This window comes from Scyliorhinus torazame, chromosome 1 (assembly GCF_047496885.1).
Source record: "Scyliorhinus torazame isolate Kashiwa2021f chromosome 1, sScyTor2.1, whole genome shotgun sequence".
Classification (NCBI taxonomy): domain Eukaryota; kingdom Metazoa; phylum Chordata; class Chondrichthyes; order Carcharhiniformes; family Scyliorhinidae; genus Scyliorhinus; species Scyliorhinus torazame.
In genome coordinates, this window is record NC_092707.1 from 193,190,230 (window position 1) to 193,766,945 (window position 576,716).

Here is a 576,716-nt window from a genome sequence, read left to right on the forward strand (position 1 = left end):
TCCTCCTCAAACTCAGACGGTACGTCTATGACTTAGTGTACACGCCTGGCAAGGAGTTCATCATCGCTGATGCATTGTCCCGCTCCATCACATTGCCTAGTGAACCGCTGGAAATCATCCGGCAGATTGAATCACAGGTGCAGCTGTGTGCTAGCACCCTCCCGGCGTCTGTTGAGAAGGTGTTTCGTATCCGGGAGGAGACAGCTAAAGACCCCCTCTTGCAGGGTGTCATGCACCACCTCGCCAATGGCTGGCAGAAAGGGCAGTGCCCTCAATTTTACAATATAAAGGACGACCTGACGGTGATTGATGGTATCCTCCTCAAGCTGGACCGGATTGTCATTCCACTCAGTCTCCAGAGCTTGGTGCTCCACCAAATCCATGAGGGACACTTGGGCGTCGAGAAGTGCAGATGCAGAGCCGGGCAGGCTGTCTACTGGCCCGGTATTAGCCAGGACATCTCGAACATGGTCCTCAACTGTGCGACCTGTCAACGCTTCCAGCCAGCACAGAGCAAGGAGACGCTCCAGCAGCATGAAATCGAGACCTCCCCGTGATCCAAGGTTGGCATCGACCTCTTTCGTGCAAATGGTCGTGACTACGTGTTGATTATTGACTATTTCTCCAACTACCCTGAAGTCGTGAAGCTCTCAGACCTCACACCTCGGACCGTCATCAAGGCCTGAAAGGAGACATTCTCCAGGCATGGTATCCCACTCACTGTCATGAGTGACAATGGCGGGCAGCACGGTGGCGCAGTGGTAGCACTGCAGTCTCACGGCGCCGAGGTCCCAGGTTCGATCCCGGCTTCGGGTCACTGGCCGTGTGGAGTTTGCACATTCTCCCCGTGTTTGTGTGGGTTTCGCCCCCACAACCCAAAAGATGTGCAGGGTAGGTGGATTTAACATGCTAAATTGCCCTTTAATTGGAAAAATGAATTGGGTACTCTAAATTGTTTTTTAAAAGTGACAATGGCCCGTGCTTCAACAGCCACGAGTGGACTATGTTTGCCAAGTCATACCACTTCAAACAAGTCACTTCCAGCCCACACTATCCGCAGTCCAATGGGAAGGTTGAAAAAGGGTTGCACATTGTGAAACAGCTGATCTGCAAGGCCGCGGATACTGCTTCTGACATCTACCTCGCACTGCTTTCATACAGGGCAACCCCGCTGTCCACTGGCATGTCACCGGCTCAACTCCTGATGAACAGGGACCTACGGACGACACTTACAGCCATACACTTGCCCAACCTGGATCATCTCCCAGTGCTGCAGAAGGTGCAGCAGCTCCAAAACCAGCAAAAGCAGGGCTATGGTGCTCATGCCACTGATTTGCCCGTGTTATCCCCGGCAGACACTGTCAGGATCACAATACTGGACGGTGGCTTGTCTGCTCCAGCTGTCGTTGTTTGACAGGCTGCGCCCCGCTCGTATGTTGTACGTATGGTTGATGGTTCTGTTGTGCGACGAAAAAGACGGGCACTGCGCCAAGTTGCCTGCCCACAACCGCTTTATTCTCCGTTTCCGTCCGTTGTTTTGTCACCTCCTGATACCTCAAACCACGAGGCCACCAGTCAGGCTTCCATCCCGCCTCTCCGGCGGTCGACAAGGATCAAACGCAAGCCCCAGAGACTGGACTTATGAACATTTGTTTTGTTTGCTATGTTCTGTTTTCTCTCATTAGGCAGCTGTCTTCACATGTAAATACGTTCACATATGCCACCGCTTGTAAATATGTTAATATATGCCACCACATGTAAGTACGTTCCTAGATACCAACAAAACATTAAAAAATGGGCGGGATGTCATGACATGCAGACTTGCAGATAAAGATAAACAGACAGGCACAGACAGACAGCTAATGAACACAGAGAACAGGACATGACCAATGAGCAGGCATAACACTCAGAGGTGGTATCTCACCACAAAAGGCACGAGGCACTCACACTCCGTCTCTTTCCACTGGTGAACATCTACAGAGTGAGTCAGGGTGTATGTACAGTATTACTCCTCCAGCACGTGGCTAAGAGCTAGTCTGGTTCAGTCAGACAGAGTAACCACACTTAGGTTAGCAGAGAGTCGAACTCATAGAGAACTGTGCGAACTGTGCTACTGGTTCAATAAATCAGATTGAACTAACTTCAAGGTCTGAAGTATCTTTTGGTTAAAGCTGCATCCAGTTGCAGCCTATGTTCTCCCAGAGTACATAATACATCATTAACTACATCTTTATGTAGTCCAGGCCAATAAAAATGTTTCTGGATTTTAGCTTGAGTTTTCCTTTTCCCCAAATGACCTCCCACTGGTACCTCATGTGCAACTCGCAACACCTCCTTTCTATAGCCTACCGGCAATGCTACTTGATGAACGTCTGCCCACTTTTCATCCGCCTGCATATGTAATGGTCTCCATTTTCTCATCAAGGCATCACTTTTACGGTAATAACACTCTGGTATACACTCAGATTCCTCTTCCATGTATGCTTTCTGATACATCCGTTTTATTTCTATATCTTTTTGTTGTAACTCTGGCAATTTTCCTTAACTAAAAATATCCTCCTCATCTTCCACCTGTTCTTGTTCTTTTTCAACCATTTGATCAAAAATCTTTTCTGATAATTGCACTTCAACTTCATCTTCACTCTTTGATTTCTCCTCTTGTCTTAACCTGCAACTTTGCGACCTTGTTACTACACAATCCGAAAAATCCTAGGATATTCGTCCATCAACACTTCAGTTGTCTGATTTTCCACTGGCTTATCAACCACAGTAGGCATCACTCCCACCTGCGATCAAGCTATATCATTACCCAAGATAAACTGTATTCCTGGACAAGATAGTTTCTCTGTTACTCCTACTACCACTTCACCACTCTTCACTGGACTTTCCAACCTTACCTTATATAATGCAACACTACTCCTCTCAACCTGAATTCCACATATTACCACCTTCTCTGGCAACATTCTTCCCAAACTACATAACTCCACATCTCTTACCATTAAAGATTGACTAGCTCCCGGATCTCTTAAAATTGTGACTTCTTTACCTGCTCCTCCTGATACATATAAGTAAACTTTACCCACACAAGTAAATTCTTTAAAGACATTTGGCACCTTATCAATCACCTCTTGATCAGGCTGTCCAATCTTTTGCACCTCATTCGCTTCACTTGGGCTTTCCTTTACCACTTTAATAAACCCCACTGTCTTATCCTGTTTTACCGCATCAGCCTTCCCAGTGCTTTTCTTCAACCACCAACACTGTGACTTTACATGGCCTAATTTGTTACAGTGAAAACATTTGAAACTTTTCATGTCTCTTCCACCCTCCTGGATTTCCTTTATAATCTGAGGTACACTCCCCTTATTATCTTCTATCAGATCACCTTTACCTTTACCACTTGAGTATTTCACATCCAAACATGTGCAGGTTAGGTGGATTGGCCATGCTAAATTGCCCTTAGTGTCCAAAATTGCCCTTAGTTTTGGGTAGGGTTACTGGGTTATAGGGATAGGGTGGAGGTGTTGACCTTGGGTAGGGTGCTCTTTCCAACAGCTAGTGCAGACTCGATGGGCCGAATGGCCTCCATCTGCACTGTAAATTCTATGAAATTCTATGTCCCCAGTTTCTATCCCTCACAGGCTGAAACTGATGTCAGAAACCAAGCTTTGATTTATGAACTAATTCATAATCATCTGCCATTTCTGCTGCTAACCTCACAGCTTTAACCGTCTGTGCTTCCACATGATTTCTCACTACATCAGGAATTGAACTTTTAAACTCCTCCAAAAGTATAATTTCTCTGAAGGTTTCATAGGTTTGGTCTATTTTTAAAGCCCTTATCCACCTATCAAAATTACTCTGTTTGATCCTTTCAAACTCCATGCATGTTTGACCAGGTTCTTTCCTTAAATTTCTAAACCTTTGTCTGTAGGCTTCAGGCACTAGTTCATATGCACCTAAGATAGATTTTTTTCACCTCCTCATATGTCCCATATACCTCCTCCGGTAGTGATGAAAACACTTCACTAGCCCTACCTATCAGCTTTGTTTGAATCAGTAATACCCACATGTCCTGTGGCCATTTCATTTGTTTAGCCACCTTCTCAAATGAAATGAAAAAGGCGTCCACCTCCTTCTCATCAAACCTTGGCAATGCTTGGACATATTTAAATAGATCCCCACCAAGCCTTCGACTATGACGCTCTTTCTCACTATCCTCATCACAATCATCCAACTGTACGTTTCCCTTTACGTCCGCCAATTTTAACTGACTGTCATGTTTCATGGCCATTTTCTGAAGTTCAAACTCTCTCTTTATATTTTTCCCTGATCTGTATCTCCTTTTCTCTTTCTTTTTGTTCTGCTAGGGCTATTCTTTCTTTTCTCCTTTCTTCTCTCTTTCTTTATTTTTCCTCTCTCTCTTTCGTATTCAAGCCGCTTTAATTCTTTCTCATGGTCCATTTGTTTAAGTTGTAACTGAACTTTTGCCATTTCCAATAAGTCAAACTGTATCTCAGGCAACTTTAAATGATTAGCCACCGCCATAATTACCTCATCTGTTCGCATTTTGTCAAGCAATGTTAACTGCAATGTTTTTGCCAAATATAACAGTCTGCTTTTAGTCTCTGTCCGTAAGGTGCTGAGTGTGACCGTCTCCACCCTCAAAAACTTCAGAGCCTCTGAAAGAGCCATTGTCCACAATACACTCCTCACTTAAACTAGAATACCACACCTGAAAAGCAACCACAATATGCTCACCCCCTCACTGTCTTTAATTTCACTAAGCCAATCCAATAGACAGACTTTTATCCCCCTCGAGCCCCCAATTTGTTATGGGCCAGGGTTTAGTGAACCTAAAGTGTATCATGGATTTCACCAGACCCACAACTTTTAATAGATTGTGGTATGGGGAGCACACGTCCCACTCTACAGGTGTGGTACAGCAGAAATGTAAAAGTATTTTTTAAAGCAAAACAATGTTTCTCCTATACACTCAAGTTAACCTTTTTAAAACATACAGTGAACATCTTAGCAACCATCAAGTCAAATAAAACCCCCAAATAATACAACACTAAGTAATCCTTAATAACTTCCCAAACTACATCCAGAAGACAAAAGAAACACCTTTTAACAGAAGCACATTAGGTTTACATTCGCTACTGAGAACATTTATAATTCTGAATTCACCAAATGATCAAGAGATAGTCTTTTCATGGCACAGAGATCAACAGTACACCTGCTCTGTCTGGCTTCAGCTCCAACACTGAAAACAAAACTAAAACACACACTGCAGCAAACAGCCTAAAATGATAGTAAAAAGCTGACAGAGAGCCCAGCTCCACCCACATTCTGACATCACTGATAACCACCCATTTCTGTAAGGTACATTTCTTAAGCACCCATTTCTTAAAGGTACTCTCACATGACAGCAGTAAATGGTAGAATACTTGTGAGTACTGACAGGCAGAGAGATCTGGGCCTGCATGTCCACCGATCACTGAACGTGGAAACTCATGTGGATCAGGTGGTCAAAAAGGCATACGGCATGCTGGCCTTCAACTGTCGGGGAATTGAATTTAAAAATTGGCAAGTCATGTTACAGCTGTACAGGACCTTAGTTAGGCCTCATTTGGAATATTGTGTACAATTCTGGTCGCCACACTACCAGAAGGATGTGGATTCTTTGGAGAGGGTACAGAAGCAGTTTACTTGGATGTTGCCTGGTATGGAGAGCATTAGCTATGAACAGAGGTTAGATAAACTCAGTCTGTTCTCAATGGAACGACAGAGGTTGAGAGGTGACCTGATAGAGTTCTACAAGATTATGAGTGGCATGGACAGAGTGGATAGCCAGGTGCTCTTTCCGAGGGTAGGAGAGTCAAGTACGAGGGGACATAAGTTTAAAGTGTGTGGGGAAAAATTTAGAACAGATGTATGAGGCAATTTTTTTCCACAGAGGGTGGTAAATATATGGAACACGCTGCCTGGGGAGGTGGTGGGAGCAGGTACGATAGCGGCATTTTCAGGAGCATTTAGACAAATATATGAATAGGGTGGGAATGGAAGGATACGGACTCCGTAAGTGTAGACAGTATTAGTTCAGGCAGGTGCTATGGCCGGCCCAGTCTTGGAGGGCCGAAGGGCCTGATCCTGTGCTGTATTGTTCTTTGTTCTTTGTTCTTTGAATATGGTGGTCTCCTTGAAGCTCCCCTCCGAGGAGCCGGGAGGCGGAAGGAGGATCTCCCCAGAGGCTGGCACCGCCTAATGGAGATCCTGTGGGAGAATGGACATGTGGTCTGAGGGAGGGATGGATCATTCTGTATGGCATTAACAACTCATATGTGACAGGTAAGCTGAGTGGTGTCTGGTGGATCCTCACCTCTGCGCCGTATGCCAACCTCTATATCGGTGACAGATCTGTCCTCAGCCACCCCCACAACCTGCATTGCCCGTTCCTCGGAGCGGATGAGGACTCTGATGTCCGGCACCCCACTGCCCATCTGGGCCCTCTCCTGTCTGTTGTGGATCAACATTTCCTGTGGGGACACAGTGAGGACATGATGAACTGCATGCATCGTTCATCGCAGAGGAATGGGGGTGATGGAGGGGGAAGGGGGGCAGGCATGTGCAGCACTGCTGGACATGGGTGAGCCAGGGCACAGTATGGTGCTGGGCGGGGGTGATGCCAGGCGTATGGTTGTTGGGGGGGGGGGGCGCAGTTGGGGGTTGGGGCGGGTGCAGAGTCAGTGACAGAGGGCCGGCGCAAACCACCTGTGCAGCCCGGTGGAGATCATTGATCTTCTTACAGCACCGGGCACCGGTCCTTCTGATGGCACTCCCCAATCTGACAGCCGCTGCCACTTCCTCACAGGCGACACTGGCTGCCCTGTGGCTGACCCTCTGAGCCCCTTGAGGAAACAGGACATCCCATCTGCACTGACCTGCTTCGATTAATCTGGCTAGGTCGGCATCCTCGAATCGTGGGGCTGGTGGCATGGCTGTGTGCTGCGGGATTGGCTCAAGTGCTGCACCTCCTTGTTGGCAGGGAGTGGGTGGGCACGGTCCAGGGGATTCAACTGGTGGGACCATTATTTGCGGTGTGAAGCCCATGGGGCCTCATTAAGTGGACTAATTAACGTTTGATACCAGTGTCGGCTTCGCTGGGTCGAGCATCGGGAAGCTTGTGGCAGTTCCCGCTCGCTACCATGCGAAGAAACATTTCCATTAAATTGCGCCCTTAGTCATTTTTTGGGATCTTCAGGAGTTTCTCCCCGGTCCAACACACACTTTGGAAACTATTTCAGTAATGGGGAGCTGAAGCTGCCATCGAGATCGGCTCCTCAGAGATCGGGGCACCATTTTGAAAAGACGGCCGGATCTCAAAGTGCCCTTGAGAGTTTCCCACCCATTGGCAATGCCGCCCCCTGTCATCTCCTGCACCTGAAAACTTTGGGGCTCTTCCAATTGGCTTTGCAGTCACTGGAATGTTGCTGACACTCTGTACTGAATCTCACGGTCTGGCCTATCATCTGCATGAGCGCTCTGGGAAAACCTTTTCCAGAGGCTCGACATATGGCTAGGACCAAGCTGTGTCCTGGGATTCAACAGAACTCTGACTGTTGTCCCCCTTGGATGCTTTTGCCTCCATGTTGTGTTCATCAGCAGCTGTGGGGTGTTCACCAGATTATGCCCCTGAAGCCTGTCCAGTAATGTTGCCCACCAAGGTATGCGTCTCTGTCTTGGTGGAAGGTGCGGATGATAGCTGTGATGCATCACTGGTGTCTCCTCAGAGCTCTCCTCTGAGATGTTCTCAAGGTGGGAGGCTGGGGTTTGACTCTGGATGGCCTGGCCTCATCAGATGGTTGTCGTGTTGGGTGTTCTGGTTCACAAACAAGCCAACAATGCTGGAAGTGGTGTAACGCTATTTTATTAACTGTTCAACTATGCTAACATACTGTAAACATGGGTATAAGCAATACCAGCTTAACTGTGGACCCTTTCCTATCACTAGCTATGGTGAGGCACTCAGCACATGGTGAATGTCTGTGTTGCAGGCTGTGAGCTCTGTGCTCTGAGCTGGCTGCTGCTAGAATGAGCGGGAACTCTCCTGTCCCCTGCCTTTATAGTGCTTGTGCTCTCACTGGTGATTGGCTGCGGTGTTATGTATGCTGGTTGGTCCTACTGCATGTCCATCAGTGTGTGTATGTGATTGCACCATAATGTACTGATGTATATTATGACATCCTCCTTTTTTACAAAGAACATGTGCCTATGTGAGAATAAATAACATGTAATGAGTGTATCTGACCATGTGTGTGCAGTATTTATATAACTATGTACATGAGGCTAGTCTATATACACGGGAAGGTGCCTGGTGCAGAGAAAAGAAAAACGAGGCGTTACACCAACAATAAAACTAATACCGAATGCTATAAACAAACTAGTGAAATGCTGAAACAGGATGAAAGAACAAAGCATTGAGTCCAACATTGTAAGGCTCATAAATCAAGTCTCTGAGGTGGGCGACGAATTCGGGTTGACCGCCTCAAGGGTGGGTCAGGAGCCACCGGCTGAGGATCGGGCCGGGCCACGGCCAAGTGAGGAGGATGCAGAGTATCCGGAAGCTCCACAAAGTCCAGGTCGGGGACAACAGGAGGGCGTGGCACCGGTGGAGGATCGCGTAGCGAGCGTGGAACCAGACGAAGGGCACGCCGATTGCGGCGGCGAATGGAGCCATCAGGCAGACGAACCAGGAATGAGCGGGGAGCCACCAGCCAAAGAACCACAGCAGTCACAGACCAGCCACCATCCAGAAGATGAATTCGGACGTTGTCACCTGGCGCCAGAGCAGGAAGATCAGTCGCTCGAGCGTCATGCGCCGCCTTGTGCTGCGCGCGAGACTGTTGCATCCGCTGAAGGACCGGAGCATGGTCGAGGTCTGGGACATGAATGGACGGTACAGTGGTCCTGAGGGTGCAACCCATCAGCAGCTGGGCTGGTGACAGGCCCATGGACAGTGGAGCCGAGCGATAGGCCAGCAAGGTGAGGCAGAAGTCGGACTCTGCATCAGCAACCTTGCAGAGGAGCCTCTTTACGATGTGGATGCCCTTTTCTGCTTTGCCATTTGACTGGGGGTGCAGGGGACTGGACGTCACGTGTACAAAGTTGTACCTGCTGTCGAAGTTAGACCATTCCTGGCTCGCGAAGCAGGGGCCATTGTCCGACATCACAGTGAGTGGAATGCCGTGACGAGCAACGGTCTCATTGCAGGCACGGATAACAGCCGATGACGTGATGTCGTGCAATTGTACAACCTCGGGATAGCTGGAAAAATAATCAACTATGAGAACATAGTCCCTGCCGAGCGCATGGAACAGGTCCACGCCTACCTTAGACCAAGGGGACGTGACCAACTCATGGGGCTGAAGGGTCTCCCGTGGTTGGGCCGGCTGGAACCGCTGACAGGTGGGGCAATTGAGCACAGTGTTGGCAATGTCCTCATTAATGCCAGGCCAGTAGACAGCCTCTCGGGCCCTCTGTCGGCACTTCTCTATGCCGAGATGGCCCTCGTGCAGCTGCTCTAAAACCAGGCGATGCATGCTGTGTGGGATCACGATGCGGTCCAGCTTCAGGAGGACGCCATTAGCGGCTGCCAGATCGTCTCGAATATTATAGAACTGCGGGAATTGTCCCTTAAGCCATCCGTCAGTCATGTGGCGCATCACACATTGTAGCAGGGGGTCAGCCGCAGTCTCACGAATGTGGGTTAGGCGTTCATCCGTGGCCAGCAGATTGACGGCCGTGAAGGCCACATGGGCGTCGACTTGGCAAACGAACCCCTCTGGGTCGGACGGAATGGTGACTGCCCTGGACAGAGCGCCAGCTATGATCAGGTCCTTACCCGGTGTGTACACGAGCTGGAAATTGTATCTCTGGAGCTTGAGCAGAATGTGTTGAAGGTGAGGGGTCATGTCATTGAGGTCTTTTTGGATGATGCCGACCAGCGGGCGATGTTCGGCCTCCACAGTGAACTGGGGAAGGCCATACACGTAGTCACGGAACTTGTCGACACCGGTCAACAGGCCTAGGCACTCCTTCTCGATTTGCGCATAGCGCTGCTCTGTGGGGGTCATGGCCCGTGACGCATAGGCAACAGGGGTCCATGACGAGGCGTCATCTCGTTGCAGGAGCACGCGCCCCTATGCCAGGTTGGGTAGCGTCCATTGATATTTTTGTCTCCCTTGCAGGATCGAAAAACGCCAATACCGGGGTGGTGGTCAGCTTGACCTTGAGCTCCTCCCACTCACGCTGGTGGGCGGGAAGCCACTGGAAGTCCGTCGTCTTCCTAACTATGTTGCGAAGAGCCGTGGTGTGGGAAGCGAGGTTAGGGATGAACTTTCCTAGGAAGTTGACCGTTCCTAAGAACCGGAGCACCGCCTTCTTATCCGCCGGTTTCTGCATGGCCGTGATGGCTGCCACCTTGTCCACATCCAGCCGCACACCCAACAGGGAGATGTGGTCTCCTAAAAACTTGAGTTCGGTCTGGCCGAAAGAACACTTGGCTCTGATGAGGCGCAGACCTTGGTCCCGTATTCGCTTAAAAACACGTTGGAGGCGAATGATATGCTCCTGCAGTGGTGGACCAGATGATGATGTCATCCATACAGACGCGCACACCCTCGATGCCCTCCATCATCTGCTCCATGATGCGGTGGAACACTTCAGATGCTGATATGATTCCAAATGGCATTCTATTGTAGTAGTACCTGCCAAATGGGGTGTTGAAAGTACACAGCTTTCTGCTGGACTTGTCCAATTGAATCTGCCAGAAGCCCTTTGATGCATCCAGCTTGGTGAATATGTTGGCTTGAGCCATCTCGCACGTGATCTCCTCACGCTTGGGGATAGGGTAATGCTCCTGCATGATGTTACGATTTAAATCCTTCGGGTCAATGCAGATCCGGAGCTCGCCGGAAGGCGTCTTGACGCACACCATGGAACTGACCCAGTCGGTTGGTTCCGTCACTCTGGAAAGCACTCGTTGGTCCTGGAGGTCCTGCAGCTGCTGCTTGCGGCGGTCCTTGAGGGGTGCTGGGACTCTGCGAGGTGCATGAACCACAGGCGTGGTGTCCTGTTTGCGCATGATTTTGTATGTGTAGGGAAGTGTGCCCATGCCTTCGAAGACATCTCGGTGTTGAGTGATGATGGCACTTAGTTGCGCCCTGAAGTCCGCATCTTGGAAGTCAGACGTGTCCTCTGGAGAGAGGGAATGCACGCGCTGCACGAGGTTGAGGAGCTTGCATGCCTGTGTGCCTAGCAGGGAGTCCTTTGAGGAGCCCACGATCTCGAAGGGTAGGGTGACTTTTCACGAGTTGTGCGTCACCTCGAGTTGGCATGACCCGGTGGTCATGCTTGGTGCGGGCCTGCGCATCGCGTTCCTCCACATCACCGTCCCCTCGTTTGCCGCGTACAGGTGCGGGAGGCCTCGGAAAGCGCGCAAAATGGCTGCTCTCCTCCAGACTGCGGCCCGGGAGGTGTTCAATCGTTTGGACCCGTTCCGCCTCATGGGGCCCTTGCCGCGCCGTTTCAGCTGCCTGTATGTAGGAGTACCGGCTGGTGGCATTCTCATGCAGGACACAGGTCTCGATGGCAGTTACCATTATAGTCGACCAATTGACAATTGGATGGAAGAATTGTTGGTTTGACCCCAGGGTTTGAAATGCTGACCATGCGAAGAGATTGGCGGAAGCACCAGTGTCCAGACGGAATCTGATCTGGGATTGGTTGACCGTCAGGGTGGCACACCACTCGTCGTCCGGAACAATGCTGTGCACCAACAGCGGCTGGTGCTTTCGATTCGGGGACAGCCTGTTCTTGGTTATGACAGCGACTCGAAAAGACTCCCTGTCCACGGTGTCACTGGTCTGCATGAAGTCAGGATCGGACTCGGTGAAGGTGGGTTGGATTGCCTGAACATTCCTGCGAGGCTGGTTAAATCATTGCGAATTGGCAGGCTGGGCTGCTCGACGCAGGCAGCATAGTGGCCAAGCCTGCCACAGCGTAGGCACTGTCGCAATTTTGTAGGGCATTTCCACTTTAAGTGGGCGGAGCCACAGTTGTCGCACATCGTGACATCAGTCTGTTCGTTGTGCCACCGCGCATGTGCGGTACGGTCTTGCTTGGTGCGGGCCTGCGCATCGCGTTCCTCCACATCACCGTCCCCTCGTTTGCCGCGTACAGGTGCGGGAGGCCTCGGAAAGCGCGCAAAATGGCTGCTCTCCTCCAGACTGCGGCCCGGGAGGTGTTCAATCGTTTGGACCCGTTCCGCCTCATGGGGCCCTTGCCGCGCCGTTTCAGCTGCCTGTATGTAGGAGTACCGGCTGGTGGCATTCTCATGCAGGACACAGGTCTCGATGGCAGTCGCTAGGGTTAGTTGCTTAACTTTAAGGAGCTGCTGACGCAGGGTGTCCGACATGACTCCAAAAACAATCTGGTCGCGTATCATGGAGTCGGAGGTGGGCCCGTAGCCGCAGGATTGCGCGAGGATGCGGAGTTGTGTTAAATAGGATTGGAAAGGCTCATCCTTACCCTGCAAGCGCTGCTGGAACAGGTACCTTTCAAAGCTTTCCTTGACTTCAACACTGAAGTGTGTGTCGAATTTGAGGTGCACCGTCTTGCACTTGGTCTTGTCCTCTTCGTCCGCGAATGTCAGGGAGTTAAAGATGTGGATGGCATGTTGCCCAGCCGTGGAGAGAAGAAGGGCTATCCTCCATGGTGTCTAATGCAATCTCACTGTCCGTGGCCTCGAGGAAGAGTTGGTAGCGCTGTTTAAATATCTTCCAATTTACCCCGAGATTGCCAGCGATACGGAGCGGCGGCGGCGGGTTGATGTTCTCCATGCTGTCGGATGCTGGAATGCTGAGAAGTTGCAGGTAGGTCTCACAAGTGCTAGATTGAGGCCACTTCTTGTACCATGTTGTGTTGGGTGTTCTGGTTCACAGACAAGCCAACAATGCTGGAAGTGGTGTAACGCTATTTTATTAACTGTTCAACTATGCTAACATACTGTAAACGTGGGTATAAGCAATATCAGCTTAACTGTGGACCCTTTCCTCTCACTAGCTATGGTGAGGCACTCAGCACATGGTGAATGTCTGTGATGCAGGCTGTGAGCTCTGTGCTCTGAGCTGGCTGCTGTTAGAATGAGCGGGAACTCTCCTTTCCCCTGTCTTTATAGTGCTTGTGCTCTCACTGGTGATTGGCTGCGGTGTTATGTATGCTGGTTGGTCCTACTGCATGTCCATCAGTGTGTGTATGTGATTGCACCATAATATACTGGTGTATATTATGACAATGGTGATCCAGCAAGACAATGGACATGTGACCAGTGAGGAGAAATTATAATTTTGTGAGACATCAGCAACTCACTTGAGACAGGTTATCTTGGTGAAGGGACAGTGGATCCTCACCTCTTTGGCGCAGGCCAGGCTCACTGTTCTCTCTTTGGGCAATCCCCTGATCTGCAGGACTCGTTCCTCATAGGGGATGAGGACTAGGATCTTTGGGATTTCCCCCCCACTGTCTTCATCCTTTTCCTCTTATTATGGGCTATCTCCTCATACGGAGACAAAGAAAGGACATTGTGAGTCGCATGCTGGATGCGTTAGTGGGGTCTAAAGCTGGTGGCATTTGTGGGCACCAAACCTAGACATACTGGTGGGTGCCGGGGGTTCTGAGGAACAGCCTGAAGATTGGATGTTGTGGGGGGGGTGCGGGGTGTCAGTTAGTCAATTAGGGGGAGGAAAGGTTTGGGAAATTGATGGGTGGCAGCCAGAATTGTTGGCAGGAGAGAGGTGGTAACTTCCCAGGCAACCTTGCTGACCTTGTTGCTGGTCCTCCAGTCCCCCCAGGGGAACAGGGTGCCTTGCCTCTCATCGACGGCATTGAAAAGCCTGGCCAGGGCAGCACACCCAAATCGAGGAGCATGTCTGTGCGCTGCCACGCTTGACTGGGAGTGAGTGCCTGGGAGTGTTAACTGGGAGTGAGTGTTAAGGGAGCACTTAAAAGTAGCTGCCCCTTGTTAGCGGTGGTCATCTGAGGCACAAGTCAGGCGAATTAGATGGCATGGGAGCCAGTAATATCGAGATACCCATGGACCTAATTTTTGGCAATAAGTGTTGTTGAATACAGGCTGCGATCTCGCTAAAGCAATCGATGTGAAACTCCCTACAGAAGAGGCCCAAAATGGACTTTAACTTCATTCCTCCGAATCGCGCCCTCAGTCATACTTCGGGTGAATCGCGTCCATAAGAAATAATTGTGTCTGCTGTCCTTCCCAAAACTATTCACTGGCTCAACAAAATGGACTTGGATACTAGAATATCGCAAATTCCATCTGTTGCGGTGTGATTTATAGAATTAAAGGTGAAAACTTGCAACCTATTAAATAAAACTAGCCAGAATGCAAATTCAATTTAATAGAAAAGCTTTAATTGTAATATATGCAATTGATTAAATTTACTGAACTATGTTTTGGGCAGAATTCTCCAAGCATAGTTAGTGCAGTAAAACAATGGTGTTGTTTTTACATAGTCATGCGTATGGAGAATCTCTATTCAGATAGATATGAATTTGATTAAAACTATGTTGGACTTTTTTTTAGGGTCACTGAGGTTTGATCTCATCCAGGGAATGACAGATGAGAATTGATCTGTTCGTTTGAGGCACCATCCCTTCCGACCAGCCATTTGATCTAAAACTGCACTTAATACGAACGAGGAGAACGTAACTGGTTGGAATCTCTCAAATGGCAAAGATTTGAAGTTAAAATTAGTTATGACCAATCTGATTAAATGATCTAAATATATTGGTATAAATATTGGTAATAAATGTGTCAGGCCATTTTGGATTTGATTTAGCAGCCACTAGCGAGAGCAGCTTCTAGTCCCCAGGGCAACTGCCAGTCAGTCAGGCCTGTCAGTTAATATGTGTTGACTGGTGGCTCTCAGCTAGTCAGAGGCTGAGATTAGAAAATCTCATTATATTGTGGTACACTGCAACACTGCAATATAGAGAAGCTGAAAATTATATTCATGTGATTCAATGCGTCAGGTTTGCACAGAACTTTAATAAACTTTGATCTGTCTAGTAGACTCTCAATCCATCCAAAATAATGAAAGATGTGGAACTCAATGCTATCAAAATAAGCCTTAATAAAGCTGATCAATATAAATAGATCCAGTATTATTAAAACTCCTGGCTAGTAATGATGGAATGTTACTCGTGGCATCTGATGTTATTGAAGTGTTACAAATTTTCACCTCACCTCCAAAGACAGTGGGTGGGATTCTCCAGTCCCCCAGCCGTGTGTTTCTCAGCCGCGCGGCATTCGCTGGCGGCGGGATTCTATCTTCCCACCACTTGTCAATTGGATTTCCCATTGAAACCACCCCACGCCGCCGTGTAGCCCACTGGTGGGGGGGGGGTGTGCTGCCAGCGGGAAAAGTGAATCTCGATGACCTGAGTATTCCAGCCAGCATTTTCCGGTTTTAAGTGTTAAGCAAATTCTTCTTTAACTATCGGCCTTTGCATTGAAAAACTAAATACATTTACATTTGTGCATTAACACCATTATGAATGGGGGCCTGTCAATGTTCTAAATGAGGACACAGGCATAGGAGCTGCCACATTCAGTCTGGATGGAGGCACATTCCTGTCCCTTTTTTACCCCTTCAAGTATTTATCCAATTCTTTTTGAGAGTTATTATTGAATCTGTTTCCACCTCTATGGTGCCTTCCAGATCATTTTAATTCACTGCATTAAAAATATTTTTTTATCTCCCCTTTGATTCTTTAGAAAATTACTTAAACTTGTCTCATCTGGTTGTTGACTCACCTGTAACAGGTAACTGTTTCACTTTAGTTACGCTATTGAAGCCCCTTATAATTGGGGTTAGTAGATCAACTAAATTCTACTAATTTCCATCGACAGCACCTTCCAAACCCACAATCGCTTCCACCGAGAAGGACAAGGGCAGCAGATTCATGGGAACACCACCACCTGTAAGTTCCCCACCATCCTGGTTAGGAACTATGTCACCATTCCTTCACTGTGACAGGGTCATAACCCTGAAACTCCCTTCCTAATAGCCCTGTTAGCCCAACATGGCCTGCAGCTGCTCAAGATGGCGGCTCATCGCCGTCTTCTCAAGGGCAATATAAGCTGGCCGAGCCAGCAATGCTCACATGCTGTGAAAGAATAGAAAAAAAAACTCACTTTAACCTTCTCTGCTCAAAGGATGACAATCCCATCTTGTCTGATGTCTCCACATGACTGGAGTCTCTGATCACCGGTATCCATCCAGTAAATCTCTTCTGTCCACGCCCAAAGGGCGTGACTACTTTTCTAAATTGTGGTGCGGACAATTGGACAAAATACTCGAGGTCCAAAGTGATGAAGAACAACATCCTTTCTTTTTGCCTCTGTTTATCAAGCCAAGAATTTCTTTAAAAAAAATATTATGATGGGTTCACAATCCATCTTGTTGAGTTTAGAATGGGTTGCCAACTGGGAGGGGTGCATTTCTGAGCAGAGGGCAGACAAGAGCAACTTGCATTTATCAAGCATCTTAATGTCGTAAAACATCCTGAGGCTATGCAGATCCTTATTAAAAACTGTCAGACACTACTGACAAGGGCAAAGAACATACTACAATTCATTGGCCAGAATTTTATATTTGTATTGGGGAACATTAGAAATAAGGTATAGTTTTAAGTGGGTTTAATTTAACGTTTTTGTGCCTGGAAGTGTAAAACCTATCATTAGATTCATGCTGGGCAAAGGTGTTCATGTGTGTGAGGGTTGCTTTCAATTCCAACTGTGATTCTATTGTGCTTAGAGAGGGCTATAGTGTAAAGAGTAAATAAACCAGCAGTGGTTGCTGAGTAATGGGGGCTTTGTAAAGTAGAGAAGATTTTAAGTTTTAGTTTAGCTAATTAAAAAAATAAAATTTAGAGTACCCAATTATCTTTTCCAATTAAGGGGCAATTTAGCGTGGCCAATCCACCTAACCTGCACATCTTTGGGTTGTGGGGGTGAAACCCACGCAGACACGAGGAAAACATGCAAACTCCACACAGACAGTGACCCAGGGCTGGGATTCAAACCCAGGTCCTCAGCGTCGTAGGCAGCAATGCTAACCACTGTGCCACCGTGCTGCCCCTATTAGTTTAGCTAATTTGATTGCAGTTGGAGATAGCTAGTTAGAGAGAAGGCAACACTCACAGTTCTGCTGGAAGCAGTTGGGTTCATAAAGCTACAGAGGGAACATCTCTCTCAGCCTTGCTAGTGAAAGTTCGGAGGAGTAATGGTTAAGAGAACAGTTGCTGTAAATCTAAAGTCCAACAAATGTTAAGGAAACTAGAGAAATGAAGAGAAGTTTCCAAGAAGTCTGAAGTTAACGGAATAGAGGAAACTGGGAACTTGAACAGATTACTGCTCAGTAAAGTCACAGAGAGTTGAAAAGGCATTGAATCGCGAGAGACCAAAACAATATCTGCTGTAGTGCTAAGGTTTATGAGAAATAACTTTTAATTTCTCATAAACCTTAGCACTACAGCAGATATTGGGAGACATTACTTGAAATAATTGTGCAAAATGAGGCACGGTGGCGCTGTGGTTTGTACTGCTGCCTCAAGGCGCCGAGGACCCGGGTTTGATCCCAGCCCTGGATCACTGTCCGTGTGGAGTTTGCACATTCTCCCCATGCCTGCATGGATCTTATCTCCACAACCCAAAGGTGTGCAGGGTAGGTGGATTGGCCACATTAAATTGCCGCTTAATTAGAAAATGTTTTAAAAAGCTTAAAATAATTGTGGGAATTAGTGGCTGGACCTCAGAGTTTGTGTAAAAGCCTTTGAGACAATGGAAACCTGATGGGACAGCTGCAAATCCTGAAATCGAAGCCTTTATGGAAGCAATGGAGAAAAAACACAATTTAAAAGAAGATTTGAAAGTGTGACATTTGAAAGTGCACTTTTAAATCACTCATGTGTAAGCCGAAGTTCAGTTGGACAAGGTGGCCCATGGTATAAGAATCATCAGGGATGAATTTCTGGAGAAAATCACACACATTCATTTGGGCTCAGAGAGGGGTGTGTTTGACCAAAGTCATCTTGTGTCCTTTCACGGGAGCGTGTGTTCATGAGACCATTGTAACTTAAGATGTACTTTATAATCCATGTTAATCTTAAAACCCGTGTGAATTTGTTAAGATAAGGGGGGGGATTGTATTATCATCTAATTTTTTCATGTTTAATAATTGTTTTTTGTCTTGTTGTGGAAACTAATTTACGGTTCCATTACTCTGTTCCTCTACTTTTTATCAACCAAAATAAAAGTTACGTGGCAGGGTTCTCCGTGCAGCAATGAGGGGCATCTTCCAGGACCGGGGAAGCGGGGTAATGGGCGGCGACCAGGGGATGGGCCCCACCTCCTGGGACCCTGGTGTCTCGGCACGGACCGCCATTGCTGCGGCCTGCAAAGCAGCCATTTTGCTGCGCAGCTGTGGGCCGTGGTTGCGCAGAGTGACACTGGCCATATGGGTGTATCTATCCCACAATCCCTGCACTCCACGTCCTGCTCCAACCACCCAACCACCCCCCCACACCCACACCTGGCTGCCACCTGCCGGCGGGGCTTCATACGGACTACCCAAGGGCAACTCCCACAGTAATCACTGCAGGAGGGCTCCAGGTGCCAGCCGCAGAGCGTACCCCTGGCAGGGGTAGGGGCAGCCACTGGTACCCCTGTCGGCAGGGGGCCAGTTGCCCCTGGGGTGCCGGTAACTGATGGGGCCAGCGGTGCGGTGTGGAGGGTATAGTACCGGTGGAACAACCACGGATGGGATGGTGATCGGGCAGAACGGTGGTGAGGGGGATATGCGGGGGCAGAGGGTGCAGTGCAGGCTGGGGCCACAGTGTAGCCTGTTGGACCTGGTTGAGCACAGGGGTTCGCCCCATGCTAACATGTATGCCTTTCACCCACTGCAGTCAATAGATTTCAAAATAGGTGGCATTCATCTATCATCGGATCTAACCCCCCTCGCCTTAGATGCCTTGGGCGAGCGGCGTTCAGTGCTGGGCTCCACAAATGGGGACCAGATGGCACTTGTGGGGGTCTCCCAGGGAATTGAAAGGCCCCAGGTGCTTGTCCTCTGGGTAGGGTGGCCACTGGCACTGCCAGTCTAACACAGTGCCACCTGGGTGCGAACCTAGCACTGCCAGCTGGAAGGGCTCTGCCAGTGTGACAGGTGGCACTGCCAAGTTGGCATTTTTTGCATGATGGGATCGGGCCGGGGGTTCCCTGTGTGGGTGCAGTGGGTCCGAGGACCAGCTTATAGGTGTGTTGGGGGTGGGTGGATATGGGAATTGCATCAGGGGTCTAGAGATTTCTCACCAGAAGAGATCTGTTGAGCGGAGCTCCTCAGTGCAGAAAAGGGGACTAAGTGTGGCCTTCGCCATGCGTTTCTCGCTGAGGCCCCCGATCTACCCGAATGGCCATTCGATAGCATGGTGGGGCGGGATCCCCCGACACCGTCGCAGGGCCGGAGGATCGCCGGGGAGGCGGCTTGAATCCCGCCCCGCTACCCCGACGCCGGCTGCCAAATGCTCCGACGCCGGTTTTTCAGCGGGGGGGCGGGAATCGTGTCGCGCCGGTTGGGGGCCGTTGGCAGTGGCCTCCCCCGGCGATTCTCCACCATGAAATGAGCCGGGAGGCTGCCCATTTTCAGCGGGTCCTGCCGGCGCATATTACACCAGGTCCGTACCGGCGGGACCTGACTCTGCGGGCAGCCTGCGGAGTCCTCGGGGGGGGATCTGGCCCCCCAAGGTGGCCTGGCCCATGATTGGGGCCCACGGATCCGTGGGCGGGCTATGCCGGGGGGGCACTTTTTCCCTCTGCGCCGGTCGGTGTAACGGTCCGCCGTGGCCGGCGCGGAGAAGAACGCCCCTGCGTATGGTGTGGGGCGACGCCAGCACACTCTGGCGCTCCCACACATGCGCCAACTCGTTGCGACCGGTGGAGGCCCTTCGGCGCTGGTTGATGCGGCGCCAAGCCCTTCGGCACCGGCCTAGCCCCTGAGGGCGCGGAGGATTCCGCACCTTCCGGGCAGCCCGACACTGGAGTGGTATATGCCACTCGTTGGCTCCGGTACAACCCGCCCGCCGGTTGGGGAAGTATCCCGCCCGTGGTGTTTGTCGGTGCTCCGAGCACTGGGAAACACCGGCTAATAGCACGCAATGGGACTCTGTGCCCATGAGGATAGATTGCGCCCTAAGTGTTGGTAAATACCGGTCTGGATCTCACAAAATAAACCAGCAGGAATCATTGCACCAAACCCGCCCAAAATGACATTTAGTCATTTTTGGGTTAACCACACCTGCTGATTTTGTGAAGTATGTGGAGATTCGCAATTCATGGAGCACCACTACCTTGCTATGTGCCGTTGGCTGATTTTCCCCTTCAGAGATGTGCGCTGTTCAGATACCATTTTGTCAACAAAATCTGGCCCAAGATTTTTATAAAAATCTGCTCATTATCACATTGCTGTTTAAGGGAACTTGCTGTGTGAAAATTGGCTGCTGCATTTCCCACATTACAACAGTGACTACACTTCAGAAGTACATAATTGGCTGTAATACACTTTGGAAATCTGGAGGTTGTAAAATTTGCTATATAAATAAAAGCTGTTTCCTTTCTTGCAATTATTGAACATATTTTGTTACATTACTGATGAATGTCTCCACTGATATCGTTCCAATTTTGGACCTTCCACATATCACAAAAATGCCTTGTTAGGGTTTTAGGTAGTTATGATGAATTTATGCAATGCCGAGATTGAAATGTCGCTCAAATGGATAGAATCAAGTTCTCTTCCCTCTGTCAACTTTAAAGGGTCACGAGGAGAACAATCTTGGTTAATCCCTACCCAGTTCCCAGTCAACCTGAATCCACAGCACAAACTGGCCACAATACGGGATAGGTATGCATTAAATTAGCCATTTTATTCAGAGATCACGAGGATGGCTGATGTGGGAATCATTATACATGTGCATTAGGATGGCACTTTATGCAAGTTGCTAGTAAATGTTAATAACCATGCTGATGTTAGGCTCAAGGGTATTCCAATACCCAGAAGGGTAATTTGGAATGCCGGTTCTTAATTGTTTATTATGCAATTTAGTTATAATGTGAGGAAAGCTGTGCAAAGAAGTGAGGAATGGTCCAATCTTGTAGTCATTCAAAGACAATAATGTTGATTAAACAGTAACACACACGAGAAAGGCCACAATACACAACTAGCTACAGTAATAGTTACAACACACACAGAATACTTCCCTATCTCAGGTCTCTGACTCTTATCTGGAGATCCTGCTTGGTGATCTGAGGGACTGAAATGAGATGTTTCCCCAAGCTATGGAAGTAACAGGCTAGCCTCTCAGACCAAACAGACATTGATGGAAGCGGCTAAGGGAGTCAAGCAGTATGTGTAAAATAAAGATGAATTTGAATTTGTGTAGCACTTTTCACGATGACCAGATCAGACATCAAAAATCAAAAGTGATAATGGTCAAATTTCTGTTTCAGATTTATAATCAGTTTTCTTTTTTTAAAAATATATATATAAATTAGTAAGACAAGCTCCACCATAGGGTGAATTGGGTTAGTCCAGTCCCAACAAAATATTTGAATTTTCAAAAGGCTTTTAATCAAGGCAGCTCATGATGAACTCATGCAGATATATGTGGTCATGAAGAAGTGTGAGAATGGACTGCGAGTACAGTTCATTATGTATGCTTGGCTGAAAGTCAAGGCAATCATTATGTTTGTTGAAACACCTTCACGCCAGGGAAAACATTGGGCAGAATACTACCTGCATGTGGCTGATTGCGACAGTGGAAAGACGGGAAAAGCGATGTTGAGGCCGGAAGCACCAATGGCGGCCTTTGTCTAGTGTATCGTTGGGAACTTAAAGAACAACATCTAGGGGAGGGTCCTACGATGTCACACAGGTTCAGCCTGCTTCACCACCAATGTAATTTTTTTAAAGATCTGGGCATCATTTTTTAAAGACTGCCCCAGTTCACAAAAGATGCCCCCCACCCCCCAAACACACAGTCCCCGAACAAGTACACCCTACCCACAGACAGCATGGAGTATTGGGAGGTTGAGACGTTCGGGAATCCCAGAATTGGGACTCAAAAGCCACTTTGAAAGGGCTCTTAAGTCATCCTGCACTGGTGAAAACCCAGGCAATTATATTAAACTTGTATAGAACCTTGGTTAGGCACTTTTGTGAACAGTTCTGATCGTCATGTTATAAAAACAGATATAGAGGCACTGAAGAAGTGCAAAACATTTTACTTCAATGGTACTGAAGCTGAGGGGTAATTTCTATTTGGGGAAACTGAAAAATGCAAGTACTTTTTTGAGGAAATCCGATTGCAGTCCTAAAGATTCTGAAATAATTTGACAGGGTAGAGGTAAGAGGACTGAATACTTGAGAGCATAACATTATTGGTCTCATGTGGATTTAGAAGGAACACCTCAAACCAAAAAGTGGAACTCATGACAATAAGGATTAATTGAGACAACTGGAATAGATGACATATTTATGGGGAGGGTAGATCAACACACAGGAGAAAGGGATAGAAAGGTATGTTTTTGAGTTTGGATGAAGTAAGGTAGGAAAATGCTTGTATGGTGCGTAAGCACCCAGTATGGACCTGTTGGGCAGAATGGTCCATTTCAGTGTTGTAATGGCAATTTTTGGAAAATTGACACCCACATGTTTTAGAGAAAAGGGTGGAAACATAAACTGTATAAAAATTTAGTGACATGAATATCGTCCTTCACGTGATTTGCAGTACTTCTAGAATATGATTATATAAAATTTGTTTTGTTAATTTTATGAAGCACACTGAAAACGTAAATGCAGTATTTAAAAAAAAAACGCTTTTGGGGACTAATCCACCCCGTGACACTGTTGACCCCTTGGGCCGATTGGGTTCAGGCAGGTACCAGGCAGCTAGTTGCTGATGGCACAGTACCAAAGTCCTCGCAGTCCATCTGCAGAAAGCATAGTGTGGGGCAATGGCAGCTGCTAGCACTGTGGCAAGCTGCTCATTCAATTAAAAATTCCTTAAATCCTAAAGTCAGATATTTAAACGTTCCATCTGCTTGACTCAGCAGGTACCAAAGTTCTTCTGCAACAGCATTCAGTCAAGACACAGAACTAGTTCGCACATTTCCCCATCTTCTCTCCTTGGAATTCATAGCCCACATCATGAGAGCAACTTCACAGTACTAGGAGAAATCCAAACTGAAACATATAGCCATGAATGAAAATGTTTCCTAAGTTTTAAAAGAATAATAATTTTATTAAAGGTTTTCATAAAATATCAATAACAAAATGAGAAATAAAAAAGAACCCAACAGGGTTAAGTACAAAACATAATCTAAAAAAGCAACCCCCCGAACCCCTCCCCCCCCCCGTACATAAATAATAAATTAACATTAACACCCCGAATTAACACAACAGGTGTATACACCCCCTCAGACCCTCCAGTGTAAATAACATAAACAAAAATAAAGTAAACCCCCCCCGCCCCCCCCCCCCGCCGAGCTGCTGCTGCCATTGACCAATGTCTATCGTTCTGCCAGAAAGACTAAGAATGGTTGCCACCACCTAAAGAACCCTTGTACCGACCCTCTCAAGGCGAATTTCACCCTCTCCAATTTAATGAACCCTGCCATATTGCTGATCCAGGATTCCATGCTTGGGGGCCTCGCATCTTTCCACTGAAGGAGAATCCTTCGCCGGGCTACCAGGGACGCAAAGGCCAGAATTCCGTCCTCTTTCGCCTCTTGCACTCCCGGCTCCTCTGCCACCCCAAATATTGCGAGGCCCCAGCCCGGTCTGACCCTGGATCCTACCACCCTCGACACCGTCCTTGCTACGCCCTTCCAAAATTCCCCCAGCGCTGGGCATGCCCAGAACATATGGGTGTGATTTGCTGGGCTCCTTGAGCACCTAACACACCTGTCCTCACCCCCAAAGAACCGGCTCATCCTTGTCCCGGTCATGTGTGCCCTGTGCAGCACCTTAAACTGTGTGAGGCTGAGCCTCACGCACAAAGAGGAAGAATTCACCCTCCCTAGGGCATCTGCCCACAACCCCTCTTCGATCTCCTCTCCCAATTCCTCCTCCCACTTACCTTTCAAATCCAGCACCGAGGCCTCCTCCTCCTCCTGCATCACCTGGTAAGTTTCCGAGATCTTCCCCACTCCCCGCCCCCCCTCCCCCGAGAGCACCCTGTCCTGTACTGTGTGTGGCAGTAGCCGCGGGAATTCCACCACCTGCCGTCTGGCAAACGCCCTTACCTGTAAATACCTGTAGGTGTTCCCCGGGGGGGGGGAGCCCGTACTTCTCCTCCAGCTCACCCAAGCTCGCGAACTTCCCGTCCACAAACAGGTCCCCCAACTTTCGTATCCCTGCCCTGTGCCACCCCGAAAACCCTCCACCTGTTCTTCCTGGGGTGAACCGGTGGTCCCCCCGTAATGGGGTCCACGCCGAGGCCCCAACTTCCCCCCTATGCCGCCTCCACTGCCCCCATATTTTGAGGGCCGCCACCACCACCGGGCTCGTGGTATACCTCCTTGGAGGGAGCGGCAGCGGCGCCGTTGCCAGCGGCCCCAGATTCGTACCCACACAGGACGCCGTCTCCAGCCTCTTCCATGCAGCCCCCTCCCCCCCATCACCCACTTGCGCATCATCGTTGCATTGCCAGCCCAGTAGTACCCACAGAGGTTGGGCAGAGCCAGCGTCCCCCTATCTCTACTCTCTACCCTACAAAGGAACACCTTTCTCACCCTCGGAGTCCCTCGCGCCCACACAAACCCCATTATACTCCTGTTAACCCGCCTGAAAAAAGCCTTCGGGATAAACACGGGGAGGCACTGGAACAGGAACAAGAACCTTGGGACCACCGTCATTTTGATTGACTGCACCCTACCTGCCAAGGACAGCGGCAACACGTCCCACCTCTTGAACTCCTCCTCCATTTGCTCCACCAGCCTTGTAAAGTTAAGCCTATGCAGGGCCCCCCAGCTCCTGGCCACCTGGACCCCCAAATATCTGAAGCTCCTCTCCGCCCTTTTTAGTGGGAGCTCGCCAATCCCCCTCTCCTGGTCCCCTAACTGAACTACGAACAGCTCGCTCTTCCCCATATTGAGCTTGTACCCCGAAAAGTCCCCGAATTCCCCAAGGATCCTCATTACCTCTGGCATTCCTCCCACCGGGTCCGCCACATACAGCAGCAGGTCGTCCGCATAAAGCAACACCCTATGCTCCTCCCCACCCTGCACCAACCCACTCCAGTTCCTCGACTCTCTCAGTGCCATAGCCAGGGCTTCAATCGCCAGTGCGAAGAGCAGGGGGGACAGGGGACACCCCTGTCTCGTCCCTCGGTGCAACCGAAAGTACCCGGAACTCCTCCTATTTGTGGCCACACTCGCCATCGGGACCTCATACAACAAGCTAATCCACCTGACAAACCCCTCCCCAAACCTCTTCAGCACCTCCCACAGGTCCCTCCACTCTACCCTATCGAAGGCTTTCTCAGCGTCCATCGCCACTACTATCTCCGCATCCCCCTCCCTCGCCGGCATCATGATAACGTTCAAAAGCCTCCGCACATTCGTGTTCAACTGTCTCCCCTTCACAAACCCCGTCTGATCTTCATGGATGATCTGCGGCACACAATCCTCAATCCTCGTGGCTAAGACCTTCGCCAGCACCTTGGCATCTACATTTAGCAAGGAAATCGGTCTGTATGACCCACATTGCAGGGGATCCTTGTCCCGCTTCAGGATCAAGGAGATCAGTGTCCGGGACATCGGTGGGGGTAAAGCCCCCCTCTCCCTTGCCTCATTAAAGGGCCTAACTAATAGCGGGCCCAACAGGTCCATATATTTTTTATAGAACTCGACCGGGAAACCTTCCGGCCCCAGTGCCTTCCCCGCCTGCTTGCTTCCTATCCCTTTGATCAGCTCCTCCAGCCCAATCGGGGCTCCCAGTCCCGCCACCAGTCCCTCTTCCACCTTTGGAAACCTCAATTGGTCCAGGAAACGGCCCATCCCTCCCTCCTCCCGTGGGGGCTCGGATCGGTACAATTCCTCGTAGAAGTCCCTGAAGACCCCATTGATGCCAACCCCACTCCGCACCACGCTCCCTCCCCTGTCCTTAACTCCCCGGATCTCCCTAGCTGCGTCCCGCTTCCGAAGCTGATGCGCCAGCATCCGGCTTGCCTTTTCCTCATACTCGTAGATCGCCCCCTGGGCCTTCCTCCACTCCACCTCCGCCTTCCTGGTGGTCACCAGGTCGAATTCGGCCTGGAGGCTGCCCCTCTTCCTCAACAATCCTTCCTCAGGCTCTTCCGCATACCTCCTGTCTACCCTCACCATCTCCCACACCAGCCTCTCCCTCTCTCCCCGCTCCCTCCCCTCCTTGTGGGCCCTAATGGAGATAAGCTCTCCCCTCACCACCGCCTTCAGTGCCTCCCATACCATCCCCACTCGGACCTCCCCGTTGTCGTTGGTCTCCAAGTACTTCTCTATACTTCCTCGGATCCGCTCGCTCACCTCCTCATCCGCCAATAGCCCCACCTCGAAGCGCCACAGGGGGTGCTGGTCCCTCTCCTCCCCCATCTCCAAGTCCACCCAATGCGGGGCGTGGTCCGAAATGGCTATTGCCGAATACTCGGTATCCTCTACTCTCGCTATCAACGCCCTACTCAAAATGAAAAAGTCGATTCGAGAATAAGCCTTCTGGACATGTGAGAAGAATGAAAATTCCCTCGCCCCCGGCCTTGCAAATCTCCAAAAGTCCACCCCTCCCATTTGGTCCATAAATCCCCTCAACACTCTAGCCGCCGCCGGCTTCATACCCGTCCTAGACCTGGAGCGATCCAGTGCTGGATCCAACACCGCGTTAAAGTCTCCCCCCATTATCAGGCCTCCCACTTCTAAGTCTGGGATCCGACCCAACATACGCCGCATAAAACCCGCATCGTCCCAGTTCGGAGCATACACATTGACCAGTACCACCCTCTCTCCCTGCAACTTACCACTTACCATTATGTACCTACCGCCATTATCTGCCTCAATGCTCGACGCCTCGAATGACACCTTCTTTCCCACCAAGATCGCCACCCCTCGATTTTTGGCATCTAGCCCCGAGTGAAACACCTGACCTACCCACCCTTTCCTCAGTCTTACCTGGTCTGCCACATTCAGGTGTGTCTCCTGGAGCATAACCACATCTGCCTTGAGCCCCTTCAGGTGCGCGAACACGCGGGCCCGCTTAACCGGCCCATTCAGTCCCCTTACATTTCAGGTCATCAGCCGGATCAGGGGGCTACCCGCCCCCCTCCCCCGCCGACTAGCCATGACCCCTCCTCGGCCAGCCACGTGCCCGCACCCCACACCCGTCCCGTTCCCCACAGCGGCATACCCCCGTCTCGACCCCCCCCCCCCCCCACCCCACTCACTCCAGCTCCTCCTTGACCTTAGCAGCAGCAACTCGATTTCCCCCCCCCGGGCTAGGACCCATCCTAGCTGGTTTACTCCCCCCGTTGCACTTCCGCAAGTCAGCTGACTCCTGCTGACCCCGGCCACTCCCGCCTCCCCTTCGACTCCTCCCATTATGTGGCACACCCTCCTCTCCTGCTTCCCATCCACAGGCTCCCCCCTCCCCCCTCCGTTCTAAGCACGGGAAACAATCCTCCCTTCCCCGCCACAGCCCTGCCCCCCCCCACCCCCACCCCCACCCCCTCCCCCCCCCCCCCTCAGTCTTCGGCGCGGGACACCCTCCTCTCCACCTACCAGGCCCGGCCACCAACCAAAACAGTGCCCAACCCACCCCATCCACCCTCCCCAACCCGAAAGAGAAAAACACAGAGAAAAAGAAACACAAAACAATGCAAAGGCCCCCCCCCCCGCCCCCGAACCAAAAATAGGCATAACATATCCACCGCAGTCCCCAATCGCCCATCCCGACCCTCCGTCTGTGTCCAGCTTCTCGGCCTGAACAAAGGCCCACGCCTCCTCCGGAGACTCAAAATAATGGTGCCGGTCCTTGTAGGTAACACACAGTCGCGCCGGCTGCAACATGCCAAACTTCACCCCCTTCCTGTGCAGCACCGCCTTCGCTCGATTGTACCCGGCCCTCCTCTTCGCCACCTCCGCACTCCAGTCCTGATATATCCGAACCTCCGCGTTCTCCCACCTGCTGCTCCTCTCCTTCTTGGCCCACCTGAGCACACACTCCCGATGGAACCGCACGAGCACCGCCCGCGGAGGCTCATTAGCCTTGGGCCTCCTCGCCAACACTCTATGTGCCCCTTCCAGCTCCAGGGGCCCCTGGAAGGACCCCGTTCCCATCAGCGAGTTCAACATGGTGACCACATAGGCCCCCAAGTCCGGGAGGCCCAGAATCCGCAAATTCTTCCGCTCGACCGACTCTCCATCTCCTCGACCCGCTCCTGCCATTTCTTGTGGTGCGTCTCGTGCGCCTCCACCTTTACCGCCAGGCCTAAGGTCTCGTCCTCATTGTCAGAGATCTTTTGTCGAGCCTCTCGGATCGCCACCCCCTGGGCCGTCTGTGTCTCCAGCAGCTTATCAATAGAAGCCTTCATCGGCTCTAGCAGGTCCGTTTTAATCTCTCTGAGGCAGCGCTGGATACCCTCCTGTTGCTCCTCCACCCACTGCCTCCATGCTGCCTGGTCTCCACCCGCCGCCATTTTGTCCTTCTTCCCTCCCTTCTTCTGGTCCACCACCGCCGCTTTTGTCGCCCCGCTCCTAGTTAAAGCCATATACTGACGGGGAGCTATTATTAACTCCTTCCCACACCGGGAAACGTTGAAACAGTGTCCTTGGGGGCCCTGAAAAGTGCCCAAAAGTCTGTTTTTGCGGGAGCTGCCGAATGTGCGACTTAGCTCCGCATAGCAGCAACCGGAAGTCTTGAGAGGGAATCCTTTTGGCAGTGTTCGCTTCACCAATCTGCCTCAAAATGTCTGTGGAAACTCCTGAAAATGGTCTGAGAGTCCGTTCCAGGCGGGAGCTGCCGAATGCGCGAACAACTCCTCCATGGCCGCCACCGGAAGCCTCGTCCCCGCTTCTTCAATGGCCTTGATAGATCTTTTCACAGTTGTTCCCTCTGCTGCTAGAATTCACCTTTAATAGAGGCGCTCAAGTCAGCTTGCAGCTTTAAGCTTGCCCTTCCCCCGCCTGCATGCTGGAAGAGGCCCTTCTCTCCCCTGCAGTTACAGCCAAATCTTTTACTGTTTCTGCCGGGTCTGGTAACCAAAAGACATACCATTCCTGGGGGACACTGTCAGGGGAATGTTGCAGTCTTCTTCCCACACTGGGAAATATCACAAAAATTCCATGGGGGCCCTGTAAAGAGCCCAAAAGTCCGTTCCAAGCGGGAGCTACCGAATATGCGACCAAGCTCTGCATAGCCGCACCCGGAAGTCTGTTTCCTAAGTTACAAAAAATGACCAATTTTAAATCAGGGGTGGCGATCGTCAACCACCTATAGAATTTTAATTCTTGGGCATCATTTGAATGATCCTAAGCCTGTTTCCCACATGAATGTGTCAGGAAATACGTCAATGATAATTGACAAAGTGCGACAAATGAACGAGGCTGCACACTGGTTATCCATCTAATTCGAAAAGATGGGGATTTGATAGAGTGCATGAGGGGCTGGGAATAGAGCGAAAGAGAAGATGGGGAGAAGGGAAGCAAGGTCCAGCAAAACACTCAAGATCCATACTTCCAACGAGAAGTTATTTTCTTTGAGCTTACCTTGATCTTTTCTGTTCACTTTGAGCTTCTTGATTGAAAAGTTAAGGTTTGGTTCTGTCTTGTTATGCTCTCCAAGCAGCATAAGCGGCTTCCTTGTGGCGCACTTGAAAAAGGAAGGTTCAGACGTGGAGATAACTTCAACACGTTTATTAAACTATTTACACTTCTCCGACTCGGATTCGCCACAACTGTTAATCCTTCTATAGCTACTCAGACTGACTAACCAGTCTGCTACAATCCACGTGGTGGGTGTAACATTGAATCTACCCATTGACTCTACTCATTGACTGTCTCCACTGGAAAGAGGAAGATCATGTGTGTTGTGTCCTTTATATATGGGTTGGTGTAATGCCCTCCTGTGGTCGTGTCACCTCTGTGTGTATCGTGAATGCCCATTCGTCATGTCCTATCTAACTGTTCTATTGGTTGAGTGTCTGTGTGTCATGTCTCTGGTGCTCCCTCTAGTGAATAGCTAGTCTACATGTATTTACATTAACCCCTTGTGTCTTTACAGTGATGCATATCACCACAGGCTCCATGCAGATCTACCCACACTGCTCCGTAATAACCCACATGCGGCCCACGGCGATACCTGAATCGATCTCCCCGTGGGACTCGTGGAATACGAGCTTCCCCGCCAGTGGGCGCATGCCGACCCAGCTGGGGCTCCTTACAGAGCTGCGTAAAATGTGCCCAGACAGGGACCGCTATTCTGGTAGCACCGACGGGTTCTGATTGTGTGTATGCCGCCGTAGCGGCTGTTTTCTTTGGCTACAATAAAGTTGCATTTACTCACCGATAAGGGCCTCCTGGGTTTTCATGCTGTGGTTTTAAAATTTCAATCAGTTCATGCCGATAAGATGCATCTTGACAAACTTCAAAGTGAAGGCAATATGTCAGCATGACCCAGGCCTTAATTTTAGTATGGTCCTTATTCTTTTTCAAAATCCTCCATGGTCTTGCCCTACCCAAACTAATCCCTTGTCCCAGCTCTGACAACCCTTTCAGTACTCTTCTAAATTTGACCTCCTGAACATTCCAGATGTGAATCATTGTACCTACCTTTGGTGGTTATGATTTGGTTGCCTTGATCCTAAAACTTGGAATTCCCTCCTTAAACCTCCACTTCTTTATCTTGCTCCTCAAAACCTAATTCCATGCCCAACCTATTGGGCATCTGTCTTCATATTAAATTATGATTCAAGACATTCCTTCGTAGCAGTATAGGGTATTGCACTATGCTGAAAGCACAACCTGAATACAAGTTGTAAATAGATAGATCTTGGGCGAGATTCTCCGACCCCCCCCCCCCCGCCGGGTCGGAGAATCGCCGGGGGCTGGCGTGAATCCCGCCCTCGCCGGTTGCCGAATTCTCCGGCACCGGAGATTCGACGGGGGCGGGAATCGTGCCGCGCCGGTCGGCGGGCCCCCCCACGCGATTCCCCGACCCGGATGGGCCGAAGTCCCGCTGCTAAAATGCCTGTCCCGCCGGCGTAGATTAAACCACCTACCTTACCGGCGGGACAAGGCGGCGCGGGTGGGCTCCGGGGTCCTGGGGGGGGGGGCGCGGGGCGATCTGGCCCCAGGGGGGGCCCCCACGGTGGCCTGGCCCGCGATCGGGGCCCACCGATCGGCGGGCGGGCCTGTGCCGTGGGGGCACTTTTTCCTTCCGCCTTCGCCACGGTCTCCACCATGGCGGAGGCGGAAGTGACTCCCTCCACTGCGCATGCGCGGGACTGCCATCAGCGGCCGCTAACGCTCCTGCGCATGCGCCGCCCGGAGATGTCATTTCCGCGCCAGCTGGTGGGGCACCAAAGGCCTTTTCCACCAGCTGGCGGGGCGGAAATTCGTCTGGTGCGGGCCTAGCCCCTTAAGGTTGGGACTCGGCCCCGCAAGATGCAGAGCATTCCGCATCTTTGGGGCAGCGCGATGCCCGACTGATTTGCACCATTTTGGGAGCCAGTCGGCGGACATCGCGCCGATACCGGAGAATTCCGCCCCCGGAATCCACTTTTCTACACTTTTTGTTCGAGCAAAAAGGTTTTAAAATTGACTTAAAACTTTTCATTGGTTGCAGAAGCAACTTTGTTGCTTAAAGCACTTGCCTTTTCACTCCCCATCATGCTTTAATTATGGCAATGGAGGAGAACCTCAAACAGAAAACCAGGGCTTAATTTTATTCCAATATATGCAACCAGAGGAATGAGTTAACCTGGGAAAATCTAAAAACTATTTGATTGCCGTAATCAGGTACAAACTAGGCTAATGAGAAACGGCTTGACTGTTCATCTCCTTTGGCTGTGAGTAGCTTCTGGCTTCATAGATGAAGGCTACTTTAAATGAGGAATTAGCCTTTTTAGCTCTGATTCCACTTTATAGTCCTCAACTTTCAAGTGCCTGCTCAATGGCACACGTGCCATGTCTCAGAGGTAGATTAACGCACTGCATGTCCAGCACACTTTGAAACCTGAACAGTGTGCCTGAACTCTGGAACACCAGAACCATGGAGGGGACTGCCAACAATCAAACACTAATGTTAGGGCTTCAGCACTGTGGATCATCTCGCGACCAAAGGGTAACTGTGTGGATCAGTGGAGGGCACCTGAGGATGGCCTCCTTAATGTTCCCGACAGAGACCTGGGGCTGAGCGGCTTCTCATTTGGCTGGGGCTGAGTGTGCAGAGCAAGGTTTTCCAGCACAAGAGGCTCACTGTATGGCACTCTGAGAGAAGGTGGATCCCGTAAGTGTGGGGGAGGCTTGGGGGATTGGAAGGTCCCGAGGTGGAAGCCCTAACTAATTGTCAGTCTTTCGCCTTCTCCAATTGACCATATATAATTATATCTGCTGGAATTGATCCCACAGAACCTGCTCTTGTGTTGCTTGTGGCAGCTGAGGCACGCAGACACCAGAGAGGGCAGCAAGGCCAACACAGGCTGGAGATATCACCCATATGCAGGTGACCACCACATTCCCTGAAGTCCTGGCCGCCCATCAGGCTGAGGAGGGACCCAGAAGGGGAGGCCAGCGATGGCCCAAAGTATACAGGTGTCATTGATCATTTACTCAGATGATGGACACCATGTGCCACAGAAGATTGCATCTCAGCAGAGAGACAGTGCGGCACCTGTGCCACGTCCTCGTGGACTTGCCATCTCGTGGAGGAGGAGGCCACCCACTCCCGGTCACTGAGAAGGTCACTGCAGCTCTGAACAATTATGCCACTGGGTCATTCAGCAATTATGTCACTGTGTGGCATATCACAATATGCAGGCCACAGGAGACCCAGCATAACGAGTTCCATGCTGCCACCCATGCTGGTCATGGAGTGGTGCATCGGACTACTGAAAATACGGTTCCAATGCCTGCACCACTCTGGTGGTGCCCTGTAGTACATTGCCTAGAGGTTGTCCCATTTTGTGGTGGCCTGCCGTGCCCTCCACAAGAGGAGGAGGGACAAGCGACCTCATCAGAGGAGGAGGCAGTCCAGGAGGGACCGGAGGACAAGCCCGAGGATGAGCTGGACAATGGAGGACAGGTAGTGGTAAGGGACCAACATGTGAGGAGGTGCTTGGAGACCCTCATTGTATCCAGATGCTCCTAGGATGAGGCCGTGTCCGTCAGCTCAACCCTCCCTCCACCCCTGCAAACTCCCCTCCCCCTCACCATTTCCCGACCTCCCACTCCAATCCCCTACTCTCCCCCCCTACCCCTCCCTCCCACCCCCCCAACCACACCGCTCCCTCCCCAGCCACCGTGTTCCCCCCTTTAAGGATCTATGCAACATCACTCCAGGGTGATGGGCCTGTGTTGACACTGTCAATGCAGGAAAGTGATGATAACTCACTGCGAGGAAAGCTCTAGTGTTCCTCAGTTTCTGCAAAATGCTGACTCCCGTATTCTGCTGAGAGTGCGATCACGTCCATCCTTTGAATGGGGTCTGCATCCGGGGCTTGAGATCCTGCACCACTGTGTCTGGGCGGAGGGGAGTGGCGGGGGAACAGGGGGTGGGGGTGCAGGCAGGTCCGCTGTGAAGATTAACGTGATAGAAGCTGCACATCTATGAGCTGTCACATGTTTTAATAGTGATCATTTTACTGCAACAGATTTCCATTCCCCCTAGCTACAGATAGTGACCCCACCAGTGTCCACTCAGTGCTCCTCATTCTCCTTGATGGTCTTGTGCTGCATCTAGGTGCGTCCTGAGGATCATCAGGGGTGGAGGCAGCCTGCTGCTTCCCGTGCCCTGTGACCATTGATGCTATTGGAGGGCGTCCTCTGGAGTGCCTGGAACCTCGGTGCCCTATCTGACTTATTGCGTCGCCGTGCCATCCTGTTTTGCCCATTGCCTTGGAGATGCAGCCGGTGTCTGGAGGGGAGATTCAGAATAAATGAAGACCGCTGTAGCCACCTTGGTGGCAGGCCCTAGGTTGGCCTCCAGCATTTCCTCCTTCCTGATAGTGCCCATATGGCCCTTGGGGACTACATGGGATGGAGGGGTAGCTGGAGTAAGCTGCAGAGGCCTCTGGGTGATCTGGCACTGGCAGTCCTGGAGGCTCCCCATTGTGTGCACCATGGTGTTAATGCCATGAGTGATGCTCCTCTGTGACCGGGCGATGCTCTACTGTGCCCGGCAATGTCCATCTGTGTCTGGGACATGTCCTTCATAAACTGGGACATGATGTCAAGGCCCTCAGCCAATGTCATCTCTCACGGAGCCATGCCCCAGACACCAGCACTCAAGATGCGGATGTCGTGCTCCAGGTTTTCCACTGCGGTCACCACCCTAGCAAGGTTAGCCTCGGTGTCACGGATTGTTGCCAACATCTCCTGCGCCTACAGCCTTTGGGACACCTCCAATCAGCCTTGCAGTTGCTGGAGTGTTGCTGACATCCCCTCTTGGATGTCGCAGCAGTATTCTAGCATCTTCATCTGCTCTGGGAGGACCTTGTCAAAAGGTTCGGCTTCTGGCTGGGGCCCAGCTGTGTCCTGGGATCCAGCAGACCTCCAACCGCGTTCCTGCCTGCGACCTGATGTGCATCAGCAACTGTGTGGTGCTCACCAGATTGCGCCCCAGAAGCCTGTCCAACAATGTCTTCCACCGAGGTGTGCGTCTCCGCACTGATGGAAGGTGCGAATGATAGCCGTGGCGTTTCGGCAGTGTTCTCCTCGGCGCTCTCCTCCAAGGTGTCCACTTGGGTGGCCGGGAGGGGCGTGGGGGGGGGGGGGAATGACTCCGGGAGATCCTCCGAGACAATGGGCATGTGGTCAGTGAGAGGGAAGGATCATTTTGTCTGACATTATCTACTCATTTGAGACAGGTCATCTGGGTGAAGGAGCAGTGGCTCCTCATCTCTTTGGCGCAGGCACCCTCACTGTCAGTGACTGTTCACTCCTCTGTCAAACCCACGATTTCCTGAGCCCGATCCTTACAGTGGATGAGGACTCGTTTCTCTGGGACTCGGCCCACTCATCTTGGCTCTTTCAGATTATTATGGGCTGTCTTCTCCTGCAGGGACAAAGAGAGGGCATTGTGAGCCACGTGCTTGATGATTCAGTGGGGTCTATAGAAGGTGATAGATGTGGCATTGCACCTGGACATGAGGGGATTGTGCTGGTGGGTGCCAGGGGGTTCTGAGGAACAAGCATGAAGATCGGATGTTGGGAGTGTGCAAGGGATCAGCCAGTGGATTGGGGGAGGGCAGGGGTTTGGGAATTTGAAGGGTCACCGGTGGGACTGATGCCCTGAGAGAGTTGGTAGCTTACCATTGCAGCTCATTGGAGATTTTTTGTCTTCTTCCGACATTGTACAGAAGTCCTCCTGCCCACACTGACAGCCGCTGCCACTGCCTCCCAGGCATTGCTGACACTGCAGCTGGTCCTCCTACCCCCTCTCATCCACAATGTTGAGAAGCCTTGTGAGATCGCCATCCGCAAAGCGAGGAGCAGGTCTGCATGCTACCATGCATGTGTGGTCACTGAGAGTGAGTGGTGGAGGAGTGTTTAAAAGCATCTCCCTCCTGTTAGCAGCGAGCTGCTGAGGCTCAAGTCACGCGAATCAGATGGCAAGGTGTGGTGATATGCCTATGGGCTATATCATGGATGGATGGTGATGACCTCCAACCAGCAGATGGCGGTGCAGACACACCATGCAGTCTCTAGACTAAGGTCACGTGACCTGTGACTCCAATATAAGGAGAGACACATCCGGCCATCTTCAGAAGACGATTGAGATGGTATAAGACATACAATTGAATGGTCAATGCTAAGTGCAGATTCCCGAGGAGCAATAAGCAGACTCCATGATAACATGCTCTGTAACGGATTGCTATCTTGCCACATGAGACTCAGTGAAAGATTATGGTTTGGACAAGTCGAATTGTTTTGTGGATTCCTTCTTAAGGTATAAAGGACCAACACAACATGGTACCATGAGTGCTGAAGATTTAAAGATAGCGACGGCAATGACAACATTAGGCATTCGGCTTCAAGACCAGTCAGGTGAATTGCAGCCTAAGGTGACCCAACGCATAAGAAAATGCTGTAGCTCGAGAGGGACGAACTGAGGGTCCCCCATCAGCTTCAGATGTTGGTAACATAGATGAGAACTGGCAGCTGTTCAAACATCAGTTCAAACATTATGTTTTGGCCCTGGGCCGAGAAGCCAAGTCTGATGAAAGGCAAATTGCATTGCTGCTGACAGTGACAGGTCCACAAGCGCTCGTACTGTATAACGTGTTTGTGTTTGATAATGAGGATGATTACAAGAAATTTGATGAAGTGATGAAGCACTTTGATAAGCATTGTTCTCCTAAGAAGAATTAAATGTTTGAGCGCTATATGTTCCATATGCATATCCAGAGACATTTGACAGTTTGACAGTTTTGTCATGGACTTGAGGCGGAAGGCCCAGTCATGCAACTTCAGTGACAGCAAATCTTTGTTAATCTGCAACCAGATTGTCTTTGGTATAGCTGATGATAAGCTTTGGTCAATATTATTAGGAAGGAAGATTTGGTGCTGGAAAAGGCGGTGAATATTTGCCAAATTTGCGAGATACCTGCACAGACAATAGGCACATATGACTCAAAGCATTTTGGCGTCAATGTGGAAGAAGAAGCCAGCACCATTAGTGCAGTGATGCACGTCATGAAGAAATGTGGTCTCAGTACAGGTGGCCATTTTAAGAGGCCGACAGGAGCTGCCGCCGCCATCTTGTGCCAAAGATTTCCCCACAGCAATGTTCGGCCTTTGGAAAAGTTTGTTCCAGATACGGCCATGTTGGGCACTTTGTAAAACAATGTTTTGCAAGTTCTGCCATGGACCATGCACAAGCGGTGCATACGGTTGATGAACAGTTTTGAATCGATCTCATCGCGGTGCAGAGCCAGAAGAGTCCGAAAAACAAAGATGGAAATAAAATCTTCAGAAAGAATGAAGATAATAAAAACGCTCCAAAAATCTTTACGCCCGAATTAAAATCGATGGTGATGCTGAATGATGCTTTCATACGTTGTGACTTTGATCCTAAAGCGACAGCCAACCTCGTGAGCCAACATGCTTTGCAAAAGCTAAACTTGCAGCAGGACTTTGTTGATCGGCCAGGACTGATGATAGACTTCGGAAGAGGAACTATGGAAACCTTCGGTGTTTGTGAACTAGTTCTCTCAGTGGCAGGCATGAAGCACACAATACTCTTTCACATTATAGGCATGGGTGTGGACTCAGTACTTGGGATAGAATCGTGTGAATCCCTGAATCTAGTCGAGCGACTATGTATCCAAGAAGATGGCTGGTCACCTGAGCACTGTGGATCCCTGCGAGACATTACAGTGTGCATGGTGTATGAGGATTCTGAAGAAATCCTCGTGGAGGACGACAAACCAGACGAGGGGACAGAACTGCCGGTGAGAAATTCACAATTCTAGTTAACAGTCTTCAAGAACGTGCAAAGGCTCATAGAGTCATAGATGTTTACAGCATGGAAACAGGCCCTTCGGCCCAGCTTATCCATGCCACCCAGTTTCTATCAATAAGCTAGCCCCACTTGCCCACATTTGGCCCATAACCCTCTTTACCCACCCTGCCCATGTAAGTGTCTGTTTTTTAAAGGAAAAAATTGTACCCCCCTCTACCACTGCCTCTGGCAGCTCGTTCCAGATGTTCACCACCCTCTGTGTGAAAAAAATTCCCCCCCGATCTCTTTTGTATGTCTCCTCTCTCACCTTAAACCTATGCCCTCTAGTTCTAGACTCCTCTTCCTTTGGGAAAAGATGTTGACTATCTACCTTGTCTATGCTCCTCATTATTTTATAGACCTCTATAAGATCACCCCTAAACCTCCTACGCTGCAGGGATAAAAGTCCCAGCCTACTCCATCTCCTTATAACTCAGACCACCAAGTCCTGGTCGCATCTTCGTAAATCTCTTCTGCACTCTTTCTAGTTTAAAAGTATCCTTCCTATAATAGGTTGACAAGAACTGAACATAGTATTCCATGGCTCAATGGCATGATACGAGATCATAATGAACCCGTATTAAATCACCTACGAGACGAGTGTTAAATGGACAGAGCATGGGAAGCCATGGAGCTTTACTCTGGAGTTTACATTTGGGCCTAATGAGTATTTCACAAATTAGGTTATCTCTAAAATGTTTCAGTTGGACACACGGCCACTTAAATCATTCTTTGTTGAACCACATCACAGCACAGGCTGCAAAATCAACTGGAGGGAGGACAAAAATGTAACAATAATCCCAATCCCAACGAAACCTAAGGACAAAGGTCGGAGCACTCCAGGAACAGTGACAAGAACTGTACCAAATCAACCGTTCCTCAATTTCTTCAGTCCAACTGAAGTTCCGCAGTGTGGAATTTTAAGCCAAGCTTCGGCGACCTACCAGAAGGCTGATTTTGAGCTTGGTGCTCTATTTCGTGAACAACTAAGTCCGTATGCGATGTTATATTTTTCACATGAAATCATTGCAGATGATGCTGAATCCGAGGACGATGACTATGAATATCTGCCTGACGTTGTCGACAATGATGCAGAAAGTAATGACATGAAAGGTGAGACAGATGATGAACACTATGAGCTGCTTGTACATCTCTTCACCAGCAGCACGGGTAAGGCTCCAGCGGCACGGCTCCGGTGGTCTGCAAGCAATGACGAGGTGGTCACGGAGAACGCGCAAACTACGCTGGACTCTGTGGAGAGCGGCAGTTTGGAGATGGCGCATGTCAAAATTGAAGCTGCTGATACAACAGAAGATCAGCCATTGATTGAGCCAGAGACGCAAGGTCATCCCAAACTTGGAAAAACTGGCCTCGGAGGTATGTGGTGACCCATTCCAAGCCTTTGAAACGGCTCCGGTAAGTTAATCCCAAGCCATCGACGACACCGATGATGAATGGGAGGACATAGATAACGATGTTGATGACAATGACGTGGAGATTGCAAAAGTAGGCAACTCTGACACTGACTCTGAGGAAGAGTTAATGACAATTCCATTATGCAGCGCCACAGACCACATGCAGATTTGTGAGTTTGATCAAGGTGACCCAGTGCAGGGATCAGCTCAACCAGTGAGCATTATCATCTCAAGTGATGAAGAGCAAGTCACCAATGCTCCAGCAAGCCAAGAAGAGATGAGACCGTCAACCCCAGTACCAACCTTCACGCAGGCACCAGAAACCGAGGTAATTCAGCATGTCGATGAGGCTGCCGAAGTGGGCGTGGTCATACCAAAGATGACACGATGCCTAAACCTTTGCAGACTACTCAATATACAACAACAACTGGCACCACGCCAGAGGCTGCTAAGAAAATAAACAAATCCAAGAGACACACCAAAATCCATCACTGTGTCTTCAATGTTCAGAGGAAAAAGAGGAGAAGATTGGGAGAGCTAGCTCGTCCCACCAATAAACTAGCAATGAAAACAGTTGCTAGTATCAAACAGCATCATGCAAGGAAGCGAAAGAGGAAGCGACTAGTAACAGCAGTATGGCAGTCATGGACACGGTCCTTCCAAAGGCACAAAGCGAAGATCAAGAGAAACAAGACGCTGGCAAGTAAATCAGTCTCTGAAGAGGCAACAGCTCAAAAGATTCCAGAGGTGATTCCGTGAGGGAGACATAATGAGATTGGTGCAAAGAAAATGGACACTTGTCAGGCACAGCATGTTTATCGACGCTTTAGTAAAACGTTTAACGTTCAATGTTGCCTGTAAAATTATCTTAATGTTTTGTGAGGAAGGGGGATGTGGTGATATGCCTGTGGGCTATATCATAGATGGATGGTGTGCGACTTCAAACCAGCAGGTGGCGGTACAGACACACCATGAGATCTGTGGACCAAGGTCACGTGACCTGTGACTCCCATATACGGGGAGACACATCTGGCCATCTTCATAAGAAGATAGAGAGGATAATAAAACATCCATGTGAATGGTCAGTGCTCGGTGCAGATTCCAGAGGAGTAATGAGCAGACTCCATGATAATGTGCTCTGTATCAGATTGCTATCGTACTACATGAAACTCAATAAAAGATTCTGGTTTGGACAAGCCAAAGTGTTTGGTGCATTTCTTCATAAGGTATAAAGGACCAACACAACACAAGGGGGCCAGTTATGTCGAGAATATTGTAGGGACTAATTTTTGGCACGAACTGCCAAATATGGGTCACAATCTCACCAAGATGCCGTTGCAAATCACTCCACCAAACACACCCAAAACGGGACTTTGAATTTTTTTCCATTGAACCACGTGCATTATTAGAAATATTAATTTATTTAAAAGAATAATCATAAAGGATTAATATTTTATAGGTAAAACTTGTGTATACGCATGCAACGGAAAACTGTTGCCCTCGAAGCCAGATTGTTAATTGTTAACCTTTCAGATATTTGGTGGGTGAGCTTTGCTGCCTTCCGCCCCCTCCCGCCCTCCCATACCTTGACATGTGTTCTGACAGCGTAGGCAACCTGCCAATCTCTGGCAGCAGGATCCTCTGGTCCTGGGGATGGCAGCAGTATTTTCTATTGTTCGCTGGCCATGCTGCTGGGGAACCTGCCGCAGGGTTCTCCATTGGCAGGACAGAAAGATCCCGCCAGAGGGAAGGGCTAGAACATTCCGCCCGATGAATGTGGGAATGTTCAGGTCGGTTCAACGGAACATGCTTGTAGAAACCATCTGTTTGTTGTGAACACAACAACAAGTGTTGTAGGAACAGCAACAAGATGAACAATTTATTTCTTAAATGCTGCACTTGCTTAGTATTTATTAACCTAATGCAGTGTCAGAAAAAATGTATGCATGCACTAAAAGAAACATTTTCCACTTCAGTAAAACTATCGCAGATTAATGTTATGCCCAATATCATTTGCATGGAAACCCTGAGTTAATAAACAAATTGGTTCTGGTTCCAACTGCACATTCACTTCACAGTCTTTGGCACATTTCCAACCAGCCTTGTTACAGATCTCTCTGTGGATGAACCTCCAGACCCAGTCATCCCACTTACAAGGATGCAACCTTCAATTTACTGAGAGGACTTCCATGGGAGTCTCCACTTGGTCAAATCCATCAACATGTGTTTAGTTTTCAACTTAAATATAAAATCAAGAAAGAAAAATCAGTCAATCAAATCATTTTCTGTTTTGTTGCAAAAAGGTTATCCCATCAGTTGAGCTCAGGACCGAAAGACAATTGCCTTTAAGCTGACTTCAAGATTTTCTTATTTACAGTGATGAACATGTAACCTTAAAAGGACAGTGCGGGTGAGCTATCCACATTAATCAGAATAATTTGCTGAGTTTGGCGTTGTACAACAATCCTGCCCTTAGAAAACAATAGGATAGATTTTCAAAGTCACCCAAGTGTTAAATTGGCCAGAAAGAAAATGTGCCTATAATAGGCTCCAATCATCTATACCAGATTTACACCCAGGCATCAAAAATATAAAATTCACATGGTTGTATCCTCTGACTTGCTGTGGGGAAATGCACTGGGAGAACTGTTCGGATTCCTAATCTGCTTTTGCCCTTTCCAATTATTTTTGCATTTGTGATAACATTTTTACTGCCTTTACTAATCGTTTCATAATATGTGGGTGATGCATTCAAGTACGATAAATCTTCAAAATCCCAAATGAAAATACGTTTACAGTTGGGATAATGGAAACGAAGAGGCAATAAAAAAATCATTGAGTAAGCAGGAGATTATAAACCATAGAAAACTGAACTGAGTTGATAATACTGTGATATGTGGTCGAGGTATATTTCAGCATTCTGGGATGAAGATTATCAGGCCCTAGGGATTTATCAGTTTTCAATCCAATCAACTTCCCCCACACCATTTTCCTACCAATATTCATCTCCTTCAGTTCCTCCCTTTCACTAAATCCTGTCTTACCCAACATTCTGGTACATTATTTGCATCCTCCTTTGTGTATTTAGTTGGTCAGCCATTTATTTCTTCCCCATTATAAATTCCAGTTTCTGACTGTAAGGGACCTACATTTGTCTTCACCAATCTTTTTCTCTTCTCATACCTAGAGAAACTTTTACAGGGGCTGTTTAGCACAGGGCTAAATCGCTGGCTTTGAAAGCAGACCAAGGTAGGCCAGCAGCATGGTTCAATTCCCGCAACAGCCTCCCGAACAGGCGCCGGAATGAGGCGACTAGGGGTTTTTCACAGTAACTTCATTTGCAGCCTACTTGTGACAATAAGCGATTTTCATTTCACAGTCAGTTTTTATGCTTCCCGCAAGCTTACCCTCATATTTTATTTTCCCCACTGACACCTATTACTGTTACTCAGCTCTACCCACACAGATTCCATATCGTCAGAGCCACTGGGTGCGATTCAACGGGACAGACCCAAAGTCCAGTTTCGGTCGGGTTTAGCGGGGTGTTTCGTGATGCCTGCAGTGCTAAGAAAGACCCCGCCATTTAACAATACTTTGCCGTTTTCTTTGCCAATGGCAGGAAACGACCCCCCCCCCCCCCCACCACCACCCCCACCCTCAGGCCACACCGACTCGCGGATCGGGATGCCATTTTTGCCATCTTTTGATCCCCGAGGCCAATGCTCCGCGGCCTCAGGAGCCACCCCCCCCCCCCCCCCACTGCACTCAACTTACCACTTACCCCCCTCAATATCCCCTCACCCCACCTCTTAAGGGCAAGGCACTCTTGGACTCGATCCCTGACATGGGCAATCTGCCAGCTGGTCACCTTGACACGGGCAACCTATCATCCTGGCAGCACCCTTGAAAGCCTGGCGATGCCATCTGGGAACCCTGACCATGTCAGGGTGCCTCTTCCAGGGTGCCCAGGTGGAACAGACACGTTGCCAGGCTGGCACTGCCTAGGTGCTCGGATGCCAGCGGGAGTGCAAGGGCCATCTTGTCCAGAGCCAACCCTCCTGGTAGTTTCTAATATCCAGGGAGACCCCCCCCCCCCCAGACGCTGTTATGCCTTGTCCACGTTTGTGGAAACTAGTGCTAAACAATGCCATGGCGAGGTCTCTCAGGCACGGCCGTTTGTTCCCACGCCCCAGGTGAATCAGGTGCAGACATATTTAAATGAGCCTAATGTCTCACTTAAATATGTTAATCTAGATCTCTCCCAGCGAGGGTGAGATCCAGATCATGATCTCTCCCGAGATTCCGTTAAGTTTCGGAAGATGTTTTGAGAGTCGCAAATCTGGCAGGAAGCCTCGCACGAGATTCAATGACCTTGTCAGGTCACAAGGTCGGGCACGACGAGGCCATTAAATTGCATCCAATATCATTCCTCATTGTTGTGTTAATTTCCTCTTTAACCAGGAATGCAACTCCACCATATTTCCCTTTTTCTGTCCTTCCTAAATAATGAATATCTCTGGATGTTCAATTCCCATCCCTGGTCATCCTGCAGTCACGTCTCCATAATCCCGCTGTATAATACATCCATTTGCGTTATTAATTCATCCACTTTATTGGGAATGCTCTGCGCATTAAGGCATAAAGCCTGAAGGTTTATCTTCTTAACATCCCTTGTCTTGTTCCGATTATTTTGCACTGTGGCCCTGTTTGATTCCAGCCCTTGATTTTGCAGCCTATCATGTTTATTATTCCTCTTTCTGTCTATTATTCTTGTCCGTGTTTTCTCCTCCTCTGACACCTTGTAGAGGTTCCCACCCACCCACCATTTTAGTTTAAACCTCACAAACCCAGCGAGCTCATCCGAGGACAATAGTTCCGGTCCTGCCACATGGTCCCACCTCCCCCAGAGCTGGCCCCAATGTCCCAGGAATCTGAAACCCTCCCCCTCACACCATCTCTTCAGCCACATATTTTCCTGAGATATCCTGCTATTTCTGCTCTGACTAGCACTTGGCACTGGTAGAAATCCTGAGTTCACAACCTTTGGCGTCTTACATTTCAACTTACTTCCTAACTCCCAATATTTTGCTTTTTCTAACCTGTGTCATTTTAACCAATATGTACCATGATCACTGGCTGTTCATCCTCTCCCTCCAGAATATCGTGTAACTGCTCTGAGACACCCTTGACCTGAGCACCAGAGAAGTAACAAATCATCCTGGACTCTCATTTGCAACCACAGAAACACCCATCTAATCCTCTTACAATTGAATCCTCTGTAAGTATTGCATTCCCACACTTTCTACTCCAACCCTGTGCATCAGAACCAACCATGGTGCAATGAATTTGGCGGTTCCTACTTTCCCCCGAGATGCCATTCCCCTGCAGCAGTATCAAAAGTGGTATATTTATTTTTGCAGGGGAATGGTTGCAGAGTCCTGTACTGCATGCCAATTCCTCTTGCTCTGCCTGGTGGTCACCTATTCCCTTCCTGCCTGTGGAGTCTTAGCTTGGAGTGTGACCACCTCTCTATACGTGATATCCATCATACTCTCTGCCTCGTGGATGTTCCACAGTGTCCCCAGCCCCTGCTCCAGCTCTGAAACCCAGGCTTCCAGGAGCTGCAGCTTAAGACACTTCCTGCACACATACTAGTCCCAGGCACTGGAAAAGTACCGAACCTCCCACATAGAGCAGGAGGAGCACATCATGGCTTTGAGCTCTCATGATATGTCTTACCCTTTTAAATTAAACCTTCTGAAAGATAGTTAAAATTAATTACTCAAGGGCCCTTCTTCCCTGCTTTTCATTACTACAGAATGTAGCCCTTATAAATTATAGACCACAAAATGTAGACCTTACAAACTATAAGCGATAAAAGTATCACTTACCCAACCGTACTCACCCAATCAGTTGCTTCCACATTCCCTGTGTCACTTTTGAATTCTGACATCATCTCAGGAGCTCCAAAATCCAAGCTAGCACTCCGCCCTAAGTCTCGCTCTTTCTCGGGCTCCTTTATTCTCCCAGCTCTGCTCTCAGACTTGCTTTTTCTCGCACTCCTTTATTCTCCCAGCTCCGCTCTCAGTCTCGCTCTTTCTCACACTCCTTCATTTTCCCAGTTCTGCTCTCAGTCTTGCTCTTTCCTGTGCTCTTTTATTCTTCTGACTCCGCTCTCCAAGCAGCATGGTGGTACGCAACAGAGCAATATCCGCCTTTAACTTACAGAGGGCATGGAGCTCGATTCTCAGTTTTGGAGACTAAGTCCCCATGCCGGTGTGAAAACGGTGGTTTTTATGACAGGAAAACTGGCGTCAAAAGGCCACCGATTCCCCGTTTTGCTGGGGGCCAGAAGGGAGGCAGCGTTATGCTCGCAGTTCTAGCTGCCGATACAGCCCCCAGCACTTCCGAGTTCAGCTGCGCCGTGCTCCATGGCGGACTCAACCCGCAGACCTGGACCGCCAAAGCAGTGTCCCCCATCGGCCAGTTGCGCGCCCCAGACTGCCCGCCCACATTGCTCCCAGCCCCGAATCAATCCCCCCCCCTCCCACCGATCGAACCCTCCCCGACTGTGGTGGCCATGGACTGAGTCGACAGCCGCCACGTGCGCTTCCTGGACAGTGTGAGCACACTTAACCCACGCCGTCGGGAATTCGGCCGGTCGGGGACGGAGCATCGCGGTGCTGGACCTCAGGCAATGGCCTGAGGCAGTGGCTAATCGGCGCGGCTGCTTTGCAGGGGTTGGAAAATTTTAAAACAGGCACTGCTCCCGATTTTGACGCCAAAACAGGTTCTCCGCCTCATCGCCGAACACGATTTTGTCGTCGGGTAGCGGAGAATCCATCCCATGATATATCAACATTTTTAAACAGTTAGTAATAATAAATAAATAATTAATAATCCTTATTAGTGTCACAAGTCGGCTTACAGTAATACTGCAATGAAGTTACTGTGAAAATCCCCTAGTCGCCACATTCCGGTGCCTGTTCGGGTACACAGAGGGAGAATTCAGAATGTCCAATTCACCTAACAGCACGTCTGTCGGGACTTTTAGGAGGAAACCGGAGTGCCCGGAGGAAACCCACACAGGCACGGGGAGAATGTGCAGACTCCACACAGACAGTGACCCATGCCGGGAATCGAACCAGGTCCCTGAAGCTGTGATGCAACAGTGCTAACCATTACCTACTACTGTTAGTTTTTGAAACTGTTAGTACACAAAACAAGAAATGCAAGGAGCCTTGTTGTGTACACTATGATAAATGATGCAGAGAGAGTGAACAAAATTCAGAAGACTTGAGTACAATATAATGGGCTGTACTGTGCATTAAAAATTGAACAGTAGTCAGCAGCATGGTGGGATAAATCAGACAGTAAGTTCTGGAATCAATACACATGCAGTTAAACATGGAAATCTGGTCGTTGCTGCCAGAGATCCTGCTACCCCACAGGGTGTGCTGATAGTCACCACTCTGAAATGAATGCACCATCCTAAACTTGCTGTACTTGCTCACTCACTCTGTACTAAAAAAAGGCAGAAAATCTTCAGGCTTGTACATTCAGGAGTGAGCCTCTATGGATTTTAAAAATAGCAATGGTACGGGATGCTTACTGCTGAACAGCTCCTGAAAAATCAATTGGCGGAACTCATTCCATAAAATAATTAATGCTTCTGTAGAATAATTAATGTTGGAGTTCTGTTTTAATGGTTTCTATTTCAGTACGTCTTATATCTTAAACGCCATTTGTAATTCCCAATCCTTATTTTGTTTTTTGTATGTGTTTTAAGCCTGGCACTAAGTGATAATGCTCATTTGGAGAGCTAGTGCAGCCATGATGGGCTGAATGGCCTCCTGTTCCATAACAATTCTGTGATTCTGTGATCATATATACTTGCGGCTGCCTTAGTTAGGATTCTTAAAACTGGTTGAAGTGTCCCACAGTTTCTGGCCCCATTCACTTACAACATATCTTCTGTCTATGATGTCCCAGTGGACCAGACACTGGATTAGGACATGTCTGTGCTCGGCGATAATGACTCCTACGTTAGACTCCTATTCATTGACGACAGCTCTGACTTCATCACCATAATCCCAGCCAAACTCACATCCAAACTCCAAAACCTAGGATTTGGCTTCTTCCTCTGCAACTGCATCCTTGAGTTCCCGACCCATAGATCACAGTCTGTAAGGATAAACAATGACACCTCCTCCATGATAGTGCTCAATACCGGGGCCCCGCAAGGCTATGTACTTCGCCCCCTACTATACTCTCTATATACACATGTGTGGCAACATTCGGCTCCAACTCCATCTACAAGTTTTCTGATGACATGACCTTAGTGGGTCAGATCTCGAACAACGATGAGTCAGAGAATAGGAGGAAGATAGAGAAGCTAGTGGCATGGTGTAATGACAACAATCTCTCCCTCAATGTCAGCAGAACTAAGGAGCTGGTCGTCGACTTCAGGAGGCAAAGTGTCATACACACCCCTGTCTGTATCAATGATGCCGAGGTGGAGATGGTTGACAGTTTCAAGTTCCTGGGTGTACACGTCAGAAACAATCTGTCTTGGTCCACCAATGTTGACCTGCGACCAAGAAAGAACAACGCCTATACTTCTTCAGGAAACTAAGGAAATTTGGCATGTCCACATTGACTCTTACCAATATTTACAAATACAACTTTGTATGGCAACTGCTTGGCCCAAGACCATAAGAAATGACAGAGAGTGGCAAACACAGGCCAGTCCATCATGCGAGCCTGCCTCCAATCCACTGACTCTGTCTATATCTCCCACAGCCTCAGGAAAGTGGGCAGCATAATAAAAGACCCCTCCCATCTGAGGCATTCCCTCTTTCAACCTCTTCCATCGGGCAGAAGATACAAAAGTCTGAGACCATACATTAACAGATTCAAAAACAGCTTCTTCCTCGCTGTGACCAGACTCCTGAATGGCCCTCTTATGGACTGAACTGATCTCTCCACACATCTTCTCTACTGTGTAGCACTACACTCTGTATGCTTCACCTGATGTCTATGTCTATGTATTTGCATTGTGTATCTGTCATATGTCCTATGTTTTCATGTATGGAACAATCTGCCTGGACTGTACACAGAACAATACTTTTCACTGTACCTCAGCACATGTGACAATAAATCTAAAGCTAATCTAGAGCTTACAAAATCACGTTGAGTGGTTAGCAATAAGGTGAATAGTGCATCGCAGTGCATTTGCTGCTGACTACAAAATCTGGGCCAATGAATAGACAAAGCATTTAAAGTCAGCTCTTCCCTACAGTTTACAAGATGGACCATAAGAAAATCAGATTTGCAAGTTGTACTATGAAATAACATGGATGACATTCCAGCGATTACTCATCATTAAACACTGAGGCAGCACGGTGGTGCATGTGGTAAGCACGGTTGCCTCACGGCGCCTAGGTCCCATGTTCGATTCCGGTTCTGGGTCACCGTCCATGTGGAGTTTGCACATTCTCCACGTGTTTGCATGCGTTTCGCCCCCACAACTCAAAAGATATGCAGGATAGATGAATTGGCCATGGTAAATTGCCCCTTAATTGGAAAAAATAAATTGGATATTCTAAAATTATAAAAATAAAATAAAAACACTGATTACCAAGAATTCTGAAGACTTCATGGCTGATTACTTACATCACTCAAATTTTTAAACCAACACTCACTTTAAAATTACCCTGAAGGGGTACTTGAAGTGGTGACACAATTTTTCTTGTACATTGACTGAGTAATAAGTGACCCAGGTCTGTGACCCAATTGAACAAGACTGTCAAGAAATACAGTCTTGTGGTGGCAGTCCTGTGATTTCACTCTCTTAGTCCATCGAGGAACAGGTGCCGTGACCAAACTGTCTCAATTCTGAGGCATAAGTAAATGGCATTAACAAAGCCATTTAAATCTGTAGGTCTAAAACTTATCATAATTTCACAATAAATTAACTTTGCAAGCTATGTTTATGTGCAATATATTTTCAAAATGCATACAGGAGACAATAGGAAAACCTCCTGAAGGCAATGTAGGTAGTTGGTCTATAGACACTAGGAAAATCCCGACTCCAGTTCCAATCTGGTGCTTCGTTAGTTTGTACTTGAATAGAATTCTGTGCTCTTTGGTTTTCGAAACCCCTCTAACCAATCAAGCTTCATTCCAGAACACTATCCAGCTGTAGTGGAAAATACATATGTGGATAAGGTTTGGGCTTAGCTCTGAGTCCTGAATCCATTGACGAGAGGCTCAGTCAAACAAGCCCCGTGGTGCCAAAATTGTTGAGGAGTCAATAATTTTAGTAGAGAGCGTTGCCAATTTAATGGAATACTATCCCGCGAGCATCACCAATTATGTTGCTCTTTAGAATCGCCAATATGATATTGAGGCTCTTTTATGATATGATGTTATGTCCCAGCAGCGTCGCCAATACTGTGGGTGTTTCTGTTTCTCTTACTGAAGCACAAGGCTTTCCCGTATATTGGTCAAATGACCACACAACCAGTTAGTCAGTTCAAATTCAAAGATGGTTTATTTACACACAAGGGTTACTTCGACCCTTGTGCAAGCACAATCTTCTACAAGTTAAACTACACCTATCAGTTACAATAACCTATACTTAACTTCAGGCGACCAGCACTGTGCAAGTGAAAAAGGCCTTTATCTTGATCTCACGTGGCTGGTTTGAAGAAGTGGCTCAGTCTCTGCTGGGCTTAGCTGTCAGGTAGCGATCGTTGGTCTTGAACTTGGCTGTCTGGACGTTATGCTGCAGTTGGGCTGGTACAAGCCGGATTCAAAGGAGGCTGGCACAGGCCGGGTCCAAAAGAGACAGAACACATGGCTGTGTCCCCTTTTATCCCTCTAGGGTTTCGCGCTCTTTGGGGCAGTCCTTAATCTTGGACCCAATAATTCGACAGGGCTTCGATCACTGCCTTTGATTTTGGCAATAAAGGGGCGGGTGCATTGGTGACTGGGCGGGTCCTTAACGGTTATTGACCTTGGCAGTTGGGCTCTCTGAGTAAAGGGAGTGGCGCCGATCAGTCTGTGGCTGTATCGGTTTCTTGAGTGCAGACATATTGTTCTGGGGAAATGGGCCATTAGAATGCAAATGAGTGGGGTTTTCAATCAGGTCTAGCTACCTGCGTTTCAAATACACAGAAGCTCTGTATCTGTCTGAGTCCTGGGTAGGCCATAATTCCCATGGTCCTTTGCAGGTGGCCATCTCAGATGGCTGCAAGAAGGAGAGATAAAATATATAGGAAATGGAAATTGACCAGGAGAAACAAAATAAAAACAAATTATAAGTGCACTTGGATTGTAAACAGCATGCAATGAAAATAAATTTTGTTATGCCATTTTCAAAGGAAAGCGACTTGCAAACGGCACCTCATGACCCCAGAACACTTTTCATCATAGAATTTACAGTGCAGAAGGAGGCCATTCGGCCCATCGAGTCTGCACCAGCTCTTGGAAAGAGCACCCTACCCAAGGTCAACACCTCCACCCTATCCCCATAACCCAGTAACCCCACCCAACACGAAGGGCAATTTAGGACACTAAGGGCAATTTATCATGACCAATCCATCCAACCTGCACATCCCCCGGACCGTGGGAGGAAACCGGAGCACCCGGGGGAAACCCACGCACACATGGGGAGGACGTGCAGACCCCGCACAGACAGCGACCCAAGCCGGAACCGAACCCGGGACCCTGGAGCTGCGAAGCACAATGCTACCGTGCCGCCCCTAAAACCCTTAAAAAAGTTCTAAAACAAAACTTATTATGAATATAGTATTGATCTTTTTAACTTCACACCCAAAGAGAACAGCTTACAATTACTCCTTAACACTACTACTCAATTCCCCATTAAACAACAAAAGAACCATACAGCTCTGAATCCATCTTCAATGAGAATAGCTTACAGGCAATTTACAGGCAATGAAGTAATTTTAAAGTATAATTATTGCAATAACACAGAACTGCATACTGTTTCAAATACAGGCCGGTATTATCCGAGCCTCTGCGTCGAAATCGCGCTACGCGTGGGGGCGGAGACTGGAGCACCAGACCCGTGATCGGGTCCGGCGCTTTCGTGCGATTATCTGTGGACCGGCGAATCGGCGCCAGTCGCGCTCACGTGGTCGACGCTCAGCCTGTAGGGGGCCATTGAAAGAGGCCCCTGCGGTGATTCTCAGCCGGTAGCTGGCTGGGTTGCTGTCGGCGCGGTTCACTCAAGGTTCCACCCTGCAGGAGCTCAGAGTGGTGGCTGGGGAGCCAGTCCACGGCCGCCCTGGTGGGGGGCGGAGGGTATCCGTCACTGGGGGGGGGGGCCTCCAGGACGACCAGGCTCTCGATCGGGGGCCACCGATCGACGGGCATGCATTATCTGGGGATGGTGGCTATACTGCCGGGGCCGGCCCGCGGTGTGGGTCCGCCATGTTATGCGGACCCGCGGCTGGAAGTGCAGGGCCCCATATCGGCAGCCGAGGCTGTGGGGAGCTGTCCGGGGCCCTGAAAGCCCCCTTCAAAATGGAGAAGCAATCTGCACTTTCTCCAGAAAGTCCACAGTGATTCGCGCCCATTTACTCACGGGCGTGGGGTGTCAAGTGAGAGTACCTTTGAGAAATGGGTGTTTATAAATGGGTGTGTAGAAAAATATCTGTAGCGAGAGTACCTTTAAGAAATGGGTGTTTACTACTGCAATGATGTCAGAAAGTGGGTGGAGCTGGGCTGTCTGTCAGCTTTTTACTTTTGTTTTAGGCTTTTTGCTGAGGGTGTGTTTTAGTTTCATTTTCAGTGTTGGAACTGATGCCAGACAGAGCAGGTGTACTGTTGATCTCTCTGCCATGAAAAGACTATCTCTTGATCATTTGGTGAATTCAGAATTATAAATGTTCTCTGTAGTGAATGTAAACCTAATGTGCTTCTGGTAAAAGGTGTTTTAGTTCTTATGGATTTTCAAAGGAAAGCTTAAAGGATTACTTTGTGTTGTATTTGGGGGTTGTATTTGAATTAAGGGTTGCTAAGATGTTCACTGTATGTTTTAAAACGGTTAACTTGAGTTCATAGAATAAACATCTTTTGCTTTAAAAAATACTTTTCCATTTCTGCTGTACCACTCCTGTAGAGTGAGCGGTGTGCTCCCCATAACCACAATCTATTAAAAGTTGTGAGTCAGGTGAACTCCATGATACACTTTGGGGTTCTCTAACCCTGGCCCATAACAAATTGGGGGCTCGAGGGGGATAAAAGTCTATCTATTGGATTGGCTTTATGAACTTAAAGACAGTGAGGGGTGAGCATATTGTGGTTGCTTTTCAGGTGTGGTATTTTTGTTTAAGTAGGGAGTGTGTTGTGGACAATGGCTCTTTCAGAGACTCAGAATTCTTTGGAGTGGAGACAGTCACACGCAGTACCTTACGGACAGGGACTAAAAGCAGACAGTTAGGTTTTGCAAAAACATTGCAGTTAACATTACCTGACAAAATGCAAAAAGATGAGGTAATTATGGCGGTTGCTAAGCTTTTAAAGTTGCCTGAGATACAGTTTGACTTATTGGAAATGGCAAAAATTCAGTTACAAATTAAACAAATGGAACATGAGAAAGAATTAAAGCAGCTGGAATACAAAAGAGAGAGAGACAAAAAAGAAAGAGAACGAGAGAGAGAGGAAAAAGAGAGAGAAGAAAGGAAAACAGAAAGAATAGCCCTAGCAGAACAAAAAGAAAAAGAAAGGGGGATACAGATCAGGGAAAAAGAGAAAGAGAGAGAGTTTGAACTTCAGAAAATGGGCATGAAACATGACAGTCAGTTAAAATTGGCAGACGTAAAGGGAAACGTACAATTGGTTGATAGTGATGAGGATAGTGAGAAAGAGCTTGGTGGGAATCTATTTAAATGTGTCCAAGCATTGCTAAGGTTTGACGAGAAGGTGGTAGAAGCCTTTTACAGTTCATTTGAGAAGGTGGCTAATCAAATCAAATGGCCACAGGACATGTGTGTATTACTGATTCAAACAAAGCTGGTAGGTGGGGCGTGTGAAGTGTTTGCATCACTACCGGAGGAGGTATCTGAGATGTATGAGGAGGTGAAAAAATACATCTTAGGTGCAAATGCCTATAGACAAAGTTTAGAAATTTAAGGAAAGAATTTGGTCAAACATACATGGAGTTTGAAAGGCTCAAACAGGGTACTTTTGATTGGTGGATAAGGGCTTTGAAAATAGACCAAACATATGAAGCGCTCAGAGAAATTATACTTTTGGAAAAGTTTAAAAATTCAATTCCTATTGTAGTGAGAACTCATGTGGAAGGACAGAGGGTTAAAACTGCGAGATTAGCAGCAGAAATGGCAGATGATTATGAATTAGTTCATAAATCAAAGCTTGGTTTCTGACATCTGTTTCAGCCTGTGAGGGATAGAAACTGGGGACTTGAGAAATACTCAGGTGGTAAAGATAAAGGAGATCTGATGGGAGATAATAAGGAGAGTGTACCTCAGATTAAAAAAGAAATCCAGGAGGGTGGAAAAGAAATGAAAGGTTTCAAATGTTTTCACTGTAATAAACAAGGCCATGTCAAGTCACAGTGTTGGTGGTTGAAGAAAAGCACTGGGAAGGCTGATGTGGTAAAACAGGATAAGACAGTGGGGTTTGTTAAAGTGGAAAAGGAAAGCTCAAGTGAAGCGAAGGAGGTGCAAAAGATTGTACAGCCTGATCAAGAGGTGATTGATATGAAGGTGCCAGATCTCTTTCAAGAATTTACTTGTGTGGTAAAGTTTACTCATGTGTATCAGGAGGAGCAGGTAAAGAAGTCACAATTTTAAGAGATACGGGAGCTAGTCAATCTTTAATGGTAAGAGATGCGGAATTATGTAATTATGGGACGAATGTTACCAGAAAAGGTGGTAATATGTGGAATTCAGGGTGAGAAGAGTAGTGTTCGATTATATGAGGTGAGGTTGGAAAGTCCAGTGAAGAGTGGTGAAGTGGTAGTAGGAATAATAGAGAAACTATCTTGTCCAGGAATGCAGTTTATCTTGGGTAATGATACAGCTGGATTGCAGGTGGGAGTGATGCCTACTGTGGTTGATAAGCCAGTGGAAAATCAGGCAACTGAAGTGTTGAAGGACAAATATCCTGGGATTTTTCCAGATTGTGCAGTAACAAGGTCGCAAAGTCGCAGGTTAAGACAAGATGAGAAATCAAAGAGTGAAGATGACGTTGAAGTGCAATTATCAGAAACGATTTTTGATCCGATGGTTGAAAAAGAACAAAAACAGGTGGAGGATGAGGCGGATATTTTTAGTTCAGGAAAATTGGTGGAGTTACAACAGAAAGATGTAGAAATAAAACGGATGTATCACAAAGCATACACGGAAGAGGAATCTGAGTGTATACCAGAGTATTATTACCGTAAAAGTGATGTCTTGATGAGAAAATTGCGACATTTACATATGCAGGCGGATGAAAAGTGGGCAAAAGTTTATCAAGTAGTATTGCCGGTTGGGTATAGAAAGGAGGTGTTGCGAGTTGCACATGAGGTACCAGTGGGAGGTCATTTGGGAATGAGAAAAACTCAAGCTAAAATCCAAAACATTTTTATTGGCCTGGACTACATAAAGATGCAGTTAGATTTTGTCAATCATGTCACACAGGTCAAATGATAGGGAAACCTCAAGCAGTGATAAAACCAGCGCCCTTAATACCCATTCAAACATTTGAGAAACCTTTTACAAGGGCCCTAATTGATTGCGTAGGACCGCTTCCTAAAACAAAAAGTGGGAATCAATATCTTTTGATGATAATGGATGTGTCTGCTAGGTTTCCAGAGGCCATTCCAGTACTTAATATAATAGCGAAAAAGATTGTGGAGGAGTTACTTAAATTCTTTACTAGATAATGACTACCCACAGAAATACAATCGGATCAAGGATCAAATTCTACCTCAAGGTTATTCAAAGAAGTTATGGGTAGCTTAGGAATAAAACAATTTAAATCAACTGCATACCATCCAGAATCGCAGGGAGCGTTAGAGAGGTGGCATTAGACAGTAAAGACAATGTTGAGGGCTTATTGTCACGATTATCCAGAGGATTGAGATAAAGGAATCCCATTTGTACTGTTTGCAATTAGGGATGCACCTAATGAATCAACCATATTTAGTCCTTTTGAACTAATTTTGGTCATGAGGTAAGAGGACCACTTAAATTGATTAAGAAAAAATTGGTGAGTGAGAAATTGGAAATTACATTCTTGGATTACGTGTCAAATTTTAGGGAACGATTAAATAGAGCAGGTGAATTGGCGAGACAACATTTAAAAGTTGCACAAAATGTGATCAGACGGGTAATGGACAAGAAATCCAAAGTTCGTAGTTTTGCCAGTGGAGATAAAGTTTTAGTGTTGTTACCAGTGGTAGGGGAATCTTTAAAAGCTAGGTTTTGTGGACCTTGTCAGAGTGAAAGGAAATTAAGTGAGGTGAATTATGTGGTAAAAACACCGGAAGAAGGAAAACTCACCGAGTGTGTCATGTGAATATGCTTAAAAGGTACTTTGAAAGGGAAGGAGAGAAAAAGGAGGAGGTTTCAATGATTCTAACTCAAAGTGACGAACCAAATCCAGATGACTGTGAATTTGACATATCTCAAATTAAATTGAGAAACGAGGATGTTCTTAAAAATGGGAATAAATTGTTGAGTTACCTTCCAGAGGAAAAACAAACTGACCTTAAAGAGTTATTGATATCTCATGGGAAGTTTGTAGAGATAAATTGTGAAGTACTAAAATGTCTATACATGATGTAGATGTGGGAAATGCTGTTCCAATCAAACAACATCCGTACAGACTTAACCCTTTAGAATTGGCACAGATTAACAAAGAGATTGAGAGTATCCTTAGAAATGGCATAATTGAAGTGGGTTGCAGCCAATGGAGCTCATCCATAGTGATGGTACCGAAACCAGACGGTACCCAATGGTTGTGTGTGGACTCTAGAAAGGTTAATGCAGTTACAAGAACGGACTCTTATCCTATCCCACGTTTGGAGGATTGCATTGAGAAAGTGGGACAATCAGCTTTTATTTACTTAAATGTTACTGGCAGGTACCTTTATCCGAAAGTGCAAAGGAGATTTCAGCTTTTGTGACTCCAGATGGTATATACCGAGTCAAAGTAATGCCATTTGGCATGAAAAACATCCCAGCCACTAATCAACAGTTAACTGACAAAGTTGTTTCAGGATTACCCAATTGTGCGGTATACATTGACGATCTGGTAATTTTCAGCCAGACATGGAAAGAACATTTAAAATATCTGATGGAGTTATTCGATCGACTTCAGGAGGCGCGTTTGGTGGTAAACCTAGCCAAAAGTGAATTTGGAAAAGCCCAAGTCACTTTCTTGGGCCATACAATCGGACAGGGTTGAATGGTCACACGGGATGTGAAAACAAAAGTTATTGAGGAGTTTCCAATACCCTCGAGATGAAGGGACGTAATGTGATTTCTTGGCATGAGTGGATTTGATCGAACATTTGTACCAAATTTGTGATGCGTGGTTGCTCCACTGATGGACTTGCTGAAGAAACTTCGAAAATTTCAGTGGACAGCGGAGTTTCAACAGGCATTTGACTGCCTGAAAGCTGTGATAACCAATGCTCTTGTGTTGGAGAATTACAAGTGATTCAGATTGAACTAAAGTATCTGACTTTAAAGAGAAATGCCGAGGCATAGAGAAATGGATGGATCATGCAGAGACCTTCTTGTTCAAAGAGACTGTCAATTGAGAAGGATTTCAGTTGGAGGAAGAAGAATGAAAGAAAATGGACTATATTATTACACCTGTTTGCGTGTGTTGTGTTTTTTGAAACAAAATAGTATATTTACTGTGTGCATTTCTTAAAGGATAGTGAAAATGTGAAAAATGAAACAATCTTGAAGTTGATGGTTTATTTTTTTTCTTGGGGGGAGGTGTCATGTGAGAATACCTTTAAGAAATGGGTGTTTATAAATGGGTGTGTAGAAAAATATCTGTAGTGAGAGTACCTTTAAGAAATGGGTGTTTACTACTGAAGTGATGTCAGAGAGTGGGTGGAGCTGGGCTGTCTACCAGCTTTTTACTTTTTACTTTTAGGCTGTTTGCTGCAGGGTGTGTCTTAGTTTTGTTTTCAGTTTTGGAGCTGAAGCCAGACAGAGTAGGTGTAATGTTGATCTCTCTGCCATGAAAAGACTATCTTTTGATCATTTGGTGAATTCAGAATTATAAATGTTCTCTGTATTGAATATAAACTGAATGTGCTTCTGGTAAAATGTGTTTTAAGTCTTATGGATGTTAAAAGGAAAGCTTAAAGGATTACTTAGTGTTGTATTCTTAGGGGGTTGTATTTGAATTAATGGTTGCTAAGATGTTCACTGTCTGTTTTAAAAAGGTTAACTTGTATTCATAGAATAAACATTGTTTTGCTTTAAAAAATACTTTTCCATTTCTGCTGTACCACTCCTGTAGAGTGGGCTCCCCATACCACAATCTATTAAAAGTTGCGGGTCAGATGAACTCCTTGATACACTTTGGGGTTCTCTAAACCCTGGCCCGTAACAGGGGACATAGCCCCATTTTCAGATAATTCCACAGTAGTTCCTCTGTGCAAGAACAACCCGTAAAAATTCTTTAATGGATGAGTTTCTTTTTCAAAGTGCCACAAATGATTTTGTTGCAAACACTTATTTGTTTATAATGTCAGCATTTTTAAAAAATTGCAATCAAAGATTTATACTCCCCATTTCCAATTATGTAGTGTGCAGCTTGCCAGTTGCCCCTACTTGATGAATTAACATGAATTATTGAACGTTGCTCCTTCATTTCTCTGTTTCAGAGTTACCTTTGGTGACAGGTTGGTATTATAATTCCACTGATACACGTGAATGTGGTAAACAGCAGCGGGGAATTTTCAGCAGATTGACAGGAGCTTTCCAGACATTTAAGTCATAAATACTCCTCCTAGGAGATAAATTAAAGATGACTAGCGCTTCAATTGCCACAATAATGTGAACTTTTTGGGAGGGAACTAAGGGAGGGGAATTATTTCTTCTAAAAGAGAAGCACTAGTGATACTGTTACAGAATCTGCAATATTTTAAAGGGTCATTACACAAACCTCCTCAGGATTGAACCTCAGAGCATTTTATAACAATATGACCCAAGTAAACTCACAAGACAGCAGACTTCAAATGCCCTGAAGAGTCTTATATGTTAATTGAGTAGAGGTTTTTAGGACATAATTTTCAAGCCAGTAAACATATAATTAAATGTAATTTTGATCTCCACTGTGTAGGCCACATTTCTGTCAATAGAAGGACTGAACAAAAAAAATCAATGAAGCAAGAAAGACTCAAAATTATCCCAGTTATATTTTAGTACTTTAGGAGACTTAAGGAAGGTATCATTAAATGGAGTACTAATAGGCGAAGGGCACATCAAAGCATATGAACACAACAATCTTGCAAATTGTATGTTCCTGCTGAAGATCTTACGGCAGCACTGATGCTTCACAGCTCTAGGGTCCCAGGTTCGATTCCCAGCTTGGGTCACTGCCTGTGTGGAGTCTGCACGTTCTACCCGTGTCTGCATGGGTTTCCTCTGGCTGCTCCGTTTTCCTCCCACAAGTCCCAAAAGATGTGCAGTTTGGTAATTTGGTCACTCTGAATTCTCCCTCTGTGTACCCAAACTCAGGGATTTTCACAGTAACCTCATTGCAGTGTTAATGTAAGCCTACTTGTGACAATAAATATTATTATTATTGTACTGGAGTGAGAATTAAAGTCAAAATAAAGTACTCTGATCAGTAGGAGACAAAGCCCTTCAGTCACAATCAAGAGCTTTTCACGGCATGCAACTGCAACATAGCAATTGGTACCTTGAGGCAAATAGCAACCTTCAAATTCCTTAAATTCCTTAGTCCTGCAATAATGCCCATGAGACCTATGGGGATGAACCGATTGATCATGGAGTATGATCTCCCCCATTGAGGGGGCGAAGGACGAAAGCAGCGCTCGTTAAAACGGACCGATAAAAGTCAGCCCTGATGGGAACCGACATCTTCGGATGATCCAGGTTGGTTTGGATGTAGTGCCTGCTGCTTTGCATTTATTTCCTTAATAAACCTTTGAGTTTAAATCCTTCTTGGGATTCCTGTGATTATAATATTGGTGATGAGGAAAAACAGAGCTACAGGCTGTATTCTGGATGTCCGGACTACGGTTGAATTTCGCTACAAGGGAGAAAGGTCAGAACAAATTTAAAAATTCCACTCTTTGGGTGGCTCGATGCCTTTGACGCAAACGCAGAAGACTGGACCCAGTACGCTGAGCTCCCCTACTGACGGACGGAGGCCGAACAGCAAGGCTCGCTAAAATGGTCAATAAATACTGGTCCGACTGGGAACCAGCATCTACGGACGGGCCTTTCCGGGACTCCTGTGATTATAAGAAGACCCTATAACTAACTACTCATCGCTATTAATGAGGTGCCATTTCCCACTGCCAGCCAAGTTTCCTACACTAAACACAGTACTGCCATCGTGAATTGAAACAGTATTTGTGGAAATCAACCACAATCCTACCACGTAGCTTGTAACAAACACTTCTATGTAGACTCCACCCCTTTTTAAAAACAGTATTCTTTCATGGGTTGTGAACACATTGACAAGACCAATATTATTGTCCATGCCTAACTGGTGTTTCCCACCATCTGGTCGATACAACTGTTCAATGAGAACCACAATTGCTGTCCCCCTTCCTTATCTCTTGGTTTGATAAACATATTCAAATTTCTCTCTTTAGCTTATAATAATAATATAATTATCCTGATAAGTTAACAGGATCTTGCTTCTTCAGATGGAGTTCGGCTCTGGTTAAAATTTGGGACAAAGCATCGTTTTTATTTTCCAAAATTTACAAATTGCTGATTTTATTCATGGTGACAAGAAGATAGCAGCCAATTCTGACATCATTGCAGTATTAATCTCTTAACAACTTTCGAGCAGCTGACAGCCTATATAAAAAGTGAGGAAGTTTGATAATCAAACTGTGAACTATGCACAACAATAAAAGCAAAATCCTGCGGATGCTGAAGATCTGGGGCGTCATTCTCCGACCCCCCCGCCGGGTCGGAGAATCGCCGGGGGCTGGCGTGAATCCCGCCCCCGCCGGTTGCCGAAGTCTCCGGCACCGGATATTCGGCGGGGACGGGAAACGGGCCGCGCCGGTTGGCGGGTCCCCCGCTCGATTCTCCGGCCCGGATGGGCCGAAGTCCCGCCGATAAATTGCCTGTCCCGCCGGCGTGGATTAAACCACCTTTTGAACGGCGGGAAAAGGCGGCGTGGGCGGGCTCCGGGGTCCTGGGGGGGGCACGGGGCGATCTAGCCCCGGGGGGTGCCCCCACGGTGGCCTGGCCCGCGATCGGGGCCCACCGATCCACGGGCGGGCCTGTGCCGTGGGGGCACTCTTTCCCTTCCGCCTCCGCCACGGTCTCCACCATGGCGGAGTCGGAAGAGACTCCCTCCACTGTTCATGCGTAGGAAACTGTCAGCGGCCACTGACGCTCCCGCGCATGTGCCGCCCCGAGATGTCATTTCCGTGCCAGCTGGCGGTGCACTAAAGGCCGTTTCCGCCAGCTGGCGGGACGGAAATTCCTCCGGCGTCGGCCTAGCCCCTCAATGTTGGGGCTCGGCCCCCAAAGATGCGGAGCATTCCGCACCTTTGGGGCGGTGCGATGCCCATCTGATTGGCGCCATTTTGGGCGCCAGTCGGCGGACATCGCGCCGTTTCGGGAGAATTTCGCCCCTGAGATCAGAACAGAAAGTGCTGGAAAATCTCAGCTGGTCTGGCATCAAAGGAAAGTCACATTGGACTCAAAACATTAACACTGTTTGTCTCTCCACAAATCATGCCAGATCTGCTGAGTTTTCCAGCACTTTTTGTTTTGAAATACCATTGGTGCAATTCTCCGCTCCCGTGCCCGTTGGGAGAATTGCCTGGGTCGCCAGATATTCCCGCGACGCCGGTCCGACGCCCTCCCGCGATTCATGGAAGCGGCCAGATCGGCACAATCGCGCTTTGCGTGGCGCGGTACAGTGAATCGCCCGAGACAGCCAAAATAGCGATTCTCCGGCCCGGATGGGCCGAGCGGCCTACCCAAAACGGCGGGTTCCCCCCGGCGCCGTCCACACCTGGTCGCTGCCAGCGGGAACAGCACGGGAATGCTGGGCGGGTGGCCTGTGGGGGGGGCGAGGGGGGATCCTGCACTGGGGGGGGGCTCAAATGGGGTCTGGCCCGCGATCGGTGCCCACCGATCGTCAGGCCGGCCTCTCTGAAGGAAGACCTCCTTAATTCCGCAGCCCCGCAAGATCCGTCAGACATCTTCTTGCTCTCCGGACTCGGAGAGGATGGCAACTGTGCATGCACGGGTGACGCCAGTTCTGCGGCGCCGGCCGCGTCATGTATGCGGCACCGCCTTTACGCGGCGCCAAGGGCTGGCGCGCGTAAATGACGCGGCGCCGCTCCTAGTCCATTATCGGGCCCTGAATCGGTCAGGATAGGGGCCGTTTTGTGCCGTCGTGAACCTCAACGGCGTTCACTACGGCGCAAACACTCTGCCTCCATTTCGGAGAATCCCGCCGCATGTCTTTGCTGATTGAAAAAATGCGAGCACCATTGAGACAATAACAAAAGTAAATTTAATTATGAGGCTGTAAAAATGAATTTGACAAAACAAATGAAGGTGTTACAACACCCTGGGTGGGTGCACAGTCAGTTTCAGCCCCACAGACCCCGGAGTCCCAATAGAAATTAATTAACCAATAATTCATATTTTCCTGAGACCTTTAACCCCTGATTGCTCCAATGAGTTACAAATGCCAGATTTATAAGTGCAACATTAACAAACTGTTTATTTACAACAAAATTAAAAGTTGAACATATAAATGAAATAATGGGCGCTATGGTCTACTAGTCTACCCTGTCCTCCCTTCCCCACCGACACACACAGGACAGATACATGGTAAGGGGAGGGGAGAAATTAAAACAATGGGAATTAAAGGAAAATGTTTGAGATGAATCTTCACTGCTGCAGTTGTGGCCTCTCTAGGCGCCAGTCTTCTCCGAATGCGGCACTCAGGCGAATTGGTTTATATAAAGATTCAGATTGGTATAATTCTGACCTCCAACCACTGGATGGAGCTCATCCAGGAGATTCAGGTCAGTGCAATTCTGACTTCCAAGCACCAGATGGACCTCATAGGAGATTCCGGTCAGTGCAATTCAATTTGTCTGATTTCTGTTCAAAACCTCTGGCTGTATTCTAAAGAGTGTTCGCAGATTGGGTTCTCCCCAGCCATTCAGACAGAGGATTGAAGAATCGCAGGCCTGGTTGCGAAGTTTCCCTTCACAGTTCTGACTGCTGTCTGTCTTTTAAAGGGGAGTGCCTTCACAGATCCGAGTAGAGATAGCAGAGAGAGAGTGTCTTCCAGTGGCTTATTGGCTGAATCTCTTCTCAGAACTGAGGAGAAAATGGAGCTCTTCACATGACCCACCTTTCTTCTGGAAGATTCTGAATGGCTCCACCAATCACAAGCAACAACAGGAGATAGTTCAGAATCCCAAGCACACTGATTTGTTGCTTGCTAAGTTGATCAAACTGACATCACGGGCTCTGCCACTGAATCTGAAAGGGAAGTCCTGGGCATGTCCATTTGACCAGGGGTGTTTCAGTTTGCAGCAGCTAGCAAGAAGATTGTAGATTAAGGGCAGCCAGGACAAGAATTCAAAAGGAAACACAGATTAGACAAAGATTTTACAACAATAACCTAATAAAGGCCATTAAACTGTACAATGAAATAAAACTCCTTGAGTGCTGTCAAGTTCTCAATGTGTGTCTAGAAATTTGAGCACTGAGGTGAGCTCTGCATCACCAATTGCACATTGCAAATAATTGAAAACTGCTGTAGATCCTTGATGACCAGGTGGTACACCTGAACCACAATGTATTTTCTAAGTGTAAACCTTTCACTTGCTGAGCATTGCTCCTCTGTTAGTGTCCAGGTGCCTGAATGTACAGACTGCCGACAAGTAACTGCTGTGAGTTGTGTATTTACCATGTTCTCCAACCTATCCCTAGCTCCACTGTGTGGAGGTCACCAACGTTAATATCACTGGGAGAAAGTATGCTTTGTGATGTGATATTGCCATTCTGATATGCTATATGAGTATCCTAAGTTGGTCTTGTGGCACAGTGGGTAGTATCCCTGCCTCTGAGTCAGAAACTCCAGGTTTGACTCTCACCCCAGGGCTTGATGGCCAAGGAAGACGCATTCATAATGCGGTCAAACAGGTCCAGTGTGTCAACCTGCAAAATCCTTCCAGCACACAAATGGCAAGCGGAAGAGATCACTGGCCAGTTATGTGACGGCAAGAAGATTGGAGCCTCAATCTATAGCCCAAGACTGAAACATGCATGTAAAAGTGCATGTCTCCATAGTAACTTGGACTCTCTGAGTAAACTACAACACACCACCATCACTTAAGTTTATTAAAAAGCAGGTTTGGTCAACTCTCCCTTCATTTTTAAAAGATCAGCATATAAGTCATCTGCTGCTTTCTCCTGGTATTTCACTGACATTAACCACATCTACTTTTTCACAGGCTATTAAAGAATGCAGGCTTCCAATATTGTTTCTTTCACGTGACTTCTGCATCAGATCCTGACAATGCTACCTCTGTCATCAACATCAACTATTGGGCCGCGCCATTTCTGTCCCCATACAATCTCATTAACAATTGCCACTCTGCCCTTCAATGAATGTGCTGAGACAACCTGCCATGCTGCAAACCCCAAAGCAAGGAAATGCATTTTTAAAGACACCGACACTTGTGCATTGTTCTCATTATTTTGGAAATATATTTTTACATTTGAGAGTAGGACTCGATAAGTTTATCAGATGTTCAGAGACATTTTCTCAACATGGAAGGTCAAGAAAAATGGACTGTAATACTGGATTGTGGGTGTAGAATAACAGTTCGGTTCACAGTGCTTCTTTTATTCTATCCTCGCACCTAGCTAGTAGTTCCCGGAACAGGTCGCTAGCCTGTCAGCAGGGGCTTAGAGCTTGGGTACTCTCACCGGCAGCCATTAGATATCTGGAAGGATTTGCAGGTTGACACTCAGCCTGTTTGGCCACATTATGAACGCACCTTCCTTGGCCATCAAGTCCTGGGATGGGACTCGAAACCAGAGCTTTTGGGTCAGAGGCAGGAATGCTTCCATCTGCACCACAAGACCACTTGTCAATGTTTGCTGTTATCAAAGAGTGACTTTCAGCAGCTGTACATTTGCAGTTAATCGTCGAAATCAGGAAATTACTGTCCTAGTTCACAGGTTTTCACCACATTGGCATTTTAGCTGAGTGATCTGCCACTGAAACATGTACTGCATGCGATTTTCCAGCCATCCCACCCAATATGCTTTGAAATTGGAGTGTTACATGATGGATACCCAGTGGTAACACGTTCCAAACCCACAACCACCACCATCTAGAAGGACAAGAACAGCAGAGACCTGGGAATCCCACCACCTGGAGGCTCCCCTTCAAGTCACTCGCCATCCTGACTTGAAAATATATCGCCGTCCCTTCACTATCACTGGGTCAAAATCCTAGAACTCCCTCCCTAACAGCAATTTGGGTGTACCTACCTCAAGGACTGCAGCGCTTCAAGAAGGCAGCTCACCACCTCCTTCTCAAGGGTAACTAGGGATTGCCAATAAATGCAGAGCCCATATGCCTTAAATGATTTTTTAAAAAACTACACACATCATAAAAAGTTTGGGGTGTCTATTCAAGTGTAAATGAATTTTCAGTGGTCTGGTAAGACTGACTGCCATACAACCTCTTCACTATTGGCAGCCATATCTTCAGCTGTCGAGGTCTTAAGCTCTGAAATTCCCTAACTAATCTAATGAACACTATAACAACAGAACTGGCCAGAAATATCCAGCAAACCAGCTAGCATCTATGGGAAGAGAAACAAAGTTAATGGGCTTGATTTTGGAGAGCCTGCTTTTTAAAAATAATCTTTATTAGTGTCACAAGTAAGCTTACATTAACACTGCAATGAAGTTACTGTGAAAATCCCCTAGTCGCCACACTCCGGCGCCTGTTCAGATACACTGAGGGAGAATCCAGAATGTCCAAATTACCTAACAGCACATCTTTCGGGACGCAGACACAGGGAGAAAGTGCAGACCCCGCATAGACAGTGACCCAACCAGGGAATCAAGCCTGGATCCCTAGAGCCATGACGCAACAGTGCTAACCACTGTGCTTCCATGCGGCCCAAGCAGGTAAGATGGCGAGCAGGCTCGGATGGCCATGGAACTGAACCTTGGTAGTGGGAAGTTGGCTCCCAATGATCTCAGTGGAGGTAATGTTAGGGAAAGAGAAGCTCGTTGTTCGTGGCAGAAATGTCATAATCATGTAAAGTGAACCACTTATATGCAATTTAATGCAATTCCTCACAATTTAACACATGTCCCCAATCAGCTGCAACTGACATAAGCCACCCATGTCTTCAATAACTCACCAGTTGGTGAGTCTGCCACATCATGTGACCAAGGTCTGACACCACCAGTTGGTTGGAGGTCGCATTGCTAACTGCGTACAAACTTATTCACAGACATATCACCTCATTCCCCTTCCTTCAGAGATGTTAACATTTATATACAGAAATATCCTTTGGCATATACAGAAACATTGTTTGTATTATATTTCAACACATGTGGCAAGTGTATGTACAGATTTAACTGATCTTAAATCTGCATGATATATTGATTTGACTGTGCTTTACACGATATGTCTGCTACAAGTCTCCTTTGAGAACAGCTCATTGTGCACCTCCAAATTGATCACCCCGCTGATCGTCTGAGGTATTGTCAGCTTTCTGGAAGACTGATGTCCACGTCAGTGTTTTAGCCTGTTTAGGCGATGTGCCTTGAAACCTGGTATTCTTCTTGGCCATCCCTGTGTCTTCAGCTTCTTCCGTTTCTTTTCTCAATGCTGTTGGCTGTGTTGCTGCGTGCTCCCGCGATGCTCTCTGCTGCTGCTCTGTTGTGTGCCTGTCAGCCGCATTGCCGATGTCTTCTTTCTTGGTGTCCTCGGTGGAACTCAAAGTATCCCCACTCTCCTTCTCTTCCTCTTTTTTGTTTTTAGTGCAAATTTGCAACCGCTCCTCTTATCTTTTCTGCGAGCTGTCTTTCGTTTGGCTCTGGTAGCACCCACCGTGTCACTGGCCTGCGCCATGGAATCAGTGTGTTGTGGGTCATCTGCAGAGACATCATGTGTCGGCATGCTTCTGAGGGACTGTGCAGTGGTAGTTAAGTCAGCTCCTTCAACGACTAGCTGCAGAGCCTCATCCTCTGGTTAAAAGCAAATTACTGCGGAGGCTGGAATCTGAAACGAAAGACAAAATGCTGGAAAATCTCAGCAGGTCTGGCAGCATCTGTAGGGAGAGAAAAGAGTTAACGTTTCGAGTTCGATGACTTTGTCAAAGTTAACAAACAAAGTGGGAAATATTCTACAGTTCACCCTCTGATGTTAGTTTCTCTGCTGTTTGGCCCTTCACATCATTTGTTCTCTCGGGGGACTGCCATTAGCACTCTTTCCCCTTGGTTTCTGTGGCTATTAGCATCCAATTTCCCTGGGTTTCTGTGGCTATGACTCATCTTTCATTCTCACTCCATAGTATAAATATTGCCCACTTTCTCTGTCTGTTAGCTTTGATAAAGAGTATTGGACTCGAAACGTTAGCTCTTTTCTCTCCCTACAGATGCTGCCAGACCTGCTGAGATTTTCCAGCATTTTCTCTTTCATTCCTCTGGCATCTGGGATGGATTAGTAGAGTCAGCACTGGGCACTGCTCCTCCATCTTGTGTTTGAGCCCCAGGTGGTGGCTCCTCGTCACTCAAGATCGCTCTGCACACCTCATCTTTTGCAGATAGCCCAGGTGGGGATTCGTTCTCATCATGTATAGTATGTATGTGTCATCCAGCACCTTGGAACTGCATCCTGGTTCACTATCAACTGTCGCCGTGGCACTGCATACGGATGCAGGCCTTGGTTCATCTTTGCCATGGGTTATTATCAGTATCATCCATCGCCATGGAGCTGTATACGATTCCATCATTTGCTCTTCGAACTTCTCCTGTGGTGGAAAGGCCCCAAGTCTCGGGGAGCCCACTGCCGGAACTTCTTTGTGTGGCTTTGACAGTTCCCCGTATGCTTCTGGAGCTAGTTTCTCCAGAATTGGTATAATGTTTTCTGTTCTTAGTATGTTCGGAGCTACATCATTTTCCCCTGAGGTATCTGTAATTGCAATCTTACTCACCACCTCTGCGTGCGCCATCTCGGAGCATTCGCACTTCTCGGTGTCTGGCGCAGGCTGCACGTCCCTTTTGATCACCTCGTCATTCCCGCCAAACCACCGAAGTAGCTCTACACGGGCTCCCTCACTGAGTTTGACACCTCTTCCGCCAAACAACCTTACTAGCGCTTCACATTCATCCTGTTCCGGCTCACCCTCCAAATCTTTATTTACTTCATTGTCTTTCTGGTCTTCGTACATTACCTTGTAGTCCTTACCATGCTTCTATGGACGTCACACTGGCAGATTTTTGATGGGCCGTCGGTTAAATAGCCGGTTCAGTTGGTCTTCCTAAATTTAAGGGGAGGATGGTGGCATGGCAGTCCTCCCAATGAAAACAACACACTTGCTGAAAGTGGGGCAGATCTTTCCAAGTGGGAAACCTGGTGCTTGTCAAAAGCTTCATCTCAGGTCTGTTATCATTACCTGGCCAAATTCTGTCCAAGTTGGGCCCAGTTGTATATGTGGTGAACCTGGGCAACAGAACAGCAAGGAAACACATGGACCACATGAGAGTCCGAAGGACCACAGCCCCAGTCTTGGAACAGTTGGGGACGGCAGGTAGCACCAGTGCTACTGTGGTGGAGCCTGAACAAAAGGGATCCAGAATTCTCGAGGAGGCCCTCTCAATGATCCAGGATCAGGCTACAGAAGGGGTTAACCTTGCAGGGTTGGTTGTCGCTACTAAGAGTGATGACGTTGCTACCTCCGAGTTGCAGAAGCCAATTAGAGGATTAAGACACTTCACGAGACCCAGGAAATCTCCCGATAGACTAGCACTCTGATGGACTGTTGGACTCTCTTCCCTTTTTGTTCTTCGGCCTTATATTGCACACAATAATTGTATTTGGCTTGGTTTGCATATGCGTTAATTAAAGGACTTAAGGAGGGGGCTGCGGGACGTCGCAGCGCAGTCTCTTCAAGGGGCGTACTTCCATGGGCATGTGACTGACTCAACGCCTATCGTGCAGAAGTGCGTGGACGAACAATGAGGGATTAGCAAGGGCCAGACAAACATTTGCACTTCTCTCAAAGTTCCAGGAGCGGGTTCCAGTCAGAGTGAATTTGGGAGCCAGAATATTAACACCTGTATCAGAGACTCTGTGCCAATACATGAATTACTCTTGTTAGTAGCCAATAAATAGTTTATTCGTCATTACTACCATCTACCTGGTGTTGCCTCGAGCCACCACCGTTTCTTTTTCCAATTAAGAAGCCCTTTCAAACCTACCCCTTTGTCCAAACATTTTGTCATGGTCCCTAATATCTCCTTATGTGCCTTGGTGTTAAATTTTGTTTGGTAACACTCTTGGGAAATGCCTTGGGATGTTTTATCATGTTAAATGTGTGAGAGAAGTGCAAATGGTAGTTTCTTCTTTTGTAAAGGTGGTGAATGGCGAGCGCTGTTCATTTGTTGCCGATCACAAAATCCGGACCAATGCTCATTGTTTAGAACATTTCTGTCCACTGTGCTGAAACGGATAAAAGGTTAAAATAGTGCCCATGTTAAGCCAGAAACTGTTTGATTGTTTATATGTTCTAAGGGAATTGGTGAACGGAGACAAGCTGTAATATGTTCAGCAAGCCTTTTCCAGCAAGTGATAGGCTAACTCTCAGTAATAAGCGCCAGACCAATTGTCACATAGAATCCCTAATTGCATTTTATTTTCTATTAGATAATCTAAATGTGAATGATAGAGCATATTGTCAGGTCAACAGCATCGTTAAATCATTTTTTGCTACATATTTGTACAGAGAATGGAATGATTGTGAAACAGAAAGAAATTATGTTGCTGTTGCTGTGCTAAAATAGCCACTGTTATGTTATGCTTCTTCACGTAGCATAAGCTGCTTCCTTCATGTATATTCTAACAAAGGAAGGTTCAGACTTGGAGATAGATTTAACACATTTATTGAACAGTTAACAATTCTCCTACTTGGATTCGACTCTCCTGCTAATCTACTATAGTAACTCGATCTAGCTAACCAGTTTGCTCTAATCCATACGGTGGGTGTGATGCTTCCCTGATTTGCCCCTGTGTCTCTGAGTGTCGCCTATTATATATGGTTTTATATGGGTCGCCCCCTAGCGGTAGTGTCACCTCTGGGGGTGTCTTGACTGCCCATTGGTCATGTCCTATCTTACTGACCTATTGGTTGAATGGCTGTGTGTCATGATGTCTCTGGTGCTCCCACTCGTGCATATTTAGTTCTAGTGTATTTACATTAACCCCTTGTGTATTTACAGTGCCCTATTGTATCTACATTAATCCCCAGTGTATTTACAGTGATGCATATCACCACAGCCCCCCTTTTATCGTGTTACATATTTTCTGTACTGTGTTAAAAAAAATTGAACAAAATAGGTAGATCAGTGATGATATGTACAAATCATGAAGTCAGTGATTATCATACAATAAGTCCAAATAATATGTATGAGTCCAAAGTTCTTTAATTAATATGGTCGAGTGGCTTCCTTGTTTTGTTGGTGAGGTGGTGGGTAGCCCCCTAGTGGTAGTGTCACTTCTGGGTGTGTCTTGACTGCTGATTGGTCGTGTCCTATCTTACTGACCTATTGGTTAAATGTCTGTGTGTCATGATGTCTCTGGTGCTCCCTCTACTGTTTATTTAGTTCTAGTGTATTTACCTTAGCCCCTTGTGTATTTACAGTGTCCTAGTGTGTCTAAATTAACTCCCTGTGTACTTACAGCGATGCCTATCACCACAGCCACTATTGCATCAATAGACATTGAAGATATAGACCAGAATTTTCCAGCCACTCGCTAGCGGCAAGATCTTCTGGACTCACCAGCAGCACACATCCGCATAGATTTCCTGTTGGCATAGAATCCATGGAAGGCCTCCATTCAGCCCATCGAGACTGCACTGACCCTCTGAAAGTGCCCCACCTAATCTTGGGACACTAAGGGGGCAATTTATCATGGCCAATCCACCTAACCTGCACACCCTTGGACTGTGGGAGGAAACAGGAGCATTCGGAGGAATCCCACGCAGGCATGGGGAGAAAGAGCGACCTCCACACAGACAGTTGCCCAAGGCCAGAATTGAACCTGGGTCTCTGGCGCTGTGAGGCAGCAGTGCTAACCACTGTGCCACATGCCACTCTTGAGGCATGAGGTAGCTTCAATAGGAATTTCCATTGATAGCAATGGGAACAGAGAATCCCGCCATCAGCAACCAGTATGTCGCCTCCTGCTGCCAAGAAACACGTGGCTGGGAGGCCGGAGAATCCCACCCACAATGAAATATAAAATCACTCATGGATAGGCACTTCAAAGTGACAGAATTCCTTTTTGATACATTTGGATTGGTTACATGTTGCAGAAACCTTGACAGTTGCTGTAATTCTCTGGTCGTTGCAATTCACTTTTCCCGTTGGCAGCGCACCCCCGCCAGTGGGCTTTGCAGCAGCGTGGGATGGTTACAATGGGAAAACCCATTGACAAGCGGTGGGAAGATAGAATCCTGCCACCAGCGAACAGCGCGCCACCAAGAAACACACAGCTGGCGGACTGGAGGATCGCGCCCAGTGATTCACAAAAACTACCATTTACTTTTGCCTCTGGAGAAAAGGACTCAAAGATCTGTGAATTATGTTAAGGACAATGGCGTAGAATATGTGGCTTTATGCGTTGGTGTGAAAACTGGTTAATATTCCTCCTGATTTTTATATCCATTGAAACCAAAGGGAGAGCTGTCCCATTGAATGGAGTCACACTGCCCGTGTGAGGCAGCCATAACTGGAGGTGTGTATTTTCACTGATTTTAATATCTGATGCGACATTTCTTTTTACGTCAACTGACCTAAATTCAGCCGTATCTTTGTGGGCACTTTCCCCCAAGATGGACGGGTCCTGCCTGGAATTTTCCCGAGTCTCCCATCTGCCTCCAGGATCCAGGCCTACACTTCCCTTCGTTTAATTTAGTGACACTTGGCAAGTGTCAGCTACGGCATATTTGGTAACACTCTTGTATTTGGTGTCAGAGGTGTCGTGTTGGGTGTCCTGATGCACAAATGATCCGACACGGCTGTAGATGGTACAACTCTGTTTTATTGTCTCATCAACGGTAACAACTAACTACTGGCTTGGGTACGTGCTTCACCAGCTAACCTGTGGACCCAGCCCTTATCGCTATCTTAGTGAGGGACTCAGCACAGGGTCTATGTCTGAGTGGCGCACTGTGAGCTCTGTGCTCTGATCTATATCCTGGTAGAATGAGCGGGAACTGTGGTGTTCCCTGTTTTATGGTGCGTATGCTCTCACTGGTGATTGGCTGCGATGTTATGTGTGTGCTGGTTGGTCCAACTGCCTGCCCATCAGTGTGTGTGTGATTGCACCATGATATGCTGATCTGGATATCATGACAAGAGGGTTGAGGGTTTAAGTCCCTCGCTGAGACTTAAGTCCTCAAATCAAGACCAGCTTCCACTACAGCACATTTCAGAGTAGGATTACACTGTTGTAGGTGCTGTCCCAAAAAGAAGATGTTGAACTGAAGCTCGGCATTCCCTTTCACGTGGATGTGAAAGATGCCAGGGTGTTATTTTGAAGCAGGAAGGGAGAGTTATCCCAGGTGTCCACGCCAATATTTACACCTCAATCAGCATCATATTGCTGCCTGTGGGAGCTTGCTGTGCACAAATTAGCTCACGGGCTTTCTACAGTACAATGGTGGTGACACTTTAAAAGTAGTGAATTGGCTGTATGGTCCGCTGGGACATCCTCGCGAAAGGCCCATCTATCGCTCCTTTTCCCAAGTGATTCTTTACTGATTTGGTGAATGAAAACCTGAAAATGTGGCCAAGCCACAGGGAGGGATCGAAGTCTAAATCCACTAACCACAAATCACCATCTCTACTCTATCAGCATCAAAACTATTGGAAAGGAGAGTAAATGAGAAATTGTTACTGCACCATTGGCACATTAATCTACTAGCACTGCTTGGCAATAGACTTTATACATTTTCCAAAGAATTTATCGCAACATTATCATGGGAATTTCACTTCAAGAAATGTTTGTCTGCTCAAGTGGCTGCAGGGATGTCAGAGTGTGGGTGGAGCTGAGCTCTGGCTCTGCTTTTTAGTTTCGCTTTGAGGAAAAGCTTGGATGTGTCTGCGTTTTTTAGTTTCGTTTTCGTGTTGGAGATGCAGCCAGCCAAAGAAGGTGTAATTTTGATCTCTCTGCCATCTATAGACTATCTCTAGATCATTTGGTGAATTCAGAGTGATAACTGCTCTCAGTAGATAATTTAAACCTGATGTGTTTCTGTAAAGAAGGTTATTTTTGTCTTATGGAAGTTGCAAGGAAAGATTAAGAGTTACTTAAAGAGTATTGTATTCTTTGGGGGATGTATTGGTGTTGTTAGTTGTTAAGATGTTTACTGTGGGTTTATAAAGTGTTAACTGGTTTCATAAATAAACATTGTTTTAATTTAAAAGTACTGTAGATTTCTGTTGTATTACACCTGCAGAGTGGGCCCGTGTGCTCCCCATAACCACAATCTCTTCAAAGTTGTGGGCCAGGTGAGCTCCATAATACACTTTGGGGCTTTCTAAACACTGGCCCATAACAAATTGGAGGCTCGATGGGGATAAAAGTCTATCTATTGGGTTAGCTTTGTGAACTTAAAGACAGTGAGAGATGAGCATATTGTCGTTGCTTTTCAGGTGTGGTATTTCAGTTTAAGTAGGAAGTGTGTTGTGGACAATGGCCCTTTCAGAGACTCTGAAGCTTTTGGAGGTGGAGATGGTCACAGGCATGTCTTATGTACAGAGCCTAAAACAGGCTCTTAGAGTTGGCAAAAACATTGCAGTTAATATTACCTGACAAAATGCAAAAAGGTGAGGAAATTATGGCGGTGGCTAAGCATTTAAAATTGCCTGAGATGCAGTGTGACCCATTGGAAATGGCAAAAATTCAGTTACAAATTAAACAAATGGAACATGAGAAAGAATTAAAGCAGCTTGAATTCGAAAGAGATAGAGAAGGAAAGGAGCGAGAAGAAAGAGAAAAAGAAAGAATAGCCCCAGCAGAACAAAAAGAAAGAGAAAGGGAGATACAGGTCAGGGAAAAAGATAAAGAGGGAGAGTTTGAACTTCAGAAAATGGCCATGAAACATGACAGTCAGTTAAAATTGGCAGAGCTAAAGGGAAACGTACAGTTGGATGATAGTGATGAGGATAGTGAAAAAGTGGGTCATAGTCGAAGGCTTGGTGGGGATCTACTCAAATACGTCCAAGCATTGCCAAGGTTTGATGAGAAGGAGGTAGAAGCCTTTTTCATTTCATTTGGGAAGGTAGCTAAACAAATGAAATGGCCACAGGACATGTGGGTATTACTGATTCAAACAAAGCTGGTGAAGTGTTTGCATCACTACCGGAGGAGGAATCTGGGTCGTATGAGGAGGTGAAAAAATCCATCTTAGGTGTATATGAACTGGTGCCTGAAGCCTACAGACAAAGGTTTAGAAATTTAAGGAAAGAACCTGATCAAACATACATGGAGTTTGAAAGGATGAAACAGAGTAATTTTGATAGGTGGATAAGGGCTTCGAAAATAGACCAAATGTAGCTATCAGAGAAATTATACTTTTGGAGGAGTTTAAAAATTCAATTCCTGATGTCATAAGAACTCATGTGGAAGAGCAGAGGGTTAAAACTGCGAGGTTAACAGCAGAAATGGCAGATGATTATGAATTAGTTCATAAATCAAAGCTTGGTTTACGACATCAGTTTCAGCCTGTGAGGAATAGAAACTGAGGACATGAGGAATACTCAAGTGGTGAAGGTAAAGGAGATCTGATGGGAGATAATAAGGAGAGTGTACCTCAGACTAATAAGGAAATCCAGGAGGGTGGAAGAGACATGAAAAGTTTCAAATGTTTTCACGGTAATAAACTAGGCCATGTAAAGTCACAGTGTTGGTGGTTGAAGAAAAGCACTGGGAAGGCTGATATGGTAAAACAGGATAAGACAGTGGGGTTTGTTAAAGTGGTAAAGGAAAGGCCAAGTGAAGCGAAGGAGGTGCAAAAGATTGTACAGCTTGATCAAGAGGTGATTGATAAGAAGGTGCCAGATGTCTTTGAAGAATTTACTTGTGTGTGTAAAGTTTACTCATGCGTATCAGGAGGAGCAGGTAAAGAAGTCACAATTTTAAGAGACACGGGAGCTAGTCAATCTTTAATGGTAAGAGATGAGGAGTTAAGTAGTTTGGGAAGAATGTTGTTAGAAAAGGTGGTGATATGTGGAATTCAGGGTGAAAGGAGTAGTGTTGCATTATATAATTTGGGCAGCACGGTAACACAAGTGGATAGCACTGTGGCTTCACAGCGCCAGGCTCCCAGGTTCGATTCCCCGCTGGGTCACTGTCTGTGAGGAGTCTGCACGTTCTCCCTGTGTCTGAGTGGGTTTCCTCCTGGTGCTCCGGTTTCCTCCCACAGTCCAAAGACGTGCAGGTTAGGTGGATTGGCCATGATAAATTGCCCTTCGTGACCAAAAGGTTAGATGGGGTTATTGGGTTACGGGGATAGGGTGGAAGGGAGGGCTAAAGTGGGTTGGTGCAGACTCGATGGGCCGAATGGCCTCCTTCTGCACTGTATGTTCTATGTTCTATGTTCTATAAGGTAAGCTTGGAAAGTCCAGTAAAGAGTGGTGAAGTGGTAGTAGGAGTAATAGAGAAACTATTTTGTCCAGGAATACAGTTTATCTTGGGTAATGATACAGCTGGATCGCAGGTGGTAGAGATGCCTACTGTGGTTGATAAGCCAGTGGAAAATCAGACAACTGAAGTGTTGAAGGACAAATATCCTCGGATTTTTCCTGATTGTGTAGGAACCAGGTCGCAAAGTCACAGTTTAAGACAAGAGGAGAAATCAGTGAGTGAAGATAAAGGTGAAGTGCCATTATCAGAATGGATTTTTGATCAGATGGTTGAAAAAGAACAGGTGGAGGATGAGGCGGCTATTTTCAGTTCAGGAAAATTGGCGGAGTTACAACAGAAGGAGATAGAAATAAAACGGATGTATTAGAAAGCATACATGGAAGACGAATATGAGTGTATGTGTTATTACTGTAAAAATTATGTCTTTATGTGGAAATGGAGACCTTTACACATGTAGGCGGATGAAAAGTGGGCAGGAGTTCATCAAGTAGTATTGCCGGTAGGATATAGAATGGAAGTATTGCGAGTTGTACATGAGGTACCAGTGGGACGTCATTTGGGAGTAAGGAAAACTCAAGCTAAAATACAAAAACATTTTTATTGGCCTGGACTACATAAAGACGTAGTTAAATATTGTCGATCATGTCACACATGTCAAGTGATAAGGAAACATCAAGCAGTGACAAAACAAGCGCCTTTCATACCCATTCCAGCATTTGAGGAACCTTTTACAAGGGTCTGAATTGATTGTGTAGGACCGCTTCCTAAAACGAAAAGTGGGAATCAATGGGCGGGATTCTCCGACCTCCCACCGGGTCGGAGAATCGGCGGTGGACGGCGTGAATCCTGCCCCCGCCCCCTCCGAATTCTCCGGCCCCCAAAAAATCGGCCCGGCGTGAATCGCGCTACCTCGGAGAATGACCGACGTGACGCAATGGGCCCCGGGGTCGCCCGTATTCTCTGGGCCGTGATGGACCGAAGTCCCACCCGTTTAAAGAGGGTCCCGCCGGTGTTAATCATGGTTGGTTCCTACCGGCGGGACCCAGCTCTGTGGACGGCCTCAGGGTCCTCGGGGGGGGGGTGCGGGGCAATCTGGCCCCAGGGGGTGCTCCCACGGTGGCCTGGCCCGTGATCGGGGCCCACCGATCCACAGGTGGGCATGTGCTGTGGGGGTATTTCTCCGTGTCAGCCTTGTACCGATCCGCGATGGCCGACGTGGAGATGAACCCCCCCCTGCGCATGCGCGGGGATGACGCCAGCAGATGCTGGCGCTCCCACGCATGCGGGAACTTGCACTGGCCAGCGGAGGCCCTTCGGCGCCGGTTGGCGTGGCGCCAAACCCTTCCCGCCGGCCGGCGCAGCGCAAACCACTCCAGCGCGTGTCCTAGCCCCCAAAGGTGTGGAGGATTCCGCACATTTGGGGTGGCTCAACGCCGGAGTGGTTCCCGCCAGGGTTTGCGCCGTTTTTTCCCACCCCGGCAATTTGCGCAGAATCCCACCCAATATCTTTTGACTATAATGGATGTGTCTACTAGGTTTCCAGAGGCCATTCCAATATGTAATGTTACAGTTAAAAAGATCGTGGGGGAGTTACTTAAATTCTTTACTCGATATGGACTACCGATAGAAGTACAATCGGATCAAGGATCAAATTTTACCTCAAGGTTATTCAAAGAAGTTATGGATAGGTTAGGAATAAAACAATTTAAATCAACTGCGTATCATCCAGAATCGCAGGGAAAGTTAGAAAGGTGACATCAGACATTAAAGACAATGTTGAGGGCTTATTGTCAAGATTATCCAGAGGTCTGGACTAAAGGAATTCCATTCGTACAGTTTGCAATTCGGGATGCACCTAATGAATCAACCAAATTCAGTCCTTTTGAACTAATTTTTTTTCATGAGGTAAGAGGACCACTTAAATTGATTAAGGAAAAATTGGTGAGTGAGAAATCGGAACTTACATTATTGGATTACATGTCAAATTTTAGTGAACGATTAAATAGAGCAGGGGAATTGGCTAGACAGCATTTAAATGTTGCACAAAATGGGATGAAACGAGTAGCGGACAAGAAATCCAAAGTTCGTAGTTTTGCCAGTGGAGTTAAAGTTTTAGTATTGTTTCCAGTGGCAGGTGAACCTTTAAAACCATCCAAATCGACTTAATCCTTTAAAATTGGCACAGGTTAACAAAGAAATTGAGAGTATGCTTAAACATGGCACAATTGAAGGGGGTTGCAGCCAATGGAACTCACCCATAGTGATGGTACCTACACCAGACGGTACCCAACGGTTGTGTGGTTGGCTATCGAAAGGTTAATGCAGTTACAATAACAAACTTTTATCCTATGCCATGTTTGGAGGATTGCATTGAGAAAGTGGGACAATCAGCTTTTATTTCCAAACTGGATTTAATTCAAGGTTACTGGCAGGTACCTTTATCCAAAAGGGTGAAGGATATTTCAGCTTTTATGAGTCCAAATGGTATATACCAGTTCAAAGTTATGCCATTTGGCATGAAAAATGCCCTTTGCCACAAACCAACAGTTAACTAACAAAGTTGTTTCAGGATTACCCAATTGTGCGGTATACATCGACGATCTGGTCATTTTCAGCCAGACATGGAAAGAACAATTAAAATATCTGATGGAGTTATTCGATCGACTTCAAGAGGCAGGTTTTGTGTTTAACCTAGCCAAAAGTGAATTTGGAAAAGCCCTAATCACTTTCCTTGGCAATACAATCGGACAGGGTTGAATGGTCCCACGGGATGTGAAAACAAAAGTTATTGAGGAGTTTCCAATACCCTCGACACAAAGGGAAATAATGTGATTTCTTGGGATGAGTGGATTTGATCGAACATGTGTGCCAAATGTTTGCAGCATGGTGGTTGCTCTACTGGTAAACTTGCTGAAGAAACATTGAAAATTTCAATGGACAGCGGAGTTTCAACAGGCATTTGAAGGCCTGAAAGCTGTGATAACCAATGCTCCTTTCTTGCAGGATTACAATGAACTCTGTGATAAGATTGAACTAAAGTATCTTACTTTAAAGAGAAATGCTCAGGCTTGGAGAAATGGATGGATCGTGCAGAAATCTTCTTTTCTAAAGAGTCTGTCAATCGAGAGGATTTAAGTTGGAGGAAGGAGAATAAAAATGCAGTATTTTATTATTAAATGTTTGAGTGTGTTCCTTTTTGAAACTAAAAAATACAATGACTGTGTGCCTTTCTTAAAGGATAGTGAAAAGGTGAAAAATGAAACCATCTTGAAGTTGATGGGTTACTTTTCTTGGGGGGAGGTTTCATGGGAACATCACTTTAAGAAAAGTTTGTCTGCTCAAGTGGCTGCAGTGATGTCAGAGTGTGGGTGGAGCTGAGCTCTAGCTCTGCTTTGTAGTTTCACTTTGAGGAAAAGCTTGGGTGTGTCGGTATTTTTTAGTTTTGTTTTCGTGTTGGAGCTGCAGCCAGCCAAAGAAGGTGTAATTTTGATCTCTCTGCCATCTAAAGACGATCTCTAGATCATTTGGTTAATTCAGAGTGATAACTGCTCTCAGTAGTGAATTTAAATCTTTTGTGTTTCTGTAAAGAGGGTTCTTTTTGTCTTATGGATGTTGCAAGGAAGATTAAGAGTTACTTAGAGAGTACTGTATTCTTTGGGGGATTTTTTGGTGTTGATAGTTGTTAAGATGTTTACTGTGGGTTTATAAAGTATTAATTGGTTTCATAAATAAATATTGTTTTAATTTAAAAGATTTCTGTTGTATTACACCTGCAGAGTGGGCCCGTGTGCTCCCCATAACCACAATCTATTCAAGGTTGTGGGTTAGGTGAACTCCATAATACACTTTAGGGCTCTCTAAACCCTGAGCCATAACAACATCATAAATGATCACTTATGCCATGATAACAATTGTGCAGAGATGCTGTGGCTCAATGGCTTCACATCTGAACCCACTATGTTTACCATTACGTTCAACAACTTGGTTCTGGATTCTCCAAAAATGGGGCTATGTCCCCACGCCAGTGTAAAAACGCTTGTGTTTCACTCTTGATTTTCCTTCAGAAAGTCCTGAGCGATTTTCCGACATGCAGGGGGCTAGTAAGCCCCCGGAGTGCTCATCGCAGCTCTGGCTGTGAAAACAAGGCCCTGTACTTTCGGTCGGAAGGCCGTGCATGGCGGTCTCAGACTGCGGACTGTCATCCAAAATGTAGGGCCCCCCTGAGATCGCTGGCGCCCACGGATCTGTGCTACCAGATTGCTCCCCTGGCCGCACATGGGGCCGCCACCCACTCCGTGATCGGTTCCCCCCGCCCCCCCCACCAGGGAGGCCGCGGACTGAATCCGCAACCGCCACCTGAGATTTTCGGTGGCCCACTCCATCGGGAACTCGGCCAGTTTTGAGCGGAGAATCGCGCGGGGGGAATCGCGCGGGGGGGGGGTTGTGGCTTTGTCAATGGCCCCCTAGTCATACCACGTAGATCACGCGTGCACGATTCCCGAACGATTCTCCAGGGACCGGAGAATCGCTTCAGCGGCGCATGTCCCGATTTCCTCGTAAACGTCATTCTCCACCGCCGCACCGAACGTGATTTTGCTGCAGGGCTGCGTAGAATCCAGTCCCTAGTGATTGACATCAAAAATCATTTTCCACAGGACGGTTACTGTTTCTCTCTTTTTTGTGCTTCTTGTAAATACTTCACTCAATAAACACTATGGCCTAATCTCAGGTTTGAATTTGCACTGATTTACATTGATGTAGAGGATTCTGAGGGGAGTTTGACATGGTGGATTATATTTGTAATAGTTGTCTGTCAGAACGTATGTAACAATATATATAAAGACCTGGAAATTGTGAGATTTTTGACAGCGAACTGTCAGTGTTATGCACCTAGATCTGGACTACACTGTCAAGGTTTGACACAAGCATAGCCTCGGGCATAAATCCTGAAGTTGTGGTCTATCCTTCAGTGCTTCACCTCAATTTGCAAAACGGATTCCACACATTGTCCCCCCACACCCAGCTACTGGTACTGAGTGAGATCAATTCCTCTGGTAAGAACTTCCCTTTTCCACTCGAACTCTATGGTTGAAAAGCTGAAAACTGTTGAGACTGGAAATCTGAAATAAAAACAGGAATGCCGGAAACACTCAGTGCATCAGGCAGCACCTGTGGAGAGAGAAACAGAGTTGCCATTTTGATCTGACGAAAGGCCGTTGACCTGAAACATTTAGGAACGTAGCACGTAGGAGTAGTGGTAGGCTATTATTCAGACCTTCGAGCCTGCTTTGCCTTTCAATAAGATCATGGCTGATCTGCTTGTGACCTTAACTCAATTGTGTCATCTTCCCCCATTATCCTTGAATCCCTTGTCTGTCAAAAATCTGTCCATCTCTAGCTTGAGGAAATGCAATGACCCAGCGTCCATTGCTTTCTGGGGAAGATAATTCCATAGATTAATGAGCATTTGAGAGTAATAGAGTCACAGAGGTCTACAGTACAGAAGAGACTCTTCGGCCCATCGCACCTGCGCCACTCAAAAACAACCTAATCACATTTTTCAGCACTTGGCATCAGAAGGGCATATCTAAATACTTCTTAAATGTTGTGAGGGTCTCTGTCTCCAACAACTTTTCAGGCAGCAAGAGAAAGAGAGTTCTCATCTCCATCTTATATGGCAAAGGTCTTTTTCTTAACCAGTGTCACTTCAAATGTCTGCATTCTATTTATCTTCCAAATCACATGCTATACCTGGAAACTAACCTTTTGCGATTCATGTAAAAAAAAATTGTTTCGCTCTCCACAGAAGCTGCCGGGCCTGTGGAGTGTTTTCTGTTTTATTCCATTAAAGTTAAACCAAGTTCAATAATGTGAAATTTTTTTTTTTTTAAGGGGCAATTTTGCGCGTCCTATCCACTTACCTGCACATGTTTTGGGTTATGGGGGTGAGACCCACGCAGACATGGAGAGAATGTGCAAACTCCACACAGAGAACCGGGGCCCAGATCGAACCCAGGTCCTCAGCACCGTGAGACAGCAGTGCTAACCACTGCACCACTGTGCTGCCCCTATAACTGGGGTTTTAATGGTGATTTGAGTAATAACCCCAGCTCAATAATTGATCTGGTCCTGTACCAAAAAATAGTGGAATGTTGATAAGTGACTAGATTAATAAAATGAGGCGGATGTTTGGGATGGGGAGGGAGATTGCGTTGGGGGGGGCATGAAATTGAGAAAAGCAGCAATGCGTAATACTCTGATACCAACAGCCGCTTTTTCAACCCACCCAATATTCTTTCCGCTGAAGTTCACAGAGTGATAACTCAAATTCCTTTTGGAGACCTTTTTTTCCCAATCTCGCTCTCACTAACACTTTCGCTGAACTTAAAAATCTCAGCAGTATTTTGCCAATTAATGGAAAATAAAAATCAGCTGCTGATTTGCCACGGAAGCTGCCTTGCACTGTCGATGTGGACTAATCCCATCCTCTAGATATTTAATATTAATAACTTCTTCCTAAAGTTTGTTAACGATATTTCAGCATCCCATGTGGGCATGTCGCTATCATTGTTACAGTCCTGGTAATTTTTAAAAAATTTGGTTAATTGTTAATGTTTTCATCCACTCAGTTGTTGTTTTTAATGTGATTGGCTGCTTAGACAGTTTGGTAGTGTTACTGCAGCTCGAGATAGGGAATTCCCATTAGACAATGCTCGAATCAGATGCACATTGAAAGAGTTCTCAACATTCAACAATTTTCTTCAAGGTCAGTGATAATCACCACTGCTTCACTGCTGACTGCATATCTGTGTGTATATTTGTATATATATATATCAGATATCTGCATATCTGTGTCCATATAATATATATATTTCTATGTGTGTGTGTATGCACATATAGATCTCAGATCACCCCAAAACGCATCGCATAGCTCAAATTATTTTTTGAAATGTAATTATTGTTAAATAAGTGAACACAGAAGCCTATTTTTACAGTGAATATCAATTAAATCTAATGTTGAACATAGAGTGCAGAAGGAGACCATTCGGCCCATCGAGTCTGCACCGACCCACTTAAGCCCTCACTTCCACCCTATCCCTGTAACCCAATAACCGCTCCTAAACCTTTTGGACACTAAGGGCAATTTATTATGGCCAATTTTCCTAACTTGCACGTCTTTGGACTGTGGGAGGAAACCGGAGCACCCGGAGGAAATCCACGCAGACACGGGGAGAACGTGCAAATGCCACACAGACAGTGACCCAGCAGGGAATCGAACCTGGGACCCTGGCGCTGTGACGCCACAGTGCTAACCATTGTGCTACCGTGCTGACTGTTGACTAATGGCAGAATGTTTCTCAGAATACCACAACAGATCCATTGAGGTTCTTCAAATAATATTTAATATCTCATAATGTTTAAGAAGTATTTAGGTGTGTGTGGTGTTGGGTGCTCTGGTGCACAGATGAGCCAACACAGTTGTATGTGGTACAACTCTATTTTATTATAACTCTTATAATACAGTTCGTTCTGGATACTCTGCACGTGCTGTCTCCCTGAGTGTGTTTGGTAACCAATGTGTCCTGGTTCTCCTCTGCAGCTAATACTGACCACCGGGGGTCGTGTCTGTGCTTTTATATCTTTCTGTCATTGGTTGTGGTGTTGTGTGTTCTGATTTGTCTGTTGGTGTGTCTATCATGATGTGTGTGTTTGAATATCATGACATCCCCCCTTTTTACAAAGATATGTGCCTACGTGGTTATAAATATAATTGTGTCGTGAGTGCATCGAAGAGTGTGTGTGTGTGTTATGTACAGCGTGTGTATATGACGTAACTATTTACATGGGGCGATGTCGGGTGCGTCACACTAACAAGGTTGTACCATAACAAAACTTGGATGCGAGAGAAAAAAAAACTTGAACATTGGTCTGGTCAGACGATATCTGGAACAATAAACAACAACAGGTTATAATACAGAAGTGTTTGACTTTTTGAACGTATGAACAGCGTTATAAGTCCAGTCTAATGGGTGACCGCCTCAAGAATGGGCTGGTCCTCAAGCCGGTTCAGCTGTGGAGATTTGGGGTCACACTGGTTCACCTTGGACTGTTGGAGGTGATGCTGTTGCCGAAGTCTCTACTTTACCATTTGTTGTACTTCGTGCAGTGCTTGGTTTTTTCATTCGTGCAAATATAACATTCAACATCTTTGTTAGTGGTGCCTTGGCTGTGGTTTGGTTCTGGTGGCGATGGAAGGGGCATGATCCATGGCATCTCCACGAAGTCATCCTTGGGAACCAGTGGAGGATCCGGCGTGTGCGTACGGTTCAGTTGCGAGCGTGGAAGGCGGCGCAAAGCTCGCTGATTGCGCCTACGCACCAATCCATCCGCCCTGCATGCCAGGAACAAGGTGGAGTCTTTTTCTTTTTATGTTTGTGGTGGACGGCATCTTGTAGCCGATGGGTCGTTGCCATCGAAGTAGCACCATCACTAATATCATGCAAGGCGATGACTGTGCCAGATGTGTAAGTTGGCCGAGACCGTGTACGCTGGTTCCGGCCACCTGCTGTGCCGGAAGGGCGACTCCGCAGAGAAACGTCGAAGCATGTCGCCTTGGAGAGAGAATTGTTGCTCGCATCAACGTCTGGCGATGGCGCGAATTGGTGTGTCCATCTTGGACCGCCGGTGCTGGTTGCCACTGCCGACCCAGTGGGACTGCCACGCGATCCATTCCCTGTCGCCGTGGCATCCGCCGTCACCCTGAGCGTGCCATCACCGAGGCCGCGACACCGCCCGTCCGGAGCAAGGTCTGGCGTGCGCGAATCAGAGTCGGCGCTTGGCTGCTCCCCATCTGGAGTCCGGTCTGCCTTCCGTCGATGCCCCCCGTCCGGAGTCCCAACAGGTTCACTGGAGGCAGCCGAGATTCCCTGAAGCTGCACTTCTGGAGTTGGAACATGCAGGAATGCACCAACAAGTGGAGAGGGTCGAGCCATCGAGGGTGGAAGCGGTGCGCCGCCACCGCAGTCGTCAGTGGTCCCACCGTGATCGTCGAGTGCCTCGGTACGCACTAGGCGAGGTCTGTCACCTTGCACCTTTTGCATGGGAAGTGGGATGCTGTCGTCACTCGTCTCACATCCCGTGGATAGATCCTCATTAGCAGCTTGCTGTTCACTAGGGTTGGGTAAATTGTCAGAGTTTTCATCTGGTGGTGCACACCATGTCGGTGGACTGTCATTGTCTTGCCGTTGTCCTTCATTTGGGCTTTTCTTCTTTGGAATTTTAAATCTTCCCCCAGACATTGCAGAACCTTGTTTATTACCCCCAAATTCTCCCATAGGTATGGTCTCGAATATAGGATCCAATGTTTCTATCGACATTGTACTATTTTCCAAAGAACATTCCGTTTCACTTTTCTTCTCAGGTGCCTCATATGTATCTTTGTCTAATGTACATGCCTTCATGGTCTCTGGGTCTGATTTTGCTGGGACTGGCATGGTCACAGTCTCTCTTTTACTGTTCTCAATTGCCCACATTATACTCCCCATACATAACTGCTTAATCACTGGGGTTAGTGTGGTACAATGGATAATCGGGTCGACCTTATCTGCATCTTCACCATTAGTGGAAAGCACACTTGGTTCACTTGAAACTGCTGTGGGTTTTAAATTTGTTATCTGGCTACTCGATGTCGGTGTCCTCAGGATTCTTGCTCCAATGTTCTGCTCAATAATCAGTGGAGCGTGTATAGGTTCAATGCAATTAATGTTCCCCTCAAGGTTTGAAGAGTCATTACTGACTAACTGCTGGTCTCCGAAGTTGGGATTTTGCGGTGTTGTGTTGAAGGGAGACATTTGTCCCTGCTGTAGATATGATTCAGGTTGTGTTATTTCCATTACCTGAGGATCAATGTCTTGTCCATTTTTTCGATCCGTACTAAAACACTGGCAATTCTCAGTCTGCTCCTTGCAAGTTAAACATTCAATTAAGTTCGTTAGCAAATCCTCAGCATCCTTCTGTGGCCGTGCAGCATTATTAATCTCTGTTCGGCTACAATGATCCTGAAGGTCAGCGCATAAACCTTTTTTCTTCGGGCTTGGACGAGGCGATTCCTTTGGCTTGTCTTCAGTTGGGCTTGAACAGTCTTCAGCGCTGTGCCCTTCATTGTAGCATGAGAGACCGTCATGTTCATGCTGCTGTGTAGTGGAGCATGGTAGGCTGTTATAGCCTTCTTGCTGTTCACGTGAGCATGGCAGACTTGCATCGTCTGCCGCTGGTTGGTCAGGAGAGGTTGCTAGACCCTCATGGTCTTGTTCCTGCAAGGACTGCGCTCTGGAGTCTTGCGTTCCTTCCATCGTGGAGTCCGTCCACGAGCTCTCTGTGGAGGCTTGTGACACTGGAGTCACTTCTTGTTCGTGCAAGGACTGCGCTCTGGAGTCTTGCGTTGCTTCTATCGTGGAGGCTGTCCACGAGCTCTCTGTGGAGGCTTGTGACACTGGAGTCACTTCTTGTTCGTGCAAGGACTGCGCTCTGGAGTCTTGCGTTGCTTCTATCGTGGAGGCTGTCCACGAGCTCTCTGTGGAGGCTTGTGACACTGGAGTCACTTCTTGTCCGTGCAAGGACTGCGCTCTGGAGTCTTGCATTTCTGCAATTGTGGAGTCTGTCCACGAGCTTGCTGTGGAAGCTTGTGACACTGGAGTCACTTCTGGTTCATGCGAGGACTGCACTCTGGAGTCTTGCATGTCTTCTTTCATAGAGTCGGGAACGTTGAGCGGGACGTGGACCACGCTCTGTGTGGCAGCAGGGCACTCTCCGTGTGCTTGCACCGCTCCCTGTCTGTTAATGTCAGGCTGCAGCATCATCCGGTACTGATAAGTTGGAACGTCATATCTGCTGGATTGAAGATCCTCAAATCCGAAAAATGAATCCGCATCTGCGTCGGATTCAATGTGGGGGCCGCCAATGTGCAACACGAAAGGTTCGTCCGAGTCATAGTCATATAGGACCACGGAGCTATCATTGGGCTCGCGAGGTCCGGAAACACTGTAAAGATCGTCATCGAAGTATTCAAGGTCGGAATCATCGGCTTGTGCGTAGGTAACTGCTTGTCGGAGGGTTCTTCGGAGGTCAAATTCATCTCCTGGGTCAATTTGCGGCACTGTGCTGTCATTCCAGGTGAGGGAAGGTTGTTTTACAGCTTTAACAGATTTTTGTTTTTTTGATTTGGGACGTTTCCCTTTTAAATTGGATTTGGGACGTTTCCCTTTTAAATTGGTGCAGTCTGGGGCCTCTGACATCCTGACGCTCGGTATGTAGCACGTAGGAAGCGACTGCGCATGCTCAGATCGCTGTTCCTTTACCGATGGCCGTTTTCTTGACTGCGCATGCGCAGCATCTCGCGCATGCGCAAACGAAACTTCCGGTTCTGCGCACTGCTCGCGCAACTGTGCTAGCGTGATACCTTTAGCAAGATGGCCGCTGACCTCGACCCAGCCTTCTCTCAGGCCCGGGATTTCGGCCTCTGGGAATTCGGGCTCCAGGATCCCAGCCATGAGGTGAGTACTGCAGCTTTTCTTACCTTTACTTGCCGATTGGATTGCGTTTTCTTCACAGTACTTGGAGAATTTGCCCAGGACTGCCTGGTAATCGTACCTTTGTTGCCTCCTGAAGAACCTGAACCTTGTGAATATTTCTCTTGCCCTTGCCCCGGCGATGGTGAGGAGAAATTCAATTTTTTCCCTATCATCCAGGTCTTGGAGTTCAGCTGCCACCAGGAACAATTCGAACATTTGCCGGAATCGCCGCCAGTTTTCGCGGAGGTCGCCGTGGCACTGGAGCGGCTGCGGAACCGGGAGCTCTATCATTTTGCCTGGGCACTGCTGGTTGTCTGTGTACACGGAGGTATGCCGGCAGGTATCGATCCACTCCTGTACCATGTGGTGTTGGGCGCTCTGGTGCACAGATGAGCCAACACAGTTGTATGTGGGTCAACTCTATTTTATTATAACTCTTATAATACAGTTCGTTCTGGATACTCTGCACGTGCTGTCTCCCTGAGTGTGTTTGGTAACCAATGTGTCCTGGTTCTCCTCTGCAGCTAATACTGACCACCGGGGGTCGTGTCTGTGCTTTTATATCTTTCTGTCATTGGTTGTGGTGTTGTGTGTTCTGATTTGTCTGTTGGTGTGTCTATCATGATGTGTGTGTTTGAATATCATGACAGTGTGCACTTGCAATGCCAAGACAGACAAGCGCTGGGAAATGGGATTAGAATGGTGAGGGGATTGTTTTTGACCGGCGCAAACGTGGTTGACTGAAGGGCCTTTTCTGTGCTGCCGACCTCTATGACTCAATGGCTCTAATTCTGTACAAATCTTTACCATTCACAGTGGCATATGTCTCATCTGAAGAATGTCAATTCAGCAGTGTCACTCAAGATTCTGTGCTGTAGATCTGGCCTGAGAAATGAATCAATTTGCAAGTGTGGGTGCCACCAAGTGATCCAAGATAATAAGATGATTGGAGTTATTTCACAAATATCACACAATACATACAGATGACAAAGGAGCATTATCGTCAATCTGGAAAAATCCACAATCCAACTGTCTTTTAAGTATTCCAAGGATCTTGGGCAGGATTCCCTGTCGGCCAACACTGAAATTGGGAAAGGCGATTGGGCAGAGAATCGGAATATGAGGTCAAAATCGTGACAGACTCAAATGCCCGCCAGAATGCCATGCTCTAGTGCCTCAACAGCGGCACCAATGCATTGTACTCCACATGTACATGATGTACCCATTGCATATCATTAGCGGGTTTGACCTGGCATTCTCCCGGACCTCTGAGATACTCCACCTTCACCAGGAGGCATTATCAACGGCAAGATTCACTTGTGGTTTCAAAAATCGGAAACAGGTGCCGTGGCTGCTCAGGGAGAGGAAGGGGGTGCGGGAAGTGTCCAACATCACATTAGTATGTTGACAGTTGTGCCGTTGGCTGGGGGGGGGGCTTCTACCAGTGCCTGAGGGAGTAACGGGGCCAGTCAGGCGGTAGGCCGTGCGGTTAGGTGGGTGGGCACAGGACATCATCGCCGCTGTCTGCCCACTGTGAACTTAGTGCCACGAGTCGGGTCCCCCCCCCCCCCCCCCCCCAGCCCTACCCTAGGTACCCTCTGGCCCCAATCGACCCTTCAATGGGATGGGCGTGCTCCAGCGCAACCAGTGCCATCTTGTTGTCTGGGATGAGAGTGTGTGGGGAGTGGATTGCTGACTATGCCGCTGCAGCTTTCCGCCTCTCGAGCGACAATCCTGACCCCGGTAAATCTGACACCGTTTTTCATCGGAATCGGTCGTGTTCAATGTGGCACTGGTGCTAGCCCTTTAACGGTTCCTGAATTGCTCCAGGAGCAGTGCTAATTAATTTTGCTGTCATAGAAGTCCACTGATTCTGTCCCGGTGTCAGCACTTAGTCTCTGAAATGAGAATCCCGCCCCTTGTCTCCGCTACTAAATGCAGAAAATCAATTACAAAAGTTGGAGTACAGTAAGATGTCTTACAACATCAGATTAAAGTCCAACAGGTTTGTTTCAAATCACTAGCTTTCGGAGCACTGCTCCTTCCTCAGGTGAAGCAGTGCTCCGAAAGCGAGTGATTTGAAACAAACCTGTTGGACTTTAACCTGGTGTTGTAAGACTTCTTACTGTGCTCACCACAATCCAACGCCAGCATATCCACATAAAAGTTGGAGTGATGAGGGTTTTCTTGGTATCAATCCAGGTCTCAATAAATGCTAGATTAACAAAAAGTATTATGACACATTTTTCAACAAATGTATCTAATTGCTAATATGCATAAACAAATCTAAATGTTGTTATATTGAGGCTGGCCAGATACTTTCGTTTGCCATATTGATACCATATCATAATGGGAATTTTGATTTCACCTTTAATCAAACAGTGAAGAAATCTCTACATTAATTTCCATTACACCCTGTTGGTACCAGGACTTCCTAATCACTGTTGCAAAGATATAACGGCCGGAATTCTCAGGTCATTGTGATTCACTTTTCCCGCTGGCAGTACACCCCATCCTGTGGGTTTCCTGGCGGCGTGGGGTGGTTTCAATGGGAAATCCCATTGACAAGCGGCGGGAAGATAGAATCCCGCTGCCAAGAAACATGTGGCCGGGGAATCCGAGAGTCCCGCCCAGCATTAAAAAGAACGCATAGAAAATTGAAGCTATGGTTGGGTCTGGTTGTATTACAGGAGGGAAAGTTCCAACCTAAATGGTGCAAGAGGTGATAATTGAAAGGAAATGAATGGAGCATCAAACATTGATCAGAAATTTCAGGTAAGTGAATGGGGGAGGAAGTCCAACCATGATGACAAATCAAAGGTGATGTGCCATGGAATGGTGCCTCACGATTTGTGCAACAATTAGTCATATGTTAAATTGCATCTGAATGGGCAAGGAGGAAAGAGGAAAGAAATAAGAGCTTGCAGGTTAGCATGCAAGTGCAGCAAGCAATTAAGTAGGCAAATGGCACGTTTGCCTTTATTGCAAAAAAATTGGAGTTTAAGAGTAATGAAGTCTCACTAATTTTATGTCAATAGAACATGAAATGTAATCCAAAACCGCATATATCAAAATGTTATTTTTTAAAAAATAATTTTTATTACGGATTTTCTGCAGAATAAAAAAAAGGCTACTGCAAGTCACATGACCACATGATTGGCATTTTGTTGTGAAACATACAAACAGGGCTTACAAGAACAAAAAAAATTATCCTCTCATCATCTCACACTCAATTGCACAGAAATTACAATCATGAAACCAGGGGACTCGCAGATCCAAACTCATTATGCTTGCAGAGTTGTTAAAAGACACACCTCACACCTGGGACTGCGCAAGCACATTTCAAAAGGGGACCATTGAGGGTAACAATGCATGTTATTTGCATCTTATTAACTTTAGTTCTCCAGCAGAGCCAATGGGCCTGCCTAGACAATGACTTTCTGATATAAGGACCTCAATAACTTTTTCAAAAGCTAATGGCTTGGGCATTATCAGTCTTCAAATCAAAAGACAGTTCCAGACAATAGATAAATATCCCTTTTGACAACAATATGGAGAAATATTGTTCACACGACCCGAGTGACCATTTTGAGTGTCTATATTCATCATTGTGTGCGGCGCGGTTCTATAATCAAAGAGGAATCTGCCCAATTTCATATCCAGAGAATTGTAGGCTGTTTCTTTCTTCCAGTTTTGAATGTTCAGCAATGTAATTAGACAATGGATGGTATAGAGCCGTTCGGATGTGTTTATTGCCTTTCAACCTCTTGAATGCCTGAAATTCTCCACTGGTAAAGGGGAACCATTATTGGATATGATGACCTCTGATATGTCATGGGTAAAGAAACTTTGCTGCAGTTTTTCTATTGTTGCCTAAGAGGTCATGGAGGACATACAGACTAATCATTTTGAGCGGGTGTTAACCATAATAAAGAACATCAATCTCAGGAACGACCCAGCGAAGTCCACTAGCACCTGTATCCATGGTCTTCCTGGCCTTTCCCAATGGGTGCAATGAGGTCGAAGATGGGGGTTTCTGGATTTCCTGACACAAGAACACAATGCTTCATCAAATTCTCGATGTCTGTATCAAACCTGGTCCACCAGTCGTATCTTCTTGTTCGAATTTTCATCTTGGATACCCTGGGGTATCCATTGTAGAATTCCGTTGGGACTGGGCGGCGACCTTGATGGGGAATGAATATTCGCGCTCCCCACAGGATGATGCCACCTTCTACAATCAGCTCTTTTCTTTTAGTGAGGAAGGGCTCCATATCATTCTTGGGGTATCCTCGGATTATGCCACTGAGGATTATATGGCACAATTGTTCCAGTGTTGGGTTCTTCCAGGTCCACGCCTTAATATGCTTCATGGATACTGGCTAGGCATCCAGGAAGTTAAAAGTCATGATGACTTAAGTTGGCAATGGATGTTCTGGGGTGGTGCTGGAGAGAGTATTTGTAGGCCACTAAAATAATGCCCAATGCTGGATCCGAGTCGAGTTGATGGGGGAATTGCTATATCGTCTTTGAAAAGGCCCAGCAGGTTTATGGTCAGTTATGATTGTGAAATGTCAGCCGCAGACATATGGGTGGAATTTCTTCACCCCCCCAAAATAACTGCCAATCTTTCCTTTACGATCTTATAATAGTGCCTTTTCACATTGTCCAAGGTTCTGGCTCCGTATGCTATAAATCTCCTTGTGCCATCGTCCCATCAATGGGACAGGACTGCCTGTACTCAATATGGAGCGGCATCACACGTGAATACCAGCAGTTCTCTCTTGGGGTCATAATGAGCCAGGATGTTTGATGATCATAACTGATGCTTCACTTTCACAAAGTCTTCATCCTGCAGCACCTGCCACGACCACTTCCGTGGCTCCTGTGATTAGTACATCAACTAAGTTTACTGCCACCTGAGGTAGCCCCTGGAGAATGTTCTCCATCAAGCATTGAAAAATAGCGCATGCTGATAACTCTCCAAAGGACAGGCATGTATATTCATATGAACCCGAATGGGTGTGAATCATCACTTACTTGCTGAATGACGCGTCTCATTCTAGCTGGTGGTAGACATGGCTCATAGTTAGTTTGGTGAAGGTTTGATCCCTTGCCAGTTTGGCAATTTCAAAGGGCAGCACCTTTAACTAGCCTTTCATTGACAGCTTAATGGTTTATATACAACAAACAGGAGGTTTATTAATTATCTTTCCCTTCACACTTGAATACATCTAAAGAACCCCCCATTGATCCTAATCACCATGTTTATTAATATCCTTTCCACTTTAAAATTGAGTGAATACATGAATTTCAAAGGGTCTCAGGGGATTTCAAAGCTTTTCAAGTGTTGCGAGCATTCGAGGAAGGCTCAGAGACTTCAAGAATCTGCAGTGATAACACATGGAGTTGGGTGAGCAGATGTAAAGAAAGAGCTTGTATCTTAAATAAACTGTCTGATTTACTCATCAGCTGTCAGGCAGAGCCGTTCAAAGTGAGAAGGTCACTTCAAAATGTTCACAGTTCACAGACAAGGATGATGATTTTGAACAGAGAGCTGCCTGGAATCATCATGCCAAGAGTGATCTTCAGGTTGCCCAGGGCTAGAAGGGGCAGTCCTGATATGGGATCCCCATTCAGGGGAAGAGTCCCGAACTCACCCCTTACCCATACTCCAAGCCCACCCAACACCTATGGGGGACCCTCCCTCTTCAGGATGGCAGTTGAAGAAGGGCACATGGCCAATGGCCTTACCTCTTTGACCCCCTTCAGGGTCCAACGTGCCAAGCCAGACTGTTACTGCCAGGGGCAGGGCAGAATTGGCAATGCCAAGGAGTGGTGCTTGAAGGGGGGGACTGAAGAGGGGACCAGGGGGTTCCTCAGTGGGGCACTGAGTGGGGGTAACAGAGCGGGGATGAATTGGTGGCTGAAAGGTGGGGTCATCTCACCCTCATGCCTGAGTGATAAGCGGGGGGTGACCTCGTTTTTCAGTGGTGCGGGGAGAATGCTCCTCTTTGCTGAGGGATTGGGAATGCTCTACTTGTCAGTGCGGTGGTTTCCATTTCTGTCATTGGGGGAAGGGGGGCCCTGTCTCTGGACGTTAGGATCGGGGCTCCCGTTAAAAATGTTTTCCCAAGATCAGCATGCTAGCCACTATGCATATTTTAGCATGCTAAAGGTAAGGAAAGCTCACCTCCGTGCCAACAGGAACCACTCCAGTTTTCCCGTTGGCAGGAGCACTTAGTCTCGAAACCGGAGATTCATGCCCAATATTATTTCTTGTGTGCCCATATTAAGCTGCGTATCCTCTGACTCAGCAGAAACAATACAGGATATTTAACAAACCACTACCTTGACAAATATCAATGCCTAAATTCTTAACCATGACCATTACTGTTCTGGCATGCTGAACAGCACATGCTGATGGGATTCTCTGTTCCTGCCAGCAGCGCACTCACTCCCGATGGTTTCAACGGGAATTTCCATTGACAGAGGTGGGAGCAGAGTATCCCGCTGCCAGAGAATGGAGTGTTGCCTCCTGCCGCCGAGATACACAAGGCTATGAGGCTGGAGAATCCCGCCCAGTATGTTATAGAATATTGAGCTAATACTGAAACAAAGTGCATTATTTGGCACTGAGGTGGATCATGAATGCACAATGCCGCACTGCAAATTTCGGATGATGGCAGTGCCCGTCTGAGGAGTGACGGTTGGTGACAGATGCCTCCCACACTGGCAGCCACTCGTAGCTGCCTTCACAGAACAGAAAGCAGCCATGTTTACAGCAGCGTTTCCTGGATACTTTTACAAGATACAGATGAGCAACAAATCTGAAGGTTCATTCATGCACTTTAATGTTAGCTCTGGCTGAACTTGTAGATTTCTTGCTTCTGAGTGAGGAAGCCCCACTCCAGAAGAACAAGCACAAAATCTAGGTTGACACTACAGTGCAGAACTGACTGTGTGCTGCACTGTAGGAGGTGCCATCTTTCATGAGAGGCATTAAACCAATGCCACCTAAACTTTTTTTCTGCTTTATAGTTTAAGGCTCCACATTTAGTGTGACTCCAGAGTGAAAGTTGGCAGCGGGAGAGAGTTGTTGAGCTGGGGGAAGGTACAAACAGCAGAGAGACAGGCATAGAAAAAAGATCACACCTACCATTTTGCAGAATCTCTTGGTGTCAGCGATTGGGCCTTGGAGCTCATTGGATTAGGTCACGTCCACAGGCAAAAAGGAATAGTGCACATTTACCTCACAAAATGTCAAATCTGTGATTCCGTTCCACATTGATACCTCGGGTCTCACAACCCCAAGTTGCACATCCTGCATACCCACTGAGGTCACAACATAAAGTTTCTGAACCTCTGCATTAAATCAAGAGCTTTCTCAAGTGGACATGAAACATCCCATGTCGTAGCGTGAAGAAGTGCATTGGAATTCTTCCTGTCATCCCAGCCAATATTATTCTTCCAACAAACATCACTGAATCAGATGATCAGATCGTTATCACTTTATGGTTTTGGGACTTTGTTGTGTGCACATTACTACTGAGCCTCCCACATTCGAACAGTGACAACACTTCAAAATAGTGTTTCATTGATGATAGTGTGTGGGACGAATGAAGTGCAGGATGTGACATGAAGAAAAATTCTTCCTTTCTTTTTCTGAAGCTGCTTACAACACTGCCATGATGTACTGGTTCAATATAATGAGCATATAACAAATTAATGGCTTTAATATAATGTTTGGCAATTAAATTGAGTTGTTCAGGCTTGAAATCAATATTATAAAATAAGAAATTTAATGTGCTTATAATTTGGATTAATAGCTTGTATTCACGGGAGTATTCCATCCTTCCTGCATTGCAATTACCACAGATTGAACACCGATCCCAGTGGGATCAGACTCGAAGACCCAAACTCACTTATTAAATTAGATCGCCTCAGAGCAAAGCCTGTGGCTCCGGGGGAATCAGACCAAAGATCTGACAGGCTGTGAAAGTGAATTTTAAATCTCCCCCTGATTAGTAGGCACATTGCTTGTGCAAAGGTAGTGACTTGGATACAAGGCTGTCAGTTAATGGTCTGTGGATCATTTTGTAGTACGCTGTAATCCTGTTTAAGGCCACGCTTTTAAAAAGAGAAACTGGCCAATTTCAGGACTATTAGAAAAAGCACCTACACAAATCTCCTTTGAAAGCAGTCCATTTCCTGCCTCTGATCAAAGTGAAATGGAACATAACCTGCTATCCCAAACCCCTTCATAATAAATACAACCATTTCCAGTTCAAGGACAATCTTACTTGCATTCCACAAAAAGGAAAAACTGCCTCAACATATACAGGGGACAAATGGTTAACTGAGATAGCAATCCTGTAAGAGAGAAACTGGGTTCTGAAAGGAGATTTTCCCACAGTGTGTAACTTCATTTGGACCAAGATTATACTTGCTTGGGAGAAAATACACAAGTAGCCAGCCTCATGCAAGCAGAGCAGGCTTAGCAAAGTGAATCATCATCAACAAAAAGGAAAGACTTGCATTTATAGAGAATCATTCACAACCACAGGAGATCCCAAAGCAATCTATAGCCAATGAAGTACTTTTGAAGTGTGATCGCTGTCGTAATGTGGGAAACACAGCAGCTAATTTGAACATAGGAAAGTCTCTCAAATTGTGACATGATAATGACCAGATTATCTATTTTGTTTATTTTGGTGATGTTGGATAAATATTGGCCAGGGAACTAGGGATAACTCACGGCTCTGCTTCAAAACAGTGGTGTGCGATCTATTACATCCTGTTGAGAGGGCAAAAAGGTCTCCATTTAACATATCGGGTGGGATTCTCCGCCCCCCTGCCAGGCCGGAGAAGTGCCGGGGGGCCGTTGACAGCGGTCCCCCCCAGTGATTCTCCGCTCCGCGATGGGCCGAGCGGCCGCCCGTTTTCGGCCAGTCCCACCGGCGTAAATTACACAAGGTTCTTACCAGCGAGACCTGGCTCTGCGGGCAGCCTGCGGAGTCCTCGGGGGGTACGGGGGGATCTGGCCCCGGAGGCGGCCCCCACGGTTTGCCTGGCCCGCGATCGGGGCCCACCGATCTGCGGGCGGGCCTGTGCCGTGGGGGCACTCTTTCCCTCCGCGCCGGCCGCTGTAAAGCTCCGCCATGGCCGGCGCAGAGAAGAAACCCACTGTGTATGCGCAGGGATCACGGCAGCAGTTCTGGGAACACGCTGGCGCTCCTGCGCATGTGCCAACTCACGCCGGCTGGCGGAGGCCCTTCGGCGCTGGTTGGCGCGGTGCCAATCACTCCAGCGCCGGCCTAGCCCCCGAAGGTGCGGAGGATTCCACACCTTCCGGGTGGCCCGATGCCGGAGTGGTTCACGCCACTCTTTGGCACCAGTACGGCCCGCCCGCCGAATACCGGAGAATCCCGCCCCTCATGTCAGAGGATGAACTTGGAACACTCCCTTGCTACTATACTGAAGTCTTGATTTTGTTTGCACTCAGATCCTGAACTGGGGCTTGAATCCACAATCTTTTGACTATGAGGTGGGCCTGCTAGCAACTGCAGACAGTGAACAACAGTGTACCCCCCTCAGAATGACCAATTTTCTGATCAGAACTAATTTTGTGACGATGGACTAGCATTCCAGAGCAGAACAAGTGAGTGAAGAGGAAGACATTCACGGCTGGCAATACTACTGGAAATTATTAGAATTCTGTATGTTGTGTTTGGTTTAAAATCACAGTTCGCTTAATTGCCCTAAATCAAAAAACAAATTTGCAGAGCTGAAATTATTCAGTGGTTTCCGTGGAAAGATGTTTAACATGCTAATATGATGTTTTTTTTATCTACCGTTTAATGAAGGCATTAACCTGTTTAAAATCTTTGTTTCGAATCTCTGTTAATGTAGTCGACAGAGGAATAACATAAAAATGCCTTAAGCTTTTGTCTTCCAAGAGTTGGCAACAGTAATTTTTAGTCTAATATGTAGTCATTATCCTCGCTTTTGAAAAGTGACAAAAAGGAATTTGCTATGGGTCGGATTCATTTATTTTCTGCTGATGTCTAATTATGGGGTGTTTAAAATTGGCCGACACTCAACCCACAAGCACCTGTGTGGCAAATGAAACTTTGACCTTGAAATCTGCCAATTGTTTTATGTTTCTTTAGTAATGCGTTTGGAGCAGCTGCAGCTTCATTCATCTGTAACAATTATATCACAGAGAGATCACAGAAAAAAGCAGAAAGAGAGTCAACAAAAAGGAGGAACTTTCTGGAAAGCTGTGGTGTTATTCATGTTTGATGGGGAATAAAAATTGCAGGTTGACCTTCTGCTAAGGGTTCTCTTGATTATCTGCTGTAACTTGACAAATAATCCATGAAAAAAAAACAGAGAAAAAACTTAGGAGTATTTCAGCCGTTTTTATCCACAGGATTTACGCGGGATGTTCCTTCAAAGTTGCAGCAAATGATCAGGAGAACCTCATGGATATGTAGCTCCTCTGAATCACAAAATGTGAGGCATAGTTTTCATATTCTCTCTTTTGATGTAGCAGTGTTTATCGCCCATTCTTAATTGCCCTTGAATTGGGCATTTCAGAGGGCAGTTAAGGGAAGCCCCATAGCTGTGGGCCGGGTGTCATATGTTGGCCAAACTAGGTAAAGACAGCAGATGTCCTTCCAAAAAGGGCATTAGTAAACCAGATTGATCGTTACAACTGGGAATACATTCTTTCTGGTTCTGCGTCACGTGATGTGTGGTGATGTCAGCAGAGTGTTTGCCTGGGCTTTGAGCTGATCACCATCCTGATTGTATGAGCGACATCCTTAATAACCATCTGATCATGTTTTACAAGAATCCAATGTGTGAGGATCTCCATATCTTTTCTCTTTGCGGCAACAAAGAAATATAACTGGGCAGAAAACTGACGATGAGGATTGAACAGAAAAATCACAGGAGAGAATATTTTCATCAACTATTTGTGGGACAACATTGGGAGAAGTGGAAGAATCTCAGGAACAAACTCGCGCACACCAGACGTCGGGCAAAGCATTGCCGCCAATGTGAAGGTTAAACAAAGGTTTTCAACAGCAACTGTGAATAGTTAGGGAAGACTTGCTTGCATTGAAGTGAATAGTGACCATGCACACGGCGAAGCTACACGTGAAGAAATTTACACCCTCGGAGCCGGGGTCCATAAATAGCGTCATGGACATGTTTTATGAGGATTATGAAACATGGATTTCATGTGAAGAAAGATTCCAATTTTTTTAAATTGCTAATCAGACAGAAAGACCAGGAGACAGGTCCTTCCATGAATTGATTAAAATTTTAGAGGGACATTTATCTCCGAAACAATTACGAATTACAGAAAGGGTCTGATTCCATCACTGTAGTCAGGAACAACACTGGATGATACTCTTTGAGACAGGCTGGTTTATACATTATGCAGTGAAGCTTTTCAAAGGAATCTGCTTACTTTAAGTGATTTAACTTTAAAAGCTGCAGTGGAATTTGCCATATTTTTGGAGCTTGCTGACAGAGAAGCTTCGCAGATCAGAGTTTTCCACGGGCAATGTGAAGAGGCAACTTTGCCGTCTACCCATTTGCTTCTACTTCCACCATAATGCATCCTTTTAATCCATAGAATGCATTGAATTCCTGCAGTGCAGATGGAGGCCATTTGACTCATTGAGTCTGCACCGACCCTCTTTGTTCTCAGTGGGGGAATGCTGGATAAATTGAATACATGCAAGAAGTGTGGTAAGAAAGGCTATATTGCGAAGGCGTGTTGGACTCAGAAAATGTATTTTACTACTTGGAAATGCAAGAAGAGCAACACAAGTAACAACCTAGTCGTGACGACAAATTAGTGGATGAAGATCGTGATCATTCAAAAGACAGCAAAACCGAGCTACTCCAAGTGCTAAAGCTAGGGGCAGGATTCTCTGGCCGTGGAATTGGCGGGGCCGCCGATTCTCCGGCCCGGATGGGCCGAGCGGCCGCGCATATACGACAGAGTCCCGCCGGTGCCATTCACTCCTGGTCGCTGCTGGCGGGAACTCTGCGCGAACGGTCGGGGGGCAGCCTGTGGGAGGGGGAAGTGGGGCTCCTTCCGGGGGGGGGCACCGATGGGGTCTGGCCTGCGACCAGGGCCCACTGATCAGCGGGCCGGCCTCTCCCCCCCGGGCCTACTTTCTGGCGCGGCCGGACCACGAACACCAACCCATGTTGAGTTGGGGCCGGCGCTAAAGAAGTCGCCCCGCATGTGCAGGTTGGCATGGCCCAACTGCGCATGCGCGGGTTGGCACGGCGGCCATTTGGTGTGAACTGCTCCAGCGCTGTGCTGGCCCCCTATGGGTCATACCCGGGCCCGGTTCATGCCGTCGTGAAACGCGACGGCGTTCACGACGGCGTGAACACTTGAGCTCCATATTGGAGAATTGCCCCCAGCATGCTTGACTAAGAATGCTTTATCTGGGAAACAATCAATTAGTGGATTTAAAGAGCAGTTTGCAACAACTTCTGAAGTATTGTGAGAAGGCGTTTGAAGTTTAACCACGCTGAGGTACACTTAAAAATCAAATCAGCCAACGCACCCTAAAACTGGATGGCTCAGTGAGAATTTGCAGAGATATTTAAACTATTATTAATGCATTTGCATGCGTAGATCATTATCTCCTGCCACCGACTAAAGACTTGTTTGCTGGAGGACAGAAATTCAGTAAAATTGATCTTTCATTGATATCTACAGAAGAATATGGCTGCCAAATCACTGCCACTACTTACCATCATGACACAAAGCTCTGTTTCGTTACAGAAGACTTCCTTTTGGAATAACATCTGTGTCTGCACTTTTTCAAAGATCTATGGCTCAAATTCTAAGTGGGTTGAATGGAGTGCAATGTTATTTAGATTACATACTCATCACCAGTTCAAGTGGATAGGAACATTTGGAGAATTTGGAAGATATCCTGAAATGGTTACAGAGCTACAACTTGAAATTAAGAAGGAAAAATGTGACTTTTTCAAGTCACCCATAAATTGCCTTGGCCATATCATCGACAAAGATGGTTTGCACAAAGCCAAAGGAAAGATCAGAAATCTTAGAAGTACCACATCCTCAAAGTGTGGCACAATTAAAGTCATTTTTAGGTTTGACCAATTATTATGGCAAATTTGTGCCAAATTTAGCAATATGATTGAACATGATTGGCTTATGAGGATAGACTGAATAGACTGGGACTCAACGTATTAGGATTTAGAAGAATGAGGGGAGATCATATCGAAACATCTCAAATTATGAAGGGAGTAGAGAAGGTAGAAGCAGGGAGGTTGTTTCCACTGGCTAGAACTGGGGGGGCATCGCCTCAAAATAAGGGGGAACAGATTTAGGACTGAGTTGAGGAGGTTTGTGAATCTGTGGAATTCCTTGCCCAGTAAAATGGTTGAGGCTACCTTGTTGAATGTTTTTAAGGCAAAAATAGATGGATTTTTGAGCAGTAAAGGAATTAAGGTTTATGATGAGAGGGTGGGTAAGTGGAGCTGAGTCCACAAAAACATCAACCATGATCTTATTGAATGGGAGAGCAGACTCGAGGGGCCAGATGGCGGTACTCCTGCTCCTAGTTCTTATAATAATAATCTTTATTCGTGTCACAAGTAGGCTTACATTAACACTGCAATGAAATTATGTGAAAAGGCCCTAGTCGCATTATTCCAGCGCCTGTTTGGGTACACGGAGGGAGAATTCAGAATGTCCAAATTACATAACAGCACATCTTTCGGGACTTGTGGGGGAAACCGGAGCACCCGGAGGAAACTCACACAGACACGGGGAGAACATGCAGACTCCGTACAGTCAGTGACACACGCGAGAATCGAACCTGGGACCCTGGCGTTGTGAAGCAACAGTGCTAACCACTGTACTTCCATGCCGTCGATGTAACCCTTTACACACATTGCTATGCGTCAAACAGGCATGAGACTAGTCAGAAGAATGAGAAAATGCATACATGAAGTGAAAGAAGCTATACAGATATCAGAGCTGTGGGTTCATTACAATACAAAAATGAAGTTGCAATTATATAGCGATGCCTCACCCTATGGGGTTGATGCAGTCATCTCGCACATTATGCCTTCAGAGGAGGAATGACCGATAGCATTTGCCTCACTTTTACGAGCGCAGAAATAAATTACGCTCAGCTAGACAAAGCATTTCTGATGTCAGAAGCTACCACCATGCGCCTTGTGGGCATTATTTTATCATTTTAATGGATCATCGGCCCTTGACTACAATTTTTGGGCCGTATAAAGGTACATCTTCTTTGGCAGCTAGTAGATTGCAAAAATGGTCATTGGTATTGTCGGAACAAAGTATAATATCCAGTATCACAAGACTGAGTAACATGCAAATGCTGATGCTTTATCACGATTGCTGGTACTAGTCAAGCATGGTCCAGGATAAAACTTTGTCAATGTTGTTGTATTTCTCACTTGTGGATAGTTCACTTCAAGTTCAAATGTATACAAGAACCGATGCAGCGATGGGGAAGGTAATGGACTGACAGACTTTCATAAGGAAACTTCAGACCTTAAGACCTACATCACACAAAGACTTGAGTTGGACAGTACAGAATGGAGTTTTATTGTGGGAAATCCGTGTAATTATTCATCTGTGCTTGCATAGTAGATTCCTTGACCAACTGCATAAGGGACATCCTGGTGTGGTAATGATGAAAGAATTAGTACAGAGTTATTTTTGGTGGCCAGGATTAGATACTCAAATTGAAGAGAAAGTTGGGCAATGCGAATCTTAAGCAAAGCTAAGGAACACTCAACCATTATAACCATTACATCCATGAGAATGCCCGACTCCGCCACGGCTGAGAAGATTATGCTGGGCCACTGGAGGGCTACATGTTCTTAGTGATTGTGGATGCACACTCGAAATGGCCAGAAGTCACGATAATGAAGTCAATGATGACTGAGCAGTCCTTGAGAAACTAGACGAAACATTCACAAGAATTGGGACACCGGAGCAGATTGTCAGTGATAATGGTACACAGTTTAGTTTGAAGGAGTTTGAGGACTACTTGAAAGGGAAAGATGTACACCATATCTAGTCAGCTCCATAACATCCAGCAACAACTGGATTGGCTGAACGCTTTGTGCAATTATTATGCATTCTATCAAAGCATTGAAGGGCCAGGGGACATTATCAAGAAGAGTAAACAAATTTCTAACACCTTATCAGAACACTGCACATACTATCATGCAAATTTCCCTGGAAATGCTGTTGGTTAAGAGAAAACTACGAACATAGTTTGATTTGTTAACTCCACCTGATACTTCATAGATTGTCAAGCAACAACAATAAACACAAATTGCTTGGAGGGAGAAAATCTCCAAAAGGTGAGTATTCAATCAGGGAGAGAGTGTTGGTTGGAGTTACATCACCAAACAGGAAATGGGTACCAGCTATGATCTTAGTGAAGACAGGTCCAATATCATACACCGTGCAGACGGATGACGAAAGAGTTTGGCGATGTCATGCTGATCAGTTGCTTGCTGAAACCTCTCAAGAGATTCTACCTTTGGAAGATCTCGAGAGCTATACTTTGGAACAGAGACCAGAGACAGTGACAAGTTCAGATTCTGTTTCCGAGAACGTTTCAATGCCTATCGTGACAGAAACTGAAATAACTGCTCAAGATGGACCATCTACAGAAAGGAATGAGGACACTTCTGAGGTTGCCAGTAATCGAGTTCAAGATTTTTGAATTCTACCAAAAAGGAATAGATGTCTACCACGGAGACTGTCTTATTGAATTGTATATTTGTTTAGAAATAATATATCAAGGGATCTGTTGGATAAATGTTAATAGTTTTCATCAAACTAATGAAGTAAAAAGGGAGGGATTCTTGCTGGTTCTGCATCACATGATGTGCAGTAAGGTCAGCAGAGGGCGTGGGCTTTGAGCAGATCACCATCTAGATTGTATGAGCAACACCCTTATTAAACTTCCCATCATGCTTTACAAGAAACCAAAGTGTGGGCACCTCTTTGCGCCAACTGAGACAATATAACAACACTATTCAAAATAGTTTCATAGTCACTATTACTGAGATTAGTCTTACAGTCCAGAGTTATTGACTGAATTTAAATTTCACCAGCTATCGTGGTGGTATTTGAACCCATGTCCAAAGACGTTTAGCCTGGACCTGTGGATTGCTAGTCCAGTGACATTCCTACTATGCCACCATCTCCCTCTCTGACAAATATCTCCCGCAGAGAGGAACCTCAGCCTCGAGGAGGTTTCGTTGGAGATTTAGTAACGGATGACTATTATTCTGCTTTCCAAAAGCTGTGTGCAATGCACACCCTGATTTCAGATACATGTTTCTGATGGGCACTCACTTGCAAGCATCATGGACCTATGAAATTACCTATTATATGAGCAGAAACCTTTACAATAACACCAAGTTGCAGAATGTTTTTTTAATATGATACAAAGAGAATAGTTTAATATATTCTTAAATTTCAAAAACGTTTGATCCTTATTGTAAAATCCTAAACCCAATGATAAAGCAGTCTGTTTATTCCATAGAGCGGGATAAAGCAGAGGCAAAACTTCAATCTCTCACTTTTAAACTTGGAAAGGAATTATGAATGTGCCTTTTTCATTTCATCACATTATCCCTAACCATGAGGGAAATATAGAATGAACAGGAAAGTAGAATATTAATTTTTAAATCTTAATGTAGAACACAAATACAAATTTGATTAACAACAGGATCCAAATCTGCCTATGTGCTTTGGTTTGTTTAATACAGGTCAGGTAAAAGTGACTTTATTCTACCATTTAATACCGATGAACTTGGCCAAATTTTTCATCCAGTGGTGATGGATTGGTACTTGCTGTTCCTCACACTTATAGCTATTCTCAGACCTTTTGTGCACTGAAACTGAGTGTTGAGTTAGGGGGTGCATTTTTTAAATATGCATCTCTGTAAATAAATGCTTCTAAATGTATGTGAAGATTATTTCCAGTTCTGTCCTTACCATCTATTTTTCTGAAGTAAAACAATATTTACTCAAGAAAGAAAATAAAAATGTTATTTCCTCAAAAAAAGGGAAATTTACAATTATATTTATTTGATGAATTCTTATAATAACTGCAGCGAGTCCTTGAAATACTCCTGAAATTGGCACTAAGAAGCAAAGAGGCTTTGAATATCTCCTTTGAAAGGAACTACTCAGCAGACAACCTCATAAAAATGTCAATCAACCACAAACATTCATAGTATCAATGAGTCACGCTTTATTCCTTTTACACCTGTTAATATTGTCCAAATAAACAAATAAGCATTGAAAAATTACAAACAAAGAACAACTTACGATAATCTTACAAATGTGTCAAGCAAACAAAGGCATTCATCTTCAAGCTATATCAAGATTGCCTCCCAAGTTATATGATGAGCATTTTATTTGTTTGTGTCAGTTTCAGGAGCATTTCAAAGGCTTGCCAATGGCTCGTTGCTTCTCTGCCTATTGGGTAGTGGGACAGTGGGCATGGAGGATACATGGGAGCATGGATAGATATATTCTGGGGTTATGATGGGATATGGAGAGGGGATTTGAGAGTACATGGGGGTGAATGAGGGAGTGATAGATCCTAGGGGTATGACGGGATATAGAGAGGGCATAGGGGATTTGAGGGTACATAGGGGTGGATGAGGGGGTGATAGATCCTAGGGGTATGACGGGATATAGAGAGGGCATAGGGGATTGGAGGGTACATGGGGGCGGATGAGGGGGTGAAAAATCATAGGGGTATAACAGGAAATAGGGAGGACATAGGAAATTTGAAGGTCCATGGGGGTGGATGAGGGGGTGAGGTAAAGGACTGGAAGAATATCCCAGTGAACCACGGTGGGTCTTCTAACCAGTTGGGCAATGGTGTTCTTGACTGCAGCTCAACTCCAACTCCCAGAGACCAAAATCTTGTGCAAGCTCCCTGACTTTCAGAAATCAGGAATGCGCCATTGGAAAATGGCCTCATTGCAGTTCTTGATGCTCAGGGAAAAGTCCAGCCCAAAAGCTGTCCACTGTATTCCAGGTGTGGTCTCAACAAAACCCTGTACAATTGTAGCAAAATCTCTTTATTCTTTGACATGATATTCAAACATACATCATAACATATACATAATAATAGACAGACCAACGGACCAATTAGCACACATAACACGACAGCCAATCACAGACAAGAGCAGACACAGTATAAGAAAAGAAACACAACACTTCCTGGGCAGTCCATCTGGAGACAGCACAGGGCCAGGACCTCATAGCAAGACACTCACACAGTCACAACGTGCTGAGTATCAAGTCTGATGTATAAATAGTTAGATGGAATAAAACTGCGTTGTACCAATCTCAACTGTGTTGGTTCGTCTGTACCTCAGAGCACCCAACACCTCATGATACCAGGAGTGAATCGATACCTACCGGCAGATCTGCTATCCTGAGATATGGACACCCGCAACAAACCACAGCCATTGCAAGTCGCTGGGAACCTGGGCACAAATTGGAAGCTCTTCAAGCAGTGCTTCGAACTCTTCATGCAAGCCAATGAAAAACAGGGTGCCTCGGATGAAACAAAGATTGCCATGCTCCTCACTAACGCAGGTCAGCACGCCATCGATGTATACAACTCCTTGGTGTTCGCGGAAGGCGAGAACAAAGCTAAGTATGACACGGTCCTCCTCAAGCTCGACAAGCACTTCAACGTTGAGGTCAACGAAAGCTTTGAGAGGTATGTCTTTCAGCAGCGCCTGCAAGGTAAGGATGAGCTCTTTCAGTCCTTCCTGACGCACCTCCGCATACTCGCGCAGTCCTGCGGTTACGACACCACCTCAGACTCCATGATCCGGGACCAGATCGTTTCTGGCATTGCCTCCAGTGGCCTACGCCAGCAGCTTCTAAAAATTAAAGGCCTGACCTTAGCATCTGCAGTTGAAGCCTGTGTCCGCATGAGAATGCGACTAGCCGATATGTCCAATTTCAGGTGACCGAATCGACACGGAGGGGGTCCCACGCGATCGAATCGGCATGCCAGGCCACCCACGAGGCCGAACGCGTCCAGGCAATCGAGTTTCTCCCCGCCCGCGCCCCGGACGAGGCCGGACGTTTCGCGCGCTTTTTAAGGCCTCCCGCGTTTGTGCGCACCAAAACCTACCACAACACTGAGGGACGTGCTGCGCAGGTGCGCCCGACGCAAGACCGAACTGCGCATGCACAGTGGCGTAAGGACATCATGACGTGCGGCAATTGTGGAGCTGCACATTTAAAAGGGCAATGTCCTGCAAAAACCCGACAATGCCTACGCTGTGGCAAGATGGGCCACTACGCTGCCTACTGTCGAGCGGCACAACCTGTGGATCTTCCACATCTCCGACAACCTCGCAGGAACGTGCGGACCATTCAGCCTCCACATCACGACATCCAAACCGACGACATAGATGACCAAGACGCCTTCCGGGTAGCGGTCATTGATGCGAACCGGGTCAACACCATCAATCCGGGCGATGAATGGAGTGCCACCCTGACGGTCAACCGATCGCCGATCACTTTCTGCCTGGACACTGGCACCTCCGCCAACCTCATAGCATGGTCAGCCTTCTACGCCATGAAGGTCAGACCACCAATCCAGCCAACCCGGTGCAAGATGGCCGACTACAACGGGAACGTTATCCCGGCTATGGGATCCTGCCAGCTCCAGGTGACACACAACACACACACGGCCACACTCACGTTCGAGATAGTTGGCTCATCGAAGGACTCCCTGCTGGGCGCACAGGCATGCAAGGCTCTCCACCTTGTGCAACGAATCCTCTCTCTCTCTCCAGACGGCACGTCTGACTTCCCGGATGCAGAGTTCTACGCACAGTTCCAATTGCTCCTCGCCCACAATCAGGAGGCATTCAAAGGCCTGGGAATACTGCCATATACCTACCGAATTCGCCTCAAACCGGATGCCATCCCGGTCGTTCACGCACCTCGCAGGGTTCCTGCGCCACTTAAAGACTGCCTCAAGCAGCAGCTGCAGGATCTCCAGGACCAAGGGGTCCTATCCAGGGTCACGGAGCCCACGCCATGGGTCAGCTCCATGGTGTGTGTCAAGAAGCCCTCTGGTGAGCTCCGCATCTGTATTGACCCCAAAGACATCAATAATAATAGTATGAGAGAACATTATCCCATACCCAAACGGGAGAAGATCACCAGTGAAATGGCCCAGGCGAAGATATTCACGAAACTGGATGCTTCTAAAGGATTTTGGCAGATCAACTGGACCCGTCCAGCCGAAAGCTATGTACCTTCAACACCCCTTTCGGCAGGTTCTGCTGCAACCGGATGCCATTTGGCATCATCTCGGCATCCGAGGTCTTCCATAGAATCATGGAGCAGATGATGGAAGGCATCGAAGGGGTGCGCATATATGTGGACGATGTCATCATCTGGTCCACCACACCGCAGGAGCACATATATCGTCTCCAACGCGTTTTTGCCCGCATACGGGAAAACGGCCTGCGCCTCAACCGAGCCAAGAGCTCCTTTGGCCAGACCGAGTTGAAGTTCCTGGGGTACCATATCTCCCGGTCAGGGGTCCGTCAGGATGCAGACAAGGTGAGCGCCATCACAGCCATGCCGCAGCCGGCCGACAAGAAGGCTGTCCTACGCTTCCTTGGCATGGTCAACTTCCTGGGGACGTTCATTCCCAACCTTGCCTCCCACACGACGACTCTGCGCCACCTCGTCAAAAAATCTACAGAGTTCCAGTGGCAACACACGCACCAGCTGGAATGGGAGAAGCTCAAACGCAAACTCACTACGGCACCAGTGTTGGCGTTTTTTGACACGTCTCGTGCCACCAAAATCTCAACTGATGCCAGCCAATCCGGCATTGGAGCAGTGCTCCTGCAGAGGGATGACACAGCATCATGGGACCCAGTGGCCTATGCATCGTGGGCCATGACCCCCACAGAGCAGCGCTACGTGCAAATCGAAAAAGAATGCCTGGGCTTGCTAACCGGTTTAGACAAGTTCCATGATTACATCTGTGGTCTTCCACGGTTCACGGTCGAAACTGACCACTGCCCCCTGGTCAGCATAATAAACAAGGACCTGAACGAGATGACCCCTCGCCTCCAGCGCATCCTACTTAAACTCAGGAGGTACGACTTCCAACTGGTCTACACTCCAGGGAAGGAACTCATCGTGGCGGATGTCCTATCCAGAGCAGTGAGCACGCCGCCAGATGCGGAGGGGTTCGTATGTCAGGTCGAGGCACAGGTGGCTTTCACATCGGCCAATCTGCCAGCTACTGATGCACGTCTGGCCCACATTCGCCGAGAGACTGCGGCTGATCCCCTTCTACAACGTGCGATGCGCCACATGACGGAAGGGTGGCTCAAGGGGCAGTGCCCACAATTCTACAATGTACGAGATGACCTAGCCATCATTGATGGTGTCCTTCTAAAGCTGGACCGGATTGTGATTCCGCACAGCATGCGCCAGCTGGTTCTCGACCAACTACATGAAGGCCACTTGGGGGTCGAGAAGTGCAGACGGAGGGCTCGAGGGGCGGTATACTGGCCGGACATCAGTGACAATATTGCCAACATGATGCTCAACTGTACAACCTGCCAAAGGTTTCAGCCGGCGCAACCTCCTGAGACGCTTCTGCCCCATGAGCTGGTGACGTCCCTCTGGGCGAAGGTGGGTGTCGACCTATTTCACGCGCTCGGCATGGACTGTGTCATCATAGTTGACTACTTCTCAAGCTATCCAGAAGTCATACGCCTGCACGATTTGACGTCGTCTGCTGTCATCAGGGCCTGCAAAGACACCTTTGCTCGCCATTGCATTCCGATGACTGTCATGTCGGACAATGGGCCCTGTTTTGCCAGCCATGAATGGTCGTCCTTTGCTGCTTCGTATGGCTTCACACACGTGACGTCCAACCGTCTGCATCCCCAGACAATGAAAAGGCGGAGAAGGGCGTTCACATTGCCAAGCGGCTCCTCTGCAAGGCTGCTGCTGCCGGATCAGACTTTCACCTCGCCCTGCTGGCCTATCGCTCAGCCCCACTAGCCACTGGTCTCTCACCAGCACAGCTGCTGATGGGTCGTGCCCTCAGAACCACTGTGCCTTCCAGCCTGGCACCAACAATAGACCATGCTCCGGTACTGCATAGGATGCAACTGCTGAGCGATCGCCAGACGAGATCGTACGACATAAGGGCAACTGATCTTCCGTCCCTGGCCCCTGGAGACAACGTCGCATCCACCTACCAGACGGTGGCTGGTCAGCACCTGCCGAAGTTCTCCGATGCGTGGCTCCCCGCTCGTTCCTGGTATGCATGCCGGATGGATCCGTGTGTAGGCGCAATCGCCGAGCCCTTCACTTACTTCCACGCTCGCAACGGGACCCTACACAGACGCCGTGTCCTCCACTGGTTCCTGATAGCAACTTCGTGGAGCTGCCATATACCATGTCCCTTCTGTCGCCGCCCGTGGCCAGGCTCGCACCTCAGCTGGTGGTTCTCGACCCACCCTTGAGGCGGTCAACCCGAATGCGTCGCCCACCTACTAGACTGGACTTATGAGACTGTTTACACGTCAAACTTTTGCAACCACTGTTTTATAACATGTCACTGTTTTATCGTTACAGGCCTCGTTTGATCGTTCCAAATTTCCACGTTGTTCTTCTTTTGTTATGGTCCAACCTCGTTAGCATGTCACACCTGACATCGCCCCTTGTATATAGTTAAGCCCCATGTACATGATGTAAATATTACGCACACACACACCTTTAGCTGCACTCGGGACACATTTATATTTATAACCGCGTAGGCACATAATCTTGTAAAAAAGGGTGGATGTCATGATATTCAAACATACATCATAACACATACATAATTCTAGACAGACCAACGGACCAATTAGCATACATAACCCGACAGCCAATCACAGACAAGAGCAGACACAGTATAAGACAAGAAACCCGACACTTCCTGGGCAGTCCATCTGGAGACAGCACAGGGCCAGGACCTCATAACAAGGCACTCACACAGTCACAACGTGCTGAGTACCAAGTCTGATGTATAAATAGTTAGATGGAATAAAACTGCGTTGTACCAATCGCAACCGTGTTGGTTCGTCTGTACCTCAGAGCACCCAACACCTCATTCTTGTCCTCTGTTCCCCATGAATTAGCATTCCACCTTCCACATTAATATCCTGTTTTTCAGATTGCCACTGTCAGAGGAGCTCACCTGAGACTGGAGCAACTACAGGAATCAAGAGGAAACGTAGGAAGGCTGCTCCCCAAGTCTCTCACACTTATTTGGATGGCCCACTGTGTGATTTGAGGGGCTGCAGCGAGGGGTGAGCTTGCTGAATGCTGGAGGATAGCAACTCTCCCCAATCGAACAGGCATGAGCGGAAGAGGTGGAGGAAGTCATAACCAGGAGTGCGGTCACCCAAAGAAAGAAAGACAGAAAGACATGCATTTATATAGCACATTTCAGGCCCACCAGAAGCCTCAAACTGCTATACAGCTAAAGTATAATCACTGTTGTAATGTAGGTACTGATTAACTTAATTGAACACAGCAAAATCACACAACAGCAATGTGACAATGGCCAGATAATCTGCTTTTGTGGGCAGAATTTTACACTTTTAAGAGGGGTGTGAGCGCAAAATGTCTCAGATGCCGCCTCCACCGGGATCCCATTTACCCTGACAACTCTGCAATCTTAAACTTGGACCATGGGTCTTTGGTCGGTCTTAAATGGCCAATTATTGAAAACTGAAGGGCCACTTCTCACTCAGCCTTGATCTTCAGGCTGGCAGGAGGAGTTTGAGGCGAGGGGGAAAGCCAAAATCAAACCAGGTTAAGACCTTGGTTGGGTGGAGGGGAGGGGGGTGGGTGGGGGGGGGGGAAACACCTCTATTTAATATAGGCCATTCCCACCACCATCACCAGCCCCCATAGAAGATCTGGCGTTCTTGCCCCTTTCATTCTGGATCTTAGTGTTAATACTCTCTGGCTTGTGGAGAGGCATGAAACTGAGGAGAAGGCATTCCTTTCATTGCTCCTGCAGCTGCTGAAGCAGTTATTGGCGATGTGAGGAGGGATTCTCCGGCCCCCAGCCGCGTGTTTCTTGGGGGGGCGCCGTTCGCTGGTGGCAGAATTCCCTCTCTTCACGGGTTGTCAATGGGATTTTCCATTGAAGTCACTCCACACCATTGGGAAACCTATGAGCAGGGGTAAAAGAGAATCTCAAAGGCCGGAGAATGCCGGCTCGTTGCCTCTACTTCTGACCACCAGCAGGACAACTCTGCCAAATTGCTGAATTTGTGAAAAAGCTGGTCAGGCTGAGAAATCTAGAAATGAGTGTTAAAACTGCTCTTATTTGACTTTGTAGTTACCTTAATAATTTCATGGTAGCCCAGTGGGTAGCACTGTTGCTTCACAGCACCAGGATCCCAGGTTCGATTCCCGGCTTCGGTCACTGGCTGTGCGGCGTCTGCACGTTCTCCCCGCGTGTCTGCATGGGTTTCCTCCGAGTGCTCCGGTTTCCACCCACAAGTCCCGAAAGACATGCTGTTAGGTGAATTGGACATTCTGAATTCTCCCTCAGTGCCCCCGAACAGGTGCCGGAAAGTGGCGACTAGGGGCTTTTCACAGTAACTTCATTGCAGTGTTAATGTAAGCCTACTTGTGACAATAAAGATAATATATAAATTTACCTGACAGTTCCAAGGGAATTTCCTGCTCGCCTTCAATCCCAACTTGCAGAAACCCAGAAGAGAGAGGGTGACGTTGGCATCCTGATCCAACGTCAAAAAGGAGGATTTAACTTCTCATACTCAGGCAAACCCACCTCACCTTGCCTGGGGAGATGACCACCTTTTTTTTTCATTTGCGACTCAAAGTGAACTTTGGTTCCAGCTCTCCTGAAGTTTTACTGGGCACTGCAGTTTTCATCTTAATTACCTTTTGTGCATTCATGTAAAATGATCAGCTTGGAGCAAGAGGAACTGAAATATCCGTGACAGAGATTTAGCGTGAAAGTTTAGTAACTTAGATGTGTTAAAACGGTATGTCAGATCACTATTTCAAGTGTTAGGTGTCAAAAATCATCAGCTGCTGCACACAGACATTTAATAGTGTCTGACATTTTAGAAATCTTTCGAAGATGAAAGCTCACCATGGGTACTCTTTTGGAAAGGGACTTACTGAATTTAGATTTTAATCAACACGATATATTTAATAATGTCATTTATTTTTGTTTAAATAATGTGACTTGAATACCTTATGGGAAAGGACAAAGAGGAACTATCAAACCTGAGGAAGAGGTGAATTGATAACTGTATACTTTTACCAATAAAATCTGTATTTCAAAATTTTGAGAAATGTGCTCCAAGTTGCACTTTGAGAAGACATGAATTTGGTACTACTTGCCACTAGATGCTATCTATTGAACCCGTGCATCTGCTGCCAATGACGTGCAACATAAAAACTTAACATTTTTCTAGCACCTTATCATGCCCTTGGGATACCCTATAATACATCACAGGCAATGAATTATTTCTGAACTGAAATCACTATTTTCATGTAGACAACAAAGCACTTAATTTGCACACAGTTTCCTACAAAAAGCAATTAGTTGAATAAGCAGTTAATTTAACTTTTTGTGTTATTGATTGAGCCTCTTTTGCATAGGAATAACACTTTTGCATAAGGTCGTTACGCCCCTCTGAGCAGGCAGATGGGGCTTCAGTGTACAACATCATCTGAAAGGTGGTACCTCTGACAACATAGCACTTGATCAGAGCTGAATTGAAATGTCACCATTTTGTGCTCAAGTCCACAGGATGTCTTGAATCCACAAATTTCTACTGCAAAGCAAAAAGTCGGACTAGGTTTAAGAGTCAAATTCCATGTAGCAGTAAAGAGGTTTTACTTGTGTGATGTGAGCCATTGGTCTGTATCCTATGCCGTTCCATGTCAGGGCATGCTCATTGTTAAAGGTAATGTAAGACACTGCAATTGTACAACAGTGGATCATGCCATGCAATGATGCAATTTATATTCAAACCCACATTATGCCAATCAGCATGTCTCCCATCTTGCTGCACTTTGGTTAGAGATGCCAATCAGAGGTCGAAGATTTCCTCTGCATTGGGGGAAAGAAAATCAGAAAGAGGGTAGGTATTCGGACATTTTTATAAATCCTTGTAATGGACGAGTGATAAGGAACATTGGAAGATTTATGGCTAAGTAGTTGCTTCACTGTCAGTCCATAGAATGGTACATCATATTAGGAAAATCTATGCACGGGTACCTCATAATTATGTACCCATCCCAAGGATGACAGGATACTAAATAATGTAAAAGATAGGGGGCGGGATTCCGCGTGCCATTCGCTGATGGCAGGATTCTCTCTTCCTGCCACTTGCCCATAGGATTTCCCATTGAAGCCACCTCACGCTGCTGGGAAACCCACAAGCAAGGGTGTACTTCCAGTGGAGAATCGCAATGACCAGAGAATTCCGTCCAGGAACTCTATTAGAATCTGAATGTTACAATCCTGGAGCATTGAGTAATTTAACAGATATATTGAGTTACGGTTTAGCTCAGTTGGCTGGACAGCTGGTTTGTGATGCAGACGAAGGCCAGCAGCGTGGGTTCAAATCCCATACCGCCAGAGGTTATTCATGAAGGCCCCGCCTTCTCAACCTTGCTCCTTGCCTGAGATGTGGTGATCTTCAGGTTAAATCGCCACCAGTCAGCTCCCCCCCTCAAAGGGGAAAGCAGCCTATGGCCATCTGGAACAATGACGACTTTACTGACTTACTGAGATATATGCTCACTGCACCAAAATCTATACCATCATTTTAAGCACGTAAACTGCCAGAAGGAATAATATACCAACATAAAAGCAAATTACCATGGATGCTGAAAATCTGAAATGAAAACAGAAAGTGCTGGAAAAAGTCTGGCAGCAGGCTTCTGTGCAGAAAGAAACAGATTTATTATGGGCGGGATTCTGTGGCCTCCCTGTGGTGTGTTTCCTGGTGGCAGGAGGTGGCCCACCATTGGGCAGCAGCGGGTACTTCTGGGATTTCCCTTTGTTTCTTTCACACACCCTGGGACACCCGAGTGCACCAGCAATGGGGCAAAGAAAATCCTGCTGGTGTGAAGAGTCGGAGGTTCTCTCTCGGCGTTTTGAGTCCAATATGATTATATTTCAAAATAATACATTACTGTGTTAACATCTTCAAAGAATCATTCTATGCTTGAGTTTAAATCTGAAATCTCCCTCAACTCAAGACCACGGCCCGATGTGTCAATTCACCATTCTGATGTAACCTTGATGTTTTCCTGTCCCTCTAAACACTTCAAATCACTTTGCTGCTCTCTGCAATGGGTGAGGATTGCTGTTGGATTGGCAATGAGAGACTCTGACCCATCAGAAAATGAATCCATAGCTGTCAACCTCTCTTAACTTTGCTCTCTGTAATTCCTGACAGATGAGTAAATCATTCCCAATAACTCCTGGTGATTGATTCATTGTGCCAAGTGAGCAGACTTGCAAATGGGTTTGTGAGAGAGTGCAGCCATGATGGCACCTGACAGGACAGTCTTGGTGAGCCAGTAATGGCCGTGTGGGCACAAACTTCCCACAGACATATCTGTGACATTCAGTTCGAGCGAAAGCTGTAATTCAACAAATTTGTTTTCTTCTTTCAGTGGACGACCGAGGTGGCATTTCAGAAGACATGCAGGAAGGAGACTGTGACAATAAACGCGGATTTATAGACACAGTCTGGCTCTGCATAATCAGGTAACAACACATGTTGTTATTTTAGATCCTAAAGAACACAACATGTGTTAGAAAATCACTCAACTAGGACCTTATAACTAAATGGGTCTTTATGCTTTTTTATTACACGGTGCAAGTGATGCAGTAAAACTAAATGAATTTTAATGTTTATGTGGTTTTACTTCTAAGATTAATAACCCACAATTGTTAGAAAATAATGTTAATAGTTCGCTCCACCAGCATGCTGTGAATATGTTATATATCAGGTTGAACCCATGGAATAATTAAAAGTGGCATCTCATCAAGTATTCTACATTAAAATATATAGAGAAATCATTCTATTTTCAGAAGTTATTATTGGAAGTTGCAGTTTCTGTCGTTTATTAACAACTACAGAAATATTGGGCGGGATTCTCCAGCAATCGGCGGGGAGGCCCGTACTGGCGCCAAGAGCGGCGCGAACCACTCCGGTGTCGGGCCGCCCGGAAATTGCGGAACCCTCCGCACTTCCGGGGGCTAGGCCGGCGCTGGAGGGGTTTGCGCCGCGCCAACCGGCGCCGAAGGACTTCGCCAGCCGGCGCGAGTTGGCGCATGCGCACAACTGCCGGCGTGTTTCCTGCGCATGCGCAGGTGGTTTCTTCTCCGCGCCGGTCATGGCGGAGCCTTACAGAGGCTAGCACGGAGGGAAAGAGTGCCCCCACGGCACAGGCCTGCCCGCAGATCGGTGGATCCCGACCGTGGGCCAGGCCACCGTGGGGGCTCGCCCCCGGGGCCGGATCCCTCCGCGCCCCGCCGAGGAACCCGCTAACTGCCTTCCAAGCCAGGTCCCGCCGGGATGGACCATGTCCATTTCGCGCCGGTGGGACTGGCCGAAAACGGGCGACTGCTCGGCCCATCGGGCCCCGGAGAATTGACGGGGGGGCCGCTGCGAACAGCCCCGGCCGGCTCGGAGCGATCCCCAACCCTGCCCAAAAACCGGCGCCGGGGAATTCGGCAGCCGGAGCCGGAGTGGCGGGGCAGAATTCACGCCGCCCCCCGGCGATTCTCTGACCCGGCGGGGGGTCGGAGAATCCCGCCCATTAACACTGAGTTTTGGGGAAGAGACCAGTGACACAAAAGCATTGTACGGGATTCTCCATTTCTGAGATGAAGTGTTGATGCCATTGCAAAATTTGTGGACTTTGACGACAGAAAAACTGATGCCGCGCCTGGACCGATTCCGCTACCGTTAGGGGGCTAACACCGGCGCCACGTGGAACATAATTGATTCTGATGAGAAACGGTGCCGGATTCGCCGGTTTCATGATTGACACTCAGGAGGCTGACACTGATTTGCAGGCGCAAATACACACTTCATCCCCCACACACACCATCCCAACCAACAAGATGGCAGCAAGAAGAGCGGCACCCCGTTTCACCAATGCCAAGCTGGATGCCGTGGAGAAGACGAGGGTGACCCTGTACCCCAGCCCAGGAACAAGGCTACCAGCTGCCGCCATTCATTGTGCCTGGGCGCAGGTGGCAGAGGCAGTCGGCGCCAGCAGCAACACTGTCCGGACCGGACAGCAGTGCCTGAAGAAACTGCATGACCTCCTCAGGACGGCCCGATGAGTAGGCAGCACTGTGCCCCTGGCACTAACCCGCTTCCCACATGCAAGTAACCCAACACCCCCAGCCCAGAGGGCAGCCGAACCCTCACCCTGCCACACAGCCGGCACCCATACCAGCTGCCATGGCAGGGTGCCCAGGCCATGAGGACACCAGCTGCACACCCCATGGCCTGCATGCGTCAGACTGTCTAACACTGTTTCCTCTCCCCCAGCAGAAGGACGCGCACAACCGCCAGGAGCTGCAGAAGACAGGAGGGGGACCGTCGGACCTACAGCCCATTACTGTGGACCAACAGAGGGTCCTGGACGTGGTCGGCAGCCCGGAAGAAAGGGAGGTCACCGAGGTGGAGCTCGGTGCGGGCGAGGAAGTGAGACCTTGCTTAGTTGTAGTTCACCATGACACATGTGCCAACCCCCCTAACACACACACACACACACACACACACACAACTCCTACACCACCCCCACCATCATAACACCCCCACTACCCCGCCTCAACCCCCCACCCCCACCCTCGATCCAACGATGAGTCTTGTCTTGTGTCTTACAGGACCTGCTGGTGATGGGGTGGGTCCATCAGGTGTCCCCCGTCCCCAGCCAGAGTCACAGCCAGAGCCGCCCTGCGAACCGGGCACCAACGCAGAGAGGAGCTCGGACACCAGACCTCCTCCTGAGACTCAGGAGACCCCGGAGCTTGGGTCGGAGTGTGACAGTGATTTTCCATCACAGCTGTCTCCAACACCCTCCACCATCCCAGAGATGCTCACCTCGATTGGGCATGTTCGTGAAGATGGCCCTGGGACACTCTCTGGTGCTCACCACACTGTTGTGTGGTACAGTAGATGGAGGCAGGTAAACCTGACAGGGCGGATGATCGGAGGGTGGGCCGACCTGAGGAACTCGCTGCTGTCCAGATGGATCTCGAGCTTCTGCAACAGACAGTCCCATTGATAGTGGAGATGCAACCGTAGAGCCAGGGAATACGTGAGGAGTTGTCGGCGAGTATCCAGTACCTGTAGGTGCAGTTGGAGGAGTCTAATCGCGTGCTGTGGCAGGTGGTGCCAACAATGCGTGCCACCCAGGCCAACACCGCACAGGTGGTGTCTGCGGTGGAGGCTTTGGGGCAACAGTTTCGGCTATGGATCAGCATATCCAAGGCCAGGGGCATTCTTGCCAAGGCTCAGAGACAACCATGTGCCAGGGCCACCTGGACATTTCAATGCTTCTGAGCAGGGCCCAGACACAGCATGCCATGGCTGGAAATGTCTGCGACATTGCCCAGGTGCTGGCCGACGTGGCACAGACACAGAGGGAGGTGGCCAAGTCCCAGAGGGAGATGGCGCAGTCACTGGCTGATATGACACAGAGCCAGAAGGTGTTGGCACAGTCGCAGTATGATGTGGTGTAGTCCCAGACGGCGGTGGTCCACTCCCTGTGCTCCATTGCTGCGGGGTGCGGACCCTGGTCGAGACCAGAGCAGGTCTCCAGGACTGGCAGCGCTTAAGGGATGGCTCACCTTGCACCCCTGTCCCATGGAGTAGCCCAGGGGCCATCGGGCACCCCGAGCGAGGAGGAGGTGCTGGGGCCCATGCCGGTGACTCCTGCAGGGAAGGTGCTGCAATACACCGCCCCCCATCTTGTCCCTGGTGCATCTGGCGTGCAGTGGGCAGAACAGGGCGACACCAAGCCGTCTGGGACACCCGAGAAGCAGCCGGCCCATCCAGGCCCAATCGTCCCAGAAGCCGCCCGCCAATGGGTACCCAGGTTGCAGGGCAAAATTCACAGCAGGCCGGCTCCACTCCTGCTGTACCGTCTTGGGATCCACCTCGGTGTAGCGTTAGGGCCCGTAAGACCAGAAAGTTAGACACTAGTTAAGTTGACATGGGTGCAAGGCACAATTTAGTTATTGGGACCAGGACACAGATCTGTAAATATTTGTTAACATTAAACACCTCTTACCATCTTACAACCTGCCTCGGTGCTCTGTTGCTCTGTCAGATGGGTGTGAATGGTGGGCTGGCCTGGGCTGGTCGGGGTGGATGGGGGAATGGACAGACATTGGGGTGGGTTAGGGTGAACAGACTCCACCACCTCTGCCTACCCCCCCACCCCGCCAACCGTCTCCACCATCGGCATCCCAGGGGTTCAATGAGACTGTGTGATGGAATGTCCAGCTCGCATACCGGGATCACCCAGGTGGACGGTGCAAAAGCTACCGTGGGCAGGAAGCAGACATTGGTGAATGATGTGGAGCACCAGAGCTCAACGCAGAGAGGGCTGTCCTCATCCTCATCACATGGATTAGACCTGCTGTTAATGCCAACCCAGCGACCCCGACCCCACAGTGCGACAAATATGTATCACGGAGGGAGTTGCAGGCTGGCGGTTGCCGGGGGTGAGGGAGTGCGGGGAGGGGAAGGGGGGGGGGAGGAATGCGTTGTCCGTGCCCTTGTCCAGCCCGCATTCCACCCCCCAGATGAACCTGGAGGTGATCCCTTGCATGTTGGCCCTGGCACACATGTCATGCAGCCTTCCTTGCCTGCCCGGTACCATGTTTATCCAAACCTCGCCCTCCCCCGCATCCTCCTTGTTGGACGAGGTCTTGTCTTCCACCTCCTCCTCCAGCACATAACAATGATGCGGGCAACCCTCTCAGCATCGTACTGGAAGGCGCCTCCAGAGTGGTCCTGGCTCCTGAATCTCATCCGCAGCAGGCCGACGCACTACTCAATGATGGACCTGGTCACTGTATGGGCGTCATTGTAGCAGCTCTCCGCGTTGGTCTGTGGCCTCCGGATAGGCATCATTAGCCACGACCGCAGTGAATAACCCTGTCACCCAGGAGTCAACCCACCAGCCAGGTGGGGGGGAAGGGGGACATCTCAAACATGCCAGGAATCGTCAAGTGTGCCAGGATGAAGGCTTTGTGCACACTGCCCGAGTATCGTGTATGATGCGCAGCTGATGGTCACATATCAGCAGCACGTTCATCGAGTAGAACGCCTTCCGGTTGGTGTAGAGCGGCCTGTCATCTGCACATGGTCGTAGGAGGGCTTGCATCCCATCGATCGTCCCCTGGACCTGGGGCATCCTGGCGATGGGGGCGAATCTGCTGCCAGGGCATCCTAGTGGCTTGGTCCAGATTGAACGAATGTATTGAGCCACCTGGGCATAAAGGCCTCTGAGACAGCACTGATGCTCCTGTGGACTGAGGTCTGTGAGATCCCGGACAGGTCCCTATTCTGCGCCATAAAGGTTCAGGGCGACCGTCGCCTTGACGGCAACCGGGAGAGGGTGTCCTTCCCATACCCCTGCTGTGCTAGGTGTACCATATTCTGGCGGATATGTTGCACAGTTTCTGTGCTCAGCCTGAGTCTTCGACAGCATGCCCAGTCTGGCAGCTCCTCGAATGACAGGCGGTGCCGATACACAAAATGCCTCATGCAGCACCTCCTTGGCACCCCCTCCTCCCCGGCCTGTTAGGTGGCCGGCTCTCCATCCTAGGTGGCTGCCAACTGTCCCTCTGCAGCATTGTCCGCTGCTGTCCGCTCCGCTGCTGCAGCTTGCTCCTCCTCCAATTTGAGCAGTGCCCGCTGGTACAACCCAGGGCATCCCCCAGGGCTGTGGCCACTAGCAGGAAGGCCACCATTGCTGTTTGAATTCCAATATCCATTGTCTGCAGGGGGTGAAAGGCCGACAGGTTCACATGGTGCGAACCCCCATGCCCAACCAGGTCCATTGGGCAACATCGTGGCCCCGGCTGGCACTGCGGGCTCTGCCCCGTGTCCCCCCCCCCCCCCCCCCCGTATCCCTGGCTCCATCGGTGGCCGGCACCATGGGGGCCTCTGGCCCTGGCACCCGTCCCTGATGCCAGGGGTACCATCAGCTGGCACCGCGGCCCTCGTAGGGGCTACTGTGGGTGTTACCCAGGGTGGTCTGCCGGAGTCACTCTGCACAACCAGGAGCCAAGGTGGGTAGTCAGTGGGGTGCACAGCATGATGGCCCAGGTAATGACGGCCTGTGACTGAACACTGCCCCAGTCCAGAGGGGGTCACTCCGGCCACGGCCCGCTAATGATATGCAAATGGTGTTTATTGTATGTGCGTTCCTGTATGCATTGACTCCATTGTCGAGATGATGGAGAATCGCGATTTGACATCAAATAGCCGCCCTCTGCGATTTAGGCATCGAAACCTATTCTCTGTCCAATCGTGTTTCGCGGTTTTGCCATTGGCAAATGGAGAATCTCGCCCATTACCTCTCAGCTCTGCCAGACAAATTTCTGAATATGCGCTTCTGAAACAGGTTATGATTTTGTTACTCATCACACAGAAATAGCCTTCACCTTTGTGGTTCTGAAACCAACTTCCATTTCAGTAATTTGTGAAATGTAAACCAAATATTCATCACTTCTACTGAAACTACAAAGAACAACAAAGAACAAAGAAATGTACAGCACAGGAACAGGCCCTTCGGCCCTCCAAGCCCGTGCCGACCATGCTGCCCGACTAAACTACAATCTTCTACACTTCCTGGGTCCGTATCCTTCTATTCCCATCCTATTCATATATTTGTCAAGATGCCCCTTAAATGTCCCTATCGTCCCTGCTTCCACTACCTCCTCCGGTAACGAGTTCCAGGCACCTACTACCCTCTGCGTAAAAAACTTGCCTCGTACATCTACTCTAAACCTTGCCCCTCTCACCTTAAACCTATGCCCCCTAGTAATTGACCCCTCTACCCTGGGGAAAAGCCTCTGACTATCCACTCTGTCTATGACCCTCATAATTTTATATACCTCTATCAGGTCTCCCCTCAACCTCCTTCGTTCTAGTGAGAACAAACCGAGTTTATTCAATCGCTCCTCATAGCTAATGCCCTCCATACCAGGCAACATTCTGGTAAATCTCTTCTGCACCCTCTCTAAAGCCTCCACATCCTTCTGGTAGTGTGGCGACCAGAATTGAACACTATACTCCAAGTGTGGCCTAACTAAGGTTCTATACAGCTGCAACATGACTTGCCAATTCTTATACTCAATGCCCCGGCCAATGAAGGCAAGCATGCCGTATGCCTTCTTGACTACCTTCTCCACCTGTGTTGCCCCTTTCAATGACCTGTGGACCTGTACTCCTAGATCTCTTTGACTTTCAATACTCTTGAGGGTTCTACCATTCACTGTATATTCCCTACCTGCATTAGACCTTCCAAAATGCATTACCTCACATTTGTCCGGATTAAACTCAATCTGCCATCTCTCCGCCCAAGTCTCCAGACAATCTAAATCCTGCTGTATCCTCCGACAGTCCTCATCGCTATCCGCAATTCCACCAACCTTTGTGTCGTCTGCAAACTTACTAATCAGACCAGTTACATTTTCCTCCAAATCATTTATATATACTACAAAGAGCAAAGGTCCCAGCACTGATCCCTGTGGAACACCACTGGTCACAGCCCTCCAATTAGAAAAGCATCCCTCCATTGCTACTCTCTGCCTTCTATGGCCTAGCCAGTTCTGTATCCACCTTGCCAGCTCACCCCTGATCCCGTGTGACTTCACCTTTTGTACTAGTCTACCATGAGGGACCTTGTCAAAGGCCTTACTGAAGTCCATATAGACAACATCTACTGCCCTACCTGCATCAATCATCTTAGTGACCTCCTCGAAAAACTCTATCAAGTTAGTGAGACATGACCGCCCCTTCACAAAACCATGCTGCCTCTCACTAATACGTCCATTTGCTTCCAAATGGGAGTAGATCCTGTCTTGAAGAATTCTCTCCAGTAATTTCCCTACCACTGAAGTAAGGCTCACCAGCCTGTAGTTCCCTGGATTATCCTTGCTACCCTTCTTAAACAGAGGAACAACATTGGCTATTCTCCAGTCCTCCGGGACATCCCCTGAAGACAGCGAGGATCCAAAGATTTCTGTCAAGGCCTCAGCAATTTCCTCTCCAGCCTCCTTCAGTATTCTGGGGTAGATCCCATCAGGCCCTGGGGACTCATCTACCTTAATATTTTTTAAGACACCCAACACCTCGTCTTTTTGGATCACAATGTGACCCAGGCTATCTACACCCCCTTCTCCAGACTCAACATCTACCAATTCCTTCTCTTTGGTGAATACTGATGCAAAGTATTCATTTAGTACCTCGCCCATTTCCTCTGGCTCCACACATAGATTCCCTTGCCTATCCTTCAGTGGGCCAACCCTTTCCCTGGCTACCCTCTTGCTTTTTATGTACGTGTAAAAAGCCTTGGGATTTTCCTTAACCCTATTTGCCAATGACTTTTCGTGACCCCTTCTAGCCCTCCTGACTCCTTGCTTAAGTTCCTTCCTACTTTCCTTATATTCCACGCAGGCTTCGTCTGTTCCCAGCCTTTTAGCCCTGACAAATGCCTCCTTTTTCTTTTTGACGAGGCCTACAATATCACTCGTCATCCAAGGTTCCCGAAAATTGCCGTATTTATCTTTCTTCCTCACAGGAACATGCCGGTCCTGTATTCCTTTCAACAGCCACTTGAAAGCCTCCCACATGTCAGATGTTGATTTGCCCTCAAACATCCGCCCCAATCTATGTTCTTCAGTTCCCGCCTAATATTGTTATAATTAGCCTTCCCCCAATTTAGCACATTCATCCTCGGACCACTCTTATCCTTGTCCACCAGTACTTTACAACTTACTGAATTGTGGTCACTGTTACCGAAATGCTCCCCTACTGAAACATCTACCACCTGGCCGGGCTCATTCCCCAATACCAGGTCCAGTACCGCCCCTTCCCTAGTTGGACTGTCTACATATTGTTTTAAGAAGCCCTCCTGGATGCTCCTTACAAACTCCGCCCCGTCTAAGCCCCTGGCACTAAGTGAGTCCCAGTCAATATTGGGGAAGTTGAAGTCTCCCATCACCACAACCCTGTTGTTTTTACTCTTTTCCAAAATCTGTCTACCTATCTGCTCCTCTATCTCCCGCTGGCTGTTGGGAGGCCTGTAGTATACCCCCAACATTGTGACTGCACCCTTCTTATTCCTGATCTCTACCCATATAGCCTCACTGCCCTCTGAGGTGTCCTCTCGCAGTACAGTTGTGATATTCTCCCGAACAAGTAGCGCAACTCCACCTCCCCTTTTACATCCCCCTCTATCCCGCCTGAAACATCTAAATCCTGGAACGTTTAGCTGCCAATCCTGCCCTTCCCTCAACCAGGTCTCTGTAATGGCCACAACATCATAGTTCCAAGTACTAATCCAAGCTCTAAGTTCATCTGCCTTACCCGTAATGCTCCTTGCATTAAAACATATGCACTTCAAGCCACCAGACCCGCTGTGTTCAGCAACTTCTCCCTGTCTGCTCTGCCTCAGAGCCACACTGTCCCTATTCCCTAGTTCTCCCTCAATGCTCTCACCTTCTGACCTATTGCTCCCGTGCCCACCCCCCTACCGTAGGATTGTGCTGTGAGGACACCACGTGAGCACACAAAATGTCAACAAGGAGACTGTAAATGCTCAGTTGTTGCAATTTAAGTGCTTAATTGGGAAATATTGAAAGGAATAGGAATTGGTCAATGCGTTCATCTTGAAAAAGGAATTTTGTGAACAATTATTGATCTGGTCATTATGACTAAGGATTTCATTTTGCCAATTTTTGCCTCTCCTCTCCTGGTGAAGCGGATTATAACTCTAGCCCCAAACATACTCTAGATCGGGATCACTCCCTCAACATCATCCTCACCTGAGTTCAAGGCAGCCACACACACTTATTTTGGGTCTCAGAAAGTGAAACACATCCCCCCCCCCAAGGAAAGCAAGTGTTGCCTTTTGCTAGATACCTGGTTAATAATTTCTTGGCCAAGCTATGGCTACCCAGATATTAAAAGGGTTTGGGGAACTGTAGTGATATGTAAGGCTGACTGCTAGAGAGGGCCGATACCGAACTGGACACGACAAGGAAGAAATGGGAGGAAGAATTGGGGTTTGAAATAAGTTAAGGATTCTGGAGGCACTGCGCAGGGTCAACTCTACCGCCACATGCGCAAGGCTCAACCTAACGCAGATAAATGTGATACATAGAGCCCACTTGACCAGAACCCGAATGAACAGTTTCTTCCTGGAGGTGGAGGATAGATGCAAACGGTGCCAAGGAGGCACGGCCAACAACGTCCACATGTTCTGGTCTTGCCCCAGACCTGCTGGGTTCTGGACAGCCTTCTTCAAGAAAATGTCCAAAGTGGTGGGGATGAGGGTGGAGCAATGCCCGAAAGTGGTGGTCTTCGGGGTATCAAACCAGCCAGATTTCTTCATGGAGAGGAGGGCGGACACCCTTGCCTTTGCCTCCCTGATTGCCCGCTGTAAAATACTGCTCGGTTGGCGATTAGTAGCACCACCTAAAGCTGCAGACTGGCTGTCCGACCTATCGGAATTTCTCCAAATGGAGAAGATCAAATTCACCATCCATGAGTCCGAAGAGGGGTTCCACAAAACATGGGAGCCATTCACCCGAGCTTTGCGAGACCCGTTTATGGCCAACATATAAATAAATAAAGAGCCAGTAGCCAGGGGAAATAGCCAGGTCAAGATAGAAAGAGGAAAGCGAGGAAGGACCGTGGTGGGGGCAGGGGCGGGGAGTTCGCCGCGCTGCCTGGGACCTACCTGAGGCCATTGCCAGATGCCCGCTCAGCCATTCTCCGCCCCCAACCGGCCGATGTCACAACGGCGTGGAACTAATGTGCTCCAGCCGGTCGTGATATCCGCGTGGCGGCTGCAGACTCTGTCCGCCGCCGCCCTGGTCGGGGGCGAGCCGAATTGGAGGCCCCCACGGTGGCCTGGTTCACAATTGGGGCCCACCGATCTGCGGGCGGGCTTTTTCCGTGGGGGGCCTTCTTTACTACGTGCCGGGCTCCTGTCGGGCTCCGCCATATTGCCCGGGAGCCGGCGCGGAGATATGCCAGCCAATCCGTGCATGCGCAAACCCGCGCCGGCCCTTTGGCGGCGGCTGGAGCAGAGCTAAATGACTCTGGCGTCCACCTAGCCACCTAGAAAGGTAAGAATTCCTCACCTTGGGGGGGCCGTTGACTCCGGAGTCGTTGGCGCCGGTTTTCCCGCCGGCTTGAGCCATAGCCCCATTTTCACAGAATCCCGCCCCACGGACCTTCCGTTGGTGTCAGCACTTAGCCTCAGGAACGGAGAATCCAGCCCATGATCTTTCCGGTTTAAAATATGCGGTAACATATTTCCGGTTTAACTCCAATTGTTTCTATTTTTCATAGAAGTGATTTTAAATCTTTAACAGCAGAATAGATTTTTTTGCAGTCTGTTTTTCTAATTTGCTGAGGTATGTTTTAAGAATGCCTACTGAATAGGTAAGGAGAGACAATACCAGCGTAAAATCTTTAAAGTTCATTTGAAGATGACCTTAGAGCTTTTATTTTAACTTCGCCTGGTGTTAAGAGAACTTAAAAAGCCCTGGTGTTATTTTATGTGTGGTGCAGACAATGTCTGTTGAACACCTATTGAAACTACAGCTGTCAGCTTGTGCTGCCCATGTATATGCTTTAAGGCTTCTGGGTAAAAATGGCTGTACATAAATATGTGTTAGCTTTATCAATTCTGAAGTATAGTATTCTAAATACATATGAATTCTACCTATTTATTCATGTATTTCCTTCACACTGGCCATTTGTTCAAATGGCCATTGTTCATCTGCGAATCATGAGCCATAATTGTCAAGATGGTATTCTATTCTGGAGGACATAATGGCTGAACTTTTAGATGCATTCACTCAATGTCCACACATACACCTTCCAGGATGCATCGCCGAATAGCAAATACCTGACTGATTTTGCACCTCTCCAACTCGGAAGGCAGTGCTTCTACTGCTCCCCTGGTTTATCAGGAAATCTGAGAACTCTTTAGTCAGCTAATCACTTTGCAAGTTCACTTCCCCATTGCACCATTGAGAATAGTAGACTTCACAGGCAAGAGTGTTAATAGAAAGCTTCAAAGAATTAGCTGCTGGCAAAGAGCAAGGACAGATGTGATATTGTTATGACACCCTGGGCTTGCACACAGTCAATTTCAGCCCAGTGTCGCAAAACAAGTGAATTAATGAATAATTCTTTGAAAAATACCCGAAGTTTTTGGCCCCTGGCTGCCCAATAATTACAGTCACCTGCTTTCTAAGATTAAACACAATTACTTTTTATGTATAACAGGAACTATAATGAAATATGCAGGAAATACAACTGGTTAACTATTATCTAATTCCTAATTCCCCACTTTCACTTGCTCCCCACCCTCTGCATGCACACAAGACAGACAAACACAGAAGGGAGGGGAGAGGTGAAAATAAGAAGAAAAAGAGAAAGAGTCTTTGTTTCAGATGGTTGCTCCTCGCACCTTTCTCCTCTTGAGGCTTTGCTTTCAGTTTGAGGTTTTAACTGTGGGTTCTTTCAGGTCTTGGTAGTTTCAGAATTACAGCACTCGCGGTGTTTCTGGAGAGAGAGAGTAGGTCCTTGTCTTTGTTCACAGACTGTAATGGATTCCCTGCAGATTCCAATATACACAAGATTGCAAAAACAATTGGTGTCCTTGAGCAACAAATTGCTCTAGGGGAATAATATTACAGCATTAACAGAAATATGCTACAGGTAAAGGTACGGCTGGGAGTTGAAGATTCTGGTTTAGTGGGCTGGACAGCTGGTTTGTAATGTAGAACAAAGCCAGCAGCGCGGGTTCAATTCTCGTACAGGCTGCGAATTCTGAATTCTCCCTCTGTGCACCCGAACAGGCGCCGGAATGTGATCACAAGGGGCTTTTCATAGTAACGTCATTGCAGTGTTAACGTAAGCCTACTTGTGGCAATAATAAGATTATATATTATAATATATCCAGGAGAGATAGGGTAAGAAAAAGGATGCACAGTAAATCAATAATATCATTAAAATGCTAAAACAAAGGAATGTTCTAGGGGATAGCGCAAAACTTTATTTGGCGAAGAGTATGTTTACTCTATTGGGAGCATATTATAGATCACCACATAGGGAAAAAAGGAATATGTAGACAACGAGAGAAAAGTACAAGAGCAAGTCAATAATAGATGAGGGCATGTTTGTGTTTAGGTGTAAATTGTACTTTTTTAAGACCAAACCGAATCACAATTGCAAATGGTACTCAATATTCTGGTTTAACACTATTTGCATAAGCATTCACAACACCAGATGAAAATGTGGAAGTAGGGCAGATACCAGAAGAGAAGATATGTATTTGTAAGTCAAATTCAAAGGGATATGGACAATAAAAGTAAAGGATCACAAGAGGGGTACAAAATGATATTGAACAGTACCTCACGCCATCAATGGGTTTTGTCATATGTAGGTGAAAGGAGTTAATAAGTGGAAGGTCAAGATGAAGGAAAAGAGGCAGTGTTGTTTGAGTCCAGAGCCTAGCAGCTATACTTCTCAATCGTCTCTGAAGTCAAGATGTGCTACATGAGATGTTTACAAAGAGTGTTATCTTCTGCATTTTTTAAAGTGTAATGAGCAAAATGACCTCGATCTGCACTAAAAATCTCAGAACAGAATTGAATAGTGGAGATGTTGTTGTTTCTCCTCCCCCTGTCGAGTGGTGCACAAGGTGACACAGTGGTTAGCACTGCTGCCTCACAATGCCAGGGAACCGGGTTCAATTCCAGCCTTGGGTCACTATCTGTGCGGAGTTTGCACGTTCTCTCCGTGTCTGTGTGGATTCCCTCCGGGTGTTCTGGTTTCCTCCCACAGTCTAAAGATGTGCAGGTTAGGTGGATTACCATGATAAATTGCCGCCTAGTGTCCAAAGATGTACAGGTTAACTGGGGTTACGGGGCTAGGGTGGGGTAGTGGACCTGGGTAGAATGCTCTTTCGGAGGGTCAGCAAAGACTTGATGGACCAAATGGCCTCATCCTGAACTGTAGGTTCTATGGAATTCTATGTTTGCAATATCAAGGCAGATTTTCATCTGCTCCCGTCATTAATTTTTTTCCTGGAACAGGCCGTTAGTCTGTCGCCAGAGGCTTACATCTTGAGAGGCGCCACTCTGCATGAAGCATGGCTAATCAGGAGTCTTTCCGGCTCTTACTGCCTTCCATTCTGCTATTGGTTTGCGCTGGAAGTATTTTGCTGGCAGACACTCAACCTTTTGGCCGTGTTATGAATGCACTTTTGTTGGCCTGGGGTAGGACTCAAACCTGGATCTTCTGGCTCAGAGGCAGGGATGATATCCACTACGCCACAAGGACTCTTCTCTATAGTGAAGACATATGGTACGGAATTTCCCATTGGTACGGAGTTTCCCATTGAATGCATTACCCCACTCCCAGGAAACTTGTGGCAGAGGTTCGCAATCAGCGGGAATGGATGCTCCGCCAGTGGGTACATAAAGATTCTGGCCATGGGCATAAATCTGTAATTTATTGCTTTAATTGATCACTTTTTGTTGAGTTAACTTTTGGGGTGAGGAGTATTCATGCAGAATGATGACTAACAGTGAAGGGTAATCAATGTTAGCACAGATTTCATGTAGTCTGTAGAGATGGAATTTAAAACCTTTAAATGGCCAAAGACAGTGTAGAAACATCACACAAACCTATTATCAGAACAGCTTGTTAAATTTACTAATAATTTTCAGCACTTCAAATTTGTGAGACTATTTTCCACAGCTTAACAGAATTTAACTGGCTGGCTATTTGATAGCAATTCTTACACAGTAAGATTAAATGACAAAAGATGTCTTGTTTTATGAAACCTATTCCCTCCTTCATTATTTGTTTAAATATCCTGTTATTTGGGACGTTGTTCTTTGCTTTCATCAAAATCAACCACCAGGTTTAGAGCAACACTGTGCATGTTTCATGAAGTTTAGAACAATCACAACATCAGAATCTTCTGAACCATTCCTCCACCATCTAAACCTGCACTGCAGTAACTCACCAAGATTCCTCAGACAGCACCTTCCAAACCCACAACCACCACCGCCTACAAGGACAGGAGCAGCAGATACCTGAGAACGTCACCACCTGGAGGTTCCCCTCCAAGTCACTCACCATAAGACCATAAGACCATAAGACATAGGAGTGGAAGTAAGGACATTCGGCCCATCGAGTCCACTCCACCATTCAATCATGGCTGATTTCAACTCCATTTACCCGCTCTCTCTCCATAGCCCTTAATTCCTCGAGAAATCAAGAATTTATCAACTTCTGCCTTAAAGACACTCAACGTCACGGCCTCCACCGCCCTCTGTGGCAATGAATTCCACAGACCCACCACTCTCTGGCTGAAGAAATTTCTCCTCATCTCTGTTCTAAAGTGACTCCCTTTTATTCTAAGGCTGTGCCCCCGGGTCCTAGTCTCCCCTGCTAATGGAAACAACTTCCCTACGTCCACCCTATCTAAGCCATTCATTATCTTGTAAGTTTCTATCAGATCTCCCCTCAACCTCCTAAACTCCAATGAATATAATCCCAGGATCCTCAGACGTTCATCGTATGTTAGGCCTACCATTCCTGGGATCATCCGTGTGAATCTCCGCTGCACTGCAGTCACTCCGCTCACCACCCCGACTTGGAAATATATCGCCGTTCCTTCACTGTTGTTAGGTCAAAATCCTGGAACACCCTCCCTAACAGCACAGTGGATGTACATACACCTCAAGGACTGCTGCGGTTCAAGAAGGCAGCTCACCACCACTTTTTCAAGGGCAACTAGGGACGGGCAATAAATGCTGGCCTAACCAGAGACGCATACATCCCGTAAATACAATTTAAAACATCATTCCAATTTATGTCTATCTGTTCGAATTCTGCTGATGAGCAACAGTTATTCAAATTCTAGGAGATTTTTTTTAAATAGGCAGCTTGCCACTTTAAATACAGGCAGTTTTGATTCTTAAGGGTTTGAATTTATATTACAAGTTTCCTTCGAATATACATTGCCAAAAACAAACATGTTTGATTCCATCCGCGTAAATCAAAGATTTTGCAGTCACTGAGCCCTTTAAGGGATTTTCAAAGCAGACAAACATTATGAAATGAAATGCTTGAAATTGACCTGAGGATACAATCAAAGTTCGCCTCCTCCTTGCCTATGTTTGATGTTGTACAACATGCTGTCAACGTGTAAAGGCAAACAGGACAACATGGAGTTCATTCGTCATTCTGATCTGTCCCTGTTATGACACCTGGTCTGCTTGACTCGGTAAAGCGCCCCATCCTACTGGCATTGACTAAGTCCTGCAGATCGACTGAAACCTGTGCTGAACGGGCTGTTTATAGTTAAGAGTAGATTGGGAGACAATCATTTGGCATGGTCAATAATCAAATTAATCTGGTCAGTTACTAATGACCGTTTGTTGAACACAATCCAGAGAATAGAATCCTGAGAATCCCTACAGTTCATAAACAGGCCATTCAGCCCATCGAGTCTGCACCGACCCTCCGAAAGAACACCCTAACCTAGGCCCACTACTCCGCCTTATCCCAGTAACTCCATAACCCCACTTAAATTGCACATTTTAGGAATGAAGGGGCAATTTTAGCATGACCAATCCACTTAAACTGCACATATTTGGACTTGGGAGAAAACCCACACAGACACGGGGAGAGCATGCAAACTCCACACAGGCAGTCATCCAAGGCTGGAATTGAACCCGGATCCTTCCACTGTGAGGTAGCACCATTAGCACTGTGGGATCGTGCCACCCCTACTTTTGCTCAGGGGAATGTATCCTCAGTAAATTATTTAATAATGCTTCTGGTTGGGGAGGTGCACAATACATTCATTTTTTTCTATTGCTATTCTCTTTAACAATGGTCCCTTAAAATGTTTGTTGCAATGTCATAGGGGGAAAATCCAGAGATATCATTGTAGTCAGTGCTGTGATGGAAAGATGCACAATGCTGTGATCAATGGCGCTATGAGGTAACTGCTACTCCAGCAGACACACAGCAAAGAGGGCCATGAATCCACTGGAGGGCAAGGACAGACAGCATCCCAAATTGTGGCGATGGCACAATTTGGATAATTGAGGCAGGCTGCCAATGCCTGCAATAGCACTACAGTGGTACCCAAACCATCCTTTCTAAGGGTGCAGTAGCCCATAGCCACGGGCACCGGTGGGGCAGAGATGCACCAAGATCCAATCCAAGATATAAGCACAGATAACAAAGTACTTGACAAACTTGACACATCGATCGACTGACTACAGTCTTCAGCCGGCTTCGATGGAATCTACAATAGCATTCCAGGCAGATTCCAGGGGTAGTCTGGAAAGACATCTGGCCAGGCCTCCCTGATGCAGGGGCACAGTGGGGGAAGAATGATTATTGACAATATCCCAAAAGCTTCTCACCCCTCCACTTATAAATGGGTAGAGCTAGGTGACATTTAGGCTCTATCCCATTTCTTAGCAACAAATCAGAAGACCCTCTCGAATTCTACCTTAGGCCCAATAGAAATCTGCAGGCCTGCATCATAATCGGCTGCCACATCTGCAGTAGTGCTGACTTTCATGTTGGCTGGCGTAGTGGCTCTGACGTGGCATTGGAACATTATTTTCCATTAGCTGGGCTGTAATTAGGCCCGATGTCTAACATTGATAATGCGTTAGCTTCTTAGCAGCATAATGCATTGGTAGTAAACAATTACTGGATAAGCTATTGCTCGGGTGTCTGATTGCTCCCATTAATTCTTCCACACACCGGGTTTCCAGCATACTGCCTACTGGACAGATCTGCTCTGAATAAGACACAGGAGGCTGAGATTGTCATCATGGTGCCAGGAATCAGTAGTTTGGAATTTTCCCCATGTCGTAGTCCAGTCTCCATTCCAACGATGCCATCAGGTGGGATTTTCTTTTCCTGGAGGATGTGACAACTTGAAGTTGGTAGGCTCAAGGCTGGTTGATGCCAAGTCAGCCAGGTTAAAAGGCACATCTCTGTCCCCAGAGACACCGTCCAGTACTTCAGATCAGTGCAAACTCCTAAACCCTGACCTCATGTTCCCTTCACTCCCTTCACCCCTCATTCGCCCTCATTCCCCTAACACCCTACTTCCTCAAACCCCTTTCCCCACCAACCCACTCACCCAGTATACACTTTACAAACGGAACTCACGAGCCAAAAAATAAAACTTGCAAGTAATTGGATAACTCACTAATCTGTCAAAACAAACAAATATCATTTCAATAGGCATTTTAAAACCAGTAACCTCTTCAGAAGCTCATATGTTTATCAAAATAAACAAACTCACATTCCCGGGCCAGCAGTGTAAACTGAGTCTGCAGTACAGAAGCTTTTTGCAGCTTGGAAGGTAGCCAAAAGCTCATGGTTGGGATCCTCCGTTTCTGAGACTAAGTATTGACGCCGACGCAGAATTCGTGGACTGACACAACAGCAAAACCGCTGCCACATCTGGACTGATTCTGCTACTATTAAGAGGCTAGCACCAGCACCATGTGGAACACAATCGATTCCAATGAGAAACGATGCGGGATTTGTCGGATAGGTGATTGACATGTTGGAGGCTGACAAGCTGCAGCTGCATATACACACTTCACTCCCCACTCACACCATCCCAACCAACAAGACAGCAGTAAGACGCACGGCCCCACATTTCGCAGACATAGAGCTTCAGACTCTCCTAGTCCTGGTGGAGGAGAGGCGGATGACCCTGTACCCCCTGGCCCGGATAGGAGGGTGCCAGCCATTCACCGTGCCGGGGCGCAGGTGGCAGAGGCCGTGAGCGCCACCAGCAACACCATCCGGACGGCCAGCAGTGGCGAAAGAACTGCACAGCTCCCTCAGGGCAGCCAGGGCAGCCAGGGTGAGTTGGCAGCAGTGTGTCCCTGGCAACAAACCCGTCCCGCACATCCGTACTCCGACACCCGACACCATCCCCACCCCCCCACCCCACCCCACCCGGCTAAACAAAACCCTGCATCACATGCTGGCATTCATTCATGCTGAGGCCACCAGCTACCCACTCCCTGGGCTGCATGCATCGGACTGTCTAACACTATCGTTTTCTGTTTCCTCCCCCTCCAAGAGAAGGTCGCTGGGATTGGGAGAAGACAGGAGGGCGTGTGGTGAATGTATTATACTAATAATCCACCATTGTATCAGTACCATGCTTTGCCTTTGTATTTGTATCTGTGCTATGCTGTTGCCCTTGTGAGCTCTACCTATGGGCCATTGTATGGCATCATCCATAGGGGAACATGTTGGGAAACGTATGGGCTCAGCCCATGGCTCCTCCCATTGAGAGGGGTATATAGAGCAGTTGACCTGTAGGTGGCGCAAAGTATTGTATCAGTCGCAGGCAGGCACTGTTCTAACTTATTAAAGCCACGGTTTACTTTTACTCTTGTCTCGAGTGAATTGATGGTCGCATCAATTTAATCAACTTAAACGCAACTATGGAATCGGCCCTCAAACCTGACCGACGGGAACTCGATCCGCAGGCCGCGGAGGCGAAAGAAGTTTTTTCGCACTGGCTTCGATGCTTCAAGGCTTATCTCGCAGCTGCCTCCACGCCTTCCGTCACTGACGAACAGAAGCTGAGCCTCATCCACGCACGGGTGAGCCATCGAATCTCTGTTCAACTCAACGAGGCCTTCTCCTACGCAGATGCCCTCGCGATGCATGAACGCCTCTATGTACGGCCCGTGAACGAGGTCTATGCGCGACACATCCTCACCACTCGCCGCCAGCGACCCGGGGAGTCGTTAGATGACTACCTATGCGAGCTCAAAGCCCTCGCATGCAACGGCAATTACCAGGCTGTTACGGCCACTCAGCATATGGAACTTGCCACCCGAGACGTCTACGTGGCGGGAGTCCGGTCTAATTACGTGAGACAGCCCCTACTCGAAAAGGGGGCCCTGGACCTGGATGAGATGGTAAAGTTAGCCTCCTCTCTGGAAGTAGCGTTCCAGAACCTTACCTTGTTCCCGGCTGACCACGCGACCCCCTCGTGGACCCCCGACCACAGACTACCCCAAGCCTGTGCCGCGCGGCCGCCCGCCCATCATGGGGGGCTACCCTGCTATTTCTGTGGCCAGTCCCAACACCCCCAGCAGCACTGCCCGGCCCGCAACGCGAACTGCAGCAGCTGCGGGAGAAAAGGACATTTGGCCAAAGTCTGCTTGGTCAGGTCTAAGAACTCTAACTCACAGGCCCGATCCTCAGACTCACAGGCCCGCAGACCCCGTGGCGTGGCAGCGTGTCTGCCGACTCCGCACCCCCTCATCAACCTCGTGCTATCAGTGGGAGCAGCCATCTTCCAGTCCTCACAGCATGTGCGACTCATGGGGGCCGCCATCTTGGCCATACTCCCCCACGCGGCCAGCCACGTGCGATCCATGGGGGCCGCCATCTTGGCCGCCATCTGCTACGCCACTCGAAGCGTACGATCAACATGGGCAGCCATCGTGGAGCCGCCCCAGAACCTCCGACCACGCTGGCTATCCGCAACACAGCACAGTCACCCTGTACCAGTTGAGACCCAAGCACCTCTGGAGCTCCATGATGACCGTCCGGGTTAACGGGCACGAGACACCGTGCCTCTTCGACTCAGGGAGCATAGAGAGCTTCATTCTCCCGGACATGGTAAGACGCTGCTCGCTCCCAATTTTCCCGGCACACCAAACCATCTCCCTCACCTCTGAGTTGCACTCTGTGCAAATCCAAGGGTGCACTACCGCAACCCTAGCAATACAGGGCGCCGAGTCCGCAAACTTTAAATTATATGTGCTCCCAGACCTCTGCCTTCCTCTCCTATTGGGACTCGATTTCCAATGCAGCCTCAGGAGCCTAACCCTGAAGTTCGGGGGGCCCCTGCCCCCACTCACCATATGCAGCCTCGCAACCCTAAAAGTCGACCCTCCCTCACTCTTCGCAAACCTCACCACCGACTGCAAACCAGTCGCCACTAGAAGCAGGTGGAAAGCATACAGGACAGGACCTTTATTAGGTCTGAGGTCCAGCGTCTCTTGCGGGAGGGAGTCATCGAGGCCAGCAACAGCCCCTGGAGAGCTCAGGTGGTGGTCGTCAAGACCGGGGAAAAGTTTTGGTTGGTTGGTGATCAAAGCCAAACCATAAACCGGTATATGCAACTCGATGAGTACCCCCTTCCCCGGATTGCAGACATGGTAAACCAGATCGCACACTGCCGGGTGTTCTCCGCGGTGGATCTGAAGTCTGCATACCACCAGTTCCCAATCCTCACGGAGGACCACCACTATATGGCTTTTGAGGCAGACGGACGCCTTTTTCACTTCCTCCGGGTCCCCTTTGGCGTCACGAACGGGGTTTTGGTGTTCCAAAGAACAATGGACTGAATGGTGGACCAGTACGGGCTGCGGGCCACATTTCCGTACTTGGACAATGTCACCATCTGCGGCCATGATCAGCAGGACCACGATCAGCAGGACCACAACGCCAACCTCCACCGATTTCTCCAAACCGCCCAAACCCTCAATCTCACCAACAAGGAGAAATGCGTTTTCCGCACGACCAGATTAGCCATCCTCGGCTAAGTCGTGGAGAACGGGGTCCTAAGGCCCGACCCTGACCATATGCGCCCCCTCCTGCAACTCCCTCTCCCTCACTGTCCCAAGGCCCTGAAGAGGTGCCTCGGGTTCTTTTTGCATTATGCCCAATGGGTCCCCAACTATGCAGACAAAGCCCGCCCACTAATCAAGGCCACCATCTTTCCACTGGCAACTGAGGCCCGCGAGGCCTTCAGCTGCATCAAGGCGGACATCGCCGTCCAGGTGGAGAGCGACGCATCAGAAGTTGCTCTCGCCGCTACCCTCAATCAAGCAGGCAGACTGATGGCGTTTTTTTCGCGCACCCTCACCTCCTCTGAAATTCGACACTCCCCGGTCGAAAAAGAAGCCCAAGCCATCATGGAAGCCGTACGGCACTGGAGGCACTACCTTGCTGGTAGGAGGTTTACCCTCGTCACCGACCAACGATCGGTAGCTTTCATGTTCGACAATACGCAGCGGGGAAAATCAAGAACGATAAGATCTTGAGGTGGAGATCGAACTCTCCACCTATAATTACGATATAGTATATCGTCCTGGGAAGCTCAACGAGCCCCCAGATGCCCTGTCCCGCGGCACATGAGCCAGCGCACAAGATGACTGACTACGTGCTATCCACGATGACCTCTGCCACCCGGGGGTCACCCGGCTTATCCACTACATCAAGGCCCGCAACCTGCCCTACTTCACCGTGGAGATCAGAGTCATGACCAGGGACTGCCAAATCTGTGCTGAGTGTAAGCCGCACTTCTATCGACCGGATACGGCCCACCTGGTAAAGGCATCCCGGCCCTTTGAGCGCCTCAGTATCGATTTCAAAGGACCCCACCCCTCCAACAACCATAACACATATTTTCTCAATATTATTGATGAGTTCTCCTGCTTTCCATTTGCAATTCCTTGCCCCGATATGACCACGTCCACCGTCATTAAAGCCCCACAATATGTCTTCACCCTGTTTGGTTTCCCCAATTATGTCCACAGTGACCGGGGCTCGTCGTTCATGAGCGACAAATTGCATCAGTACCTGCTCAGTAAGGGCATTGCCTCGAGTAGGATTACCAGTTATAACCCCAGGGGAAACGGGCAGGTGAAGAGGGAGAACGTGACGGTCTGGAAGACCGTCCTACTGACCCTGCGGTCCAGGAATCTCCCAGTTTCTCACTGGCAGGAGGTCCTCACCGATGCGCTCCACTCTATTAGGTCCCTACTTTGCACGGCCACAAACAAGACCCCTCATGACTGCCTATTTGTTTTCCCTCGGAGGTCCACCTCAGGAGCCTCACTTCCTTCCTGGCTGAAGACCAACCGGGGCCAGTCCTACTCAGAAAACACTCCAGGAGCCATAAGGCCGATCCTCTGGTAGAGAGTGTCCAGCTCCTACACTCAAACCCCCAGTACGCTTATATCGAACACCCTGATGGCCGACAAGGTACGGTCTCCCTCCGGGACATGGTGCCTGCCGGTTCCACCACCACCACCACTACCACCACCACCGTCCCTCCACTATATCCCGCCCAACCTACCATGACCAGCACCCCGCCCCTTTATGGCTCCCGCCCGCCATTCCCCCTTCACCGGTCCACAGGAATGAAGCTCCAGAAGAGCCGCTCCCGGTGTCCACGTCTGTACCCGCACTGGCGCCCCCACTACCGATGCCAGCACGGATGAGCTCGGCACCTGGGCCAGCACCGACGCCAGAGCTTCGGCGATCACAGCGCACAATCCGTGCGCCGGACCGGCTGAACTTATGAACCCGTCACCACCCCCCCCCCCGGACTTCATTTCTTTTAACAGGGGGTGAATGTGGTGAATGTATTATACTAATAATCCACCATTGTATCAGTACCATGCTTTGCCTTTGTATTTGCATCTGTGCTATGCTGTTGTCCTAGTGGGCTCCACCTATGGGCCATTGTATGGCATCATCCATAGGGGAACATGTTGGGACACGCCTGGTCTCCGCCCATGGTTCCTCCACTTGAGTGGGGGTATAAAGAGCAGTCGACCAGTAGGCGGCGCACAGTATTGTATCAGTCGCAGGCAGGCGCTGTTCTAAGTTGATTAAAGCCACGGTTTACTTTTACTCTTGTCTCGAGTGAATTGATGATCGCATCAGGGCGAACACCGGATATGCGACCCATAACCATGGCAGAGCAGAGGGCTCTGGACTTGATCAGTGGGCCGGAGGAAAGGGAGCTCGCCAGGATGGAGTTCGGCCGCGGCAAGGAAGTGAGACCCTTCTGTTTTGTGGTTTCCCATGACACGTGTGTCAATCACCCCCAACACCATCCCCACAGCACCCTCATCACCACCTGCAGCTCCACACATCCCTCATCCCTGCACCACCCTCACCACCACACCACTCTCATCCACAGTACTGTCACTCTCACCACCCCTCACCCCCAGCCCCATACTCACCACTCTCACCACCCCTGGCCCGCGGAATAATCATGCATCTTGTCTTGCAGGACTTGCTGGAGATGGGGCGAGTCCATCTGGTGGTCCCCGCCCCGGGCCAGTACCACAGCCGGAGCCCCCCGTGAGCCGAGCAACAATGAGAGCAGCTCGGATGGCAGCCCTACACCCGAGACACAGGACACGCCAGAGCTCGAGTCCGGGGGTGGACTGATTTCCCATCACAGCTGTCCCCAACATCCTCCACCATCCCAGAGACATTCACCTCGGTTGGGCATTTTAATGAAGAGGATCCAGGGACACCATCTGTTGCACACCACACAGCTGGTCTGGTACAGCAGGTGGAAGTAGGAACTCCTGAGGGAGCGAACGGTCAGAGGGCAGGAAATTTCAGTGGCGCTTCTGAGCATGGGCCAGTCACAGCAGGCCTTGGCTGGGATCATCGGCAGTATTGGCCAGGCGCTGGCCGACATGGCGCAGACACAGGAGGTGGCCCAGTCCCAGAGGGACTTGGCGCAGTCACTGGCTGATGTGAAACGTATCCAGAAGGTGGTGGCACAGTCACAGCGTGATTTGGTGCAGTCACAGCTGGAGATGTTGCACTCCCTGTGCTCCATTGCCACGAGCATGCAGACCCTGGTTGAGGCCAGAGTGGACCTCTGAGACTGGCAGCGCCAGATGATGGGAGATCCTCAGGGGACAGCTCCGCTCACATCCCTATCCCATGGAGTAGCCCGGAGGCCAGCAAGCACCCTGAGGGAAGATGAGGTGATGGGCCCTTGTCGGTGACTCCTGCAAGGGAGGTGCCGGAATACCGCTGTACCTCGGACTCCCCCTTCCTGTCCCTGGTGCGTCTGATGGGTAGAGGGAGGAACAGGGTGACACCATACCACCTGGGATACTCAAGCAGTAGGTGGGCCAATCCACACCCGGTTGCTCCAGAAGACACACACCAAAGGGAACCCAAGTTGCAGGGCAGGAGTCACAGCAGGCTGCCTCCACTCCTGCCGTCCCATCTGGGGACCCACCTAGACGTAGTGTTTGGGCCCATAAGGCCAGAAAGTTAGACACCATTGAAGTTTGCACGGGTGCAGGGCATAGTTTAGCTATGGGGCAAGGGCATTTATCTGAATATACGTTGTCACATGAACACCTATTCACACTGTTACAATCTGCCTCAGTGCTCTGACAGATGGGTGTGAGGTGTGGTCTGGTCTGGTCTGGCCAGAGAGGAAGTGCGGGTGGGGGTTGGGGGGGGGGAATGAGCGGACATTGTGGGTGGTCTGGGCTCCCCACCCCAACTGTCCTCACTACCGTCACCTATGATGCGACGACCCTCTCAGTATCATACTGGAGGCCCCCTCCATAGGTGTCATCAGCCACGACCGCAGCGGATAACCCTTGTCACCCAGGAGCCAACCCCCCAGCCGAGGGGGGGGGTTTGTCTTGGACACGCCAGGAATTGTCGCGTGTGCTAGGATGAAGGCGTTGTGCACACTGCCCGGGCATCAGGCGCAGACGTGTATGATGATAAGCTCATGGTCACATATCAGCTGCATGTTTATTGAGTGGAATCCATTTCGGTTGGAGTAGAGCGGCCTGTCATCTGCAGGTGCTCGTAGGGGGACATACATCCTGTAGATCATCCGGGGCATCCCCTCAGACGTGGCGAACCCTGCTGCCTGGGCATCCTGGTGGGCTTGGTCCACTTTAAAGTGGATACTTTGAGCCACCTGGACACATAGGGCCTCCGTGACAGTGCGGAGTACTGTGCTCTGGAGATTCAGGATAGGTCCCCACTCGGCACCTGGAAGGAACCCATGATGTAAAAGTTCAGGGTAACCATTACCTTGGCAGTCACTGGGAGCAGGGGTCTTCCCCATTGCCATCATGCCAGGTGTGCCATGATCTGGCTGATATGTTGCACTGTCTCTCTGCTCAGCCAGAGTCTTCAATGGCATGCCTGGTTCATTAGGTCCTTGAATGACAGGTGCTGCCGGTACACACGAGGCCTCTTGAGGCGACTCCTTGCACCTGCTCCTCCTTAGCTTGTTGGCTGTTACTCCATCCTGGGAGGCTGCATCCTGTTCCTCTGTGGCATGTTCTGCTGCTGCCCGCTCCACGACTGCAGCTTTCTACTGCTCAAGCAGCTCGAGCTCATACAGCCGCAGGGCATTCCCCAGGGCTGCGGCGACCAGCAGGAAGGCTGTGGTGAACCACTGTAATAGGAGATGTAAGATAGGACCTGCGCTACAGGTTCGCCGGCTGGCTCCGCCCACTGAGAACTGTATAAATATGCATGACCTCCAGTGCCCTGCCATTTCGCCAGCTGCAGCAGGAGGCCATGCACCTGACTGTAATAAAGCCACAGTTGCACCCAACTTTAGTCTTTGTGTAATTGATCGTGCATCAAAGGCCACCATTGCTGGCTGTATTCCAATATCCATCGTCTACAGCGGGTGAAAAGCCGACATGGTGGCATGATGCGTACCCTCATGTCCACTGGGCTACATGGTGGCCCCGGTTCCACTGCGGCTCTGTTCCCACATGCCCCCCCCATTTCCACACCCCTGGCCCCGTCATTGCCCAGCACCATGGGGGCCTCTGGTCCTGGCATCCGTCTCTGCTTCCAGGGGTACCATCGGTTGCCACTACGTTTGCCACCAGTTTGCTCCACAGCCTCTGCCCGACACCCCTTTGGGGGTTGCAGTAGGTGTTGCCCTTGAATGGGTCGCCTGATGCCCCGTCGGCAGGTGGTGGTTGGGTGGGGGTGCATATGATGGAGGTTTGGGTATAGGGTAGGGATGTGGGGGAACCCATATGTCCAGTGTCATTCTGCAGAACCAAGGGCCAAGGTGGGTGGTCAGTGGGATGTGCGGCAAGATGTCTTCCTGTACGTGGCAATAACGGTCCGTGACTGGACACCGCCCCAGTCCTGTGGGGGGTCACCCCGGCCACTTGGCCTGTTCCCCTGTCACGCCCTTCCTCCTCCAGCCGTGGCAGGGCCCCCCACACTCCAGCCAGCCCGGCCAGTGTCCGGCCCGGCACTCCACAGTCGCTCCTCTCTGTGTCCAACCTCCTCTCGCTCATCAGTCACAATGCTAGTTTTGAAATTTTTAAAAGCACAAGTGAACCAGGCCATTGGGAACTCAGCCCATCGGATGGGGAGAATCACGGAGGCTGCAGAGAAAACGGGGTTGGGCCCGCTAATGATATGTAAATGGTATTTACTGGATCTACGGTCCGGAACGCATTGACACCGCTGTCAAGGCGATGGAGAATCACGATTTGGTGTCAAAATGGCACCCGCCGCGATTTTGGGGTCGGAACCCATTCTCCGTCCAATTGCATTTCACGATTTCAGCATCAGTCAATAGAGAATCCAGCCCCATAAATCTGTCTAACCTTTCAAACAGTCAAATGGGTAAGCTGCTCTTAAAAAAAAACATGACAGCAATGGGGAGAGTTTAAGCAAATAGTTCTGAATCACAGGTTGGGACAGCCTTTCAAAATTATACATGCTGCACAGCACTTTATCCAGTGGATAATCTATCTTAATGCATCAGAAAACCATTCAACTTTTAAATACTGTTTATAGACTTGACAGCATGTTAATTGCTAGAAATACCTTACCTGGTAAGTATATTATTTAATAGTCATAAGACCATAAGACCTAGGAGCAGAATTAGGCCACTTGGCCCATCGAGCCTGCTCCGCCATTCAATCATGGCTGATATTTTCTCATCCCCATTCTCCTGCCTTCTCCCCATAACCCCTGATCCTCTTATTAATCAAGGACCTATTAATCTTTGTCTTAAATACACTCAATGATTTGGCCTCCACAACCTTCAGTGTCATAAACCTTTTCCGATCGCATCACTGCCATCACTAATTTTGGCAAATTTGGGCCAGAATTTTCCAGCACCCATGCAATGGATTTTCCAACAGTGGAGGCGGCTCTCCATTGGCCGACAGGATATTCCAGTCCTGTCAAAGTTAATGGAAGTTTGGGTGACTGGTCCATCTCAGCATCAGGGAACCCGTTGTGAGGGTCGACTTTAGTGGGACCAGAAGATCCCGCCAATGGGAAGGGCCAGAAGTGCGAATCCAAAGGTATAACTTTGACCACTACATTTCATCAAAGCTGGAAAGAAGGTAAAAAAATTTTACTCACCTTTCATACACATCCCATTTCCAATCCACGGTTCATGCCTTCACTCTGACATGTGCAATTTAGGAAGAGTTCAACAACATTAGTCTCAGTAACAACGGCAGAAGTTATGAAATGCTCTATTCCAAAATGTTTTCTGGCAACTTTTGAACTGCAGTGTGCCAGATTCCAGATGTCCCTCCTTTCCAGTTTTGCGGAAAGTAGCCAGAGTCAAAAAACTGAAGGCCGGAAGTCCATCTTCTCTACTCAGTAGCCATTTTTGTTTCTAATTCTGGGTCGCTAAATACGACCTAACATTTCTGTCCTCACTGTACTTGATGTTCACACAGACTCCATTTCGATTTCAATTTGAGTTAACCATCAATCTAACAACCAAGTACGAGTTACCAAAATGTTTTTAATACATTATTTACCACAAAAAAGCTCCAAGCAATCCCCAACCAGAAAAAACACACATGAAAGGTTATGTCTCCTGCTTTTTACAAATGTTAACTATTCAAAGCAATTTCATGTATGGATTCTTTATTCCTGGCATTATTTTATTCATGAATAACATTTAGCCTTCATTCTTGGCTGACCTGTAGTTAGGTTGCACATTTGTTTTGGAGTGGTTAGCACTGCTGCATCATTACGCCAAGGACTAGGGTTCGATCCTGGCCCCGGGTCACTGTCCATGTGGAGTTTTGCACATTGCCCTCATGTGAGAGTACCTTTAAGAAATGGGTGTTTACTACTGCAGTGATGTCAGAGAGTGGGTGGAGCTGGGCTGTCTGTCAGCTTCTTACTTTCGTTTTTGAGGAGGCTGCAGGGTGTGTTTTAGTTTCATTTTCAGAGCTGGATAGCTGCAGTCACAGCCAGAAGGTGGATGAATCTCTTTCTGTAATCGACTGTAAATCGATCCTGGTGATTTGAAGTTAATAATTGTCGTGACTTTACCTGATGTGCTTCTGGTAAACGGTGTTTTAAGTCATATGGATGTAAAAAGGAAAGCTTAAAGGATTGCATAGTGTTGTATTATTTAGGGGTTGTAATTGAATTAATGGTTGCTAAGATGTTCACTGTATGTTTTTAAAAAGGTTAACTTGAGTTCACAGAATAAACATGATTTGCTTTGAAAAATATTTTTCCATTTCTGCTGTACCACACCTGTCGAGTGGGCCGTGTGCTCCCCATACCATAATCTATTAAATGTTGTGGGTCAGGTGAACTCCATGATACACTTTGGGGTTCTCTAAATCCAAGCCCATAACAAATTGGGGGCTTGAGGGGGATGAAAGTCTATCTAATGGATTGGCTTTGTGAACTTAAAAACAGTGAGGGGTGAGCATATTGTGGTTGCTTTTCAGGTGTGGTATTTTAGTTTAAGTGGGGAGTGTGTTGTGGATAATGGCTCTTTCAGAGACTCTGAAGTTCTTGGGGGTGGGGACGGTCACACGCAGTACCTTACGGACAGAAACTAAAAGCAGACTGTTAGATTTGGCAAAAACATTGCAGTTAGCATTACCTGACAAAATGCGAAAATGAGGTCATTATGGCGGTGGCTAAGCATTTAAAGTTCCTGTGATACTGTTTGACTCATTGGAAATAGCAAAAATTCAGTTACGAATTAAACAAATGGAACATGAGAAAGAATTAAAGCAGTTTGAATATGAAAGAGAGAGAGAGGAAAAAGAAAGAGAGAGAGAAAGAGAGAGAGAGGAAAAAGAAAGTGAGAGAGAAAGAGAGAGAGAGGAAAAAGAGAGAGATGTTAGGAAAACAGAAAGAATAGCCCGAGCAGAACAAAAAGATAGAGAAAGGGAGATATAGATCAGGGAAAAAGATAAAGAGAGAGAGTTTGAACTTCAGAAAATGGCCATGAAACATGACAGTCAGTTAAAATTGGCAGACATAAAGGGAAACGTACACTTGGATGATAGTGATGAGGATAGTGAGAAAGAGCGTCAAAGTCGAAGGCTTGGTGGGAATCTATTTAAATATGTCCAAGCATTGCAAAGGTTTGATGAGAAAGAGGTAGAAACCTTTTTCATTTCATTTGAGAAGTAGCTAAACAAATGAAATGGCCACTGGACATGTGGGTATTACTGAATCAAACAAAGCTGACAGGTAGGGCTAGTGAAGTGTTTGCATCGCTGCCGGAGGAGGTACCTGGGACGTATGAGGATGTGGAAAAATCCATCTTAGGTGCATATGAACTAGTACCTGAAGCCTACAGACAAAGGTTTAGAAATTTAAGGAAAGAATTTGGTCAAATATACATGCAGTTTGAAAGGATCAAACAGAATAATTTTGATAGGTGGATAAGGTCTTTGAAAATAGACTAAACGTATGAAGCTCTCAGAGAAATTATACTTTTGGAGGAGTTTAAAAGTTCAATTCCTGATGTAGTGAGAACTCATGTGGAAGAACAGAGAGTTAAAACTGTAAGGTTAGCAGCAGCAATGGCAGATGATTATGAATGAGTTCATAAATCAAAGCTTGGTTTCCGACATCAGTTTCAGCCTGTGAGGGATAGAAACTGGGGACATGAGAAATACTTAAGTGGTAAAGCTAATGGTGATCTGATGTGAGGTAATAAGGAGAGTGTACCTCAATTAAAAACTAAATCCAGGAGGGTGGAAGAGACATGAAAAGTTTCAAATGTTTTCACTGTAATAAACCAGGCCATGTAAAGTCAGTGTTGGTCGTTGAAGAAAAGCACTGGGAAAGCTGATGACGTAAAACAGGATAAGACAGTGCGGTTTGTTAAAGTGGTAAAGGAAAGCCCAAGTGAAGCAAAGGAGGGGCAAAAGATTGTACAGCTTGATCAAGAGGTGATTGATAAGAAGGTGCCAGTTCTCTTTAAAGAATTTCCTTGTGTGGGTAAAGTTTACTCATGTGTATCAGGAGGAGTAGGTAAAGAAGTCACAATTTTAAGAGATATGGGAACTAGTCAACCTTTAATGGTAAGAGATGAGGAGTTATGTAGTTTGGGAAGAATGTTGCCAGAAAAGGTGGTAGTATGTGGAATTCAGGATGAGAGGAGTAGTGTTCCATTATTTAAGGTAAGGTTGGAAAGTCCAGTGAAGAGTGGTGAATTGGTAGTAAGAGTAATAGAGAAACTATGTTGTCCAGGAATACAGTTTATCTTGGGGAATGATATAGCTGGATCGCAGGTGGGACTGATGCCTACTGTCGTTGATAAGCCAGTGGAAAATCAAACAACTGAAGTGTTGAAGGACGACTTTCCTGGGATTTTTCCGGATAGTGTAGTAACAAGGTCACAAAGTCACAGGTTATGACAAGAGGAGAAATCAAAGAGTGAAGATGAAGTTGAAGTGCAATTATCAGAAACGATTTTTGATCAGATGGTTGAAAAAGAACAAGAACAGGTGGAGGATGAGGCGGATATTTTTAGTTCAGGAAAATTGGCGGAGTTACCACAAAAAGATGTAGAAATAAAATGGATATATCAGAAAGCCGACATGGAGGAGGAATCTGCGTGTATACCAGAGTGTTATTCCCGTAAAAGTAATGTCTTGATGAGAAAATGGAGACCTTTACATATGCAGGCGGATGTAAAGTGGGCAGAAGTTCATCAAGTAGTATTGCCGGTAGGGTATAGAAAGGAGGTGTTGCGAGTTGCACATGAGGTACCAGTGGGAGGTCATTTGGGAATAATGAAAACATAAGCTAAAACCCAGAAACATTTTTATTGGCCTGGACTACATAAAGATGTAGTTAAATTTTGGCGATCATGTCACACTTATCAAATGATAGGGAAATCTCAAGCAGTGATAAAACCAGCGCCCTTAATACTCATTCCAGTATTTGAAGAACCTTTTACAAGGGTCCTAATTGATTGCGTAGGACCGCTTCCGAAAACAAAAAGTGGGAATCAATATCTTTTGACGATAATGGATGTGTCTACTAGGTTTCCAGAGGCCATTCCAGTACGTAATATTACAGCTGAGAAGATTGTGGAGGAGTTACTTAAATTCTTTACGAGATATGGACTACCAACAGAAATACAATCGGATCAAGGATCAAATTTTACCTCAAGGTTTTTCAAAGAAATGTGGATAGCTTAGGAATAAAACAATTTAAATCAACTGCAAACCACCCAGAATTGCAGGGAGCATTAGAAAGGTGGCATCAGTCATTAAAGACAATGTTGAGGGCTTATTGTCAAGATTATCCAGAGGATTGGGATAAAGGAATTCCATTCATAATGTTTGCAATTAGGGATACACCTAATGAGTCAACCAAATTCAGTCTTTTTAAACTAATCTTTGGTCATGAGGTAAGAGGACCACTTAAATTGATTAAGGAAAAATTGGTGAGCGGGAAATCAGGAATTACATTATTGGATTACGTGTCAAATTTTAGGGAACGATTAAATGGAGCAGGTGAATTGGCTAGACAACATTTGAAAGTTGCACAAAATGTGATGAAACGGGTAACGGACAAGAAATCCAACGTTCGTAGTTTTGCCAGTGGAGATGAAGTTTTAGTGTTGTTACCAGGAAAACGCCGGATAGAGGAAATCTCACCGAGTGTGTCATGTGAATATGCTTAAAAGGTACTTTGAAAGGGAAGGAGAGAAAAAGGAGGAAGTTTTAATGATTCTAACTCAAAATGACGAACCAAATCCAGATGACTGTGCATTTGGCGTACCTCAAATTAAATTGGAAAAAGAGGATGTTCTTCAAAATTGGGATAAATTGTTGAGTTACCTTCCAGAGGAAAAACGGACTGACCTGAAAGAGTTATTGATATCAGATGGGCAAGATTGTGGAGATAAATTGGGAATTACTAAAATGGCTATACATGATGCAGATGTGGGAAATGCTGTTCCAATCAAACAACATCCATAAAGTCTTAACCCTTTAAAATTGGCACGGTTAACAAAGACATTGAGAGCATGCTTAAAAATGGCATAATTGAAGTAGGATGCAGCCAATGGAGCTCACCCATAGTGATGGTACCTAAACCAGACGGTATCCAACGGTTGTGTGTGGACTATAGAAAGGTTAATGCAGTTACAAGAATGGACTCTTATCCTATCCCACGTTTGGAGGATTGCATTGAGTAAGTGGGACAATCAGCTTTTATTTCCAAACTGGATTTACCTAAAGGTTACTGGCAGGTACCTTTATCCGAAAGGGCGAAGGAGATTTCAGCTTTTGTGACTCCAGATGGTATATACCAATTCAAAGTTATACCATTTGGCATGAAAAACGCGCCAGCCACATTTCAAAGATTAACTAACAAAGTTGTTTTAGGATTACCCAATTGTGCTGTATACATCGACGATCTGGTAATTTTCATCCAGACATGGAAATAACATTTAAAACATCTGACGGAGTTATTTGATCGACTTCAGGAGGCGAGTCTGGTGATAAACCTAGCCAAAAGTGAATTTGGAAAAGCCCAAGTCACTTTCCTTGGCCATACAATCGGACAGGGTCGAATGGTCACACGAGATGTGAAACCAACAGTTATTGAGGAGTTTCCGGTACCATCAAGATGAAAGGAAATAATTTGATTTCTTGGCATGAGTGGATTTGATTGAACATTTGTGCAAACGTTTTGAAGCGTGATTGCTCCACTGATGGACCTGCTGAAGAAACGTCAAAAATTTCAGTGGCCAGTGGACTTTCAACAGGCATTTGACGGCCTGAAAGCTGTGATAACCGATGCTCCTGTGTTGGAGAATTACAAGGGACTCTGCGGTCAGATTGAACTAAAGTATCTGACTTTAAAGAGAAATGCCGAGTCATAGTGAAATGGACGGATCGTGTAGAGACCTTCGTGTTCAAAGAGACTGTCAATTGAGAAGGATTTCAGTTGGAGGAAGAAGAATGAAAATAAAAAATGGACTATATTATTATACCTATTTGCGTGTATTGTTTTTTGAAACGAAAAAGTATATTTGCTGTGTACATTTCTTAAAGGATAGTGAAAAGGTGAAAAATGAAACCATCTTGAAGTTGATGGTTTATTTTTTTTCTTGGGGGGAGGTGTCATGTGAGAGTACCTTTAAGAAATGGGTGTTTATAAATGGGTGTGTATATAAATATCTGTAGTGAGAGTACCTTTAAGAAATTGGTGTTTACTACTGCAGTTATGTCAGAGAGTAGGTGGAGCTGGGCTGTCTGTCAGCTTTTTACTTTCCTTTTTGAGCAGGCTGCAGGGTGTGTTTTAGTTTCGTTTTCAGAGCTGGATAGCTGCAGTCACAGCCAGAAGGTGTATGAATCTTTCTCTGTAATCTAAAGACTGTAAACCGATCCTGGTGATTTAAAACTAATAACAGTAGTGACTGTAACCTCATGTGCTTCTGGTAAAAGGTGTTTTAAGTCTTATGGCTGTTAAAAGTAAAGCTTAAAGGATTGCATAGTGTTGTATTCTTTAGGGGTTGTATTTGAATTAATGGTTGCTAAGATGTTTACTGTATGTTTTTAAAAAGGTTAACTTGAGTTCATAGAATAAACATTGTTTTGCTTTGAAAAATACTTTTCCATTTCTGTTGTACCAGACCTGTAGGAGCACCTAGGCCGTGTGCTCCCCATACCACAACCTATTAAAAGTTGTGGGTCAGGTGAAATCCATGATACACTTTGGGGTTCTCTAAATCCTGGCCCATAACACCTGTGTCGGCATGTGTCTCAACCCCACAATCCAAAGATGTGCAGGGTAGGTCTATTAGCCACGCTAAACTGTTCCTTAATTGGAAAAACAGAACTGGGCCCTTTAAATTAAAAAAAGAAAAATATTCATAGTAATAAATTACAGCCATTTGGCTAAAAGTTGAGGTCAGTGATGAGGGAATGGTACTGTCTGTTCATTACACTTAGAGTGGGATTTCCCAGTCCCCCACGGTGTGTTTTCCGATAGCGGAGATGGCTCACCAAACTTGCTGCCGGTGGGATCAGAAGATCCTCACAATGTCTACCACTTCCTGCCATTGGGGAGCCTACCTGGGGGTTTGCCTTCGACAGGACCGGAAAATCCCACTGGGGAAAGGGCCGGAATACCCCGCCCTTGCACTTGTTCACTGTGGGCTTTTGCATTGCAACTTCCTGTTATTGGCGAGTAAAACCATGCGATGCCCTCAAGATGCAATCTGAGACCTGTGTTAATAGGGCAAGCAATGGTGTATCACATTCACCAGACAGAATGATGAATCCATCCTGAGACAACACAATTCGGTACAAGAAATGCCAGTTTGAACATTAAATTCATGCCAAAACATGTGTGGGAAAGCAAAATAGAGAGGGGAAAAATGATAGAATTAAGAGTGTAGTAAAAGAGATAGAAAGGAAAACATTTATTAAAATCTAAAAGAAAGATACGCCACACTTTTGAATTCACATTTTCAATGTCATGTGGTTGTTTGGCAGTAACTAAGATTTATCACACTTACACTTGACGAACAAGCCCAAACTTCTTTTGGCATGTTTAATGTGTATCAAGTGGGTAAATTGACAACTTGTCACCCTTATACATGCTAAGTCTTTTGATGAGGCACCATTGTACTGAGACTCGTGGAAGAGCAGGGTAACTTGGACAACAACTTCCTGATTTCCAAGTTGCCTGTGTGGATGCCAGCAGATGTTAGCTGACTTACCCCTAAAAAGCAATGAGAGCCGACAGCCCCAACATCATTTATTTCACAATATTGTGATTCCAAAAGTATATGCACAATCAGAATCACGACAACAAACTGCACTCATTTTCAGAACCATAGAATCCCTACAGTGCAGAAGGAGGCCATTCAGCCCATCAGGCCTGCACCAACCCTCAGAAAGAGCACGCTTCCTAGGTTCACTCACCCGCCCTATCCCCGCAACCCCATCTAACTTGTATCATTGGACACTAAGGGCAATTTTTTGCATTGCCAATCCACTTAACTTGCACATATTTGGACTGTGGGGGAACCAGAGCACGCAGACACAGGGAGAACATGCAAACGCCACACAGACAATCACCGAGGCGGAATTGAACCTGAGGCCCTGGCGCTGTGAGGCAGCAGTGCTAACCACTGTGACACCGTGCCGGCCACACAGAATGTTTTGTTGACACAATTTTATTTTTTAAATACATTTTACAAATGCTGTGCTTGTGTTGCTCACTGGATCGACCAATTTTTAGACTATATTCTTTGGTTCTTTGCATGGTATCTTAATGTCCATGGCTGACATTAAAACATTGGCCAGTGTCAGTCTGATCCCAACATTTCATTTGGCAATTGTAGTTAATGTGAAATCTCCACAATTCACCCTAAACATTTGTTTTGCTATTTTAGTTATATCCTCTGCAATGCTTTACAATTGCCAATGTAAATGTCATCCTGAGTTTAAAGAGATTCACCAAGGTCCTCATACTACTGTTATTAATATACAAATTAGTCTGAGCTTCAGGGCTCACTTTGACTGAACACTATTCACATTTTATTGTAGAACACTTGGCATCCACTAAAGCTGCAGGCTTACAGAGTTGAGTTTGATTGGCTGACATAAGTAGAGGATGATAGACTGGCTTAAACGCAATTGGTTTTTTTTAAGGGGCAGTTTAGCATGGCCAATCAACCTAACCTGCACATCTTTGGGTTGTGGGGGTGAAATCCACGCAGACACGGGGAGAATGTGCAAACTTCACACGGACAGTGACCCAGGGCCAGGATTAGAACCTGCGTCCTTAGCACCGTAGGCAGCAGTGCTAACCACTGTGCCACGTGCCGCCTTAAAAGCAAATCTAAACAAAGACATGGGTCACTTCACCTGGAATGTTCCTGCAGCTTTGTGGTAGTCACCACTGTTGTATTATATTGTATATATGGGTATTACGGTAAGGCCCCTGTACTACGGGGGTAGATCCCTGCCTGTTGGCTCCGCCCAGTAGGCGGAGTATAAATGTGTGTGCTCTCCGAACAGCAGCCATTTCGTCAGCTGCTGTAGGAGGCCACGCATCTCTGTGTAATAAAGCCTCGATTACTTCTACTCTCGTCTCGTCATAATTGATAGTGCATCAAGCTTCACCCAGTACCCAGACAGCTCCACTAGCTGTGGAAAAGGTCCTTGACATTCAGTGGCTGCAGAGGCAATTGTAAGGGGGCTGGAGTAGTGCGGGTGAAGTTGAGGGAAATCAGGACTGGGACTCCCAAAGACGTCTTGCAGAGCCTTGTGGAGACCAGCAGTTTGAACAGACTTGTCTTAAAATGTACCTTGTCTTTGTCATGGTCCTGGTGCTAGGCTGCAGACAGTACGGGGCATCCTGTGAGTTTTGTTAAGATTGTGTAGTGGTGCCAACCGTGCCATTGGACTGCGACCCTTGAATTCTTACTTTACCTGGGACGGGAGAATAGGTTGTCTTGGAACTCAAGCAAGGTATGGCAGCATCAGATGTGAATGGTCCTGCAATTACAAGGCAGGGAGTGGGCTCAGTCCGATCTTAATCCCTCCAACCTACCATCTCGCTAGCCACGGCTCAAAATAAAATTCCACGAGGATTGTTCTTGAGATTTTCTTGGGGACACGTTCTGATTTTAGTGGCTGCTCTTCCTTTCCTTCCACGGGCTGGGTACGTTACAGCTGTATTTTCATTGTATATGCAAAAGCTAGAAGATTTCAAAAGCAGTTACCGCACAAAGACAGGCAGGGTATACAAAACGTTTCCTCAGGCATCGGCCGGGATTTTCCGTTGTGAGCCCGGACAGCGAGGTCGGAGAATCTGGCCCTTGGCCGAATACGCTGCCATGAATGGACGGAGAATCCCGCCTTTTGTAAGAGGGTTAGTCAACCCACCACTACAAAATAGGTTAATACCGAAACCATCATCTCATCATTAATTACAGCTGACTGCACAATGTCCCAACAAATTAACACAGTGGTGAAGAAACATTTTTAAAAGTTGAAAGGGGGTGGCAATTCACTGAGACAAAATAGCATAATGGGCTGAATTATCTGCTTCATGCTGCTGGCAGCAATAATTGCAATGGGTGGAGGAGAGCGGCCAATAGAAAAATTGCGATTTGCACATGGCGCGATTCCGTCGCCGTGCTCCGGTCCTTTGCTGCCAGCATTATCGAAGTTTGCGCCCCGCACCGGCGGATCCATATAAAAGTAATTTACATGGACTAAATGCCATTGGCGGGCCAGACACTTCATGTTCCACCCCTCCGCGATGCCATGCCCGTCTTAGTGCAAGTATTTACAAGCAGGGCCTGGGCGCCATGGCTGCTGAGAGGGAGCAAGAAGGTAAGAAAACTCTCGAAAACTCTCACAAATTGTCAGGCTGCCTGGGCTGGGAGCCGGGGGCGGGTATGTAGTAGGAAACGGCTTGGTGCCATCCCTCACTTCAAAATGAAACTCCCTTCCCCATAAGGGGGCACGCTAGCACAATGGTTAGCATTGTGGCTTCACAGCGCCAGGATCGCAGGTTCGATTCCCCGCTGGCTCACTGTCTGTGCGGAGTCTGCACGTTCTCCTCGTGTCTGCGTGGGTTTCCTCCGGGTGCTCCGGTTTCCTTCCACAGTCCAAAGGCATGCAGGTTAGGTGGATTGGACATTCTAAATTGCCCTTCGTGCCCAAAATGGTTGGGAGGGGTTATTGGTTGGGAGGGGTTATTGGATTACAGGGATAGGGTGGAAGTGAGGGCTGAAAGTGGACTGGTGCAGACTCGATGGGCCGAATGGCCTACTTCTGCACTGTTAATTTTATATTCTATAACCGCTCACCCCTTCCCTGGTCCTCAGTCCTTCACCCCACTTTCCCGCTTGCTCAATCTTTCACTCCACCTTCATCATCTTCCACTCCTTCCAATTACCAGAGCTTCCATTCCTCCATCCAAGGGTTCCATTAGTATCACCACAGGCATTGGTCCTGGGTTGGTAGTATCTGCAGGTCTTGTCCATGGAATGATGGATGATGACGGCTCGCTGTGAGATGAGCTCTGGTGCTTCTCATCATTTGACCAAGCCTGACTCCTGCCTTTAAGACCACATTCCACTGTCCACTCCTGTGACTCCCGCATGTATGCTGGTTAATCCATCTCACGGGCACATATATCCTTCTAAAGTGGATTCTGGGAGATGGTGAATAGTTGGGGCTCACACACTGGGTATGCTGCCATTCAAAGCAGGCTGACACATCTGCCTCCATGCCTGCCACTTCTCGCTGAGGGTGACACCATGTCGGATGCTCATGTGTCATGGGGACCCTGCCCCGCTCAATCCTCCAGTAGCTTCCACCCCGCCCACCCGGCACTTCCAGGCCCAGCCATTCCTAACACCCATCAGGCAGAGGTTAGAGGCAGGTCAGACTGCTGGTGCAAAAGGGTTTAATGGTGAATATTGTTGTGCCTAACCTGAACTATTACCTATGTGCCACACCTGTACCAGCTGAAGTGTTATCTTGCTTTATGATTTTACGTGGCCTATTGCTCCTTCTAGGTGTAACCGCAGACAACATATCATAAGTAGAGGCAGCCTGCTACGTGAGTGAGCTCCGGAGCCTCCACCGTCACCTGGTGCTGCCAGTCCTGGTGGATGGCACTCACCTGAGCCCTGGTCTCGATGCCTTCATGGAACACTGAGACTGGGGCATGTCCATCAGTGTGTGAGACATGTCCCTCTGCATCTCGGTCATGTGCCTCATTGTCTCAGTCATGTCCCTCTGTGACTGTGCCATGTCCCTCTGTGACTGGCTAAGGTCAGCCAGCGCCCGCCAATACCCTCGCTTTCTTCGGCCATGACCATTTGTGACTGGGACAAGCTCACGAGTGCTGCAGCAATGCCCATGTAGGCCCGGTATATGTCTTTCTGTGACTAGGCTCCCCTGTCCTGCGCCTCAGCCATCGACTGCAGTGTGCCCCAAGCGTTGGATGTCTTGACCCATTGCTCTGACTTCTTGTGAAGGCTTTCCACTGCGGATGTAACCCGTTCAGTTTTGGCCTGGGCACCACTGATTGTTGTCACCATCCCCTGCGCCTGAAGATGGGCGGACCCCTCCAGGTGTCCTGCAAGCGCTGGAAATTTGTTGACACAAATCTTGTAAATCCTAGCTCTATACCTGTGCCTCCACTAGTGATGGGGTCATTCTTTCCAGAAGCACAACACCTGGCTAGATGGCAGCTGTTCCCCGGGGCCAGGCAGCCCTCCAATCACCCGCTCCCTTGAGAGTCCCCCTGCCTCCATTTGATGAGCTGTGGCATGTGTAAAATGTGCATCAAAAGGTGATGCAGGAGCCTCTTTACTAATATGCCCCACCAAAGTGATTGTCTCTGCGATGGTGGAGCGTGCAGTTGACATCAGTGGCGAAAAGTCGGTATTTTCCCGAACTGGTGTTCCGGGGTGTGATGTGGATGTGGCTTTGGAGCAGTGACCTGGATGGCCCGGCCTCACCTGATGGCAGTCCTGCAAGACAAAAGACCTGGGGCTGGATTCTCCGATTTTAGACTAAGTGCTGACGCCGTTGTGAAAACTAAGGGGCTGGGTTCTCCACACCCCGATGCCGAAATCGTGGCCGGCGCCAGGGCGGAGAACCCAGTTTGACGCTGAAATCGGGCCCGCCGCTGGTCCGGCGACTCTCCGGGCACCGAAAAGCGTCGTCACCAGGGTCATTTTAAGAGGCCCGCTGCGACATTCTCCGCCCGCGACCGGCAGAGTTTCTGATGGCGTGGAACTAACCTGGTATTGCCGGTCGGGGTACTCGCGTGGCGGCTGCGGACTGAGTCCGCGGCTGCCCTGGTCGGGGGTGGGATGATCGGAGGCCGGGGGGGGGCCTTATAGGTGGCCGGGGAGTGCTTGTGTGGGGTTTGAGGGTCGGGCACGCGGCCGATCGGGGGGTCTCTTTTAAGGGTCCAGCTCTGCGGTCTGAGTCCGCCATGGAGCACGCATGGCCGCTGGAGGCCACCGCTGTGCGTATGCGCGGCCTCTGACCCGGACGTGCGGGAGCCAGTATTTTTGTTGCGATATTTACGCCGAGTCCCTGTGAGCCCCCGGCAGGGCTAGGAATTCGGGTCACATTTTTCCAGGATTTTCCAGAGTAAAACTCCACGGTTTTGACGCCGGCATGGGGACGTAGTCTCAATAATGGAGAATCCAGCCTGTGGCCTTTTACGGCAGGAAAACTGGCAGTCAAAAGGCCATCGATTCCCCGTTTTGCTGGGAGCTAGCAGGGAGCTGGCGTAGAGCTTGCAGCTCTAGCTGCCGATACAGCCCCTAGCACTTCCGGTTCAGAGGCCGCGCATGCACTCGGTGGCGGACTGCAGTGGCCACGCCATGCTCCACGGCGGATTGAGACCTCGGACCTGGACCGCCAACGTAGTGCCCCGCATTGGCCGCTTGCGCGCTCCGGACCACCCGCACACATTGCCTCCAGCCCCGAATGAAGCCCCCCCCCCCTCCACCTGCCGATCGACCCTCCCCTGACTATTGCTTCTATACGCAAAATGTTGGGGAAGTTATAGATGGCTTTGGATCTGGCCAACTCGATACAGACACTGAGAGGCCAGGGATTTGTGGCTTGGGTGAGGGAGTTTTGAGGGATCAGGCTACTGTTCACTCAGCTCATCTGCCTGGTAGCAGCAATTCTGGGCTCAGTGTGGGTGTGTCCGGGGTGAGTGTCACTGCCTCCCTGGCCAGATGCCCTGTGGTCAGGATCTGAGCTGTTATTTTTCAACCTACCTGCCTTAAGTGCCATCACTCACTTTCCTGTTGCCCCTCCATTCATGGGCTGGATCTCTCCCAATTTGCCTTTGATTGGTTCACGGTGACAGCAGTTGGGAGAGAAGCAGCCAGTAATTGGAGAAGAAGATCCTCACTGATTCTGTCAAACCCATGTACAGGGGCAACTTTCCAGTCATTGGTCCCTCCCGCGATATAATTTTCCAGGATTTTGTGGGGACTTTCAAGTACAAATTCGTTGATTGCCTCTGTGTATTCTGGTCAAGAGAAGTTTAACATCCAGCTCATAAAAAATTGGATTTATCTGTTGCTTCAGAGCTCAAATAGGTTTTGGGTGCAGCTCCTCCATGATCTGGAAATTCTAATATTTATCCAACTCCTTTACTTTTCAATGTGGATTTTCTTGAGGTCTTCTGGGAGGTTGGGCGTGGGGGTGCACGGAATAGAGAAAGAGAGACACGACATTTTACAAGTCATTAATCTTAACCACTTGACAATCTAATGATTCATTTCCCTGGCTAACACCCTGCGGCTTCTACTGATTGGTGGGTCGGTGACCAGAGACCTTCGCCACAGGGGTGATTTGCACCTGCGTCAAACTTTGACTCTGATTTGAGCTTCCAACCATCTATTTTGTGCAGACAATTGATCTGATTAGCTATCAATCACCGGACACGTGAATGCGGCACCAATGAGAAACCAGCACGATGGCATAAGCGTAATGATAGTGTTATTATAAATCAAGAATCACTCAAGAAAATAACCCCCATTCAGATAACTTGGCAAAATAAATGAATTCAATCAGTGTAATTAGTTTCATCCTGATTTCAATCCACTCAGGCAAATGCATGTGGGGCAGGCAGGAGGCCGGGGTGGGGGGTGGGGGGATCGTCTTGTGTGCGAGCTGCTGTTTAAATGTCAGGTTGGACAAAAATATCTCACTAACAGCCAGCTGGTCTTAGAATGAAAAGTAATAATATGAATTATTTGCACTGTCGATGGGTGCAGACACGCCCCCATCTCAGCTCTTTGGAACGCTCTCATCCATTTTGTTTGTATAATTCTTCCTTTCGTTTGACAATACAGATATGGTGAATAGGAAGGAGCTTTTCCATATAGTGGACGGGCCACTAACCAGGTGGCACAGAGTGAAGGTAAGGGGCAGGGGTTTTAGAGGGGATGTGAGGATCTGGAACTCACTTCCTGAAAGGGTGGTCGAGGCAGGAACCCTCATAACATTTAAGGAGTATTTAGATGAGCACTTGAAATGCCTCAGCACACAAGGCTATGGACCAAGTGCTGGTAAATGGGATTAGAGTAGACAGGCGTCACATGGAACACAATTGATTCCAATGAAAAACGGTGCGGGATTCACCAGGTCCATTGACACTCGGGAGGCTGACAAGCTGCAGCCGCACATAGACATTACACTCCCCACACACACTTATCCAGCAAACAAGATGGTTCTGGTTGCACTGGAGCGTGACCATACAGCTGATGGGCCGGCCGGGACCACGGGGCACCGAGGGGGTGGCTTGGGGGGAACACCAATACGATCCTTGGCCCTAAGTACACAGTGGGCTGTCAGAGGTGTTCGCAGCTGCATGGCTGCCAGTCCACCCCGACCCAATAGCCCACCTCCTGGCTACCCCCACCCCCACCCCCCGCCCCGCTACAACTGTCAGCAAACTATGGCGATATCAGACACTTTCCGTGCCCCTCTCTCAGCAGCCACGGCTTTTTCACGATTTTTAAAAGCAGAAATTAACCACGCTGTCGGGAACTCGGCCCATCGGAAGCAGAGGCCCCAGAGAATACCGATCAGACCTGCTAATGATATACAGGGGATGTGTGATCATCTGCACGTGCTTTCCAGACCGCATTGACGCCACTGTCGAGGTGACGGAATATAGCGATTTGGCATCAAATTGCGCTCCCCCTCCCTGTAGGAAAGTTTTCAAGGCCTGAGTATTGAGCCAGCCTTAATGTGGAGTTTGCCCCTCTTTGTTAGGCGTTAGCTTACTAAACAGAGCAAACACACAACCTGTTTAAGATGGCTATTTATTAACCCAAGCTTGGTTATGTGTATATGGAGATGGACATGGATAATGCCATGATTGATCTACTAAACACTGATAAAAATACATCAATTACACAATTTCCAAAAATCAATAGCCCACCCTAGTTGGACTCGACCCAATCCCTGAAGTTGTTCCACAGGGATCAGTGCTGCGACCTTTGCTGTTCGTAATGCATAGGACGGAAAACACTCATTATTGTATCTCCCTCTTTAGACTTCTCCACCTCAACCACCTGCCCACGCAACCTTCTCCACCTACACAACTCCACTAGTAAACCAGGGTTGAGAGGACAGGCAGATAATACCGACAATCAGACTCACACACTTCTGCAGGAGACATCATGAATAATTAAATTAGACGATTTACCCCACCTACCAATGAGGACAGCATAAATAGCTATCAGATTAGTCCCATTTCCTATATCTGAGCCCTGCAATTTTCTTTTTTGATTTTCAGGTATATGTCCAATTTATTTTTGTCATGATATGCAAACGTGCTACCAATGAACACTCAGAATAGGACACAACCAATGGGCAGTCAGGACGCTCAGAGGTGGCATCACCACAAGGGGGCATGACATAAACACTATAAAAGGGATGAGGCACTCACACCCTGCCTCTTTCCACAGACAGACATCTAGAGAGTTAGACAGGGTTGATCAGCAACATCACACCCCAGCACGTGGCTTAGAACAAGCTGGTACAGTTAGACTGAGTTACTACAGTTAGATTAGCAGAGACTCATTTGAGAACTGTATTAATAGTTCAATAAACACGTTAAACACATTACAGAGTCTGGAGCATCCTTTAGTTAAGTCTGCATCAAGTAGCAGCCTGTATTATCCAAAGCAGCATACCACAACAATTCCTGTTGAATCAGCTTTTGCCACCCTTTCAGGTCAGGCATTCCAAATCGTTACAACGTAACAGAGGAGACGGTGACATCAATACCATTGGACTGGTAAACCAGAGGCTAATGCTCTGGGGGGGTCGGTTTAAATTCCATCACGGCAGCTGGTGGGATTTAAATTCAATTAACAAATCTAGAATTAAAAGCGAGCCTCAGCAATGGTGACTATGGTCGGGATTATCCGTTGTGAGTCCGTCCCCACTACTGCTACTAATGAGGAAGGACAATTTGTTGCTCAGACAAATCTCCCATTCATTACAGCGGGACTGGAGAATCCCGCTGCCGTGAACGGACGGAGGATCCCACCCTGTGAAAATATCATTGCTCCTCAAAAAAGCCCATCTGGTTACAAAAGTCCCTCAGGTAAGGACATTTATTGGTTTGACCCAAGTGGGGCCTGAAACTCACAGGATGGGACTTTCCTTCCAGCGACGCTAGAACCACGAAAAGCTTTTGGGCAGAGAATCGATTATGAGTCGTAAATTGCGGTTGGTGCTGGGCACCAAACAGAATGCCATGCGCTGGTGCCTCGACAGCAGTCTCAATGCGTTCTACTCTGCACATACAGTAAACGCTACTGGCTTATCACTAAAGGGCCCGACACGGCATTCTCCAGGGCTCCCGCGGTGCTCCACCTCCACCAGGAGGAATTACTAAGGGGGGTTTTACTTGTGGTTCTAAAAATTGGGAAACAGGTGTTGTAGCTGCTGAGTGAGAGAGAGGAGAAAGGACATGTTCCTTGAGGTGTGATGGGCTGCCAGTCCAGCCACTGGCAGGGTTGGCTGGGGGGGGGGGGAGATGCATCTGCCACGGGTGGGGGTGGCTAACGGGGAGTGATGGTGGGTGAGATGGAGAGGGCCGTGGAGTCAGTGTTACCCCCTGGGACCGGGATGTCCAGGTACGGATCACCACTGCCAAAGCCTGTAGGGCAGCCATCTTGCTGCACACCCCACTCATCTTGGCCCAAAGTTGCGCAGAGTGACACAGGTTGAATGGGTGCCCCCACCCTACCACCCCTGCCAGCAGGGATGGATGCTGAGCACCGACAGGGCCAGGGGTGCGGAGGGCAGAGTGCCGGGGGAACAGCTGGGGGGGTGGGGGGATGGGGGAAGGGGGAGATGCTGGGGCTGGGACTGCAGTACATGCCAGGGCCACCTTGTAGCCTGTTGAAATTGGTTCCAGGTGGCCATCAAAATGACGGTCGTCCTAAACCTTTATGCCATGGGATTCCTCAAGACACCGAGCGGGGACATATCTGGGATTACACAGACCACAGTGCACAGGTGCATCCACGCTGTCGTGGAGGCCCTATATGCCCCATTGGTGCAATACATCAGCCTGAATATGGACCAGCCTACCAGGATGCTCGGGCAGCAGGGTTCATCACCATCACTGGGATGCCCCAGGTCCAGGGGGTGATTGATAGGATTCATGTTCCCACATGAGCATCGGCCTATGAGAGGACTATCTTCGTAAACAAAAAGGGGTTCCACTCGATGAACGTGCAGTTGGTGTGTGGCCATGAGCTGCACAGCATGCACATCTGCTCCCGATACCTGGGCAGTGTGCACGACGCCTTCATCCTGGCACACTTTATGGTTCCTGATACTTTCGAGACACGCCCCTGGGTGAGTGGTTGGATCCTGGGCGACACAATTTATCCGCTGCAGTGATCCCAAGTTTGGATAAGTATTTCACCCCCTGGTTTGCGAAGGAAATGATTGATCAATGTCAGACTCACAACCTCTTGTATCTGAGGTCCTCAGGGCAATTTGAATGACCTTTGAAGTGCAGTCACTGTCACAATGTAGACAATCATGCTGTAAGCTCCCATGAACAGCAAAGTGATAATAGAAGCAGAGAAAATAGGAGTCGGCCATTCGGCCCCTCATACCTGCTCCACCATTCAACTTGATCATGGCAGATCCTCCATCCAATACTATACTCCAATGCTCTCCCCATACCCCGTCCAGTGGTCGCATAACTATTAATGACCAGACACAGTGGGCGGGATTTTCCGTGCCTGACGCCAATATCGTAGTCGGTGATCGGGCAGTGAATCCCTGTTTACGACCGAATTGGGGGCGGCGCATGTTTTCGGATGCTCCGCCCCCTCCAAAACAGCGTCATCAATGAGTGCGACACATGCCATTGGGATGGCTTCAGGACATTACCTGAAGGCCTTCCCCCGATGCTCCGCCGATGGGTCGGGTTGCCGACGGCGTGAGACACGTGTGCGTGTCAGTTTTCGGGAACCCGGCGTGGCGGCTGCGGACTGCATCCAGCGCCACCACAGTCGGTGGGGGAGGGGGGGGGGTGCGGAGGAGAACTGTGCTGCTGGCTGCGGGGCCTTCAACGAGGGCTGTGGGGGTGGCCCGGGAGTGGCGATACGGTGTCCAGGGAGGCACTATCTGGCAGGTCAGGTCTGCGCATGGCCGGCGCCATGCTGCAAGGCACGACCGCTGCAGGTCGTCGCCTTGTGCATGCGCGGCCAGCAATTTTCCAGGCGTTTATATATCGGGATGGCCGTGCATTGTATGTGGCGTGGCTGCTAGCCCCTCACCGGTCGGAGCATCGGTGAGGGGCGGCCCCAACTTTTTTGTTGTAAAACCAGTCACTTCCTGCGGATATAGCCTTAAAATCGGGAATCCAGCCCATTATATTTTTAAGTTATGCTGGTTGAACGATTAACAGTTGTCATGGCACTGGGGAGGACACCCATGGTCTTCTGCAAAACATTTGCTCAGGATTTTTGATGCCTGCCTAAGCAAATGGACAAGGTTTGATCTGAAAGATAGCACTCCAAACAATGCAGCATTCCCTGAGAATTAGAGGATCGGCTTAGATTACATGCTCAAGTATTCGGAGTGCGATTTAAAATAGCAACAATTTGACTCAGGCGAGGGAGGTGCCAATGCTGCAATCTTTGATTCCTTTTCCTTTTGCTTGAAAAGAAACAGAAAGGCACTTCAGGAGCTTGAAGCAAATAATATGTGGATCTGATTCATGGTCTCGATCAATTCTGAAGTCATGAGGTAGGCGTTTTACATAAATAAAATTACAGTTAATAACTGTACTCATCTTGGACTTGGCGAGATTTTACAGCTCACGTACTAACATGACGTTCAGCTTTGGCTGTCAAATGATGCCAGAATTTATTATTGTTAATGTACTCCATTGGGTCTTATTAACCTCGGAAACACTGAAGAGCCTCTTGAAACATGTATTTTCTTCAGCACACAGTGATCTATTGTCCTATAATAACTTGGAGATGGGCAGCACTGTGGTGCAGTGGTTAGCACTGCTGCCTCACAGCGCCGAAGTCCCAAGGTCAATCCCGGCTCTGGGACACTGTCCATGTGGAGTTTGCACATTCTCCCCGTGTTTGCGTGGGTTTCGCCGCGACAACCTAAAGATTTGCAGTGTAGGTGGATTGGCCACCCTAAATTGCCCCTTAATTTGAAAAAATGAATTGGGTACTCTAAATTTATAAAAATAAAATAATAATAACTTGTAGAATATACAACCATTACAACATTTTTGCTAACAAGCTGATTGTAATCCTGTCTGCTTTAAGCTCAATGCGACTTGTCCAATGGCGATGATGGCATTACCCTTCGTTAGATTTGGGTTGAGATGCTGTGCATGTTGTATTTTCGTTGCATTTTACTTGCAATCTTAATAAACTTTCATGAAACGTGTACAAATCTCAATGAAATGCATCCAAACGATTTATAATGTTGAGAATGAAATCCTGTCCATGGCAATAAATTTGGCACAAATGTCAATTCTTTCAACATCATTAACCTGGAATCCACAACTGAACGTTGATTGAGCAGCACCACCATTCACCAGAGAACAGAACCGAAAACAGACTCTTACAATGGACAACATTTTAATTACCAGAGTGGTTTTCAGTTGACTGAGGCCTCCCTAATAAAGCAAAGGAAAACGTGGCCCACCTGCAAGGCAACCACCCCTACCTGGGAGGCTACAGCTGCATCAGTGAGCTCCAGCTCACTCCAGAAGAGGACAGGGCAGCAGTGCAGGAAGAAGATGAATGACCTTCTTCGCGCAGCCAGGGTAATTCTGTCACCTCCAGTGTCTCACTGCATCCCCTCACCCACCCCTCACACCTCCAAAATGATCTCTCACTCAGCCACCTTGTGGGCTACTCATCTGTCATGAGGCCTTTGCATTAGGTGAAAGGGAAGTTGAGTGGATACATGGGACCCATGTCTGCAACCCCACGAGGCACCTCAAGAAACCCACATGTCATATAATGGGGTGAGTGATGAGAGACTTCACCAGGAAGCCTTACATTGGGGAGCACATCAATGTATCCTGTGTGATGCTAACTCTTCCATGAGCATTGGATGTCAATGCTTGGGACTCCAATCAGTAGCAGTGAACTTTAATTCTTCAGATTTCATTGTCACAACTGACTTGTCAATGAAGGGTGAATTAGCAGACAAGGCAGAGCTGATTAAAGTGAAGCCTGCAATTTGTATGACATGTACAGATCTAGAGGCCACCCTCATTCTCCCATTTCACAGCCCTGCACACTAATTCCTGACAGACAAACTTCTCAGACAAGTGGAATTAAAATTCCATCGGGCTCAACCCCTTGGTCCTCTGAGTGCTGACTGAGTGTGGGTTTCTACTCACAGTTCAGTTGTTCTTCCCAAAGAGAGAGCATCTTCATTTCACCTGAGGGTAGGGTACAACACATTCCTCAGCTTCTCACTCTGCCCTTGCGGTGTGGCCTTTCATGGGTTAGGGTGTGTATATGTCTGCTGAAGTAATGTTTTTAAAAATCCTGGTTTGAAAGGCAACCAGGCTTTGTGACTACAAAAGGGGCAACGAGATGTCATAACCTTGTTCATGTTTACATGGAGGCCTAATGGGATTTTGTTTTGATTGCTAGAGATTCCCTGTGGAGTAGATAATGAGAGGCACCAGAAAACTTTCAAAGTCCGGTTTCAGGCCCGTTTGATGGGGTGTTTTGCGATGGTTGTGGTGCCGATATAGACACTGCTATTCAACGGCAGTTAGACATTTCTCTGGGCCTCAGGGCATTTCTCCCTGTCGAGGACACACTTTGAGAGTTTTCCAGCATTGGGGAGCTGGGTTCACCAGTAGGACTGGCTCCTCACACTTCGGGGCTTCACCATGAAAGGCTGCCTGATCTCTCGCCACCGCACATCCCCCCCCCCCCCCCCCCCCACCCCACCCCCCCCCCCCCCCACCCCCGCCTTTTTAGGACACCTCTTTGAACTCTACAACATTTCTGTGGCCTCCACAAACCCCACCCCTCTTTTCATGGACATGCCTCCCTCCAGGTCCCGGCCCTTGGCAGTACTAACCTGTCACCCGGCACTTTGGCACTGCCAGCCTGGCACCCTGGGTAACTGAGTGGCACTGCCAGGAGGCCAAGTGTTTCCTTCTATTGTTAAGTATTGTTTAACTGGTAACTGTAAGCCAAACTTCTGTGATGTTAGGGTAGTTTTAATACTGTGTTAATAATAAATGTTTATTTCAATATGCTCTCTCCTGATTTGTGCATGGAATCACTCCTGGAACAAAGTATCCTTTCCTCACAGTTTTACAAATTTTAAAAAAATTATTGGGGGTTCTGTCCGGCATCTAAACAAATGTTGGGGTCTGGACAAGGATCGTAATGCTCCCTCCCACCCAATGCCCTTGGGCTGCACGGTAGCACTGCTGCTTCACAGCGCCAGGGTCCCAGGTTCGATTCCCGGCTTGGGTCACTCTCTGTGCGGCGTCTGCACGTTCTCCCTGTGTCTGCGTGGGTTTCCTCAGGGTGCTCCGGTTTTCTCCCACAAGTCCCGAAAGATGTGCTGTTAGGTAATTTGGACATTCTGAATTCTCCCTCTGTGTGCCCGAACAGGCGCCAGAATGTGGCAACTAAGGGATTTTCACAGTAACCTCATTGCATTGTTAATGTAAGCCTACTCGTGACAATAAAGAATATTTGAAAATCAATTAAAATAAAGATACTCTGCATAATACATGCCGAAATAATATTGTGATTTACAGTTGCTGTCAAGGAAGATTATACATGGTCCATGGAAACGTGGCATGGTGGCACAGTGGTTAGCACTGTTGCCTCGCAGCACCAGGGATCTGGGTTCAATTTCGGCCTTGGGTGATTGTCTGTGTGGAGTTTCCACCTTCTCCCCATGTCTGCATGGGTTTCCTCCGGGTGCTCCGATTTCCTCCCACAGTCCAAAGATGATCAGGTTAGGTGGGTTGGCCATACTAAATTGCCCCTTAGTGTCCAAAGAGGTGTAGGTAGGGTGGGTTTACGGGGACAGTGTGAGGATGGGGGCTTAGGTAGGGTGCTCTTTCGGAGGGTTGGTGCAGACTTGATGGGCTGAATGGCCTCCTTCTGCACTGTAGGGATTCTATGGATTCTATTATGGGCCAAATGGCCTTTTGTCATTGTGTGCTCTTGTGCCATATGATTACAATCTAAGATACTTAACCTGTTTTGGGAAAATGTTTTTGGAATTATTTCATTACTTATATCCTTATAACCTCAGTATGTTTTATAAATTGACATCAATCTAGTTTTATTTTAAAGGAGTTAATCAATATAGTATAATCCGCAGGGAATTTAGTTCTTAAAACAACAGACGATTGAATTAATAAAAAACACTGAAGGCTCCAGTGAAGGTTAAAATAAATTTCAGTTGTATATCTCATTTCCTCTTAGAAATTACTTGATGTAGGAGGTGAGGGCTTGTGTTTCTTTCCCTCCAATTATTTTTTAAAATCAAAGCAACGTTGCCAAGGTTAATCGATCTATTTTAGAAATGTTAAGTACACACTTTTATTGAAGACACTCTTTAATCTTAATCTGTGAACCTGCGCAGTAAAAGTCAAATTCATAGTTCTTCACTGATGGGCGGTGCACAGTTGAGAGGTGTCGCAATCAAGCTGGACGCAGTGTAAACATACATGCTACATAGCAGCAAAAGGAATAGGAGCAGGAACTGGCAATTCAGCCTGTCAACCCTGCTCCACCATTCAATGAGATCATGGTTGGTCTGCTTCAACACGATTTCCCTGCATTATCGCCGTATCGCCTGATGTTTGAACATGTAGAAATTTATCTGTGGTATCCTTAGAGTAACAGTACAAAAGAAATAGATTGCTGATGCACGTGGGTTCAATGCAACATTAACAGAGGTTTGTTGAATCGGTCTTCACTGTACAAAGGCTGGTACTAGACTAAGGGTGAAAGCCTGCAAAGTAGCCGATGATATCGCACCTGTCACTTGACTTGGTTCTTAAAGAGACATTGCACACAACGACAATAACCCAAATATTTAATACTACCGATCTTAATCTTCAACTTACTCAATGACTGAGATTCCACAGCCCTCTGGGGCAGAGAATTCCAAAGATCTACCACCCTCTCAGTCCTAAATGGCCTACCCCTTATTCTGAGACTGTGTACCCTGGTTCGAGAACACCCAGCAAGGGAAAATGTCTTTCCTGCATAGGCCAAATGGCCTCCTTCTGCATTGTAAATTCTATGATCCCATGGACCAGACCCAGGGGCCGCACCTGAAACTCGGGATCATGGTAGGGGTTGGCGGCTGTGGGGATGGGGGGGGATGCTGAGGGGTGGGACGGATGTTCATGTGGTCAGCCAGGCCCCCTAGTCAACTACTGGAGCAGATAACCCCTGTCACACAGGAGCCAACCCCTCACCTGGAGGTGTGTCTTGAAGTTGTCCGGAACCATTGCGTGTGCCAGGATGAAGGCATCATGCACACTGACTGGGTATCGGGTGCAGACATGCATGATGTGTAGCTCATGCTCACACACCAGTTGCACGTTCACCGAGTGGAACCTCTTTCAGTTCCTGTCATGGCCGGTGCGCATAGGGGGAAATGCATCCCATTAATCACCCCCTGGACTTGGGGCATCCCAGCAATGACAGTGAATCCCGCTGCCCGGGCATCCTGGTGGGATCAGTCCATATTCAAGCTGATGAATTGCACCGACCGGACATACAGGGCGTCCATGATGGCGCGGATGCACCTGTGCACCGAGGTCTGTGAGATCCCGGACACATCCCCACTCGATGCCAGGAAGGACCCTGTGGCATAAAAGTTCAGGGTGTTTGGGGCCAGGGTTTAGAGAACCACATGTGTATCATGGAGTTCACCTGACCCACAACTTTTAATAGATTGTGGTATGGGGAGCACACGGCCCACTCTACAGGTCTGGTACAGCAGAAATGGAAAAGTATTTTTTAAAGCAAAACAATGTTTATTCTATGAACTCAAGTTAACCTTTTAAAACATACAGTGAACATCTTAGCAACCATTAATTAAAATACAACCCCCAAAGACTACAACACTAAGTAATCCTTTAAGCTTTCCTTTTTACATCCATGTGACTTAAAACACCGTTTACCAGAAGCACATCAGGTAAAGTCACAACAATTATTAACTTCAAATCACCAGGATCGATTTACAGTCTTTAGATTACAGAGAGAGATTCATACACCTTCTGGCTGTGACTGCAGCTATCCAGCTCTGAAAACAAAACTAAAACACACCCTGCAGCCTGCTCAAAAAGGAAAGTAAAAAGCTGACAGACAGCCAAGCTCCACCTACTCTCTGACATCACTGCAGTAGTAAACATCCATTTCTGAAAGGTACTCTCACTACAGATATTTATATACATACCCATTTATAAACACCCATTTCTTAAAGGTACTCTCATATGAAACTTGCCCACAAGAAAAAAAAAAACCATCAACTTCAAGATGGTTTCATTTTTCACCTGTTCACCATCCTTTAAGAAATGGACATAGTAAATATACATTTTCGTTTCAAAAAACAACACACGCAAACGGGTAAAATAATATAGTCCATTTTTTTTTTCTTCCTCCAACTGGAATCCTTCTCGATTGACAGTCTAGTTGAACAAGAAGGTCTCTGCACGATCCATCCATTTCCCTATGCCTCGGCATTTCTCTTTAAAGTCAGATACTTTACTTCAATTTGATCAGAGTCCCTTGTAATTCTCCAACACAGGAGCATTGGTTATCACAGATTTCAGGCAGTCAAATACCTGTTGAAACTCCGTTGTCCACCGTAATTTTCAACGTTTCTTCAGCAAGTCCATCAGTGGAGCAACCACACTGCAAAATATTTGCACAAATGTTCGATCAAATCCACTAATTTAACAACATCTTTATGTAGTCCAGGCCAATAAAAATGTTTCTGGATTTTAGCTTGAGTTTTCCTTATTCCCAAATGACCTCCCACTGGTCCCTCATGTGCAACTCGCAACACCTCCTTTCTATACCCTACTGGCAATACTACCTGATGAACTTCTGCCCACTTTTCATCCGCCTGCATATGTAAAGGTCTCCATTTTCTCATCAAGACATTACTTTTGCGGTAACAACACTCTGGTATACACTCAGATTCCTCTTCCGTGTATGCTTTCTGATACATCCGTTTTATTTCTATATCTTTTTGTTGCAACTCCGGCAATTTTCCTTAACTAAAAATATCCTCCTCATCTTCCACTTGTTCTTGTTCTTTTTCAACCATTTGACCAAAAATCGTTTCTGATAATTGCACTTCAACTTCATCACTCTCTGATTTCTGTTCTTGTCTTAACCTGAGATTTTGCGACCTTGTTGCAACACAATCCGGAAAAATCCCAGGATATTCGTCCTTCAACACTTCAGTTGTCTGATTTTCCACTGGCTTATCAACCACAGTAGGCATCGCTCCCACCTGCGATCCAGCTATATCATTACCCAAGATAAACTGTATTCCTGGACAAGATAGTTTCTCTATTACTCCTACTATCACTTCACCACTCTTCACTGGACTTTCCAACCTTTCCTTATATATAATTGAACACTACTCCTGCATCTCTTAAAATTGTGACTTCTTTACCTGATCCTCCTGATACACATGAATAAACTTTACCCACACAAATCAATTCTTTAAAGAGATCTGGCACCTTCTTAACAATCACCTCTTGATCAGGCTGTACAATCTTTTGCACCTCCTTCGCTTCACTTGGGCTTTCCTTTACCACTTTAACAAACCCCACTGTCTTATCCAGTTTTACCACATCAGCCTTCCCAGTGCTTTTCTTCAACCAAAAATACTGTGACTTTACATGGCCTAGTTTATTACAGTGAAAACATTTCACATTTTTGATTTCTTTTCCACCCTCCTGGATTTCTTTTTTAATCTGAGGTACACTTTCCTTATTATCTCCCATCAAATCACCTTTACCTTTACCACATGAGTATTTCTCATCTCCCCAGTTTCTATCCCTCACAGGCTGAAACTGATGTCGGAAACCAAGCTTTGATTTATGAATTAATTCACAATCATCTGCCATTTTTGCTGCTAATCTCTCTTTTATCTACTCTTGCAGGCTTGAACATCCTCCGAGGCCCGTGGAGACCTTTTGACCCGACCCGACCTGACCTCCACAACCTGGAAATGGATCGAGCCCAAACCGGAAGTGAAGCCTCGACCTCGATTTGGAGCTGACATGGACCTCGGAGCTCCCAACCCGGCCTAACTACCGACATCAGCCCCCGGATCGCCTTGCCCAGTCCCCGGAGATCCCAACCCGACCCCCGACGGCAAGACCCGGCCCAACGCGACCCCCAGAGACCCGCCCAGCGACCCGATCCAGAGAGGCCCGCCCAACAACCTGACCTACCTGGTGATGGAAGAAAGAAAATTCCACATGGAGGCCCGACCAGGCCTTCTTCAAGATCCGACCCCAGCAGCGCCCAGGGAAGGAACAGACCACGGGACCCAGCCCAACCTGCCTCAGGAAGCCTCTGCCCACAACCCAGGACCCCCGAAATGGCAGAGACCCCGCACGAGGACCTGAACGCGCTGCAAGGTATTCCCGCGCCCGCAGAACGCCAGGACCCATCCGGATCGCAAACATGCCCCCCTAGCAATCCCTCTACCTCAACTAGTGCCCGGGACCCTGCCAGACGCGACCCCAGATACATAAACAGCACCCTGTTCCCCGCCAGCGCCCTGGACCCCGCCAGACGCAACCACCTACCTTCCACAAGAGCTGACATCTGCCATCAGATCCCAGGATCATCCAGCAGCAGCCGCCGACTGAGGAAGCAAGGGAAACGCGGCGGTCTGCAGGTTAGACTGAAGCAACGCTGTTTCAAGACCCCTCTCCCCAGCATACTCCTGGCAAACGTCCAAGCGATCGAAAACAAGCTGGATGAACTTAACGCCAGACTGACCTCTCAGAGGGAAGTTTCACAGAGACATGGCTCACCCCTGCCTCACCGGACTGTGCCATACAACCTGAAGGCTTCTCAATTCACCGGGCGAACCACACGGCATCATCAGGCGAAGCAAAGGGTGGAGGGGTTTGCCTCCTCATTAACTCCTCCTGGTGCTTGGATGTGGCAGCTCTGACGACCTACTGCTCCCCAGACCTGGAATACCTGACCGTGAAGTGCCGCCCATATTATCTTCCACGCGAGTTCACTTCAGCCATTATCACAGCGGTCTACATCCCACCCCAGGCAGAAGTGAGGAAGGCGCTGGACGAACTATACACAGTTATAAACAACTACGAAACAGAACACCCGGAGGCCTTGTTCAGCGTGGCCGGAGACTTCAACAAGGCCAACCTCAAGACTGTACTGCCAAAATTCCACCAGCACATCTCCTGTCCCACCAGGGGCGACAACACTCTTGACCACTGTTACTCAAAAATCAAGGGCGCCTACCGTTCCATCCCCCGACCGCACTTTGGGAAATCAGACCATAAGACGGTGCTCCTTCTCCCGGCATACAAGTAGAAACTCAAGCGGGAGAATCCAGCTAAGAAGGTTGTGCAGTGCTGGTCCGAGGAGACAGAAGAGCTCTTACGTGACTGCTTAGAGACAGTGGACTGGTCCATATTTAAGAACTCAGCGACCAACTTAAATGAGTATGCCACTACCGTCACAGACTTCATCAGCAAATGTGTGGACGACTGCGTGCCAAAGAAAGCAGTACGTGCATACCCCAACCGGAAACCATGGCTCAATTGCGAGATTGACTCCCTGCTGAAGGACAGATCTGAGGCGTTCAAGGCAGACGACCCTGACCTATACAAGAAATCCAGGTGCGACCTCCGCAAAGCCATCCGGAATGCCAAGAGAGAATATCAAACCAAGCTACAGTCACAGACAAACTCTCGGCGGTTGTGGCAAGGACTAAACAACATAACGGGCTACAAAGCGAAGCCGAACAGTATCTCTGGCAGCAGCGCACCCCTCCCCGATGAACTCAATGCATTCTATGCTCGGTTCGAGCAGGTAACCAACAATCCGCTGGCGAGTGCCCCAGCAGCCCATAATTCACCCATACCCACCATCACAGCTTCCGAAGTCAGATTGACCTTCCTGAAAGTGAACCCTCGGAAGGCGACGGGCCCGGATGGGATCCCTGGTCATGCACTCAGAGCCTGCACGGACCAGCTGGCAGAGGTACTCACGGACATCTTTAACCTGTCCCTAATCCACTCCGAGGTCCCCACCTGCTTCAAGAAGACCACCATCATGCCGGTACCAAAGAAGAACCAGGCAACGTGCCTCAATTACTACCAACCAGTGGCCCTGACTTCAGTCGTAATGAAGTGCTTCACGAGGTTGATCTTGAAGCGCATCACCTCCATACTCCCAGAACGCCTTGATCCACTGCAATTCGCATACCGCTGCAACCGGTCCACATCAGACACCATTTCCCTGGCCCTACACTCATCCCTAGAGCATCTCGAAAACAAGCACTCCTACATTAGACTCCTATTTATTGACTACAGCTCCGCCTTCATCACCATAATCCCAGCCAAGCTCAGATCAAAGCTCCAAACCTAGGACTTGGCTCCCCACTCTGCAACTGGATCCTCGAATTTCTGACCAACAGACCACAATCAGTGAGAATGAACAACAACACCTCCTCCACAATAGTCCTCAACACCAGCGCCCCGCAATGCTGCATACTGAGCCCCCTACTCTACTCCCTGTACACACACGACTGCGTGGCAAAACATGGTTCCAACTCCATCTGCAAGTTTGCTGACGATACGACCATAGTGGGCCGGATCTCGAATAACGACGAGTACGAATACAGGAGGGAGATAGAGAACCTAGTGGAGTGGTGTAGCGACAACAATCTCTCCCTCAATGCCAGCAAAACTAAAGAGCTGGTCATTGACTTCAGGAAGCAAAGTACTGTACACACCCCTGTCAGCATCAACGGGGCCGAGGTGGAGATGGTTAGCAGTTCCAAATTCCTAGGGGTGCACATCTCCAAAAATCTGTCCTGGTCCACCCACGTCGACGCTACCACCAAGAAAGCACAACAGCGCCTATACTTCCTCAGGAAACTAAGGAAATTCGGCATGTCCACATTGACTCTTACCAACTTTTACAGATGCACCATAGAAAGCATCCTATCGGGCTGCATCACAGCCTGGTATGGCAACTGCTCGGCCCAGGACCGCAAGATACTTCAGAGAGTCGTGAACACCGCCCAGTCCATCACACGAACCTGCCTCCCATCCATTGACTCCATCTACACCTCCCGCTGCCTGGGGAAAGCGGGCAGTATAATCAAAGATCCCTCCCACCCGGCTTACTCACTCTTCCAACTTCTTCCATCGGGCAGGAGATACAGAAGTCTGAGAACACGCACGAACAGACTCAAAAACAGCTTCTTCCCCACTGTTACTAGACTCCTAAATGACCCTCTTATGGACTGACTTCATTAACACTACACCCTGTATGCTTCATCTGATGCCAGTGCTTTTGTAGTTACATGGTATATGTTGTGTTGCCCTATTATGTATTTTCTTTTATTCCATTTCTTCTCATGTACTTAATGATCTGTTGAGCTGCTCGCAGAAAAATACTTTTCACTGTACCTCGGTACACGTGACAATAAACAAATCCAATCCAATCCAGTTTTAACCCTCTGCTCTTCCACATGAGTTCTCATTCCATCATAAATTTAATTTTTAAACTCCTCCAAATGTATAATTTCTCTGAGACCTTCATACGTTTGGTTTATTTTCAAAGCCCTTATCCACCTATCTAAATTACTCTGTTTGATCCTTTCAAACTGCATGTCTGTTTGACCAAATTCTTTCCTTAAATTTCTAAACCTTTGTCTGTAAGCTTCAGGCACTAATTCATATGCACCTAAGATGGATTTTTTCACCTCCTAATACGACTCAGGTACCTCCTCTGATTGTGATGCAAACACTTCACTAGCTCTACCTATCAGCTTTGTTTGATTCAGCAACACCAACATGTCCTGTGGCCTTTTCATTTGTTTAGCCACCTTCTCAAATGAAATGAAAAAGGCTTCTACCTCCTTCTCATCAAACCTTGGCAATGCTTGAACATATTTAAATAGATCCGCACCAAGCCTTCGACTATGATGCTCTTTCTCACTATCCTCATCACTATCATCCAACTGTGCGTTTCCCTTTATGCCTGCCAATTTTAACTGACTGTCATGTTTCATGGCCATTTTCTGAAGTTCAAACTCTCTCTCTTTATCTTTTTCCCTGATCTCTATCTCCCTTTCTCTTTCTTTTTGTTCTGCTGGGCTATTCTTTCTGTTTTCCTTTCTTCTCTCTCTTTTTCCTCTTTTTCTCTTTCTCTTTCTTTTTCCTCACTCTCTCTTTCTCTCTCTCTTTCTTTTTCCTCTCTCTTTCATATTCAAGCTGCTTTTGTTCTTTCTCATGTTCCATTTGTTTAATTCGTAACTGAATTTTTGCTATGTCCAATGAGTCAAACTGTATCTCAGGCAACTTTAAATGCTTAACCACCACCATAATTACATCATCTTTTCGCAGTTTGTCAGGTAATGTTAACTGCAATGTTTTTCCCACATCTTACAGTCTGCTTTTAGTCTCTGTCCGTAAGGTACTGCGTATGACTATCTCCACCCCCAAAAACTTCTGAGCCTCTGAAAGAGCCATTGCCCACAACACACCCTACTTAAACTAAAATACCACACCTGAAAAGCAACCACAATATGCTCACCCCTCACTGTCTTTAAGTTCACTAAGCCAATCCAATAGATACACTTTTATCCCGGACGAGCCTCCAAATTGTTATGGGCCAGGGTATACAGAACCCCAAAGTGTGTCATGGAGTTCACCTGACCCACAAATTCTACTAGATTGTGGTATGGGGAGCACACGGCCCACTCTACAGGTGTGGCACAGCAGAAATGGAAAAGTATTTTTCAAAGCAAAACAATGTTTATTCTATGAGCTCAAGTTAACCTTTTAAAACATACAGTGAACATCTTAGCAACCATTAATTAAAATACAACCCCCAAAGACTACAACACTAAGTAATCCTTTAAGCTTTCCTTTTAACATCCATATGATTAAAACACCTTTTACCAGAAGCACATCAGGTTAAAGTCACTACTGTTACTAGTTTTAAATCACCAGGATCGATTTACAGTCTTTAGATTACAGAGAGAGATTCATAAACCTTCTGGCTGTGACTGCAGCTATCCAGTTCTGAAAATGAAACTAAAACACACCCTGCAGCCTGCTCAAAAAGGAAAGTAAAAAGCTGCGGTACTGGTTCGGGAGAATATCACAGCTGTACTGCGGGAGGACACCTCAGAGGGCAGTGAGGCTATATGGGTAGAGATCAGGAATAAAAGGGTGCAGTCACAATGTTGGGGGTTTACTACAGGCCTCCCAACAGCCAGCGGGAGATAGAGGAGCAGATAGGTAGACAGATTTTGGAAAAGAGTAAAAACAACAGGGTTGTGGTGATGGGAGACTTCAACTTCCCCAATATTGACTGGGACTCACTTAGTGCCAGGGGCTTAGACGGGGCGGAGTTTGTAAGGAGCATCCAGGAGTGCTTCTTAAAACAATATGTAGACAGTCCAACTAGGGAAGGGGCGGTACTGGACCTGGTATTGGGGAATGAGCCCGGCCAGGTGGTAGATGTTTCAGTAGGGGAGCATTTCGGTAACAGTGACCATAATTCAGTAAGTTTTAAAGTACTGGTGGACAAGGATAAGAGTGGTCCTAGGATGAATGTGCTAAATTGGGGGAAGGCTAATTATAACAATATTAGGCGGGAACTGAAGAACATTGATTGGGGGCGGATGTTTGAGGGCAAATCAACATCTGACATGTGGGAGGCTTACAAGTGGCAGTTGAAAGGAATTCAGGACCGGCATGTTCCTGTGAGGAAGAAGGATAAATACGGCAATTTTCGGGAACCTTGGATGACGAGAGATATTGTAGGCCTCGTCAAAAAGAAAAAGGAGGCATTTGTCAGGGCTAAAAGGCTGGGAAAAGACGAAGCCTGCGTGGAATATAAGGAAAGTAGGACGGAACTTAAGCAAGGAGTCAGGAGGGCTAGAAGGGGTCACGAAAAGCCATTGGCAAATAGGGTTAAGGAAAATCCCAAGGCTTTTTACACGTACATAAAAAGCAAGAGGGTAGCCAGGGAAAGGGTTGGCCCACTGAAGGATAGGCAAGGGAATCTATGTGTGGTACCAGAGGAGATGGGCGAGGTACTAAATGAATACTTTGCATCAGTATTCACCAAAGAGAAGAAATTGGTAGATGTTGAGTCTGGAGAAGGGTGTGTTGATAGCCTGGGTCACATTGAGATCCAAAAAGACGAGGTGTTGGGTGTCTTAAAAATATTAAGGTAGATAGGTCCCCAGGGCCTGATGGGATCTACCCCAGAATACTGAAGGAGGCTGGAGAGGAAATTGCTGAGGCCTTGACAGAAATCTTTGGATCCTTGCTGTCTTCAGGGGATGTCCCGGAGGACTGGAGAATAGCCAATGTTGTTCCTCTGTTTAAGAAGGGTAGCAAGGATAATCCCGGGAACTACAGGCCGGTGAGCCTTACTTCAGTGGTAGGGAAATTACTGGAGAGAATTCTTCGAGACAGGATCTACTCCCATTTGGAAGCAAATGGACGTATTCGTGAGAGGCAGCACGGTTTTGTGAAGGGAAGGTCGTGTCTCACTAACTTGATAGAGTTTTTCGAGGAGGTCACTAAGATGATTGATGCAGGTAGGGCAGTGGATGTTGTCTATATGGACTTCAGTAAGGCCTTTGACAAGGTCCCTCATGTAGACTAGTACAAAATGTGAAGTCACACGGGATCAGGGGTGAGCTGGCAAGGTGGATACAGAACTGGCTAGGTCATAGAAGGCAGAGAGTAGCAATGGAAGGATGCTTTTCTAATTGGAGGGCTGTGACCAGTGGTGTTCCACAGGGATCAGTGTTGGGACCTTTGCTCTTTGTAGTATATATAAATGATTTGGAGGAAAATGTAACTGGTCTGATTAGTAAGTTTGCAGACGACACAAAGGTTAGTGGAATTGCGGATAGCGATGAGGACTGTCAGAGGATACAGCAGGATTTAGATTGTTTGGAGACTTGGGCGGAGAGATGGCAGATGGAGTTTAATCCGGACAAATGTGAGGTAATGCATTTTGGAAGGTCTAATGCAGGCAGGGAATATACAGTGAATGGTAGAACCCTCAAGAGTATTGAAAGTCAAAGAGATCTAGGAGTACAGGTCCACAGGTTATTGAAAGGGGCAACACAGGTGGAGAAGGTAGTCAAGAAGGCATACGGCATGCTTCCCTGCATTGGCCGGGGCATTGAGTATAAGAATTGGCAAGTCATGTTGCAGCTGTATAGAATCTTAGTTAGGCCCCACTTGGAGTATAGTGTTCAATTCTGGTCACCACACTACCAGAAGGATGTGGAGGCTTTAGAGAGGGTGCAGAAGAGATTTACCAGAATGTTGCCTGGTATGGAGGGCATTAGCTATGAGGAGCGGTTGAATAAACTCGGTTTGTTCTCACTGGAATGAAGGAGGTTGAGGGGAGACCTGATAGAGGTATACAAAATTATGAGGGTCATAGACAGAGTGGATAGTCAGAGGCTTTTCCCCAGGGTAGAGGGGTCAATTACTAGGGGGCATAGGTTTAAGGTGAGAGGGGCAAGGTTTAGAGTACATGTACGAGGCAAGTTTTTTACGCAGAGGATAGTGGGTGCCTGGAACTCGCTACCGGAGGAGGTGTTGGAAGCAGGGACGATAGTGACATTTAAGGGGCATCTTGACAAATACATGAATAGGATGGGAATAGAGGGATACGGACCCAGGAAGTGTAGAAGATTGTAGTTTAGTCGGGCAGCATGGTCGGCACGGGCTTGGAGGGCTGAAGGGCCTGTTCCTGTGCTGTACATTTCTTTGTTCTTTGTTCTTTGACAGACAGCCCAGCTCCACCTACTCTCTGACATCACTACAGTAGTAAACACCCATTTCTTAAAGGTACTCTCAGCACAGATATTTATATACACACCCATTTATAAACACCCATTTCTTAAAGGTACTCTCACATGACAAGGACGACCGTCACCTTGACAGACACGGGCAGCAGTTGTCCTCCCCCATACCCTGCAGTGCCAGGTGTGCCATGATCTGGCAGATATGTCGCAATGTCCCCCTTCTCAGCCAGAGTCTTCGATGGCATGCCCGATCTCGAAGATTCTCGATTAACAAGCACTCCTGTTACACACCAGGCTTAATGTGGTGCCTCCTCTGCATCCTGTAAGGACACCATTCTATTCTCCCAGTTTCTTTGCCTCCATTGCATCCACTCCGATGATGGCACTTTCCAAAATGGTGCTGCTAACATGTCTTCCTTCTTCCTTAATCATGGGTTCCCACCCACTGTGGTCAACAGGGCTCTCAACTATGCCTGACCCATCTCGGCACATCTGCTCCCCATCCCTTCCCTCCCTCCCAGAATCAGGATAGGGTCCCCTTTGTCCTCAATTTTCACCCCACCAGCCTCAGCATTCAAAGAATCATCCTCCGCCAGTTCCGCCTACTCCAGCATAATGCCACCATCAAACACATCTTCTCCTCACTCCCTGTCAGCATTTCGCAGGGATTGTTCCCGCCGTGACATCCCAGTGCTCTCCTCCTTCACGACAATATATCAACATCGTCCCATGGCAACTTCCCATGGAATCTCAGGAAGTATATCGCCTGCCCCTTTACCTCCTCCCTGCTCACTATCTCAGGGCCTAAACATTATTTTCAAGTGAGGCAGTGCTTCATGTGCACCTTCTTCAATCTGGTCTATTGTATTTATTGCTCCCAGTGTGATCTACTCTACATTGGAGAGACTAAACGCAGACTGGGTGACCGCTTCGCAGAACAACCTCCGGTCCCTCTGCAAGCCAGACCCTGACCTTCCTACCGCTCGCCATTTCAACTCGTCATCCTGCTCCCAGGTCCACATGTCCATCCTTGGCTGGCTGCAATGTTCTAGTGAGATCCAGCGCAAACTGGGGAACAGCGCCCCATCTTCAGATCAGGCACATTACAGCCTTCCAGACTTAACATTGAGTTCAATGGGGTGGCATGGGATCATAGTGATTAGCATTGTCACTTTACAGCTGCAGGGCCCCAGGTTCTGCTAAGGTGGGTGAACTTAAGGCATGGATCGGTACTTGGGACTACGATGTGGTGGCCATCACGGAAACTTGGATAGAAGAGGGGCAGAAATGGTTGTTGGAGGTCCCTGGTTATAGATATTTCAATAAGATTAGGGAGGGTGGTAAAAGAGGTGGGGGGGGGGTAGTATTGTTAATTAGAGATAGTCTAACAGCTGCAGAAAGGCAGTTCGAGGAGTATCTGCCGACCGAGGTAGTATGGGTTGAAGTCAGAAATAGGAAAGGAGCAGTCACCTTGTTGGGAGTTTTCTATAGGCCTCCCAATAGTAGCAGATATGTGGAGGAACAGATTGGGAAACAGATTTAGGAAAGGTGCAGAAGTCACAGGGTAGTAGTCATGGGTGACTTCAACTTCCCAAACATTGAGTGGAGACTCTTTAGATCAAATAGTTTGGATGGAGTGGTGTTTGTGCAGTGTGTCCAGGAAGCTTTTCTAACACAGTATGTAGATTGTCCGACCAAAGAAGAGGCCATATTGGATTTGGTACTTGGTAATGAACCAAGGCAAGTGATAGATTTGTTCGTGGGGGAGCATTTTGGAGATAGTGACCACAATTCTGTGACTTTCACTTTAGTAATGGAGAGGGATAGGTGCGTGCAACAGGGCAAGGTTTACAAGTGGGGGAAGGGGAAATACGATGTTGTCAGACAAGAATTGAAGTGCATAAGTTGGGAACATAGGCTGTCAGGGATGGACACAAGTGAAATGTGGAACTTGTTCAAGGAACAGGTACTACGTGTCCTTGATATGTATGTCCCTGTCAGGCAGGGAAGAGATGGTCGAGTGAGGGAACCATGGTTGACAAGAGAGGTTGAATGTCTTGTTAAGAGGAAGAAGGAGACGTATGTAAGGCTGAGGAAACAAGGTTCAGACAGGGCGCTGGAGTGATACAAGATAGCCAGAAGGGAACTGAAGAAAGGGATTAGGAGAGCTAAGAGAGGGCATGAACAATCTTTGGCGGGTAGGATCAAGGAAAACCCCAAGGCATTTTACACATATGTGAGAAATATGAGAATGACTAGAGCGAGGGTAGGTCTGATCAAGGACAGTAGCGGGAGATTGTGTATTGAGTCTGAAGAGATAGGAGAGGTCTTGAACGAGTACTTTTCTTCTGTATTTACAAATGAGAGGGGCCATATTGTTGGAGAGGACAGTGTGAAACAGACTGGTAAGCTTGAGGAAATACTTGTTAGGAAGGAAGATGTGTTGGGCATTTTGAAAAACTTGAGGATAGACAAGTCCCCCGGGCCTGACGGGATATATCCAAGGATTCTATGGGAAGCAAGAGATGAAATTGCAGAGCCGTTGGCAATGATCTTTTCGTCCTGACTGTCAATCGGGGTGGTACCAGGGGATTGGAGAGTGGCGAATGTCGTGCCCCTGTTCAAAAAAGGGACTCGGGATAACCCTGGGAATTACAGGCCAGTTAGTCTTACTTCAGTGGTAGGCAAAGTAATGGAAAAGGTACTGAGGGATAGGATTTCTGAACATCTGGAAAGACACTGCTTGATTCGGGATAGTCACCATGGATTTCTGAGGGGTAGGTCTTGCCTTACAAGTCTTATTGAATTCTTTGAGGAGGTGACCAAGCATGTGGATGAAGGTAAAGCAGTGGATGTAGTGTACATGGATTTTAGTAAAGCATTTGCTAAGGTTCCCCATGGTAGGCTTATGCAGAAAGTAAGGAGGCATGGGATAATGGGAAATTTGGCCAGTTGAATAACGAACTGGCTAACCGATAGAAGTCAGAGAGTGGCGGTGGATGGCAAATATTCAGCCTGGATCCCAGTTACCAGTGGCGTACCACAGGGATCGTTCTGGGTCCTCTGTTGTTTGTGATTTTCATTAATGATTTGGATGAGGGAGTTGAAGGGTGGGTCAGTAAATTTGCAGACGATACAAAGATTGGTGGAGTTGTGGATAGTGAGGAGGGCTGTTGTCGGCTGCAAAGAGACATAGATAGGATGCAGAGCTGGGCTGAGAAGTGGCAGATGGAGTTTAACCCTGAAAAGTGTGAGGTTGTCCATTTTGGAAGGACAAATATGAATGCGGAATACAGGGTTAACGGGAGGGTTCTTGGCAATGTGGAGGAGCAGAGAGATCTTGGGGTCTATGTTCATACATCTTTGAAAGTTGCCACTCAAGTGGATAGAGATGTGAAGAAGGCCTATGGTGTGCTAGCATTCATTAACAGAGGGATTGAATTTAAGAGCCGTGAGGTGATGATGCAGCTGTACAAAACTTTGGTAAGGCCACATTTGGAGTACTGTGTACAGTTCTGGTCGCCTCATTTTAGGAAGGATGTGGAAACTTTGGAAAAGGTGCAAAGGAGATTTACCAGGATGTTGCCTGGAATGGAGAGTAGGCCTTACGAGGAAAGGTTGAGGGTGCTAGGCCTTTTCTCATTCAAACGGAGAAGGATGAGGGGCGACTTGATAGAGGTTTATAAGATGATCAGGGGAATAGATAGAGTAGATAGTCAGAGACTTTTTCCCCAGGTGGAACAAACCATTACAAGCGGACATAAATTTAAGGTGAATGGTGGAAGATATTGGGGGATGTCACAGGTAGGTTCTTTACCCAGAGAGTAATGGGGGCATGGAATGCACTGCCTGTGGAAGTAGTTGAGTCGGAAACATTAGGGACCTTCAAGCAGCTATTGGATAGGTACATGGATCACGATAGAATGATATAGTTTGATTAATTTGTTCTTAAGGGCGGCATGGTAGCATTGTCGATAGCACGGTTGCTTCACAGCTCCAGGGTCCCGGGTTCAGTTCCGGCTTGGGTCGCTGTCTGTGCGGAGTCTGCACGTCCTACCCGTGTGTGCGTGGGTTTCCTCCTGGTGCTCCGGTTTCCTCCCACGGTCCGAGGATGTGCAGGTTAGGTGGATTGGCCGTGGTGGGTTTCCCTTAGTGTCCAAAATTTCCCTTAGTGTTGGGTGGGGTTGCTGCGTTATGGAGAAAGGGTGGAGGTGTTGACCTTGGGTAGGGTGCTCTTTCCAAGAGCCGGTGCAGACTCGATGGGCCGAATGGCCTCCTTCTGCACTGTAAATTCTATGATAATCTATGATTAATCTAGGACAAAGGTTCGGCACAACATCATGGGCCGAAGGGCCTGTTCTGTGCTGTATTTTTCTATTTTCTATGTTCTATGTTCGATTCCAGGCTCGGGTCACTGTCTGTGTGGCGTCTACACCTTCTCCCCATGTCTGCGTGGGTTTCCTCCGGGTTCTCTGCTTTCCACCCACAGTCCAAAAATGTGCATGGATTGACCATGCTAAATTGCCCTTAGCGTCCAAAAGACGGGTGCGGGAGAAGATCAGATGGGGACCACCAGACCTGCGTCCCCTCACCGTGCCCGAGCAGAGGGTCAGAGGAGGACACTGAATTTCCATCACAGCTGTCTCCAACTCAGTCCAACATCTCAGAGACTATCACCTCGGTTGGGCGTATTAGTGAAGAGGCTCCTGGGACACTATCTGGTGTGCACCACACAGTCGGGCCGACACAGCAGGTGGAGGTAGGAGCAGCCGAGGGGCCGGATGGTCGGAGTGCAGCCCGGCCCAGGGAACCAGCTGCCGCCCAGAAAGGTCCCGGGCTCCTGGAAAGTTCAGTCCCACCTACAGTGCAGGTGCAGGCAAAGACCCAGGGACCAGAGGAGGGGATGACTGCCGGCTTCCAACACCTGCAGGGGTAGGTGGAGGAGTCCATCCGTGTGCAGGAGCAGGGGGTGGTGCTGGTCATGCGTGCCACCCAGGCCAAAACTGCACGGAGGCAATGGGGGCGACGGTGTCTGACATGGGTCAACGGTTGTAAGGACTGGGGCATTCTGTGCAGGCGGGGGCCGAGGCCCAGAACAGGGCTGCCCTCTCATAAGCAACCATGTGCCGGGGCCAGCTGGACATTGCAGTGGCTGTCTTCAGCGTGGCTCAGTCACAACAGGCCATGGCTGAGAACGTCGGAGGCACCACCCAGGTGCTCGCACAGACACAGAGGGAGGTAGCCCACTCACTGGCTGATGTGGCACAGACTCTCAGGGTGGTGGTACAGTCACAGACGGAGATGGGCCCTCCCTGTGCTCCATGGCCGCGAACGTTCAGACCCTTGTCAATACAAGAGCAGGTCTCCAGGACCCCGAAGCACCTATCGACAACATCCCTGGTCGCATAATGGGCAACATTGTAGCGGGTCTCCGCGTCGGTCTGGGCCTCCACATAGACGTCATCAGCCACGACCGCAACGGGTATCCCCTGTTGCTCACCAACCAGCCCCGCAGCCTGGGGGGGGGGTGTCCCTCGAACATGTTGTGGATCACAGGTTGTGTCAAAACAAATGAGTCATGTACACTGCCCGGGTACTGGGCGCAGATGTGCAGGATCCTCACCTGGTGGTCACAGACCACCTGAACGTTCATGGAGTGGAACCTCTTTCGGTTGGTGAACAGTGGCCTGTTATCCGCCGGTGGGCGTAGCGCGCCCCAGCCATGCATGCACCCCACCCCTGCACCACTGCCCTGTCGGTACCCCCGGTCCTGGCATCCGTCCCAGCTGCTAGGGCCACCATTTGAGGCACTGCCCTCACTGGAGGCTGCCGTCGGTGTGGCCCTGTGTGGTACCTCGGTGGGTGTCGCCAGTTGAGTAGGGTAGCCGGGGAGGAGGGGGGGGGGGGTTGGACGGGGAGGGGGGGGCACTAACTGGACAGGGGAGGGTGCGGGGGGCACCCACCCATACGGCCGCCCACCCAGGGCCGGGGTGGGCAGCCAGCAAGATGGCCACTGTAATGGTGCTCGGTGCGTGGGTACCTCCCCTGTCCTGTCGGGGACTCAGCCTGTTCCCCCACTCTTACTGGAACGGCTGCGGAACCAGGAGCCAATACATCTTGCCTGGGTACTGCTGGTCGTCTCTGTACACTGAGGTATGCCGGCCCATCCGAGGCAAGGAATCACTGAGGCCCCGGAGAATCGGTCGTCGAGTTAAGTGATCCGGAGAATGCCAAATCGACGCAAAACCGGCGTCAAGCCCGATTTTGGCGTCGGAGCTGATTCTCCGGCCGATCGTGTTTTGCGATTTCAGCGTGGCGTCACGAACAATCCAGACCGCTGTTTGGGGCAGTGGGGATGGAAGATTCCACCCAACATATCTTACAAAAGCAACCAGCTATTGATTACCAAAACAACTCAAAGTTAAACATTGAGTATACAACCACAATTTTTATTTGTATAGTGCCTTTGATGTGGTAAAACAGGATAAGACAATAGGGTTTGTTAAAGGGGTAAAGAAAAGTCCAAGTGAAGCGAAGGAGGTGCAAAAGATTGTGCAGCCTGATCAAGAGGTGATTGATAAGAAGGTGCAGTACTCTTTAAATAATTTACTTGTGTGAGCAAAGTTTACTCATGTGTATCAGGAGGAGCAGGTAAAGAAGTCACAATTTTAAGAGATACGGGAGCTAATCAATCTTTAATGGTAAGAGATGAGGAGTTATGTTGTTTGGGAAGAATGCTGCCAGAAAAGGTGGTAATATGTGGAATTCAGGGTGAGAGGAGTAGTGTTCCATTATATAAGGTAAGGTTGGAAAGTCCAGTGAAGAATGGTGAAGTAGTAGTAGGAGTCATAGAGAAACTATCTTGTCCAGGAATACAGTTTATCTTGGGTAATGATATAACTGGATCACAGGTGGGAGTGATGCCTACTGTTTGTTGATAAGCCAGTGCAAAATCAGACAACTGAAGTGTTGAAGGACGAATATCCTGGGATTTTTCCGGATTGTGTCATAACAAGGTCGCAAAGTCACAGGTTAAGACAAGAGGAGAAATCAAAGAGTGAAGATGATGTTAAAGTGCAATTATCAGAAATGATTTTTGATCAGGTGGTTGAAAAAGAACAAGAACAGGTGGGGCATAGACAGAGTGGATAGTCAGAGGCTTTTCCCCAGGGTAGAGGGGTCAATTACTAGGGGGCATAGGTTTAAAGTGAGAGGGGCAAGGTTTAGAGTAGATGTACGAGGCAAGTTTTTTACACAGAGGGTACTGGATGCCTGGAACTCGCTACCGGAGGAGATGGTGGAAGCAGGGACGATAGTGACATTTAAGGGACATCTTGACAAATACATGAAGAGGACGGGAATAGAGGGATACGGACCCAGGAAGTGTAGAAGATTGTAGTTTAGTCTGGCAGCATGGTCGGCACGGGCTTGGAGGGCCGAAGGGCCTGTTCCTGTGCTGTACATTTCTTTGTTCTTTTTTCTTTGTTTGGATGAGGTAGATATTTTTGGTTCAGAAAAATTGGCGGAGTTACAACAAAAAGATATAGAAATAAAACGGATGTCTCAGAAAGCATACACGGGAGAGGAATCTGTGTGTATACCAGAGGGTTATTACCGTAAAAGTAATGTCTTGATGAGAAAATGGAGACCTTTACATATGGAGGCGGATGAAAAGTGGGCAGAAGTTCTTCAAGTAGTATTGCTGGTAGGGCATAGACTGGAGGTGATGCGAGTTGCACATGAGGTACCAGTGGGAGGTCATTTGCAATAAGGAAACCTCAAGCTAAAATACAAAAACATTTTTATTGGCCTGGTCTACAGAAACATGTAGTTAAATGTTGTCAGTCATGTCACACAGGTCAAGTGATCGGGAAACCTCAAGCAGTGATAAAACCAGTGCCCTTAATACCCATTCCAGCATTTGAGGAATCTTTCACAAGGGTCCTAATTGATTACGTAGGACCGGTTCCTAAAACAAAAAGTGTGAATCAATATCGTTTGACTATAATGGATGTGTCTACTAGGGTTTCCAGAGGTCATTCCAGTATGTAATATTACAGCTAAAAAGATTGTGGAGGAGTTGCTTAAATTCTTTATTCATAGCATTTACAGTGCAGAAGGAGGCCATTCGGCCCATCGAGTCTGCACCGGCTCTTGGAAAGAGCACCCTACCCAAGGTCAACACTTCCACCCTATCCCCATAACCCAGTAACCCCACCCAATACTAAGGGCAATTTTGGACTCGAAGGGCAATTTGTCATGGCCAATCCACCTAACCTGCACATCTTTGGACTGTGTTTATTAGATATGGACTACCCACAGAAATACAATCGGATTCAGGATCGAATTTTACCTCAAAGTTATTCAAAGACGTTATGGATAGCTTAGAAAAAGATCAATTTAAGTCAACTGCGTACCATCCAGAATCACAGGGAGCATTAGAAAGGAGGCATCAGACATTAAAGACAATGTTGAGGGCTTATTGTCAAGATTATCCAGAGGATTGGGATAAAGGAATTCCATTTGTAATGTTTGCAATTAGGGATGCATCTAATGAGTCAACCAAATTTAGCCCTTTTGAACTAATTTTTGGTCATGAGGTAAGAGGATCACTTAAATTGATTGAGGACAAATTGGTGAGTGAGAAATCGGAAATTACATTGTTGGATTACGTGGCAAATTTTAGGGAATGATTAAATAGAACAGGTGAATTGGCTAGACAACATTTGAAAGTTGCACAAAATGTGATGAAACGGGTAGCGGACAAGAAATCCAAAGTTCATAGTATTGCCAGTAGAGATAAAGTTTTAGTGTTGTTACCAGTGGTAGGTGAACCTTTAAAATCAAGATTTTGTGGACCTTATCAGTTTGAAAGGAAATTAAGTGAGGTGAATTATGGGGTAAAAACACCAGATAGGAGGAAGACTCACCGAGTGTGTCATGTGGATATTCTTAAAAGGTACTTTGAAAGGGAAGGAGAAAAAAAGGATGAGGTTTTAATGATTCTAACTGAAAGTGATGAACCAAATCAGGATGACTATGCATTTGACATACCTCAAATTAATTTGGAAAACGAGGATGTTCTTAAAAACTGGGATAAATTGTTGAGTTACCTTCCAGAGGAAAGACGAACTGACCTGAAAGAGTTATTGATATCACATGGGCAAGTTTGTAGAGGTAAATTGGGAAGTACTAAAATGGCGATACATGATGTAGATGTGGGAAACGCTGTTCCAGTCAAACAACATCCATACAGACTTCACCCTTTAAAATTGGCACAGATTAAGAAAGAGATTGAGAAAATGCTTAAAAATGGCATAATTGAAGTGGGTTGCAGCCGATGGAGCTCACCCATAATGATGGTACCAAAACCAGACGGTACCCAACGGTTGTGTGTGGACTATAGAAAGGTTAATGTAGTTACAAGAATAGACTCTTATCCTATCCCACGTTTGGAGGATTGCATTGCGAAATTGGGACAATCAGCTTTTATTTCCAAACTGGATTTACTTAAAGGTTACTGGCAGGTCCATTTATCCGAAAGGGCGAAGGAGATTTCAGCTTCTGTGACTCCAGATGGAGTCCAATTCAAAGTTATGCCATTTGGCATGAAAAATGCACCAGCCACATTTCAACGATTAACTAACAAAGTTCTTTCAGGATTACCCAATTGTGCGGTATACATCGACGTTCTGGTAATTTTCAACCAGACATGGACAGAACATTTGAAACATCTGGTGGAGTTATTCGTTCATCTTCAGGAGGCGGGTTTGGTGATAAACCTAGCCAAAAGTGAATTTGGAAAGGCCCAAGTCACTTTCCTTGGCCATACAATCGGACAGTGACAAATGGTCCCACGGGATGTGAAAACAAAAGTTATTGGGGAGTTTCCGATACCTTCGACACAATGGGAAATAATGCGATTTCTTGGTATGAGTGGATTTTACAGGAAATTTGTACCCAGTTTTAGCAGTGTGGTCGCTCCACTGACGGACTTGCTCAAGAATCGTAACAAATTCCAACGGACAGCGGAGTGTCAACGGGCATTTGACGGCCTGAAGGCTGTGTTAACCACTGCTCCTGTGTTAGCCATCCTAAATTATACCAAACCGCTCAAAGTGCCAGTTGATGCGAGTGATGTGGGTGTAAGTGCGGTGCTTCTACAAGATGACGACAAAGGGCTAGTGCGGCCTATTGGTTATTTTTCAAAGAAATTGAATTCTCACCAGAAAAAGTATTCCACGATTGAGAAGGAGACTTTGAGTTTGGTGCTGGCTTTGCAACATTTCACATTTATGTGACCAGTAATCCGTCTGACACCGTTATATATACTGATCATAGTCCGTTGACGTTTTTGGAGCGATTCCAGAATAACAATGCATGGTTGTTTAGCAGGAGTTTATTGTTGCAGCCATTTCATTTAAAAATAATACATGGGGCAGGACGGGAAAACGTGATAGCCGATGCTTTATCACGAATGTGATGGACGGAAGCAATTTCAGTTGGAGGAAGAAAAATGAAAAAAAAAATGGTCTATATAATTCTATCTGTTTGCATGTGTTGTTTTTTGAAACGAAAAAGTATATTTAACATGTACATTTCTTAAAGGATAGTGAAAAGGTGAAAAATGAAACCATCTTGAAGTTGATGGTTTATTCTTTTTTCTTCCGGGGAGGTGTCATGTGAGAGTACCTTTAAGAAATGTTTTTTTATAAATGGGTGTGAAAATAAATATCTGTAGTGAGAGTTCCTTTAAGAAATGGGTGTTTACTACTGCAGTGATGTCAGAGAGTGGGTGGAGCTGGGCTGTCTGTCAGCTTTTTACTTTTGTTTTTGAGCAGACTGCAGGGTGTGTTTCAGTTTAGTTTTCAGTGTTGGAGCTGAAGCCAGACCAAGCAGGAATACTGCTATTCTCTCTGCCATCAAAAGACTATCTCTTGATCATTTGGTGAATTCAGAATTATAAATATTTTCAGTAGTGACTTTAACCTGATGTGCTTCTGATAAATGTTTTGTTTTTAAGTCGTATGGATGTTAAAAAGGAAAGCTTAAAGGTTTACTTCGTGTTGTAGTCTTTGGGGGTTGTATTTGAATTAATGGTTGCTAAGATGTTCACTGTATGTTTTAAAAATGTTAACTTGAGTTCATAGAATAAACATTGTTTTGATTTTAAAAATACTTTTCCATTTCTGCTGTACCACATCTATAGAGTGGGCCATGTGCTCCCATACCACAATCTAGTAAAAGTTGTGGGTCAGATGAACTCCATGATACACTTTGGGGTTCTCTAAACCCTGTCCCGTAACACTCACATACAAAATACTTTGATCATAGGTAGTAAGAAAACATATCCTCTCACTTTAATTTCAATAGAAATCTATCATCATTGTCTTGTTCATCTCCAAGCTTTCATAGGATCATTGAATCTCTACAGTACAGAAGGAATCAATTTGGCTAAATGAGTCTGCACTGACTCTTTGAAAGACCTCGGCCCAATCCCCCATCCTATGCCTGCAACCCCACCATAAGGGGCAATTTAGCACTGCCAATATACCTAACCTGCACATCTTTGGAATGTGGGAGGAAACCGGAGCACCCGGAGGAAATCCACGCAGACATGGAGAGAATGTGCATACTCTACACAGTCACCCATGATGAGAATTGAACCCGGGACCCTGGAGCTGTGAGGCAGCAGTGTTAACCATAAAACTTTGTTTCCATAAAACAAAGGCCTTTTAGGGCAGCACGGTAGCATGGTGGTTAGCACAATCGCTTCACAGCTCCAGGGTCCCAGGTTCGATTCCCGGCTTGGGTCACTGTCTGTGCGGAGTCTGCACGTTCTCCCCGTGTGTGCGTGGGTTTCCTCCGGGTGCTCCAGTTTCCTCCCACAGTCCAAAGATGTGCAGGTTCGGTGGATTGGCCATGCTAAATTGCCCTTAGTGTCCAAAATTGCCCTCAGTGTTCAGTGCTCAGTGTTGGGTGGGGTTACTGGGTTATGGGGATAGGCTGGAGGTGTGGGCTTGGGTAGGGTGCTCTTTCTAAGAGCCAGTGCAGGCTCGATGGGCCGAATGGCCTCCTTCTGCATTGTAAATTCTATGAAACTCCAAATCCTTTTATTTATCTGTATCTTGTTTTTTGTTTGATTCCATAGGTATTTGATGTTCGCCGAATTATATGATTCTACACCTCTTGGCATGTGTGCTAGCATCTCATGCTTTTATTCTTTTCATTATACACTCTTGTGTATAATTGTATCTAACAATTATTTTTTTAAAAAGGAGAGTAACAATAGGGCGGAATTCTCCAGTCCCCAGATGAGTGATTCACGGCAGCGCGCTGTTCAATATCAGCGGGGTTCTCTACTTGTCAATGGGTTTTCCCATAGAAGCCACCCCACGCCAATGGGAAACCCATGGATGGCAGTGCGCTGCTGGTGGGAAAAGAGCTTCCCAACTGCCGGAGCATTCCAGCCATTATTTGTGTGTGTTGATGCATAGGGAGATTGTTTGGACAAGTTTAACCTGTGCTGTGTTTAGGCATGAGGAAAAGCCTAATTATTTTACAGATATTGTATGTAAACATCAATGAAGTAAGCACTATGTGTTGTCAATAGTAACATAGAGACTACACAAATCATGTACTGCCTGCTTTATGAGCACGAGCATCTGTTAAATGGCCTCCAGATTTCATCTTTGAACTATGATTGCTCACTGAACCCATTTTAAAATAAATTTACAGCTTAAGTGCCTCAATGTTACAAAATAGCTTCTGTGCCATATGGAGAGAAAATAATAATAAAAAAAATACTCATTTGCAGAGACGTCATTACTCACAAGCACATTTTTAACAGGATAATGCCACACTGTATTTGTGGTGTATAACTAAATTCATTTAAATTATTGATGATTCTTGCTGACACAATATTTATTTTGTGCTTCGACAAGGTAGTTATCTTCAGTTTTAATACACAAGATATGGACAATAATTTAATAGTTTAGGCACTGTATTAAATAGTAACCAACCTGATTTATTGAATGCTATTTTCAGTTCTTCACAAAGTAATGGAGTTGACAAACATTCTGGTTTTTGATAAATGTGTGAACTCATTAGCTTATCGGCTGTATCAAATTTCTCCCCAGAGGCCACTATGTTTTCAGGACAAGCTAGTAGCCAATCATTGCTAGCCTTGGGAGCGACACTCTTTGTTACTTTGACACTGAAGTATGATAGTGCTGTAGAAACAAGATTTGATTACAACCAACCTTCTTGGGGTAAACTTACAAAGTATACTATAATTAACACTAACTTGAGACAACTGTTATGAGCTGTAGGTCCATCAGTAATTTTTCTCCCTCTGCCCCCTGAATGTTTCAGATAATGACCTCTGCCTTTCCCACCTACCTGGTGCTCCTCCCACCCCCCTTCCGCCTCCTGTTCTTCAGGGAGATTTTGATACATTGACCCTATCTACACTTCACGCTGCCTTAAGAAAGCGGGCAATATCAGCAAAGACACCTCCGACGTGGCTCACTTACTCTTCCAACCTCTCCCATTGGGCAGGAGATCCAAAAGTCTGAGAAATCATTAGGAATAGATTCAAAAACAGCTTATTCCCTGCTGTTACCAGACTCCTAAACAATCCTCTTGTAATAATAATATAATAATAATCTTTTATTGTCACAAGTAGGCTTACATTAACACTGCAATGATGTTACTGTGAAAATCCGCGAGTCGCCACACCCCACCGCCTGTTCGGGTACACAGAGGGAGAATTCAGAATGTCATTCCCCTAAGAAGCATGTCTTTCGGGACTGATCTGACTGTTACTACACTCCTGTATGCTTCACCTGATGTTTGTGTCCATGTATTTACACTGTGTACCTTGTGTTGCCCTCATACATTGTTTTTTTTCCATGTACTAAATGATTGGGGGCGGATGTTTGAGGGCAAATCAACATCTGACATGTGGGAGGCTTTCAAGTGGCAGTTGAAAGGAATTCAGGACCAGCATGTTCCTGTGAGGAAGAAGGCTAAATACGGCAATTTTCGGGAACCATGGATGACGAGAGATATTGTAGGCCTCGTCAAAAAGAAAAAGGAGGCATTTGTCAGGGCTAAAAGGCTGGGAACAGACGAAGCCTGCGTGGAATATAAGGAAAGTAGGAAGGAACTGAAGCAAGGAGTCAGGAGGGCTAGAAGGGGTAACGAAAAGTCATTGGCAAATAGGGTTAAGGAAAATCCCAAGGCTTTTTACACGTACATAAAAAGCAAGAGGGTAGCCAGGGAAAGGGTTGGCCCACTGAAGGATAGGCAAGGGAATCTATGTGTGGAGCCAGAGGAAATGGGCGAGGTACTAAATGAACACTTTGCATCAGTATTCACCAAAGAGAAGAAATTGGTAGATGTTGAGTCTGGAGAAGGGTGTGAGATAGCCTGGGTCACATTGAGATCCAAAAAGACGAGGTGTTGGGTGTCTTAAAAAATATTAAGGTAGATAAGTCCCCAGGGCCTGATGGAATCTACCCCAGAATACTGAAGGAGGCTGGAGAGGAAATTGCTGAGGCCTTGACAGAAATCTTTGGATCCTCACTGTCTTCAGGGGATGTCCCGGAGGACTGGAGAATAGCCAATGTTGTTCCTCTGTTTAAGAAGGGTAGCAAGGATAATCCCGGGAACTACAGGCCGTTGAGCCTTACTTCAGTGGTAGGGAAACTACTGGAGAGAATTCTTCGAGACAGGATCTACTCCCATTTGGAAGCAAATGGACGTATTAGTGAGAGGCAGTACGGTTTTGTGAAGGGGAGGTCGTGTCTCACTAACTTGATAGAGTTTTTCGAGGAGGTCACTAAGATGATTGATGCAGGTAGGGCAGTGGATGTTGTCTATATGGACTTCAGTAAGGCCTTTGACAAGGTCCCTCATGGTAGATGAGTACAAAAGGTGAAGTCACACGGGATCAGGGGTGAGCTGGCAAGGTGGATACAGAACTGGCTAGACCATAGAAGGCAGAGAGTAGCAATGGAAGGATGCTTTTCTCATTGGAGGGCTGTGACCAGTGGTGTTCCACAGGGATCAGTGCTGGGACCTTTGCTCTTTGGAGTATATATAAATGATTTGGAGGAAAATGTAACTGGTCTGATTAGTAAGTTTGCAGACGACACAAAGGTTGGTGGAATTGCGGATAGCGATGAGGACTGTCGGAGGATACAGCAGGATTTAGATTGTTTGGAGACTTGGGCAGAGAGATGGCAGATGGAGTTTAATCCGGACAAATGTGAGGTAATGCATTTTGGAAGGTCTAATGCAGGCAGGGAATATACAGTGAATGGTAGAACCCTCAAGAGTATTGAAAGTCAAAGAGATCTAGGAGTACAGGTACACAGGTCATTGAAAGGGGCAACAAAGGTGGAGAAGGTAGTCAAGAAGGCATACGGCATGCTTGCCTTCATTGGCCGGGGCATTGAGTATAAGAATTGGCAAGTCATGTTGCAGCTGTATAGAACCTTAGTTAGGCCACACTTGGAGTATAGTGTTCAATTCTGGTCGCCACACTACCAGAAGGATGTGGAGGCTTTAGAGAGGGTGCAGAAGAGATTTACCAGAATGTTGCCTGGTATGGAGGGCATTAGCTATGAGGAGCGGTTGAATAAACTCAGTTTGTTCTCACTGGAATGAAGGAGTTTGAGGGGAGACCTGATAGAGGTATACAAAATTATGAGGGGCATAGACAGAGTGGATAGTCAGAGGCTTTTCCCCAGGGTAGAGGGGTCAATTACTAGGGGGCATAGGTTTAAGGTGAGAGGGGCAAGGTTTAGAGTAGATGTACGAGGCAAGTTTTTTACGCAGAGGGTAGTGGGTGCCTGGAACTCACTACCGGAGGAGGTGGTGGAAGTAGGGACGATAGTGACATTTAAGGGGCATCTTGACAAATACATGAATAGGATGGGAATAGAGGGATACGGACCCAGGAAGTGTAGAAGATTGTAGTTTAGTCGGGCAACATGGTTGGCACGGGCTTGGAGGGCCGAAGGGCCTGTTCCTGTGCTGTACATTTCTTTGTTATTTGCTCTTTGATTTGCTTGAGCTGCACGCAGAAAAATACTTTTTACTGGACCTCGGTACATGTGACAACAAACAAATCCAATCAATCCAATGTCACTTGGGTGACAAGCTGAGCAATGATCCAGAGTTCCAAGATAGTAGTACTAAGCCATGCCACCGCAAGTACAGGTGACCATTTCGCTCATCTTTCTATCATGTTAGTTGCTTTTAGACAGCTGGAAAGGCAGCTCTGGGCATTTCACCTTCTAATAGATATACTTAGCCAGTGTTCTTTGTTCAGGGCTATTTCACTGTTTCAGTTTCCTAATGTCTCCCAAAGGTAAAGCAGACCCAAATCACTATACAGAGCTTTGGTACGAACTTACCTGAATTACTGTATGCTGCTTTGCTCTCCATATTTAAGCAGGGTTATACTCACACCAAAGTGGCATAATGAAGGTCCTAGGTTGGTTCCTGTGATGAGTGGATTGTCCAAAGGTGAAAGGCTGAGTAAACTGGTTCCATATTCTCTGGAGTTTATAAGAATGAGAGGTGACACCATTGAAACATAAAAGATTCTAAAGGGGCTTGACAGGGTAGACGTTGAGAGATTGTTCCCTCTGGCTGGGGAATTTAGAGAACAGCAGGACAATCCTTTGGGACTGAAATTTATTCCCTCAAAGAGTTGCTAATCTTTGGAATTCTCTACCCTGTTGAGTTTGGAATGCTTCATAATTGAACTTTTAAAATTCATTTATGGGATGTGGGCGTCGCTGGTTAGGCCAGCATTTATTGCCCATCCCTAGTTGCCCTTCAGAATGTGGTGGTGAGTTGCCTTCTTGAACCGCTGCTATCCCTGAGGTGTAGATACACCCTCAGTGATGTTAAGGAGAGAGTTCCAAGATTTTGACCCATCGATAGTGAAGGAACAGCAATATATTTCCAAGTCGGGGTGGGGAGTGATTTGGAGGGGAGCCTCCAGGTGGTTGGGCTCCCAGGTATCTGCTGCTCATGTCCTTCTAGATGGTAGAGGTTGTGGGTTTTGAAGGTGCTGCCTAACAAACTTTGGCGAGTTCTGCAGTGAACCTTGTAGATGGTACATATGGCTGCCACTGTTCACCGGTGGTGGAGGGATTGAATGCTTGTGGAAGGGGAAACAATCAAGCGGGCTGCTTTGTAGTGGATGGTGTTGAGCTTCTTGATGGAGCTGCGTTACACTCCTGACTTGTGCCTTGTAGATGATGGGCAGACTTTGGGGGTGGGGGGTGGGGGGAGGGGGGTGGATCAGGAGGTGAGTTACTTGCCATAGCATTCCTAGCCTTTGACCTGCTCTGATAGCCACAGCTAATCCAGTTCAGTTTCTGATCAATGGTAACTCCCAGGATGTTGATTGTGGGGGATTCAGCTATTGAATGTCAAGGGGTCGTGGTTAGATTCTCTCTTGTAGGAGATGGTCTTTGCCTGGCACTTGTGTGGTGCGAATGTAACTTGCCACTTATCTGCCCAACCCTGGATATTGTCCAGGTCTTGTTGCATTTGGTCATGGACTGTTTCAGTATCTGAGGAGTCGCGAATAGAACAAAGAACAAAGAACAAAGAAATGTACAGCACAGGAACAGGCCCTTCGGCCCTCCAAGCCCGTGCCGATCATGCTGCCCGACTAAACTACAATCTTCTACACTTCCTGGGTCCGTATCCCTCTATTCCCATCCTATTCATGTATTTGTCAAGATGCCCCTTAAATGTCACTATCGTCCCTGCTTCCAACACCTCCTCCGGTAGTGGGTTCCAGGCACCCACTACCCTCTGCGTAAAAAACTTGCCTCGTACATCTACTCTAAACCTTGCCCCTCTCACCTTAAACCTATGCCCCCTAGTAATTGACCCCTCTACCCTGGGGAAAAGCCTCTGACTATCCACTCTGTCTATGCCCCTCATAATTTTGTAGACCTCTATCAGGTCTCCCCTCAACCTCCTTCATTCCAGTGAGAACAAACCGAGTTTATTCAACCGCTCCTCATAGCTAATGCCCTCCATACCATGCAAAATTCTGGTAAATCTCTTCTGCACTCTCTCTGAAGCCTCCACATCCTTCTGGTAGTGTGACGACCAGAATTGAACACTATACTCCAAGTGGGGCCTAACTAAGATTCGAGACAGCTGCAACATGACTTGCCAATTCTTATACTCAATGCCCCGGCCAATGAAGGCAAGCATGTCATATGCCTTCTTGACTACCTTCTCCACCTGTGTTGCCCCTTTCAATGACCGGTGGACCTGTACTCCTAGATCTCTTTGACTTTCAATACTCTTGAGGGTTCTACCATTCACTGTATATTCCCTACCTGCATTAGACCTTCCAAAATGCATTACCTCACATTTGTCCGGATTAAACGCCACCTGCCATCTCTCCGCCCAAGTCTCCAAACAATCTAAATCCTGCTGTATCCTCTGACAGTCCTCATCGCTATCCGCAATTCCACCAACCTTTGTGTCGTCTGCAAACTTACTAATCAGACCAGTTACATTTTCCTCCAAATCATTTATATATACTACAAAGAGCAAAGGTCCCAGCACTGATCCCTGTGGAACACCACTGGTCACAGCCCTCCAATTAGAAAAGCATCCTTCCATTGCTACTCTCTGCCTTCTATGACCTAGCCAGTTCTGTATCCACCTTGCCAGCTCACCCCTGATCCCGTGTGACTTCACCTTTTGTACTAGTCTACCATGAGGGACCTTGTCAAAGGCCTTACTGAAGTCCATATAGACAACATCCACTGCCCTACCTGCATCAATCATCTTAGTGACCTCCTCGAAAAACTCTATCAAGTTAGTGAGACACGACCTTCCCTTCACAAAACCGTGCTGCCTCTCACTAATACGTCCATTTGCTTCCAAATGGGAGTAGATCCTGTCTCGAAGAATTCTATCCAGTAATTTCCCTACCACTGAAGTAAGGCTCACCGGCCTGTAGTTCCCGGGATTATCCTTGCTACCCTTCTTAAACAGAGGAACAAAATTGTCTATTCTCCAGTCCTCCGGGACATCCCCTGAAGACAGTGAGGATCCAAAGATTTCTGTCAAGGCCTCAGCAATTTCCTCTCAAGCCTCCTTCAGTATTCTGGGGTAGATCCCATCAGGCCCTGGGGACTTATCTACCTTAATATTTTTTAAGACACCCAACACCTCGTCTTTTTGGATCTCAATGGAACCCAGGCTATCTACACACCCTTCTCCAGACTCAACATCTACCAATTTCTTCTCTTTGGTGAATACTGATGCAAAGTATTCATTTAGTACCTCGCCCATTTCCTCTGGCTCCACACATAGATTCCCTTGCCTATCCTTCAGTGGGCCAACCCTTTCCCTGGCTACCCTCTTGCTTTTTATGTACGTGTAAAAAGCCTTGGGATTTTCCTTAACCCTATTTGCCAATGACTTTTCGTGACCCCTTCTAGCCCTCCTGACTCCTTGCTTAAGTTCCTTCCTACTTTCCTTATATTCCACGCAGGCTTCGTCTGTTCCCAGCCTTTTAGCCCTGACAAATGCCTCCTTTTTCTTTTTGACGAGGCCTACAATATCTCTCGTTATCCAAGGTTCCCGAAAATTGCCGTATTTATCCTTTTTCCTCACAGGAACATGCCGGTCCTGAATTCCTTTCAACTGACACTTGAAAGCCTTCCACATGTCAGATGTTGATTTGCCCTCAAACATCCGCCCCCAATCTATGTTCTTCAGTTCCCGCCTAATATTGTTATAATTAGCCTTCCCCCAATTTAGCACATTCATCCTAAGACCACTCTTATCCTTGTCCACCAGTACTTTAAAACTTACTGAATTGTTGTCACTGTTACCAAAATGCTCCCCTACTGAAACATCTACCACCTGGCCGGGCTCATTCCCCAATACCAGGTCCAGTACCGCCCCTTCCCTAGTTGGACTGTCTACATATTGTTTGAAGAAGCACTCCTGGATGCTCCTTACAAACTCTGCCCCGTCTACGCCCCTGGCACTAAGTGAGTCCCAGTCAATATTGGGGAAGTTGAAGTCTCCCATCACCACAACCCTGTTGTTTTTACTCTTTTCCAAAATCTGTCTACCTATCTGCTCCTCTATCTCCCGCTGGCTGTTGGGAGGCCTGTAGTAAACCCCCAACATTGTGACTGCACCCTTCTTATTCCTGATCTCTACCCATATAGCCTCATTGCCCTCTGAGGTGTCCTCCCGCAGTACAGCTGTGATATTCTCCCGAACCAGTAGCGCAACTCCGCCTCCCCTTTTACATCCCCCTCTATCCCGCCTGAAACATCTAAATCCTGGAACGTTTAGCTGCCAATCCTGCCCTTCCCTCAACCAGGTCTCTGTAATGGCAACAACATCATAGTTCCAAGTACTAATCCAAGCTCTAAGTTCATCTGCCTTATCCGTAATACTTCTTGCATTAAAACATATGCACTTCAGGCCACCAGACCTGCTGTGTTCAGCAAGTTCTCCCTGTCTGCTCTGCCTCAGAGCCCCACTGTCCCTATTCCCTAGTTCTCCCTCAATGCTCTCACCTTCTGACCTTTTGCTCCCGTGCCCACCCCCCTGCCATACTAGTTTAAACCCTCCCGTGTGACACTAACAAACCTCGCGGCCAGGATATTTATGCCTCTCCGGTTTAGATGCAACCCGTCCTTCTTATATAGGTCACACCTGCCTCGGAAGAGCTCCCAGTGGTCCAGATAACGGAAACCCTCCCTCCTACACCAGCTGTTTAGCCACGTGTTTAGCTGCTCTATCTTCCTATTTCTAGCCTCACTGGCTGGTGGCACAGGGAGTAATCCCGAGATTACAACCCTCGAGGTCCTGTCTTTTAACTTTCTGCCTAGCTCCCTTAACTCCTGCTGCAGGACCTCATGCCCCTTCCTGCCTATGCCGTTAGTACCAATATGTACAACGACCTCTGCCTGTTTGCCCTCCCCCTTCAGGATGCCCTCTACCCGTTCGGAGACATCCTGGACCCTGGCACCAGGGAGGCAACATACCATCCTGGAGTCTCTTTCACGTCCACAGAAGCGCCTATCTGTGCCCCTGACTATAGAGTCCCCTATTACTATTACTCTTCTGCGCTTTGACCCTCCCTTCTGAACATCAGAGCCAGCTGTGGTGCCATTGCTCTGGCTGCTGCTGTTTTCCCCTGATAGGCTATCCCCCCCGACAGTATCCAAAGGCGTATACCTGTTCGAGAGGGGGACAACCACAGGGGATTCCTGCACTGACTGCCTGCCCTTTCTTGTGGTCACCCATTTCTCTGCCTGCACCTTGGGTGTGACCACATTTACATAACTGCGATCTATGACGCTTTCCGCCACCTGCATGCTCCTAAGTGCATCCAATTGCTGCTCCAACCGAACCATGCGGCCTGTGAGGAGCTCCAGTTGGGTGCACTTTCTGCAGATGAAGCCATCCGGGACACTGCAAGCCTCCCGGACCTGCCACATCTCACAGTCAGAGCACTGCACCCCTCTAACTGACATTGCGTCAATTGATTAAAATTTTTTTAAAAAAAATTTAAATTTTTAAAATATATTAAAAAAATGTTTTCAAAGTTACTGTTAACTATCTGTTTCCTAGCACTAGATTTCTAATAGAAATGCGAAAGCTAAATATAGTACTCGCCGATCTCTGGCTTAGATACCCCTCTAAATTATAATTAAGTAATTATGTTTAATTAGTTACCAATGCTTAATTTTTTTAATTTAGTGTAGATTCCCAACCAGCCACTCAGGCCACAGCTTTTCTGTGATGTCACTTCAGTTTCATCCCGACACACAAAATTTGAAAAAGGTATAAAAGTAAAAATGAGTAAAAATCACTTACTTACCTTCTTACCTTCTGAGTGTCTTTGATGTTCGCAGGTTCTCTCCCTGACAGAGACTGCTCCTCCTCCTCCGAACGGCTCCCGAAACTAGGCTGCGATCTTTTAAAATCTCTGCTCCGACTCGCAGCTCCTGCGCTTTTTAAATCTCCTGCGCTGTTTTCACTGTCCCGGCTCACTCAGCTCCCGCGCTGTTTTCAAAGTCCCGGCTCACTCACCTCCCGCGCTGTTTACAAAGTCCCGGCTCACTCAGCTCCCGCGCTGTTTTCAAAGTCCCGGCTCACTCAGCTCCCGCGCTGTTTTCAAAGTCCCGGCTCACTCAGCTCCCGCGCTGTTTTCAATGTCCCAGTAGTGCTGTACATTGTGCAGTCATCCACAAATATTCCCACTTCTAACCTTATGATAGAAGGGATGAAGCAGCTGAAGATGGTTGAGCCCAGGCCACTACCCTGAGAAACTCCTGCAGTGATGTCCTGGGGTTGAGATGATTGACCTCCAACCACCACAACTGTCTTCCTTTGTGTCAGGTATGACTCCAACCAGAGGAGTGTTTTCCCCATTATTTATATATTTAAGGCTGAGGGGGTATCTCAAAGAATCAAAAGATAAGGAGAGCGGGTAAGAAAATGAAGTTGAGGCAGAAGATCAACTGTGATCTTATTTAATGACGTGAGGGAAATATGGTCTACCCCATCCCCCTTCCTATTTCTATGTTGTTATGATTTATTTCATTGCTATCATTGATATCCTCAATGTGTCCACACACCCATCAATGAAACAACCAAAAATGTACAGCTACTATATGATAATGAGTTCCCTTGTGGTACAGTCTGAATCCCATTATCTCACTTTTGCAGTGTGTGGAGATCAACGATCTGTATAATAAGTCAGAGTTCAAGGGCAGAGTGCTTAAAGGGCATGTTAAGCATATAAATTATTGTTAACATTGAGGAGAAATGTTTAATACATTTATATATATATAAATATAGCCCCTGTCTTATCGTTTTATGGCCGTATAAGCTCATTTAAATATGCATGCAAAAGCATAGCAGAGAAAGGAATGGCAAAAATGCTAATGATCTTTCTGCTAATTTTACCAACAGTAATTCCTTGCCTACTAATTTTACACATCAGCAATAGAATGTTCGAATCATAGAATTTACAGTGCAGAAGGAGGCCATTTGGCCAGCAGGTCTGCATGGGCACTTGGAAAGGGCACCCTACTTCAACTACGCCTCCACCCTATCCCCATAGCCCAGTAACCCCACCTAACCTCTTGGATACTAATCGGCAATTTAGCATGGCCAATCCACCTAACCAGCACATCTTTGGACTGTAGGGGGAAACCGGAGCATCTGAAGGAAACCCACGAAGACATGGGGAGAAAGTGCAAACTCCACACAGACAGTCACCAGAGGCTGGAATTGAACCCGGGACGATGGAACTGTGAGGCAGCAGTGCTAACCACAGTGCCGCCGTGCAGCCCTTAATAACAGAAGCTTAACATTTCCATTTGATCCCAGGTATTTACATATTCTGTTTGTCCTTTCTTATCGATGTCAGGCTGGGGTTGGTCGCCTTGCCTCAAAGGAGGTTGAGGGGAGATTTGCTAGAGGTGGACAAGATTATGACAGGTTTAGATAAAGTGGATAAAGAGAAGCTGTTCCCATTAGATGATGGGACAAGGACGAGAGTGAAACTGATTTCAGGTTTTGGGTGAGAGATGCAGTTGGGTGGGGTGGGAGGGTGGATATGAGGGTACTTTGATGCAGCGAATGATAATGACCTGGAACTCACTGCCTGTGAGGGAGATGGATATAAAGACAATGGAGGATTTCAAATGAAAATTGGATTGGCATTTGAGGGATCTAAACGTGCAGGGCTACAGGGATAAAACCGAGCAATGGGACTGACTGGTTTGCTCCAGAGGGGCAACATGGAATCGATGGGCTGAATATTCCCCTTCTCTGACTTCATGGTTCTGATCTAAAGAGAACAACTTCAGCTGCTGTAGTCTCTCCAACTCACTGAAATAACTCATCCCTGGTTCCATTCTCGTAAATCCCCTCTGCACCCTCTCTGAGAACATCTTTCCGAAAGTGTGGGGCCCACATATAGGGTTCCATTCTAGAGGGATAGAATTGAAAAGCAGGGAGGTTATGTTCAACTTATTTAGAACCAGGGTTAGACTACACTGGGAATACTGTCAACATTTGTGATCTCTATTTGGAAAAAGGAAATCAGTCACTGGAGAATGTGCAACAAAGATTCACAAGAATAATACCAGGACTGAGTGCATTTAACCCTCAGGGCAGCTTTTCTCTAGAAAAGAGTAAACTAATAATAATAGCTTATTGTCACAAGTAAGCTTCAATGAAGTTACTGTGAAAAGTCCCTCGTCGCCACATTCTGGCGTCTGTTCAGGGAGGCCAGTACGGGAATTGAACCTGCGCTGTTGGCATTGTTCTGCATTACAATCCAGCTGTTTAGCCACTGTGCTAAACCAGCCCCTACTGAAGGGTGACCTGATGGAAATCTTAAAGATTATGGAGGGATTCAATAATCTAATAGGGATTTCATGAGAAACCTCTTTACCCAGTGAGTGGTGATAATGTGGAACTCGGTACCACTGCTAGTGGTTGAGGTGAACAGCATGAATACATTGAAGGGGAAGCTAGATAAACATGAGGGAGAATGGAATAGAAGGATATGCTGATGGAGGGAGATGAAGAGGGGTGGATGGAGCATGTGGAGCATAAATACTGACGGAGACCAATTGGGCCCACTGGCCTGGCCCTGTGCTCTAGACTCAATGGAATTCATTTTAGATCTCCTAATCCATATGTTATCACAACCATTTTAATAAATTCTTGCAGGGGCTCCGGGTTGCGGGTGCTGGTGACGGCGACACTCCCGTTTGCCCCAGGGAGGTATCTGAGGAGTCCTGTGGTGGTTGCCATGTTGGAAATATGGAGGCAATTTCGGCAGCACTTTAGGTTAGGGCGGGGTTGAACTTGATGCTGATCTAAAAAAATCATGGGTTTGAGTCAGGTAAGATGGAAGCGAGGTTTCGGCGATAGGAGGAAAGAGGGGTGATGGTGATGAAGGACTTGTTTTTGGAAGGGCAGTTCGTACGTTTGGAGGAGTTGGGGGCCAAGTTTGGTGTCCGGTGTGGGGGAGGGTTTTAGGTACATGCAGGTGCGGGACTTTGTGAAAATAGAAATCACTATGGTATGATTCATCTCAGGTTAAAGTCTACTGAACTGCATGTTTAGCAGTGTGTTTCTCAGTGATTCAGCTATCCAATGGCACTTTGCAATGCTTTTTGGCCTTGGAGAGTTTCTCCCCACCGAGGTCGCTCTTAGAAGGCCAGCAGGAAAGGTACATCGCAGATTGAGATGCCATTTTGTCTGGCAGCATCCATTTGTAGTATGAATTCCACAGATCATCACACCCTGGGTGAAGAGATTTCTCCTCACCTCAGTCCGAAAAGGTTTACTCCTTATCCTCAAACTATGACCCCTAATTCCGCCCCAGCCATCAGGAACATTCTTTCTGATCTACCCGACTTAATTCTGTTAGAATTTTGTAAGTTTCCATGAGATTCCCCCCTCAATTTTCAAAACGCCAATGAATATAATCCGAACCAACTTAGTCTCTCAATATAATCATTCCTGACTTAGTCTCTAAATATGGGGATTTGGAAGGAAGGTTGTGACTTTTAAAATTGAGCCATTGCATGACTGGAACACAAAGTACATAATAATAATCTTTATTAGTGTCCCAAATAGGCAAAAATCAACACTGCAATGAAGTTACTGTGAAAAGCCCCTAGTCGCCACACTACAGCGCCTGTTCGATTACACTGACGGAGAATTTAGAATGTCCAATTCACCTAACAAGCACATCTTTCAGGAATTGCAAGAGGAAACTGAGCACCAGGAGGAAACCAACGCAGACAGAGGGGAACGTGCAGAATCCACACAGTCAGTGACCCAAGCAGGAATCGAACCTGGGATCCTGATGCTGTGAACCAACTGTGCTAATCTCTATGCTACCGTGCCACCCATCAGTGGGCATGGGCAATGTGAGAACAGAACAAGAAGGATGTGGGTAGCAGAGTTTTTGATAGCTTCAAGTTTACATAGGGTAGAATATAGGAGAGTGACGAGGAATGCATTGGATCATTCCAGCTTAGGGTTTAGAGGGGTAGCTCGGGTGGATGGTGTGGGGAGATGGGTGGCTGGGGAAGGGTGGAGAAAGAACATCTGTGCCTGTATTCTGTGTTTCATGAATAAACCTAGATTTAGGAATGATTGGTACCAAATTCTTTTTACTCAGCGAATGAGCAGTGATTTTTAACATCAAAGACAAATAAAGGAGGGTAAGAAAAGTTGGTTAATCTTTTATCACAGTCATTTGTGACTTTGATAAGAGCCATTTTCATACAATGGCAAGGACAGAAAGCTGAATGGAAGGGTTCAAACTTGGAGTTCTGGGAGAAGGAAGTACGGATTTGTGAGGTGACAACACATTCAAGGACTTTGGGAAGGAAAGGGACGTAGGATATGGGGAGGGGTAATTTTCAAGCACTGTGGGGATAACAACATATTTAAAAGGAGAGGGGACAGCACATAAAGAGAGAGAGAGCCGCTAACAACATTAGTTAACACGGGCTAGAAAGGGAAGATGGGTGTTCAGCAGTTGTGTGGCAGTAAGGTCAAGAGGGCGGGAGGTGTCTCTCATGGACAAGATGAGCTTGCGGAGGGTATGAAGGGGGATAGGAGTGAAACTAGAAAAAGATGAGAGTCTAGGATAGGCAGGGGGATGTTTCGGAGAAGTATTTATCTTGTTGGACCCGCGGAAGGGAGGAAAGTGGCAGAGGCAACTGAACGGATGTTTCAATCCTAGTGACCAAAATGTCCATTAGCTCATCACAGGGGCTGATTTAGCACAGTGGGCTAAATCGCTGGCTTATAATGCAGAACACAGCCAGCAGCACGGGTTCAATTCCCATACCAGCCTCCCCGAACAGGTGCCGGAATATGGCGACTAGGGGCTTTTCATAGTAACTTCATTGAAGCCTACTTGTGATTATTATTATTATTTAGTAACTTCATTGCAGTGTTGGAGGTGAGGTTGGAGGAGACAGAGGATTTTAAGGAGTTTGCAGTCGAGAAAATAAACGAGGGGCTATCTTCACCTTCCAGGCTGACTCTGGAATAGTGAGCCGTTTTACCAGGGCCAGGGACCAGGGCCAGAAAATGCATTTGTAATGCCACGTGATTGGATGGTCAAGCCATTTTTCCACCATATCTGTTCAAACCTGCATCTATTGAACCTAAAGGAGTGGGGAATGGCCAGGGTAAATATGAATAATGATGACATCGAGGGCGAGGGTACATAAAGGTGAAGGCAAGGGTTCAGTCAAGCAAATAAGTAGCTGCAGAAATGGTATGGTGAATTACTTAGCAATGGCTTACAGAAAAGAAATTTTGAAAGTACAGCCATCCCACCAATGACTAGGAAAAGAATACTTTGCTGAATCGACGAACTGTTGAGCTGACCTGAGTGTCATTCTCACCACGTCCTTTCCATGTGGTAGATCATAAAACTCGCACAACTACCATAAAGTACCTTTAATATGGCAGGTGTATAGAAGCAGGGAGAAATCTCTTGGTCATAATTTTAACAGGAGATGGTGCATTCTGCATCACATTGGAAGGCAATTACATCTTTTTTATTAGACTTGATCTAAAATTGCCTGCTTTTGCAAAAGATTTTGTATGCAAATCACTTCATGTAATTATAAACACCTTCACCAAGCAAGCAGCATCCCTGTCTGTGCCAATCAGCACTACTGGCAGGTGATTTATGAGAGTGCAAAATCTAAAAATAACCATGATAAATGAAAGTCATTGTCACTCAGGCATTCACCCTTTGAGTGACACTCAATATGTCTTCTCTGGCCATTGTCTAAATACGCAGCTAGTTTAAAACTGGAAAAATGTCCCAGTGAACAGTCAGAGACAGGAATGCATTGAATGTCCACCTAATCTTTATCATCATCATAGAATTTACAGTGCAGAAGGAGGCCATTCGGCCCATCGAGTCTGCACCGGCTCTTGGAAAGAGCACCCTACCCAAGGTCCACACCTCCACCATAACCCAGTAACCCCACCCAACACTAAGGGCAATTTTGGACACTAAGGGCAATTTAGCATGGCCAATCCACCTAACCTGCACATCTTTGGACTGTGGGAGGAAAGCGGAGCACCCGGAGGAAACCCATGCAGACATGGGGAGGATGTGCAGACTCCGCACAGACAGTGACCCAAGCCGGACTCGAACCTGGGACCCTGAAGCTGTGAAGCAATTGTGCTATCCACAATGCTACCGTGCTGCCAAAAAACTTTTGACAATGGAAAATTACATTGAACCTTCCTTTGACTCTTTGATCAACGTGGAAGCTTGGCACAGCTTTGGAATTACTGAATGTGAAAAATAAGACCGAAGGAATAAAAGATCTCGGTTGCAATTGCAATTGATCGATCTGCAGAACCTGACATCTGGGAAAACAATGTATAGGTAGAAGTCGGGAGCCTTCACTCCTAATATTAGTCATGCAATATTGGCAGAAACAGGATGATCAATGTGTCATAATACACACCAGTATATCATGGTGCAGACACACACACACACTGATGGGCATGCAGTGGGACCAATCAGCATACACAACACTGCAGCCAATCACCAGTGAGATCACACGCACTATAAAGACAGGGAACGGGAGAGTTCCCGCTGTTTCTAATATCAGCCAGCTCGGAGAACAGAGCTCACAGCCTGCAACACAGACATTCACCATGTGCTGAGTGCATCACCTGGTTAGGACTAGGCAAGGGTCAACAGTTAAAGCTGGTATTGCATTTACCCACAGTTCAAGTATGTTAATATAGTTAACCTTATAATAAAATAGAGTTGCACCACTTCCAGTGTTGGTGACCTGTTTGTGATCCAGAACACCCAACACATCACAATGGTGGTGTTCTTTTCGGTGACGTTTTACCTCTGGGCTGGAGAAAGCTGGAAGAGGGCAGTGATATCATAGCAGGTCTGCCTAAGTTAGCAAATACCATCACTTCCATCATGATAGCTACCATCACCATGTGCTGGCCACAGCAATCAATCTCATCCCAATTGCTATCTTTATGAAGATTGCAACAAACAGGAGGTACAATTAAAGAAATATATTTCAGTTGCCACATTAAGATTGGGATTTTATGGAAATTCCCGCTGGCTGAATCTTCTGGTCTCACTGTCGGTGACACCCCTGTCATGGGTTCCCCAACAGCGGGTGATGGGACAGTGCCGGGACCAGAAGATGCCTCTGTCGACCAATTGCAGGTGTCCTCTACCACCTCAAAACATGCGGAAGGGCACTGAAAATCCCGCCCCCTCAAATCTCTTCTTCCAGGGGTGGAATTACGCAGCCTAGTCGCAGAGGTGACCTGGGCAGTAAATAGCGATGAGCCGTTCAAATGTCCATTCACTTCGGTTGGACCAGAAAATCCTCTGACGGGAAGGGCCTTAAAATTCGCCCTGAAAATAAGTATCTTATTACCATTTACAAATGACGCGGAACTAGGATCCCTGGTTTACTGACTTACCAAAATTGGTGAGCGCAGTTCAGCACAGAACCTGTACACTCCTCAGAAATCGATCTGTGCTGTTGCAGTTATTTTTCTGTAGGGGTGCTTGTTCAGGTTGTGGCGCATAGCCAACCGTATCTTTTCTCCCCCTCCTTATGTTTGTTGTGCAAAGATGAGATTTGAAGGCCAGTTGGTGGTGACATTGTCCTGGAACCTTGTGTTCGGTTTGATCGCCCTGAGCGTATGGTTATGCCCATTGGTCATGCCATGGTTTGTGTTAGGCTGGTGCCCTCGGTGTGGACGACATGGGGAAATCAAGAAGTACACTGAATGGGTGCAGGTCGCGCTGTGTAGATGTCTGGAGGAGTCTGGTTTGGGGGTGTTATGGGCCAGGGTTTATAAAACCCCAAAGTGTATCATGGAGTTCACCTGACCCACAACCTTTACTAGATTGTGGTATGGGGAGCACATGGCCCACTCTTTAGGTGTGGTACAGCAGAAATGGAAAAGTATTTTTTCAAGCAAAACAATGTTTATTCTATGAACTCAAGTTAACCTTTTTTAAACATACAGTGAACATCTTAGCAACCATTAATTCAAATATAACCCCCAAAGACTACAACACTAAGTAAACCTTTAAGCTTTCCTTTTTAACATCCATACCACTCAAAAACAAACATTTATCAGAAGCACATAGGGTTAAAGTCACTACTGAAAACATTTACAATTCTGAATTCACCAAATGATCAAGAGATAGTCTTTTGATGGCAGAGAGAACAGCAGTACACCTGCTTGGTCTGGCTTCAGCTCCAATACTGAAAACGAAACTAAAACACACCCTGCAACAAACAGCCTAAAATGAAAGTAAAAAGCTGACAGACAGTCCAGCTCCACCCACTCTCTGACATCACTGCAGTAGTAAACACCCATTTCTTAAAGGTACTCTCACTACAGATATTTATATACACACCCATTTATAACCACCCATTTCTTAAAGGTACTCTCACATGACAGGGGGCCTATGTTGTAGACCGGATGACTGGAGAGCTTAGGCATCTATTGATGCTGGATCCGATACCTGTAGGGGGTGACAGCAGTTGCATACGTAGTGGTCACTGTCTGAGGCTACTACGTAATTGTGCAGTTGCGGGGCTGGAATATCTACCACCAACTTGTCATTACCATGTGTGGTCTGGATCCTGACCTTTTGAGCAGCTATTAGAGGGCCAGGTTTATGGGCATTTTGATCATAGTGTGTTTTGCTTCTCAATGAACATTGCACAAGGGTATCATTCACTTTGAGCTACAGCAGAGCCTGGGCATGCCTGGAAATGGGTCATTGTACTGATGAGGGCAAGCCATATTGTGGTAGAGGAGTGCAGCATAGTAACCTACCTGATCCCAGTCACATTTCTCTAGCTTGGCTGAGGGAAATGACAGTTCCGCCAAGCTGTTGGACTGTGGGTTTCGGGGATTGCTCATAATATGCTCAAAGTTCCATGTGTGGGCAAAGTTCCAAAATTCAGCAGAGACAAATTGGTGAGTGTTGTCCATCATGGGTTTCTGTGGAATGGCCATGAATGGCAAAATCTTTTGAGCTTGATGATGACTGTATTACTCACCATGTTTGGCAGGTAGTCGGGTTCAAACCACCTGGAATATGAATCGCCTAAGACAAAAGTGTTGTTTATGATTCCATAGAACCATAGAATACCTACAGTGCAGAAGGAGGCTATTTGGCCCATCGAGTCTTCACAACCTTCTGAAAGAGCATCCTGACGAGGTCCACTCCCCCTGTCTCACAACCTCGCCTAACCTGCACATCTTTGGACATTAAAGGGCAACTTCAGCATGGCCAGTCCACCAAACCCACTTATTTTTGAACTGTGAGAGGAAACCGGAGCACACGGAGGGAACCCAGGCAGACATGGGGAGAACATACAATCTCCATGTTAGATGGATTGGCCATGATAAATTGCCCTTCATGTCCAAAAAGGTTAGGTGGGGTTACTGGATTACGGGGATAAGGTGGAGGCGTGGGCCTAGTAGAGTGCTCTTTCCAAGAGACGGTGCAGACTCGATAGGTCGAATGACCTCCTTCTGCACTGTAAATTCTATGATCCACACAGGTCAGAATTCGGCCCTGAGTCCCTGGCGCGATGATGCAGAAGTGCTAACTACCATGCTACCCCATTCAAATATGTCAGCTTCTGTGAATGACCATGAGAGGTTGGCACCTCTTATAAGTGCAGTGTTTCTTTAATTTGATGTGGCTTGAATGCATTTCATGGTGCATATCTGGAGTTTTTGCTTTCCATGTCAGCATGCAAGGAGGGCTATTATAGTGATTCATTGACCCTGTACCTGGTTGCTTCCAAACCAGTGTGTTCCTGCTGAAGTTGCTGGGCGTAGCACCTCTACAGAGATGTAGGGATGATGAATCACTTGCCATGCAGTATTAGTCCATGCTGTATGTTAGTCCATCTCTGGTGGTGAAGAATGTGCAGAGCTCATGGGGAGTTCCCTTGAGGACTCTGGCCAGCTCCTCATGATGTTGTTGTGCAGTTATCTGCATGTAATGTCCGTCTGAAGAGCATCTTTGAGCTCCTGGATTCTAATAGAGGACAACACCTCTATTGTCATGATCTCTGTGTCTTCCTCATCATCTGCCTGGTCTGTAGTGGGTATGAAGGCATAGGAGGGGATATCAGCCAAGTACATCTCCATACCATGTTTATAGACGATGCTGTGATTCTAACATTGTAGGTTTAGCAGCATGCATTGTTGTTCAGACGAGTATGAAGAGGCTTTTTTGGAATAGTTATGAGTGGCTGATGATGAGTTTCAACAGTTGAAGGTTGACCATGTACGAAGTCATGAAATTTCTGACGGCGAGAACTAGAGCAAAGAGTTCCTTTTCAATTTGTGCATAGCAAATCTTGATGTCAAGTGAGGATCTTTGAAGCAAAGGCTATTGGCCTGCTATTCTGGATGTAGGTTGCTTTAAGGCTGTTCTGGGAGGCATCTGCTTGATGCCTTGATACCTATAATACCGGTGAGACTGAGAGTGCTTGTTTGAGTCTATTGAATACTGCTGTGTGGTACCTCTGCCAAAATCATTCAATATTCTGGTAGAGGAGTTGACAAAGTGGCCCAGTGACCTCACTGTAACAAGCAATCAACTTAGAAAGGTAATTTGTCATACCAAGAAAGTACTACTGTATTTGATGTTCTCTGCTTCTTGATAAGGGTGGCTTTGATGTATTGTGTTCAACAAAGAACATCAAGTGATTTTGATTAACAAAGCTAATTTATTAACACTACTTATAACTAGATTTGAACGTCTTCATAAAGTACAAAGGTTGAAAAATAAACTATGCTATAACTAAATCTACAGAACTGCAGAATACACAACTACACTCTCTCATGCCTAAATACCTTCTCCCAGAATCAAGAGTGTCATGTGATCTGCGTGATTGCTCTTGATCACCATCTGGTGGTTACCCTTCATCTACCATATAATATCCATATTGCTACATCCCCCTTTCTTTGAATTTGTTTGGAGACTTGCACAATAATATTTACATGACTTATACATGGTTGAATGGTTACTGTCCATTTGGTAACAACATTTCTTTTAAAACTTCAAAAATTGAGTCGGTCCTGTTTCTTTTTGATACGTGTGGACCTTTCCAATCATGGTGGTTCAAGAGATGTCGTTGTCTTCTCCGGTGTAACAACATTTCACTGTTGTGCTGTAGAAGTAGTAGAAGTTGTCTTAAGTAGATCTGCATTCATTGTTCGCTATGGAAGTGTGGTGCATTACCAGCGAGTCACCAGTGCAATCAATAAGGCTTCTAATTAATTCTGCTACCTTCATTGCCTGAAGTGGTCTTTTCCTATGCTGGTGGTGTTTATTTCTTGACTCCTTTGCCTGAAAACCCAGTTTTCTTTCTGGTCTTTAAGCAAGTATCAACTCTTTCAGACTGTCAAAATGACGCTTTTTTCTCCTCCATTTCTTCCTGGCGTTAGCACCATCATACGTGAACGTGGTGTTGTCTACACACACATCTACCTGTGCTATCTCAAAGGGGAGATTTTCTTCAAACAATGTCCTGCAGTTCCTTGCTCATGTGCTATCTACATTGCGTTCCACACTGTGTGTTTTGTCAAGTTTGACTGCAAGTCCCAACACATTGTTCCCATCGAATTCCAATGCGTGATCTAGTTGTTCTTTGGTTTCATTGATTTTTAATGTAATCGTCCAATCATCATGATTGTGAACAATTGAGGTCGGTTTTACAATGTCTGCATCGGAAATCGCCTGCTGAAATTTGTTTGCATGTTCAATTGTGTCACTAAAGAAAGAATCATTAAACTCGAATACACCTTACAAGTCGAATACCTCTTTCACAGTGTCAGGCCTACCCGCTTTATTTTCATGCTTGTTTAAACTTATTTCCTGTAGAACTCTTCTTTTAGTAAATGTACCCATTTTCTTAAATTGTCGCGATGCAGTTCCTGTTGTACACTGAGAAACAAAATGATTCTGTCTGTGACACTTCGCTCAGGTTTTGCCGAAGGCAGGGCATTTTCTTATTTGGTGGGTGTGGCCACAATGTTTGCACATTATGATGCTCGTGACGTCATGCGCAAAATGGCCACCGACTGGAGCGCACTTCTTTTTCAAGTGCACCACAGCATCAATGGCGTCAGCAACGTTGTTCGTTTTCACGCCAGTTTCACGGACCAACATTTCAGAATATTGATTTTTCGCCAGTTCACTTGCATGACATATACTAATGGCATCTTTTAACGTTAACTTTGATTGTCTAAGTAATCTCTCACACAGATTTTTGCTTTTAACTCCATACACTATTTGATCGCGCAACAGGAAGTCTAATAGAGTTGAAAAGTTAAAGGTCTGTGCTTTAAGCCTGAGATCTGTAATAAAGCAGTCCAGTGTTTCACCTGCTTTCTGGACTCTGCTGAAAAAGTTTCATTAACCTGAAGCTCGCAATGCTTGTCGAACATTTTGATGACTTTGCTATATATTGTTTTTATCATCCTCATTCTCAAAACAGAATAAGTTGAAAATTTCTAAAGCATGCGGTCCAGCCATTGTTGGGTATAGCGTTATTTCTTGCTGGTCGCTGGCCGCTTCGACGTGTAAGGCTGAGATATATAATTCAAACTTCTGTTTGAAATTTTTTCCAGTTAACATCAACTTTACCCAATGTCTGAAATTGGTGTGGAGTTTGCAAACCTTCCATCGCTCTTCGACTGGGCAGTTTTTTCAACATTACTAGCTTCAGGGAGGTTGTGGAGGTCAGAGCCTGGTTGAATTTTTTTCTCCCTTCATAGGTTTTTTTCGTCTCTCATTGAGATTTTCTTCTCTCGCTAAACCTTTCTCTTTTACCTTAGGAAGTTCACCAGGTACCATGTGAGAACCACTCCTGGTACTCTGTGATGTTCTCTGTTTCTTGATAAGGATGGCTTTGATGTGTAGTGTTCAACAAAGAACATCAAGCTATGTTGATTAACAAAGCTCATTTATGAACACAACTTATAACTAGATCCAAACGTCTTCCTAAAGTACAAAGGTTGCAAAATAAACTATGCTATAACTATATCTACAGAACACCATAATTCACAACGTGCTCTTGATCACCATCTGGTGGTTAGATGTATTTACATAAAATTGTTAACCCTTCATCTACCATACAAGATCCATTTTGTTACACTATAAAGTGTGCTTGTCTACAGGAATGGCCATCTGTCGTATAGCCATTATCTTGTCTGAATTGGGCATTACAGCATTGGCTGTGAGTAAATGACCTGCGTAAAGAACCTAGTTGACCCTAAGTCTTCATTTTAGAGCATTAAGCATCAGCTGTATGGCCCTGATTCTATTGAGGATGAGACAAAGACGTGCATCGTGTTCTTGCATAGTACGGCCCCAAACCAGAATGTTATCAATGATGATTTTGCAGGTTTGGTCTGCAAAGAGTTGCTCCATGCATGGCTAGAAAACCTTACTGCCAGCAGAGATCCCTTAGGATATATGAAGAAAATGATATCTGTCTACTGGACACGCCAATTTGGAAACTTTTGAGGATTCTTCACCTAGTGGGATCAGCCAAAACCTACATTTTTCATCCAGGATGCTGACAATATTAGCATTTGACATGTCTGCTATCACCCGTTCCACTGTCTTCATAGGGTGATGAGATTTAACAACACCTTGAATGGGTCAACGCGGTCAAGTCCTTGTGCCATACTGCCAACTCCTGACACCATGTAGAAATGCTGGGTCCCCAAACACTGACAACAAGCACATGTAACAAACAATACTTAATGTTCACTCACTGAGCAATGACTCTATGCTTATACTCTACCAGCTCTCTGGGGAGAATTCACGTGACCTTTTTTGTAACCGCATCATCATGTGACCATTTAGTCTACAATCATGTCACCAAAGGAATTTCATGGTGACATCCACAAAATGCACTGGCCTTGGGAGTAAGGAAGCCATGTAAAGCAATGATTCCATATTAGCTTGTGCTCTTTCATATGTGCCCGAATTGTTCATTTTCTGTAAATAAATCAAGTTAGTTCATTTGGGCTCTCGACTCAACTTGAATATATTCTGACAACATTCCACCTCCTGTAATGGCTGGGAGAGAGGTAAATGCAGCAGGCCAGAGAAATTCCGGATCATCTCATTGGGCAGAGTGACGCAGAGCTTCAGCATCAGGTTTGTAGGAACAACAACAAAAGATCAACCTTCCTGAGGATGCATCATTACTCAACCTGAGCCCAGCAAACACCAGCTCGGGGATTACATACTAGCTGCACTGTGGAGGACTCCGATGTTGATTCAGAGACGCAGGCCCAAGGATGTTGGTGGGCATATATTTAATGCTGCCGTAATGCACTGGACTATCTATCAGTGAGCATGCATAGCCCAGGGCTTTGAAGCGTCTAGCTCTATATTGTGGGGCTTCACGCAGAGCACACTAACCATTCCGTCAGCAGAGAAGTCAGCGTCAAATCTAGGAACATGACAGTAGCCCACCATAATGTCATCTATCAGGAGGGTGGCATGTGGTTCAATGGATAGCACTGGGACTGCGGCGCTGAGGACCTGGATTCAAATCCCGGCTCTGGTCATTGTCCGTGTGGAGTTTGCACATTCTCCCCGTGTCTGCGTGGGTTTCACCCCCACAACCCAAAGATGTGCAGGTTAGGTGGATTGGCCACGCTAAATTTCCCCTTAATTGAAAATAAAATAATTGGGTACTCTAAAAAAAATTTTTAATGTCATCTATTAGCGTCCCTGGAAGCTCAGATACATTGCATTTAATCACATCAAAGACCTAGACGTTCAGGGCATCATATTGCAATAGTAACACCATGTGGTGGGAGATGCCCTTCCATTTCAAGTTCACACCTTTCTTACCTTTCTTCCTCCCCCTGCCATATCCCCCTAGCCCCCATCCTACCAGTTCATGCTGACATTCATCATCCTCTCGCATCCCCATTTATTCTGGGGCTTTTCCTTCTCCCTGTTTCCTGGGTTAATGTTGGCACTGTTCCCCTGCACCAGTTCCCCTTGGCACTCTACTCCATCTTTCCTTTCAGTTTGCAAAGCACCCATTTTCCACCTTCCAGTCCTGGGAATCTTCTCCCACCCTCTCTAGTTCATGCTGACACTCCTACTTACTCATTCCTCCCTCCTACTATAAACGTAAAGTGAAGAGGCCATAGTCCTAGCTGACCATAGGCTGCTTTTCCCTATAAGGGGGAGAGCTGACTGGTGGTGATTTAACCTGAGGATCACCACACCTCAGGCAAGGGGTCATGTTGAGAAGGGTCATTTTCATCACAGTCAATGGTGTAGAGCCTAGACCAGACATGAATAAACTCAGCCAGTACAGGAATTGAACCCTCGTTGTTGGCCTTACACTGCATCACAAACTAACTGTCCAGACAACTAAGCAAACCTCCCCCCCAGATATACCATCTGTACACGTAGAAACAGTCTGGCATTTATCTTTTCTGCATTCATATGCGCATTATCTTCTGTGATCCCTTATCAACTTCCTGAAATCTTTCATAACAAAAATAGACATAACTCCCACAATGTAAAGCTAGTTTGTGATTGCAGTTTGGGCATCATGCGGGTCGGTGCCCCTTATCCTGGCAGAAGAAATTATTCATTCATTCTGCGTCAGGTTTCTGTGGCATTTTTACTCGAAACAGAGTGACAGCATGACAAACACCACCCTCTTCAGGCATGGCTCAGGACTCTGGTCAGGAACCCCAGCACATATCTGACAGCCATGTCACCACGAGCAACATCATTGGGCAGGAAGTGTGCTCAAACAACGCATCCAGCCCCACCATCATTATCGCCATCATTATGGCTCTCACTCCACTGGCTTCCTACAGTGCAGCTTTATCGGGTCTTATTCCCATATTGCTTCAGCATTAACACCAACATCAGATTTATCGTCAAAAGAAATAAATCAAACAACTCACATTTGTGTTTAATATTCAACAGGATTTTCTTATTAATTCAATTGCAGAATGGGGGCTTCGCTGGCTCGGCCAGCATTTGTTGCACATCCCGAATTGCCCTTGAGAAGGCGGTGGTAAGCTGCCTTCTTGAACCACTGCTGTCCATCTGGTGAGGAATACCCACTGTGCTATCAGGGAGAGAGTTCCATGATTTCGACCCAGTTACGGTTGTGGTAGACCACTGTATTGTATTGTATTGTACTGTTGTATTGTTACATGCCTGGGCTTGTCCCTGCTGGCTCCGCCTGTGGCTCCTCCCCTTGGGCTCATGTATAAAGGTGGCCAACCTCCAGCCCTGCCCTCATTCTGAGACCGGCTGCCAGCAGGTGTCTTTAAAATGATTAAAGCCACAGATTTTCTCCCGACTCCTCGTCTGTCGTCAATTGGTGGTACATCAGCTTAATCAGCTTAAAATTTTCAGATGGATCCATCGCTAAAACCTGATCGCCTGGAGCTGGACCCCCAAGCAGCCAACGCCACCATTACATTTGAACACTGGCTACGCTGTTTCGAATCGTACGTCGAGTTCTCTGCGATCGCCGTCGCCGAGACCCACAAGCAGCGACTGCTCATCTCCCGGGTGAGCCCGCAAGTATTCCTTATCATCAGGGACGCTGACTTGTACGAGGATGCGATAACGCTGTTGAAAGGACAGTATGTTAAGGGAGTCAACGAGGTGTATGCGAGGCATCTCCTTGCCACGAGGCGACAGTGCACGGAGAATCGCAAGCCGAATTTCTGCGCGCATTGCGGGTACTCGGCCGGAAGAGCTGTTGTAAGGCGGTATTGGCTGCCGAGCACACAGTTGCTGATCCGGGGTGCCTATGTCGCAGGCATAACATCGAATTACATCCGCCAGCGCCTACTAGAAGGGGGTACACTCGACCTCCAAGAAACAGTACGGATTTCGGACTCATTAGAAGTGGCCTTCCGTAACTTGGATGCCTACACCTCTGACCACGTGGCACCCTCGTGAACGTCGTGGGCACCGCCATCACCCAACCCGGGGGCGCCGCAAGCCTGTACCACGCAGCAATCTCCAGGAGGCCCAAAATGCTACTTCTGTGGCCAGGGTAAGCACCCTAGGCAACGCTGCCCAGCGAGGAGCGTGATCTGCAATGGGTGCGGTAAGAAGGGCCACTTCTCTAAAGTCTGCCAGGCCTGACCTGTTTGTAAGCCCAGCAGCACTGCGTGTAACTTGTGGGGGCTGACTTCTTCAACACCAACCCCACGTGCGACCCGTGGGGGCCGCCATCTTTGCCGCCATCTTCGACGCCACCCGCCACGTGCGACCTGTGGGGGCCACCATCCTCGATGTCACCCGCCACGTGCGACCCATGGGGGCCGCCATCTTTGCCGCCACCTTCGACGCCACCCACCACGTGCGACCCGTGGCGGCTGCCATCTTGGCCACCATCTTCGACGCCACCCGCCACCCGTGATTCGCGTGGGCCACCATCTTTGATTCGCCCCGCCGCCTCCCGGATCCCCTGCTCATCCGATCGGCCAGCCCAACTTCCGAAGATCGCCTCCATCACCCTCGACCAGTCTCAACCTCATCACCTCGCCAAATCCATGATGGCAGTCCGGATCAACGGTCACGCGATGATCTGCCTGTTCGACTCTGGGAGCACAGAGAGTTTCATTCACCCAGATACGGTACGGCGCTGCTCCCTCCCAATCTTACCCGTGACCCAGAAAATCTACCTGGCTTCCGAATCTAATTCCGTGCAAGTCCGTGGGTACTGTGTTGCAACCCTTACAGTACGGGGCGTTTAGTTCAAAGGGTTCAAACTCTACGTCCTCCCACAACTCTGCGCTGCCGTGCTACTAGGTCTTGACTTCCAGTGCCACCTCAAAAGTCTTACCCTGGAGTTTGATGGACCCCTGCCCCCCCCCTCACCGTATGTAGCCTCTCGACCCTTAAAGTCGCCCCACCCCTGCTCTTCGCTACCCTCACACCGGACTGTAAGCCTGTCGCCACTACGAGCAGATGATACAGTGCTCGGGACAAGGCCTTTATCAGGTCAGAGGTCCAGCGACTCCTGCGGGAAGGGATCATAGAGGCCAGTACTAGCCCCTGGGGAGCCCAAGAGGTGGTCGTTAAGACTGAGGAGAAGCACCGGTTGGTCATTGACTACAGTCAGACTATCAACCGGTACACGCAGCTCGATGCGTACCCCCTTTCCCGCATATCTGGCATGGTCACCCAGATTGCGCAGTATCGAGTCTGCTCCACCATCGACTTGAAGTCTGCGTACCACCAGCTCCCTATCCGCCCGGAGGACCGCCAATACACTGCCTTTGAGGCAGATGGCCGCCTCTATCACTTCCTCAGGGTCCCCTTCGGCGTCACCAACGGGAGATGGTCCGAATGGTTGACCAGTACGGGTGCGGGCCACGTTCCCGTATCTGGATAATGTCACCATCTGCGGCCATGATCAGCAGGACCATGACGCCAACATCCAAAAATTCCTCCACACTGCCAAGCTCCTTAACCTCACATACAACAAGGAGAAATGCGTTTTCCGCACAACCCGCCTAGCCATCCTTGGCTGCATGGTGGAAAACGGAGTCGTAGGGCCCGACCCCGACCGCATGTGCCCCCTCCTGGAACTTCCCCTCCCCCACTGCCCCAACGCCCTGAAAAGATGCCTGGGGTTCTTCTCCTATTATGCCCAGTGGGTCCCCAATTATGCGGACAAGGCCCGCCCACTCATTAAATCCACCCTTTTTCCCCTGACAGCTGAGGCCCGCCTGGGCTTCAACCGCATCAAAGCAGACATTGCTAAAGCTGCGATGCATACAGTAGACGAGTCCATCCTGTTCCAGGTGGAGAGCGATGCGTCCGACTTTTCCCTGGCCGCTACCCTCAACCAGGCGGGCAGGCCTGTGGCCTTCTTCTCCCGTACCCTCCAGGGCTCCGAAATTCAACACTCCTCCATCAAAAAGGAAGCCCAAGCCATTGTGGAAGCTGTGCGACATTGGAGGCTATTAGGGAGAGAGTTCCAGGATTTCGACCCAGTGATGAAGGAATGACAATATATTTCCAAGTCAGGATAATGAGTGACTTGTAGAGGAATCTATGTGTTTTCTGCCCATGTCCTTCCAAATGATAGCGGTGGTGGGTTTGGAAGGTGCTGCGTAAAGAGTCTTGGTTAGTTTCTGCAGTGCATCTTGTAAGTGGATTGAGAATCACCTTTCTGCAAGCACTTAATCATTGTCATTTTCCTATTTTATGAATCTATGGAGTGTTCGCCCATTGAGAAATGGAAGGCTGCTGATTGAGTTCATTTCAGTGGTTGAGACTGGCAGCCTCAATGCAGCAGTAGGCCTTGAGGGTATGCCTCTACCAACATGGGCCAGGGCAAGTCTACTCCAGCTATCTACATAAGTCATTTTTTAAAATATGAACTAAGATTTATGGGTCTCACTTGTTTGAAATAACCACCCCCTCCAACATAAATCACATAAGGTTCTAGAGACTTGACCTTATGGCAAGAAAGAAATGATAAATTCAGAAAGTTTATTAACCATTAAAAAGTAAGACTTCTCACCACCCTTCTCAGACCAAGTCGTGAAGTGACAACTCCAAAAAACAACAAAAACAGCCCTAAACACCTCTCCATAAACATCGCTTTCTTCCCATGTCTCAGCTTCTCTGCCTCTGTGAAGGGGGAGTGGGGTTCAGCGATGATATCTCTTTGTTATAACCTGCCTACTGACGATTGGCTGGGGACTAATGACTATCCCACAATCCTATGGGAGTATGAACTTCCCCAATGAGGGGGGCGGAGAAACTCCTACTATAAATAAGCTGGCCAGTCCAGGAACCAGCAGGAAGGAGAAGGTAGCAAGGGAAGTTACTGCTACTGTTATGTATATATTGTTATAGTAAATAAACGTTATTATTTTGTATCCTTGAAACTCGTGCTGGATTCTTTGGGGCCCTTACAAAACTCTTAAAACTGAATCGTTAGCATGTGTAGTTTTATAAGGATTGAGATGAATTATAGGACTGAGTAATCATTATTAACCATTAAACATGTATTTTTAGGACATAGCAGTAATAAGTACTCAAATGGGATTTAGGATAGCTCACTTGACCAAAAGGACATTACTTCTGACATCTTGGGCGAAATTCTCCCCCAACGGCGCGATGTCCGCCGACTGGCGCCAAAAACGGAGCCAATCAGACTGGCATCGCGCCGGCCCAAAGGTGCGGAATGCTCCGCATCTTTGGGGGCTGAGCCCCAACATTGAGGGGCTAGGCCAGCGCCGGAGGGATTTCCGCCCCGCCAGCTGGCGGAAATGGCGTTTGGTGCCCCGCCAGCTGGCGCGGATATGCGGCGCATGCGCGGGAGCGTCAGCGGCCGCCGACAGTTTCCCGCGCATGCGCAGTGGGGAGAGTCTCTTCCGCCTCCGCCACGGCCTCCACCATGGCGGAGGCCGTGGCGGAGGCGGAAGGGCCCCGATCGCGGGCCAGGCCACCGTGGGGGCACCCCCCGGGGTCAGATCGCCCCGCGCCCCCCCCCCAGGACCCCGGAGCCCGCCCACGCCGCCTGGTCCCGCCGGTAAATACCAGCTTTGATTTACGCCGGCGGGACAGGCAATTTCTGGGCGGGACTTCGGCCCATCCGGGCCGGAGAACTGAGCGGGGGGTCCCGCCAACCGGCGCGGCCCGATTCCCGCCCCCACCCAATCTCCGGTACCGGAGACTTCGGCGGGGGCGGGGGTGGGATTCATGGTGGCCAACGGCCATTCTCCGACCCGGCGGGGGGTCGGAGAATGACGCCCCTGGTCTTTCTGTTGTTCTGTTTCTTACAAACAGTCAGCAATCTGCTGGAATTGTAAGCAGCTGTCAGGAGGATGATCAATCATGCGCTGCTTGCGACTCTATTGGGTGAAGTTTAAACACTGCTTGCAATTCTATTGGGTATGTTTAAAAGAAGCAGCTTCAGGGATTGGATCACGTTCAACTGGGGTGGGCTATTCATTTTTGAACAATGTATAATTACTGTGCTCGGCTCTTTGTTCGGCAGAACAGGTCTTGGCCGATATCCAGTCTGTTCTCCGTGTACACGTAACAAGCTTGATTAAATAACCATCTTGTCCAGGTTGTGGTTTTTTTGTTTCTCTCTGTACTGAGCTGAGCCACTATATCAGCGCCGTGAGTGGCGATGTCCAAGACAGTGCTCAGTCAGTGGCGGCCATGGCTGACTGCCTCAACGGCATGTCCTAGTCTCTGGTGGAAATGTTCCTGATGCAGGTGGATCCTGCTGAGGCTCTGTGGAGCATGTCCCAGTCTCAGGTGGGCATTGCTCAAGTGCTCCAGAGCATGTCCCGAACACTGTTGAACATGACCCGGACACAGCCAGACATTACTGATGCACTCCAGAGCATGGCCCAGCCACAGAGGGGCATTACTGAGGTTGTCAAAACCATGATGCAGACAATGGGGAGCGCCAGGACTGGCATAACTGAATGATGCAGGGGCCACTGGAATTCACTCCAGCCTCCCCTCCATCCCAAGGTGACCCCTAGGGCTCTAAGCGGCACAGTCTGGGAGGAGGGAGTGCTGGAAGTCACAGCAAAGGTCCAGACCTCAGATCCCCGCCAGGAAGGTTACTTGGACCAGGTTCATGGTCCCTCCCGACTCCACACACCCACCCACTTGTCACGAATATCCCCAGTGCTGAGGGCCACCCTTAGGTGTTTGATTATTGGCTGCTGTCTCTGCTGATGCCTCTCCTGTTCAGGCAGAATGTCCTGGCCTAACATTCTGATCGGGATGCCAGGCAGTAACTCTCGCTGGCAACATGGTACGATAACCTATAGGAATCCACTTGGCAGTTGTGAAGTGCTCACGTAACCAGCAATGCACTTTCCCTGTTATCAATAGCCTTCAGCTGTGCAGCAAAAAGTTGCCACATTCAGACGGGATTACCATACACAGGGTTCAGTCCTGGCGTTGTTCGGTCAGACGGACAGGCAGCAGCTGAAGTTACCCCTGGTATGGGCATACACTATCCAGGAGGGTGGCATGTTGGACCCACAGACGCTGAGTCCCTCAATCCCCAGCCCAGGGACAACTCCCCCCCCCCTTTTGGCTCATCCCATCCCCCACCCTCCCCGATCACTAGGGCAGCAGCCCCAATGCCCCCGGGCTGACTGCTAGGATACAAAGATGGCCACTCACTTCTCCCAATCCCTACAGCAGCTATTGCATTAGCTTCATGCTTTCAAATAGGTGTGCTAAAGCGCGCCCTCCTGACCGCTTTGGGGGGGATGTGGGGGGAGCCAGTTACATCACTAGAGGCTGTTAGGTAGGGGGTCTGCACCGTTAATGGGATGGAAATTGGCTTTAATTGGTGATTATAGGTTTCTTGACACGTCTAGGTGGGATCCAGATCCCGCCAGCGGGAGCGGGCCGGTTAGATTAGAAACCGATTGGACACAACGCGGATCCCGATTTCGGCCTCTTCTGGGATCTAACCAGCTCGCACGGACCCGCACCTGGCGCGACGCGGCCATTAGATCACATCCTTTATTTTAGATGACATTTCCATTTCTCAAACGCAATTTACCAAATTACACTTGACCTTTTTACATTCCTAAGTATATTCAAATGAGAATTTTGTTTTTGGGCTGACAGGGTTCCCTTATTCTTCAATTTATCATTCTCCAAAAGGAACATTTTTCTTAAATAATAGGAACCATTCTTAGAAATGGTGTTTTCATATTTTTATTGGCTTTGCTGAACTTGGAAAAGAAACTTGAATATCATAGAATTTACTGTGCAGAAGGAGGCCATTCGGCCCATCGAGTCTGCACCAGCTCTTATCTTATTCGTTACGTTGACCTTCATCTATTGGCGCCTGTAAAAAAATCAATTGTGGCTCTGGACAGGAGCCCAATGAGTTCACATATTTACAATCATATCTGTCAAAAATCTGCAGCAACTTAATTTGTAAGAAGTTACCTCCAAAAATACAAAAACAGTGTGGAGATTTAAAACAAATCAACTGTGTGCTGAAAGGGTTAACTTTTTTGCAGAACCTAAAGGGATGGAACTGAATATTTATGGAATTGCATAGTTATGTAGCTCTACATAACTTTCTTTAAACACCAGTTGTAAACACCATAATGAACTCTGCTTTCGCAAATGTTGTACTTTTCTCTCCCATCCTAATTTCCACAAAGGTTCCTTGGGGACCTAAACATAACAATAAAATTCTTACCAGACATTAACTCAAAAAGCAAACAATAAACTTAGTTGCCACAGTTTAACTTTAACTGACTCAACAATCACATTCAAACACAAACAGTTTATTTTGCAGCTTATCTATCATTCCTCCAAATCCTCCTTTCAGCAATGGGCTTGATTCTGTGCCGCCCACTGCCAGCAGAGGAGTTCCCGAGTGGAAACACCCTCTCCACATCCACTCTATCCAGGCCTTGCAGTATCCTGTAAGTTTCAATAAGATCCCCCCTCATCCTTCTGCACTCCAACGAGTACAGACCCAGAGTCCTCAACCGTTCCTCATACGACAAGCTCTTCATTCCAGGGATCATTCTTGTGAACCTCCTCTGGACCCTTTCCAATGCCAGCACATCCTTCCTTCGATACGGGGCCCAAAACTGCTCACAATACTCCAAATGATCTGACCAGAACCTTACACAGTGTCAGAAGTGCATCCCTGGTCTTGTATTCTAGCCCTCTCGACATGAATGCTAACATTGCATTTGTCTTCCTAACTGCCAACTGATCCTGCACGTTAACCCTAAGAGAATTGTGACAAGGACTCCCAAGACCCTTTGTGCTTCTGATTTCCTAAGCATTTCCCCATTTAGAAAATAGTCTGTGCCTCCATTTCTCCTTCCCAAGTGCATAACCTCACACTTTTCCACATTGTATTCCATCTGCCACTACTTTGCCCACTCTCCTAGTCTGTCCAAGTCCTTCTGCAGCCCGCCTGCTTCATCAATACCACCTGTCCCCCTACAGATCTTTGTATCATCTGCAAACATAGCAACAGTGCCTTCAGTTCCTTCTTCCGGATCATTAATGTATGTTGTGAAAAGTTGTGGTTCCAGCACCGATCCCTGAGGCACACCACGAGTCACCGCTGCCATACTGAAAGAAAAATATGACTCTGGTGTTGTAACCAAACTGATATATGAACAGCCTCATGTTTCAGAGATCAAATCTGGAATTGTCCAGTAATAGTCTTTAATTGCTTTAAATGAAGTTCTCTTTCTATTTCTATAAATGAATTTCTCTAATTTTCCAGCTGCTCTGATGGGTTTGCCACCTGTTTTGAATGGAGTTGTTTCTCCTGCTCCAATTTTTAATCAAGGTTAAAGAATTTGTGGTGTTCTTTGTGTTTCTTAAATTCAGGATGGATGTTGTAGTGTTCACAAAGACCACACAAGCTAAGTTTAATAACAAAACTAACATTTATTACACTACTTAATATACAGCTTGACCAATTACTCCTATAGCAAGCAATAATCTATTGAACTACAATCTACACTATACTAATATTTGTCTCATGCGCTCTGTCTTAAATTGTACACTGCTCTCTCCTACAGTCTCTCCCACTCTCTCCCAGAAACCTGAGAGTCAGTCCTTTTTATAGGTTTGTTCCCAGCTCCATTCAGTGGTCAATTATGATCTTACATTAACCCTTTATATACTAGACATTCTACCTAATGTCACATCCCCCTTTCTTTGAAAAATGTTTGAAACACTTTCAAACATTTAATACTACATAAATTGGAATTAGTTTATACATATCATGCACAATGTCATGTCAAATATCACAATTGCAGAGTAATAGGTTATTATTTGTTACAAGTTCAGACAATTAGGTTATTTCCTTATTCTCTTGGGCCTTCTTAATACACTCGGGGTATCATTAGAATTGTCCTTTGCCTGTTCATGAGTTCTGTTTGACAACAAAGCTGTCAGAAGTTCAATATTGCAAAATATGGGGTCCGGTTGTGGTGGAGTTAGTTCTGGAACATGGGGCGAAATTCTCCCCCAACGGCGCGATGTCTGCCGACTGGCGCCCAAATCGGCGCCAATCAGACGGGCATCGCGCCGCCCCAAAGGTGCGGAATGCTCCGCATCTTTGGCGGCCTAGCCCCGACATTGAGGGGCTAGGCTGGCGCTGGAGGGATTTCCGCCCCGCCAGCTGGCGGAAATGGCATTTGCTGCCCCGCCAGCTGGCGCGGAAATGTGACGCATGCGCGGGAGCGTCAGCCGCCGCTGAAAGTTTCCTGCGCATGCTCAGTGGGGAGAGTCACTTCCGCCTCTGCCATGGTGGAGGCCGTGGCGGAGGCAGAAGGGAAAGAGTGCCCCCACGGCACAGGCCCGCCCGCGGATCGGTGGGCCCCGATCGCGGGCCAGGCCACCGTGGGGGCACCCCCCGGGGTCAGATCGCCCCGCGCCCCCCCCAGGACCCCAGAGCCCACCCACGCCGCCTTGTCCCGCCGGTAAATACCAGGTTTAATTTACGCCGGCGGGACAGGCAATTTCTGGGCGGGACTTCGGCCCATCCGGGCCGGAGAATTGAGCTGAGTGTCCCGCCAACCGGCGCGGCCCAATTCCCGCCCAATCTCCGGTACCGGAGACTTCGGCGGGGGCGGGGGCGGGATTCACGGCGGCCAACGGCCATTCTCCGACCCGGCGGGGGGTCGGAGAATGACGCCCATGAATCGGATTCTTGACATTTAATAAAGCTTGGCGATTCCTACAATACATCACTTCAGATTTGGTTTGTACCACATATGAGTGTGGTGCAACTTTAATCATCACCTTTGCAGTTTCTGACCAACCACCATTTGATTCCGCACAGCATGCACAAGCTGGTTCTCGACCAACTACACGAAGGCCACCTGGGGGTCGAGAAGTGCAGAAGAGGGCCCGAGATGCGGTATACTGGCTGAGCATCAGTGATGATATTGCCAATATGGTGCTCAACTGCCCAACCTGCCAAAGGTTTCAGCCGGCGCAACCTCCTGAAGTGCTTCTGCCCCATGAGCTGGTGACGTCCCCCTGGGCGAAGGTGGGTGTGGACCTCTTTCACGCGCTCGGCAGGGACTATGTCATCGTCGTTGATTACTTCTCCAACTACCCAGAGGTCATACGCCTCCACGATTTGACGTTGTCCGCTGTCATAAGGGCCTGCAAAGACACCTTCGCTCGCCACGGCATTCCGATGACGGTTATGTCGGACAATGGGCCCTGTTTCGCCAGCCAGAAATGGTCATCGTTTGCTGCCTCATATGGCTTCACACACATGACGCCTCGCCCTCTGCACCCCCAGTCCAACGGAAAGGCGGAGAAGGGCGTTCACATTGTCAAGCGGCTCCTCTGTAAGGCTGCTGCTGCTGGATCGGATTTCTGCCTCGCCCTGCTGGCCTATCGCTCGGCCCCACTAGCCACTAGTCTCTCACCAGCCCAGCTGTTGATGGGTCGCGCCCTCAGGACTACTGTGCCTTCCATTCTGGCGCCCACAATCGACCATGCTCCGGTACTGCACAGGATGCAACTGCAGCGCGGTCGCCAGAAGAGGTCATATGACACACGGGCAACTGATCTTCCCGCCCTGGCCCCTGTAGACGAAGTCCGCATCCACCTACCAGAAGGTGGCTGGTCAGCACCTGCCGAAGTTCTCCGACGCATGGCTCCCTGCTCGTTCCTGGTTCGCATGCCTGATGGATCCGTTCGTAGGCGCAATCGCCGTGCTCTGCGCCTGCTTCCACGCTCGCTACATGACCTTACACCGACACCGTGCCCTCCTGTTGTTCCTGATTTTGACTTCGTGGAGCTGTCTGCTACCATGCCCCTTCCGTCGTCGCCCATGGCCAGGCCCGTTCCTCAGCCAGTGGTTCCAGGCCTACCCTTGAGGCGGTCAACCCGAATTCGTTGCCCACTTACTAGACTGGACTTATGAGACTGTTTATACATTGAACTCATGCAACCACTTTGTTAATATATTTCTGTTCTTATCGTTACAGGAATTCGTTTTATCGTTCAACATTTCCCCGTTCTTTGTTTATGGTACAACCTCGTTGTTATGTCACACCCGACATCACCCCTTGTATATAGTTAAGCCTCATGCACATGCTGTAAATATTGCACACACACATATTTAGCTACACTCAGTATACATCTCTATTTATAAACACATAGGCACATAATCCTGTTAAAAAGGGGGGATGTCATGATATTCAGATGAACATCACAGCACATACATACACACATAATGATGGACAGATCAACGGACCAATCAACACACAAAACACGACAGCCAATCACAGACAAGAGCATACACAGTACAAAGCAGGGAACACGACACTTTCTGGGCACTCGAGCAGGAGAGGGCTGAGGGCACAGACCTCATTGCCAGCCACACAAAGGTTCACCATGTGCTGAATACCAGAGTTTAATATATTAATCGTTCATTGAAATAAAACTGCGTTGTACCATTCGCAACCATGTTGGTTCGTCTGTGTATCAGAGTACCCAACACTTCACTCCTCACCCCAACAACACCCCCCCCCCCCCCAACACCAGCCTCTCCTCCAAACCCCCTCACCCCAACACCACCCCTACTCCTATTCCGCTCCCGGCCAGCTGTCTTATCATTAATGTCGTCTTGTGTCTTACACAACCTGCTGGAGATGAGGCCTGTCCACCCGGAGACCCCTACCCCCAGCCAGTGCCAGAGCTGGTGCCCCTCAGACGGCCGAGAACTGATGGGGAGAGCAGCCAGGACACCAGCCCTCCGCCTGAGATTCAGGAGACCCCAGAGTTCGGGTTGGAAGAGGACACTGACTTTCCGTCACAGCTGTCTCCTACACCCTCCTTGGTCGGGCACATTAGTGAAGGGGCTCCTGGGACACTATCTGGTGCACACCACACATTGCATCCGGTACAGCAGGTGGAGGTAGGAGCAGCCAAAGGGCCAGATGGTCGGAGGGCAGGCCGTCCCCAGGAACCAGCTGCCGTCTAGATAGGTCCCGGGCTCCTGGAACATCCAGTCCCAACCACAGTGCAGATGCAGTCAGAGAGACTACAAGAGGGGATGACGGCGGGCATCCAGCACCTGCAGGAGCCCAACCGCGTGCAGGAGCAGGGTGTGGTGCCGGCCATGCGTGCCACTCAGGCCGACACCGTACAGGTGCCGTTCACGGTGGAGGCACTGGGGGGCGACAATTTTGGCTATGGATCAGCATTTCCAAGGCCTGGAGTATTCTGTGTAGGCGGTGGCTGAGGCCCAGGTCAGGGCTGCCCTCTCACAGGCAGCCATGTGCCAGAGCCACCTGGACTTTGCAGCGACGCTCCTCAGCATGGCCCAGTCTCAGCATGCCATGGCTGGAAACGTCGGCGGCATTGCCCAGGCGCTGTCCGGCATGGCGCAGACACTGGCCGAGGTGGCCCACTCCCAGAGGGAAGTGGCCCAGTCACTGGCTGATGTGGCACAGATCCATAGTGAGGTGGCACAGTCACAGCGTGATGTGGTACAGTCCCAACGGAGGTGGTCCACTCCCTGTGCTGCATGGCCATGAGCATGCAGACCCTGGTCGAGACCAGAGTGGGTTTACAGGACTCGCAGTGCCTGGGGGCCTCGGAGGATGGTTCCGTTTGCAGCCCCGTCCGATGGAGTAACCCGGGAGCTATCGAACATCCCAATGGAGGAGGAGGCGATGGGGCCCTTGCCTGTGACCCCCACAGGGGAGGTGCCGGAACATCGCAGCATCTTGGGCTACCTCTCCTTCCCTGATGCATCTGGTGGCAGCGGGCAGAACAGGGTGGCACCACGCTACCCGGGACACCCAAGCAGCAGCCAGGCCCATCGAGTCTGGGTCGCCCCAGGAGACGCTCACCAACGGGGATGCTCGTCAGAGGGCAGGAGTCATAGCAGGCCACCTCCAATCCTGCTGTATCGTCTGGGGAACCACCTAGACGTAGTGTTGGTGCCCAAAAGGCCAGAAAGTTAAACACCGGTTAAGTTGTCATGGGTGCAGGGTACAGTTTAGTTATAGGGGCTCGTCCGGGCTGGCTGGGTGGTGGTGGGGGGAAACCAGTGCAAGCCATGTGGCAGGACCTTGCTCCCCACCCTCACACCCTCCCCATCTCCACCCTGCCCCTCGACCGTCCCCAGCATCCCCACCCCAGGGATTCAACAGCACCGTGTGATTGACTGGCCAGCTCGCATGCAGGGATCACCCAGGTGGACGGTGCTACTGTGGGCATGAGTCAGGTATTGTCATACGATGCGGAGCACAGAGCTCATTGCAGAACGGGTTTTCATCATCTTCCATCCCATGGACCAGACTCGCTGCTACTGCTAACCCAGGGCCCCCAGCTCGTAGCACTGCAGGTATGTAGAACGGAGGGGTGTGCAAGCTGTCAGATGGCGGGGTGAGAAGTGAGGGGGTGTAGGTTTGGGTTGTGGTGTCCGTACCCCTGTCTATCCCCCACGCCCCTTCACCCCCTCCCCCCTAGTCGGTGAACCTGGAGGGGAACAGAGCGCCCCGTGCACCCCTCCCTGCTTGGGCACCATGCCTTGCTTATCGTCCACCTAACCCCCACCCCCCCCCACCCCCCCGTACCCCCGCCCCCCCGCATCCTCCTCGTCGGACGAGTTCTGCCCTTCCTCATCCTCCTCCTCCAGCACATTGTCCCTCTGATGCGCGATGTTGTGAAGGATGCAGCAGGCCGCCACGATGGAGGCAGCCCTCTCAGCCTGGTACTGGAGGGCCCCTCCAGAGTGGTCCAGGCTCCTGAACCACATCTTCAGGAAGCTGAAGCACCGCTCGATCACACTCCTGGTCGCTGTATGGGCGCTGTTGTAGCGGGTGTCGGTCTGTGGTCCACAGATAGGTGTCATCAGCCACGACCGCAGCAGATACCCCCCTGTCGCACCGGGGTGGGGGGGGGCGACGTGCATGTCAGAGATCACCGGGTGTGTCAGGATGAAGGAGTCATGCGCACTGCCCGGGTATCGGGCGCAGAGTTGTACGAAATGCAGCTGATGGTCACAGGCCAGCTGTACATTCATTGAGTGGTACCCTTTTCAGTTTGTATACAGTGGCCTGTTATCCGCCGATGCCCGTAGGGTGACATGCATCCCGTCTATCACCCCCTGGATAATAGATGGCGAATCCTGCTGCCCAGGCATCCTGGTGGGCTCGGTCCACATTGAAATGGATGTATTGATCCGCCTGGGCATATATGGCTTCCTTGAGGGTGCAAATGCACCTGTGTCCTGAGGTCAGTGAGGGCCAGGTACAACTCAGTGACTGGAAGGACACCATGGCATAGATGATCATGGTGACCATCACCTTGACGTCTGGCATGTCTGCTCCGACAGGTCAATGTATGGCAGGCGCTGTCGGTACACATGAGGCTTCATGCGGTGCCTCCTTGGCACCTCCTACTCTTCAGCCTGTTGGCGGCCAGTCCTCCAGCCTATCTGGCTGCCACCTGCCCCTCTGCAACCCATTTCTCTGGAGCCCATTCTGCTGCTGGCTGCTCTGCTGCATTTCCCCCCTTCCCTTCCCTTCGAGCGACTCCCATTCACACGGCCGCAGGGCATCTCACAGAGCAGCAACCATCACCAGGGCGGCCACATTGCTGGTCGAACTCCAAACACCATTGTCTGCAGGTGGTGTAAGGTCAACATGTTAGCATGGTGCATACTCCTGTGCCCAGCCAGGTTCCATGGTGGCCCCATTGGCAGTGCGGGCTCCCGCCCCGCATATCCCCCCCCCCATCCCCTAGCCCTACCTGTCGGTGGGTCGGCACCGTCGGGGTCTCTGGCTGGCACTGCCCTCACTGGGGGCTGCTGTGGGTGTGGCCCAGGGTAGTCCACTGGTGGGTGGCAGCTAGTTGAGTGGGGTGTTTGGGGTGGCCAGGGGTGCCCGCTGTGGTGGGAGTGGCGGGGGGACGGAGGTAGGCGCACCCATACGGCCGGTGTCATTATGTAGAACTAGGGGCCGAGGTGGGTCGTCAGTGGGTGCGCAGCAAGATGTCCACCGTAATGGCGGTCAGTGCCCGGGCTGCTCGGCATGTCCCCCCATTCCCCCGCCCTGGCAGGGGCTCCAGGGTCCGAGCCGGCAGCCCACAGTCACTCCACTCTGTGTCCTATCTCCTCTCTCTCGCTCAGCAGCCAGGTTCATGATTTTTGAGACCACAAGTGAACCACTCCATTGGGAACTCGACCCATCGGTGGCGGTGAATTGTGGAGGCCCCAGTGAGTAGGGGGTTAGGCCCGCTAATGATATGCCAACGGTACTTAAATGTCATGCGGCAAGTGATGCATTTACTTCATTTTCTGGGTGCCAGATCATCCCGATTTGGCATCAAACCAGCGCCAGTGCTGCAGGATAAGCTTCTGCCCGAGGATGATCTTTGATTGGCAGGGTTGCGGACATGTTTGGGGAGCTGATGAAGGGGAGTGTGCTCCCATGGAGGAGGTAGAGCCCAAGTGGGAGAAGGATTTAGGGGGGCTATGGGGGCCGGAGTGTGGAGGCAAGCTCTGCAGAGGGTGAATGCGTCCTCATTAGGTGCTAGATTAAGTCGCATCCTATTTAAGTGGTGCATTTAGCCCACATGGCGGTGTCCAGGATGAGTTGGTTCTTTTCGAGGGTGGAGGATTGGTGTGGCCGGTGTATGTGGGCGGGGATGGGGGAGGTGGGAGGCAGTGAACCATGTGCACATGTTTTGCACGTGACCGAGATTGAGGAAATTTTGGAAGGGGCTTTCGGACGTAATGTCAAAGGTTTTGGGGGTAGAGTTAGCTCCGAGTCTCAGTAATGTCCTATAAACTATGATCTCATAGTTCGGGATCCTCTTGGAAGGAGCAATCACAATATGGTGGAATTTAAAATACAGATGGAGCGTGAGAAGGTAAAATCAAACATTTGTGCTGAAACAAAGGAGATTACAATGGGATGAGAGAAGAGCTCGCTGAGGTAGACTGGGAGCAAAAACGTTATGGTGAAACAGTTGAGGAACAGTGGAGAACCTTCCAAGCGATTTTTCACAGTGCTCAGCAAAGGTTTATACCAACAAAAAGGAAGGACGGTAGAAAGAGGGAAAATTGCCCATGGATATCTAAGGAAATAAGGAGAGTATCAAATTGAAGGAAAAGCATACAAAGTGGCAAAGGTTAGTGGGAGACTAGAGGACTGGGAAATCTTTAGGGGGCAACAGAAAGCTAGTAAAAAAGCTATAAAGAATAGTAAGTCAGATTATGAGAGTAAACTTGCTCAGAACATAAAAACAGATAGTAAAAGTCTCTACAAATATATAGAACAAAAAAGAGTGACTAAAGTAAATATTGGTCCTTTAGAGGATGAGAAGGGAGATTTAATAATGGGAGATGAGGAAATGGCTGAGGAACTGAACAGATTTTTTGGGTCGGTTTTCACAGTAGAAGACACAAATAACATGCCAGTGACTGTTGGAAATGAGGCTATGACAGATGAGGACCTTGAGATGATTGTTATCACCAAGGAAGTAGTGATGGACAAGCTAATGGGGCTAAAGATAGACAAGTCTCCTGGCCCTGATGGACTGTATCCCAGGGTACTAAAAGAGATGGCTAGGGAAATTGCAAATGCACTGGTGATAATTTACCGAAATTCACTAGACTCTGGGGTGGTCCCTGCAGATTGGAAATTAGCAAACATGACACCACTGTTTAAAAAAGGAGGTAAGCAGAAAGAGGGTAATTATAGGCCAGTTAGCTTAACTTCGGTAGTCGGAAAGATCATCAAGGAAGAAATAGCAAGGCATCTGGATGGAAACTGTCCCATTGGACAGACGCAGCATGGGTTCATAAAGGGCAGGTCATGCCTAACTAATTTAGTGGAATTTTTTGAGGACATTACCAGTGCGCTAGATAACGGGGAGCCAATGGATGTGGTATATCTGGATTTCCAGAAGGCTTTTGACAAGGTGCCACACAAAAGATTGCTGCATAAGATAAAGATGCATGGCATTAAGGATAAAGTAGTAGCAAGGATAGAGGATTGGTTAATTAATAGAAAGCAAAGAGTGGGGATTAATAGAAAGCAAAGAGTGGGGTGTTTCTCTGATTGGCAATCAGTAGTTAGTGGTGTCCCTCAGGGATCAGTGTGGGGCCCACAACTGTTCACAATTTATATAGATGATTTGGAGTTGGGGACCAAGTGCAATGTGTCCAAGTTTGCAGACGACACTAAGATGAGTGGTAAAGCAAAAAGTGCAAAGGATACCAGAAGTCTGCAGAGGGATTTGGATAGGTTAAGTGAATGGGCTAGGGTCTGGCAGATGGAATACAATGTTGACAAATGTGAGGTTATCCATTTTGGTAGGAATAATAGCAAAAGGGATTATTATTTAAATGATAAAATATTAAAACATGCCGCTGTGCAGAGAGACCTGGGTATGCTAGTGCATGAGTTGCAAAAAGTTGGTTTACAGGTGCAACAGGTGATTAAGAAGGTAAATTGAGTTTTTTGTCCTTCATTGCTAGAGGGATGGAGTTTAAGACGAGGGAGGTTATGCTGCAATTGTATGAGGTGTTAGTGAGGCCACACCTGGAGTATTGTGTTCAGTATTGGTCTCCTTACCTGAGAAAGGACGTACTGGCACTGGAGGGTGTGCAGAGGAGATTCACTAGGTTAAACCCAAAGCTGAAGGGATTGGATTACGAGGAGAGGTTGAGTAGACTGGGACTGTACTCGTTGGAATTTAGAAGGATGCGGGGCGATCTTATAGAAACATATTAAATTATGAAGGGAATAGATAGAATAGATGCGGGCAGGTTATTTCCACTGGCGGGTGAAAGCAGAACTAGGGGGCACAGCCTCAAAATAAGGGGAAGTAGATTTAGGACTGAGCTTAGGAGGAACTTCTTCACCCAAAGGGTTGTGAATCTATGGAATTCATTGCCCAGTGAAGCAGTTAAGACTCCTTCATTAAATGTTTTTGAGATAAAGATAGATAGTTTTTTGAAGAATAAAGGGATTAAGGGTTATGGTGTTCGGGCCGGAAAGTGGAGCTGAGTCCACAAAAGATCAGCCATGATCTCATTGAATGGCGGAGCAGGCCCGAAGGGCCAGATGGCCTACTCCTGCTCCTAGTTCTTATGAGTCCAGAGGTGCCGATTGGAATGTCTGAGGATTCGGGAGTTCAGGTCGGGAGAGAGGCTAACGTCTTGCCGTTTGCCTCCCTGATAGCCCGGAGATGGAATTTTTGGGGTTGGCGGGATTTGGAGCTACAAAAGGCAGGGGTATGGGTGAGTGATTTGGCAGAATTTTTGCATTTGGAGAAAGTGAAATTCGCCATTCGAGGGGTGGAGGAGGGGTTCACGTTGAGGTGGAAACTGTTTATCGATTTCTTTAAGGAGCATTGAGTCGTCAGCGGGAGGCAGGGGAGCGGAAGGTCTGGGTGTTTACAGGGAGAGGGGCGGGGGGGGTAGGTTGGAAAAGCGAGGTGGGTACTGAGGCAGCGGGAGGTTGAGTCGGAGCAGAGATTCGGGGGGATGCAGGGAGGGAGGGGTTTTGTTTTGTTACCTGTTGCTGCAGTTGGCTTTTGTATTCTTTGTGAATATTCATATATTAAAAATGCCTTCAATAAAATGCTTTTCAAAAAAAACATTCTATGTCCCCTCATCAAAAAGACTCAATTCAGTCACTGAAACACAATTTGCATTCAAGAAATCCATGCTGGCTTCCTTCATTCTTTCACGTGTCCCAGTAACAGTTCTGTCTGCCCTGGATTCTTGTTCTCAAAAGGTTTCCCACCACTGAGAATAAACTGACAGGCTTTTAATTGCTGGGTTTATCCTTCCATGTTTTTTGACAAAGGTGCAAATTTTGCAGTTCTCCATTCTTTTGGCACCTCTCCTGTATCGAAGGAGAATTGAATGATTATGGTCAGTGCTTCCAACTTTTCCACCCTTACTCCCCTCAGCATACTCGGATACATCAAATCTGGGCCTGGTGACTTATAGACTCTAGCCAGCATTTCTAACATGTCTTCTACATCAACGTTCAGCCCATCCAGCATCTCAACCACGTTCTTTTTCGCTATGACTTTGGCAGCATCTTCTTCCTTGGTAAACTTCTTCCTTGGTAAAGACAGATGCAAAGTCCTCATTTCGTAGCTCAGCCATACCTCAGCCTCCATGTAGATCCTCTTTTAATTTTTAATGGGCACCACCCTTCTTTAATTACCATCTTATTATTTGTAGGTGTGGGCCTGGGGCAGAGGCACCTGCGATATATGCAATACATAATCCTAAAACCTGCTTCCAAGTAAAAAATAACAGGTTGTGAGGCATCATGGGGTTTTTAGCCAACTAGCCTGGCCACATATGTCAACCCTTAGTTCCCATGGACTTACACTGAAATGGCTTATTCTGCAAGACATCCTTTAACAGCAGCTGCCTGTATGGAATGCTGCTGGTATATAGATGCAGATAAGGTAGTCCAAATCTATAGGTATCCAGGGAACCCAAGGACAGTTGATAAGGGAGGTCTCCATCTGATTTGAGCTGGCTGTGCAGCCCTATGCTGCCTAGCAACCAATACTTGTGATGGAATTGTGTCTAGCCGACATGGGCCATGTAACTGTGTACATGTTGATGATTTTTTCTGATCGGCAGAGAGATGCATGGTATGCCCAGCGGACTGCTCCCCACTAGCGTAATAAACCACTTGACATTGAAGCATACCCAAGTGGTGAATGATTCTTCTGGATTCATTCCCACTAACACTATTTTTATGCCTATAGATACACTTGGATTCCGTTTTATGTTGGAGGTCATACTCTTATATCCCCTCATGTAGTAACAGGACACATAAATGTTTTGCACATAGAATTAGAAAATTGCTTGAAAAATTGGATTATTGTGTATGGCAAACGAGTGTATGAATAGAATTAGACTGTTGCTCAAATGGAGAAAAACACCAGTGCAATTTTGATGGGTTGAATAACCTTTTCATGTGTTGTAATAATCTCTGATTCTAAACGAATAATCTACTGAATGTACTTTTTCAGCTATATGACCCAGTGTCGATTGTAGCCTGCCCACTTTCTGTAATCACCTTTGATTTAACGACAAGTAGCAATTACATGATATCCTGGAGTGGGGGCAGAGGCAGAACAGGTCACATTATGCCAAGTGAACTCAGTTGATTTTTGCTCTTTTAGATTGGTATACCGATCGTCAACACATCATCAACCTTTAGCTTCAGTGCCTCCAGGGATGTTGTATGCACAGAGGAGTTCAGTCTATTGCAAGAAATAGAACGGGAGGGGTCAGCATTAATAACTAGAACACATTTGCACAATTTTTATTGAATTGCTTTTATTATTGTCCACTTTATTCAGTGAAGACAAATTTCTGAAGTGAACTGGCAATGGTCAGATTCCTCATCACTGTACACTGAGCAAGTTTAGACTGCTATTTCTTATTGTTCTCCGTTTAAGAGGCCAGGGGAAGACCTTGGATTTAGCTCATGCTGCTTTTGAGTCAATTATGAAGAAATTTATGAGAGTAGAGAATATTAATGTATATATACAATGCACCAAATGCAGAAATCTATGTCTTTGGCTGAGTGCAAACTTAGGCAGAGCACATTCAGTTCTTAGCTAAACTTGCGTAGATGAAAAACATTGATGTAGATTGAAGACTATTGTACTCTCAAGAGATGTTCTTCATTTCTATTACTACTGCTCCAGTTAAAAGGTTTTCAATTTAAACTACGACCAAGGTTTACAGTGGGGTTTCTTTACTGGCTGAAGATTATTATTTTTTTTTTTTCTCCTTGCTTTGAAGATGTCTTTTACTAACTTGAAATGCACACTGATGCTGGCGATGATGGTAAGTGTTATTCCCAGGGAAAACAATTAATGAGACTATCAGAGGAGGTGCCTGAACCGTACACCTGCTTTAAATTTGTGGTCAGACTTGCAAAGGGCAATTGAGACTAAAGCAAATGTGCCCTTGAGATGAAAGGAAACTAACTACAGGCGTTGAAATGGAGATAAAATGTTGTTTCTTTGCTCACGGCAGTGCACAAATACAGTTTGTGCAGCAGCACCTAGTATAATCAAATATTATAGATTCCCCATTCTCCTCTCAGCTTTCTGAAGTTGAACACTTTTAATTGCTGCCACTATCGTTATTGTCCATCACCCATTTGCATTGATTTTTCTCTTTCGCTTTTGCTTCGCAGTTAAATTAAATGCCCAATTTGTCCCTTTCCTTTCAGTGTTAGTGTTACTTTGCATCAGCTTCTACACTATTTTTCCCTCAACTTGATTTCATTCCTTTGTTGATTCGAAAATTGTTGCTGTCAAATACTATTTCTCAAGTTGCGGTGTGACTGTCTTCCCCGATAGGCTCAGAGCTGCTTCACAATCAATAGTCTTTTGCTTGTTTGTAAAGATCACAAAATTAAGTAGACATGAGGGAAGCCACTAAGCTCATCCGTGCCAAGTAGTGACAAAAATATGAATATTATTGACTAGTTTTTGGCTTTGGTCGAAGTGACATCAGGTCTCATCATAATTCATGAGGGATTGAACAGTGGGCGTTCTTTTTTCTCTGAACACTCCACCAATTTTCTTTTCTATTCACTTCAGTGGAAAGGGAGATCAGGAAAAATGATCATTGATTTTACATTATCACTAAAGGTCAAAATCACCCCAAGGTGTTTGAAAGCCAACTGCAGTTAAAGTCCATTGATTAAATATGTGATTGCCCCAAGGCAAGGCCATTGCAATGCATGATTAACCCACGCCTTTGCAAAAGAATGCAGGCAGCATGGAAACGCGATGTTGCCTGCTTATCTCCACAATTGTGGTGTGAAGTCCAGCACCACAAATAGTGCCGAACAGATGAACACTGAGCAGGAAATCCAAGTTTGCATGAGGATAGCACCACTTAAAGCCAGCATTAACCTCTTAAGGCGAGGAACATTCCAACTGCAGCAGGGGTTAGAATTGACTGAAAAATGCTCTGAGGAAGAATAAAGAGTATCAATGGAGCACTAATCCAGAGAGGGGGCTCACAGGTTCTCTGGTGGGAGCTTAGTGGCCTTAGTCCAGGAAGTTGAATGGAGGAGATAGGTTATGGGCAGCACGATAGCACAGTGGTTAGCATAGTTATTTCACAGCTCCAGGGTCCCAGGTTCGATTCCCGGCTTCGGTCACTGTCTGTGCGGACTCTGCACGTTCTCCCCCTGTCTGCGTGGGTTTCCTCTGGGTGCTCCTGTTTCCTCCAAAGTCCAAAGATGTGCAGTTAGGTGGATTGGCCAAGCTAAATTGCCCTTAGTGTCCAAAAAGGTTGGGTGAGGTCACTGGGTTACGGGGATAGGGTGGTGATGTGGGCTTGGGTAGGATGCTCTTTGCAAGGGCGGGGCAGACTCGATGGCTGAATGGCCGCCTTCTGAACTGTAAATTCTATTATTCTAGGATCCTATGTTTACTTAAAGGGCCAAGAGGCGCTCCAGGTCCAAATTGTGAAGAGAATGAAGGGGTCCACAGAAATCCAGTGCAAGAGGTCTGGTCCTGAGGACCTGGCTGGAGTGTAGCAAAAAAAAGTTCAATTACCTCACAGGAATGATCAAAGTCAATTCAAGAAAGCAATTCCACGGGGGAATTTCCTCTGGCTGAGATGGAGGGTGGGGACTGTCCTCTCTGAAAACTCCTGGTTGTGTACAGCCTTTTATTCATAGCCCATCTCCTCCTCTAACTGCACACAATTTTTCCTCCCCGTTGCCCGTGCTCCATCTCCCTCACATGCAGCAGCCGAAGAGGGAATTCAGCTGATGTTCACCATGCATACAAATAGACTTTCTGCAGATCAGCCTTCAAACTCCACTGAACTCCTCAGAGAAGCCCTTTCCCACTGCCTGCTGACTCCCAACAACTTTGGAGTGCTCCACCAACAACGTGGCACACTTATTCTGTAGCAGACGAAGGTCAAAGGCACCTCATCTACAGGTCCCATACTGATTCCTTTCAACAGAATTGGCGTTCAGCTGAGATTGTGTAAGTTACAGGACCCTCAACATTCAACATGGTAGCTCGGTACCAAGTGAGCATTAGATGCTGAACGACATTATCATTTGCCACTCTGCATGCGCCTGGCGAGTATGTGGCATTGCCTGTGCTCACGCCTATCCAAGCATGGCACGCCAAGCAGATTGTGCCACAAGTGAACCCACTGCCAATTTCAACATCACCAGGTTCCTGTAGTACAGAGACCCGTGGTGTCAAGGGGCCCAATTTTGTGGTTCATATCTTCACCAAATGTTATGAAGTTCAGTTGTCTCCAAAGGCTTTAGGAAAAGCAGATAAAATGCTGCGTGGTTAGTTCAGTGATGTGTATGACCCACAGCTCCATTTTGAATTTGCCCATCAGTCATTTAAATTCCCGGACGCAAGAAGCTGTTTCAGGACACTTAACCACGTTCAACTGTGGAGCAGGTAATTCCAGTCCGCAAGATAATGAACTCAAATGCTTTTCAATTTGCTCCCCCGAGCATGTTGGAGAATGTGACCTTTATTTCAGGGCCAGTCATCTGAGCTAAACCAACCCTCGGATAATAGACTTCATGATGCTCGGAATTGAGCGATGAATCAGGAGAATTCTTTCCTTCCTCGAGATCCAATCCTGACACTAATCAGGGGTGACAACTATCGGGAAGGGTTGACCAAGTTGAGTCTCCTTACTCAAGGAAAGAGGGCACTGAACAACAACCTGATAAGAAGCTTTTAAAAATAATGAAAAGCTTTGACAATGTAAAAAAAACATCTTTTCCCATGTGAGGAAATCAGAACAAGGAGCCATAAATATAAAATAGGCACAAAGAAATTGATCAGGAAATTCAGGATGCATTTCTTCATCCAGAGATTGGGTAGAACGTGGGGCTTATACCAAAAAGAGTAGTTGAGGCCAATGCATAGTTGTATTCAAAGGGAACTAGATAAAGGCCAGAATTCCCCGGCCGTTGTGATTCACTGTTCCCACCGGCAGCCCTGCCCCACTGGTGAGCTTCCCGGCAGTGTGGGGTGGCTTCAATGGGAATCCCACCACCAGAAAATTTCACACAGCCGAGAAACACGCTGCCGGGGAACCAGAGAATCTGCCCAAACACATGAGGGAGAAAGAAATCAGAGCTAAGCATGTTAGGACTAAATGAAGAGGGGTGGGAAGAGACTCATGTGAACCACAGACACCATCATAGAGCTGTTGGGACAAATGGCCTGTTTCTTGTGTTTATATTCTGTGTATCCCTGCCTGTACCACAACCCGAGGGGTAGCATGTCCTGCTCTTACAGAGATGTACTCTCAGAGCTGATGATGCCACTGAAAAAGATGTCCCAGGAATCTGCCTGCACTAAAGTAAACATGTTCGGCCGGATACTCCATTCCTGAAGTGTCGACGGCGGGGAAGGATTCATGGAGTTCAACAACAGCAAAACTGGCGCCACAGCTGAACCAATTCAACGACCGCTAAGGGGCTAGAACCGCTGCCACGTGGAACACAATCGATTCCAATGGGAAAAGGCGCCGGATTCACCGGGTCCGAGATTGGCACTCAACCCACTCTGCGATGAGCTTTGGTGCTCCACATCATTTGACAATGTCTGACCACTGCCCACGTCAGCACTTTCCATCGTCCACCTGGGTAATCCCTGCATGCAAGCGGGCCATTCCATCACATGGTCCCACCAATCCCTGGGTGGCGGAGGTTGGGGGACGGACGGACACTGGAGCGGTGAGTTCAGGCTGAACCGCAGTCCCTAGACCAAGCCCACCCCCAATGTCCGCTCATTCCACCCCCACCCCCCTCCCCCCACCTGTATCTAATCAGGGGCCAGCCCAGACCAGCCCAGCCTTCATTCCCATCTGACAGAGCACCGAGGCAGGTTCTAACATTGTGCACTGGTGTTTAATGTGACAACACATATACAGATTTGTGCCCTAGTCGCTATTGCTAAACCATGCACCCTTGCCAACTTACCTGGTGTCTACTTTTCTGGCCTTGTGGGCCCTACCGCTATGCCTAGATGGAGCCCCAGACTGTACATCAGGTGTGGAGGCGGCATGCAGTGATTCACGACCTGCGACCTGGGCTCCACGGTTGTCTTCTGGGGCGACCTGCCTGGATGAGTCCGACTGCTGCTCGGGTGTCCCAGGTGGCATAGCGCTGCCCTGTTCTGCTCGCTGTACACCAGATGCGCCAGGGACAGGAGGAGTCCGAGGTGATGCGGTGTTCCGGCACTTCTGCTGCAGGAGTCACCGGCACAGCCCCCACTTAGATGTCCCCCAGGCTACTGAATGGGATGGGGGTGCGAGCGGAGCTAACTCCGAACGCTCCCTTGTCACCTGGTGCTGCAGTACTGGAGGCCGCTGCCATTTTTACCACTGACTGCATGCTCGCGGAAATGGAGCACTAGGAGTGGTCCACCTCCATCTGGGTCTGCTCCCATCACGCTGCAACTGTGCCACCATCTTCTGGGCCTGTGCCACATCAGCCATTGATTGGGCCATCTCCCTCTGGCACATCTCCTTCTGTGTCTGTGCCACGTCGGCCAGCACCTGGGCATTGCCACTGACACTGTCAGCCATGGCCCGCTGTGAGTGGGCCACGGTCAGGAGCGCACTACAATGTCCATGTGGCCCTGGCACATGGCTGCCTGTGATTGGGGAAGCATGGTAGCACAGTGGGTAGCACTATTGCTTCACAGCGCCAGGGACCCGGGTTCGATTCCCGGATTGGGTCACTCTCTGCACATTTTCCCCGTGTCTGCATGGCTTTCCTCCGGGCCCTCCAGTTTCCTCCCACAATTTCCATGAGGGGATAAGGACATTCCGAATTCTCCCTCAGTATACCTGAACAGAAGCCGGAGTGTGGCGACTAGGGGATTTTCACAGTAACTTCATTGCAGTGTTAATATAAGCCTACTTGTGACACTAATAAAGATTATTAGGGCAGCCCTGTCCTGGGTCTGCCACTGCCTGCACAGAGTGTCCCAGGCCTTGGCCATGTTGATCCATGGCCTATACGTTTGCCCCCGTGCCCTGTTGGCCATGGTGGCATGCATGGTCGGCACTGTCATAATATGCACCCATGCACATCATGAGGTAAAAGCAGTCAGTGACAGACATCCAGGTGAGCCAATCAACATACAGAACAGAACACAGCCAATCACCAGACAGAACACCAGAGCGGGGCTTCCAACTATAAAACACACGAGGCATTAGCACTCTGCCTCTTTCCACTGGTGACAACTGTAGTGACAGTCGGGGTGTATATATCAATCACCACCTTCTACACGTGGATCAGAGCTAGTCTGGTCTAGATAGTTAGCGTTAGTTTACTTAGAGTAGTAGAGAGTCAACCCACAGGCAGGTGTGTGCTTTGTTACAGAAGTTCAATAAATCTTATTGAACCAAGACCTACGTTTGGTGTATGCTTTATAATTTACCTGCATCGTGTTGCAGTCTGTGTTACCCCAGGGTGAATAACACGACATGATACCAGGCTAATTTACCTTCAAGAATTCACTGACGACCAGCAAGTGCCTTCCAGCGGCATGAAAAAGATCCAGGCACCTCCACAGCTCCGGATCTTCGGAAACCTTGGCGCCAACTGGCGAGTCTTCAAGCAGAAATTCAGTCTATACCTTGAGGCCTCGCGTCTTGAAAGTGCGTCCGATGCCCGAAAAATCGCGCTGTTACGATCGACTGCGGGGGACCAGGCCATCCAAATCTTCAATTTGCTCACTTTTGCCGACGGTGAGGACAAGACCAAGTTCCAGACAGTCTTAGCCAAACTCGACAGACACTGTGAAGTCGAAACGACGAGAGCTTCGAGCGTTATGTCTTCCAGCAGCGCGTTCAGGGTAAGAATGAGCCTTTCCAGTCTTTTCTCACTCATTTTCGCATTCTAGCGCAATCCTGTAACTACGGAGATACCGCTGATTCGCTCATCAGGGATCAGATCGTGTTTGGCGTCCACTCCGACGCCCTGCGGGAGCAGTTCCCAAAAATAAAAAAATATGACCCTGCCAGTAGCCATCGAGACGTGCAAAGTCCACGAACAGGCGAAAAGTCACTACTCCCGCCTTAAGTCGGCAGAGCAGGACCAACTTGCCTCCCACAAGGCTGAGAGTGTGCAGGCCATCGCCCAAATGCGGTGCCTGAGCATCGATGAAGGCGGCCATTTTGCATGCTTTTCCAGGGGTCCCACGCATGCGCACCACGGTCGAGAGAACGAAGCGGCCGAAGACCACACTGCACATGTGCGATGACGCATGGAGCGTTATGACGTCGACGTGATGACGTGCCCGAACTGTGGCGTCACCCATTTAAAGCGGCAATGCCCTGAAAGAGGCAGGCGATGTCTAAACTGCAAGAAGCCTGGCCATTATGCGGCCTTGTGCAGGTCTGCACCTCCGACAGTGGGCCAGCGATCCCAGTTCCAATGCAGACGCGTTCGAAGTGTGCACCAAGGGCTGCTGGATTTGGAACCTGATCCTGCCACGGATCCAGAGGATGACTGCCCAGAGTCTCCATATCAAGTGGGCATCATTACCATGCATAACAAGGCCTCCTCACATTCAGCAACACACACACCCATCCTCATCGGGGATTCTACGGATGAGTGGCGTGCAATTGTACAAGTCAACCATTGCAGCGTCCGGTTCAAGCTGGACACCGGTGCTTCAGCCAATCTCATATCTCAAGCAGATCTTGCTTGTATCCAAAGGCAGCCAAAAATTCTTCGCCGGCCTGCCAGCTGCTTGACTACAATGGCAATCCCATCACTCCATTAGGGTCCTGTCACCTGCATGTCTCCAACAAGGCCATCAAGGCCACTTTGCAGTTTGAGATCGTCAGGCACGACAAGGCTTCTCTGCTTGGTGCCCATGCACGCAAGCAACTCCATCTCGTCCAGCGCGTACATGCCATGTCCTCTGCCAACATCACTGTTCAGGCCGACATTGATGAGCTACTATTGCAATACCCGGATATGTTCAGTGGGATGGGCACGCTGCCCTACTGCTACAGGGCTGATGCCACGCCTGTGATCCATGCACTACGCCGGGTGCAGGCTCCACTGAAGGACCGTTTAAAGGCGCAGCTGCAGGAGCTCCAAGATCAAGGTATAATATCTAAGGTGACGGAACCAACTGACTGGGTCAGCTCGATGGTGTAGCGCACAAAGACTCCCGAGAGACGAATAGAGGTGAAGTCGATGAGGCTTTATTAAGCGTGACTTGTTCCCCGCAGTTCAGTAACAGACTGGCCTGCGGGGGAGAACTCCTGGTTCTTATACTCCGCCTTCAAGGCGGAGCTAGAGGTCAACAGCCAACCAGGACCCGGGATCTGTCAGCCAATGACATCACGGCTTCACAGTCCCACATGACCCCTAATGCATACTACCACATTCACCCCTTGTTAAAAATGAACCCGGCGGGGTGGTGCTTCGCATGGTGGTAGAGGTTTACAAGGCTGGTCCTGGGAGGGAAAACTTTTGCATGTCATCACAGTATGTACAGGGTATTTTTTGTTTTGAACTATTTACAGTATTCGTAAGAGGGAAAAAGGTAAAAAAATTCTCGTTAAAGTCCACAACATTCTAGTGTTACACCGATGCCACAAGTCGGTCGGGCGGTCTGGTCATCCTTGTCGATCGCCTCAGCCCTGGTGGTGGTGGTGCTTGTTCCAGTGTTGTCGCCTCCGGGAGCTTTACGGTTTCTGCTTCAGCTTCACTTCTGGTCGGACCTGGGAGGAGGACTGATCCTCCCGGGAAGGGGGCTGTCGCGGGGTGTGCCGGTGGCCGGGAGGGGGTGATAGGTGTCGGGGGGGTGTGCGTGTTGCCGGCGGGCGCCAGATCTCGCAGGGAGACCGTGTCCTGTCGGCCGTCGGGGTACTCCACGTAGGCGTACTGCGGGTTCGCGTGGAGGAGGTGAACCCTCTCGACCAACGGGTCCGACTTGTGCGCCCGCACATGTTTCCGGAGCAAGATGGGTCCTGGGGCCGCCAGCCTGGTCGGCAGCGACGTTCCAGAGGAGGACTTCTGTGTCGGGGTGGATGAAGCTTTCTGTGCTCCCGGAGTCGACCAGGCATGGTGTCTCGTGCCCGTTGATCAGCACCGTTGTTGTCGTCGTCTGGAGCGTCCGGGGCCGTGCTTGGTCCAGCATCATTGAGGCCAGACGTGGTCGTAGTGCTTCAGCGTCTTCCTCGAACCCCGTTGAAGCGTCGATGCTGGGGTCCATTGTTGCCGTCCAAGATGGCGGCGGGGGTGAACAAAATGGCCGCCCCCATGCATCGCACATGGCTGGGGGGTCACAAGATGGCGGCGGGGGTGGACAAAATGGCCGCCCCCATGCGTCGCACAGGGCTGGGAGGTCCCAAGATGGCGGCGCCCCTCCTCCCCTCGTGGTGGCCGGGACCCAAAATGGCGGCGCCTGCGGGTCGCACATGGGGCGCTGGGGGGGTTGGGGAGCGTTTGAAACGCGCAGGACTCCTTGTTCTCCGGGGACAGCGGTGGCCGGGACCCAAAATTGCTGCGCCTGCGGGTCGTACATAGGGCGCTGGGGGGGTTGGGGAGCATTAGAAACGCGCAGGACTGCTTCTTCTCCTGGGACAGCGGCGACCTCCCGGGACCGGCACACAGCCGAAAATGGCCCTTTTTCCCGCAGCTCTTGCAAATCGCTGCGCGGGCCGGGCAGCGCTGCCGGGGGTGTTTCGCCTGGCCGCAGAAATAGCAGCGGGCCCCCCCGGGATGACTTGGAGTCTGAACCGCGCAAGCCTGTGGGGTGGGGGGGGGGGTTTGTCGCGACGGGGGTCCACGGAGGCCAAGGGGCTGCCGCACAGTCGGGGCCGTACGCGCGGGCGTTTCGCGCGGCTACATCCAGGGAGGCTGCAAGGGCCCGTGCCTCTGAGAGTCCCAGCGACTCTTTTTCCAAAAGTCTTTGGCGGATTTGGGGAGAGTTCATACCTGCGACAAAAGCATCGCGCATCAACATGTCCATGTGTTCAATCGCGTTTACCGGCGGGCAGCTGCAGGCCCGTCCCAAAATTAGCAGCGCGGCGTAGAATTCGTCCAGCGATTCTCCGGGACTTTGCCGTCTCATTGCGAGTTGGTAGCGTGCGTAGATCTGGTTCACTGGGCGAACATAGATGCTCCTTAGTGCTGCGAACGCCATCTGGAAATCCTCTGCGTCTTCGATGAGAGGGAAAATTTCCGGGCTTACCCTCGAGTGCAGGACCTGTAGTTTCTGGTCTTCTGTGACCCGGCCGGGGGCCGTTCTGAGGTATGCTTCGAAACAAGTCTGCCAGTGTTTAAAAACTGCTGCTGAGTTCACTGCGTGGGGGCTGATCCTCAGGCATTCCGGGATGATCCTGAGCTCCATAGTCCTTTAAGCACGCTTAATAAATTGTAGCGCACAAAGACTCCCGAGAGACGAATAGAGGTGAAGTCGATGAGGCTTTATTAAGCGTGACTTGTTCCCCACAGTTCAGTAACAGACTGGCCTGCGGGGGAGAACTCCTGGTTCTTATACTCCGCCTTCAGGGCGGAGCTAGAGGTCAACAGCCAACCAGGACCCGGGATCTGTCAGCCAATGACATCACGGCTTCACAGTCCCACATGGCCCCTAATGCATACTACCACAGATGGTCTGTGTCAAGAAGTCCTCTGGAGAACTGCGCATTTGTATCGATCCCAAGGATCTGAACCGTAACATTATACGGGAACACTACCCGATCCCTGTGATGATGTGCATCAACGTAAATACATGTAAGCTAGACAGACACTAGAGGGAGCACCAGAAACATCACACACACAAACTCAGCCAATAGATCAGTTAGATAGTAGACGACCAATGGACATTCACGATACACAAGGAGGTGACACGACCACAGGAGGGCATTACACCAACCCATATATAAAGGACATCACACACATGATCTGCCTCTTTCCAGTGGAGACAGTCAGTGAGTAGAGACACAGGGTTGATTCAATATTACACCCACCACGTGGATTGCAGCAACTGGTTAATCAGTCTGGATAGCTATAGTAGGATTAGCAATAGTGTCGAATCCGAGTAATAGAAGTGTAAATAGTTTAATAAACGTGTTGAAGTTATCTCCACGTCTGAACCTTCCTTTGTCAAGTGCACCACAAGGAAGCCGCTTATGTTATACCTAGAACAAAACAAATCAATCCCGAAGCGGGAGGAGCTGACAAGTGAGATGGCACATGCCAAATTCTTTACAAAGCTGGATGCATCACATGGCTTCTGGCAGATGCAACTGGACGAGTCCAGCAGGAAGCTCTGCACGTTTAATATATCTTTCGGAAGATAGGCTGCAAGTTTTGGACACACTGGATAAGTGGAGCTTGTTCAAGGATCAGCTACTGCGTGTTCTTGATAAGTATGTACCGGTCAGGCAGGGAGGAAGGTGCCGAGCGAGGGAACCGTGGTTTACCAAAGAAGTGGAATCTCTTGTTAAGAGGAAGAAGGAGGCCTATGTGAAGATGAGGTGTGAAGTTTCAGTTGGGGCGATGGATAGTTACAAGGTAGCGAGGAAGGATCTAAAGAGAGAGCTAAGACGAGCAAGGAGGGGACATGAGAAGTATTTGGCAGGAAGGATCAAGGAAAACCCAAAAGCTTTCTATAGGTATGTCAGGAATAAGCGAATGACTAGGGACAGAGTAGGACCAGTCAAGGACAGGGATGGGAAGTTGTGTGTAGAGTCTGAAGAGATAGGCGAGATACTAAATGAATATTTTTCGTCAGTATTCACTCAGGAAAAAGATAATGTTGTGGAGGAGAATGCTGAGCTCCAGGTAAATAGATTAGATGGCATTGAGGTAAGTAGGGAAGAGGTGTTGGCAATTCTGGACAGGCTGAAAATAGATAAGTCCCCGGGGCCTGATGGGATTTATCCTAGGATTCTCTGGGAGGCCAGGGAAGAGATTGCTGGACCATTGGCTTTGATTTTTATGTCATCATTGGATACAGGAATAGTGCCAGAGGACTGGAGGATAGCAAATGTGGTCCCTTTGTTCAAAAAGGGGAGCAGAGACAACCCCGGCAACTATAGACCGGTGAGCCTCACGTCTGTAGTGGGTAAAGTCTTGGAGGGCATTATAAGAGACAAGATTTATAATCATCTAGATAGGAATAATATGATCAGGGATAGTCAGCATGGCTTTGTGAAGGGTAGGTCATGCCTCACAAACCTTATCGAGTTCTTTGAGAAGGTGACTGAACAGGTAGACGAGGGTAGAGCAGTTGATGTGGTGTATATGGATTTCAGCAAAGCGTTTGATAAGGTTCCCCACGGTAGGCTATTGCAGAAAATACGGAGGCTGGGGATTGAGGGTGATTTAGAGATGTGGATCAGAAATTGGCTAGCTGAAAGAAGACAGAGGGTGGTGGTTGATGGGAAATGTTCAGAATGGAGTTCTGTCACAAGTGGAGTACCACAAGGATCTGTTCTGGGGCCGTTGCTGTTTGTCATTTTTATCAATGACCTAGAGGAAGGCGCAGAAGGGTGGGTGAGCAAATTTGCAGACGATACTAAAGTCGGTGGTGTTGTCGATAGTGAGGAAGGAAGTAGCAGGTTACAGAGGGATATAGATAAGCTGCAGTGCTGGGCTGAGAGGTGGCAAATGGAGTTTAATGTAGAGAAGTGTGAGGTGATTCACTTTGGAAGGAAAAACAGGAATGTGGAATATGTGGCTAATGGAAAAGTTCTTGAAAGTGTGGATGAGCAGAGGGATCTAGGTGTCCATGTACATAGATCCCTGAAAGTTGCCACCCAGGTTGATAGGGTGGTAAAGAAGGCCTATGGAGTGTTGGCCTTTATTGGTAGAGGGATTGAGTTCCGGAGTCAGGAGGTCATGTTGCAGCTGTACAGAACTCTGGTACGGCCGCATTTGGAGTATTGCGTACAGTTCTGGTCACCGCATTATAGGAAGGACGTGGAGGCTTTGGAACGGGTGCAGAGGAGATTTACCAGGATGTTGCCTGGTATGGAGGGAAAATCTTATGAGGAAAGGCTGATGGACTTGAGGTTGTTTTCGTTAGAGAGAAGAAGGTTAAGAGGAGACTTAATAGAGGCATACAAAATGATCAGAGGGTTAGATAGGGTGGACAGTGAGAGCCTTCTCCCGCGGATGGAAATGGCTAGCACGAGGGGACATAGCCTTAAACTGAGGGGTAATAGATATAGGACAGAGGTCAGGGGTAGGTTCTTTACGCAAAGAGTAGTGAGGCCGTGGAATGCCCTACCTGCTACAGTAGTGAACTCGCCAACATTAAGGGCATTTAAAAGTTTATTGGATAAACATATGGATGATAATGGTATAGTGTAGGTTAGATGGCTTTTGTTTCGGTGCAACATCGTGGGCCGAAGGGCCTGTACTGCGCTGTATTGTTCTATGTTCTATGTTCTATATTGTTACAACCGCATGCCATTTGGTATCATTTCGGCCTCTGAAACCTTTCATAGAATAATGGAACAAATGCTCGAGGGTATTGAGGGTGTGCGGGTTTATATTGATGACGTCATCATATGGTCCACGACCCCGGAGGAACATATTTCTCGTCTGCAACAAGTCTTCAGACGCATACATGCCAACAGCCTGAAGTTAAACAAAACCAAATGCTCCTTTGGCATGTCATCAACCAAGTTTCTGGGTGATCAGATATCCCAGCGGGGCGTGCAACCGGATTCAGACAAAGTCAAGGCCATCAACACAATGAAGACCCCAGAAGACAAAAAGGCGGTCCTCCGCTTCCTGGGTATGGTAAATGTTTTGGGGAAGTTCATGCCCAACCTCGCGTCACACACCACGGCCCTCAGGCATCTGGTGAAGAAGTCCACCACTTTCCAGTGGCTGCCCGCACATCAAGCAGAGTGGCTTGAGTTAAAAGCGAAGCTAACCACCGCTCCTGTTCTAGCTTTTTTTGACCCAAAGCGGGAGACTAAAATCTCCACAGATGCCAGCCAGGATGGCATTGGGGCGGTGCTCCTCCAGAAGGACGATACCTCGTCCTGGGCTCCAGTGGCCTATGCGTCAAGGGCCATGACCCCCACCGAGCAAAGATATGCTCTGATAGAGAAAGAATGCCTGGGCCTTCTCACTGGCATTGTGAAATTCCACGATTATGTCTATGGTCTGCCAACCTTCACAGTAGAGACTGACTACAGATCCATAGTTCATATCATACACAAGGACTTGAATGACATGACGCCCAGGCTCCAGCGCATTCTCCTTCAACTCCGCAGGTATGATTTCGAACTGGTTTACACACCTGGAAAGGAGCTAATCATCGCGGATGCCCTGTCGTGTGCCATCACCTCGCCCTGTGAGCAGGTAGATTTCATACGCCAAATTGAGGCACATGTGCAACTGTGTGCCAGCACCCTCCCGGCATCCGATGAATGACTCGTCATCATTCGAGAAGAGACCGCCAAGGACCCTCTTCTGCAGCGGATCATCCACCACCTCACGAATGGCTGGCAGAAAGAGCAATGCCCCCAGTTCTATAAAGTAAAGGATGACCTAAGAGTTGTTGAGGGGATCCTCCTCAAATTGGATCGCATCGTCATTCCTCGCAGCCTCCAGAGATTAGTGCTCACGCAGATCCACGAGGGACACCTCGGTATTGAGAAGTGCAGGCGCAGGGCCCGGCAGGCTGTCTACTGGCCCGGCAGCAATGAGGATATATCAAACATGGTCCTCAATTGTGCGACCTGCCAGTGCTTCCAGCCTGCTCAGCCCAAAGAAATGCGCCAGCAGCACGAGATCATGACCTCTCCGTTGTCTAAGGTAGGAGTTGACCTTTTTCACGCCAACGGGCGTGACTACGTCCTGATAATTGATTACTTCTCGAGTTACCCGAGGTGGTGAAACTGTCCGACTTAACATCCAGGACTGTCATAAAGGCCTGCAAGGAGGCATTTGCCAGGCATGGTATCCCGCTCACGGTTATGAGCGCCAATGGTCCCTGTTTTTATAGTCAAGAATGGTCCAACTTCGCAAAGCTTTACCACTTCCAGCACATCACCTCGAGCCCGCATTACCCGCAATCTAAAGGGAAAGTCAATAAAGGGGTCCATATCGTGAAGCAAATGCTCTGCAAGGCTGCGGACTCAGCTTAAACCTTGTTCTTCTCGCGTACAGGGCAACCCCTCTGTCCAATGGTATATCTCCGGCACAGCTCCTTATGAATCGTAACCTGCGGACAACTGTTCCGGCCATTCATTTACCTGACCTGGATCACCTTCCAGTGCTGCAAAAGATGCAGAAATCAGAGCCCGGCAAAAGCTGACATACGATGCTCATGCTACTGATCTGCTCGTGCTCTCTGCGAAGGATGCTGTTCGCATCAAGTTGCCTGGTGGAGGCTGGTCAGCTCCAGCTGTTGTTGTTCGACAGGCTGCTCCCAGATTGTTTGTGGTTCACATGGCTGATGGATCCATTGTCAGGCGCAACAGAAGGGCACTACGCAAACTTGCCTGCCGCCCACCGGATCTCACATTCCCAGGTGTTGTTATGTCTTATCCGGACACCTCACTCCACGAGGCCACCAATCTGGCTGCATACCCGCCTGTCAAGACACCGTCATTCCCACCTCCACCTCTCAGGCGGTCAACAAGAATCCGACGCCAGCCCCAACGGCTGGACTTATAAATAGTTCCTTTGTATATATACTGTTATGTTTCTACATGCTAGACACCTTACATGTACATATCCATTCACTCACCAATTGCTGTAAATACTTACTTCTGTAAATATGTTGTATATGCTCTAAGCAACCGATAATCATGAGGTAAAAGTAGGCTGTGACAGACACCCAGGTGAGCCAATCAACATACAGAACAGAACACAACCAATCACCAGACAGAACAACAGAGGGGGGGTTCCAACTATAAAACACCGAGGCATCAGCACTCTGCCTCGTTCCACTGGTGACAACTGTAGTGAAAGTCAGGGTGTACAAATCATTCAACACATTCTGCACGTGGGTCAGAGCTAGCCTGGTCTAGATAGTTAGAGTTAGTTTACTTAGAATAGTAGAGAGTCAACCCACAGCCAGCTGTGTGCATTGTTACAGAGGTTCAATAAATCTTATTGAACCAACGCCTACGTTTGGTGTATGCTTTATCGTTTATCTGCATCGTATTGCAGTCCATGTTACCCCAGGGTGAATAACACGACAGGCACCACTTCCTGCCCCTACACACGGTTGGACTCCTCCAACTGCACTTGCAGATACTGGATAGTTGTTGACAACCCGTCATGTACTCCCTGGCTCTGTGACTGCATCTCCATGATCGATGTGACCATCCATTCCAGAAGCCCAAAAGCTTTCTGGACAGAGGCCAGTCCCTGGGGTCAGCCCTCCCTCTGATCGTCCACGCCCCCGGGAATTCCTACCTCCAGCTGCTGGTCCAGAGTATGTGTGCAGTGAGCATCTGATAGTGCCCAAGGAGCCTATTCACTAAAGTGCCCAACCGAGGTGAGTGTCACTGGGATGATCGAGGGTGTTGGAGTCAGCTGTGATGGGAAATCAGTGTCATCCCCGGACTTGAGCTCCAGGGTGTCCTGGGATTCGGGTCTAGGGCTCATGTCCATGTCGGTGTTGTCCTCGTTGTAGCTCAGCACCTGGGCTTGTGGCTGTGCCTGTGACTGGGGTCAGGGACTGGGGACACCAGAAGGGCCCACCCCACCTCCAGTAGATGCTGCAGGACACAAGAAAAGACGCACTGATTGCAATGCGGGCCGGGGAGTGTAAGGGACTGTAGGGGTGTTGGTTGAGCCGGGGTGGTGTGGGTGCAAGGGTGCTGTGGGGATGGCGGTGAGGGGGGGGGGGGTGGTGACACATGTGCCATTGGGAACCACAACTCAGCAGGGTGTCACTTCCTTGCACAATGTCGACCTCCACGCCGGTGACTCTACTTTCTTCAGGCCCACCGACCATGTCCAGTGCCCTCTGATCCATTGCAGTGGGAGAGCCGCTGGGCCCCCTCCAGTCTTCTGCCACCACCAGCGATTATGAGCAGCCTTCTCGTAGGCAGTGGGGAACAGAAAACACACAGTGTTAGACAGTCCTACACATGCAGGCCAGAGAGTCAGTGGCTTCATTGGCCAGGGCACCCGGCCATGGGGGCCAGTGTGGGTGCCAGCATGTTGTGCAGGGTGGGGGTTCAGCCGCCCTCCTGGTGGGGGTGGGGGCTGTTACTGGTGTGTGTGGGATGGGGATTGATGCTCGGGGCAGAATGCTGCCCACTCACTCTGGCCACCCTGAGGAGGTTGGCATTTTTTTCCGGCACTGCGAGCCCTCGACCCGAATCCCAGGACACCCTGGGGCTCGAGTCCGGGAATTGCACTGATTTCCCATCACACCGTCCACAGCTGGACAATATTGTCCACGGAGCTGACCACCTCTGCTACCTGCGTCCAGGCCCATAAAGCAGTGCCAGCTGGCAGCCTCCTCCCCCCCCTCCCCCCCCCCCCCCGGACGCAGGGTGGCCTGCCTCTACTCCGCAGTGTCCAGGAGGGTCTCCAGTTCCACGTCAGTGAACCTCGTGGCCGCGGCCTTGCTGCCATCTTGTTGGCGGGGATGAGTGTGTGCGGAGGGTGAAGTTTGTATATGTGGCTGCAGCTTGTCAGCCTGCTGAGTGTCAATCACGGACCCAGTGAATCCCGCACCATTTCTCACTGGAATCGATTGTCTTCCACGTGGCGTCGGTGCCAGCTCCTCAAAGGTCACTGAATTGGTCTGGGTGCGGCGCCAGCTTTGCTGGCATGGAAGCCCACTAACCCTGCCCTGGCGTCGACACTTAGAGCTGGATTCTTCTGCCCCGCCCTTCGCAAGAATGCCACGGCGAGACACGGCAATGGAGGAGTCCATTCACCTCGGGCGGGATTCTCCGGTCACCGGGCAGACGCGGCCTGAGACTCTCGCCCTTAGACTCAGGAGCAGAGAATCCGGTGCCTGTTCTTTCCCAGAGTTAAGGGGCTGGATTCTCCGGTCGCCGACGCTGAAATTGCCTTTGGCGATCGGCCGGAGAATCCAAGTTTCTCTCCAAATCGTAGGGTACGCCGCGCCACATATCGACGGCCTCAGGGCATTGCCTGAGGCCCGCCCCACGATGCTCCACCCCCGACCGGCCAGGTTTGCGACAGCGTCAGTCGCGTGCAGTGCCATCCATCGGGAACTTGGCATGGCGGCTGCGAACCCAGTCCACCGCCGCCACAGTCAGGTGAGGGCCGATCCGTGGACAGGGGGGGACATTATTCCGGGCTGGGGGCACTGTGGCAGGGTGGTCCGGGGCATGCGAGCCGGCCAAAGGAGGGGCACTATTTCGTGGGCAACCATGCGAGGCCACGGATCCGGTAATTCTCCGGCAGCTGGAGCAGCTGTCGGCATGCTAGCCCCCAGAAAAACGGGGAATCGGTGGCCGTTTTACACCATTTTTTATGGCGTAAAATGCCACTGTTCGCATGTTGACGTGGGGATGTAGTCCCAGAATCAGAGCCCCAGAATCAGAGAATCAAGCTCAACTTGTCGGACAGTGAACAGGGAAATGCTGAAATAGAATAATCCCCACTGCTACTTGGAAAAGCCTTGTGATATGGATCCTGAGGCACAATGCTGTTAAAACAGATTATCGAATCATACAGCAAGAGAGGAAGGACATTCAGCCCATCATCTTTGTGCTGAGGCCTGAAAAGGGCCATTGAAGTAGTCCTACTCCCCTGCCCTTTCCTCATGAAACTGCAATTTTCTCATTTTCAAGTTTGCATTCAATTATTTTTTGAGAATAACTATTGAATCTCCTTCCATCACCCTTTCAGTCAGGACATTTTGGATCCTAACACGAGCAGAATAATTTTCCCCCTGGAATGTCAGAAATTTATTTCCTCTGGTTACCAAACTGCCAGCCAGTGGAAAAGGTTCTCTCTGTCCACACCATCAAAACCCGGCATCATTTTGAACATCTCTATCAAATCTCTGAAACGTCTGTGCTGCAAGGGCAATTCCAACTTCTCTCACCTCCGCAAAGAACTTAAGTCCCTTAATCCTGATACCGTATTGGTAAATCTCCTCAAATGAAGGTACAGTAGAAGTTCATTAAAATGGTGAGAAAGAACTTCAACAGTTACACTATCAGCAGTGCGACTTTTACAATAAATGCACAACAACACAGTAGCATAGTGGTTAGCACAGTTGCTTCACATCTCCAGGGTCCCAGGTTCGATTCCCGGCTGGGTCACTGTCTGTGTGGAGCCTGCATGTTCTCCCCGTGTCTGCGTGTGTCCTCCCACAATCCAAAGATGTGTGAGTTAGGTGGATTGGCCATGCTAAATTGCCCTTAGTGTCCAAAAAATGTTAATTGGGGGTTACTGGGTTATGGGGATAGGATAGATACGTGGGCTTCAGTAGGGTTTCTTTGTAAGGGCTGGTGCAGATTCGATGGGCCAAATAGCCTCCTTCTGCACTGTAAATTCTATGATTCTGACAGAGTGAACTTCTTCTCCATGTGTGGGAAACGTAACCCTTGCAACATCAAATGTGACTGACTTTAATCATCACTGTTTCTCAACAGCAGTGAAGAAGGAAGAATAGGAAGAAAGAAAGAGAGTGAGAGAGAGAGAGACACGCACACAATAAAGCCAGCACTGTCAAATGTGGATGTAACTTTCTTCAAAGTAACTGTATCAGATTCAAAAATGTAGACTTTCAACAAAGTGCGAAATACATCCTGAATGACGCTTTAAATCGCTGGCTTTGAAAGCAGACCAAGGCAGGCAAGCAGCGCGGTTCAATTCCCATACCAGCCTCCCCGACCTGGCGCCGGAATGTGGCGACTAGGGGCTTTTCACAGTAACTTCATTTGAAGCCTACTTGTGACAATAAGCAATTTTCATTTCATTTTCATTTCATTATGTCACTGAATATGCTTTCAAAAGTGTTCAGATTGACTAAAGAGGCAGGCAGCTGGAGTAAGGACACTGAAGAAAGAAGAATAACATCTGAAAAAGAAGACAAATTGGATTAAATAGATGGAAAAACAGTCAATCGGCATGTAATACTGGTGAAACATTTAATTGTTATTTTTTTTGTATGACTGTATTTACTTGAGGAGCTGATGGTGACTTATAGTAACAAAATGTTTGCATGAATTTATTACTGGAATAATAGTGTTTACTTCGGTAATGATAGAAAGCTTCCCCGGTAGCCTTGGGTTGTGTAAAAGCGAACACAAAATTTTGAGTTTTAATTTCTTTAACAGCAGCAACATTGATTGCAAATGGTGCAACAATCATTAGAGAAAAGGATGTTTCCATGGGGACGGTTTTTTGAGTAAAGCAAGATCATTAAAAGTGTGTAAAATGTAGCTTCCAAGATCATTTGAAATACCAAGCATGTCTGATTAGTTTGAGAGATGTGTGCAGGAATTCATGCTATTGACAGTGTACTTCTATTTATTTATCACCAGGTCAGGCAGCAGCAAAATATGCACTGATGAGTTCATTAAAGAAGCCATTAAAACAAGTGCTGAATTTCGTTTAATAACGGAACTTGATTTTCAATCATCTTTCTTTCTCTCAGTGATCGCTCTTGCTCAGACTGAACGCGCGGGAATGGGTCAAGACTATCATTTATCAGCAAAAGTGGTAATGGTGTGCATGATGGATCAATTTATCAGCCCGAGTCACCATGATATATGGAGATGGTAAAGTATGTTAATACACGAATGCCCTGGCAATCACACTCGGGAGTGAGTTCATTTTACATGGAGTTTCAGGACAAATGGCAGATCGCAATACCGTGATTGTCAAAGTATAATGATTTATTTTTAATAATTATCTGAGGATAATAATAAATCACCATGCAACTCTTCTATTCTGAGACAATGTTGTAGCATGCTAAACTTACCTTGAACTGTCTCCTCAGCATGCCTCAGTAAATCATTACAGACCAGCCCTGTTTTTTAAGATTCAAGAATTGTTCTGACGCCTTCTTGCAGAACACTTTGGTTGTTCAGAAGTTACGCATTGAACATTTGGGAAATGAAATAATAAGCCCTGAACATTTGATTGCCAGTATTAGTTTGAATATTCAAATAATCATTGCAACCCTTCTCATCTGAGGGAGTGATAATGAAAAGCAATTTCTTAATTGGACTTGGATTCCATTACAGTTTGTGTGGCAGGGACCTCAAGCTGATTAAATGTCTCAGCTGCGCCTTGTACTCTAATCAGCCTGCCGTTGCCTCATTCTCCAAAGAATGCTGAAATGGAAATAATCATTGGAACAATTGATTCACAGAACTAAAGAGCAAGTGCAAGCTAGAAGAGGCAGTGTGGCCTTACCATTAGTGCTGTTGATCTGCTACAAATGGTGGCTTGGGATGTCCCATACATAGGTAAAGTCTCCATCATCCCAAATGATCATAGGTTGCTTCCACTTTGAGGGGGAGAGCTGATTTAACCTGAGGTGTCATAATGTACACCAGTATATCATGGTGCAGACACACACACACACACACACTGATGGACATGCAGTGGGACCAATCAGCATACACAACGAGCGTACTGACGTCACGACGTGCGGCAACTGTGGCTCCGTCCATTTAAAGCGGCAATGTCCTGCAAAATCGCGACAATGCCGACAATGTTGCAGACCTGGCCACTATGCTGCTTGCTGTCAAGCAGCTCAGCCTGCCAATTCGCATTGCTTCAGCCAGCCTCACAGGAACGTTCGGGCAATTCAACCCACGTTCACCGAGTCCGATTCCGACTTCCCGACGATCAGTGACACCGAGGATCCGAGGGAGCCTTTTCGAGTCGCTGTTATAACAAAGAACAGGCTGTGCCTGAATCAACACCACCAGCCGCTGTTGGTGCACAGCATTGATCCAGACGACGAGTGGTGTGCCACCCTGACGGTCAACCGATCCCCGATACGATTCCGCCTGGACACTGGTGCTTCCGCTAAACTCCGAGCGTAGTCAGACTTTCAGACCCTTGGGGTCAAACCAATCATTCCTCCATCGACCTGCCAACTAGTGGACTACAATGGCAACGTCATTCCTGCTACCGGTTCACGCCAACTCGAAGTGACGCACAACTCGCGAAAAACAATCCTTCCCTTCGAGATCGTGGGCTCCTCGAAGGACTCTCTGCTAGGCGCACAGGCGTGCAAACTCCTCAACCTCGTTCAACGAATACACTCTCTCTCTCCAGAGGACACGTCTGCCTTCCAGGATGCATCATCGACCAGCACTGCGATGTTTTCGAAGGCATGGGCACGCTTCCATACACTTACAAAATCCTGCTCAAACTAGACGCCACGGCTGTGGTTCATGCACCTCGCAGAGTCCCAGCACCCCTCAAGGACCGCCTCAAGCAGCAGCAGCAGGACCTCCAGGACGAAGGAGTGCTCTCCAGAGTGACGGAACCAACCGACTGGGTCAGTTCCATGGTGTGCGTAAAGAAGCCTTCCGGCGAGCTCCGGATCTGCATTGACCCAAAGGATCTGAATCGCAACATAATGAGGGAGCATTACCCTATCCCCAAGCGCGAGGAGATCACGTGCGAGATGGCTCGGGCCAACATCTTCACCAAACTTGACGCCTCAAAAGGATTCTGGCAAATTCAACTAGACAGGTCCAGCAGAAAGCTGTGTACCTTTAATACCCCATGTCATGATATTCAAACACACATCACAACACAAACATCATGATAGACAGACCAACAGACCAATCAGCACACATAACACGACAGCCAATCACAGACAAGAGCAGGCACAGGATAAGACAAGAAACACGACACCTGCTGGCCAGTCCATCTGGAGACAGGACAAGGCCAGGACCTCATTAACAAGACACTCCCAGTGTCACCACGTGCTGAGTACCAAGTCAGATGTGTAAATAACTAGTTGGAATAAAACTGCGTTATACCAATCACAACCGTGTTGGTTCGTCTGTACCTCAGAGCACCCAACACCACATGGTACCAGTGAGTGAATCAATACTTACTGGCAAATCTGCTATCCTGAGCCGTGGACACCCACAACAAACCGCAGCCGTTGCAAGTCGCTGGGAACGTGGGCACCAATTGGAAGCTCTTCAAGCAGCGATTCGAACTGTTCATGCGAGCCAACGAAAAACAGGGCGCCTCGGATGAAACAAAGATTGCCATGCTCCTCACTACCGCAGGTCAGCACGCTATCGATGTATACAACTCCTTGGTGTTCGCGGAAGGCGAGAACAAATCTAAATATGACACGGTCCTCCTCAAGCTCGACTAGCACTTCAATGTTGAGGTCAATGAAAGCTTTGAGAGGTATATCTTTCAGCAGCGCCTACAAGGTAAGGATGAGCTCTTTCAGCCCTTCCTGACGCACCTCCGCATACTCGCGCAGTCCTGCGGTGACGGCACCACCTCAGAATTCATGATCCGGGACCAGATCGTTTTTGGCGTTGCCTCCAGTGGCCTACGCCAGCAGCTTCTAAAAATTAAAGGCCTGACCTTAGCATCTGCAGTTGAAGCCTGTGTCCTGCATGAAAATGCGACCAGCCGCTATGCCCAATTTCAGGCGACCGAATCGGCATGGAGGGAGTCCCAAGCGATCGAATCGGCAAGCCAGGCCGGCCAGAAGGCCGAACGCATCCAGGCAATCGAGTTTCTCCCGGCCCGCGGCCCGGTCGAGGGCGGCCGTTTCGCGCGCTTTCTGAGGCCTCCCGCATTTGTGCGCGCCAAAACCTACGGCAACACTGAGGGACGTGCTGCGCAGGCGGGTCCGACTCAAGACCGAACTGCGCATACGCAGTGGCGTAACGAACGCCATGACGTCATGACGTGCGGCAACTATGGAGCTGCACATTTAAAAGGGTAATGTCCTGCAAAAACATGACAATGCCTACGCTGTGGCAAGATGGGCCACTACGCTGCCTACTGTTGAGCGGCACAACCTGTGGATCTTCCACATCTCCGACAACCTCGCAGACACGTGCGGACCATCCAGCCTCCACATCACGACATCCAAACCGATGACACAGATGACCAAGACGCCTTCCGGGTTGCGGTCATTGATGTGAACCGGGTCAACACCATCAATCCGGCCGATGAATGGAGTGCCACCCTGACGGTCAACCCGAATTCGTCGCCCACCTACGAGACTGGACTTATGAGACTGTTCACACGTCATATTTTAGCAACTACTGTATTGTAACATGTCACTGATTTATCATTCCAGGCCTCGTTTGATCGGTCCAAATTTCAACGTTCTTCTTCTTTTGTTATGGTACAACCTCGTTAGCATGTCACACCTGACATCGCTCCTTGTATATAGTTACGCCACATGTACATGCTGTAAATATCACGCACACACACCTTTAGCTGCACTCAGGACACATTTATATTTATAACCACGTAGGCACATAATCTTGTACAAAAGGGGGATGTCATGATATTCAATACACTTCACAACACACACATCATGATAGACAGACCAACAGACCAATCAGCACACATAACACGACAGCCAATCACAGACAAGAGCAGACACAGTATAAGACAAGAAACACAACACCTGCTGGCCAGTCCTCTGGAGACGGCACAGGGCCAGGACCTCATTAACAAGACACTCACACAGTCACCACGTGCTGAGTACCAAGTCAGATGTGTAAATAACTAGTTGGAATAAAACTGCGTTGTACCAATCGCAACCGTGTTGGTTCGTCTGTACCTCAGAGCACCCAACACCACACCCCGTTTGGCAGATACCGCTACAACAGGATGCTGTTTGGGATTATCTCGGCATCAGAAGTATTCCACCGGGTCATGGAGCAAATGATTGAGGGCATTGAGGGTGTGCGCGTCTATGTTGACGACATCATCATTTGGTCCACCACCCCGCAGGAGCATATCAGTCGCCTCCAGCGCGTTTTCAAACGAATACGGGACCAAGGCCTTCGCCTCAACAGAGCCAAATGTTCCTTCGGCCAGGCGGAACTCAAGTTCCTTGGAGGACCACATCTCCCGGTTGGGTGTGCGGCCGGATGCGGACAAGGTGGCAGCCATCACGGCCATGCAGAAGCCAGTGGATAAGAAGGCGGTCCTCCGAGTTTTGGGCATGGTCAACTTCCTGGGGAAGTTCATCCCCAACCTCGCCTCCCATACCACAGCTCTCCAAACCTGGTCAGGAAGACGACAGACTTCCAATGGCTCCTGCAACGTGATGAGGCCTCATCATGGGGCCCCGTTGCATATGTGTCACGTGCCATGACCCCCACGGAACAGCGCTACGCGTAGATCGAAAAGGAGTGCCTGGGCCTGTTGACTGGGGTCGACAAATTTCATGATTACGTGTACGGCCTCCCCCAATTCACTGTCGAGACCGACCATCGCCCGCTAGTCAACATTATACAAAAAGACCTGAATGATATGACCCCTCGCCTCCAGCACATTCTGCTTAAACTCCGACGGTATGATTTCCAGCTCCTATACACCCCGGGCAAGGACCTGATCATAGCCGACGCTCTGTCCAGGGCAGTCAATACCCCATGTGACCCAGAGGGGTTTGTCTGCCAGGTTGACACCCATGTGGCCTTCACGGTCTCCAATCTGCCGGCCACGGATGAACGCCTTATCCACGTTCGCGACGAGACTGCAGCTGACCCCCTACTACAGCGTGTCATACGCCACATGATGGACGGGTGGCTCAAGGGCCAATGCCCGCAGTTCTACAATATCAGAGACAATCTGGCAGTAGTCGATGGTGTCTTCCTGAAGCTTGGCCGCATCGTGATCCCGCACAGCATGCACCTGCTCGTTTTGGAACAGCTACACGAGGGCCATCTTGGCGTGGAGAAGTGCTGACGGAGGGCCCGAGAGGCTGTGTACTGGCCCGGCATCAATGAGGACATCGCCAACACAGTGCTCAACTGCCCCACCTGTCAGCGGTTCCAGCCAGCCCAACCACGTGAGACCCTTCAGCCCCATGAGTTGGTCATGTCTCCTTGGTCTAAGGTAGGTGTTGACCTGTTCCATGCGCTCAGCCGGGACTATGTTCTGATTTCTTAACTATTTTTTGAACTACCCGGAGAGCATACGCCTGCTCAACATCACATCATCGGCGGTCACCCGTGCCTGCAAGGAGACCTTTGCTCGTCACGGCATCCCACTCGCTGTAATGTCGGACAATGGCCACTGCTTCGCGAGCCAGGAATGGTTCAACTTTGCCAGCAGGTACAACTTTGTGCATGTGACATCCAGTCCCCTGCATCCCCAATCCAATGGCAAAGCGGAAAAGGGCGTCCACATCATCAAACGGCACCTCTGCAAAGCTGCAGATGCAGTATCCGACTGCTACCTCGCCTTGCTGGCCTATCGTTCAGCCCCACTCTCCACGGGCCTGTCGCCAGCCCAGCTGTTCATGGGTCGCACCCTCAGGACCACGGTGCCGTCCATTCACGTCCCAGACCTCGACCACGTTCCGGTCCTTCAGCGGATGCAACCGTCTCGTGCACAACACAAGGCGGCGCATGACGCTCGGGCAACTGATCTCCATGCTCTGGCGCTGGCTGACAACGTCCGCATCCATCTTCCGGAGGGTGGCTGGTCTGCAACTGCTGTGGTTCTTCGGCAGGTGTCTCCCCGTTCGTTCCTGGTTCGTCTGCCAGATTATTCCATTCGCCGCCGCAATTGGCGTGCCCTTCATCTCGTTCCATGCTCGCTACGTGATCCTCCACCGGTGCCACGCTCTCCTGTTGTCCCCAACCTGGACTATGTGGAGATTCCGAATACTCTGCATCCTCCTCACTCTGCCGTGGCCCAGCCCGTTCCTCAGCCGGTGGCTCCTGACCCACCCTTGAGGCGGTCAACCAGAATTCGTCGCCCACCTCAGAAACTTGACTTATGAGTTTTACAATGTTGGACTCTTTGATCTGTTCTGTTATCCTGTTTCATCGTTCCAGTAGTTTGTATATAATGTTCGTTTCGTTGTTGGTGTGACACCCTATTTCTCTGCACCAGGCACCTTCCCGTGTAAATAGATTAGCCTCATGTACATAGTCATGTAAATAACACGCACACACATAGTCAGGTACATTCACTACACGATATTTATTGTCACGCAGGCACATGTTCTTTATATATTATTATGGTGCAGCCACACACACACACTGATGGACATGCAGTGGGACCAATCAGCATACACAACACCGCAGCCAATCACCAGTGAGAGCACACGCACTATAAAGACAGGGGACAGGAGAGTTCCCGCTCATTCTAGTAGCAGCCAGCTCGGAACACAGAGCTCACAGCCTGCAACACAGACATTCACCATGTACTGAGTGCATCACCTGGTTAGGACTAGGCAAGGATCAACAGTTAAAGCTGGTATTGCATTTACCCACAGTTCAAGTATGTTAATATTGTTCACCTCATAATAAAATAGAGTTGCACCACTTCCAGTGTTGGTGACCTGTTTGTGATCCAGAACACCCAACACATCATGAGGGTCACCATACCTCAGGCAAGGGGCAAGATTGAGAAGGCGGAGCCTTCATGAATAACCTCAGTCAGTACGGGCATTGAACCCGTGCTGTTCTGCGTTGCGAACCAGCTGTCCAACCAACTGTGCTAAACCGGCCCTCACATACATGCAAATCAAATACACAAGTCACATAAAATGTTGGGAGTAAGTTGAACTTCACACGTTGGTGGAATCGCCCAAATTTCCTGATCGTCCATCGATCCTTTCATCCAAATCCATCATAAAAGATGCATTCCCAATTTCTAGACCCTTATTTTGATGATGATTTTTATTATTGTCACAAGTAGGCTTACATTAACACTGCATTGAAGTTACTGTGAAAAGCCCCTAGTCGACACACTCTGACGCCTGTTCAGGTACACTGAGGGAGAATTAAGAATGTCCAAATTATCTACCTTCACGTCTTTTGGGACTTGTGGGGGGAAACCGGAGCAACTGGAGGAAACCCACGCAGAACGGGGAGAATGTGCAAACTCCGCACAGACAGTGACCCAAGCTGGGAAACGAACCTGGGACCTTGGCGCTGTGAAGCAACAGTGATAACCACTGTGCTACCGTGCTGCCCTCCTACATGAATTTCTGTATCTGCTCAGAGGTTGTCTTCAAATTGCAGGCAGGGTTTTAAGAACAGCAGGGTTTACATTTCATTATCAATAGGAATGCCTCAATATAATTGTTCCTTTGAATGCTATTTTCCTTGAATGCGTTAATTAATCAGTGTACCACTGTAGGATTGCTTTCCCAGCATCTGGTTGAGGATAAAATACTTTTCTGCAAGCAAATGTAGAAAAGAGTAACACCATTACCTTTAATCTCATTCCCATCACAAACTCCATAATGTGCCACTGACTCCAGCCTTTTCATTGTCTGAGCTTGAACTAGACGGTTGACATCCTTTGCATCTTGTCTGTCTCCGAGTTGGGCTTCTCGGCTCTTATCCTTTACATCATGACGGCTGTTTAGCTCCACCTCTTAACATTAATCCACCTCAACCTCAGCCCCCCTTATCACGCCTGTCTTTTTTCTTATAAATTTCGAGTACCCAATTATTTATTTTTTTTCCCAATTAAGGGGCAATTTAGCGTGGCCAATCCACCTAACCTACACATCTTTTTTGGTTGTGGGGGTGAAACCCATGCAGACACGAGGAGAATGTGCAAACTCCACACGGACAGTGCCCCAGGGCCGGGATTCGAACCCGGGCCCTCAGTGCCATAGGCAGCAGTGCTAACCACTGTGTCATGTGCCGTCCTATCGCTCCTGTCTTTGACCTCATCTATGCCACCTCTAGACTCTTGTTCATCCAACCAGCCTCTCTCTACCTTCTGTAAACCTCAACTCATTTAAAATGCTGCAGCTGTATTTTTCCTAGAACAAGTCCGGCTTGTCCCTCATCCCACCCTTGCTGACCTACCTTAGCTCCTGATCACAATTTAAAATCTAATCTTTTGTTTCGATCATTCCCTGGCTTGGCCCCCTCTATCTGTGTAATCGCTTCTAGTCCTCCAAGCCTCCAATTACTTCCTTCCTCTGACTTCAGACTCATGTGCATCCCAACCCACTCTTGCCAGCATCACTGACAACCATTCCTGAAGTGTAATATGCCCCCACTGCGTGTACATCTCTCTCCATTTATTAAGATGCTCCCTAAAATACACTCCTTGGACCAGGGTTTTTCAAAGTGAGGGTCGCGACCCGTGGATGGGTCATGGGCAGCTTTCAGAAGGGTCAGGGAGTGCAGGGTCGCAATAAATGTGAACAGAAAGGACCAGAATGAAAGAGGGCAGACAAAGAGCATAGAATGCAATTTGAAGTTTAGGCAAGAAATGCCTTTCCTTGTCAATTTACTGTTCCCATAAAACCAACACACGCTCCTTCTACTTTTAACCATGAAATTGGGAGCTGGAGATTTGTGATTTTCAACATTATATTGGTGGTTGGGGAGGGGTGGTCTCTTCACATGGAGAAAAAATTTTCATGTAGAGTACAAGTTATGATTTTTAAAATTGCAGAACGTTTCTAGGGGAAATACAATCTTGTGTATTTGTTTTATTTTAAGTTAGCCCCCAGTGACTAATTAGGAGCAAATGCATTAAAGGTAAGCGAATGTGGACTGGGTCCCGAAGGTCGGGCAGTTGGCAAACGTGGGTCCTGGGAAAAAGTATTTGGAGAACACTGCCTTGGACTATGGTTATGATCAGCTGTCCGAATCTTTGCTTTGGCCTTCAATATTCCTCACACCTCTATGAATATCATTTTGGACATTTTCTCCTTTGGAATTGCCTTTGAATGACCGAGATATAAATTCAGTCACCTCGACTGTACTGTGGATAGCCGAAGAACCACTCCAATGACAAACAAGAGGAAGATCATTGTCCAATAAAGCGGCAGAAGTGGATTCCAGGTTAAGTCATATCAGTCATCTCGACTGTTCTGTTGGGAGCCGAAGCAACCTTCCAGTGACAAACAGGGGGAATATCATCGTCCAATGGAGGCGGCAGAAGAGAATTCCAGGAAAAAAAAAGTTGGCTGCACGGTAGCACAGTGGTTAACACAATTGCTTCACAGCTCCAGGATCCCAGGTTCGATTCCCAACTTGGATCTCTGTCTGTGCGGAGTCTGCACGTTCTCCTCGTGTGTGCGTGGGTTTCCTCCGGGTGCTCCGGTTTCCTCCCACAGTCCAAAGATGTGCAGGTTAGGTGGATTGGCCATGATAAATTGCCCTTAGTGTCCAAAATTGCCCTTAGTGTTGGGTGGGGTTAAAGGGTTATGGGAATGGGGTGGAGGTGTGGCCTTGGGTGGGGTGCTCTTTCCAAGAGCCGGTGCAGACTCGATGGGCCGAATGGCCTCCTTCTGCACTGTAAATTCTATGAATGCACATTCCAGTTGTTATGTAATCCAAATCTGACCTTCAGTAAAATACACACCTCTGACTTTAACTATGCAACTGTGGAAAGTCGCATGAATTTGTCATTATTGATCTACATTTTAGAAGCACACTGGAACCTTTTTTCTTTGCGCATTTCAGGAGGCTTGAAATCCTCGGAGTAACCTCATATACAAACTCGTAGACTGTTATCCTAACAATACCCCATCTTTAACTGTAACTACGTTGTGGCAAGCAATACTGATGTCTAAATTTCTATTGAATAATTGTGAGATTTTAACCACTCAAAGAAAGTGTCCTGTGTACATCGTGAGGTGATTGCAAAGAATATCAATCAATATTTGGTTTCAGGTTATCATAGACTGCACACATTTTGACACCATAGTTTATGATACCATCTGATCCCTTTCATTGGATAATTTTCCTTTTACACCAACAAAACAAGGGTGCCTTTACCTTTTTCATTGTAACAAATTCGAAGTGGGAAAAGTGTGTCAGACAGCTTAATCACAGAGCAGACCTCTCACTATTACATAGAAATGATACAAGCCACCAATCGGATGAAATCTCGCCAAATATTCTACCATGACACCAGGTTGCAAGTGAAATAAATTGATACTCATCCTCGTCAATAAATCTTGATGTTCGAATGCCAGTTTATAAATTCCAGTCTGTATGGGAGAAATTGATGTATCCGGCAACACCGTTGAAAAGCGGTGACCACAACGGCACCAAGGTTAGCTGTGATGAACGGTTACTGCCTTATCATCATGTAAGGTGATGTCCCCTTTAAGACCAGGCTTGGAACCCTGGGGACTCCGCCTCTGGCTCCGCCCATCTGGGAGCCATACATAAAGGCCTGCCTCAAGGTCTGTATAGCAGTCAGCTCTCGTCCAAATCTGTAGCATAGTTATTAGCCTAATAAAGCCTTCTTTACAGTTTAATCTCTAAGCATCATCATTGAGGGTACATCAATTTATTAGGCTAAACTAGATTCAGGATGGACGCAGGCCTAAAACCAGAAAAGCTCAATCTGGAAGCACGAACGCCGGAGGCAAAGGAAATTTTTAAATACTGGCTGCGGTGCTTCGAGGCCTACCTGGACTCCGCAGAGACTCCCATCCTGGGGCCACGCAAGCTGCGTCTACTCCACGCCCGGGTGAGTCACAAGAATCTCCGCCACGCTCGAAAAGGCGACGATTTATGAGGAAGCGATTGAGTTGCTCTGCAAGCGGTTTGTCAAACCCATCAATGAGGTGCACGCCCGGCATCTGCTCTCTACCTGCCGGCAGCGCTCGGGGGAATCGCTCGACGAGTTTGTTGAGAAACTCACCGCGCTGGCCAGGGACTGTGACCATCAGGATGTGACAGGGGAAGTCCATATGAACCTGCACATCAGAGATTCTTTCGTGTCCGGCATCAGCTCGACCTACATCCGGCAGCGACTGCTCGAAAACGGGGCAAAAGACCTCCAGGAGACGCTATCGCTCGCCTCCTCGCTGGAGGTGGCCCGACATAACTTGGGTACGTACCCCGCGGACTCTGCCAGCCCCCGCCGGCTTCCTCAGACTCGCCCGTATTACAGGCCTGCGCCACGCGGCGACCCGCTCACCATGGGGGCACACCATGCTACTTCTGCGGGCAGGGCCAGCACCCACGCCCACGCTGCCCAGCCCGCTCCGCGATCTGCAGCGACTGCGGGAAGAAAGGGCACTTTGCGAGGGTCTGCCTGGCCAGACCCAGGGGCCAGAAAAACAAAGAACAGCCGGCCCGAAAATCAGGCTCTCAGGCCCGCAGGCCTCGCAATGCTGCTGCGCACCGACCCGACACGTCCTCTTCTGACGCGGCATCAGCCTCGTGCGAATCATGGGAGTGGCCATCTGGTCGGCGGCCATCTTCTCGACCCGACACGTGCGACCAACGGCAGCGGCCATTTTACGACTCCGACTACCCGCGACTGGGTGCGATCACCCTCGATCAAACTCGGCCAAAACACCTGCAGAACTCCATGATGCAGGTCCAGGTCAACGGGCACGACACTGCATGCCTCTTCGACTCCAGGAGCACGGAGAGCTTTATCCAACCTGAAACGGTAAGGCGCTGCTCCCTACGCACCCATCCCACATCCCAAACCATAGCCCTCGCATCTGGGTCCCACTCGGTACAAATCACGGGGCACTGTATTGCGGATCTCTCGATCCAGGGTGCCAAATACACCCGTTTCAAATTTCATATCCTCCCTCACCTCTGTGCCCCCCTGCTGCTCGGACTGGTTTTCCAGTGCCGCCACCGAAGCCTGACACTGAAGTTCGGCGGACCCTTGCCCCCCCTCATGGTGTGCTGCCTTGCGACACTGAAAGTCGCACCCCCCTCGCTATTCGCTAACCTCACTCCCGACTGTAAGCCCGTCGCCACCAGGAGCCGGCGCTACAGTGCCCAAGATATGGCTTTTATCAAGTCAGAGGTCCAGCGTTTACTGGGAGAGGGGGTCATCGAGGCTAGCAACAGCCCTTGGAGAGCGCAAGTGGTGGTAGTCCGGTCCGGGGAGAAGAAACGGATGGTCGTGGATTATAGCCAGACCATAAACCGATTCACGCAGCTTGATGCGTACCCCCTTCCTCGCATCGCGGAAATGGTAAATCGGATCGCCCAATACCGAGTCTTTTCCACGGTCGACCTCAAATCTGCCTACCACCAGCTCCCCATCCGACCAAAAGACCGCCTCTATACTGCCTTCGAAGCAGCAGGCCGGCTCTTCCACTTCCTCAGGGTCCCCTTTGGTGTCACAAATGGGGTCTCCGTCTTTCAAAGGGCGATGGACCAAATGGTGGACCAGTACGGTTTGTGGGCTACATACCCGTACTTGGACAATGTCACCATCTGCGGCCATGATCAGCAGGACCATGACGCTCACCTCAAAAAGTTCCTCCAGACCGCCCGAGCCCTTAACCTGACCTATAACGAGGGCAAATGCGTTTTCCACACCACCCGGCTGGCTATCCTCGGCTATGTCGTGGAAGACGGGGTCCTAGGTCCCGACCCCGACCGCATGTGCCCCCTTAAGGAACTCCCTCTCCCCCGCAGCCTCAAGGCCCTCAAACGGTGCTTGGGGATTTTCTCCTATTACGCCCAGTGGGTCCCCAAGTATGCGGACAAAGCCCGCCCACTCCTAAAGACCACCACTTTTCCCCTCTCGGCTGAGGCTCAATCGGCCTTCAACCGCATCAAGGCCGACATCATCAAGGCCGCCATGCACGCGGTGGACGAAACCATCCCTTTCCAGGTAGAGAGCGATGCATCAGATATCGCCCTGGCTGCTACCCTCAATCAAGGAGGCAGACCAGTAGCGTTCTTCTCCCGAACCCTCACCGCCTCCGAGATTCGACACTCTGCAGTCGAAAAGGAGGCACAAGCCATTGTGGAGGCTGTGCGGTGCTGGAGACACTACCTCGCCGGTAGGAGGTTTACCCTCGTCACCGACCAACGGTCGGTCGCCTATATGTTCGATAACACGCAACGGGGCAAAATAAAAAACGATAAAATTTTGAGGTGGAGGATCGAACTCTCCACCTACTCGTACGATATCAAGTATCGTCCAGGGGAGCTCAACGAGCCCCCAGATGCCCTGTCCCGCGGCACATGCGCCAACGCGCAGGAGGACCGCCTGCAAGCCATCCACAATGACCTCTGCCACCCGGGGGTTACCCGGCTCGTCCATTTCATCAAGTCCCGCAACCTACCTTACTCAACCAAGGAGGTCAAGGCCATGGTCAGGGCCTGCCAGGTCTGTGCGGAGTGCAAACCGCACTTCTATTGGCCAGACAAGGTTCGGCTCGTGAAGGCCTCGGGCCCCTTCGAGCAACTGAGCGTGGAATTCAAGGGGCCCCTCCCGTCCACCAACCGTTATGCCTATTTCCTCACCGTGATCGATGAGTTCTCCCGTTTCCCATTCGCCATTCCCTGCACCGACATGACCTCAGCCACGGTGATTAAGGCACTGCACAGCACCTTCACCCTGTTTGGTTTCCCTGCTTATATCCACAGCGACCGGGGTACATCGTTCATGAGCGATGAACTGCGTCAGTATCTGCTCAGCAAAGGCATCGCCTCGAGCAGAACGACCAGTTATAACCCACGGGGAAACGGGCAGGTGGAGAGGGAGAACGCGACCGTGTGGAAGGCTGTCCTTCTGGCCCTGCGGTCGAGAAATCTCCCAACCACCCGCTGGCAGGAGGTCCTACCCGATGCCCTACACTCCATTAGGTCACTCCTCTGCACGGCCACAAATGAGACCCCTCATGAGCGATTGTTTCTCTTCCCCAGGAAGTCTACCTCCGGGGTCTCGCTTCCACCTTGGCTGACGGCTCCGGGACCTGTTCTTCTCCGGAGGCACGCGAGGAGCCATAAAACGGACCCCCTAGTTGAAAAGGTCCGACTGCTCCACGCCAACCCCAGTTACGCCTACGTGGAGTACTCCGACGGCAGGCACGATACGGTTTCCCTCCGGGATCTGGCGCCCGCTGGATCCTCCACCACAGATGCCCCTTCCCGCGCCGCTCCCCTGCAGGACCCGTCGCCCCCTACAACACACCCCCTTCCAGCCCTACCACCCGTTGGTGAGCTCCTACCGTGCGCTCCCCCTTTACACACCCCGCCGGCGCCGGCTCCGCTACCCCCGGCCCTGCCTAGTTCCTCTGCCCCGACCCGGACCGAAGCTCGGACCGCTGTGCTCCCGGATGTGCCCTCAACCGGGACGTCCGTGCCCGCCGCACCACCGCCCGAACTGAGGAGATCGAGGAGGACGATCCGGCCGCCGAGACGGATGGACCTATGATGGCACTTCACCCCTGCCGGACTCCTTTTTAAACAGGGGGTGAATGTGATGAACGGTTACTGCCTTATCATCATGTAAGGTGATGTCCCCTTTAAGACCAGGCTTGGAACCCTGGGGACTCCGCCTCTGGCTCCGCCCATCTGGGAGCCATACATTAAGGCCTGCCTCATGGTCTGTATAGCAGTCAGCTCTCGTCCAAATCTGTACCATAGTTATTAGCCTAATAAAGCCTTCTTTACAGTTTAATCTCTAAGCATCATCATTGGGGGTACCTCATTAGCCAACACGTGGAATGTGAATCTCTTACTGCACCCATCAGGTGCCAATAATTCCTCATTTGATCAAGCGACTCACCATTTTTGATTCTTATGGACCATCTTATATGATGGCTGCTGTTCGGTCTAATGGAGATTTAGTCCTGCATTCAATCATTCATTCATCCAGATTAGTAACCTTGGAACTTTCCAATGATCCATTTGGCCAAGAGTAAAGGGGAGAAAGCGGCGGGGGCGATCAACATCGGCAGGACCGGAAGACCCCACTGGCAGGAATGGCTGGAAAATCCCACCACTTATATGGATCTCCCGTTTCCACCTCTCAGCTCACCTCAACAAGATGTGTCTGAAAAAAGAAGACTTTTTACCCTTTGCGTGCTGTGACTCCCAAGGGCAGGTCTCCTCGTGAGTTTCAAAAGAAAAAAATAAATGTTCATTTCTCAACATCCAAATGTAATCACAGCAACTCCTGCTCACACAATAAGGGCTCGGGTCTTCAGCTCGTACATCACTCACACCAGTTGGCTGCGCCCGCTCACGTTGGTTTTGCTCATGTTTGTACTGCAATAAGACAGTTGCGGAGAATGTAGGCAGGGCTCTTGCCAGGTCAGAGTGGGGAGTCAGTGAGTCGGAGTGGGGATCTGTGGCGAAGAGGAGTCAGCAGGCGGATATTGGGGTGGAAGGGGGTGGGTGGCGGATGGGTTTTTGGACCCTATGAGATAGCTGGGAGTGTGCTCACCGTGGAGGACTAATAGGTATGTTAAGGGGTGTGGCTGGGCACAGGGGTGGGCAGACTTACCCTGGCTGCAGGAAGAAGGTCATTCATCTTCTATCAACACTGTATCCCCAGCCAGTAATGGAGAAACAAGCACTCATAATTACGGCCTCTCAGGTGGGGATGATGACCTTGCTGGTAGGCCATCTGCCCGTTCAAAGATAGAAGATGTCGCGCCTGTGCTCCATCCTATCCAGCATCTTTGTCAGAGTTCCCTCTGAAAGGGCTGCCTTCCTGCCTGCCATCCCCCAGAATGGTCTTGGAACAAGTGCAGGGGAGGTGTTTAAAAGGAGCTCCTCCACTGGTTGCTGAGATGAAGTAACCTGCACGCCACCCTCCGCCAAACCACCCCGCCACCCTGCCGCCACTCGCCTGTGGCCCACCCAGGGCAACACCCCCAGTAGCCCCGATGGGAGCTACGGTGCAAACCCCGGTGAGGGTCGTGCCAGCCGACAGCAGCCCTGGCATCAGGGACCGACGCCAGGGCCAGAGGCTCCCATAGTGCCAGTCACTGATGGGGCTAGGGGTATGGGTATTAGGGGGGGAACACACGGGGGCAGAACCCATGGTGCCAACTGGGGCCACCATGTAGCCTGGTGGACCTGGTTGGCACGGATGTATGCACCATGCTAACATGTCGGCCTTTCACCCCTGCTATGGGTCCGGGTTTACAGAACCACAAAGTGTTTCATGGAGTTCAACTGACCCACAACCTTTAATAGATTGTGGTGTGGGAAGCACACAGTGTACTCTCCAGGTGTGATACAGCAATTATGGACAAATGGTTTTTAAAACAAAACAATGTTTATTCTCTGAACTCAATTTAACCTTTTAAAAACAAACATTGAATATCTTAACACCCATTACTTCAAAGATAACCCCAAAAGACTACAACACTAAGTAATCCTTCAAACTGTTCCTTTAAACATCCAAAAGACTTCAAACCTTCAAAAACAGACATGAGGTTATATTCAACATATTTATAGTCTTTGGATTTGCAGAAATCAACAGACCAGCTCTGTGTTTTCTTCCTGCAGCTCTCAGCAAAACATACAGACACTCCCAACTGCCTCCTCAAACTGAAACCAAAAGCAGAAGTGAGCTCAGCTCCCCCCACCCTCTGACATCACTTCAGTAATATGATCAGCTCCATTTCTTAAAGGTACATTGCTTAAACATCCATTTCTTAAAGTTAATCTCACATGACACTTCCCCCCCCCAAAAAAAAACCCATCAACTTCAAGATGGTTTCATTTTCACCTTTGCACCATCAATTAAGAAATGCACACAGTAAAAACACTTTACCAGTTCAAAAAAACAACACACGCAAACCTGTATAATAATATAGTTCTTTTTTTTTCGTTCTTCTTCCTCCAACCAAAACCTTCCCGAATGACAGTCTCTTTGAACAAGAAAGTCTCTGCATGATCCATCCATTCCTATACGCCTCAGCATTTCTCTTTAAAGTTAGATACTTCAGTTCAATCTGATCACAGAGTCCCTTGCAATTCTCCAATACAGGAGCATCGGTTACCACAGCTTTCAGGCAGTCAAATTCCTGTTGAAAGTCCGCTGTCCATTGAAATATTTTACGTTTCATCAGCAAGTCCATCAGTGGAGCAATCACGCTACAAAACTCTTGCACAAATGTTCGATCAAATCCACTCATGCCACAAAATCGAATTACTTCACGTCGTGTCGAGGGTATCGGAAACTCCCCAATAACTTTTGTTTTCACATTCCGTGGGACCAATCGAACCTGTCCAATTGTATGGCCAACGAAAGTGACTTGGGCTTTTCCAAATTCACCTTTGGCTAGGTTTATCACCAAACCCGCCTCCTGATGTTGATTGAATAATTCCACAAGATGTTTTAAATGTTCTTTCCATGTCTGGCTGAAAACTACCAGATCGTCGATATATACCGCACAATTGGGTAATCCTGAAACAAGTGCATTAGTTTACCGTTGAAATGTGGCTGGGGCGTTTTTCATGCCAAATGGCATAACTTTGAATTGGTATATACCATCTGGAGTCACAAAAGCTGAAATCCCCTTCGTCCTTTCGGATAAAGGTACCTGCCAGTAACCTTTAAGTAAATCCAATTTGGAAATAAAAGCGGATTGTCCCACTTAATAAATGCAATGCTCCAAACGTGGGATAGGATAAGAGTCCGTTCTTGTAACTGCATTCACCTTTCTATAGTCCACACACAACCGCTGGGTACCGTCTGGTTTTGGTACCATCACTATGGGTGAGCTCCATTGGCTGCAACCCACTTCAATTATGCCATTTTTAAGCATACTGTCAATCTCTTTGTTAACCTGTGCCAATTTTAAAGGGTTAAGTCTATATGGATGTTGTTTGATTTCCCACATCTACATCATGTATAGCCATTTTAGTAGTTCCCAATTTAACTCCACAAATTTGCCCATGTGTTATCAATAACTCTTTCAGGTCAGTTCGTATTTCCTCTGGAAGATAACTCAACAATTTATCGCAATTTTTAAGAACATCCTCATTTTCCAATTTAATTTGAGGAATGTCAAATTCACACTCATCTGGATTTGGTTTGTCACTTTGAGTTAGAATCATTAAAACCTCCTCCTTTTTCTCTCCTTCCCTTTCAAAGTACCTTTTAAGCAGACTCAGATGACACACTCGGTGAGTCTTCCTTCTATCTGGTGTTTTTAACCACATAATTCGCCTCACTTAATTTCCTTTCAATCTGATACGGTCCACAAAACCTAGCGTTTAAAGGATCACCTACCACTGGTAACAACACTAAAACTTTATCTCCACTGGCAAAACTGTGAACTTTGGAGTTCTTGTCCGGTACCCGTTTCATCATTTTTTGGGCAACTTTCAAATGTTATTCAGCCAATTCAACTGCTCTATTTAATCGTTCCCTAAAATTTGACATGTAATCCAATAGTGTAACTTCCGATTTCTCACCCACCAATGTTTCTTTAATCAATTTAAGTGATCCTCTTACCTCATGACCAAAAATTAGTTCAAAAGGACTAAATTTGGTTGACTCATTCGGTGCATCCCTAATTGCAAACAGTACGAATGAAATTCCTTTAACTCAATCCTCTGGATAATCTTGACAATAAGCCCTCAGCATTGTCTTTAATGTCTGATGCCACCTTTCTAACACTCCCTGCGATTCTGGATGGTGCGCAGTTGATTTAAATTGTTCCTAAACTATCCATAACTTTTTTGAATAACTTTGAGGTAAAATTTGATCCTTGATCCGATTGAATTTCTGTGGGTCGTCCATATCTAGTAAAGAATTTAAGTAACTCCTCCTCAATCTTCTTATCTGTAATATTACGTACTGGAATGGCCTCTGGAAACCTAGTAGACACCTCCATTATAGTCAAAAGATATTGATTCCCACTATTTGTTTTAGTAAGCGGTCCTACACAATCAATTAGGACCTTGTAAACGTTTCCTCAAATGTTGGAATGGGTATTAAGGGCGCTGGTTTTATCACTGCTTGAGGTTTCCCTATTACTTGACATGTGTGGCATGATTGAAAAATTTAACTACGTCTTTATGTAGTCCAGGCCAATATAAAAGTTTCTGGATTTTAGCTTGAATTTTCCTTATCCCCAAATGACCTCCCACTGGTAACTCATGTGCCACTCGCACACCTCCTTTCTATACCCTATCGGCAATACTACTTGATGAACTTCTGCCCACTTTTCATCCGCCTGCATATGTACAGGTCTCCATTTTCTCATCAAGACATCACTTTTACGGTAATAACACTCTGGCATACTCTCAGGTTCCTCTTCCGTATATACTTTCTGATATATCTGTTTTATTTCTACATCTTTCTGTTGTAACTCCGCCAATTTTCCTGAACTAAAAATATCCGCCTCATCCTCTACCTGTTCTTTTTCAACCATCTGATCAAAAATCGTTTCTGATAATTGCACTGCCACGTCATCTTCACTCTTTGATTTCTCCTCTTGACTTAACCTGTGACATTGCGACCTTGTTACTGCACAATCCGGAAAAATCCCAGGATATTCGGCCTTCAACACTTCAGTTGTCTGATTTCCACTGGCTTATCAACCACAGTAGGCATCACTCCCACCTGCGATCCAGCCATATCATTACCCAAGATAAACTGTATTCCTGGACAAGGTAGTTTCTCTATTACTCTGACTACCACTTCACCACTCTTCACTGGACTTTCCAACCTTACCTTATATAATGGAACACTACTCCTCTCACCCTGAATTCCACATATTACCACCTTTTCTGGCAACATTCTTCCCAAACTACATGACTCCTCATCTCTTACCATTAAAGATTGACTAGCTCCTGTATCTATTAAAATTGTGACTTCTTTACCTGCTCTTCCTGATACACATGAGTAAACTTTACCCACACAAGTAAATTCTTCAAAGAGATCTGGCACCTTCTTATCAATCACCTCTTGATCAGGCTGTACAATCTTTTGCACCTCCTTCGCTTCACTTGGGCTTTCCTTTACCACTTTAACAAACCCCACTGTCTTATCCTGTTTTACCACATCAGCCTTCCCAGTGCTTTTCTTCAAAACCACCAACACTGTGATTTTACATGGACTAGTTTGTTACATTGAAAACAATTGAAACTTTTCATTTCTCTTCCACCCTCCTGAATCTCATTTTTAATCTGAGGTACACTCTCCTTATTATCTCCCATCAGATCACCTTTACTTTTACCACTTACGTATTTCTCATGTCCCCAGTTTCTATCCCTCACCGGCTGAAACTGATGTCAGAAACCAAGCTTTGATTTATGAACTAATTCATCATCATCTGCCATTTCTGATGCTAATCTCACAGTTTTAACCCTCTGCTTTTCCACATGAGTTCTCACTACATCAGGAATTGAATTTTTAAACTCCTCCGAAAGTATAATTTCTCTGAGAGCTTCATAAGCTTCAATAAGGTCTATTTTCAAAGCCCTTATCCACCGATCAAAATTACTCTGTTTGAGCCTTGCAAACCCCATGTGTGTTTAACAAAATTCTTTCCTTAAATTTCTAAACCTTTGTCTGTAGGCTTCAGGCACTAGGTCATATGCACCTAAGATGGATTTTTTCACCTCCTCCTATGTCCCACATACCTCCTCCGGTAGTGATGCAAAGACTTCACTCGCTCTACCTACCAGCTTTGTTTGAATCAGTAATACCCACATGTCCTGTGGCCATTTCATTTGTTTAGCTACCTTCTCAAATGAAATGAAAAAGGCTTCTAGCTCCTTCTCGTCAAACCTTGGCAATGCTTGGACATATTTAAATAGATTCCCCCCCAAGCCTTTGACTATGACGCCCTATCTCACTATCCTCATCACTATCATCCAACTGTATGTTTCCCTTTACATCTGCAAATTCTAACTGACTGGTATGTTTCATGGCCATTTTTTGAAGTTCAAACTCTTTCTCTTTATCTTTTTCCCTGATCTGTATCTCCCTTTCTCTTTCTTTTTGTTCTGCTAGGGCTATTCTTTCCTTTCTCCTTTCTTCTCTATCCTTTTCTTTTTCCTCTCTCTCTCTATCATTTTCTGCTATCCCTCTTTTGTATTCAAGCTGCTTTAATTCTTTCTCATGTTCCATTTGTTTAATTTGCAACTAAATTTTTGCCATTTCAATGAATCAAACTGTATCTCAGGCAACTTTAAATGCTTAACCACCGCCATAATTACCTCATCTTTTTGCATTTTGTCAGGTAATGTTAACTGCAATGTTTTTGCCAAATCTAACAGTCTGCTTTTAGTCTCTGTCCGTAAGATACTACGTGTGACCGTCTCCACCCCCAAAAACCTCTGAGCATCTGAAAGAGCCATTGTCCACAACACATTCCCCACTTAAACTACAATATCACACCTGAAAAGCAAACACAATATGCTCACTCCTCGCTGTCTTTAAGTTCACTAAGCCAATCCAATAGATAGACTTTTATCCCCCTCGATCCTTATTTGTTATGGGTTCGGATTTACAGAACCACAAGATGTTGCATGGAGTTCAACCGACCCACAGCTTTTAATAGATCGTGGTGTGGGAAGCACACGGCGTACTCTCCATGTGTGATACAGCAATTATGGACAAATTGTTTTAAAAACAAAACAATGTTTATTCTATGAACTCAATTTAACCTTTTAAAAACAAACATTGAATATCTTAACACCCATTATTTCAAAGATAACCCCAAAAGACTACAACACTAAATAATCCTTCAAACTGTTCCTTTAAACATCCAAAAGACTTCAAACCTTCAAAAACAGACATGAGGTTACATTCAATATATATATAGTCTTTGGATTTGACGACATCAACAGACCAGCTCTGTGTTTTCTTCCTGCAGCTCACAGCAAAACACATAGGCACTCCCAGCTGCCTCCTCAAACTGAAACCAAAAGCAGAAATTAGATCAGCTCCCCCCACCCTCTGACATCACTTCAGTAATGTGATCACCTCCATTTCATAAAGATACATTGCTTAAACATCCATTTCTTAAAGGTACTCTCACATGACACCCCCTGCAGACAATGGATACTGGAATTCAACCAGTAATGGTGGCCTTCCAGCTAGTCACTGCAGCCCTGGGGGATGCCCTCTGGCTGTACAAACTGGTGCTGCATGAGGAGGAGGAGGAAGCTGCAGCAGCAGAGCGTGCCACAGAGGAACAGGAGGCAGCCGCCCAGGATGGAGGGTTGGCTGCCCAACAGGCCGAGCAGGAGAAGGGTTCAGGGAGACCCCACATGAGGCCTTGTGTGTAACAGTGACGAATGTGATATAAAATAGTTACTTTAGAGTTACTAGTTAATGTAATGTAGAAATAAGCCACTTTGATTTTTACAGGAGGACGGGAACAAAGGGCCCTCAATGTAGAAATGGAAAACGACCAGCATTGATTGTTCCCCTCTTATCGTCTGATTAGTCTGGTCACTCGCGGTTGGCACAGAAAGACCGCCTCGACGAAATCACAGGTCAGTCTGGGGATTAGCACTTTAATTGATGGGATTTCATATTGTTGTTTCGGCTTGGGTTAGGGTTTTGGGCTGATGGGACTTTAAATAATAAAGGTTCAGTCTATTATCGGGGTTCAGAGGCTGATGTGACTTAAATAATAAAGGTTCAGTCTATTATCAGGGTTCAGAGGCTGATGGGACTTTAAATAATAAAGGTTCAGTCTATTATATGGGTTCAGGGGCTGATGGGACTTCAATAGATGTGGGTTCAGTCCAGTATAACTGTTTTTAAATCTGAAGATGGTTCAACTCTATGTGTGAGTGTTTTAAATATATAGTTGATTAAGCTAAAATTGTCTCCTTGGACTGTAAAGTTCCGAGGTCTAGTTGAGATTGTGAGGTTGAAGCAGAAGTCTCTCAAAGGGTTAACAGCAGCAGGCGGAGTTGAAAACAGACAGTGCTTCTCACTCAGGCCTTGAGATAACAGTCTGCAGTGTAATCGGATACCTTTCCTTTGAGTCAGTGAACACCAGCAAAGTTACGTTTTGAATTAATTAAAGGAAACCAGTGGGTTTCTCCACCTCTTTGATAAAAGTTATTATTTTCGAAAGCAATTGATTGAAATTGCCAGAATCTTAAATTTTACTTACTTGAAATAAGGTTTATCTCATTTTATCTGGAGATTAATAGAAACTTAAAGAAGATCATGGACACCATTTTAAAAAGTGTCAATCTGGAGATGATAATTGATTTTGCTAATACTTATGATAGTTGATTTTGCTAATACTTATGTGTATGTAACAGAAAAAAAAACTTGTTAAAAGAAAAAATTGTTAAGATAAAGAAATAATTAAGTTGTAAATGTTATACAAGTTTGTGTTAAGCAAATTGTAAATTTAGTTCTGAGTTGAGATCAGAGCTAAGCTTGCAAGTTGCAGTAATTCAATTTGAATTTTCAAACATTTTTAAGTTTTAAAAAAGAAGAGAGCAAATAGAGAAAAGAAGGACACAGATCTTGAATGCGTTGAATAGCACATTTCAAAGGCCCATAAATCTTTCTGTTATCTTAGACCTAAAACCTAGGAAGATTGATGAGCCATAGGAATGTCTGGGGCGTTTTAATGAAATCTACCGGGGGCAGTCAGGCGATTTGCTGTATCAAAATGGTCAGAATTCCCCTCAATACTGTGCTATGTTAATGCATTGCCTACCACCTTCTGTGGTTACTGCTGTGAAATGTAATAACATGAATTGGACGGAGAACGACCCTTCCCAGATGGCAAGGGCAGTCAGATTTTACTGGAAGGAGGGTGTAGGCCAAGAAGGAGGCTCAGTTACAAAGGTTAAGACTGAGTATGTAATGAAAAAGGATGATCTGCGATCCCAACAAGCGGCAGAAATGGTAGTTTACCAGCAGGAGCTCCAATATAGTGACTTTGGGTGGGTGGATCAGCGAAGAGGAGGATGAGACAACAGTGCTATATTTCTATCACCCCCCAGTGGTGGACGTTAGACATTGAACAGCCACTATCACTGCATCACGTTACCCTGGCCTATGACAGAACTGGACGAAACAGGGAGTTGGAGGACAAATACTGGCCATTACTTGAGACCGAATGGCCAGTCAAGGTTACAGCCACAGTCACGGGAAAAGAAGGTACAGCCGATTTTGTTACAATATCACCACATTTATGGCCACAGTCAGCTTCGGTAAGCCCTCATATTACACGTCAGGTCCATGACCAGTACCATGCCAGGGATATGGGGCGAATGATCAGCATCTTACCGCAGCTCGTCAGAATAGGTATGAGATATACCTTTTGAACAATCCACGTCTGACATTTAAATACTGTACCACTATCAATCCAGCCTGTTTTCTTAGTGGTCCCCCTGTCCATGAAGACGCACCTGGCCACGACTGTTTAGCCTTGATTCAGGAAACTACCACAATAAGGGGCGATTTGAGTGACATTTCGTCAGAACAACCTGACATGATTATGTGTGGTCAAATATCCCACCGGGGTTTAGTTAATGACCTACTGCAGGCCCTCCTTCTGCCAGCGCAGATTTCCGTTATTAAATGCGCTGCCCACACGAATGGTACAACCCCAGTTGACGTTGGTAATGAACGAGCAGATTGTGCAGCGCGCACAGCCGCACAAATTCAGCAAGTGATGGTGCCTAAAATGTTAAGTCAGACTAAACGATCTACTATGAATGTGTCTGCTTCTGACAAGCCAATGCCAACCATCCAAGACGTCATAAGGTTACAGGAGGACGCTCCTGAGAGTGATAAACAAATGTGGAAACGGTTAGGTTGTACATATGATTCTGTTTCCTCTTTATGGACCACGCCTGCACATCAGACTTGTATGTCTGATGTACTGGCTTTATGGGTCATCGAATGTGTACACTTTGCAACTCATTGTGGGGCTCGGGGGACTAGTGATTTGTTGATGGACACTTGGTGGCACCCTAAAATGCAGGGGTTGGCCCAAAGTATCAGTAATCGGTGTTTGATTTGTCAGCAATATAACACCGGAAAAGGTATCCCTTGTGGGAAGGGGCAAACCCCGTTGCCCAGTGGTCCCTTTGAGACGCTCCAAATGGATTACATTGAGTTGGAAAGGTGTCAATGTTATAAATATGTTTTGGTCATTGTGGATGTGTTCAGCAGATGGGTTGAGGCGTATCCGACTATCTATAGTAAAGCTGTTACTGTGGTTAAAGTCTTGATGAGGGAAATCATTCCCCGGTACGGTATACCAGCTCAGTTAAGTTCTGATAATGGGCCTCATTTTATTGGACAAATTAACAAGGAGTTTTGCTCCCAGTTGGGCATACGCCAGCAGTTACACTGTGCTTACAGACCACAGGCAGCCGGGGTGGTTGAAAGACACAATCAGACCCTCAAAATTAAATTGGCTAACTTAAGAGCAGACACGGGACTGACATGGCTTAAGTTGCTCCCCGTTGCCCTCTTCCAGCAGCGGGTTACACCTGCGGGACCAGCCCGGCTCTCTCCCGCCGAGATTCTCTATGGCAGGCCTCTTAGAACTCCCTGGAGCCTGCAGGTTCCCAGACGGGTTCAGTTTCATCAGATGACTGAGGAAATGACCACCTATGTTCTGGCCCTTACGCAAGTGCTCAAGGAACTCCATGGCCAAGTCCGCGCGGCTCACGAGCCATTGCCCCCAGTACCTAGCTCACTTTCAGTCCAGCCCGGTAGTTATGTAATGGTCAAAAATTGGACTAGGAAGGGGTCGGAGCCGCGATGGGACGGGCCCTTCCAAGTTCTCCTTACCACCCCCACAGCAGTTAAAGTGGAGGGGCGAAGTGCTTGGGTCCACCTACATCACTGTAAATTGAGCCCATCTCCACTACTGTAAAAGGTCGGATACTAACCTGCCTCCCTTCTCCAGTGCTATTTTACAGGTGTGGAGCATGATGGAGTGGCTACGCATCGTCTGTCTGATATTTGGCCTCACTTCGCTTGGCGTGTTATTGGAGATGGACATGGAAAAGGGGAATATTATGTATCTGTGTAGCCCCAACCAATCTACAAGGATACATCACCTATGCACAGGTGATGTTCTTCACTGCCCCCATATACGAGGACATGGTATCGACTCATGGAAGGTCATCAAAGTTAAGGAGAATGCGGGAGTCATGAAGCAGCTGCACCGGTCCCGGCGATGGGAAGGGAACATTATATGGACATTGCCTTGTTTTTGGAATACATGTAAATTTGATTTTGGATGTGTTAAAAGTGGTACAATAAAGGTAACATCAGGCTGTCAGAAGAGTGTAGGAAGAGACCATGAGAAAGAGAAAGGGACTAGAGAGAGGACGGGGCGTGTGAGAAGGGAAGTACAGCTAGAACGTAGGTTACCGGGAGATACACTTAAGTTAATTAAAGGCCAAACTGAGGAAAACCCGGGTAGTATGAATCTCTTCTACCAGATTTACCACCGTCTGTATGGCCAGGGACGGGTTGTCTGCTACCCAAACCCCGCAGCGGTGTCTAGGTTATTTTCTGTTTCACCGCTTTGGGGCACTCCCCAAACGGTGGTTCATTGTCAGCGTTCCGAGCCATTGCCCGAGCACGTCACTCTTCCTTTCGATCCGGATTCAGCACCACCGGCTATTTGCCTTCCCCTCCCTCGGGATAATTCCCATTCACAGTACGATAGGCTGCGACGGTGGAGGGCGTACATACCTAGCCACTTCACTCCCAATAGGGATTCCCGGTCGTACGAGAATTGCTTCAGCAGTGAAGGATATGGCTGTTTGCTGGTAGAGGTGGACACAAATATAACATGTCTGTTTCCCACCTGTACGGACAGGAGGTGCCATATCACCCAGGCGTCTGGCCAATGCGTTTGTTATAGCACCACTTGCGTTCCATTGAACGCTGGCCTCCAGCTCCTTTGTGGCTGGGCGAATGTCTCTCATATCACTGTCGGGAATAGGGCTTTCCGCATTGCTGGGCGGCCCGAATGGGCATTTCAAAATTGGATAAACTGGGCTACTGGGAGGTCCTTACGCAACCGATATACTGATTGTGATGCTAGTCTCCACACGGAACAAGGATACTACTTTTTATTTAATGGTACGGCGACCAACGTTTTGTCACCCCCATTTCCCCGCCGAATTGCTATAGGGACTCTAGTCCCTACCACAGTCCCCTGCCCTTCGGCGTGGAACCTGCATAATCAGTTAGCACGCCGGGCAGTCTCTGCTGAATTTTGCGAGAACTGGAAAAAACCTCAGGTTCTCGCGCCCAACCGGGGCCACTCAGCCGGGTGGGGCATTCTGAGCGTATTGACACTGGGAGGTGTGGGGGGTTCCTTGGCTGTTAGTGATCGGAATTATTTTATTTGCGGCCTTACCATTTTGGGAAATGAAACCTTGGGAGCCCTCGGGGCAATAACTAAGGAGTTGTCTCAGCTACGGTTGTTTGCAATGCAGAACCGGTATGCTCTTGACTATCTTCTGGCCCGTGAGGGTGGGGTATGCGCCATAGTACAGGGCAAGTGTATTATGGGTGTTCAAGACTTGACCGCTAACATCACTAAATTTATGGATCGCATACGGGATCACTTGGACGGGATGCAGGATCCTGGCTCTTGGGGTAACTGGGGATTTGGAGGATGGAAGGACTGGTTGATAAATATGGCCATGTATCTAGTGGTAGCTATCGGCTGCATCTTTGTGGGCCTGGCCATCCTTAAATGTATGATTGGTAGAATGCTGGGTGCACTGGATCAGATCACCGCCCCAATCACCGAGAAAAAAAATTTAACTGTTAAAATCCATGAGGGTGAAGCAGATGAAGGGGGGCTAAGACAGGAATTGGAAATGCAGCGACAAATCTTTTTAGATGAGGAACCGTAGCTATAGATTGGATAGTTCGGTTATCATGGAATGATAAAAGGAGGGAATGACGAATGTGATATAAAATAGTTACTTTAGAGTTACTAGTTAATGTAATGTAGAAATAAGCCACTTTGATTTTTGCAGTTAGGGACAAAGGAATTCGAGACCGCATGGAAAAAGCAGGACGAGGTGTGTCTATGAGAGTGAGACTGCATTGATAGGGGCCAGAGAAAGGGATTGGAAGTGAGCCAATCAGAATGGATTAAACAGGTCAGGAGGGACCTAGGCTGACCTATGTCCGTCGAGTATGTGAAACTTGATACCATTTGAATTGATTTTGCAGAGATCTCTTTGTCTTTTAGTCAGTCGTTTTCTGGAGTGTAAGAGGCAGGATGTCCTGTTACATTTCTGTAAGATGATTCAAGCTTGCAAGCTAAATAAATAACTTCTGTTTACGTGCGAATCCGTCTCAACTTTTATTGAGGCCAGACTGACAGAGAAAGAAATTTGGAGATCAACAACAGCACCACCTGTCATTCAAGGACCTGCCAGACCGGGCCTGTGCTGAGCAGAGAAACTGTGCGCATACCTTCCAGATGATGGCACACCTGGCACCACGGGGGTATTTAATATCTAGTATGGGCAAGGCATGGAGTCCAGCCAGGCACGGGAGGCCGCACAACACGTGCGCCAGGGCTATTGCACACAGCACGCACTGATCGCCTCCAGGTTCACCGACTGGGGGGTTGTGGTGGAAAGCGAGACTGACCAGGCGAATGGGCACCGCATCCCACCCACGAATCCCCTCACTTACCCCCACCCCCATGGCCAACCCCAACCTGCAATTCCCACCGTGATACATTCCTGCCACACTACAGTGTGTGGGACCTGGGTTGGCAGTAACAGCGGGTCGGGTCCATGGGATGGAGGGTGATGACAACCTGCTCTGCGATGAGCTCTGGTGCTTCACATCGTATGCCAACGTCGGGCACCTGCCCACGGTAGCACTTTCCACCATCCACCTGGGTGAACCCTTCATGCGAGTTGGCCATTCCATCACAGGCATAGTCCTATCGAATTGCTGCGGGGAGCGTGGTGGGAACGAGTTGGGGCGGGGGGTGTGTGGGGTGTGGGGAGCTTGGCCTACACACAATGTTGCCCCATTGCCCCCCCACTTCTGACCAGCCCAGAGCAGCCCACCCCTCACACCCATCTGACAGAACACCGAGATAGGTTGGAACAATGGTAACAGGAGTTTAATGTGAACAAATATTTATAGATTTGTGCCTTAGACCTTATAACTAAATTATGCCCTGTACTCGTGCCAACTTAAATAGTGTCTAACTTTCGGGCCTTACGGGCCCTAACGCTATGTCTCGGTGGTTCTCCAGATGGTACAGCAGGAGTGGAGGCGGCCTGCTGTGATACCTGCCCTGTTGGCGGGTGTCATCTGGGGCGACCAGGCCTGGATGGGACCGACTGCTGTTCGCGGATCCCAGGTGGTGTGGTGCCGCCCCATTCTGTCCGCTGCCCACCAGGTGCACCAGAGACAGGAGGGGGGGAGTCCGAGGTGCTGCGATGTTCTGGCACCTACTCTGCGAGACTCACCGGCACGGGCCCCATCACCACCTCCTCGCTCGTGATGCCCGATGACCCAAGGGCTAATCCATAGGAAGGGGGTGCGAACAGAGATAACCCTTGAGGTTCCCGCACCACTTGGAGCTGCCAGTCCTCGAGGCCCGCTCAGTCCTGACCAGGATTCACACGTTCACGGCCATGGAGCACAGAGAGTGGATCATCTGCATCTGGGACTGCACCACATCACGCTGTAACTGTGCCACCACCTTCTGGGTTTTTGCCACATCAGCCAGTGACTGCGCCCACCTCCCTCTGGGACTGGGCCACCTCCTGTGTCTGCGCCATGTCGGCCAGCGCCTGCCCAATACTGCCAACGTTCCCAGCCAAGGTCTTCTGTGACTGGGCCACGCTCAGGAGTGCCGCTGCGATGTACAGGTGGTCCGCTAATCTGCATATCTGTATGTATACAAGGGGTTAATGTATAGACATAACAGCTAACTGATCACTAGATGGCAGCACTAGAAAGGGGTATAAAATTTAGGTTCAAGCCGAGTTCCCGCCTCTTCGTGTGTATAATGACTAGTGACCAGAGGTAGAGTGAGACAGCTCAGAGTGCAGGTGCAGTTAATCATAGTTTATTCTTATTCAATCTTGTTTATTTAATATTTAGTAAAAGTATTGGAGAGAGAATAAACTCACAGTTTATTTGTTAAAGTTACTCAATAAATTATTTGCTTTCATTGGAAGACTACGAGTGTTAATCAACATTGAGTTGAAGACCATCTTGGGAAGAAACAAATGAGTAACATGTATTTGCACAAGGTAATATAACAGGTGGCCATGCTACATGGTTGTCTGTCAAAGGGCAACCCTGCCCTGGGCTTCAGCCAACGCCCACACAGAATGCCCCAGGCCTTGGACATGCTGATCCGTAGCCAAAACTGTCACCCCCAATGCCTCATCCGCAGACACTACCCATGTAGTGTTGGCCTGCGTGGCACGCATTGTCTGAACCATCTCCTGCTCCTGCAATCGGTTGGACTCCTCCAACTGTACCTGCAGGTACTGGATGCTTGCCTACAATCTCTCATGTAGTCCCTGGCTCTGCAACTGCATCTCCACAATCGATGGAACTGTCCATTCAGGAAGCCTGAAACCTGTCTTGTCGGCAGCTAGTTCCTTAGGTCGACCTGCCCTCCGACTGTCTGCCCCCTCGGGTGTTCCTACCTTCAACTGCTGTACCAGGTCAGCTGTGTGCTAAGCATCAGATAGTGTCTCAGGAGCCTCTTCACTAAAGTGCCCAAATGGGGTGAGTGTCTCTGGGATGGCGGAGAATGTTGGAGACAGCTTCGACGGAAACTCAGTGTCATCCTCCGACTCGAGCTATGGGGTCTCCTGGGTCTCGGCCAGAGGGCTGGTGTCCGAGCTGCTCTCGTTGCTGCTCGGCTCATGGGGTGCTCTGGCTGTGGCACTGGCTGAGGAAGGGGGATGCCAGACGGACCCACCCCATCACCAGCAATTCCAGTAAGACACAAGGCAAGACATGATTAGACCGCGGGCCGAGGGGGACTGGGGTCAGTGTTTATGTGGGGTGGGGGTGGAGGGATGGGGATGGTGTAGAGGTGAGGATAGGGGTGAGGCTGGAGGTGAGGTTGGTGTGGGGGTGAGAGTGAGGGTGAGGGTGGGGTTGAGGGTGGTGTGGGGTGAAGGGTCTGCTCCGGTCTTTTCCCGTTCCCAGGGTGGGGAGGGTTCTACAATGACAGTGATAGACAGTCCGCATGCAGCCCAGGATGTGGTAACTGGTGGCTTCAGTGGCCAGGGCACTCGGCCATGGCGGCCGGTTTTGGTCCCGGCATGTGGTGCAGGGTGGGAATTCCGCCCCCTCCAGATTGGGTGGGGGGTGGGGGGGATAGGGTTATCGCTGTGTGGAAGGGGGGTTGCTACCAAGGGCACAGTGCTGCCTACTCACCCTGGCTGCCCTGAGGAGGTTGTGCAGTTTTGTACGGCACTGCTGGCCGGTCTGGCCGGTGTTGCCCATGGCACTGACTGCCTTTGCCACCTGCGCCCAGGCACGGGGAACAGCGGAGGCTGACAGCCTCCTTCCCAGTCTGGGGGACAGGGTCATCCGCCTCTTCACTATGGCGTCCAAGAGGGTCTCCAGATCAGCATCAGTTAATCTCGGGGTCGCTCTCCTTGCTGCCATCTTGTTGGCTGGGATGGTGTGTGTGGGGACTGGCACGTGCATATGCGGCTCCTGAGTGTGAATCGTGTAACCAGAAAGTCCCGCACCATTTCTCATTGGAATCAATTGTTTCACACATTGCGCCAATGCTAGCCCGTTAACAGCAGCAGGATTCGGTCCGGATGCGACTTCAGTTTTTCTGTCATCAAAGTCCACGAATTTTGCGATCGGCGATCGAGCGGAGAATTAACTCCAATGGCCAAATCGGGGCCGGCGCCGGTTTGACGCCGGTCAGCCATACTCCGCCTCCTCGGAAATAGCGTCATGGCGTTGCGTGCCCCGTCCCATTGCAACGGCAATGGCGCGTCATCGGCCGGCCCTCCCACGGAGCTCCGCCCGTAATCGGCGGAGTTCCCGATGGCACAGGACACATGCGTTCTCAGCGGTTGGGGAGGCTTCCACGGGAACTGGTGGGGGTTGGCCTGTGGGGTGGCGCACAGGCCGGCACCGTGTTGTACAGCGCGACTGCTGCAGGTTGCCAGGGAGTTCTCCGGCAGTTCTCTGGGCATTTTTGACACGGGAGCCGGGAGTTTCAAACGGCGCCGCTGCTAGCTCCTCAGTGGTCCCGGAATCGATGAGAGTGTCACGCAGAGGGCTGAATTCTCCGAGCTTGAGGCTAAGTGCTGACGCCGGCGTGTGGAAACGGTGGTGTTTTACGACAGCAAAAACGGCCCAACAGGCGCACCGATTCAGTAACTCGAGATGGGCCAGCGCCATCGCCACGTGGAACACAACCGGTTCCAAGCGAAACGGCGCCGGATTCACCGGGTCTGTGATTGCCGCACATGAGGCTCATACGCTGCAGCCGCACTTCAACGATCCATTCCCCACACACACCGTCCCAGTCAACAAGGTGGCTGAAAGGAGAGCTGCGCCACGGTCCAGGGACGCTGAGCTGGACACCCTCCTGGCATCCAGTGCAGGAAGAAACTTCACAACCTCCTCAGGGCGGCCAGGGTGAGTAAACAGCGCTGTGCCCCTGGCACCAGCCCCCTGCCCCCCCCCCACACACATGCAACACGGACCCCACCCCCCCATCCCCAGGGGATAGCCGAACCTCCCACCCTGCCCCACATTCCTGCATCCATCCCAGCCGCAATGGCTGGGTGCTCTGGCCACTGATGCCATCATCTACCCAACCCCTGGGCTGCATGCGCCGGGCTGTCTAGCAGTGTCGTTGTTTGTGTTTGCCACCCCCCCCCACCCCACTCCCAGGCCGTGCACAATCGCTGGGAGCAAGAGAAGACTACCAGACCTGCGGCCCCTCACCATGCCCGAGCAGAGGGCACTGGGCGTAGTCGGCGGCCCTAAGGAATTGGAGGTTGTTGGCAGCGGGAAAGCAAGTGAGGCCCCCTGTTTAGTTGCGGATCTTCACGACACATGTATATTACCCCCCCAAACCACCCTCACCACACCCCTTACCCCCCACACCCCACACCCCTCACTCCCCACCTCCTTCACACTCACCCCTCCACCCCCCTCACCCCCACCCCTCTGATCCGCCTACACCCACCAGCCCTCATCCCCATCTCCCAACTCCAACCCCCACCTCACGCCCCTCCCCAGTCCGGCTGTTTAACCAGACATGTTATCTTGTGTCTCAGGACCTGCTAGAGATGGGGCCAGTCCATCGGGAGACCCCCACCCCCAGCCAGTGCCAGAGCCGGTGCCCCCAGACGACAGAGCGCCGACAGGGAGAACAGCCTGAACACCAGCCCTCCACCGGAGACGCAAGAGACCCCAGAGTTCGGGTTGGAGGAGGACACTGACTTTCCGTTACTGCTGTCTCCAACACCCTCCATCATCTCAGAGAATATCATGTCGGTTGGGCACATTAATGAGGAGGTTCCTGGGACGATCTGGTGCAAACCACACATCGCATCCGGAACAGCAGGTAGAGGAGGGGCAGCCGAGGGGCCAACCGGTCGGAGGGCAGCCCGGCCCCAGGAACTAGCCACCGTCCAGACGGGTCCCGGGTTCTTGCAATATCCAGTCCCACCCTCAATGGAGATGCAGGTAGAGACCCAGGGAGTAGAGGAGGGGTTGACGGCTGGCTTTCAGCACCTGAGGCGCAGGTGGAGGAGTGCATCCGCGTGCAGGAACAGGAGGTGGTGCCTGTCATGCGTGCCACCCAGGCCGACACCGCATGGGTAGCATAAGCGGTGGAGGCAATGAGGGCGACGGTGTTGGATATGGGTCAGCGTGTGCAAGGCCTGGGGCATTCTGTGCAGGTGGGGGCCGAGGCCCAGGACAGGGCTGCCCTCTCACAGGCAGTCATGTGCCAGAGCCACCTGGACATCGCAGCGGCGATCCTCAGCGTGGCCCAGTCACAGCAGGCCATAGCTGAGAGCACAGCAGCATTGCCAAGGTGCTGGCCGGTGTGGCACAGACTCAGAAGGAGGTGGCCCACAGGCAGAGGGACGTCGCCTACACCCAGAGGCATGTGGCCCACACCCAGAGGGATGTGGGCCAGTCACTGGCTGATGTGGCACATGTCATGATATGCAGACATGCAGATAATGATATACAGACAGGCACAGACAGGCAGCTAATGAACACAGAGAACAGGACAAGGCCAATGGGCAGGCAGGACACTCAGGGGTGGTATCGTACTATAAAAAGCACGAAGCACACACACTCCACCTCTTTCCACTGATGAACATCTACAGAGTGAGTCAGGGTGTCTACACAGGATCACACCTCCAGCACGTGGCTAAGAGCTAGTCTGGTTCAGTCAGACAGAGTAACCACACTTAGGTTAGCAGAGAGTCGAACTCATAGAGAACTGTGCTAACTGTGCTACTGGTTCAATAAATCAGATTGAACTAACTTCAAGGTCTGGAGTATCTTTTGGTTAAAGCTGCATCCAGTTGCAGCCTGTGTTATTCCAGAGTACATAACACGACATGCTACCAGGAGACTGCTTAATCTAAGTGGTTTACTTCAGTCCGTTCCGTGATGACCAGCGAATATATCCCGGCACCATGGAGAAGATTCAAGCTCCTCACCAGCTCAGGGCCTCCGGCAATCTCAGTGCAACTGGCGGACATTCAAGCAAAGTTTCTGCTGTACATCGAAGCTTCAGACCTCGTGGGTACATCTGATGCAAGAAAGATCGCACTTCTCCTCTCAACAGCGGGTGATCAAGCCATCGAACTCTTCAACTCTTTTCACTTCACCGAAGGCCAGGACAAGACAAAGTTTCAGACCATCCTGGACAAGTTTGACAGTTACTGTGAAGTGGACACCAATGAAATCTTCGAGCGCTACATATTGAAACAGCGTCTACAAGGCAAAGATGATTCTTTCAGCTCCTTCTTAACTAACCTCCGCCTGCTGCCGCTGTTCTGAAACTTTGGTGATATTGCTGACTCCATGATCAGAGACCAAATCGTTTTTGGAGTTCATTCTGATCCTCTGAGAGAGCAGCTACTGAAAATCAAGCATATGACCCTGCCAGTCGCGATTGAAACATGAGCACATGAAAAGTCGCTATGCCCAGTACAAATCGGCTGAAAATGAGAAATGTGCCTCCCACGAAGCAGAGAGTGTATCTCCCGGATGCAGCGCCTCAGCATTGATGAAAGCGGCCATTTTGCATGCTTTTCCCGGGGCCCCATGCATGCGCGATCCGAACGGGATAACAAAGCGGCCGACACCCGCACTGCGCATGTGCGACGACGTGCGGAGCGTCAGGACACCAACGTCATGACGAGCTCGAATTGCGGCAACGCCCACTCAAAGAAACACCGCCCTGCAAGAGGCAGGCGATGTTTAAACTGCGGGAAGACTGGACACCATGCAGCCTTGTGCAGGTCTGCAACACCAGTCAGGGGCCAGCGCTCCCAATTCCGACGACGGCGTGTTCAGAATGTGCAACAACGATTACAGGATTCTGATCCTGGCAGCACAACAGATCCAGAGGAAGAATGCCTGGACTCCGCCTACTGTGTGGGCATCATTACCAAATGTGAATATGCCACATCCAACTCATCACAAATTCAATCCATCCTCGCTGTGGATTCTGCGGACGAATGGCGTGCGATGATGCAGGTCAACCACTGCTCCATCCAGTTTAAGCTGGACACAGGTGCTTCTGCGAACCTACTCTCACAGGCAGATTTCAAACGCAACGAGAAGCCCCCAAGGTCCTTCCAGCAGCCTGCAGGTTCCTGGACTACAACGGAAATGCCATCACGGCACTGGGATCCTGCCATCTACTCGTCTCCAACCGGAGCACCCATGCACGGTTACGTTTTGAAATTGTCAAGCCAGACAGGGCATCCTACTTGGGCCGCATGCCTGAAAGCAGCTGAACCTCGTGCAGCGGGTTTACACAATGACATCCTCCAATGTGGATCTTCAGGCCGGCATTGAAGACATCCTCGCTCAGTATCCGGATGTGTTCGACGGGATGGGCACGCTGCCATATCAATACAAGATTCAGCTACGACCTGATGCCAAGCCAGTGTTCCACCAACCACACCGGGTCCCGGCTCCGCTGAGGGAGCGCCTGAAGGCACAGCTCAAGGATCTTCAGCAACAGGGCATCATTTCCAAGGTAACTGAACCGACTGACTTGGTCAGCTCGATGGTATGTGTTAGAAAGCATTCGGGAGACCTGCGCATCTGCATTGATCCCAAGGATCTCAATAAGAATATAATGCGTGAACACTACCCCATCCCGAAGTGGGAGGAACTCACAAGTGAGATGGCACACACACACTTTTTCACCAAGTTAGATGCGTCACATGGATTTTGGCAAATCCAGCTGGATGACCTTCAACACACCGTTTGGCAGATACTGCTATAATCGCATGGCATTTGGCATTGTCTCGGCATCGGAGATCTTCCATCGCATCATGGAGCAGATGATGGAGGGCATTGAAGGGGTTCGTGTGTACGTGGACGACATCATCATATGGTCCACGACCCTTGAAGACCATGTTTCCCGTCTCCAGCAGGTATTCGGGCGTGTCCATGCCAATGGCCTGAAGCTGAACAGGTCCAAATGTTGCTTTGGCATGTCGACACTCAAGTTCCTCGGTGACCAGATCTCTCAGCAGGGCGTGCGCCCAGACACAGACAAGGTCAAGGCCATCAAAGCCATGAAGGTACCTGAAGACAAGAAGGCAGTGTTGCGCTTCCTGGGCATGGTCAATTTTCTGGGCAAGTTCATTCCAAACGTGGCCTCACACACCACAGCTCTACGAAACCTGGTGAAAAAGTCCACTGCCTTTGAGTGGAAGGTAGCACATCAGGCAGAGTGGTTGGAGCTGAAAGCCAAACTCACCACTGCACCCGTCTTGGCATTTTTCGACCCAGACAGGGAGACGAAGATCTCAACAGATGCGAGCCAGGATGGCATCGGAGTGGTGCTGTTCAACGTGATGACACTTCATCCTGGGCACCGGTAGCCTTCGCATCGAGGGCCATGACGCCCACCGAAACAAGGTATGCGCGAATAGAGAAGGAATGCCTGGGTCTTCTCACTGGCATTCTCAAGTTTCACGACTATGTCTATGGCCTGCCGACATTCACTGTTGAGATAATAGGCCTCTGATCCACATTATCCACAAGGACCTGAACGACATGATGCCTCGGTTGCAGCGCATCCTCCTCAAACTCAGAAGATACGACTTTGACTTAGTGTACACACCTGGCAAGGAGTTCATCATCACTGATGCATTGTCCCGCTCCATCACATTGCCTAGTGAACCGCTGGAAATCATCTGGCAGATTGAATCACAGGTGCAGCTGTGTGCTAACACCTTCCCGGCGTCTGATGAGAAGGTAGTTTGTATACGCGAGGAGACAGCCAAAGCCCCCTCTTGCAGTCATGCATCACCTCGTCAACGGCTGGCAGAAAGGGCAGTGCCCTCAATTTTACAATGTAAAGGACGACCTGACGGTAATTGATGGTATCCTCCTCAAGCTGGACCGGATTGTCATTCCACTCAGTCGCCAGAGCTTGGTGCTCCGCCAAATCCATGAGGGACACCTGGGCATCGAGAAGTGCAGATGCAGAGCCAGGCCGCTGTCTACTGGCCCGGTATTAGCCAGGACATCTCGAACATGGTCCTCAACTGCACGACCTGTCAACGCTTCCAGCCAGCGCAGAGCAAGGAGACGCTCCAGAAGCCTGAAATCGAGATTTCTCGTGGTCCAAGGTTGGCATCGACCTCTTTTGTGCGAATGGTTGTAACTACGTGTTGATTATTGACTATTTCATCAATTACCCTGAAGTCTTGAAGCTCTCAGACCTCACATCTCAGACCATCATCAAAGCCTGTAAGGAGATGTTTTCCAGGCATGGTACTCCACTCACTGTTGTCATGTGAGAGTACCTTTAAGAAATGTGTGTTTAAGAAAGTTACCTTTATGAAATGTTTGGCTGCTCATGTTACTGCAGTGATGTCAGAGTGTGGGTGGAGCTGAGCTCTGGTTCTGCTTTTTAGTTTCACTTTGAGAAAAGCTTGGGTGTGTCTGTCTTTTTGGTTTCGTTTTTCAGTGTATTGCAGCTGAAGTCAGCCAAAGCAGCTGTACTGCTGTTCTCTCTGCCATGAAATACTATCTCTGGATCCTTTGGGGATTTAAAACTAATAACTGCTTGCAGTAATGACTTTAACCTAATGTGCTCCTGTTTAAAGGTTTGTTAAGTCTTTTGGGTGTAAAAGGACAGCACACAGGTTACTTAGTGTTGTATTCTTTGGGGGTTATCTTTGAATTAATGGTTGCTAAGATATTCACTGTTTGTTTTAAAAAGGTTTAACTTGAGTTCATAGAATAAACATTGTTTTGTTTTAAAAAATACTTTTCATTTTTGCTGTACCACAACTGTAGAGTGGGCCGTGTGCTCCCCATACCACAATCTATTAAAAGTTGTGGGTCAGGTGAACTCCATGATACACTTTGGATACACTTTCTCTAAACCCTGACCCATAACACTGTCATGAGTGACAATGGCCCGTGCTTCAACAGCCATGAGTGGTCTATGTTTGCCAAGTCATACCATTTCAAACATGTCACTTCCAGCCCACACTATCCGCAGTCCAATGGGAAGGTTGAAAAAGGGGTGCACATTGTGAAACAGCTCACCTGCAAGGCAGCAGATTCTGCTTCTGACATCTACCTCGTGCTCCATGGCCGCGAACGTGCAGACCCTTGTCGAGCCCAGAGTGGGCCTCCAGGACCGGCAGCGGCAGGTGACGTGGTGCCTCAGGGGATAACTACGCTCGCATCCCCGTCCAATGGAGTAGCCCAGGGACCAACGGGTACCCCGAGGGAGGAGTAGGTGCTGGGGCCTGTGCCGGTGACACCCGCAGGCGAGGTGCTGCAACCACACAGCAACTCAGACTCCCCCCCTCATGTCCCTGGTGCATCTGATGGGCAGCAGGCAGAACAGGGTGGCACCACACAACCCGGGATGCTCGAGCAGCAGCCTGACCCATCCAGGCCGTGCCGCCCCAGGAGACGTGCGTCGACGGGGACCCTCGTCGCAGGGCAGGAGTCACAGCAGTCCGCTTCCACTCCTGTTGTACCGTCTGGGGAACCACCTGGCCGTTGTGTTAGGCCCCTAAGGCCAGAAAGTTAGACACCAGTTAAGTTGGCACGGGTGCAGTACATTGGGCTAGGGCACAGACTGTAGAGATTTGTTCACAATAAACACATGTCACACCTGCCTCTGTGCTCTGTCTGATGGGTGTGGGGGTGGCCACTGGGAGTGGGAGGTGGGGGACGAGTGAAGGCCCCCTGGGTGGACCGTGCTCCACCCCTCCCCCCCGCCGCGACCGTCCCCAGCAACCCTCCCCAGCGATTCGACAGGACCTTGTGATAGCTCACATGCAGAGATCACCCAGGTGAAAGGTGGGTATGAGTCAGACATTATCATACGATGTGGAGCACGGAGCTCATCGCAAAGCGGGTTGTCATCATCCTCCATCCCATGGACCAGATCCGTTGTCACTACCAACCCAGTGCCCCCAGGTCGTAGCGCCGCAGATATGTAGAATCGAGGGGGTGTGCAGGTGGATGATTTCGTGGTGTGTGAGGTGAGGGGGTTTCTTGGTGTGGGAGGTGAGGGGGTCTGGGATGGTGGAGTCTGTCCCGCTGGCCAGCAACCCCCCTCCCCACCTAGTTAGTGAAACGTGAGCCGACTAGGGTGCCGCGTGTGCGCTGGTCATGGTGATGGCGTTGTGTGGCCTCCAATGGCTGGCCATGCCCCATGTCCCACTTATTGTCCCCCTCCTCCTCATCAGATGAGCCCTGCCCTTCCTCCTCATCCTCCTCGTGCACACAGCCCCTCTGCTGCGCGATGTTGTGGAGGACGCAGCAGGCCACCGCGATGCGGCGACCCTCCTAGCCTCGTACCGGAGGGCCCCTTCAGAGCGGTCCAAGCACCTGAAGTGCATCTTCCGCACCCCGAAGCACCTCTCAACCACACCCCTGGTCGCACAGTGGGCATCATTGTAGCGGGCCCCCGCGTCACCTGTGGCCTCCGTACAGGCGTCACCAGCCACGGCTCTAACGGGTAACCACTGACCTCCAGCAGCCAGCCCCGCAGCCGGGGGTGATGCCCCTTAAACATGTCGGGATTACCGCGTGTGCCAGTATGAATGAGTTGTGCACGCTGCCCGGGTATCAGGTACAGATGAGCATACTGCGCATCTATTGGTCACACACCAGTTGGACGTTCATAGAATGGCAGCCATTTCAGTTCATGGATAGCGGCCTGTTATCCACCGGTGGCCGTAGGACGACATGCACACCATCGATCAACCCCTGGACCCGGGGCATCCCGACGATGGCAACGACATCCTGGTGGGCGTGGCCCACAGGGTACTGTATGTACCGCTCCACCTTGGCACACAGGGCATCGGTGATGGCACGGATACACCTGTGCGCCGATGCCTGTGAGATCACAGACAGGTCCCCACTCGCCGACTGGAATAACCCCGTCACATCGAAGTTGAGGGCGACCTTCACCATGACAGTCACCGGAAGCGGGTGTCCTGCCCCAGATCGCTGCAGTGCCAGGTGTGCCATCACCTGGCAGATGTGTCGCACTGCCTTTCTGCTTATCCGCAGTCGCTGTCTGCATGTCCTGTCCGAAGGTCCTCGAATGACAGGCGGTGCCTGTAAATGTGGGGCCTCATTTGGTGCCTCTTGCGCACCTCCTCCTCCTCGGCCTGTTGGGCGGCGGGCCCTACAACCTGTGCGGCTGCCATCTGCCCCTTTGCAGCCCGCTCCTCTGCTGCAGCCTCCTCTCTGAGCGGCCTCCGCTCACGCTGCCACAGGATATCATGCAGAGCTCCGGCCATCACCACGGTGGCCAGCATCGCGGGTTGATGTCCGAATGCCATTGTCTGCAGGGGGTGAAAAGCCAACATGTTAGCATGGCGCATACTTCCGTGCCCAACCAGGTACCATGGGCTACATGGTGGCCCCAGTTGGCACTGCGGGAACCACCCACGCATGTCCCCCCTCCAGCCCCGCTCTCCGGCCCCGTCGGTGCCCCCACTCCTGGCACCCATCCCTGCTGCCAGAGGCACCGTTGGCTGGCACTGCCCTCACTGGGGGCTGCCGTCGGTGTGACCCTAGGTGTTTCCATGGTTGGTGGCTGTCGATTGGGTGGCGTGTTCGGAGGGGGGGGGCACACCCATACAGCTGGTGTCGCTGTATAGAACCATGGTTCGTGATGGGTGGTCAGCAAGATGGCCTCTGTAATGGCGGTCAGTGCCTGGGCACCACTCCAGACTGGTGGGGGAGGGTGGGCTCCCTGGCTGCTTGGCCTGCCTTCTCCCCCCCTCCCCCTGCCCTCCCACAGTCCTGTCAGTCGCCCCCCCCCACTGCAGCCAGCACGGCCGGTGTCCGGTTCGGCAGCCCGCAGTCACTTCACGCCATTTCCTACCTCCTCTCTCTCGCTCAGCAGCCAGGATGCCAGGTTCACAATTTTTATAACCACAAGTGAACCACGCTGTCGAGAACTCGGCACATCCGAGGTGCTGAATCGCGGAGGCCTTGGAGCCTCAGATGTCAGGCCCGCTAATAATAGGCCTACTGTACTTTCAGGCCGCGCCGCATTTATGTCATTTTGGGGGTGCCGGAGCATTCGATTTGGCATCAAACCAGCGTCTACAGCAATTTTGGTGTCGGAAGCTATTCTCCGCCCAATTGCGATTGTCGATTTTGGTGTCAGCAAACAGAGAATCCAGCCCAGAATCGTTGGTCGTAAAAGACCACGCATGCTCCGTTGGCGTCAACACCTGTCGCAGAATCCTGCCCATTCTGTATTCTCCGCTTCCCGAAGGTAATTTCATAATCGGCAATTCGGCGGAGAATTGCTTTTTACAATGGAATCGAGGGAGCGTCTGTTTTACGCAGATTTTGCATGCTCCGTCCGCTCCAAAACTGCGTCATCATGGCGCACGTCGCACACCGTTGGGATGGCCTCAGGAATTCACCTGAAGGCCCTCTCCTGATGCTCCGCCCCCGATGGGCCGTGTTCACGATGGCGCAGGGGTCACCTGGTCCTAGCCATGCGGGAACCAGGCGTGGCGGCTGTGGACTGTGTCCAGCAGTCGGGCAGGGGCCGTGCTGCTGACCGGTGGATCTTCCGCAGGGTTGTGGGTGGCCAGGGGTCATCCAGGCGGGCACTATCTGCCAGGTCGGGTCCACGCACAGCAGGCGCCATGTTATACGGCGTGTCATCGCCATGTGCATACATGGCCACGGACCCGGCAATTGTCCGCCCATCTATTTTGTGGAGGCTGGGTGTTTTATGTGGCGCGGCTGGAGCCCCTCATCGGTAGCAGCACGTAAACCAGCACGGACCCTCCACACTTAGCCTCAGAATTGGAAAATTTGGCCCATAGTGCTGATGCCAACGCAGAATTCATGGTCTTTCACAACAAAAAAACTGGCGTCGAACCTGGGTCGATTCAGCAACTATTGAGGAGCTAGCACCGGTGCCACATGGAACACAATCAAAACCAATGAAAAACGATGCAGGATTCACCGGGCCCGTGATTGACACTGGGGAGGCTGACAAGCTGCAGCCACGTATACACATTACAATCCCCCCACCCACTCATCCCAGCCAAAAAGATAACATTGATTGTGCTGGAGCGCGCCCATACAGCTGATGGGTCGGCTGGGGCCAGAGGGCACCCAAAGAGGTGGCCTGGCCTTTACGACCCATGCCCTGCATACAGAGTGGGCAGTCAGCGGCGTGCGCAGCTGCATGGCTGCCTTGCCGGCTGCGTCAATGGTGTTCCATACCCTTCCACCTCGACCCCACAGCCCACCTCCTGGCCACCCCCCACTACTCCCCTCCGGCTCTGGCAGAAGCCTTCCAGCCAGCGGCACAACTGTCAGCAAACTATGGTGATATTGGGCACTTTCCGTACCCCCTCCCTCTCCTTCAGCAGCCACGACACCAGTTTCACGATTTGTAATAACACAAGTGAACCGCGCCGTCGGGGACTCGACCCATCAGAGGCGGATAATCGCAGAGGTCATGGAGAATACTGGGTCGGGCCCGTTAATGACATGCTAATAGTGTGTACTGTTAATGCGTTCTGGACCGCATTGACTCCGCTGTTGATGTGTTGGAGAATTGCGATTTGACGTCAAATTAGCACCTGCCGCGATTCTGCCGTCAGCGAGAATCAGAACAGAGAATCCCGCCCCAGGTGTGGTTTGGTTTGGAATGTCAAATTACTCAGAATGCATCAGTTCAGCTTTGAAAATATGTAATATATGTTCCTTTGATATCATTGCTTAGAAATAGCTTGCATGCACAGAGCAACTTGTGGGGGCTGGACACCGTTCATTGAAACATAGAAAATAGGAGCAGAGGTAGGCTATTCCACCCTTCAAAGGTGCTCTGCCATTCAGTATGCCCATTGCTGATCCTGTATTTCAACACTATACTCCCGCACTCTCCCCTTGCCCCATGAAACCTTCCATCTATTTCCTTCTTTAATACATTCAGCGACATGGCCTCCACAGCCTTCTGTGGTAGAGAATTCCCACGAGTTCACCACCCTCTGAACAAAGAGGTTTCTCCTCATCTAAATGGACTACATCATATCCTGAGACTGTGACCCCTTGTCTGGAGCCCCCAGCTGGAGGAAGCAACATTCCTGCCTCTAGTCTGTCCATCCTGTCAGAATTTTATGTTAAATATTAGATCCGCTCTCCTTCTAAATTCCAGTGAACGCAGGTCCAGTTGACCCAATTTCTCCTCATAGCGACAATGCTGTAATTTCAGGAATCAGTCTGATGAACGTTTGCTGCAGTCCCTCTATGGCAAGTATATCCCTTCTTAGATAAGGAGACCTAAACTGCACGCAATACTCCAGGTGTGGTCTCACCAAGACCATGTACAGCTGCAGCAAGTCATCCTTACTCTTGTACTCAAGTCCTCTTGCAACGAAGGCCAACATGCCATTTGCATTCTGCTTGCTATTCCTGCATGCTTGCTTCCAGTGACTGGAGCACAAGGGCACCCAGGTAACTTTGTACATCAATATTTCCCAATCAATCACCACATAAATAATCCCCTGTCGTCCTGTTTCTCAGACCGAAGTTGATAGCTTCATATTTATCCACATTATACCACACGGCCATGTATTTGTCCACTCACTCAACTTTTCTATATCACCTTAAAGCCACTTAATATCCTCCTTATCACTCACAACCTCACTGAGCTTTGCGTCATCAGCATATTTAGAAGTAATAAGGGCATGATTATCCATGGGCTGACTTCGGAATCTTGAAACACGATTGGTTGGAGAATGGTGCGTCAGCCAAAAATCGTGGCTGGTGCCAGGCCCCAAACAGAATGACATGCTCCGGCCCCTCGGCAACGGCGTGAATGCGTTCTGCACCACACAATGGTGTGACCATGAAAATTGTACAGTTAGCACCATTGGCATATCAGTAACAGGCCCACCCCAGTATTCTCTGGCCTCCTGCGATGCCCAGCCTCCGCCAGGCAAAATAACGGAAGGCGAGATAAAATTGGGAAGCAGGCGCCATGGCTGCTGGGGGAGAAGGAGGAGGTAGGACATGTTCCCAAAGGTGCAACTGTGGGCTGCAAGTGCTGCCGCTGGCTGGGGAAGGTTTGTGGGGGAGGTGGGGGGGAAGTAGCAGCGAGAGGTGGCCAGGGGGATGGGCCATGGGGTCGGGTGAACAAGGGGACTGGGATATCCAGGCATGGGTTGCCATTGCTGCGGCCTGCACAGCAGCCATCTTGCTGAGCACCCTACTGATCGCCGTCCACCATGGCCCATGGATGTGCAGAGCAACACCAGCTGTATGGGTGGTCCCACCCACACCCGGGCACCACCCTGCTGACAGGGTATCACGCAGCCCACTCAAGAAGGATGCCCACAGTAGGTCCCACAGGAGGGCACCGGACAGAGGCCACAGAGCGTATCGCTGGTATGTGTAGGGCCAGACACCGGTACCCCTGCCAGCAGAAACAAATGCCGGGGCCAGAGCAGCACTTGTTATTCGAGGACATGCCGGACCGAGCGTGTATCATGGAGTTCACCTGACCCACAACTTTTAATAGATTGTTATGGGGAGCACACGGGCTTACCTTACAGGTGTGATGCACCAGAGATCCACAGTACGTTTAAATTAAAACAATGTTTATTTATGAAACCAGTTAACACTTTATAAACCCACAGTAAACATCTTAACAACTGTCAACACCAATCCTCCCCACAGATACAATATTCTATAAGTAAACCTTAATCTTTCCTTATTAACATCCATCAGACAAAAGACCCTTTTTAACACAGAGATCAGGTTTAAATTCACTACTGAGAGCAGTCAGCACTTTGAAATCACCCAATTGATCAGGAGACTGTCTTTAGTTTGCAGAAAAATCCTTATACAGCACTTTGTTTTGCCTACAGCTATCCAGCTCTCAAAACGAAACTAAAACGCCCTGTAGCAAACAGCCTAAAACAAAAGTAAAGCAGACAGACAGCCCAGCTCCACCCCACTCTGGCATAACTGATAAACACCCATTTCTTAAAGGTACATCTACTACAGATATTTTTAGAAACACCCATTTCTTAAACACCCATTTCTTAAAGGTACTCTCACATGACACCATGGAGTACAGGGAATGTGCCATATATCCATGTGGGACAGGGCCACACCCTTCTGGGACTGTGCCACATTATTCAGTGATCATGTGAAGCCCCTCTGTGACTGGCTCAGGTCAGCCATCGTCAGACCAATTCTGTCAATAGAGTACCCCAGACCTTGGACATCTTGACCCATGGCCGATACCGTCACACCCAAGGCATCCACCGCCGATGCCTCTCGTGCAGTGTTGGCCTGGGTGGCACATATTTTTGGCAGTGCCTCCTGCCCCTGTAGGCGGTTGACCTCCTCCAACTGCACCTGCAGGCACTGGATGACTGTGGACGTACCTTCATGCAGTCCCTTGCTCTGTTCCTGCATCTCCAGCATTGGTAGGATTGCTGTTTCCAGAAGCCCGAGACCCATCTGGACAGTAGCTAGTCCCTGGGGTCAGGCGTCCATCATCGTCCACCCCTTTGGGGGTTCCCACTCCCACCCGATGTACCACAGCATGTGTGTGGTACGTACCAGATAGTGCCCCAGGAGCCTCTTCGCTACATGTCCAGCCCAGGTGAGTGTCTCTGGGTTGGTGGAGGGTGTTGGTGACAGAAGTGCCGCAGAGTTGGTGTTGTCCCCGGATGTGTCTCTTGAGTGTCACAGGTCTGTAACTGGGGGCTTCTGACGCCAAGAGGTCCTGCCCCTTTGCTGGATGAGTCTTGGTTCGGGGCCGGGGGCGTGGGACTCCGGATGGGCCCATCTCATTTCCAGGTGACCCTGCAAGACATAAGACAAGATGCATGGTTAGATCATGTGTTGGCGGGTGGGGCAGGTGGTGGGGTGGAGCGGGTGAGGTTTGGGCAGGGTGCCACACATGCCATAGGGACATCGCAATCCATCGGTGGTTCATTTGTTTCTGCAATGCCGACCTATGCCTCGGTGACTGCCCGCTCTCTGGCCCCACTGACCAGACCCAACGCCCTCTGCTCAGCGGCGGTGAGAGGCCACAGGTCTGACAGGCCCCCTCTGGTCTGCTCTCTCTCTCTCTGTGGTTGAGGGCCACCTTCTCCTGGTGGACAGATAATGCACAGTGTGAGACACTCAGATGTGGGCAGCACAGTGGGTTCGCAGGGCACTCGGTCATGGCGGGCAGTATGGTTACTGGCGTGCGGTGCGTGGTGGAATGTGGACAGCCTATTGGCCTGTGGAGTTCAAACTCCCTCGGGGGAGGGGTAGGGGGAGGAGTGAGGGGGAGGGCTTCAGGTCTGTGGGACGGGGTTTGTGCCAGGGGCACGGTGGCGGTGGTGTCCCACCCTGGCTAGCCTGGGGGATTGCCCACCTGCACCCAGCGTTGCCTAACAGTCCGCCTGGTAAAGGCCACGTGGAGCGGGTGGGGTCTATGAGGGGGTGGGACGGGGGTGGTACCAGTGGTTACTCACCCTGGCTGCCCTGAGAAGGTTGTGCAGCTTCTTGTGACATTACTGCCCCGTACTGACGGTGGGGCCCACGGCACTCATGGCCTCTGCTGCCTGCACCCAAGGCCGGTTGATGTCCGCAGGTGGCAGCTGCCTTTGCTCCCTGGGAAACCAGGTGCCCCACCTCTCCTTCTTGGCATCCAGCAGGGTTTCAAGCTTTGCATTGGCAAAACAGAGTGCCACTCTTCAGGGTACCATCTTTTTATTTGGTATGAATTTGCATGTGGGGAGTGGAGTGCTTTTATGCAGCTGCAACTTGCCAGGTTCCCGAGTACTGGTCCCAACCCAATAAATCAGATGCTATCATGCAGTGGAATTGCACTATTTCCATGTGGTGCTGGTGTTAGCCCATTATGAGATCCTGAAGCTTTCTGAAAATCCAGACAAACCACATCCGCTGGCTCCCCCTTACCTATTCTACTAAACTTCAATAGGTTTGTCAAATCTGATTTCCCTTTCATAAATCCATGTTGACTTTGTCTAATGTTGATATTTTCTAAATGTCCTGTTAACACATCAGTTCATCGTGACAGCCAGACAAACATTACATTTTCAAGTCAGACAAATCAATTTTTAAAAATCAGATAACACTTTGTCCTCTCAGTGTTTCCTATTGCTCTGAGAGAGTTTTCCATTTGGTAACATGCAACGCAACAGTTGACAGCAGTATTTCACCCCTTGTCCTGGAGACACCTGGCCAGATTCAAAGTAGATTAAGGCACAGGATTTGTTAGATGACCCCATTGTGTTTTCATACCCAATGCAGCTATCAAAATAGGGGGCGGGATTCTCCCAGCCCGGGGCCAGGCCGGAGAATCCCCACAAACGGGTCACGCCGGCACGCGATTCTCCACGGAGAATCGCCGCCATTGGTGCTGGCGCGTTTGGTGCGGTGCCGGTCGCGGGCCGCTCTACGCGGCCGAGCCACCGATTCTGCGGCCCGTATGGGCCGAGCGGCTGCTCTAAAAAGGCAGAATCCCGCCAGCGCCATCCACACCTGGTCACAGCCGGCGGGAACTCTGCGCGCAGGGTCGGGGGGCGGCCTGTGGTGGTGGGAGGGGGGCTTCGACCCGGGGGGGGCCTCTGATGGGGCCTGGCCCGCGATCAGGGCCCACTGATCGGCGGGCCGGTCTCTCGCTCCCCAGGCCTATTTACTGACGCGCCGGCCCCTGACCTCCCGCGCCATGTTGCGTCGGGGCCAACACGTTGAGGGAGGCCACCGCACATGCGCGTGTTGCCGCCGGCTCCACTGTGCAAGCCCAGATCCCACGGCGCACAGTTTGTGCCCGGATGGGAGGCTGAAGCGGCGTGAAACACTCCAGCGCTGTGCTGGCCCCCTGTAGGGGCCAGAATCGGCACTCCCAGCGGCTGGCTTCCGGCAGAGTTGACACTCTGCCGCCGAATGGTAGAATCCCGCCCAGGGTTACTGCTTTAATGACCAGGGATAAAGAACCATCGGATTATAAAATCAAGCTGATAACAAGGAAAAATCATATTGTCTCTCTGGGCACTACATTCAGGACATATACAGATTATTGCTACTTCTTTCTGGTTTATCACTTAACCCATTCCCTGGTGAATCAGAATTCTGGCTTCTTCATATCTGGGCATCTTAAATAAGTCTGCATTTCATCCATTTTGTAGTAGTCTTTGCCCGACACAACTGAATCATCTTCCATTTGTTTTTTTTTCTGGTACTTTTCAATTTCAAACTTTCCAAATATTTTTCTAATCATAGAACTAGACAATGCCTTCCTTTCAAACTTTTCTTTCCCCACACTATATGCATTTGACCTCGAAGTTAGTCAGAGGGAGGGCATTTAGTCAGGCAGGATTAAGTCCATGGCTGGAAGGCCCATGGACGGCCTGCTCTGCCCCCCCACCTTCGCCGCCGAAAGGTGTCCCCATTTAAGGGCCTCTTTCTGCCATCACTGGAATTAACCCAACAGTGGGCAGAGGCTCGCTATGTGAAAAACATGACAATCAGGCCCATGCCTATTTCTTCTGGGCTCCTGGAGAGTAGGGGGGCAGCGGCTAGAGAGGGGCGGTTGGGGGGGGGGGGGGGGGCTGCCTCATTCAAAGGCATAAGACACTCAGTGGGACCTGGCATCAGGAATGGGAGGAGACTGCTGAGAACCGTTGCTGCAAGACCCCCTCCTCGCCCACTCACCTTCAGATCCCCTTACTGCCATCACTCACCTCAGGCCTGGGTGGACGACAGACTGGCAGAAGACACTGCTTCCTCAGGGACCTTGTTCCTGTCCAGCTAAGTGGTTGAGTGACATATGACATGGCAGGCCTTCCAGAAAAGGGATGACGTGGGGCTCCCGTTGGCTCCCCAGCTGACGACCAAAATCCTCAATCCCCCATATGATTCACATCCTGTACCTCCAACCAGTGGAAATAATTTCCCACTATCGACCATGTCTGCTCTCCTTAATATCTGAAAAAATTCAATCAAATCATACATTAATCTTCTAAAGTGGATGACATCACATTTGTCTGCACTGTAACTAATTTGTTGCAGTTCTGCTCATTCATTTATTCTGTTAATATTCCTTTGTCATTTTGTCTCTTGGTGTCATCAGCAAATTTGTATATATGGTTTGCAAACCCATCATCCAAGTCATTAATAAACACGCTTTTGCCCCAAAGAATCTTGTGAGGGACCTGAAGAAATGATTTATCCTCTAATATTTTCGTGTGCACAAAGAAATCCTGTAAGTATGTTTGACACATTTTGCTATTTCATAAATCTGTGCTTTAAATCTATTGATTTATTGATTTTATTCTGTAAATGTTCCATGATGTGTACAAGGTGCGATATTTATGACACTGTTTGGGAGTTAAATTTAGAGGACTTATATGTGAATTTAAAATGAAGCGTGAGGCTAACTCTAGATGAAGTGGGGACAAGCGCTCGATGAAGTGGAATAGGATATCAATATTGTACAAAGTACAACGAGTGCTTAATGCTGAGTGAAGAGGCCTAGAAAATCAACCACTGGCTTGCAAGTATGGCAGCCAAACAGAATCAGGAGGGACAATAGAATCCTGGCCCAGATTTCATGTTTCAGCTTCTAAAGTACTAAGCTTCCAATTTTTTGCAATGCTATAATTTTGACTGGAAAGTAAAGAATTTGTATTGTCAACAGTATGCTCGCTAACGAGATACTGCACCGGCTGAGGTTATTCATGAAAACCTTTTCAGCTTTGCCCTTCGCCTGAGGTGTGGTGATCCTCAGGTTAAATCACCACCTGTCAGATCTTCCCCCTCAAAGGGAAAGCAGCCTACGGTCACCTGGGACAATGACGACTTTACTTACTTACTGTAAAAATTAGTCAACATAATACCGGATGACCATTGTTTGCTTTCCCCTTGGATGGGGGAGAGCTGACAGGTGGTGATTTAAGCTAAGGATCACCACACCACAGGTGAGGGGCAAGGTTGAAAAGGTGGGGGGCTTCATGAATAACCTCAGGATATAAACATTGCGGCTTACAGTTTCTGACTGATGTCACTTACTGATGCCAGCATCGACCGATCTATTTTGCAAAAGTTTAATGTCAATATCAAAATAACACTAATTGGAAAACCTCAGCTCATTGTTGTCCTGATATTTAGATCAGCATATCATGGTGCAATCACACACACACTGATGGACATGCAGTAGGACCAACCAACACATACACAACATCGCAGCCAATCACCAGTGAGAGCACACGCACTATAAAAACAGGGGACACTACAGTTCCCGCTCATTCCAGCAGCAACCAGCTCAGAGCACCGAGATCAGAGCCTGCCACTCAGACATTCACCATGTGCTGAGTGCCTCACCCAGATAGTGATAGGACAGGGTCCACAGATTAGCTGGTAATGTACGTACCCAAGTTAGCAGTGTGCTGTTACAGTTGAGTAGTTAATAAAATGGAGTTACACCATTTCCAGCCGTGTTGGATTGTTTGTACATCAGAACACCCAACACGACATGATACCAGAAGTGGACGCAAACCAGCACCTGTGAGACCTACCTGCAACGTATCAGCAATCTGCCATCCTGCACCATGGAGAACATCAACCCGCCGCCGCCACTCCGAATCGCTGGCAATCTCGGGGTCAATTGGAAACTGTTCAAGCAGTGCTTCCAGCTCTTCCTCGAGGCCACAGACAGGGAGAATGCATCGGACACCAGGAAGATTGTCCTTCTTCTCTCCACGGCGGGGCAACATGCCATCCACATCTTTAACTCCCTTACATTTGTGAACGGCGAGGACAAAACCAAATACAAGACGGTGCTCCTGAAGTTCGACGAAAACTTCAGCGTTGAAGTAAACAAAACTTCGATAGGTAGCTGTTCCAGCAGTGCCTGCAGGGTAAGAACGAACCTTTCCAGTCTTACTTAACATACATCCGCATCCTTGCACAGTCCTGCGGCTATGGGACCACCTCTGACTCCATGATACACAACGAGATAGATTTCGGAGTCATGTTGGACACGCTGCGCCAGCAGCTCCTTCGGGTCAAGCAACTCACCCTGGCGACTGCCGTCGAGACCTGCGTCCTGCATGAGATTGCCACCAGCTGGTACTCACACATCCAGGCGGCTGAAACGGCGCTGCACGGGCCCCACGAGGCGGAGCGGGTCCAGACGATCGAGTACCTCCCGGGCAGCAGACTGGAGGCGGCTGGCCATTTCACGCACTTTCCGAGGCTTCCCGCGCTTGTACGCGCCAAAAGAGGGGATGCCGCAGAGGAACGCGATCGCAAGACCGCACCGCGCATGCGCGGTGGCGCTACAAACGCACTGACGTCATGACGTGCGGCAACTGTGCCTCCGCCTACTTAAAGCGGCAATGTCCTGCCAAAGAGCGACAATGCCTACGCTGTGGCAGGTTGGGCCACTATGCTGCCTGCTGTCGAGCAGCTCACCCTGCCAACTCGTACCCGTTTAACCAGCCTCGCAGAAACGTTCGGGCAATTCAACCCACGTTCACCCAGTCCAATCCTGACATCACACAGACCAGTGACACTGAGGACAGGGAGCCTTCCGCGTTGCTGTCATCAACACGAACAAGCTGTCCCCGTGTCGAAAGCACCAGCCGCTGTCAGTGCACAGCATTGATCCGGACGACGAGTGGTGTGCCACCCTGATGGTCAACCCAAATCCGTCGTCCACCTGAGAGACTTAATTTATGAACCTTTTCATATTGGACTCACTGACTTGTTCTGACATACTGTTTCAGACTTTTTGCCATACTGTTTAAGATTTTGTTATTGTTTGTTAATAACATTGGTTTCGTTCTTGGTGTAACAGAGTTAGTTTCTGCACCTGGCACCTTCCTGTGTATATAGTATAGCCACATGTACATATTGTTGTAAATAATTCACACACATGATTAGATGCACTCACTACACTTCTTTATTTATTATCATGTAGGCACATATTCTTTGCGAAAAGGGGGGATGTCATGATATTTAGATCAGCATATCATGGTGCAATCACACACACACTGATGGACATGCAGTAGGACCAACGAACACACACACAACATCACAGCCAATCACCAGTGAGAGCACATGCACTATAAAAACAGGGGACACTACAGTTCCCGGGGATTCTAGCAGCAGCCAGCTCAGAGCACCAAGCTCAGAGCCTGCCACTCAGACATTTACCATGTGCTGCGTGCCTCACCCAGATAGTGATCGGACAGGGTCCACAGATTAGCTGGTAATGCACGTACCCAAGTTAGCAGTGCGTTGTTACAGTTGAGTAGTTAATAAAATTGAGTTACACCATCTCCAGCCGTGTTGGATCGTTTGTACATCAGAACACCCAACACGACAATTGTGAGTCACAGGAACCCATTTTCCTATAGCATATGGTATCAAGTGAAATATAAAATCAGGACAAATGTCAAATGGACTACCAATTCACTATCACCTGTATTATCTACTGCAGAAAGTCAAAGTTAACCTGATTGTCTTTAAGACAAAATAGCTCTGTATTCTCCTAGTCTAACATCTGGGATCCCTACTTTCTTTAACTCGCATAACAAGAACAGTGTGATTTCACAATCAAACCTTGCCTGTGACATACATTATAACAGTCCCTGGGCCTATTCATTTGCTGCTGAAGCCTTTATTATCTCTAGAATTGACCATTTCAACTCCAGACTAAATGGTGTACAAATCATATTAAACTCAGCAAGTGAGAGGCAATCACTTGGCTTCAGGGATTTGCATTTATTAAATAAATATAACAAACTATTCCATCTCACTCCTAGCTGGTCTCCCATGTTTTACACTATGAAAACGTGAGGTTATCCAAAACTCTGCTGCCCATACCCTAACTCACACTGAAACCCATTCCCCCATCGCCGCTGTTCTCACTGACCTACATTGACTCCTGATAAACAACACTTCAATTTTTAAATCCTTGCCCTTATTTTCATATTCCCCCATGGTAATACCCCTTCCTATCTCTGTAATCTCATCCAGCCCCACAATCCTATTTGCACTTATCTAAATCTGGTCTCTCAAGCATCCCCAATTTTCATTGTTCCACCATTGAGGGTGTCACGGTAGCACAGTGGTTAGCACTGCTGTCTCATAGTACCAGGGACCTGGGTTCGATTCTGACATTGGGTGACTGTTTGGAGTTTGTCTGTCTGACTGCCTCGGTTTCCTTTGGGTGCCCCGGTTTCCCCCACAATCCAAAGATGTGCAGATTAGGTGGATTGGCCCTGCTAAATTGACCTTTAGTGTCCAAAAAGATGTGCAGGTTAGGTGGGGTTACAGGGGTCGGGCAGGGCCCCTGTTGGTACCTTATGCTATAGGAAAATGGATTCCTGGGACTTACAATGAGCGAAGGTTTTCCAATTAGTGGACCTAGGTAGGGTGCTCTTTCGGAGGGTTTGTGCAGACTTGTTGGGCCAAATGTCCAAATGGCCTCATTCTGCATGTCGGGATTCTATGATTCTATGTTGGACCTGCCTGGGTGCCAAGCTTAGATGTTCCCTCCCTAAATTGCTCTGCCTTTCCACCTATCTTCCCTTCTTTACATTACTTCTTTGACCAAACATTTGAATATTCACCACAATATGTCCTTATGTGACTTGGTATCATATTTTATTTGACGATACTCATTTGATGCGCCTTGGGACATATTGTTACATTAAAGATGGTACAAAAATACAAGTTGTTGTATGATTGAGAATCTGCCTCTCTGCTCTCTCGCTCTAATAATTTATAATTGGGCTTAAAAATTCACAACAAATGTAAAAAATCAACACCGCCACCAGTATCATTGGCAATCATTGCAGACACTTACAGATCTGGGACATGCTTCAAATTCTTGGTCAACTTGAAATAACAGCGTATTTATTACAACATGCTCATGTTTCGATAAGTTTAAGGATAAGGATAAGTGTGGAACATAATTTAGAAACCTGGGCCGGGATTCTCCCCTACCCGGCGGGGCGGGGGGTTCTGGCATAATGGAGTGGCGGGAACCACTCTGGCGTCGGGTCGCCCCAAAGTTGCGGAAGTCTCCGCACCTTTAGGGGCCAAGCCCTCACGTTGAGGGGCTAGGCCTGCGCCGGAGTGGTTTCTGCTCCGCCGGCTGGCGGGAAAGGCCTTTGGCGCCACGCCAGCAGGCGCCGATAGGCCTTCGCCGGGCGACGCATGCGCGGGAGCATCAGCGGCTGCTGACGTCATCCCCACGCATGCGCAGGGGAGGGGGTCTCTTCCACCTCCGCCATAGTGAAGACCATGGCAAAGGCGGAAGAAAAAGAGTGCCATCACGGCACAGGCCCGCCGACGGATCGGTGGGCCCTGACCGCGGGCCAGGCCAGCGTGGGGGCACCCTCCCGGGGCCAGATCACCCCCAGAACCCCGGAGCCCACCTGCACCGCCTTGTCCCGCCATTCAAAAGGTGGTTTAATCCACGCTGGCGGGAGAGGGTTGACAGCGGCGGGACTTCGGCACATCGCGGGCCAGAGAATCGCCGGGGGTGTGCCCGCCGACCGGCGCAGCGCGATTCCCGCCCCCGCCGAATCTCTGGTGGCGGAGAATTCGGGACATGGCGGGGGCGGGATCCACGCCAGCCCCCGGCGATTCTCCGACCCGGTGGGGGGGTCGGAGAATCGCGCCCCTGGTTTCAGTCACAAAGAGCAGATGTGTGCTCGAGGAGAATTTGGAGTTCTGGGCAAGGAGCTTTCAGGAGGCAGTCAAAGGTTTGGTAATTAATAGGAACAGTTCAAACTGTGTTCTGAGTCACTTCCTGAGGAAGCGTGACACCTGAAAATTACAGCAAGTAATGGAACCAGCCAACTGTTAAATGTAGCTTTTGAACAGGTATTACATCCATGGTTAGCTTAGCTGATGCTAATCAGTTCTGATCCCAAGGAAAGTGCAGGTCAATGCAGACATTCTCCAGTGGGGTATTCAAGTCATAGCCAGGGCACCTCTTCAGCACAATAAAGTCAAACAGAGAGTTACAGTATAAAAAGCAGAAGCTGCTGGAAAATCTTAGCAGTTCTGGCAGCAGTTGTGGAGAGTCTGTGTGATTCTTCTGCAAAATTGAAGTGAGAGCTAAATAATACAGTGGCACCCTTTTAGTTCACAATTAACAATTGAGCTAAGCAACTACTTCTGGTAACTTTTACTTCTGGTAAGTTTATCCGACTTTTGAATTTCAATTTTAAATTCATTTTTATGCATAATGGCCCAAATATTCCTTTAACCAGTCAGTGAGTGGCTCCTCTATTAGTTCTATTTTCCTTTTCCCACTCAAATCTCCTCGATATTTTGTGTAACAAGATGCTGTCCAAGGAAACAGGGCAAGCAACTGCATATCTCCATTATGCACCAAATTGAACACTTCTGAAATTAACAGTGCACAAACGGAAAATGAAGAGCAAATTAGAGTGGGTGAATTCAAAGAAATATTAAGTACCGAAAAAAAAATAGAGGGAAAGAAAGGCTGGATTAAGAGAGAAAAGAGATAAAAATAGTTAAAAAGAAAGTTAATATTTATTTCTCAATTAATTTTCCAACAATTAAAAACTGATTACAACGTAACCCGATATGTGCAATCAATAATTTTCAGAGCTGGAAAGGTTGTTTTGCCATACACTTATGAGCACTCATCACATCATAAAAAGGGACTTGGACTTAAAATGGCTTAATTTTCTGTGGTGAATTTACTCTGCAGTCACAGCGTAAAAACAGGAACTCGTTGTATTGGGAAGTGTGGTATTCTGTGTTACTTATTTCAGGATGGTTGGCGTAGTGTCCACAAGGACCACAAAATAGCTTTAACTTAAACAAAACTACGATTTTATTTATATTACTAAACTGGGATTTGACACGTAGTCCTTAAGAACACACAATTGATCAATAACATCGAACTACACTCATCTACTGCTAATCTCACTACTGGTATAAACCATATTCTAATCTTTGTTTAACTATCTGCTCTTCTGACCTTCACTAGTTAACTCCTGCAAACAGTCCAGTATCACTGCCTTATATAGTTGTAACTGTAGCTCCTTCTAGTGGCTACTCTTGACACTACATTAACCCTTGCAATGCTGAGAGTTATGATAATACCACAGGGAGGAGATGGTAAAATGTGTTTTTGTAAAACCAAAGGCAGATCAGTGCATCTCCCAAGAGCAATTTCTCCATTCCTGTGTTAAATCAAGCATCTGCCCTTGCCTGCAGTTCCTGCAGCATTTGCACATAAATAATGGTGACCGCTTTTAGCATCACTGTTACTTTAAGAGCAATAGCTCAAATCTTCTGTTCAGGCAGATGGGGAAGTGTCTGTGATTTCCACTCTGGCGCGGGATGGTTGATCAGACACGATCTTGCCCTGTTTAGTTTATTAAATACACATCTGTGAGGAGCTCGCCGATTGCTGCAATGGTGATAGGCTGCAATTCTCTGCCCCTGCCGTGACCTCATGGGGGTCGAAGGTCTGGGCACCAGAATTTAAGGGCATCCAGACAGCTTGCACTATTCCTTCCAACTTTGCCCAGCCACTGCTCTGCCCCTCCTCGCTAACCCTTCCTCCCTTCCTTGGTCATCCTCCATGCTACTTGTATTGCCACCACTCAGTTTCAAGCATAGGCTAGCATGGACAGGTGCTCTCTATTGATGACAACTCACTGTTCATCATGGAAGAAGTCTGCCTCACCAGGCACATACCACTTATGTGCTGTCGTCAAAGTGAACATGCTAATGTCTTGTTGACAAGGAGCTTAATTTCAAGTGGGGACATAATTCCAGTGAGGTGGCCTTTTAATGAAAATGCATGTTAACGCAATAGGGCTTCCTGGCATTGTCAGGAAGAATGACCCGCCTTTAAAGTTGCTGTCATAATATACACCAGTATATCATGGTGCAGACACACACTGATGGACACACAGTGGGACCAATCAACATACACAACACCACAGCCAATCACCAGTGAGACCACACACACTATAAAGACAGGGGACATCAGAGTTCCCGCTCATTCGAGTAGCAGCTAACGAGGAGCACAGAGCTCACAGCCTGCAACACAGACATTCACCATGTGCTGAGTGCATCAACTGGTTAGGACAAGGCAAAGGTCTTTAGTTAAAGCTGGTATCGTATTTACCCACAGTTCAAGCATGTTTAAATAGTTAATCTTTTAATAAAATAGTGTTGCACTACTTCAAGTGTTGGTGACCTGTATGTGATCCAGAACACCCAACACATCATGATACCAGGAGTGGTTGCATACTAGCACTTCTTAGACCTATCTGCAAGTGATCTGCCTTCCGCCAGCATTCCGTCATTCTGCAACATGGACAACATCAGCCCGCCGCTGCCGCTGCTCCGCATCGCCGGCAACCTCGGGGCCAACTGGAAGATTTTCAAACAGCGCTTCCAGCTCTACCTCGAAGCCATGGACAGGGAGGGCGCCTCGGACACCAGAAAGATTCCTCTTCTCCTCTCCACGGCCTGGGACCATGCTATCCATACTTTCAACTCTCTCACCTTTGCAGATGACGAAGACAAGATGAAGTTCAAGACGGTTCTCCTCAAATTTGACACTCACTGCAGCGTAGAGGTGAATGAAAGTTCCAGCAGCGTTTGCAGGGTAAGGACGAACCTTTCCAATCCTTTTTAACGCACCTCTGCATCCTTGCGCAATCTTGCAGCTACAGGCCCACCTCCGACTCCATGATACGCGACCAGATCGTTTTCGGTGTTCAGTCGGACCCCCTACGTCAGCAGCTCCTCAAAGTAAAGCAACTCACCCTAGCGACCGCCATCGAGACATGTGTCCTACATGAAAATGCCACCAGTCGGTACTCCCATATACAAGCGGCTGAAACGGCGCGGCAAGGTCCCCACGAGGTGGAACGGGTCCAAATGATTGAACATCTCCAGGGCCTCAGCCTGGATGAGGGCGGCCATTTCGCGCACTTTTCGCGGACTCCCGCACTTGTACGCACCAAATGAGGGGACGGTGACATGGAGGAATGCAGGCGCGCAAAACTCAGGACTGCACTGCGCATGCGCGGTGGCGCAGCGATCGTGCTGACATCATGACGTGCGGCAACTGTGGCTCCGCACATTTCAAGCGGCAATGCCCCGCAAAATCGCCACAATGCCTACGATCTGGAAGACTTGGCCACTATGCTGCCTGCTGTCGAGCAGCTCAGCCTTCCAATTTATATCACGTCAGCCAGCCTCGCAGGAATGTTCGGGCAATTCAACCCACGGTCACCGAGTCCGATTCCAACCTCCCACACAGCAGTGATACCGAGGACCTGAAGGCACCTTTTTGAGTCGGTGTCGTAACGAAAAACAGGCTGTCCCCGAAGCAAAGATACCAGCCGCTGTTGGCATACAGCATCGATCCAGACGATGAGTGGTGTGCCACCCTGACAGTCCCAAATACGATTCTGCCTGGACACTGGTACCTCCGCCAATCTCATGGTGTGGTCTGCTTTCCAAAGCCTTTGTGTCAAACCAACCATTCTCCCATTGGCCTGCCAGCTATTGGACTACAATGGCAACATCATTCCTGCTACCGGCTCATGCCAACTAGAAGTGACGCACAAGTCACGAAAAGCCATCCTTCCTTTCGAGATCGTGGGCTCCTCGAAGGACTCTCTGCTTGGCGCACAGACGTGCAAATTGCTAAACCTCGTTCAAAGAGTTCACTCTCTCTCTCCTGATGACACGTCTGCCTTCCAGGAAGCTGACTTCAGGGCGCAACTCAGGCCATCATCGACCAGCACCGCAATGTCTTCGAAGGCATGGGCATGCTCCCATATACGTACAAGATCATACTCAAACAGAATGCCACGCCTGTGGTGCATGCACGTTGCAGAGTCTCAGCACCCCTCAAGGACCGCCTCAAGCAGCAGCTGCAGGACCTCCAAGACCAAGGAGTGATCTCCAGACTTACGGAACCAACCGACTGGGTCAGTTCCATGGTGTGCGTAAAGAAGCCTTCCGGCGAGCTCAGAATCTGCATTGATCCAAAGGATCTGAATCGCAACATAATGAGGGAGCATTAACCAATCCCCAAGCGCGAAGAGATCACATGCGAGATGGCTCGGGCCAAGCACTTCACCAAACTTGACGCCTCGAAAGGATTCTGGCAAATTCAACTAGACAGATCCAGCAGGAAACTGTGTACCTTTAACACCCCTTTTGGCCGATATTGTTACAACAGGATGCCGTTTGGGATCATATTGGCGTCAGAAGTATTCCACAGGATCATGGAACAAATGATGGAAGGCATTGAAGGTATTCGCGTCTATGCTGACGACATAATCATTTGGTCATAATCATGCAGGAGCATACCAGTCGCCTCCAGCACGTGTTCAAACGCATACGGGACCAGGGCCTACGCCTCAACAGAGCCAAATGCTCCTTCAGCCAGACGGAACTCAAGTTCCTAGCGGACCACATCTCCCAGTTGGGTGTGCAGCCAGATGCGGACAAGGTGGCTGCCATCACAGCCATGAAAATGCCAGAGGACAAGAAGGCGGTCCTCCGATTTCTGGGCATGGTCAGCTTCCTAGGGAAGTTCATCCCTAAGCTCGCCTCTCATACCACAGCCCTCAGGAACCTGGTCAGGAAGACGACAGACTTCCAATGGCTTCCTGCCCACGAGCGCGAATGGAGAGAACTGAAAACCAGACTTACCACGGCTCCGGTATTGGCCTTTTTTGATCCAGCGAAAGAGACAAAATTTTCGACTGATGCCAGCCAATCTGGCATTGGGGCAGTGCTCCTGCAACGCAATGAGGCCTCATCATGGGCCCCCATTGCATATGCGTCACGCGCCATGATCCCCACGGAACAGTGCTACGTGCAGATAGAAAAGGAGTGCCTGGGCCTGTTGACCGGTGTCGTCAAATTTCATGATTATGTGTACGGCCTTCCCCAATTCACCGTCGAGACCGACCATCGTCCGCTGGTCAATATAATACAAAAAGACTTGAACGACATGACGCCTCGCCTCCAGCGCATTCTTCTCAAACTTCGGTGATACGACTTTCAGCTCGTATACACCCCGGGCAAAGACCTAATCATAGCCAACACTCTGTCCATGGCAGTCAACACCCCGTGTGACCCAGCGGGATTCATCTGCCAGGTTGATGCCCATGTGGCCTTCGTGGCCTCCAATCTACCGGCCACGGATGAACGCCTCGTCCAAATTCGCCGCGAGACTGCGGCTGACCCCCTGCTACAGCGTGTCATGCGCCACCTCACAGACGGGTGGCTCAAGGGCCAATGCCCGCAGTTCTACAACATCAGAGATGATCTAGCGGTAGTCGATGGTGTCCTCCTGAAGCTGGACCGCATTGTTATCCCGCACAGCATGCGCCAGCTCATCTTGGAACAGCTACACGAGGGCCATCTTGGTGTGGAGAAGTGCCGCCGACGGGCCCGAGAGGCAGTGTACTGGCCCGGCGTCAATGACAACATCGCCAACACAGTGTTCAACTCCCCCACCTGTCAGCGGTTCCAGCCGGCTCAACCACGTGAGACCCTACAGCCCCATGAGTTGGTCACGTCCCCTTGGTCCAAGGTCGGCATCGACCTGTTCCACGCGCTGGGCAGGGACTATGTCTGATTGTAGACTATTTTGCGAACTACCCGGAGGTAGTATATTTGCACGACATCACAACGTCTTCAGTCATCCGTGCCTGTAAGGACACCTTTGCTCGTCACGGCATCCCACTCACTGTGATGTCGGACAATGGTCCCTGCTTTGCAAGCCAGGAATGGTCCAACTTTGCCAGGAGGTACAACTTTGTGCATGTGACATCCAGTCCCCTGTACCCCCAATCCAATGGCAAAGCGGAGAAGGGCGTCCACATAGTCAAACAGCTCCCCTGCAAGGCTGCCGATGCGGGATCCGACTTCTACCTCACCCTGCTGGCCTATCGCTCGGCCCCACTGTCCACTGGCCTGTCGCCAGCCCAGTTGCTCATGGGTCGCACCCTTAGGAAGATGGTGTCATCCATTCACGCCCCAGACCTCGACCATGTTCTAGTCCTTCAACAAATTCAACTGTCTCGTGCACAGTACAAGGCGGCTCATGACTCCCGTGCAGCTGATCTCCCTGCTCTGGCTCCAGATGACAACGTCCGCTTCCATCTTCCAGATGGGGGCTGGTCTGCAACTGCTGTGGTTCTTCGGCAGGTGGCTCCCCGCTCGTCCCTGGTTCGTCTACCGGATGGTTCCATTCTGCGCCGTAATCGACGTGCCCTTCGTCTGGTTCCGCGCTCGCTATGTGATCCTCCGCCAGTGCCATGTCCTCCTGTTGTCCCTGACCTGGACTATGCAGAGATTCCGGTTACTCTGCATCCTCCTCACTCTGACACAGTCCAGCCCGCTCCTCAGCCGGCAGCTCCCAACCCACCCTTGAGGCGGTCAACCAGAATTCTTCGCCCACCTCAGAGACTTAATTTGTGAACTTTGCACTGATGGACTCTCTGGTCTGTTCTGTTCCGTTTAATCATTCAAGTGGTCTGTATATAGATTCATCTCATTATTTGTGTGACACACTGTTTTTTGCTGCACCAGACACCTTCCCATATAAATAGCTTAGTTTTATGTACATAGTCGTGTAAATATTTCGCACACACGTAGTCAGGAACATTCACCACACACTATTTATTGTCACGCAGGCACATTTTTTTATGTAAAAGGGGGATGTCATAATATACACCAGTATATCATGGTGCAAACACACACTGATGGACACACAGTGGGACCAATCCACAAACACAACACCGCAGCCAATATCAAGTGAGAGCACACACACTATAAAGACAGGGGGCATCAGAGTTCCCGCTCATTCGAGTAGCAGCTAGCTAGGAGCACAGAGCTCACAGCCTGCAACACAGACATTCACCATGTGCTGAGTGCATCAACTGGTTAGGAAAAGGCAAGGGTCTTTAGTTAAAGCTGGTATCGTATTTACCCACAGTTCAAGCATGTTTAAATTGTTTAACCTTTTAATAAAATAGTGTTTGCACTACTTCTAGTGTTGGTGCCCTGTATGTGATCCAGAACACCCAACACATCAGTCGCAAGAGGTTAATTCCTAAAGTTTATCACACTGTTGGGAAACTGTCTTTTGACATCACACCAAATTAAGTTCCCCAGTCCGATAAGCTTCCTGCTGCCAGCATGCCTGGAAGATTCCACCCCACAGTTTCATCACGATTGTGAGTTACCACCAGAGATATGACTAGAATACCTTTCCCCTTTCAGTACTCAATGGAGTTCCTGGGAACTTCCTAGGCTCAGTGGGTAGCACTGCTACCTCACAGCACCAGAGACCTGGGTTCAATTCCAGCCTTGGTGACTGTGTGGAGTTTGTATATTCTCCACATGTCTGCATGGCTTTCCGCCGGGTGCTCTGGTTTCCTCCTGTGGTGATATGCCTGTAGACAGTTTTGTATATAGTTGTCCATCAATGGATATAGTTATCGGTGCGACCTCCAACCAGCTGATCGCGATAGAGATCTACCATGTGACTCGAGATATTCGTCAGTTGGTAGTAATTCGTACATGAGGATAGTCGCACTAGAAGTAGCTCCAGGACAATTCACTGAATTCATTTATTCATTACTGTCTGTATCACAATTCACTAGTTATCTTTCCATGTGTTAATCTTTTAAGAAATCATCTCACTAGTCAACAAACTAGATGTTCTGCGTGCATCTGTACTACAGCCATAACACAGAACATGTAACATAGCACGGTAGCATGGGCAGCATGGTAGCACAGCGGACAGCACTGTTGCTTCACAGCTCCAGGGTCCCAGGTTTGATTCCTGGCTTGGGTCACTGTCTGTGCGGAGTCTGCACGTTCTCCCTGTGTCTGCGTGGGTTTCCTCTGGGTGCTCCGGTTCCCTCCCACAAGTCCCGAAAGACATGCTGTTCGGTGAATTGGATATTCTGAATTCTCCCTCTGTGTACCCGAACAGATGCCGGAATGTAGCGACCTGGGGCTTTTCACAGTAACTTAATTACAGTGTTAATGTAAGCCTACTTGTGACAATAAAAATTATTATTATAACAGCTCCCACAGTCCAAAAATGTGCAGGTTAGGTGATTTGGCCATGCTAAATTGCCCCTTAGTCGGTGACGGTCAGTGACGATTTGATGGGCCGAATGGCCTCCTTCTGTGCTGTAGGAATTCTATGACACTAAGAATACCATTCAGACAATGAGTTGACCCAAGTTAAGTTTTTGAAACCTGTACAACCATTCTACAAGAGTCGGCACTTTTTAGGAGATGGGATTCAAAATCAGAGGGGAAAAAGTGTTATCAAACTTCGGAGATTGTTGATATAAACACATGGGGTGGGATTCTCCTTTTCTGCGGCTAAGTGCCGACGCTGGTGAGGGACCCATGAGGTGGGTTTCTCCATTTTGTCGGCTGGTCGACGGGGTTTCCCATTGTGGGACAGCCCAACGCCATCGGGAATCACCCGGCTGCCAGAAAAACTGAGAATTCCGAAGGCGGAGAATTCAGTCCGTGGTGTTTCACGATGGGCAAATCAGCGCGAACCCCTCACAGATTCCGGTATCTGTGAGGGGCTAGCAATGGCGCATGTGAAATGACCACCGATTGCATCGAAAACGGTGGAGAATGGTCAGATCCTGAGCATGTATGCGCATGGCTGACGACCTGCACTGGTTGCGATGTCCAACATGGCGACGGCCATGCACGAAACCTAACTCGCCAACCGCCAAGGAGAGCAGAAAAGCAAGAGAAAAAGCACACAAAGTGGCGAGGAGTAGTGAGGATTAGTGAGAAGCCAGAAGATTGGGAAGACTTTAAAAGCGAGGACAACTAAAAAACCAATAAGGGGAGAGAAGATGAAATATGAGTGCAAGCTAGCTCATACTATAAAAGAAGATAGGAAGAGATTTTTTTCAAGGCATAAAAGGTAAGAGAGATGCAAAAAATTGACATTGGACCCCTGGAAAACATGGGTGGAGAAGTAATAATAGGAAACAAAGAAATGGCAGACGAACTGAATAGTTGCTTTGCATCAGTCTTCACTGTGGAAGACACCATTGGGATGCCAGAGCTCCAGGAGAATCAGAGATGAGCACAGTGGCCATCACTAAAGAGAAGGTTCTGGGGAAACTGAAAGGTCTGACGATGGATGTCACCTGGAACGGATGGACTCCTCCCCAGGGTTCTAAAAGAGATAGCTGAGGAAATTGTGGAAGCATTGGTGGTGATCTTTCAGGAATCACTGGAGGCAGGAAGGGTCCTAGAGGACTGGAAAGTGGCTAATGTAACACCGCTGTTTAAGGAGGGAAGGAGGCAAAAGACGGGAAATTATAGGCCGGTTAGCCTGACTTGGGTCATTGGTAAGATTTTAGAGTCCGTTATTAAAGATGAAATTGCGGAGTACTTCGAAGTCCATGATAAACTAGGACTGAGTCAGCACGGCTTTGTCAAAGGGAGGTCATGTCTGTTCGAGTTTTTGGAGGAGATAAAAAGGAAGTTAGACAAAGGAGAACCGGTGGACGTGATTTATTTAGATTTCCAGAAGGCCTTTGACAAGGTGCCGATCGGTGATTGTTAAATAAGTTAAGAGCCCATGGTGTTAAGGGTGAGATCCTGGCATGGATGGAGGATTGGCTGACTGGCAGAAGGCAAAGAGTGGGGATAAAGGGGCCTTTTTCAGGATCGCAGGCAGTGACTAGTGGTGTGCCTCAGAGGTCGGTGCTGGAACCACACCGTTTCACAATATACACTAACGATCTGGAAGAAGGAACTGAAGGCACTGTTGCTAAGTTTGCAGATGATACAAAGATCTGCAGAGGGACAGATAGTATTGAGGAAGCAAGGGGGCTGCAGAAGGATTTGGACAGGTGAGGAGAATGGGCAGTGAAGGGCCAGATTAAATACAATGTGGAAAAGCGTGAGGTTATGCACTTTGGAAGGAGGAATTTAGGCATAGACTATTTTCTAAATGGGGAAATGCTTAGGGAATCAGAAGCACAAAGGGACTTGGGAATCCATGTCCACGATTCTCTTAAGGTTGTTATGAGGCAGGATTTAAAGAACCCCAAAGTGTATCATGGAGTTCACCTGACCCACAACTTTTAATAGATTGTGGTATGGGGAGCACACGGCCCACTCTACAGGTGTGGTACAGCAGAAATGGAAAAGTATTTTTTAAAGCAAAACAATGTTTATTCTATGAACTCAAGTTAACCTTTTTAAAACATACAGTGAACATCTTAGCAACCATCAATTCAAATACAACCCCCAAAGAATACAACACTCAGTAATCATTAATAAATTCCCAAACAACATCCAAAAGACAAAAGACCCCTTTAACACAGAGATCAGGTTGAAATTCTCTCATCAGAGCAGTTATCCCTTTGAAATCACCCAAATGAGCACACTTTAGCTTGTAGAGAGATCCATGCACATCTGCTGGCTTTCACTCCAGCTCTTCTCTCTGAAAATGAATCTAAAACCTCACTCTATAGCAGACTGCTCAAAACCGAAAGTAAAACAGACAGCCCAGCTCCACCCACTCTCTGACATCCCTGCAGTAATAAACACCCATTTCGTAAAAGTACACCCACTCCAGTTATTCTATTAAAAAACACCCATTTCTTAAAGGTATTCTCACATGACAAGGTTAACGTGCAGGTTCAGTCGGCAGTTAAGAAGGCAAATGCAATGTTAGCATTCATGTCAAGAGGTCTGGAATACAAAGCCAGGGATGTACTTCTGAGGCAGTATAAGGTTCTGGTCAGACCCCATTTGAAGTATTGTGAGCAGTTTGGGCCCCGTATTTAAGGAAAGATGTGCTGGCCTTGGAAAGGGTCCAGAGGAGGTTCACAAGAATGATCCCTGGAATGAAGAGCTTGTCGTATGAGGAGCGGTTGAGGGCTATGGGTCTGTACACATTGGAGATTAGAAGGATGAATGGGGGATCTTATTGATACTTACAGGATACTGTGAGGCCTGGATAGAGTGGACATGGAGAGGATGTCTCCACTTGTAGGAAAAGCTAGAACCAGAGGACACAATCTCAGACTAAAGGGATGATCCTTTAAAACAGAGATGAGGAGGAATTTCTTCAGCCAGGGGGTGGTGAATCTGTGAAACTCTTTGCCGCAGAAGGCTGTGGAGGCCAAATCACTGGGTATCTTTAAGACAGAAATAGATAGGGTCTTGATCAATAAGGAGATCAAGGGTCATGGGGAGAAGGCAGGAGAATGGGGATGAAAACAATATCAGCCATGTGTTATGGGCCAGGATTTAGAGAACCCCAAAGTGTAGCATGGATTTCACCTGACCCACAACTTTTAATAGATTGTTGTTATGGGGAGCACATGGGCCTACTTTATAGGTGTAGTGCAACCGAGATCCACAGTACTTTTAAATTAAAACAATGTTTATTTATGAAACCAGTTAACACTTTATAAACCCACAGTGAACACCTTAACAACTATCAACTATCAACACCAATAAATCCCCCAAAGAATACAGTACTCTCTAAGTAACTCTTAATCTTTCTTTGCAACATCCATAAGGCAAAGAACCCGTTTCACAGAAAGACATCAGGTTTAACTTCACTACTGAGAGCAGTTACCACTTTGAAATCACCAAATGAACATTCTTTAGCTTGCAAAGATTCATACACATCTTGCTGTGACTGCAGCTTCTCCAAATCTAAAACAAAACTAAATACACTCTGTAGCTGCGAGCCCAAAGCAAAAGTAAAAGCAGACAGACAGCCCAGCTCCACACACACTTTGACATCACTGATAAACATCCATTTCTTAAAGGTACATCCACTACAGCTATTTTATAAACACCCATTTCTCACATGACGCAAGATTAAATGGCGGAGCAGACTCGATGGGCCGAGTGGCCTAATTCTGCTTCTATGTCTTTTGGTCTTATGGTCTATGGTCTAACCGCGACCCCACAGCCCACCGCCTGCCCACCCCTGGCCACCCCCACCAGTCCGCCCAGCCCTAGCAGATGCCCCCCCGACCAGCGGCACGGATTCCGGCTGAGTGTGGCGGCACTGGACACAGTCCTGCATGCCAGCAGAGACCATACACGTCCTGCGCCGTCGGGAACTCAGCCCATCGGGGGCGGAGCATCTCGAGTGGGCTGGCCGGTGAGGCGACAACGGCCTTTTGATTGCGCACGCGCACGTCATGATGACTTCAGTTTGGAGAGGGCGGAGACTCGCAAATTGGCATTAAACCAGCATCGGCCTCGATCCCGCGTCTGAACCAATCCTCCACCCAATCACCTGGCCTGGCTTTTCTCATTTTGGAAGCTGAAAAAAATCTGCTGCATCCTTCTGCAAATTGTGGCACTTATTGTTAGCTCTCTGACTTCTGCGACAGAAGGCCACAGGCTTGATCCCCACTCCTGAGACTGGAGCAGAGAATCTGGGCTGACACTGCAAGTGCAGCAATGAGGGAGTGCTGCATATTGGAGTTGTCGTCTGTCAAATGAAATATCAAACTAATACCCCTTCTGCACTCTTAGGTGGATGTTGATTCCGTGACACTATTTCAAAGAAAAGCAAGACAGTCATCCCTGGTCTCTTGGACAACATTAATCCCGCAAGCACCATCACTAAAATAGATTATCTTATCAGCTTACTGCCTGTGGGATCCATGTTGTCCGACTAATTGACTGTCCCATTTGCTATAATACAGTGCGTACATTTCAAACGGACTTCATTAACTGTAAATTGCTTTAAGATGTCCTGAGGTCATGAAAGGTGCTAAATAAATGGAAGTCTTTTCTTTCAATTTTCTGTAACACCAAGTCCTGTCCTATTATCCCGTCTCACTGATCTCACTAACCTACATTGGCTCCCCATCAGGCCATGCCTTGATATTGAAATTCTTCAAAAGGGGTACCGTTGTCCGACGTGAGGATCTCTGGTATCCCATGAGTGCAAAATGATTGTCAGAGATTTTCCCTAGTGGTGTTGCAAGTCCTGGTGGACATCCAATATATGTCCATCCATTTAGATTGGGTGTCGACCAGGATTAAAAACATTAACCCCATAAATGGCCAGGCGAAGACAAAGTGTACACATACCAAAGGCTTTTTGGCCATTCTCGTAAGGGTAGCAAGCCCAACGGCGGGAGCTTCTGCTTCCAGCAACATGATGGGCATTGCTTCACCAAACTTTCAATGTTGGAATCAAGCCCAGGCCATCAGACTCCTTGTGAGCATATTCATCTTGGAGACTCCAGGGTGACCACTGTTGGTGATCCTTCAAGATCGGGCACTGGCCAGGGCGAGGAACAATCACTCGGGCTCCCTACAGGATGATGCCATCTTCCACAATGAATTCTTGGCTTCAGGTCCTCCATTGGGTGTCCTTGGATTCCGTAGGTTAGGATCACGTGGTGTAGTTTCGTCAGCGTAGGGTCTGTCTGGGTCCATGTCTGGATCCTTCCTGGTGGAAACAAGCAGTGTGTCTGTAAAATCCATAGTCATGGCGACTGCGTTCATTCTTAGTTTGGCGGGAGAGTGGAGGTGGGAACTTCTGGGTAATGGTTGGCAACTCAGGGTGTCATCATTGGCTGACATTGGCTGACAAGAGTGATTGTGAGCCGAGGCGATAAGTGGGTTTGCCTTGTCCTCCTTAAAAAGGCCGAACAGGGGTTTATAATCTGTGATTAACGTAAAATGTCAGCCATAGACATACGAATGGAATTGGTTTTCATCCAGATATCATGGCCAGACCCTCTTTTTTGATTTGTGTATAGCGTCTCTCTGCATCTGCCAGGGTTCATGACACATATCCGACCAATGGAAGCAGACTGCCCTATGCTGCAGGGAGAGGCGTCACATATTAGTACCACTGGTCTTATGCGTTTGCAATGCACCAAGATATTGCACTACAGCAACTGTTACTTCTCTTCGTGAATGTTTAATCCTGTGCTGTCTGCCATGACCACTGCTGTTTTTTAGATAGCATTGTATATAGTGGTGCCCGTAGGGTGGCCAAGTTGGGGATAAATTTCCCATAATAATTATGAGGTCCAGGAAGAAATTACCTTCACGTTGTCCTCTACAGGGGCAGGCTGTCTTTGTTGATGAAGTAACCAAGGTATGTCACCTCGTCTGCCTGAAACATCCACATTTCCCACTTATGGAGGGTTCCTGCCTCCAAGAATCATCGCAAGGCTTTCCCCAAGTTTGCCAGGTGTTCTTTGTCAGTGGTTCCTGTGATTAACACATCATCTCGGTACATTGCCACCCTACGCAGTCCTTGCAGGGTATTTTCCATTACATGACACACGTTGATGAGACCCCAAAAGGTAGGCAGGGTGTATTCATACAACCCCTTATGCGTGTTAATGTTGACAAACTTCCTCGATGTTGTGCTGTGTTCCAGCTGGAGGTATGCATGGCTCATGTTCAGCTTGGTAAACATGTGGCCTCCAGCCAGATTTGCGTCAAGATCTTCGATATGCGACATGGGGTACCGGTCAAGGTGGGGAGCTCTGTTGACCATCAATTTATAGTCGCCACAAAGGCAGACCTACTTGTTAGGTTTTAGTTCTGGAACCACTGGCACAGCCCATTCCTCACACTGTACCAGGCATAATATGTCAAGGCAATGCAGAGACTCACATTCGGCCTCTACCTTGGTGAGGAAGGCATAAGGGACCAGCCATGCCCTGAAATACTTGAGTAGGGTCTCAGGGTCCATGTAGATTTTTGCCCTTTCCTTTGGTCTTGCCAAGGACCTCCTGAAACACCTCGGGATATTTCCCAATGACTTCATAGAGGCCCCCGGTTTGCATCTGGATGATCTGCTGACAGTCCAATTGGACTTTTAGCAGCCAGTCTCTGCTCAAAAGACTGGGCCCTGGTCCTTGTATGACTATTAGGGAAGTCAGACCATTTATTGTCCATGGGCTACTGGGTCACGGTGGTTCCTACGGTTCGTAGAGGCTCCCTCATGCACGTGGCCAACCTGATCTTGGTGTCCCGCAGGAAGAGGGGCATGATGCCACCTCGGAGGTGCCTGAAGGCCTGTTCCCCACAATGGAGATGGCGGTTCCTGTGTCCACTTCCATTTCCAAGGATTGACAACTGATCTGGAATTTAATTTTGATAAGGGAAACGTTTGGATGATGCATTCCAACCGCATCAATTCATCCTGTTTGGGCTGGTAGATTTTCACGGCCCGGGCCTAAGGTGGCATTGGATTTCTGCCTGGGCAGTATGCGTACTGACGGTTCTGGCAACCTTGCCTTGGACGTATCCTTCGGCCGCAGGTACAGCACTCTCATGACTGCTCCCCAAAGTCTTCTGGGGAAGCTTTTCTAACAGTCCTGGCGTTTCATGGCCATTGGCCAATGTCTTTGTGTGTCGTGGCTGAGTAGTGAACAGTTTTCCAAAACAAGGGGATATCAGACATTGAGCACGCTGCAGTCCACTGAACCTTGGAGTTCCCGGGCCCCTTTTTCGGTATTGTTCAGGGACAGCGCCAACTTAATACGCTTTTAAGATCAAGGGCGGTATTTGCAAACAGTTTTTTCTGTGCTGTGATATTGTTTAGCCTGCATATCAGCCTGTCTCGTAGCATCTCTGGCAGGGATTTCATAGAATTTCATAGAATTTACAGTGCAGAAGGAGGCCATTCGGCCCATCGAATCTGCACCGGCTCTGGGAAAGAGCACCCTACCCACACCTCCAGCCCACCTCATCCCCATAACCCAGTAACCCCATCCAGCACGAAGGGCAATTTTGGACACTCAGGGCAATTTAGCACGGCCAATCCACTTAACCTGCACATCTTTGGACTGTGGGAGGAAACTGGAGCACCCGGCGGAAACCCACGTACACACGGGGAGAACGTGCAGACTCCACGCAGACAGTGACCCAAGCCGGGAATCGAACCTGGGACCTTGGAGCTCTGAAGCAATTGTGCTAGCCACTATGCTACCATGCTGCCCATACTCACAGTACTCAGTCAGTATCCAAACCTGGTGAGGAACTCCAGATATTCTTCCGGCTGTATTAAACCTGCAGCACTGGAGAATAAGTGATGGTCCCAGGTTGGAGTGGTTCACAAAGTCTAGTAGGTTGGTAAAAATGATTGAGTCCGGGGTTAGAACATAGAACATAGAACAATACAGCGCAGTACAGGCGCTTCGGCCCACGATGTTGCACCGAAACAAAAGCCATCTAACCTACACTATGCCATTATCATCCATATGTTTATCCAATAAACTTTTAAATGCCCTCAATGTTGGCGAGTTCACTACTGTAGCAGGTAGGGCATTCCACGGCCTCACTACTCTTTGCGTAAAGAACCTACCTCTGACCTCTGTCCTATATCTATTACCCCTCAGTTTAAAGTTATGTCCCCTCGTGCCAGCCATATCCATCCGCGGGAGAAGGCTCTCACTGTCCACCCTATCCAACCCCCTGATCATTTTGTATGCCTCTATTAAGTCTCCTCTTAACCTTCTTCTCTCCAACGAAAACAACCTCAAGTCCGTCAGCCTTTCCTCATAAGATTTTCCCTCCATACCAGGCAACATCCTGGTAAATCTCCTCTGCACCCGCTCCAAAGCCTCCACGTCCTTCCTATAATGCGGTGACCAGAACTGTACGCAATACTCCAAATGAGGCCGGACCAGAGTTCTGTACAGCTGCAACATGACCTCCCGACTCCGGAACTCAATCCCTCTACCAATAAAGGCCAACACTCCATAGGCCTTCTTCACAACCCTATGAACCTGGGTGGCAACTTTCAGGGATCTATGTACATGGACACCTAGATCCCTCTGCTCAGCCACACTTTCAAGAACTTTACCATTAGCCAAATATTCCGCATTCCTGTTATTCCTTCCAAAGTGAATCACCTCACACTTCTCTACATTAAACTCCATTTGCCACCTCTCAGCCCAGCTCTGCAGCTTATCTATATCCCTCTGTAACCTGCTACATCCTTCCACACTATCGACAACACCACCGACTTTAGTATCGTCTGCAAATTTACTCACCCACCCTTCTGCGCCTTCCTCTAGGTCATTGATAAAAATGACAAACAGCAACGGCCCCAGAACAGATCCTTGTGGTACTCCACTTGTGACTGTACTCCATTCTGAACATTTCCCATCAACCACCACCCTCTGTCTTCTTTCAGCTAGCCAATTTCTGATCCACATCTCTAAATCACCCTCAATCCCCAGCCTCCGTATTTTTTGCAATAGCCTACCGTGGGGAACCTTATCAAACGCTTTGCTGAAATCCATATACACCACATCAACTGCTCTACCCTCGTCTACCTGTTCAGTCACCTTCTCAAAGAACTCAATAAGGTTTGTGAGGCATGACCTACCCTTCACAAAGCCATGCTGGCTATCCCTGATCATATTATTCCTATCTAGATGATTATAAATCTTGTCCCTTATAATCCCCTCCAAGACTTTACCCACTACAGACGTGAGGCTCACCGGTCTATAGTTGCCGGGGTTGTCTCTGCTCCCCTTTTTGAACAAAGGGACCACATTTGCTGTCCTCCAGTCCTCTGGCACTATTCCTGTAGCCAATGATGACATAAAAATCAAAGCCAAAGGTCCAGCAATCTCTTCCCTGGCCTCCCATAGAATCCTAGGATAAATCCCATCAGGTCCCGGGGACTTATCTATTTTCAGCCTGTCCAGAATTGCCAACACCTCTTCCCTACGTACCTCAATGCCATCTATTCTATTAGCCTGGGGCTCAGCATTCTCCTCCACAACATTATCTTTTTCCTGAGTGAATACTGACGAAAAATATTCATTTAGTATCTCGCCTATCTCTTCAGACTCCACACACAATTTCCCATCCCTGTCCTTGACTGGTCCTACTCTTTCCCTAGTCATTCGCTTATTCCTGACATACCTATAGAAAGCTTTTGGGTTTTCCTTGATCCTTCCTGCCAAATACTTCTCATGTCCCCTCCTTGCTCGTCTTAGCTCTCTCTTTAGATCCTTCCTCGCTACCTTGTAACTATCCATCGCCCCAACCGAAACTTCACACTTCATCTTCACATAGGCCTTCTTCTTCCTCTTAACAAGAGATTCCACTTCCTTGGTAAACCACGGTTCCCTCGCTTGACGCCTTCCTCCCTGTCTGACCGGTACATACTTATCAAGAACACGCAGTAGCTGATCCTTGAACAAGCCCCACTTATCCAGTGTGCCCAACACTTGTCGGGTAAGTCAGGCTCTGAACGTCTGGCAGTCAAAACAATTATCTCCAGTTGGTCATCACCCCTTGTGCCATTTGCATGAAAAGAATAGCACATTCTTTCAGCGTACTGGGGCCAAACCTCCACGTACACACCATACAGCTTCAGTTTCTCAAACAGCTGCATTTCCGGGTTCCCTTCGTAAATTTCTTAGCAGAGGCATTTTCCTTTCATAAGCAGGGCCGTCCAGCATCCCATTTTTGCTCCTTATTGCCAGTATCGTAAACCAGGAGATATGAAGATAATTGGAAACAAAATTTAGTTTAACTGAGTAGAGCCGCACCCACAGCATACAACACTAGTGTCCCAGCCCGGGACTAACAGGAAGTCCCAGTCCGGGCCTGGTTCCATATTTAAAAGGCTCGATCACGAGTCCCAGCTGGATGGGTGTCCGCCCTTGCAATGGAAATCCATACTCCATGAGACCCATGGGGAGACCAATGAGTGATCCCTCGTGGTCGGCGTGAGGATTATCACAAGAACCAATAAAACAAAATGGAATCCCATAAGATCTGATGAAGATTGGAACGATTCTCATGACACAAAACAGTGCTCCAAAATCAGATTCCTAGAGTCCTGAAGACCAAAAGTCTGATGTTCTGTCAATACTTTTCCCCTCTCTCCTCTCAGTATATCAGAAGGACGAAACCATGGACGGGATTCTGTGATCCTGAGGCTAAGGGGTGATGCTGTCGGAAACGCCGTGGCATTTCTTGACGGCGTCAACACGGCCCCAGGATCAGCAATTCTGGCCCCTACAGGGGGCCAGCACGGCACTGGAGCGGTTCACGCCGCTCCAGCTGCTGAACCCGGCGCGAACTGGGCGCCGCGGGATCTGCGCATGCGCAGTGGCACCGGCACCAACGTGCACATGCGCAGTGGCTTCCTCCAACGCGCCGGCCCCGACACAACATGGCGCAGGACTACAGGGGCCAGCGCAGAAGAAAGGAGGCCGTCAGCCAAAGAGGCCAGCCCGCCGATTGGTGGGCCCTGATCACTGGCCAGGTCACATCGGAAGCCCCCCCTGGGATCGGACACCCCTCCCCCCCCACAGGCCGCCCCCCCGACCCTTTCACGCCGAGTTCCCGCTGGCTGAGAGCAGGTGTGGACGGCGCTGGCGGTACTCGGTGTTTTTACTGCGGCTGCTCGGCCCATCCCGGGCCGAGAATCGGCAGGCCGGCCATGTAAAGTGGTCCCCAACCGGCGCCGCAACAACCATGCCGGCGCCAATGGCGCCGATTCTCCGCTCTGCGGAGAATCGCGTGCCGGCGGCGTGGCGCGATTCACGCCGGTTGCGGGGATTCTCTGGCCCGACCCCGGGCAGAGAGAATCCCGTCCCACATTCCCTTTATGCCTTTATTAAATAAATCCAATGACAAGCCTATTTACACTGCAGAGAAAGAAATGTGTATAAAAAGTTGCTTTCAGTTGTTGCAGGCACAGGGTCAATATTAACCAGGCAGTGTTCTTGCATCGATCACATTTACTGTCACCTCTTCTGTGAATAACCTGCCCTTTCACTCTCGCCAGGAATCACACTATCTCAGCATCACATGTCGTCTGCTTCTTATTCCAGCAATCACAACACCCCTGTCAGTACTCACTTAATTCACAAAGGAAAGGAGAGATAGCAGGACACATGAGGCTGCAAAACAACTTCATCTGTCAACCAAAGGCAAACTCTGCGAGAATTACGGGCAATATCAAAGTGCTTAAGTTTGGTTTTGAGGCCTAGCAATGTTGGGTGGAAACCTAGCAATATTTTGACAAGATCAGTGCGGAACACAAAAACAGGAGCAAGCCAATTAGCCCCTCAATTATGTTCCGCTTTTGAATGATATCACGGTTGATCTGTGACCTAACTTCATATTATTTGCCTTGTCCCATATTCCTCAATGGGGAAGCTGTGGGGTAGTGGCATTGTCACTGGACTAGCTATCCAGAGAAACCGGGTTTGAATCCCACTGTGGCAGATTGTGAAATTTAAATTCAATAAGACTCCCGAATTAAAAGTCCAATGGTGACCATGGGCGGGATTCGCCAACCCCCTGCCGGGTCGGAAAATCGCCGGGGGCTGGCGTGAATCCCGCCCCCGCCGGTTGCCGAATTCTCTGGCACTGGATAGTCAGCGGGGGTGGGAATCGCGCCGCGCCGGTCGGCGAGTCTCCCCCCCCCGGCGATTCTCCAGCCCGCGATGGGCTGAAGCCCCGCTGCTGGAATGCCTGTCCCGCCGGCAGGAATCAAACCAACTCTCTTCCCGGCGGGACTAGGCGGCGCAGGCGGTCTCCGGGGTCCTGGGGGGGTGCGGGGCGATCTGGCCCCGGCGGGTGCCCCCACGGTGGCCTGGCCCGCGATCGGATCCCACCAATCCATGGGCGGGCCTCTGCCATGGGGGCACTCTTTTCCCTCCGCCTCAGCCACAGTCTTCACCATGGCCGATGCGGAAGAGACACCCCCCCGCGCATGCACGGGGATGACGTCAGCAGCCGCTGACGCTCCCGCGCATGCGCGGACTTCCGCCGCCCGGCGCAGTACTTTTGGCCCCGGTTGGCGTGGCGCCAAAGGCCTTCCATGCCGGTCGGCGGTGCGGCAACCATTCTGGTGCGCGCCTAGCCCCTCACGGTGAGGGCTTGGCTCCTAAAGTTGCAGATTCTCCGCACCTTTGGGACGGCCCGACGCCGGAGTGGTTCACGCCACTCCATCCCGCCGGGACCCCCCGCCCCGCCAGGTAGGGGAGAATTCCGGCCCATGAAACCATTGTCAATTGTTGCAAAAATCCATCTGGTTCACTAATGCCCTTTGGGGAAGGAATTTTGCCATCCTTACCTGGTCTGACCTATATGTGACTTCCAGACCTAAAACAATGTGGTTGAATCTTAAATGCCCTCTGAAATAGTTCTGAAAGTCGCTCAGTTCAAGGGCAATTAGGAATGAGCAATAAATGGTGGCCCAGCCAGATGCCCACGTCCCCTGAACGAAAACAAAAAATGCACATGATTAACAAAACACAATGATTGGGATTTCCCCCAACATCAGCATGTTGAGTGGAAAGGTAGTATTTAATTCATTGGCAGCAATGGTGGCTTTTTAATAATAATAATAATCGCTTATTGTCACAAGTAGGTTTCAATGAAGTTACTGTGAAAAGCCCCTAGTCGCCACATTACGGCCCCTGTTCGGGGAGGTCAGTACGGGAATTGAACCCGCGCTGCTGCCTTGTTCTGCATTACAAGCCAGCTATTTAGCCCACTGTGCTAAACCAACCCATTTTCTGCCATATAGTGCAGCACTTAGAAAACAAATGTGAAGTCATGGGTTCCACGACGTATCACTGGTGACCTCTGGTTCACCAGGCCCACCAGCAACTGAGACACCCAAGGCCATTTTTAACCCCCAAATGCCCCCCTTCACCCCCAAGTGCAGGCCCAGAAAACCAATTCACCCTGGGATGCCTCCCACCCGCCCGCTTCCCGTGGCACTATGTCGGCAGTGCCTGAGTAATGCAAGGGGCACCAGGGCAGTACCAAGTCATAATCATCTTCCCCCGCTCTGCTCACCAGGCAAGCACCTTCAGAGACCAGTCGGGATTTAGGCCAATAGGCCGTCGAGCTGCCATAGATGGAATTTCTGATCCAGGGGTTGTGGAGGGCGGTGATTCCAATGGAGCAGCCCGATAATGATGCAGTAATTTATTATCATGATGTTCCCTATATTGAATGTGGAGGGGGAAAATGCATCATGTAATTACGTCAATATATAAAGCAACTTTGCAGTTTCTGCTCCCATCACCTGCCTGCTGTCAACAGGAGCGGAAATTTCCGGCCGATAAATCTCAGATTACAAATTCAAACTGACCTAGCATCTGTCGAGTTCAGGGTTAACTCAAATGGTAGCCACTGAGCATGTGCATTAGGAGCTATGTCGCAGTAATGTCACTCACTTAGGGAAGATGACTGAGAAGCACCTTACAGAGTAGCTCCATCGAGGTCTTCGTCTTACTTAACTTCTGTAAGTAGGATGTAATTAAATGTCCGGCCCAATTCAGCAGACTTTGAACTTAGTCTGCTGGCGGGTGCTATTAAGGGGGTGTTGCTTAGTGCCCAGAAACACCCAGCGATTCAACTTTGACAGGTTTTTTGGCCTCGGGGAGTTTCTCTCTGCTGAGGCCACACTTAGAGAGATTTCCTGCAGTTCGCAGATCGGGGTGCCATTTTGACCCGCTTCGCCTATCTTCCCACCTCTCCCCCTTTCAGGCCCCCCCCCGCCCCCTGCTTTATTGACACTCCATCACCTCCCAACTTTTGGGAGGCCCCTGGAAACCCCACCTCCAAGTGACATGGACACCCCGGGCCTGATTCCTCGCAGTGCTGCCTGGCACTCAGGCATTCAGGCAGTGTCCATGTCGCCTTGGAAGTGCCACTTGGGCACCCGGCACTGCCAAGGTGGCAAGCTGGCAGTGGCAAGTTTCCTAGGTGTCAGGGGGTGCCAGAGTACCACCCTGCCCTGTTCCCAACCACATGGGGGTTTCTGGTGGCCTGCGAAACTCCCCAGGTGCCGTCACGCCTGTTCCATGTTTATGTGGACCAGTCCTAAACAGTGCTCTGGAGAGGTCTCCCAGCGTGGTTGTTGAGTCCTGGTGCCGGGTGAATCCGGCATCCAGGTAGCTAACTGAGCATAATGGCTAATTTAAATCTTCGTGCCGGGCGGAGTGAGTTGGGTGACTCACGTTCGACCTGGCACCTGGTGTGAAGCCCAATTTTGAGCGCTTGCGCAATTCACCCATTACGCCCGACTCTGCGCCGGGCATAACGGGTTCACTAAATCTCACCTGTGTTTTCAACGAGAGACCATTGACTCCAGCAAGATCTCTTCTACAATAAGAAGCTAATAAATCTGCGATAAAATTGCGATAACAACTTTGTGGAAAAGAGTCCAAACGTCTGCACTCTTCGCATGTAGAAATGTTTCCGAACTTCATTCATGAAAGGTCTGTCCTAATTTTTATGCTATTTCTGCTATGAACTTGGTTTATGACCTAGTGCATTAGATTCTCTCTACCTGCTTCAACGACCTGTATCCGGGGAACCTGAATAGACTGTGCACTGTGCCTGACGATTCACTAATTTGACAGTTTCTCTACCAGATTGGTGCCGAGGAGTATAGATCCCCGACAGCCACCACCCCACTCCCATCCCATTCAACCACCTGCCACACATTCCCTAAATAGAACAGACAATAGAGAAATATTCTCAATTGATATTGCAATGCAGTAGGAACAGCTGAAAGCATAATTTCACTACCCAAATGTCCTCAAGCTATTAATGCTGCAATAATTTTTACTGGATTCTCTGTTCTTTACAAACTGCAATACCTCTATTTACCCATTTAAATGATATAAAGGCAATTACAAACAGTGTGAGGTTCTGTTATGTTTGCATTACTTGCATTAAATTTAGTCTGAAAGACTCTCGCAGCTACAAGGAGAAATGGGAACGAAAGCTCCACTTCCAGTTTTAATGGAGTCAGGTCAGAGTGGTGAGTGGTCGATCCATGCTTAGGAAGCGGGCTGGTCACAAAAGCCTTTTAACTCTATTTGGGGAAGCACGGTAGCACAGTGGGTCGCACTGTTGCTTCACAGCTCCAGGGTCCTAGATTCGATTCCCAGCTTGGGCCACTGTCTGTGCGGAGTCTGCACGTTCTCCTCGTGTCTGCGTGGGTTTTCCTCCGGGTGCTCTGGTTTCCTCCCACAAGTCCCGAAAGACATGCTGTTAGGTGAATTGGACATTCTGAATTCTCCCTCTGTGAACCCGAACAGGCACCATAGAGTGGCGACTAGGGACTTTTCACAGTGAGGTCATTGCAACGTTAATGTAAGCCGACTTGTGACAATAAAGATTATTATTAATTAATTTAATTAATTTTCCTTTTTGCAAATGGGACATCTGGAAGATAACCCTGGAAGATAAAGCAGGCAAGAACAGCTGAATTCATGAGGATCTTCATTCACAGCACTGCTTTCAGACAAGGAGAGGAGTGTTTCCACTGTCCAAAACAAGCTTACCTGCACACGATTGGGTACGCAATCGCCAGCTGACCCTTATCACTCACAGGATTGGCTGGGTGTGGCGATCCACAGTAATAGGAGATGTAAGGTAGGACCTGCACTACAGGTTCGTCGGTAACTCCTACCGGCTGGCTCTGCCCAGGGAGAACTGTATAAATATGCATGACTTCCAGTGCCCTGCCATTTCGCCAGCAGGAGGCCACACATCTGACTGTAATAAACCACAGTTGTACCCAACTTTAGTCTTTGTGCAATTGATCGTGCATCAATTTATTGCAGTCAGATTTTCCACAAAATGGATATCCAAATTAAGCCCAATCGCCTGCAGCTGGATCCTCACTCGCCCGACGCTAGGAAAGACTTTACTCACTGGTTAGCATGTTTCGAGGCTTACATCAACGCGGCGGACCCCGCGCCAACAGAGGCTCAGAAGATAAATATCCTGTACTCCAGACTGAGCTCCAGCATGTTCCCGTTAATCCAAGACGCCACGACTTACACAAAAGCAATGGAACTCTTCAAAGAACACTACGCGCAGAAGACGAACATGCTCTTCGCCAGGCATGTACTTGCCACCCGCTCGCGACTACCTGGTGAGTCCATCGAAGACTTCTGGCGGGCCCTAATTCCACTCGTCCGGGAATGTGACTGTCAGGCCGTCACGGCCGCCGGACACGCGAATCTCCTCATGCACGATGCCTTCGTGACGGGGATTGCGTCGGACCGCATCCGAGAACGATTGCTGGAATGGACCACGCTCAAACTGGCAGAGATGAAAACCTTGGCACTCTCCATGACTGTCGCATCCCGTAACGTACAATCGTACCTCTCCCACCGCATTGCCCACCCTTCTACCTATCCTGGACCCCGCCGACGACCTCCTCAGTCGGGGCCCTGCCTTTGCAATATGCCTGCGCCGAACGCCGATCCGCACACCCCGGGGGTCCCCGCTGCTACTTCTGCGGTCAGCAGAAGCACCCCCACCAAAACTGCCCGGCCCGCACTGCAGTTTGTAAAGCCTGCAGTAAAAAGGGCCACTTCGCAGCTGTGTGCAAGGTTCGCGCAGTCGCTGCGATCGCGCCCGCTATCGCCCCCTCCCCCACGCCAGACGAACAATGGGAGCCGCCATCGTCTTTTCCCGGGTCCATGTGCGACCAATGAGTGCCGCCATCTTGTCCCCCTTCGGCCACGTGCGCCCCATGGACGCCGCCATCTTGTCCCGACCCCACAATGTGCGCACCATGGGCGCAGGCATCTTGTCCCGACCCCGCAATGTGCGCACCATGGGCGCCGCCATTTTGTTCCCCACAGGGTCCCCGGACATCCTGACATCGGAACCGCACACGCTCGCCATCCAAAGCATCCAATGGCTACCCGCAGCTCGCTTCGATGACGCTGGACCAATCTCGCCCGCACAACCTGGCTACCGCGTCGACGACGGTTAAAATCAACGGCCACGCGACCTCGTGCCTGCTGGACTCCAGGAACACCGAAAGCTTCGTTCACCCCGATACGATAAGGCGCTGCTACCTCGCAGTCCACCCTGCCAATCAAAGGGTCCCCCTAGCCTCCGGATCCCATTCCGTCCCGATCCGAGGCTTTTGTACAGTCACCCTCACGGTCCACGGCGTAGAATTTAGTAACTTCCGCCTCTACGTCCTTCCTAATCTCTGCGCTGCACTCCTGTTGGGCCTGGACTTCCAGTGCAACCTCCAGAGCCTCACCCTCAAATTGGGCGGGACCTTACCCCCCTTACCATTTGCGGCCTCCCGACCCTCAAGGTCGATCCCTCCTCCCTTTTTGCCAATCTAACTGCAGATTGCAAGCCCATTGCCACTAGGAGCAGACGGTACAGCACCCAGGACAAGACCTTCATCAGGTCCGAAGTCCAGCGGCTGCTTAAGGAGGGTATTATCGAGGCCAGCAACAGCCCCTGGAGAGCCCAAGTGGTAGTGGTTAAAACTGGGGAGAAACACAGGATGGTCGTGGACTACAGCCAGACCATCAATCGGTACACGCAGCTCGACGCGTACCCCCTCCCACGCATATCTGATATGGTCAATCAGATTGCGCAGTACCAGGTCTTCTCAACAATTGACCTGAAATCCGCCTACCACCAGCTCCCCATCCGGAAGTCGGACCAGCCATACACTGCCTTTGAGGCGGACGGTCGCCTCTACCACTTCCTCAGGGTCCCTTTCGGTGTTACAAATGGGGTCTCGGTCTTCCAAAGAGAGATGGACCGAATGGTCGACCAATACGGTTTGCGGGCCACCTTTCCATACTTAGATAATGTCACCATCTGCGGCCATGACCAGCAGGACCACGATGCCAACCTCGATAAATTCCTCCGCACTGCCACTCTTCTCAACCTGACCTGCAACAAAGAGAAGTGTGTGTTCAGCACGACCCGGTATTCTCGGCTATATAGTCCAAAACGGACTTCTCGGGCCCAACCCCGACCGCATGCGCCCCCTCATGGAACTTCCCCTCCCCCACTACCCGAAGGCCCTCAAACGCTGCCTGGAGTTCTTTTCCTACTACGCTCAGTGGGTCCCAAACTATGCGGACAAGGCCCGCCCATTCATCCAGTCCACCCAATTCCCCCTCGCGGCCGAGGCACAACACGCTTTCGCCCGCATCAGAGCAGACATCGCCAAGGCCGGGATGCACGCAGTGGACGAGTCACTGCCTTTCCAAGTAGAAAGCGATACTTCAGACATCGCCCTTGCCGCCACTCTAAACCAGGCAGGCAGACGTGTAGCATTCTTTTCCCGTACCCTTCATGCCTCGGAAATTCGACACTCATCCGTCGAAAAGGAGGCCCAAGCTATCGTTGAAGCTGTGCGGCATTGGAGGCATTACCTGGCCGGTAAGAGACTCACTCTCCTTAAAGACCAACGGTCGGTAGCCTTCATGTTCAATAACACACAGCGGGGCAAGATGAAAAATGATAAAATCTTGCGGTGGAGAATCAAACTCTCCACCTATAATTACGAGATCTTGTATCGCCCCGGTAAACTCAACGAGCCCCGAGATGCCCACTCCCGAGGTACATGTGCCAGCGCACAAGTGGACCAACTCCGGGCCCTACACGACAGCCTTTGTCACCCAGGGGTCACTCGATTGTACCATCTGGTCAAAGCTCGCAATCTGCCCTACTCCGTCGAGGAAGTAAGGACAGTCACCAGGGACTGCCAGGTCTGTGCGGAGTGCAAGCCGCACTTCTACCAGCCGGACCGTGCGCACCTGGTGAAGGCTTCCCACCCCTTTGAACGCCTCAGCGTGGATTTCAAAGGGCCCCTCCCCTCCACCGACTGCAACACGTACATTCTCAGTGTGGTCGACGAGTACTCCAGATTCCCCTTCGCCATCCCATGCCCCGATATGACGTCTGCCACCGTCATCAAGGGCCTCAGCACCACCTTAACCCTGTTCGGTTTCCCCGCCTACATCCAAGTGACAGGGGATCCTCATTCATGAGCGATGAGCTGCGTCAGTTCCTGCTCAGCAGGGGTATAGCCTCCAGAAGGATGACCAGCTACAACCCCCGGGGAAACGGGCAAGTAGAACGGGAGAATGGGACGGTTTGGAGGGCCGTCCAGCTGGCCCTACAGTCCAGGAACCTCCCAGCCTCTCGCTGGCAGGAGGTCCTCCCTGATGCTCTACACTCCATCCGTTCACTATTGTACACCGCCATTAATAATACACCCCATGAACAGGTTTTTACCTTCCCCAGGAAGTCCACAACCGGGGTGGCGCTCCCGACTTGGCTCGCTGCTCCAGGACCGGTCCTTCTCCGTAGGCACGTCCGACTCCACAATGCAGACCCCTTGGTGGACAGGGTTCACCTGCTCCACGCCATCCTCAATATGCCTACGTTGAGTTCCCCGACGGCCGCCAAGATACTGTCTCACTCAGGGACCTGGCACCGTCAGGTTCCACCCCAACACACACACCCCACCAATGCGCCCCCCCCACCTCCCACCGCGCCATCATGATGTCTGACCGTGATATCCAAACTTATACCCAAACAAATGTCATAACCCCATCGGCCACAATCCCAGGCTCAACTGGTTTTCCAGCTGAAGACCAGCTAGACGTACTGGCAATCTGTTAATTGTAGTGTCAGAATGTCAATAAGATGCAGAAAGAGACTTTCAGCCCATTGAGTCCGTGCCATGGTTGACTGTTGGGTTGGAAACCTGTTCCAAAAATGTAAACACTGTCCTGCCATTGAAATTTGGCAAGATGGGTAGGAAATCCTTACAAGATTCTCATCTGAAAACTCTCTCCTGCTCTCTTCACAGCTCTGACTAAATATCAGGACTTATGAATCGGGCTTAAACATTTTTGGTGAAGTCCATCACCATTTCTTGGCTGTGCCCGATTTGTCATGTCATCCCCATGCAGACAGTGGCAGGCATAGTCATGGATGGATGGGAAACTTTCGAGAGCTTTCACGGTGCTTCAAATTTTCCTATCAACCCACCAGTCTTAGAAGACCCTGCCCAAATATCTTTCTTCGGAATTGGACCAGAATGAAAGATTATGGAAAGTATTTTGATTATTGTTCCTCAGTTTATGCCTTAGTATTTGTCAGCATCTAACTGAAAAAGCCAGTGGGTCCCAGAACTCCTTGTCACTCTCTTCTCTTCAACAATCCAAAGTCTTTGAGTAGCTTCCAAAAGGAATAACTGGCAGCCCGTTCAAGGTGTGCCTGAGAATTTCTCCTCACATTTTAGTTAAATATACAATGTAAAAAGCACCATTTTTTAAGAATGTAGTCTGCAGATGTTAGAATTGTTATGAGAAATGGGGGGCGGAATTCTCCCCCCCCCCCACCCCGTGCCGGTCCCGCCACGCCGCCTTGGTGCCTGCACGCGATTCTCCCACACCCCCCCCCAAACCAGCGTGGCGAGAATCACGGCTGGCCGCTGGGAGAATCGCCGCTTGCCGTTTGCAACGGGCGAGCGGCGATTCTCCGGCCCGGATGGGCTGAGCGGCCCGCCCAATACGACGGGATCCCACCGGCGCCATCCACACCTGGTCGCTGCCGGCAGGAACAGTGCGGGAACACTGGGGCCTGTGGGCGGGGGAGGGGTGTTCCTGCACCGGGGGGGGGCCTCAAATGGGGTCTGGCCCGCGATCGGTGCCCACCGATCGGCGGAACGGCCTCTCTGAAGGAGGACCTCCGTTCCTCCGCCGCCCCGCAAGATCCATCCGACATCTTCTTGCGGGGCGGCCTCGGGGATGACGGCAACCGCGCATGCGCGGGTGACGTCATTTACACGTCGTTGGCCACGTCATTTACGCGGCGCCACTTTTACGCACTGCCAAGGCCCGGCGCGCATAAATGATGCCACGCGCTCCTAGCCCCCCGGGGGCGGGAGAATAGGGGTCTGGGAGCGGGCTCCGACGCCGGAGTGAAACACTCCGGTTTTCACTCAGGCGTCGACACTTCAACTCCCGATGGGAGAATTGCGCCTGTGATGTTGAACATTAGAAGTTGACAGTCAACATCACTTGACAATTGCGGAATGAGTGATGGAGAATTCCCCGGGGAAAGCTTTTTTTAACATTTGTCCAGTTAAGGGGCAATTTAATGTGGCCAATCCACCTACACTGCACATCTTAGGGTTGTGGGGGTGAGACTCACACAGGCACGGGGAGAATGTGTAAACTCCACACGGACAGTGACCCGGGGCCGGGATCGAACTCGGGTCCTCGGTGCCGTGAGGCAGCAGTGCTAAGCCGCCTTCCCCGGTGAAGTTTAGCTTCCCGCAAAAAAGCACACATGCTCAGCCAAATGAAAGGCACAGAAAATGTTTGAAATACTCAGCAGGTCAAACAGCATCTGTGGAGTGAGAAACAGAGGTAACATTTCAGGTCAAGGGTCTTTCAACAGAACTGGAAATGTTCGAGATATAACTTCTTGCAAGAAAATACAACAGCTGGGAAAAATGGGAGGGAAGTAAAGAATAAAAGGGAAAGTCTGTGACAGGGTAAAGGGTTGGAGAGATTAAAAACAAAAGAAGTGAAGGTGCAAAGCAGCATGAGTGGTAATGGGAGAAGGAAAGAAACAAATGAAGGTTCTAAAGGAGGCGAAAATGAAAAAGAAAACACCATTGCCAGCACTTGCTGTCTGGCAAAATGGGAGTGGTGCCGATAATCTGGGTTGTTGAACTCAGTGTTGATTCTGGCAGATTGTAAAGTGCCTTATCAACAAATCAGATTATGCCTTGTGTTTAAATTGAGCTTCCCTGGAAAGGTCAAAAACAGAGAGGTCAGAGTATTATGGAGAATTTTGGAGAATTCTCACTGGAAGAGGAGATGCAGGTACAATTAGGCACTTGATAGTATCAGGCTTCCCAGGCATTCAAAGCCCAGTAAAACATAAGGCCCATCACCAGGCATTGATGGTAGACTCCATTGTTGATAGATTACTGGGAGCAACAGTTACTGCCAGTAATACTCCAAGGCAGTGTTTTTCAAACTTTTTTTCCCGGGACACATTTTTGCCAACCGTCCGACATCAGGGGCGGGCCCATGCCAGTTGACCTTCACGACTCATGTCGACCAACCTTCCTGATACACGCCACATTTGATTCCCTTTAATGCGAAAGTGAAGCCTGATTGGTTCTCATGATCTCACTTGAATCAGGTTCAAAGGAAGAGAGGGCAATGCACATTTCAGGTGCAGACTTCAGCCAGTTCATTTGTGCCGTCTTCATCTTTATGAAAACAGAAAATCCAATCTCGCACATGTAGTTCCTCATGAAGGACAATAGCAACAAAATGTTTGTTTTACTCAGCCCTGCATACTCCTGGGAGATGCTGCACCCAAATTCTGAAAGCCTCATGGGCTATTGACATGTTTTTAATGCGGTATCATAGGTCAGCTATAGCAGCATAATCATTTCATTTGGAGTCAGCTGCAAGTTAATAACTGACTCTGGGTCTCAATCTCAAAAGGAATTTTTCACACATCATTTTTCTTTCAATATCTGAAAATTCCCATCTCACCTGCATATAACACACATGGACTTTGCATCCTTATTTGCAATGGCACAATTGACAAAATCATACCTCAAGAAATCATCCTTATAATGCTTTGTTCACAGTTTAAGTTTATTCTTTGCATGATGTGAATCTGTGGTGCCGGAGCTCTGTACAGAGCTAACACTAGTACTTCTCTGTCCTGCCGCTCCTGAGCCGCTCCCTCCAGCAGATTCAGTTGTGAGATCTTGTCCAATAGTTAAACTGCCTGTTTGAGTCTCTGGCCATCTCTTACTTTTATCAACCATTCATCTTCACAGTTAACTTGGCTTGCTTGTCTGCAGCTGGAAAATGGAAGCAACACTGCTCTGTATTTTGGTGCAAAAAGCACGTACCTGAAGAATGCTTGACGTCAAGTGTATGTGCAGTGCAAGTGAATTGCTCTCTGTTGCTCCTTCTGGCTGGAAGACTCCACACACTCTCATTTATTTCCACTTTAAAATGTGGCAGTGGCATCCATTTTCTATGTAAAAGCTTGTCGTGGCTGTACATTGAATCATAGAATCCCTACAGTGCAGAACTTTGAAAAAGGGCATTTTAACTAAATACTTATGTCGCAAATCATGAATGAATGATGTGCATTAAATGTTCCCCAGGATAAATCTGATTGTCTCTCAGGTAAGAAAGGATATACATCATCGTATTTTCATATTGATCATCACAAAATGACTTACCACAATCAATAAAAGCTGGTAAGGTATCCTCATTTGGTTTTAGATTTATTCCTTCCATATCTTTCAATAACCTCCAAGCAGTTTCTACTTCTATATGCCAGAGTGCAGAAATAATGATCTCTTCATAATTCCTTGGTGATGGGCTAATCATTTTTTTGATTGAATCTAAAAAGTCACAGCCTCTCTCCAATGATTAGTCTTACTAAAACCACTGATGAAGAGGCTGGAAACTCCGACGTCCAACTTTCAATCTAGTTTGCATAATGACATATAAATCAAGCATCTCGCTCAGACTTTGCTTTTGGACACACAAGGCCAAGTACTTCAGAAGGAGTTCATGCTCAACAGTACCAGTTTCCATTGTCACAAAAGCTAAACGTGATGTAGCCAAACCACGAGTAGACGGTAGTTTTCTCATCATGTTCACTTCAAAACAAGTTTTATTATACCATTCTACTTTCAATTTCTTCCACTCATCTATTCTTAAAGGCGTTATTGGAACTGACGTTGTTGGAACTTCAGCTACTGTTGAAGCATCACCCAATGTGTCGCCCGTTTGGCTTTTCGCAAACTCTGCACTTGTTGTGACTGCCCAGCTGTGAATAAAGGAAACAGAAAGCCGAGGTCCCCCTGTGAGCAGTTATTTCGTGTTTAGTGTTTGCTGCTTTCCGCTTGCTTCCATCATTTTGTTGGTGCTCAGTTGACATTAAAACTTTTGACGAGGTGCACAGCTGTGGGGCAACGCAACAGGATAAAAACCTTTGCTGCACCTGGGTGCGGTGCAAGCAGAGACCCAATGACACGCTGCAATAGGGGGGCAACATCGCGGGGGTCTGAGCCGACATGGTGAGCAGTGATGGAAGGGGCTGCTCTCTGTAACGTCAGCCACTGACTAAACATCAGCTCAGCACCATATCTTCACCGAGAATGAAAGGGTGCTATTCGACAATAATACTCTCCAAGTTACTAGCCCTTCGGGGTTTTATCGCAGTTCACATTTACCGCACTGACGCTTAGAAGTGGCGTCCGGTTGGGTGCTTCCCCTGAGATCAGGACCACCTCGAGAACGGCGCAACCAATCACTCCACGCCCCTCCCGACACCCGCCCGTGACCCAACCAGGGGTCGTGACCCGTTTTCAACCAGGGTTGAAAAACCCTGCTCTAAGGCCTTCACCAGAGACTATCACTGAATCCTTGGAGGCAGGTAAGTGAGGGGGGGGGGCGGATATGGGTCGCGGATATAGGGTGTCACTGACAATCATGAAAGGGAGGGTTCATAGAATCATAGAATCCAAGGAAGGTTAACAGGCCCTTCAGCCCAAATTGATCCATGCCAATCAAAAAGTCCATCTAAGTTAACCCCATTTGTCTGCATTTGGCCCATGACAATCATAGAGGGTTGGAAGCCAGGGCAGGGGGATTTGGCTTTCAGCAGCTTCTCCTTCCCAATGCCAGGCACTGCGTGCCTGTCAACAAGGGTCACTCCCTGGTAAGTCACTGGCAAACCAAACAGGATTTGCTGGCCAGCTTTCGGGAGCCATGGAGAACGCAGGCAAATCCAATTAAATCCCTGAGCCACCATTAAAGTGCAGTAGGATGAGGGATAATTGCCTTATTGCTGCGCCCAATTGACATTCCACCTCTGGATGTAAGATTCCTGTATTGGTCCCTTACTTGCTTCTGCTAAATATAGGAGGATATTCCTGCCATGTGGAATCTGGGGCGTCATTCTCCGACCCCCCAGCGGGTCGGAGAATGGCCGTTGGCCGCCGTGAATTCTGCCCCCGCCGCCCGCCGAAGTCTCCGAAGGGAGAAAAGTCGGCGGGGCGTTAATGGCGCCACAGACGTCGGAGAATGGCACGGGTGGGCGCAAGGCAGCCGATTTTGGGCCTACCGATATTCTCCCGGCCGGATGGGCCGAAGTCCCGTCGACGTGATGGCCGGTCACGTCGACGTAAATCAAACCGCCTTTTAATCGGCGTCAACCTGTGCTCCAGGTTCACGCCGACCAGCGTGGAGGTGGGTGACGGCCTGGGGGGTTGGCCGCTGGACAGGCGATGGCGTGGCCGCAGTCTGAATGTGTGGGGAGAGGTATGTGTAGGGTTGTGTGTGTGTGTGTGCGGCGGGGGGTGGGGGGGGTGGTTAGAGTGGGCTGGGCTCCGGGGGAGTGCCGGGAGGGGGGGTCAGTGCCGGGGAGGGGGATGGGGGGGTCCGTGCCGGGGAGGAGGATGGGGTCCGTGCCGGGGAGGAGGGATGGGGGGGTCCGTGCCGGGGAGGAGGAGGATGGGGTCCGTGCCGGGGAGGGGGATGGGGGGTCCGTGCCGGGGAGGAGGATGGGGTCCGTGCCGGGGAGGAGGATGGGGGGATGGGGTCCGTGCCAGGGAGGAGGATGGGGTCCGTGCCGGGGAGGGGGGATGGGGGGGTCCGTGCCGGGGAGGAGGAGGATGGGGTCCGTGCCGGGGAGGGGGATGGGGGGGGTCCGTGCCGGGGAGGAGGATGGGGTCTGTGCCGGGGAGGGGGATGGAGGGGTCCGTGCCGGGGAGGGGGATGGGGGGGGGGTCCGTGCCGGGGAGGGAGATGGGGGGTCCGTGCCGGGGAGGAGGATGGGGGGATCCGTGCCGGGGAGGAGGATGGGGTCCGTGCTGGGGAGGGGGATGGGGGGCTCCGTGTCAGCTAGGGGGATGGGGGAGTCCGTGCTGGTGAGGGGGATGGGGGGGTCCGTGCCGGGGAGGAGGATGGGGGGTTCCGTGCCTGGGAGGAGGATGGGGTCCGTGCCGGGGAGATGGATGGGGGGTCCGTGCCGGGGAAGTGTTGGGGGGGTCCGTGCCGGGGAGGGGGATTGGGGGGGTCCGCGCCGGGGAGGAGGATGGGGTCCGTGCCGGGGTGGAGGATGGGGGGGACGGGGTCCGTGCCGGGGAGGAAGATGGGGTCCGTGCCGGGGAGGGGGGATGGGAGGGGGTCCGTGCCGGGGAGGAGGAGGATTGGGTCCGTGCCGGGGAGGGGGATGGGGGGGTCCGTGCTGGGGAGGAGGATGGGGTCCGTGCCAGGGAGGAGGATGGGGGACGGGGTCCGTGCCGGGGAGGAGGATGGGGTCCGTGCCGGGGAGGAGTATGGGGGGACGGGGTCCGTGCCGGGGAGGAGGATGGGGTCCGTGCCGGGGAGGGGGGATGGGGGGTTCCGTGCCGGGGAGGAGGAGTATGGGGTCCGTGCCGGGGAGGGGGATGTGGGGGTCCGTGCCGGGGAGGAGGATGGGGGACAGGGTCTGTGCCGGGGAGGAGGATGGGGTCCGTGCCGGGGAGGGGGATGGGAGGGTCCGTGCCGGGGAGGGGGATGGGGGTGGTCCGTGCCGGGGAGGGGGATGGGGGGTCTGTGCCGGGGAGGATGATGTGGGGGGTCAGTGCCGGGGAGGAGGATAGGGGGGTCCGTGCCGGGGAGGGGGATGGGGGGGGGGGTCCGTGCCGGGGAGGGGATGGGTGTGTCCGTGCCGGGGAGGAGGATGGGGGGGTCCATGCCGGGGAGGAGGATGGGGTCCGTGCCGGGGAGGAGGATGGGGGGACGCGGTCCGTGCCGGGGAGGAGGATGGGGTCCGTGCCGGGGAGGGGGGATGAGGGGTCCGTGCCGGGGAGGAGGAGGATGGGGTCCGTGCCGGGGACGGGGATGGGGGGGTCCATGCCGGGGAGGAGGATGGTGTCCGTGCCGGGGAAGGGGATGGGGGGGTCCGTGCAGGGGAGGGGGATGGGGGGGTCCGTGCCGGGGAGGGGGGGTGCAAGGGCAAGTGAGTTGGTCCACCTGGCCAGGTGCCAGCCTGCAACAGTTGGACCCATGCGGTCCATGCCACCTGGCTGGGGGGAGGAGGGGGTATGGGCGATGATGACATGTCATCGTTTCCGCCCCCCACCCCCCCACCCCCACCAGGCCGTCATGTTTTCCGATCATCCAGCGATGTTGGCCACCGTGGTGGCAGCCGCTAATGTCTATGTTGCCCTGGATGAGGAGGAGGAGCGTGCCAGAGAGACGGCGCAGGCTGCCGCAGAGGGGCAGGTGGCAGCCTCCCAGGCTGGAGGGACACCTGACCGACAGGACAAGGAGGGGGAGGAGGACGTCGCAGCCCCACGGCAACGGAGGCACCCGAGGGCGCCCCGTGTGTACCGGCCCCGGCAGTCATACCAGGACCTCACGGACCGGGAATGCAGGATGAGACTACGGATGAGGCGGGTAACCGTGGCACACATCTGCCACCTGCTGGCACACCTGTCACCGCGTGGCACTGGCGGGGGACACCCTCTCCCCGTGTCCGTCAAGGTTACGGTGGCCTTGAACTTTTATGCAACGGGATCATTCCAGGCACCGAGTGGGGACCTTTCCGGCATATCGCTGACATCGGTGCATCGGTGCATCTGGGCAGTGTCAGGCGCCCTATATGCCATGGCGCACCGCTACATCCGCTTCCCTGTGGACCGGGCCAGCCAAGATGCCCGGGCCATGGGCTTCTCTGCCATGGCCGGGTTCCCCATGGTCCAGGGCGCGATTGATGGGATGCACGTCGCCGTGCGGCCACCTGCAGATAACAGGGCCGTATTATCAAGAAGGGGACCTATTCGATGAACATACAGGTGGTCTGCGACCACCGCATGATGATCCTGCACGTCTGCGCCCGTTACCCGGGCAGTGTACACGACTCATACGTGTTGTTGCGGTCATCCATCACCGGCATGTACGAGGGACGCCATCCCCGGCTGAGGGGCTGGTTGCTGGGCAACAGAGGCTACCCATTGCGATCGTGGCTGATGACGCCTGTACGGAGGCCACGCAATGAGGCAGAGAACCGCTACAATGATGCCCATGTAGCAACAAGGGGAGTGATAGAGAGGTGCTTTGGCGTGCTGAAGATGCGTTTCAGGTGCCTGGACCTCTCTGGGGGCGCACTCCAGTATTGGTCAGATAGGGTCGGCCGGATCATTGTGGTGTGCTGCGTCCTGCACAACATAGCCCAACAGAGGGGCGATGTGCCGCAGGCAGAGGAGGGCGGAGTGGAGGAGCAGCAGGAAGAGGCGCAGTCCTCCCCAGATGAGGGGGATGGTGGCAATGGTCAGGGCAGACAGGCTCGACACAGGCGGGTGGCTGTCCACCGTTACCGGCTGGCCCAGCGGGCACGGGACAGGCTGATAGCCGCCTGCTTCACTGACTAGATGGGCGTGGGAATCGGGTAGTATGGCCACAGACCGCACACCATGGCAACAGCCGACCACCCACACCCCCCACCCATCCACCCACCCAGCACCCTCACCCCCGTCCCCAACCCCACCCACCCCACCCGCATGCACACCACCCCTCCCATTGCCGATCCACCTGCGGCACAACGGCCGGGCTCACACAGTTGCCGGTGGACGCGTGTCTATTGCAGGCCATGGAGGATGATGACAACCCGCCCTGCGATGAGCTCCTGGCTCCACATCGTTGGACTATGTCTGACCCATGGCCACAGTACCACCATCCACCCGGACCATCCCTGCATGCGGCTGTGACACTGCAGCGCACGGTCCCGTCCTCTGCCCGGGGGGATGTTGATGGCGGCCCAGGGGGAAGGGGGCAGACTCACCTGGGGCTGAGGTAAGACCACCCCTCACACACACACTTGCGCTCAACGTACATGACACCCCCGCACGCTTTGGACAGAGCACAAAGGCAGCTTCTGTAGGTGTAACATTGACTTTAATAACCAAAGGAGTTCATGCACGTGCCCTAGCCCCTAAAACTCATCTGTGCCCTGCACCCGTGCCAACTTACTCAGTGTCTAATTGTTTGGCCTTACGGGCCCTTTGACTACGTCTACGTGGTTCCCCAGACGGTACAGCAGAACTGGAGGTGGACTCCTGTGATTCCTGCCCTCTGACACGGGATCCCTTTGGCGGCCGTTTCCAGGGGCGTCCTGGCCTAGATGGGCCAGGCTGCGGCCCGGGCGACTGGGATGGTGAGCTGCCAGCCTGTCCTGCCTGTTGCCCACCCGATGCACCTGGGACGGAAGGGGGGGAGTCCGAGGCGTCGCGGTGTTCCGGGACTTCCCCTACAGGGGGACCCGGGACGGACCTCAGCACCTCCTCCTCCCTCGGGGTGTCGATGGCCCCCAGGCCTCTACATGGGTGGGGGATGCGAACGGACTGGCCATCCGACGCCCCCCCGACATCTGGCGCTGCCAATCCTGGAGGCCCGTGCTGGTATCGACAGGGGTCTGCAGGTTTGCAGCCATGGAGCTCAGGGGATTGGCAAACACTGTCTGTGACTGTGCGACGCCGGCTCGCACATGGCCAATGGCGCCGATGCCCTCAGCGATGGCATGCAGAGACTGGGCTATGGCCTGCTGAGACTGGGCTATGGCCTGCTGAAACTGGGCTATGGCCTGCTGAGACTGGGCCATGGCCTGCAGGGACTGGGGCATGGCGTTGAACGCCTCTGCCATCTGGCGCTGGCACTGGCTCATGGCCTCCTGTGAGAGGGCAGCCATTTCCTGGGCCACAGACGCCGCCTGCACGGAAGGCCCCAGGCCTCGCAAACCGTTCCCCATGTCTGACACCGTCGCAACCATTGCCTCCACCGCGGACGCCACCCGTGCGGTGTCAGCCTGGGTGGCACGCATGACCGGGACCACTCCCAGCTCCTGGACGCAGGTGGACTCCTCCACCTGCGACCGCAGCCGCCACAAGCCGGCCGTCACCCTCTTCGCTCGCCTCCGGGTCGGTGGTTGCATCGGATCTATGTGTGGGTGTGGTAACTCCAGGAACCCGGGATCCATCTGGGCGGCAGATGTTCGCTAGGGCTGGGCTGCCCTCCGACCGCCCGGCCACTCTGCTGCTCCTACCTCCACCTGCTGTACCGGGACGGCTGTGTTGTGCGCACCAGTGAGTGTACCAGACGCCTCATCACTAAAGTGCCCAACCGAGGTGAGTGTTTCTGCGATGGTGGAGGGTGTTGGTGACAGCAGTGGCATTGTGTCGTGCTCTTCGTCCCACTCTGAGTCCATGGCACTTTGGGGTGGGGGTTCGTCTCCACCCATCCACTCTGTGTCACTGTCCGGTATTTCGTCTTCCTGGGTAGTGCTGTCCCGGGTAGTGGTGTCCTGGGTAGTGATGTCCTGGGTAGTGGTGTCCTGGGTAGTGGTGTCCTGGCTCGGCTGTGACGGGGGCCTGTGGCTGCCCCTCTCGTTGCTGGGTGGCACACGCCTGCGTCGTCGCACCCGCACGAGACGGGAGCGTCGTCTCCCTGTTGCTCCAGGTCTCTCCATCTCCCATGGTCTGCAAGGGACATCCTGCGGGCGTCGCATGCGGGAGGGTCCGGGTCTCTCCGTCTCCCGTGGTGTGCGAGGGGCATCCTGCGGGCGTCGCATGCCGGAGGGTCCGGGTCTCTCCGTCTCCTGTGGTGTGCGAGGGGCATTCTGCAGGCGTCGCATGCCGGAGGGTCCGGGTCTCTCCGTCTCCCGTGGCCTCCGAGGGGCATCCTGCGGGTGGTCTGCATCTGCGGGGATGGGTGCCTGGACGTTTGGTCCTGCGATACACAATGAAGCATGCATGGTTAGACACGCAGGCAGTGATCAGGTGATATGGGGGAGGGGGATATAGGGGAGGGGGGATATGGGGGAGGGGGATATGGGGGAGGGGGGATATGGGGATATGGGGGAGGGGGGATATGGGGGAGGGGAATATGGGGGATATGATGGAGGGGGGATATGGGGCGGGGGGATATGGGGGAGGGGGGATATGGGGTAGGGGGATATGGGGGATATGGGAGGGGGATATGGGGAGGGGGGATATGGGGAGGGGGGATATGGGGGCGGGGGGATATGGGATATGGGGGAGGGGGGATATGGGGAGGGGGATATGGGGGATATGGGGGATATGGGGAGGGGGGATATGGGGAGGGGGATATTGGGAGGGGGATATGGGGAGGGGGGATATGGGGGATATGATGGAGGGGGATATGGGGAGGGGGATATGGGGAGGAGGGATATGGGGGAGGGGGGATATGGGGGACATGGGGAGGGGGATATGGGGAGGGGGAATATGGGGGATATGGGGAGGGGGGATATGGGGAGGGGGGATATGAGGGAGGGGGGATATGGGGAGGGGGTATATGGGGGATATGGGGAGGGGGATATGGGGGAGGGGGGATATGGGGAGGGGGATATGGGGATATGGGGAGGGGGGATATGGGGAGGGGGAATATGGGGGATATGGAGAGGGGGGATATGGGGAGGGGGGATATGGGGGAGGGGGGATATGTGGGAGGGTGATATGGGGGATATGGGGGAGGGGGGATATGGGAGAGGGGGGATATGGGGGATATGGGGGAGGGGGGATATCGGAGAGGGGGGATGTGGGGAGGGGGTTATGGGGAGGGGGGATATGGATATCAGGCATGGGGGGAGGCTCACCCTGGCTGCTCTGACGAGGTCGTTCACCTTCTTGTGGCACTGGGTGCCTGTCCGTGGTGTCAGGGCCGCAGCGGTGACGGCCTCTGCCACCTCCCTCCACAGACGCCGGCTGTGGCATGGGGCAACTCTACGGCCGTGCCCGGGATACAGGGCGTCCCTCCTCTGCTCCACCGCGTCCAGGAGCGCCTCCACATCCCGTGACTGGATCCTCGGGGCTGAGCCGCGGCCGGCCATCCAGTCGGGTGTTCCGGTCGGGTGTTCCGGTCGGGTGGGGGGGGGGAGAAGCGCGGCCTTATGAGCCGTCACGCCGTGCGGCGTGTATGACGCCGTGAACCACGTGAGCAAGCGCGGATCCCGTCACGTCGCTGTTAGCCCATTTCGGGCCGGAGACTTCGCGACGTTTTTGGTGGCGTGATGCAGGTCGGATTTGCGCCGTTTTTTGCGCCGATCGGCGGACTTTGCGCCGATAACGGAGAATTTTGCTCCCGCCTGTCTCTCCCAGCTCCTTCGCTGTCATGCCCTTTCCAGGTTCCATTACATTCTGCCTGTTAACTCTGTTTCTTACTCCACAGTCATGGTATTCCGATCCAGATCAGATCTCAATATTTGTATCGTTTACCGGACAAATAGCCCAACAATCTTTTTTAATTTATAAAATGCTGAGGGAAGGATACTTCGCTCCAAGTGTGATTCCATGCACAAAATGAAATATGGTGTATTAAAAGAAACTTTATTAACAACACAGTATTAAACTACCTTAACATCACAGAAATCATAGAATATTAGAATCCTTACAGTGCAGAAGGAGGCCATTCAGCTCATCAAGTCGGCACTGGCCCTCTGAAAGAGCACCCTACATAGGCCCACTCCCCCACCCTATCGTCATTACCTCACCTAACCTTTGGACACTAAGGGGCAACGTAGCATGGCTAATCCACCTAACCTCCACATCTTGAGGCTGTGGGAGGGTGCAACACACAGGCAGCGGGAGAACATGGGGCGGGATTCTCCGACCCCCCGCCGGGTCAGAGAATCACCGGGGGCTGGCGTGAATCCCGCCCTGCCGGTTGCCGAATTCTCCGGCACCGGATATTCGCCGGGGGTGGGAATCGCTCCGCGCCGGTTGGCGGGTTCCCCCCCCCGGCGATTCTCCGGCCCGCGATGGGCCGAAGTCCCGCTGCTGGAATGCCTGTCCCGCCGGCGAGAATCAAACCACCTCTCTTACCGGCAGGACAAGGCGGCGCGGGCGGGCTCTGGGGGGGGGGGGCGCAGGGCGATCTGGCTCCAGGGGGTGCCCCCACGGTGGCCTGGCCCGCGATCGGGGCCCACCGATCCGCAGGCGGGCCTGTGCCGTGGGGGCACTCTTTTCCTTCCGCCTTCGCCATGGTCTCCACTATGGTAGAGGCGGAAGAGACCCCCTCCACTGCGCATGCGCGGGGATGCCGTGAGCGGCCGCTGATGCTCCCGTGCATGCGCCGCATGGCAAAGTCATTCCCGCGCCAGCTGGCGGAACACCAAAGGCCTTTCCCGCCAGCTGGCGGGGCGGAAATCAGTCCGGCGCGGGCCTAGCCCCTCAAGGTGAGGGCTCGGCCCCTCAAGATGCGGAAAATTTCGCACCTTTGGGGCGGTGCGATGCCAGACTGATTTGCGCCGTTTTTCACGCCGGTCGGCGGACATCGCGCCGATTGCGGAGAATCCCGCCCATGGAAACTCCACACAGTCGGTCACCCAAGGTCCGAATTGAACCTGGGTCCCTGCCGCTGTGAGGCAGCAGTGCTAACCAAATATAGCTTACAATTACCAGTTAAACGCTGCTTAACAATGAAATGAAACACTTTGGGATGGATTCTCAGTTTTGGAGACTATGAGCGGGAGTCTCCATTGCCCGACGCTGATATCATAATTGGCGATTGGGCTGAGAATGGGCTCCAATGCCCAAATCGCACCGGATTGACGCTGCTCAGCCATGCTCCGCACCCTCCGAAATGGCGGCATCACGTCGTGTGCCGTGCGCCATTGCAATGGAGTTGGCATATCATCGGAAGGCCCTCTTGCGATGCACTTTCCCCGATGTTCCTGACCGCGTGGGATACGCGTGTTTTCAGCTGTTGGGAAGCCGGCATGGCGGCTGCAGACTGTGTCCAGCGCCACTACACTCACCCAGGACCCGTGCCACTGGCCAGGGGGGCTTCCACGAGGGTGTGGGGACTGGTGGGGATGGCAAGGGGGTGGCCTGTGGGGATGGCGGGTCGGGTTCGCGCATGGCCGGCGCCATGTAGTACGGTGCGACCGCTGCAGGTCATCGCCGTGCACATATGCAGCCAGGGACCCGGTCATTCTCCGGCTGTTTTCGGCGCGGGAGCCGTGAGTTTCACCCAGCGTCGCTGCTGGCCCCTCACCGGTCCCGGAATCGGCGAGGGTTCGACGCCAATTTAGGCGTTGTAAAACGGCAGCAAATTCTCCGTTCGAGCCAGCATTTAGCCGTTGGAATGGAGAATCTAGCCCAATGTGCTCCAGCCAGAAGTGAATCACACCAGTTTTACGATCCCCTTACGGTCGTAAAGAGGGATGCAATTCAGTGTTCCACACCATGCAGATTTATGCATGGCGCGAATACAAGGGAATATGAGGGAGCCAAATTTCTCCATGCTCCTTGAATAAACAATGGCAGGAGGCTGTCTATCAAGCCAACCAATGCACCCAGCATCTCAGACTGTAACCCCGCCAGCGATCTTCAATCCTGAGGTCCTCAGCTGAGTCCCATATAGGAAAATTCAGTAGTGTGCTCAGCATCCTGGTGAGCTTGCAGAAAAAGCATCCTTTCACTCTGGCCTGGCCATAGCTTTTCAAACCTGATCACTCACCATGTGCTTATTCAAACGCCATACTGGTGGTTGCAAGTGCGAGATCAAGTGATGGGGCCTCATTAGGGTTGCGAGCTGTGATCAAAGGTGTTGCTGGAGATTTCAACACATGACAATTTTCGCCAAATCTTGCTTCCATGTTCCAGTCGGCCAATTCTGGTAATGCACTGCTTCCCCGCGCCAGTGAGAAAGCAAAAGGCTCATTACCCAATTCAATGATGCTTGTCTGTCAGCCAAAGAGCCTTTTCCCTCCCCTATTTTCAATTATTTCAGACCTGGTAAAGAGAAACGTTCAAAGAAAATGACAAAAAAAAATACTTTTCTCAATGATTGTTATCGAAGATTGCACACCGCAGTTTCCTGGAGCTTGATCTTCAGTTCCTGAAAATTCCTGGCCAAACCAGGAGGGATGGCAACTCGAGGCCTCTTCTGAATTTAAAAAAATATTTCATAGAATATTGGTGTTGCTGACAAGGCCAGCATTTGTTACCCATCCCTTGAACTGAGTCGGTTGCTAGGGCTTCTTCAGAGGGCTGTGAAGAGTCAACCCAATTTCTGTGAGTCTGGAGTCACATGTAGGACAGACAAGGTAAGGATGGGAGATTTCCTTCCCTAAAGGATATTAGTGAACCAGATGGGTTTTTGTAACAGCCGATGATAGTTTCATGGTCATGATTACTGAGACCAACTTTTCAAATCCAGATTTATTATTTGAATTTAAATTCCACCAGCTGCCGTATTGGCATTTAAACCCATGTCCCCAGAGAATTTAATAATAGTAATAATCTTTTATTGTCACAAGTATGAAGTTACTGTGAAAAGCCCCTTGTAGCCACATTCTAGCGCTTGTTCGGGAATTGAACCCACATTCCTGGCCTTGTTCTGCATTACAAACTAGCTGTCTAGCCCACTGAGCTAAACCAGCCCTTCCTGGGTCTGAATTTGCCTGGGTCTCAGGATTACTAGTCTAGTGACGTTGCCACTAGGCTAGCGTCTCGCCCGAAATTGCTGTGCTGTTGTCCTCTCTCCTTCGCCTGGGGATGTTATCACTGGACAAGCAGCAGGTCTTAGGTTTCTGAAAATGGGAAATCAGAAAGGGGAATGGTTGAGGGAGGGGGTGGGGTGAAAAACCGGAGGTACTCGGTCACACCAACTGCAGCTCGCTCATTATGACAAAAGCGTTGGATGAGTGCGGGCTGGGGTTAAGGAAGGAGTATGTGGCATGAACATACTGTCATCTTCAATATTGTCAATAATGTCGGGTGCCATGAATTTTTTTGTAGCCAGTCCCATGATACGGAGAACCATCTCCTCCGGAGGACTCAGGATATGAAAGGATCCTTGTACCCCTCCAGTCCTGTTTGTTAAGTAATGGGTTAAGAGACATTCCAATTAGTTGTCTCATTTATGTTAAGTATCCAATAATTGACACTGATATGTAAAGAGGCTTCAGGTGCCCTTTGTGTCAGGTGATGTGAAGATAGAGTTTTGTGCAGAGTCTGCTGAAGTGAAATCAAGGTGGTTGTAAAAAAGAGCAGTACCTTTGACTCTTTATACAACAGCAGCTAAACGTCTAACACTGTTCTGCTCCTTATTATTCTGTGCCACTTTGTCTTGCAAGAGAGAGTGAAGAATTTCAGTGATAGTGTTATAGAATGCTGGGTGATATGCCTGTCACGGTTGAATATCTGGAGGTAGGTGCAAACAGCGGCTCTGGGGTGAAACTGGCATTAGCAGAATGTGTATGAAGATGAAGTGGAATATGCGGATGTTAAGCCTGTGTCCTGTTTGCCAGGGTCTGCTGATAGTTGATGGAGGGGTGTGGTTCATTGAGCAGCAGGAGGCACTGGTGGAGCAGTAGGTAGGTAGTCATGTGAAAATGCATTCAGTGAATATATGTGGCTGCAGCTTGTCAGCCTCTTGAGTGCCAATCCCAACCCCGGCAAATCAGACATTGGTTTTCATTCGAATTGCACGAATTCCACGTGGCACCAGTGCTAGTCCATTAACAGATCCTGATTTGCTCCGGGACGGGCGCTGTTTCCGTGATCATAGAACACCACTGATTCAGTCCCACTGTCAGCACTTAGTCTCTGAAACGGAAAATGCAGCCTGAAATTCCTGGTAACAAAGGGAAGAGAAATCCCCAGCATTCTTTCAGATTGAATCATGGTATCGATCTAGGTTCTAATAAGTGAAAGGCAAAGTTGGAATGGTGCCCTTAGATGTGTTAATCTCGTAGTCTTCCTCACCTGCTTCTATTTAGCAATTTTTAGATTCTACATTTCTTTCCACCCCAATTCACCCAATTGGATTGGATTGGATTGTTTATTGTCACGTGTACCGAGGTACAGTGAAAAGTATTTTTCTGCGAGCAGCTCAACAGATCATTAAGTACATGAGAAGAAAAGGGAATAAAAGAAAATACATGATAGGGCAACACAACATATACAATGTAACTACATAAGCACTGGCATCGGATGAAGCATACAGGCTGGAGTGTTAATGAGGTTACTTGCTTTTCTATTCGTGGCACATGACGAGCAGAAATCAGCTTAACACCTTTGTGAAAATCTACAAATTCCCAAAACAATTTATGCTTGTCTGGGGATCACAAGTGATGGGCAAGTAGGCTTAAGAAACAGCCACGGGAGGTTTGATGAGAAGACTGGTATGATCAGCAAGATAGATGAATAGATATGAGACTCATTTCATCAACCCAGTGAAGATTTAAGTTTTATGGAACCTGTGCGTGAGAATCAGGGCTCTGATGTTGTACCTCCAGGTACTACCTGGCGAGAGTGCAGAAGAGATTTACAAGAATGGATCCTGGGATGAGAAACCTTAGTCACGAAGATGGATTGGAGAGATTGAAAAGAAGAAGGCTAAGAAGAGATTTGATAGAGATGTTCAAAATTATGAAGGAACTGGACAGAGTAGATAGGGGGAAACTGTTCCCGTTCGTGAAAGGATCAAGAACAAGAGGGCACAGATTTGAAGTGGGGTACGATTCAGTGATCATGTTGCACCCAACGTGGATCTGGGCACACTAAGTGATTCTCGGGAAACCCCAAATCAGGCTCCATGCCGAGCGCCAGGCGATCACGAGTCCACCCGACTTGCTGAGCCCAGCATGATCTGAATCTCGCCCTCACTGGATGAGATCCAGAGCTGCATATTTAAATGAGCATTCGGCTCATTTAAATCCCCGGATGTCGGTTCACCCAGCGCCCGGGAGTCAACGAGGCCTCGCCAAGATGCTGTTTAGCACTCGTTTCCACAAATGTGGACCAGATATGATGACACATCGGGGGGGGGGGGGTCTCACAGGCTATTGGGGACCCCAAGATGGTGGGGGACAGGGCAGGGTAATAGTCTGGTATTCCCCTAGCACCTGGGCACCTTAACATTGCCTGGATGCCCGGTTGCCAAGTTGGTACTGCCAACTCCCGTCTGTTGTGGGCTATCTTTTCCTAAAAAGTCAAATTTTTACGATGGGGAGTGGGTTGGGGCTCCCTGAAAGGGGATGTCATCTCATGGTTTCCTCTTCCCTCTCCCTACTTTACAATAAAAATTAGATAATGTTTTTTTTAAAAAATGGATTGGACCCATTGGAGGGGCGGTGAGGGGCAGTCCAAGTGCTTCAGCGAGGTTGGGGAAGGTGAAGGCAGGACAATAAAGTACGGGGCGGTGGGGGTGATCGGGGCAGCCGTTCAAAATGGCGCCCCGATCTGCGAGTAGCCGTACCTGCTGGAGAAATCAGCTCGGCAACGGGAAATCGACTGAAATGTAGCTCCGTCAGGGAGAAACTCCCTGATGCCAAAAGAAAGAGCGCAGTGCTGTTGGATAGCGGGGTGATTTTCAGCACTGCAATCACTGAGAAACATCCCAACAAATGCGCCCAAAAACAGATTTCAACTCTGTGCGCTGAATCGCGCCCATTTATTGCAAAAGAAGCAAATGTGATGTGAGAAAAAAACTTTTGCACACAATGAGTTGTTCGGGTCTGGAACGCGCTGCCTGGAATTGTGGGGTGGAGGCTGGTTAAATCGAGGCATTCAAGAGGGCATTAGATAATTACTTGAATAGAAACAATGTGCAGGGGTACAAAAAATGGCAGGGGAATGGCACTCAGTAATGATACTCATTTGGAGAGCCAGTGCAGACATGGTGGCCTCCTTCTGCATCGTAACAATCCTGTGATTCTGTGATGAATTACAATTCCTGTAATTATGGCTTTCCCATTGGGAGCACAGCATCCTCCTGCATGTTTAATTTTCTCTAGCGCAGTACTAAACTCTGAATCATATTGTTAGACCTTACAGTACTCCTGCTTGCCACTGATAAAGAAAATGGAAAGCTTATTACTTGGCTGTGATCAGTGCTGGGTCCGACACCACCTCAACTGGCATTGTGTGTTGTGAGCAATTTGACATGCTTAGGGCATGGAGCCTTCACATGAAGATTCACTTCCAGAGCCATTGAAAAGAACAACGAACAAAGAAAAGTACAGCAGAGGAACAGGCTCTTTGGCCCTCCAAGTCTGCGCCGACCATGCTGCCCGTCTAAACTCAAATCTTCTACACTTCCGGGGTCCGTATCCCTCTATTCCCATCCTATTCATGTATTTGTCAAGATGCCCCTTAAACGTCACTATCATCCCTGCTACCACCACCTCCTCCGGAAGCGAGTTCCAGGCACGCACTACCCTCTGTGTAAAAAACCTGCCTCGTACATCTCATCGACAAATTGCCCCCGACAAATTGTTCCCTCTACCCATTCTCCGCTGGCAGCTGGCCGAGTTCCTGCCAGCGTGGTTCACTCATGGTTCCACCCGGTGAGAGCTCGGAGTGGCGGCTGCGCACCCAGTCTGCAGCAGCCCTGGTTGGGGGATCCATCACCGGGGGTCCTCCAGGACGGCCAGGCTCATGATCAGGGGCCACCGATTGGCGGGCGAGTGTGATCTGGTGGGGGGGGGGGCCTATATTGTTGGGGTCGACTTGATGTGTGGGTCCGCCATGTTGCACGGGGCCGCCGCCACAGGCGGCTGGCGCGCGCTTGTGCGGACCCGCGGCCAGAAGTGCGGGGCCCCGTATTGGCAGCCGGAGCTGCGAGGAGCACCCTGTGGCCCTGCTAGCCCCCTTCGAAACAGAGAATCACTCTGGACTTTCTGACGGAAACTCCAGAACGATTTGCGCTCGTTTTCACGTGGGTGGGGACATAGCCCTATTTTCATAGCATTCCGCCTCCTGTTTTTGAGCCCCCGGGAATTGGATGTCTTCTGATTTATTTTTTCCAAAAGTGGATAACTTCACACTTATTGACATTATATTCCACCTGCCATGTTCTTGTCCCGTTAACTTAGCATGTCCAAACCCTCTTAAAGATTTCTTACAGGGGCTGGTTTAGCACAGGGCTAAATTGCTGGCTTTGAAAGCAGACCAAGGCCAGCAGCACGGTTCAATTCCCGTACCAGCCTCCCTGAACAGACGCCGGAATGTGGCGACTCGGGGGTATTCGCAGTAACTTCATTTGAAGCCTACTTGTGACAATCAGCGATTTTCATTTCATTTCATTACATTCTCCTCATAACTGACATTCCCATCTAGTTTTGTGTCATCAGCAAATTTGGAAATATTATATTTGATCCCTGTACCCAGATCATTGATATAGATTGTAGCCCCAACACTGATTCTTGTAGTACCTCATTAGTTAAACTGAGTGATGTTGTGGAGTTCATATTTTATTGCGCCAGAATCCTGCTATCCTTATTTATCCACAACTAATTTAAACTACTCTGACATTGGTTTTATTCCTGCTTTAAAGCTTCTGTTATATTGGCTTTGTGTCATCATATTGCTGCTAGTTCCTGCCTTGAAGCCTCTCCAAAATAAGGTCAGCAGGTTTACAACGGTCACCTGTAAGGAAGACAGCTGGTGCCAGGAACAGAACCAATGTCAGAGTAGCTGAAATTAGTTGTAGCAATGCAACTCTGTGTTTCCTAGCTTCTGCCTGTTATCTTTTTAAATAGTCTCCTTTTGAATCCTCAGTCTTTAACTATGCTAATACAGTTTATTAACACAGACCCACAGTCCAAGAGCTAATGTACTTTCCTCTGCATGATATGCCAGGTATTGCACCTCAGGCAATTTACTTGTTCCACAATGCTGCACGCGACTGAACAGGATATCAATAATCATTCCCAGTCTCTGTCATGAAGCTCAGAGAGTCTAGCTTCGCAACCAAATGGACTGGTGCAAATTTATTTCTTCCCAGTGGAAGGGAGAGGCACAACTAGACTGAGAGTGAGACTGAGTAGAGGTACAGGACAAAAAATTGGTCCGTGCCATTTTTCCCGTGCCACCCCGCCAGTGTGGGGGTGGTAACAATTCACCAACTGCCTGTGAGCATGGAGGTAGGCGGTGAACCCGTTTGGTGCTGCCTCCAGGGCCGGGATTCTCTCCTACCCGGCGGGGCGGGGGAATTCGGCGTAATGGAGTGGCGGGAACCACTCCGGCGTCGGGCCGCCCCAATAGTGCGGAAGTCTCCGAAGCCCTTACCTTGAGGGACTAGACCCGTGCCGGAGTGATTTCCGCCCCGCCGGCTGGCGGGAAAGGCCTTTGGCGCCACACCTGCCGGTGCCGAAAGGACTTCGCCGGGCGACGCATGCGCGGGAGCGTCAGCGGACGCTCACGGCATCCCCGCGCATGCGCAGTGGAGGGGGGTCTCTTCCGCCTCCGCCATAGTGGAGACCATGGCGAAGGCGGAAGAAAAAGAGTGCCCCCACAGCACAGGCCCGCCCGCCGATCGGTGGGCCCCGATCGTGGACCAGGCCACAGTGGGGGCACCCCCCCGGGGCCAGATCGCCCCGCGCCCCCCCCCCCCCCCCCAGGACCCCGGAGCCTGCCCGTGCCACCTTGTCCCACCGGTAAGGTAGTTGGTTTAATCCACACCGGCTGGCGAGGGTTGACAGCGGCGGGACTTCACCGCATCGCGGGCCGGAGAATCGCCAGGGGTGGGCATGCCGACCGGCGTGATTCCCACCAACCGGCGCGGCATGATTCCAGCCCCTGACGAATCTCTGGTGGTGGAGAATTCGGGACACGGGGGCGGGATTCACGCCAGCCCCTGGCGATTCTCCGACCCGGTGGGGGGTCGGAGAATCGTGCCCATTTGTCTGATTTTAGTACCGGTCTGAATAAGGACCACTCCACACTCCACCTGAACTTTCAGCAGGGAGCCAAGTACTGTCCGCTCACCTCATATGGTGAAGTCATCTACCCTCTTAAAGACAGCCTGTCCCTCTTGTAGAGGAACTGAATACAGTGGATGGGAACAGTTGCTAGCTACCTGCACTGACTGGCTGAATGTGGGCCCTGCACAGATGGAGCACCAGGGCAAAGAGAGAGATCCTAGGTTCAGATTTGTGAGCCTGGAGGCTTTATGGATCGAGATGGACAGGAGGAGAGATGCCAATGTTCCTCCTGCACATCATGAAATTTTTCTTTACTTTTGATCCAGTATAAATCAGAAATGAGCTTAACCCAAAGCTGGAATGAGGTGTGCTGTGCTGGAGGTAAGGAAACCTTCAAAAGCTACCTTCAGATGACCAGGGAGGTCAGATCTCACAGTCCATCCCTGAGGGCCTGGGAGCAGTGTCACAAGGGGAGGGTAGTCAAAGCCACTAAATACATTTTCAGATGACTGTTCAGCATCGGGGAAAAAAGCTGAGCTCCCACTGAGTTGCGGTGTCCATATGGCACTGTGGCACAACCCCCACATCATCCCTACATCATCCCACCACCCCCACACCACCCCAACCTGCCATTCAACTATGCGTCATGTCTTGTTTCTGACAGGATCACCTGGTGATGAGATGGGCCCTTCTGGTGTACACCGCCCTAGGCTACAACCCCAGGGCATGTTGAGCGCCGAGGCGGCACCAGACAGCAACGCGAGCCCACAAAACCCAGCTGGCGACACTCCGGAGCACCAGACACTGACTTTCCATCACAGCTGTTTCCAACACCCTCCATCATCCCAGAGACGCTCACCTCGGCTGGACATTAAAGCGAAGAGGCTCCTGGGGCACTATTTGGTGCGCTCCACACACATGTAGCGGTACAGCAGGTGGAGGTAGGAATCCCCAAGAAGATGGACGGTCTGAGGGCAGGCCAACCCCAGGAGTTAGTTGCCGTCCAGACGGGTCTCGGGCTTTTGGAAAAGGCGGCTACATCAACAATGGAGATGCAGACACAGAGCCAGGGACTACATCAGGGTATGTCAACAACCATCCAGCTCCTGCAAGTGCAGATGGAGGAGTCCAACCACGTGCAGGGACAGGAGGCGCAGCCAACCATGCGTGCTTCCCAGGCCAACACCGCACGGGCGGCGTCCACAGTAGAGAACTTGGGAGTGAAGGTGTCGGCCATGGGTCACAATGCCCAAGGCCTGGGGCACTCTGTGCAGGTGGTAGCTGAGGCACATGACAGGGTGACCTTGGCACAAGCAGCCATGTACCAGAATCACCTGAAAATTGCAGCAGTGCTCCAGAGCTTGGCCCAGTCACAAAGGTTTTGGCTGTGGGCGTTGGTGGCATTGCCTGGGCGCTAGCTGATCTGCGCCATTCACAGAAGGACACGGCACATCCTGAGGGAGTGGCCCAGTCCCTGTGCTTCATGGCCATGAGCATTAAAACCCTGGTCGACACTAAAGCGGGCCTTCAGGACTGGCAGCACCAGGTGCCCGCTCTAGTCAAGCCTCTGTCCCAAGGAGTAGCCCAAGAGCCATCGGGCATCCTGTGGGAGGAGGAGGTGATGGGGCCGTGCCGGCGATTCCTGCGGGGTAGATGCTGGAACACCAGAATGCCTCAGACCTCCTCCCTCCTGGCCTTGGCACCTCCGATGGGCGACGAGCAGGACAGAGTGGCACCACGCCACCTGGCACACCCGAGAAACGACTGGGCCTGTCCAGACCTGGTCGCTCCAAAGTATGGCTGCCAAATGGGACCTAGGTCACAGGGCGGGATTCGCAGCAGGCCGCCTCCACCACTGATATACCACCTGGGGAGTGACCTCGATGGGCATTAGTAAGTGCTGCAGGGGCTCGGGCACAAACCTGTAGAAACATGTTCACACAAAACACTTGTTTACAAACGTTCCAATCTGTTTTGGTCTCTTGTCAGAAGGGTGTGAGGAATTGACTGGGCTGGCGGGGGGTGGGTGGGGGGGATGGGCAGCCGTTGGAGGTGCGCCCGGGCAGCCGTTGGAGGTGCGCCCGGGCAGCCGTTGGAGGTGGGCCTGGGCAGCCATTGGAGGTGCGCCGGGGCAGCCGTTGGAGGTGCGCCCGGGCAGCCGTTGGAGATGCGCCCGGTCAGCCCCCAAATCAGCCACCACATACCGCCCTGGCAACCAGCCCCACCCCATCCCTCTCCACCCTAATACCCTCCTCCTCCCGCACCCCGTCAACACCTTAGCCACCCCAAAGGTTTGGTGGGACTGTGTGAAGGAATAGCCCGCGCGCTATGCAACGATCACGCTTGTGACAGGAGAAAGTGCTACCTTGGGCCGGAATCAGACATTATCAAATGGTACACAGCACCAGAGCACATCGCAGTGTGGGACGCCATCATCCTACATCCTATGGACCAGACGCTCTGTTACTGCCAACCCAGGGCCCACTCCCCATAGTAAGGCAGGTAGGAATAACGGAAGGGGTTTCAGGTGCTGGGGAGATGGGGGTGGGAAGGGGAGGTGTTGATGCATGGAAGTGCTGGCCTGCTGAGGGTAGGGGGGGTTTGTGGGTGTGGGACAGGATGTTCATGCTGCCATCGGCCAGGCTCCCTAGTCAGTGAACCTGCAGGCGATTAGAGCGTCCCATGCACGGAGGCCCAGGCGCATATGCTGTGCGGCTCTCCATGCCTGCCTGGGTCCAATGCCCTGCCCATCCTGGTCCTTCTCTGCATGCTCCACATTGGACGAGGCCTGGCGTTCATCCCCCTCCTCCAGCAAGTCGCCCCTCAGCCACGCGATGTTTTGGAAGACACAGCAGGCCACCACGATGTGGGAGATTCTTCTAACGCTATGCTGGAGGATCCCTTCAGAGTGGTCCATGTACCTGAACCGCAACTTCAGGATGCTGATGCACCGCTCGATCATGGCCCTGATCGAGGTATTGGTGTTGTTGTATCAAGTTTCCACATCGGTCTGTGGCCTCTGAAGAGCAGTCATCAACCATGACTGCAGCAGATAACCCCTGCCGCCCAGGACCCACCACATCACCAAGGGGTGTGCCTTGAAGGTGCTGGGAACCGTCGAACCAGAATGAAGGTGTCATGCATACTGCCTGGGTATTGGGCACAGATTGCATGATGTGCATCTCGTGGTCACATACCACCAGCATGTTCATCGAGTGGAGCACCTTTCGGTTTGTGAAGGCTACCCCCTCATACACCAGTGCTCGTAGGGGGATTTGCCTCCTGTAGATCACCCTGGGGCATCCCGGCAATGGCAACAAACCCCGCTGCCCGGCCAAACTGGTGGGCTTGGTGCATATTGAAGCTGATATATTGTACCGACCGGACATATAGGGCCTCCGTTATGACACTGATACACCCGTGCTTTGAGGTCTGAGAGATCCCTGACAGGTCCCGTCTCGGTGCCTGGAAGTACCTTGTGGCAAAAAAGTTCAAGGTGACCTTCACCTTGGTTCCCGGTGTGCCACGATCTGGCAGATATGCCGTACGGTCCCCCTGTTCAACTGGAGTCTTCAACGGCATGCCTGGTCCAGTAGGTCCTGTAATGACAGGCACTGCCGATACACACAAGACCTAATGCAGCACCTCCTTTGCACCTCCTCCTTGGCCTGTTGGGTGGCTGGCTCTCTTATCTTCACCGGCTGACTCCTATTTCTCTGGGCCAAGCTCCATTGCTGCACGACCCTCCCTGAGCAGCTCCTGCTCGTACAGCCTCAGAACATTACCCCAGGGCTTCGGCGGCAAGACAGGTGGCAACAATTCCAGAATCTGTTGTCTGCAGGGGGTTAAAGGTAGACATGTTAGCATTATCCATACCCCCGTGCCAAAACACATCTCATGAGCTACACGGTGGCCTCGGCCTGCACTGCAGCCCCTGACCAGGCATGTCCCTCTCCCCCATCCCCAAACCCACCCTTGGTCGACCCCCTGGCACTCTGTCTTCTGTACCCCACCCCTCTGGCTCTGCTCGGCAATAGGAAGAGATCAAGGTGGCATTTTTAATTGGCATCACGATCTCTGATCCACCACAACAGCCTCCAGATTCTACCAATGCCCCAACGTATTGATGAAAGGACCCTCAACCCCCCCCACCCCCCCCCCCCCCCCCCCCCCCCGCACCCCACCTCATAAGGGAATCCCCAGGCCCAATGTCTGACACAGGCAAGATGTCACTTAGGCACCTTGAAACTGCCAGCCTGGCACCATGGCAGTTCTCTGGCAGTGTGTGCCCATGTGGCATCAGATGTGCCAGGGTACCACCCTACCCATAGCCCACAGGGTCCCCAATCACCTGGAAAAAACCTCCTAGTGCCAGTACACCTGGTCCATGTTGGTGGAGACCAGTGCTAAGTGGTGCTCGCTCGGGGTCTTCGAAGCGCGGGCATTAGATCCCGCGCCTTGGGTAACTCTGGCGCAAAAGTGAACCTAACTGCGCACTAGAATATGCAAATCTGGTCCAGATTACGACACCTCGCGAGATCTCATTAGATCTCGTCAGGCGTAACAAGATTATTAAATCTCCCAAGAGGCCTTTCGCGAGATTTAACGGGGACGCGATGAAGCCGGTAGATCAGGCAATGTTTTGCTTCTATTTATATTGTATCTAATTGCATTTAAAATATCTCAAAATACTTCACTTCAATTAATTATTTATGCAGTGTTGTCATTGAAGTTCGAGACTCACAACATCATTCAGTGAAAGCTGGATAGGAAATGGAAGTATTCTGATAAATATCACATTACATTGTTTTGGTGAATGCATTTTTGAGGCAATGCCCAGCTTTTTGTTAATAATGTATTTGGCCCAAGGAGGCAATGTTTAGAGGGAAACTGAGTTGGTAACAATTTGCTTTGTAATTTTGTATGATCTTTTCCCTCCTGTGCTTTGATCTGAACATTTGTTTTACAAATTAGTTAGATCAGTATTTTTCAAACCTCTTTTCCAAGGACCCATTTTTAACAACCGGCCAACCTTCGGGACCCATGCAGGGGCTTTCACGACCCACTCCAGCGACCTTCATGACCCATGCTGACTGACCTTCGCGACCCACGTCAGCCAGCTTTCGCGACCCACGCCGGCCGACATTCGCGACCCACCATTTTCGCTTACTTTTAATGTGAAAGGTGAGCCTGCTTGGTCCTCACAATCTCACTTTGTCATTCAATGTTACATTTTTGTATGGCTTGTTCATCAGAGGTCCTGGAGCTCACACCAGCACTGCTTTGTCCTGTTGTGGACTCTCCTGACCAGCTCACACACCACTGCTTTGTGCTGCTGTGAATTCTCCCGAGCATCGCTCTCCCCCAGGTTTTGTTGTGAGACCCTGGCCTGTTTGTGTCTCTGGCCCTCTCTTCTTTATAACAAAATGATCAATTTTAAATTCTTCCGTCCTGTTGCTTGTTTGCTGATAACACAATGAAGGAATCGCAATTGCGCCCAGAGCACATGGCATCGGTGTTTGGGGTGCGTGATCTGCTCTCTGCCATTGCTTTAGGCAGGAAGACTGCATCAAATTTAAAAAACACTTCTCCTGGGTCAGTGCGCTGACGTCAGGCTCCGAGCCCGCGCACTGATGAGCGGGCATGTGCAGCACGGCCTGCATCCTGAAAGCTGGTCACGGCAATCATTTTTAAAGGCTGGCTGCGGGCATTGGGCGCTGCTTCCCGCGATCGGAACGCCGCGATGCATGGCCCCGTGGCCCTCCTGACACCCTCCCGCGACCCACCTGCAGGTCGCGACCCCAACTTTGAAAATGACTGAGTTTGATCCCTCCAGATCCGTCACAACTGATTGACTAACATTTTTAAATTTCCAGCACTGAGTTCAGGGCAATTCATAATTTTCTCGATTGGACAAAACATGAGCAACAAATCAGGTTCACTGGATAATACTGGTGTATCAGGTGCACTGATGCATCAACTTTGCCCAGTGAACTCAGAACATTAACATTATCCAGTGTAATTGTCAATGATATTAATCATGTAAGGATAGTTGATTCCTTTCCCCAAATAACATTAGCAAGCCTGCTGCCTTTTTTCATGAATCGGGAAGAAGAAGGGTGGTGGACACCTTGGGTTCACAGCGGACAGGTAGAGAGGGAGGGAGGACACGAGATCTCCAGCTCTTAAGGGGAGGGCATTCCCCAGTCAGAAGCAGGCTTCTAATGGAACCCCGGCCCCTCCCCTCCCCTTTGCTGCCCGAGGTGTAGGTTTGGTCATTTCTCTATTTGCCCCCCAGACCTGTCATTCCCCCATCCGCCTGAAAATTGAGATTGGATGGGAAAAGCCCATTAAATGACAATTAAGAGGTCACTTAATGGCCTTCTTTGGCTAACCCCACCCCACCCACTCCCCCCCACCCGCCGCACGAAAAAGGTCATGCCTGTCCCAGAGTAAAATTGCTTCTAGGTCAGGATGGGATTGGATTTGATTATTGTTACATGTGCCGAGGTACAATGAAAAGTATTTTTCTGCGAGCAGCTCAAACTGATCATTAAGTACATGAAAAGAAAAGAAAATAAGAAAATACATAATCGGGCAACACAAGGTACACAATTTAAATACATAGACACCGGCATCGGGTGAAGCATACGGGGTGTAGTATTAATCAGGTCAGTCCATAAGAGGATAGTTTAGGAGTCTGGTAACAGTGGGAAAGAAGCTGTTTTTGAATCTGTTCGTGCGTGTTCTCAGATTTCTGTATCTCCTGCCCGATGAAAGAAGTTGGAAGAGTGAGTAAGCCGGGTGGGAGGGGTCTATGATTATGCTGCCCACTTTCTCCAGGCAGCGGGAGGTGTAAATGGAGTCAATGGATGGGAGACAGGTTCGTGTGATGGACTGGTCTATGTTCACGACTCTCTGACGTTTCTTGCGGTCCTGGGCCGAGCAGTTGCCATACCATGCTGTGCTGCAGCCAGATAGGATGCTTTCGATGGTGCATTTGTAAAAGTTGGTAGGTGTAATGTGGACGTGCTGAATTTCCTCAGTTTCCTGAGGAAGTATAGGCGCTGTTGTGCTTTCTTGATGGATGGACGTGGGTGGACCAGGACAGATTTTTGGAGATGTCCACCCCTAGGAATTTGAAACTGCTAACCATCTCCACCTCGGCACGTTGATGCTGACAGGGGTGTGTACAGTACTTTGCTTCCTGAAGTCAATGACCAGCTCTTTAGTTTTGTTGGCATTGAGGGAGAGATTGTTGTCGCTACACCACTCCACTAGATTCTTTATCTCCCTCCTGCATTCTGACTCATCGTTATTCGACCCATTCTGGTCGTGTCGTCAGCAAACTTGTAGATGGAGTTGAAACCAAAATGTTGCCACGCAGTCGTGTGTGTACAGGTAGTAGAGTAGGGGGCTAAGTATGCAGCCTTGCGGGGCCCCAGTATTGAGGACTATTGTGGAGGAGGTGTTGTTGTTCATTCTTACTGATTGTGGTCTATGGGTCAGAAAGTCGAGGATCCAGTTGCAGTGGGAGGAGCCAAGTCCTAGGTTTTGGAGCTTTGATATCAACTTGGCTGAGATTATGGTGTTGAAGGCGGAGCTGTAGTCAATAAATAGGAGTCTGATGTAGGAATTGTTGTTGTCGAGATGCTCGACGGATGAGTCGAGGTCCAGGGAGACGGCGTCTGCTGTGGAGCAGTTGCTGTGGTATGCAAATTGCAGTGGATCAAGTGAGTTTAGGGCGCGTGCGATCCCAGAGGGAAACCCTTCCATGCAATATAACTGCCTCCCCCTGCCTCAAAGCCTGCAGGGAGTTGCGGGAAGGAGGGGGGTGGGGGGGAGAGGGGGGTGGGTGGGGGTGGTGGGGGGGAGTGGGGGGGGGGGGCGTGGGAAGGGGTGCTGGTTAGGGGGAGCATACAATGCTGGCCTAGCTTTCAATTCCAGGTTTTTAAATTGAATTTAAATTCCTTCAGCTGCCATTTGAATCCATGGCCCCAAAGTATTAGCCTGGGTGTCAGGATTGCTAATCCAGTGTCAATACCACAATGCTACCATCTCCCCCTTCAGGACTATCAAAGTTCTAATGCAGCGTTAACCTCTCTCCCATTTTAAATCTGTGCTGGCTACTCTTCATTTTGTTGTTGGTTCCTCTTTGTTTCTGTTATGCACCTTTGAGTAAAGATTCCATTACCTTTCCTACCACTGACATTATGCTGAAATATAAATAATTTTAATCCATCCCCAGCAGGGATGTTATCCTTTCTAAAACTACAATATGCTCTCTTATTAAATATCTTTTGTTTCAGTTTGATCCCTTCCTTTACTGTTCTTTCCACTTTGTCCATCTCCCTGGTAAGCACTGAGCCAAAGTAATTACTCAATCTTTCTGCCATTTTGCTGTCACTACCTGTGAATTCCCTTAGCTCTGGACGGGATTCTCCGGTCGCCGAAGCTAAATCGTGCTTGACGATCGGCCGGAGAATCAAAGTTCACGACTGAATCGTGGACGGCCGCTTTCGCAAAGCTCCACCCCCTAGAAAGCGACATATCGACGGCCTCAGGACATTGCCTGAGGCCCATCCGCCGATGCTCCACCCCCGACCGGCCAATTTCCTGACGGCATCGGTCGTGTGTTGTCTCATCCGTCGGGAACTCGGTGTGGCGCCTGCGGACTCAGTTCAGCGCCGCCATAGTCGGGGAGGAACGCATGCGGGCAGGGGTGGACTTTATCAGGGTCTGGGGGCACTGTGGGGGTGTGGCCCGGGGCATGCGAGCTGGCCAAAGGGGAGGCACTATTTTGCACGCCTGGTCCGCGAGCAGCCGTCGCCATGTTGGATGATGCGGCCGCCGCAGGCCGCCGCCGTGCTCATTCGCGGCCACGGACCCGGCAATTCTCCAGGCTGTATTGGCTAGAGCCAGGTGCTCTACGCTGCCAGCATGCTAGCCCCCAGCAAAACGGTGGCCTTTTTACACCATTTGCCAAAATTCTCACGCTGACGTGAGAAGGGGAGTGACTTGCTGAGAAGGGGAGTGAATAACAGGTAAGCTCTTTCTTTTTTTTTATCTAGAGGGGATGACAGGGAAGGTAGGGCAATGTTCCTCCTGCAGAATGTTTGAGGTGAGGGACGCTGTCAGTGTCCCTGCTGATTTCATCTGTGGGAAGTGCACCCATCACCAGCTCCTCAGAAACCGCGTTAAGGAACTGGAACTGGAGCTGGATGAACTTCGGATCATTCGGGAGGCAGAGGTGGTCATCGATAGAAGCTTCAGGGATGTAGTTACTCCAAAGAATAAGATAGATGGGTGACGGTGAGAGGGGCTGGGGGGGAAGCAGTCAGTACAGGGATCCCCTGTGGTTGTTCCCCTTAGTATCAAGTATACCGCTTCAGATACTGTTGGGGGGGGACTTACCAGGGGTAAGCCATGGGATACAGATCTCTGGCACAGAGTCTGTCCCTGTTGCTCAGAAGGGAAAGGGGGAGAGGAGTAGAGCATTAGTCATTGGAGACTCCATAGTTAGGGGGAGAGATAGGAGATTCTGTGGGAACGAGAGAGACTCATGGTTGGTGTGTTGCCTCCCAGATGCCAGGGTGTGTGATGTCTCGGATCGTGTTTTCGGGATCCTTCAGGGGGAGGGGGAGCAGCCCCAAGTCGTGGTCCACATAGGTCCCAACGACATAGGTAGGAAAAGGGATAGGGAAGTAAGGCAGGAATTCAGGGAGCTAGGGTGGAAACTTAGATCTAGGACAAACAGAGTTATTATCTCTGGGTTGTTACCCGTGCCACGTGATAGCGAGATGAGGAACAGGGAAAGAGAGGAGTTGAATGCGTGGCAGGAAGGAGGGTTTCAGATATCTGGACAGTTGGGGCTCATTCTGTGTCGGTGGGACCTCTACAAACGGGATGGTCTACATCTGGACCAGAGGGATACCAATATCCTGGGGGGAAATTTGCTATTGCTCTTCGGGAGGGTTTAAATGAGTTCAGCAGGAGCTTGGGAACCTGAATTGTAGCTCCAGTATACAGGAGGTTGAGAGCAGTGAGGTCATGAGTAAGGTTTCAAAGTTGCGGGAGTGTACCAGCAGGCAGGAAGGTGGTTTAAAGTGTGCCTTCGTCAATGCCAGGAGCATCCGGAATAAGGTGGGTGATCTTGCAGCATGGGTTGGTACCTGGGTCATCGATGTTGTTGCCATATCGGAGACATGGATCGAGCAGGGACAAGAATGGTTGTTGCAGGTGCCGGGGTTTAGATATTTCAGTAAGCTCAGGGAAGGTGGTAAAAGAGGGGGAGGGGTGGCATTGTTAGTTAAGGACAGTATTACGGTGGCAGAAAGGACGTTTGATGAGGACTCGTCTACTGAGGTGATATGGGCTGAGGTTAGAAACAGGAAAGGAGAGGTCACCCTGTTAGGGGTTTTCTATAGGCCTCCGAAAAGTTCCAGAGATGTAGAGGAAAGGATTGTAAAGATGATTCTGGATAGGAGCGAAAGCAACAGGGTAGTTGTTAGGGGGACTTTAACTTTCCAAATATTGACCAGAAACACTGTAGTTCGAGTACTTTAGATGGGTCCGTTTTTGTCCAATGTGTGCAGGAGGGTTTCCTGACACAGTATGTAGATAGGTCTACGAGAGGCGAGGCCATATTGGATTTGGTACTGGGTAATGAACCGGACAGGTGTTAGATTTGGAGGTAGGTGAGCACTTTGGTGATAGTGACCACAATTCGATTACGTTTAATTTAGTGATGGAAAGGGATAGGTATATACCGCAGGGCAAGAGTTATATCTGGGGGAAAGGCAATTATGATGCGATGAGGCAAGATTTAGGATGCATCGGACGGAGAGGAAAACTGCAGGGGATGGGCACAATGGAAATGTGGAGCTTGTTCAAGGAACAGCTTGCGTGTCCTTGATAAGTATGTACCTGTCAGGCAGGGAGGAAGTGGTCGAGCAAGGGAACCGTGGTTTACTAAAGCAGTCGAAACGCTTGTCAAGAGGAAGAAGGAGGCTTATGTAAAGATGAGACATGAAGGTTCAGTTAGGGTGCTCGAGAGTTACAAGTTAGCTAGGAAGGACCTAAAGAGTGAGCTAGGAAGAGCCAGGAGGGGACATGAGAAGTCTTTAGCAGGTAGGATCAAGGATAACCCTAAAGCTTTCTATAGATATGTCAGGAATAAACAAATGTCTAGGGTAAGAGTAGGGCCAGTCAAGGACAGTAGCGGGAAGTTGTGCTTGTAATCCGAGGAGATAGGAGAGGTGCTAAATGAATATTTTTCATCAGTATTCACATAGGAAAAAGACAATGTTGTCGAGGAGAATACTGAGATTCAGGCTACGAGACTAGAAGGGCTTGAGGTTCATAAGGAGGAGGTGTTAGCAATTCTGGAAAGTGTGAAAATAGATAAGTCCCCTGGGTCGGATGGGATTTATCCGAGGATTCTCTGGGAAGCTAGGGAGGAGATTGCTGAGCCTTTGACTTTGATCTTTAAGTCATCTTTGTCGACAGGGATAGTGCCAGAAGACTGGAGGATAGCAAATGTTGTCCCCTTGTTCAAGAAGGGGAGTAGAGACAACCCCGGTAACTATAGACCAGTGATCCTTACTTCTGTTGTGGGCAAAATCTTGGAAAGGTTTATAAGAGATAGGATGTATAATCATCTGTAAAGGAATAATTTGATTAGAGATAGTCAACACGGTTTTGTGAAGGGTAGGTTGTGCCTCACAAACCTTATTGAATTCTTTGAGAAGGTGACCAAACAGGTGAATGAGGGTAAAGCAGTTGATGTGGTGTATATGGATTTCAGTAAAGTGTTTGATAAGGTTCCCCACGGTAGTCTACTGCAGAAAATACGGAGGCATGGGATTCAGGGTGATTTAGCAGTTTGGATCAGAAACTGGCTAGCTGGAAGAAGACAAAGGGTGGTGGTTGATGGGAAATGTTCAGCCTGGAGTTCAGTTACTAGTGGTGTACCACAAGGATCTGTTTTGGGGCCACTGCTGTTTGTCGTTTTTATAAATGACCTGGAGGAGGGCGTAGAAGGATTGGTGAGTAAATTTGCAGATGACACTAAAGTCGGTGGAGTTGTGGACAGTGCAGAAGGTTGTTACAAGTTACAGAGGGACATAGATAAGCTGCAGCGCTGGGCTGAGAGGTGGCAAATCGGATTTAATGCAGAAAAGTGTGAGGTGATTCATTTTGGAAGGAATAACAGGAAGACTGAGTACTGGGCTAATGGTAAGGTTCTTGGCAGTGTGGATGAGCAGAAGATCTTATGAGGAAAGGCTGAGGGACTTGAGGCTGTTTTCGTTCGAGAGAAGAAGGTTAAGAGGTGACTTAATTGAGGCATACAAGATGATCAGAGGATAAGATAGGGTGGACAGTGAGAGCCTTTTTCCTCGGATGGTGATGTCTAGCACGAGGGGATATAGCTTTAAATTGAGGGGAGATAGATATGAGACAGATGTCAGAGGTAGGTTCTTTACTCAGAGAGTAGTAAGGACGTGGAATGCCCTGCCTGCAACAGTAGTGGACTCGCCAACACTAAGGGCATTCAAATGGTCATTGGATAGACATATGGACGATAAGGGAATAGTGTAGATGGGCTTTAGGGTGGTTTCACAGGTCGGCGCAACATCGAGGGCCGAAGGGCCTGTACTGCGCTGTAATGTTCTATGTTCTGTGTTCTATGACGTGGGGACATAGCCTCAGAATCTTCGAATCCAGCCCCCTGTTCCTAATGTTATGACCAGGTTAGGAGGGGTGAATTGACGTCTCTCTTTGTCCTGATACTGGGTTATCTTCAACACAGTTTACATTTTTTAAAAGAGGTGATTTTGCCAATTCCAATGAACTATGTGCAGCTCAGTGTAAGAAATAAACCAGCTGGGTTCCTTAAGTTAACAAATAAAGAGGTGATTTTATTGCTAAAACTCTCTCAGACAAAATGGAGAAATTATTACCAAAAGATTTAAAATATACAAATATCTCCAACTGCTTGCCGATGCAGAAAAAACACACAGCGCTTGCTCGATTCACGGCTGGAGCGGCTTCGGACCCAATCGTGGGTTTGACGCCCATTCTCCACCCCGGCGCGAGCGCGATTCCGTGCGGAGGCTCAGAGAATCCCGCCCAGTATTCTTTTACACCCAACGGCTGGGTTGCATCATGTCCCTCTGGTTTTAATCTGGCTTTATCTTACCCACCCCACAAGCATGTAAGACGGAAATAAAACTCTGCAAAGTATCAAATCTTAAAACTTGGCCAAGCAAAAACTAAAGTCAGAAAAACATATTCATATTGTCTGGATGCTTGTTTACAGTACCATTTTCCACAGGAGCTGCTGGTGCTTGGGTTTCTCACTGGAGCAGTCAGTTTGCAGTTATGGCTGGTTGATTCTCTTTTGTCTTGGAGATGGTGATGTTGATTCAGAATCCTCCCTTAACAAGATTCTCCATCTCGCCAGCTGGCCAATGGGGTTTCCCATTGTGGGCAGCCCCACGCCGTTGGGAACTCCCTGGGAGTGGATGTGCTTCCGCGCAACTGAGATTTCCTGCCAGTGGAGAAATCAGCCCTGGGTTTGAAGCACTGAGGTCTTCCAGTGAGTTTTCAAACACAAACAGCTCAGCTTTGATGAGAGTGGTTTCAGAGAAAGAGAATGGGTAAGGCTGTTGCCCATGTGACAGCCCTTCTCTGACAGTTCAAATTCAGTGGGCGGAATTCTCCAGTAATGGGGCTAAATCCTCACACCCGTGCGTAAGTCCAGGGGTGATTCTGCAATTTCCAGGGCCCCGGAGTTCTCTACCAGCTCTGGCTATCGATACGCGGCCCTGCACTTCCGGTTGGGGATTCGCACATGCGCAGAGCGACGCGACATGGCCGACCCACACCGCAGACTGGCACCGACAACATAGGCATCCCCCAGATTGGGTGCTCCGGCTGATCGGTGGCCCCCGACCGGAACCCTGGCCGTCCTGGAGGACCCCCCCCCCCCAGGTTAATGATCCTCCCGCCCCCCCCCCCCCCCACCAGGGCTGCCACGGACTGTATCCGCAGTCACCACGCCAAATGCCCGCCGGGTGTAACCATGAGAGAGCCATGCAGGTGGGAACTCAGCCAGTTGACTTTGGAGAATCGCCACGGGGGACTTTTTCAATGGCACCCGACTGGCGCCGCGCCAACCGCGCTTGCCCGATTCATGGCTGGAGCGGCTTCAGACCCAATCGTGGGTTTGACGCCCATTCTCCACCCCGGCGCGAGCGCGATTCCGTGCGGAGGCTCAGAGAATCCCGCCCAGTATTCTTTTACACCCAACGGCTGGGTTGCATGATGTCCCTCTGGTTTTAATCTGGCTTTATCTTACCCACTGTCACTGAGAGTTCTGTAGACTCGCTGTGTTGACTTTTCTGGCTCATTCGTGGCTCCAGGAAATGCAGCAAGCCATTCAAACGTAATTGACCTTCATGGAACCTAAACATCCCACTGGCGGGAGGGTCCGTAAGATCCCGCACTCCATAAAGCAGCTTGTGATCTTCACAAGGGCAATTAATATTCTATATAACACATCTTCATAAGATAATGCTGATTTTTCTTTTATTATTTGTAAATACACTTTTTTTATTCATTTATGGGATGTGGGTGTCGCTGGTTATGCCAGCATTTATTGCCCACCCCTAATTGCTCTTCAGAAGAGGGTGGTGAGTAGCCGTCTTGAACCGTTGCACCCTTGAGGTGTAGGGACACCCACTGTGTTGGCAGGGAGGGAGTTCCAGGAATTTGTCCCAGGGACAGCGAAGGAACGGCGATATATTTCCAAGTCAGGATGGTGAATGACTTGGAGGGGAACCTCCAGGTGGTGGGGCTCCCAAGTATCTGTTGCTCTTGTCCTTCGAGATGGTAGTGGTTGTGGGTTTGTGAGGTGCTGTCCAAGGAATCTTGGTGAATTACTGCAGTGCATCGAGTCCATATGCTCATCGGTGGTGGAGGATTTGAATGTTTGTGGAAGGAGGAGTAATAAAGCGGGCTGCTTCGTTCTGGATGGTGTCGAGCTTCTTGAGTGTTGTTGGTGCTATACTCATCCAGGCAAGTGGAGAGTATTCCATTACACTCATGACTTTTGCCTTCTAAATGGTGGACAGGCTTTGGGGGGGTCAGGAGGTGAGTTACTCATGGAATCATAACATCGAATCATAGGATTTACAGTGCAGAAGGAGGCCATTCAGCCCATCGAGTCTGCACTGGCCCTTGGAAAGAGTACCCTACACAAGCCCATGCCTCCACCATATCCCCGCAACCCAGCAACACCACTAACCCCATTGGGCACTAAGGGGCAATTTAGCATGGCCAGTCCACCTAACTTGCACAGCTTTGGACTGTGGGAGGAAACCGGTGCACCCAGAGGAAACCTACGCAGACTAGGGAGAAAGTGCATACTCCACAGAGACAGTCACCCGAGGCCAGAATTGAACCCGCGACCCTGGATCTGTGAAGCAGCAAAGCAAGCCACTGTGGCACCGTGCCGCCCCCTACTTACTGTAGGATTCCTAGCCTTCGACCTGCCCTGGTATCTGCAGTATTGATGGGGCTAGTCCAGTTCAGTTTCTGATCAATGATAACCCCCAGGATGTTGATTGTTGGGGATTCAGCAATGGTATGCCATTAAATATCAAGGGATATCAAATATCGAGTCTGCACAGGCCCTTGGAAAGAGCACCCTACCTAAGCTCACACCTCCACCCTATCCCCGTAATCCAGTAACCCACCCAGCCCAACCTTTATTGACACTAAGGATAATTTAGCATGGTCAATCCACCTAACCTGCATATCTTTGGACTGGGACCACCCGGAGGGAACCCACGCAGACACGGGGCGAACGTTCAGAATCCGCACAAAGTGACACAAGCCGGGAATCAAACCTGGGACCCTGGAGCTGTGAAGCAACAGTGCTAACCACTGTGCTACCATGCCGCCCTGTCAAGCGCAATCACTCTCACCTCACCTCTGTGCAGCCTGCGATGATTCCCCTGGCAAGTGGCAGCGAAGAATTGAGGCAACAGTCCCTGACATTTTAATTTCATAGTTCCTCCTTCCTTTCCTAATAATTGCTTTAATCTATTTCCTCATAACGTTGAATTCCATTTTATCATCCTTTCCTTTATTCTCTATGTACTTAGAGAATTCCTTTTCTTTTAGTTCCAATTTTACATTGATATCTATATTCAACTATTGATAATGTTTCATTATTGGTTAGCTTATTTGGATTTTTAGCTGAATATATTTCTTATGAGTGCTGTTGATTCTATTTCTTTTCTATCACTTTGTTTTCCAGTTTCCCATCCTTAGTCCCTTTCTTATCCTCATCAATGCAATTATTTTTCGAATTTATTACTTTGCTCTTCATTTTACTTGGTATTTCTCAATTATTATTTTGAACTTTATAATGCTGTGATTGCTATTGCCGAGAGGCTCATTGGGTCATGATGCATCAGTTGACTGCAGTTGTAACAGTACTAGACCAGACCCCAACTTATATTAGGAAACTGGATGAGAAACCCCAATGATTTTTTAATTTGCAAAACTAGCCCCTCCACAGTTGTTGAATCGGTCCAGGTTTGGTGCCAGTTTTGCTGTCGTAAAAGTCCACGAATCCTGCCCAAGCGTCAACACCTAGATTCAGGAACCTAGGGGGCGAATCGCCGAGCCCCGCACTGGTCCGGAGAATCGGAGCAACCGCGCCACGATGCCCCAATGCTGACGCGCGATTCTCAGAGGTGCAGAGAATCGGCGCCATTGGTGCCGGCGCGTTTGGCGCAGCGCCAGCCGTGGGCCGCTGGAATCGGCGGGGCCGCCGATCCTCCGGCCCGGATGGGCCGAGCGGCTGCTCCGACACGACAGAGTCCCGCTGGTGCCGTTCACCCCTGGTCGCTGCCGGCGGGAACTCTGCGGGAACGCTCGGGGGGCAGCCTGTGGGGGGGGGGGGAGGCGGCTCCCTCACCGGGGTGGGGCCTCCGATGGTGTCTGGCCCACGATCTGGACCCACAGATCGGCGGGCCGGCCTCTCTGTCGGCGGGCTTCTGTTACTACGCCGGCAATGTTATATCCCTGCGCCATTTCTGTGCGGGGCGGCCTGGGGAGGACGGCCACTGCGCATGCACTCGTTGGCGACTGCCCAACTGCGCATGCACGGGATCCAAGGCACCGCGTCCTTTACGCGGCGCCGGGTCTCCTACGCCGCGCCGAGGCCCCGCCCCCACAAATCACGGCACGCCCCTGCCAGCCCCACGGAGGCCCCAGAATGGGGTCTGAGAACGGGCGCCGACACCGGAGTAAAACACTCCAGTTTTTACTCCAGCGTCGGCACTTAAACTCCCGTTGGGAGAATCCCGCCCCAAGAATCCAGACCAATGTCTCAAATTATCTACTCTCCAGACAATCTCCAGCAATCATAACAAAGTTCCATTAGGTATCTCTTTGTAAATAAATACTTGGTTTTAATGAATGATTGTCTCACCTTTATGGTATCTTAGTTGCACCTTTTGCAGACACAATTGGGATGTTTTAAAAATTTACTGCAACAGATAAATATAAATAATGTAAATATAATTTGTGCATTCACCGCAAAGTCGGTTCACATGATAATACTAATGTATCAGGTTCATTGGCTAAAGTTAATGCATCGGGTTCATTGGATAATGTTAATGTATTAGCTTCACTGGATAATGTTATTGTATCAGCTTCACTGCATAATGCTGATATATCAGCTTCACTGGTTACTGTTGAAGCATCAACTGTGATGTTAAAGCATCCATCGGTGAATAGTGATGTCCAGCATCGTTGTGAGCACACAGATATCAGGCCTCTAAGAATATAATTTATTTTAGCCCGACATATCCTGTTTATGAAAATGTAGCAATATTTTGTTAGATTTCTGTGTGTGTTTTTTTTTTTATCCCAACGCCGAGTGGTCAGGAATAATTAGCAATGTGAGTTTGGGCATTTTAAGATAGTTGTTGAAAAAATAAATAAAAATACTCTACTTTTTAATAATTAAATTTAGTTTTGTTCTGACATTTAAATTACCAGCAGCTGTAATTAATTTTAATTAGAAATATAAGGTACTTAGCTATCTGGAATTCACAAATGCCTCCAATACTAATACAGTTTAATATTTTCATAGCAAAGACAAAATATTCCAGATATTTAATTAATTTCTGTGTCCCTCTACTTCAATAGCCTATCTGGCTGCCTCTTTTCTTTATTAAATATTTAATTAAAAGAACATTTATTAGCTTTTCTGACTTCACCATTGTATTTGTCCTGAAACCTTCATATAGATTTTCTTTGTTGCGATTTCTACAGCAACTTTCCTAATCCCCAGTCAAGGTGATTATTACAACTCTTCTCACTCCGACACTCCTTTTGTGAAGCTTAACTTTATATTGGTGCAATTAAACACAACATTGTATAACTTGTGAGTGATAATAAGATGCAATCTGAATCCTCAGATCATTGATTTACAGTGAAAATAATGAATACATGAGAATCAAAATAGGCCTGTTGTTTAAATGAAAGATTCTTTTCGCGTGGAAACAGCCATCGGCAATCATTAAGTCAGGCAGGTAAGACACGCAGGATATAACTTTTAACTTTGATTCCCCAGACAGAATCCTGGCAGCCCTGATTTTCCCATCCTTTGCAGGAGCTTCTGGACACACTAAAATAAATAATTCACACTCTTACATCCCGGTAATCACATATAAAACATTGCTGATATTTATTCTGTTGAAGATGGGTCCTAAAGTTGAACATTGCTGCAGAGAACTCTGTAAAGTCGGGAGCCAGTCATGTGCTGTCATGGTGCAACAGGTGGAGGTAGGAACCCCTGAGAGGGTGGACGGTCGGAGGGCGGGCCGATCCCGGGGACTAGCTGCCATCTGGGTGGATTTTCAGGCTTTTAGAAAGGATGGTCCATTCTATTGTGGAGATGCAGTCTCAGAGCCATGGACTACATGAGGGGATGTCAGCAAGCATCTAGCGCCTGCAGATGCAGTTGGAGGAGTCCAACCGCGTGCAGGAGCTGGCGATGGTGCCGACCATGTGTGCCACCAAGGCCCATACCACACGGGTGATGTCTGCGATGGGGGCCTGGGGGGGCGAAGGTTTCTGCCATGGGTCAGGATGTTCAAGGTTCGGGCACTCTGTGCAGCAGTGGTCGAGGCCCAGGACAGGGCTGCCCTCTCACAGGCAGCCAGGTGCCAGGGACACATGGACATTACAGCACTCCTGAGCTTGGCCTAGCCACAGCGGATCATAGCTGAGAGCATTAGCGGCATGACCACCGAGCACCCCGTGGGAGGAAGAGGTGATGAGGCCCAAGCGGGGACTCCCGCAGGGGAGGTGCCGGAACAGCACAGCACCTCAGACTCCACACCTCCTGAACCTGATGCATCTGGTGGGCAGCAGGCAGAACAGGATGGTAACCATGTCAGTTCGGACATCCAAGCAGCAGCCAGGGGCATCCAGGCATGTCGCCCCAGAAGACGACCACCAAAGGGGAAGCAGGTCAAGGGCAGGAATCGCAGCAGGCCGCCTCCACTCCTGATGTACTGCCTCGGATCCACCAAGGTGTAGTGCTGGGCCTGTAAGGCTAGAAATGTAGACACTAGTTAAGTTGGCGCAGGTGCAGGACCCAGTATAGAGTTAGGGGCTAGGGCACAAAGCTGTATATATTTGTTTACATTAAATAACTGTGCACAACGTTACAACCTGCCCCGCGGTGCTCCGTCAGAAGGGTGCAAGGGTTGCGCTGTTCTGGGCTGACCGAAGAGGGTGCACTGGGTTGGAGGTTTGAGGGGGATGGGCGGATGTTGTGGGTCGGCTTGGCCCAGGGAATGCAGTTCAGGCAGCGCTCATCACACTGGTGCCCCACTCGCATCCCACTCCATCCCCCCACCGTTCCCATCTCTGTCACCCCAGGGATTCAATGGGACCTTGTGATGGAATGGCCAGCTCGTATGCAGGGATCACCCAACTGCACAGAGGAAAGTGCTCCTCCATGGGTAGGAGTCAGACGTTGTCAAACGGTGTGGAGCACCATAGCTCACCCCAGAGCGGGTTGTCGTCATCCTCCATCCCATGGGCCAGACCTGCTTTACTGACAATTCAGGGTGCTGGGGTCTGGGGGGAGGTGGGTTGGGGCACCCATATGGACAGTGTCACTCTGCAGAGCCTGGGGCCATGGTTTGCGGTCAGTGGGGTGCACAGCAAGATGGCTGTCTTTCAGGCCGAGGCAATGGCGGTCTGTTCCTGTTCCTGTCTCTTGGGGAGGTCACCCTGACCCCAGGCTCATCCCCTGGTCACCCCCACCACGCCCTGTTACCCCACCGGGCTTGGTGGAGCCCCCTGCCTCCCCCCGCTCCACAGAAGCCTCTCCGCGCCCTACCTCCTCTCTCTCCCTCGCAAGCCAAAGCGTCTGTTTCTCGATTTTTAAAAGCACAAATGACACTCTCCATTGTGTAGGCCCCGGAGAGTCCTGAGTCGGGCCCACTAATGATATACAACAGTGTTTACTTACGTTTGGAGTAGAACGCATTGACGCCGTTGTCGAGGCGCTGGAGCATTGGCATGCGCCCGGTGCCCGCCACGATTTTGGTTTTACGACCGATTCTCTGCCCAATCACCTTTCCCACTTTTGCCGTCGGCCCATGGAGAATCCCGCCCTTTATGTTTTCAAGAAGGATTTAAAGATAGCTTTTGGCGGTAAAGGGATCAAAGGTAATTAATGGGGGAAAAGCAGGAACAGATTTCTGAGTTGAGTGATCAGCCATGAACATAATGGGTGATGGAGCAGGCTCGAAGTGTCAAATGGCCTCCTCCTGCTCCAATTTTCTATGTTTTTATGTGGTCTTCGATGTCATTGTTTCTGCAGAGATGCGGAATCTCCGACGCCACTGGACCTCGGACGTTCTGAGGTAACTGGCTTGTTGTGTTCTGTGATATGGTCGTTGTAATGAGGCACACAGAACATCTCATTGTTCAATTAGAGAATTGAGTTATTAACAACACCTGGACAACTGACAGATAACTATATAGACAATAACTGTTGTGTTGGGTGCTCTGGATCCATGGAACACATACAGGTAACAACACTTGAAATAGTGCAACACTATTTTATTGAATCATTAACTGTTTAACACACTCTGACTGTGGGTTAACACAATACTAGCTTTAACTAAAGACCTTTGCCTTGTCCTAACCAGTCGATGCACTCAGCACATGGTGAATGTCTGAGCTGCAGGCTGTGAGCTCTGTCCTACTGGCTAGCTGCAGCTCGAATGAGCGGGACCTCTGATGCCCCCTGTCTTTGTAGTGCGTGTGCTCTAACTGGTGATTGGCTGCGGTGTTGTGTGTGTTGATTGGTCCCACTGTGTGTCCATCAGTGTGTGTCTGCACCATGATATACTGATGTATATTACAACATTCCCCCCTTTTACAAAAGAATGTACATGTGTGGCAATAAATAGTGTATGGTGAGAATGTCCCTGACTACGTGTGTGTGAAAGACATTTTTACAGGACTATGTACATGAGAACTAAGCTATTTACATGGGAAGGTGCCTGGTGCAGAAAAACAGTACGCAACAAGAATAACGAGATGAACACTATATACAAACCATGTAAACGATCACACGGAAGAACAGAGCAATTCAGAAAGTTCACAAATTAAGTCTCTGAGGTGGGCGACGAATTCTGGTTGACCGCCTCAAGGGTGGGTCGGGAGCCGCCGGCTGCGGAGCGGGCTGGACTGCGTCAGAGTGAGGAGGATGCAGAGTGACCGGGATCTCTGCATAGTCCATGGCAGGGCCAGCAGGAAGGCAAGGCGACAGTGGAGGATCACGTAGCGAGCTACAACGAGATGAAAGGCGCATTGATTGCGGAGCAGAATGGAGCCATCCGGTAGACGAACCAGAGCAGGGAGATCAGCTGCACGGGAGTCATGAGCCGCCTTGTGCTGTGCACGAGACAGCTGCATCCGTCGAAGGACCGGAACGTGGTCGAGGTCTGGGACATGAATGGACGGCACCATCGTCCTCAGGGTGCGACCCATGAGCAGCTGGGCTAGCGACAGGCCAGTGGACAGTGGGGCGGAGAGATAGGCCAGCAAGGTGAGGTAGGAATCGGACCCAGCATCGGCAGCCTTGCAGAGGAGCCGTTTGACTATGTGGACGCCCTTCTCCGCTTTGCCGTTGGACTGGGGGTACAGGGGACTGGATGTCACATATGCAAAATTGTACCACCTGGCAAAGTTGGACCATTCCTGGCTTGCGAAGCAGGGGCCATTGTCCGACATAACCGTGAGTGGGATGCCGTGTCGAGCAAAGGTGTCCTTACAGGCGCGGATGACTGCAGAAGATGTGATATCGTGCAACCGTATCACCTCCGGGTAATTTGAAAAGTAGTCCACGATCAGGACATACTCTCAACCCAGCGCGTGGAACAGGTCGATGCCCACCTTGGTCCAAGGTGATGTGACCAACTCATGGGGCTGCAGGGTCTCACATGGTTGGGCCGGCTGGAAACGCTGACAAGTGGGGCAGTTGAGCATTGTGTTGGCTATGTCTTCATTAATGCCGGGCCAGTACACTGCCTCTCGGGCCCGTCAGCGGCACTTTTCCACGCTAAGATGGCCCTCGTGTAGCTGTTCCAAGACGAGCTGGCGCATGCTATGCGGGATGACAATACGGTCCAGTTTCAGAAGAACCCCATCTACTACCGCCAGATCATCTCTGACATTATAGAACTGAGGGCATTGGCCGTTGAGCTACCCATCTGTTAGGTGACACATGACACGCTGTCGCAGGGGGTCAGCCGCCGTCTCGCGGCGAATTTGGACGAGGCGTTCATCGGTGGCAGGTAGATTGGAGGCCACGAAGGCCACATGGGCGTCAATCTGGCAGACAAATCCCGTTGGGTCACTTGGAGTGTTGACTGCCCTGGAGAGAGCGTCAGCAATGATGATGCCTTTGCCTGGGGTGTATACCAGCTGGAAGTCATATCGCCGGAGCTTGAGAAGAATACGCCGGAGGCGAGGCGTCAAGTCATTCAAGTCTTTCTGTATTGTATTGACCAGCGGGCGATGGTCGGTCTCGACGGTGAATTGATGAAGTCCGTACACATAATCGTGAAATTAACCATGGGCGTCATCGATCGTGACACATATGCAACGGGGGCCCATGATGAGGCCTCATCACGTTGAAGGAGCACTGCCCCAATGCCTGGTTGACTGGCATCGGTCAAAATTTTGGTCTCCTTTGCTTGATCAAAGAAAGCTAAGACCGGGGCTGTGGTCAGTTTTGTTTTGAGTTCTCTCCATTCCCGCTCATGGGCAGGGAGCCATTGGAAGTCTGTCGTCTTCCTGACCGGGTTCCTGAGAGCCGTGGTATGAAAGGCGAGGTTAGGGATGAACTTCCCTAAAATGTTGACCACGCCCAGAAATCAGAGGACCGCCTTTTTGTCCTCTGTCGTTTTCATGGCTGTGATAGCAGCTACCTTGTCCGCATCCGGTCGCACACCCAACTGGGAGATGTGGTCCCCGAGGAACTTGAGTTCAGTCTGACAAAAAGAGCATTTGGCTCTGTTGAGGCGTAGGCCCTGCTCACGTATGAGTTTGAATATGCGCTGGAGGCGACTGACATGCTCCTGCGGGGTGGTGGACCAAATGATTATGTCATCGACATAGACGCGAACACCTTCAATGCCTTCCATCATTTGTTCCATAATCCTATGGAACACTTCTGAAGCAGATATGATCCCAAACGGCATCCTGTTGTAACAATATCTGCCAAAGGAGGTATTGAATGTACAGTTTCCTGCTGGATTTGTCGAGCTGGATTCGCCAGAATCCTTTTGAGGCATTGAGTTTTGTGAAGAGCTTGGCGCGAGCCATCACGCACATGATCTCTTCGCGCTTGGGAATTTGATAATGCTCTCCCATGATATTGCGATTTAGATCCTTGGGATCAATGCAAATTCTCAATTCGCCAGAAGGCTTTTTTACACATACCATGTGATGCATGATCAATGATCACTAAAGCGAGGTTGTAGTCCAACTGAAGGCTTTAATAAGCTAGATGTTTCCCCCAGCAGCTCAGGTACAGAATGGAGGCTGCTGGGGCGGCACAGGTTCTTATACCCCACCTAGCAGGGCGGAGCTATCATACATTCTCACCAATAGAAAGCATACAGTTTCCACCAATGGTGCTTTAGCCTATCAGGTACCGTAATACCTATAATACCATATTCACCCCCTGTTAAAAAAAGAGTCCGGCGGGGGTGGTGGCCTGAAACTACAAAACATGGCAACATGGTATAATTAGTTATGGAGGTACCGTAATACCTCAATACAGTGTTTCGTAACTATTTACAAATCTGATAGCTATGTACATTTGATGGTTTCTATTTACAGTTTACAATTAAAATGAAGCAATCAGTCGATCGGGGGCCCTGGTCGTCCTCTGTGATCGTCGGAGCTTCGGTGGTGACTCCGGTGGAGGCTCGGGCGTCTGTGACACCGGGAGCGTGGCTTCGATCTCCATGGCAGCTTTGGCATACCTAGACGGCGATGGTGGGGAAAACGGTTGACCTGGGAAGGGAGCGCCTGCGGGGGCCGGTCGGTGGGTGCGGGGTCTTAGACGGGGCCGGCGGAAGGACCGATCCTCCTGGAAGGTGCTGCAGTGGAGGGGAGGGTGGGACTCATGGCTAAGATGGGCGTGGGGTTCCAGAGGGCGCCAGGTCCCGTAGGGAGACCGTATCTTGTCGGCCGTGGGGGTAAGCCACGTAGGCGTACTGGGGGTTAGCATGGAGCAGACGGACCCTCTCGAACAACAGGTCCGACTTGTGCGCCCACACGTGTTTTCAGAGCAGGATGGGTCCGGGTGCTGCCAGCCAGGTCGGGAGCGAGGTCCCAGAGGAGGACTTCCTAGGGAAGACAAGGAGACATTCGTAGGGTGTCTGATTGTCTGATTGGTGGTCATAAAAAGCAGTGACCGGATGGAGTGGAGGGCATCCAGGAGGACTTCTTGCCAGCAGGAGACTGGGAAGTTCCTGGACTGTAGGGCCAGTAGGACGGTCTTCCAGACCGTTCCGTTCTCCCTCTCTACCTGTCCGTTACCCAGGGTGTTGTAACTGGTCGTCCTGCTCGAGGTGATGCCCTTGCTGAGCAGGAATTGACGCAGTTCGTCGCTCATAAAGGAGGACTCCCTATCACTGTGTATGTAAGCGGGGAACCTGAACAGTGCAAAGATGCTATGGAGAGCCTTGACGGTAGTTGTGGTCATGTCAAGGCAGGGGATGGAGAATGGGAACCGGGAGTACTCATCAATCACGTTCAGGAAATACGTGTTGCAGTCGGTGGAGGGGAGGGGGCCTTTGAAGTCCATTCTGAGGCGTTCAAAGGGACGGGAAGCCTTTATCAGGTGCGCTTTCTCTGGTCCGTAGAAGTGCGGTTTGCACTCCGCGCAGATTTGGCAGTCCCTGGTGGCTGTCCTGACCTCCTCGATGGAGTAGGGCAGGTTGCGGGTCTTGACAAAATGGAAAAAGCAAGTGACCCCAGGGTGGCAGAGGTCCTCGTGGAGGGCTCGGAGGCGGTCCACTTGTGCGGTGGCACATGTCCCGTGGGACAGGGCGTCAGGAGGCTCGTTTAGCTTCCCGGGACAATATAAGATCTCATAGATGTAGTTGGAGAGTTCGATCCTCCACCGCAAGATCTTGTCGTTTTTTATCTTGCCCCGCTGTGCATTATCAAACATGAAAGCAACCGACCGTTGGTCCATGAGGAGAGTGAATCTCCTGCCGGCCAGGTAATGCCTCCAATGTCGCACAGCTTCTACTATGGCCTGGGCCTCCTTTTCGACTGAGGAGTGGCAGTTTTCGGAAACATGGAGGTTACAAGAGAAGAAGGCCATGGGTCTGTCCACTTGGTGGAGGGTGGCCGCCAGAGCTACGTCGGACGCATCACTCTCGACCTGGAAGGGGAGGGACTCATCGATGGCGTGCATCGTGGCCTTTGCAATGTCTGCTTTGATGCGGCTGAAGGCCTGGCGGGGCTCTATCGACAGGGAAAAAGCTGTGGATTGGATCAGGGGACAGGCCTTGTCCGCGTAGTTGGAGACCCACTGGGCGTAGTAGCTAAAAAAACCCTAGGCAACGTTTCAGGGCCTTGGAGCAGTGAGGGAGGTGGAACTCCATAAGGGGGCGCATGCGTTCAGGGTCGGGGCCTATGACTCCATTTCGCACTACGTAGCCGAGGATGTCGGTGCTAAATACGCATTTATCCTTGTTGTATGTAAGGTTCAGGATTTTAGCGGTCTGGAGAATTTTTGGAGGTTGGTGTCGTGGTCCTGCTGGTCATGGCCGCAGATGGTGACATTATCGAGATACGGGAATGTTGCCCGTAAACCGTACCGGCCAACCATTCGGTTCATCTCGCGCTGGAAGACCGAGACCCCGTTGGTGACACCGAAGGGAACCCTTAAGAAGTGATAGAGCCTCGAAGGCAGTGTACTTGCGGTCACTAGTGCGGATGGGGAGCTGGTGGTAGGCGGACCTGAGATCCACCGTAGAGAAGACCTTATAATGCGCGATCCTGTTTACCAGGTCGGATATGCGGGGGAGAGGGTACGCGTCCAGCTGTGTAAACCTGTTGATGGTCTGACTGTAGTCGATGACCATCTTATGCTTCTCTCCGATCTTTACCACCACTACTTGAGCTCTCCAGGGGCTGTTACTGGCTTCAATGACACCTTCCCTCAGGTGCCTTTGGCCCTCTGACCTAATAAAGATCCGGCCCTGGGCACTGTAGCGTCTGCTCCTGGTGGCAACGGGTTTGCAATCCGGGGTGAGGTTCGCAAACAGGGAGGGCAGGTTGACCTTAAGGGTCGCGAGGCCGCAGACAGTAAGGGGGGGTATGGGGCTGCCGAATTTGAAGGTAAGACTTTGAAGGTTACACTGGAAGTCTAAACCCAGGAGTGTAGCCGTGCCGAGGTGGGGAAGGATGTAGAGACGGAAATTTTTGAACTCCCTTCCCTGGACTGTGAGGTTTGCTACACAAAACCCCTTTATCTCCACTGAGTGGGAACCGGAAGTCAGGGAGATTTTTTTGTTTAATGGGGTGGATGAGGAGAGAACAGCGCCTTACCTTGTCAGGGTGTATGTAGCTCTCCGTGCTCCCAGAGTTGATTAGGCAGGACGGCTCGGGCCCGTTGATGAATACAGTCGTCGTAGCAGTTGAGAGTGTTCAAGGCCGAGACTGATCCCAAATCACCGAAGCTAATCGCAGTAGTTGAGAGTTCTCTTCGGGCAGTGCGTGGTCAGCCGAGCTGGGGTCCTGGGGGTTCATCCACGATGGCGTCTCCCATTGGTCGCACATGGCTGGGGGTGCACAAAATGGTGGCGCCCATCCCTCCAACGTGGCGTCCGCGGAACAAAATGGCGGCGCCTGGGGTCCGCACGTGGCCCTGGAATATGAAGGTGGCGGCGACCACTGGCCACACGGGGCCCGTGGAGAAGTTTGTGGTTGCGGTCCGCATTCGCAGCCGGAGACCGCGGCAACCGCACGGGCCTGGCATACCCCCATGAAATGACCCTTTTTGCCGCATCCCTTGCAGGTGGATGTGCGGGCCGGGCAGCGTTGGCGGGGGTGCTTGGCGTGCCTGCAAAAGTAGCAGCGGGGCCCCTCGGGGTTGCCAGGCCTCCTTGCAGCGCAGGCCTGTGAGGGAATGGGGGAAGTCTCGGGGTCGGCCGCAGAGAGGTTCCACGCTGCCCGGGGGGCTGCCGCGCGGTCGGGAATGTAAGCACGGGCGTTCCTGGAGGCTACGTCCAGGGAGCCTGCAAGGGCCCGTGCCTCCCTGAGATCCAGGGTGTCCCTTTCTAACAGACGCTGGCGGATTTGTGAAGATAGCATACCTGCCACGAAAGCGTCCCGGACTAAGAGTTCCGTGTGTTCACTCGCCGAAACCTGCGGGCAGCTGCAGCTTCTTCCCAACACCAGGAGTGCACGGTAGAATTCCTCCAGTGATTCCCCAGGGGTTTGTCGCCTTGTTGCAAGCAGGTGCCGGGCATAGACCTGGTTTACCGGGAGAATATAGTGTCCTTTTAGCAGCTCTATTGCTGCATCGAAGTCTCCCGCTTCCTCGATAAGGGTGTAAATCTCCGGGCTCACCCTTGAGTGCAGGACGTGCAGTTTCTGCTCTCCCGTGGGTGCGTTTTCGGCCGTCCCGAGATACCCTTTAAAGCACGCCAGCCAGTGCTTAAAGATTGCCGCTGTGTTCGCCGCGTGGGGGCTAGGTTGCAAACACTCCGGCTTGATTCGGAGCTCCACCCTTTCTTCTTAAAAAACTAGTTTATTAAATTGATGCACGATCAATGACCACTAAAGCGAGGTTGTAGTCCAACTGAAGGCTTTAATAAGCGAGATGTTTCCCCCAGCAGCTCAGGTACAGGATGAAGGCTGCTGGGGCGGCACGGGTTCTTATACCCGGTCTAGCAGGGCGGAGCTATCATACATTCTAACCAATAGAAAGCATACAGTTTCCACCAATGGTGCTTTAGCCTATCAGGTACCGTAATACCTATAAAACCACACCATGGAACTGACCCAGTCGGTTGGTTTCGTGACCCTGGAAATCACTCCTTGCTCCTGGAGGTCCTGCAGCTGCTGCTTGAGGTGTTCCTTAATGGGGACTGGGACCCTGCGAGGTGCGTGCACCACAGGCGTGGCATTCTGTTTCAATAAGATCTTGTAGGTAATGGGAGCGTGCCCATGCCTTCGAAGACGTCGTGGTGTTGGTTGATGATGGCGTCGAGTTGCACCCTGAAGTCAGTGTCGTGAAACACAGACGTGTCAACAGGAGAGAGTGAACTGTCTGAACTCGGTTCAACAGCTTGCATGCCTGCGCGCCAAGCAGGGAGGCTTTCGAGGAGCCCACGATTTCAAAAGGAAGGATGGCTATGCGTGACCTGTGCGTCACTTCAAGTTGGCACGAGCCGCTGGCAGCAATGGCATTGCCATTATAATCTAATAGCTGGCAGGCTGATGGAAGGATGGCTGGTGTGACACGAAGGCTTTGGAGGTCAGACCGAGCAATGAGATTGGCGGAGGCACCAGTGACCAGGTGGAATCGTATTTGGGACCGGTTGACCTTCAGGGTGGCACACCACTCATCGTCTGGATCGATGCTGTATACCAACAGCTGTTGGTGACTTTGCTTCGGGGACACCCTGTTGTTTGACACAACACCGACTCGAAAAGGCGCCTTCGGGTCCTCGGTGTCACTGCTGTGTGGGCGGTCCGCATCGGACTCGGTGACCGTGGGTTGAATTGCCCGGACATTCCTGCGAGGCTGGCTGAAGCGATATGAATTGGCAGGCTGAGCTGCTCGGCAGAAGGCAGCATAGTGTCCAAGTCTGCCAAGTCAATTGGACTTTTAACCCCTTAATTGCCAGTTTAATTGTCGTGGGGGCGTTTAGCTGACTCTCCCTCATACCTGCCAGTCAAAATATTGCGTGAGCGCGTAATGAAGTCGGGATGTGTGCCCGGTATCTTCTCGCCGGATTTCACCCGTTTTCTTGTTGAGTACGTGGGCCCGTTCAATGGACATAAAATTCTGCCCAATATGTAAGCACCTGGGGCGAAATTCTCCGTTATCGGCGGAAAGTCCGCCGATGGGCGCAAAAAACGGTGCAAATCCGACTTGCGTCACGTCGGAAAAATGGGTCGAAGGTCTCCGGCCCGAAATAGGCTAGCAGCGACGTAACGGGATCCGCGCTTGCGCAGTGGTTCACGCCGTGCAGCGTCATACGTGCCGCACGGCGTGACGGCTCATAAGGCCGCGCTGCTCCCCCCCACCCGACTGGAACACCCGACCGCAACACCCGACTGGATGGCTGGCCGCCGCTCAGCCCCGAGGTTCCAGTCACGGGATGTGGAGGCGCTCCTGGACGCGGTGGAGCAGAGGAGGGACGACCTGTATCCCGGGCACGGCCGCAAAGTTGCCCCACGCCACAGCCGGCGTCTGTGGAGGGAGGTGGCAGAGGCCGTCACCGCTGCGGCCCTGACACCACGGACAGGCACCCAGTGCCACAAGAAGGTGAACGACCTCGTCAAAGCAGGCAGTGTGAGCCTCCCCCATATCCCCCCTCCCCCATATCCCCCCTCCCCCATTTCCCCCCTCCCCCATATCCACCCCTCCCCCATATCCCCCCTCCCCCATATCCCCCATATCCCCCTCCCCCATATCCCCCCTCCCCATACCACCCCCTCGCCCATATCCACCCTCCCCATATCCCCCTTCCCCCATAACCCCCCTCCCCCATATCCCTCATATCCCCCCTCCCCCATATCCCCCTCCCCATATCCCCATATCCCCCCTCCCCCATATCCCTCCTTCCCCCATATCCCCCCTCCCCCATATCCCCCCTTCCCTCATATCCCCCTCCCACATATCCCTCATATCCCCCCTCCCCCATATCCCCCCTCCCCATATCACCCCTCCCCCATATCCCCCCTCCCCATATCCCCCCTCCCCCATATCCCCCCTCCCCATATCCCCCATATCCCCCCTCCCCCATATCCCCCATATCCCCCCTCCCCCATATCCCCCTCCCCCATATCCCCCTCCCCATATCCCCCTCCCCATATCCCCCCCTCCCCCATATCCCCCCTCCCCCATATCCCCCTCCCCATATCCGCCCTCCCCCATATCCCCCTTCCCCCATATCCCCCCTCCCCCATATCCCCCCTCCCCCATATCCCCCCTCCCCCATATCCCTCCTCCCCCATATCCCCCATATTCCCCCTCCCCCATATCCCCCCTTCCCCCATAACCCCCTCCCCCATATCCCCCCTCCCCCATATCCCCCCTCCCCCATATCCCCCATATCCCCCTCGCCCATATCCCCCATATCCCCAAGTGAATCCAGCCCTAACCTTAACCTCTGCAATGCACGCGCAACCGATGGCGTGCATTCATATACCTGCCTAACAGTGTTGCCTTTTACCCCTGCCACCTCCCCCCCCCCCCCACAGGAGAAGCGCGCACACAACAATAGGGAGCATGTGAGGACTGGAGGAGGCCCCGCTGATGAGAGGCCACTGACCGAACACGAGGAAAGGGCCCTGGAACTGGCTGGCGGACCTGACGACCGGGAGGTTGCTGATGCAGAGGTCGGGGGCGTAGTAGCAAGTGAGCCACCGACAGCCCGTCCCCATATCCCCCCTCCCCTATATCCCCCTCCCCCGTATCACCTGATCACTGCCTGATGTCTAACCATGCATGCTTCATTGTGTATCGCAGGACCAAACGTCCAGGCACCCATCCCCGCAGATGCAGACCGCCCACAGGATGCCCCTCGGAGGCCACGGGAGACGGAGAGACACGGACCCTCCAGCATGCGACGCCCGCAGGATGCCCCTCGGAGACCACGGGAGACGGAGAGACCCGCACCCTCCAGCATGCGACGCCCGCAGGATGCCCCTCGCACACCACAGGAGACGGAGAGACCCGCACCCTCCAGCATGCGACGCCCGCAGGATGCCCCTCGGAGACCACGGGAGACGGAGAGACCCGCACCCTCCAGCATGCGGCGCCCGCTGGATGCCCCTCGCACACCACGGGAGACGGAGAGACCCACACCCTCCAGCATGCGACGCCCGCAGGATGCCCCTCGGAGACCACGGGAGACGGAGAGACCCGCACCCTCCAGCATGCGACGCCCGCAGGATGCCCCTCGCACACCACGGGAGACGGAGAGACCCGCACCCTCCAGCATGCGACGCCCGCTGGATGCCCCTCGCACACCACGGGAGACGGAGAGCCCCACACCCTCCAGCATGCGACACCCGCAGGATGCCCCTCACACACCACGGGAGACGGAGAGACCTGGAGCAACAGGGAGATGACACCCCCGTCACGTGCGGGAGCGACCACCCAGCGAGGAGGGGGGCAGCCACAGGCCCCCGTCACATCCGAGCCAGGACACCACTACCCAGGACACCACTACCCAGGACACCACTACCCAGGACACCACTACCCAGGACACCACTACCCGGGACACCACTACCCGGGACAGCACTGCCCAGGAAGACGAAATACTGGACAGTGACTCAGAGTGGATGGGTGGAGACGAACCCCCACCCCAAAGTGCCATGGACTCAGAGTGGGACGAACAGCACGACACAACGCCACTGCTGTCACCAACACGCTCCACCATCGCAGAAACACTCACCTCGGTTGGGCACTTTAGTGATGAGGGGTCTGGTACACTCACTGGTGCGCACAACACGGCCGTCCCGGTACAGCAGGTGGAGGTAGGAGCAGCAGAGGTGCCGGCCGGTCAGAGGGCAGCCCAGCCCAAGCGAACATCTGCCGCCCAGATGGATCCCAGGTTCCTGGAGTTATCACACCCACACATAGATCCGATGCAACCACCGACCCGGAGACGAGCGAAGAGGGTGACGGGCGGCTTGCGGCGGCTGCAGTCGCAGGTGGAGGAGTCCACCCGTGTCCAGGAGCTGGGAGTGGTGCCGGTCATGCGTGCCACCCAAGCTGACACCGCACGGGTGGCGTCCGCGGTGGAGGCAATGGGTGCGACGGTGTCAGACATGGGGAACGGTTTGCGAGGCCTGGGGCTTTCCGTGCAGGCGGCGTCTGTGGCCCAGGAAATGGCTGCCCTCTCACAGGAGGCCATGAGCCAGTGCCAGCGCCAGATGGCAGAGGCGCTCAACGCCATAGCCCAGTCTCTGCAGGCCATCGCTGAGGGCATCGGCGTCCCGGCTCCCCCTGTAGGGGTGGTCCCGGTACACCGCGACACCTCGGACTCCCCCCCCTTCCGTCCCAGGTGCATCGGGTGGGCAACGGGCAGGACAGGCTGGCAGCTCGCCATCCCAGTCGCCCGGGCCACAGCCTGGCCCATCTAGGCCAGGACGCCCCAGGAAACGGCCGCCAAAGCGATCCAGTGTCAGAGGGCAGGAATCACAGGAGTCCACCACAAGTTCTGCTGTACCATCTGGGGAACCACGTAGACGTAGTCAAAGGGTCCGTAAGGCCAAACAATTAGACACTGAGTAATTTGGCACGGGTGCAGGGCACAGATGAGTTTTAGGGGCTAGGGCACGTGCATGAACTCCTTTGGTTATTAAAGTCAATGTTACACCTACAGAAGCTGCCTTTGTGCTCTGTCCAAAGCGTGCGGGGGTGTCATGTACGTTGAGCGCAAGTGTGTGTGTGAGGGGTGGTCTTACCTCAGCCCCAGGTGAGTCTGCCCCCTTCCCCCTGGGCCGCCATCAACACCCCCCCCCGGGCAGAGGACCGGACCGTGCGCTGCAGTGTCACAGCCGCATGCAGGGATAGTCCGGGTGGATGGTGGTACTGTGGCCATGGGTCAGACATAGTCCAACGATGTAGAGCCAGGAGCTCACTGCAGGGCAGGTTGTCACCATCCTCCATGGCCTGCAATAGACACGCGTCCACCCGCAACTGTGTGAGCCCGGCCCGTTGTGCCGCAGGTGGATCGGCAATGGGGGGGGGGGGGTGGTGTGCATGCGGGTGGGGTGGGTGGGGTTGGGGAGGGGGGTGAGGGTGCTGGGTGGGTGGATGGGTGTGGGTGGTCGACTGTTGCCATGGAGTGCGGTCTGTGGCCATACTACCCGATTCCCACGCCCATCTAGTCAGTGAAGCGGGCGGCTATCAGTCTGTCCCGTGCCCGCTGGGCCAGCCGGTAATGGTGGACAGCCACCCGCCTGTGTCTACCCCATCTGCCCTGACCATTACCCCCATCCCCCTCATCTGGGGAGGACTGCGCCTCTTCCTGCTGCTCCTCCAGTCCGCCCTCCTCTGCCTGCGGCACATCGCCCCTCTGCTGGGCTATGTTGTGCAGGACGCAGCACACCAATACTGGAGTGCGCCCCCAGAGAGGTCCAGGCACCTGAAACGCATCTTCAGCACGCCAAAGCAACTCTCTATCACCCCCCTTGTCGCTACATGGGCATTATTGTAGCGGTTCTCCGCCTCATTGCGTGGCCTCCGTATAGGCGTCATCAGCCACGATTGCAATGGGTAGCCCCTGTTGCCCAGCAACCAGCCCCTCAGCCGGGGATGGCGTCCCTCGTACATGCCGGGGATGGATGGCCACGACAACACGTATGAGTCGTGTACACTGCCTGGGTAACGGGCGCAGACGTGCAGGATCATCATGCTGTGGTCGCAGGCCACCTGTATGTTCATCGAATAGGTCCCCTTCCTATTGGCCCTATTATCTGCAGGTGGCCGCACGGCGACGTGCATCCCATCGATCGCGCCCTGGACCATGGGGAACCCGGACACGGCAGAAAAGCCCACGGCCCGGGCATCTTGGCTGGCCCGGTCCACGGGGAAGCGGATGTAGCGGTGCGCCATGGCATATAGGGCACCTGTCACTGCCCGGATGCACCGATGTCTGCGATATGCCGGACAGGTCCCCACTCGGTGCCTGGAATGACCCCGTTGCATAAAAGTTCAGGGCCACCGTAACCTTGACGGACACGGGGAGAGGGTGTCCCCCGCCAGTGCCACGCGGTGACAGGTGTGCCAGCAGGTGGCAGATGTGTGCCACGGTTTCCCGCCTCATCCGGAGTCTCCTCCTGCATTCCCGGTCCGTGAGGTCCTGGTATGACTGCCGGGGCCGGTACACACGGGGCGCCCTCGGGTGCCTCCGTTGCCGTGGGGCCGCGACGTCCTCCTCCCCCTCCTAGTCCTGTCGGTCAGGTGTCCCTCCAGCCTGGGCGGCTGCCGCCTGCCCCTCTGCGGCAGCCTGCGCTGCTTCTCTGGCACGCTCCTCCTCCTCCTCCTCCTCCTCCTCCTCCTCATCCAGGGCAACATAGACATGAGCGGCTGCCGCCACGACGGCCAACATCGCTGGATGATCGGAAAACATGACGGCATGGTGATGGGGAGGGGAACGACGACATGTCATCATTGCCCATATCCCCTCCTCCCCCCAGCCAGGTGACATGGACCGCATGGGTCCAACTGTTGGAGGCTGGCACCTGGCCAGGTGGACCAACTCACTTGCCCTCGCAACCCCCTCCCCGGCACGGACCCCACCCCAACCTGCACCCCGGCACGGACCCCCCCCCAACCTCCACCCTGGCACGGACCCCCCCCCCCCAACCTCCACCCCGGCACGGACCCACCATCCCCCTCCCCGGCACGGACCCCCCCCCAACCTCCACCCCGGCACGGACCCCCCCCCAACCTCCACCCCGGCACGGACCCCCCCCCTAACCTCCACCCCGGCATGGACCCCCCCCAACCCCCTCTCCGGCACGGACCCCCCCCATCCCCCTCCCCGGCACGGACCCCCCCATCCTCCTCCCCAGCACGGACCCCCCATCCCCCTCCCCGGCACGGACCCCCCCCCCAACCTCCACCCCGGCACGGACCCCCCCCCCAACCTCCACCCCGGCACGGACCCCCCCCCTAACCTCCACCCCGGCATGGACCCCCCCCATCCCCCTCCCCGGCACGGACCCCCCCATCCCCGTCCCCGGCACGGACCCCCCCCATCCTCCTCCCCAGCACGGACCCCCCCCATCCCCGTCCCCGGCACGGACCCCCCCATCCTCCTCCCCAGCACGGACCCCCCATCCCCCTCCCCGGCACGGACCCCTCCCCCCCAACCTCCACCCCGGCACGGACCCCCATCCCCCTCCCCGGCACGGACCCCCCCCATCTCCCTCCCCAGCACGGACCCCCCCCCACCCCCTCCCCGGCACGGACACCCCCCCATCCCCCTCCCCGGCACGGACCCCCCATCACCCTCCCCGGCACGGACCCCCCCCAACCTCCACCCCGGCACGGACCCCCACCCCAACCACCACCCCGGCACGGACCCCCCCCCAACCTCCACCCCGGCACGGACCCCCCATCCCCCTCCCCGGCACGGACCCCCCCCACAACCTCCACCCCGGCACGGACCCCCCATCCCCCTCCCCGGCACGGACCCCCCCCCAACCTCCACCCCGGCACGGACCCCCCCCCAACCTCCACCCCGGCACGGACCCCCCCCCAACCTCCACACCGGCACGGACCCCCCCCCAACCTCCACCCCGGCACGGACCCCCCCATCCCCCTCCCCGGCACGGACCCCCCCATCCCCAACCCCGGCACGGACCCCCCCCATCCCCCTCCCCGGCACGGACCCCCCCCCATCCCCCTCCCCGGCACAGACCCCCACCCGGCACTCCCCCGGAGCCCAGCCTACTCTAACCACCCCCCCCCCCCCGCATTCAGACTGCGGCCACGCCATCGCCTGCCCCGAGCCAACCCCCCAGGCCGTCACTCACCTCCACGCTGGTCGGCGTGACCCTGGAGCACAGTGTCACGCCGATGAAAAGGAGGTTTAATTTACGTCGACGTGAACGGTCATCACGTCGATGGGACTTCGGCCCATCCGGAAGGGAGAATATCGGCAGGCCGAAAATCGGCTGCCTTGCGCAGACCCGTGACATTCTCCGACGGCAGCGGCGACATTAACGCCCCGCCGACTTTTCTCCCTTCGGAGACTTCGGCAACCGGCGGGGGCGGGATTCACGGCGGCCAACGGCCATTCTCCGACCCTCTGGGGGGTCGGAGAATGACGCCCCTCATTTCTGAAATCCTATTTTGTTGTGCATGTTCCCGTAGTCTTGATAGTTTAAATCTTTAAGACAAAGATAGATAGGTTCTTGATTAATAAGTGGATCAGGGGATACGGGTAGAAGGCAGGAGAATGGCGATGTGAAACGTATCCGACAAGATCGAATGGCAGAGCAGACACAATGGGCTGAATGGCCTAATTCTGCTCCGATATCTTATGGTCTTAAATATACTCATAGCTCTTTACAAAGTAAGACGTCGGGCATTTGCAGATGATTCAGAGGCTGTAGACTACAGGTAGACAAAATGGTGCCAGATCCGAGAGGAATAATATCACTCAACAGAGACAATAAAACAATCCTAAAATTAACAAAATCACAACCAGATATGTCTGCAATAGCGATCCTTCATATGAAGCTTCCCTGAACCACAAGAGGAAAAAGGCAGGAAACCGGATAAGGGAAACCAGAATGCTTAAAGGTGGGTTAAAGCAGCAAGAATTTGTAACAAATAAGTCTGACAAGAAATGAAGGTAGGCTGGCTAATCCAAGATAAGACAACACTATTTTATGGATAGTTCCAAAATGATAACACCACTTCATTAGATATATCCAGGGAAAAGCTGGAAATATTCAGCTGCTGTGCAGCATCTGCGTGGAATGAAAACTGAATGAATTTTACCCTGGATGACATTAGGGTGAGGGTTTATTAGAACTGGAAGCTCTTAGATATCTGAGGAATGAAATTGAGCTCATTAGTGCTCATTTATTTGAGGGCTCTAAGGGCAGCAAATGTCATGTTGATACAGGGGGTGACTCGCGTGCACCTAACATCATCCTGGAAGATTTTGGAACAGACAGATGATAACATCAATCAGTATGTAACACTGATTTTTCTGTTAGTGCTGTCATTCTGGAGCACAAGGTCTAGTTGAAGTCTTCTCTTAACCTCAAGTGTGTTAAGTAGCCGGAAGGATCCTCCAATAGTGCTGTTTAAGGAGATCTTCAACAATGTATAGGTTTGTTGTTAATTTATATCTTCTGGCTGTTGTTACAAATTTACAATTATTTGCTAGTTCCCATAAGTGTTTCAAAAACCTACAGGGAGTGCCAGGTGCTGAAGAACTTTCTGCTATCTTCAAGGCTTCTGCAAATCCAAAGACAGCTTCTCCCAGCTGATGTGTTTTCATAATTTGTTAAGTCTAGGCACATGTGAACAGATGGACAGATATAAAGCTTGAAGACATCAAAGCTGCTGAATTGTGTGTGTGTGTGTGCTCTGCTAAAAGTAAAAGTGAAACTAAAACTGGATCGCATGACACACTTTCTTTCCAGTGATATCGTGCTGTTATCCCTTAAAGGTGTATGACAACATCCCCTTTTATTTTTAAAGATTCTTTCGTTCCTGACAAAGAAGTGAAATTATTTACTGCATATGTTCATGTTTAATTACCATTGCATAAGTGTATAGAACTGATAAACCAGAGTCGCTAAAGCGGAGCTGTAATCTGCTGGCATATCCAGATCTTGTGATGGTAACCTTGTCTGGAGGTTTCTTTAATTGTTCACAATAATCAGTGAGTTTGTCATTCTTGGATGTTATTCCAATTGCATTTGGGATCTTGTGCTTGATGCAATAGGACTACATGGTGGTTGAGATACTGGAGTGGATTGGATTTGTTCACGATTGCACCATGCATTCGTTTATAATGACTTTATAGAAAGCTGGGCGGGGTTCTCCCCTACCCAGTGGGGCGGGGGGTCCCCGCGTAATGGAGTGGCGGGAACCACTCCGGCGTCGGGCCGCCCCAAAGGTGCGATAGTCTCCGCATCTTTAGGGGCCAAGCCCAAACCTTGAGGGGCTGGGCCCGCGCCGGAGTTGTTTCCGCTCCACCAGCTGGCGTGGAAGGCTTTTGGCACCACACCAGACAGGGCCGAAAGGACTTCACTGGCCTGCGTAAGTCCACGCGTGCGCGGGAGCGTCAGCGGCTGCTGACGACATCCCCGCGCATGCGCAGGGGAGGGGGTCTCTTCCGCCTCCGCCATGGTGAAGACCATGGCGAAGGCGGAAGAAAAATAGTGCCCCCACGGCACAGGCCTGCCCGTGGATCGGTGGACCCCGATCGCGGGCCAGGCCACTGTCGGGGCACCCCCCGGGGCCTGATCGCCCCGCACCCCCCCGGACCCCGGAGCCCGCCCACGCCACCTGCTCCCGACGGTAAGGTAGGTGGTTTAATCCACGCCGGCGGGAGAGGGTTGACAGCGGCGTGACTTCGGCCCATCGCGGGCCGGGGGTGGGCCCGCCGACCGGCACGGTGCGATTCCCGCCCCCGCCGAATCTCTGGTGGCGGAAAATTCCGGACACGGTGAGGGCGGAATTCACGCCAGCCCCCGGCGATTCTCCGACCCGGCGGGGGGTCAGACAATCCCGCCCCTGGTTCTGAACAAATCCTTGTCATCTCGGCTGGCTGCCATTTACCTTCTGTGATTGCTTGGATGTGAACTTGTCCCAACCGTGATCAATGTTCCACTTCTCATACATATTTCCATACTCCATGATCCATGGTCTTCAAGCACACTAAATAAACTGAAAATAGCATTTCCAGTGTGGGCAACAGTTGTGTTTCACAAATTGTGCTTTTGCTCAATAACGGGATGCTTGGAAAAATAGTCAACAATGATGATGCAGACAATGCCATGGACATGAAAGAAGTCAGTTATGATTTTGAACCAAGGATGATTGAAACTTCATGTCAAATCAATGGTTATTTGTGCTGACTTCATGTGCTCTTGACATGCATCACACTTCTTGGTGCAACTTCAATGTCAGTGTTAATAGCCGGCTAAAATAATGGGAGGGATCTACCTGTCGCATTGTGCCCAAATATCAACATGGCATAATGCGGATAGTAGATGCCAGGAGATCCCACTTCTGGGATCTACCCGGCTCGCCATGCCTTATAAGATCTAACGCAATCTCACGAAACGTCATGATGTGAGATCACCCATTGCGGGCTGGATCACTTTCTGACAAATCTGCATTTTGAAGTGAGACAGCTAAACTCACTCTAATATGTGTCCCCAAGATCTAACCATGGTATGGGATCTAACTCCCTCACCTTGGAGATATCGGGCGAACACCATGCAGTGCTAGTCCCCACAAACTGGGAAAAGGTGGAATGGCACTCATGGGCGTCTCCCAGGGGATTGGAGGCTACCAGGTGCAAGCCCGATGAGCAGGGTTGTACCCTGGCATTGCTGATGCGATCTGGGCACCCTGGCACTGCCAGCCACCTGGGTGCCAGCCTGACACTTCCAATGTGTCCAAATGGCACTGCAAGTGGGCAGGGGCACTGCCAGGGTGCCAGGCTGGACGTGCCAGAGTGCACAGGTAGCCTTTTTTTGTGCAGTGGTGATTGGGCCGGGGTGTGCCCTGTGCAGGGTGCAGGGGGCCACAGGAACCACCTTATAGTGAGTTGGGGCTTGGGGGGAGTTTGGAGGCTCCATCTAGGGCACCAGAGGTTGGGGTGCCATTTAAAAATGGCAATCCGATCTCCGATTTCTCGCTGCAAAGAGGAATTACAGCGAGCTGAGCTTCTCTGTACAGAAAACGGGGCTAAGTGCAGCCTCATCGGGGAGTTCCCTGCTGAGGCCCCCAATCTACCTGGATGGACATTAGAGGGAAGGGTGTTTCTCGGCGCTCTGAGTGCCGGGACACACTCAGCTAATCTCGTGCGTTACGGGACTCTGTTCCCATTTGGTAGATCGCTCCAAATATCTATCGTGCGAGTCTTCTCGTCCAAATTAGGACCAGTGATGAGTTTGTTAAAGAATATTGGGTCACAAAGATTCTGATATGAAGACCTGCCTGCCTTTAAAAATGACTCTTCAGGAGTTGCCTAGGTTGTCTTGGTCAGGCAAAATGGTTAATGTGTTCATGGGCATTCTGAGTTGAATCAGGCCATCCTTCACTCATGGTTTTGCACAGTGTTTTGCTGTTTAAATGTTGTGAAGTGAGGCATTGTCTCAACAATCCATCCTTCTTTATGATGCAAGTAATTGAGCTGCACAAGTCTGTGTGTTCCTGTGCTCTTCTGATGATTCTGTCTTTCACCATTTTGCCTAGTTTGACCTACAAATTGTAGAATAAATGGATGTTGCACTTATGTGGAGGATCAATGGACGGATGTGCATTCTACTGCAAGTATAATGTTACCTCTCGCTTGAAACTGCCAATTTTGTTAAAACAAAAGGCAACGAGTGTGAGATCAGGAAATACCAGTTGGCCTATGATTGCTGGGCCTTCAGTCTCCACGATGCAAAACATTCTTGGCACCCAGGAAGATTGACTGTCCTTACACGCCAGGACTATGGAACCTGCACATGGAATTAGAGAACCATTGTATGCCAAATGTTTCACAACAGTAAATTTAGCCATGGTCTTCCATGTCTCTGGATACATGGGCGGGATGCTCCGGCCTCCCAACCACATGTTCCTCATCGGCGGCATGCTATTCGCCAGTAGTGGGATTCTCTGCTCCTGTCGCTGTCAATAGGAATTCCAATGGAAGGCATCCAACGCTGCCGAGAAAAGCACGGGTGGGGGTGCATTGCCGGCAGGAAGAGAGAATCCCACCTCCAGGTAACGGATGGTGAATTCCAGGCCACATCTTTCAGAATTTGCAAAGGTAGTATGGCAAATTGCCAATTACCCCTGTGTCAACTTTGGCTAATAACAAGTAGCTGCTAACTTTCTTCGGGCAGATCATTTGAATGTTGGAAAACATTTTGGACAGTGAGATAGCACCTATGCTTCCCAAGAGACTGATGATACAAAACCTGCATTCACTGCTCTTCATCTCATTGTGCACGTCATTGCCATCTTCTTGTTTGTCAATCACCTCACAAACATGTTTCTGATGGAATATCGGATGGTCCTTCTTATTGCTTGAAGGTGTCTATTGTGCAATCTGTTTGGAACAGTGCATTGGTTCCTTGTAACTGTATCAGCCTTTGCTCCAGCGCACTGCCACTTCTGCCATGTACCTCGCAGAATTGCTGGAAAGCTGGACACTTCTTGGTGCATGCAGATGACCACACATTATACATGTCCTGTGAGATTTAAGTGTTGTGGTGAGTGTGTCAACAATTGGGGCTGTACTTAGGACCTATGAACCTGCCGACCTGCAAAGATTGCTTTGTATTTACATCCATCCTTGAGTAGCTTGATTTTGTACATTTCAGTCTTGTCTTGCAGATCTTTCTGGAACTTGACCATGGGAATGGATGCGATCACCAACTCAACAGTTATGATGACTAGTTCTGCATTTGAAAAATCACAGTACGGACACTTTTCTCTGCATCTGCTGATGACGTAGTCCATGGATTCCACAAGCTCTTGGCGAAATGACATTAGCTTTAGTCAACAAATAACAGAGCGTGACCTGACACTGACTCGGTCTTCCAGTGGAGTCCATGGCTTTTCGGGATGCTTTCGCTCTTCCGCTGTTAATCCTGACCTTTTCAACCTGTTCAAACCTTTGTTCCCAATTGCTCGGTGAACTTGCATGGCTTGCTTGCCAGGTTCAGATATACCTGAATCAAGAAACCTTCGCTCTGCACACTGTTTAACATTCTGAATTTGGATAGCAGATCAGCTGCATACAAATTTGAATTGGGTAATTTGGGCACGTTCTGAAAATATTCCTTTGACTTTCCTTCTCCTATTGTCCCTCTGAAGCGGATTTCACACGATATTATGAAGCTCTGCCCTTTATAATCAAAATCTTCTCTCGCTCGATTTTTACAACTTCTTGTTTAATTTTTGTGTGACTTTCCCTCACTGGGAGGCAGTGGCTTTATAATATTGACACTGGATGAGAAGCCCAGAGACCCAGAGTAATGCTCTGCAGACCTGGGTTTGAATCTGGCCACGGCAAATGTTGAGATTTGAACTCGATAAAAATCACTGTCGTAAAAACCCATGGGGGAAATAAATCTGCCATCCTTATCTAGTCTGGCCTACATGTGACTGCAGACTGTCCTGACACCCTGGGCAAGTGAGCGGTTGATTCCAGACCCACAGATCCCGGAGTCCTAACACAAGTGAATTAACCAATAATTATTATAAGATTTGCAGAATCTTTGGCCCCTTGTCTGCTCAACAAGTTATAGCCACCAGGTTTGTTAGTTGAACACAACTGTTTTTTTATAACAGGAACAAAGTTGAAATATGCAATACTTCTAATGGAATAATGGCCATCTAATCTACTATTCTCCTCTTTTATTGTCCCACCCTCTATCCAAACACATACAAGACAGACACACACAAAAGGAGGGGAAGGGGAAAGGTAATATGATTTAAAATGAAATGAAAGATGAGAGTCCTTTCTTCCGATGTCAGTCATAGCAGCAGGCTGTCCTCCCAAGATGCTTAGGGATCGTCGGCAGAGGTGTATGAAGATGATCCCCTGGCAGGAACATTCATTCAGTCCTTCAAGGCTGCAGGGTTTCCTTTGGGGCGAGTCACTTACTGCCCCGGGCCTTCTCTCAAAGGAACAGTCTCATCCCAGTTTGACTCTTAAGACTCTCAGCCTTACCTTCTCCCGAGATCCAGCCCTTGTTTTAAATTGAACTGTTTTCCAGGCTCACCAGAATGTCCCCCAGATTTACTGAGGAAAAAACAGAGTATCAGAGAAGTAGCTATGATGGGATTTTTGAGAGTTCTGTTCACATTTCAGGGAGAGAAACCCAAAGAGTTTCCTCCGTCTCTGCCTTCAGGAATAAACACTCACAGGCTGGATGGAGAGGGAAATCTGGCTGCATCTGATTTCATGGAGAAAGATCCATCAGAGGTGCTGCTTTGCATCTGGATTTTTAAAACTGACAGCAAGATGAATTCTTCCTGCCTCTGCAGAGCATTCCAGGATGGTCAGCATCAATCAGCATCGGGTATCAGCAATGTCCCAGAATTTGAACCAGCTCATTGGCCGCCAGCCAAGTCCATCAAGATGTGTCATCACTGATCTCCCTTGAATCTGCAAATCTGAAATATAAACTTTTTGACCTGCCTTGCCTGAGGACATAAATCAATTCTTAATTTACCAGCCACTCAAATTAAAGGTGAAGTCCATCTTAAAAGCATAGGTCCCATCAATTGTCCATGTGCAAAAATTTAAATAGAAAAATAAGGAGTAAAAGGGAACATCAGGGATTAAACAGGCAGATCCTTAGAAGAGCCACTGTAATGCAGTTGATCCTCCCTTTTAAATGCCCACTGGAATGGCCCAGAATGTCAATCAGTTCAGGGCAATTAGGGATGGGCAATAAATGCAGGTCCAGCCAACGATGTCCACATCCCATGAATGAATAAAAAAACACTCTATAATTTTCTGGATTGCACCTTCATCACGGACCTTTCCTGACTGAGCTAACCTGGTGCTTTTCCTCTCAATTTCGTGTCCTGCTCACCACAATTTTGTTTACGAGTTCTTTAATTGGGCATCGTGTCTTCAAAACTTTACTATGCAGTCAGCATGCTGTGTTCTCAACAACCTTTGAATTTGTTGCAATGTCACCAAAATGTTGAGGGTCATCATCTCGTATCATGTAGAATGGCCTGAGAGCCTTCACTGTGGTGTACCAGCATTGAATCTTGCTGCGAGGCTGATCACCATGTCATTTAGGAGGAACAACTGCTGCCCACCATGTTGTGTTTTTATCATGATATATATGGGGCGAAATTCTCCGTTATCGGCGCGATGTCCGCCGACCGGCGGCAAAAACGGCGCAAATCAGTCGGGCATCACTCCGCCCCAAAGGTGCGGAATCCTCCGGATCTCTCCCAAACGTTGAGGGGCTAGGCCCGCGCCGGACTGATTTCCGACCTGCCAGCTGGCGCAGAAATGACATTGCCGGGCGGCGCATGCGCGGGAGCGTTAGCGGCTGCTCACGGCACCCCGCGCATGCGCAGTGGAGGGAGTCTCTTCCGCCTCTGCCATGGTGGAGACTGTGGCGAAGGTGGAAGGAAAAGAGTGCCCCCACGGCACAGGCCCGCCCGCGGATCGAATGGGCCGCGATCGCGGGCCAGGCCACCATGGGGGCACCCCCCGGGGCCAGATCGCCCCGCACCCCCCCCCCCAGGACCCCGGAGCCTGCCCGCGCCACCTTGTCCTGCCGGTAAGAGCCTTTTCACAGTAACTTCATTTGAAGCCCACTTGTGACAATAAGCAATTTTCATTTCATTTCATATAAAAAGCACCAATTACTCAGAAGAGATCGACTAAACACATTGTAGATTCATTTATAAAGGCTAGGCACAGGGCGGCACAGTGGTGCAGTGGTTAGCACTGCTGCCTCACGGTGCCGAGGAACCGGGTTCGATCCTTGCCCCGAGTCATTTTCCATGTGGAGTTTGCACATTCTTTCCATGCCTGCGTGGGTCTCACCCCCACAAGCTCAAAGATGTACAGCTCAGGCTGATTGACCATGTTAAATTGCCCCTTAATTGGAAAAAGAAACGAATTGGGTACTCTAAATTTTTTTTTAAATGGGAAAAAAATTAAAGAGTTGCAGTGCTGTGCGCGTGTGCTTGGCTGAAAGTAAAAGCAAAACTAAAACAGAATTGCATGACCCATGACCCTGGAGTTTAATTTAGATAAATGTGAATGGAGTTTAATTTAGATAAATGTGAATGGAGTTTAATTTAGATAAATGTGAGGTGATGCATTTTGGCAGATCGAATCAGGCCAGGACCTACTCAGTTAATGGTATGGCGTTGGGGAGAGTTATAGAACAAAGAGATCTAGGAGTACAGGTTCATAGCTCCTTGAAGGTGGAGTCGCAGGTGGACAGGGTGGTGAAGAACGCATTCGGCATGCTTGGTTTCATTGGTCAGAACATTGAATATAGGAGTTGGGACGTCTTGTTGAAGTTGTACAAGACATTGGTACGGCCACACTTGGAATACTGTGTGCAGTTCTGGTCACCCTATTATAGAAAGGATATTATTAAACTAGAAAGAGTGCAGAAAAGATTTACTAGGATGTTGCCGGGACTTGATGGTTTGAGTTATAAGGAGAGACTGGATAGACTGGGACTTTTTTCCCTGGAGCGTAGGAGGCTTAGGGGTGATCTTATAGAGGTCTATAAAATAATGAGGGGCATAGATAAGGTAGATAGTCAACATCTTTTCCCAAAGGTAGGGGAGTCTAAAACTAGAGGGCATAGGTTTAAGGTGAGAGGGGAGAGATTCAGAAGGGCCCAGAGGGGCAATTTCTTCACTCAGAGGGTAGTGAGTGTCTGGAATGGGCTGCCAGAGGTAGTAGTAGAGGCGGGTACAATTGTGTCTTTCAAAAAGCATTTAGATGGTTACATGGGTAAGATGGGTATGGAGGGTTATGGGCCAAGTGCGGGCAACTGGGACTAGCTTAATGGTAAAAACTGGGCGGCATGGACTGGTTGGGCCGAAGGGCCTGTTTCCATGCTGTAAACTTCTATGATTCTATGATTCTAATTCCTTTTATTACCACACCTGTGAGAGACCACACAGGGCTGGACAAGCTATTATATAAAGTGGTGGTGCGGGGGGGGGGGGGGGGAGGGGGGGGGGGGGGGTCGAGAATGAGGTGATAGCAGAAAAGGAGAAAGAGGAAACAAGGCTGCAAGTTAGACAGCTCTTTCTGCCTGAACTTCCATGAAGAATTATTTCAATTATAATATCAATAGCTTCAATGCTGTTCACCAGCAATCTGCTCACTGACTATGACATTGCCAATTTGGCGACAATGCTGAAATAAAAGCCAACATAAAATATGCACTCCAATCCAAATTCATAAATTGTATCAGACCAGATTGCATCCAAAACTCAACAAATCTCCCTTGTACAATCCTTTGGTGACTGTCTTCCATGCACCTTTACATGGGCAGCACGGTAGCACAAGTGGATAGCACTGTGGCTTCACAGCGCCAGGGTCCCAGGTTTGATTCCCCGCTGGGTCACTGTCTGTACAGAGTCTGCATGTTCTCCACCTGTCTGCATGGGTTTCCTCCGGGTGCTCTGGTTTCCTCCACAGTCCAAAGATGTGCAGGTTAGGTGGACTGGCCATGATAAATTGCCCTTAGTGACCAAAAAGGTTACGAGGGGTTATTGGTTCAAGGGGATAGGGTGGAAGTGAGGAATTAAGTGGGTCTGTGCAGATGGGCCGAATGACCTCCTTCTGCACTCTATGTTCTATGTTTCTATGTTTACTTATCTGAGTGTGATCACACAGTGATACCCCAGTGGCTGCAGCATGTCTGGTGGAAGGTTGCTGACTTTCAATGGAGGAGACCGCAGATGGCTTTGTAAAAAGACCTCAAACAATTCTGGGACTAGAAGTCCCGTTTTCAGATTGTGTCATCTCAACATGGCAACATCGCAGCAGTAATTTGGGATGGTTGGCTGCCAGGCAACAGCAAGGTCACCGGTGGAGTAGTGGGGTCAAATCATGAATGCTGTCATCCTCAGCGAGGGCAACAGGTTTCTGTTCCATAGAGCCACCACAATTCTCCCAGGATGTCTCATCAACAATCCAAGTCGTCTGTTAAAGGACTGATTGCTGGACTGTTGTGAAGCACTTTGAAAATTAGTATCCACTACCATGATGGCAGCTAGCTCAGATTGCCTGAAAGAAATCTGAACTTCCACTACAGGACCCTGCAGCACACCAATTGGATCATGGTTGGTTCCACAAGTGTGCACACAATCATCTATTCCATGTTGAAAAGTTTGGACTACAAGTTCTACACAAAGACCTGTGTAAGTTTAGTGCTGGATTCTCCATGCTCCTTGAACTTGGACACAGGCTTTCTGGCAGGCTTCACAATGCACCAAGCATTTCAGTGTGCTTCTTCTGTATCCTGGTCCATCAAAGCCCTCATCCAAGTCTTCTGCATCTGTGTGTGGCTTCACCCTCTAGAGAGTGGAGACCGTTGTTATTCCAGCTGTCTGTCCCGTGGTGATTTGCATCACCGTATATGCACAAGGGGTTAATGTAAGTACACTACAACTAAGTAAACACTAGAGGGAGCACCGGAGATGTCATGATATGCAAACATGCAACTAAGGAACACTTAGAATAGGACACAACCAATGAGCAGTCAAGACACCCAGAGGTGGCATTACCACAAGGGGGCATTACACAACCCATATAAAAGGACAGGGCACACATGCTCTGTCTCTTTCCACAGACAGACATCTAGAGAGTACATCAGGGTTGATCAGAAGCATCACAACCAGCACGTGGCTTAGAGCAGACTGGTTTAGTTACACTGAGTTACTACAGTTAGATCAGCAGGAGAGTAGTATTGAAAATAGATAAGTCCCCTGGGCCGGGTGGGATTTATCCTAGGATTCTCTGGGGAGCTAGGAAGGAGATTGCTGAGCCTTTGGCTTTGGTCTTTATGTCATCATTGTCTACAGGAATAGGGCCAGAAGACTGGAGGATAGCAAATGTTGTCCGCTTGTTCAAGAAGGGGAGTAGAGACAACCCCGGTAACTATAGACCAGTGAGCCTTACTTCTGTTGTGGGCAAAGTCTTGGAAAGGTTTATAAGAGATAGGATTGATAATCATCTGGAAAGGAATAATTTGATTAGCGATAGCCAGCACGGTTTTGTGAAGGGTAGGTCGTGCCTCACAAACCTTATTGAGTTCTTTGAGAAGGTGACCAATAATAATAATAATAACAATCGCTTATTGTCACAAGTAGGCTTCAATGAAGTTACTGTGAAAAGCCCCTAGTCGCCACATTCCGGCCCCTGTTCGGGGAGGCCGGTACGGGAATTGAACCTGCGCTGCTGGCATTGTTCTGTATGACAAGCCAGCGATTTAGCCCACTGTGCAAAATCAGCTAAACCAGGTGGATGAGGGTAAAGCAGTTGATGTGGTGTATATGGATTTCAGTAAAGTGTTTGATAACGTTTCCTATGGTAGGCTATTGCAGAAAATACAGAGGCATGGGATTCAGGGTGATTTAGCAGTTTGGATCAGAAATTGGCTAGCTGGAAGAAGACAAAGGGTGGTGGTTGATGGGAAATGTTCAGCCTGGAGTCCAGTTACTAGTGGTGTACCACAAGGATCTGTTTTGCAGCCACTGCTGTTTGTCATTTTTATAAATGACCTGGAGGAATGCGTAGAAGGATGGGTGAGTCAATTTGCAGATGACACTAAAGTCGGTGGAGTTGTGGACAGTGCGGAAGGATGTTGCAAGTTACAGAGGAACATAGATAAGCTGCAGCGCTGGGCTGAGAGGTAGCAAATGGAGTTTAACGCAGAAAAGTGTGAGGCGATTCATTTTGGAAGGAATAACAGAAAGACAGAGTACTGGGCTAATGGTAAGATTGTTGGCAGTGTGGATGAGCAGAGAGATCTCGGTGTCCATGTACATAGATCCCTGAAAGTTGCCACCCAGGTTGATAGGGTTGTTAAGAAGGCGTACGGTGTGTTCGCTTTTATTGGTAGAGGGATTGAGTTTCGGAGCCATGAGGTCATGTTGCAGCTGTACAAAACTCTGGTGCGGCCGCATTTGGAGTATTGCGTGCAATTCTGGCCGCCGCATTATAGCAAGGATGTGGAAGCATTGGAAAGGGTGCAGAGGAGATTTACCAGAATGTTGCCTGGTATGGAGGGAAGGCATATGAGGGAAGGCTGAGGGACATGAGGCGGTTTTCGTTAGAGAGAAGAAGGTTAAGAGGTGACTTAATTGAGGCATACAAGATGATCAGAGGATTAGATAGGGTGGACAGTGAGAGCCTTTTTCCTCGGATGGTGATGTCTCGCACGAGGGGACTTAGCTCTAAATTGAGGGGAGATAGATATAGGACAGATGTCAGAGGTAGGTTCTTTACTCAGAGAGTAGTAAGGGCGTGGAATGCCCTGCCTGCAACAGTAGTGGACTCGCCAACATTAAGGACATTTAAATGGTCATTGGATAAACATATGGATGATAAGGGAATAATGTAGATGGGCTTTAGAATAGTTTCACAGATCGGCGCAATGTCGAGGGCTGAAGGGCCTGTACTGCGCTGTAATGTTCCATGTTCTATGTTCTAGAGTCAAACTCAAGTAGGAGAATTGTTAACTGTTCAATAAATGTGTTAAACCTATCTCCAAGTCTGAACCTTCCTTTGTCAAAACATACATCAAGGAAGCAGCTTATGCTACACGAAGAAACATAACACAACATGTGCTACCTCTCGCACAATTATATCCAGTATCACACCGTGACAAGATTTCACCTCTGATCTCCTTTTTTGAAGCCTCCACTGTCAGTATATGAACCAGTGGCCGCAAACATGGGAGGTGTTTATCGTCACCTCCTCTTGGTCTTCCTTCACTGCTTGACCAGGATAACTGAAAGGAAAAGGACAAGGGTAAGGTTCTGGTCAGCGGAGACAGTAAGGTTCGTAGTTCATTTTTATACCATCCGCACTTGACAGTCAGAAGAGATTGTGCAGTGAGGGGTAAGAATTAGGTGCGAGGATATTGTCACCTGTAATTCATTCAGCCTCACTGATAGCCATGGCTCGAGTAATGTCACATCTGTTGACAAGCAGCACCATCTCCTTCATGGAGGCTAGAATATGTAGACATTGCCTCACGGCGCTGAGGACCCGAGTTCAAATCCAGCTCTGGGTCACTGTCCGTGTGGAATTTGCACATTCTCCACATGTCTGTATGTGTCTCACCCCTACAACCCAAAGATGTGCAGGATAGGTGGATTGGCCATGCTAAATTGCCCCTTAATTGGAAAAAATTCAAAAAAGAATATGTAGGCATGCCTGTGCCTGTTAAGCTTGTTGCTGCAATCTCCAGTTGTGACCAACTCCTCCTGCAAGAGAGTGGGGAATGTATCTGAGTGTTATGCTATGTGTTTGGGTGATTTGGCTACCATGGTTAAATAGTGGTTAGTGTGTGCAAGCTATGGAGTGTGGGAGTGGGGCTTTGGATGTGCTATGTGTGTACCGGTGAAGTAGAGCATATGAATGTCAGATATGAGTCCTCAGTGACAGAGGTTGTTGTTAGGTGAAAGATCCACGTGGTGAATTGAGTATTAGGTGAGTCCAGAGGTGCAGGATAAAGAACTTGAAAATGGACTCATTGATCTTGAACACTTGCATTAGATCATTAAACCTCTTGTACATAGAACATAGAGTGCAGAAGGAGGCCATTCGGCCCATCGAGTCTGCACCGACCCACTTAAGCCCTCATTTCCACCTGATCCCCGTCACCCAATAACCCCATCAAACCTTTTTTTGGTCACTAAGGGCAATTTAGCATGGCCAATCTACCTAACCTGCACATCTTTGGACTGTGGGAGGAAACCGGAGCACCCGGAGGAAACCCACGCAGACACGAGGAGAATGTGCAGACTGCGCACAGACAATGACCCAGCAGGGAATCAAACCTGGAACCCTGGCGCTATGACGCCACAGTGCTAATCACTTGTGCTACAGTGCCGCCGTGTAACGCTGCATCCAGTTTCATGGGGCTTGACTTGACAGTGCTCACAGTGGAAATTTGTTTCTGCTTCCTTCTCATGATCTGGAGGGCCCTCAGCCACTGGAGAGATGCAGGGCCTTGCTTCCCTTTCCACCTCCTCTACTAAGCTCTAGTGCAACCACAGAGTACCTTGGAGCCTTTCTCTGCCGCATGCTGAGCTCTTGTTGATCGCTGCAGAGTTCATCAATCCCAGAGTGGTCGGCACCTACGGAGGCTACAATGCATCTTCCCTTAAAGAGGCATAGGTTGCTTGTAGCAGGATTGTTAGTCTTTATTGGTGCCAGCAAATAAAATTGGGCCCCCTGATGAATGAATGCAGTCAATGAACAGGATGGTTGGGGTGGTTGCACACATAGATTATTACAATAAAGACGCTGCACAAAAATTAGTAAGCCCATGAACCTGGATTACACTGAACAAGTGTGAAATAACAATGCATCACAACCCTCACACCCATTTTTCAGGGCAACCCAAGTTAGCATCTCACCTGTTTTCTAGCAAGTATGATGCCAGGGAAAGACAGGGGTTGGGGCAAGGGTGAGGGAGGTTGCAGTGGTGGTGGGCAGAAGGGAAGGACAAAGAGGGGGCTGGATTCTCCGGTGGCTGACGCCGAAATCACGTTCGGCAAACGACGAGAGAATCAAAGTTTACCACAGAATCAGGGGTGACGATGCTTTTGCGATGTTCCGCCCCCTTTACTGCAGCGTACTCTGCGACATTACCTGAGGCCCACCACTCCCCCTCTCGATGCTCCACCCCTGACTGGCTGAGTTCCCGACGGCATGGGTCTTTCATGGTCTCATCCATTGGGAACTCGGCGTGGTGGCTGCGGACTCAGTCCAGCGCCGCCACAATCGGGGGGAGGGCTGATCCGCGGGCAGGGGGGACTTTTTTTGGGCTGGGGGCACTGTGGTAGTGTGGTCCGGGGTGTGCGGGCCGGCCGAAGTGGGGGACTATTTCACAGACCGGGTCCGTGGGCGGCCTCCACCATGAAGCACGCGCAGCCGTTGTAGGCTGCCGCTGTATGCATGCGCGGCCACGGACCCGGCAATTCTCCATGGCGTATCGGCAGCTAGAACCGGGTGCTCTACTCTGCTGTCATGCTAGCCTCCAGCAAAACGGGCAATCGGTGGCCGTTTTACGCCGGTTTCCCTCACCGTTCCCACGCTGGCGTGGGGACATAGCCCCATAATCGGAGGATCCAGCCCAGGAACGTCTGAGATATGGTGGAGTGAGTGTGTGGTTAAATGGCAGAAGGGATGCTTAGCTTATAGCGTGGTTGTGTGCTCTCTGCAGTGGTGGATCTGATTTTTGAGAATCAGATATGGGCACTGATGGGCTTTTGTGGCATTAACTTATTTAATATGTCAGATGCAGCAGCTATGTCAGTGACTTAAGTCTGACGGATAAATAAATTACATTCCCTCTGTGGATTGTGTGAAGCCACTAGAGTGATCAATGTGCATTATAATTTATGTACACCACTAATCAGCCTGGATGTGATATATGCCATATTAACCCTTACTCATGCACAGGGCTGTAAAAATTCACAGTCAGAAGTCTTAACTCTAGTCAGAGATTCTGGGCGAAATTCTCCGGAAACGGCGCGATGTCCGCCGACTGGCGCCCAAAATGGCGCCAATCAGACGGGCATCGCGTCGCCCCAAAGGTGCAGAATGCTCCGCATCTTTGGGGGCCGAGCCCCAACATTGAGGGGCTAGGCCGGCGCCGGAGGAATTTCCGCCCCGCCAGCTGGCGGAAACGGCCTTTGTTGCCAGGCAGCTGGCGTGGAAATGACATCTCTGGGCGGCGCATGCGCGGGAGCGTCAGCAGCCGCTGACAGCTTCCCACGCATGCGCTGTGGAGGGAGTCTCTTCCGCCTCCGCCATGGTGGAGACCGTGGCGGAGGTGGAAGGGAAAGAGTGCCCCACGGCACAGGCCCGCCTGCGGATCGGTGAGCCCCGAACGCGGGCCAGGCCACCGTGGGGGCACCCCCTGGGGCCAGATCGCCCCGCGCACCCCCCAGGACCCCGGAGCCCGCCCGCGCTGCCTTGTCCCGCCGGTAAGGTAGGTGGTTTAATTTACTCCGGCGGGACAGGCATTTTAGCGGCGGGACTTCGGCCCATCCGGGCCGGAGAATCGAGCGGGGGATCCCCCGCCGGATCTCTGGTGCCGGAGACTTCGGCAACCGGCGGGGGCGGGATTCACGCCAGCCCCCGGCGATTCTCCGACCCGGTGGGGGGTCGGAGAATGTCGCCCCAGGTTTGAATTGTGGTGCTGAGTCGAATGTTAAGGGATGAGGATGGGCATTTACTTACAATAATAACTTAATAACTTACATAATGCTACGCAAAGATCTCTCTTATTTTCTTTATGTCAAATTAAATTTGTGATTATCAAAATGGAGGTTCTTGATCTTAAATGCGGGAACATTCTTCTCCTTATTGACGATCTTGTTTCAGATTCAAGCATTCACAGGTCAGGCTGAATGTAAGTTGACTACAAAAAGTAGCTGCAGATCCTTTGTCTTAACAACATAGAAATCCATAGAAACGCCACAGGACAGAAAGACGCCATTCGGCCCATCGAGTCTACACCGCCCCTCCAAAAGATTACCCCACCGAAGACCCCCCCCCCCACGCTATCCCATAACCCCACCTAACATGTACTGACCCAACTTTCAGAAATCTAACTCTGACTGTAGATCATCTCTCCATTTCCCACGTATAACATCCATTCTGACTATTTGTGCACTCATACCCAGTGAACACTGTGCAGAATCTACCGCTGAAGGAACTTTCATTCCATCAATCTGAATGAGATTTCATCCAGAATGTCGAGGTCAAAGGATAGTGTTCGAAAACTATTGCAACACCCAGCCTCCTCAGATTAACAGTTTTCTTTTGCTGCTTAACATATACAATGTACAGCACATACTGTGCTGTATCCATACAGTGCAGAAGGAGGCCATTTGGCCTATCGAGTCTGCACCGACCCTCTTAAAGAGCACCTACCTAGGCTTACTCCCTCGCCCTATCCCCGCAATCCCACCTAACCTGCATTAGGGGCTGGTTTAGTACAATGGGCCAAACAGCTGGCTTGTAATGCAGAACAAGGCCAGCAGCGCGGGTTCAATTCCTGTACCGGCTCCCCCGAACAGGTGCCGGAATGTGGCGAATAGGTGCTTTTCACAGTAACTTCATTGAAGCCTACTTGTGACAATAAGCGATTTTCATTTTCATGTCTTTGGACACTAAAGGGCAATTTAGCCAATCCACCTAACCAGCCCATCTTTGGACTGTGGGAGTAAATCAGAGCTCCCAAAGGAAACAGACACAGACAAGGGGAGAATGTGCAAATTCCACACAGACAGTCACCCAAGGCCGGAATTAAACATGGGTCCCTGGTGCCGTGAGGCAGCAGTGCTAACCACTATGCCACCCATTGCCACCCAAGGCGGGACTAACATATGCTCTTTATAATACAGATGGTACACAGTATTGTAGTTTGTCACAATACGCCTGAGCAACTCATAGCCTAATGTCGCAACTCGTAAGACCTTCTCAACCAACACAGTTCAGTTGCTATAGCAACTTACAATACTCGACATTCATCATTGGATTCCAACTCTCATTAATTTTTATGTTAAATGTTCTCAAGTGCATAACGAATGTCAATGGCTCCACTACTCGTAATCTCAGTGTTTAGGATGATTGAGTGATTATTGATGAAAATCTTGTAATGCTCCACAGAGGCATCTGCCTTCTTGAGATTCATTCCTGCTTAAGACACTAACACTTGGCAGCTTTAGTACACACTCCCAACGGCACTGCAGACCAGCAGATTAAACCCAGGCTGCTATATAATAGTGATTATTGCCAAAAAGACAACAGTCCAGGTTGCATGGGACCAAGTCATTTTTGAAGTTTAGAATGTTTTGGCTTAAAGAATTATGTTAGAATGCCTAACCACGAGTGTGTGAACTGAGAAACACCATAGATATAACTATTTGCCTGAAACATAAAACAGTGATCAAGTATTATGAAGCAGTAATAAAAATTGTTTCACGATCCAAATACAACTGGCGGAATTCTCTGTTCCTGAGTCTAAGTATTGATGCTGGGCAGAATTAGTGGAGTTCTAGGGCAGCAAAATTGGCAACACACCTGGACTAATTCAGTGACTATTAGGGAGCTAACACCAGCTCCACGTGGAACACGATCGATTCCAATAAGAGATGGCGTCGGATTCACTGGGTTCGGGGTTGACAGTCAGGAGGCTGACAAGCTGCAGCCGCATAGACACACTTCACTCCCCACACAGACTCATCCCAACCAAAAGGATGGCACTGGTTGCGCAGGAGCACACACATCCTGTTGATGGGTAGGCCGGGGCCAGAGGCCACCTAGGGGAGATGCCCTCGGGGGGACACCCATACGACCCCTCAGTTAGCAAGATGATGCAGTGAATGGGAGAAGCCAGGGTTGAAGCAATCGGGTGTTGAGGTTCAGTTTTAGCTTGTGGCTGGAAGGCAAGCTGAGAAGTTTCTGAAAAAATACAGCCAGAGATTCTGCATTGTTCTGACAGGGTTCATGTCTACCTTTTCAAACAGTCTCAAAAGATATCTCTGTACAGTAAGTGATGTACCATGGGTGAACTCTGTCTCCCAAGCCCTGTATCCCTTGTCATCGCTGGCATCGGGATTCTCCTTTGCCGCCGCTAGCCAATGAGAATTCCCATTGTGGCCATCCAACGCTGCTGGGAGATCCCGCCAGTGGGATGGGAATCCTGCTGGGGGGTGCTGCTGGAGAATCCCGCCGGTGGAGAGTTCATCCCCATATCCCTATTTTTTGTGAAATCACTCCTGGAGCGAGATATCCTTTCTTCACAGTCCAAAATTAAAATTAAATATTTGGGTTTCTGTCCAGTATCCTAGTCACTGTTGAGATATGGTCCAAGATCATAACACATCTCACAGTAAAGATGTGGGTTGTTAAAATTAGTCCATACCAGCCGTACAGAACAGGCTCATCGCAAATCAGCAGCCGAGTTTTCACTACACTGGTTTTCTTTTGTATCAACTTCAGAAATATTGTCAAGACCTTTAATTTTGCATTTAATTAAATTGATTAATTTCAAACCAAGTAAAAGCTACCTTTCCTACCCCAGCCCCTATTTCATACACTTAGTCATGATCTCATTGAATGGCAGAGCAGATTCTTTGTGCCGAATGGCTCTTACGTCATGTGGTCTCTTAGAAAATTTGACCCTCCTGAAATTTTAACCAAAGGTTCTGTGGAAAAATAGTGTGGCATAAAGAAGTTCACTGTTAAATGAGAGGCTTTATTAAAGGGAAAACAAATGAAGGTGAAAATCAAGATCTGGGACTTTGTGGGGATTTTGTGGCCAGGTTTAGCACAAACTCACCTCAATTTAAGAATCAGTGAAGAAAAGGTCCAAATTTTCTATTATCTGGAATGTGTTGCTTGAAGAGGTGGTAGAAATACATTCAAAATAAAGAACCGGATATATACTTGGAAAGGAAATAAACAATGCATGGTTCTGAAGAAAGATCGGAGGAATATAACTTATTGGATAGCTCTTTCAAACAGCCAGTGCAGACATGATGGGCTGAATGGTCTCCTTCTTTGCTGCATGGTTCCATGATCCGTTGGAGTGACCATTGTGGTCTGAAGCTTCTGTCACCATCCCTTTGCAGGTTGTGAGGAAGAGGATGCATTTTGTTTCTGCATAGCCTAGCTGTTATAAAAGGTGATAGGATTCTTTAGATAAAGTTAGGAAAACTGTTATATCAGTGGGTTGGTATTGTTGTGGTGTTGTATGGTCCCTTTAAGAGCTGAGTCACCTGATTGCCCGTGATGTCATTGACTATTTTATGGCCTTCGAGTCAATCGAGACCAAGCCTTTGTACGGTTAACAATGATCTAATAAACCTTGTTGATTATTGCGTTTAATCCATGTGCATCAGCAATCCCTTTTTTCATCCTGCAAGTGCCATACACCACAGAGTAAATTAAACTGCTGACGTGTAATGGATCAGAACAAAAAATTCGAAGTGAAAGGAAAATCGAAGTTGTCAACAGTTAACGTTGAAGTAGATCAACAGTGGGTCGGCGATCGCAGCTCACACATAGCACCTCGCAACTGACATCAGAGCCGGTAAGGATTTGGACACAAATTCAAGGGAAAGGTCTATTTCGAATTTAAATCAGCAACACAAGGAGTTCATGCTGCAGAGCTTGCTACTTGCAGTAGGGTAAGGCACGGAGGTAGAGGGGGTAAAGAGAAAAGAAAATTCAGGCATCGCTAGGTAATACAATTAGCTTTTTCAGCCCTCTTAAAATAGACCATTGATACAAAGAAAGTTGCAAGAGCACTCCGATATCGCTGGAAGATGGCGGGAAGATTTGTATCCATGTATCCATTTATCAAAGACTCAGAAAACTGGAAATCATATGCAGAGAGATTCCATTGTTGTATCCTGGCCATTAAAATTTCAGAAGATAGTCAGGTGTAGCCACCTAAAATGGCTGATTCCCTATTAATTTGGCCAAAACCCGATTTAAAATGGCTAACCGAAAAGGCTGATGGGAAAAGCAGCCAACAGGACACAAACGGACAGTTGCAGACAGAATAGCGTATTCGGCTCTGGGGAAGTCGGCCCAGATCGATACTCAAGACTATTAGCAGCACATCAACCCAGACATCTGCAGTTTAATCGGCTATCCCCAGGAACAATTGCAACATATTAGCAATTGAATGCCGGGCCAGACCTGTCGGCGCCTGCAGTGGCCGAAACAAAGACAGGTGAACGACCACCCCCCCGATCGAGGAATTGCCCCATTATTGGAGCATATCGAACCCAGTGATTGGGAACAAGTCCAATCACTTGGGACTCAGGGTCAAGGGCCGCCCCGTGAGGCGGGAAGCCCCTGGGCTCTATAAAGTGAGGGGCCAAGTTCAGATCTCTCTCTCTCTCCCTTCTTCACCTGCTCACAACCTTTGCAAGAACATCGACCAGAAACAGTAAGTCTGGCTCCAGCGATCGCTACCTGATAGAGATTCCTAGCCATTGACCCATATCAGCCTTTTGAATCCCGCGGGCCAGATCCGATTTGATAAGCCATTTGTTTCCCTGACCTGGTGGGCCCTTCCTAAAGTTAAGTATTGGCCAGTAGTGGTAGGTTTTGATATAGATAGTAGTATTATTGTGTAAGTATTGATTGCTGTACATAATAAATGACCGTTGATTTCAATCTTACTAAGCGGTGTGCTGACTTATTAATCATAACTCGAGCTTGAACCACGTGCCGGTATCAGAAAGATACCTGGCGACACATGAGCAAAGGTGACATAATCAGAGCTAATAAACTAAGGCTAAAAAGAGCAACATAATTGGCAACTCCGCCGGGACCCGACATAGAAGTGGAAAACCACTCCGGGAGAACCCCAGAAATTTGAATAGAACCCAATTGGAAACAAAAACAAGTGTTCAAGCAGTTCTGGTTAATAATTCACAATTCGGAAGTGTGTGTATGCATGCGTAACTAACAGGGTTATAAGGTAAAACTGATAGATTTTTGTTGTGTCAAAACTGTCGGAAGTCTGTATTTTCGGAAATTAGCGCAAGCCGTACCCGCATCTACGACACCACCTTAGCCCCCTGTTCCAAATTTGAACGTAGCGAGCAGATAAGAGAGATGGCCATGCAGGCAATGCAACGCCTCATGAACCCCGAAGAATTTGCGGTCGCACCGATCAGCAGCATTAAAGTGGAACAGTGTCCCATTTGGGAAGTGGAAATTCGGAAATTTCTGCAGGGCAAAGGATGGCCCGTGTGGAGCGGTTTCTGTAAGAATGACGACTCAGGTCCCGGAAGTGTAGGGCATACTTGGTGGGAGAACATGAGTGAAATTCATAAGAAAAGCTTAGCGAAAGCGCGCAAGCCGATGGCAATCGTGTCCTGCATGGCACAATTGCGAGGCACAGAGGAGGTCGTCAGGACGCTCCGAAAAGAAATAGAGGGCATACATCGTATGAGTAAAATCGATGTATGCGAGATGGAAAAAGAGAACCTGGAATTGAAAAGGCAGTTAGAAGCCAAGGACGAAGAGGTGGCTGACGGCAAACGGGGTCACCTGTTTTGTCTGCCGCATTTAAGCAGTTTTCAATCCCAGTATGAGAAGGCTTATCAGGACACACAGTATGCCGTCCTGGTTAAGAAAGAGACAGAGAAGCAGGTGGAGACGCTACAGAAGCAATGTAGTGATTTCAAGTCAGCCTTGAGAGCGCTCCACGCTGCAACCACGGAACAAAGGCAGAGTACCTTAGACAATGCAAAGTGCCAAAAGCAAATTGCAGACCTGCAATCAATGCTTTCTGTCCGAAAGGGATTCCAAGACACCTTTGGGGAAAGTTTAGAACAGGAAGACGGCCCTGATTGGGAAGAACTGCAAGAGACAGCGCAGAAATATGTTCAGGGAACATGTGCGCAGGGAAAGCCCCAAAGGAGGAGAGCACCCCCACACAGCAGGTTATACAGGCACCCATGAACCCTGTAACAACCCACTGCACCGCCACAGCAGACGAGGCGGAAGTCTTATATTCCACCCCCCTCACAGTGACCCAATTACGGGACGCATGTGCTAAAATCACACCGTTCCTCCCAGCTTCAGACCCCACCATTTCTTTGCCACCGTCAAAGTACGGCCTGGATGAGAAAGAGCAGGTCAAGCTCACGGTCCTCAGCTTAGACCCATCGGTCGCAGCAGCCCTTCCCGACCCACAGAATGTAGGAGGAGGCACCCTTGCAGAAATGCATACCGCGATCCTGGATGCGATCGGGTATAACCGGGGCGATCCCGTAGACAGAAAAAGTCTGAACACCCCACAGCGTTTGCAGGACGCTTGTGGATTCACTTTGAAGCCATTTTCGGAAACGTAGACCGTGCCCATTTGTCCGCAGACAATATGGCCAAATGGACTCGCACCCTTATCTCCCATGCCACGGAGGCAGGACAGAATGCCTGTAGTAATTATGACCCCTCGGAGGAGGCTCATAATGAGAAGTGGGTGGTCAAAAGATTGTCCCGCGTTTGGGAACAAATGGCTCACAGTAAACCCGCAGCTAGAACCCCTGAGGAAAAACAAGCCGCCGCAGACGTGCAGGCAGTAAGAACCACTCTTCACAACCCCGCCTGGGTAAACGAGGGAAAGAGCAGCCCCCCAGCAAAACCGCAAGAATGCTACAATTGCGGACAGTTGGGCCATTTTGCCAAAGAATGCAATGGCCCTAAAAAGCCACAGAGAGCCTAACAGACAGGCACTCTCGATAAGAAAAAAACAGAACCCATACATAGCGTAGCGCCCAGTCCGATCAGACAGACTTGACCGGAACGGACTGACGGTGTACAGGCTCCCCCAGCTGGGTCTGCGATACCCTTTGGGATAGGTCAGGATGACCTGTAGTCGCAGCAAAGGTTAGGGGACAGCCGATCAAGCTTCTCTGGGACACAGGAGAGTCCCGCACAACCTTAAATTCCTCCACCCTTGGTAAGGACAAGTGGCCCACCACAGCCACTATCACCCTCAGCGGCTTCACAGGCCACTCACAGCAGGGACACATCACAACCCCTGTACCCATCCAAATCGGAACCATTAATACAAAACACCCCGTAGTGTTAGTCGACCTGCCCCCAACAGCAGAGCACATTTTGGGGATCGACTTCCTGAATTCTCATCACCTCTCTTTCGATCCAGTCAACCAGTGTGTCTGGAAGATGGCAAAATCTGCTAGAGCCCCCGCAACGCTCAATATAGGGGATTATATGAACAAAATTAGCGTAGTAGGCGAGTTCTGGTTCAACCCCACCACACTCAGCATGGACCGACAGGTTAGGGCAGTCCTGCAAAAGAACAGGGCAGCATTCGCGACCACAAGCACGACTGTGAACGGATGACTGGCTCCGTACAAATAACAGGACCGGACCCTAGACCCCAAAAGCAGTACGGATTCCCCCTAGAAGCAGAGGGAGAAATCCTAAAGGCGAGAGAAAGTTTATTAGCGCAGGGCGTCCTAAGATCGGTAGCCTCAACTAATAATGCCCCGATTTGGCCAGTAAGGAAGCCCGACGGGTCATGGCGCTTGACCATAGATTATCGGGAACTCAATAAAGTCACCCCCGTAGCAGCCCCCACTGTTGCAACAAGTCCCGAGACCATGCTCAAACAGGGACGCCATGCCCGATATTTCACGGTTTTGGACGTCAGTAATGGATTCTGGTCCATTCCATTGGCAAAGGCGTGCCAGTATAAATTTGCCTTCACTTTCAGAGCGCAGCAGTACACGTGGACATGCCTGCCACAAGGCTTCCACAACTCCCCCTCCATTTTCCACCGACAGCTGGCAAATGGACTAGCAAAGATTTCTCGCCCCGAATGTCTGGTACAGTATCTAGACGATCTACTACTGCAGACAGATACGAAGGAAGAGCTTCTGTCCGAACTCCTGGAATTACTACATTCCATTGGTTGTAAAGTAAACCCCAAAAAGGCCCAGATATTGGAAAAGAAAGTGGTATATTTGGGTACTATTATCACACACGGCAAACGCGAGATCGAGCACAAAGAATTGACTCGATCCCTAAATTGCCCCTTCCCCAAAATGTTTCAGCCCTCCGGTCGTTTTTAGGACTGGTTGGCTACTGCCGAAACCACATTGACGGTTTCGCCAGCAAGGCAGCGCCCCTCTCAGACCTCTTAAAGAAAGGAGCCCCCTGGGAGTAGCTTCCGCAGCATACGGATGCTGTGGAATCATTAAAACAGGCGCTCATAGCCGCCCCCGCACTACAAGTTCCCGACCCGCTTTCCCCTTACGCCATAGAGGTAGCGACCACAGACCGCACCCTTTCAGCCGTGCTCCTGCAGGAATGGCACGACCAGCTAAGACCCGTGGCTTATGCCTCCCGAATTCTAGATGCTGTGGAGCAGGGATTCTCAGCCTGTGAGAGGCACCTGCTCTCAGTTTTCTGGGCAGTCCAGTACTTCTCATACATTACCGGACTGAACCCCATCACCATTTTGACCGAGCACACCCCCACCCAACTTTTACTAGACGGACGACTTAAAGACGGTACCGTCAGCCAAATCCGTGCTGCTAGGTGGACCCTTCTCTTACAAGGACGGGACATCACAGTCAAATGGACCAAAACACACACATACTTAGCGGGCAATCTACATTACCCCGGAACCCCTCATGAGTGTGAAATCATCTCGCCCCACCATAATACAGTCCCCTTTATCGCGAAAACACCCCCCAGAAAACTAGCCACTCCATCTCAAAGCCCCCCTCACCCGGACACGTGTGATCCCATTAGGATTTATGTGGATGGATCTTCCACAGTCCTGGATGGGCAACGCATAACAGGTTGTGGGATTTATGTGGAGGACGCGCAGGGACGCGCCCTCGAGGAAATTGCATTAAAATTACCCGGACACTTAGGCGCGCAGGCAGCAGAGCTTGCGGCCATCGCTTACATTGTAGAGCACCCAGATTCCTTCCCCAGCCCAGCAGACATATATTCAGACAGTCGAGATGTGTGCAACAGCCTCACTGACTTTCTGCCCCTCTGGGAAACAAGAGGATTTGTTTCCGCGGATGGGAAACCCCTCCCCTCAGCCCATTACTCCGCCATATTTTGGAAAAAGCCAAGAACCAGACCTTTGGCATTATAAGAGTCCGCAGCCACCATCGTTCCTCCCCCCCCGGAAATGTAAAAGCCAACGCACTGGCTAAGGCAGGATCCAGGCATGGGTACTTTTGGAAGCCCCCCCCGAGAGCGCCCCAGTGAGTGCGCCAGTGAGTGCAGTTCAGGGCGCGCAGACTAGGATCGAAGATCTAGTAGAGGCCCAGAGGCAGGATAGCGCTCTCACTGAAATCGTGAAAGCGAAGCTTCCAGCCTCATACGAGAGGTATAGAAATGCAATAACCACACATGACGGTGTGGTGCTAAAGGACACCCTTTATGTAGTTCCTGAGCAGGATAGGAACCAAATAATCTGTTTATTCCATGATGGTCGTGGACACCAGGGAATCGAACCCACTGCAGCCCACCTCAAACAGCTTTGTTGGTGGCCTAATCTCAAAGAGGATGTATTCCATTACATTGAGAATTGTCTCATCTGCGCTCAGAACAACCCAGATAGATATGCCAAAAAGGCACATCTCAGCCACACCCGACCCGTTAACGGCCCCTGGACTAACCTCCAGATCGATTTTATAGGTCCATTGCCCCCTTGCAGGAATGGCTATAACTATGTTCTGGTGGTCATAGACACTTTTACAAAGTGGGTGGAAGCATTTCCAGCCCACACCAACACCGCGAAAACCACCGCCAAAATCCTAACCCACCACATCTTTACAAGATGGGGACTCCCCCGCAATATTGAGTCGGACCAAGGTTCTCACTTTACGGGACGGGTCATGCAGAATGTCCTCACGATATTTGGCATAACCCAAAAATTTCACATTGCGTACCACCCTCAATCGAGAGGTATAGTGGAGCGCATGAATCGGACCCTAAAAACCACCCTTAGAAAAATGGTCCAGCAAAACAACACCACTTGGGATTCGGTCCTCCCATTTGCGCTGATGTTTTTGCGTAACACTGTTTCCACCTCCACAGGTTTCACCCCACACACCCTCATGACCGGACGCCCCATGAAAGAGACAGAGTACTTGTTGGGTTTAGACCTGACCAGCCCTGAAGTTACGGCCATCAGCCATGAGAAAGCCGTTGAACAATTACTTGTAAATGTTAAAACGGCTCAGTTAGCAGCCGCTGTTAAATTGGGCATTAAAAAGAAACAGAGCAAGGCCTGTTTTGATAAGGCAGTACATGCAACGGAGTATGATATAGGACAACAAGTGATGTTGTCTGTGTATAACCCCAGCACATTTCTGTCTCTGAAATACTCGGGTCCGTACTCCATTACGGATAAAGTAAGCCCATCGGTATATAAAATCAAATACCCAAATGGTAAGACTGCGTGGTTTCACATAAACCAGCTAAAGGCTTGTGGAGCACACTCAAAACACGCCCACCACGTCATGCTTGACGCAGCAGACCAAACCCCGCCCACAGCCAACGTGACCACACCAACCCCCTCCACGTCCAGCCCAGCCACGGACTCGCCCCCGACCCCACCCACAAACTTTACACTCCGCCCCGGCATGCCCACAGACTGCAGCAGCAGAGACAGCGACTGTGACTCCAACGACAGCCACAGCAGGCCTCCCTACTATCCTGGTCCCACACCCAGCGACTCCGAGTTCGACTCCAGTGACCCCTTCCTCATCACTTTCTAAAACAAACCACACCACCGACCACCGAACCACACGGACGACCCCAACTTTATTCCCACACAACTTGACGAACGCCATTGGCACCGCGACAACTCCTACAGACTCGTCCGCAATGACGAGAGCAACCCCAACTCATACCCCGCAGCCCTCTCAACATTAATTCACTCCAGAATTTGGCACCCGGGAGAAGGGGACGACCCCGAGTCAGACCCCCAATCTGCCAACCCCTTTGCGACCCTGTTAGCAACAGAGAACTGAGGTCTCCACATGATGATTTAAAGGAGACACTTGGTGAAAAGTGTTGTCCTTCCTGATGGAACCCGCAGGATGTTTTACGTTGTTTGTATGCTTGTTTAAGTGTTGTTCGTCCGACAGGAGAATTTTCTCACACGCCCGTTCTGCCGAAACCTCTGAGGACTTGCCTCAGAGACGCACCGCGGCCAGACGCTTCTTCAGCGGTACCAACTTGTCCACAGATACCACAATGGTACCAACATGTCCACAGATACCACAATGGTACCAACTTGTCCACAGATACCTGGTCAGCACCACACGCTCGTTCAGAGGAACTAGCTTTTCAGCTGGCACTGGTCCAAGTGCCAGACGCCCGTCCTGATTCGATGGTAGAAGCACAGCACTAGCTTTTCAGCTGGTACTGGTTCAAGGCCAGATGCCCGATCTGATTTGACGGGAGAATCACAGCAGCAACCCCACCATGATGACTACATTTGTGCCCGTTCTTGTCAGTTTCTCAGGCAGTGGAGAAACGGCGTGAGACCCGCCCTGCCTGGGGACCCCCCGTTGGTCAAAAACGCTCGGGTAGGGGAGATACGGTATTGGTAGCCGTCCTACCCGGGGACTCCATCCAAATCTTACCCGTCGCGGCCCATACGGACCTCATTCGACCTTTTCCTTTCAAAAACAGTTTTATTTATTTAGGCAACCTTTGGGTTGCTGCCAAATGCTATTTACATCCTAGAACATTTGGATGATAAACTTAGCACTGGTCCACCATTGGGAAGTGTGCCGTGTCCTAACATTTGTTTTGAAAAAAAAATGAGGGAGTCACATAGAGTGACCAATTATAAGGGAATAATTGGCCCCGAAGGACAGATACACTAACATACCAGATATTATACCAAGGTAGTTACAGATACTATGCTTGTTTTACAGAACTCCAGAAGCTCCAGGACCGGAGAAAACAGAGAACACAAAGACAGAAAAAGAAAGAGGACAGCCATGAGGACTTCTTTCATGTTGATCAAGATTTTTATACTGAACATTTGGTTGATCGGGAACGCGGACCCCATTACTTCAAAACCCCTGCCGTTAATGTTTCACTGCCCCGCAGTACCGAGGGCCCAGTCACGCTGCACTATCCTGGTGTGCCAAGTTCATAACTTGGTACTCCCTGTCGTACGTTGTTGAAGCACTATTAGCGTTGGCAATACTCTGCTGTGCAGCACAGACTATGCGCCTCCGCAAATGGAGAAGGAGAGCGTACCGCGCTCGAACCCCGGTATATTGGATCCAATCCCCTATGTTCGGGTATGACCAGACCCCAGACCCCCGCGACCTATAATACAAAAATAAAGAAATAGCACTTGCGTTTTCCTGTAAATAAAAGATGTATGAAACTACCTATAACAAGAAAAAATGTATGATCCTGAGCTTGACTGCCAAGCCAGGAAAGAATATATGGAATGATATGATTGTTGTTGTATGTTTTAGAGAGAGAGGATGATGCAATGCATAATGAGTGTATTTAGGTAAAATTAGAGGTTCCAATTTTTTATTTTTTAGATACATGCCCCTGCCTGACATAGCGCCCTCAAGAATTGTTTAGGTAAATTTTTGTGCATAGCTAGGGTCAGAATAGTGGCCATGTAGGAGGTATCCCCCCAGTCCGGGGACGGAAAGGACAAAATTTATGTGATCATTCACGCTTCGCGTTAGGATCACAAGGAGGGTCTGTAGCCACCTAAAATGGCTGATTCCCTATTAATTTGGCCAAAACCCGATTTAAAATGGCTAACCGAAAAGGCTGATGGGAAAAGCAGCCAACAGGACACAAACGGACAGCTGCAGACAGAATAGCGTATTCGGCTCTGGGGAAGTCGGCCCAGATCGATACTCAAGACTATTAGCAGCACATCAACCCAGACATCTGCAGTTTAATCGGCTATCCCCGGGAACAATTAGCAATTGAATGCCGGGCCAGACCTGTCGGCGCCTGCAGTGGCCGAAACAAAGACAGGTGAACGACCACCCCCCGATCGAGGAATCGCCCCATTATTGGAGCATATCGAACCCAGTGATTGGGAACAAGTCCAATCACTTGGGACTCAGGGTCAAGGGCCACCCCGAGAGGCGGGAAGCCCCTGGGCCCTATATAGTGAGGGGCCAAGTTCAGATCTCTCTCTCTCTCCCTTCTTCACCTGCTCGCAACCTTCGCAAGAACATCGACCAGAAACAGTAAGTCTGGCTCCAGCGATCGCTACTCGATAGAGATTCCTAGCCATCGACCCGTATCAGCCTTTTGAATCCCGCGGGCCAGATCCGATTCGATAAGCCATTCGTTTCCCTGACCTGGTGGGCCCTTCCTAAAGTTAAGTATTGGCCAGTAGTGGTAGGTTTTGATATAGATAGTAGGATTATTGTGTAAGTATTGATTGCTGTACATAATAAATGACCGTTGATTTCAATCTTACTAAGCGGTGTGCTGACTTATTAATCATAACTCGAGCTTGAACCACGTGGCGGTACCAGAAAGATACCTGGCGACACATGAGCAAAGGTGACATAATCAGAGCTAATAAACTAAGGCTAAAAAGAGCAACACAGGTCCCTGCTTTTGTTAGTACTATTGGAAGCAAAACTTTTTGTTTGCTCCGAAGTTTGATCCAATCAGAAAAACCCAGCGACAAACTTATCAAGAATTGGTTAAAATATTAGATGACCATTATTCACCAAAGCCATTAATTATTGCGGAGAGGTTTTGATTTCAATGAAGGAATCAACTATAGGAGGAAAGCATTGTGCAGTTTGTTGCGACCATCAATGCGCCTCGCAGAGTTTTGCGAATTTGGTGACTCACTTGAGAATACCATTGGAGATCGCTTGGTTTGTAGGTTGAGAAATGAGGCCATTCAGAGAAGATTCTTAACGTAATTAAATCAACGTTTAAAACAGCATTAGATATTGTCGCTTCAATGGAACTTGCTGCTAAAGAGGCTTCGTAACTCAGAGCAGGCACAAGGATCCATAAACTGGCTGCTGCCTGGAAAAAAATCTATGGTTTATCGCTGTGCAAAAATGTAGCATTTATAGGTTATTGCTGGAGCAAGAATAGCAACGCAAACACTGTGGCAGACCTGGCCATGCAGCAAGAGCTTGCTGGAGTAAAACTGTCTCTCCAGAGAAGAATGTTCAAGGAAAAACACAGAATACTTTTAAAAGAAGAAATGAAACACATTCAACAATATGGAAGAAAATAAGAATAATAACGACAATGATAAAACAACACATGGATCTGATAAGGACCTGAAGTTTAATGTATTATCTGTACCAGTTGAACCACCTCAGTTCTGGGTAGTTCCAAAATTGATTGGACAATCTGTAAAAATGGAGATCGATGGGGGGGGGGGGGGGGGGGGGGGGGCGGGCGGCTGTGGACGCACACTCCAAGGTGGCCCTGATTAACAACCGTGGAACAAGCCATTTCACCGATTTGGAAAACCAGAACAATTCGCGAGTGACACCGGTCCGCAGTTTATGGCTCAAGCGTTTGAGGATTACTTAAAGATGAATAATATTCAACACATAAAATCAACACCCTACCACTCAATAATAGTTGAGCCAAAAGATTTGTTCAGTCTTTGAAATATGCACTGAAAGCACTGAAGAACCAAGGTACATTATATTGTCGCTTAAACATCACACATCACACATGCGACTACATAGAGTTCCCCAGCTTTATTACCAATGACGAGGAAGTTGAGAACTACCTTTTGATCTACTCTTACCGCAGGAGATATCAGAGATAGTAGAACGCAATCAGCAGTCACAGAACAGAAGAAGTGAACGTAATCCAAGAAGAAGTTTCTTTAAACAAGGAGAGCACGCAGCTATACCATTAGTGAGAAGTGGGCTCCTGCAACTGTATTGGCTCAGACTGGTCCAATCTCTTATACAGTACAGGAGATGAGTTAGTGCAGAGATGACATGCAGGTCAGCAGATAGTTACATGTATGGATGTGCCAGTACCATGTATGACCAAACTACATCAAGTGGAAATGCCAACCACACAGCTAGATCATGTGACTGTGACCTCAGGTCAATCTGCTGAAGAATCCACTGCTGCTTCTAATCTTCCTTCTGCAAAAGAGACTGTAACGCCTTCCAGGGTAGAGATATCCACAGATTAACCTAAGAATACATCTAAGATTAAGAAAAATCAAATCCCTGAAGTAAGCAGGCAACTAGTGCAGAATAGAAGCCCGTCCCATTGTCTTTCCTACTGACTATATTAGCATGTATAATAATGGAATGCCTGCCGTTGTACATATATGTCTATGGAAATGACTATGTAAAAATACTATAGTTATTTGTTGTGCTGCTCCTTAGAAGTAAAGGGGGAGAGATGTTATATATGTGGCTTGTATTGTGGCTGTTGCATGGTTCCTTTAAGAGTTGTGTCATGTGACAGTCATTGGCTCATTGGCTACTTCGCGGGCTTAGGGTCTGTCTGGATCAAGCCTTTGTACAGTTAGAAAGCATCTAATAAACCTCTATTGATTATTGCGTTCAACCCACGTGCTTCAGCATTTCCATTCTTTTATCCTGCACGTACAATGCACCACAAAAAACAATTGTTGAAATTACATATTTTTCATGGTCCAAGTGTCATTAATAGAATGGCAATATTAAGTGATTCCACCAGCATCAATTCCTAATAAGAGGGCATTTACCGGAATTGTTTTAACTCACATGTCAAAACAAGATAAAGATTTGTGCATGAATTGACTTAAAGGTTAGCCTTCACCTGATATTCAGTTCTCCAATTTTACTTCCTCATACTAAAATGCATCGATTGCCGAGGAGACAGTCTGCTCATTACCACAGTAGGATTTACTTTTCTTCATTGTACTAGAGTGCATTTTACCAATAAGTATGTAATTAAACAGTGCACCAACCCAGACCTAATGTTAAGTTTGAACTGTGTTTAACAGAGTTTAACTCTATTACATAACTGTGCCCACCACTTTTTTTAAATAATATTTAAGAATTAAAAAATATATACAAATAGTGAAAGGAAAGAAATGCTCGGTTGGTAAATGCACAACCCAGTGTAATATTGAGCCATGGAGACCAGCATACTCCAGTGTTCAACCACTAGGCCACGTTCACTTCCATTATCTCATACGATGCTGCCTTCATTGTATCAGTATCCCCAGGCCAGAGAAGAGGCAACACACAGCTCAAGTTGCTGTACCTCTTCGCTGCCAGTTATCTGGGGCGAAATTCTCCCCCAACGGCGGGATGCCCGCCGACTGGCGCCAAAGCCGGCGCCAATCAGACGGGCATCGCGCCAGCCCAAAGGTGCGGAAGGCTCCGCATCTTTGGCGGCCTAGCCCCAACATTGAGGGGCTAGGCCGACGCCGGAGGGATTTCCGCCTCGCCAGCTGGCGGAAATGGCGTTTGTTTCCCCGCCAGCTGGCGCGGAAATGCGGCGCATGCGCGGGAGCGTCAGCGGCCGCTGTCAGTTTCCCGCGCATGCGCAGTGGGGAGAGTCTCTTCCGCCTCCGCCATGGTGGAGGCCGTGGCGGAGGCGGAAGGGAAAGAGTGCCCCCGCGGCACAGGCCCGCCCGCGGATCGGTGGGCCCCGATCGCGGGCCAGGCCACCGTGGGGGCACCCCCCGGGGTCAGATTGCCCCACGCCCCCCCCCCCCAGGACCCCGGAGCCCGCCCACGCCGCCTGGTCCCGCCGGTAAATACCAGGTTTGATTTACGTCGGCGGGACAGGCAATTCCTGGGCGGGACTTCGGCCCATCCGGGCCGGAGAATCCAGCGTGGGGTCCCGCCAACCGGCGCGGCCGGATTCCCGCCCCCGCCCAATCTCCGGGAGCGGAGACTTCGGCGGGGGCGGGGGCGGGATTCATGGCGGCCAACGGCCATTCTCCGACCCGGCGGGGGGGTCGGAGAATGACGCCCCATGTCTCTTAACAAAATGTGCTTCATCAAATAAGGACAGGTTCTGGTTCAGCAATGATGTCTTCTCCAGTTTTTCAAAAACTAATGAAACTTCACTATCAACTGTAACAACTTGCATTTCCATAGTGCCTTTAACACATTATTAGGGGTCCAAAATCTAACCCCATTTTTTTTGTTAATACGCCGTTCCAAGAACGAGAACCCCAATTTGTTGTGGGATTCCGGGCGAGTACCCAACTTTTTAATTTGGAAAACTGTGAGAAAATGTTACTGTGCCACAGGAAAGATAACATTGACCAGCAGACAGATTTTATGGTAAAACAAACTTTAATTTCAACAAAGAATTAAACACAATAGCAACAAAAGAATAGCTTACCTTGAAAAGTTGCAACATTTTACTTGTTTTCCAATCCTGCCCTGGATAGACCTATATATATAATAATAATCTTTATTGTCACAAGTAGGTATACATTAACACTGCAATGAAGTTACTGTGAAAAGCCCCTCGTCGCCACATTCCAGCACCTGTTTGGGTACACAGAGGGAGAATCCAGAATGTCCAATTCACCTAACAGCACGTCTTTCAGGATTTGTGGGAGGAAACTGGAGCACCCGGAGGAAACCCACGCAGACACAGAGAGAACGTGCAGACTCCGCACAGACAGTGCACGGAATCGAACCTGAGACCATGGCGCTGTGATGCAACAGTACCACCCACTGTGCTACCGTGCCGCCCATATCTATATAGGTACTCCGATTAAGCAAACCCATTTATGTTAAAATATCACAGGTGAACAATGTTAACAATCAGGTTTTACTTACTTGCCTTGAGACAGCCTTTGGGAGAGAGATATTTCTTTAAACAAACTAAACTCTGTCTGTCCAGCTTGCATTTCCAGAGCAAACCTGCCCCACCTCCCACTAACTATGCCACCTACAATCCAAAAGCACACCACATTTTAGTGTCTTGTTACAAATGTTTACATTGCCCCTGCAAAAATCAACGACTTTCTCCCTTTGTAATCTCAGCAAAAAATGCAAAAAACAAACTTTAAAATCTGAAAATTTCTCATCTTCGTCACAATATTAATAGACTCTGAAGCATGTCGCAGGAGTGTAATTAAACAAGGATTGACACTGAGGCAAGGAGGTCATTAAGGCAGATGACTAAACATTTGCGACAAAGAGGAAGGTTTGAAGGAGCGTCGTAAAATGAATTGAGAGAGGTGGCGAAGCTTAGGGAGAGAATCCCATGGTTTAGATGGCTGAATGCACGGTTGCCAATGGGGGGGTTCTGAAAGAAGTGGAAGTTATATACGAGGCCAGAGTGGAGGAATGTCATTCTCAGAAGGTCATAGGGCTGGAGGATAGGAGCAGATGAGCAAGCCACAGATAACTCACATGATAACTGGCCACTTCAGTGAGATTCAAGAGAACAGCTGATGCTCAGAGAACTATTTCCCAGCATAGGTCCTCCACCCCTGCAAAGTGAGAGGAAGCTGAAAAAAAATGGATCAATTAGAACATAATGGATAGATTTATCCAACAGCGAAATTCAACCTAATACCGTATGACACATAATGAGCGAATGAACGGATTATCCATTGAAAGGAAATTATCATTTACGTTCATCTGGTCTCAGCAAATTACAGATGTAGTCATTTTTTTTAGGTCAAATATTAGTGAGGCAAAATTATTTCTCAAAATGTCTTTTGTCAAATCCTGATAATCTTTTCATTTAATTGGAGCAAATGTTTTCTAAGCACCAAATCTTTACAATAAAAAAGGATGTGAGGTGGAATTTTTAACTGGGCACAGGAACATTGAATTAGAATACGGAAGGTTGGGGGGATTCATAGAATCATAGAATCCCTACAGTGCAGAAGGAGGCCATTCTGCCCAAGGAGTCTGCCCCGATTCACTCTTCCCTATACCTGTAATCTGATAACCTAACCTCCACATCCCATGACACTAAGAGGCAGTTTAGCATGACCAATACACCTGACCTGCACTTCTTTGGACTGTGGGAGTAAATTGGAGCACCCAGATGAAACCCACGCAGACACGGGGAGAATGTGCAAACTCCACACAGACAGTGACCCATGGCCGGATTTGAACCCAAGTCCCAGGCACTGTGAAGCAGCATTGCTAATCACTGAGCCACCATGCTTCCCTAAAGATTGGTGGGTTGTTAAGGAATGGGCCTGATCTGCAAACAATCCGAGCGGTTACCTTTTATTTGCTTTTAAAGTGAGCGGATCAATGACAGGTGTCTGGGCGCATTGTAGATTTACACTCAGGTTCTGGGCTGAGTAGTATCTTTCTGAGAATGAGAGTGAATCTGGAACTGTAAAGGGTCACATATATTAATCATTAGCTTTGTACTTGGACTGAATATGTGAAACATGTGCTAGAGTGGCCCCTTCAAGGGGGGTTCCCTCATAGTCCATGCGACTGGTTCAGGATCTAATGTGCAGGAGTACCCAAATCCCAACCAATGAGGAAAAAGCACGGGGCCCCGAGAGCGGGGCTCTAGTCAGAGTCAGCCTGGAGCCAGAGTGTGATGACCTGTACAGAGATTCTGAGCCCGTGTTTAAGTTACCCTTGTTAGTTGCCAATAAAACCTTAATTTCGTCATACCGAATTCTACCTGGTAATTGCCTTGAACCATCACATTGGCGACAAGTATAAACCAGCTCGACCGCAAGCCATCAGTCATTGAATTCGAAGGGGAAGGGAGCAGCTTCCAAAATGAACACTGAAAACGGAAAACATCAACAATACCAGGGGGCAGTGTAGCCATCTGGGATGGCCATTTCCAACTCGGTACAGAGAAACTCGCAAAGCCTAGTGGGTAAAATGGACAAGCTAAGACTCAGACAGGCTCAGAGCCTGAAATGCATATTTGTAAACAAGAAGTCCAGACAGTGTCGAAATTCCATCCAATTAGCATTTTAATGAGGCCGATTATCATTTGATGGCCCATCTTCACCGAGACAAAGGACTGGTACTCGAGCAACCGGGACAGTCCCAGACATTTCGGCGCCACTCCCTGTTCAAGGGAAACACAAACAACGGGGTCAGTGTCCGCTTGGGACATGCACAGCCATCCATATTCCCTCCCACTTATTGGTTAGGAATCGAACAGAGTGATCAGGGATCACCCAATTAGTAGGGTCCAAACCAGAGGACCACCCAAAAGAGCGCGAAAACCCCCAAGTATAAGAAGAAGAGTTCGCCATATGTTTGCTCTCTCTCGTCCTGGTACCTCGGTCATTGCCATCTCCAAGTGCAGCAACACCAGAAGCAAGTACAAGTTCAACACTCGCTACCAGACGGATGAGCCTAGCTGAGCAGCAGTTACTCCTTCGAACTCGATAGATTCAGAATCGAACAGCAGCCACTGTTCTCTGATCTAAGCAGGGTGCCCGAAGTTAAGTACAGGTTGTCTTAGTCGATAGGTGTAATTAACTAGTAGTGTTTATGTTGCATCACTAATTGTGTGTAAATAAAGTACCCTTGACCTTGAAGTAACTAATTGGTGTTTGGCTCTTTGATCGATAGCTGGTCGAAACCTGTAGTGGTATCATTTGATACCTGGCGGCTCTAAACATTTGGACATAAATAACATAGAAAGAAGGGCAAATTCACTGATTGCCATAATTAGAACAGAGCCACAGAAAGGACAGAGAAAAGAGTATAGGAAAGAAAAGGCAACAGCAGTGAGTGGAAAATACTCATTATAGAGAAGTTAGACCAATTCATCCAGAGGTACGAAGACAGGAGCCAATATATTGAGCGGCTCAGTTACTTCTTCACTCAAATGAAATAATGGGGGAGGATAAACAGAAAGTTAGCCGGTTAACAGTTTGTGAGCCAACCTTATAACAAAACTGACATCGCCGAAGTATCCTGACACAAAATCATTTGACCAGTTATTGAAGTTGGTCAGGGTGCATTTCAACACTAGACCCTTGATTATACAACAGTGATGTCGGTTCAACTCGGCTGTCAGTGACCCAGGAGAAATGGTCTCCACCTTCATTGCCGACACTGGCAAATGGCTGAGCATTATGAGTTTGTTGCAGCATTCAGTGACATGCTGAGCAATCGTTTAGTATGTGGCATGAACAAAATAAATGTGCAAATGAAGCTTCTAGCTGAAATGAAGATTTCTCTAAACAGGGCGATTGAGATTGCTCAGACAACTGTGTGCGCGGAGAGGGGTGCATCAGAACTTGAAAGCGTGCAAGAGGACGAGGTTAACCAACTGTGGAGTGGTTTGGCTGCAAGGCGTGCAGCCAGGTCCACAAACAGAAAGGAAGTCCAGCCTCAATCCCAGGAGCAGGTCTGCAGTCAGTGACCAGGGAGGAAATTGGGTTGTCAGCCCAGACATCAAGATGACTGTTATTGGTGCGGGGGGAATCACTCCCAGGAATTGTGCCACTGCAGGGAATTTATTTGTTTTTGGTGCAAAAGGAAGGGCCATATCCAAGTACATTGCCGTGCCCTCCAGAATGTGTCAATCAAAGAAAAAGCTGCAAACCATAGCTCCAGTGAACAAAGTGGGGAAAATTTCAGATGAAGATCCTGAAACATATCGATCAAACATGGTGGGAGTTAGCAAAACAGTCCCAATTAACATCATCTTCACAGTAAATGGAAGATCACAAAAGAGGGAGGTTGACACCGGGGGATTGGCCACAGTTGTGAACAAACAAACATTTAAATATCTTCGAGGAGGTGTTTCGTCTTTGAACTTGAGTGAGGCGACAGCAAAGTTGGAGACACATACGGGAGAGACCCTGAAAAATTTGCGAGCAACCATGATTCCAGTGGTAAAGCAGCAACAAAATGCCCAGCAACCTTTGATCACTGTCAAGTGACATCGACCAAGCCTGATGGGGCATGGTTGGCTGTGCCAAATCAAGTTGAACCTGTTGGAAATTTTCTAAACCTCGGGCAGTGGGGTGAATTCTCTGTCAGTGGGATTCTCCGTTCTGCCGGCAGCACAACTTTGCCCGCTTGTTTCCCGGCGGCATGGTGTGGCTACAATGGGAAACCTCATTGGCCAGCAGCGGCAACAGAGAATCCCGCTGTCAGTGATGGCACACCACTGAGAAACACAGCTGTGGAGGCAGAGAATTGACCCCTGTGTCTTCCAGGGGGTTTAATGCAAATATGAAGATGTTTTCCAGAAAGAGTTGGGTCGAATAAAGGGAGTAAAGGCCAAGATTTACATCAACCTACACTCAAAGCCAACATTTTGCAGAGCTAGGCGAGTCCCTTATGCTTTGCATCAATAAATGGAAGCTGAAATGAAATGCTTGGAAGAACTGTGAATTATCAAACCCGTACAGTTTTCAGAATAGTCAGTCCTCATTATACTTGCATTAAAACTGTGCCCCTCCGTTAGGACAGACGGAGACCACAAGCTCACAATCAACCAGGTAGCCCAAGTAGACAAATACCCAGTTCCACGAATTGAAGACCTTTATGTGAAGTTGATGGAGACCTCACATACTCCAAACTTGACTTCAGCCATACCTACCTGCAGTTAGAACTGGGTGAAGATTCCCTAAAGTTTGCGACGATTAACACACATAAAGCCTGTTTCAATACAACATATTATCCTTTGACATCCCCTCGGCCTGTGAGAAATTCCAACACACAATGGAGAATCTACTCCAGGGCATCTGAATGTTGTGGTCAACCTGGATGAGATCCTAATAACAGGAACATCACATGAGGAGCACCTGGCAAGCTTAGACGAGGTGTTGCAAAGATTTAGAGGTACGGGAATTCAACTGAAATGTGACACGTGCACTTTCCGAGCGAGTGAGGTCACTTATTTCAGGTTCAAAGTTGACTCAAAAGGCCTGTACCCACCTGAAGATGAGGTGAGAGCCAGAAGAGAAATCTCCGCACCTAAGAACCTGGTAGAGTTAAAGTCCTTCTGAGGGATGTTAAACTATTATAGTTGTTTTATTCCCAACCTGGCAACAACATTGGTGCCACTACATTTGCTCTTAAGAAAACATCAGTTTTGGTATTGGAAGGAACCACAGAAGCTGAGCCTTCCAACACATTAAGCAGGTCATTGCGTCTATTGGTTAACTTTGACCCGCAAAAACCCATCATAATGACTTGCGATGCCTTTACCTGTAGAAAGCTTTCTGATTCTGAGCATAAGTGTGCACAGATCAAGAAAAAAGGCCTTGTCATAATCTAAGGCTTCAAGGAATTTCAGCAGTATGTTTATGGGATACGTTTCACAATAATAACAGATTATAAGCCCCTCTTCGGGCTCCTTCCTAAAAATAAGCCGATAATGCCAATCACCTTTGCCAGGGGACTTTGGTGGGCCTTGTTGCTGGCAGCCTATGATTACAAATTTCAGCACAGGCCAGGCACACAAATTTCAGACGCTGATGTGCTAAGCCTACTTTCAAAGAATCTGGCACCCATACTGAACCCCAAGAAATTGTCCTGGCATTGAATGTTCTGGACACCCTGCTATTTTTGCCTGGGCACATAAAGATTTGAACACAATGTGACCCAGTCCTGTCCAAAGCAAAATGAATGATCTTAACCAGGTGGCACCATGATAAATCTGACCAATTAAGACCTTATCTTACTCATAAGGACAAACTCAGTTGTGAGAGTGGAGTCATACTCTGGGGGTCCCAAGTGGTAGTACAACCCCTAGCCTGAGAACTATTGTTGCAGGAATTTGTAAAATGCCCATCCAGGCCAGACAGAAATAAAAATGCTCGCTCAAAAATACATTTGGTGGCCTGGCATAGATAAGAATATTGGACACATGATGGGCTGGATTCTCCAAAAATGGGGCGATGTCCCCACGCCAGCCTAAAAACGCTGGTGTTTCACACCAGACTTTCCTTAAAAAAATTCAGACATATTCACCTACCTGGAGGGGGCTGGCAGGACCCCGGAGTGCTTCTTGCAGCTTCTGCTGCGCGCACGGCCCCCGCACTTCCGGTTCTGAGTCCACGCATGCGCACAGCGGCGGCCTCCAGCGGCCACGCCGAAACGCAATGGCGGACTCAGCCAGTGGACCTGGACCAACAAAGACGGTCCCAACGATCTGCCCCACGCCGCTCCATCTAACCCGCCCGATCGCCACCCCGGTCACCCATAACCCACAGCACTTGATCCCCCCGCCCCCCACCAGGGGGCCGCGGACTGAGTCCGCTGCCGCCGCCGCGAGAGTCCTGACAGGCCAGACGTGGTTAGAACCATGGCGCCGGAAATTCGGCTGGTCGGGACTGGAGCATCGCTGGGAGGGCCACTGGCAATGGCCCCCTCCAGCCACGCCGCGTAAATCGTGCGCGAGCGATTCTCCGTGGATCGGAGAATCGCAGGAGAGCCTCCGGGCCCGATTCGGGTGTAAAAGTGAATTCTCCGCCCCCGCGCCCAACGCAATTTTGCCGCGGGGCTGCGGAGAATCCAGCCCATGATGTGCCAGTGCAATCCCTACCAGACACAGCAGATGCTGCCACCTTTAGTCAACCTCCACACTTGGGAGTGACCAGGTCATCCATGGATGAAGGTACATGTGGACTTTGCTGATTATTTCTTGGGCAAAATGTTCCTCATTTTGGTAAACACCCATTTCAAGTGGTTGAAGGTTCAAGAGATGGAATGACAACAACCTCAGTGGCCACAGTAGAGTTCCCCTAGCAAGTATCTGCTACCCATGGCCTTCCCAAAGTAATAGTGTCTGATAACAGCACTCCTTTCACCGGAGAGGACTTCCAGCACCTTGCCCAACACATGGCATTCGCCATATCTGAACAGTCCCCTATCTTCCTGCCCCAAACGGGTTAGCAGAGAGAGCTGTGTAAAGGAACAAAGCAATTATGAAGAAACAGTCCAGTAGACCACTACGCCTTAGGTTGGCCAACTTTCTTTTGTCTTATAATACGACCCCATGCCACCATGGGCGTCACACTGGTGGAATTACTTATGGGCTGTTATCGCCAGACCCGATTGGACTTAGGTTTCCTGAATTTGATGGGGAAGATGGAGGCACGCAGACCTCACAAAGAAAACAGCAAGTTTCACACAAAAGGGACAGGTCATTTCAAATGGCTGACCTGGTCCTCATCAGAAACTTTGCTTTAGGTCCACTGTGGCTACCTGGTCAAATTGTGTCCAAGTCAGGCCCAGTCTTGTACATGGTGGATTTGAAAGTCAGGACAGTGTACAGACACATTGGCCATGTGTAAAGCCTGGGGAACACAAACCCAATCTCAGAGCATTTGGAGCCAGCAGGCAAGCACTAGTGCTTATGTGGTGGAGCCAGAACAAAGGGAATTTAGGAGGCCCCGTTGATGATCCAGGAACGAGCTACAGAACAAAATAACCCTGAGGAGTTGATTGACTCTCAGAGACATTCTGCCAAGGATAACGACAACGATACCTCGAGTTGGGGAAGACAGTTGGGAGACTAAGGCAGTCGATGAGACCCAGAAAATCCCCTGACAGGTTAACATTGTGATGGACTATTATGGACTCTTTTGCCTTGTGTTTCTTGCCACAATATGTGGATATTTGAAAGCACATAAAGAGTTACTGTAATGTTACTACTCTAGTCACTAGATGGTGCTATTAGCAACCATATAAATATCACATGCTTCCTTGACATCTGGGAGATAGATGGAGAGAGTGGAAGAGAGAAAGGAAGAGTAGTTGTGGGATTGTGGAACTAATAGTATAGTTAATAGTGTAAAAACATTGAGAAATATGAAATGAGCTGCTGGTTCACTATTATATGTTTTGCACATCAGACTACATTCAAGATCACCCCATGAGAATCTACTATGTTTCCAAATTCATAATTAACATCAACATACTTATTGGCATTTAAATAGCTAGGCTCACATCAGCTACCTATAAAGTTGCTTAGAATAATCAACCATTTGAGGATTCAGCTAATGGGCGTGATCTGAGTGCGTTCTGGGTGAGATTAGCGGGATCATTCCTGGTGCTTGTAGTTTCTGGAACAACTCTGCTGTCTACCGGCACTCTGGGTTTTATTTTGTACCCTGGTGGGGAACGCCCCTCCTCCTCGAGGCTGCACTCAATGTCACTTCCTGCACTGAGGAGCTCTGATGAACGGAGCACATCAGTACAAGAAGAGATTGGGGCACCATTTTTAAAGCCCCCGGCATGACCCCACGCCCTCCTAAATGGTTCAACACACCTATAAGGGGGCCCTCGGGCACCCCCCGCCCCCAACTCACATGAACAGAGCAGCCCCAGGCCAATTCCTGGTGCCGGCAAAATGTCAGCAGGGCACCTTGGAATTTCCAGCCTGGCACAATGGCAGTGCCCCTGCCAGTTTGGCAGTGCCACCTGGGCACCCTGGCAGTGCCATTTGTGGGAATCAGCATTGAATGACGCCTGGTTGGGGTCTCCTCAGCGAGGCCGATAGATGCCAGGTGGCCGTTAGATCTGGTGCATGTGGGCGGCATGTGGCGCAATGGTTAGCACTGGGACTGCGGCGCTGAGGACCCGGGTTCGAATTCTGGCCTTGGGTCACTGTCTGTGTGGAGTTTGCCCATTCTCCCCGTGTCTGCCTGGGTTTCATCCCAACAACCCAAAGATGTCCTGGTTGGGTGGATTGGCCATGCTAAATTGCCCCTTAATTGGAAAAGAAAAGTAATTGGCTACTCTTAATTTGTATTAAAAAAAAATCTGGTGTAAGCAAGGCTAAGTGGGTTCTTAAACTCACTTAGCCATGCAAGATTGAATCCCGCCTAGATCTGGTTAGATCTCGCGAGGTGTGACTGCTGTCAGGAATCCCCGGCCTTGCGCGCCTCAGTTCTGGTGTAATGTGGCTGGTAGATCGCGCCCAAAGTAAGCTGTTGTGAATTTTGAAGAATCTTTTAATATTAGAAAGTGGTTTGTACACCAGGGTGGAGTTTTACAGCCCCGTCTAGACAGGGGAGGGTCGATGTCAGATGCAACCAGCCGTTCAATAGTCCATTTCTTGTGTTTGGTCTTCTATACCTTGCAAAGGGATCCACCAAACATCTAGACTTGTCCAAACCAGAATCTTTATTGAATCACATGTGGTAAGATAGTGATCTGTTACAGAGCAAGATATCATGGAGTTTCTTTGTGCTCCTCTGGAACTACACCTAGCACGACTGTTCATATGTATGTCTTACTACCATCTCCTACAACCATCTGGTGATGGCCGGATGTGTCTCCCCTTATATGGGAGTCCCTGATCACATGACCATGGTCTGGAGACCGCACAGTGTGTCTGCACTGCCACCTGCTGGTTGGAGGTCGCACACCATCCATCTATGATATTGCTTACAGGCATATCACCTTGACTTCGACGGGACTGGAAAACCCCGCCAGCAGGAGGGCCCATAGAAATTTGCCCCAGATTTTAGGTTGGATTCAACCTAGTCAACAATAAAGTTAGAACAATATTGACTTAAATATCAGACGAGTGGGGAACACTGGAAGAATCATTTTATTCTGCTCATGAGAAAGACCTCAGCTTTCATCCTGGCCTTCTCCTCAGGAGGCCCTCGCTCAGAGAATCATAGTGAGTTTGATTGCTCCCTTTTGTACTGTTTCCATCAGCCAGATCCAAACCACTTGACATTGTGTCAATTAAATGCGAATAAATCCCATGCACCACCACGTGAATTTTCACAAATTTCACAGAGAAAAAATAAATGCTTAGGAATGACTGCGCCTCAGTGATTCCATCAAAGGCTTCCAACAGTCTACGGACTGACCACAATGAATGTGCAAGGGTTATCACAAGCATCTAATTCCATTTGAAGGACTCAAATGTTTTACATACATGAAATGGGCAGAAAGCCTGGCTAGAACGTAATGAAGATCCGCTTGTGATCAATTTAATTTGAATTTCCTAATGAGTCACCAGTGTTCTGCCTTAATGCCAAGTCTGCAATATAATTGAATGGTTCAAATGTTATAAACCGCAGCAGCAAAACCCAACCTCAGATTTTGCTGCTGACTGGGAATCACTCTGGGGCATTGGTTACATTTTCTCCTTGAGCGCTATCAGTTTTGTGGGGTGAAAGGGAAGTGGCGGAATTTGTCAGTGCTTGGCCACATTTGTGGTTACAGTGTCTGTCACTGCATTGTAAAAGCCGCTGCAGAATTAATGACTGAGGCATTGCTATTTGAAGTTTGATCTCAAGGATAGTTTGCAGTCTATTCCCTGGACCTGCCCACGCAGTAGAACAATTCTCAACAACTCACTGCCAGCAGCAGCCCTTATTGGATCCTGTCTGGTATAACCGTGACAATTAGCTGGTGGAAGGGATTAGCACCGCATTTTTTAAAAAACCCTTAGCGATTGACTTAATGGGCAATCGCGGGCACGTCTCTATTATGTCTGCGGGGCACACAGGATCTTTCCATACTTACTGCTTCAGAATGGAAGCATAAGTAACACTGATCAACAGCAAATAATGACGACTGTTTGGACAGATGCTGCCTAACTCTGCGCCCACTGAATCTTTGTGTGGTTGCACCTGGCTGGTACCATTTATTGTTCGTAACAAAAAGCTTCAGGCGCCGCCTGAAGAAAACAACACTGTTCTGAGCCGAGGTGTTATAAAATTAAAAAAAACTTTTCCTTGACTCAGTATGTTCAAATTGGATAAGTATTTACATCTTCTGCTGTCACTTGGAGCACTTTTTCTTTCGGAAATGGATATTCTCAATGCCTCGTTTACAAATCTTCCTTGCACACTCAGAATATTTTTCCAGGGGTTTTAAATCATTCATCATTCTTGGGTTTTTGAACATGGTTTTTGCGGCTGCTGCAATTAAAAATTAAATACTCTTTCCAGGGCAAATCAAAACAAAAAAGGGCAGGTTTTCCCAAATGAGTTTGAAAACTGGGGATGTCTGGAATTTCTGCTGCAGTTAACATAATGTCAGATCTTGGACCGGCTGAATCCATTTAAATGAGCACAAAGCAAGATCAGCAAAGCGGTGACATGATAGCTAGACTCCAATATTCTTTGTTACCTCAAACTATTAATGAGCAGAAATCGAAAATCGAAAAGCTGACCTGCCTCAGTTTACTGAGTAGCTAGAAGAATGAGTTATATTTTTATTATCATGTTCATGCATGAATCTGTGCTGAATTAAGAATTCAACCAATACTTGATTAACTCTCATATGAACTGAGATAATAATCTTTATTATTGTCGCAGGTAGGCTTACATTAACGCTGCAATGACGTTACTGTGAAAATCCACGAGTCGCCACACTCCGTCGCCTGTTCGGGTACACCGAGGGAGAATTCAGAATGTCCAAATTATCTAACAGCACATCTTTCGGGACTTGTGGGAGGAAACCGGAGCACCCGGAGGAAACAGACGCAGACAAGGGGAGAACGTGCAGACTGCACAGACAATGACTCAAGCCAGAAATCGAACGTGGGACCCAGGCGCTGTGAAACAACAGTGCTAACTACTGTGCTGCCGTGCCGCCCATAGGTGTAAACAAGGCATAAAGTAACTCATTACAAATGAATATCATGATCATGCACCATAAATGCACCAGTACCAATACAAATGTGCATTTTATCTTCGACCTAAATCCACCATTCTTCCATAATTTGTTGTGGGCTTTCTGAAGGCTCTACAACAGTGTTTGTGCGTCCAAAAAATATAGGATGAAATTTTCCATTCTAGGCCGAAATCCCTTGGTGGAGCCAGGAACCAGGAGTGCTTCCTGTCATGGAAGTGATGGCAATTTGCACTGTATCGCGCACTGATAGCATAATCAATTACGCATTCAGGGGTTCCCAACGTTCCACGTGGTGGGACATGCCCTGGTGTCAACTTTGGCTGCCATATTTGAAAGGCGCCCAGACATCAATATACCCTTCATTGAAGGGGGCCTGCTGATCACAGGGAGAGCCAGCCCCCAAATTCAGCGACCTAGCCCCCAAAGTGCTGCACATCAAAACGAAGGCCAAGAGGGGTACCCCTTACCCTGAGGACTGAAGGAGGAAGCTGAGACATCAGACTAACCCTGCATGTGAAAACGTCTCCAGAGTGTTCAGTGCCCATGGCCTCCACCTGAGGACTGCCCGGCAGTGCCTGAAATGGATGATTGACCTCATCCACGCTGCCAAGGTAAGTGAACCCTCAACTGCTTGCACTCACCTCAATGAATTATAGAGGGACATGGCCTCAGTGGCAATGGTGCCATGCATGTGGCCCATGCAGAAAAGAGTGACTCAAAATTGTAAGGTGATGTCTCATAGCCCCACTGCAGTACATCTAGCCTACAGGTGGAGGGGTCTCTTTGGGTCCCTGTTCCTTCAAAACAGAGAGCATATGTGCTGTCTGGGAGGGGCAGGGAAGGGGTTAGCCATTGAGGGCACCTGCAAACATGACTAATAACATGCCTCTGTGAGCCTTATACATCTATCTGCACGGATTCATTGCTCTGAGTGGTGCTGCAACAGAGCCCTTGTGGACAACCTGCAGTGTACCAATAATTTAGGGGCAGCACGGTAGCATGGTGATTAGCACAATTGCTTCACAGCTCCAGGGTCTCAGGTTCGATTCCCAGCTTGGGTCACTGTCTGTGTGGAGTCTGCACGTTCTTCCCGTGTGTGCGTGGGTTTCCTCCGGGTGCTCCGGTTTCCTCCCACAGTCCAAAGATGTGCAGGTTAGGTGGATTGGCCCTGATAAATTGCCCTTAGTGTTGGGTGGGGTTACTGGGTTATGGGGTGGAGGTGTTGACTTTGGGTAGGGTGCTCTTTCCAAGAGCCGGTGCAGACTCGATGGGCTGAATGGCCTCCTTCTGCACTGTAAAGTCTATGATTTGGCACACAATCCACTGGGCTATTTGTAAGGCTGGAAGCATAAGAAAGATATCTGAAACCCAATTGCTCTCAACTCCGTCTTCTCTCTTTACACAGGAAAAGATGAGGTACAAAGGAGAGAACGAGAGAGAGAGGATGGGAGGGAGCAGGCCTGACTTCAGGATCCTCACTGAGCTAAGGGACTGGGCTGTCCAGCTGGCAGTGGGGGAACTGGACCTAACTAGTATAGATGGAGAGGTCGGCGGGTGGTCTCCATCCAGTGGGGATCCATGCATAATGTAGTCAGTTAGAAACCTCAGGGTCTTGCATTCCCACATGTTGGAGGCAGCTCATGAAGTCACTCGCTGTCTCCTCGCTCATAATTACCAGCAGGAAGTGGGCAAGAAAAAGGGGAAGCCCTGTCCAGAGGTCCCTCCTGCCCACAAAGGCTGAGGACACTGGCAAGGAGGAAGAAAGTGCACCCATAGAGGCAGTACAGCAGTCAGCTGCCCCCTCCACCAGTGCAGAGCCACACACAACTCAGTGTATATTCGATATGGTTCAGATAGGGTCTCACATTTTGCCGGTCACTGCAAAACATCCCAGTCAGATGACAAGCTTCTGGGATGGGTTGTTCACAAGGTGTTGGTGAAGCTGCAAGAGGCAGGGGAACATCAGATAGAGGTGCAGGAGGCCAAAACTGAACGGCACGTGAAGTGGTGCGAACATGTGTGTGCACCGAGGTCTCCATGGAGAGGGTGGCAGATGCCATGGACAACCTGATCCAGCCCGGTTTTAGCCAGAGATGCTCGCAGACCTGCACTCCATCACTGTAGCATAAGCTTTTACAGTGGCTAAGAGAGAGGTTGACTTCCCTCTAGGTGCCTCTTCTTCTCAAAGTGTCAGGCAGGGGCCCACAGGCACCCAAAGAGAGGGGTTGTTCGACACCCCTGGGATCTCCACTCAAGACTCTATGAGGGTGTCTGTCACTTCAGAATCCACTTTGCCTGTGACCCATTCAGCTTAATTCTCGGTGGCTGCAGGAAGGCAAAGGTATTTGCCAGGGCTCTTGGGAGCCATGTGCAAGCGGTAACAAGTGCATGCTGAAGCCTTTGCCCATCACATGCTCATCTGTCCCAATGCCCTAGCATTGTAAGTAATATATGCTGGGGTTTCCCTTCAGTTGCCCAGTTGAGATGACCTGCAGCTTTGCCCACTCCCAATGAGGCAACTCCCATCCAAGATCTCCACCACAAGGTTCTGCACAGTGGCAAGTGGCCAAGGTTCGGGTAATGTTCCACATCTGGTTCATTACCTTTATCCCTCCCCCATACACACAGCAGACTGTCCACAACTATTGAGACCTCCAGATGTAGCATTTAACCTTCTAATGGTTATAATTCAACTCGCTCCCATTACCCTCCATCCCATATAGGTGAATGTTCAAATCCCCTACCTTCCCGAGGAGCCACTCTGTTAAAAGAGACATTCTCACTGTCATGGGAGTATCCCTTTAAGCAAGGTTTTTAGCTTATCACTTGGCTTCAGTGATGTAATTGTGTGGGTGGAGCTGGGTTGTGGCTCAGTGAGCTGTTTTACTTTCACTTTCGTTTTGGCTGCTGTGGACTCCATAAGACCATAAGACATAGGAGCAGAATTAGGCTACTCGGCCCACTGGCGAATCTAATTGATTTTCTAAATTTGCTGCAGTAAGAAACAGATTAAATTATTGCTTAAACACATACCAGTTGCTGGCAACATTACCATGAAACATGAGACTCACTTTGCAGTCTGCAAAATCTTCAAACCTCTGTGGACCTTGTGGCAGGCTGACAGTTTTTTCTCAGTGTTTAATGCCATCCAGCGCCGGTACCATGTAATGATCTTGTCAGATGTCTGATTTATATTACAAGAACACTGTGGGTAAACTATATACAAATCAACAGATGAATAACAGTATGGTCATGCACAAGCAACCTCTCTCCATGTTCCCCCAGCCAGTCTGAGGGATCACCTGACTCTAACATTCATTTATATTCTAGTGAGTCTCCTAGTGGTCAGTCAGTGAATTACAACACAACCATGGTATCACTGCACCTGCAAGATAAGGAAGATGTCACTAGTGCATGGCAGGAGCATAACAAAATAAGAAACAGCTTGGTGATGGGTGATGGTGTTCTGGGTCCTTGTTTGTTTTTTTGCTGCCCACCTCTCCTTCGAGGAGGGAGCCAACCCTGCCAGTTTGAGAGCTTTCTCCTCGAACTGAGAGACAATTTTAAACTTGGACATCCTTGCGTCCATCAGGGACCTTTCCCTTTTATTATGTGGCCGCTTGTCCTGCATAAATAGAGATGGAGAGAGGATAAGCAGGCAATGTGTCGGGGCAGATTGTAAGGGTGCTTTGCATGTGTGGTTGGTGAGTGGGAGCAGGGGGGTAATAAAGTGGTGGGCCACAGGGGAGATGAAGATGTGTTTGGAAGAGTGAGTGGCTGATAGTGAGTGAGCTCTCTGGGTGTGGGTGTGTGTGAATTAAGAGTGATGAGAAGAGTGACTTACCCTGACAGAATGGAGGAAATCATTCATCCTCTTCCTGCACCAGATGGCTGTCCCCCTCCCCAGGGAGCTGGTATTTACCAAAGCAGCTACAGCCTCCCATGTGGGGTTAGTGACATTACTTGAGGGTCTTCTCGCTGTGCATGGGTGCAGGATGTGCTGCCGCACCTCCACTGCATTCAGCATTCTCCCAAAGGATGGTTCCGTGAATCTTGGGGCCGACTTCTTGGCAGCCATCGTCATCCTTGGACCATGAAGAAGTGGCTGGGGAGCACTGGGGCAATCTTTAAATGGAGCACCCTGCGTATTGAAATGCTGAGCTGATGGCAGGGCAGGCGAATAAAAGGCCGCTGCCCACCATGGAGGCGGCATGAAATCCATGTAAAAATATTTTCTTCAAGTGGCTAAAAATACGGCAGAAAAACAAGCTGACGCCATCAGCGGGCTAAGCACCGCTTTTCCTGCACAAAACCACACTTTGCTAAAGAATGGGAAAATTCTGCCCAGAGAATACTTTTGAGTGTTCCAATCCAATTTGCTTCTATTTATTATATTTGTTAAAAGCATTAAGTTTCAAGTATTAATTTGGTCGGTTAATAATAGTTTAATGGATTAGCCTCAGCTTTGGTTCGATAGAAAGTTATATAGTTGCTGAAATGCCCACACCAGGATAGCCAGGATATCCCAGTAAAACAGAAAAGCCTACACTATACATTGTGGAAAGAGGACTTAGATCTGGTGATTTCATTTGGTGAAAACTGTCAACTCACCAGCCCTCCATCGTATCCTGACATTGGAAATTATGATGTATGAACAAATAGGGTGAAAGACCTGGATAAAAGCAAATTACTGCGGATGCTGGAATCTGAAACAAAAGAGAAAATGCTGGAAAATCTCAGCAGGTCTGGCAGCATCTGTAGGGAGAGTAAAGAGCTAACGTTTCGAGTCCGATTACAGCACGGTAGCACAAGTGATTAGCACTGTGGCTTCACAGCGCCAGGGTCCCAGGTTCGATTCCCCGCTGGGTCACTGTCTGTGCGGAGTTTGCACGTTCTCCCCGTGTCCGCGTGGGTTTCCTCCGGGTGCTCCGGTTTCCTCCCACAGTCCAAAGACGTGCAGGTTAGGTGGATTGGCCATGCTAAATTACCCGTAGTGTCCATAAAGGTTGGGAGGGGTTATTGGGTTGCGGGGATAAGGTGGAAGTGAGGGATTAATGTGGGTCGGTGCAGACTCGATGGGCCGAATGGCCTCCTTCTGCACTGTATGTTCGATGTAATCTATGTAATCTATGACTCTTTGTCAAAGCTAACAGACAGAGAAAGTGGGAAATATTTATACTGTGGAGTGAGAATGAAAGATGAGTCAGAGCCACAGAAACCTGGGGTAACCGGGTGCTAATGGCCACAGAAACCAAGGGGAAAGAATGCTAATGACAGTCGCCAGAGAGAACAAAAGGTGTGAAAGGTCAAACAGCAGGGAAACTAACATCAGAGAATGAACTGTAGATGTGGGAGGAGGGGAAGGGGGGAGCAAAGAGGAGAAAGGTGAAGGAAAAGTGGATAAGATTAGGGGTGGGGGGGAATTAAATATATATTAAGAAAGAAAGAAATGGTAAAAGACAGTTAAAATGAAATGGGATGAAAATGAATGGGTCGAGGTGGGGTAGAGCTGATCATCTGAAGTTGTTGAATTTGATGTTGAGACCGGAAGGCTGTAGTGTGCCTAACCGGAAGATGAGATGTTGTTACTCCAGTTTGCGTTGAGTTTTACTGGAACATTGCAGCAGGCCAAGAACAGACATGTGGGCATGGGAGCAGGGTCTTTTGTTAAAATGGCAAGCAACAGGAAGGTCAGGGTCCTGAATGCGCACAGACCCAAGATGCTCAGCAAAGCGATCACCCAGTCTGCGTTTGGTCTCTCCGATATAGAGGAGACCACATTGGGAGCAGCGAGTGCAGTAGACCGAATTGGAAGAGATGCAAGTGAAACGCTGCTTAACCTGGAATGGGTGTTTTGGGCCTGGGATGTTAAGCATGGAAGAGGTAAAGGGGCAGGTGTTACACCTTCTGTGATTGCATTGGAAGGTGCCATTGGTGATGGGAGAGGTACTGGGCATGGTGGAGGAGTGGACTAGATTGTCTTGGGTGGAACGGTCTCTGCGGAATGCTGACAGAGGGAGTGAAGGGAAGATGTGTTTGGTGGTGGCATCACGCTGGAGTTGGCGAAAATGGCGGAGGATTTTGCTTTGAATACGGAGGCTGGTGGGATGAAATGTGAGAACGAGTGGTCTCTATCCTTGTTCTGGGAGGGAGTAGAGGGAGCGAGGGGAGTGGCGGGGGAGATGGACCGCACACTGTTGAGGGCCCTGTCCACAACTGTAGGTGGGAAATCACGGTTGAGGAAGGAGGAACACATTTTCGAAGCGCCATTTTGGAAAGTGGCATCATCGGAACAAATGCGACGGAGGCGAAGGAGTTGAGAGAAAGGGATGGAGTCATTACAGGGTGTAGGGTGCGAAGAGCTGTAGTCCAGATAGCTGTGGGAGTCAGTGGGCTTGTAGTGGATATTAGTGGATAGTCTATTGCCGGAAATGGAGACAGAAAGATCAGGGAAGGGAAGGGAAGTGTCTGAGATAGTTCCATCACCAATGGCACATTCCCATGCAATCGCAGAAGGTGTAACACCTGCCCCTTTACCTATTCCATGCTTAATGTCCCAGGCCCAAAACACTCATTCCAGGTTAAGCAGCGTTTCACTTGCATTTCTTCCAATTTGGTCTACTGCATTCGCTGCTCCCAATGTGGTCTCCTCTATATCGGAGAGACCAAACACAGACTGGGTGATCGCTTTCTCCTACATTCTCCTTCAGTTTTTTTCAGCGGCAGAGGCGGCTAACCATTGGCCGCCAGCGGGATCTTCCTGTCCCATTGATATCTACAACGCTTTGCATGGCTCGCCCAAGCTGCCACCTGGGAACCTGGTACTGGGGGATGGTGAGGTCACCTTCAACAGGACAGTTCGAGCCCACTGTCAGCAAGGGCAGGAAAGTCCCATCTATTCATTTCCCACTCTATTGGTACATTTGTATTTTAAAAAATAATCTTGATTGTAATAAGTAGGCTTAGATGAACACTGCAATGAAGTTACTGTGAAAAGCCTCTAACCGCTATATTCTGGCTCCTGTTCGGTGTCGTGTTATTCACCCTGGGGTAACACGGACTGCAACTGCAACGGGTTCAATTCCCGTACCAGCCTCCCTGAACAGGTGCCGGAATGTGGTGACTAAGGGCTTTTCACAGTAACTTCATTGAAGCCTACTTGTGACAATAAGCGATTATTATTATTATTATATTATTATTATTATGGATGCAGTTGTACTTGAAAGTAGACACCAAACTTAGATGTTAGTTCAATACACTTTATTGAACTTGTTGAGCAGTACACACAGTTCGCTGTGGGTTGACACTCTACTAATCTAAGCGTGCTAACTATCACTAACTAGACCATGTCGTGTTGGGTGTTCCGTTACACAAACGAACCAACGCGGTTGTAGATGGTACAACTCTGTTTTATTATTCTGTACAATAATAACTATTAACTTCTGGCTGTGGTTCGCACTTCACCAGCTAACCTGTGGACCCAGCCCTAGCACTATCTTAGTGAGGCACTCAGCACATGGTGTATGTCTGAGTGGCACGCTGTGAGCTCTGTGCTCTGAGCTATCTCCTGGTAGAATGAGCGGGAACTGTGATATTCCCTGTTTTATAGTGCGTGTGCTCTCACTGGTGATTGGCTGTGATGTTGCGTGTGTGTTGATTGGTCCGTCTACCTGTCCATCAGTGTGTGTGTGTGATTGCACCATGATATGTTAATGTGGATATCATGACATCCCCCTTTTCACAAGAATATGTGCCTACATGGTAATAAATATTGGTGTGTACTGAGTGCAACTGAGTATTTGTGTGCAATATTTACAACATGTACATGAGGCTAAACTATATACATAGGAAGGTGTCAGGTGCAACAGAGCAACGAGGTTGTACCACTAACAAAACAAGTGCAAACAGCAGAGAACTTCTGGAACGACAAGAAAGAAACACGTTAACAGTATTGCAAAACAATTCAGAGAGTCCGATGTGCAAACAGGCTCATAAGTCCAGTCGATTAGGTGCGCAACGAATTCGGGTTGACCACTTCAAGGGTGGGTCAGGATCCACCGGCTGAGGAATAGGCCTGGCCACGGGCGAGAGAGGAATAGGCAGCGTGGCAGGAAGCTCAACAAAGCCGACATCAGGGATAGCAGGAGGGCATGGCATCTGTGTATGATCACGTAGCGAGCGCGGAAGCAGCCGAAGGGCCCGTCGATTACGGCAGCGAATGGAGCCATCAGGCATGCGAACCAGGAACGAGCGGGGAGCCACGCGGCGGAGAACCTCGGCGGTTGCCTACCAGCCACCCTCCGGTAGGTGTATGCGGACGTTGTCTCCAGGCGCCAGGGCAGGAAGATCAGTTGCCCGAGCATCATGTGCCACCTTCTGCTGAGCACGCTGCTGTCGCATCCTTTGCAGTACTGGAGCATGGTCGGGTTTAGGAACATGAATGGTGCAACCCATCAACAGCTGGGCTGGCGAGAGGCCCGTGGGCAGTGGGGCCAAGTGATAGGCCAGCAGGGCTAAACAGAAGTCAGATCCGGCATCAGCAGCCTTGCAGAGGAGCCGCTTCACGATGTGGACACCCTTTTCCACCTTGCCATTCGACTGAGGATGCAAAGGGCTGGATGTCACTTGTGTGAAGTCGTATGAAGTGGCAAAAGGAGACCATTCTTGGCTCGCAATACAGGGCCCGTTGTCAGACATGACGGTGAGCTGAATCCCATGGCGAGCGAAGGTTTCTTTGCATGCTCTGATGACAGCTGATGATGTCAAGTCGTGCAGGCGTATGACCGCCGGATAATTTGAAAAATAGTCAATTATAATGACGTAGTCCCTGCCGAGCGCATGAAAAAGGTCCACACCCACCTTTGCCCAGGGGGATGTGACCAACTCATGGGGCTGAAGTGTCTGAGGGGGTTGCGCCGCCTGAAACCTTTGGCAGGTGCGGCAGTTGAGCACCATGTTAGCAATGTCGTCGCTGATGCCCGGCAATAACACAGCTTCTCGGGCCCTCCGCCTGCACTTTTCAACTCCGAGTTGGCCTTCGTGCAGTTGTTTGAGGACAAGCCGGTGCATGCTGTGTGGGATCACAATCCGGTCCAACGTTAGGAGGACACCATCAATGACGGCCAAGTCGTCCCGGACATTGTAGAATTGTGTACACTGCCCCTTGAGCCACCCGTCCGTCATGTGGCGCATCACACATTGTAGAAGGGGGTCAGCCGCAGTCTCACGGCGAATGTGGGCCAGACATGCATCAGTAGCCGGCAGATTGGCCAATCTGAAGGCTACTTGTGCGTCGACCTGACAAATGAACCCCTCCGATTCGGGCGGTGTGCTCACTGCTCTGGACAGGGCATCCGCGATGAAGAGGACCTTTCCCGGGGTGTAGCCAAGTTGGAAGTCGTACCTCCGGCGCTTGAGCAGAATGCGCTGGAGGCGAGGGGTCATATCGTTGAGGTCCTTGTGAATGATGCCGACCAGGGGGTGATGGTCGGTCTCCACAGTGAACTGCGGAAGACCATACACATAATCGTGGAATTTGTCGATGCCGGTCAACAAACCCAGGCACTCCTTTTCAATCTGCACATAGTGCTGTTCTGTGGGGGTCATGGCCCGCGAGGCATAGGCGACCGGGGCCATGATGTAGTGTCGTCCCGTTGCAGGAGTACCGCCCCAATGCCGGACTGGCTGGCATCAGTCGAGATCTTTGTGTCCCGAGTAGTGTCGAAGAACGCCAATACCGGGGCGGTGGTGAGCTTGATCTTGAGCTCCTCCCATTCCTTCTGGTGTGCGGGCAGCCACTGGAATTCCGTCGTCTTCTTGACCAGGCTGCGAAGAGCCGTTGTGTGCGGGGCAAGATTGGGAATAAACTTCCCCAGGAAGTTGACCATCCCAAGAAAGCATAACACTGCCTTCTTGTTGGCTGGCAGCGGCATGGCTGCGATAGCTGCCACTTTGTTGGCATCCGGCCGCACCCCTGACCGGGATATGTGGTCCCCCAGAAACTTTAGCTCAGTTTGGCCAAAAGAGCACGGAGGCGCAGGCCCTGATCTCGTATCCGTGCAAAGACACGCTGGAGAAGACTGATGTGCTCCTGTGGTGTGGTGGATCAGATGATGATGTCGTCAACATAGACTTATACCCCTTCGATGCCCTCCATCATCTGTTCCATGATGCGATGAAACACCTCGGATGCCGAGATGATGCCAAACGGCATCCTATTGTAGCAGTATCTGTTAAAGGGAGTGTTGAAAGTGCACAGCTTCCTGCTGGACTGATCCAGTTGAATCTGCTAAAAGCCCTTTGAGGCATCAAGCTTGGTGAAAATTTTAGCCCGGGCCATTTCGTTCGTGATTTCTTCCCGTTTGGGTATGGGGTAGTGTTCCCTCATGATGTTATTGTTCAGGTCTTTCGGGTCGATGCAGATTCGGAGCTCGCCAGAGGGCTTTTTTATGCACACCATGGAGCTGACCCATGGCGTGGCTCCGTGACCCGGGAAAGCAGTCCTTGGTCCTACAGGTCCTGCAGCTGCTGCTTGAGGCAGTCCTTGAGTGGTGCTGGGACTCTACAAGGTGCGTGAATGACCGGGGTGGCGTCCAGTTTGAGCCGTATTCTGTAAGTGTAGGGCAGTGTGCCCATGTCCTCGAAAACCTCCTGGTTGTGCGCGAGGAGTGAGTGGAGCTGCGCCCTAAAGTCTGCATCCGGGAAATCGGACGTGCCTTCTGGAGACAAAGTGTGTACCCGCTGAACGAGGTGGAGGATCTTGCACGCCTGTGCACCTAACAGAGAGTCCTTCGAGGATCCAACTATCTCAAAAGACAGTGTGGCTGTGTATGAATTGTGTGCAACCTCGAGCTGGCAGGACCCCATGGCCGGGATAATGTTTCCGTTATAATCAGCCAGCTGACAGTGGGATGGCAGAATCGATGGTTTAACCTTCAGGGTGTGGAAGGCTGACCGTGCAATGAGATTGACGGAGGCACCAGTGTCTAAGCGGAATGTGATTGGTGATCGGTTGACCGTTAGGGTGGCACCCCATTCATCGCCCGGATTAATGCTGTGCACTGGCATCGGCTGGTGGGTCTGACTTGGGGACATCCTGTTCTTGTTTATTACCGCAACGCGGAAGGGTTCCCGGTCGTCGGTATCACCGGTCTGCACGTCGTCAGGGTATGACTCGTTGTATGGGGGCTGAATGGCCCGCACGTCCCTGCGAGGCTGGCGGAATTGCGGAGAGTTGGCAGGCTGAGCTGCTCGACAGCAGGCAGCGTAGTGGCCCATCCTGCCACAGCGGAGGTATTGTCGCGTTTTGGCCGGACATTGCCGCTTTAAGTGTGCAGATCCACAGTTGCCGCACGTCGTGACGTCATGGCATTCATTGTACCACCGCGCATGCGCGGTGCAGTCTTGCGGAGAGCGCGCCTGCGCATCCCATCCCTCTGCGTCGACGTCCCCTCTTTTGGCGCGTACAAGCGCGGGAGGCCTCGGAAAGCACGCGAAATGGCCGCCCACATCCGGGTCGCGCGCCGGGAGGAACTTGATCGACTGGACCCGCTCGGGCTCGTAGGATCTCTGCCGTGCCAATTCGGCCGCCTGAAATTGGGAGTACCGGCTGGTCGCATTTTCGTGGAGGACGCAGGTCTCGATGGCGGTGGCTAGGGTGAGGCGCTTTATTTTGAGGAGCTGATGGCGTAAGGCGTCCGATGTGACCCCAAAAACTATCTGATCCTGAATCATGGAGTCGGAGGTGGCCTCATAGCCGCAGGACTGTGCGATGATACGGAGGTGTGTCAAATAAGATTGAAACGACTCATCCTTACCCTGCAGGCGCTGCTGGAAGAGGTACCTCGCGAAGTTCTCATTAACTTCCACATTGAAGTGTTCCTCAAATTTCAGAAGGACCATCTTGTACTTCGTCTTGTCCTCGCCTTCCGCGAATGCCAGGGGGTTGTAGATGTGGATGGCGTGTTGCCCTGCCGTGGAGAGGAGGAGGGCGATCTTCCTGGTGTCCGATGCATTCTCCCTGTCTGTGGCTTCTAGGAAGAGTTGGAAGCGCTGTTTAAACAGCTTCCAGTTGATGCCAAGATTTCCAGCGATCCGGAGCGGCTGCGGCGGCCTGATGGTTTCCATGGCGCAAGATGGCGGGTTTCTGAAGAGGTGCAGGTAGGTCTCACAGTCGCTGGCGAGTTTCCATTACTGGTATCATGTCGTGTTAGGTGTTCCGACACAGAAACGAACCAACACGGTTGTAGATGGTACAACTCTGTTTTATTATTCGGTACAATAATAACTATTAACTTCTGGCTGTGGTTCGCACTTCACCAGCTAACCTGTGGACCCAGCCCTAGCACTATCTTAGTGAGGCACTCAGCACATCGTGTATGTCTGAGTGGCGCGCTGAGAGCTCTGTGCTCTGAGGTATCTCCTGGTAGAATGAATGGGAACTGTGGTGTTCCCTGTTTTATAGTGCGTGTGCTCTCACTGGTGATTGGCTGCGATGTTGTGTGTGTGTTGGTTGGTCCAACTACCTGTCCATCAGTGTGTGTGTGTGATTGCACCATGATATGTTAATGTGGATATCATGATAGACCAGACTAGCTCTGAGCCACGTGTAGAAGGTGCTAACTGATATATACACCCTGACTGTCACTACAGTTGTCACCCGTGGAAAAAGGCAGAGTGCTGATGCCTCATGTGTTTTATAGTGGGAGCTTACCCTCTAATGTTCTGCCTGGCGATTGGTTGTGTTCTGTCCTGTGTGTTGATTGGCTGTACTGGGTGTCTGTCACTGCCTGTCTGTATCTCATTATCTGCATGAGTGCATATCATGACATTCGGGTACACCGAGGGAGAATTACCTAACAGCACGTCTTTCGGGACTTGTGGGAGGAAACTGGAGCTCCCGGAGGAACCCACGCAGACACAGGGAGAATGTGCAGACTCTACACAGACAGTGACCCAAGCCGGGAATCAAACCTGGGACCCTGCAGCTGTTAAGCAACAGAGCTAATCACTGTGCTACTGTGCCGCTCAGTATGTTTGTATGTTTGTAACATCAGCAGTATGGCTTATCTTAGTTGGACTAGATAAAAGCACAGTGTCTCTTAGCACACCCTGTAATATGTGAATTAGGTCAGGATAAGCAATTTAACTGTATTAGTTAGAAAACTCAATAATGTTTTTGGATGTTCAGTGACTTTATTAATCTTGGGAGATAAACGATTCTGGGGCCATTTTTTCCCAATAAGGAGATTATTTTTCAGTTTGATGAACAGGCACCGGAATGGGGCGACTAGGGGCTTTTCACAGTAACTTCATTGAAGTCTACTTGTGACAATAAGCAATTATTATTATTATTATTACTTTGCTGAACTTTATCAGTATCATCTTGGCTTCTTTCCATCTCTTCACATCTCTGTATCATGGACACACAACCTTTCTATAAGCTATAAGAGTAATAATTAGATTTACATGCAAGTAGCTTGATGTGAATATGTATATATAAACATGATAAATATTAATGTGCACAATCTAATTCAAATCTCACTGAATGGTTGGTGAATACTTATCTCATAGCCTCATTCATTCAACTAAAATGGATTGTGAAATCTTCTGATGAAAAACTGTCTCTGCAACACATCATTGTGCAATCTATTCTGTCCGTCACTATCAACAAATCGAAGCATAAACTAAGTCAAGGTAACAAGTGTTTCTTAAGTGGATCTAACTCAACAGAAATAGATAAGGGGATGCAGTTAGCCAATTGCAACTAAACAAATCTAAAATGGATAGAATTAAGAGATTATTCTGTTTGAAAATTCATATTTAAATCAGTCAGTACAGATTTTATCAGAATGCAGCAGGGAAATGGTTGATCAAATAGATTTTATTTGCAGATTACATTGGTGAATATTGCACAGGAGAAAGCCATTAAACTCCTTGAGACTGTTCCACCAGTCAATGGGATCATGGCTGAGGTGGGACCTAATTGCACATAGCTGCTTTTGTCCGATGTACCTAAATTAATCTCAATTGCAAATTTACAATTGATCTAACATTAATTGCAGAAGAGGGTTCCAAACTTCGACCACACGTGCTCACTAATTGTGAAGGAATGCAGCTGTAAATATTAAGTTATATGATATTCCAGTTTTAAATAAGGAGTTATACGCTTAAAAGTGTGGTTTTCCAATGAAGTAGGGATTAAAAATTAACATCAGGATTCATCTGCTGGCCAAAGGTATAAAAGATGCAAAACTTGCCTGAGCATAGTTGTGTACTCAAGGACAACAGCATCCTAGGATATATCCTCAAATGCAAGGCAGTTCTGAACAAAAAACAGAAATTAAAAGCAAATCACTGCAGATGCTGGAATATGAAACAAAAAGAGAAAATACTGGGCAATCTCAGCAGGTCTGACAGCATCTGTGGAGAGAGAAGGGAGCTAATGTTTTGAGTCCAGGTGACTCTTTTTCAAAGCTTTTCCAAAGAGTCATCCAGACTTGAAACGTTAGTTCCTTTCTTTTACCATAGATGCTGTCAGACATGCTGGGCTCGATTCCCCGTTTCTGTGACTAAGTGTTGACGCCAGTGGAGAATCTGTGGACCTTTACGACAGGAAAATCGGTGCTGCACCTATACCGATTCAGCTTCTGGTGAGGGGCTAGCACTGGGGCCACGTGCAACACCATCGAATCCCATGAAAATTGGTGTGGGATTCGCCGGATCCCTGATCGACACTCGCAGGGTTGACAGGCTGCAGCCGTGCATAAACAACACTCCCCACACACACACTTACCAAAGCCGAAAAGATAGAACAGGTTGTGCTCGAGTGCCCATACAGCTGATGGGTCGTCGAGGGTCAGAGGGCACCCACCCAGTGGGGTGCCTCGGGGGGGGGTCACCTATTCGACCCAGGGAACCAGGTTTAAAGCGGGTTGTCAGCAGCATGTGCAGTTGCATGGCTGCCTTGCCAGCTGCGATAATGGTATTGCATACCCGCCCACCCCGACCCCACAGCCCACCTCCTAGCCAACCCCCACCGCTCCCCCCGGCCCTGGCAGACATTTCCCGGCCAGTGACGCAACTGTTGCCGAAGTATGGCGATGTTGGACCCTCTCCATATGCCCTCTCTCTCTCTCAGCAGCCACCACGCCAGGTTCACGATTTCTGAGAGCACACATGGACGAACCATAGGGAACTCGGCGCAATAGGCCCAATGCAAACAGTGTTTAATATATGTGCGGCATGCATCTCCTTGACACCGTTTTCGAGATAACAGCACAGGCAGCACGGTAGCACAAGTGATTAGCACTGTGGATTCACAGCGCCAGGGTCCCAGGTTCGATTCCCCGCTGTGTCACTGTCTGTGCGGAGTCTGCACGTTTTCCCCGTGTCAGTGTGGGTTTCCTCCGGGTGCTCCGGTTTCCTCCCACAGTCCAAAGACATGAAGGTTAGGGGGATTGGCCATGATAAATTGCCCTTCGTGACCAAAAAAGGTTAGGGGGGGTTATTGGATTAAGGGGATAGGGTGGAAGTGAGGCCTTAAGTGGGTCGGTGCAGACTCGATGGGCCGAACGGCCTCCTTCTGCACTGTATGTTCTATGACGGAGCATTGCAATTTGATGTCAAATTGGCGCCTGCTGCGATTTCGGTGCCGGAAGTTATTCTCCGTCCAATCGCCCGCCCCGATTTTGATGTCGGCTAACAGAGAATCCTGCCCGTTGTGTTTGTCCAGTATTTTCTGTTTTTGTTTCAAAAAGCAGAAATTGGCCAACATTACCTCAGCAATGCCTTGGTAAATTATAAGATATTATTTAGATTTTATTGGGTATCTTTCGGTTCCCAATTTCCAGGATTCAGTTAACAAGTTGTTTAGGTAATGGATAATCTGAAGAATGACCCGAAACAACTTGTCAACTGAATCCTGGAAATTGGGTACCGAAAGAAAGTGACCATTGTCTACACCTCTTGGTATCCTGTTTGCTTGAAGGATATAGATGAAAAATGAAGGATGGTGACAAAAAAAACCAAAGAATGTTGTTCAGCATGAATGCTCAACATGTTTCCTACTAGTTTAACTCTTTTAGAGCACAAACATGGATTCACTTTAGCATCTCTGGAGTTAATGATCAGTGCAGTGATGATAGTGCTCCCCTTAATTATGATAGAGACATCTCACTAGTTTCAATATCTTTCTACCCATGGATTTAAGGCAAATACTACTTTAAATATTGAGGGATATCCTATATATATCTCTGCAACATTAATGTGTCCTGGATTCTCTGTTAGAAACAAGATTATACTTTTTTTTCCTAGAACTGTCAATGTTGCGCTTGAAATATCATTGAAAGTGCATGGCATGTTTGGTTTTTAATAAACTCTTAGATAAGTTAGAAAACATATTGGGCATGAGTTTTTCACTGCATTGCACCCAGCTCCCAGGTACACCATGAGCATTACGGGAGACACCCAAATCGTGCTTTGCGTCGGGCACAAAACCCTTGCTGGGTGTGATCCAAATAATTATCAGGGTCCTTCCTGCTGATCCCCTTATTTCTTCTTTCTTCATTTTTGAATTTATAATTTTTGATCCATGGATGCTTAATGGACATGTGTCTTCAAGTCAAGCAGCAGAGAGAATGAGGACTTCAAAAATTACAACAGAAAAACACATACTTTTCGGCACCCGAGAGATGGGGTGGGACTTGGTTCGATTGATTGGCTGGTGGCCAAGGAATTGGCCAAATGTCATATTCTATGATGTACCAGTGGTGATTGGATCCTGCCTGAGTGGGATGATTTCCAGAGACCTAAGGAAAATAGGGTTTGACTCCTGTCAGCACAGAGACAAGGACCTGCTTCTTCTCTCTCTTTCTTTCCCTGTCAGAGTGAGCTGTGAGGAGGATGCAAAGATGCTTCAGTGGGATTTGGACAAGCTGAGTGAGTGGGCACATGCATGGCAGATGCAGTATAATCTGGATAAATGTGAGGTTATCCATTTCGGTAGCAAAAATAGGAAGGCAGATTATTTTGAATGGGTGTAAATTGTGCAAGACCTTGGTATCCTCGTGCAACAGTGCTCGCTGAAAGTAGGTATGCAGGTACAGCAGGCAGTAAAGAAGGTAAATGGTATGTTGGCCTTTATAGCGAGAGGATTTCAGTATAAGAACAGAGATGCTTAACTGCAATTGTATAGGGCAATGGTGAGGCCACACTTGGAGTATTGTGTGCAGTTTTGGTGTCCTTATCTGAGGAAGGATGTTCTTGCTATGGAGGGAGTGCAGCGAAGGTTTACCAGGCTGATTCCTGGGATGTTGGGACTATGATTAGGATTATATTCATTGGAGTTCAGGAGAGTGAGAGAGGATCTCAAAGAAAATTATAAATTTCTAACAGGATTAGACAGGGTAGATTCAGAAAGAATGCGCCCAATGGCTGGGGAGTCGAGAACAAGGTCATATTTTGAGGCTAAGGGGTAAACCTTTTCGGGCTGAAGTGAGGAGAAATCTCTTCACCCAGAGAGTGGTGAATCTGGCCAATTCAATACCAGAGAAGGTAGCTGAGGCCAAAACATTGTGTAATTTCAAGAAGGAATTAGATATAGCTGTTGGGGCTAAAGGGATCAAGGGATCAGGGTATTGAAGTTGATGATCAGCCATGATCATAATCAATGGTGGAGCAGGCACGAAGGGCCAAATGACCTCCTCCTGCTTCTATTTTCTATGTCCAGAAAAGCTGTGAGTAGATGTATTTCTGAAACTGCAGAGACCTGAATGAATTTACAGTTAAACCATTGAACTGAAAGCTTGGATTGAAGCAAAGATGCTGGAAACAACAACTTGAAATAAGGGACTCTTATCTTTTGACTTTCATCCTCAGTATTTCCACCCCTCTCGCCTCCTCTGTGTTTGTCGGTCATGTATGTCTGTGCAAATGGTGGGGTCAAGTTAAAGTGGGGAATTAAGAATTATTTGATTGTTAACCAGTTGTATTTGCTGCATATTTCATTTTACTTCTTGTTATAAATAAAAAGTAATTGTGTTTAAATTTGCAAACCTGTAATTATTGGGCAGCCAAGGGGCTATGACTTTCGGTATTTTTCTAAAAATGATTGGTTAATTTAGTTGTGTTGCGACTCCGGGTCATGTAGGACTGGAATTGACCGCACACTAGCACAGGGTTTCATAACATATTGGAATGGACCTAATGTATCATTTAAATATGCACGGCCTATTTAAGGCTGCAGTCTCCAGGTGCCCAGAAGTCATCGGCTGCACAAGTGAGACATCAGCTGGACACCACAAGCAGAGACCAGGCATGATGACCACTCTGGGGGTCTCAGAGGCCATTAGAGCCCCCTTGATGGTTGGGGACAGGGCAGGGCAGTAACCTGGCACTTTCTCTAGCACCAGAACACCCTGGCAGTGCCAACCTGGCAACTTGGCAGTGCCAGCCTGGCACTGGCATATGAGGTGCCAAGCTTGCGGGGGAGTGGCATAAATTGGTCGGGGGTAAGATCTGGGCAGCCTTCCAAAATGGTGCCCCAATCTGGAAGGAGCCTTTTCTGCTGGCGAGCTGAAATCACTCTAAATGTGGCCTCGGTGAAGAGAATCTCCCTGAGGCCAAAAAAACAGCAAATAGCAAGATGCTTCTTAGCACTGCAGCCACTGAGAAACATCCAGCCAAATGCACCGAAATGGGACATGGAATTTCTTTGGGGTGTATTGAGCCCATAAACTCGCTAAAATGTGTTTAAAAAGGCATTTGGAGGATGGTGATATTGTCTGGTGGTTGCTTTCCTTCAAGGACAGTTAGGCCAGTTCTTGTGATGCATTTAAGTGTCAGTGAGGCCTGTTTTTCTCAACCACCAGTGAGAGTGATCATGGGAGGAGTAAGTCTGACCCAGAATAGCCCCAGAAAGGGGTAGGATTAGAATCCACTTCATATTTTCACTTCAGGACTGTCTGTCTATAATTTTTAGGCTATACCTCTGTGTTCTAGACTCCATAGTGGGTGAAAGTAGTTTTTTTCTAGCTAACCTACCTACCTTCAGTCGGGAAATGTTATTCCCCGGCCGTTCGCTGAATATGGTTTTGACGTTGGCGACTGGAGAATCCAGCCCATGGTGTTTCATCACAGATACAACATGATCTTGTTGAATGGTGTAGTGCAAGAGGCTAAATGGCCTACTCCTATCCCTATTATTCAATGTTCTCCAGTCTCACCACCCAAATCTCCACCCTTATCCCTTGTTCCAATCTTTTACGTCCTTCTTTAAGGCCTTGACCCCCTTCCAAACATCATTCTCCAACTGAGGCCTAACCAGTTTTAGATAAATATTCAGCCTAACTGCCTTGCTTTTCTCCCCTATTAATAAAGCTGAGGATCTCATATGGGCCTGAATTCTCCAGTCATTGCAATTCACTTTTACTGCCTGCAGCGCGCCCCACCCACGGTTTTCCCAGCGGCGTGGGGTGTTTTCAGTGGGAAATCAATGGGGGACTGGAGTATCCAGGCCTGTTTTTTTAAACAACCTTCTCAATTTGTCCTCCAAACATTTGTACACATACATCTCCGGCACTTTCTGTTCTTTTACCTTCATTGAAATTGTGCCATTTAGTTCATTTAGTTTCCTTATTCTTCCCACCTAAATGTACCAATTTGTCATATTGCGTTAACATTAATTTGCAATGTGTCTGCTCATTTCACTCATGTCTGTCATAAAAAAAGACTTACATTTATATAATGTCTTTTGTTACTGTAGAGTAGAAGTGCTGGGTTCCCAAAGAATGGTGACCAAGGACTTGTAAAAAACAATACTATATTCAAGAGCTGATCAGGTACTCCATGCTTGTACTCTGCCCGCATTCCGGGCTGAACACTCCTGTCATGTGACAATTTTAGTAGCCGAGTCATCACGTGACCACTTGGTCCACAGTGACCACAGAATTTGCAACAGTTCTGTACTGCCTAAAGGGTGGGTAATCATTGCTGTACAGTAGGAAATATGGAGCAGGCAATTTGCACACAGCAATCTCACAGAAACAGCGTGTGACAATAACAGAGCAATCTGTTTTTTAGTGGTGTTGAGTAAGGATGTATATTGGCTCAGTTGGCTGGAAAGCTGGTTTATGATGCAGAGTGAGGCCAACAGTGCAGGTTCAATTTCCATAACAGCCGAGCTTATTAATGAAGGCCTTGCCTTCTCAACCTTGCTCCTTGCCTGAGATGTGGTGATCATCAGAATAAATCACCACCAGTCAGCTCTCACGCTTAAAGGGGAAAGCAGCCTATGATCATCTGGGACTATGGCGACTTTACTTTATGTTGGCGGTGTAATGATATGTATATTGACTGGGATGTAAAGAGTTAACAAGTTAATGATAATGTTTTTTACTACTAAAGGAAACTACAGAACAGTCACATATATATCATGTGACTTGGGATTCTGGGAGAAGATAGTGAGGCATGAGAGAGAGAGCAGTTGTACTTGAGAGAGTTCTGCTAGTTAGAGGTAGCATAGTTTAATAGAGGAACCTTCTACTTTAGGAATGTGATTGAATCTTAGTTTTGTAAAATAAATTTAGAGTACCCAATTCATTTTTTCCAATTAAGGGGCAATTTAGTGTGGCCAATCCACTGAGGGGCGACACGGTGGTGCCATGGTTAGCACTGCTGCCTCACAGTGCCGAAGACCCGCGTTTGATCCCGGCCCAGGGTCAATGTCCGTGGGGAGTAGCACATTCTCCCTGTGTCTCTGTGGGTCTCACTCCCACAACCAAAAGATGTGCAGGGTAGGTGGAGTGACCATGCTAAATTGCCGCTTAATTGGAAAAAAAAATGTTTAATTAAAAAAAATTTTTTTTTTAAGTATTTCTGTCTGAGCGGGTAAATGCACTCTTGGTTGAATACCTCACTGAAGGCAACAGCTTCAACCGTGCATCACAAATATAATGGGGACTCCAGCATTCCATACCACACTGTTACATGAGCTTTTAAATTGAATTCATTCTGATCAATGCTGCCAGAGTCCAATTCACTGGCTGTCTAAAGGAGGGCTTAAATGACATCTGTAAAAATCTAAATCAATTAGCATGCAGCTTTTTGACATATAACTACACGCTACTGTACTGAATCTGCACTTGATAACATGCTGTGCAGATTTAACGTTTGCTTGACAGGCAGTCCTTTTTACAGACCTTCCGGCTTCCAATGCACATAAGCAGATATATCCGAACTGTTAAGAGTTCCAGTCTCCAGTTCTTCAAAAGGTTGGAGATTCTGTGGGATTTCGAGCTAATCCGGCAGCCAGTCATCATTTCTCGTTACAATGAGATTGTAAAATAATTATTTTCCAATTCAGTTGGTAAAAAATATAGATAAGTACATTTCATTTTATAATATGGTCCATTCATAACACAAAGGTAATTTGCCATACAGAGAAGGTAAACTTCATCCAGGGTACGATATGACTATATTGTGACAAACTATCTCATTGGCCTGTAACTTCCGCAGAATGGCAATCTCCGGCGGATTGCCACTCGAGATGAATTTACGCACTTTAGGATTACAAAGTCCTTGGGCGGGATTGTCCAGTTGCCGACGCCGAAATCGCGTTCGGCGATCAGCTGGAGAATCCCCGTTCACAACCAAATCAGGGGCGGCGCCATTTTCGCCATTCTCCACCCCTTCCAAAGCGGCGTACTTGGAGAGTATGCCGCGCGCCATACCAACGGCCTCAGGACATTGCCTGAGTCCCAGCCTCGATGCTCCGCTCCCGATAGGCCGAGTTCCCAACGGTATGGGTCTCTCATGGTCTAACCCGTCGGGAACTCGGGTGTGGCTGCTGCGGACTCAGTCCAGCGCCGCCACAGTTGGTGGTGGACTGATCCGCATGCAGGGGGGACTTTATCAGGCTGCGGGCACTGTTAGGAAGTGCTCCGGGGCACGCGAGCCGGCCAAAGGGGTGACACTATTTTGCAGGCCGAGTCTGCGAGCGGCCGACGCCATGTTGCACGGCGTGACCGCGGCAGGCCACCGCCGTGCACACGCGCGGCCATGGACCCGGCAATTCTTCGGGCCATATGGGCAGCTAGAACTGGGTGCTCCATGCTGCTAGTATGCTAGCCCCAAGCTACATGGAGGATTGGTGGCCGATACGTTCCCACGCCAGTGTGAGGACATAGCCTCACAATCAGAGAATCCAGCCGCTTGTCTCGCCCTTCCTTCCTCATTCAGGCTGGGTGAGACGGGAGCAGGGAAGAGCGCCCACGCCAGCATCGGCATGGAGTAACTGAGGTGGGGGAAGGGTTCGACCGGAGAATCGGTGGAGGGGGGAAGGGGGTTCACAGTGTGGGGGGGAGTGGAGGGGGGTGAGAGTCAGTCCATTAGAGGGAGCATCGGATCGTAGGGGGGATCATTCTGGGAGGGAGTCAGTCTGGCAGGAGATGTCAGATCGGGACGGACCTGGAGAGAGGGTCAGACTGGATCACAAGGAGTGGAGTGGGGTGGGGGTCGTTGGGTTCTGGTCAGCTCGCGGCGAGGGGGTGGTCGGATCAGGATGGCAGGGTGTCGGGCTGGTGGTGGTGTGGCTGGTCCCCTGGGGGCCGTGTGTGAGGGCTCTCCCCTGCGAGGCTGGGTCTGGGTGTTTAAATAGTTACTCTCAATTAAGAAGTAATTTTTTTCCCTCTAACTCTTTCAGAGTAACTATCAGTGTAAAATTGTCAGAACCATGTGAAGTTAGCGATTTAAATCGTTTCTGTTGGGTGGTTCTGAGCCCTGCTCAATTGTCCAGAGGAAGTTAGCACTTCTGGTCAATTAACGGGTAAACCCTTACATGGGAACGCTAGTGCATCATTGGGTTATTCCCAAAATGCTACATGGGTTAAGCATGAAGGTATGGACTATCATATCTTTTTTGTTCATTTTCTGGTCAATAGTGACCTCTGAAATGTTGATGTTGGGAATTTGGTGACAGTAATTCTGTTAAATGACAAATTGAGGTGGTTAGTTTCTTTCATGTTGGAAAGGTCATTGCCTGGTATTTGTGCGATTTTAATGACACTTGCCACGTATTAGTCTGATCTTAAATGATTTCCATGTGGGCACAGATGGCTTAATTACCTAAGGTGATGTGGAATGGACTGAACATTCTACAATCATCCGCAAATATCCCCAATCCTGACCTTATGATGGGGAAGAAGATCATTGATGAAGCAACTGAAGATGGTCAGACCTAGGTAGTATAACTACTGGATTTTATAAGACAGTTATGTCTTAAACTGTCTCCTTTAACTCAAGGTAAATGGAGGTTTAGAGAGGGGATATGACCTCCAATGAAATTTGTCCAAAGACAAGCCCATGTGGCCTGTTTGTTAGGGAGACAGAAATTCAAATCAAAACTTATCGAAGGAAAGATTCAAGTACTAACAACTGACCACAAAGGATGAGGCAACTGATCTTGCTGCCCTCAAACCCTCAAATTATTTTTGCAAGCAAAGTGCTGGTGAGGATGGATTCCCTGTTGTGGCATTGAGGCATGTGGAGAGGTACAGACCAGAGAGTTGCCAGAGGATGCCTTTTTCGTAGACGTCCAATCGATTAATATCAGCAGCTTTCGTGAAGGAATTTAGTTTAAAAGGACATTAAAATAATTACTTGAGTCAAGCAGGGAGAGGTGATCCTGCTGTAGCCAGGAGGAGCTTGGGACTTTACCCAAGCCCACATTTCTGCTTAGAGTGCAGTGTAATGTGTAAACATGGTCTGGGATTATTGCCCACCCCCACCCAAACCCCCCACATTGTGTTTCCCACAGCGGATATGGTGAGCCATTAGCTGGTGGAATTTTCCTGTTCTGCTGCAGCCGAAGAGATTTTGCGTGGTTTGTCCACGCTGATGCTGAAGAACCCACAGTGATGGTTTGTCATCAGCAGGACCAGAAGATCCGCCAACGAGAGAGGCTGGAAAATCCTGCCACTGGTTGTGTACAAGTTCCCGTACAGGAATAACTGTTCTGTACTTCAGTCTTCCAGTTGCCTACTAAGTAATGTTTACTTGATTTTACTTTGTTTGTTCCACTAAAAGCTTAAAATGTTAAATCCAGTTATGTGTTTCTTTGTGTTAGTCATTGAAAAATTCATATCCCTTTTTATAAGCTATCAGTCTCGACAGGGATTGTAACACTAGGGCACTGCCTTGAAGAACACCAGCAGCAATGTCCTAGGAGTTAAATGCTTGGACTCCAACATCTCCACACCATCTTCCTGTGCATTAGTTATGACTCCACCCAGTGGAGATACCCTGATACCTATTTCTCCAATTTTACTAAGGCTCCTTGATGCCACACTCATTCAACTTCTGTCTTGATGTCTAGGTCTCCAGTCTCATCCCTTGCCTCTGGAATCCCGTGCTTTTATCCATGTTTCAACTGAGGCTGTAATAGGGGCTGTAATCAAGTGGCCCAAACTGCATCGCTAAGAAGGTTATTGGTGATGTCATGTGAGAGTACCTTTAAGAAATGGGTGTTTATAAATGGGTGTGTATATAAATATCTGTAGCGAGAGTACCTTTAAGAAATGGGTGTTTATTACTGCAGTGATATCAGAGAGTGGGTGGAGCTTGGCTGTCTGTCAGCTTTCTACTTTTGTTTTACACTTTTCTCTGCAGGGTAGGTTTGGTTTCATTTTAGTTTTGGAGAAGCTGTAATCACAGCCGGATGTGTGTGAATCTCTGCAAGCTTATGAATGTCCATTTGCTGATTTCAATGTGGTAACTGTTCTCAGTAGTGAAGTTAAACCTGAGGTGCTTCTGTTCAAGATTTTGTTTTAAGTCTCATGGATGTTAAAAGGAAAGCTCAAGGATTACTTAGTGTTGTATTCTTTGGGGGTTGTATTTGAATTAATGGTTGCTAAGATGTTCACTGTATGTTTTAAAAAGGTAAACTTGAGTTCATAGAATAAACATTATTTTGCTTTAAAAAATACTTTTCCATTTCTGCTCTACCACACCTGTAGAGTGGGCCGTGTGCTCCCTATACCACAATCTATTAAAAGTTGTGGGTCAGGTGAACTCCATGATACACTTGAGGGTTCTCTAAACCCTGGCCCGTAACAGTGAGTTAATGTCATTTGTTACCATTCGCAACAGCATCTACATCTCTTTGCTAATGATTCAGAATAGACCGATGGGGCCTGATTGCATATGTCCTGTGAGGTACATGCTAAGCCACGAGGTTGCAGATTGTGGTTGATATAATTCAAAATTATCCGGGTTTGCATAGTGGTCGTGCCGCACAACATGACAGAGAGTATCCTCAGTCTGAAGATGGAATTTTGCACGCACAAGCACTGTGTGGAGGTCAATCCCACTCCAACACTGTCAGGGACAGGGACACCTGTGACAGACTGGTGAGAGTGAAACCAAGTAGATTTTTCTCTCCTGTATTTTTCACTCACCACGTACTACAGGTCCAATCTAACAGACATGCCCTTCACAGCTCACTCAGTAGTGGTGCTATTGACCCACTCTTGATAATGGACATTGAAATCCCCCACCCAGAGTACATTCTATGCCCTTATCACCCTCAGTGGTGGTCAGCATGGAGGGACACTGATTTGAAAGGTAAAAGAGGGCGATCGATGGTAAACAGCAGGAGGTTTGTTTGACTGGCGCATGAGACTCCACGACGTTCAGAGTCAATGTTGAGTCTATCTTCATGTCAATTCGCTGCAGTTAATGACAAACCAAAATTCACCATAAGGAATTGAGGGCATCCTGTCTCCCTCTCTCCTTTTCGGAGTCACACAAGCTTTCTCACATGCCCTCTCCTCAATTGTGCATTCATGACACATTATATGAAGGATTGCAGGCACAAGGTAGACTCTGATTGCAATGCCCTAAACTCTTAATGTTGTGCAGCACTGAGCTACAAGAGTTTGAAAAAAACAATTCCAGTTTGATCAATATACTTCAATTAAATGAATGTGTGAGAGAGGAATTATTTAAAAAAAACTCAAAAAATGCATCAAATCAATTAGCAACTGGTCACTTCCCTTAAAACGATTGAATGCTCTACTGAACCTATGCTTGATAGCATTTAGTGGAATCCAATGCTAACTTGTCAACAGACCACGATCCATTATACAGATGGCTAACTTTTATGTTGGCTTGAGGTCCCATCCTCCCCTGCCATCAAAGTCGAAGGTGAGTCCACCAGCTTTTGGCAGGCTTACTCTGCAGTCATTTAACAGCCTTTAATCAGCTTGAGGAAAGGTGAGAGTGCTGCTTGCCAATCAAAAGGCTGGCAGCTCTTTTGTCCCAGCAGCACCACCAGGAACAGTGGCCACAGTTGGGATTGCATCCAATCTCAACGAGAAGGCGCTGATGAAGACTGGATTATCCGAAAGGGAGTCCTCTGCCACTCAATAAATTAACACTGTTTCTCGCTCTGTAAATGCTGCCAGACCTGCTGAATTTGCCCCCACTTTCTGTTTTTATACCAAAATGCTTCCATCCATAGTTCTACTGGGTAATAATTTCATTAGAATGGGAGAAGTGTTATGTTCAAGTTTAGTTAGCTGCAAAAATTATGGGTTTCTGCTTGGCTAAACATAAGTGGCAAGAGATGTTGAGAAGTTATCTGCTGTGAATTAAGCAGAAGTATCTGATAGTTTGGGACATCTTGATCTGAGTTTATGCTATGCCAGGAGTGGGATTGTAGGTGGGGCAGCGGTAAAATTGGGTACCATGGTACCTTCATTGTGCCCACGACCGGCCTGCCTAAGTCTGTCCCCCGTTGGGATTTTTCCTGCATTGTGGGAGTTCCATGCAAGTCAAGTATCCATGCTGCCAGGTTTTGTGGCCTTTTGTTGCATTCTTGTAAATAGGTTCTTGAGTTTATATCGGCATTGAGGTGGCAACCATGCATAAGGGATTGGTTAACACACGTGTAGGTTCATTTATTCAGTGTCAGGTGGATGGTAGAATCTGACATTGTTGCAGATTTTGAAACTTGCCTGAGCTCCCTTCTGCCCACTGCATACCAGGACTGGCCCACAAAATAGTGATGTATGCAGGTTAAGGTTCATCACCTCAGAGGCATAACACAACAGCCTTGAGTCTGAGCTGTTTGGGGCGGCTCCTGTTCACAGAGGGGAATCCTTTCCTCTGATTAACTGGCAGATTGCCCATTATTACTCTTGGCTAGATCTGGTAGAGCTACAGAGCGTTGGCCTGATCCGCTAGTTGTGACACTGCTTATTGTATGTCTTTAATCTGCCGCTTTTGGTGTTCAGGCATTGTATCTTTATTTGATTGCCACTTCATTCTAATGCATGTTTAGCTCTGTCCCTGGCAAGCCCTTGCATTATTCCACTAAAGTTGTCTGGCATGCCGAGGCACTTCCCAATGATATAAGAAAAATGGGCATCCAGCCAAGAAAGAGCTTAAGGGAGAGAAAGTTTAGTCAAAGAGGTGGGTTCGATGGAATATTCAAACAAGAAGAGTGAGGCAGAATAACTTAGGGTGAAAATGACTGAGAATAAGCCTGAGGCAACTGAAAGCAGAAGTATCAATTATGAGTCAAAAGGAGAGGGAGAATCACAAGGCCAGAGTCAAATTTAAGGTGTGAAGTTATAGAGTGAAGCATGACAGTCGGAAATCATAGAAAATAATTTGATATATTAAAAGTACAAAGTCAGTGGGTTTTCCAGCTTTAACTCAACTTTAAGAAGGTCTGATGCAGATGAAAGTTAATGCACAGTAAGAAGTGCTTCCTTGAATGCAGCAGGAAATGAATGGTTTCCTCCCACAGTCCAAAGATGTGCGGGTTAGGTGGATTGGCCATGCTAAATTGCCTTTCGTGTCCAAAACATGTTAAGTGGGGGTTACTGGGTTACGGGGATAGGGTAGATACGTGGGCTTCAGTAGGGTGCTCTTTGTAAGGGCCGGTGCAGACTTGATGGGCTGAATGGCCTCCCTCTGCACTGTAAATTCTATGATTCTATGATTCTATGAACTTGCGTTATTGATTTATTGATCATACTGTAATAATTACATACTGTAGATCCAGGTGTCTTTAGTCCATATTGGAGACATATGTGGTGTAATATGAATTCATGTCCTGCAGATGTGCAGAGTCAGGAAATAGAATTCTGTGAAATTTTGCAGATTTTAGCAAGGGCTGTAATCTTGCTATCATGTTCCCTAATAAAACTCAACCACCGAACCCATGTGCAATTGTTTATTGCTCGGTTCATGAAAGAAGAAGTTTTGTGAAGAACTTTTGCTGTATTTTCTCCATGTCTGATCTATACATATATTCAAGCATCTGTTTGACAGTTAACATTTTAATTATAAACTAATTTTACTGAGCTGATCCAAGCAATCTCCAACTTTGAACAAGTGATCCTGAATTCAAGTGAAACATTGCTTAAAATGTTCAAGAAGTGTCTCACACCTTTCGGTTTCAGCACCCAAGGCAGTGTGACTGATCTACAACGTGAACTCAGTTCTAACAATTTCTGGATGACAATGTGCACTGTCAAAGCAACTTTCTTATGAATAATGTGCACAGGAAGGTGAGAAATGTTAGTACTTAGAAATAGAGCACTTCTTGTTTCAGGCATCCAGCATCAACATCAAGTCTTCTGAAATGATTGTATAATACAGATGTAAAGTAAATTTCACTTTAATCTGTCGTGAGGTGCAAACCAGTTCCAGCCTTTGAAGAACATTGCCTGCAGTGCAGTGTGATGTATTTCATTCCCTCACATCCTCATTGTCTTTCTAGATGATTTTGGTCAATTAGTCCAGTTTTATGCTCAGCCTATGCCCGCTAAGACATGTATTCAAATTAATTTCATTTCAGACCCTGACAGCCTGCAAGAGAGATCATCATTTAATCACCAGGTTAAAGTCCAACAGGTTTGTTTCGATGTCACTAGCTTTCAGAGCGCTGCTCCTTCCTCAGGTGAATGAAGAGGTATGTTCCAGAAACACATATATAGACAAATTCAAAGATGCCAAACAATGCTAGGAATGCGACCATTAGCAGGTGATTAAATCTTTACAGATCCAGAGATGGGGTAACCCCAGGTTAAAAAGGTGTGAATTGTATCAAGCCAGGACAGTTGGTAGGATTTTGCAGGCCAGATGGTGGGGGATGAATGTAATGTGACATGAATCCCAGGTCCCGGTCAACCGCTTGCCTTCATTGGCCGGGGCATTGAGTATAAGAATTGGCAAGTCATGTTGCAGCTGTATAGAACCTTAGTTAGGCCACACTTGGAGTATAGTGTTCAATTCTGGTCGCCACACTACCAGAAGGATGTGGAGGCTTTAGAGAGGGTGCAGAAGAGATTTACCAGAATGTTGCCTGGTATGGAGGGCATTAGCTATGAGGAGCGGTTGAATAAACTCGGTTTGTTCTCACTGGAACGACGGTGGTTGAGGGGGCGACCTGACAGAGGTCTACAAAATTATGAGGGGCATAGACAGAGTGGATAGTCAGAGGCTTTTCCCCAGGGTAGAGGGGTCAATTACTAGGGGGCATAGGTTTAAGGTGAGAGGGGCAAGGTTTAGAGTAGATGTACGAGGCAAGTTTTTTACGCAGAGGGTAGTGGGTGCCTGGAACTCGCTACCGGAGGAGGTGGTGGAAGCAGGGACGATAGTGACATTTAAGGGGCATCTTGACAAATACATGAATAGGATGGGAATAGAGGGATACGGACCCAGGAAGTGTAGAAGATTGTAGTTTAGTCAGGCAGCATGGTCGGCACGGGCTTGGAGGGCCGAACGGCCTGTTCCTATGCTGTACATTTCTTTGTTCTTTGTTTGTTCTTTGTACCTGTGCCACATTCTTTCCAACTTGGTGCCACATGAAGGGGGAGGACATCCTCTCCTTGTGGCCGTGAAGGTCACTGCAGCCCTGAACATTTATTCAACAGGGTAATTCCAGGGCTCATTGGGTGACCTGTGTGGCATTTTGCAGGTATCCACCTCTAATTGCCGCCAGGAAGTAATGGATGCACTCTATGCAAGGGCCTTGGACTTCATTCGTTTTGACCCAGCAGGACGAGAGAGCTACGGGATCCTGCCACAAGGCCTCCACCGCAGACGCCATCCTTCTGCAGCACCTGGTGACGGTTATTGCAGGACCATTGAGTCCTGTACACCCTAGTTGGTGTGCCCTTCTGACCCTGCCTCAGCCTGATTGGCAGTCAAGTCTTGAGCTTGTGTGGCAGCCCCTTGCAGATGTGGTGCAGGCTCCAGCATTTTCTTCAAATCATTACGATCTGCCCCAAGGTTCCTGTAAAGAATGTCACTTCAGTTACAGAGGTATCTGACGGGATTCTCTGATCCTGAGGCTACATGTTGATGCCGTCGTAAAGGTAGCTGCTTCTCCGCGCCGGCCCCAATGCAACATGGCATAGGGCTACAGGGGCCGGCGCAGAGCAAAATAGGCCCCCACCACGAGAGGCTAGCCCCTGCAGCCCTAAGCCATGTTGGCCCCGATCGCGGGCCAGGCCACAGTGGAGGCCCCCCCCCCCCCAACCAGGCTGCCCCTGCAGCATGGATGCCGAGGTCCCACCGGGTAAAACCAGATTAGAACATCGCCAGCGGGACTCGGGCTTTTTTGGGCGGCCACTCGGCACATCCCGGGCAGAGAATCGCCGGGGGGAGCCGCATAGAGCGGCCCCCGACCCGCGCCACACCGCGCAGGTGCCAATGGTGCCGATTCTCCGCTGCCCGGAGAATTGGCGGACCGGCGTCGGGGCGGCGTCGCGCGATTCGCGCCCAGCCCAGAGATTCTCCGACCTGCCGTGGGCCGAGAGAATCCCGCCCAGTATGTCTATGTGATGTACTAGCAAAGGAAACAAATGTACATCACTGACATGCTATCGAGAGCTGCATGAAAAAAGTTCAGGATGCTAAATCAGAATGTGAAATCTTCCAGATTCAGCATGATGCTTCAGATCAACATGCTTTGGAATTCATCAACCCATTAAATCTGACAGACAAGCGCATTCCTCAAATCAAACAAACTACCCAACTGGATGCAACTCTCCAAGTGCTGCAAGAAGCAGTGATGAAAGGATGATTTGAGAGCATCAAGAAATTGAGGCAAGTCTGAGGAAGGCAAAAGAAGTACCCTACAGGCTAAACATTAACAATGAATGAAAGATAACATCAGGCAATGTTGTTACTTGTAACGGGTAGCAAGTTAAAGAAAATAAGGAGCCGCTGATGATGCATAACATCCCAGAAAGACTACGATGAAGCAGGAAGACATCTTCATTCTAGCTGAAACTGATTGTCTTATCACCATATACGACTATTCTGACTACTGGGAACTGGACCAGTTGCTTTCAATGGCCATCAGCGAGATTGTAGGATGCCTGAAAGTACAATTACGTTATTATGACGTTCCAGGCATTGTGATGCGTGATAATTGCCCTCAGTTCAAAATTCAGCCGCTTTACAAAGGATTGGGAAATTTAACTCTTCACATTATCTCCACGCTATCCCAAGTCCAAAGGAAAGGCTGAGATAGCAGTGAAAATGGCCCAAGAGATCATCAAGAAATCGAGTAAATCCAGCACAGATGTATATAAGGCAATACTCAAGTAGAGAAACACAGTAACTGAAGGCATGGAAAGTAGTTCTGTCCAAAGATTAATGTCACACTGCATGTAAACTTCTCTTCCAATCGCAAAAAATCTACTGAAGCCAGAAATAGTAATAGGTGGAGTGAAAAATCAAGGTGAATCAGGAGAGATCCAAATTTCATTGTGACAAAACTGCCAAACCATTGCCAGTGTTGAGCATTGGAGAGCTAGTCAGGCTACAAACTTTCAATGCTCTCAACAGGCATTAGCCCATGTGGAACATGCGTAGAGAAGTTGCTACCTTGATCGTAAGTGGAGGATATGAACGATCAAATATACAGGAAAACCATAGACATATACAAATAACTAGAGCAACTATTCCTTCCCCATCAGGAAGATAGGATCTCACCAGCTACATGGAGTTCAGAATGACCATCAGTCCCAGAGGTCCACAGGCCCCCAGCAGCAGAAATGGAACAAGTTACTAAAGCAATAAATAGTGCCATGGGAACAATACTCTCCTGAGAGGGAACATCACACAACTGAACAAAAGTGGGCCGAGGTGGCCGAGTGGTTAAGGCAATGGACTGCTAATTCATTGTGCTCTGCACGTGTGCGTTAGGATCCCATCCTCGTTGATTTTTCATCCATTGTTTAAGGGCAGCGCGGTAGCACAAGTGGCTAGCACTGTGTCTTCACAGCATGCAAGTTCGATTCCCCGCTGGGTCACTGTCTGTGCAGAGTCTGCACTTTCTCCCCGTGTCTGCGTGGGTTTCCTCCGGGTGCTTCGGTTTCCTCCCGCAGTTCAAAGACGTGCGGGTAAGGTGGATTGGCCATGCTAAATTGTCCTTAATGTCCAAAAAGGTTAGGAGGGGTTATTGGGTGACGGGGATAGGGTGGAAGTGAGGGCTTATGTGGGTCGGTGCAGACTCGATGGGCCAAAAGGCCTCCTTCTGCACTGTATGTTCTATGTTGAACAGCCAATGACAAAGCGTACATATACCATAAAAGGACCTGCACAATTTAACGATTATGAATGCAATGCAGGTGCAGAGACTGACGAGAATAATGAACAGTTTATTAATGCGTGTGAACAATTGTGGCATGGAGGGTCATGTGGGTACTGCACAGTTACACGTGATGGTGCATTTTGACTTTTTGTTTGTTAAGGGAAAAGGGAATGTTGGATTGAAATAATGGCCGGATTCTCCCCTACCCAGCGGGGCGGGGGGTCCCGGCGGGATAGAGTGGCGTCAACCACTCCGGCGTCGGGCCGCCCCAAAGGTGCGGATTTCTCCGCACCTTTAGGGGCCAAGCCCTCACCATGCGGAGCTACGCACGCGCCGGAGTGGTTGGCACGCCGCCGACCGGCGGGAAAGCCTTTGGTGCCACGCCAGCCGGGGCCGAAAGGACTCCACCGGTCGGCGGAAGTCCACGCATGCACGGGAGCATCAGCGGCTGCTGACGTCATCCCCGCGAATGCGCAGGGGGGGGGGGGGAGGGTGTCTCTTTCACGTCGGCCATGGTGAAGACAGTGGCCGAGGTGGAAGGAAAAGAGTGCCCTCACGGCACAGGCCCGCCCGCGGATCGGTGGTCCCGATCACCGGCCAGGCCACCGTGGGGGCATCCCCCGGGGCCAGATCGCCCCGCGCCCCCCCCAGGACCCCGGAGCCCGCCCACACCGCCTAGTCCTGCCGAGAAGAGAGGTGGTTTTATTCTCGCCGGCGGGACAGGCATTCCAACAGCGGGACTTCGGGCCATCGCGGGCCGGAGAACCGCTGGGGGGGTGGGGGGGGAGGTCGGCGAACGGCGCGGTGCGATTCCCACCCCCGCCGAATATCTGGTGCCGGTGAATTCGGCAACCGGCGGGATTCACGCCAGCCCCCGCCGATTCTCCGACCCCCTCTGCCCTGAGGACAGGCTGGATGCAGCTATGTTGCATCCAGTTCTAATAAAGACATAGTACTATTTAAATTGTTAGCAGACAGTGGAGGTGCAGAGGCAGGCATTAAAGGAGATGTTTTATAACATTCAGCAAAGATACATTCCAACCAGAAAGTAGGACTCAAAGAGAAGGATGCACAATCCACGGCTAACCAATTAGTTAATGATTATATTGAATTGAAAATAAGCACAAAATTATGCAACCATTAGTGGTAAGTCAGGAGATAGGACAGAATTTAAAAAACAGCAAAGAATGATTTTTAAAAAAATTATGAAGAGACAAATTAGTGTATGAGTGAAAGCTAGCTACAAAAATAAAAACAGATGCTACGAGTTTCTACAAGTATTTGAAAAGGAAAAGTGTAATGAAAGGAAACATGGGTCCTGTCCTCTAGAGAATGAGTTTGGGAAATTAACAAGGGGAAATATGGAAATGATGGAAGTGTTGAACAGATATTTTACATCTATCTTCACTGTAGATGACACTTGTAGAAATACTTATAAATCAAGAGGTGAAAGGGATGAATTTTAAACAATTACAACCACGAGGGAAAGGGTACTGGGAAATCCAGTAGAAATAAAGTCTGACAAATTCCCAGGATCTGATGGCTTGCATCCTAAAATGGCTGCTCGGTTAACAGATGCATTGGCTATAGTTTTTCAAAATTCCCTCAATTCTGAAAGGTCCCATCAGATTGAAAGATAGCAAATGTAACTCCTCTCTTTAAGAAACGAAGGAGAGAGAAAGCAGGAAACGAAAGACCAATTAGCCGAACATCTGTCATGGGGAAAATGCTAGAATATATTATTAATGAGGTTATAGCAGGGCACTGAGAAATTCTCAACATAATCAGACAGAGTCAATGGGCCACGTCTCACTGGAATCGGAACAGAACAGGACAGGGCGTGGCTGGTAAATCTTGTGGGAGGCCTCTTTCGGGATTCCTGACAGTTGTGATACCCTACGAGATCTAACGAGCTTAACTGAGCAAGGTGCTTGTGTGGCACTTCCAGGCAAAAGGGGAACTGCCAGGATGCCAGGGTGATCATGTCAACGGCCAGTGCCTGAGGGGAGCCATGCCCATGTAAGGAAGGATGAGGAGGTATGAGGTGTGTGGGGGTTAAGGGTGGGAGGCCTGAAAGGGCGGGGCCCAAAAAAGGGCGTGAGTTGACCTGAAAAGGTGGATCCCTCAGCGATCCCACAGCATGGTGCCCTCACTTGGGAGAGGTGTGGGGTAATGCGCATGTGTCTGGGGATGACGTTGTCCATGGGTGGGGGTTGTGGGGAATGTGGGGGTTGTGGGGAACTCTCACGCTCACTTAGAGATTGGGTCACCCTTTCAAAATGGTGGCCTGATCTCTGAGGAGCTGGTCTCGCCAGCGGGTTTAACTCCCCTTGCTGAAAAAAAGTCTAAGTGTGGACTGGACCCAGGAGAAACTCCTCAAGGCCCAGAAAAATGGGCAAGTGTGTGTAAATACTGGTGTGGATCGCACCGAGAAAGCCAAAGGGAGGCACACCGCCAAAAGCGCCCAAAATGAGACTTATGAATGTTTCTGTTAAATAGCGCCCAATATGGTTCTATGAAAGGGAAAATAATGTTTCACTAATTTAGAAGGGTTTTTTGAGTAAGTAACAAGCATCAGGCACAAAGGGGACAGTGGTTAACACTGTTGCTTAACAGCTCCAGGGTCTCAGATTCGATTCCCGGCTTGGGTCACTGTCTGTGCGGAGTCTGCAAGTTCTCCCGTGTCTGTGTGAATTTCTTCCGGTTGCTCCGGTTTCCTCCCACAAGTCCCGAAAGACGTGCTGTTAGGTAATTTGGACATTCTGAATTCTCCCCCTGTGTACCCGAACAGGTGCCGGAATGTGGTGACTAGGGGCTTTTTACAGTAACTTCATTGCAAGTTAATGTAAACCTACTTGTGACACTAATAAAGGTTATTATTATTGCTGTACTCTGGAGCCAGTTTCTGTCAGGTCTGAACCTTTATAGGGTACTGATCATGAGCTTGCCAGTGTCCTTAATTGAACCCCAGGAGTCCCACCTCCAGTGCTGAAACCAGTTGGGAGACTCGGTAATAGAGCACTTAAGGCAGGTACAAGTGGCTCAGCCAAGAGTGTTGATTTTTATGGGGCAAGAAAATTGGTGTCCTTTGTTAAAGAGTTGTGGCTGCAGAAGCGTTTGGCTCCTTGAACTTCTTTATCATCCACTAAGTAATCATATGTTCTCTCGCTCATCACAGTGAGGGTCCTTTGCCAATAGTGGCTCCATGTGCTGTCTCTGCCACAGTGCAAAGTTTTATGGCACACAACGAACCACAATCATTCAAGGACTTCATTGTAGACTTTATTGCAAGAAACCACCAGATCTACTCAGACAGCTTGCTTGAAGACTCAATGTGCTACTCAGTTAAAGCTTCATTTCAAAATTGATCCAATGGGAGATAATCTCAGCCCTTAAACATGGCATCATGGGAGGAGGTATGTGCCAACTGCAAAGGGAACAGCCTCTTTCCGCCAACATCAAGCATCTCACTTTCTGCAGAAGCAAAAAAAAGCCATATGGGTGCAGGGTGAGGGGGAATAGCATGACTGGCGGTGAGAAGGAACATCGAATTAAAAGAATTGAACGCTTAACAATTTACAATAGAAGTAAAAAGCTTTCTAACACTTGCAACATTTTACTGAAGCACTGTTGAGATTCCGATGAGAAACTTCAGGAAAAGGAAATATTCTTTCATAGGATGTGGGAGTCATCCCAAATTATCCTTGAAGGGAATGGTTTGCGAGGCTTTTTCAGAGAGGCAGTTAACAGTGAAACACATTGCTGTGAGGCCGGAGTCATATGTAGGCCAGACCGGGTAAGGACAGAAGATTTCCTTCCCTGCACAGCATTAATGAAACAGATGGGTTCAATTACAAATCAATGGTCATTTCATGACCACCATGACTAGCTTTGAATTCCAGATTTTAATCAATCGATTAAAATTATAAATACATTTAAATTCCACCAGCTGCCGTGTTGGGATTTGAACCCTTATCCCCATGGCGTATGCGTAGTCTGAGGAAATGGCGCATTCCAATAATTACAGTCCTCCAATCTGGAAAATCCCCATTTACTCTTACTTTTTGCTGTATGTCACCTGGGTGTTCCCAATTCCCTTGACCCACCATTCCTTCAATGCAATATACTGACTTCAACAAATACTCTCACGTTGCACATTATCAGTTGCATTATGAAAATCCGTAAGCATGACATTCCTTTTATTGATATGCCATAATATGTGAAATTTGTGGTTGATATTGCAAAAATTATTCAATTCAGCAGTAATATTGATAGTTTAAAGGAAATAAGGAAACCTGTTTGTTGGGGACATGTGTGCAGAGTTTGATTGAACCTCACTGATAAGGCCAAAGGACGTTTTGAACTAAAGTATCCTGTTAAATTTGGAGCGATGGTGGCTTAATGATAATCTAGAGGCCCAGGCTAATATTTTAGGGACAAGGGTTCAAATTCCATCATGGCAACGGGTGGAATTCAAATTCAATGAATGAGATCTGGAATTGAAAACCTAGGGCGGGATTCTCCAACCCACCGCCAGGTCGGACGATCGCCGGGGGGAGGGGGCGTGAATCCCGCCCGATCGCTCCGACGCCGGCTGCCGGATACTCCATCGCCGGTTTTCAGGTGGGGGCGGGGATCGTGCCTCGCCTGTCGGGGGCCGTTGGCAGCAGCCCCCCCCCCCCCCGGCAATTCTCCGGGCCCCAATGAGCCGAGCGGCTGCCCTTTTTCAGCCAGTCCCGCCGCCGTGAAATGGACATGGTCCATCCCGGCGGGACCTGGCTTGGAGGGCGTTTAGCGGACTCCTCAGTGGGGCACGGGGGGATCCGGCCCTGGCGGGGGCACCCACGGTGGCCTGACCCACGATCGGGGCCCATCGATCTGCGGGCGGGCCTGTGCCGTGGGGGCACTCTTTCCCTCCGCGCCAGCCTCCGTAAGGCTCCGCGATGGCTGGCGTGGAGAAGAAACCCACTGCGCCTGCGCAGGAAACACGGCAGCGGTTTTGCGCATGCGCCAGAACACACTGGCAGTCCTGCACATGCGACAACTCGCGCCAGCCAGCGGAGGCCCTTCGGCGCCAGTTGCCGCAGCGCCAACCCCTCCAGCGCCGGCCTCGCCCCCAGAAGTGCGGAGGATTCAACTTCCGGGCGGCCCGACGCCGAAGTGGTTCACGCCGCTCTAAGCGCCGGTACGGGCCGCCCTGCCGATTGCGGGACAATCCCGCCTCTAGTCTCAGTAATGGCGACCATTGTCGATTTTGGTAAGAACTCATCTTGTTCACTAATGCACTTTTAGAAATGTGAAAACTGCCATCCTTGCCTGGCCTGGCCTACATGTAACTGCAGGCTCATAACAATTCTTAACTGACCGCAGAAACAAGTGTGGCAAGACACTTGATTCAATGGCATTTGGAATGGGCAATAAGCAACATCCATGTCCCATGAAAGTAAATATAAATAGAAATTGCAGGTTATTTTTCATTCCAGGTAAACAGAGGCTGGGATTTTCTTGTGGCAACAGGGTCTCGCCAACCAAAAATCCACGGAGAGGGCCGACGGAATGAAGTGCACTTCAGGCACTTTATTGGCCCCTGGAGGGCCTCTCCCCACGATTGAGTTACCTGGTGGGGGAAGTCGAGAGCTGTCAGCCAATCACAGGACTGCAGCTCACCATTGCAACCAATGCCAACAGATAGCATTGCTTCTCCACGATTGAAGATTATGGAGACAGCCAATGGTGAGTGAAGTTGGGATGGGGGTCACTGGGTGGGGGTCATAGAGGTCGGGGCAGATGAAGGGTAGGGAGTGGCTTTCAGCTGCCACTACCCCTGCCTAATGACAGGTACCCCGGCTGGGCACAAAGTGCCCGGTAACAAGGGACTCCATCCGGTGGCTGCTGGCAGACCTGACAAAATTTGTTGAGCAACCTTCTGAAGGCACGGGAGTTTCATGCAGCCTCCATTAATTCCCTGATCCAGTAATAAACTGTGGCGGGCACGTGGATAAGGGGTTTCAATTGGATCATAGCCGAATTGACATCCCACTGCCGATGGCCGGGAATCCCGAATCAGCCTCTTCCACTCAATCGGGCAAAATGTTTCTACCATTGAGAGGCTGAGGCGAGGGCCTCTCCAGCAATTAAGTGGGTCCGGCTACCAATGACAGGTTACATAATATCAATCCCAGGTTCATTGATATATGGGCAGCACGGTAGAATTGTGGGGGCAGCACGGTAGCATTGTGGATAGCACAATTGTTTCACAGCTCCAGGGTCCTAGGTTCGATTCCGGCTTGGGTCACTGTCTGTGCGGAGTCTGCACATCCTTCCCGTGTGTGCGTGGGTTTCCTCCGGGTGCTCCGGTTTCCTCCCACAGTCCAAAGATGTGCAGGTTAGGTGGTCTGGCCATGCTAAATTGCCCTTAGTGTCCAAAATTGCCCTTAGTGTTGGGTGGGGTTACTGGGTCATGGGGATAGGGTGGAGGTGTTGACCTTGGGTAGGGTGCTCTTTCCAAGAGCAAGAGCCGGTGCAGACTCGATGGGCCGAATGGCCTCCTTCTGCACTGTAAATTCTATCTATCATGGTAGAAAATAACACCTCCAAAGTTATGGAATGTTTCAAAAATGGCCCAACTGTCACAAACGTAGATTGAAAACAATAAACCAATGTACTTCAAGGCTTTATTTTACTTTGATGCTGTGGTATTATAGGTATTACGGTACCTGATAGGCTAAAGCACCATTGGTGGAAACTATATGCTTTCTATTGGTTAGAGTGTATGATAGCTCCGCCCTGATAGGCGGGGTATAAGAACCCGTGCCGCCCCAGCAGCCCTCATTCTGTACCTGAGCTTCTGGGGGAAACATCGAGCTTATTAAAGCCTTCAGTTAGACTACAACCTCGGTTTAGTGGTCATTGATCGTGCATCAATTTAATAAGCTAGTTTTTTTTAAGAAGAAAGGATGGAGCTCCGAATCAAGCCGGAGTGTTTGCAACTCAGCCCCCACGCGGCGTACTCAGCGGCAATCTTTAAGCACTGGCTGGCGTGCTTTAAAGGGTATCTCGAGACTGCAGAAAACACACCCACGGGAGAGCAGAAACTGCACGTCCTGCTCTCATAGGTGAGCCCGGAGATTTACACCCTCATCGAGGAAGCGGTAGACTTCGATGCAGCAATAGAGCTGCTAAAAGGACACTATATTCGCCCGGTAAACCAGGTCTACACCCGGCACCTGCTTGCAACAAGGCGACAAATCCCTGGGGAATCGCTGGAGGAATTCTATCGTGCATTCCTGGTGTTGGGCAGAAGCTGCGGCTGCCCGCAAGTTTCGGCGAGCGAACACACGGATCTCTTAGTCCGGGACGCTTTCGTGGCAGGTATGCTATCGTCACAAATCCGCCAGCGCCTGGTAGAAAAGGACACCCTGGGTCTCAGGGAGGCACGGGCCCTTGCAGGCTCCCTGGACGTGGCCTCCAGGAACACCTGCGCTTATATTGTCGACCGCGCGGCAGCCTCCTGGGCAGCATGGAACCACCCGGCAGCCGACCCTGAGACTTCTCCCATTTCCCCACAGGCCTGCGCTGCAAGGCGGCCTGGCAACCCTGAGGGGCCCCGCTGCTACTTTTGCGGGCAGGCCAAGCACCCCCGCCAGCGCTGCCTGGCTCGCGCATCCACCTGTAAGGGATGCGGCAAAAAGGGCCATTTCGTGGGGGTATGCCAGGCCCGAGCAGTGGCCGCGGTCTCCAGCGGCGAATGCGGACCGCAACCACAAACTTCTCCACAGGCCCCGTGCGGCCAGCGGTCGCCGCCACCTCCATATCCCAGGGCCACGTGCGTTCCCCGGGCGCCGCCACCTTGTTCCGCGGACGCCACGTTGGAGGGATGGGCACCGCCATTTTGTGCACCCCCAGCCATGTGCGACCAATGGGAGACGCCCTCTTGGATGAACTCCCAGGACCCAGCTCGGCTGACCACACACTGCCCGAACAGAACTCTCAACTGCTGCGATTGGCCTCGGTGACTCTGGATCAGTCTCGGCCTCGAACACTCTCAACCGCTACGACAACCGTATTCATCAACGGGTATGAGACGTCCTGCCTAATTGCCTCTGGGAGCACGGAGAGCTTCATACACCCCGACACGGTAAGGCGCTGTTCTCTCCTCATCCACCTCGTTAATCAAAAAGTCTCACTGGCCTCCGGTTCCCACTCAGTGGAGATAAAGGGGTTTTGTGTAGCAAATCTCACAGTCCAGGGAAGGGAGTTCAAAAATTTCCGTCTCTCGGTCCTTTCCCACCTCTGCGCGGCTACACTCCTGGGTTTAGACTTCCAGTGTAACCTTCAAAGTCTGACCTTCCAATTCGGCGGCCCTATACCCCCCTTACTGTCTGCGGTCTCGCGACCCCGCCTTCCCTGTTTGCGAACCTCACCCCGGAATGCAAACCCGTCGCCACCAGGAGCAGACGCTACAGTGCCCAGGACCGAATCTTTATTAGGTCAGAGGTTCAAAGGCTACTGATGGAAGGGGTCATTGAAACCAGTAACAGCCCCTGGAGAGCTTAAGTAGTGGTGGTAAAGACCGGGGAGAAGCAGAAGATGGTCATCAACTACAGTCACACCATCAACAGGTTTACGCAGCTGGACGCGTACGCTGTCCCCCACATATCTGACCTGGTAAACAGGATCGCGCATTATAAGGTCTTCTCCACGGTGGATCTCAAGTCCGCCTACCACCAGCTCCCCATCCGCACTAGTGACCGCAAATACACTGCCTTCGAGGCAGGTGGGCAGCTCTATCACTTCTTATGGGTACCCTTTGGTGTCACCAACGGGGTCTCAGTCTTCCAGCACGAGATGGACCGAATGGTTGACCGGTACGGTTTATGGGCAACATTCCCGTATCTCGATAATGTCACCATCTGCGGCCACGACCAGCAGGACCACGACACCAACCTCTGAAAATTTCTCCAGACCGCTAAAATCCTTAACCTAACATACAACAAGGATAAATGCGTGTTTAGCACTGACCGTCTAGCCATTCTCGGCTGCGTAGTACAAAATGGAGTTATAGGCCCCGACCCTGAACGCATGCGCCCCCTTATGGAGTTCCCCCTCCCTCACTGCTCCAAGGACCTGAAACGCTGCCTCGGGTTTTTTATCTACTACGCCCAGTGGGTCCCCAACTACGCGGACAAGGCCCGTCCCCTGATCCAATCCACAGTTTTTCCCCTGTCGATAGAGGCCCCCCAGGCCTTCAGCTGCATCAAAGCAGACATTGCAAAGGCCACGATACACGCCATCGTCGAGTCCCTCCCCTTCCAGGTCGAGAGCGATGCGTCCGACGTAGCTCTGGCGGCCACCCTCAACCAAGCGGGCAGACCTGTGGTCTTCTTCTCCCGTACCCTCCATGCTTCCGAAATCCGCCACTCCTCAGTGGAAAAGGAGGCCCAGGCCATAGTAGAAGCTGTGCGACATTGGAGGCATTACCTGGCACTCAGGTGATTCACTCTCTTCACTGACCAACGGTCGGTGGCTTTCATGTTAGATAATGCACAGCAGGGCAAGATAAAAAACGACAAGATCTTGCGGTGGAGGATCGAACTCTCCACCTACAACTATGAGATCTTGTATCGTCCGGGGAAGCTAAACGAGCCTCCTGACGCCCTGTCCGGCGGCACATGTGCCACCGCACAAATGGACCACCTCCGAACCCTCCACGAGGACCTCTGCCACCCTGGGGTCACTCGCTTTTTCCATTTTGTCAAGACCCGCAACCTGTCCTACTCCATCGAGGAGGTCAGGACAGCCACCAGGGACTGCCAAATCTGCGCGGAGTGCAAACCGCACTTCTACCGGCAAGAGAAAGCGTACCTGATAAAGGCTTCCCGTCCCTTTGAACACCTCAGCATGGACTTCAAAGGCCCGCTCCCCTCCACCGACTGCAACACATACGTCCTGAACGTGATTGATGAGTACTCCCGGTTGCCATTCGCCATCCCCTGCCCCGACATGACCGCAACCACCATCATCAAGGCCCTCCAGGGTATCTTTACACTGTTCGGTTTCCCCGTGTACATACACAGTGATAGGGGGTCCTCCTTTATTAGCGCCGAACTGCGTCAATTCATGCTCAGCAAGGGCATCGCCTCGAGCAGGACGACCAGTTACAATCCCCGGGGTAACGGACAGGTAGAGAGGGAGAACGGAACGGTCTGGAAGACCGTCCTACTGGCCCTACAGTCCAGGAACCTCCCAGTCTCCCACTGGCAAGAAGTCCTCCAGGAGGCCCTCCACACCATCCGGTCACTGCTTTGTACGACCACCAATCAGACACCTCACAAACGTCTCCTTGTCTTCCCTAGGAACTCCTCCTCTGGGACTTTGCTCCCGACCTGACTGGCAGCTCCCGGACCCATCCTGCTCCGAAAACACGTGCGGGCGCACAGGTCGAACCCGTTGGTCGAGAGGGTCCATCTGCTCCATACTAATCCCCAGTACGCCAACGTGGCGTACCTCGACGGCCGACAAGATACGGTCTTCCTCCGGGACCTAGTGCCCACCGGAACCCCACGCACATTCCAGCCACCAGTCCCACCCTCCCCTCCACCGCAGCACCTTACAGGAGGATCGGTCCTTCTGCCGCCCCCATCTAGGCTCCCCCACCCACCGACGCCTCCCGCAGGCGCTCCCTTCCCAGGTCAGCCGTTTTCCCCACCAACGCCGTCTAGGGGTGACGAAGATGCCATGGAGATCGAAGCCATGCTCCCGGAGTCACAGACGCCCGAGCCTCTATCAGAGTCACCACCGAGGCTCCGACGATCACAGAGGACGGCCAGGGCCCCCGATCGACTGATTGCTTCATTTTAACTGTAATCTGTAAATATAAACCATCAAATGTACGTAGCTACCAGACTTGTAAATAGTTACTAAACACTGTACGGAGGTATTACGCTACCTCCATAACTAATTATACCATGTTGTTATGTTTTGTAGTTTCTGGCCACCATCCCCGCTGGACTCTTTTTTTAACAGGGGGTGAATGTGGTATTATAGGTATCACGGTACCTGATAGTCTAAAGCACCATTGGTGGAAACTGTATGGTTTCTATTGGTTAGAGTGTATGATTCTTCCGCCCTGATAGGTGGGGTATAAGAACTCGTGCCGCCCCAGCAGTCCTCATTCTGTACCTGAGCTGCTGGGGGAAACAACTAGCTTATTCAAGCCTTCAGTTGGACTACAACCTCGCTTTAGTGGTCATTGATCGTGCATCAGATGCCAAGCTAGAACTTTGCTGAAGCTTCATGGACAGAAATAATACAGAACCAAAATGGCCGTTTAGTCGGCTTAAGCATTTTGAAGATTGCCAAAAACTGTCACAAACTGATGCTGATGGATGATGTCAGTGTTTGTATTCTTTTGAAATGCAGAGAATCTAACTTGATAATATATACTATCTTTATCAGAAAGACACAAAACAACAGCTTGAAAGCTGTCATGGATTTCAGGGACGCTGATTGTTTAATTATCTTCTGATCCTGAAATGTGTGGAACCAGGAAATAAAGTTGCTGTTGTTTTTTTACTGATAACAATCTTGAAGACATCTGCAGCATTTACTGGTGATGAAATTACTGAAGGGAGTATAAAGCTGATGTACAACATCAAGGCAGTCTCTAATATCATCATACAAACAAAGAATTGGACAATTGTAACTTAAGGTGGATTTTGTTAGGTCAGTATGAAGCTATCAATAAAAGAATCTGCCGATCTTCAAAAGAAAGGTATAAAAACCATTTCAAAGAGTGGTTCAGTTCTGTTGTAAGGCAAGTTCGTAAATTTTGGAAGGATAGGATCCACTGGAGGAGACTGTTCACTGGGTCATTATATATATAAAACTCATTGTAACATATGGCACAGGCTGTCATTGCCGCAGCCTACAAGGCAGCCATCTTGCTGTGCACCCCACTGAACGCCCACCGTGGTCCATGGTTGTGCAGAGTGACAACGGCTGTATGGGTGCCCTGACCCATTCTCACCCACACTCCACACCACCTCCACACCACCAACAGCACCCCTCCCAAATAAAAAAACAACAACCGGGCACCACCCAGCAGCAGGGCATCATGCGGCCCACCTGAGGGGGACACCCCGACAGGAAGGCGCCAGATGGGAGTCGCAGAGCGTACCTCTGGCATGGGAAGGGCCAACCACCGGTACCCCTGCCGACAGGGACGGGTGCCGGGGACAGAAGCCCTGCGGTGCCTCAGGTGTGCGGTGCAGGGGGCAGATTGCCAGGGGGAATGGCCGGGAATGGGTGTGGGGATGGGAGAGGAGGGGGGGGGATAGGGGACATGTGGGATCAGGGTATGTGGTTCAAGCTGGGGTCACCGTGTAGCCCGTTAGACTTGGTTGGGCATGGGGCTACACACCATACTAACATTTTAAGGCAAAGATAGATAGATTTTTGAACAGTAAAGGAATTAAGGGTTATGGTGAGTGGGCAGGTAAGTGGAGCTGAGTCAACAAAAGATCAGCCATGATCCTATTGAATGGTGGAGCAGGCTCGAGGGGCCAGATGGCCTACTCCTGCTCTTTGTTTGTATGTTCTTATGCCTGCCTTTCACCCTTTCAGACAATGGACTTCGGATTCCAACCAGGAATGGTCGCCTTCATTCTCGCCACCACAATCCTCGGGGATGCACTGAGGCTGTACAAACAGAGCAGCTCATGGAGAAACCTGCAGCAGCGGAACTTTCTCCAGAGGAACAGGAGCCAGCCGGTGATGATGGAGACCCGGCCACCCAACAGGCCGAGGAGGAGGTTGAAAGGAGGTGCTGCATCAGTGCCTGTCATTCGAGGACCTGCCGGAGTGGGCATGCTGTCGAAGACTCCGGCTGCGCAGGGGGACAGTGCGACATATCTGACAGATCATGGCGCACCTGGCACTGTGGGGTATGGGGGAGGGCACCCACTCCCAGTGGCCGTCAAGGTGACGGTTGCCCTCAACGTTTGTACCATGGGGTCCTTCCAGGTGCCGAGTGAGGATCTGTCTGGGATCTCAGACCTCAGTGCCCAGGTGCCACCGTGACTTCACGCAGACCCTATATGCCCACCCGGCACAATTAGCAAATTCAATATGGACCGAGTCCACAAGGATGCCCGGGCACACGGGTTCGCTGCCATCACCCAGATGCCCCAGATCCAGGGGGTGATAGACGGGATGCAAGTCGCCCTATGAGCACCGGCCATGACGTGCCGGTCTTCACAAACTGAAAGGGGTTCCACTCGATGAGCATGCAGCTGGTGTGTGACCATGAGGTGAACATCATGCATGTCTACCCGCGATACCCGGGCAGTGTGCACGATGCCTTCACCTTGACACACTCAATGATTCCTGACACCTTTGAGGCGCATCCCCGGTGAGGGGCTGACTCTGGGGCGACAGGGGTTATTCGCTCCAGTCGTGACTAATGACGCACATCCAGAGGCCACAGACTGATACGGAGACCCGCTACAATGACGCCAATGCCACAGCCAGTGACATGATCGAGCGGTGCAGCGGCATCCTGAAGGTGCGGTTCAGGTGCCTGGACCGTTCTGGAGGCGGCTCGGCCGATGAAGAGGATACAAAGGAGGGCCAGGAGGGGCAGGGCACGGGGCTCAGGAAGGCACAGGAGGCCGCACAAGATGTTCTTATCGCCTCCAGGTTCTCCGACAAGAGGGCCTGGCCAGCGGCACTAACATCCCTCCCCAAGCCCGCACCCAGCCCCAGCTGACCACCCCCTCCTATGAACCTCCCTGTGCCACCCCCTCACTCCTTGCAACCCCCTCCGTGATTCCTACCTTCCCACTACGGAAGGTGCAGGCCCTGGATTGGCAGTAACAGCGGCTCTGTCCAATGGGATGGAGGGTGATAACTACCTGCTCTGGGATTACCTCTGGTACTCCACATCGTTTTACAATGTTTGACACCTGCCCACCATCCACCTGGGTGATCCCTGCATGCGAACTGGCCATTCCCTCGCTCTGTGTCTACATCTCTTTACAATGGGATCACCCTTTCCAGAAGCCCGAGACCCATCTGGATGGCAAATAGTTCCTGGGATTGGGCCGCCTTCCGACCATCTGTGCCCTCTGGGGTTCTTTCCTCCACTTAATGTACTGCTGCACATGTGTGGTGCGCATCAGATAGTGCCCCAGGAGCCACTTCACTAACATGCTCAACGAGATGACTGTCTCTGGGATGGTGGAAGGTGTGGGAGACAGCTGTGTCGGCAAGTCAGTGTCGTCCCCGGACTGGTGCTCCGGGGTGTATCAGGCTGGTGCTTGGGGGTTCTCGTTGCTGTCTGTTGCTGACACCTCGCTGCAATTTGGTTGGGGTTGGGGGCAGGGTACACCAGAAGGACCGCCTTGTCGCCAAGTGATCCTGCAAGACACAAGACAAGACGCATGATTGGATCACATGTTGGGACGGTGCGTGGTGTGTGGGAGGTGGGGTGGTAAGGGGGTGGTCTGGGTGTGGTGAAAGGATGCCATGGGGGTCATGCCGCATGTGCCATAGGGACAGTGCAACTCAGTGGGGACTCACTTGGTTGCCCGATGCTGCCCTCTGCCTCGGCAACTGCCCTTTCCACAGGCCCATCGACTAGGTCCAGTGTCGCTGCTCTTTGACGGTGAGGGGCTGCAGGTCAGGCGGTCCCTCTCCGATCTTCTCTCTCTGTGGTTATGTGCACCTTTTCCTTGCGTGGGGGCGAGGGGAGAGACAGAAAGCTCACAGTGCTAGGCAGTCGGATGCATGCAGCGCAGAGTGTGGTTAGATGGTGGCCCTTGTGAATAGGGCATCCAGCCATGGCAGGCATATGGGTGTTGGCATGTGATGCAGGTTGAGGAATGCGCACGCTGCCGGCGGGTGGGGGGCATTACAGGGTTGGTGTCAAGTGGAAGGTGCTGCCTACTCACCCTGGCCGACCTGGAGAGATCCGCTAGCTTCTTCCTGCACTGCTGTTCGGTCCTGGCCGTGGGACCCATGGCGTTCACGGCCTCAGCCACATGTGCCCAGGCCCGATGTACTGCAGCGGACGGCAGCCGCCTTCGCACCCCAGGGAACAGGCTGGCCTGCCTTTGCTCTGCGGCGTCCGGCAGGGTCTCAAGCTCTGCGTCCTTGAACCGGTGTGCCGCTCGCTGTGCTGCCATCTTGTTAGCTGGGATGAGTGTGTGTGGGGGGTGGAGTGCAAATATGCGGCTGCGGCTTGTCAGCCGCTCGAGTTTCAATCCCGAACCTGGCGAATTGGACACCGTTTTTTATTGGAATTGATCAAGTTCCACGTGGTGCCGGTGTTTGCCCATTATCGGCTCCTGAATTGCTTTGGGACTGGCGCTAACTTCGTAGCTTTAGAAGTTCACCGATTCAGTCCCGGCGCCAACACTCGGTTTGTGAAATTGAGAATCCCGCCACTAATGTTTTCTTTCACTCAGGGAGAGATTAACACGTAGAACAGACTTCCAGGTAAAACAGTGCAGAGGAAAACATTATGTTGCAGACAGGAACGAAAGAAAGAGAGAGATTGGAACCCTAATTCCGTTCTTTCCTGTCCGTGATTAGTGTGTTTTTTTGGAAAGGTAAGTGTGTGTTTCTCAACCCCTTGCTGTGAGGCTATTTTTTTTGTAATAAGCAGCAACCTTTCATGGATTTAAATAAAGATGACTTTTTCTCGCATTCACCCCAAAAGCCTAATCCGTGTCAATCACTCAGTGCTTGCACATACACAGAGAAAAAATAGAGAGGATAGTGCACTTTTACAAATTGTAAACAAAGGAATAGTTCATAGCTCACGGGCGGGATTCTCCGACTCCCCGCCGGGTCGTAGAATCACCGGGGGTCGGCATGAATACCGCCTCTGCCGTCCTCCTAATTCTCCGGCCCCGCCTCGGAGAATGGCGGGTCCGGCGCGACTCAATGGGCGCTGGGGTTCCCCGCGATGGGCCGAAGTCCCGCCCATCTTTTGCCAGTCCTGCCGGCGTAAATTGGAGTAGGTCCCTTACCGGCGGGACCTGGCGGCGCGGGCGGGCTCCGGGGTTCTTGGGGGGCGCGCGGGAGGATCTGGCCCCGGGAGGTGCCGCCACGGTGGCCTGGCCCACGATCGGGGCTCACCGATCTGCGGGCGGGCCTGTGCCGTGGGGGCACTCTATCCTTCCGCACTGGAGGCTGCACCGGTCTGCCATTCCCGGTGCGGAAACAAAGCCCTCTGTGCATGCGTGGGGATGACGCCAGCATGCGCTGGTGCTCCCGTGCATGCGCGAACTGGCGCTGGCCGGCGGAGCCGCTTTAGCGCCGGTTGGCGTGGCGCTAAGCCCCTTTCCAGCAGGCCGGCAGGGCGCAAACCCCTCTGGGGCGGGCCTAGCCCCTGAAGGTGCGGCTCGATGCCGGGGTGGGTCACGCCACTCCGTCCCGCCAGGACCCTCCGCCCCACCGGGTAGGGGAGTATCCCGCTCCACATGTTTGGCTTGTTGTCGAAAAAGCAGTTATTGTGGGAAATTGAAGATTTGAATCTATCTCCCATTGTATAGACCAGAAGACCATAAGACATAGGAGCGGAAGTAAGGCCATTCGGCCCATCGAGTCCACTCCACCATTCAATCATGGCTGATTTCAACTCCATTTACCCGCTCTCTCTCCATCGCCCTTAATTCCTCGAGAAATCAAGAATTTATCAACTTCTGTCTTAAAGACACTCAACGTCCCGGCCTCCACCGCCCTCTGTGGCAATGAATTCCACAGACCCACCACTCTCTGGCTGAAGAAATTTCTCCTCATCTCTGTTCTAAAGTGACCTTTTATTCTAAGGCTGTCCCCCCGGGTCCTAGTCTCCCCTGCTAATGGAAACAACTTCCCTACATCCACCCTAAGCCATTCATTATCTTGTAAGTTTCTATTAGATCTCCCCTCAACCTCCTAAACTCCAATGAATATAATGCCAGGATCCTCAGACGTTCATCGTATGTTAGGCCTACCATGCCTGGGATCATCCGTGTGAATCTCCGCTGGACCCGCTCCAGTGCCAGTATGTCCTTCCTGAGGTATGGGGCCCAAAATTGCTCACAGTATTCTAAATGGGGCCTAACTAATGCTTTATAAAGCTTCCGAAGTACATCCCTGCTTTTATATTCCAAGCCTCTTGAGATGAATGACAACATTGCATTTGCTTTCTTAATTACGGACTCAACCTGCAAGTTTACCTTTGGAGAATCCTGGACTAGGACTCCCAAGTCCCTTTGCACTTCAGCATTATGAATTTTGTCACCGTTTAGAAAATAGTCCATGCCTCTATTCTTTTTTCCAAAGTGCAAGACCTCGCACTTGCCCACGTTGAATTTCATCAGCCATTTCTTGGACCACTCTCCTAAACTGTCTAAATCTTTCTGCAGCCTCCCCACCTCCTCCATACTACCTGTCCCTCCACCTATCTTTGTATCATCGGCAAACTTAGCCAGAATGCCCCCAGTCCCATCATCTAGATCGTGAATATATAAAGAGAACAGCTGTGGCCCCAACACTGGCCAATATATAGCAATGGCTTAAGCCTTCCAAACTATCTTGGGTTAACCAGGAGGCGATCAGAGCGTCCCGTGCATGCTTGGCCAGGCACACGCATTGTACGTCCTTCCATGCCTTCCCGGACCCCATGTCCTGCCCACCCTCACCCTCCTCTGCATCCTCCTCTTCGGATGAGGCCTGGCGTTCATTCTCTTCCTCGAGCATGTCACCCCTCTGCATTGCGATGTGTGGAAGGCACAACAGGCCACCATGATGTGGGAGGTTCTCATAGAATTTATCATAGAATTTACAGTGCAGAAGGAGGCCATTCGGCCCATCGAGTATGCATCGGCTCTTGGAAAGAGCACCCTACCCATGGTCAACACCTCCACCCTATCCCCATAACCCAGTAACCCCACCAAACACTAAGGGCAATTTTGGACACTAAGGGCAATTTATCATGGCCAATCCACCTAACCCACACATCTTTGGACTGTGGGAGGAAACCTTAGCACCCGGAGGAAACTCACCCACACACGGGGAGGAAGTGCAGACTCCGCACAGACAGTGACCCAAGCCAGAATCGAACCTGGGACCCTGGAGCTGTGAAGCAATTGTGCTGTCCACAATGCTACCGTCCTGGCTCTACATCTTTTCAGAATGGCCCAGGAGCCTGAACTGCATCTTCACGCCCCTGATCTTTGCCTGGACAGATTGTTGTAACAGATTGTTGTAACAGATTTCTGCATTGGTGAGTGGCCTCCAGATAGGTGTCATCAGCCATGGCCGCAGCGGGTAACCATTGCTGCCCGGGAGCCCGGGCTGCACCTCGAAGAGGTCAGGAAGTTGAGTGTGCCAGGATGAAATGTTGTGCACACTGCCCGGGTATCAGATGCAGACATGCTTGATGGATAGTTCATGGTCACACATCAGCTGCATGTTCATTGAGAGGAACCCCTTTCAAAGAACAAAGAACAAAGAAATGTACAGCACAGGAACAGGCCCTTCGGCCCTCCAAGCCCGTGCCGACCATGCTGCCCGACTAAACTACAATCTTCTACACATCCTGGGTCCATATCCCTCTATTCCCATCCTATTCATGTATTTGTCAAGATGCCCCTTAAATGTCCCTATCGTCCCTGCTTCCACTACCTCCTCCGGTAGCAAGTTCCAGGCACCCACTACCCTCTGCGTAAAAAACTTGCCTCGTACATGTAATTTAAACCTTGCCCCTCTCACCTTAAACCTATGCCCCCTAGTAATTGACCCCTCTACCCTGGGGAAAAGCCTCTGACTATCCACTCTGTCTATGCCCCTCATAATTTTGTAGACCTCTATCAGGTCGCCCCTCAACCTCCTTCGTTCCAGTGAGAACAAACCGAGTTTATTCAACCGCTCCTCATAGCTAATGCGCTCCATACCAGGCAACATTCTGGTAAATCTCGTCTGCACCCTCTCTAAAGCCTCCACATCCTTCTGGTAGTGTGGTGACCAGAATTGAACACTATACTCCAAGTGTGGCCTAACTAAGGTTCTATACAGCTGCAACATGACTTGCCAATTCTTATACTCAATGCCCCGGCCAATGAAGGCCAGCATGCCGTATGCCTTCTTGACTACCTTCTCCACCTGTGTTGCCCCTTTCAGTGACCTGTGGACCTGTACTCCTAGATCTCTTTGACTTTCAATACTCTTGAGGGTTCGACCATTCACTGTATATTCCCTACCTGCATTAGACCTTCCAAAATGCATTACCTCACATTTGTCCGGATTAAACTCCATCTGCCATCTCTCCGCCCAAGTCTCCAAACAATCTAAATCCTGCTGTATCCTCTGACAGTCCTCATCGCTATCCGCAATTCCACCAACCTTTGTGTCGTCTGCAAACTTACTAATCAGACAGTTCCATTTTCCTCCAAATCATTTATATATACTACAAACAGCAAAGGTCCCAGCACTGATCCCTGTGGAACACCACTGGTCACAGCCCTCCAATTAGAAAAGCATCCTTCCATTACTACTCTCTGCCTTCTATGACCTAGCCAGTTCTGTATCCACCTTGCCAGCTCGCCCCTGATCCCGTGTGACTTCACCTTTTGTACTAGTCTACCATGAGGGACCGTGTCAAAGGCCTTACTGAAGTCCATATAGACAACATCCACTGCCCTACCTGCATCAATCATCTTCGTGACCTCCTCGAAAAACTCTATCAAGTTAGTGAGACACGACCGCCCCTTCACAAAACCATGCTGCCTCTAACTAATACGTCCATTTGCTTCCAAATGGGAGTAGATCCTGTCTCGAAGAATTCTCTCCAGTAATTTCCCTACCACTGAAGTAAGGCTCACCAGCCTGTAGTTCCCTGGATTATCCTTGCTACCCTTCTTAAACAGAGGAACAACATTGGCTATTCTCCAGTCCTCCGGGACATCACCTGAAGACAGTGAGGATCCAAAGATTTCTGTCAAGGCCTCAGCAATTTCCTCTCCAGCCTCCTTCAGTATTCTGGGGTAGATCCCATCAGGCCCTGGGGACTTATCTACCTTAATATTTTTTAAGACACCCAGCACCTCGTCTTTTTGGATCTCAATGTGACCCAGGCTATCTACACACCCTTCTCCAGACTCAACATCTACCAATTTCTTCTCTTTGGTGAATACTGATGCAAAGTATTCATTTAGTACCTCGCCCATTTCCTCTGGCTCCACACATAGGTTCCCTTGCCTATCCTTCAGTGGGTCAATCCTTTCCCTGGCTACCCTCTTGCTTTTTATGTACGTGTAAAAAGCCTTGGGATTTTCCTTAACCCTATTTGCCAATGGCTTTTCGTGACCCCTTCTAGCCCTCCTGACTCCTTGCTTAAGTTCCTTCCTACTTTCCTTATATTCCACACAGGCTTCGTCTGTTCCCAGCCTTTTAGCCCTGACAAATGCTTCCTTTTTCTTTTTGACGAGGCCTACAATATCTCTCGTTATCCAAGGTTCCTGAAAATTGCCGTATTTATCCTTCTTCCTCACAGGAACATGCCGGTTCTGAATTCCTTTCAACTGACACTTGAAAGCCTCCCACATGTCAGATGTTGATTTGCCCTCAAACATCCGCCCCCAATCTATGTTCTTCAGTTCCCGCCTAATATTGTTATAATTAGCCTTCCCCCAATTTAGCACATTCATCCTAGGACCACTCTTATCCTTGTCCACCAGCACTTTAAAACTTACAGAATTGTGGTCACTGTTCCCGAAATGCTCCCCTACTGAAATATCTACCACCTGGCTGGGCTCATTCCCCAATACCAGGTCCAGTACCGCCCCTTCCCTAGTTGGACTGTCTACATATTGTTTTAAGAAGCCCTCCTGGATGCTCCTTACAAACTCCGCCCCGTCTAAGCCCCTGGCACTAAGTGAGTCCCAGTCAATATTGGGGAAGTTGAAGTCTCCCATCACCACAACCCTGTTGTTTTTACTCTTTTCCAAAATCTGTCTACCTATCTGCTCCTCTATCTCCCGCTGGCTGTTGGGAGGCCTGTATTAAACCCCCAACATTGTGACTGCACCCTTCTTATTCCTGATCTCTACCCATATAGCCTCACTGCTCTCTGAGGTGTCCTCCTGTAGTGTTCAGCAACTTCTCCCTGACTGCTCTGCCTCAGAGCCCCACTGTCCCTATTCCCTAGTTCTCCCTCAGTGCTCTCACCTTCTGACCTATTGCTCCCGTGCCCACCCCCCTGCCATACTAGTTTAAACCCTCCCGTGTGACACTAGCAAAGCTCGCGGCCAGGATATTTATGCATCTCCAGTTTAGATGCAACCCGTCCTTCTTATACAGGTCACACCTGCCCCGGAAGAGCTCCCAGTTGTCCAGATAATGGAAACCCTCCCTCCTACACCTGCTGTTTAGCCATGTGTTTAGCTGCTCTATCTTCCTATTTCTAGCCTCACTGGCACGTGGCACAGGGAGTAATCCCTAGATTACAACCCTCGAGGTCCTGTCTTTTAACTTTCTGCCTAGCTCCCTGAACTCCTGCTGCAGGACCTCATGCCCCTTCCTGCCTATGTCGTTAGTACCAATATGTACAACGACCTCTGCCTGTTTGCCCTCCCCCTTCAGGATTCCCTCTACCCGTTCGGAGACATCCTGGACCCTGGCACCAGGGAGGCAACATACCATCCTGGAGACTCTTTCACGTCCACAGAAGCGCCTATCTGTGCCCCTGACTATAGAGTCCCCTATTACTATTGCTCTTCTGCGCTTTGACCCTCCCTTCTGAACATCAGAGCCAGCCGTGGTGCCACGGCTCTGGCTGCGGCACGGTCCTCCTCGAGCACCTCCAGATCGTACATCCCCAGTGCATCCCCCAGGGCTGTGGCAGCTGGGATGAAGGCCACCATTCCTGGTTGAATTCCGAAGTCCATTGTCTGAAGGAGGTGAAAGGCAGACATGTTAGCATGGGTGTAGCCCCGTGGCCAGCCAAGTCCAACGGGCAACATGGTGGCCCCATCTGCAGTGCAGACCCTGCCCACACATGGCCCCCTCCCACATCCCCACACGCACCCCCGGCTGTTCCCCCTGGCACTCTGCCCACCACACCCCGGGCCCTGTCGAAACCCGGCACTGTGGAGTCCTGGGGCACTGGTGTCTATCCCTGCTGCCAGTGGTACCATTGGTTGGTGCTTACCTAGGCCAGTGATATGCTTCACACTCCCCGCCTGGTGCCCTACTGCAGGGGCTACTGTGACGTTGCCCATAGATGGGGTCATACTCCTCCGCCGACGGGTGGCGGCCAGTTGGGGGGCGCTGGGGAGTGAGAGTTAGTGGAGTGGACAATGAGGGATGGGGTGGCGGGGCGGAAGGTGGGGGCTGGGGTGTGTGGGTGGTGGTGTGGTGGCACCCGTATGGCCGGTGTAACTCTGCACAACCACAAGCCACAGTGGGCGGTCACTGAGGTGCGCAGCAAGATGGCTCCCTTGCTGGCTGCAGCAATGGTGGTCCGTGCCTGGCACCCCAGTCCCATGGAGGACCGCCACTTCCCGACGGCCCATCCCCTGGTCACCCATTGTTGCTCCCAACTCCCTGGGCCTGCCCCCCCCCCCCACCTCCCCATGCCCCCGTGTCCTGACCCCCACCCCGCACAGGGCCAGCAACCCACGGTCGTGCCTCAGCATATCCTACCTCCTCTCTCTCTCTCTCTCATCATCCACAGCGCCTGTTTCCCAGTTTTTATAGTCACAAGTGAAACTTGCCGTCGGGAATTCTCCCCGCAAAGGCGGAGCATCGCAGAGGTCATGGAGAATACTGGGTCAGGCTCCCTAATGATGTGGGAATGCCATTTACTGTACGTGCTGAGTAGAATGTATTGACGCTGCTATTGAGGCACTGGAGCAAGGCATTCTGCGTGCTTCTGGCTTCCCCACTATTTTGGAGACACGCTAGATTCTCCGCTCAATCACATTTCACAATTCCGGCGTTGACTGATACATAATCCCACCCACAATGTTTTTGCCTCAACTATTTTCTGCGGAAACAAATTCCACAGGCTCACCACTGTCTAGATATAAAACTTCTCCTCATCTCAAACCTAAATGGCTTACCCCGTATCCTCAGACTGTGACCCCCTGGGGCGATATTTTCCGGAAACGGCGCGATGTCCGCCGACTGGCGCCCAAAACGGCGCAAATCAGTCGGGCATCGCGCCGCCCCAAAGGTGCGGAATGCTCCGCATCTTTGGGGGCCGAGCCCCAACCTTCAGGGGCTAGGTCGGTGCCGGACGAATTTCCGCCCCGCCAGCTGGCGGAAAAGGCCTTTGGTGCCCCTCCAGCTGGCGCGGAAATGACATCTACGGACGGCGCATGCGTGGGAGCGTTAGCGGCCGCTGACGGCATTCCCGCGCATGCGCATTGGAGGGAGTCTCTTCTGCCTCTGCCATGGTGGAGACGATGGCGGAGGCGGAAGGGAAAGAGTGCCCCCACGCCACAGGCCCGCCCGCGGATCGGTGGGCCAGATCGCCCCGCGCCCCCCCCAGGACCACGGAGCCCACCCGCGCTGCCTTGTCCCGCCGGTAAGATAGGTGGTTTAATCTACGCCGGCGGGACAGGCATTTTAGCGGCGGGACTTCGGCCCATCCGGGCCGGAGAATCATGGGGGGGGGCGCCAACTGGCGCGGCGCGATTCCCGCCCCCGCCAAATATCCGGTGCCGGCGAATTCGGCAACCGGCGGGGGTGGGATTCACGCCAGCCCCCGGCGATTCTCCGACCCGGTGGGGGTCGGAGAATCTCGCCCCTGGTTCTGGACTTCCCACCAAAGGGAACATCCTTCCTGCATCTACCCTGTCCAGATTTGTTGGAGTTTTGTAGATTTCTACATGATCACCCCTCATTCTTTTGAATTCCACCGCTCAATCTCTCCTCATTTGTCAGTCCTGCCATCCCAGGAATCAATCTGGTAAAGCTTGACTGCACTCCCTCGGTGGCAAAAACATCCATCCTCAGTTAAGGAGACCAAATCTGCACATAACATTTCAGGTGTGGCCTCACCAAGGCCCTCTATAATTGCAGCATGATATTCTTACTCCTGTTCTCGACTCCGCTCACTATGAAGGCCAACATATCATTTGCCTTCCTTACCACCTGCTGTACCTCCATGCTTACCTTCAGTGACTGGTGTATGGGGATACCCAGGCCTCGTTGCACATTCCCCTCTCTCAATCTATAGCCGTTCACATTTATCCACATTATACTACATCTGCCGTGCAATTGCCCACTCACTTAACATGCTCAAATCACATTGAAGCATCTCTGCATCCTCCTCACAGCTCATTTTCTCACCCAATTTTATGTCATCTGCAGATGTGGGGATATTACATTTAGTTCCCTTGTTGAACCATTAATATATACTGTGAATAACTGGGTTCCCAGCACTGATCCTGTGGTACCCCACTAGGCATTGCTTGCAATTTGGAAAAAGACCCGTTTATTCCTACACTTTGGTTCTTATCTGCCAACCAGTTTTTTATCCACCTCAGTGGAAACATTTACTCAGAAAACCTGCCTGCAGGTTATGAAGAAACTGCCTGACTTAACAAACACTAAAGTAGGGTAATCAATCATCGATTCAAAGATGATGTCTACTCAGGGTTGCAAGGTTCTGCCGTGGGTCTTCATGTGACTGAACAGGCTGATTCTCGAGCTAAAGGTCTTTGGGTCCATGGAGCAGTCCGTTCCAGGGAGTAGTATTGGGGAGGGGAAGCATAAAACTCTGGTCTTTGTCTCGTACAAATGATAATAGGTGGCACAGTGGTGAACACTGCTGCCTCACAGCATCAGGGACCTGGCTTCAATTCCGGCCTTGGGTGACTGTGGAATTTATACATTCAACCCACTTTGTGGGTTTCCTCCGGGTGCTCCTGTAGTCCAAAGGTGTGCAGGTTAGGTGAGGGTACGAGGACAGGCTGGGGGAGTGGACCTAGGTTAAGGTGCTCTTTCAGAAGGGTCGGCGAAGACTCGATGGGCCAAATCGACTCCTTCTGCACTGAAGGGATTCTGTGGAAGATATTGAGTCCATGATGGCAATAGCATCTGAGATCCCCAGAACTGAAGGAGGTCACTTTGGATTTGTCACAGATACACGTAGCAGGTTTTCTGAAGCTCATTCAGGCTTGCAAGTTGGAAACGGAAACATCTGCAATTTGTGGAGAGGCATATTCAGGAAATATAGAAACGCTCACAGTATAAGAGGCGCCAGTAAAATACATCAACCACTTACACTATCAGAATTGGCAATTGAACAAAAATAATGGGGCTGGATTCTCCGCAGCCCCGTGCCGAAATTGCGGAGTGCACCGGGCGGCTGGGGGCCCATTGACAGAGGCCAGCCAAGCAATCATAGAATCATATCATGCGCGGACTCTAAACCGGAAGTGCAGAGGCCCGTATCCGCAGCTAAAGCTGCGAGATTTACTCCGGGTCCCTGCTAGCCCCCTGCAGGGCATTGAATTAGCTCCAATTGTTTCTTGGAATGTCTGGAGTAAAGCTCCAGCGTTTTTACACCGGCATGGGGACATAGTCCCATTTTGGGAAAATCCAGCCTGGAGCTATCTCGGATGGCCACTTACAACTAGGTATAGAGAAACTCGCAAAGCCTGGCGGCTAAAATGGACAAGGCAAGACTCAGACAGGCTCAGAGCCTGAAATGTGCAAGCAAGAAGTCCAGACGGTATCGAAACTCCGACCAATTAGCATTTTAATGGGGCCGATTAGCATTTGATGGCCCATCTTCACCAGAACAAAGGACCGGTACTCGAGCGACCTGTAAAGTCCCAGACATTTCGGCGCCACTCCCTGTTCAAGGGAAACGCAAACAATGTGGTCAGTGACCGCTTGGGACACGCCCAGCCATCCAGATCCCCGCCCACGTATTGGTTAGGAATCGAACAGAGTGATCAGGGTTCACCCAATTAGTGGGGCACAAATGAAGGACGGCCCAAAAGAGCGCGTAAACCCCCAAGTATAAGAAGAAGGGTTCGCCATATGTTCGTCCCCTTTTGGACCTGGCGCCCCGACAATGACCATCTCCAATTGCAACAACACCAGCCCTTGATAAAGTGTCACCTGCCCGCAGGTCGGCCCTCTCCTGGGCGGTGCTAGACTGACTCTCCTACCGCTATGTTGAGTTCTCCACGAATGAGACCATGAGCGACCACGCCGTTGGGAACTCAGCCAGTCGGGAGCGGAGCATCGGGGGCAGGCCTCAGTCAATGTCATGAGGCCGTCGATACGTCGCGTGGCGTACTCCTAAAGTACGCCGATTTGGAGGGGGCGAAACATCGCAAAACCTCCACCACCATGTCCTGGCACCAACCCCCGTCCCACACATCAATAGAGGACAATCAACCACCTCCTTCCACCTCCCCAACTCCTACATCACCCCCTCACTCCACCGCTCCCATCCCGCAACCTCCCCACCACTCCCATCGTGCAACATCCCCACCATTCCCACCCCGCAACATCCGCACCACTCCCATCCCGCAACATCCGCACCACTCCCATCCCGCAGCAGCCCCACCACTCCCACCCCGCAACATCCCCACCACCCCCATCCCGCAACATCCCCACCACTCCCACCCCGCAACATCCGCACCACTCCCATCCCGCAACATCCGCACCACTCCCATCCCGCAGCAGCCCCACCACTCCCACCCCGCAACATCCCCACCACCCCCATCCCGCAACATCCGCACCACTCCCATCCCACAGCATCCCCACCAATCCAACCTCGCAACATCCCCACCACACCCATCCCGCAACATCCCCACCACTCCCACCCCGTAACATCCCCACCACTCCCATCCGCAACATCCCCACCACTCCAATCCGCAACATCCCCACCATTCCGATCCTGCACATCCCCACCACTCCCATCCACAACATCCCCACCACTCCCACACCGGAACATCCCCACCACTCCCATCCGCAACATCCCCACCACTCCCACCCCGGAACATCCCCATCATTCCCATCCTGCACATCCCCACCACTCCCACCCCGCAACATCCCGTCCACTCCCATCCCGCAGCATTCCCACCATTCCCATCCCGCAACATCCCCACCACTCCCATCCCGCAACATCCCCACCACGCCCACCCCGCAGCATCCCCACCACTCCCACCCCGCAACATCCCCACCACTCCCACACCGCAATATCCCGTCCACCCCCATCCCGCAGCATTCCCACCATTCCCATCCCACAACATCCCCACCACTCCCATTCCGCAACATCCCCACCACGCCCACCCCGCAGCATCCCCACCACTCCCATTCCACAACATCCCCACCACTTCCACCCCGCAACATCCCCACCGCTCCCACACCGGAACATCCCCACCACTCCCACCTCGCAACATCCCCACCACTCCCATCCCGCAACATCCCCACCACGCCCACCCCGCAGCATCCCCACCACTCCCACCCCGCAGCATCCCCACCACTCCCACCCCGCAACATCCCCACCACTCCCACCCCGCAACATCCCCACCGCTCCCACACCGGAACATCCCCACCACTCCCATCCGCAACATCCCCACCGCTCCCACCCCGGAACATCCCCACCACTCCCATCCGCAACATCCCCACCACTCCCATCCGCAACATCCCCACCACTCCCACCTCGCAAAATCCCCACCACTCCCATCCGCAACATTCTCACGACTCCCATCCGCAACATTCTCACCACTCCCACGGCACAACATCCCCACCACTCCCATCCCGCAAAATCCCCACCACTCCCACCCCGCAGCATCCCCACCACTCCCACCCCGCAAAATCCCCACCACTCCCACCCCGCAGCATCCCCACCATTCCCATCCCGCAACACCCCACCACTCTCACCCCGCAACCTCCCCACCACTCCCATCCCGCAACATCCCCACCACTCCCACCCCGCAGCATCTCCACCATTCCCATCCCGCAACATCCCGACCACTCCCATCCCGCAACCTCCCCACCACTCCCATCCGCAACATCCCCACCATTCCCATCGTGCACATCCCCTCCACTCCCATCCGCAACATCCCCACCACTCCCACCCCAGAACATCCCCACCACTCCCATCCGCAACATCCCCACGACTCCCACCCCGGAACATCCCCACCACTCCCATCCCGCAACATCCCCACCACGCCCACCCCGCAGCATCCCCACCACTCCCACCCCGCAACATCCCCACCACTCCCACCCCGCAACATCCCCACCACTCCCATCCCGCAACATCCCCACCACTCCCACCCCGTAACATCCCCACCACTCCCACCCCGCAACACCCCACCACTCCCACCCCGGAACAGCCCCACCACTCCCACCCCGCAACATCCCCACCACTCCCATCTGCAACATCCCCACCAACCCATCCCTCAATATTCCCAGCATTTCCATCCCGCAGCATCCACACCACTCCCATCCGGACCATCCCCACCACTGCCAACTGCAACATCCCCACCACTCCCACCGCGCAATATTCCCAGTACTCCCATCCCGCAGCATCCCCACCACTCCCACCGCGCAACATTCCCACCACTCCCATCCTGCAGCATCCAATCCACTCCCATCTACACCACTCCCATACCGCTGCATCCTCACCACTCGCACCCGCAACATCCCCACCACCCCCAACTGCAACATCCCCACCACTCCCACCCCACAACATCCCCACCACTCCCACCCGGGGACATCCCCACCACTCTCCATCCCGCAACATCCCCACCACTCCCACCCGGGGACATCCCCACTACTCCCATCCCGCAACATGCCCAACACTCCCACCCCGGGACATCCCCACCACTCCCATCCCGCAACATCCCCACCAACCCCATCTGCAACATTCCCACCTCTCCCACCCCACAACATCCCCACCACACCCATCCCGCAGCGTCCCCACCACTCCTATCCCGCAACATCCCCACCACCCCTATCCCGCAACATCCCCATCACACCCATCCGCAACATCCCCACCACTCCCACCCCGGAACATCCCCACCACTCCCATCCCGCAACATCCCCACCACTCCCACCCCGCAACATCCCCACCACTCCCACCCCTCAACATCCCCACCACTCCCACCCCGCAACATCCCCACCACTCCCACCCCGCAACATCCCCACCACTCCCACCCCGCAACATCCCCACCACTCCCATCCCGCAGCATCCTCACCACTCCCATCCCGCAGCATCCCCACCACTCCCATCCCGCAACATCCCCACCACTCCCACCCCGGGACATCCCCACCACTCCCACCTCGCAACATCCCCACCACTCCCACCGCGCAACATCCCCACCACTCCCACCCCGGGACATCCCCACCACTCCCACCCCGCAGCATCCCCACCACTCCCATCCCGCAACATCCCCACCATTCCCACCCCGCAGCATCCCCACCACTCCCATCCCGCAGCATCCCCACCAATCCCACCCCGCAACATCCCCACCACTCCCACCGCGTAACATCCCCACCACTCCCACCCCGTAACATCCCCACCACTCCCATCCCACAACATCCCCACCACACCACCCCGCAACATCCCCACCACTCCCTCCCCACAACATCCCCACCACTCCCATCCCACAACATCCCCACCACTCCCACCCCGCAACATCCCCACCACTCCCACCCCGGAACAGCCCCACCACTCCCACCCCGCAACATCCCCACCACTCCCATCTGCAACATCCCCACCAACCCATCTCTCAATATTCCCAGCATTTCCATCCCGCAGCATCCACACCACTCCCATCCGGACCATCCCCACCACTGCCAACCGCAACATCCCCACCACTCCCACCGCGCAATATTCCCAGTACTCCCATCCCGCAGCATCCCCACCACTCCCACCGCGCAACATTCCCAACACTCCCATCCTGCAGCATCCAATCCACTCCCATCCGCACAACTCCCATACCGCTGCATCCTCACCACTCGCACCCGCAACATCCCTACCACCCCCAACTGCAACATCCCCACCACTCCCACCCCGCAATATCCCCACCACTCCCACCCGGGGACATCCCCACCACTCCCACCCCGCAACATCCCCACCACTCCCACCCCGGGACATCCCCACCACTCCCATCCCGCACCATCCCCACCACCCCCATCTGCAACATTCCCACCTCTCCCACCCCACAACATCCCCACCACACCCATCCCGCAGCGTCCCCACCACTCCTATCCCGCAGCGTCCCCACCACTCCTATCCCGCAACATCCCCACCACTCCTCTCCCGCAACATCCCCATCACACCCATCCGCAACATCCCCACCACTCCCACCCCGCAACATCCCCACCACTCCCACCCCGGAACATCCCCACCACTCCCAATACACAACATCCCCACCACTCCCACCCCGCAACATCCCCACCACTCCCACCCCGCAACATCCCCACCACTCCCACCACGCAACATCCCCACCACTCCCACCCCGCAACATCGCCACCACTCCCACTCCGCAACATCCCCACCACTTCCACCCTGGAACATCCCCACCACTCCCATCCCGCAACAACCCCACCACTCCCACCCCGCAACATCCCCACCACTCCCACCCCGCAACATCCCCACCACTCCCACCCCGCAACATCCCCACCACTCCCACCCCGCAGCATCCCCACCATTCCCATCCCGCAGCATCCCCACCACTCCCACCCCGCAACATCCCCACCACTCCCATCCCGCAGCATCCCCACCACTCCCACCCCGCAACACCCCACCACACCCACCCCGCAACATCCCCACCATTCCCACCTCGCAACATCCCCACCACTCCCACCGCGTAACATCCCCACCACTCCCACCCCGTAACATCCCCACCACTCCCACCCCGCAACATCCCCACCACTCCCTCCCCACAACATCCCCACCACTCCCATCCCACAACATCCCCACCACTCCCACCCCGCAACATCCCCACCACTCCCACCCCGGAACAGCCCCACCACTCCCACCCCGCAACATCCCCACCACTCCCATCTGCAACATCCCCACCAACCCATCCCTCAATATTCCCAGCATTTCCATCCCGCAGCATCCACACCACTCCCATCCGGACCATCCCCACCACTGCCAACCGCAACATCCCCACCACTCCCACCGCGCAATATTCCCAGTACTCCCATCCCGCAGCATCCCCACCACTCCCACCGCGCAACATTCCCACCACTCCCATCCTGCAGCATCCAATCCACTCCCATCCGCACCACTCCCATACCGCTGCATCCTCACCACTCGCACCCGCAACATCCCCACCACCCCCAACTGCAACATCCCCACCACTCCCACCCCGCAACATCCCCACCACTCCCACCCCGCAACATCCCCACCACTCCCACCCGGGGACATCCCCACCACTCCCACCCCGCAACATCCCCACCACTCCCAGCCCGGGACATCCCCACCACTCCCATCCCGCAACATCCCCACCACCCCCATCTGCAACATTCCCACCTCTCCCACCCCACAACATCCCCACCAAACCCATTCCGCAGCATCCCCACCGCTCCTATCCCGCAGCGTCCCCACCACTCCTATCCCGCAACATCCCCACCACTCCTATCCCGCAACATCCCCACCACTCCCACCCCGCAACATCCCCACCACTCCCACCCCGCAACATCCCCACCACTCCCACCCGGGGACATCCCCACCACTCCCACCCCGCAACATCCCCACCACTCCCACCCCGGGACATCCCCACCACTCCCATCCCGCAACATCCCCACCACCCCCATCTGCAACATTCCCACCTCTCCCACCCCACAACATCCCCACCAAACCCATCCCACAGCGGCCCCACCACTCCTATCCCGCAGCGTCCCCACCACTCCTATCCCGCAACATCCCCACCACTCCCACCCCGCAACATCCCCACCACTCCCACCCCGGAACATCCCCACCACTCCCATCCCACAACATCCCCACCACTCCCACCCCGCAACATCCCCACCACTCCACCCCGCAACATCCCCACCACTCCCACCCCGCAACATCCCCACCACTCCCACCCCGCAACATCCCCACCACTCCCACCCCGCAACATCGCCACCACTCCCACTCCGCAACATCCCCACCACTTCCACCCCGGAACATCCCCACCACTCCCATCCCGCAACAACCCCACCACTCCCACCCCGCAACATCCCCACCACTCCCACCCCGCAACATCCCCACCACTCCCACCCCGCAACATCCCCACCACTCCCACCCCGCAGCATCCCCACCACTCCCATCCCGCAGCATCCCCACCACTCCCACCCCGCAACATCCCCACCACTCCCATCCCGCAGCATCCCCACCACTCCCATCCCACAACATCCCCACCACTCCCACCCCGCAACATCCCCACCACTCCCACCCCGGAACAGCCCCACCACTCCCACCCCGCAACATCCCCACCACTCCCATCTGCAACATCCCCACCAACCCATCCCTCAATATTCCCAGCATTTCCATCCCGCAGCATCCACACCACTCCCATCCGGACCATCCCCACCACTGCCAACCGCAACATCCCCACCACTCCCACCGCGCAATATTCCCAGTACTCCCATCCCGCAGCATCCCCACCACTCCCACCGCGCAACATTCCCACCACTCCCATCCTGCAGCATCCAATCCACTCCCATCCGCACCACTCCCATACCGCTGCATCCTCACCACTCGCACCCGCAACATCCCCACCACCCCCAACTGCAACATCCCCACCACTCCCACCCCGCAACATCCCCACCACTCCCACCCCGCAACATCCCCACCACTCCCACCCGGGGACATCCCCACCACTCCCACCCCGCAACATCCCCACCACTCCCACCCCGGGACATCCCCACCACTCCCATCCCGCAACATCCCCACCACCCCCATCTGCAACATTCCCACCTCTCCCACCCCACAACATCCCCACCAAACCCATCCCGCAGCGTCCCCACCACTCCTATCCCGCAGCGTCCCCACCACTCATATCCCGCAACATTCCCACCACTCCTATCCCGCAACATCCCCATCACACCCATCCGCAACATCCCCACCACTCCCACCCCGCAACATCCCCACCACTCCCACCCCGGAACATCCCCACCACTCCCATCCCGCAACATCCCCACCACTCCCACCCCGCAACATCCCCACCACTCCCACCCCGCAACATCCCCACCACTCCCACCCCGCAACATCCCCACCACTCCCACCCCGCAACATCCCCACCACTCCCACTCCGCAACATCCCCACCACTCCCACCCCGGAACATCCCCACCACTCCCATCCCGCAACATCCCCACCACTCCCACCCCGCAACATCCCCACCACTCCCACCCCGCAACATCCCCACAACTCCCACCCCGCAGCATCCCCACCACTCCCATCCCGCAGCATCCCCACCACTCCCACCCAGCAACATCCCCACCACTCCCATCCCGCAGCATCCCCACCACTCCCACCCCGCAACATCCCCACCACTCCCAGCTCGCAACATCCCCACCACACCCACCCCGCAACATCCCCACCACTCCCACCTCGTAACATCGCCACCACTCCCACCCCGTAACATCCCCACCACTCCCACCCCGTAACATCCCCACCACTCCCATCCCACAACATCCCCACCACACCCTCCCCGCAACATCCCCACCACTCCCTCCCCACAACATCCCCACCACTCCCATCCCACAACATCCCCACCACTCCCACCCCGCAACATCCCCACCACTCCCACCCCGGAACAGCCCCACCACTCCCACCCCGCAACATCCCCACCACTCCCATCTGCAACATCCCCACCAACCCATCCCTCAATATTCCCAGCATTTCCATCCCGCAGCATCCACACCACTCCCATCCGGACCATCCCCACCACTGCCAACCGCAACATCCCCACCACTCCCACCCCGCAATATTCCCAGTACTCCCATCCTGCAGCATCCAATCCACTCCCATCCGCAGCACTCCCATACCGCTGCATCCTCACCACTCGCACCCGCAACATCCCCACCACCCCCAACTGCAACATCCCCACCACTCCCACCCCGCAACATCCCCACCACTCCCACCCGGGGACATCCCCACCACTCCCACCCCGCAACATCCCCACCACTCCCACCCCGGGACATCCCCACCACTCCCATCCCGCAACATCCCCACCACCCCCATCTGCAACATTCCCACCACTCCCACCCCACAACATCCCCACCAAAACCATCCCGCAGCGTCCCCACCACTCCTATCCCGCAGCGTCCCCACCACTCCTATCCCGCAACATCCCCACCACTCCTATCCCGCAACATCCCCATCACACCCATCCGCAACATCCCCACCACTCCCACCCCGCAACATCCCCACCACTCCCACCCCGGAACATCCCCACCACCCCACCCCGGGACATCCCCACCACTCCCATCCCGCAACATCCCCACCACCCCCATCTGCAACATTCCCACCACTCCCACCCCACAACATCCCCACCAAAGCCATCCCGCAGCGTCCCCACCACTCCTATCCCGCAGCGTCCCCACCACTCCTATCCCGCAACATCCCCACCACTCCTATCCCGCAACATCCCCATGACACCCATCCGCAACATCCCCAACACTCCCACCCCGCAACATCCCCACCACTCCCATCCCGCAACATCCCCACCACTCCCACCTCGCAACATCCCCACCACTCCCACCCCGCAACATCCCCACCAGTCCCACCCCGCAACATCCCCACCACTCCCACCTCGCAACAATCCCACCACTCCCACCCCGCAACATCCCCATCACACCCATCCGCAACATCCCCACAACTCCCACCCCGCAACATCCCCACCACTCCCACCCCGGAACATCCCCACCACTCCCATCCCGCAACATCCCCACCACTCCCACCTCGCAACATCCCCACCACTCCCACCCCGCAACATCCCCACCACTCCCATCTGCAACATCCCCACCAACCCATCCCCCAATATTCCCAGCATTTCCATCCCGCAGCATCCACACCACTACCATCCGGACCATCCCCACCACTGCCAACCGCAACATCCCCACCACTCCCACCGCGCAATATTCCCAGTACTCCCATCCCGCAGCATCTCCACCACTCCCACCGCGCAACATTCCCAACACTCCCATCCTGCAGCATCCAATCCACTCCCATCCGCACCACTCCCATACCGCTACATCCTCACCACTCGCACCCGCAACATCCCCACCACCCCCAACTGCAACATCCCCACCACTCCCACCCCGCAACATCCCCACCACTCCCACCCGGGGACATCCCCACCACTCCCACCCCGCAACATCCCCACCACTCCCACCCCGGGACATCCCCACCACTCCCATCCCGCAACATCCCCACCACCCCCATCTGCAACATTCCCACCTCTCCCACCCCACAACATCCCCACCACACCCATCCCGCAGCGTCCCCACCACTCCTATCCCGCAGCGTCCCCACCACTCCTATCCCGCAAAATCCCCACCACTCCTATCCCGCAACATCCCCATCACACCCATCCGCAACATCCCCACCACTCCCACCCCGCAACATCCCCACCACTCCCACCCCGGAACATCCCCACCACTCCCATCCCGCAACATCCCCACCACTCCCACCCCGCAACATCCCCACCACTCCCACCCCGCAACATCCCAACCACTCCCACCCCGCAACATCCCCACCACTCCCACCCCGCAACATCCCCACCACTCCCACCCCGCAACATCCCCACCACTCCCACCCCGGAACATCCCCACCAACCCATCCCTCAATATTCCCAGCATTTCCATCCCGCAGCATCCACACCACTCCCATCCGGACCATCCCCACCACTGCCAACCGCAACATCCCCACCACTCCCACCCCGCAATATTCCCAGTACTCCCATCCTGCAGCATCCAATCCACTCCCATCCGCACCACTCCCATACCGCTGCATCCTCACCACTCGCACCCGCAACATCCCCACCACCCCCAACTGCAACATCCCCACCACTCCCACCCCGCAACATCCCCACCACTCCCACCCGGGGACATCCCCACCACTCCCACCCCGCAACATCCCCACCACTCCCACCCCGGGACATCCCCACCACTCCCATCCCGCAACATCCCCACCACCCCCATCTGCAACATTCCCACCACTCCCACCCCACAACATCCCCACCAAACCCATCCCGCAGCGTCCCCACCACTCCTATCCCGCAGCGTCCCCACCACTCCTATCCCGCAACATCCCCACCACTCCTATCCCGCAACATCCCCATCACACCCATCCGCAACATCCCCACCACTCCCACCCCGCAACATCCCCACCACTCCCACCCCGGAACATCCCCACCACCCCACCCCGGGACATCCCCACCACTCCCATCCCGCAACATCCCCACCACCCCCATCTGCAACATTCCCACCACTCCCACCCCGGAACATCCCCACCACTCCCATCCCGCAACATCCCCACCACTCCCACCTCGCAACATCCCCACCACTCCCACCCCGCAACATCCCCACCACTCCCATCTGCAACATCCCCACCAACCCATCCCCCAATATTCCCAGCATTTCCATCCCGCAGCATCCACACCACTACCATCCGGACCATCCCCACCACTGCCAACCGCAACATCCCCACCACTCCCACCGCGCAATATTCCCAGTACTCCCATCCCGCAGCATCTCCACCACTCCCACCGCGCAACATTCCCAACACTCCCATCCTGCAGCATCCAATCCACTCCCATCCGCACCACTCCCATACCGCTACATCCTCACCACTCGCACCCGCAACATCCCCACCACCCCCAACTGCAACATCCCCACCACTCCCACCCCGCAACATCCCCACCACTCCCACCCGGGGACATCCCCACCACTCCCACCCCGCAACATCCCCACCACTCCCACCCCGGGACATCCCCACCACTCCCATCCCGCAACATCCCCACCACCCCCATCTGCAACATTCCCACCTCTCCCACCCCACAACATCCCCACCACACCCATCCCGCAGCGTCCCCACCACTCCTATCCCGCAGCGTCCCCACCACTCCTATCCCGCAAAATCCCCACCACTCCTATCCCGCAACATCCCCATCACACCCATCCGCAACATCCCCACCACTCCCACCCCGCAACATCCCCACCACTCCCACCCCGGAACATCCCCACCACTCCCATCCCGCAACATCCCCACCACTCCCACCCCGCAACATCCCCACCACTCCCACCCCGCAACATCCCAACCACTCCCACCCCGCAACATCCCCACCACTCCCACCCCGCAACATCCCCACCACTCCCACCCCGCAACATCCCCACCACTCCCACCCCGGAACATCCCCACCAACCCATCCCTCAATATTCCCAGCATTTCCATCCCGCAGCATCCACACCACTCCCATCCGGACCATCCCCACCACTGCCAACCGCAACATCCCCACCACTCCCACCCCGCAATATTCCCAGTACTCCCATCCTGCAGCATCCAATCCACTCCCATCCGCACCACTCCCATACCGCTGCATCCTCACCACTCGCACCCGCAACATCCCCACCACCCCCAACTGCAACATCCCCACCACTCCCACCCCGCAACATCCCCACCACTCCCACCCGGGGACATCCCCACCACTCCCACCCCGCAACATCCCCACCACTCCCACCCCGGGACATCCCCACCACTCCCATCCCGCAACATCCCCACCACCCCCATCTGCAACATTCCCACCACTCCCACCCCACAACATCCCCACCAAACCCATCCCGCAGCGTCCCCACCACTCCTATCCCGCAGCGTCCCCACCACTCCTATCCCGCAACATCCCCACCACTCCTATCCCGCAACATCCCCATCACACCCATCCGCAACATCCCCACCACTCCCACCCCGCAACATCCCCACCACTCCCACCCCGGAACATCCCCACCACCCCACCCCGGGACATCCCCACCACTCCCATCCCGCAACATCCCCACCACCCCCATCTGCAACATTCCCACCACTCCCACCCCACAACATCCCCACCAAAGCCATCCCGCAGCGTCCCCACCACTCCTATCCCGCAGCGTCCCCACCACTCCTATCCCGCAACATCCCCACCACTCCTATCCCGCAACATCCCCATCACACCCATCCGCAACATCCCCAACACTCCCACCCCGCAACATCCCCACCACTCCCATCCCGCAACATCCCCACCACTCCCACCTCGCAACATCCCCACCACTCCCACCCCGCAACATCCCCACCAGTCCCACCCCGCAACATCCCCACCACTCCCACCTCGCAACAATCCCACCACTCCCACCCCGCAACATCCCCATCACACCCATCCGCAACATCCCCACAACTCCCACCCCGCAACATCCCCACCACTCCCACCCCGGAACATCCCCACCACTCCCATCCCGCAACATCCCCACCACTCCCACCTCGCAACATCCCCACCACTCCCACCCCGCAACATCCCCACCACTCCCATCTGCAACATCCCCACCAACCCATCCCCCAATATTCCCAGCATTTCCATCCCGCAGCATCCACACCACTACCATCCGGACCATCCCCACCACTGCCAACCGCAACATCCCCACCACTCCCACCGCGCAATATTCCCAGTACTCCCATCCCGCAGCATCCCCACCACTCCCACCGCGCAACATTCCCAACACTCCCATCCTGCAGCATCCAATCCACTCCCATCCGCACCACTCCCATACCGCTACATCCTCACCACTCGCACCCGCAACATCCCCACCACCCCCAACTGCAACATCCCCACCACTCCCACCCCGCAACATCCCCACCACTCCCACCCGGGGACATCCCCACCACTCCCACCCCGCAACATCCCCACCACTCCCACCCCGGGACATCCCCACCACTCCCATCCCGCAACATCCCCACCACCCCCATCTGCAACATTCCCACCTCTCCCACCCCACAACATCCCCACCACACCCATCCCGCAGCGTCCCCACCACTCCTATCCCGCAGCGTCCCCACCACTCCTATCCCGCAAAATCCCCACCACTCCTATCCCGCAACATCCCCATCACACCCATCCGCAACATCCCCACCACTCCCACCCCGCAACATCCCCACCACTCCCACCCCGGAACATCCCCACCACTCCCATCCCGCAACATCCCCACCACTCCCACCCCGCAACATCCCCACCACTCCCACCCCGCAACATCCCAACCACTCCCACCCCGCAACATCCCCACCACTCCCACCCCGCAACATCCCCACCACTCCCACCCCGCAACATCCCCACCACTCCCACCCCGGAATATCCCCACCACTCCCATCCCGCAACATCCCCACCACTCCCACCCCGCAACATCCCCACCACTCCCACCCCGCAACATCCCCACCACTTCCACCCCGCAACATCCCCACCACTCCCACCCCGCAGCATCCCCACCACTCCCATTCCGCAGCATCCCCACCACTCCCACCCCGCAACATCCCCACCACTCCCATCCCGCAGCATCCCCACCACTCCCACCCCGCAACATCCCCACCACTCCCACCTCGCAACATCCCCACCACACCCACCCCGCAACATCCCCACCATTCGCACCTCGCAACATCCCCACCACTCCCACCGCGTAACATCCCCACCACTCCCACCCCGTAACATCCCCACCACTCCCATCCCACAACATCCCCACCACACCCACCCCGCAACATCCCCACCACTCCCTCCCCACAACATCCCCACCACTCCCATCCCACAACACCCCCACCACTCCCACCCCGCAACATCCCCACCACTCCCACCCCGGAACAGCCCCACCACTCCCACCCCGCAACATCCCCACCACTCCCATCTGCAACATCTCCACCAACCCATCCCTCAATATTCCCAGCATTTCCATCCCGCAGCATCCACACCACTCCCATCCGGACCATCCCCACCACTGCCACCGCAACATCCCCACCACTCCCATACCGCTGCATCCTCACCACTCGTACCCGCAACATCCCCACCACCCCCAACTGCAACATCCCCACCACTCCCACCTCGCAACAACCCCACCACTCCCACCCCGGGACATCCCCACCACTCCCATCCCGCAACATACCCACCACTCCCACCCCGCAACATCCCCCCCACTCCCACCCCGCAACATCCCCACCACTCCCACCCCGGAACATCCCCACCACTCCCACCCCGCAACATCCCCACCAAACCCATCCCGCAGCGTCCCCACCACTCCTATCCCGCAGCGTCCCCACCACTCCTATCCCGCAACATCCCCACCACTGCTATCCCGCAGCATCCCCATCACACCCATCCGCAACTTCCCCACCACTCCCACCCCGCAACATCCCCACCACTCCCACCCCGGAACATCCCCACCACTCCCATCCCGCAACATCCCCACCCCTCCCACCTCGCAACATCCCCACCACTCCCACCCCGCAACATCCCCACCACTCCCACCCCGCAACATCCCCACCACTCCCACCCCGCAACATCCCCACCACTCCCACCCCGCAACATCCCCACCACTCCCACTCCGCAACATCCCCACCACTCCCACTCCGCAACATCCCCACCACTCCCACCCCGGAACATCCCCACCACTCCCATCCCGCAACATCCCCACCACTCCCACACCGCAACATCCCCACCACACCCACCCCGCAACATCCCCACCACTCCCACCCCGCTACATCCCCACCACTCCCACCTCGCAACATCCCCACCACTCCCACACCGCAACATCCCCACCATACCCACCCCGCAACATCCCCACCACTCCCATCCCGCAGCATCCCCACCACTCCCATCCCGCAACATCCTCACCACTCCCATCCCGCAACATCCCCACCACTCCCACCCCGCAACATCCCCACCGCTCCCATCCGCAACATCCCCACCACTCCCATCCCGCAACATCCCCACCACTCCCACCCCGCAACATCCTCACCACTCCCACCCCGCAACATCCCCACCACTCCCACCTCGCAACATCCCCACCACTCCCACCCCGCAACATCCCCACCACTCCCACCCCGCAACATCCCCACCACTCCCACCCCGCAACATCCCCACCACTCCCACCTCGCAACATCCCCACCACTCCCACCCCGCAGCATCCCCACCACTCCCACCCCGCAACATCCCCACCACTCCCACCTCGCAACATCCTCACCACTCCCACCCCGCAACATCCCCACCACTCCCACCTCGCAACATCCCCACCACTTCCACCACGCAGCATCCCCACCACTCCCACCCCGCAGCATGCCCACCACTCCCATCCCGCAACATCCCCACCACACCCACCCCGCAACATCCCCACCACTCCCACCCTGCAACATCCCCACCACTCCCATCCCGCAACATCCTCACCACTCCCATCCCGCAACATCCCCACCACTCCCATCCCGCAACATCCCCACCACTCCCACCCCGCAACATCCCCACCACTTCCATCGCACAACATCCCCACCACTCCCATCCCGCAACATCCCCACCACTTCCATCCCGCAACATCCCCACCACTCCCACCTAGCAGCATCCCCACCATTCCCACCCCGCAACATCCCCACCACTCCCATCCCGCAACATCCCCACCACTCCCATCCGCAACATCCCCACCACTCCCACCCCGCAACATCCCCACCACACCCACCCCGCAACATCCCCACCATTCCCATCCCGCAACATCCCCACCACTCCCACCCCGCAACATCCCCACCACTCCCACCCGGGGACATCCCCACCACTCCCACCCCGCAACATCCCCACCACTCCCACCCCGGGACATCCCCACCACTCCCATCCCGCAACATCCCCACCACTCCCACCCCGCAACATCCCCACCACTCCCACCCCGCAACATCCCCACCACTCCCACCCCGGAACATCCCCACCACTCCCACCTCGCAAAATCCCCACCAAACCCATCCCGCAGCGTCCCCACCACTCCTATCCCGCAGCGTCCCCACCACTCCTATCCCGCAATATCCCCACCACTCCCACCCCGCAACATCCCCACCACTCCCACCCAGGAACATCCCCACCACTCCCATCCCGCAACATCCCAACCACTCCCACCTCGCAACATCCCCACCACTCCCAACCCGCAACATCCCCACCACTCCCACCTCGCAACATCCCCACCAAACCCATCCCGCAGCGTCCCCACCACTCCTGTCCCGCAGCGTCCCCACCACTACTATCCCGCAACATCCCCACCACTCATACCCCGCAACATCCCCACCACTCCCACCCCGGAACATCCCCACCACTCCCATCCCGCAACATCCCCACCACTCCCACCTCGCAACATCCCCACCACTCCCACCCCGCAACATCCCCACCACTCCCACCCCGCAACATCCCCACCACTCCCACCCCGGAACAGCCCCACCACTCCCACCCCGCAACATCCCCACCACTCCCACTCCGCAACATCCCCACCACTCCCACCCCGGAACATCCCCACCACACCCACCCCGCAACATCCCCACCACTCCCACCCCGCAACATCCCCACCACTCCCATCCCGCAACATCCCCACCACTCCCATCCCGCAACATCCTCACCACTCCCATCCCGCAACATCCCCACCACTCCCACCCCGCAACATCCCCACCACTCCCATCCCGCAACATCCTCACCACTCCCATCCCGCAACATCCCCACCACTCCCACCCCGCAACATCCCCACCACTCCCACCCCGCAACATCCCCACCACACCCTCCCCGCAACATCCCCACCGCTCCCATCCGCAACATCCCCACCACTCCCACCCCGCAACATCCCCACCACTCCCATCCCGCAACATCCTCACCAGTCCCACCCCGCAACATCCCCACCACTCCCACCCCGCAACATCCCCACCACTCCCACCCCGCAACATCCCCACCACACCCACCCCGCAACATCCCCACCATTCGCACCTCGCAACATCGCCACCACTCCCACTCCGCAACATCCCCACCACTCCCACCCCGCAACATCCCCACCACTCCCATCCCGCAACATCCCCACCACACCCACCCCGCAACATCCCCACCACTCCCATCCCGCAACATCCCCACCACCCCCACCTCGCAACATCCCCACCACTCCCACCCCGCAACATCCCCACCACTCCCACCCCGCAAAATCCCCACCACTCCCACCACGCAACATCCCCACCACTCCCACCCCGGAACATCCCCACCACACCCACCCCGCAACATCCCCACCACTCCCATCCCGCAACATCCCCACCACTCCCACCTCGCAACATCCCCACCACTCCCACCCCGCAACATCCCCACCACTCCCATCCCGCAACATCCCCATCACTCCCACCACGCAACATCCCCACCACTCCCACCCCGCAACATCCCCACCACTCCCACCCCGCAGCATCCCCACCACCCCCATCCCGCAACATCCCCACCACTCCCATCCCGCAACATCCCCACCACCCCCATCCCGCAACATCCCCACCACTCCCATCCCGCAACATCCCCACCACACCCACCCCGCAACATCCCCACCACTCCCACCCCGCAACATCCCCACCACTCCCACCACGCAACATCCCCACCACTCCCACCCCGCAACATTCCCACCACTCCCATCCCGCAACATCCCCACCACTCCCACCCCGCAACATCCCCACCACTCCCACCCCGCAACATCCCCACCACTCCCATCCCGCAACATCCCCACCACTCCCACCCCGCAACATCCCCACCACTCCCACCCCGCAACATCCCCACCACTCCCATCCCGCAGCATCCCCACCACTCCCACCCCGCAACATCCCCTACACTCGCAACCCGCAACACCCCCATCACACCCATCCGCAACATCCCCACCATTCCCACCCCGCAACAGCCGCACCACTCCCACCCCGCAACATCCCCATCACTCCCACCCCGCTACATCCCCACCACTCCCACCTCGCAACAACCCCACCACTCCCACCTCGCAACATCCCCACCACTCCCACCCCGCAACTTCCCCACCACTCCCACCCTGCAACATCCCCACCACTCCCACCCCGCAACATCCCCACCACTCCCACCTCGCAACATCCCCACCACTCCCACCCCGCAACATCCCCACCACTCCCACCCCGCAACATCCCCACCACTCCCATCCTGCAACATCCCCACCACTCCCACACCGCAACATCCCCACCACTCCCACCTCGCAACATCCCCACCACTCCCACCCCGCAACATCCCCACCACTCCCATCCCGCAACATCCCCACCACTCCCACACCGCAACATCCCCACCACTCCCACCTCGCAACATCCCCACCGCTCCCACCCCGCAGCATCCCCACCACTCCCACACCGCAGCATCCCCACCACTCCCACCTCGCAGCATCCCCACCACTCCCATCCCGCAACATCCCCACCACTCCCACCCGGCAACATCCCCACCACTCCCACCTCGCAACATCCCCACCACTCCTACCCCGCAACAGCCCCACCACTCCCACCCCGCAGCATCCCCACCACTCCCACCCCGCAACATCCCCACCACCCCCACCCCGCAACATCCCCACCACTCCCACCCCGCAACATCACCATCACCCCCATCCCGCAGCATTCCCACCACTCCCACCCCGCAACATCCCCACCACTCCCACCCCGCAACATCCCCACCACTTCCCTCCCGCAACATCCCAACCACTGCCATACCGCAACATCCCCACCACTCACACTCCGCAACATCCCCACCACTCCATCCCGCAACATCCCCACCTCTCCCATCCCGCAACATCCCCACCGCTCCCATCCCGCTACATCCCCACCACCCCCACCCCGCAACATCCCCACCACTCCCATCCCGCAACATTCGCACCACTCCCACCCCGCAACATCCCCACCACTCCCACCCCGCAACAGCCCCACCACTCCCACCATGCAACATCCAGTTTCCTGATTTGAAATAACACAAGTGAACCTCACCATCGGTATTTCCTCCTGTCCGCGGTGAAGCATTGTAGGAGAACCGGAGAATTCCGAGTCGGGCCCATTAATGAAATGCCAATGGCGTGTACTGTACAATTTGCATGCCCATGCCTGTGAGCAGCGTTATCAAGGCAGCAGAGTATGGCATTGAGTATAGCGCCTGGCGCCAGCCTCGATTTTCGGCTGACACGCTATTCGCCTCCCAATTGTGCTTCGCAATTCCAGCATCGCTGAATGGGGATTCCGCCAAACATTTTTCAGCTAAAAAGTTAAACAGTGACTCCAATTATCCTTCTCTTTACACAAATGAGATCCCAGAGCTCAATTGGGTATTATTAGAATAGATTGGGGCTGGAAGGGGAGCCGGAGGAAGAAGGCTCATGGACCCCCTGAGCCGGCTAACTCCAGGATCTTGGACTGGGAGGATTTGGGCAAGTCAGATTATAAAAATCCATTTTTCGTTTCCTCCATTGGACTCAGTAATACATTTGAGTTCTTTCATTCATTCACAAGGTCATCACTGAGCAAGACCAGCATTTATGGTCCATCACTAATGGCCCTTTTGACGATAATGAGGATCCACTTTCTTGAACCATTGATTAGCATTGGTACAACAGAGAGGCTTGTTCGGCTGGACGCCAATCAACCACATTGCTTTGGATCTGGACACACGCATAGGCCAGATTGTCTGGGAAGAGCAGATTCCTTCCCTCCAGGGCAATAATGAACCCAATGGATTTTTACAACAATCCATTTGTTGCGACAGCTTTTTAATTCTAGATTTATTTAAGTAATTGAATTTAAATTCGGTGGGATTCGAACTTCTGTCTCCAGATCATTAGTCTGAGCCTCGGGTTACTGATCCAGTGGCATATCCACCATGCCACCATTCCCCTGATGAACTGTACGTCTGTGGAATTTCACAAAGATTTATCATTGATGACCTTTAAAAAGCAAACACAAACCTTTTCCAGCTCCTGCCTAATCTGTGGAGTGCAAATGCTCAGAGCAGCATTATAAAGGAATGGATTTGCACTTTCCCTATGCACTACATCATTTATTGCTCACTTTTAAATTTAATGTAAAATTAGCAAACATTGGAACAATAAGCCAAAGACTCACTACAACCTGATTCAAGCATATAGCTTTGCTATAGATTACTTTATTTTGCCCTAATCTTTGCACAGATAACTGTCCTATAATGTACAGGGATTCCCATTAAGATGGGAGCACTAAGATTCCTCCGGCTGTTTAATTAATTTAGATTAATACTCTATTCACACTTGTCTCATAAAACTAACTGCCTGACATGTAAACTGTGAGGAAAAGGTCACTGGTACTGCCAGCCTACCTGCAGCAGCTTCCCACCATGTTTGCAAAGTTAAATAGACTTCAGCTTAATATTTCCCACAGTGTTCACACCTCAATACTTTCAAAGCACGGTGCTGCCGCGAGTGATGAGCTGCCTAAAAATATTTGTGATTGCCTAGTAATTGTGAAAAATAGCGAAGACTTTTTAAGAGTGTGAAAATTCATAGGTTTACATCCTGCCCATGTTCTATTTATCCTTCTTGTATGCAAATCAGCCTTTTGTGAAAACAAAAAGTTGCACTTGTCGAAAAGTTTACACCGGGCTGATTTTCCTGCTTCTTCGCTCAGAGAATCGCGCGATTGTGCAGCTTGCTGATACAAAAAGTGGTTGAGGCCTTTCTCGCTGATGTATTTAGGAGCAAACTAGGTAAGTACATGAAGGAGGAAGGAATAGAAGAATATTCTGACAGGGTTATATGAAGTAAAATGAAAGGAGGCTCGTGTGGAGCATAAGCATGGTCATCAACATGTTTCTGTGTTTTAAATGTTACGTAATATTAAATAACATTTCGGACTGGGGCATTAATTTGATGACTGTAATTGGTTTTCAACTGGGGGGAGGGTGCGGGGTGGGGGCGTGATTTGGTATTCACATCGGTTCTTCAGATGTACTTTTGTTAACTCCAGGTAAAGAGTGTAAATGTTGTGACAACTAATGTGCAGGAAAGTCTCAGTAGAAAAAGTCATGGCCCCAAAAAATCCTCCACCTTTTTTAATCCACCCTTTTTAGATTACAATAGGAAAAAACAGTTTGGACCAGTATTTTTAATTCCCAGTTATTGCTGGTACTCCACTTTAAGGTACACAAGACCAGTTCCGTCCAGTGTTTTTATTCCCCCATTTTAACTGGTGTTCCATTTAAAGGTGCACAGGACCAGTTTGGACTAGTATGTCTATTTCCCAGTTATTGCTGGTGATCTACCTGAAGGTATACAAGACCAGTTAGATCCAGTATTCATTTTTCCCATTCTTTACTGGTGAGCCACTTTAAGGTATACAAGAAGAGTTGTCAACAGATTCCCTGATTCAGTTGAAAAAGGCAAATAGTTTGTTCACAAAACACCCATTGCACCTTCCCTAACACACCACTGAAAATGACGCAGTAACATTTAGAAGTTGTGGAAATGATCTACCTGCTTCCAAAATTACTGTATTTGGAAACCATTTTGTTCCCCCTGAAATAATACTCTTCCTGCTAAAACAGAAATCAACCTCTCCTGAAAGTCTATTAATCATTCAAGATCCTTTCTTTCAAAAAAGAATTTAGAGTACCCAATTCATTTTTTCCAATTAAGGGGCAATTTAGCATAGCCAATCCACCTACTCTGCACATCTTTTGGGTTGTGGGGGCAAAACCAACACAAACACAGGAGAATGTGCAAACTCCACACGGACAGTGATCCAGAGCCGGGATCGAACCTGGGACCTCGGCGCCGTGAGGCAGCAGGGCTAACCCACTGCGCCACCGTGCTACCCCTATCATTCAAGATCCTTAACCTTTATTGAATATATTCACGTGAATATATATTTCCACAGATTGTGATCTTACTAACACCTTAATGATAAAGCATTACATGGGTGGCATGGTAGCAGAGTGGTTAGTACTGTGCCTCACAGCGGCAGAGACCCAGGTTCGAATTCGGCCTTGTGTGACTTTCTGTATGGAGTTTTCACTTTCTCCACATGCCTGCGCGGATTTCATCCTGGTGTTCGTCCCGCAATCCAAAGATGGATTGGCCATGTTCAATTGTCCCACCGCACAAATCACTGGCTGCCACTATGCACCCTCCCAGCATCCGATCTTCATGCTTGTTCCTCAATACCCCCTGGCACCCACCAATACAACACCATCATGCCCAGCTGTGGTGCCCACACATGCCGCTGCTATAGGCCCCCCTGACCAATGAAGCTTGTGGCACACAATGCCCTCTCTTTGTCTCTGCAGGAGAAGGTAGCCCATAATAAGTGTGAGGGGGCCAAGACTGAGGGCAGGGTGCCAGAGATCCGAATCCTCACTCCCTAGGAGAAATGGGCCCTGGAAATCACAGGGTTGTCTGTGGAGAGAGGAGTCACTGACAGTGAGGTTGGCCTGCACCACAGTGATGAGGATCCAATGCCCCTTTAACTAGATGACCTGTCTCAAGTGAGTTGTTCATGCCAGACAAAATGATCCTTCCCCTCACTGACCACATGTCCATTGTCTCACAGGACTTCCTTCTGATGGGGTGGGACCATCCGGGATTTATTCCCCCCTGCCACTACCCAAGAGACCCACCTCGGAGTAGAGACCTTCATTGATGTTTCACAGATAACAGCCCACCTTCCACGAGTGCAGAGACACATGCCTTGGAGGGCGACATTAGTGGACAGGCTTCTGGAGCACAATCTAGTGATCACCGCACAGTTGCTGATGCACATCAGGATGAGGCAGGAACAGCCAAGGGAGACCAATATTGGAATTCTGCTGGATCCCAGGACTCTCCTGAGTCCCAGTCAGATGCTGACCCTCTGGACGGGGTTCTCCCATAGCTTATGTTAGGACACACTCATGACATTCAGGAGTGGATGTCAGTGACATTCCAGTGGCTGCATAACTGGTTGGAGGAGTCCCAAAGGCTTCAGGCGCAGGAGATGGTGCCGACAATGTGTGGCACTGAGGCGAACACTACTAGGGTGGCAACCACAGTGGAAAGCCTGGAGCAAGACGTCTGCGCCTTGAGTGGTGGTGCTCTAGGCATGACTCAGTCTGTGATGACCATGGCTGAGGGCCTCAACATCATGTCCCAGTCACTGAGAGACATGCCCAGATGTTGGTGGACACTGCCGAGGCACTGCAGATGATGGTCCATCGCTGAGGCGTTCGACACCTTGGTGCAGACAATGGGAAACTGTCAAGATTGGCAGAGCCAGATGACTCAGAGTCTCTAGAACTCACTCCAGCTATCCCTCCATGCCATGTAGTCCCCCCAGGGCCCTATGGGCGCCATCAAGGAGGAGGAAGCACTGGAGGCTAGCCCGGGGTCTGCCACCAAAGAAAGGACGACAGTCTCCATTTCTTCCAAATCCCCCCCTCCTGTCACTGGCACATCTAAGGCAAACAGCACAACAGGGTGGCATGGCGATGCCTATGACACAGGTAAGTCGGCCAGGGTCCTCCGGCTCCAGGCCCTCCAGAGGATGTCCGCCAAGGGCATCAATGACCACAGGGCTCGTAAGGTAGCAGGCTATCTCCACATCTGATGTGCATCCTGGGGACATATCTTGACTTAGCACTGGACCGCTAAAGATCAAATAGAGTGGAGAGCACTAAGTGGGCACTGGGGGGTTCACTATCTGTAGCTAGCGGGAATAGAAATGTAAAACGTTCACTATCAAAACACGTTGCACCTGATAAATGTGAAACCTCTGTCATGGTAATCTTCACAGTGAGCCTGTCTGCATCCCCTGTTGCCCTCTGCTGCCCCACTCCCCACCCATGGGCACTGAGGGAGAAGGTTGAGCTGACAGACACAGCCTTGTTCTATGCGAATCTGGAGACGATGAGGGCCTCACTGATTCGCTGGACATGTTGGACCCTTTCTGACACCTGTCCCCTAACCTTCAGCTCCTTCTTGGGCTCGTCCTCCAGCTCCTCCTCATCTGCCTCTTCCTCAGACGAGGCCATATGACCCTACTCCTCCTCCAACATGTTGTCCCGCTGCTGTGCTAGGTTGTGGAGGGCACAGAAGACAAGCACAAAGCAGAAAACGCTCTGGGGGGTGTACCAGAACGTTCATGGCAACGGAACCGCATTTCTAGCAGTCCGCTGCACCACCCAATGACAACATGGGCCTCATTATATCGGATATCCGCATCAGCCTCCTGCCTCCACACTGGCATCATCAACCAGGACCTCAGTGGGTATCCCTTGTCCCCCAAGAACCAGCCCGTCATCCTGGGATAATCCTTGAAGACACTGGGGATCTTTGAGTGTCCCAGGATGTAGCTGTCATGCATGCTCCCTGGATAGCGGGCACATACGTGCATGATATGGAGACGGTGGTCAAGAAGCGGAACCCATTCCTGTTAATAAAAGGCCCTCTCTGATGCCCTGATGCACACAGGGTGACATAGATGCCATGGATGGCCATCTGGATCAGGACCACCCTGGCAATAGCGGCAAATCCTGCAACCCAGACAACCTGATAGTACTGGTCCAGCTCAAAGGAGTTAAACTCTGATGCCTGGGCATTCAGAGCATCTGCCACCTCCCAGGTGTACCTGTGGGCTGTAGCTTCTGATCAGCCACACAGGTCCCCACTTGAGCCCTGGAATGAACTGATGACATAAAGGTTAAGGGCTGCCGCGACCTTCACAGCTACCGTGAGTGGGTGTCCTCTTCCTCCACGGAGTGCCAAGTCCGTGAAGACGTGGCACATGTGCTGCACTCTCACTTCTGAGACAGAGTCTTCCACGGCATATGCCATCTGTCAGCTTATTGAATGACCAAAGATGCGTGTACACCATGGGCCATTGTTGGCCTCCCCTTCTGGGTCCCTCAGCCTCATGGGCGGCTGGGTCTTCAGGGTGTGCGGCGGCCCCCTGAACACAGGTTGCCGCTTCCAGCCTACATCATCGCTGCTGCCTTCTCCCGCTCCGGCATCTGGCCAGCTCATCTGCCACCAGCAACCATTTTTTGTATCTGTAAGGAATTGCAGAAGGAGACAGACTGGCAATCAGTTCGGGCTTCCAGTCCCAAACCCTCAATACCCCCCAAACCTCCCCCATCCTTTTGTATCCCGCGCCCTTTCAGAGTGCCACCCAGTGAGCCATTTGTGCTGGAAAACCTCGCTCTGCAGACTCACCCCCAACCACATCAGGAACCCTTAGACTCCAAACCTCTGCCAGGAACATTCAGGAGACCGTGCTCTGGTGCCCTGCCCTGATCCACACACTTACCCCTTGGTCGCAAGAGGATCTCCAGTGCTGAAGCTCTGCTCTTTTCTGTTTTATTGTTGGAAGCTGCCTCTATGGTGCTGATACCCCTAGAGATGAGGCAAACTGTTCAGGCATCAAAGTTTTCGAGACATGCAATGCACTAATCATTCTCTGAGAAATGGCAAGTGTACCTCGAGGAAGCATTTGAGAGTTGTGGAGTGTGAAATGCTCTCACAACTAACAAGGCTAATTCCTCATTTCAAATAGCCTTCAGTTGTGAAGCTGGAGGCTGCTCACAGTCAAAGGGAGTGAAGTTGCATTTCAGGGTAGAAACCACAGCAGCGGGGCTCTGTCCTGGAAGAGTTTGGGAGGACAGATAGGCTGCAGCTGTGGTATCCCTGCTTTGGGTCTCCATAATATTTAAAGATGGCTTGAAGATCTCAGATACAAAGCCCCTCACCGCACCACCACCACCCCCCCCCCCCCCCGCCCCCCACCACCACCACAGTCCAGGGGCAACCCCCGCCTAGAACACAAGGACTGAGGGACTCAGTCCTTGTCGGGAGGTGACAGAAGAATTCCCAAATGAGTTTGAAAACTGGCTGAAAACTGATTTGGTTATCTTGATCTGGGGTCAGGGTGTATCAGATTCAATGGAACACAATGTATCCTGTCTTTGAGGCCAGGGATCAGTCTGGCCCACTGATCACTGGTCCTGTAACTGATGTCATCATGAGGGGTTGGAGGTGACCAATCCGATCGAGTTATCTCTCCTGTCTAGGGCCTAGGCTGTCTGCTGCCTGGGTAATGTTGGCAGTGGAGGGGACAGAGTGGGGGTAGTGGGATGGAGGGGCAGTGTGGGGGCAGGGGGGGGAGGTTGTGGGGAGAGGGTTGATGACACATGTGCCATGGGGAGCTGCAGCTCAGCAGGGTCTCACTTGCTCACCCGATGCAGAACTCCACCTCGGCGATGCCCACTCCCCGTGTCCGCTGATCAAGTCCTGGGCCCGCTGCTCTGCTGCGATGAAGGTCCACATCTGCGTTCCTATTTTCTCCCTCTCCCAGCATTTGTACGCCGCCTTATCTGGGTTGCGGGGGGAGAGGATGGCGGGGGGGAAGAGGGAAAATGCACAGTGTTAGACAGTCGGACAAATGCACAGCGGGTGGGAAGCTGGTGGCCTTCATGACCAGGGCACCCGGGTATCGTGGCCAGTATGGGTGCTGGCAGGTGGTGCAGGATGGGGGTTTGGTCGCCGTCCAGTGTTGGGCTGGGGTGAGTGTCAGGGGCACTGCACTGCCTACTCACCCTGGCCCCCCTGAGGAATTTGTGCAGATTCTTACGACACTGCTGGCCAGTTCTAGCGGTGTTGCCCTCAGCGCTCACAACCTCTCCCACCCTGTACCCAGGTCTGGTGCACAGCGGAGAGTGGCAACTGCCTCCTCAACCTGGGATACAGGGGGCCCGCCTCTCCTCCAGGGCATCTAGCAAGGTTTCCAGTTTAGCATCGGTGAATCGGCATGCCACTCTTCTTGCTGAGATGAGCGTGTGTGGGGAGTGGAGTCTAATATTCAACTGCAGCTTGTCAACCTTTTGAGTGTCAATCCCGAATCCGGCGAATCAGACACCGCTTTTCATTGGAAACGGTTGTGTTCCATGCGACACTGGTACTAGCCTCTTAAACGGTCTGTGGATTGATCCGGGAACGGCCCCAATTTTGCTGTCGTAGAACACCACTGATTCAGTCCTAGTATTAGCACTTAATTTCGCGGAACATTCCACCGCCTGTTTTTTGTTTTCCTGGGGTAGGTGTGGTTCCATTCTTATTGACTGGTGACTGACTCTCCTCCTCGCTGGTGTGTCTTGGAAAACTGCCCTAAAAGTGGGGTGTGGGTGGGATCCCGAAGCCCTGTTGTGATTGTTTTGCTTTTTTTTTTGCATGGTATTACTTTGTAACTTTGTTGTGTCCATTTCTAAAGTGTAACATCCTAATAAATATGCTTTTTTTTAAAAAGCCAATAATAACCACTTTTTCCTGTCCAAATTGTAATTTCAAAATTAGTGAGGCGGAATAGATGCTTACTCATCTGCGATTTGACCCTATTTCCAGACAGCACATCACGTTCATCTTTTCTGGCAGACATTTGACCAATTAGGAATTAAAGATAAGTAGTCATGTTTAGTGAGATTGGAGAAGGGTGGATGATCACAGTTTCGAAGATGCGTGGGACAAATTTTCTCACATGAATGCTCTCCTGTAAATTTAGGTTCATTCAATTCTCTGCTGCTCATATCCTATTGCCCATTTACCGCTTAAATTGTCATCGGGGTGTGAACGCCGAAGTGAGCTTCCTTCTCCCGACTTGATTGGGGATGAGACAAAAGGTGGTGATATTCTTGAACCCTATCGCCACCTAGGGTTTCGTCTCCTTTTCCCACATCATTGACGACCAATGTCTTCATCTTTCTCTCCTCCTTTTAGTATTCTCCTTAAAACCGATCTGTTTGACCAAGACTTTCATCACTCTTCTTAATCCATCCTGTGTTCTCTCAATATTAATTTCTTTGCTTATAACTCCATGAAGCATGCTGCTATTGAAGTGTTGAGTATGAGGGTGATGAAAAATGTTGTGTGGTAAGCATTTCCCTTTGAATGGATAGAGGAGGCAGGAGAGAATCTGCGATCAGCTTGAAGTGCATGGAGGGGGATGGAAGAGAGAGAGACAGGGATCTCAGGTTACAATGGCCAGAGGACAGGAAATTTGGCTTAAGAGGGAAGAAGCAAGCAGGAAGCAAGTGAGCAGAGTCTTGATCTTACTGATGGAGGACTTATTGATAGAGATGTTGGTGGAAAGGGCTGGAGAGGTGGACTGACAAATGTGGTTGGCAGCAAAGAAAAGGGAGCCTGGTGTTATCTTTGCTCTCTCATGATTATCTTAGGATAGTAAATCGATTTGGTAGAGGAAAGCCAGGCACAGGACAGCTTGCTGGGTCAATGCAGATGGTGGTGACTAACGTTGTCAGTTGTCCATCCATTGTGCTCATTCTTACATCTGTTCGACTCCGACTTATGATGAGGTTGTACTAGGGGGATGTCAGCAATGGGAGACAAAAGAGACAATTGAAACTTGAGCTGAGGGAGTGGTTAAGCAATTTCACTATAGCAGGTCTTAGTTGCTTGCCATTTGAAAATGTGGTTTACAGTGATTGAGGAACCAACATAAGAATCACATTCAGTCATTCAGCTCTTCAAGGCTGCTCTGACTTCCAATTAGACTGTGGGTAATCTCTATCTTAACTCCCAACAACCCACCCTGGTCCCGCTCCCCTAACATTAGCAAACAAAAATCAATCAGCAAAAAACAACAACTTGTACTTACATAGCAGTTTTCATAGAATTTATCATAGAATTTACAGTGCAGAAGGACAGTGCAGAATCCAATAAAACATTCCAAGGTGCTTCACATGAGTGTTATGAAGCAAATTCTGACAGTAAAGTAACATACAGAGATTTCTGATAAATGACCAAAAGCTGGATTAGAAAGATAGGATTTAATGAACACCTTAAAGGAGAAAAGATAGGTGCCGAGGTTTAGGGAGGGAATTCCAGAGTTTAGGGCATTGACAGCCAAAGGCGTGGTCCCCGTTGGTGCAGCATTTAAAATTGGGGCTGCTTCAGGTGCCAGAATTAGGAACATAAGGAACAGGAGTGGTCCATTTAGCCCCTTGAGCCTGTTTCACCTTCAGCGAGATCATGGTTTATCTATGACCAAATTTCCACTATTTTTGGTGTAAAGAAGTGCTGCCCAGCATGATCCTTGAATGGTCTAGCTCCAATTTGAAGGCAATGCCTTTGTTCTGGACTACACCACCAGAGAATAAAGTTTCTCTCTATTTACTCTGTCAAATCCTTTAGTCCCTTTGTTGCCCTTTTGGTGGTTTGTTTTATTCCTTCAAGTTATTTATATGTGTCGACCCAGGAGAAAATATTTTCTGTGCAGCTTTTCACATTACCCTCATTCTTGATGCGACATTAGCAGTTTGATTTTCATCACGGAGGTGGGGATGCAGCTGACGGGCCTGTGGCAGTGTTGGAGGTGAACCAATGCCCAGATGACCAGGTTGAAAGGCCAAAACAGTTCCCAAAAACATGAAACCCAGTTCTTCTTATCAGTGTAAAGCCCCTTTTATCTTCATCCCCTTAACACCCTTGAAGCTCTCACCCATTTAAGTAACCCCAAACCCCCTTCACTCGCTTCACCCCATCGTCCTGTTGCGAGCCCCTGGGTGAGTGCGTGGTCAAATTCCAGCCCCACCAACCCCAGGGTGCAACACAAGTGAATATTTGTGTATTTGAAACCAAATATTTGTGTATTTTCCTGAGATCTTGAACCCTTTACTGTTCCAATGAGTTACAGGCACCAGATCCATAACTAAAACATTTAAAAACTGTTTATTTATAACAAGGACAAAGATGAATATATAAAGGTAAGAATGGAACAATGGTCTGCTAATCTAACTTCCCAAAATGCCGTCCCACCCTTCACCCAGAGACACACAGGTCAGACACACTGTGGAGAGGGGGGAAAGGTTCAAAAAATAACAGGGATTAAGAGGCATGAGATGGTTCTTTGCTGCCGAGGTAGCCAGCAATCTTCTAATGGTGTCTTCAGCCGGAACCTGCAGGCTGTAGAATGCTCTCTTTGCAGCCAATGCCCTCTTCTACATCCATTCTGCCTTTCAACTGCTTGTCTGGTCTGTGTGCAGATATTCTGGCTGTATCGTGAAGAGAGTTCTCAAGCTGGGCTTTTCCCAACCATTCAGACAGAGGATTAAACTGCTGCAGACCTGGTGGGAGAAACGTATCGCAGCCTTTTAACCAGTTGTCCCTTTCACAGATCTGCCTGCAGTCGATTAAACAGGGGTGACTTCCACAGGTCTGTCTGGAAGCCTTTTAACTCACCAGGCAGAAAGAGCTGAGAGAGAGAGTGTTTTAAAGCTGCTTCCTGCCTGGATCTTTCACAGAACTGATGACAAAATGGAGCTCTTCACAATACCCGTCACTCTTGCAACAACTATTTGCCATTATTTTATAATCAGGAACTAGGTCAAAGTCAAAACTTTCATCTGATTCCTCCTCCTTAACCAACACTCTTGTAACAACCAGTACCTCATAATCAGAACCAAAATAGAAGTCAAGACATTTGTCTAATTCTTCATCCTTATGGTCACCTTTGGTCTGAAAATGCTCAGAACCTGATTCACCAGCATGGTCAGTTGAAACATGCTCAGCAGCAATCAACATCTCTTTCTCTAAGTGCTCTATTGTCCAATGGGTTTTCCCAGCTCCCGCATGCCCTTCATTTGGCATTTCAGGTGCTAACTGCAGTTCTTTATTCGGACTCTCTGAAATCATGGGTGAAGCTACAACCTTCACTCCCGCTAAATCGTTCTCCAAAACTAATTCTTCTCCTTCCACTGGGAATTCTTTAACCACTCCAACCACTACTGGACCTAATACTAAATCACACTCCAACTGCACTTTATACAAGGGAACTGGGTACAAATTCCACCCATCTATTCACAAAAACCCTTAGCTTTCATTGAGCTCTCTTTTCAGGATAAAACAAATCCTTCTCCAACACAAGAGTTTGAGTAGCTCTTTGTCTCTTAAAATTGTTATGGGTTTGGCTACTTCTGTCAAGGAAAATGGGGTGACCTTCCCCTCCGACACAAAACTGGCACATCGCTCATCTACCTCATTCTTTATACCTGCTCCCACTGCAGTGGGTCTCCTAAGTCTAGTTAACGCTACCTTCTGCATTGTAGCATTCTCCACTTTTGCTTCCTTTTCAGAATCCTCTCTATGAACCCCCACTAGTCCCGTGGGCCGTCCTTGCAACTTCCAACATGCTGAATGAACGTGTCCCACCTTATTACAAAGGTAACACCAAGGCTTCCAAGTCTCACTTCCACCCCCTGTACCTTCCTCTTTGGTCTGAGGAGGAGATCTCAGAGCCTTCCCAGCTATCCATTCTTTACATTGACTACCTGCTTTCATCTCACCCACCCACTCCCTACCCTGTTCAAAATTAGCGAGGAGATGGAACAGAGGTTTAAATTTATGAATTAGTCTCATAATCGTCAGCCATTATTGCTGCTTGCCTAGCGGTTTGTGCCCTCTGGTCTTCAACATGGGTTCTTATTATCAAAGGTAAGGAATTCTGAAATTCCTCTAAGAGAATGACCTCTCTCAGAACCTCATAGGTCGTCTTAACTCCCAATGCTCATACCTATCTATTAAAATTGTTCTGCTTACCTCTTTCAAATTCTGCGTAAGCTTGTCCTGGCGTAAATGACAAGATTTCTGCCTATATGCTTCGGGAATGAGTTTATATGCATCTAGAATAGCCTTTTTGACCATGTCATAATCCCTAGATTCCTGCTCTGACAAGGCAGCATAAACTCCCTGTGCTTGCTCCGTAAACTTACTCTACAAGAGTAAACGGCCTTCCCCTGTTCCTTGTTTGTGCGACCCACCACCAACCCACTCACCGCTCATCCACTTTTTAAACAGAACGCACAAGCCTTTTAATAATATTTGGAAGCCATTGAAAAGCTCACAAATCTGGCAAAACAATCAAACTCATATTCCCCATTTTTTTCTCTCCCTACAAATGCTGCCAGACCTGCTGAGGTTTTCCAGCACATTCTCTTTTGGTTTCAGATTCCAGCATCTGCAGTAATTTGCTTTTATCACATTCCCCAGGGCAGCTGTGTAAACAAACACTGCAGTACAGAATCCATTTGTGCCTTTGACAGCAATTAAAAGCTCAGATATGTGTCAACGCTTTCAAACAGCCAAACAGCTGGTTGAGCTGATCTGTAAACAATGAATGATAGCGGTGGCGAGAATTTAAACAATTAGCTCTTGGTCTAACACACTGCTAGCTTTGTGCAATGCAGAAGACTTCATTATCCGATATATAATCCATTCTAATACATCTGAAGATTTTTCCATTTTTACAATGCTGTTCTTTCACTTGACTGTCTGAAGTAATAACTTGCAACCAAATTATCTAATAGTCATTCACCTTTTTTATCACAGCACGGTCATTGCTCATTTTAGCAAATATGGATATAACTCAGGCTACACATTTTATGTTTATTTGTAAAACAGGCAACACTGTCATTTTTACGCACCTTTTATATGATTCCCACCTCCGATCTATATTTCATACCTCACTCACCAGGTGTACTTTAGAAAAAGCTTCCAAAACATAGCTTTCTCGCTGAAAATTTCAGAAAGTTCCGAAATACCCTCTTTCAGAACAGCAGCAGAAACTGCCAACCAGCAGTGTCTGGAGTTGCCACCCTGTGCCCTTTTGCCAATCCACTGAAAATAGCCCAAGATGGTAGCGGGGTGGCATGAGTTCCATGTTGACTGCTCAGTGACTATATTTTTTCTAACTCCCAATTCCATACAGTCCTGAAACGGGACTGAAAAATCTGGCCCGAGTTATTCAATTGGTCTATCTGATCCCAGGCTACACTTTAAAGCACAAAATGTATTACCTTACAAGTGGGACTTTTGATTCTTTATTCTTTCCCTTTGGTAAGATTATAACGAGATTAAGGTCTTTCCACCCAACCTGTGCAATGTCTATGGTTTGTTTTTCTCCAGATGGTTCTACCTGGCAGCATCACAGTACTGAATCTGATCCAACAATTAAATATTCCTTCAAAGAAGAACTGTTATCGTGGTGAAGAAACTTGTAAGATTAGCTGCCTTGCTTGTACACACAGGAAGACATATATTGACACCAAGGTGTGACAGCATTAAAATATCGCAGTGATTAATTGTTTTCAATGGAGTTTAATTTTTTTAAAAGCAGAAGAGAATGATTAGAATGCTCCATTATAAGGGAATGACTGTAAATATAGGACGCGATTCAATGGGGAAAAAAATCTATATCCGGTTTTGGGTGCGTTTAGCGGGGTGTTTCTCAGTGGCTAAAGCACCGAGAACAACTTTGCCATTCAATGGCACTTTTTGTCATTTCTTTTAGCTTCGGGGGATTTCTCTCCGCCGAGGATGCACTTGAGCAATTTCCTGCTGGCAAGTCCAGCAGGAAAGGTTCCTTGCAGATTGGGGCCCCATTTTGAAAGGCTGCCCCAATCGCCTCCCCCCCCACTCCGTTTTCACCCCCCCCACCCTGTTTTTGACCCCCCTCTGCCCCCCAAGCTCAGGGAAGCCCTCGGGAACATACCGTCGCCCCTCCACTCGGCAGGACCTCCCAGGTCAGGTGCCTGGCAGTGCCAACCAAGCACCCTGGCAGTGTTCCAGCCAACCCAGTAGTGCCAGATTAGGGTACTCAGGTGGAACTGCCAATGTGCCCGGGTGTCAGCGTGAGTGCCATGGTACCTCCCTGGCCTGTTCCCGACCATCCAAGGGTTTCTAATGGCCTGGGAGACCTCCCACCCAGTTGCCATTACGACTGTTCCATTTTCATGGGAACCTATACTAAAGAGCGCCCTGGCGAGGTCTCCCAAACATTAGGTCCCGGGCCTGCAGTACTCTCGCAGATTCTTACTGGTCCGCGGACCACAGATTGGGAACCACTGATGATAGATGCCAATATTACGCTGTGAGCTTTTATTTATTAATTCATGGGAAGTGGGTGTCATGCCTAGGTCAGTACTTATTGCTCATGCCAAATAGCCTTTGAGAGGGTGATGGTGTGACACCATCTTAAACCGCTGCAGTCCAAGTGGTAAACATCATGTGAAGGCTCTGACTTGTTCAAAGTAATATATGTGACATTGGCAAGGCCACACTTGTTGCACATCCCCAGCTGTTTATGGAAGATTATGGACTTTGCAATAATCAACAACTAGGTAAATTGCTAGGCCAGTCTTGAAGGCATTAAGAGACATCAATGTATTGTGGGACTGGATTCACTTACAGGCAGGACCAGGTGGACATGGTAGATTTCCATCTCTTGCTATTTGGGGCTTTTTTGACAATCTGGCTGTTTCAATGGCCATTTTTTTATAATGCCAGCCTACAAATTACCAGGCGTACTGAATTCCATTTCACAACATCCCAAGGTAGCAGTTAAACCCACAGCCTCTGTGTTATTAGCCTTGTGCCATGACCAGAGCATGACTGTACCGACGACACTGTTACTTCCACTGAAGGAAGTTGTGCTTATGGCTAAAAGCTCCACCTCAGAGTGCAACATAAGGTTCAACTTTAGTGACAAAGTCAACACAGTGGGCGCAATTTAATGGGAATGAAACAGAGTCACATGTGAAGTGTTTCCAGGTGCTGGCAGTGCTGAGAACGACCCCGCTAACATAGGGAGTCTGCTTCATTTGGGGCCTTGTCGAGGTATGCCCGCTGAGGGGCACTCAGTCCCATTTCCTGCACTAACAAGCTTGCTTGCCAGTGCAGGTACAGATTAGGGCACCATTTTTAAGACCTCCCTAACACTCCAACTCATCTAGAAGGGTGTCATCGAGCCCCTGCACCCCACCTCATAAGAGAAAGGCATCCCCAAGCCCAATCCCCTCTGCTGGAAAAATGCCACCTGGACACTTTGGCATTGTCAGCCTGGCACCCTGGCAGTGTTAAAGTGACACTGCCAGGGTACCCAGGTGTCAGGACCAAGTGGCATCAGGGGTTCCAGGGTAGCACCCATCCCTGAGGCTGACCACCCAATGGCCCCCCAATCACCTGGGAGAGCCCCCCAAGTGCCGGTACTCCTGGTCTATGTTTGCGGAGATGAGTGCTAACCGGCACTTGCTCAGGGCCTCTGAGGCACAGGGGTTAGATCCCACACTTTGGGTAACTCTGGCGAGCGCATATTCAAGTGAGCCTTACTGCATACTTGAATATACAAATTGTGGTCCTGCCCATTGTCGGCAGGATCCAGATCGCGACATCTCGCGAGATCACTTTAGATCTCACAAGGCATTGCGAGCCAGGTAAATCTCGTGAGATGCCTCTGAGTCAGTTGCAACGCGGCTGTTAGATCACGCCCACTATCACCTTGAGTGCATCATTGTTACATTAATTAGACGAAAACAAATAGAAGAGATAGAAACAAAATCCATTTCAGCATTTTGTAACGCATTTCACAACTCCAGGAAGATTTAAAGCATTTTTCATCCAAATACATATTTTTGCACGTGTAATACAGAAAACATGGAAACCAATCTTCACACTCTAAAGTCCCACAAACAGCAATGAAATACATCATGTTGATTTAAGGATTGCTATTTGTCAGGATATCGGGAAAACCTCCAGAATCTTCCAGCCCTTCTTCCTAACAGGATCTTCCCGTCCCGCCCAAGTTGATACCCCCCACCGCTCATGGCATGTTTCCCGGCCTTAGGGGGGGTTATCCACGCAAATGTCTGTAGACTTCGGTGGGGCTGAATGATCTCGCGATGACCAATGGCTCACCACATCCGCCACCAGGGGAAACTCAGCTGTGGGGGGAGGGGAGGGTGCAAAATCCCGGCCATTGAATTTAACTATGGATTCAACTGATGGCGACCACCATGTAGATTAATTAAGAAACAGTTTATTGAGGCAAATAACTGTTTACAGAAAGTGAGCTAAAGGCTGCCGTACTCCATGACTCCAAGATCCTAACAGTAAAACCTGCGCTCAGCGTCAGTGTTCGCCTGCTCCAGCCTGATTAGTCCTATGTGTCACATGACCCTCTCAGACCTCGCCCCCCCTTAAAGGGACACACTACCACGTCAGACTTTAAGCATTACTTGACAACATTCAGCAATCACTGATTTATTTGCACGCAGATAGAAAAACAGCAAAATGGAATCTGGAAACATGCTCAAAGTAGTTAACTGCCCTGACCCCATCTGAAAAGACAGGTCAGGGTATTGGGTCAAAATATTTGCCACAGTGGAATTCTTATTGACATGTCAACAACAAAAAGTGTTTTCTGTATTCTGAAAACCGCAACCTACTTCAATCTTCAAAGTACAAAAAATGATTGTGATGTCTAGGTGCTTCTGATGCTGTCAGGTGCAAGTAAATCAAACTGACAGAAAGAGACAAAAATGTTGACTGCTAGACGAGCACGACAAGGACTGGAATGGAATCAGAGTTTACGCACTGAATAGACAATTGTCCCCATTGTAGTCAAGTCTCAGATTGCCACAAGAACAAAATCCATGTGCTGAAACCTTTTGGGTAGGTGGGCATGTGGGACTTTCTTCATAATTAACATTGACCCGGATTTGGCATTAAGAATAACAGCAAATTTATCAGTGCTCAACATTATTAAGGTGTTAGAGGTGCAAATATTCACACGTAGGCCTGTTTAAGTAAGTAAAGAAGCAGTTTATTATTTCAGATCTGGGAGAAAGATTTGGAGACTACGCAGTCTCGCAATACTCTTTCTTACTTGAGCTAAGGTTCACGTGGGGTTAATATACAGATTCCAGGGGTGGAATTAGTTGTATTCTCATTTACATACAATCAATCAACTATATTCGCGTCACAATTCATTACATGCAGTCAATCAATTTTGTTAGCATCCCAGTTATCACATATATGGTTAAAGTGGGTGTTGTCTTACTCACCTCTAACTTCATGCAAAAGCCACTCAAGACTAACATAAGGATATGTCCTGTCTGCAGCTGGGGACCTTGAGCTTATTAAGGATACATTGCATTCCTTGTTCTGTGAAGCTGTTATCAGCGGCTGTTAAAATACTCCCTATACATACCCACGCCTGGTTCTCATGAGGTAGTTTACACAGTTTGTAACTTATTGTTCAGAATGTGGCTAGTTCAGCCACTTTGTGTCTTTAGTATTGCTAAAATAGCTAACAGCCATTTTGTGCCCTTTCCGATATTAACATGCATTGTGTATAAACAATCTATTTCTACAAATTGCCTCTTCTAAACAGGCATCTAAGCCAATGAGTACCTTTTGTCTCAGCAGAACTATTCAAAAGTAATATAGGAGCAAAAATGTAGGTACAGAGCCATCTATAATTTATATCGTAGTCGAGTATCAGAAAATGTCCCCCAACAAAGGAATCAATTGGACAGCAATATCTGAAATCCACACTCGAACAATTAAATGAGGAGATCAGGAATTCCAAGATGGCGCCGTAGCGAGGCTACTCTCTGCGAGCTCTCCCAAACAGATCCACTTTTTACTTAACTTATACTCGTTCTAATCTTTTAAAAATTAATTCTAAAACTAACATTATTACTAGCCTCTCTCTTTTATCCTCTCTTGCAGGCTTGAACATCCTCCGAGGCCCTTGGAGACCTTTTGACCTGACCTCCGCGTCCTGGAAGCAGATCGGGCCCAAACCGGAAGTGAAGCCCCAACCTCGATTTGGAGCCGGCCTAGACCTCGGAGCTCCAAACCCGGCCTAATTACTAACGCCAGCCACAGGATCGCCTTGCCCAGTCCCCGGAGCTCCCGACCCGATCCCCCGACGGCAAGACCCCCGGAGACCCGCCCAGCGACCCGACCCGGAGAGGCCCGCCCAGCGACCCGACCTACCTGGTGATGGAAGAAAGAAAAATCCACGTGGAGGCTTGACCAGGCCTACTTCAAGATCCAACCTCAGGAGCGCCCAGGGAAGGAACAAACCATGGGACCCAGCCCAACCTGCCTCAGGAAGCCCCTGCCCACGACCCAGGACCTCCAAAACGGCGTAGACCGCGCACGAGGACCCAAATGCGCTGCAAGGTATTCCCGCGCCCGCAGAACGCCGGGACCCATCCAGATCGCAAACATGCTCCCCTAGCAATCCCTCTACCTCAACCAGTGCCCGGGACCCTGCCAGATGCGACCCCAGATATGTAAACAGCGCCCTGGTCCCCGTCAGCGCCCTGGACCCCGCCAGACGCAACCACCTACCTTCCACAAGAGCTGACATCTGCCATCGGATCCAGGATCATCCAGCAGCAGCCGCCGACCGAGGAAGCAAGGGAAACACGGCGGTCTGCAGGTTAGACTAAAGCAATGCGGTTTTAAGACCCCTCTCCCCAGCATACTCCTGGGAAACGTCCAAGCGATCGAAAACAAGCTGGATGAACTTAACGCCAGACTTACCTCTCAGAGGGAAGTAAGAGACTGCTGTGTGCTCTGTTTCACAGAGACATGGCTCACCCCTGCCATACCGGACTATGCCATACAACCTGAAGGCTTCTCAATTCACCGGGCGGACCGCACAGCATCATCAGGCAAAGCGAAGGGTGGAGGGGTTTGCCTCCTCATCACCTCCTCCTGGTGCTTGGATGTGGCGACTCTGACGACCTACTGCTCCCCAGACCTGGAATACCTGATCGTGAAGTGCCGCCCATATTATCTTCCACGTGAGTTCACTTCAGCCATTATCACAGTGGTCTGCATCCCACCTCAGGCAGAAGTGAGGAAGGCGCTGGATGAATTATACACAGTGATAAACAACTACGAAACAGAACACCCGGAGGCCTTGTTCATCGTGGCCGGAGACTTCAACAAGGCCAACCTCAAGAGTGTACTGCTAAAATTCCACCAGCACATCTCCTGTCCCACCAAGGGCGACAACACTCTTGACCACTGCTCCTCAAAAATCAAGGGCACCGACCGTTCCATCCCCCGACCGCACTTTGCGAAATCAGACCATAAGACGGTGCTCCTTCTCCCGGCATACAAGCAGAAACTCAAGCGGGAGAATCCAGCTAAGAAGGTCGTGCAGTGCTGGTCCGAGGAGACAGAAGAACTCTTACGTGACTGCTTAGAGACAGTGGACTGGTCCATATTTAAGAACTCAGCGACCAACTTAAATGAGTATGCCACCACCGTCACAGACTTCATCAGCAAATGTGTGGACGACTGCATGCCAAAGAAAGCAGTACGTGCGTTCCCCAACCGGAAACCATGGCTCAATCGCGAGATTGACTCCCTACTGAAGGACAGATCTGAGGCGTTCAAGGCAGACGACCCTGACCTACACAAGAAATCCAGGTACGACCTCCGCAAAGCCATCCGGAATGACAAGGGAGAATATCAAACCAAGCTAGAGTCACAGGCAGACTCTCGGCGGTTGTGGCAAGGACTAAACAACATAACGGGCTACAAAGCGAAGTCGAGCAGTATCTCTGGCAGCAGCGCACCCCTCCCCGATGAACTCAATGCATTCTATGCTCGGTACAAGAAGGTAACCATCTATCCGCTGGTGAGTGCCCCAGCAGCCCAGAATTCACCCGTACCCACCATCACAGCTTCCGAAGTCAGATTGGCCTTCCTAAAAGTGAACCCTCGGAAGGCTACGGGCCCAGACGGGATCCCTGGTCGTGCACTCAGAGCCTGCGCAGACCAGCTGGCAGAGGTATTCACGGACATCTTTCACCTGTTCCTACTCCACTCCGAGGTCCCCACCTGCTTCAAGAAGACCACCATCATACCGGTACCAAAGAAGAACCAGGCAACGTGCTTCAATGACTACCGGACCAGTGGCCCTGACTTCAGTCGTAATGAAGTGCTTCGAGAGGTTGATCATGAAGCGCATCACCTCCATACTCCCAGAACGCCTTGATCCACTGCAATTTGCATACCGCTGCAACCGTCCACATCAGACACCATTTCCCTGGCCCTACACTCATCCCTAGAGCATCTCGAAAACAAGGACTCCTACATTAGACTCCTATTTATTGACTTCAGCTCTGCCTTCAACACCATAATCCCAGCCAAGCTCATATCAAAGCTCCAAAACCTAGGACTTGGCTCCCCACTCTGCAACTGGATCCTCGATTTTCTGACCAACAGACCACAATCAGTAAGAATGAACAACAACACCTCCTCCACAATAGTCCTCAACACCGGCGCCCCGCAAGGCTGCGTACTTAGCCCCCTACTCTACTCCCTGTACACACACGACTGCGTGGCAAAACTTGGTTCCAACTCCATCTACAAGTTTGCTGACGATACGACCATAGTGGGCCGGATCTCGAATAACGATGAGTCCGAATACAGGAGGGCGATAGAGAACCTAGTGGAGTGGTGTAGCGACAACAATCTCTCCCTCAATACCAGCAAAATTAAAGAGCTGGTCATTGACTTCAGGAAGCAAAGTACTGTACACACCCGTGTCAGCATCAACGGGGCCGAGGTGGAGATGGTTAGCAGTTTCAAATTCCTAGGGGTACACATCTCCAAAAATCTGTCCTGGTCCACCCACGTCGACGCTACCACCAAGAAAGCACAACAGCGCCTATACTTCCTCAGGAAACCACGGAAATTCGGCATGTCCACATTGATTCTTCCCAACTTCCCAACAGATGCACCATAGAAAGCATCCTATCAGGCTGCATCACAGCCTGGTATGGCAACTGCTCGGCCCAGGACCGCAAGAAACTTCAGTGAGTCTTGAACACCGCCCAGTCCATCACACAAACCTGCCTCCCATCCATTGACTCCATCTATACCTCTCGCTGCCTGGGGAAAGCGGGCAGTATAATCAAAGATCCCTCCCACCCGGCTTACTCACTCTTCCAACTTCTTCCATCGGGCAGGAGATACAGAAGTCTGAGAACACGCACGAACAGACTCAAAAACACCTTCTTCCCCAATGTCACCAGACTCCTAAATGAACCTCTTATGGACTGATTACATTAACACTACACCCTGTGTGCTTCATCCGATGCCAGTGCTTATGTAGTTACATTGTATATCTTGTGTTGCCCTATTATGTATTTTCTTTTATTCCCTTTTCTTCTCATGTACTTAATGATCTGTTGAGCTGCTCGCAGAAAAATACTTTTCACTGTACCTCGGTACACGTGACAATAAACAAATCCAATCCAATCCAATCCAAAGCTGCTGTCTGATCTATCCGGATCATCTACAAACCTCACTGAAACTGTAGCGTACCGACAGAAATGACACTGAGAAACACAAAGACTGTAAAATCATGTCACTTGCTCACTCGAAGATGTTTGGATTTGTCCATTTAAATGTAAGTATTGGGAGTTGTGGATGGCCGGAGCGGGGAGCGGTGTCTGCTGGTTGTGGATAGGTTGGCTTGGGTTTGAGTGTCATCAGGTTTGTCGGGGGCTAAATTCTTCGACTCATGATGCCGCAAACACGGACCACGCTCTGGCAGAGAATCGGGCGTCTGGCCAAAATCAAGGTCCGCGCACAGCGCCAATTCAGGCGCCATGCTTCGGTCCCTCGCTGGGCGATGACAAGGTTTGCACCCCAGGCCGGAGGTGGCTTGCAAAACTGGCATTCACATGCATTTCAATTTTATTAGCGTGTTTAACCCAGTATACTCCAGGCCTCTGCGATGCTCTGCCCCTCTCAGTTTGAAGTCACAATGGCGCGGTTTACTGCAGGTATTTATGAAGCACATTAGATATTAGTCCAATTGAAGGCTTTAATGAACAAGTAGTTACCCCAGCAGCTCCGGTACAGAATGACTGCTGTGGGTGAAACACAGACTCTTATGCCCCGCATGCTGGGCGGAACCAGCAGGCAGGTTCTACCACTCATATTACAGTATAAGGTACATCCCACCTAGGTACCGCGATATCCCTAATATAGCCTACCACATCCGCCGAATTTGATCGTTAAACTTCGCAGGTTACACTGGAAGTCCAGTCCCAGGAGTGTGGCAGCGCAGAGATGGCGGAGGACGTAGAGTCGGAAGTTATTGAACTCCACGCCCTGGACCGTGAGGTTGGCTATGCAGTACCCCCGGATCTCCACAGAGTGGGACCCAGAGGCCAGGGAGATCTTTTGTTTAATCGGGTGTACAGCGAGGGAGCAGTGTCTTACCTTATTGGGATGGTTGAAGCTCTCCGTGCTCCCAGAGTCGATCAAGCAGGATGTCTTGAGCCCGTTGATGAGTACGGACGTCGTAGCGGTTGAAAGCGTTCGGGGCCGATACTGGTCCAGTGTCACTGAGGCAAGTTGTGGCAGAAGCTGAGAGATCTCGTTGGGCGATACATGGCCACCCAAGTCGGTGTCCTGAGATGTCATCCAAGATGGCTGCCCCCATGAATCGCACATGGCCGGCTGGGAGATCTCATCAGGTGATACATGGCCAGCCGAGTCGGGGTCCTAAGACGTCATCCAAGATGGCTGCCCTCATGAATCGCACATGGCCTGTGAGGAGAGGAATGGCAGCGGACCCGGTTCACCTGTGGAGACAGTGGCGGCCGACCGAGCCTGGCATACTGCCACGAGGTGCCCCTTCTTCCCACAGCCTTTGCAGATTGTGGATGGGGCCGGGCAGCGTTGCCGGGGGTGTTTGTTTTGCCCGCAAAAATAGCATCGGGCCACCTCCCGGGGTTTCCTGGCTGCCGCACTGCACAAGCTTGTGGGTAATTTAAGGGTGCTTTGGAATCGGCAGCGGGTGGGGTCCACCCTGTCTATGCATGTACCACGTGGTCGGGAATGTAGGCCTGGGTGTTGCGGGAGGCTACATCTAGGGAGTGCGCAAGTTTCCGTGCCTCTTTAAGCCCTAGCGTGTCATTTTGCAGCAATCGCTGGCGGATTTTAGAGGACAGCATACCCGCAACAAAAGCATCCCATATTAAGAGTTTGGTGTGGTCATTGGCTGAGACTTATGGACAGTTACAGTTTCTATCTAACACTAACAATGCGCGGTAAAAATTGTCCAATGATTCCCCTGGGATCTGCCGTCTGGTAGCTAAAAGATGCCGAGCGTATACCAGATTCACAGTGCGGACGTAGTGCTCTTTTAACAAAGTCATTGCTTCCTCAAAATCGTCCGCGTCGTCGATAAGCGTGTAGATTTGTGGGCTCACCCTCGAGTGGAGGACTTGCATTTTCTGTTCCTCCGTGGGGGTAGTCGGGGCCCTCCTGATGTACCCGTTGAAACATGCCAGCCAATGTTTAAAAGTTGCTGCTGCATTTGCCGCGTGGGGGTTGATTTGTAGACACTCTGGCTTGATGCGGAGAGCAGCCATTCTTCAATCTTGTTCATTAAATTGATGCACGATCAATCACTACTGAAGCAAGATTGTAGTCCAATTGAAGGCTTTAATGAACAAGTAGTTACCCCAGCAGCTCCAGTACAGAATGACTGCTGTGGGTGAAACACAGACTCTCATGCTCCGCCAGGAGGCAGGTTCTACCATTCATACTACAGTATCAGGTACATCCCACCTAGGTACTGCGATACCCCTAATATAGCCTCCAACAATTTACAAACAGGGACTGGGTGCAATGGCTGCTGAGGGGGAGAGAAATGGTAAGCAAAGTTCGAAAAAATGTTAACAATTGAACCGCTTGCTGAGGAGTGGCTGCCAGGGTCGGGGGATGCTATGGGAGTAACTTGTTGACAGTTCTGTAGATTCGGGGTGTCCCCTTGGGATCAGGGTGGCCTGCTCAGACCACCATTGCTGCAGTATTTGTTAAAACTCACCATTTGGTGCAAGTTACAGTCCCCGGGCTGCTCACAATGCTGACTGCTCGCTGTGTCCTGTCAATGTTCTCAGGGCCTCTTATCATTTGGATGCCCCCCCAGGTATTCACCTCTGGAAACCCTCAGACCCCCAGCTGACCTATCAACAGGATGGGTGTGGCCAAGTTCAATCAGTGGCACACCCGATGCAATTCATCAGAAGCGCAGTCTCATTGCAGGTGAAGCAGAGGAATGCAGAGTTTACGCCAACAAAGAACACATGCACCGTGGCCTTTGGCACCCTCCCTGGCACACTACCTCTCTCAGGGCAGCGGCCTCATCAGTGACACTATCAGCTAGTCCACTCCGCAGGACCACCAGCTGTTTACAATTCCTGCCTGTCCACCCCACCCCACCTCCCATCTATCCTGCCCACAGACAGGTTGTCATAATCTGTGTGTCACCACCCAGAATCACATCGCACTGCAGCTACACTCCCAGCAGACGCACACTTCCCTGCTTCAACCCCATCTGCAGGACTTGTCCATACATAAGCCTCTAAGCATGGAGGCGATTGGTGGCACACTGTGACTATGTCCATCGCAAAACCAAGTGCTACCCTGCTGGTGGGATAATGCACAACCCTGCCAATGAGGACTCCCACAGTGGACCCCACTGGGGAGACCGCAGAGCCTACATGAGTTGCGGCAGCTACCGGTATCCATGTTGACAGGGATAGGTGGTGATGATAGAGGCTCCCCGGTGCCACTCACTGCTGCGCACAGGGGTGTAGTGTGGAAGGCAACATATCCAGGGGAACGACTAAGGGTGGGGGTGGGTTTGAGAGGTCATATAGAGGGTTAAGCTGAAATGCAATTCAGGGTCACCATGTAAATTGCTGGATATTGATGGTGTGGTAAACCACTGTTGCACCTATATTAGGTGATGTGTGGTAGGACCTGTACTACAAGTACAGCGGTAGTCCCTACCTGCTGGCTTCGCCCATTAGGCGGCGTATAAATATGTGTGTGCTCCGTGCAGCAGCCATCTCGCCAGCTGCTGTGGGAGGCCACACATCTTAGAGCAATAAAGCCTCAGTTGTATTCAACTCTCGTCTTTGTCTAATTGATCGTGCATCAATTTATTGCTCTAAGATTTTCAGAAGATGGACCTCCGTATCAAGCCGGACCGCTTGCAGCTGGATCCGCAATCAAGCAATGCCAAAAAGGACTTTCAGCACTGGCTAGCTTGTTTCGAGGCGTACACCAGGTCTGCACCAGATCCTGTCCCGGAGGCTCAGAAAATACAGATCCTGTACTCGAGGTTGAGCTCCAATATCTTTCCACTGATCCAGGATGTGCCGAACTACGACAAAGCCATGGCGCTACTTCAAGAAAATTACGGCCAGCGGACGAACACGCTCTTCGGCAAACACGTACTCGCCACTCGCTCTCAGCTCCCCTGCTGAGTCAATAGAAGAATTCTGGCAGGCCCTAATCCCACTAGTCCGGGACCGTGACTGTCAGGCCGTTACGGCCACTGAACATTCTAATTTCCTTCTGCGGGACGCTTTTGTTACGGGGATTGGGTCGGACCTCATACGCCAGCGACTTTTAGAAGGGGCCACACTTGATCTCTCAGAGACAAAGAAGCTAGCACTCTCTATGACGGTCGCCTCGCGCAATATTCAGGCCTACGCCCCCAGCCGCGTGGCCCACCCCTCCTACGCATCGTGGACCCCATAGACGGCCGCCCCAGCGGGGGCCTTACCCTGCCAATACGCCTGCGCCACGCGCCAGCCAGCTAACCCCTGGGGTCCCCGGTGTTACTTTTGCGGCCAGCAAAAACACCCCCGCCAACGCTGCCTGGCCTGCGCTGCCTTTGTAAGGCTTGCGGTAAGAAGGGGCACTTCGCTGCGGTGTGCCAGGCCCGCGCAGTCGCCGCTATCGCCCCCACCCCCCTTGGTTATGCCCAATGGCTGCCGTCATCTTCACCTCCCCAGACCATGTGCGGCCAGTGGGCGCCGCCATCTTCCCCTCCGCGCAACACATGCAGCCCATGGGTGCCGCCATCTTGTTGAACCCCCACCACGTGCGGCCAATGGGCGCCGCCATTTTGTCCTCCCCAAGATCTTCAGGCGCCGCCATCTTGTCTCCCCCACAGCACATGGGCACCACCAGCGTTCCAGGACCCGTGTCCCCCGGGCACCCCATCATCCGACACCAGCGATGACCAACCATGACCTGCCTCAGTGACCATCGACCAGTCTCGCCCGCACAACCTGGCCACCGCATCGACCAGTGTTAAAATCAACAGACACGTGACCTCTTGCCTGCTGGACTCCGGGAGCACCAAAAGCTTTATCTACCCGGATATGGTAAAGCGCTGCTCCCTCGCGGTACACCCCGCCAATCAAAGAATCTCCCTGGCCTCCGAATCCCATTCGTGCCGATCCGGAGGTACTGTACGGTCACACTCACGGTCCAGGGCGTAGAATTCAGCAGTTTCCGCCTCTACGTCCTCGCTAACCTCTGCGCTGCCCTACTACTCGGCCTGGACTTCCTGTGTAACCTCCAGAGCCTAACCCTGAGATTTGGTGGGCCCCTACCACCCCTCACTGTGTGCGGCCTCATGACCCTAAAGGTTGATCCACCTTCCCTCGTCGCAAATCTAACCCCGGATTGCAAACCCATCGCCACCAGGAGCAGACGGTACAGCACCCAGGACAGGACCTTCATCAGGTTCGAGGTCCAGCGGCTGCTTTGGGAAGGCATCATCGAGGCCAGAAACAGCCCCTGGAGAGCCCAAGTGGTAGTCGTTAAAACTGGGGAGAAACACAGAATGGTCATGGACTACAGCCAGACCATCAATCAGTACACGCAGCTCGACACGTACCCCCTCCCACGTATGGCTGATATGGTCAATCAGATTGAACAGGTCCCGGTCTTTTCAACGGTAGGTCACAAATCCACCTACCACCAGCTCCCCATCCGTAAGGCGGACCGTCCATACACTGCCTTCGAGGCAGACGGTCGCCTCTATCACTTCCTCAGGGTTCCCTTCGGCGTCACCAACGGGGTCTCGGTCTTCCAAAGGGAGATGGACTGAATGGTCGACCGGTACGGTTTGCTGGCCACCTTCCCGTACCTAGACAACGTCCCCATCTGCGGCCACGATCAGCAGGACCATGATGCCAACCTTGCCAAATTTCTCCACACCGCCACTCTCCTCAACCTCACCTATAACAAGGAGAAGTGCGTGTTCAGCACGACCCGCATAGCCATCCTCGGCTATGTGGTCCAGAACGGAGTTCTGGGGCCCGATCCGACCGCATGCGCCCCCTCATGGAGCTCCCCCTCCCCCACTGCCCCAAGGCCCTCAAATGCTGCCTGGGGTTCTTTTCATACTACGCCCAGTGGGTCCCAAACTATGCGGACAAGGCCCGCCCACTCATACAGTCCACCCATTTTCCCCTGACGGCCGAGGCTCAACAGGCCTTCGCCCGCATCAGAGCCGATATCGCCAAGGCCGCAATGCACGCAGTAGACGAGACGCTGCCCTTTCAAGTGGAGAGCGACGCATCAGACGTCACCCTAGCTGCCACGCTCAATCAGGCAGGCAGGCCCGTGGCATTCTTTTCCCGCACCCTCTTTGCCTCAGAAATTCGGCACTCATCCGTCGAAAAAGAGGCCCAAGCTATCGTTGAAGCTGTGCGGCATTGGAGGCATTACCTGGCCGGCAGGAGATTCACTCCCCTCACTGACCAACGGTCGGTAGCCTTCATGTTCAATAACACACAGCGGGGCAAGATCAAGAATGATGAGATCTTGAGGTGGAGGATCGAGCTCTCCACCTACAATTACGAGATTTTGTATCGCCCCGGCAAGCTCAATGAGCCCCCAGACGCCCTATCCCGAGGTACATGTGCCAGCGCACAAGTAGACCGACTCCAGGCCCTGCACGACAGCCTTTGTCACCCGGGAGTCACACACTTGTACCATTTCTTAATGGCCCGCAATCTGCCCTACTCCGTCGAGGAAGTAAGGACAGTCACCAGGGACTGCCAGGTCTGTGCAGGGTGCAAACCGCACTTCTACTGGCCAACCGTGCGTGCCTGGTGAAGGACTCCCGCCCCTTTGAAAGCCTCAGCGTGGATTTCAAAGGGCCCCTCCCCCCCACCGACCGTAACACGTATATTCTCAGTGTGGTCGATGAGTACTCCAGATTCCCCTTCGCCATCCCATGCCCCGACATGACGGCTGCCACCATCATCAAAGCCCTCAACACAATCTTCGCTCTGTTCGGTTTCCCCCCCTACTTTCACAGTGACAGGGGATCCTCATTCATGAGTGATGAGCTGCGTCAGTTCCTGCTCAGCAGGGGTATCGCCTCCAGCATGACGACCAGCTATAACCCGCGGGGAAACGGAAAGGAAGAGAGGGAGAACGGGAGGGTCTGGAGGGCCGTCCAACTGGCCCTATGGTCCAGGAGCTTCCCGGCCTCCCGCTGGCAGGAGGTCCTCCCTGATGCACTACACTCCATTCGGTCACTACTGTGCACCGCTACTAACAACAAAGCACATGAGCGTCTCTTTGCCTTCCCCAGGAAGTCCACATCCAGGGTGTCGCTCCTGACTTGGCTCGCAGCTCCAGGACCCATCCTTCTCCGTAGACACGTCCGAATCCACAAGGCGGACCCGTTGGTGGAGAGGGTGCAGTTGCTCCATGCGAACCCCCAGTATGCCTACGTGGCGTACCCCGACGGCCGCCAGGATACTGTCTCCCCCAGGGACCTGGCACCAGCAGGTTCCACGCACACACACACCTCTGGCCCAGCTCCACCGCCCACTCCCCAGGCGCTCCCAGCAGCAACCCCCCCCCCCCCCCCCCCCCCAGGACCATCCGTCCTCCGCCTACCCACGCCCGAGGACGAAGAGGGTTTTGGCACGCTCCCGGAGTCACCGAAGAACAGATCACCATCGGCATCGCCGCCACCACTGCGTCGCTCCCAGCAGCACATCAAGGCCCCGGACCGGTTAAACCTCTAACTGGTCCACTGGACTTCAAAAGATTTTTTTTTTCTTCTCGCAAATATTGTAAATGTAAATTCATTTGCTGTATATAGTTCTCCACCATCCCCGCCGGACTCAATTTGAACAGGGGGTGAATGTGGTAAACCACTGTTGCACCTATATTAGGTGATGTACGGTAGGACCTGTACTACAGGTACGGTGGTAGTTCCTGACTGCTGGCTCCACCCAGTAGGCGAAGTATAAATATGTGTGCCCTCCGTGCAGCAGCTATTTCGCCAGCTGCTGTGGGAGGCATCACACCTCAGAGCAATAAAGCCTCAGTTGTATTCAACTCTCGTCTTTGTCCAATTGATCGTGCATCAGATGGGCAAGGGAATACTTATCTTGCTGACATGTCTTCTCTTTCCCCCCTGTAAAGAATGAATTTCCTGCAGGAATGCTTACTATCAACCTGGCCACAGCTGTCGTCGCGGACGCACGGAGGTTAGAGGCACAGGACATGCTCGGCAGGGACCCTGCTCAAGAGGAGCCTGCCCCAGAAGAGCAGGGACCAGCTAGTGAGGCTCTGGTGCCTGCGATCCAAAATGCCAAGGAGAAAGGGCAAAGGAGGCCACGTGTATACCATCAGCACATGTCCTTCAAGGAGATGCCGGACTGCCTGTGCCAACAACAACTTCAGCGAACCAAGGAGACCATGCGCCACCTGTGCCGGAGGATGCCACACCTGGCACCACAGGGGTTTGGAGGCAAACATCCGCCCCCGGTGGCCTTCAAGTTGACAGTCGCCCTGAACTTTTATGCCTCTGGGTCTTTCCAGTGGCCGAGCAGGGACCTTTCTGGGATCTCACAGACATCTGTACACAGGTGCATCCGCGCTGTAATGGATGCCTCATTTGCCCGGGCAGCGGACAAAGCCCACCAGGGTGCCCGGGATGCAGGATTTGTCGCCATCGCTGGCATGCCCCATCTCCAGAGGTTGATCGATGGTACACATGTTCCCCTACGAGCATCCCTTCATCATGGGGTGCCCTTCACCAATCAGAAGGGCTTCCACTCCCTGAATGTACAGTTTGTGTGTGACTACCAGTTGCAAGTCATGCAGATCTGCACCTGATACCCTGGTAATGTGCATGCAACTTACATCCTGGCACACTCCTCAGTTCTTGGAAACTTCAAGGCGCTCCCTCGGGTGAGGGGTTGGCTCCTGGATGACAAGCGTTGCCCACTGTGGTCTTGGCTAATTATGTCTTTTCAGAAGCCCCAGACCGATGTGGAGCATCGCTAAAATGATGCCCATGCAGCAACCGGGAGCGTCATTGAGCGGTGCTTCGGAGTCCTCAAGCTGTGCCTCTGATGCCTGGGCTGCTCTGGTGGGGCACTCCAAGATTGGCCCAGGAGGATCGCTAACAACGTGGTGGCCTGCTGCATCCTACACAACATCATGCAACAGAGGGGGGGACATGCTGGAGGAGGAGGAAGAATGGCAGGCCTCATCTGACGAGGAGGATGAGGAGGTCAGCCAGGAAGAACCGGGAATGGAGCCCGGGCTGGTACGGCAGGCCACCCAACATGTGCTCCAGGGTCACCTCACGCAGGACAACCTCATCACCTCCAGATTATCCAACTAAAAGGCCTGGCCATTGGCAGCTCCACCATCCTGTCCCAACTCTCCATACTCTCACCTCCTTCCAAGTGATGCCCCCTTCTCCATAGCCGCTCACATATCCGCCTTTCCCTCCTCCCATCACTCCATCCCACCACCCGAGCTCCCCTTCCCCTCTGAGGTTCCTACAGGCATTACATTGCGGTGTTGGCCTTGGGCAGGCAGTGTTAATTTTGTCCACGGGATGGAGGATGATGACAACTCGCTGTGAGATGAGCTCTGGTGCTCCTCATCATTTGACTAAGTTTGACTCCTGTCTTCAGATCACCTTTGACTGTACGCCCGGATAATCCCTGCATGATTTCTGGCCAATCCAACTCCAAGGCCAATATATTCTTTGAGGTGGTGGGGATGGGGGGCGGGGGGGGGGGGGGGGGGGGTGTTTATGGAGATGGTGAGCGATGATGGGTTACTCACTGGGTAAGCTGTGTGAAAAGGCAACCTCACACTTCTGTCCCCATTCCTTGCCGCCTCTAATGTTTTTTTAAATAAATTTAGAGTACCCAATTAACTTTTTCCAATTAAGGGGCAGTTCAGCGTGGCCAATCCACCTACCCTGCACGTCTTTGGGTTGTTGGGTCGAATCAATGCAAACATGGGGAGAATGTGCAAACTCCACACGGACAGTGACCCAGAGCCGGGATCGAACCCGGGACCTCGGCGCCGTGAGGCAGCTGTGCTAACCACTGTGCCACCATGCTTCCCTGCTGCCTCTAATGTTTACCCCAGCTGCAATATTCAATTGTCCTGGGGGCACTGCCCCATGATATTCTCCAACACCCGCACCACACACCACCAACTTCCCACAGCCTCCCACCTGGCACACCCTCTATACCCAGCCCAGCCTGTTCCCTCATACCCATCAGACAGAGGATTGAGTTAGGTCAGAATGTTGGTGAAAGGATGTTTAATGGTGACTATATACTTTATTGTGCCCTGACCCATACCTCTAAACTATGTACTGCACGCGTGCCGCTTTAACTGGTGTCTAGCTTCTTTACTCTACTTGGCCTACATCTCCTTCAGCACGTGGAAACGGTCTATCTGCATCTCTCGCCTTCTGACCAAAATGCCATTGGCAGCTGTCCTCTGGAGAGCCTAGACTTGAATGGGCACAGACGACTTTCAGGTGTCACAGGTGAAGAGGTGCCCTGTCCTGCCCGCTGCTCATCAGATGCGCAAGTGGCAGGTGGGGGGAACCATAAGCGTTGAAGTGTTTCAGCACCTCCCTGTGAGATACATGGGCAAAGGCCCCATCGTTCCTTCCTCCCTCGGGGTGCTTGATGGTCCCTGGGCTACTCCATAGGTCGGAGCTGAGGCCGGGATAAGCCCTGGAGGCCCCACCATCACCTGGCGCACTCAACCATGGAGCACAGACTGGGCCACGTCCCTCAGTGAATGAGTCACATCCCTCAGTGCCTCGGTCATGCCCCTTTGTGAGTGGCCCAGGTCAGTTAGCGCCTGGCCAATGCTCACAATGCCCTCAACCATGATCCTTTGTGACTGGGCAAGCTCTGGAGCGGCGCAGCAATGTCCATTTGGGCCCAGACATGGCTGCCTGTGACTGGACTCCCCTAACCTGATCCTCAGCCATTGACTGCTTGAGTTTGTCTTGATCCATGGCTATGATTGTTTGGCCCAAGGCTTTCACTGCAGATGCCACCCGTTCACTGTTGGCCTGGGTATCATGCATTGTCGGCACCATCTCCTGCACCTGAAGGTGGTTGGACTCCTCGACCTGCAGTGCAGGCGCTGGAAACCTGCTGGCACCCCTCACCAGTGATGGGATCGTATTTCCCAGATTCCAGCCCATAGCTGGTTCTTGGGATTGGGCAGCCCTCCAACCACCTGCTGCCTCGGGAGTTCCTAACTCCCCCTGATATGCTGCAGTACGCGTGACATGCGCACTCGAAGGTGACCCAGCAGCCTCTTCACTAAAATGCCCCACCGAGGCGACAGCCACTGTGAAGTTGGAGGATGCAGGTGAATGCAGAGCCAGAAAGTTGGTGTCATCTCCAGGCTGTTTCTCCGGGGTGTGCTGAGGTTGTGGCTCAGAGCCAGGTACCCCATATGATGTTCTCTGCTTTCTTGATAAGGATGGCTTTGATGTGTAGTGTTCAACAAAGAACACCAAGCTATATTTATTAACAAAGCTAATTAATTAACATCACTTATAGATTTGAACGGCTTACTGAGATACAAAGGTTGTTAAATAAACTAAACTAGAATTCTATCTACAGACCTCCTGAACACACAACTGCTCTCTATCCTACCTCATCACCTACTCCCAGAATCAAGGGTGTCACGTGGTATACGTGACTGCTCTTGATCACCATCTGGTGGTTAGATGCATTTACATAAAATTGTTAACCGTTCATTTACCACACAAAATCCATATTGTCACACCCTGACGGGCCGGCTTGGTCTGTTGGTGAGTGTGCAAGACAAAAGACAAGACACATGATGAGATCTTGAGAAGGAGTGGCCTGGGGGAGAGGAGTGACTCACTTGCTTTAGGGACATCATTTTGCATTAGGTGTTGCATGTCGACATCCATCTCGGAGCTAGCCCTCTCCTGCACCTCCCCGGATAATGCCATTGTCCTCTGCTCCACGGGGGGAGGTTCAGAATGCCCCTTCTGGTCTTCTCCTGCTCCCTTCTGTTATGGGCAGTCTTTTCCTCGGGAACACATAAAGGACATGGTGAGCTGCATGGAGGTGAAGTGCGCGGGGGCGGGGCGGGGGGGGGGGGGGAGGTGGTAGCGGTCTGTAGCAGGTGGCATTTGTGTGCAAGGCACTTGGCCAAAGAGGACAATACAGGTGTTGGGATTTGGTACAGGTGGATGTGAGGGAGATGCAGACAGGTGGGTTTTGATTCCTCCAATGGGAGTGAGGATGTTGGGATGTGATGTGAGGAGTGAGGGACAAGAATGATGCCAGGGGAACAGAGGTGGTGGCTCACCCAAGCTGCCCTAAGGAGGTCATTCATCTTCTTGCGGCACTGCATGCCAGCCACTTCTGCACAGGCCCGGTTAATGACCGCAGGCAGTAGCCTCCTGTCCACCCTGGGGAAGAGGGTGTCTCATCTCTCCTCCACCACATCCATCATCCTCTCAAGCTCCACATCCGGGGAATGTGTTGCTGCTCTTCGTGGCTGGAATGAGAGTGTGTGTGGAGAGGAGTGTTTTAATCAGATCCATCTTGTCAAGCTCTCCAGCGCTAATTCCGACCCCAGAAAATCCAATATTGGCGGGAATGAGAATTGCTCTAGAGTCGCATGGTCAGAGTTTTGGCTCATTAGCATGTCATAAGTTGCTTCAGAAATAGCACCCTCAACTGGAACGCAAACCACGTACAATTCAGTCCTGGCATCAACACACTGGGCTGGATTCTCCGTTTGGGAGACTAAGTCTCTACGGCGGCGTGAAAACGGTGGTGCTTTACGCCAGGAAAGCTGCCGCAAAACGACCACCGATTCTCTGCTCCAGGGTGGGGGTGGAGTGAGGCTAGCAGGGAGGCAACATAGAGATTCAAACTCTAGCTGTCGATACAGCCCGGAGCATTGCCGGGTCCGTGGTTGCGCATGTGCACGGCGGTGGCCTGCAACGGCTCGCGGACACTGCCCGCGGACCGAGACCGCAAAAATAGTCTCCCACGCCGGCCGCTCGCGCACCCCGGACTGCCCCCCAGCAGTTCCCCCAGCCCCGATTGAAGCGCCCCCCTGCCTGCGGATCGGCCCTCCCCCAACTGTGCCTGCGCTGGACTGAATCCGCAGCCGCCATGCTGAATTCGATTTCGACATCGGGGATCGGAGAATCCAGCCCTTCGCCTCCTAAACTGAGAATTCCACCCATAGTTGGCAAGGCTCTGAGGGGCGATTGGAGGGGTTGGTTGTGGTGCGTAGTTCAGTGACACTAGTAATCATTGAGACTTAACTGTGTAACATTTGCAGAGTAAATATTCAGGTTAGTAGTGCGTATCTAATCCTCGGGTGGGACTTTCCAGCCCCTCCCTTGGCGGGTTTTCTGTTGGACAAGGCAGTTCGCCATTGGCTGCCGGCAAGATCTGCCAATAACTCCCTTAAAAATGTATCCCCTTGACGTACCACATGGTCCACCACGTCAGGTTCACTTTTGGTGATACCTGTAAGAATCCCCCCCACCCCCACATGATTCCCGGCCCAAAAGACCGGAGATTCATGGAGGCCCGCAGACTCTGGTGCCCGGCCCGCTAAGTGGATGCCATTCGGACCTAGTTGCATGCACTTACATTCTGTCACTGGCACGCAGGCACAAATCTCGATCCTGCCGTCAGCGTGGCGGCTGGAGCATAGCAGTCAGTTTGACGCCCGGCGTGAACCTCGATTTCGGCCAGACGCCCGATTCATCGTATGGCGGAAAATCCTGGCCAATGTCAGCCGTGTGTTTTTCAGTGGCATGCCATTCATTGCCTGCAGGATTCTCTACTCCCGCCGCTTGTCAATGGGATTTCCCTTTGAGCCACCTTCCACGCCGCTGGGATACCCGCTGGTAGGAGTGCGCTGTCAGCGGGAACAGAGAATCGCAAAGACCAGAGAAATGCAGCCATAATCTCTGCCCCACTATTTTGGACATTTAAAGGAGGATGCATTGAAACCTCTTCATGTCATATCTTCAAAATACCACCAAATTGGATGAAAACAAGCATTTGCAAATTACTTGCACTTTGAAAGCTACCCAATACCGATGGAGCACACCCCATCAAACGGTGAGTAAGGGATACTTTTCACAGATTCTCCCAATCTGCTGCCCTAATTATGATAGAGTTTTAAAAAAAAAAATAGAATAAATTAATCATTGAATTGTGGAAGATGCTCGTGCAAATCAATTTTCAAAAACTATTTGCTCGGTTGCTCTTTAGGCGGCTCCTTGATTAAATTAGGGTACACAGTATCAAAGGGAGTTTAGCAGCATGGACAGGAAGGTGATTAAAGGACAGGAAATAGATAACAGTGGTTAATGGCTATTTTTCACTTTCAAGATCAATGTACTTCTCAGTATATATAGATCACCTGGTTCTTTACAGAGGGACTGATATCAAAATTTGCAGACCACACAAAATAGGAAACATGATTAACTGTGAAAAGGTTTGGAAGTGGCATCAAGAGGACATGGAGAGGCTCGGAGACTGGACAGATCGATTTAAGATGAAATTCAATGCAAAGAAATAGAAGCTGATATACTTTGGGAACAAGCACAGAGAAGAAGAAATAGATACAAAACAGTAAAGCTTAAAGAGTAAAAGACCAGCTACGCAGAGGCTCGGGGAACTTATATGTTGGGCCACTGTGAAAATATTGCATTCCGTTTTGGGAATACCAATTTAATAAATGTGTCAAAGTCACGCAGAGGAAACAGAAAAGATTTACTGAGGTGATATCAAGGATGAGGGACTTTAGTTTATGAGGATAAACTAGGGAAACTGGTGCTGTATTGACTAGAACAAAAAGGTCAAGAGGCTGCCTGATGGAGTTGTCTAGAGTTCGAAACTTTGCTCCAGTAATCAGGGAAAACTTGGGCGCGATTCTCCCCTCCCGCGCCAAAGTGCCCACGCCGTCGTGAACGCTGTCGAGGTTCACGACGGCGCGAAACGGCCCCGATCCCGACCGATTTAGGGCCCGAAAATGGGCCAGTACCGGGGCCGCGAGAAACTCGGGGGGGTGGCGTGTCGTGAAGGCTGCGTCGTCACCGCGCGACGCCCGAATGACGCGGCGCTGCGACATAAATGGCGCGATCCGCGCACGGAGGACCCGGAGGAGAGGAGAGGAGATGGCTGAGCCCCGAAGAGCCGCACCGAGGTTCCGGGACACGGACCTGGACACCCTGGTGGATGAGGTCGAACAGAGAAGGGACACCTTCTGCCCAAGACGTGGGCATCGCCAGCCGTCCAGCGTGGTGAGGCGCGGCTGGCGTGAGGTTGGCAACGCAGTCAGTGCTGTGGGGCAGAACCCCGGACGGGGGGGGAAGTGGCGTAGGGGGGAGGTCAGGGGGGGTTGGGAGTGTTGGGGGGGATTGGGGCATCAGGGGCGGTGGTGGGGGGGGGGCATCAGGGGCGGTGGTGGTGGGGAGTCAGGGGGTGTTGGGGGGGGGTCACGCTGCCCAACTATCTACTCGACCCACATGAGCCCCGGGACCCCCCTGGAGAGAAGCCATGGCGTGCTGTCTCCTGAACCAGCAACAATGTTGTCAATATCTGCATGCCCTGATGATACCCGCCTAATAATGATGCTTTATCCAAACCCCCCCCCCAGGACAAGACAGCCACAACCAGCGGGAGCGCATGAGAACCGGAGGGGGTTCTCCTGTCCTGCACCCCCTAACTGTTCACGAGCAGAGGGCCCTGGACCTCGCTGGGGGATCCGCCACCCGGGAGGTCGCGCCATGCCAGGTCGGAGGCGCAGAAGCAAGTGAGAGAACCCTGCATGTCCTCCCCACCCCCAAACCGTCATCGCCTCCCTCACACTCTGGCCACTGCACCCTCGATCCCATCCCCCCTCACACTCTGGCCACTGCACCCCTGATCCCATCCCCCCTCACACTCTGGACACTGCACCCCCGATCCCCTCCCCCCTCACACTGTGCACCCACCACCACCATACACCCGGGCCACCGTGTCTAACGAACCCCGAATCCTTATGTTCCCCAGGGCCACCCGCCGAACCTTCAGGGACGTCTCGCCCAGGAAACAGCGCAACATCGCCAACCGCAACTGCACCCAGAGACGCACGCCAGAGGTTGGCAGTCGGTCGGACAGGAGGGCAGACCTCTCAGTCTGGGACGCAGGACTGGGACGCTCAGACCACCGAGACAGACATTAGTGAGGGGCACAGGGTGGACAGTCATGTCGAAGCGCACATCACGGCCACACACCTGCTGGATCCACCTGGGTGTCAAGACGACATGGCCCGCATGGAGCTTGCGCCGGGCCATGAGGGGGACCAGTACACACCAGACTTCCTGACGGATGATGACCTCGAGCTTGCGGCACTGCTGTCTCCCACACCATTCACCATCGCAGAGACACTCACCTCGGTTGGGCATATAAGTGATGAGGCTCCCGGGTCACGGTCTGGTACGGACTCCACAGCTGAGCCGGTACAACAGGTGGAGTTTGGAACAGCCGAGGGGCTGGACGGTCGGAGGGCAGCCCAGGCCCAGCAACCAGCTGCCACCCAGACGGTTCCCAGGTTCCTGGATGTAATTGACTCACCCGGACAACCGATGCGTATGGACACCCAGGGACTGAGTAACGGGATGAGGGCCATCTTCCAGGACCTGCACACACAGCTGGAGGCGTCTATCCGCGTCCAGGAGCAGGGAGTGGTACCGCTCATCACAGCCACCCAGGCCGACACCGCACGGCTGGCGTCCGCGGTGGAGGCAATGGGTGAAAGGGTTTCGGCCATGGGTCAGGTTCTGCAAGGCGTTGGGCTTCACGTGCACGCGTCATCCATGGCCCAGGAGAGGGCTGCCCTCTCACAGGCAGCCGTCTCACAGAGCCAACAGGACATTGCCGCTGCTCTCGGGTCCTGGCTGAGTCTCACCATGCCATGGCCCGGTCCCAGCAAGCGATGGCACAGTCCCAGCAGTCGGTCGCGGAGAGCATTGACCGCCTGGCACACGTGATGGATAGCGTTGCGCACTCACAGGTCGAGATCACACAGTCCTTGGCAGGAATGTGGCACTCCCTGGGCTCCATCTCGGCGAGCATTCGGACCGTGGTCGATACCGCTGCAGGCCTCCAGGACTGGCAGCGCCAGGTGTCGGTGCTGCGACGGGGCATGTCTCCGAGCGCATATCCGTCCCACAGTGAGGCCCTGGGGCCACCCGGCTCCCCGAGGGAGGAGGAGGTTCTGGGGCCCGTCTCGGTAGCTCCACCAAGGGACGTCCCGGTACACTCGACCTCCCCCCATTCCGTCCCTGGCGCATCTGGTGGGGAGCGGGCAGGTCAGGGTGGCATCACGCCATCCAGCACGTCCGCCGAGCAGCCTGGCCCATCGAAGCTGGGCCGCCCCAGGAAACGTGTGCCGACGGGGAGCCATGTCCAAGGGCGTGATTCACAGCAGTCCACCTCCACTCCTGCTGTACCATCTGGGAACACACCTAGACGTAGTGGTAGGGCCTGTAAGGCAAAGACGTTAGGCACGTAAGAAATTGGCACAGGTGCAGGGCACAGTCTAGTTGTAGTGGGTAGGGCACCTATGTTAACCACACAAATAAACTCACTGTTGAATTTGACTTGTAAGACTGTGTGTTTGGTCCGGTGCCAGGGGGCTCGTGAGGGTGCCCGATTGGCGTAGTGGTATACGAGCCGTTCATGGTCTGTTCCTGATGTGCTGACCCTTTCCCCCCCTGCCTCCCATAACTGGACACCGTTGTCCTCGGTACACCGATGCCAGCCACCCCACGGGCATGTGGTGAAATATCCGTCACGAAGGCTGTGACCACCGGAGTGCATGGTTCAGCTATAGCCATGAGTCAGACCTTGGCTGGTGAATCTGAGCACACAGCTCATCGCAGAGCGGGCTGTCATCATTCAACATGGCACTGATCACACCCGCTTACCCAATCATCAATGTTGTGCAATCCCGTAGTGCCGCAGTGGTAAGGTGATGTGGAATTGTTGCCGTGAATGCGGTGCGGGGGTGGGGGGGGGGGGGGGTGGCGGTGTGCTGTGTGGTGCCCGTGTACAGGAGTGACGATGCAAGTGGCAGTGTGCAGCGAATCCCACCCCCACAGTGCGTGAACCGTGCGGCCACCAACGCTTTGCGTGCCCGCTGTCCCCGGCGGTGCAGTCGCGCAGCCTCCTGGGCGTAACCAGCACCCGGGCAGTGTCTGTGTCCTGCGCCCCTCCCCCACCCTGATGCGCGCCATCATCCTCATCCTCCGCATCCTCCTCTTCCCCATCCCCCTCGTTTGCATTGGCTCCGGTGCCGTCGGGTCCTCCCTCCGACTCCTCCACCAGGTCATCTACCCTCTGCATGGCTATGTTGTGCAGCGCACAGCAGACCACAACCATGCGACCGACCCTGTCGGGCCGGCACTGCAGGGCCCCTCCTGATCGGTCCAGCCATCTGAAGCGCATCTTCAGCAGCCCGAAGCACCGCTCCACCACACCCCTGGTTGCTGCATGTGCCTCGTTGTATAGGCTCTCCGCGTTGGTGTGAGGCCTCCGTATTGGCGTCAGCAGCCATGACCTCAATGGATAGCCCTTGTCGCCCAGCAACCAGCCCCTCAGCCGGGGTGGGGGGGCATCCACCGATCATTGCGGGGATGAACGACTGTGCCAGAATGTAGGCGTCATGCACACTGCCGGGGTACTGTGCACACACGTGTATGATCTTCATGTGGGGGTCGCACACCACCTGAATGTTCATGGAGTATGCGCCCTTTCTGTTCATGAACATTCCCTGTTGTCTGCAGGTGGGCGCATGGGGACGTGCACACCATCGATGACACCCTGGACCATTGGTATCCCGGCCACCTTGGCGAATCCACGTGCCCGTGCTTCCTGCTGTGCTCGATCCTCGGGGAATTGAATGTACCTGTACCCCCCCAAGCACTTCCTCTGCATTCCTCGCCGTCTCGCGGTCAATGTTGCCCTCGGCATCCCCCTGTACATTCGGGTCCTGAGCGCCTGCGGCCTGCGTGTCGAAGACGGGCCACTCCGCGGCCATCCCCTCTGCTGCACCGGCAACCGCTGCATCTGCAGCCACTGTGGGCCGTCCAACTCTACGCTGCCGGAGGGCAAACTCCAGAGCTGCGGCTCCAACCACGGCAGTAAACATCGCTGTCTGGTTGGCATACATTGTGACCTGCAGGAGGGTGGTGGGGGGCAGAGAAACGACATGTTACACCAAGGTTCTTCCACACCTCGCCAGCCGGGTTGCATGGGATACCTGTGTGTCCCGGTGGCCTGGTCGCGCTGTAGAAACGCAGCCAGCCTAACACCTGGTCACTGTCTGCGCCCAACGGTCAGTTCACACCGTCCTCCGCACCAGTGTGCCACTCTCCTGTGCCCATCAGCCACACGCAACCTGCGGCCGTGTCCTCGTCACCGTCCTGCCATATCAGGGCGGCTGATATGTGGCATCTGCGGATGGACGATACCATCCACACTCTCCCTCACCCCCTCCCACTTGCACGCCACTCCCTCATCCCCCCCTCCCACCTGCACACTCTCCCTCATCCCCCCCACCCATCTGCACTCTCTCCCTCATCCCCCCCTCCCACCTGTACACTCTCCTTCATCCCACCTGCACACTCTCCCTCATCCCCCCCTCTCATCTGCACTCTCTCCCTCATCCCCCCCCTCCCACCTGTACACTCTCCCTCATCCCCCCTCCCACCTGCACACTCTCCCTCATCCCCCCTCCCACCTGCACACTCTCCCTCATCCCCCCCTCCCACCTGCACACTCTCCCACACGCCCCCCTCCCACCTGCACACTCTCCCTCATCCCCCCACCCACCTGCACACTCTCCCTCATCCCCCCCTCCCACCTGCACACTCTTCCACACCCCCCTTTGGCCGCAGTCTTCTTGGGTAAGCCGAACGGGTCTCTAGGAGCTGCGGAACAGTCCGCTCACCTCCTCCCTGCTCAGCGTCAGTCAGCACGACTGGCTGACGACTTTGAAAAGCAGGGGCGTCATTCTCCGACCCCCCGCCGGGTCGGAGAATGGCCGTTGGCCGCCGTGATTCCCGCCCCCGCCCCCGCCGAAATCTCCGCTCCCGGAGATTGGGCGGGGGCGGGAATCCGGCCGCGCCGGTTGGCGGGATCCCCCGCTGGATTCTCTGGCCCGTATGGGCCGAAGTCCCGCCCAGGAATTGCCTGTCCCGCCGACGTAAATCAAACCTGGTATTTACCGGCGGGACCAGGCGGCGTGGGCGGGCTCCGGGGTCCTGGGGGGGGCGCGGGGTGATCTGACCCCAGGGGGTGCCCCCACGGTGGCCTGGCCCGCGATCGGGGCCCACCGATCCGTGGGCGGGCCTGTGCCGTGGGGGCACTCTTTCCCTTCCGCCTCCGCTACGGCCTCCACCATGGAGGAGGCGGAAGAGACTCTCCCCACTGCGCATGTGCGGGAAACTGACAGCGGCCGCTGACGCTCCCGCGCATGCGCTGGGAAACTGACAGCGGCCGCTCACGCTCCCGCGCATGCGCCGCATTTCCAGGCCAGCTGGCGGGGAAACAAACGCCATTTCCGCCAGCTGGCGGGGCGGAAATCCCTCCGGCGTCGGCCTAGCCCCTCAATGTTGGGGCTAGGCCGCCAAAGATGCGGAGCCTTCCGCACCTTTGGGCCGGTGCGATGTCCGTCTGATTGGCGCCGGCTTTGGCGCCAGTCGGCGGACATCCCGCCGTTGGGGGAGAATTTCGCCCCTGGTGTGAACGGCGACGGCGTGAACTGGGGTCACGCCGTCGGGACTTCGGCCCATCCGGACCTGAGAAGAGCAGGGGTGCCGGAGAATCGCCATTTTGGGTGTCTCAGGCGATTCTCCGGCCTGCGCAGTGCAGAACTCAACGGGGCCATTCTCGCCCCTTGGGAGAATCGCGGGAGGGTGTCGGACCGGCGTCGTGGGAAAATTTGGCGGCCCAGCCAATTCTCCCAACCGGCGCGCGAGTGGAGAATCGCGCCCCTTATTTTCACAGCTGGAGTCGGAGAATCGCCGGAGGCTGGCGTGAATCCCGCCCCCGGCGGTTGCCGAATTCTCCGGGGGGAAATTCGGCAGGGGCGGGAATCGCGCCGCGCCGATTGGCGGGGCCCCCCCGCGATTCTCCGGCCCGGATGGGCCGAAGTCCCGCCGCTAAAATGCCTGTCCCGCCGGCGTAGATTAAACCACCTACCTTACCAGCGGGACAAGGCGGCGCGGGCAGGCTCCGGGGTCCTGGGGGGGGCGCGGTGCGATCTGGCCCCTGGGGGTTGACCCCACGGTGGCCTGGCCCACGATCGGGGCCCACCGATCCGCGGGTGGGCCTGTGCCATGGGGGCACTCTTTCCCTTCCGCCTTCGCCACGGTCTCCACTATGGCGGAGGCAGAAGAGACTCCCTCCACTGCGCATATGCGGGAATGCCGTCAGCGGCCGCTAACGCTCCCGCGCATGCGCCGCCCGTAGATGTCATTTCCGTGCCAGCTGGCGGGGCACCAAAGGCCTTTTCCGCCAGCTGGCGGGGCGGAAATTCCTCCGGCGTCGGCCTAGTCCCTTAAGGTTGGGGCTCGGCCCCCCAAGATGCGGAGCATTCCGCACCTTTGGGGGGGCGCGATGCCCGACTGATTTGCGCCATTTTGGGCGCCAGTCGGCGGACATCGCGCCGATACCGGAGAATTTCACCCACGGAGAGGGTGTGAGTTTAAGATCATCGAGAGAGAGATGAGACCTTTTCTTTATATGCTGTGGATAGCTGGGACAAGGAATAGTCTCCGGGTAACTGTAGTGGAATCAAAATCCATAACCGCTTTTAAAAGGCAACGGAAAAGTACTTGAACAATAAAAGATTTAATAGGGTATGGGGTTAGGTCAAGGGCAGCTTTTTTCCCAGTGCTGACGCAGCCATGCTGGGCGAAATAACCTCCCTCTGTGCTGTAACGTTCTGTAATACTAAATATAGCAAAAAAAATTGATGAGACGTTTATTAAATTCTCAAGTCCTGTAGATGTGGACTTAAACCATCAGTAATAACAGTGGCTGTACCATTCTTGAAGTTCCATTTTGTTGCATGTATTCAAACAAAATACTGCAGAAACAGAATAAGAATGATTTCAACTATTGTTTTAACACTGTAGCACCGTCAATATGACGCAAGGCAGGTTGAGGTAATGTCAATTGAAGGCTTTATTAAGCTGAACTTTATCCCCAGCAGCGTGGTTACAGAATGCAGCTGCTGAGGGAAATGGAGGGAAAAGCTGGGTTCTTATAGCGGCATTTCTGGGTGGAGTCCAGTAGGTGGCAGATCCTATCAGGACCTGGCATCCCTCCACCAATAGCCTGTCGGCACGTGGTGTACCGTATTACCCCTAATACATACCACCACATTCACCCCTTGTTGAAAAAGAACCCGGCGGGATGGTGGTTCGCATGGTGGTAGGGGTTTACAGAGTCGGTACTGTGCCGTAACTTTGAACAAAACACAAAATTATCACTTCAACTGGGCCAACGGGCCAAACAGGGTCAGCATGATGCCATAACTATAACAAGACACAATAACTGAAAACGTTGAGAATTAAAATGATTCGATGAGCCGGATGGGTGCCCTGGTCGTCCTTTCCGATCGTCTCGGGCGTGGTAGTGATGGCGCTGGCTCGAGTCCCGTAGACTCTGGGAGCATAGCGCTGTCCCCTGTGTCCTTACTCCTGGGTGGGTCTGGGAGGAGAACCGAACCCCCCGGGAAGGGGGTGGCTGCAGGATGAGCCGGCGGGAGTGAGGAGGTGGTGATTGGCGTTGGGGGTGTGTGGGTAGCTCCGGCAGGCGCCAGGTCTCGCAGGGAGACCGTGTCCTGTCGGCCATCGGGGTACTCCACATAGGCGTATTGCGGGTTGGCGTGAAGGAGATGCACCCGTTCCACCAACGGATCTGACTTGTGCGCCCGCACATGTTTCCGGAGCAGAATGGGTCCCGGAGCTGCTAGCCAGGTGGGAAGTGGCGTTCCAGAGGAGGTCTTCCTAGGAAAGAGAAGGAGGCGCTCGTGAGGCGTTTGATTCATGGTGGTGCACAGCAGGGACCGGATAGAGTGAAGGGCATCCGGGAGGACTTCCTGCCAGCGGGAAATTGGGAGACTCCTAGACCAGAGGGCCAGCAGGACGGCTTTCCAGACCGTTCCATTCTCCCTTTCTACCTGCCCGTTCCCCCGGGGTTGTAACTGGTCGTCCTGCTCGAGGCTATGCCCTTGCTAAGCAGGAATTGAAGCAGTTCGTCACTCATAAAGGAGGACCCCCTGTCGCTATGGATATAGTCGGGGAAACCGAACAGTGTAAAAATGGTACCGAGGGCTTTAATGACCGTGGACGCTGTCATGTCGGGGCAGGGGATGGCGAAAGGGAAACGGGAGTATTCGTCAACGACGTTCAGGAAGTACGCGTTGCGATCGGTGGAGGGGAGGGGGCCTTTGAAATCCAAACTGAGGCGTTCAAAGGGTCGCGAGGCCTTAACCAGGTGCGCTCTATCTGGCCTGAAAAAGTGCGGTTTGCCCTCAGCGCAGATCTGGCAGTTTCTGGTGACTGTTCGGACGTCCTCAACGGAGTAAGGGAGGTTGCGGGCCTTAAGGAAGTGGTAGAAACGAGTGACCCCCGGGTGGCAGAGGTCCTCGTGGAGGGCTTGTAGACGGTCCACTTGTACATTGGCACATGTGCCGCGAGATAGGGCATCGGATGGCTCGTTCAGCTTTCCGGGACGGTACAAGATCTCATAATTGAAGGTGGAGAGTTCGATCCTCCACCGCAAGATCTTGTCGTTCTTGATCTTGCCCCGCTGTGCATTATCGAACATGAAGGCAACCGACTGTTGGTCAGTGAGGAGAGTGAATCTCCTACCGGCCAGGTAATGCCTCCAGTGTCGCACAGCTTCCACTATTGCTTGTGCCTCCTTTTCCACTGAGGAGTGGCGGATTTCTGAAGCGTGGAGGGTACGGGAGAAGAAGACCACAGGTCTGCCCGCTTGGTTGAGGGTGGCCGCCAGAGCTACGTCGGACGCATCGCTCTCGACCTGGAAGGGGAGGGACTCGTCGATGGCGCGCATCGTGGCCTTTGCGATATCCGTTTTGATGCGGCTAAAGGCCTGGCATGCCTCTGTTGACAGGGGAAAACTAGTGGACTGGATTAGCGCACGGGCCTTGTCGGCGTATTGTGGAACCCACTGGGCATAATAAGAAAAGAAGCCCAGGCAACGTTTCAGGGCTTTGGCACAGTGGGGGAGAGGGAACTCCATGAGGGGGCGCATGCATTCGGGGTCGGGGCCGATCACTCCATTACGCACTACGTAGCCCAGGATGGCTAGACGATCGGTGCGGAACACGCATTTTTCTTTGTTGTAAGTGAGGTTCAAGGCGTGAGCGGTCTGGAGGAATTTTTGGAGGTTGGCGTTGTGGTCTTGACCGCAGATGGTGACGTGGTCGAGATACGGGAACGTGGCCCGTAAACCGTGCTGGTCAACCATTCGGTCCATCTCTCGTTGGAAGACCGAGACTCCGTTCGTGACGCCGAATGGGACCCTTAAAAAATGGTATAGCCGCCCGTCTGCTTCGAAGGCAGTATAGTTGCGGTCACCGGGACGGATGGGGAGCTGGTGGTAGGCGGACTTGAGGTCCACGGTGGAAAAGACCTTGTACTGTGCAATCCGATTGACCATGTCGGATATGCGGGGGAGAGGGTACGCATCTAGCTGAGTGTACCTGTTGATGGTGTGACTATAGTCGATGACCATCCTCTGTTTCTCCCCGGTCTTAACGACTACCACCTGGGCTCTCCAGGGACTGTTGCTAGCCTGGATGATGCCGTCCTTCAGCAGCCTCTGAACTTCGGACCGGATAAATGCTCGGTCCTGGGCGCTGTACCGTCTGCTCCTTGTGGCGACGGGTTTGCAATCCGGGGTGAGGTTCGCAAACAAGGAAGGAGGTTCAACCTTGAGGGTCGCGAGGCCGCAGACAGTCAGTGGGGGTATAGTGCCGCCAAATTTAAATGTTAAACTCTGGAGGTTGCATTGGAAGTACAACCCTAGGAGTGAGGGCGCACAGAGATGGGGGAGGACATACAGCCGGTAATTTCGGAACTCCCTCCCCTGCACCGTTAGGTTAGCGATGCAGAACCCCGTGATCTGAACTGAGTGGGATCCCGCCGCCAGGAAAATTTTCTGGGTGCTTGGCCGAATTACGAGGGAACAGCGCCTTACCGTGTCTGGATGGCTGAAGCTCTCCGTGCTCCCAGAGTCGATGAGACACGGTGTCTCGTAGCCATTCACTAGGACTGTAGTGGTTGCAGTCTGGAGCGTCCGGGGTCGCGACTGGTCGAGGGTCGTCGAAGCCAGACGTGGTTGTTGAAGTTGAGCATCGTAATCAGGCAGTATGTGGCTGTCTGTGTCGGGGTCCTTCAGCCAAGATGGCGGCGTCCACGGATCGAGCACGGTCGGGGGTGGACAAAATGGCGTCGCCCATCTCTCCCTCGTGGCGTCCGGGGTCCAAAATGGCGGTGTACGTTGGTCGCACGTGGATCGCTGGGGGGGGCTGGGTCTGTGGTCCCGTTTCTTCCCCGGAGATAGCGGCGGAGATAGACTACTTGCACACCGTCGCGTAGTGGCCCTTCTTCCCGCAGCTTTTGCAGGTAGCCACGCGGGCCGGGCAGCGCTGCCGAGGGTGTTTCGGCTGGCCGCAAAAATAGCAGCGGGGCCCCCCCGGTTGGTCTGGTGTTTTGGCCGCGCAGGTTTGCGGGGGTGAGGGTGGGTGTCGGAGAGTCGACCGCATCGGGGGTCCACGGAGCCCAAGGGGCTGTAGTGCGGTCGGGGGCGTAGGCGCGGGCGTTACGCGAGGCCACATCGAGGGATGCCGCCAGGGCCCGAGCTTCTGTAAGTCCCAGAGATTCTTTTTCCAGAAGCCTCTGGCGGATCTGGGAAGAGGTCAAACCTGCCACATACGCATCGCGGACCAGGAGCTCTGTGTGTTCATTCGCTGTTACCGCCGGGCAGTTACAGTTTCGACCCAGGATCTGCAGGGCGTTATAAAACTCGTCCAGCGATACCCCAGGAAATTGCCATCGTGTAGCGAGCAAAAACCTGGTTGGCGGGCCGGATGTAGATATCCTTCAGCGCGGCGATGGCACCGGGGAAACCGTCCTCGTCCTCGATAAAGGAGTAGACGTCAAGACTCACCCTGGAATAGAGGACCTGCATTTTTTGTTCATCAGTCGGTGTGCCGGGGGCCGTTCGGAGGTAGCCCTCAAAGCATGCCAGCGAGTGCTTGAAGATAGAGGTCGGGTTAGCTGCTTGGAGTGTGATGCGCAGGCACTCCGGGGTGATTCGGAGTTCCATGTTCCCATGTCGTTTTCTTCAATTTAAATTCTGCTTAATAAATTGTAGCACCGTCAATATGACGCAAGGCAGGTTGAGGTAATGTCAATTGAAGGCTTTATTAAGCAGAACTTTATCCCCAGCAGCGCGGTTACAAAATGCAACTGCTGAGGGAAATGGAGGGAAAAGCTGGGTTCTTATACCGGCATTTCTGGGTGGAGTCCAGTAGGTGGCAGATCCTATCAGGACCTGGCATCCCTCCAACAGTAGCCTGTCGGCACGTGGTGCACTGTATTACCCCGAATACATACCACCACAAACACATTCCTGAAGTTTGATAAAGATAAAATAGTTTGAGGTAACGTGTTGCACCTTCCATATGATGAACCTTTGCCGAAAGCGAATCGTTCCTTTGTGAAAAGTCTTTCAGGTTCGCAGGAGGTAAATATTCAAAATGGCGTGCACTACTGTCTAATGAATGGAATTAATAACAACAATGACTCATATTTATACAGCACCTCTGGCCGCGCATAACAGCCAAAGGTGTTTTACAGGCGTGTGGTAAAGTAACATTTGACACCAGGTGGAGGTATTATGGCCAGATGCTTGATCAAAGAGCTGAGTCTTCAGGAACGTGTTAAAGGAGAAAAATAATACAGAGAGATGGGGAGGTTTAGGGAGGGAATTCCAGAGCTTAAGGTCTAGGCAGCTGAAGGCTCAGGTACCAATGGTGGACTGGTTAAAATTATGGATACTCAAGGGACTGGATTCTCCATTTCTGAGACTACGTGCTGACTCCGTCGTGAAAACTGTGGACCTTTACGAGGGCAAAAACAGCGCAACAGTTGCAATGATGCAGGACATCACGGTATTCAGGTCTGAGGAGGACACTGACTTTCCGTCACAACTGTCTCCAACACCCTCCACCATCTCAGAGACTATCATCTCGGTTGGGCACATTAGTGAAGAGGCTCCTGGGACACTATCTGGTGCGCACCACACATAGCGTCCAGTATAGAGGTGGAGGTAGGAGCAGCCGATGGGCCGGATGGTCGGAGGGTATCGCCAGCCCCAGAACCCAGCTGTCGCCCAGACACGTCCCGGGCTCCTGGAACCTCCAGTCCCCGCCACAGTGCAGATGCAGGTGGAGACCCAGGGACTATGGGAGGAGATGACGGGTGACGTCCAGCACCTGAAGGTGCAGGTGGAGGAGTCCATCTGCGTGCAGGCGCAGGGAGTGGTGCCGGTAATACGTGCCACCCAGGCCAAATCCACACGGGTGGCATCCGCGGTGGTGGCAATAGGGGCAACGGTGTTGGATTTGGGGCAGCGTGTCCTGGCCTGGGGCTTTTTGTGCCGGCAGGGGCCGAGGACCAGGACAGGGCTGCCCTCTCACAGGCAGCCATGTGTCAGAGCCACCTGGACATTGCAGCGGCGCTCCTCAGCATGGCCCAGTCACCGCAGGCCATGGCTGAGAGCATCGGTGGCATTGCCCAGGCGCAGACCGGCGTGGGGCAGACTCAGAAGGAAGGCGCCCACACCCTGAGAGACGTGGCACAGTCACTGGCTGATGTGTCACAGACCCTCAGTGCGGTGGCACAGTCGCAGCGCGATGTGTTGCAGTCCCAGATGCTGATGGTCCACTCCCTGTGCTCCATGGCCATGAAGGTGCAGATCCTTGTCGAAACCCGAGCAGGCCTCCAGGACTGGCAGCGCCAGGTGGCATGGGGGGCCTTGGGTGATGGCTCCGCTTGCACCCCATCCCATGGAGTAGCCTGGGGGCCATCGGGCACCCCGAGGGAGGAAGCGGTGCTGGGGCCCGTGCCGGTGAGCCCCACAGGGGAGGTGCCGAAACACCGCAGCACCATGGACTCCCCCCTTCCTGTCCCTGGTGGATCTGGTGGGCAGCAGGCAGAACAGTGTGGCACCACGCCATCCAGGACGCCTGAGCAGCAACCGGGCCCATCCAGGCAGGGTCGCCCCAGGAGACATGCGCCAACAGGGAATCTTGTCGCAGGGCAGGAGTCACAGCAGTCCGATTCCACTCCTGCTGTACTGTCTGGGGAATAGCCTAGGCGTAGTGTTAGGGCCCGTAAGGCCAGAAAGTTAGACACCAGTTACGTTGGCACAGGTGCAGGGCAGAGTTTACAGGGGCTAGGGCACAGACTATATACATTTCCTCACAATAAACACCTGTTGAAACCTGCCTCTGCGCTTTGAGTGATGGGACTGGAGGGTGAGGGACGAGTGAAGGCCCCGTGAGTGGACTGTACTACACCTCCCCCCTCCTGCCCCGACCATCCCCAGCACCCCCACCCCAGCGATTCGAAAGGACCGTGTGATGGACTGGCCAGCTCGCATGCAGGGATCACCCAGGTGGAAGGTGCTACTGTGGCCATGAGTCAGACATTGTCTAACTATGTGGAGCACGGAGCTCACCGCAGAGCGTGTTTTCATCATCTTCCATCCCATGGACCAGACCCGCTGTCACTGCCAACACAGTGCCCCCAGCTGCAGGTTTGTATAACGGAGGGGGTGTGCATGCGGGTGGTTTGGTGGTGTAGGAGGTGAGGGGGTTTGGTGGTGTGGGAGGCAAGGGGGTCTGGGATGGTGGTGTCTGTGCCCCTGCACAATGACCCCCCTCCCCCCTAGTCAGTGAAGTGTGTCATGACGAGTGCGTCCCATGCGCACTGGCCCTGGTGATGGTGTTGTGCTGCTTCCCGTGCCTGCCCGGGCCCCATGCCCCACTCATTGTTCCCCTCACCTCACCCTTCTTGTATGACGAGCCCTGCCCTTCCTCCTCATCCACCTCCAGCACATCGCCCCTCTGCTGAGCTATCTTGTGGAGAACGCAGCAGACTACCACTATGCGGGCGACCCTCCTCGCCTCGTACTAGAGGGCCGCTCCACAGCGGTCCAGGCACCTGAAGCGCGTCTTCAGGACCCCAAGGCACCCCTCGACAACACCCCTGGTCGCTGTATGGGCATTGTTGTATCGGGTCTCCGCATCGGTCTGTGGCCTGCGTATAGGCGTCATCGGCCACGACCCCTGTCGCCCAGCAGCCAGCCCCACAGCCAGGGGGGGGGGGTGCACCTCAAACATGTCGGTGATCACTGGGTTTGCCAAGATGAAAGAGTCATGTACACTGCCCGGGTATCAAGGGCAGAGGTGCATAATTCGCATCTGATGGTCACAGTCCAGCTGAATGTTCATGGAGTGGTACCCTTTCCTGTTTGTGTACAGCAGCCTGTTATCCGCCGGTGGCCGTAGGGCAACATGCATGCCATCGATCACCCCCTGGACCCGGGCATCCGGGCGATGGCAGCGAAGCCGCTATCCAGGCATCCTGGTGGGCGCGGTCCACAGGGTATTGGATGTACCTCTCTGCTTGGGCATACAGGGCGTCCGTGAAATCCTGGATAGGTCCCCACTCGGCAACTGAATGTCCAAAAGCCATTATTCTTTGCAGGGGGTGAAAGGCAAATCTGTTAGCATGGTGCATTCACCTGTGTCCATCCAGATACCATGGGCTACATGGTGGCTCCCATTTGGCACTGCGGGGCACACCCACGCATTTCCCACACCCGCACCTCGGCCCCGATCCTGGTGCCCTTCCCTGCTGCCAGGGGCACCATTGGCTGGCACTGCCCTCACTGGGGGCTGCCGCCCATGTGGCTCTGGTTGGTCCCCCGGTGGCTAGTTGCCGGTTTCCGGTTGGGTGGGGTGGTCGGGCAGGGGGGGGTGGTGCCCATCCATACGGCCTGTGTCACTGTGTAGACCCAGGGGTTGGAAAGGTGGTCAGCAAGATGGCCACCGTAATGGCGGTCAGTGCCTGGGCACCATCCCTGTCCTGTGTGGGGACACCCCGGCTGCTCAGCCTGTTCCCCCTCCTACCCCTCCCCTCCCACAGCCCAGGCAGGGCCCTCCCCCCCCCCCCAACTGTAGGCCAACACGGCTGCTGTCCGAGCCGGCAGCCCGCAGTCACCCCACGCCACCTCCTATCTCCTCTTTCCACCGCTGCAGCTAGGACGCCAGGTCATGATTTTTAAAACCACGCCATCGGGAAATCGGTCCATCTGAGGTGCTGAATCGCAGAGGCGCTGGGGAATCAGACGTCAGGCCCGCTAATGATATGCCTACTGTACTTTCAGGCCGCATAGCAAGTGTCGCGTTTACGTCATTTTTGGGGGGCCGGAGAATCCCGATTTG

At 50.1% G+C, this 576,716-nt stretch overlaps 1 pseudogene; it reads right to left on the reverse strand.

Moving 5' to 3' along the window:
• Nucleotides 1–344,506: 344,506 nt before the first annotated feature.
• LOC140418964 (mitochondrial ribonuclease P catalytic subunit-like) lies at nucleotides 344,507–345,519 on the reverse strand (annotated as a pseudogene).
• Between the last annotated feature and the right edge of the window lie 231,197 nt (nucleotides 345,520–576,716).